The sequence below is a fragment of the Sphaeramia orbicularis genome, chromosome 5 (genome assembly GCF_902148855.1).
Source record: "Sphaeramia orbicularis chromosome 5, fSphaOr1.1, whole genome shotgun sequence".
NCBI classification, from domain to species: Eukaryota; Metazoa; Chordata; class Actinopteri; order Kurtiformes; family Apogonidae; genus Sphaeramia; species Sphaeramia orbicularis.
The window spans coordinates 33,145,234-33,618,117 of NC_043961.1; the positions used below are offsets into that span (position 1 = coordinate 33,145,234).

Consider the following 472,884-nt stretch of genomic DNA (forward strand, 5'->3'; position numbering starts at 1 on the left):
AGTGTAATAGCAGAAAGAAAAAAGGGAATGCTTTAGAAGGTCACACAGCAAACAGTTCAGAAAGTCCATAAATAATGTATGCTGTCTGTATGAATTATGAACCATGAAAGGATTTTACTGTCTGCCGCTAAATATGTGACTGAATAAACCACCCAGAAAGAGAGAGAGAGAGAGAGATGAGAATCAGGAGCACTGACAGTGTATCAGAGCAGATATTACAGGATGTATGTGGGCAGTTATCTTCTCACCCATTCAGAGACAACTTCAAGCAGCGTAATTAACACTTCAGTGCATCGCCTTCTGGCTTAGCTCTCTGTGAATCCACCGGACCGGAGTTATCATTTGAAAGACAAGACCCAGGCCCTGCACATTTCAACATGTACAGGTCACATATTGCACTGTCATTATGTTCTTTATCATAACCTGCTTTCCAGGTTTGATACAGTAAAGAAACTCTGAGGAAGACTGATTTTGTGACCAGGGAAGAAAAAAAAAAATTAGCCATATCTCTTTTTATTTCAAACTGTATGTAATCAGAAAGCAAACAAAAACTTTGCCATAGTCATAAGGACTATACCTTTTATATCTAGGGATTACAAGTTGTTTTTGGACATATATTGTCCATATTCCGGTATGTATCTCTTTCATAAGACAGTGGTAGTTATAACTAATAATGTGTCTCATTCCATTAAAAACACAGTACATACTCTGTCACAAGGAGTAGTGATTAATAATAATCAATGAAGAATAATAACATAGTAGAAGATGATGTTGTTAAATGCACATGATGTATTTTCTGTCAGTACCTGCCCCTGTATCAAACACAAATCATCATCTGCCACACTGTTGCAGATCCACTGCATCTGTTATTACCTTTGTCATTAAAAGCCCTAAATATTAACTCAGTAAAAGCATTCCAACCACAGGGTGAGTCAGTAGGTAGCTAACAGTTTTATTGGTTTTTGTGTGTGGGTAAATGTACGTTATTTCAGTCTCGTGTAAGTGTGTGAGTAACTGAATAGCCTGAATGTTAAAAGTGGGGTAGGAGATGTTTTCCTGGAGCATTTTTTTACTATATGCTTAAAATCCTCTTCACATCCCGTTTGCAACCATTATTAATTCAATACTATAACACACACAAAAAAAAAGAATTAGTCTCCTGTGGAATGACAGGACTGAAAAACACCATCCAATCGGTTTTTAAGCGGCCCCCATTGAAATTTTGAATGGTGATATGCCTATCAAACCAACTGCCATTTGCCCCACTCCCCACCATCTGCACGTACCCCATGCGTTCTCAGAGGCTTGAAGCGTTTGTACGGAAACAAAGCCAGAGCCAGAGCTTGGCTATATTAGCTATATTAGGATGAAAGGTCACCAGCAAACTTTTTTGAGGCTGTTCTGCTGACAAACAGAATAGTGAAATGCACAGATTACAGTGTTCAAAGCAAACTTTAGTGGGCTGCTAGCCTGACATCAGTCTTACTGCAATCAGCTGTTCTTACCACCCCGAGATTTCTTAGAACACATATCATAATAACAAGTGAAAAGTTCAACTTCTAGTCTAGTATACTGATGAACTGGTGCACCTGCAGACCTGAAGTTCAGAGGTACGCATGGATCTGTGGAGGGGGGTATTGGAGAAGAATGAAATGAGGTGCGCATGGTTCTGTGGACTGGGGGGGCATTGATGCTGCACAGCGCTGTGAAACCTCGGGAAGAAACACTGCACGTTCCGGTACTCTGGAGACATGGCTTCGAGGGAAAAATCTGAAGAAGGGGTTTGGACTTTTGAATTGTGTATTTTCAAAATGTAGCTTGCTTGAACCGTTTTTTCCGGATCTCCTACCCTACCTTTCACCTTAGTAAACAGGATATGACCTCACGGGATAGATGACCGGAATGAAACTGAATCTGAATTCCCTTTGTCGGAAACAATTATTTGATAAGTACACAAGTCAACAAAATAAGTATATTGTTAATGTGGAAATATTCCATATTATAGCTTTAAAGGTTCAGTCTGTACTGTAGTGGCGATGAATGGTGCAGTTGCAGATTTCAACAGTTGAATACCCCTCCTCTACAATGGCTATTAAAAATGTAAAAAAAAAAAAAAAAAGAACCAAAAATATGAAAGGATACTTGTAGAGCTAGTGTTTGTTTTGATGGTTCTGTTTTCTGATTTAAGTTAAGAGACTGGTCCACACTCAAACATGTAGGTAACAGCGCATGGATGTGATCTGCTCATTCTAAGGCAAAGCAAATACAGTGACCTGTGCTTTAGGTAATTAGACACTACTAAAAATGTGATTATAAATATTACATACCTTATAAAACCCTAAACTCCAACACACAGAACCTTAGACTAGAGAGAAACATGGGGTTAAACGCTAAAGCCCGCTGATGCTGCAGGCTGTAATGATGTTAATGAGTATTTTAGTTTAAATATTTTATTGATGCAGGTGTCACTGTGGTTTAACATAACAGAGGTGCCAACGGACCTTCCTGTGTTTGCAGAATGAAGAATGTATGATTCTGAATTTGCAGACAGGTGTGGTTATCTTCTCTCAGTCACTCTCTATGGTTGCCGTTTTTATTCCTGTGACTCGTTCAGTTTTTATTTTTCTTTCTTTTTTCTTTTCTTATCATTCTCTCTCTCTTTCTCTGGTCTCTGCACCAACTTTGTGGCTGCGAAAAGACCCATCACAGCTACATCTTGCGTCTCAGTTTCAGGAAAAGCTTTTAAGCTGACATCTTAAGCTCATTTGCAAACTGGGCTTAGATCACTTTGGAGCTATGGGGGCTTACTCTGACACTGACACTGGCCTCCAATAATGCTGACTTGCTGACTGCACAGCAGTTCAATCAGACACAAGCCTAATGCACTTTGCAGTATTTTCTAACATGCCACATTTCAACAAACTGTTGGCTGCTGTCTTTGAACAGTAATTGTTGGTGTGTTGGCATGTGTTTTGAGCCTACAGCTTCACAGGTCTGGGCCTGTATCTGTGACTATTGTCGCATGTGATCTCTGATTCATTGATGTGGGAAGACTCCCTTATGAAATATATGGCTTTATGTTTCAACGTTGATCATTATTTATTTTTAGCAGTTATTTTACACTGTTGTGTCATAGCTTGAGTTTGTTTTTTTGTGACTAGAACTGCTGTTAGAATCTAACAATCTTATTTAAATTCTTATACTAATACTGAATATAATGAATGTAAACAGCATTAGTTCACCACCCTTACTGAATGCCTAAACATCCTGCCAAACCTGAAAAACGAAATGAGCAAATTCCATTGTAATACTTCATACTCTGCATTAACTTTAATACCATCTGATGTGTTTAGAGACAAACATCTCTGCGTCTGATGTACAAATTGACCCAGTAATAAAATCCAAATATTGTTGTTGCTAAGGGAACATGACCGTCCCTATGTAATTAAATACAGACAGAACTCAGTCTGAATACCTTAACACTGACTTGATAAAGATATTTGTGTCCATAATGAAAGAAAAATAATAGAATCTGCAAACACCATTGACACTTTTCTTGGAGGGACTGAAAAAAGTGCTGTCCCACTGAAACACGCCTGCCTAATGACACCCTAACTGTCATAAGTGGCATTTTACACTAGGCGGTCCTATCGCCACCATATTTACTGCAGATATGCATTCCACTCAGTAGACACACCCCTCAGCGTGTGTTCATCTTAGTGAAAGAATGCTTTGACTGAAACTGCCTTCAAATGTCAGGGTTGCATGACAGCAGTGAAACAATACCTTTGTTGCCTGTGTTTTAGTAACACGTAGTGTGAGACAGTCTGTTGCTGTGCTGACAAATACATACTCATAGTTCTGTGTTGCAAAATGTAGAGGAAAGCTGCTTGTAATTCCATCTAATACATGATGGATTTTGTTGTTCTGTGCTTGAACTAACAATGATCCTTTCAATTGTAGGAAATATTTGTATTGAATGAGAGCGAAATGTGAGGCCAAAGACATACCATCGCCATTACTGCATCTAGAAGACAAGTGTTCACAGAACACAGGCTTGATTTGTACCAAATTGTGTCAACGTGTCAGTCTGGGTTAGGCCACATGTGACTAGCCACGCATGGCTAACTGCAGACACAGCCTCAGAGACTGCTACTGGCCACTGCAATAGCTGTGCAAGGCTACTGTAGTCAGAGCGGGCGACTGTGGTGACAATGACTCCTCACTATGTGAGATTTGGTACTCTCTGCTGCAGTAGAAAAAGGAGCCTAACAGGCAACTCACAGCACAGCAGTGCTGACCAATAGTTTCCCTGGTTTCATTGCAAGATTTTTCAGAGATCTAGGCATGAAGCCACCACAAACATGCTGTGGCATGGCTTGTTTCTTTGAATATGCAGCTCATTATAGATGAGTCTAGGTAGGCTGTTGACTTTTTAAGGCAAAATTACAGACAATGATGATTTTAATGACTGTTGATTTAAATTATGTTTTATTTAATGACCGTGGACTGACTTTATTTTTATGAATTCAACTCCATCATGTTCAGCATATGATGTGTATCACAGCATGTAACAAAATCCCAGTAAGTTAACTGAGCAACCTTTTCTTTATTTAACTCTGATTAAATATAACCATGAGATGTTTGGAAGCAATTAAATTATCTTCAGAATGCTTGTTAACGTCACTACAACATACCAACTTGGTAACCGTATGGGTCAGGAAAAAAAACAAACATTACAAATGGGTGAAATCCTATTAGTGAAATTTCCACAAGCCTTTGGTGTGGAACATTTTACTCACTTTGGCAAACACTGTTCCCGAGCAGAGAACCTGGTGTATCATGTGACTCTCTGCATTTCAGTTATGGAAACCCTCACCGCTATGTCATCAATAAAAAGACAGGAAGAGTCTCTTTACTTTTAGAAGTCCCACTTCTTGGTATATTATTCACTTGAACTCTTTGCCAGCTTCCGTCGTAATTATGCATTACTTTGTGAAGGCTTGAATCATTCATTGAATGTAGTGCAGCTCTGCTCAGTCCCTAGTAAACAGTTTAAGTTCTAAAAATAACTTCCTCACAGAGAGTGAATGCAATAATAGTCATGAGTCTATTTGATGTCTCACTGATAAAATTATGGCAGTTAAATCAATTTAGATTTGCTGCACATTTTTTTTTACACTGTCACTGAGGGATTAAAAAGGATTAAAGTCACATAGGCCAACAATAGTGTTGTTTCATTGGTCTATTTAGCTCAGGAGCACATCGCACTGACATTTCTTTCTATTTTGAACTCGATTACTGTCTTGTTCATCGGCACAGCCTGTTTATTGAGGATTTTGAAGCAGAGAAAGTTGCCCTTGTCCTTGGCTGTTATGCTAAGCAGACTGACTGCTGTGACTGGTCAGAACAGGGAACTGGCCTGCTCTCACTGAGATGCCTCCAGAGACATGTAACCAAGCAACTGGCCAACTATGGGACCATAAGGGGTGCACCTCTAAACAGCAAGGGACTACATATTTATTCTGTCTGTTTCATTCTTAGTTCCCGGTCTTGCTTTTTCATTCACCGTTTGTACTCATCACACACTCCCAGATGAAGTGAGGGATGCATTTTTGAAAATCCTTTATTCTAGATACAGAAACAGCATTTAGAACAAAACAATAAGGCTTTTCTTTCACTGGGACATGTTTCCATTGACACATTCTACAAAAGTCTTTCACTACACAGCTATATGATATGCATGGTTGAAACAGGTCTGTCGTAATGGAATATTCAGCCATCTCACTGTTGCTGCTGCTCCTTATTGTCTCATTTAGAGATGCTTTGTGTGTGGTGTGAGTGCATAATCCTGAGATACAGACGCACCAGAAGGTTGGTAAATGAACACGACTCATGGTGGTATCTAAGTCTACTAATTTATATCACAAAATTAATGACTTTGGGCCATGTAATAAAAAAAAACTGTGAAGACATTGTTGTTTACCTCATTAAGTGTAATGCGTGGGAGAACAATGCATCGCAGATTTTGCAGTCAGGGTTTTTAATTATTGATACTGAAAGGACGTTTTACAACCTACCTGGTTTCAATAACAGCCGATAGTAAACATAGGCTCTCAGTGGAATTTTTTACTTAAAGGGGAAAATAATAGCACAGCAATGTATCTAGAATCACCAAAATTTCTGTGGTCAGTATTTGATGCTCAGTTCCAGATGTATTGGTAATTATTACATTGATTTGATGTTAAGTTTTATGGATTTGATGGATGTCAAGTTGAACAGTTGCATAGTGTAAAATAAAGTAAAAAAAAAAACATAACACCTACACATTGTATTTTTTCATGGTGGTAGTAATATCAGTTAATGTATCAGCCATCAGATTTGTGTGTTATTAACAACTGATAATATATTGGCCTTTCAAAATCTACTATTGGTCGACGTCACCTGATGATAATGTATGTGTCTGTTTTATATTTCCCATCATGTTAGAAATATCCTAGTAATCGGTGGGATAAGCTATCAGTACATCAGTGCTTACTCAATAGTTGCAATATATTATTGATACACTGCTCGAAAGATGTGCTGCTTCCTGCATCCTGTTTGTGTTACAAGATCATTGTTTCTTGGAATGATAAGTACATGTGGACATAAAGAGGCACAAAACTAAAAGGTTTTTTCCAGATTGTTTAATATAAGTTTTCAGATTCTGTGAGAACTGGCTTTTTGCTGTTGGGTGATATTATTATTTTTTTTTTTTTTCCCTATTTGCCACAGATATTATGATGTATCATAATTTATTTTCCCCGCCCAGGAGGTATTGTTTTTGGTTCGGTTTGTTTGTTTGTTTGTTTGTTTGTTTGTTACACTCTAATCAGCAAAATTATTGGTTGAATTCATGCAAATTGGGTTTATAGATTGCCAGTGACCCAGAATAGATGTGATACATTTGGGAAAAGCAGCTAAAAGTTCAAATTTTTCATACATTTTTTAAATCTTTTTTTTTTATTTTCATTTACTTAAATTGGGGAGAAATTTTGTCTATGCTGTATATGTCTATGCTGACCTCGCCACACACATAGACATGATGACATCAGCTGTATCAATGCCAAATAAGCTACAATATGAGTGAGGGGCGGGGTTTGTTGTGCCTGGCACCACTTGTTAGTAAATGAAACCTGAACTGAATTCTATCATGGTAACAGTGTTGTCATGGGCAATAGACCATTTATTTTTGGTATTATTTTGGATACTCTCTGATCCCGCCCCTACTTAGGAGAGTACATAACATGTGTTTTCAGTAGCAGAGATTTGACTTTACAGTTTCCCTGCAAATACTACTAATACTACTGTTTCTAATGTTGCAAATACAACTACTTTGCCACGGTAATATGATTTTGACAAAGGACCGCTCGCAGTCTGTTTAAAATTCCCGACCACTTCAAATATGGAAACAAACATTTACAAACTATATTATATTTTTACAGTGTTGAAAACAGTGTTTGAAAACTTGGAGCCTCCATTTGAGAAAAAAAATTATTACTAGTTTTACTGATTTGAGTTTTTATTCATTGTTTGTGTCATGTGAGAAGTGTTGTTTTTGTATAAAAGCTCCATAAAAGAACAAAATCAAATGCAATGAAGTACAGTATGGTTATTTTAATCCATTTCATTGTTGAATTTAAAGAACAGTTACCTTATGTGTACCTTTAATGTGAAATAAAATTACACATACTGTGATCGAGGGTTCTGGCCATGTTTTCATCACTAATTCACACCATATTCTTATATAGTTACATTTTGAGAGACTCTGTAGCCAATGGATTTATTTAGGAGTAGCTTGCAATAAATAGTATACAGATTAAATTTAATACGTATCCTGTTCTGTGTTAAAGTAGGGTCATAAAGGATGTTATTGCTTCACTGACATTTTTATCACGTGCAGTAAAGGTAACAGCCAATGCCCTCTGTGAAATCTGTACAGTTCCTCAGTACGAATCAGCAAAGTGAAGAACAATACAAATTGCTTTGCCCATAACAATAGAAACATGTATTTTTGGACCATTAAGGTATTTTTAAATATAATATTGACCATATTTTCAAAATTTAGGCCAAAACATAATCTGTCCTCATTCTCAGACTGAGAAAAGGAACAGTGAGTTTGCAAACCTCATAAGCAGAAACCACAGCAATCTTGTAATCGAAAGAATGCCTGAGATTTTTTTTTTTTAACACAAACTTCTCTGAAGGCTCTCTCAGCACAATGCATTTTGAGAAGCTGACCTATTTTATATTTCCGTGCTGTCTGCTGCAATCATCAGACATGCATCTCATATGCACGTGTGCAACCCCAGCATTTAGACACCCCCACAATCCCCCCACTGCACTCACACACACATTCACAGACAGCAGACCAAATTCACTTTGACATTCGGTTTTATCCAATTATGATGACTTTGTTCTTTTATTAGCGCTTGCATTGCTGGGTCAACTCTATCTGCACATATACTACATTATACTTTACAAAACCCACCGTTAAAGTGTTTCTGACCTGCAGCACTGTTTGTCATGCAAAAGTACAGCCCAGCACGTAAGCCCTCCAGAGAGTCAGTGGGTATTCTGAAGGTGGTCTCCCTTTTTGATATGCAGAGATCCGTAACCAGCTGGTGGAGCAGTTCCGCTGTCTGGAGCAGCAGTCAGAGTCCCGGCTGCAGCTGCTGCAGGACCTACAGGAGTTCTTCCGTCGAAAGGCTGAGCTCCAGCTTGAGTACTCCAGAGGCCTGGATAAACTGGCTGAGCGCTACTCTGCCAAAATCCGCACCTCCAGAGAGCACCAGCACTTTAAGTGAGTCTTGACACTCGACATGTTTGCCTGTAAAGCACTGGAACATTAATCTAGGACGTGTTTGAATAACAACTGTTACACATTTCCAACTAATCACTGGCATGGCACAGACAGAGACAGAAATAAGAAAAAGGGATAAACAACACAAAGGAGAGGAGGGATGTAGCCAGGGCCAAGGAAGCTTGTGGCCTCAGGCTGCTGTTTCCCCCAACTAGGTCAGACTCTTTATCTACCCCCTCCTCATTTTTTATATGTGGCTGTCATTTCATTTCCATTCTCAAACAACTGCATGCTAGGCTGCTACCCAAATACTCATATTTTTTCAATGGTCACATAAAATAAATCACAGTTCCAGCTGGAATAGAAAATAGGCTCTGTTTTACTCCAACTGACTTAAATTGTTTTAACTGTTTGTGTAAAGGAGATATGTGTGCATGAAACAAACAGACCCTGAAGCACTTGGAGGAATTACTGCTTGGATGCTTTGACCAGCCTGCAGCTTGATTTGACTTTCAGATCATGTTCTTATATGCTGCCCATTTCCATACGGTTGATTTGGACAATTAGGGATCACAAATAAAAGAAAAGAAAAATATCAAACACAGTAGGAATGAGATTATTTTTCAAAAGTCGATTCAACTTCAACCTGCTGCATACAGTCACTCCATTCACATGTTCTAATTGATAAGTAGAATTACACTCTTTCATGTGACCTGGCTCTGTCAGTCATGCGTAACAAACACGTTGGTTTATTCAGAGGAGGTTTTCCATCTCCCTTTCAGTCTCTCCGGCCAATTGGACATAAAGCGTAATCATGGCAGTGAGCTCCCGTCACTGGGACATTGATAAATGGAGCGTTCCCTTGAGGGGAGACCCCTGTAGGAGCTCACATTGCATGACTTCCCTCTACACCCCTCTGGCCCAGATTCTCCCCCGTCACATTAAATGGTCATCATTATATATGTCTGTCAAAGGCTAGATTCATACTCAGACTACAATGGACCCACTAAGTCTCTGTCATTAATAATCCCACATGGTCTGCTCTTGTTGAGTTTCAGATCTGGCTCTGAACTCTCTCTGTCAGTTTTTTTTAATGCACAAAAAACCACAGTGTCTTTCTTTATTATCGGTGTTCCTTCCTTTACTTTCATTTCTAATGTCAGATTGTCTGGAAATATTTTGTGTAATACAGAGGCTTCAGCAAAAATGTGATTATATCACTGTTTGTATCTGTTAAAAGACAATTGACACAAGACAACGTACAACAGATTAGAATTTTATGGTGTGTATTCTGTGTATAGTGCTGAAGCCTCATTGTGTGACAGTTACTAGTGTACTTTTAGAAGGGTGGCAGATAGAAAACCGCTCTCTGTCATCTCCTATGATCAGCTCTGAGCACTGCATCACTCCTTTGTACACACTATGCTCTCTTATTTAAAACGGCCAACAGCCAAATGTTTACAGTGAGGTTATACTCAGGTCTGATCCATGTCCAGGATCAAACACTTGCTCTTCTTGAAAGTAGGGTCCATAGGGATTTAGATGCTTGTTCGTGTTCTTTATCAAAGAATAAAAGGATGAAAGGGGAAAGCAGGAGATGCTGATATCAAGAACTTAAGACTGACTACCTTTGGCATCACAAGTTCAACTCCTTCAACTCGGTGTCAATACTAAACTTCTCAGACTTGACAAAGAAATCTTGAGTCAACCAGATGCACGATCAGTAGAATTCGCAGATACAGTGTTAGAGAGGAATGAAGAAGCTAAAGGATTATGAACAAATATCCAGCATGTTGTATCGAAATATTTCTGAAAGCACTGTTGTCACTCATAAACATTAGGTTAAAAATGACCAAAATGCAAGCAAGCCTCATGAAAACATACGTACATGGTTGTAGTGTTGAAACTTGTGTGTTTTGCAGCTAAAGATTTGAGTTTAGGCAGGAAAAGCAGGAAATTGCTTTTATTTACTTAAAAAAAAAAAAAAAAAAAAAACAAACCTAAATAAATAAATGATCAGTTCTCCAAGGACAAAAATGATCACAGTTTGGAAGTAGTTGATAGAAAACATGCCCGTGCTACACTTTCACCCTCATCTTAAAACAGATTAAAAAATAACTGCTGGCTTTCTGACTCCAGCTCTAATATAAAATGTTGTTTTATCTTAAGTAGTATTTCAGGACAACAAAATGAGTTTCCATCATTTTAACGAATCCAACACTTTTAAAGACAGTATTTTAACTGCAGCATTGAGTGTCATATTCATTTATCACTCATATTTGTCCAAGTTTTCAACATTCTTGTGTTTTTTTTGACAGTCTTACACTGAAACATATGTCAGGTTGGTCTTACTTAGCCTAATCGAACTGGTTGCACTCAAAATAGGCAAGTAAACATGATCATTAGTCTTAAGCTCAGTTCATTTCATATCTACTAGTTTATTTTAATTTACTTAAAAATATCAAGTAGAATTAATTAGATCTTTCTAAGTGTAAGCAACTTAGAAAGCACAGCAAAGAATGATTCGTTTTCAGGGTGATTTTTTTATTCAAACAAAATACCGTAACAGCAGCACACACACAAGCAGTCCATGGGTAATTATATGCAGTTAGGCAGGAAAGGAGGAGGAAAAGGAAGTGAAAGGAATATGACATTAAAACCATTTCAAAGGGGTTATATTTTGCTAAACCTACTTTTATTAGTCTTTGGTACATTTATTTGTGTATTTGGACCCTAATAGTTCAAAAGGTTTGAATTTGAACCCTCCAGGTGCTGCAAAGCTATCTTTATATTCATGTCTACAACCTGTTTCAATTCCTTCTTAATTTGTTATGTTTTATAACTAGTTATGTCACGACATTTGCACATGTAAGATCAAGACTTCCAACGAGCATTTCTCTGAGTACGACATAATTGTTTATCAGCAGCAGCAGTTGTAGTTCATACTGAAAATATGTCCAAACTTCGAGCCAATTACCTAGAATCTTCAGTTGTTGGTTGTATTAACAAACACAAGTAGTTGAACAGGACAGAGCAGCATGGTCAACAACCTGGAGGGGGTGGGAAGTGGCTCATTTGCATTTAAAGGGCCAGCGCTCAAAACAACCTTTCTGTTGTCATTAGTCAGAAATAGGGTTGAAGATGGACCTGTGGAGTTGAATTAATGTAGAATTCAGACCCAAGCATAGCATTTACAATTTATGTAGACCACAGGGAAATGTTTTAAAATGCATAATTCCATTTAAAAAAGCTAAATTTCACTCCTTTAATGTAACTTGGAATGGATCTCTGTTTAGTTTTGGGTTTTTGTTTTTCACAAGAGGCTCTCATTATGAGTTGAGAAAGGCCTTCCCCAAGTGAGAGGCCAAAAGGTCTGGAATATGTAGGATTTCCAAACTAGAATGAGAAAGGCCATGTTGACTCATGGTTTTTCAAAATGTCCACTCCAAGAGCAGGTGTTCTGGCTGATTCCAACCTCACCCACATTGGTGGAAGAGCTTAAACACACCTGTAGAGCCTGATTGCTTTGGGAAATTTAAAGTAAGGAACCTTGACATGTAAGCAGGGCTTCAAATCAGTGTGTTCGTGCACATTACAGCACAACACTGAAGCATGTTTTTGTCTACTTCTGGGGTTTCTGAGAATCCTAACACTTCTTTCCGTCTAAAATTACCTTCCACGTTGCCTCAGAAAACTTCAGTGCTCCTTTCCTGCCCATCAACAGTCACTTACTAACTAAACGCCTCGTGTCTTCTTCTTCTGTGGCATTTTGACGATTGGAAAACCTCCTTAAAGTTGCTTAAAGAAGTAAATTAACAGCACCAACTGGACTGGAGTGTGACTCCAGAGGGTGTTCAGTTCAGATGAACTTACTTTTGTACTTCTGTAGGAGAAAATGAGTAAATACTCAAAGTACATGAGTTAAATTAACTAGATAGTGATAAATAAGTAAGTATGCTAATATGATTTAAGCAACTACAAGTATACTTTTCAGAGTGTGTGTTGCTGCATAGTGCTTGTATCCAGTATGACATGCAAGACATTTGTTTTCGAAATCCACGTGAAAACCTAATGATGACAGCCTTGCTAAAATGGTTCATGTTGTTTCATAGTCCTTAATTGCATTGTATGATTCAGAATGATCAAATGTTTTCTGTCAGATCAGATAGTCATCAGGACTGAGAATGTTTTACCCTCTTCCTTATTAACAATTACACTGAAAATGATACATGATATGTTTCGTCTGAGTCTCACTCTTCTTCTACAACCAATTATACCAGATATATGATTCAGCAGTCTTAAATTGTTTGCTAACAGGGTGGATCCAAAAAAAAAAAGAACTTTGATGTGATGATGCTGCCCCAGGTGTGAATCTGAGTGTGTGTTTATACATGGAAAAGTTCAAGTACAAGTGTTTTAATGTGTGTTAGATAAAACATAAAAATATGTGTCTGATATGATATGATATTCATACTGGAAGTTTATTTTAATCCCCAGTGAATGCATCCTCTTACCTTTAGATGTGTTTAAAAGGCTCACATCATCTGTTTCAGAAAGGACCAAAACCTCTTATCCACTGTGAACTGCTGGTATTTGGTCTTGGATCAGACCAGGCGGGAAAGCAGAGACCACGCCACGCTCAGCGACATCTACAACAACAACGTCATTGTCCGCCTGGCTCATGTGGGCGAGGATGTCATCAGACTTTTCAAAAAGGTCAGAATTGAAATTAAATGGATGAGGCCGCGTAACTCAGACCATTACTAATGCACACAGATTGCATGACTGATGCCCACAGCTGGAACGTTGACCCCACACCTACAAGAGTATGAACTGTAACAGGCGTCAGAGCAGCGTAATGTGTGTGTGTCTATTAATGTTTTATGCCATGTGGTTTGTATAGTCTACTGCCTCTAGATGCTAATGTAAGAGAATTACGTAACATACTTTCAAGATAAATAAGTTACGATAATTAAGTTTAATCACACTCCAAACAGTCATTGTGGTTTTATTGCTTAAAATTGTGTTATTTTAGCCTCACAATACAAACTGAACACATTTAACAGCTTCACTGATGATACAAAAAAGATTAGTTTGTCTCTTTAACGGCATCGTCATTCGTCATGTGCGCTGTATATCTAAATTTTATACTCATACTATTTATATTTAGATCACTAGCCTTTATGATACTCTAAATGCCCATTCAGTAACTTAGAGTGAGATTGTTTTAATTTGATCATAATAAAAACTGTTCTTTTTGGGGTTTTATTGTCACACCTCATAAGGTATAAGCTTAATGTCTTGCACATGTAATGGTAGTGGATAGCCTACAATTTAAGAGGCTGTGATAAACAATTTGCCTTGGGGATTCTAGATCAGTATCGCTTGACAGCAGCAGGACTCTCCAATAATTTATGCCCTCGAGGGGGCTCTGAACTGTCATGATGAGAGTCTTAATGAGAGTGGGATGGTTTGTGGTCAGCATGAAGAAAAGAACTAAAAACTGATTGTAGAAAAAAAATGTTTCCGTCTGCAAAAAGTTAGCTGAAATTGTAACTAAGTTCTTTGAAACAATAATCCTGTTATGGCGTAGCATTCAGGTTCAGCTGCAGTGCAGTCTGCTGCTAATAAATTGCACATGTGAGGCGGGAATGAATCAACCCAGGCATTTGTTTAGTCAAAGTTTAAATGTACGAGTTGTGTTGAAGTTTAATTCTTGTCACATGTGAAAATGCTAGGTTGCTGTTTTGACAAGTGGTCCCTGAGAGGTGGCAAAAAACAGGATTGATTGGGCTAAGTGTCGCTCCATATCCCCTCAACAGGATTTCCAGAGTCACACTCCACTGGCCCCATTCCTCTCTTGGGCTATAAGCCCTGTCATGGGACATGTCCAATTCATCATAGGCTCTTAGCCCCTGTAACTGAGCTGAAACTGTGACACAACTCCCTGGGAAATGTTCTGCAGTTACTGCACAGTTCTATTTTTGTCTGCATGTGCACTTTGGGCATTGTATTAGATCTTTTCTAGTGGAGAAAAATGACAGCATTTCAATGCCTGCTGACATCCCTCACATTCAAAATACAAAAACTGGCACACAGCCTTCTTCCTTTCACATTTAGAAAGTGGTAAGACTCATATGTTAAACTATCTCCTTTGTTTATAACTGTGATATTTATGTTGCGTATAAAACCTTCATGTGTTTTTCTCCTTCACAGAGCAAAGATATTGGAGTGCAGATGCATGAAGAGTTAGTGAAAGTCACCAATGAGCTCTACACAGTGAGTTAAACCAATATTCTCCTTTATTACCTGACCTTTCTATGTCTGAACCAGGCGGTCTGCTTCCCTTTTCCCTGTCTTGGCTCCATGTAGCTCATCAATCCTAAATCTGAGCCAGACCTGAACCTGTAGCCAGTGAAGCAGCTGGCCTGACACTGCACACAGCAGATATGCCTTATCAGCAGTGCAGCCTCTAACAGGTCGCTTCTTCCTTCTCCTGAGGTCATGAAAGGAGAAAATTTGCATTCTTCTTCCCACTGAATTTTCACATCAGTTGAAGGGGAGAGTGTTCTTGCCCCTGGCTGTGCTTCAAGCAGACTCAGCAGTATGTGCTGCAGAGGTGTACGGTGCTCACAGCAAACATGGGCTGCTCTAAGTTCAGCTAATGTTGCATGTAATCAGGTGCATCTGTTGTGTGATATTGTAAACATTCGTATGTCCTTATGTGTTGCACCTTCATACAGAAATCTTCATACACAGATACTTTCAAGTGCACCATTAAACATCATATATTCACTTATAAAACTTGCTCATGTTGTGGTGAAGATTGAAAACTGTTTGTTTTGAGTGCAAATGTCTCTGTCTTGCTGAGGAAATCGTCCTGATGCAGTGATTTCTGATGCTGTTGGTGGGATGCAGTTCCACCACACAGGTTGTTTTCAGGGATTTCATAATCCACATATTTATTTCAGCAGAAAAATGACACAAAGGGGTATATAGTAATACATGCAGAAGCTGAATGTTCCTGAAATATTTTCAATATGAAAACTTGAAGCTGTTGATTAACTGTATACATTTTTACTCATGTGGCAAGCTCCGCCTTTAGCCACTTTCAGCACATTTAATCATTTGTTTTATATCTAAAAGGTTATTGGGTAAATACTGTAGGTGATCAATCAAAGATATTTAAAACATGAGACAGGATTTGGTCTTGTACCTAAGACGCATTTATCATGAGGCTGTAAAATTGATTGTGACCCCAAACTATAATTATATTGAAGTTTAGGAGCTTCCATAAAGTTTTTATGTGAGATATTTAATTCTCTTTAATATATGAGATGCTGTAGCATAGTTCTGGGTATGATTTTAGGAAATAAAAAATGAAAGTAAAATAATTAATTATTTATCATAGAAAACTCTAGAACACATAGACATTCTGTCATATATGTACAGTATGTCAGCGACCTGTGATGAACATTTACACTCGTTTTTAACATGCTGTTTGCAACGAGTTAATCTGCATCGAATCATAAATAGATTTCAAGTACAAATACTTGCATGATATAATCCACACCAGAGACATCTTCACATGTAACATTATACAGCACTTTGCTGCTTTACTGATATTGATTTTTCCTCACTGTGCTTCATGCATTATTAAATGTCTATCTGCAGCTCCCACACACACAGCATAAGGAATTGCAGCAGCCTGTTAATATTTAGGATAGATGAGTTACGTAACGTGAATGAAACTAGTACAAGTTGTCTTTATGATAAGTTTATGTGTTTCATGAAAAATTAATGATGACCGAATCCATCTTTTCCTGCCTGTCGGTGTCTGCTATTGATCGGCACTGCCTCATGTGGAAATAGTTTCTTGTTTCACATATTGCAGGGACGGTTGCTCACTGTCACTTTGTAACCTCCTTTCTCTCCTTCTTATCGATCACACCGTTCTTTCCACATCAGTGTCAGTCTGGGTTGCTAGGCAACCAGAAGTTGGGAGTGAGTGATGGAGGAGCAGATGTTAGTTTAATTCCACTGTGTATGGATTAAGAGTTAAACATTCCTCTGTGATCTTTTTAATAATAGCAGGGTGTTTGAATCTCAGTTTAATTTGTGACAAACTCATCTAAAGCTCCGTGGTCGTCAGAAGCAGCCAGACACATTAAAGCAGCTGCTGAGAGGAAACAGAGGAACAGAGGAAGTGAACGGCCACTAAAGGCCCTCGTAGTAAAACAACACATGAAGTGCTTATTGCTGTTTTTTTTTTTTCTTCAAGAATGCATTAAAGACAAACCCACAGAAACATCTACAGACACATTCCAGCCCAAGAAATTCAGTTCATCTGGAGGCTTCATCAAAATGTAACTGCTGTAATCAATGAATGTCCTAACATTTACAAGTGGAATGAATAAACATTCTGCCATCATTTCAGTTCATGCCGCAGACAAACATCAAACTGATGTGTGTGTACAAAATAAATTCAGACAGAAGACAATTATTTTTGAAACCTTGAGATTTTTCATGTGTTTGTGAGGGTTTAAACTGTTCAAAACACTCGGACAAGGTTTCAGCAAAATGCAGAGATTAATACTGAACAAGTCACAGAAATAACCCTCGTTGGAATCTTCTCTAAATGGACAAAAATACTGGGACACATCACACCTACAGGACTTACCATTCCTGTTGATTTGAAATATTATCATGTGAAAAATATTCACATCAGTTGTCAACAGTTTTAATAAATGTCAAATCATTATTTCTTTTAAGTTAAAAGCCGTTTTTTTTTTTTTTCTGGGTGAGAGTAGAAGAAATCAGATGACTACTTATGGTTTAAAATGATTATTACAGATGTTTCAGAAACTGAGAGGTTGAATATTTATAATATGTATAATGATATAAAAAAATGTCAAGTTTAAAGCATTTTGTAAGCTTTTTAGATGATGATGTAAATAGGATTTGGATTAAATGAAAGCATTTATTACAATTTATTGTTATATTAAATTATATTTTGACTGTCATTACACTGGTTTAAATTTTTTTAGAGATTAATTGCCTCAGAGATTAAATGTGCTGAATCTCACATATTTTTTAATAACATGAATTAGAAAAAAATGACAAACTGCTGGTCAGTTGTTTTCATCGTATATGATAAGTGTTATTACACACATGTATTTTTTTCTGCACATGTATAGAATTCATTTATAAATCTTACACTAGAAATAACCTGAAAAGTGAATGTTTTGTAATGTGCAGACAGTGTTTTAACCTCCTAAGACCTAGCTTTGGGTTTTCTGTCCACATTTGTGGACAAGAGTTTCACAACTTTATACAAAAAAAAAAAAAGAAAAGAAAAAGAAAAGAAACTGTCCACCACAAAGGACATTCCATAAAAAAATTAAAACTGCACCTGAAAAAACTGTTGCATCATGATGTTTCCAATATAGGCACTTATTTAATAAAAAACAAAAAAAAAAGCTTGTACTTTGCTGACATTTCCTGGGTCTTAGGAGGTTAAAGTAGATCTGGTAGCTCTGAGACAAACATTCATTTTTGAGTAAAACCCATTATTAATTCTTATAATTTCACATTATGACCCAAGAGTGAATCTTGAAAACTACAGCCAACCAACATTTTTGACTTATTTTTTTCTTTATTAGTGAACATCTTAACAATATTCAAGCATGGTTCGTTTATTCTGGAGTCATTTTTTTGAAGACCAGTGATGTCATTTTGTAGCCCAGCCTCATTTTAGCAATGAAACCTGAATTTACTACTTTTATTCATGTAGTGTATGTAAAACAAGTCTGATTTTAATTCAGTAACCATAACCAAACAAAGCATGACAGTACCGGTTGGAGTTTTTACATTACTCATAACTTTACTGTATGCCATGACCACACTGTGAAATTTGGCAGAAATTAATATATTTTATCTATTTTAACCTGTATTGTTGCTTATATTTTTATTCAGACATTAAATTAACAAAATATACTATCATCACACACATGTTATGGTCTATATTGTGCTTATAGAATACTGTGAGGGCTGTTTATATACACATATTCACAGAATATTCCTTCTCAAAGTCAGTCAAAGTCACCTGGAGTTTGACGTTGGTTGTGTACTCTTTCAGGTGATGAAGACGTACCACATGTACCATACGGAGAGTCTCAGTGCTGAAAATAAGCTGAAGGAGGCTGAGAAACAGGAGGAGAAGCACATCGGGAATCCAATGACATTAGTAGCGGTTTTGTTGCGTTATGGTCACGATGAACGTCCACAACGGCGCAGCTCGGTCAAGAAGATGGAGAAAATGAAGGAGAAGGTGTGTTTTAATGGAGCCTTTGATTGATGAGCTATATCTACTGTAATTTAAAAGAAATGTACATTATATATTTTGAAGTACTGCAAATAATCTGTATCTGAGTGTGTAAAAACATAAAAGATGACGTTAAGCCTACAAAGTGTCATGTATTGACTTGATTATAGAAGATATAATCAGATTGATGTGGTAATGCATTCTTTTAGTACATTAGGAATCCATTTTACATCCTGCACTGATGAGACTGTGTCTTTTTTTCTCCCTAGAGACAAGCCAAGTACTCTGAAAACAAGCTGAAATGCACAAAGGCCCGCAACGACTATCTACTCAATCTGGCAGCCACCAATGCTCTGGTGGCCAAGTACTATATCCACGATGTGTCGATATGATAGATGTAAGTCATATTCAGCCAAAATTCTGCAAATATTGACAGAGAAATTCTTCTTTAGCCTCATATCTTTAAAAATGGTACTATGAGTTTGCAATTACTACACTGAATGATTTATTTCTTGTCATTAGTGTTGTGATTTAGGTTACCATGCAAGCCTGGCACGCACCATGAGAACCTACCTGTCTGCAGAATATAGTCTTGGAGACTTCTCTCGCCATGAAGGTCTGGACTTATTGGAGGGAGCAGTAGATGCATGGATATCAGAGGTGATAAGCTAAAGTTTATGGACACGCACAGCCAGATTTTCTGTCCTCCAGCGCGCTTTGACTATCAGCCACACATGGGAGATGAGGTGAGACACAATGTGGGTAAGAAACAGTCTTAAGCCATACTTCATGGTCTGTAAAATCATTAAAATATGTCCAACGTAGCCTTTTGAGTCTTCTCTTAGTACAGTCATCCTATTAAAGGTGTCTTTGTTCCTTTGTGCCAGGTGTGCCAGGTGAGTGCACAGCAGCCCGTCCAGACAGAGCTTTTAATGCGCTACCACCAGCTGCAGTCTCGCCTGGCCACGCTGAAGATAGAAATGAAGAGGTGAGTGGAATGTGCACAAAAATCTCAGGGCAGAGGGTGAAGTGTCAGCGTTTCATTTCAAACGGAGGCGAGCTCACAGCGAGCGTGTTAGCCGGTGTAATCTGTTTTTCAGCTGACTCTGGGAGAACATGTATCTAAATATACCGAGTCATTTATTTATATAATACTCCACTAAGTGTAGTTACTGGTCATTATTTGCAGTTTTTGGTTAGTTTGTACATCAGTCAAACACTTTGACTTCTTAGCAGATCAATTATCTATAATCATTACAAGCTCAAATTCAAACTGCTTTTCAGAGTGATCAGTTATTAGTCATAATTGATCTGCTACTTCCTGCCTTATGCTGCTTTTGTAGCAGTGGCGGCTGCTCGTCTTTCAGAGAGGGGAAGCTCATTGTCAGCTTACATTAAAAAAAATGGTCAAGTTATTTAAACATAAATTCGGCCCTCCATTCCTTTTTAAGAAAATGGTCAGTGACCTTATCGTACCAAGTAAACAAGAAAACATTGAAATTATGTTAAATTGAAACAAGGAAGTCCAATGAGTGTGTTTTATTTACAGTGCAAGAAATTAACAAGTAATTTCGTAGTAGTTTCTCTCTCGATTTCACAGCAGAATGCGCGACGGTATTAAACTGAACTCTGTCAAGTTCAAACTAGCTGTCAATCAAATGGGATTCAGCCTTTCGACTGATCCTCCAATCAGCACATGGAAGCCCGGCGTCTAGCCCAGCCGAGCTCCGCCCACAGCTCCATTCACCCCCAGAGACACCGAGCATCCGGGGGTGGGACAACTTCGTGGCATTTATCCAGTTACCGTCCAGTTTTGAGGCAATGAAAAAAACTTTTCCACTCAGTCCCATTGAAGTGCATGGACGCTGAGCTTCTACAGGCAAATGCACTGAGCAGAGATCGTATGAGAAAACAGCACAACGGGAATGTATGAGAAGTGAACAACATTGAGTCCGTTGATCTGTGATAAAGCTGATTCTGAACAAACTCGTCTATGAAATGAATGTGTTCATACACATTTGTAGTCAATGAAATGTCAACACCACCGTACATATTTAACCATTTAATTTCATAATTTTAGGGGAAGCCGAGCTTTCCCTTGCAGTCTATGAGAAACTGCCACTGTTTTCTAGTATTTAGTGTTTGTGCCTTTATGTTGTTCAGTCCGTATAGTGTTGTTGAGTGCAGAGTTTTGTATTTTACATGACTATCTAGTGACCGGCAAATTACTTTAGGGTATAAAGGCTTTGGCATGTAGGTTATGCTTTGTACTTGTCCTAAAAAATACAGTATATTAAATAAATGAAGTACTTATATGTATGCAGATGCACTTCCACACGCTCGAGCTAGCATGTTAGAATAAAAACCAACTGGCAACACAAATTAAAAGAAAACTGTTCCCCGGCTGCATCTCTCAGCAGCTAGGACATTATGTTCTATTAAGTAACATGCATCCACATACTCAGACTCTTACTAATAGTATCAATAACTCTTCCTGGAAACAACTGCCTGTCATTCATCTGATAGTAACAAGACACGAATGCAGTAGAACAGGAAGGTGAATGAAGATACGTATCTGCAGCTCTTCATCAGAACACGTTGTTAATATGACATATAGTTACATCACCACATGTTGTTGTGCTTTTGCTGTGTTTCACACTGGAACTGACAGCCAACCCCCCAGGTTCTGTTCCCTCTAACCTGTAACGGTAAACAGTCAGTCTTGGGGACAGTCACACTGCATTTGTATTCATCTTTAATTTGACACTGACCTGTGGGGTCTGCATCCTCCTCAGCGTGAACCCCGGTCTTCAGGCCTGGAGTCACTGAGGTCACGCTGACTGACACAGACCTGTTTAAAGGTCACAGGGTGTGTATGTGTCAGCGCCTGTCTGCTATGAATATGGAAACACACACCCCCTCCCCTCCTCTGTCTGCCTCACATGGAAGGAATATAGTTAATCTTTCATGTCACGGCGCTTCATGCTAGGAAGCTAATTACTCTGTTGTTTACGGTGTGTCAGTCAAACCACTGTGAAATGGCCTGTAGTCGTATAATCTTTTTCAGTACCATCTATGGTTTGTTTACACCATCCAGCTTGTTTCTGACAATGAGGAGTTGTATTTTGAAATATGCAAATATATGTGAATTTCTTCTTTTTCTTTCTTTCTTTCTTTCTTTCTTTCTTTCTTTCTTTCTTTCTTTCTTTCTTTCTTTCTTTCTTTCTGTCAGACAGAACATATAAGAGTGAAACAGTAAAATTCAAGTGGTGTCATAACAAACCCCGCCCCTCACACATATTGTAGCTTATTTTGTTACCGATCCAGCTGATGTCGTCATATCTACGCATGTGGGGATGTCAGCATATCAGTTGCCTCTATATATGTGCCAAGTTTGAAGTAAACTGAAACAAAATGGATTTTTTTACAGACATTTGAAATTTTGCCCATTATAAGTAAATGGGAGAAGAAAAAAGATTTTAAAAATTCATAAAAAATTTGAACTTTGACCTACTTTTCCCAAAATGTAACCACATCTATTATGGGTCACTGGCAATCTATAAACACAATTTGGTATGAATTCAACCAATAGTTTTCTTGTTACAGACATTTGAATTTTCATCAATTATAAGTAAATGGGAAAAAAAGATTTAAAAAATTCATTAAAAAATTTAACTTTGACACACTGTTCCCAAGATGTAATCAGATCTATTCTGGGTCACTGCCAGTCTATAAACCCAATTTGGTATGAATTCAACCAATAGTTTTGTTGCTAGAGTGTTAACAAACAAAGAAACAAACCAAACTAAAAACAATACCCCTTGCCTCCCCTTCGGGGGGTGGGGTAATAAGCGAGTATCTGCTATTAAATTACTTTTTCTGTACATACACATAGTGGTGTCTTTACATTATGTATTTGTGTGACAGGTCAGGAAGACACTTGACGCCACCCTGCAGACTCTTCAGGATATGCTTACAGTGGAGGACTTTGATGTTTCAGAGGCCTTTCAGCATAGCCAGTCCACAGAGTCGGTCAAATCAGCTTCCTCTGATTCCTACATGAGCAAAGCAAACATCGCTAAGAGACGAGCCAACCAGCAAGAGACTGAAGGCTTCTATTTCACTGTGAGTTTTTAATCAGCAAAAGCACAAAAAAAACCACTGGTGCACTGAGCATGTGCAGTATGAGCAGACATAACTCTGTAACTGTTTGGATTTTTTGTCTCATTGCAGAAGTACAAGGAGTACTTGAATGGCAGCAATCTTATCATCAAACTGCAGGCCAAGCATGACCTTCTGAAACAGACACTAGGAGAAGGTAAGAGTTGTTGAGCAGAGGAAAGAGGTGCTTATTGCTGGGGGTCAGTCTTTTATAGCCATTACTGTCCATGATGTATACATATGGGTGTGTTTTCCATTCAGACCTGAAAAACTGAACTTGTAGATGGCGGTTCCATAAAATCTTGCAATCATCTGCTTGTGGTTACATTTTTGCCCCAAAAGATGTGATTGATTTAAATTGTTAATACCATTTCTAGGCATGTTGTACAAAACATGCATTTACTGATAGGAAGCGTAGATTGAAAATCATATACAGCAATTTGTTCAAGCACACTGTTGGGTTGTTTAAATGATCCAACCTATGCTTTGTTCATATTATGATGAAATAGGCTGACATCTCTTTTCTTGACAGTTTAATCATTTTAGATTATAAAGTAGGGTCATAGGCCAGAAAGACAAGGAAAAACCCTGAGCTGAGATATATATTTAATGACAACTTTAGCTATTCTGCTTGAATGCTTGCTCTGTACAGTCTGTTCACATGGTTTTTAGATTTAATATGCATTAACCTAAGCTCGAAGAGTGAAAAAAGATGTACAGAGTCCATGTTATCATTCTGTTTCTTGAGTCAACTGTGACTCTATGCTTTCAGCCGAGGATTATGTGTCTTTGACATGAAGTGGGATTGTGCTAGAAGCTACTTTACACATGACATGATCCTCAAACAAACATTTCTAACTGACTGATCAAAGGCCTTAATTTGTTTGCTTACAATGATATGTGAGTGTGGCTGTGATGAACAACATTAGATATCATGGAATCATCACACTGTACAAATCAGCTTCCATAACCTCCCACTCCTGTTGCCCCTGGATACATTTTCACTCTGCAGGGAGAGTAGACAGGCCATCCCCTTCTGGGGCTCTTGTGCCGTTTCTAGGGCGACCGCTGAATGACCGCTGCTTGGCGGTGAGTCAAATGCAGCCATGCTGCTCACCCTATTCAGCCTGTCTGAATAGATGCCTGTTTTCTCATAACACCCCTTTCCGTCTCCATCTGCCAGCCTTGTATAGTCAGCCAGCACTCAACCATACAGCTAACTTCTGTCTTTGTAAAACTAGCGTATACTAATTTAGCCTTTTTCTCTCCTGCTTTTCCTTTTAGGGGAGAGGGCTGAATATGGAACAACAAGGTAAGATGTCCAGCAACAAGGAAGTGAATAAAGTAGGAGCTGATGTGTAAAATCCTTTCTGTGTGTTTGTGGATGGGGCAAAAATGAGATCATAGTGTGGGAATGTAGTTTAGAATTTAGTCTCATCCTCTGTACTGTTTGTTGAACAGTGAACTACACCTTAATTAAAGACAGTGGTACCCACTTTACATATTCATGCATACAAGTAAGCAAAGACTAAGTCATGAAATGCAAATGAACTGAATAATGTCTACCTGTTGTTTTTGATAAACAATTCTGTGAGCAGAAAAAGTAATAGATATTAACAAGCATTTTTCTGGCAGAATTATAATCTATTTAGAGCTATAGTACGGTGCATTTCATTTAAACCTGCAATTCTTTACATTTTCCTGCTTTGGAGAAGCAATTAGTATTTTCATGTGTCATTATAGCAACTGTATTAATATTGATAATTACCATGTACCAACGTCCAACACCCACCATCTCCCCAGGCCCCCCACTCTTCCCCCTAAACCTCAGAGAATGCGGAAGTCTAGACCTCGCTCCATTTTTAACCGTAAGCTGTTTAACGGCAATATGGAGGCCTTCATTCAGGTATTAGCCCATCTGTGCTCTTTGTCTCTCCATGAGCTCAGCTGTCTCACTAGCAGTCCTTGGGGGTTCTCTTGCCTTTGACCACTCTTTTACCCAAATGTTGGCTCACTCATGCACTCACTTTCTTCTTGCTCATTGCCTTGTGTAAACAATCATACTTAAAGTGTCCAACGACATTTTAATCTCAAATGAGACTTTCAAAGTCATTAAGAAAAAGGACATAGTAAAAGACAATGTCAGGTGAAAATCAGCCATGATAGTGGTGATGGAAGTGGTTTGTTTTTAGTACACCTGTTCTAGTTTAAACACTCGTACTCCCATGAGACTCTGCCTCCACATGCTGGATTAATCTGTCCTTATATACGGTATGTTGGCTGGCCATGCACCAGCTATGTTGGCCTCCACAAATATAACACATCCTCTACTGCTGGGCTTGGCTTTAGTCTTTGTTGGCCTTTATATAGGTTTGTTCTGTTGTCAGGTTTACATAGGATATGAAAACACTTTAATTTCACTTTGTATAGTATATAATGAAGGCTGTAGTCCCAAAAGATGATATATATGATGATGTATAATATATAGGAAGCAAGAAGTATACATTAACTTGCAGTGTAGAAGAGCATAACATTAAAATACATTGAAGTACCATTCCCTTCTAGTAGTGAACAACATAATATATATCGTGATTCTGCTATTTCAGAAATTAAAATGGGGATAATCTTTCCATTTACAGCCTGATAAATGCTAAGTATTTACCCTGCAAGTGCATGATAAATAAATTACAGTCTATTGTAAGGTTATAGCATTGTGAATAGGTAGTTGACTACAGAGAAGTTACAGGTGACATCCCTCCGCTGTTACCTGTTAACCTTAGATAACCACAACTGTTAGTTGAATTGGGAAACAGAGGCGGGATTTCTCAGTATCGATGGCTCGCTTTCCAAAAATAATTTCATTATATCTGAGTTCCATCGCCTGTCAGAAGTGTGGAAAAGCCTGGTGTTTTATCTTTTTTAGAGACACACGCATGTTCCTATCATTTATATGCAACAAACAAGGTCATTTGACAGTAGGGAGATTTATTTTGACCAAACAAGTATGTAAATGTACGGATATAAGTGTCACTTTTTGCAATAAGAGTAGATTCCAGATGAAATTCATGCAGTTATGTTATGTTATCTTCCACTTCACAAGTTTGAGATCACGCTAACTCATATACAGTATATGTAGGTTAAATACCCTATAGCTCATGAATGAGTGCATGGGTGTGTGAAAAACAATGAAACAGTTCAGTGGTTCATGGCTACCTTTCCACACTTAAACACCTGCACCAAGACAATGACCTGAAACATACGTTAAAGCTCCATAAGGGTTATTTAGAGAGAAAATGCTCCACTGTAGTGTTATCTATGACCTAAACCCTGCTGGAAATGTCCAATCAGGCAAGGAAACCTTTGGCAATTTTAGCAAGAGGCGTAGTATTTCAACTGAATATTTGGGGAAACCATCTGTCATGAAACAATTTAGACTCTGGGTCATGGCCTCCTGAGACCCAGCAATGCATTTTTGTCCTCTGTAGGAGACAAGAGTTTCACAGTTTTATTGAAAACAAAAAACAAAAAGACGCTGTCCACTGCAAAGTACATTCTATAAAAATTTTAAAAATGCATCTGAAAAAACTGTTGCATAGTGCTGTTTCCAATAAAGGCAATATTTAATGTAAAAAACCCAAAACTTGTACTTTCCTGAGTGTCAGGAGGATAGCTGCTAAGGAAGGATTTTTCTTTAGTTACCTGGTGACCGAAAGCATCTACTGATATTAAACATCTCATAAACTGTGAACGACTAATCCTTTCAATACATTTAAATAATTCAGGTAAAATGCAGTTTCTCAGCATTTCATGGTCATCAGATATGACGCATCAGGACATTCAGAGACTCCGTTGTGAATGTGGAAACAGAGTCATCTTCTGCAACATTGATTCACCAGTAAAACCCATGGAGTTGGATAAATGACATGGTTGTGGATACTTGTTTTATATATATATATATATATATATATATATATATATTATATATATATATATATATATATATATATATATATGATCAAAGTTTTTATTGATTTTGTTTTTTAGAAGAAACACACAACATAAATATAATTTTAACAGCTAACACTTTGCACTATACACATCCACTACACAGCCAGGGTAATGAAAATAAAATAAAAAGAGGAAATAACACATCTTGAATATAATAGAAATAATATAAGATACAGAATAAAAAATTTAAATAAATAAATAAAAATTTGGGTGTGATTTATGCATGGTAATTTTTTTATTATGGGGTCAGTTGAAATTGAATAGAATGTTGGAAATGGGACCAGACCTGGTAGAATTTGCCCCTATCATCAGCCAGTCTTGCAATGAGATCCTAAAGGAGGATGTGTCTGTGGACACTTATTTTTACTTTAAGATAATGATATAGTTTGCTAAAGATGCACTTTTTCTTCAGTTTTCTCTGTTTTGATACAATAACCTTTGAATTTACTCTGCATGTTATGATCTGTGTAGGTGAATGAAATAGAAGAATATACCTGATTTTCACTGAAAAAAGACAAAATGCTGAGAATAATATTATAATAAATGATGATAAATCATTGTGGAAAGATTAAATGTAGAGAAAAATTCATTTGGAATTCACTACAAATTAGGTTCTAGCTCTGTAAGGGTTTGTAAGTGTTTTTGTACCAGTATCTGTACCTTTATATATTTGTTTGGTCATCATAAACCTTCATACTATTGAACTGTATAGTTTGTCTTAACCTCCTCAGACCCAGGAAAGTAAAGTTTTGGGGGGGGGGGGGGGGGGGTTTGTAACTTAAATCTTTATTGAGTTTTATGGACAACCATTATAACAATAACCAAAAAATAAATAAATAAACAAAAAACAAGAGAACAAATTGAGTGCAAAGAAAACAATGTGCCCGGGTAGCAAAAGTAAGTGTATTGATTTGTGTAAATATAGTCCTCTTGCATGTCTCAGACTGTGTGTTAATTTTTCCATTAGAAATATTTCTTCAACTGGGGATTTCAACTGGTCCTTTGATGGAATGGTTGCCTTCCCCCAGTTCCTTGTTGCATTTTTTTTGCCGCTATTAAGAGTATTTTAACCAAATATCTATCCTTTTTAAGAACAGTAGTGTTCAGAAAAAATACAAAGATATAGAACATCAGAATCAGTGGAATTGAATAACCCAACACATGGTACAGTACGTCCCCAATCATCTTCCAAAACACAGTAATATATGGACATTTCCAAAATACATGTGAATGGTCTACATGGACTTCACCACGATCACGCCAACACCTTTGGTGTGTCTGCAACTGTTTGCTTTTAATTTCAGAATAATAAAAAACCTTACAAGATTCTTTCAGGCAAAGTAAAAGTTTTGGTGTTTTTACATTAAATAATTGCCTTGATTGGAAACAGCGTGATGCAACAGCTTTTTCAGATACATTTCAGATTGGATTTTTTTTATAGAATGTTCTTTGCAGGGGAGAGCATTTTTGCTTTTGTTTTTTTAAGTAAAGCTGTGAAACTCTTGTCCTCTACAGAGAACAAAAATGCATTGTTGGGTCTGAGGAGGATATACAGACAGAAGAACATGTGTGTGAGTCTCTAGACTGTTCTGAACTTTGACAGGCGTAAACCTAAACCAGTCACATCCTCAGTGTTCATTTTGAGTTTCTTTTTGCATTTACTGTCAGTAATTGTCTGACAATATACTGTAATTGATCAAATTTCTATTTTATTTTGTCGCCTACTGTTATCCAGCGCTGACATTCATATTCACATATTCACTCTTAATGCCCGTTGGAACAGTGTCACACAGATGATGAGGACAAAACTGGAGGTCATATCACAAATCAGAATTGGACTGTCTGTTATTTGAGGTCAAACATTAGGTTCGTGTTCTGTGAAGCACCACCTCAAATCCTCTTGAGTTTTATAAAACCCCACGCGTCCCCGAGCCATATCCTCATGTCACACCACCCCACAAGGCACTGATGCTTCAGCTACTCTCTCAGGCCAGACCGCCTCTTTTTTCTCTCTGTAAAATCTGTCTCTCTCTCACTAACCTGTTGTGGTTGTTGTTGCTTCTCTTCCCCTCCGTGCCTTACTGCTCTCTGCCCAGGGGAAGAAGAAATGTCCGTGCCAGGAGTCAGGTACTCTGTCTTATAGCAGGGGCGGGGTTATCACACTGTGTTCAATATGCCTAACATTTTCTCTGCCTCTGTCCTGTTCTCCATGTGTGATTTACTGTAGAGATAACATTATGTGGTGCTACAACATTATTTATTTGCTTGTTTTTTTATTTGACACACTTAACATCAGTTATCTTCCAGATGTTTAATGATTAACAATGGTCCCTCAGTTCTATTTGAGGGACTGGATGTATATGGTTTTGTTAATAACACCTTTCTGACATGACTATTTGAGTATTACTATTATTATCATACATAATAATGTAATTCCAATAATGATTGTTTGACTCCCTCTGGTGCTGTAGGACTCAGGGCAGCCTATTCCAGTGGTGGTTGAGAGCTGTATTCGATACATCAACCTGTACGGTAGGTTCCTGTTAGATTCTGTCAGAAAATAACTTGTTTTTTGGTGATAAATATTTTTTTCGAAGTGGCTATTGACACAGTACCGTTGCATGAAATATCAGTTTGTCTGTGACCACAGAGCCAATCAGCACCCTCGTTATATCATGTCTAGACTGGTAACTTACATCTCGAAAAAGTACCAAGACAATCATATAGCGTAGTGAATAGGTCAACTTGAGTCACAGCGGATATTTAGCTCACTCGGTTATGTATTGGACTACAATGTGGAAGTCTCGGGTTTAATAATGAGTAACATTTCCTTTATTTTTTTTCTAAAGATTTTCAAACGGGTGGGGGGGGTGGGGGGGGTGTAGGTAAATCCGTCATTGATATAAATCAGCCACTAGGACAACATTCAGAGTGCAGAATTCCATAGAATCACAGCACTCAACTGACACAGAACTGAAGTCACATGGCACACTGCCGCATCTAACATGTAACTCCGCCCACCTTCTCCAGCCTCCAGAGCAAAGAACACCATAAAACAACGTATGGAGTATTTAGAACAATAATTCCTTTTCTATACTATATACTATCACCAACTTGTTTCTTCCATCAATTGCCACAGTACTGTGGTAGCAAAATGCACAAGAGAATGCACTGAAGTATATGCCATATATCACCACAGTACTGTGGCAATAAGAGGATAATAAGTGAAAAAAAAACAAAACAAAACAAAAAAAAGGTGAATGAGTTCATGTAACAGCATCCATGATTGTCTCTAGTACAAATACTAACATTTGATTGGTCTGTGGCAAAAGACAAAACCAATATTTTTGCGCCACAGTACTGTGCAGTAGTCATTGCCTATTTTTTAGAGCTAATACTGACACTAATTATTAGTGACCAATTTGATAACTGATTTACACAACATTTGCAGTAAGATTTTTAATATTGGTTTTAACTTACCATTATCACACAAGTTTTCAAGCCAATTGTCAAATCAAATTAAACACAAAATCATGTACTGTGAACAATGCATTCAAGTTTTTCATTATACTCAAGAGATTAAAAAGTAGTACTCGTACTATACTAGTATACTAAAATACTGATTCTTGTTAATGTGAAAAAAATGTGAATCTCCTCTGTGACAACTCTTTATTTTTCTGTGCCTGTTTTTATTTCTGTTTAATTGTGCATAATTGTGTTTGAAGCAAATCATAAGGTTTTTTGTGTTAGATAATCATGTAATGTTAGCACAAGTAATAACAGTTTTGTGGCCTATTTTATGTACAAAACTGTCAAATTGCATCTTTTATTGCAAGTGATTACAGGCTAGCTTAGTATCAACTGGTTATTATCTTAACCACAAAGATATAACGATTAATCCACTAAAAATGTGTCAGTTAACCCAAGGCCTTTACAGCTACCTGGATGAGAACCCTCCTATTGGGGTCATCCCTATTTTTGCAGTACTGTCCTTTATTTATCTCTGCTCTTGTGAATGGTTTAAGCCTTTCAGAGAAGGTTTTCATTAAGTGCAATTCATAGCTTCTTGTAGTCATCCTCACCATTACAGCTCCCACAGACGTACAGAAGAATTCAGTGATAGCGTTGTCTGTCCCTTTTGTGTGTCTCTGTCTATTTTTGACAATAATGGTTTGGTTTGTCCACAGGCCTTCAGCAACAAGGTATATTTCGAGTTCCGGGATCCCAAGTGGAAGTCAACGACATTAAAAATGCATTTTGAAAGAGGTGAGTCCCAGTGCGCTCGGCCATCTCCTCTAAATTGATTTTAAATCGTGCTTTATTTTACCTCAAAAGCCCAGACTTCCACAAAGGTCTCTGAAGTGCCAAGTGAAGAGCCTGCGTGTCACACCTAACCCTGTAATGGACATGTAAACCATTTAGAGATACATTATACATTGCATCCGCATCGTAGAGGAATAATTATGAGGAAACATAATGCCACTGTCAGTGTTTATATTAAACTCACTTGAAATATACAATAAAAATTGTATCACTTGGGTGTAACATCAATGTTGATTGTACTGAATGATGTATGAGTGTACTATATGTGCGTTATGTGTGTAGGAGAGGATCCACTGGTGGATGATCAGACCGATCATGACATCAACTCTGTAGCAGGCGTTCTTAAGCTGTACTTCAGAGGGCTGGAAAATGCGCTGTTCCCTAAAGAGCGCTTCCTCGACCTCATATCCACCACAGTGAGGTCATTTTCCAGGAAACATCGTACATTAAATGTAGGGTTTAAGTCTGTGTGGTGGTCTTTGGGTCTACTCTTACTCTTTTGTTGTTTCAGAACTTGACTCCGGCGCAGACAGAGCTCATCACCTTCAGCAGATAATTGTGACTCTTCAGCGGCCTGTCATCATTGTCATGAGATACCTGTTTGCATTTCTTAATCAGTAAGTCATCTCACAGTTTCAGTTTCAGTCTTATGAGCCTAACAGAACCATACTTATTGCTTGTGTTTTTCCAGTCTCTCCCAGTATAGTGATGAAAACATGATGGACCCCTACAACCTGGCTATTTGCTTTGGTCCCACGTTGATGCCCATACCGGATGACCAGGATCCTGTGGCATGCCAAGCGCATGTTAATGAGGTCATTAAGACCGTCATCATCCATCATGAGGCCATCTTCCCAACCCAGCGTGAGCTGGACGGACCTGTGTATGAAAAGTGCATGGCAGGAGGCGAAGAGTACTGGTAAGTTCAACGCAAGGAATCCAAACTCCACAGTCAGGCTTCTTAGAACTATGGAAAAATTAGGCTGTATGATATTGTGGTTACAGGAGCTGCTATTGCTCCTTCTGTGACAAAATTAGAAGTTAGAATTTGTACTGTGCAGATGAAGGATGTAACAGGTGCCAGACGGTCAGCCCATTTTTTCTTGTGATTACTTTGAAGATATTTTTGCTTTTTATTGAGAGAAACAGTGAAGAGAAAACAGGAAACATAGAAAATCATACAGCCAGTCACAGGCAGATCATTACAGCTGTCAGTCGGATGTTTTAAGAGAATGACTAAACTTGAAAAAAAAAAAAAAAACTGATCAGAAAGAAGAGGACTGGAACACAAATCAGCCTGATGAAGTCCTGTACTTTGATTTTCAGAAATTCAGCAAAGAAAAGGCAAATGTATGTGTGTTTCAATCCACAAGTAATATGTAAATATTAAGGTGGTTATTTATCATCATCATCATCATGGTCAGGAGTCTTGCTGTTAAAAGTCGTTTTTTACCCCTTGGGTATTGTAATTGTTTTTGTTCTCTGTGTGTCTGTCTGTCCATTCAATGACATAATCGCATTATCTGAAGAATGCATTGACATATCTGCACCAAATTTATTCTGTGGATGCATCTTAGCATGGAAAGAAGCCTATTGAAAATAGGTGACCTTGACCTACCTTTTTAAGGTCAAATGGCCTTGTGACTTGTGCAGTTATAATGTCTGAGTACTTTCAAATATAAATATGTATATAATAAGTTTTGCACAAAGACAGTCTCATCTAAATCATAGGGCAGTAACTTTCAACAGAATCTTACACTATATTTGGCTGAGGGGTATTAAAAGTGCGCAGCACATTATGTTGTATTTCCTACAATAACATGGCGTGTCTGAGCTGATAGGGGCTGATAGACGTATGGTTCGTGGACTTTCAGACAGCTGGCAGCTGTCGCCCCTGAACCAAACTGCATCTGTTGATCTGGAGCGTATGATTTTTTTAGACTCACAGTCGCAGTTTGTCAAAGCTTTTTCTAACATTTCTCCCCGTAACTCGTCGTTTTATTGCTGTTTTCCATATATAATATGTTATTTCAGTGTCTTCTGTTAACTTGAGCATCTGTTTTCAGTTTCCTTATTTACCTTTTATTGATACACTGTTTTCTTCCAACTCTCCCAAGAGAGAAAGATTTTTGCTATTTTTTATTTATATTTTTTTAGCATTTTCACTTAGTATTTTTATGCACAACGTTAAAGTGAGCATAAAAACAACCACATGGAAACACTCCTACTGGGTAACATTGGAGGAGCACTATTCAGCAGCCACCAGGGGGTCTGTCACTAGATCTATCATCTAGTATGTGTATAGATTAAATCATTTATGATGTGGAAAATGAAATACTTTTTGATAATATTGTTGAAAGTAGTTTAACCAGTTTTCCACTTGTTTGTGTTCTCCATTCAGTGAAAGTCCCCACCAGTGAACCAGGTGCTCTGGATGAAGTAGACAACGGTACTGGACCCAACACTAGTGATGAAGGCAAGTTACTGAGCACAGTTATTGTCAGGACTGGAGTGTAATAATAATAATAATAATAATAATAATAATAATCATCATCATCATCATCATAATCATAATCATAATACCACTACTACTAATAATAATAGTAATAATATGTCTTACAATTTTATCCTCTTATGTTGTTTATATTGCAGAATTGGAGCGATTGAGGCAATAGCGAAGTTTGACCTATGTGGGTCGAACTCCTAGAGAACTGTCCTTTAAGAAGGGAGCGTCTTTGTTACTTTATCTACGAGCCTCTGAGGACTGGTGGGAGGGGCCGACATAATGGTGTGGATGGGCTGATCCCACATCAGTATATTGTAGTACAGGACATGTAAGTCCCACATATTAAAGCTGTATATTTTCAATGTAAAGAATAACTAACGAGAGCTTCTTTAAACTTGTATTATTGTTTTTTACATAAATATAATCTAGTTAAGATCAGTGAACTGTCATAGCCTGGTACTGCTGAGGAGATGGAGAGCTTGTTTCAACTTTGACACAATTTGCTTCTCCATTACATGTTTTCCCACATAGTTGCATTAAATGACCTTTACTTTAAGAATTTCTTAATTTAATACAAGTTGATGAAAGATAAACAAATTATCAATAATGCAATGCTTAATGTAACATATTTTGATAATTTGCAACAGTATAAAGCACAGCATCGTGACCTGATCAGAATAGTAACATATGACTCCTACACTTGTGTCCATGCATCTTTTCTTCTCTCCTCCTACACAGACATACTTTCATTATGATAGTGTGGGCGTTAACTTAAAATCCTCTTTACACATCAGCAATTCTAGATATTTATTTTATGTTGTATGTTGTAACTAACAGGTCAGCACTATCTTTACCCAATGCATGGCAGTTATTATAATATGAGTTTTTTGCTCTGATTTGAAAAAGAGTGAGTACAAGATGTAGCTTACTGTAGCATCTTTGTGAAAAAGTAAAGAAAGTGAGTGAGAGAAAGGAAGTGAAGACAGGGACGAGGCCATTTTCTGAAATTGCACATTTATGCCTATTTACTCTATTGGTTATGACTAGTTTGCAATATTTTTCCTAAATATATGTTAATTTTAAGCCTTTGGTATGATAATTGAGCATTTTCCATCTGGCAGCACTGATTTCAAATGCAATAATTTCCGCTCCAGCCTCTTTGCCTGATAACCAGTTCAGCAGCAAATTTAACAGTGACTTCTAGGGTATGAGAAGTGATTAATTTTGGGTGTCAAAGTCACTGTGGCGATGGCATTTCTGATTTTGTGCTGTTTTTAGTGCAAAGAATGTAATTAGTAAACGTTCCCATTTGTGTTTAGATGGATCAGATGTAAATGCTTTTACCAGTTGAAAAGTAAAAGCCAATAAAAGCTGTGTTTTCCTGCTGACAGTCACTATTAATCAGCATCAATCTCTGCTGTCTGTCTGCATCAGGGATGATGCATTTTCAGATAACATTCAGAGGACTGACAATGAGGCCAGCAGTGGACCACACCACGATGACCGGGCTTCGTCCAGGAGTGACCACCAGTCTCCTTGTGAACACACACCAGAGCATCGTTTCGGACCGGCAATGGGAAGGTTGGCTTTTTAAGATCAATGTGTGATATGTGGATTGTTGTAGCTGCTTCTGATTTATCTCATATCCTGTTTGGTAGTTTCATCTACAGTAACACATCATAACAGCATCATGAGTTTGTTGCAGCAGTGGCCTGTCTTGTGTGAAATATATAGATTTAAAATGTTCATCTTTTTAACTTTGTTACACGATACAGTATGTTTAAGCTAATCCAAGATAGTTTACTTAGCTTCATCATCACAAGTGCCACATTTGTAGATAAATGGTTTTCATTGGGTTGACACAGTGGTGCAGAAGGTCCTTGGTTTGATTCCAACACCAACTGACAGGGGGGACCTTTCTGTGTGGATTTTGCATGGGTTCATCTTCGGTTTTTCCGGCTTCCTTTATCTAAATAGTCCATAGGTGTGAATGTGTGGGATTGGTTGTGCCAGCCCTGCAATGATCTGGTGAAATGTTCAGGATGTACCCCGCCTTTGCTCAAAGCGTACCTGGGATGGGCTCCAGCACCCCCATGAGCCTAAAGGATAAAGCAGTTCAGAAGATGACTGAATTAATGTTTTCGCCGAACAGGAAAGAAATGAGACAGCGATAAGTGACTAAGCTGTCAGATAACTGTAGTGATGTAAAGTTAACAAGTGGTGCCAGGTACAACAAAACCCGCCCCTCACAAATATTTTAGCTTATTTTGGCATGAATCCAGCTGCTGTCATCATGTCTATGCCTGTGGTGATGTCAGCATGTCAGTTGCCTCTATATTTGTGCCAAGTTGAAATGAATGGAAACCAATAGATGTTTTTATAGGCATGTGAATTTTGCCATTCTGTTCTATTCTGGGTCACTGGCAATCTGTAAACCCAATTTGGTATGAATTCAACCAATAGTTTTGCTGCTAAAGACATTTGAAATTTTGCCCATTATAGGTAAATGGGAAAAAAAAGATTTTAAAAATTCATAAAAAATTTGAACTTTGACCTACTGTTCCCAAAATTTTGCTCAGATCTGTTTCTGGGGTCACTGGCAATCTATAAACCCCAATTTGGTATGAATTCAACCAATAGTTTTGCTGGTAGAGTGCTAACAATAAATGAAAAAAAAAAAAGAACCAAAACAATAACACTTGCCTCCCGTTCGGGGGACGGGGTAATAATATTTGCCTTTATGATGAAGTAGAGTTCAAATGTAAAGCCGCATAAGATGGAAACACTCAACTGAAGAAAACACACCTTAAATTTGTTCTCAAGTACTTGAGTTAAAGGGTTAGGGTTAGGGTTAGGGTTAGGGTACTGAAGTCTTTTTCATGCTAGGTCCTGTGATTGTATTAGTCCCACATAAATTACTTGTTTTCACTTGAGCATGTTTCCTCCAACATGTATTTTACCCATTTTCTTGTCAAGCACTGTGGAAGTTACACTGGTAATAAATGAAAGTTGTAGGTAGAAACTGATGAGGCTTGCATACGATATGGCATGGATATTTAGTAAAAGAGCAAATTTAAATCCTTCTCAAAAGATGATGTATTCAGATCAGAACCAGAAAATAAAGTCAGTAAACATGATTAAAAATCAAGTTTGTCCAGCATGAAAAATAGGCTAGAAGCGTTCATTTCTCAGTCACTGGAGGTCCCCATGTTACACTAGTCCTGTGCAAACAGGGCTGTAGTTACATTCTACTACTACATTTATGCCATAAGAAGAAATAGGCAGACATCCACACATGAAACTGTGAGTTTTGTTATATAATCGCAGTTTATATGTGTTTTTATTTTATATTGATATGAAAATGATTGGGGTAAAGAAGCACAAATTCATTCGTGTCATGTGCATTTCATTCCTTTTTCTCAGGGTGAGGGTGCGATCAGATGGAGCTGCAGTTCCACGCCACAGGAACGGCGCTGACAGTCACAGTCCGACCAGAGCCGGCGACCAGCCCCCCAGGGTTATGCCCCGACCCTGCAGCCCACACAAAATAGCTGTTAGCAGAGGCCCCACAGACAGTCCGGAGAAACGGCGTCTCACCACATTTGGCAGCGCCGGCTGCATCAACCACCCCGACAGGAAGGCCTTCGCTGAGAGTCATTCTCAGCGATCGTCACCCAGCAACCACTCGACATGCAAGTTTAGGAGACCACAAAGCCCTCGGGCTGAAGCGCTCGCTGAGGTGAGTGTTATTAGCAGCAAGTACATTCTGTTCTGTCACTGCACTGAAGCAGCTTCCTCAGGTATCCATACTGTACTGGGGTATTCTTTTTCTAACATTTTTATACTTTTATTCACTGCATTAAAGATTAAATATCTGTACTTTATACGCCTTATATTTTCAAAACAGGTTCATTATTTGTAATGCTTTTGAAGGGAATTATTATTATTATTATTATTATTATTATTATTATTATTATTATTATTATTATTATTATTATTATTATCACATGTTTCTCTATCATCAAGATTGATTTCATCCTAATTAGTGGCACTAAAATGGGACACATAAAAAATATATAATCGTGTTTCCACCAGTGTATATTTCACCATCACACACCACAAATGTAATAAGACAAAAAAAGATGTAAAAGATGAATCAAGAGAAAATGGGTAAAAAAAAAAAAAAGGGGAACTGGGCTTCAGAGAATAGCGTGTCATTATAGTATAACGTCTGCTGTTAGCATTAAAAACTGCAGACTCAAGCACATTCAGGTTCATTATTGTCAATATTTTGTTTTTTTTAATATTATTTTATGTACATTAAAATGATTTGGGAGTCAGTGCAATATATTAATATGAGTAGATGTTCAGTTAGCTTTCAGAGGGCTAATTATAACTTTTTTTTTTACCTTAAGTATATTTCACAGCCTGCAGTTTTTCACTTTCACTTGTGTAAAGAAGTTAAAATTAGATTAGATTAGATTAGATTAGATTAGATTAGATTAGATTAGATTAGATTAGATTAGATTAGACAGAACTTTATTGATCCTTTGAGCAAAGCCCTCAAGAAATTGAGAAAAAATCATTGAATCAGTACTAACACTTTTACCGGAGTCTTTTTTACCCAAGAGTGTTGAGGATAGAGTGTGCTTACCTTTCCTATCTTTCTTATCTGCTCATTCATCGACCGTAAAATTGTTTCTCTCTGAAGTTTATGTTCCCTCTGTTTGTGTTTGTCAGGATATAGAAAAAACAATGAACACGGCTCTCCATGAATTGCGGGAGCTGGAGCGTCAGAATGTAGCCAAGCACGCCCCTGATGTTGTCCTTGACACACTGGAGCCCCTGAAGCACCCTGGAGCCCAGGAGGTTCCAGGCAGTCCTCTCCACACCATGGTGATCAGGGATCCAGACGCAGCCCAGCGACGGAGCAGCAGCAGCTCCTCCTCTGAAACCATGACCACTTTTAAACCAGCTCTGTCGGCGCGCAGACCAAGTGCCCCCCTAAGGCCCCCGCCTGTCAGACCTGTTCGGCCGGCCCCTGTGCTGGGCCAGGGACCACACCGCTCCAGCAGCTCTAGTTCTTCTGGTCTGGGCAGCCCAGGCATCACGCCCACTGAGCGTGGTTTCCCCAAAGCGCCCTCCCCTTCACCATCCAATTCCTCCTCATCCTCAGATAAACAGGGTAACATGTAGCACCAATCAATCACAAGTGAAGTGAATGGAAACAAGTGGACACAGAGTGATTGCAATTACCTTCACACTCCTACAAAACATTCTCACAGCGAAACAAACTTTGACATCTGATCTGTATGATAAATATTTACCAGTGTATTTACCAGATCCAGTGTAGTGTACGATGGCTGCCGCTGGGTTCTGACAACTGTCTGTCTTCGCTTGTTATTCAGCAAGTCAATGTATTAAGCTACAGTGGCATAGTACACCGAAATAGGATTTTAATCTATGAGACTTATTTAATCAACCATGCTGAACAGCCGTTCTGGGTTAAAAAAAAAAAAAAAAAGGGAAGCACTGGAAAAAAATGTCTGTTTACTGAAATCTGACAATTAAACGTCTTTTTGTAATGCAGGGTTTAAAGATGCTGTGAGCTTGGACTTTCAATCTGGTTTCCTGTCCCCTTATAAGTGACCAGTATATTTTCTCTCCTAATCATGTAGACTTCCAGTCTGTGCTTGTGGTCTACGTAGTCCAATAAACCTAAAACTCTGGGGGCCATTTATATTAACTGAGAGACTGTTGCACAGTGAAAACATACGCCAACAAGTGTACGGCTCTGAGCTGCAGGCAGACGCCATGGCTGCGTCCGAACGCCTCCTCTTTTATTATATACTCCACTATAACTGTCTGCCATTTTATTCGGGTCTCAGATTTATGCACTGTATAGGAGCCTAAAAATACAGCAGTGAGATGAAAAAAGCAGTGTCATGGCATGTTCACTACTTTCTAGTTACAATCCCAGAATGCAGTGTGTCACATTTTATGGAGGTGAGAATTAGAGTTATGTGACACAACTGCTAGTGTTGAGAAAAATAGCGCTGATTCATTCATCCATTTACTGCTTACTGTAATTTTAACTATTTTTATTCAGGGAGTCATGATGAGGAGTGGTTTTAAACTCAGTCCACCTGCAGAGCTGACAGTGGTCACTATGTCCTGTCCCTAGTGACATTACAGACACAATGTGTAACCTTCTGAGACCCAGAAAAGTAAAATACTGTAATTTCTGCTTTTTTTGCATTGAATAATTGTCTTGGATTTTTAAAAAAAAACATGGCGCATTTTGGGGTATTTTGCAACCACTGTCCTTTGTAGTGGACAAAAGGTGACTGAATAAGTTTCACAATTTGCTGCTGGAATGAGGAAAACAGTCTCATAAAGAAAAGAAAAAATATTTTCCCAACATTCAGCTTTTCTAGCTCTTTGCCAACCTTTTTTCAGGTCTATTAACATTATCAAATGTGAGAATAAAATAAAATAAAACCACTTTACTGCACTGAGCTTTTCTCAGCTTTGACACTACAATTTTCATGCCATACTATGATGCTTCAAGAAGTATTTTTTTATACATTTCATGCATTTCAGAAATGAGCACTTTGCATCTCATATGAACACAGAGATGTTGTAAATCTCCATATCCACAGTGGAGTAAAAAAGTATTCAGTAAGTTGAAAATGACTGTATGTCACCATAAAAGCCTCAAACTATAGCTTAAACACTTATTTTTAAGAAAGACTGAAACATAATATCAGGGTAAATTTCATTACTAACTTTTCTTGTGCCCATAAAACATAGTGGTTAATACAGCAGACATTTAGGAGAAAAATATGTTTAATTGGATGAAGCCTTAATAGTTAGATACCCCTCTACACACAACAGGTTTTCCCCTTTAATTTTGTGTTTGTAATGCGCTGTGAAACTCTTGTCCCCTACAAAGGACGTAAACACATTGGTGGGTCTCAAGAGGATAGGAGAAAAAAATTACCTTCACTGCAATAAAAATCAGTGCATGAGTGATTACAGCTACATTATGGAGGTAATGACTCTGACTGACAGCTCAAAATAGTCTAATCTCACTTTTCTGAGGCCTTAAATTCAACAGCCTCAGTACCACTGGAAAGATGTTAAAACTGCACAGAAAATCAATGTGGCTTTAAACAAAACGGATAATCCCAATATATTTTTTCAAGAAGAGCAGATAATGTTACAATCAGTCCTGGTGAGACTATGGTTTGGTTCTGGTTGATGAGGCACAAATCGGAGTTTGTTCCTGATAGTTTTGTCATTCACCTGTTGATTCTGCCGCTGTCTCTCAAAATAAAAACCAGTGTGGACACCAGCAGCAGAACTGGACAAGCGGTCTGTGTTGGTCTACTGAACAGAAGTCCAAGCCTCTGCTTCTCATGTCTCCACAGTGGACCAGTGGACTCTTACAAACCCACTGTGACTCTGTATGTACCGGCAGGCTCCTCCTAAAGCTACTTCTGAATCTGATAAGAAGAGACAAGAAGATAAGACTTTTCTCAGTTAACACCACATGCTTTTTCCGTTTTCATCACTGTCACGATGAGTCAGAAGATGACAGAAGTGAACCAGGTTACGGTGATACAGATATGTTATCATGGACAATACAGACATTCCATCCATATAAGTGATACGTGAAAACAAGAAGATAAACAATGTTTCTATAATATAGTCACCTCTAAAAACATTAGCTGTGTTACCTCAAAAGACATGTAAAACCTTCTCTTACAATTCAAGTGACTAATGCACTTATACACACAACAGGGAATCGTGCTACATTGTAATTCCTGTGTTTTCATTTTGATGAAGTTCTAGAAACAAGATATAGCACATCCATATCATCGACTCTTTACAAAATGTATAGATTGCACATGGTCAGCTCGGGCTGTGTGGGTGTTTAGATGAACATGTTTACTATTGGTGGTGTTTGTTGTCCGTCTTAAAAGGATGATCAATATATCTTGTGTAATACTGTAGGTACATTTGAATGAATATATACATATACTGTTAAGGATACTTGTGTAAAATAACATTGTATGATAGGAACAGGATATATTATCATCTCTAGTCTGTAGATTTTTGTAACTCTTATCCTTGCACAAACATTAACAGAATAATAAAATCCATGAAATCTGATCTGTCTGATGTTTTGTCTGTGCTGTGATGTTCAGTGAAACAGTGGTTGCTCATAATTACAGCAGTGCAGATTCACATCACTATGTCTGTACTGAGGAGTGACACAGCATTAATATTTATTTTTCTTGTAGCTGTAGTGTCCTCCTTACAGTGGTAAACTGTGGGGAAATGTTGAATAAACATAATGTAATTGTGTGCATGCTCATGCATACAGGACATGCAATTACTGGGATGGTTTTACAGCGCCATCTATTGGTCAGCAGAGATTTAGGCTCTTTATTTTAGTGCAGGGGCGTCAAACTCATTCTAGTTCAGGGGCCAGATTCAGCTAAATTTGATCTGAAATGGGCCGGACCAGTAAAATAATAACATAATAGTATATGAAAAAAAAAAAAAAAAGTCAACTCCAAAATTTTCTCTATGTTTTAGAGCAAAAATCGTTAATTTACATTATGAACAGGTTTACATCTACAAACTACACTTTCAAAAGATGTGAATAACATGAACAAACTGAAAAAATAAGTGTAATTTTAACAATATTATGCCTCAGTTTATCATTCCCACATGTTCATTATAACATACAGATGAAAGTGGATCTACAAATACACAAAACATTTAATAACAGGTGGAATATTGTTAAAATTGTACTTACTTCTCTTAAGACATTTCAGGTTATTCACATTTTTTGCAAAATTATACTTTGTTTTAGTGTAAATACAGGAAAATATTTACATATACAAAGAGAAACATTTGGAGTTGTCATTGTTTATATGTTCTTATGATAGTATTTTACTGGTCTGACCGACTTGAGATTGAATTGTTCTGAATGTGGAACCTGAACTAAGAGGATTGTTAATATCTGAGTGTAATTTTTGCATTTCACAAATTCATCCCAAGGGCCGGACTGGACCCTTTGGCGGGCCGGATGTGGCCCCCGGGCCGCATATTTGACACCTGTGTTTTAGTGGATGAAGCAAGTGAAGTAATAAAAAAAAAAAAAAAAACACCGAAGGCCCTTTTGTTGCTGATTACTGTATTAATTATAACAAAGAGCGTCTTTATCGTTCCATCTATAAATCATTTATGCTGGACTGGACCACAGCCAACCTAAGTCTACAGACTGTCTTATGCTTCAAGTCTAGGTTTGTTTTTTAGTTTAGTTTAATTTAATTTAGTTTAGTTTAATTTAGTTTAGTTTAGTTTAGTTTAGTTTAGTTTAGTTTTATTTAGTTTTATTTCAAGCACATACAATCATCAGACAACAAAGAACAAAACTTTTCAGCTCTTGAAAAGGAGTGGGAAGAAGTATTACTTACTGACTCCCACCCCCTTTTTACAAACTAATGATTAAATTAATTCCGCTTCCTTTGCTTTGTTAACACACTTCCTTTCTGTATATTTTTTATAATAACACAAAGCATCCATACAAACCATTCACATACACTTTGTATAGTCACCCCACACACAATCAAATTTGCATAATCAACTGTTTTTTGTATAAACTATAATATTTATATGCACTTTAAATATGTACTACAAATACAATCAATAATACATGTGACAACATCTCCTAATCATGAGAGTCTGTATTAATGAATTCATTACAATTATATATTATTTTATTCATTCTTCCATATTATAACTAGATTTTTACTTATTCAGATAATGTTCTATATTTTGTTTTTGTAGTGGATTTATATATTCTTTTAAATGCACAAACTGAAGAAGACATTTTAAAGTTCTGGTTTTCACTTCTGTTTGTGCACATAACACAAAACCTCATGATCATACTACCTTTGGACAATTTCAGACAATGATTTAAAACCAAATCAGACTACATGATTTATTTAACTCAGAATTCCTCAAAATCTTACTTAAGCTTTTACTTATTTTACTTAAGCATTTAATGAATGATGAATATCTGCAATAATTACTCCCAATTATCTGTTTTTGGTTTATTTCTGCCACTACAACACTAAAACTTCGACATGGATTGTCAGATTAATTAATATTTGTTTTTCTATATTATCAGATAATAATTTACTATCAGATAATTGATATTACCACTGATCTGTAACATCCACTACAGTTACCTTTTCAATCAAGTTAAATCAATACATCAATGCTAAAATATCTATTTATGATTAAAGTTATATTTAAGATGTTAATGACTGACTGTAATATATGTATTTCACTTAAAATAATCCAATTGGACACATTTATGTCTTGTTTGGGAGCAATCATTCCACTCTATAATAATTTATGCAATTATGCAATGTGCAATGCAAGGTTAAATAACTTATGTGTATTTTTTCTTTTCTTTTCTTTTGATGCTTTATTCATCATTGCTTAATTGGTATCCAATAGATTATTTATATTCTTTTTTATACCATACTGTACAAAAGTTACAATGTTTGTTTCACTTTTTTGCTTTTGCAGGATTGCAATGAGCATAAATGTCTATTTTTATGGGGTTTTTTTCTTCTTATACAACAAGAAAATACAAGCGCTAAATGCCCTCTACAGGTTTAAGTCAGTATTAAGAATGACCTGCATTCCCCAAAAAAAAATGTAACAAAAAATCATAATAAAAAACAAAGAAAGAAAGAAAGAAAAAACATCTGGCATGTGTTGAATGAAACCGGATATAAAACATCAGAAAATTAATGTAATAAATTTCATAGTGTCTGAACAAAAGGATTAAAGGTATGTTAAGTGCAACTGGAGATCATAATAAATACTCACCAGATTGGTCTGTAGAAGCTGTTTTTGCATTTACATGTCTCTCATACATCCTGGTTGCATCTTAATACAAAGACTGAGAATATCATGTGTTATAACTTTGCTAAAACAACCCAAATGGTGGCCGAGGATGTTTGCACAAAGCTGTACTTATTTTGCTGAGATAATTTCAAAAACCTCTTGGGGTGCTTAGTGGATAGATACATGATATTTTTATCTTTGTCTTTTTCTTTTGTTTTATTGTACTGATAATAAATGGTTTTCAAGAATTAAGTTGTAATTTGAATGAATAAGTAAAATAATGGGAATAATCCACCATTTAATGTAAGGAAGAGGTGGAGGCTGCAATTGTTTTCATCTTTCTTCTCACTAAATTTAAATGAATAAAAAACTGTTGAATAGGTCAAAAAGGGGAAAAAAAAACCCAAAAAAAACAGTGGCACGTACTAACCAAAAGGAGGAAACCACAGCTCATAAATTGTGGTTTGTTTGTGGTTTAACAATATCATGAACTGAGAACAACGGTGAACTCTGCTGTGGTAGAGGTCTGGTCTCTTTGAGTCTTTTCAGTGTTTTATGCCTGACTGTGGTTATATCTCACATTAACAGGCAGCAAATGTAATCTGTTACCTTTAACTCTTTAAAGCCTGACGTGTCATTGTTGACACACCCTGCACATATGCAGTTTGGAAGGCTGTAACTCTTTCACAGATTGTGCAATTGGAAAAATTCCAACAGTTTCTGAAACCTATTACTATTACAATTAAAAATCCATGATCTTGTAAAATATTATACAGGAATAATCTTATTTAAAGCATTCAACAAATTACTACCAAGTAATATACAAAAAAACTTCACAATTTGGGAGAGTACTCATAATTTGAGAGGCTTTTGAGATTTCACATTACCCAAATTTTGAACCACTCATAAACGTTTTTGTTTGTCTGTATGTGGAGTGAAACTTTGGAACAGTCTGGACATCCAACACAAGCAATGCCAAAATATCCACCGATTTAAACTGGTATATAAACAGATGGTCTGGTCCCAGTATAAAGATGGAGGGTCTTAAAACTGATGTTCCATAAATACTCTCTTATATGTTAATGTGTGGTTGTTGTTCCTCATCTAGTTGGTCTGTGTTGTCCATTACCATCTGGTATTGTTCTTACCATTGCTGGTATGTGCTCCCCTTTACCATTAGGGCTATTGTAGTTTTTTTGTTTTTTTTTTCTTCCCATTGTTGATGTGTAATTATTGCTGTTCTTTACCACTTGTGGTATTGCAGTTTTTTGTTTTTACCATTGTTGGTATGTAATTATTATCATGTAAGTTGACGGTTAATTGTTACCTGTGGTAACACCACCAGGAATGTACTTTGTTTCCTTTTTATTTATTTATTTTTATTTTTTTACACATTTTGGTTATGCAATGTAAATACTGTCAAATGAGTTCATTCTAATTTGGTTTAGGCCTATTTTTTGTTCATTGTTCTGGCTTGAAGTCAAAGGACAGGAGTGAGTATTTAAAATGTTATTATGTTAAGTTATTTGATGATGAGAATGGGGGTGGGATTAAATAAGCTTTTCTTCTTCCCACTCCTTTTGGAGTATAGATGAATATTTTTTTATTTTTTTATTTTTTATTTTTTTATTTTGAATTTGCATGCAAACAAATGAAATGAATGAAATTAACCTGAGACATTGCGCTTCATAGGTTTTATTGGGTCATTAGGGTAATTTCACTCATGCCTGTACTTGAAGCTGGACAAGAAGCTGATTTAGCTGTATTATAATATGCAGTAAATTGTAAATGATTGCTAAATTTTGAAAGATCTGGAAAAAACAAAGTGCTATGGAAAAATGGGCAAACGAACTCACTCACAGCATATTTTCTAACCTTTTTATAATCAAAATAAGAAAAAAAAGTCCAAGTGGGCCATTTTAGACTTAGGGTTTAAAGGGTTAACTGCTGTAAAATAGAGAATACACTGTAAACAAGAAAAGCACTCAGAGAGCGCAGACCTCCACCAAGGTAGATCAGTGCCCCCCCCCCATCACCACCAAAATTTAATCATTTCTTCCTTGTGCCAGTATCAACACTTCCTGAAAATTTCATGAAAATTTGTCCATCACTTTTTGAGTTATCTTGCTAACAAACAAACAAACAAACACGCACTCACGCACACAAAGCAAAGCGATCACAATAGCTCCTGGCGGAGGTAAAAATACACTTACCTCCTGTGTCCAGTGGATGGAGGCATTGTCATGTGGAAACACTGAGAAGAGACATGTTCCCATGTGGTATACTCACCCTGAATACACTCTCCTCTTTTATTAGTGCTTGAATCTTACAGTACCAAGAAATGAAATGGTATAACTCAACAGAGCTTCAAAGTCTCTTTCTTTCCACAGTCTGGGAATAGTAATAGAAAAATATTCATCTTTTTTTTTTCAACTCACCCACTGCCTGTTTTCTTTGCACCACACTAGATTAGGTGTAATGTGTGGTATGTCAGCCGTGACAAGTAGCCTTCTTTACAGACTGTTCTTAATTAAATCCACCTCGCTCACACTTTTCACTGACATTTTCTGTCAACTGTCTGTATTTCCTACATCTTGAAACTATTTACAACCTGCTTGAACTGTTGAAATACAGTTTACACATCATGTCAACAGTACATAGCCACCGTTGTTTAAATCCCACAAGACTGTTTCTTTTTTAAGGAAAAAAATCAGGTTGGGTTTGCTAGTGTGGCTCTAAATACCCTGAGAAAAGTCCTGACCTGGAGAGAGGGATTACGGATTGATCATCTCTCATTTTTTTTTACAGGTAAAACACATGGTTTAGATGAACAGAATATATAAAATAAAAGTAAGTGTGACTACATAAATAACCACATGTAATCCTCTATGCTGCTTCAAAAAACAGAAGTCTTTTCTAACGCTTTGTTGTCCCGATCAAGGTAATTCTGCTTCTGTGTTTTATTTCTTCTATGCCCAGTGCTCTGAATCACATTTAATTCATTTATGTGTGTTTATTGAGATTAAAGTGAGAATGTAATCATATTATGACTTTGCCTGAAGCCCACATGGTTGCCAAGAGGGAATGGATCACCCGTGGACTAACACCCAGCTTTCCGGCTGTGGCTTCCCAGTTCAAAAGGCCTTTCATTAATGCTGTGATATGATTAGCAAGACCACCAGCATTGAAGTTAAGACATGGTTAGTGATTGGTGGATAAATCCTCTGAGTATTATGAAACAATACGTTTTACTCTGATCCCAGTGTGTGAGTGGGTTAAAATACATGTGAATCAATAAAGGATACAAACGTGTTTACTGTGGTGCAGCCTCACGTGTTCTAAAAAGCCAATGTTCCACTACAGTATTTAATTCCAGGTACAATTGAAAGGCAATCATCCTTTAATTGTACAGTACTGTCCAAAAGTCCTAGGTAAACATCAGGTTTGTTGGTTTAGTAAAGTTATAATGAGCACATTTCTGAGATGTAATCTAGATATATGGGAAGTATGTACAGCATTAAAAACAAAAGCTGCAGAGAAAAACAGCTTCTATGAACCAAAGTGGTCATATTTAGTGTATTTCCTTTGTACTTGTATGTCTTTAACTTTTTTGTTCAGACAGTATGAGATTTATTGCATTCATGTTTTGATGTTTTATCCCAGGTTTTGTTCAATACATGTCAGATGTTTCTAACTGTGCAGCTTCTTGTTATGGGGTCAGGGGTCACACTCAGTTGGGAGTTTAACCTTTAGAACACATTCAGTTCAGTTTTTTGTGTGTCTTTAAAGACTGTGTACATATTTCCTGTATTTGTTGTTGTATTTGAAAATAAAAGAATCAGAAATTAAAATGTATGCTCATTTCAACCCTGCAAAAAGAACAAAGCTAAAGGTGTGTTGAGACTTTTACTTGCTAGGTTAAAATGATGCTTTAAATGGTGCTATTAAGTACAAACTTATATTTCCAGGTCATTACACACATCAAGCATCTACTAAAACTCAGTCATTTATCCCTGTTTGCCATAATAATCACTAACTTGTGAGCCCTCACCACATGCACATGACTGATTAGACTGATTTATTCAAACAATTGTAGAGAACTGAGGAGCAAAACTATTGAACAATGAAAATGTACAACTGGAGAAATTGTTGAGGAAGTGTTTTTTGTTGCAGACTTCCTACTAAAATAATCCCATCGGATTTACCTCCACCTCCCCACCACCCCCACCCCCCATTCCCAAGATAAAGAGCTATAATTAAATTAGATATCTATCTTTTCATTTCCTGCGTTGCCTCCACATTGCAACTGTGCCATGAAATTGTTACTGACATGATGAACATCTAAATATATGAACCACATGCTGCAACAGGAACTTCATCTGTAGGAAAATGTCAGTTTATTTCAGTCATATATGCATTTCAAAACAATGGAATAAGAGAGAAATAATACAATTTGACTGAAAAGGGCTCAGGGAGAAGTAAAGCTTATTAATGTCCACCTATTTTACAGCTTAAGCTACACAATACATGGTGTCAAGTAGAAAGAAAAAATATATATACATAGGCCTATATATGTATTTTATACATGCACATATGTATGTACAGCCATAACTGTCAAATACAGATGATTATAATGCTATTTTGACATTGCTTGAGTTTTAAATTAGCACAATTCGACAGCTGAATCCCTTTAAAATAAATACATCTTCTTCTAACTTCTTTTTATTTATTTTTTTTTTTTAGCTTTTTGTCACATAAATTTGCATCTGTCTCTCAACTTATATTTACTTTCAAACACTATAAAAAAACTTTTGCACACAATCTGATAGTGTTTTGTTTTGTTTTTGTGCTTTAAACATGATTTGCATTGTTCTATAATAAAGCAAGTCTTTAAACTTCAAAACATGAGAATTTAAAAATAAGGGATCAGTATGATCATAATATCCTGTTTCATTTTTGATTCGTTTGGCTCCATGGACCATGGGAGTTGTTTGCTCTTCCAGTATGGATTTTTTTTCCTGCAGACTAAGTTGATCGTGCAAATACCCCAAAATCATCTTAGGGTCATAAATGTGATTAACCTTGTGTTTCTGATTCTGTTTGATCAGTGCTTTTTTAACAAAGTAACCTGACAGGAAAAAGCGTTTCTTTTGATTTTTTAAAAAAAAATGCTACAAGGCTATTTACAGTACCAATCCTCCTGGCCTACATCCCATCTTCTGCATCATTAGGTTTCCTTAGAGCAGAAGTGAGCTGAGCCAGCTGATGACAGCAGACCAACCATGGAAATCATTTCCTGGACCCTCACTGTTACACTTCATCTTCTCTACTTACAGCTGTTGTTACGCTGTGTCCTTTGGTCTAGTACATACCAGGATACAACCAGGGCATTAACAAGGAAACACACGGCAGATCAAGTAGCTTATTCAATTACAAGATCATGCTAAAGTGCTTCTCCAATCATATATTTGGTATCACTCAGTCAGACTGCTGTTTCTCATTCTTTGTCTGTCCTCTAGTCTACAGTGGTTTCATCCATATCCTCATAAAAGAGAGAGAAATTTTTAACACTGCAATGAAAGCACTTTGAATAAATTAAGGTCTTGGTCTCATCTTGGCCTCAGATTTTGATTTTTAACATTTCACATGTGTAAAGATGAATTTTATTTCAAGAGAAGCCAAGACCACAAGTGTAGAAATATCACTTAAGTGCTCATTTATTTCTTAGAACCATTACTTTGTGTTGAAAACTACCTGCTGACATTTTTAGAGAGGGAACTGTGGTTGTCTGGGGTAGATACCGGCCAAATCTTATGTAATCATTTTTGCAAGCTAAACTACAAAGAGTTCATCTGTAACAACCAGGCCAAAAGAAAAGCCTTAACTGAGAGTCCATTGTGCAATGTCGCATGTAGTGTGATGAGTGTGTTTTGCTTACTACTATGTTTCTATGTTTAATTCCCTTAAATTAAACATTATTAACATTATCTGAGAATAAAAAAGCTATTCTTTTAGCTATATCATGACAAAAATATAGTTGCTGTAATGCACTGCTATGCATCTGGTCTGGTCTTGATTGTGACTGTTCACATTTCTCTAATTGTGTTAGGATAATAAAGAAAATTAATTAATCTCTTCATAATAATTTACACAAATTACCTCTGTTATATCACATAGAGTACAACTAGATCATTGACTGATATTCACCTTACATTTCCAATATTCTGATGAGTCATAAAACACACTCTAATCTGGGAAAGTAAAATACCAGACTTCAGTTGTAATAATACAGAACAGGAATGCTGGAGACCTTTTACATAATACATTAAGTTACATTCTCATTCCAAGGTTATACTTTATACTGTACTGGTGAGTCAAATAACAGTTTTGTTCATTCAGGAACAGCTGCTAACATTTGTCTTGTTACTGGGTATTTTTCTGTTGTGCTCCTCAGGCCTGCTCCCTGCAGTAACATGCCTGAACACTCACTTTCATCTCTGTCCTCTTCAACACATGACTAGGTCAGCGCTAACACAAAGCTGCTGTCAGCATTGAAAGTTTTCATCTGTTATCTATCTGTTTATTTCACTTTAATTCGGTCAGGCAAGTAAGCAAAAAAGATTTTCTTTTTTAGACTTGTGGCTGGATAAAGTCAACCTTTGTCATTTAATCAAACAAACAGAAAGGCATTTGAGTGAGGCAAAAAAAAGATGAAACTAGAAACAAGATGAAACAAAGAAAGTCATGCACTGCAAGAAAGAATCAACTCTGAATTATTTACAAAAGTAGCAAAATATGTACTACTAGTACCACTGCTAAGGTTGTATGTTGAAACATAACTTGAAACATGAGTCTTCTATGATAAAAAAGAAGGTGTCAATGCACTTTTAAAACTTTCACATTTGAAGGCAAGGAATGTAACACACACACACACACACACACACACACAAACCTCTTCTCTTATACTAGTAATCCTGTATTTATTTTGTCCCTGTGTCACTGTGCAGTGGTGGACTTACCTGCACAAACCCCTTCATGTGCTTGTATTTTCTATTTTCCTGTTGTTTGCTGTGTTCAGGACATTTCTTAGTGTCAGGCTTTGCTCAGTGAGTTTGTACCTTCAGTCAATAATATTATCACCGTGTAGCATTTGGAGCCAGAGCAAAATGAAAACAAACCAACTCCACTTAAATGGCTTTCTCCACTTTCTGCACTTTTGACCTACTGTGCAGTTCTCTCTGAGAGACAAAACTCAAGGTGAAGCGTACACATCCACTCAAACCTTTCAGTCCTTCACCTCCAACAGACCTGGCGACCAGAAACACAGCAGAAATGATGAAGCGTTTTCCCATATTTTGCCTCTTGAACAGGCACGTGGAGTTTTCTGAAGGTGTCGGTGTTTTTTATTACCCCGCCCCAAGAAAGGGAAGGTATTGTTTTTGGTTCGGTTTGTTTGTTTGTTTGTTTGTTTGTTTGTTTGTTTGTTTGTTTGTTAACACTATAGCAGCAAAACTATTGGTTGAATTCATACCAAATTAGTTTTATAGATTGCCAGTGACCCAGAATAGGTGTAATTACATTTTGGAAAAAGTAGGTCAAAGTTTCCATTTTTTATGAACCTCTTAAATTTTTTTTCCCATTTACTTATAATGGGCACAATTTCACATGTTTATAGAAGCAAAACTATTGGTTGAATTCATACCAAATTGGGATTATAGATTGCCAGTGACCCAGAATAGATGTCATTACATTTTGGAAAAAGTAAGTCAAAGTTTCCACTTTTTATGAATTTCTTAAATTTTTTTCCCATTTACTTATAATGGGTGAAATTTCAAATGTCTATAAAAACATCAATTTTGCTTCAGTTTACTTCAAACTTGGCACAAATATAGAGGCAATTGATATGCTGACGTCAGCTGGATCGATGCCAAAATAAGCTGCAATATGTGCAAGGGGTGGGGTTTGTTGCGCAAGGAACCACTTGTTATTTGTGTTTTTAGAACATGATTGCTGTGAAAGAATCAGGGAATAACATTTAATTTTTCAGTTTAATGGAAAAGAGATGCAAAGTTTAAACATTACACAAGCAACAAACATTACTTACTTTATATTTGAAGATTCACTGTATGAATTTTCAGTGGCATCTAGTGGTGGAACTGCAAATTACACTACCAATATAAAATAATATTAACCCTTGTCTACACTCGAGATGGTAATGGACCATAATGCTGGACTCCAGAAGAATAATTCTCAAGTCTGTTGATACATTTTTTTTATGAGAAATGCTGAACAGGGGATGTTAATATGGAGAGGCAAACTGCAGATGTTCAGGGCACTTAGATAGATAGATAGATAGATAGATAGATAGATAGATAGATAGATAGATAGATAGATAGATAGATAGATAGATAGATAGATAGATAGATAGATAGATAGATAGATAGATAGATAGATAGATAGATAGATAGATAGATAGATAGATAGATAGATAGATAGATAGATAGATAGATAGATAGATAGATAGATAGATAGATAGATAGATACTTATTGATCCTTTGCAGGAAATTGCTTTGTTACAACAGCAGCAGTACAAGAAGAAAAACACTCTGACCCATCGCATGAACATCCCACAAACAGTCATCAATGGAACAAATAAATAATAAACAGAATAGAAGATATATATAATCTATATATATCTATATATATATATGTACAATACAAGTAATGTATATAATACAATAACCTGAAAACACCTAACATACCTAAGTATGCACAGCATACAATAATAATTTATCGCACAGCGATATTAAAAAGTCTAATAGCAGCCGGCAGGAAGGACCTCCTACTGCGTTCAGTCTTGGACCGAGGGGGGAGCAGTCTGTGGCTGAAGGTGCTCTCTCTGAACACCTCAAGATGGTGCAATGGGTGAGATGCGTTCTTCAGAATAGAGTCCAGTTTCCTGAGCATTCTCACCCCAGCCACCTGCTGAACTGTTTCCAGTCCAGTCCCAATGATGGAGTTCGCTTTCTTAATGAGTTTGTTCAGTCTGTTTCTGTCAGAAATGCGAGCTCCCTCTCCCCAATTTAGATTTACTAATCTAATTTTAGAATTACTGATTTAAACACTTTGGTTAACGCATATACATCAAGAAATATATACAGTAAGAGATTTGAAAAATATTTCAGCCAAAAGTAACATTTTTTCACAGCTATATTGTCTATTCAGACGAATAAGATGTAAGAAAGAAGAAAACAATGCAGTGGCAGAACCATGCTGTTTGATTTCTAGTTTTGTGTTTTTTTTTGGTTTAATGAGATCAAATGAGGAAAAGCAAGCACAGCGGTGAATCCATCCATCTACATTTAGAAAAATATGTCAGCCTTACATGCCAGCATTGAATTATTAAGATGCAGTTTTGTTTTATTGAAACATATATTCCATCAGCTCAACAGCGGGAACATAAGATATCAGTTTGCCTCAAATGAATGATCAAATTTAGTTTCAGTGCGCTAACTCTTGTATTTAAATACATACATTAAATACATTTTTTTTAGAGTTGGGGTGTAAATTTGAAGGAACAGACTTTTGGAGAGCTATTGAATTAAACTTTGGCAATCTGCTAACTTTGACAAATAAAAGGAACATGTTTTGAACCCAAAATCCTCGGTTCAGTCTTTTGTGTTGTTGTCAGTGATAACTTTCAGTAAATAAATCCAAGATGGAATGCAAGAACGTGAGTTTTGGGAAAAAGGAAAGGCCACACTGTTTTGGGAGAGGGCAGCTCAGGGTCAGCTGTGGAATCATGCTGCATTTTTTTTTTATTTTACAAAAAGGAGAAGGCAGCTTCAAGCTCAGAGGAATCAGTGGAAGAAAATAAGCTACATCCTTTCTTGAGCACTATTACTGAACCACAGGCAACCAAGACGAGCATGTGATAAAATCTTTGTAGAACATAGAAGTGCCAGTAGTTGTGAGCTGAAAATATTGAGTTCCTGTCTCAGCCTTGTGTGTGAAAATTGTGCCAATAACACACTGGAAATTAAATGCAAATGGAAGGAGCCCTACATGCAGCCTCTGGCTCCAATTGCCCCTGCAGAGCAAGAGATGCAAACATTCAGGTTTCTGTTTCTAATCAGAGGGACGTGCTGGGTGAGTCACCCCCTCCCATCTGCTCTCTGACTCTGTTAGACATTAAGAGCCACAACTGGAAGGTGCTGAGGTAACTGCTAGGAGATGTTAGGGATCTGATGAAATGGATATTTCAAAAGACAGGAATTTTGGCCCAAGAGGAAGTAAAAAAGAAAGCAGTTACATATATAACTGATGAGCAAAGGAAAGATATCAAAGTGCCAAAATACTCCTGGCATGTCACAGTGATTAATACCTCATTCGGTGAAACTCATCTGTCAGTGGAACTAATGTGCTTATGGAAAATAAAAGGTTATCTGTGTCCTGAAGATGAGGGCGATAAACAAGGATAAAAACAGTAAAACCTTTATCTGAAGTTCATCCAAACTTAAATTAAAACATATTTTCAAGCTTTTTAGGGGGAAAAAATGCCTTGCACTTAAAAACTTATTTGTCATAGTTAATACCTACTGTATGTACTCCAGTTCACCTGTACTTTCTGTTGTTTCCAATTACATTTCAGAGGAAAATGTTTGTAGCCTTCCTAGTGGCTATTTCTAGTCATAGCAATGTCTATTTGTTGGCCTTGGACATCCAACAAGGTGTATTACATAAGAGAAATTAAATGGACTGCCATGAAACTGATTTTCAGAGGATGAATCCCTCAGACGTTTTTTTTGATATTCTGAAGAACTATAAAACATGTCCTGGCCACAGCATAAATCCCAGTGAGTTTTGTTGTGATTCCTTGGCTTTTCATTGAGCACCACTGGAAGCTCAATTAGATATTTTTAAATCTTTCTGCAAAGAAATCTATAAAATGGATTAGCAGAATTTTTGTCCAAACATTCATGGTTCTCAACGGATGGGGACTATATGACAGGTAATCCCTCAATTTTTGCTCCTGGGCTGCAGTGTTTATATTTGAGGGTGAGTTGCCCAACAGACACATTACCCTGCAGCTTGGTGCACAAATTTGTGGTTAGTGAACAGCATCTTAATCTAATGCCAAGGTCAAATTTTCAATTGGTTTAATATATTAGATTATATAGATTAGATATAGATTAGATTAGATTATCCAGCAGTCTGGTTTTATTCATGATGAGCCTTACAAATCCACAGAGCCCTTAATATTGTTTGTGGCTACCCTTTATGTTTGGATTTTACTTGAAAAAATAAACTACTAATGATTTATTTATTTTTTTCTCTACTTCTGTTCTCTGTTTTCATTCCCAATTATTCCTCTGTTATTATTTCTCCTATATTCTTTTTGCATTTTTCTTTTTTTATTTATCACTTCTTCCTTTTTCTTACTTTCTCACCTGATGTAAACATTAAACAAAACAGCGGACAAAGGTGTCCAGTTTTAACCCTGCAAAGCCTGAACTATTATATTAACGACAGAAAATTCCAGTTCTTTGAAACTAGAGCCTTTACTGGTCCTTCTGAACAACCCCAATTTTTTTTTTTCAAATATCAATTCCATGTATGAGTTTCAATTTTGTATCATATTTGATACATCGGGTCTCACTGCTCAAATATTATTATTTTTGAACAAACAAAAACATAATATAGTATAAACATGTCAAACAAATTGGTAATTCCTTTTCAAAATTGGCAAAGTTCTGCCTCCTTCCTCATTAATGACTTGTAGGCCCAATCCCAATTCACCCCTTAGCCCTCCCCCTTGGCCTTTTGGCTCTTGCACTTGGCACTACCCCTTGAAATGGAGCTGCAAGGGTTAGGGGTTAAAACATTCCCCTATGAAACGGGACAACCCTTCACAACCTGTTGCATCATCAGCAGTCATCGATGCCGCTATTAACAGATGCGACAACTGTTTTCAAAAGTATTCCCCATGCCATCAGTAGCTGTAACCATCTCTGTTCCATGGGCTTTGGGCATCTTTGTACGGCTGAATGGCATTAAACGGTCGATCAAATGATTAAGTTGTTTACGAAGAAAATACATACATTTGTGTGTTTCTTTCATCACACTGCTGCACTTTTTTGCTATGTTTACCTCCATCTTGCCAATGATTTGAGCAGAATTATGGGAGATTTTTCCTACCGCTCTGTTCGTAGCATGGTCCTGAAATATCTCTGTTTCAAGGGCTATACAGCCCTCCGCCTCAGCCTTTCCCCTCTGTCTAATCGAGAATCTGGACAACACTACCCCTTCACGTGTACATGCAAAACGGAGGGGGAGGGCCAAGAGGGAGGGCCAAGGGGTGAATTAGGATTCAGTTGTAATGTCAGTGGAAAGGCCTCTGGTGATCAAATCCCTCTTCCCCTGGTGGATTATCTGTGTATTGCATGTATCTAATTGTATACATCAGGTTTTTCAAGAAAAAAAATATCACTGATCGTGTATGGGACTTCAAAACTCCTATATCAAATATGATATGTTTGGTGTTACAGGGTTATCTTGATGATTGAAATGATGAAATAATCTCCATCTACTGGTAATATTTGCCTGCTGACAATTGGCCCAACCAAAACAACTACATGACAGGAATGTTAAGTGTAATGGATGCTTTTCTGTTTCTCCACTGATGGGCTTGAATACTCATTCCATCGCTGAAGTGTGAGACAGAGGTCAAAAGTATTTGAAGGTGAAAAAGTGATACTTCCTTTCTGATCTGTGCAGAAAAATCAGAGGCAAGAATGTGGGAACAGTCTCCATTTCAACATGCATGTAAGATGACTGGCTGTTTGCAGCTTTGTTATGACACATTCTGAAAGTGGGATTATCTCATTGCATGAGAACTCATTCACCTCCATCTGTTGGCCATCGAGGTGGAATTTCTGTCGTATGAGTGAGGTCCAGAGGGTCTGTTATGTAAATGACCAGGAGCAGCACAGATTGAGATTTGATATGGATGCAGTTTCAAAAATCTCACGAGTAGCTTGAAGCCTTGTCACTACATAACACTGCTGAGAGCTTCCCCAGTACTGATTTCATGCATATCATCTGTCTCTGTCTAATATGAGATACAGATGTAGGATCTCTTTCCCACATTTTAGATGTGGTGTGTTGTGTGAAATACTGTAGCTGGGAATTGTTTGTTTGCTTAGCCTTTGCTCTTCCTGTGGAGAAGAAGCACGATTGGCATCAGACTGTCTCATGGAGACCCAAAGCAGTAAGGGATGCACGACTACATGCATTCAGATACTGGAAATACGCACTATACAATGCATTCATGACTTTACTTCTAGGGATCCTCAACAAATAAAGTAATGTACATTTCCCACTAAACATTTAGAGGCTCACTATGTGATCTTAAGTGACATCTAGTGGTGAAGCTGCAGATTATAACCCCCCCCCACACACACACACACACCCTCGCCTATGGTGGTCCTTCATTAGAGTCAGTGTTTGCTTAATCTGTTCTGGGCTTTTCAGTTTAAAACATGCTCTTCATTCACACATAGAGGGAGACAATAATAGACTTTAATACTGATTCCACTCACTGTAAAACAGAAAAAACACAAGAGGAGGTCCACACTGAGCTACTGTAGAAACACAGCAACAAAGACACTAGAGTGGGTTTTCACTCCAGTCTCATCCCACTCCCACTAAAACATTCTGCCCTGTCCAAATCAGAATAATGAATAACGGCTCCCGTCCAGTCCCATTCCCATGTTTTTCTGACACCTCTGCCATCTTAAACTGAGCAAAACAGGAGGTTTTCAACACCATTTCATACTATCCATCATTAAATATTCACATGCGTTGGTATTACAATCACCATTCCTGCTGCTCCTGCAGATTCTTTTTTTTTTCTGTCCAGTCTCAATCATATACGATGAAAACCAAACTTTACTCCGGTTCTGCAGGATTCCCCCAGGATTCCCTAAAAAATGAAATTTGATCCACTTCCTCTGTAGATATCAATCTATTATAAAAACACAACCATGCTAGTTTTTTGTGTGATTACATACTGATGACAGCATAACTAAGAATATTATATAGTATTTTTGTAACCAGATCCTCATTATAAAAAAATATTACAAACAGGACCTAAATCAATAAGCTGAAATAATAAATGCATTCAAAACATTAAACAGATTTTTTTTCTGCACTCCCATGTTGTATTTACAGTTTGTTATATATTATTAGATGTAACTTATGGCTGTTAGTAACGAAATGTTCATAAAAAAAGCTCAAAATAAAAAGTGTAACTGCATGGTCCTGTATATTAACATAAAGACCCAAACAACCATTGACGACCAAAACCATCTACTGATCTAAACTGTTTAATACCTGTTGAACCACTTATCCTATTAATACATGTTAATAATTAGTGTAAAATACAGTTATTCATCTTTTCATGGTCACCAGATATGACCCATTAGGACGTTCAGAGGATCTGTAGTTACCATGGAAACACCATCATTTTTTACAACACTGATTTACCAGTAAAACCCATGGAGTTGGATCAATGACAGTGGATGGACACACTGGATTTATGTTCAGTTAACGAGAGATTTGTTTAAAAAGACACTTTTTCTTCAGTTTTCTCTGTTTTGATATAATAACCACTGAATTTGCTCTGAGCTTTTATGAACATCTACATGATCTGTGAATTAAATATAGGAAAATACAAGATTTTAACTGAACAATACATGAAATACAAAGGATAATATTATCATAAATTGCAATGAATCACTTAAGAATAGTTAAAATACAGAGAAAAATCATTTGGGAACTGACACAAAAGTAGTACTGGGTCTGTATGGGATAAATCCAGTCCATTTAAAACCAAACTGAAATGTTCATTAAAGCTAAACAAACATTAATGCCATCATATGATTTTCCATTTATTGATAAATATTTGTACAGATATATAGTGCCAATAGATTTGTAAAGAAATCTCATGAGTTATAGGTTCTAGATGTCCATACGTTATAGGTGCAATTCAATGCTATCTTTGTCAAAGGTCCAAGCTGTCTCTAATGTACACTTTTCCACTGCTGCATTAAAGCAAACAAAGTACTTCAGCAGACATAAAAAATACTTCTGAAGCCTAAAACTACATTTAGATGTTTGTCTTCAGGCTTTGGTAGTCATGATGGGGATCACAGATGATCATGACAAACTCCATTCCACTGGTAAAGAAGAAATACAGAGCAAAAAGGTCCAGCATCCACTTGACTGGAGATCAGTAATGATGAGGGGTCGGGGCATCCGATTACAGCTAAATAACCATACAATCGTAATCCTCTCAAGCAATTTACTCCACCATCCACATAAATATTTAACAACAGCCAAAATGTTCCTTTTTTCATGAGTTATTTGTCATCTCCAGTTCTTTCAACAAATGTGGAAGAGTGCATGCAACTACAAACACTGGTCCTGAAAAAACAAACTGACCCGTCTTAATGGTTAAAGCTGCTTTAAAGTAGTCTGGCTCACAGGATTGGGTCTGCTGGATTAATCCTGCCATCGGATAAATATTTCAGACAATGTACTCCTCCTATTCAACTATTTGAGTCTGCTCTCACTCACAAGTCGTCACATTTTGTCGCTTGGCCAAGAACCCTGGGCATCAGATTTTACACTTCTAGCATATTTTATTCACAAGCAGTGTCATTAGATGAATTTTCATAATCTTATTTAAAGCACATTTTAAAGTTTCATAATATTTCATTTTGAAATATTATGGAAACAGGACATTTTTGCAAAGAAAAAAAAAAAGAAGAGATAAAGATGGAGTTTTTTTTTTTTTTTTTTTTTTTTTTGCCATATTTCCAAGAGATGCTGTCCACAGATGCAGCCATTTCTCACAAAATTAGATGCTACTTAATTGTGACTTTCTTAACTTGTAAAAATGTTCTTCCAAATTGACAACCATATGAGTAAATAGTAGCACAATTCAAATGGGACTAAAAAAAAAAAGTCTCACAAGAACCCAAGTCTCACAAGACCTGGGTTCTTTATTCAGACAAAGTGTGAAAACTGATGAAGAAACCAGATTATTCCTCTTTCTCATTCAACTGTTTTAGGCGGAAAACAACAACAGAGGGAATGCACATATGCCCCTCTAAGTCAGACTGAGTGGCAAAAACAAACCGCCTCAACATGGCGGAGCATAGCAGTAACTACAGCCAGACCGGGAAAAATGTAGAATATAACATGAAATTAAAGACAATTGGACTGGACATGGATCCATTCAACTACCAAACAACAAGTGGTCTACGAACATTGATATGTGGCCGGAAATCACGTATCCTGACATTTATATGAACCTGATTTCAATGCCGGGAAAATACCCAATGCAAAGCCTGAAAGCATACAAAAGACAAAGAGTTGTTGACATCCTCGTCATCGTTAATTAGAGGATTACAGCTGGTGAGTGCTTTCAATTCAACATACTATTGTTTTGGAGGTTTTCTGTCAGTGCAGACGTATTTTCTTGGCAGTGATTGCCAAGGTAAAGGCCCAGCAGTAGTGCTCACAGTTCACTACTGATTTACTGGAGTTGAACCCTTAGTATTGACCCAAGTGAGTGGATGATCTACTGGTACTGTGGAGATTTAAGTAGAGTTCATATCAAATACTGGATACAACACAGCTACAACAGCTTTGTGTTAGAGTACCCCCTTATATGGAAAACTAGGTTAGCCTCAGTTTAAGCTAGTTTACAAATCATGTAGAGCACAAGGTTCAGAATCACACAACTGAAGACAAAAACGTTTCAGTTATGAAATGTAGAACTAAATGACAGATGCTAACATTAAGAGCTTTACTAAGAAGGAACGTTAGCCAAAACAATATGTAATTTAAGGTATGATTTTACATAAGAATACAGCATAAATTAATGTTACCTGACACAAAATGGCAACCACAAATCCAGGTTTTGTTGTCTGGATTCCAGTTATTTCTCTGAATTGCAGCGATCCATCTGCTTCTCCTGTCTTTGGCTTTAGGTCGCCGCTAAAACTTGCTTTTTAAACCTATTTGTGCAATCAATGGCACAACAGCTCTTCCCCATTTTTTTGATTGTTCTAAAGTTTTCGCAGTATTCAAGTCAAAGCCGCTACTCATCTCCCTCTTTCTGCCACTCAGTGGACGTTTTTTTTTTTTAAACAACTTTATTAACAACATTTGAGTATACAGTACAAAATTTTAAACAAACATTGAGATGTCAAAAGAGAAAAACCATTTGAACATATAAGTTTAAGAAAATAATGCATAGATTTAAAAATACAAATTATAATTTAAAAAAAGTAAATAAGTAAATAAATAATAAATCTGACAAATATAAATACATAAATACAACAGAGAGTTCAGTCAGTATTGAAAAATTGTTTATAAATAGCCAATGTGTTAGTGCTTTTTTTTTTTTATTATATATGAATTCTAAAGATTTAATATAATTTTCAAATTCTAACAGGAAGATTTTAAAATTTGGGTGTGTTTTAGTATATTTGTTTTTATGTATATGAAATTTTCCAAATAATATGAATAAATTTACAATAAATTCTAGATTGTTAGTATCATGTTTAAAATAAGTAATTACATTTTGGGATGTTATATTTATTTTATTGTTACTTTTAGATATGATATAATTTTCAATTTTGGACCAAAAATTAGAAGAATGTTCTCATAAAAACAGATTCAGATTCAGATTGACAAAAGTTACATATTTCTTCACTCAGTGGGCGTAACCGCGGTGACTTCCGCTAACGGTGACGTCACGTGCATACCCTCTATAGCGCCATCTGTTGATGACACAACACAGCCTGGATGATAGAACCAACCAGTTCATGGAAACACACAGCTCACATTTTCATTTTCTGACTTTTTAAAAGTTTGTTTCAAATTCGGTTTACATTTCCTGGAAGCACAGCCTTAGACATTGTGAATGGACATTGTGAATGGGCGATGTAACAAGTAACCACACTGTAAGCCCGGATAAGGGGAGTTTACTTAAAAAATAGAGAAAAGTGGGTGCCTTAATAAAATTAAGTAATGATTAAAGAACTTTTTAAGTACATTTAACTTTCATTTAACTAAAATTTTAAGTTAAATGTTCTTAAAAAGTTTGTTAATCATTACTTAATTTTTTTTAAAACAATTGCTTTTCTCAGTTTTTTTTTAAAGTAAACTCAACTTATCTGGGCTTACTGTCTCCCCCATTAAGAAAAGTAGCAAGTCAGCTCGCAGACACCTAGCTAAGAGAAAATGTCTGATGGATAATAAAACACAACAACGTTTTGGACAATAAAAAAAAAAAAACACTACTCTCATGGTTAAAACAAGCAATCATCGATAGCTGACAGCCGCCTAGAACTTTTTCAGTTGTGTCTTGTATGATAAGCACCTAAACTATAGCGGCAACTCTTTGACCAAAAGCACTGAGACTGGGATGTCCAGACATGCATGAGCAGTGACAATTTACATGGTCAGAAGAAAAAGAGACATTGTCATACCTAAAACTTATTATTTAAATCCATTAAAGTTAAATATATTCACACATTCAACTATATCTGTAAATGAGTTGACTATACTTGATATTTTCTAGCAATGTCATCCAACTTATATCTTCAAGTGCATTCTAATAAATGTTTTTAAGTTTATTTGACATCCGGGCTTACAGTGCAGTGGCAGAACACTAAAGTTTATAAACCTATACAGGAGCCCAGGGTTTGTGTTCCGTTTTACGCTGCGTTTATTTGCTCACTTTCTCTCTTTGTCTCTCTGATTGAATTTTTCCCTACCCTGACCTTTTTCTGACCCTAACCTGGTTGTTTTTATGCTCAAACAGTAACCGTAACATTGTCTAGACATCTTACAGACTATCCTGTGCAGTGAAAATGATCCTCTGGGACTACTCTATGTGTTGAATTATGATGCCATGGTCAAGTGTCACAGAGAATGACTGGGTTATTGGTGTGATACTGTTTTTAACCCTTAATGGCCTAGAACTGTTTTTGTGGCCAAAACCAAATGAATTTTACTCAACATCTTTCTTTTTCTGATTCTTTTTGTGATTGACCACCATTTATTAAAATATTATCCTCTGCACTTTGGATTTTTCTATGAAAATCTGGTATAAATTCAAGTGTCATTATATCAAAGCTGAGAAAACTGAGGATAAAGTGATTCTATTAGTAAAAAAAAAATACCATTATAAAACAAGAACCTTACACTACTGTCATTTGTTAAACTACATCGGTTTTAGTGGTGAATCAGTGTTGTAAAATATGGTGTTTCCTTGTACAGTACAGAGACTCTAATGTCCAAATGAATCACATCTACTTATATTGTATATAAGTAGATACCTCTGTATTTATGTATAGAGTTCATGTGTACATAGTTTTCATATTTTACATTTCATTAATTTTTCTTCTAACATTTTGTCTTATACTAGAGTTCCTTATATGTATTTATGTATTTAATGCTTTTTATGTATTTAATGCTTTTCTTGCTGGTGCTTGTTCAGGTCTTTGAGGGTTTTAAGGTCCCTGATGCCACATGAAAATAGATCAACCAGCACAAAGGAAATGGCAGGTTTTCATAAAGATATACTCGATTTAGTCGTTCTAACACCATGTCTTGGTTTGTCATGTGTAACATTCATGTTCCACCAAAACAAGTGATATAATTGTGCACAGGCAAAGGCTCTGTGACGTCTTTATCTGCTGTTTGTGATTTATGTCATCTAAACGCATGTTTGTGACTTGAATACAAAGCCAAGCACCATGAACTGCTGTGCTCTTCTGAAATAAGAGCAGACTAAATGTGGCAGATTTATCTGAACTGTTCCATTGTAGTGTGTGGTTGTAATTAGCCTCAGAGGTCTGGAGAGCTGTTTACCGTCCAAATGTGTTTACTTAGATCTAAAAAGGCAGAACTGGAAAAGCTCATTTTAATTTGTTTATTTATTGAAATGACCACCATTCTGTGGGGATCTGCTGGGAAGAAATACAGCACACCAGGAACTAAGAATATCTTGTGATTCTGGTGGAAAAGCGATTGCACGTTAAGGAAGGAAGTTACATAAATCAGATTATGGGTTACTAAGACACTAAAAATGTAATGCCTGGTAAAATAACCTACACCATTGTCAAACACAGCACATGTATGTTCAAGTCTCTAAAACTTAGAGAAAGTAAAGAGAATAAAGAGAATAAAAGCAAAAGTAAAACAGAAGTTTCATCTCACAGTAATGAGTTATTTACCATTCTGGTGATTAGTTACATTTGTGGTGCAGTTTCAGATTATTGTCCACATTGTTGAATAATCTCTGGCTTTCTTGCACTTTCAGATACTTCACAAGAGACAGATACCAGCAAGGTCATAAAACACATCAATACACTTAAAAAAAAAAGAAGAAAAACAGTATGAGTTGCTTTGCCAGCTGTAGCTTGCAAGAAAAAGAAATAAAATAAAGTAATGCCTTTTTAAATTATGGTTGTATTAGGTGAACATTGTTGACATTTCCAGGTCCTGAAAATATTATTCTTCACTACAGCAATGTTCTCCTATTTGAACATAGAGTCGAAAATACACACCGATTTGTCTGGATGTTATTCTTGGACATGCTCTTTAGCAGCTTATCATGCCACGTTTAAGGAAAATATCCTGATAAGACAGAAACAAACAGAGCTCATTTATCATCACATCTGAGTGAATGTTATTATTCACGCTGAATGTGTTGAGATGTAAGAAGGTGTGATCTAATGAATCACTGGCTTTTAGTTTGATACGCATGTGTTTCAGGTCATCTGAGGCAGCTTCTCCATTTTATTTTATTTATTTATTTTTTAAATGATCATTATCTGCAACTCATTCACATACCAGAGGATATGAATCAAACTCGAATGGTTAAAGCTACAACAGTACATCGCTTTTCATCCATCTGGGTGTTTGTAATTGAACAGTAAATCAATCTGCATGCATCTCCAACTACATCTCCATCTCCTTTTACATCTGCATCTACATCTACATCTGTATCTCCATCTACATCTCACTAAAGACAATATATTGGCAGGAAGTGGTATTTAAATAATTCAAAGAGAATGAGAAGAGGATAGTAAATATGTAAAGCTGTAATTTCCTCCATTCGGGCAGTAATGTTGGTCTTTTCTTTAATTCTATAAACAGAGAACCAGCCAGTGACAAACTCTCATTTCCTATAGCCTTGCGTGATTTACTGATTAGTTACAGGCATAAAATTAAAACAAGGGTCAACGAGAAAAACTAAATCAAACCATGATGTTTGTTCATAACAGCTTTTGAACTGTTCGTACCCACATAGTTCACAGAAAGGGGAAAATATCAAGAAACCCATAAAAATACATGCATTAAATTTGCCACTCTAAATCGAATTGCATTGTATTTCTGTCTGGTACCATTATTGTTACTTGGGCCGGTATCTTTTCTTCGATAGACTAAGACAGCCGATTACACTGCTACTGTCTATGATTTGTGGTTAGTTAAAATAAAATAATTCACAAAATCGATATCTGGCTCGAGGCATATGGCTGCAGTAAGGTCTGTCAAACCTGTTTCAATGCATGACTGGTTTCTTAATGCTTCAAAAATAGATTTCATCTTCTCACATCTGCCCACTTTATTACACTTTTATTACATTCCACATTGTTTAAATTGAAAAGCTGATAATCTAGATATTTGGTTTTCACGTGTCATAATTTATGTGTATTATTTATTATCTGAAAACAAAACAAACAAAAAACAGAAATGATTACAGGATATATTTTTTTCCATTTCCTTCAAACAGGCAAGCAAACTAAAATGGAAGAAAGAAACCACTTTTTATGTGACTTTTGTGGCGGACAAAAAAGTAATTCAACATGATGTCAGTTGTAACAGGCCAGTTTCCTGCTGCTAAATCATCCAACACCTGTGCAGTGACAGCAATAAGGTCATATAGTAAAGGCTGTTGGCTGATTTATTCAACAACCTCAGTTTAGCCCGAATTAATTTTACCTATAGTCACTCACTGACAAGTCAATGTATAGAATTTAGTTGTGAGTGAATAATAATAATTATTACTGCTGCACCACACAGGTGATGAACTGTGGCAGAGTAATTACAGTCACATAATATATATAAAACTTTTGATTGACTATTTTTTTTAAAAAAAAGTTGCTCAGAGAGACGTGATAAATATAGAACATGTTTCACTGCAGTGAAAATTCGAATGGGAGGAGTAATATGCACCATATGTGACAGGTCTCAAAAACGCACTGAAGATTAACCACTTTCTCCAAAAATGCAACCTGTGAATTCTGACATGCTGTAGAATATCGGTCAGTAAAGGGTTTTAAAGAAGGTGTCATTGATCTTTCTGTATTTTTTTCTTAGCTTCCATTCGGATGATCTTGTGAAACTTAGGAGCTTTTAATTTCACTATGCCTTGTTCATCATCAATGTTTTGATTATTGATTATTTTAATCTGTTTAGATGGTATTAGATGTGGATAGTTGTGGGGTTTTGTTTGTGGTTTATTCTTGTGTCTTCAGGTTGGCTGCTCATTTGACAGGCTGGGTCCAGGTTTGCATGATTAGATCCTTCACTGTGTGTCATATAGTGCACAGAGGTAGTGGGTTAAAACACAGTTCTGTAGCATTCTGTAGTAATATGTTTAGTGTAGGTCTGCAGAAATCAAATCTTTGTTTTATTTGGTTATTTGTTTTTGCTTAACATTTTGCTACGTCTCCATTTATCTGTTCAGGTGGTGGGATCCATGTAAGGAGAGACAGAATATAAAGGTAAATAATTTAGAAGAAAAGCAGGAGGGAGGTCGGAACTTGCAGTGAGGCTGCAGTTGGTAGTTTTTTGTTATTTTTTAGCTTATATTCTCTTGTCTGAATTCTATGGGATTGTTTCCCTTCAGTGATGTTAAGAATTTAACCAAATAAACATCAACTTTTTAGCACATATTCATGTCTACAGACCTGTTTCATTTAGAACCTTTTTTAAGACGTAGTGTCTACCCCTCATATGGACACTGTGTACAGACCTAATAATTAACTCAATACTGAAAACTGAATATGAATCAAATTACTGCTACTATAAATGAATAAAACAGTTCAAGTGTCCTGTGTCGGTTTGTGAGCATGTTTTATCTCTTTGACTCTGCAGTGCTATATATTAATGTAATAGATATTATGTTATTATTACCAACGTTACATAAACACTCCATACTACTCTGTCATCAGAGCACAGCCCACATCTGATAAGAAAGATTTATGTTGGTAGTCTGAGCAAACAAAACCAAACTCTGCCTGTGTTATTAATCTGAACATGTCCATGTATCACAAACAGTGGCGGTCAGACCGACCTTGTTTTTCAATATGGTAAATTAAAGGTGGACACATGAATTATAAAAGCAAAATCTCAGACTTAATCCACATGTAAATTACTTTTCATTTCTGCAGAACAATACAGATGAAGTTATAATTAACCTATACTGTTCTACAACATATTTTAATCTATGGCAAAGAACTGGTTTGATCATAATTTTTAATTTTATGTTCATCCCTTATTCATTGTAAGGTAAATTATTAATAAGTTATTTAAAGCAATCAAGATTGTTAATGACAGTCTATGAAACAAACTTAGAGACTCAAGCAATGAGTGAGAATCACAACTCAAAGCAGCATTAGTTCAGGTTTTCATTGCAATGTTTTATCAATGATTCTATCTTGGAGCCCAAACCTCTAATAGTGAATCATAAATTCCATCTCAGCTCAGCAGATACCTCTCAGATAGAGTTCTGTGGCAAAAGAAAAGTCCTCCACCTTCTTTACTGCCTCCAGATTTATTAAAGAATTCAGACGTAGTTACCATCTTGGTTTCATTTTGCATGGTCCCACTGTAAGTAAACACAACATTTACTTTCATCTTTTAATAACAGATGACTGAAAATAAGTGAGTAACCATGAAATGTCTTGGTGATAGATGTAACAAATTGTGCTGCAGCTAACTAAATAAACCATGATTGAGTTATTAAAATGAAATGCTTTCAATGTGAAGCAGGTGCTCCATTGATCTGCAAATTTGATAATCACTTGATGGACAGGAAATTGTTTCCTTTATTCACAGAAGCAAAGACAAACACACAAAATTTAAACTAATAAAGGGCCCAGGACTTGGACTCCAAAATGAAGCTGACACAGATGTATCTTAAAGTTGTAATACCGCTGACAGCCACTGGGGGGTGGTTACCCCAACAAGCCCAGACTCCCATAGACTTACACTGAGCTTTTATCTAGAATTATTAAACCAATAACTTTTCTTCCTGGAGGCATTCCCATCTCTTTTACTTTATGTGGAACTTCTAATAATGGATCTAAGGGTCTATTAGCTTCGTAAATAAGACTTTCAATCAAATAGAGACTTTGATGCCTTTACTGATTGACACCTTGCTAGTTTGTATTTAAATAAAACACTTCTTGTTCCTGTCAAACAGCCAAACTGTAGTTGTAGTTAATAAGCTTCACTAAAACGACTGTAAAATGTCTTTGTTATGCAGTGTTTGCTGTAGTTTACCTGTTGCAAGGGTTAGTAAGCTAGCTGTTATGTTCACTGTAGAAAATGCTGTTCATAGCTTATCAAAATACGCCATCTAGTGGCCATTGTCAGTTAACTTTGTTTAGAATAGTAGAAGAAGAATCAGACAAGAAGTCGTTAAAAACGTTCTCACCGCAGTACACGGCAGCTCTACTTCCCTTAGTTTCTTTTATTTTGGTGTTTGTTCAAGCATCGTCTGTAAGTATTATATAGTAAAAATGATTGTACACTTTATACATTGTTGTCTGGTTGTGCATTTGAGTGCCGGAACATTCTCAATGACCTATAAAATGTATAAAATCGCTATGCTAATCGTTATGCCTACTCCGATGCTAGCAGTCTCAGCTCATTGTTGTACATATGTGGATGTACTGGTTGTATTCTGTGATCATTATTTGACATGAATACTGATATGGATATTTCCATTTTTCTGTATTGTTACAGTTTCACAAAAATAAGAATTACTCAGTAAACTCCACTGATCATACCCCGGAGTCTGTGAAGTTTCTGGATTCATGTTTAGCTGTTTGGATAGCTGGTTCAGCAACTAGTGAGGCCATTTACACTAGCATTTAATGTCAGCTCACCTCTGACCCCTCAAAGACAGCTAAGACCCTTCATCACCCTGAAGCTCCACCCCTTTTGTTCAAATATGGTCATTTTCATCTCAAAAAGTCAACATAGATGCAGTTTGTAGCCATTTTAGCCTGTAAACCACTGCCTAAAAATGACCACAGTTGTGGGCCTGCCTAAAGAATCAAAACTCTGACTTACATTTACACCCTATATTTTTATGTTTAGTCAATAAAGATGCATTAAATTCATCCCAGTAGTCTACACTTGTTATTTTGTGGCTTTGCTCTTGATCAAAGCTTTCAGTAGTATTTGTGCATGATAAAACATTTGTCCAATCATTTTTTAGGAATCATGTGTTGCCGGGTGAAAGAAACCTACCTGAGGCCTTCAGAATAAATAGTCCACCCTCTGTAGTGTCCAGAAAATGGCAATGAATCTGTTGCTTTAACCAGTCAGATTTGATGTAGGCCACATTGGGGCGATCCAGCAGGTGAACAATAACATAGGCATTTTCATATCATTTGATTGGACGGTCAAACAACAAACTCTGCTAGCAAACCACATTTTCTAGCGACTTGCATAAGCTAAAATATATTGGTTTAGATTTCAGAGCTGTTTTCCAAACACACAATAGCTGATAGAGGACAAGAAATGGATTTGGTCGCAGACACACTAAAAAATCTCTTCATAAAAAGGACTTTACAGTTGGAACTCAAATAAAACGATAACCTGTACAGCAGAGTGATTGAACCCTGTCTGAGGAAAGAAAAGAAAGGAGGATGGATTTTGTGTACAAATAAGCAGTAGTTTTGGTAACTGTGTATTTTATCAACAGTTTTAGGATTTTGTGATTGTATTCAGTAAATATTGATGATTCTGTTCAAGATGATGTAGTGAAAGGATATCTGTTAAGTTGTGTTCACTGGGTTTCTTGGTTTAGTGATGTCTTTTATAAATAAACATATATTTATAACATTTAGTGATAATGACCTATCTAATATAGCCATTATGCTGTGTGTTTTGGTATAGTATTTATAGAATGTTATTGATCTTAAAAGGTGGATTGAGTCAGGTAGAAGACCAGAATAAATAAAAATGAAAATGTACTTGTTATATGGAGTCAAAATAAAACAATTTCTTGCTGGATATATAATATTCATATATGCCTCCCAAGAACTAAGAATATTTTGTGATTATTTAGCAGCCTCTTCAGCTTGTAGAGGAAAGAAAAACACAGCACAAGGGCTAAAAGATCAGTTTTCAATTAATCAGACACAGACATTATTCCAAATAAATACTCAGACGTATTCCATTTAAACTTGTACATGCTTTATGTCCAGCTCTTCATGTTTTAATGATCAGAGTTTCATAAGCAGACTGTCTTTGTTAAAGAAGCATGTCTCCAAAGATAGCTTCCAAATGTCAGAACAGTGTTTAATGTTTAAATTCAATCTGACTTGACTTCTCTCAGAGATTTATCACATTACAGACTTATTGTTGCATTTCTCGGTTTCGGCCGCCCAAGGCAAAGCTCTACGCTCTGTAAAGCCTTCCCTGTGTTGGCTTCATAATAGGACATTCCCACCTTTCATGCTCAATGCTCTACGCCTCTCTGCACCTCCAACAACCTTGACACCATCTGGTATGCATTAATGTATGTAAAGTATTTAAATTTTATACTGCCCTTTACCTTCAGTATGTTTATGTCATGGTTTCATATAATGGCTATCACAGTTTGTAACTTTTTTATACAATTTGTGCATTTTTCTCAGACAGAATAGGTCTCTCTGGTGCTATCTGGGCTAATCTAGGCCTGGGGCGAAGAAGTCCTAATTTGCTGCGGACATTTTTAAGTGTGAAACACCTGGTTTGCCATGACACGCTGGACTGTGACTTCCCACTGCTTTCATATAAGCACCAAAAGCAGAAGAAAAGTTCTAATAAAAGTAATGTCTTAAAGCTGCAGGAAGGGGAAATCATGGAGAGAAAAAACAAAAAAGAGGGTTTTGAAAATACATACCTTTCTTCTGCACCTCTGTTACCTATAACATTATGAGAGCCAACAATGCATTTCTGTCCTCTGTAAGGGTCAACAGTTTCACAGCTATACCTAAGAAAAGTATCTAAAAAATGTTATATGTCATGCTGCTTTCATTGAAGGCAATTATTTAATGCTAAAAAGCAGAAACTTTTACTTTCCTGGGCCTCAGGTGGATAAAAAGTAAAGTCTGCTTTTATTTTCCCCGTGGAGTAATTCAACCTCTGCATTTAACCCATGCTGGTACACACTCAATGAGCGGTGGAAGATCGTCTCCTGATACATGCCAATACCTTGGTCAAGGGTTCTGACAGGACAATTAACCAAGCGTACATGTTTGATGGCAGCAGAAACCAAAGGACATTTGAGGAAACTTGCACACCTCAGGGAAATCAAGCAAACTCCACACAGAAAGACCCTGGTCCAACTAGCACTTAACCTCAAAATGTTCTTACTGTGAGGAAGCACTAACCACTGCGCCACCAGCTTTAATTCACTTTGACTGACACTGGACATTCATGACCCAAAAAAAAAAAAAAAAGAAAAGAAAAAGTAAAATTATATTGACCATGGTTCCATTTATGAGAGCAGTAAAAAAGGAAAACATCCAAACAGCCAATGGGGTGAATACTTTTTACAGGAGCTGTAAATAGGTAGAGGATGTGACAGCTTCTTGCCGTGAAGCAAAAGTGAAGCTACAATATCATACTGCCTGAGCAGTAGAGTTGGATCTGAGGAATCCAATCAGTAATGGGTTACGCTAGTCTACAGCTTTTTTGGAAATGATCTGCTTCAGGAATAAAATTTGCTAAATATTGCATACATAAGATTAGTTGGGAAGTAACTGACAAGTGTTAGTTGGTTAATGTTTTGAAGTAATATGATGAAGTGTTATGTGCAACTGTAAGGCTCCACAACAGAAACTATACTCCAAATAATCTGTGCAATAAACCGTATCCCTATCCAACGTGTGGCATGATCAGTATATGCATAGCTGTAAATTGTATATAGCTTTTTTTTTTTTTTGATATGTCTTTATTTTGATTTTGCACTTCTTTTGCTCTTGTGTGCTTTTGTACTTTGCTGCTGTAAACTTGGAATATCCCCTTGTGGGACTGATAAAGGCATATTTTATCTTATCTTATTTTATCTTATCTTGTCTTATCTTATCTAATCTTATCTTATCTCATCTTATTTTAACTTATCTTATCTTATCTTATCTTATCTTATCTTATCTTATCTTATCTTATCTAACAGCCCTATATTGTATCATAAACTATAACCAAATGACACTTTTCACTTCATTTTTCTTTATCGGTGAGTCAAATTTTGTTACGCCTCAGTACCTTTATTCTGACAGGACTAGTTAACCAGTGCTGCTAAAGTTCTCAGTTACATATTTAACCCTCTCTAAAAGGCCCTCTGTAACAGGACCAGTTTTCTGCAGGTTGAAATTAGAGTTAAGAAGCGACACTGTAGTATTGTTTCCTCTCTTGAATTAGAATATACTGAAGGGTTGTCATGAAATTTTTGTTCAGTGACACTAAACAGCTATCATACTCTGAACCTTTACTAATACCTCATTCTCATTTGTGACATTTTTGGGAAATTTCCAACTAGTTCTTTCTGACTTTTTTATGTTGTCAGGTTCCAGTGAGTTATCATGCCATCATACAACTATTGTATGATGTAATTCTTGGGTTAACAGAGCTTTATCACTGTTTATTTGTTTACTGAGCCAGACTGTGCTAGAACAAGATTCATTCTTTTGATGAATTTCACACCAAAAATGTACCTATTGAATGCAAACAATGGGTTCATGTCATTAAATATGGGACCTTGAAGTATGACAGAAATAGTCAGATAAAAATTAATAAGAGCAAATAAATAAATTACTCTGAGCCCAGTGATGAACTGATGACACTTCCAGGGTTAACGCTGCCTTTACCCATAGGTAGCCAGAAGAGTCTCCAACATGTCCATGACCCTCACCAGGAAGAGGTGGTTCAGAAAATGGACGGATGAATAAATTACTCCTAATCTTACTTTGTCTACATCATACATTGGCTGTATTTGTTGAACATATTTCTCATTTGTGGTATAGAGTTAGCTTTTGTACACTGCAGTAGTTTTAGTAGTACTTCAGTAACATATGCAAATTTAATATTTTATCCTTTAGCGTTTTGCACATGCCGACATTTTTCAGTGTTTGTGATATTTTTATACAGACTTTTTTTGCACTGTCTTTGCTGCTAAACTGATTTTCATTGTCCTTGTGACAGTGACAATAAAGATCTATTCTATTCTATTCTATTCTATTCTATTCTATTCTATTCTATTCTATTTAATGAGAGGGGGAAATGGGGAGAGAAGACCATAATTTTGGGTCAGGTCTCCAAATGTCGGTTCAAGATTACATCATTTATTACCCCGCTCCCCGAAGGGAAGGGAAGTGGTAGCCTATTGTTTTTTGTTTGGTTTGTTACTTCCGCCAAGGAGGTTAAGTTTTTGCCGGCGTTGGTTTGTCTGTCTGTCTGTCTGTCTGTCTGTCCGTCCGTGTGCAAGATAACTCAAAAAGTTATGGATGGATTTGGATGAAAATTTCAGGAAATGTTGATACTGGCACAAGGAACAAATGAATAAATTTTGGTGGTGATCGGGGGGGGACTACCTTGGCAGAGGTCTGTGCTCTCTGAGTGCTTTTCTAGTTTGTTTCTTTGTTAACACTCTAGCAACAAAACAATTGGTTGAATTCATACCATATTGTTTTTATAGATTGCCAGTGACCCAGAATAGATCTGATTACATATTGAGAAAAGTAGGTCAAAGCTCAAATTTTTTATGAGTTTTTAATTTTTTTTCCCATTTACTTATAATGGGCAAAATTTCACATGTCTGTAGCAGCAAAACTATTGGTTCAATTCATACCAAATTGGGTTTATAGATTGCCAGTGATGCAGAATAGATGTGGTCACATTTTTGAGAAAAGTAGGTCAGAGTTCAAATCTTTAATTCATGTTTTAATGTCTTTTTTTTCCTCCCATTTACTTATAATGGGCAAAATTTCAAATGTCTATAAAAACATCAAGTTTGTTTCAATTTACTCCAAACTTGGCACATAAATAGAGCTAATTGCTATGCTGACATCAGTACACGCATAGACATGATGACATCAGCTGGATTAGTGCAAAAATAAGATACGTGCGAGGGGTGTGGTTTGTTGTGCCTGGCACCACTTGTTGGTTATGGACTTGAGACCACCAGATCATCTATTAAGTCTCCTGTCATCTCATACACAAAAACAATAATATGTACAGTACATATACAGCCACAGGAGTATAAATGTATACTTTATATTTCTGTAGGATTAAGAAGCACAGTGTCAGAGAAAAAAGTCGCATAAGAGGTGAAACTGATCTGCAATAAACAAAGGGACATGATTTGGGGTTGAATCTGCTCAAAGGATTTCACGGCACAGGAAACTATAACTAACTTTATTCTGTGAAACATCCAAACATTTGACAGGTCAGATGCTTTCAAAAGCATTTTCCATCGAGTAATTTTACCTGGTAAAGAAATCATTGTGGCTCTAATTTATAAAACAGGATTAAGAGGTTAAAGACAAAGTACACTCTTAAATCAACAAGCTTTTCCAGTTTTCATAATGTGTTACATGCTGCAAGTGGTATGCCTTCCTTTGTGAACAGTGCCAGAGGGTAAGAGGCATATACGCTGTCTTACGGACACCCTGCAGACTTGGCTTTCATCCTCCACTTTAAAACATAAAATTGTGTCCACATGCTGGAATAGTTGTTGAACCTGTTGGCTCTGAAAGAAAGTGATTATTGCCTCATTCAGGCAAAATAGTTGTGTGCTTTCAAAGATTTAACTGGAACAATAATGTTTAATTGTGTTGACATTCAAAATAGAGAAGAGAGTTGTTAATCATTATAAAATACCTTTCACTAGTTCCTTTAAGTAGTCCAATTGGTGATACAGATTCCACAGCAACTTGTTCAGTGGGAAACAATTTAAAGGCCCAATGTGTTAGATTAAGGGGGATCTAAGTGCAGAAATAGAATGTATTATTTATAATCACACAAATATGAAATCTGTTACATTTCTGGGACCGTAGAATCAGCTGTTTTTAGTTTCTACAGTAGCTTGCGGACTTCTCTCTCTCTCTTTTTTTTTTTTTCCATTCTATAGAGTGTTGTATTCAGTGTTAAGATGTTTGAGTGTGGATCAGAGCAAGCAAAGCAAACCCTGGCTGTTAAAAAGGACTCCTATGGTGGTAAGGGTGGGGGTCTTCAGTTGTTTTAGTGTATATCACTAAATATCACACACTGAGGCAGTAGCTGCATTGGTTTAGTAAACAGTTCATACTGATACTTTTATGAAGATTTATTTTCTCTCAATCTCAGATAAATTTTAAATGTAAATAGTCCAAAAAACAACAACAAAAAAAAAAAAACACTGTGTCAATGTTAGCGCAATAAACTGAATGCAGAGTCTAGTTTTTTCTTGAAACAATATAAATCCGTCACTAGTTTACATCTCTCTTTCCGCTCTTCCCACAGTCCTCCCGTCAAGACTCCTTTATGACCCTTACGCCACAAATTCTTAACACAAAAAGGGACCTTCTTTTTTAAAGGTACACAAGGCAATATCTCATTTTTAAAGCACAAACTTAAAATCATTTCTAAACAAAAATAAGATCATGAACTCAATACTTAATACTCTGTTAACACATAACACTGTACCCTCTAATGACCACATTGTCTCTCAGACAGTTACAGGAGCTTTAACAGTGTTTCTTCCCAAACATCCAAGGTTGGAAAAATCCTGTAAAAAATTGTCTTCTGGTTATACACTGTTGCCCTTAAAGTTGTTAAAAACTTAAATAATTTTGATTTCCGACACATTCCTCTTTTTATTCGTTTTTGTACACATCAGTAATCACCTTTGACCAGGTTCAATGAATCACATACTGAGTCATGGTTACATTTTATCTATCAAGAATAAATCGCATTGTTGCAATAATTTCATGAGAAGAGGTAAAAATATTTTATTCAAACTTTGTAGGAGACAGTGTATTATGCATTCATTTGAAAATGTTTTTTTTAAATAGCACATAATGTATTATTACACATAATAGAGAAATCACAAGAGCAAATGAGAAATGTCCATTGAGTATATTATGCACATTGTATTACTAATAATGATTAGGGCTGGGCTGCGTTATTACCTCGTTAACGCATTCATTAAATAACGCCGACAATTTTTTTTATCTCACATTAATGCCGTGTTATTTTAACTCATATTATTCTGCCCCTGCTTGTGTGCGTGTAGTGATTAGCTCAGCAGATAGACAACAGGTTTCCCAAGAAAAGCCAGATGCCGAAAACTTCTCTCCAAATCTTTTACTTGAGACTCACTGTAAAACTGCAACATACATACAAAATATGTCTCAGTTCTGTTCATTGCCTTAGTACATTTATATGGCATTATACATTTAAATGAATGGGAAAACGATCGCTAGCTTGATGCTAATTTGAATGGGAAAATCCATAAACACGCTAACGATTAGCATTTACAGATTAATTTAAGATTTACAATGTCTTTTTATCCAGCAACAAAGGTTCACATCAGAGATATTTTATACTATTCATTCTTACAACAACTGAACATAAAATACTCACAGGCAAACGTTTTTCAGGCCATACAAACAGAGTGAAAGAAACGTGTCTGTTAGTTCCTTCTTATGCCCGAACTGGCTACGGGAATGACAGCATTTGGGGTGGGCTTAAGACTCCTGTCAATCACTCACAACCGGAAATAAACTGGTGTGGACATAAACATGGAGAAAAGTACCGGTCTTTTCCATGGACATTTTCATTTTAAATGTTATCAGATGGTGGGGTTGAGAAGGACACAGTTGTTTGTAAGCACTGGAATGTGGAATTATTTTTATCACTGGAGTACTTTGAGTGTGAACTATCACTGAAAGGCAATACACGCTGTTGATGCTGGCAACCCCCCCCCGCCCACATATAACGATGCAATTAATCATGATTAATCGCAGAAATCCACATGATTAATTGCGATTAAAAAATTTAATTGCTGCCCAGCACTAATAATGGTAAGTTGAAAACTTAAGCCCTGTCCACATTATGTGGATATCTTGCAGAACAGATATTGTTCTCCATGTTTGGGCCTCTCGTCCACCTGTAATCAGCATTTTAAACTGAGATTTTTTAAAACACTATCCAAAAACTCCAGTTTGTGTGTATTTATGTGGATAGAGAAAACAAATAGACTGGAAAATGATGGTGTCACATTCCATTTTGTGCATGTCTGTTACTGGTTTGTGTAATGAACCTGCACCTGAAACATCAAATCCAGGTGTGAAATCCAGACCAGACTGGTGTTATGGGCAAAACCACGTTAAGTAAAAAAAATACATCTCAACAACCTGAACCTACCATTTGGCTAGAATTTTTTTAATCAAAAATGGATCAAGAAAGTATATTTAGAAAAATGTCTTTGTCAGGACAGGTCATGAGATTGGACACATCTTAAACTAAAATATAAGCTAGATTTAAGCAGAATAGACATTAAATAATGCCTTTACTTCACTGATGATGTTTAACACACTTATAATAATTTATTGTGATTTTTTGTTTTTAATAAGCAATATTAGATCCTTCAGTGATTCAGAAGAACCAATATTTGGATGCAGTTTATTAAGTGTGAAAAGTAACCAGGGGAATACACAGAAAACAGAATCATGTGATGAACAAATCGCACAAGGCAAGGCAAGGCAAGTTTATTTGTATAGCACATTTCAGCAACAAAGCAATTCAAGGTGCTTCACACAGGACATTGAAATAAAAGAAACAAAAAGAAACACATTTAAAACATTATAAAAGAAACATATAAAAGGTGATTAAAAACAGCGAGTAAGAAAACAACACATAAAATCAAAATAAAATAAAATAAAATAAAAATAAAAACACACACATATTAAAGTAAAAGTTGCAGTGCAGAGTTTCAAAGAGAATATAAAATTTAAAAAGTCAAAAGCCTTTTAGTCAAAGGCAGCAGTGAACAGGTGAGTCTTTAACCTGGACTTAAAAGAACTCAGACTCTCAGCAGACCTGATATTTTCTGGTAGTTTGTTCCAGATATACGGAGCATAGAAACTGAACGCTGATTCTCCATGTTTAGTTCTGACTTTGGGAACACAGAGCAGACCTGCACCAGATGACCTGAGTGGTCTGGATGGTTCATACTGGACTAGAAGGTCTCTAATGTATTTTGGGCCTAAACCATTCTGTGCTTTATATGCTAGTAAGAGAATTTTGAAGTCTATTCTCTGAGAGACAGGGAGCCAGTGTAGAGACCTCAGAACTGGACTGATGTGGTCCACTCTCTTGGTCTTAGTGAGGACTCGAGCAGCAGCATTCTGGATCAGTTGCAGTCGTCGAATAGACTTTTTAGGCAGACCAGAGAAGATACTGTTACAGTAGTCAACTCGACTAAAGATGAAGGCATGGACAAGTTTTTCAAGGTCTTGCTGCGACATCAGTCCTTTAATCCTAGAAATGTTCTTGAGGTGATAGTAAGCTGACTTTGAAATTGTTTGTGTGTGGTTTTTAAAATTCAGGTCTGAATCCATGACAACACCCAAATTCCTGGCCTGGTCTGAAGTTTTTAACTGAAGTGACTGGAGCTGCATGCTGATTTTAAGACGTTCCTCCTTGGGTCCAAAAATGACTACCTCAGTTTTATCTCTGTTTAACTGAAGAAAGTTATGGCCCATCCATTCAGATATTCAGATATTCAGATACACAAGACAAGAACAGAGTTTTCTCACATTAAAAACATTTAAACAGTTCAGGATGACTGAACTGACCACTAAATATGGTCATTTTATGCATAAATCTGTGACATGGATTATTAAAATGTATTCTTCCTTATCAGCAGCCACTACATGTATCACTAAATATATAGAGTTGACTATTGACGTGCATAAAGAGTTGACAATCTGCAGTGTTTCAGACCCAGATGAGAGATCTGTGACAATAAAATGTTGTTAATTATTTTGTCAGTATATCCAAATACACATGCGCACTAATGAGAACTGTGGCCAAATTGAAGACTTTATATAAACTTGTCAACCACACAATGGGCACATTTAAGTGAAAAAACATTGTCTTTTAGAGACAGTTTGTTTTGGTTGGCAGTGTTCACACAATCCTTATGTTAGTCACGCTAAGATGATTAGGTTTTGCATGTGATTTCTGACCCTTCCACACTATACACACATGCTTCAGGTTAAGAAGAAGAGAGTGACTGCTGGTTTATACCTGTGTGAGTGCATGGAAACCACAGGGCAGCTGTACCAACACACCCGTTTGTTATCCTTGTAGTGCACTGACCTTTGTGCACTCAGGCAATCCCACAGCAGGATGCCTCCATACTTACATCACCAAAACTGTCACAACACAAAATATACTGATGAACTGATGATGCATATTGATGCCAAGTGTGTCTGAATGAGTGTCAGAGTGTTTGTGTGGCCAGGACATTGGATCCGCTCACTGTCTATTTCCATGTCAGCTTCCAAAATGAAAACCCTTCATTGAGAAACTCATCTGTTTTATGTCAAGATATAAGCAGCATATGAAACTAAATCTTTCTGCGATACTCCGTATGTCATACAGTGTTTGTTCTGGTGTGATAATGTGATTTATCTCAGCTGCTTTTGGTTACACAGCTTTGTCATGAAGGTACAATTACACAAGATCCATGCTACATGTACAGAACAGCTCTGGGTGTTACTGACAAAAGAGCACAGTTAAAAATAATCTTGAAAATATTAAGAACAGGACCTCATGATGTAGGACATTAAATACAAGCCACATACTGAGATAACATATGTATATGGCCTGATCACAATTAAGGGTACCAGGAAGGGTGCACATATAGATAAAAAATAATGATGCTCTATCAAAAAATCAGACAGGCCATTTTATTTGTCTGATATTTACCTCCGCCAAGGAGGTTATGTTTTTGCCAGGGTTTGTTTGTCTGTCTGTTTGTTTGTCTGTCCGTTAGTGTGCAACATAACTCAAAAAGTTATGGACAGATTTTGATGAAATTTTCAGGGTTTGTTGGAAATGGGATAAGGAAGAAATGATTAAATTTTGGTGGTGATCGGGGGTGGAGGGGCTCACGGGGGGGGCGCAGACCAGAAAATTTCATCAAAATCTGTCCATAAATTTTGAGTTATGTTGCACACTAACGGACAGACAAACAGACAGACAGACAGACAGACAAACAAACAAACCCTGGCAAAAACATAACCTCCTTGGCGTGGGGGGGCCCATGGGGGCAGCCACTGATCAGCCTTGGCGGAGGTCTGCGCTCTCCGAGTGCTTCTAGTTCTCTTTTAAAGTCCAAAATAGTTTTGTATTATGGTGTCTACTAAAAATTTCGCAGGCTTGCCCCTGTCAAATCAGAAATTATTCAGTGTATAGACACTACAGCCTCCATATTTAATGCCTACAAAGATATATAAATGTTTCAGCACTCAGGATAATCATGCATTGTTTATTGCATAGATGTCGTGTCCAAAGCATGTATGCTGAAAAATTCCATATATTGACAGAAACAATAAAATTAGACCCACGTATTTTGATATGGTGTACGGACACTACTTGGTGTACGGACTCTACAAGATTGGAATGGAAATCTGGCTTACCACATGGTCGCATCTGTTAGATCTGTAACTAAGTCTTCCTGGTACAGGTATAAATAAACATTTGTGAACAAGTTCTAACAATATATCTATAAGGCATATGCACGATATTATTGATGGAAGTATATTGGTGTACGGACACTACATGAATTTTGGTGAACAACGCACCATTGAAAACATGCGGTTTGACGTAAACATCCGTTTGCCACATTGTTTCCAAATTTTCTGCAGCCAGGGAGCATACCAAAATCTGTCTAGTTGTGCATATTTAGTCATAATAATACTTAAATAACAGGTTCCCATTCTATTATTACAATTAAAGGGCTGTAAAAGAAGGGTTTTCAGAACAAAATGGTTGATTGTGTTAATACTGAAAATAAGAATTGATGATCAAACAGCTGTTCAACAAAAATGATCAATAAATGAAAAGCAATGTGATGTGTGTATTTTGTAATAAAAAAGACACAGGAGTTGAGTAGTAATTATTTATTGTGTTACAAAACATTATGTACAATAATTTTGCTCTCTTATAACAATAAAATTGTGCACATGTTTTCACGCTCATTGGGTCGCCATTTTATCAGTTTTTATCCAATTTTCTTCAAATTTGGAGGATTGCAAGATCTAGTAATAAGATGGCCACATAATCATTTTGGGAATGGTTTGGGGGGTATCTTTTTGCAATACTGATTAATAACTGATGCAAATATACTTGTACAACTTGATTGTGATCAGGCTGATATGATGTGTATTGGGTTATATTGTCTTGGATTAAACATATTTTAGTGCAACTGTCATTTCACATGTCTGTAATAAATGTGCAGATGTCCTACTGTTTGTCAAAATATTATGTTATGTTGTGCTTTCATAATCAAAGTGCTATTTGCAATGAATTTACATAATGTGTCATAATGTGTTCATCACCATACTGCAGCATCTTGCAAATCAGCTGTTGCCATTAAAAAATATACCCCAAACAGTGCAGAGTACCAGTGCATAGAAGGGGTAGCCAGCTGCACAGCATTAGAGTGTTATAAACTTTCACAGGAATGTTGTGCGCTGAAAATTCGTCAAAAAACATTAATTAACCCTTTCATGCATACTGGTCACTACGGTGGACAGCTATTCTACAGCTGTTCTCTTGTATATTCATGGATTTTGTCGTTCTTTTCAGGGCTTTTTTGTTTTGTTTTTTTTTACACATACCTTTATTAAAGTTTTAAGACTCTACATATCTTTTCTGACATGAATTGGTAAGATTATGTAGATCTCTCCTGAGCATAAACCCCCAGAATCATAAGCCCTCCTCGTAGTTTTCACACAATTTATACATTTTTTCTGTGTGTCAAAAATTAAACACATGGTGGACATTTTTGCAACTTCATGAAAAATAGGTTCATAAGAATTTTTTTTTTTGATTATTTTATATGTTGGTTTTTTTTTGTTTTGTTTTTATTATTTTTATTTTATTTATTTATTTTTTATTTATTTTTCAGAAGAAAATTTTCAATCACATTGCTTTTTTCATGCCTAAAGAGGAATAAAAACACTCAGGAAAAAATTTTGATTAAGGTTCTCATAATTTGTGCATGACAGGGTTAATGCAGCTATGGTGTAAGTTAGTATGTGTCAAATGCCTTACCTCATATCTGACACCTGATTACACTGCATTATGTGAAAATAAAGCATCAAGAATCTCTGGAAATATGCACATTAACTTCATTGTTGAGATTTACAGTAGATATTTTATACCACTGTTAAGTTTGTCTGTATTATGAAACTACCACCAATGACAGTTTACATTAGTTCAGCACAAGAAATCAAGTCAAAAAAATATGGTAAACTATAACAGATCCACCACCTCTATAACCATGATTACATGTGTTGTATTTATTTTCTTTTAGCTACAAAAAATAGTATTATGTGGAGTTTTGCTGCTATTTTTAACCAACAGCAGTACAGACCATGTTCTTAGAAGAAAAAAAAAAATCTAGAAATCACAGACTAATAACATAATTCCTCACCCTTTACTTAATTTTCTTGCCTTTATCATGCTTTCAGTCCTCACCCATATTATTCATAAGACTCCTCTATAATATATTTGTTTCTGCATATTTTGTTTGTGAAGCATCTTTGAGTGTCCAAAAAAGCGCTATATAAATGTGATGTATTATTACTATTATTATTATAGTTTGAATATTGTGTAATATGTAAGATTATGACAAATATTACCGTTGGTCCAGGTGGTTTAGTGGATGCATTTGTTAAATTTGCTCCTCGTGTAATAAAGTATAACCTTATACATTTATTTAATTACTGTATAATGTACACATGTTCTACTTCTTCCATATTACTGTGGTTACAGCTCTTTTTAGACACTTATCTGGTGGGAATAATTACCAGTTTGTGTTATTTGTTCCACTGCAAAAATATTTCAGAAACCTATTTTGAATCAAGTATCACACTATTTTATTTACTTCAATATTTTATCTTCTTCTCTTAGACCAAAGTTCAATTTTCAGATGAATTCATTCCACAGAATATTCATTGACTGAAGTCAATATTAATTGATTTATGTTATGCTTTTGACATAACTGATCTCCATTTGCTCCTTGACAAGCTTTGTTTCAGTGATTTAACTCCAAACGCTCTACTCTGGGTTAAACTCCATAGTTGATATAGTAGTGTGTTGTTTGTCAGGGTTCCAAGACTTATTCTGTTTTTCTGTTTATCAAAACACCTCTGACACATATCTTTAAGCCTTAATGTTGCATTTAATTTTGTGCATTTGTTTTGATATGTCTATGTACAACTTGTTTGCAGCCTTAATACACAACATACCTTAACTGAATTCAATGCATTTTTTTATTTGTCCTTTTTATTTCAAATAGTTTTTAATTCTACATAGGCCTTCATATTCACTTAGACATTCATATCCATTTTTCTTTTGGGAACTGGGAAAATCACCCACTTCTTTATGAGCTGTAGTGCCTCTTTCAGTTGTTTCATCTCCTCTTTATTTTCTAATCTTAAAATAACTTTTTCATGTTTTTAATTACTTTGCCTTTCATTTTACATTTAACTGTGGACCAAATAATTTAAGAGAAACTGTTTATTAAATTAACTCATAAAGACCCAAACAGCCACTGGTGACCCAAACCATCTGCTGATCTAAACTGTTTATACCTGTTGGTTCACTAATCCTATCAGTACATATAAATAATTGGTGTAAAATACAGGTTTTCATCTTTTCATGGTCATCAGATATGACCCATTTGGACGTTCAGAGGCTCTGTAGTTACTGTGGAAATGCCGTCAGCTTCTACAACATTGATTCACCAGTAAAACCCATGGAGTTGGATCAATGACAGTGGATGGAGACACTTGTTTTACATTCAGTTAGCAAAGTCTTGAATGAAAAAGTAACTTTTTCCTCATTTTTTTCCTATTCTTATATAATTAACTTTGAATTTACTCTGAGTTTTCATGAATATCTGCATGATCAAGTGAATTAAATATAGGAAAATACATGATTTACACCAGAAAATGCTAAATACAGAGCATACATAATATGAAAATAGAAATTAGTGATAAATCAGTTAACAAAGGTAGAAATGAGAAAAATTAATTTGGGAACTGACACAAAAATAGCACTGGGTCTTCATGGGTTTAATGCATATTTTTGTCTTTGTCACAGTTTTGTCTATAGTTCCATAACTGATGTTTGAGGATGTGAGTGGGTCACTGAGATGTTGAGGTTTGTATACCTGCAGTGTATGTTATGTATTGCTGTTTGGGTTTATGTCTTTTTTATGAGATCTTATACGACTCCCTAGAAAATGAGATGCGACATTTCAAGGGGCTGTTCTTTCGATATTCAATTTCAGTGAGTATCCGGAGCTTCTGCCCAGCGAATGCCTTCTGCGGAGTCCACCAGGTAAGCTGTTTCCCAACCGTGAAGTGAGGTTTTAATTAAATAAAAGTTTCATTATGCAAAGCTAGTTAACTGGAGTATCCATGTGAAATGGTTACTCTCCTGATCTCTGGACAAAAAAATAATTTTTCCATCCCTGTCAGACTGTTGTTTTATGGAGTTAAGTACTATGCCAGTGTAAAATCAATTGGCACCAACAGTGAGAGAATCCCTGCTGCGTGAGCATTCTAAACGGCTGCTGGGTAATATCTGCTTCAGTCCATCCTATTAGAAAAGCAGTGTGCAGCTAAAGTGGTAGTGAACCATGAGGTGCCACCACTATGACACGAATACAAGTTTAACTTGACAAAATTATATCTGGTTCAGTTCAAGAGCAGTAGTCCTTTTTAACTCTGGTTGACTCTGGTATCATTCCACAGCCTCCTCTGAACACTCACCTCAGGCTTCATAGCCAATGAACCCATCTTACCATCTTCTGGAGCAGAGGAAGAGCATTTTGACTCTGGTCAGTAACCGTGGAAACAAGAAGTTGCTGCTATCTTTAGCTGATATCAAATTTTTCATTTTTTCATCATGTATTTAATTGAAAATAGTACGTCTTTATATTTCAAGCAAGCAAGGTTGTATAATTGTTATGTAACCACAAAAAACCCACTGACTCCAGTTCTTTCTTCTTATATGAAGTGTTAATATTATTTTGATTTAAAAGACGTTGACATTATGACATTTTACATTGTTTGGACTGTAGAAAGTGATGATGAGCTGTGTTCATGAATTTCCACAGAAAAGTCTCACACAACAGCTGCTTCAAAGCTTGAAGAAACCAGCAAATGCCCTCAATTACTCCTTATGGACACCAAAACATTTCCCTTTCTTCTAAGCCATTTTCTACTCGTTTCACTGTTATTATGAAAAAGTAATGATTTCTAAAGCAAACTAAGCCCTTCGTAAATTGAAAAGCACAATTCAGCTCTAAATGCTGAGAGTTTTCCATCACTTGCTGTTGGTCAGCTGTTCATAAATTGAAATGAATGTCATATCTTGATCATAAGAGACCTATTTATGTGTCAGCCTTGTCCACCAGATTTCATTCAAGGACATATGTTCTTCAGCTGAACAAAACACAGCTATTACAACACCTGCAAGTATTCAGGCTGTGTCGGATAAACTAAAGGAACAAAACATGTTGTGCTGTGCATGTGATATTTTCATGATAGGCATCAATAGGTTTGTTTTGGGGTTTTTTTCTTTTAGAAAAGCAAATAGCAAAAATAATCAGAATCCGAATACTTGAGGGAAAGTGGGTGTAAAGAAATGAGTTGGGTTAAACATGACCCTCATTTTATAAAGGGATAATGGTAACAAATTATTCAATAGTACTTGGAGAGGTCAGTGTAAGAAACATGCTTTTTTTTTTTCTTTTCGGTAAGGATTTAGATGTGAAAATGAAGACTTTAGCATGTAGGGTTTCTGCATTTGCTCAGTGTAGAAGTTCTTTATCTTTTGAGGATCACTCTCACATATATTTGATTGAATGGTGTAACAGTTTTGTGACAAAATTTGCAAATTGCAGTCACTCACATGAGCATGTTTACTGAATGAAATGACTTACACTGACAGTAAAAAGGCTTTTTGACTCCAGCTTTAATCATCTCTGATTGAACCTGAAGTAACACTTTCCAGCACAGCATCACAGTCGTGGATGTAATTAAAGTCAAAGCCTTCTGTTTCAGCTCAAGATAACATCTTTTCCCATATTTGGTGGCTTTCTTTAGAAAAACAAATGACTTCCTAAGCCTTGTAGGATCAGAGAGGAATTTTCCTCGTCTTTAAAATCAAACACAGGGTCATTTTTAATAATATTATGTTAATAGCATGGACTTTGAGCCGTGCAATACAAGATAACAACACCAAATGTTATAGGTTTTTGACAAAGTACTACAAAAAGCCAAACCTGGAGGCAACTCACTGAGAGAGAGAGAGAAAGACTTATGGTTCCGCATAATTTACCCCAACAGTTTTCCCTTGGAGTAGATCAGCATGAGAGGAAAGGGTTACTGACAGCGGTAGAGCGCCTCAGAAAACCAGACATCAAACTGGATGCAGCAAGTGAGGAAGACTGCAGTGTTCTGAGGTCTCCAAATAAATGCGCAGCAGATTTCATTAAAGGTACGCTGTTTGTTTGATTCTATTGTTTGCTATTGTATTCCGGCTTTTTCTTTGTGATATCTCTCTTTTTTCGTAGATTTCTGCAAACCAATAAAATAAACCAAAAGTGTTATTTGTCTTTCACAGAGAACACTGACTTGGATTATGTAGTACCTCACTGACAACACTTCTTACCAACTTTAACGGACTAAACAGGCAGAAAACTGCGCAGATCAAACCCTGGGGATATCGGAGCAGATTTAGTTGTTTTAGTTGTGATGTGACCGCAGGCTGCGCCAAAGTGGTGCTTTTACGCACGATGGAGGGCCTTTTACGCGAGCTGGACATTTGGGCGCAGAATATTTCATGGGGTAATTCAAGCTCCCAGAATGACACTAACTCGGGGAACACCACTGTGAATCCTTTGAAACGAAATGAAGAAGTGGCTAAAGTGGAAGTTGCTGTCTTGGTGTTGGTGTTGCTGCTCGCGCTCACAGGCAACCTTTGCGTCCTGTGGGCAATCCGCACCTCCAAGCACAGCCAGTCTCGGATGTATTACTTCATAAAACACCTGAGTATTGCAGATCTGGTTGTTGCAATATTCCAGGTGCTACCGCAGCTTATCTGGGACATCACATTTCGCTTTTATGGGCCGGATTTGCTGTGCCGGTTGGTTAAGTATCTCCAGGTCGTCGGTATGTTTGCGTCTACATACATGCTGGTCCTCATGTCCATAGACAGGTGTTTAGCAATCTGCCAACCACTTCGCTCCGTGCACAAGAGAAAGGACCGCTGGTGTGTAGTCGCCTCTTGGATGCTCAGTCTAATCTTCAGTACTCCCCAGGTCTACATATTTTCCCTGAGAGAGGTGGGGAACGGTGTGTATGACTGCTGGGGGGACTTTGTACAGCCATGGGGTGCCAAAGCATACATCACATGGATGAGTTTTAGCATTTACATTTTCCCTGTGACTATTTTGAGCATCTGTTATGGCTTGATATGTTTTAAAATATGGCAGAATTTCAATTTAAAAACCAGAAGGGAACACTTCTTGGCTCTCACTCCAAGGGCCTCCAAAGCTGCTCAACACCTCACCCGTGTGAGCAGTGTGAGGCTCATTTCCAAGGCGAAGATCCGCACAGTCAAAATGACTTTTGTTGTGGTCGTTGCATACATTGTATGCTGGACTCCCTTCTTCTTTGTCCAGATGTGGTCAGCATGGGATCCTGCAGCACCAAGAGAGGGTAAGTGTGGATATTGTGTTTTGTTTTGTTTTGTTTTTGGTAGCACTTTACTTTGAAGGTCTGGTTTATAATGCATTAAGCGCACATTCATTCGACATTATACTGCATTTATAATGCATTATAAAAGTCATTACAACAGTTTATGATCATGTACAAAAACTAATAACAAGGTTAATAAAGTATTATAAGTGTAGGCATAATGTATTATAAATTCAGCTTTCATAATGTTTTATACATCTATACCAAAGTGACAACAGTGTTTGTAGGAAGAATCTCCAGTCCTGGGTTACAGAACACATTCTGACCATCATAACTCTAGCCAGTTATAAAGACACAGAGAACTGCTCTGACATGTAGTTTCTGAAACGGAGTAATGCCTTATAAACATCAATAATAAGTTACAGGATGACTTTAAGAGCTTTTAGTAAAGTGACAACACTGTATAAGGTTATTAGCAATTGTATGATATTATAACACAAGTATGATGACTTATGAGCAGTATCTGCTGGCTCTAAGTAAAGTGTAAATCAAAAATTATACATCAAAGTGTTCTTAATAACTCTTTATTTTGCAAAAACAAAACATTAAAAGAACAGAGACAGTAAACAGAAGTGTTACATGTTGCTTTGTACATAAATAAAAAAAATAATGTGGCAGCTCTAAATCTTTGTTAATTCATACACATACTTTTTTTTTTTTTTTTAATAAATATGAAATCCCTAAAATAGATGGGTATAGGGACCAGTAACAAAACCTAACAAAAGTTCCCCACCTAAAAAAATAAATTCCTTTACCCTGCTTTGGTATGGATGTATAAAACATTATGAAAGCTGAATTTATAATACATTATGCCTACACTTATAATACTTTATTAACCTTGGTATAAGTTGTTGTACATGATCATAAACTGTTGTAATGACTTTTATAATTCAATTATAAATGCATTATAATGTCTAATGAATGTGCGCTTAATGCATTATAAACTAGACCTTCAAGTAAAGTGTTACCTTTTTTTTTTTTTTACTCTTTCATGCATACTGGTCACTACAGTGGACAGTTCTTCTACAGCTGTTCTCTGGTATATTCATGGGTTTTGTTGTTTTAGTTCCATATGAGCCAACACAGTGGACACTTATGCACCATCCCATACACTGCAATTCATACTATTACTGCAACTTTATGTTCTTGATAAACCTGATCTGCAGTAACATGATTGAATGTAAATCAATTGCTAGTTGTTATTAGACTAAAATTAACAGTTCTCTTAACCCTTTCATGCATAGTGGTCACTGCAGTGGACAGCTGTTCTCTTGTATATTCATGGATTTTGTTGTTTTAGTTCCATATCAGCCAACACAGTGGACACACACACTGCAAAAATCTAAATCTTACCAAGTGTATTTTTCTCATTTCTAATCCAAATATCTTATCACGCTTAAAATCAGACAGAATCACCTAAAGAGGAACTGTTCACTGAGATATAAGAACTGATTTATTGACAATAGATCTGGAAAACCATAATTCAAGAAATCTTACCAAGATAATTTTCACTGTTCCATTGGCAGATTTTTTTTTTTGCTTGAATTAACCCTTTCATGCATAGTGGTCATTACAGTGGTCAGCTGTTCAAAGGTGTTCTCTAGTATATTTATGGATTTTGTTGTTTTAGTTCCATATCAGCCAACGCAGTGGACGCTCATCCCATACACTGCAATTCATACCATTGCTGTAACTTTGCTGTTCTAGATAAATCTGATCTGTAGTATCATGTTTGAGTGTAAAAAAAAAAAAAAAAAAAAAAAAAAAAGCTAAATGTTATTAGACTGTAATTGACAATTTTGTTTTTAAACAAAAAGTTGTGGGGTTTTGCATATTATTTCCATGCAGGTATGTTAAAATGTGAGAAAACATCATATTAGCAACATTAAAATGTTTTTATTTAATAGTTTTCACACAGTATGTCGGTAAATACATGTTTCTTTGATTCTAAAGTTAAACACATGGTGTCCAGCTGAGTGGACATTTTTGTAACTTCATGAAAAATAGGTTCATAAAAAAAAAAAAAAAAAATCATTTGACTCTTTTTTTTTCTTTTCGTGCCTTAAGAGGAATAAAAACACTCAGGAAAAAAATCTTGATTAAGGTTCTTATAATTCATGCATGAAAGGGTTAAAACAAAAAGGATTTTTATATATTATCTCCGAAGTGAGTAAGAACTAGTATTAGATTATGATAAAAGATGAGAAAACATCAGATTAGCAGCATTAAAAATGCTTTTGTTTCATAGTTTTCACACAGTATATCACTTTTTGATATTGTGTTTTAAATACATGTTTCTTCAAAAATGAAACACATGGTGTCCAACTGAGTAGACATTTTTGTAACTCTGTGAAAAATTGGTTGATTAAAAAAAAAAAAAAAAAAATCAATCTCATTGTTTTTTTTCATGCCTAAAGAGGAATAAAAACAGTCAGGAAAAAAATCTTGACAAAGGTTTTCATAATTTGTGCATCAAAGGGTTAATATACCATTGTCTCGTGGACGCTTAATTTACAAAGGGGGTAACTGAATAAAAGGAGTATCAGATTATAAAATTAGAGATATTACCCTCTCTTTAAGTGCTCTGTGACACCAGCAGTAGAGAATTTATAGCCAATTAACCCTGATGTAAAAATATTATTGTAAATTACTAAATGTCTAACACATGTAGAGACTATTCACATAGCTTAGAAAAATTATCTAAGTTTGCAAAAGCAATCAACCTCACTTCAAAAGTAACTTAATTGACTTTAACTTAAGAAATCCCCAGAGCTCACTCAGATAAATATAAGTATCATTTACAGCTGTTATCAGTTCAGACAAAAAGCCATCAGAGCCACTGGGAATGTAAATGTGCAGGACATCAAAGAGTTTCCTTCTCTGTTCCAAGTGGTGGTTTATACCATTTCCGTTTAACTGACCAGTTTGTCCAGATTTGTCTCTCACATCTTTTGGGATTGCTACTAAAGGGGAAAATAGGAGGGGATAATGTTCTGCAGGGTTTAATTAGGGCTCATTTGCAGGATTTCCAGATCTAAAACATTTTAAAATAGCGATTTAGACTAAAAGAAGCTGTATTCATTTACATTTTAGTTTTGCACAAAATGAAGAAACAAGCACATTTTATATATGAATACATATTGAATACTACAGATCTCATTGTGTTTAAAGGGATTTGCAAGCATACACTCATATTTGCCACACATTTATAAAAAGTCAATACACAAGTAAATAAAAAGGACAACAAAGCAAGATGGGATATTCACACTGAGGCAAAAGATTAAAGCAGAATGTCAAGGTGTAAGAAGAGGTGCAATTAATGTGAAAATATCATAGTTGAATGTAAGGTAAGGATAGATTCAGTATCAGATTTTACGGATTGTATTTATTTTTATTTTATTAGAACTAAAAAGGTTTGAAAAAGTCTGTCCTAGTGAGTCCAGGTGTCTCTGCTCATCCTTGTCCCCCCGTTCTATCTGATGTCATGTAAAATAAAAAGATATGTTGGTGTTTTCCACGCCTCAGGCCCTATAAAAACTCTCCTCCAGGATGTGAACTTTTAAGTTATGTCATCATGTTGTTTCAACCTGCAGAGGCTCCTCAGATAAGGAAGAAAAAGACTCTGCACACTAATCCAATGTTTGTTTAACTTTTTACCCTTAAATCAACTTAGATATATTGGATGGTCTAACACGTAGTCCTCCTTTTGATTTCAACATCACCTTTTTACTTTTTTTTCATATTCAGTCTCTGAAGAGATGCACGTCATAATATCGCAGTAAAGAATCCAACACTAATGTTTTTTCTTTTAATTTCTGGCAGCAGATAAAAGAATACTATGCACTGCGAGTCAAAGCGAACAGTGCCAGGGCAATAAAACAAACTTTTGAATACTGTTATCGTGTGATATTCACCTTTAAGAGGACTCTGCTTGGCCAAGGCTTCCTGAGCCAAGTAAGAATCCAGTACCCACAACAAGGTTTTATCAGTAGAACACACCATAACTTTGAAGGGCCATTTAGTTGACAGTGAATACAGCACATATCTCACAATAAAGCAAAGGACTATAGGGAGTCAGAGCACAATGAACAGACCAGGTCAGCACTTTCATGTCAGTAGAGAGAAGACTATGCTCAGTAAATTTCTCTCACACCATTAAAGGCTGAAAAAAAGCCTCTTGGAAGTCTTCCACTTTCCACTGTTCAGATAGCGTGCTTCATTGTGCACTGGGCCTCTTACTATTGGAAATTAAATCAATTCAATGAATGAGAGAAGGTATATTTTTCCACCATGGACAGCCGACTGTAATTGAAACTATTTGTCATATTTGCTGTATAATAAATGTGTCACTTAAAAATCTTTTCTTTATAACATCAATCAACCGTTGTTTTTTTGGATTTCTTTGTGAATGATCGACTTTAAGGTAGAAAGAAGGAGGATTAAAATGAAGAAGAGACATTTGTCCAGGGGTGATTTCCTTGAGTTTGACTTAACTAAGACAAAGCATATTTGATTTTAACCGCTTCTTAACATCTTTTTTCATATCCCTTTCAAAATGAAGCCTAAAACACATAGAAGCTCAGAAACAGAAGGTGCTGTAGTTAAAGCTGTGGTGTTTGTTTTTGGCATCACTGACAAAATGACCTTTCCTCATACATGTTATGTCATTCAAGGGGTCTGAGGGGAAACAAGAGGACTGTATAAAATCTACCCTATCATGCAGATTCTGTCCTATCACAGGCCTTTCTGACAGGTAGGGGGTAAATTCAGGAGTGACAGCTGTAATTACTGACCACTGATCCAATGCTCCACTCCATGGCTCGACATGGAAACTTGGAAAACTTTCATCATCTCCTTACTGATCATGAATCTTTATACTTTGTCTTTTGATTTGCACTGAGAGGAAGTACTGAGAGAAGGAACATTTTGATGTTTTTCCTCTGATTTAGGCTCCCGCAGCTAAAATCATTAAAGTGCATTTCCTGAAATACATACTGTTCAGTGTAGCAGGGTGGCTAATTTCCAGCCTTTCCCAGCATGCAATGGGTGAAAGACAGGGCACCCTTTAGAGATGTCATCCACCATGATTTTTTTTTTTTTTTTACACTTAAATCATATTCTGCATTTTTAATATTTTGATTCTTTAAAATAAATGCATACAAAGACATATTGTGCTGATAAACACTACTCTATCTGATGCAGATGCATGTTAACCCTTTATCAGGCAAGAGACTATATTTGGTAATTTCTCCATACATTACAAGACAGTGACAGTAACAGTTACAGTGAGAACAGTGAGTCAACAATCTCAGGTCCAGTGTGGTCCACAGGGCCTGTACGGTCCACCTCTGCAGGAACAGTGAGTGTACCTGCTTTGTTAGGTACCATGAAGTAATGGTACTATGGTACCATTACTTCATTATAATGTAAGGAATGATGTTCAAAGGGATAATGTGGATGCGGACAGGTGATGTTCGAATGTTCTAAAATACAAGTTCCTTTCCTTACATGTGTTTTGTTATATTTTATTTTATATTTGCTTCCTGTTTTTTTTTTTGTTTGTTTGTTTTACCAAACATAGTAACTTCACTGATCTTGATTTTCTACATAACAATAACATTTTTGTTGTTTTAATTTCACAAAAGTTATAAAGTCTTGTTATGTTCTCCAATAACACACTACGGTTGAAATTTTGAATTTCAGAGTATTTCTATGAGTGCCCTATAAAGGGTTAAGATACTAATTTGGTGTGTTCGTCTCAGGTTCGATTAAAATATAATGCTCACATTCATTGCAATAAAGCATCACTTCAGTCACACTGATGTGTTTTTGGTCAATTATGCGTTGGGGAGTATAGGAGGTAGAAGCACCAGAACACTTCTGTCCCCGAGGGAGTCTATGTTTTATGTGTTAGGTAGAACACATACTTTGTCTTTTTTAATTCTACTTTTCTTTTTAATCTAACCTATTTTTAACTATTTACATTCTGTATTTATTGTTGCTGTGGTTGTGACTGTTTCTATAGAGTGGTGACCATCTATCTATCTATCTATCTATCTATCTATCTATCTATCTATCTATCTATCTATCTATCTATCTATCTATCTATCTATCTATCTATCTATCTATCTATCTATCTATCTATCTATCTATCTATCTATCTATCTATCTATCTATCTATCTATCTATCTATCTATCTATCTATCTATCTATCTATCTATCTATCTTCTTGTGTCCTATTTTCATGCTATATGTTGACCAAACTATCACAGTGTCCTCTCGGTCTTTCTTCGTAGACATGGCCTTCATCATTGCCATGTTGTTGGCTAGTCTCAACAGCTGCTGTAACCCCTGGATCTACATGTTCTTCGCCGGTCACCTGTTCCATGACCTGACGCGGTGCTTCTTCTGCTGCTGTAGACAATACCTGAAAGCGTCCTCTTGCAGCTGTGATCGACAGTGCAGGCACAAATGCAGCTCATCCACTTACGTCATCAAGAACAACGGCAGCCAGAGGAGCCTGACACACACATCCAGCACTGGGGGACCCACACAATGAAAGACAGCTGAAAACCATCCAAGCTTCCTGTTGCAGAGTAATCCAGCAGTCATGCAAGGCCCCTCTCAGGCATTTAATTACCATTACCATTACTGTGGTGGACACTACAACATGTGTGTTTCTAAGTGTTTTAAATTTAGCTAAAGAGGCTGTGGGAACCCCCCTGTCCAGACAATTCCATGCAGCCTGAGGTAACAGGCAACACAGCAAAATGTCACTGTTTCCAAGGCAAACAATATGGAGTAAAAACTGACAAGTCTGCATCTGTAACATCAGCTGGATCAGTGTGTGTGAACAGACACTTTCTCTCTATGTGAACCAGTGCTGCACAATATCTATGTATTAAAGTGACTTGATGTTTATTCTGTTTAAAGAGGCATGAGCTTTTCTAAGTTCCTTGTACATGAACATCACAGTCTTGAAACATATGTTCTTAAGCCTGAAGTAACAGTCAGAAAAAAATACACTGCACAAGGGTATAACTGAAAACCTCGTGTTTTTTTGATATATTGGAGCCTAGAGTGAGGATATTAAACCCTAGCAAAACATTTGTGTTTTATTCAAATGGGCAGTGATTCAGGCAAAAATTGTTAAATATTTATGATAGTGAGGGTAATACTGAGGGCAAGATAATATCCACTATTCAGTTTTGATGTAATGCAAATATTTCCTTTGTAAAAACGTAACAAATTAAAGCAAAGTAAAATCCACTGGAATGCATGAAACTTAAAAAGGTGGTTTTAGTGTTTTCAGCCAGACTTTCTTGTGCTTCACATCAAATAGTATTTGTCATTGTTATGAAATTCACTCTATAAATAGTCTTCACTTTCCTCAACATGTGTCGATATTTATTTTGACCGACTTGTTCTGGTTTTGATTAATGGCAGTGTTTGCAGATAATCAGTGTGCCCACATTTCACGTTTTGGTCACATTAACTGAAATCATGTAGTTAGACTCAAACCAGAATAATGCCTCCCCCTTGTGGCCACTTTGATTACCTACCCACAATTTTTCTCCTGGGTCTTTGTGTTCCTATTCTCACACTTTTAGTAAGTATAGAGAGTCTTGTATTTGAAACAACCACAAACGTTGAGGAAACTCACAAAATAGTAATTCTATTATCATGTCATCACTCATGTTATGGGACAAAGTACAACTGTGTCAATGGAATGAAAGAATGCATATTATACTGTATATTGTTTATTGATGTTCTGACATGTCCCAAAATATATTTATTGCCAGACTATGCATTATAAAAACAACATATGATCAGTTACTGTAAAATTAAATTGGCTCATATATGTATTTAGACTCAATGATTAGCCATCTCCTTTTTGGTTATTCATGGCATTAGGCATGGCATGTTTCATTCATCATCTACAAAAATATCAAGATTCATTGAAATATTATTTGTGCTTGAATAAAGAACTTCACTTAAGCAGTACTTAATTTTCTTTGCGTAACACCATGCTTAAGTTGCTGCGTAACCTTCGCAAGGGAGAAAAAAGTGCATCAAATGCGGTTTCAAATGCCAGCGAGAAGCACTGACGCATAGCCTTACACCCTGACTTAGAGAACCTAACGCAGGGCGTAATACACCAGATCTGGTTAAATGAAGTACAAGCATAGATGCAGCCCCACATCAGGGAACAGGGGACCCCAAACATCATTGTCAGAAATCTGTAACAGCAATTCTTGGATCCAGTGAAGGTGAAGTAGCTGGCTTTCCACACCTCATCAACACTGTATATACCATCAGGTTCAGCGATCACATCCTCAAAGTCCACCTATAGCATAAAAAACAGTGTTACAGGATACATGGTCATGAGTAACAAGAGCGTTTAAAGGTGTGGTTTAAAGGTTTTTAGCTCTGAAGTAACTGGACGTACTGGAAACAAATGAATATCCCCTTATCCTCTCTTAGAGTGCCTGCTAAATAACATGAAAGGTCCTCAGTCCTGGACATTGTAGTTAAGGAGACATTATAATAGCTCAGGTCCATACATGCAGTCATATTAACCCATAAAGACCCAAGCAGCCACCGCCGACCAAAACCATCTACTGATCTAAAACATTGAATAACTTCTGAACCACTAATCCTATCAATCCATGTCAATAATTGGTGTAAAATACAGTTATTCATCTTGTCATGGTCATCAAAAATGACCCATTTGGATGTTCAGAGGCTCTGCAGTTACCATGGAAACACTGTCATCTTCTACTACATTGATTCACCAGTAAAACCGATGGAGCTTGATTAATTATGATAGACACACTTGTTTTTACATTCAGTTAGCAATATCTTGTGGATGGAGACACTGGGTTTATAAAGATTTGTTTTTCTTTTTTGTCAGACAGATGGAAAAAAAAGTGAATTCTTTTATCCTGACATGTTTCGGCTACAACCTGTACCCTTCCTCAGAAGGGTCATTTGATGTTACCCCTACTTCCTGGGAAACCAGGATAAAACAGCTGACAATGACACATCATAGTGGAAGTGTCTGCAGCTATTTAACACTTATAAACATGCTCTTGTCTGTGCTAGTTGTGCACATTATTTGCACCTGGATGTCCTTGTTAATTTGTTTGGGGTCCCTGCTGTTGGGGTCACCCCTCAGTGGGTTTTGTTCCTGGTTCTGGTTTTCATCATCCATTTCCATTTCTATGAAAAAAGTGAAACAAAGTGTCAGTGTTGCTTTAATGTTGTAATACCAACTGCCACTTATTATACCTCAGATTGACCAAAAGATAACACTGAATATATCACATCAATGAAATAGACACAGATATACTCATATAGACACAATAGTAGTCATCTTTTGTACAAATGTGACCACTTATACTGGCACTGCTTTTAGAGGGATGCAGGCTCATGTTGCATTTCACACCCTGAAAAGGTTCAGACTGCAATAATTATCATGTTAACTGACCCCTATTTAACCATAACTCCAACCCTAACCCTACCATATCTAAATCTTCTGAATCTACACTGTATGTGGATGGCCACACCCATATGAATCTGCACTGTGCTTTATTTGTGAATAAACTGTAAACATTTCAGCAGAATATACTAAACATGGATTTATTATAAATTTCTAACAGTTTTAAAGTAATGGCTTAGCTTCCAGTGAATGTCATCTTTTTCTTTGCAGAGTTAGACCAGGAGGAAATAAAGAGCACACAAAACTGGAAAAGGGCAATACCATTGGTCGAATAAAAGCTTACTGAATAAAATTCTAAATACGCAGTCATCACCTTTTCCATAATCCGAGTCACTTTCCCTTTCAGTTATATATATATATATATATATATATATATATATATATATATATATAATATATATATATATATATATATATATATATACAGGGTGGGGAAGCAAAATTTACAATATGTTGAGGCAGGGATTGAAAGACAGTGTATGACCAATTAGTTTATTGAAAATCATGAGAATTTATTTGCCACAAGAAAATTTACATAATAGAAAATATTTCTATTCTATGTGTCCTCCTTCTTTCTCAATAACTGCCTTCACACGCTTCCTGAAACTTGTGTAAGTGTTCCTCAAATATCCGGGTGACTTTTCCCATTCTTCTTTAATAGTATCTTTAAGAAAGTCGACATTGCTGTGTGATGTTCTATTAGTAGCATGTTCTAAAACGCCCCAAATAGCATAATCCAGAGGGTTTAGATCTGGGCTAGAACGCGGCCATAAACATGATTCCCAAAAATTGCTAAAGTTGGATTTGTTGCTGTTGTCAACAAGTGTTTTGGTGTTCTTGTGTAAGATTTTAACTTCAAATCATATTTTACTGCATTTCTAACGGTCTTCTTGTCTACCTCAAGTTCAGTTGCCATTTTTCTCATGGATTTGGTTGGATCCTTTAGGATTTTGGATTTGAGAGCTTTAACAAAAGCTTTGGTACGTTTTTTGTTGCTTCCTCCACTTCCAGACTTTCTCGTAATAGTTTTGCTCATAGTCATTCTCTTCTTTACATTATAAACAGTCTTTATGGAGACTCCAACTATTTTTGAAATCTCCTTTGGTGTGATGAGTGCATTCAGCAAATCACATACTCTTTGACGTTTGCTTTCCTGATTACTCATATGGGCAAAAGTTTCTGAAAAGGTATGGATAATAGTGTTAGGTATGATTATGACATCAATATATGTTTGGTTTCAAAACAATTGACGTAGTGCCTGCTGAGAAAAAACAACTAAATGTTCATTGTAAATTTTGCTTCCCCACCCTGTATATATATATATATATATATATATATATATATATATATATATATATATATATATATATATATATATATGTGTGTGTGTATAAATATATATATATATATATATATATATATATATATATATATATACATATATATATATATGTATATGTGTGTGTGTGTGTTTATTTATGTTGCAATATAAATATGCATATGGAATAAAATACAATACATTTTTTGTTTACAGATTACAGATTGCTTACAGTGTCACTTATGTTGTTTGTAATTAGTTGGAATATCACATATCACACCCTGAAATGTTATATAGGCACAGCTGAATTCTGGCTGAGGTCATGTTGAGTGGGAACAAAAAACATTAAAATTGATGTTTGGTTGCTGACAATATCTTGTTGGTCACAACTGACATTTCAATGACATAGTTGAAGTGTCAGTAAATAATGTATGTTATGTCAGTTCATGATTTATTTTAAGTGTGATGACCCTGTTAGTGTTTCAAGCAGAAAACCCCTTCATTTAACAGAACTGAGTTTCATTGGAATACAGATCAGATTCGGTGTGTGTCTACACGTATAAAATGGGCATTTTACTCAACACAACAAATAGGCATCTTACCTTTGTATCTGCAGATGCTCTGTGAAGATGAGAGTCTGTGGTGGAAACTGAGGACACTCAGTTGCACTATCTACGTTCTGAATTCTGTGAAATGAAACACTTACGGGAAATCAGCTGCATAAACCACAGAAGAGTTGCCCTTGTATCTGTTCACAACACAACCAGTGGCAGCTGGTGAAATTTTTTTTTGGTGGGGCGCAGGATCCAAATCAGTTTTCAGCTGCATGATAACTACATATCACTGATAGGATACATGTACATGCACCACTATTTTAAAATATGAATTTAAATTAAAATTTAAAAAATACTTGTATGTAAATTTCACCTGTCTATCCTGCAAACATGCATATTTTTCTATGACTGTTGTTAAAGTCAGGCATGTTCCTAACAAGTGCCTTTTCCACTGATATTATTTTATTTATTATTGGTCACAATTTCTTGCACCCTGAGGCTCTCCTATCTCTTGTATTGGAGGGGGTCTACTGCACACGCACCATTTATAACAGACAGGAAACACAAAACAAGTGATGTGACAGTTCACTAAACAACTGAAAACAGTTTGAAACTACACTTGAATGCAGATTATACAAGGTACTCAGACTGTATCATGTATAGCTCGTTTATTTAAATATTAATATTTTTGTAAAATTATTTCATGTGATTCCCATCGACTACTTCATCTTGTTCTTCATGTGCTCACAACACTGTTCACAACACTACTCTTCAGTATTTCAAACAACATTTTAATTTTTTCATACATACTTCTGAGAAAGTAGAGTACATCTGCACACATTTCAAGAAACACAGAAAAAGAAAGGCTTCAAAAGCATACAGTATGAACCTAATGAACTTTTTAAATCATTGCAAGTCTCTATAGCAACAACAAACCACAAAGGAAACCGAGTAGTAAAAAGAGTAAACATAGACTTACAGTGCACTAATCAACAGTTAACTCATACAAATGCTGAGATTCTAAACAAAAATGGGATTTCATGGGATGCACTGAATGGTTCATGGAGGTTTTGTTGCTTTATCTACATCATCTCATCCTCATCACAAGCAATATCATCCCTGGATAGAAAAGGCAATAAACATTTTCAGAATCCTGTCTGTTTGTGTGTCAGTTGGAATGTGTGTAGATCAGTGGCGATTTCTCATAGACTGCAAGGGAAGCCCGGCTTCCCCTAAAATTACTCAAATTAAATGGTTAAATATGTTCGGTTGTGTTGACATTTTATTGACTACAAATGTGTTAGAACACGTTCATCTCACAGATGAGTTCGTTCAGAATCAGCTTTATCACAAACCAACGGACGCGATGTTGTTCACTTCTCATCCATTCTTGTTGCGCTGTTTTCTCATCCATCTCTGCTCAGTGCATTTGTCTGTAGACTGCAGGCGTCTCTGGGCTTCAGTGGAACTGAGTGGAACAGTTTTTTTCATTGCGTCAAAACTGGACGGTAATTGGATAAATGCCACGATGTTGTCCCGCCCCCAGACGCTGGGCGTCTCTGGGGGTGAATGGAGCTGTGGGCGGAGCTCGGCCGGGCTGGACGCCAGAATCCTACATGCTGATTGGAGGATCGGTCAAAAGGCTGAATCCCGTTTGATTGACAGCTGTTTTCAGATCTACTCCTTCACTGACACAGTTTTGTTTAATACCGTCGCACATTCTGCTGTGAATTCAAGAGAGAAACTACTACGAAATTACTCGATCATTTCTTGCACTGTAAATGAAACCCACTCATTGGACTTCCTTGTTTCAATGTAACATAATTTCAGCGTTTTCTTGTTTCAATTACATAATTTAATCATTTCTTGTTCGAGTTTAATATCGTTTTGTAGATAGTTAAATCAATCAACCTGTCGGCTAGGTCGGAGTGAAAGGAGCATCTGTTGTTTAAAAAGGCTGAAGTCTTACACCCACAACACAATGGGCCAAGGCAATCTGAGCAGAGAGGACACTGGTCCAGTCCCTGGGAAAGACGCCTACTTGGTACGATAAGGTTAATGAGCATTTTCTTAATTCTTTTTTTTTTTTTTTTTAATGTAAGCCGACAATGAGCTTCCCCTGTCTGAAAGACGAGCAGCCGCCACTGGTATAGATGTATTGTAATGGAACCATTTTTCATAAAAGCCTGAATGAGGAAACTTTTTTATATAAAGACCACAAGTAAGTTGTTGTTTCTGTAAAATAGTCAATTATGTAGGGGAAAATTCTTTATTAGTCTTTATTGCTAGTGTTTGAATTAAAGATATGAAATAGAGTTCATGTACTTCCTGTTTTCACACCCAAATGTTATCTGACTGCAGTTCATGGCCCACGCTGGGAGGGTCGGTCAAACAAACCAAGCGAGCTCCTTATCTGAGATAACATATACATTATTGGTAAGAAATCTGAGTGATCTAGAACTGCTATTTTTCTCTATTTTGGAGTAAACAGTTCAGTTGAAGTCGGTCTGAGACTGACATCTGTGACTGTTTGATCAAACTATTGCTGTGACTTTGCTCAACTCCATTTGCTTGTTTTTTCTCCGTTTTGTACTTCCTTGAGTGATTCAGTTAAAGCAGTGTATGACTTTGATCACAAATTTTTCTTCAAATTTGTAAAACCCCAGTGATAACCTATTTATTACTAATCCATAAATCCGTAATTACACACCTAAATCACTTCCCTCAAGGTGAACAACTTTGAAGATGATTCCATCACAAGCAGTCCGTTTGTTTACATACCTGTAGCCCAGATAAAAATGTCTAAAAAGTGAAGAATGCAAAGATAATTAATACATAGTTATACAAATGGTTAAACATAGAAATACATTTATTAATGTGTTATTAAAAATATACAGTTCATATTTGGTTGTTAAAATGTATTTACATATGTAATAAGTGTCTTTACAACATAATATTTCATTTATTATGAAGTGACATCCTAAAAGTGTATTTTCCTTTTCAGAGATAGTCAGTGAATGCATCCTAAGTTTGGTGTGAAGGCCAGTGGTCTGAACTGGTTCGAACCGGTTCTGAAAGCCAAGGGGACACACAACGGCTCTGAAGTTCGCTGGTTTTTGTAATTTTTTTTTTTTTTTTTTTTTTTTTTTTTTTTTTTTTTTAATTAAGCTATACCGTCGCTTGTTGTCTTTAGAACTCACTGTTTTTTAGCTGCTAATGTGGTGGTAGAACACTTTTATAGTTTCAAGTCGAAGCTGTTGTACCGTGTTTTTACTGCTAACATTTAGCTAACATGGCGATGCTAGCTCGTTCGTTTTGTGAACTGTAGGCCACTGTTCCCAACACCGCGGATCCACGGACCTTACAGAAGATCATTACCGACCTGGTGAACAAGAGACTGGATCCAGATAGCACTCTGAGCCACCCGGGAACGGTCAGAGTACCTCTGGCAACATGGGAGACGGAGACAAGACGGTAACGGGCACGGAGCGTGCACTGGACTGGAGTGGAGGCTGTGGACCGGAGGCACCAGGCCGCTTTGATCAGGAGACAAGGACAACAGGATCCGGACTCATCTGGTGGGATTTGCACAAACTCAAGGTACCTCATTTTATTTTATTCCGCTCCAAGAGTGAAGCGACCCTGGAGTTCTGGGTCAGTATGTGCAGGAACTAAAACACAGGCCCGCAAGGTAGGGTTATTTTGTTTAGTTTGCCGGTTTTAGGACTAGTTAAAGAGCCAGTTATTAACCTGTGACAAGGGGAACATTTCTGTTGTGTAAAACGAGGTTGGTATTTGCTGTTACCTGTTTGAAACAGAAAGCTAAAGCCTTGCAATTTTATTTATCTATTTTATCTTATTTCCTATTAAAGGGATTATTTTTAATACTTTACTTTGTGTTTTGGAGTCACTTTGATCTAGTGTCATTTTATATTTAGTGTAACTTTAGATGCTTAATATTTAGTGTAGTTTAAAGGTACATTGTATTGGCCTAAACTCTTTATTGACTTAAAAAAAAATAAAGTTGTACAAGAGTACACTGTTGAAAAACCCACAGCCCCTTATTTAATGCATGAATGAACAAGAAAAACACTCGGAGAGCACAGACCTTCGCTAAGAGAGACCCCCCCCATCACCACCAAAATTTAAAGGTCCCGTATTATGTTATTTTTCAGACATGTCATATAGGTCTCAGAAGCCCAAACACATAGTATTTAAGTTTGTTCGCCCCAAAATCATCCTTTTTTCGGAGTTTCAGCGGTCGAAAAAGTCCCTCTCACCAGCCCTCCTCAGAGCAGTCTGTTTCTGGGCCTGCTTCCGGGTATGCAAATGATCGCATCTGTCCACGCCCACTCCCCCTCCCCTCTCTGGGAGAGGACGCAGCTTACGCTAGCGGTACTACGCGCTAATGTTGACTGTGAGGCCATCATACACACGTCTCAGACAGAACGTCTTTCCAAACACTGGCTTTCTTTGCCTTGAGGCGTGATTGAGCCCCGACGGAAAACGGCGGTGTTGTGTCGTGTTCGTGGACCTGACACGGAAAGACGCCTGCCGCCACTAATGCAGGCGGCTACTAACAAGCTTGATGCAAATTCTACTGATGCCAACCACAAAAGGCCCGTGTTCAAAGTAGTTCTGTTGAATGTCTCTTGATATTATCAGCTCTTGCATGTTAACGGGGACGCAAACGTTAGCAGCAGTAACCGAGCTATGTTAGCTGCCATGCTAACGTTAGACATACACATCAACCACCAGCTTATCCGTAATGTAGGGTTATGCAGTAAAGATACAAAAAAATGAGAAGAACTTACATCTCCCACACTTGTACTTGGGTCACGAAGCGTTGGTACTGCGTCCTTCTTGATTCAGAGTCTTTGTGCTAAGCCGGAGCTGTATGGGCCCATGTTAAAAAAAAAAAACACTCGTCCGTGAAATGCCGGGCACACACATACAAGCGTTTGGGAATGTTGTTTGGTACATGACCATCACAGATATAATCCAGCCACTTTTTATGGAGAGGCTCGGAAGTGGGGAGCAAAAATAAACTTTCGTGTTGGTGTGTGCAGCCAACAACACCACAACTTGCGTGTCTCGCCTTCGCCATGTTTGTTGTCCAAGAGGTACTTTGCCAGGGTGGGGCTTACCTTTTCATGCAGGGTGGGGGCACAGTCAGGGGGAGGAGTTAAATCCGCTTATGTCGTCATAAGCAGACCCAACTCAAACTCGGCCGTTTGAGCAGGCATTTTCACTAAATGTGGTGTAGCAAGGCAGGGAGGAAACAGACAGTTTTCAAATTCGAACCTCATAATGAGGCTACTGCAACACATACTACTATAAGAAAACTTTCACAAAGTGAGATTTGCATAATACGGGACCTTTAATCATTTCTTCCTTGTGCCAGGATCAACATGTCCTGAAAATTTCATGAAAATCCATCCATAACTTTTTGAGTTGTCTTGTTAACAAACAAACACGTAAACACACAAAACAAAGTGATCACAATACCTCCTGGCGGAGGTAATAAGGGCTACATACCAAACCAATTCGTCACTTGGGCCTATTCAGAAATTTTGTTGTGAAGCGCATTGGTGGCAATGGGAATTCCACACAGCAGCATCAGCAACAAACATGGAGACAACAAGCAATGAAACCGTGTCCACTACCAGGTCAGAAGAAATGGAAGGAATCACTGTAAGTCAACTGTCATCTTAGAATACTAATAGTACTTTTCATGGTGTGTGAGATCAGACTGATCTCAAGAAATCACATTGTATATGATGCCGGTTCATTGCATTTGGTGTACGTATGCATTTTCATTCTTTCGTGTATTATTTAATGCCATTTGATGGTGTGTCAATGCGCTAACCACTAACCCTAACTGCTAATTGTGTTAAAAGCTAATTGCACCAGCTGCTAATCTCGCTAATCGCTAGGCTTAAACCTAACCCTAACTACTAATTGCGCTAATGACGTGCTATTTTATGCAGCGTAAATGTACACGCTGAAAGCTTATAATGTGTACAGATAACACGCCAATTAAAAGTGGCATGTTATCTGTATGCAATTCATGATGTTAGGTTGGTGAGATCATGAAAACAATACTTAGGCTATGTTTAGACTACAGGCAAATGTGGACCAAATCAGATTTTTTTGCCAGTTTGAACAGCACAAATTCGACTCAGGCCACTTTCATATGTGGTCCTAAATCTGATATGTATCTGATATTTTGCAATGCGACTTCAGTCTGAATGGCTCGGTCGCATTTCTCTGACCTTTACGTCAATGGAATGCAACAAATGTCATAATTCTGTGTCCCAGGATGAGAAGTGGCGGAAAAACAGATTTACTTCCATAAACAAAATGCGTGACTGCGTAGTCATGTATTATGTCAGGACCTCTTTTGCACATGCCGGTCACTTCAGGGTCACATTCAGTTCATACTCAAAACTGACAGAAGTTGCATTTAATGTGTAATAGGAATGAGCACACAAAAAAATTGGATTTCACAAAAAAAAACCAAAAACAAATTGTGCATTGAGACCTGCTGTCTGAATGTAGGCTTGGACATCAGTAGCCTTGGCCACAGCCTGTTCAGAGAACTTTTCTGGTTCCGGTTGAGTGGACACTGGTGCGACTTGCTGCCGCTGCTCACTGGCAATTTTAAAGTGTTTTAAATGGTTTTTATGCCTGCAATATACTGGACAATTGTATGTTTGTGGGAGCCATATCTCTTCTCACTAGTGCAACAGTTGCTTTTCCTGCACTTTGTTTGTAAGAGGGCTAACATTAGCCTACCTATAGGATCACCCCACCCGGCTCCGCTTATCCACCTGTCGTTGCTGCCACTATGTGGGCCTGCAAGTTTCATATCTAGTCTGCAATCGTCTGGCTGTTCCTAATGACATGTTACTGTCCTGTGTCGGGTCTCTAACAGTACACAGCCACTAAGCTCCTCTGGCTCCACCTTCATCTGCTCATGCCTCCACCTCCAGTACTGCACCACCACCCAGACAATGCTTTTCTCCCCCGCAAGAGATACATCCATAGTGGATCCTGCAGGAGCTTCCAATATGGCAGCTCTAACACGGTAAGGTCCTTCTGGTCCACTTCTCGCCGCCCAGAATCCCAGAAATCCCGGCCGGACTGTTGAGGACCGAGTGTTAGCCAGCCTAGCTAGGTCAGCTATTGTTTCCGCCAAGCACGACAATACCCCTGCCAACTTTGGTCTCCTCAACATCCGCTCACTCACAAGCAAGGGACATCTGATTCAGGATCTCCTCACTGACCTTAAGTTCAACTTTCTCTGTCTCACTGAAACCTGACAACAGCTCATTCCCTCTCTTCTCCCCTCATATCTACCATCACTCACTCTTCCCTGACCACTGGGACTGTTCCTCCACAATTCAAAACTGCAGCCGTCTCCCCCATCCTCAAAAAACCCGGTCTACTGTAGACCCCAAAAATTCAGTAACCTTCGCCCCATCTCTAACTTACCTTTCATTTCCAAAATTATTGAAAAAATGGTTGCCACTCAACTCCACACACATTTAATGACCGATAGCCTCCTTGAGCCCTCCAGTCTGGTTTCCGCCCACAGCACAGAAACAGCCCACCTAAAGATCACTAATGATCTCCTCCTTGCAGCTGACTCTGGTTCATTATCCATTCTGATCCTTCTTGATCTGAGTGCGGCCTTTGACACCATCTCACAGCCCATCCTCCTCAGTAGACTTTCTTCCATTGGCATCACCCACACCCCCCTCCGCTGGTTTCATTCCTATCTGTCAGGCTGCACTTGTTCAGCTGAAAACTTTCAGGTCAGATCCCTCCCCAATTACCTCAGGTGTGCCCCAGGGCTCTGTCCTGGGGCCCCTTCTATTCATTATTTACCTCCTCCCCCACGGTAATATCTTCAGTAAATTTAACATCCATTTCTACTGCTTCACGGATGACACCCAGCTCTACCTCCCCACCAAACCTTGTTCCACACTCCCGCCTTTCTCCCTCACCTCCTGCCTCTCTGAAATTAAATCCTGGTTCACCTCCAATTTTTTAAAACTCAGTAGCGACAAAACAGAAACGCTCCTCACTGGCTCAAAATCCACTCTTTGCAAAACCAACACCTTTTCCCTCACCATCGACAGCTCCTCAGTCTCCCTCTCCCCTCAGGTTAAGAGTCTGGGTGTCATCCTTGATGGCCTACTATCTTTCAAATCCCACATCAAATAACGTCACCTGGTCTGCATATTTCCACCTGGGCAACATTAACCGCCTCTGCCCCTCACTCACCCCCCATACCGCCTCTATTCTCATACACAACCTCGTAATCTCCCGCCTCAACTACTGTAACTCCCTCCTATTCCGTCTCCCCCAAAAGTCCCTCCATAAGCTGGAACTGGTCCATAACTTTGCCACCCGCATCATCACCAAAACCCCCTCCTACCACCACATCACCCCCATTCTCCAGGAACAACACTGGCTCCCAGTCAGACAGACAATTTAATTCAAACTCCTCCTGTACACATTTAAATCCATCCACAATCTTGCTCCTCAGTACCTGTCATACCTTCTCCTTATCACCACGCCAGCCCGTTCCCTTAGGTCAGGGGTCAGCAACCCTGGTCTTAGAGAGCCACTATCCTGCATGTTTTCATGTATCCCTCTTCCAACACACCTGATTCAAATGATAAGCCTATCATCAAGCTCTGCAGAAGCTTGACAACAACCGTCAGGTGTGCTGGAAGAGGGAAACATCTAAAACAGGGGTGTCAAACTCCGGTCCTCAAGGGCCGGTATCCTGCATGTTTTAGATATTTCCTTCTTTCATCACACCTGGTTCAGTTAATGTTCAGCTCATCATCCAGCTCTGCAGAAGCCTGATAATGATAGAATGGCTTCCAGGTGTGATTGAAGAGGGAAATATCTAAAACACGCAGGATACTGGCCCTCAAGGACCGGAGTTTGACACCCCTGATCAAAAACATGCAGGATAGTGGCTCTCTAGGACCAGGGTTGCTGACCCCTGCCTTAGGTCCTCCTCCTCCATCCAGCTCACTGTGCCCTTTGTCCTCCTCAATACCATGGAAGGCCAAGCCTTCAGCTTCTCTGCTCCCCAGCTCTGGAACTCCCTCCCACCATCCATCCATAACTGTGACTCTCTCCCCACATTCGAATCCAGACTCAAAACTCACCTTTTCAGAATAGCCTACCCACCATAAGCTTTACTCTCCATTTTACATCTTCATTTCTATATATCATAATTATTCTTTTATCTCTTTGTCTATTTCTTTGTATTTTATGTATTGTCTGTTTTATCTTGTTGTACAGTGTCCCTGGGTGTTTTGAAAGGTGCTTATAAATAAAATGTATTATTATTATTATTATTATTATTATTATTATTATCAGTTTCATGGCATTTTCGGAATATGTCATTATGTAGGGTTATCATACACTTACTATAAGGAGTGAGTGAGTGTTGAGGACACAGCCATACTCTTTATGCTTGCGAGGTGTGTATGATAAGCCTACACAATGACATATACACAGAAAATGCCCTGACACTGATGTAAGTATTGTTTTTCACAATCTCACATAGGCATGTAGTCAGGTTATTCTGAACATGGTGCATCTTTGCAACACCAAGGCCTACTGTATTTAAAGTTAAATGAATGGAACAATAATACTTGAAATTACAGTCTCTCTGTACATTCACTGGTACATATCACACACAACAAACTGCACTAGTAAGGATAAAGACAAGTGTTTCCGCTGGTATAGGTTGGTATAGGTTTTGCCGTGGCGCAGCGTAGATTACACACCACAATACCACAAGATCAGTTCCACAGGAAACACTGACAAAGACAATACAATAACAATGCAACAAGAGGAGACAATAAGGGGAGATAAATGGTACAATTTCTTTTTTTTTATTATTTTTCTGCTTGACACTGAAAACCAGCAATGTTTTCATTTTGTTGTTTTTCTTTTTGAAATGTACACAAAGAAACAAACACTTGTCTGGCTCACATGTTCTTCTCTGAAATAAGCAGCAGGTTTGTCATTGTCCTTTCTGTATCTGTTCACTATTGCTTTCCCAAGGTGCAACTACACCCAGAAAATTACACGTTTTGACATACATGTCTTTTTATGTGCTATTTTCTTTTATGGGGATTTTTCCATTTTACAGCAAATTGGCACATTTCTTCATGTGCACATGTTCCACCAAAATAACTTTTCTTCCAAAACTATTTTACAAAGGCACCATCTCTGCATTCTGTGCTCAGAATTACCCAAAAGAAAAAAACATGAAAGTTTTTACTCCTGTTCCAGTGTGATAGTGGATGGTGCCAGACCCATCTCCAGTTCTGGCACAGCACTAAGGAAGCACAAATCTGGCCTCCGCTTTCTCACATCTATATCAACACACATTCTTTCAGTCGAACACATTGGCCTGCAGTTTTCTACAACAGAAATCATTCAGTATAACATTGTGAGGGATCTACATTGTGCACCAATATGTAACGATCAAGCATAAATCTTTTCATTATTCAAAGCATAAAGTTTTTTTGATCTTCTCCAGATGCATATGTCCATAAGATGCTGTTCTTGTTCTTACACTTCCTTGCGTAAAGCCACTGTTATGCTGCTGAATATTTTTCCCAGAGCTACAAAGAGTGGGTCAAAGAAGGTATGAATAACCAATGAGTAGAGCTGACTGAGACACTGCAGCTCAATCAGGCTGCTCTTAATGCAGGGCACCACAGCCCAGATGTGACAGAAGGATAAACAAGCAAAGACGAAGCCCCACAGTAGTGAGAAGGGGATTCCCAAAATGGCTGTCAGAATGCGGTAACACCAGTACTTTGACACAGTGAAAGTGGTGTAGCTGGCTTTCCACACCCCATCAAGACTGTGTGTGCCGTCAGGCTCCGCGATCACATCTTCAAAGTCCACCTAAAGGATATAATAAACAAAAACAAACAAAAAAACTGTAATCACTGTAAATACATATTCCAGTTTGCATAAATATGTGTGCTTGTCTCAACAATACAAGTGTAAATTGTGTAAATTCATTGAAATGTATTTTTACCTATAATTGAAATCCTACATTTCCTTTTGAGCCAACCCATAAAGATAATATTAATTTGTTTTAGGAAAAGAGTATGTGGACAACCCGATGGCCAAGTCACTGTGGCCTAAGAAAAATTAAGAATCTTTATTTGTCAGTATATTTTATATGCAGACTTGCAACATACTCTGAAATTGACCCTCTGCCACATACTGCAGACTAAGAGTGGTGGGCTGCTATGTCAGGAGCCTGGGGAGCAAATGGGGGGTGGGAGGAAAGTTAAGTGCCTTGTTCAAAGGCACATCAACCAGCAATTTCTCTGATGGTCTAGGGAACTGAACTAGAACTGAACCCTTTGGTCATAAGCCAATTTTGAAACCTTCCTCCTTGGTGCTCGTCTTTCCCACCATTTCTCTACACTATTTATTTCAGTGTTACTTTTGTGGAAGTTCCCAAATGAATTATTCTCAATATTTAACCTGCCTTAAGTAATTTATCACCATTTATTGTAATGTCATATTCCCTGCCCCGCGAAGGGAGAGACAAGGGCTCAGTGTCTTTCTTTGTTTCTTTGTTAACACTTAAGCAGCAAAACTACAGGTTCAAGTCACTCCAAATTGGGTTTATAGATTTCCAGTGACCCAGAATAGATGTCATTACATTTTTGGAAAGGTAGGTCAAAGTTCAAATTTTTCAGGATTTTTTTTTTTTTTTTTTTTAAATCTTCCCATTTAATTATAATGGATGAAATATGTGCAAGAGGTGGGATTTTTTTTTTGTGCCTGTCACCACTTGTTTTGTATTATTTCCAATGAAAATCAGGTATTTTCCTATATTTAATTTGCTTTTTTACTGTTTTCCGGAAAAAAAAAGCTCTGTTTTTCTGAGTTTACGAGATACTGTTTTCCAAAAAAAAAAAAAAGCTCTGTTTTTCTGAGTTTACGAGATACTGTTTTCCGGAAAAAAAAAGCTCTGTTTTTCTGAGTTTATGAGATACTGTTTTCCAAAAAAAAAAAAAAGCTCTGTTTTTCTGAGTTTACGAGATACTGTTTTCCAGAAAAAAAAAAAAAAAAGCTCTGTTTTTCTGAGTTTACGAGATACTGTTTTCCGGAAAAAAAAAAAAAAAAAAGCTCTGTTTTTCTGAGTTTACGAGATACTGTTTTCTGAAAAAAAAAATAAAATGTGGCTCTGTTTCTCTGTGTCAGTGGGACAGTGGTCCCTGGTCCAGGCAGGAGCTCCTTCTATCTGTGCTGCTGAAAGCCTCTCGCGGGAGCGTGAAGTTGTTTCCGTTCTCGTAACCGGTTCCGATTACGGATCATGGAACTAGTTTCATTCACAGAAATCAGAACCAAGCCCCGCTTTGTGCACGGATCAAGCCCTTCAACCACACCGGCGCTCGGAGCCTGTGTAACCCTGCTTCCTGACAGGGCACGACCGCGGTGATGGGAGTTGGCATTAATGAAGTCAAATAAAATGACATTCACCAGCATTAAAGAAAATATACACAGCAGAAGAGTGCAAATGTGGATTCATTTATTTGTCGGACCTGATGGAAAGCATTAGTCAGAACTAGATCCATGGAGGAGCGGCTTGGTGAACCGGTTCGTCCCCCCCAATAACTTTCCATCAGGTCCAGGCGGACAGCTATCCGCTCCCCGGTGTGTAAGCCGGACTGGAGCGGGTGGACGGAGCAGCTCAACTCGACAGAACAGCGGCGCTCGGAGCCTGTAGCCCGGCACCATGACGCGGTGATGGGAGTTGGCATTAATGACTACTACCACTACTAGGACTCCTGCCATGGGGCGGGTGTCCTGTCCCGGTGCATTGGGCCGACCAGGTGAACCAGTGTTTTCCATGGCTGGTGGTCCTGTGCCAGCTGCTCTGCGTCCTCCATGGTAACTCCATGTTGTTGGAGGTCGCCTGCAATGACGTCGAGTCATTGGGTGCGGGACTTGCCTTGTGGTCGTTTCCAGTCTGCGGCCTTTGGGTCAAACTGAAGGATGGCTCTTGTTGGATGGTCAGGAGGGAGGCGGAGGACATGACCGAACCAGCGGGTGCGACGTTGCGCGGCCAGGCTGGATGCTTTGGGCTGGCGTGTGCGGGCTCCAAGCACCTGATTGGAAACCCGCCGGGTCCACCTGATGTTTTCGATGGTTCTGAGAGCCCTGCTATCAAAGCCATCTATTCTGGCAGCCAGAGTCTGGTTTAAGGGCCATGTTTCTGAGCCATAGAGCAGGATGGAGAGGACGGCAGAGTTGTAGATCCGGAGCTTCGTCCTGCGTGAGATGGTCTGGTGCCGCCACAGTGGTTTCCAGAGAGACTGCAGAGCTGATGCTGCCAGGGCCCTTCTGCGGGTAACCTCTGGTTTTAGGTCCCCGTTGTCTGTCACCACCCCAGATACACAAAGCTCTTGACAGGTTCTACAATGTCATTACCAAGCTGCAAGGGAGGTGGATCTGGCCCATCACCGACATGCATGAGCTTGGTTTTTGTCCAGTTCACTTGGAGGCCAAGCTTCTGTGCCTCTTCACTGTAACTGCCCAGAGCATCTGTCAGCTGGCTGTAGGATGTGCTGAGCAGGATGGTGTCAGCAGCGTACTCCAGGTCCTGGCATTAATGAAGTCAAATAAAATGACATTCACCAGCATTAAAGAAAATAGAAACAACAGAAGAGTGCAAATGTGTATTCATTTATTTGTCGGACCTGATGGAACGCATTAGTCAGAACTAGATCTGTGGAGGAGCGTCTTGGTGTTCCGGTTCACCCCCCACCCCCATAGCTTTCCACCTGGACCTGATGGAAAGCTGTCCGGGGGTGGGGGGTGAACCGGGACACCAAGACGCATATTTTCTTTAATCATGGTGAATGTCATTTTATTTGACTTCATTAATGCCAACTCCCATCACCGCGTCGTGGTGTCGGGCTACAGGCTCCGAGCGCCGCTGTTCTGTCGAGTTGAGCTGCTCCGTCCACCCGCTCCAGTCCGGCTTACACACCGGGGAGCGGATAGCGGTCCGCCTGGACCTGATGGAAAGTTATTGGGGGGGACGAACCGGTTCACCAAGCCGGTCCTCCATGGATCTAGTTCTGACTAATGCTTTCCATCAGGTCCGACAAATAAATGAATCCACATTTGCACTCTTCTGCTGTGTATATTTTCTTTAATGCTGGTGAATGTCATTTTATTTGACTTCATTAATGCCAACTCCCATCACCGCGGTCGTGCCCTGTCAGGAAGCAGGGTTACACAGGCTCCGAGCGCCGGTGTGGTTGAAGGGCTTGATCCGTGCACAAAGCGGGGCTTGGTTCTGATTTCTGTGAATGAAACTAGTTCCATGATCCGTAATCGGAACCGGTTATGAGAACGGAAACAACTTCACGCTCCCCCGAGAGGCTTTCAGCAGCACAGATAGAAGGAGCTCCTGCCTGGACCAGGGACCACTGTCCCACTGACACAGAGAAACAGAGCCACATTTTTTTTTTTTTTTTCAGAAAACAGTATCTCGTAAACTCAGAAAAACAGAGCTTTTTTTTTTTTCTGGAAAACAGTATCTCGTAAACTCAGAAAAACAGAGCCTTTTTTTTTTTTTTTTTTTCCGGAAAACAGTATCTCGTAAACTCAGAAAAACAGCGCTTTTTTTTTTTTTTCCGGAAAACAGTATCTCGTAAACTCAGAAAAACAGAGCTTTTTTTTTTTTTTTTGGAAAACAGTATCTCGTAAACTCAGAAAAACAGAGCTTTTTTTTTTTTTTTTTTGGAAAACAGTATCTCGTAAACTCAGAAAAACAGAGCTTTTTTTTTTTTTTTTTTTTCAGGAAACAGTATCTCATAAACTCAGAAAAACAGCGCCGATTTTTTTTTTAACTTATTTTTTCTCGTAATTATGAGATAATTATCTCATTAATTCAGAAAAACAGAGCCGGAATTATTTTTTTTTGTGAATGCAATACGCTTCCGTAGGCAATAATCCACTGTTGAAGATATTTTTTTCTCTAAAGACATTAATGAAAAAGAGTAACACCCTTGTTTCATCTCAGTAAACCTGCTGCTCCATATCATCCTGTCTACACTATCTAACAGAGAATCAGACACTATAAGCTTATAAAACACACTTCACAGGAGTCCTTAACACATTTAAATAAATACACGCACAGTGGTGGAAAAAAGTCTTTGAACACCCAATGCATTTGTGATATGTCACAAAAACTGGATCTGTAGATAATGCCCCTTGAAACACATCCGGGGCATGATGTGGTGAAACTGTCAAAGATGTAGTGTTGTCATTTTTTCTTCTTAACAAAAAACAAAACATAATAGTTATTTGCATTTGTTTGTGTCTAACTGATGCAGCCACACCTTTTGAAACACAAGATTTTTCCACAAACATTTCATGATAATATTTAAAACTGTAAATTTTAGAGAAGTAAAAGTCCAGCGGACTATTCACACCTTGACCACATCCTGGTTGATTTCCTTGGGGTCTCTGTTGGTGAGGTCGATCTCCTTGGTGTGGCTGTCCCTCCTGAGTTTCTATGCCTGGCTGTGGTTTATGTTGGCCATGTCCTGCTCAATGATTGAGCTGTAGATGAAATAATGAAGCGAGCGAAGCCTAGATGAGGAGCTGCAGCCAGAGCCTCACAGGGCAGGGAGTGGCAGTGGAGACTGAAACTCCATTCAGTGTTATTCTAATCCAGGAATGGCAGCAGGCAGCTGCTGCCGATTACTACCTCTTAAACTGACAAAAATAAACAGCGGATATTCCACATCAAGTATACAGACACAGATATTTGCACATGTACAAATAGAGGGGTGGTCATTCTTTTGTACAAATGCCATAATTCCCTCTGCCAAGGAGGTTATGTTTTTGCCAGTGTTGGTTTGTCTGTTTGTCTGTCCATGTGCAAGATAACTCAAAAAGTTATGGACAGATTTGGATGAAAATTTCAGGAAATGTTGATACTGGCATAAGGAACAAATGATCAAATTTTGATGGTGATCGCGGGGGGGGGGGTACTGATCTGCCTTGGTGGAGGTCGTTGCTTTTCAAGTTCACACTGGGACTTTAAGCTTTTTTAAAACAGGGAGGCAGACTCATGTTGTATTTCATACTGCACACTCCAATAAATAGTCAGTGAATCATTTGAGAAGATATTGAAGTTCACTCACTAGATACTGTGAGAAAGATGAAGACACAGTGTGGATCATTTGTGTAACATAAACTACAGCTCAGTCATGTAGGACTTTTTTTTTTTTGTTTATTTCCATCCTTGACCACAAAATGACAAAAAACTCAAATCCTGTTAGCTGATATTATACAGAACAGTATAAAGTACTTCAATACACTATACACAATGATTAAAACTTAGGTCTATATAGGCACGGATAGGAAATATTTTTTTTTAAACATTCATATTTTTCTTTATTGTTCAAGTAGTGTAATGCAGTGTAATTTATTTTCATTCTCATTTTCATTGTTCTTATTACTCCTAAATAAGAGGTTGAAAGTTTTAAAGTCATCAAAGCTATACCGTATGATGTGGCATTTTTACACTTTTCTTTTGTCATCTTAAAATGCTCCTAATAAGTGTGTGTCAAACTAAAATGTAAAAGAAATCCACCAGGTATTGAAACTCAAAAATGTTTAATTCTCATATATTTCTAATAAAAGTCTGACCAATCATTTTAGTCGGTCCAAATGAAATAATTGGCCGAACCTGGCTGAGCCTCCTGTCAATCATCCATTACGGCCGTCCAGCATCCGATCCATTATCACCGTCTCACATCCGAAATGTGTCCCTCTGAATCTGACGCTTCACTCGCGCTGCTTCTCCTGTCACTGACCACAGTCTACTGTCTACGATGTGTTTGGCCAGAACTGACATGCACATGTGGAAGGGAAAAAATGGATTTATGAACAGAAACGACAACTGAGGGGCACAAACGGGAGTCTGATGAATGAAGGATGGGGATAAAAGTCCGGAAGTCAGGTGAACTGGACTAAACAGGTCTGCACAAAGCTCAGCTTTTATGACGGTGGGACTCATACAGGTTCAATTACATGGTGTCACACAATGTAAGATGATGTAGGATGATAATTGTATGGACTATGAAACTTCAAATGTCCACGGAAAATTCACGGAGGCCGCGCGTTCACAGTGCGCGCGCCCATCCCCTGGGCACTGCAGTGAAGACACTGACCCAGTACTGCACAGACCAGGTCTACTGATGGAACAGGAGCCGCGGGCCCGCGGCAGGTGGATGATGCATCTGATTACTGAGGGAGGGGTCCGCGGACACGCCAAAACGGACCGGACCGAACCTCCACCTTTGCTTCCTCCTCCGTTTCCATCGCGCATCAGATGAAAGGAGGAGAGAGGAGGAGGAGCCTCAGAGCTCAGGCAGAGGGAAGGGGGCGGGGCTTTGGAGGGAGGCGGGTTGTTCATGTTCAAACTTTTACTAAGTGCTGTGAGAAATGCCACATCGGTAGGTATAGCTTTAAATGTCACTTTTGGCTCTACACAGTCAAACTAAGACCTACAATAAAATGAAATAGAAAAAGATGATTACAAAATACATATTAACATAATAATGCAAGAGTCATTTCCAGCATAAATAATCATCCTGGGTCATTATCTCCAGTGTAATTATAAATAATATTAGAAAATTCACCGGTAATATAATTAGGGGTAGAGGTTGACCAATATGGGTTTTTCTAAGGTCAATGCCGATTTTAAAAAAATTTGGTCAGCTGATGGCTAATAGTTAAGGCTGATTTTTTTTTTTTTAAAGCACATTAACCTTGAACTACAATTGGAACACTCAGATAATTATGATTTTTTTATGCAGCAATATAAATAAAATTATTAATACATGTACACATAGTACTCTTTTAACATTTATTGAACTTAAAGTGCTGCCCACACAGGTGCCTGATTAAATATGTTATAACATTTTACTACTGATCAAATGTCAGCTTTCAAAAACAAAAAAAAAAAAATCAAGGCAGGTGGCCAATATTGAAAAAAAAATCAATATACCGTCATCCTATATATTGGTCTACCTCTAATTAGGGGTCACTTTCATGACTGTCGTATCTTTTAAAAAGGTCATCATAATGTAATTTATTAAGAAGTCAGTCATTTCACACTCTGAAGAATCAGTTAAAAAACACCTTCTGTCAGCATCATAAACTTTTGTAGTGATACAACACAACCTTGACCTTGAGCATATGTTCCAACTTTGTGGAAAAAAACATTGAAAAACATTTTAGTTTTGAATGAAAAGTGAAAATGATTTCCCACTTCATCGGTTCAGTCTCCTAGAGCAGAAGTGGGCCTGTGATACACAACCCCACTCTGAATGAGCTTCTCACATATGAGTATCACTCTTTGGCCAGGTGAACGCTGAAACCTCCACAGCATCGACCAGTGCTCTTGAAGAACGGATGCACAATGACATCCAGCACGATGGTCCAAAGGCTCTGTAGCCAACGTGTACCAATCAGGACACACTGGATACAAGGGCTGACCATCCTGTCATACAAATACACAGAAAGAACATGAGGGGATACAACAAATGGCTCACACTGGGGTCATTTCATTACATAAACAGCTGTTTTTTTTAAGTATTTTTTTCCTGGTATGTGCAACTTTGGTTCCATTTTCTAACTATTAGTTGTTTAGTACAAGGCAATCCCCAGTTTTAAACCTGTAACCTTTAACCTGTATCTACTATATGAACTCTTTGTCTTAACTGTATCTTCACACAAAGAATAAATACAATACCCTTTAATAAAAATAACTTTTCCCGGTGTAATAAAACTTATATATCAATTTCATATTCTTAGAGTGTTGATTTACTCAATGCAACAAGGCTATTTTTTGTTCCAACAATGCTCAACACATTAGTGTCACTGGTTGTACATTTTGACACATAAAGCCAAATAAACTAGAACTGACTGTGGTTTATAAGCCACAGGGCCGTGACTCCCATTACACACACCTTGTCCTGTGCATAGGGTGGCAGCACATCATCATCATCAGAATAACAATATTACTTAAGATGAAAGGCTATGGGCACCATACATGACACATATACAGCATTTAATTTAATGTATTACATAATGGATGAGCTGTTGGACCAGTATTTAATTCTTATCAGTCGTGCTGTCTTAGATTTATATTATCCAGATTTGGTTCTGGACTATTTCCTAGCAGGTATAAAATATAGTAAACTTTGTGTTAAGTTTTTTGTTTGAGTCAAAATGTGCTTGTTTTTGAGTTTTAGGTAGAGACAAAGATTTGGAAACAGGAACATAGTACCTAAAACCAAATCTGCAAACATATTAGGTTAAACAATTACTGGACTCTTGATTTGGATAAGACACGAGTTGATGTAATTCACGAAAATTCAGCTTCACAAATGAATAATATGAATTGCTATTTCTTCTTGACTGTGAGGAAGTCCATACAATCACTGATTAATATGCAGTGTTGGGAATAACGGCGTTAAAAATAACGGCATTACTAACGCCATTATTGTTTTCCAGTAACGGGTAATCTAATGAATTACTATTTGAAACGTTACAATACCTTTACCGGCAGTGAAATGTGGTGCGTTACTATGCACTGATATCTAACAGCTGTTATCCGTCCTGGCTCACTCAGCCAGGCACGAGAGGTGTGACATTCGCGGACGAGTCGAGTTTTTAGAACGGCTCTGTTCAGTGAATGATAAGAACCGATTCGTTGCAAGCCGTTTGTTTACGAGCCGTTCTTATATTCAGATTGCCCACACTGCCTTCATGCTACACCTGTGTGCACCATGAGTCTGAGTTCACGCTGCCTTCACCTGAACAACTAATGACATGTCCGAGTTTGAGTTGTCCGCAGCACACCACATTCACTTGAATGCAGCCACGTGTGCAGCTAATTTAGGGGAGGAGTTATCAGTCAGTCCAGCTGACTGAACTGGAGATGTTTACTGCTGTATCAGGGAGGAGTGACTGAAAAAAGTGGAGATGTGGGATTAACTGGAGGAGCATCTTCTTCCAATGAATGCAGATATGCACTTCTGTGGTGGAAAAGCCAGGTCCTAGTGGACACCAGCCTCACCAAAGTCATGCTATGAAGTACCTGTCTGCTGTTGTACTCTATGTAACTGGCCCGTGAAACACGCTCAAAAATCAGTCTCCTTTTACATATTTGAAGGTTTTTCAAAAATTCAGTAATTACTTTCCCTGGTAAGTAATTACATTCACGAAGGAGTATTTCCGTTACTAATTCAATTACTCTTTTTGGGAAAGTAACTAGTAACTATGATTAATTACTTTTTAAAAGTAATTTGCCCAACACTGTAAATATGTGAGTTGTTATCATGTTGTGTGTTATACACTTACTCTAATACTGTAAAAGTGTAACAAGTAAACAATGAGATTTTGATCAGAAACTATAATTGAAGTAGCATTAAAGGTCCCGTATTATGCAAATCTCACTTTGTGAAAGTTTTCTTACAGTAGCGTGTGTTGCAGTAGCCTCATTATGAGGTTCAAATTTGAAAACTGTCTGTTTCCTCCCTGCCTTGCAACACCACATTTAGTGAAAATGCCTGCTCAAACGGCCGAGTTTGAGTTGGGTCCGCTTATGACGACATAAACGGATTTAACTCCTCCCCCTGACTGTGCCCCCACCCTGGCAAAGCGAGCCCCGCCCTGTCAAAGTACTTCTTGGACAACAAACAAGGGGAAGGCGAGACACGCAAGTTGTGGTGTTGTTGGCTGCACACACCAACACGAAAGTTTATTTTTGCTCCCCACTTCCGAGCCTCTCCGAAAAAAGTGGCTGGATTATATCTTTGACGGTCATGTACCAAACAACATTCCCAAACGCTTGTATGTGTGTGCCCGGCATTTCACGGACGAGTGTTTTTCGAACATGGGCCCATACAGCTCCGGCTTAGCACAAAGACTCCGAAATCAAGAAGGACGCAGTACCAACGCTTCATGACCCAAGTAGAAGTGTAGGAGATGTAAGTTCTTATCATTTTTTTTTTTTTTTTTTTTTGTATCTTTACTGCATAACCCTACATTACGGATAAGCTGGTGGTTGTTGATGTGTACGTCTAACGTTAGCATGGCAGCTAACATAGCTCGGTTACTGCTGCTAACGTTTGCGTCCCCGTTAACATGCAAGAGCTGATAATATTGAGAGACATTCAACAGAACTACTTTGAACATGGGCCTTTTGTGGTTGGCATCAGTATAGTTAGCATCAAGCTTGTTTGTAGCTGCCTGCATTAGTGGCGGCAGGCGTCTTTCCGTGTCAGGTCCACGAACCCGACACAACACCGCCGTTTTCCGTCGGGGCTCAATCACGCCTCAAGGCAAAGAAAGCCAGTGTTTGGAAAGACGTTCTGTCTGAGACATGTGTATTGTAGACGAGAGAGCCATGGCTTCACAGTCAACATTAGCGCGTAGTACCGCTAGCGGAAGCCGCGTCCTGTCCCAGAGAGGGGAGGGGGAGTGGGCGTGGACAGATGCGTTCATTTGCATACCTGGAAGCAGGCCCAGAAACGGCCTGTTCTGAGGAGGGCTGGTGAGAGGGACTTTTTCTACCGCTGAAACTCCGAAAAAAGGATGATTTTGGGGCGAACAAACTTAAATACTATGTTTTTGGGCTTCTGAGACCTATATGACGTGACTGAAAAATAGCATAATACGGGACCTTTAATCCACGTAGGTTTTACATGCAGGTGTGTCTATGTCTGTCCTGACCTGTAACTTGAAATCTGTCAACTTGAAGACAATAATTCAAGAGTTTAATTAAAATTACATTAGAAGACTCTTCAACAATAGAAATTGTTACAGAAGTCTTTGGACACCCCATGTAGTTGTGATGTATTGCATTAAGAATCACTCTTAAGTCAATTACCAAAGTATTGTACCATTCTCCAAACCCATGTGCACTGTATTGTTGAGGTCAAAACTGGATGTTTAGATAATGCCCCTTGAAACACATCCAGGGTATGATATGTTGAAACTGTTAAGAGTTTAGTGTTATTTTTTCTTGTTGCTTTGAAAAAAATCATGCATATGTTGCACGAGAATATCAATATCATCAATCTTTTACTGATGGTACAGAACTGAGAGAATATTTGTATTTAATTTGTAAATTCACCATATATGACCTCAAATTTTGATGACTAATTGCAGATTTAGTATTTACACTCATTGTCTGTTCCTTTCTTTGAGCTAAGATAATGTTACAATATCTCTGTTACGTAATAGTTACTCCAGAATACTTTACTACTTGTTTATGCATGGGGTCCAGATTTTTGTGCTATATCCTCCTGTCTCATCAGAAATAATGAGGTGTCATTTAAAGTTTAGGCAGCATAATCTGAGTCCCTGGTGGAAGAGACTACTGTGTACTTGTCTGACAGCTAACAGTGGAGATACATCGACAAAGAAGAGTCATGATATGCAACAAAGTCTGGACATAAAATGAGGCAACTGATGCCTGAAAAGTCAGAATAAACTGTGTACTTGTACATGGATAGATAACACTACCATATGTTTCATTCTAAATAATCTGAACTAAACATACCAGATGTGGAAGCAGCTGAGGAAGCCGAACAGGAGACCCGAGAGAACTGAAAAGGGAATGGCCAGAAGCACTGTCACTATCCTGTAGATCCAAACCCTGCACACCTCAAACAGGGCGTTGCTCCAGATCCACACTCTGTCACCACTGCGAACCGACACCGGCTCAGCAATTACATCCTCAAACGTCACCTGATGAGACAAGAAGACAGGTGACGTTGAGTTAGAGCCATGCAGTATCACAATATACAGTAGGAGCTGTCAGTATAGAAATATGTCTGATAATAATAGTAATAATGATGTAAAGTGCTTTGGGTGCCTTGAAAAGCGCTAAAAAAATCTAATCCAATATTCATTATTATTATTGATTCATTCTGTATTGTTAATATTATTTTGTAAAACTCTTTATAGAAATATTTGCTCTTTCACACAAATATATTTGTATGAAAACATGACAAAAAACACAGAAGAAAGTAAAGTAAAACAAATGGTTGCAGGTACAACAAACCCCGCCCCTCGCACGTATTGTAACTTATTTTGGCATCGATCTAGCTGATGTCATCATGTCTGCATGTGTTGTCAGCATATAAATTGCCTCTATATATGTGCCAAGGTTGAAGTAAATGGGTTCAATGCACTGCCCCACTACTTCCTGGACTTCAGGTGGGTCCTTTATTTCCTGTCTTTCATTATTGGACACACTAATTAATCCAGTGTGCCTAATTATTCAGCAGTCACAAGAAGTAGCAGACACCTGGATTAATTAGTGTGTCCAGTAATGAAAGACAGGAAATAAAGGACCCACCTGAAGTTCTGGAAGTAGTGGGGTTGTGCATAGAATCCATTGAAACAAAATTTATGTTTTTATAGACATTTGAAATTTCGCCCATTATAAATAAATGGGAGAAAAAAAGATGTAAAAAAAAAAATCCATAAAAAATTTTGAGTTTTACGTACTTTTTCCAAAATGCAATGACATCTATTCTGGGTCACTGGCAATCTGTAAAGCCGATTTGGCATGAATTCAACCAATAGTTTTGCTGCTACAGACATTTGAAATTTCGCCCATTATAAGTAAATGAAGAAAAAAAAGATTTAAAAAAAAATTTTAACTTTGACCTACTCTTTCCAAAATGTAATCAGATCTGTTCTGGGTCAGTGGCAATCTATAAACTCAATTTGATATGAATTCAACCAATAATTTAGCTGCTAGAGTGTTAACAAAAAAAAACCCAAACTGAACCAAAAACAATATTCCGTGCCTCCCTTCCGGGGGGTGGAGTAATAAAAAAACAGAAAATAATCAAATGTGCTGAGGTAGAGAATGGTTAATTTTGTTAATTTACAGAACAGTTGTTAGTATCATGGTATGTTGTTCACATGATGTAAAACTAGATACACTGTGATTGAAGAGGTTAGCCTTACTGCTAACCCCAACTTGGAGCCATTACCACTGATTATTTTAAGTAAATCGACAGTATAAAACATTTCCTTAAAGGTTTTAAGTTGCATAAAAATGCAATACCTTGAGGCAGTCATTGATACCTCGAGGATCTCTGACATTGAGCAGAGGTTTTGTATCACTGATTTCCACGAGCGTAGATGTGTGAATGTTTTCCTCTTCTTCCACAACAGGAGGGGCCTTCCACAGCGTGTGAGGATCCTCCCCATTATCAGACTCTTCAGGGTCACTGGAGTCCTCCAGGTCGATCTCTACCTCCTCTGAATCTTCCCCTCTCATCATAGTGTCTATCTAAACGTGAAGAAAACCCAGTCCTGGGAGCAGAGTGGCTGGATCTCAGAGCGACCCCTCGGCTGGTTGTGTGCACTGAGGTTATATTGGGAAAGTTACAGTGCCCTGGATGGTATTTGCAGATGGTCTTTCAAGTCAAGATCATTTTCCTGTGCTGTGGGAGGACAGGAGGGGTAGGGGTTATAAATACTGTTAACATGGAGATGGCTCTGTATACACTGATACACCCTGGTGGGAATGCAATCACACGCAGATACAGACAACATCAGACAGATCTGACAAAAGTGACCATGAATGTAGACAGTGCAGCATAATACAGTAACAATGAGACGTAACAGGTCTGCAGTGAATTCAGGTTTATTGGGAGAGTTTGTAAAAACAGCATTGTACTTCTGCTGTAAGTTTAAAGGAGTGATCTTTTGCTTTTTTAAATGGTATTATGCATTTTAAAACATTTTCCTGTAGTCTTCATAAACTGTAAATGCTATATTTGGGTCTGAATTCTACATTAATTCAACTCCACATGTCCATCTTCAACCCTATTTCTGAGTAATGACACCAGAAAGGTAATTTTGAGCGCTGGCCCTTTAAATGCAAATGAGCCACTTCACCCCCCACCCCCTCCGGGTTGTAGACTATGCTGCCTTGTCCCGTTCAGCCACTTGTGTTCGATAATACAACCAACAAAGTTGGAACTTTGGACATATTTTCGGTTTTTACTACAACCGCTGCCGCTGATAAAGTTATGTCGTACTCGAAGAAATGTTTATCGGAAGTCTTGACCTTATATGTGCAAATGTTGTGACATAACTAGTTATAGATGTAATAAATTAAGAAGGAAATAAAATGGGTTGAAGAAATCCACTCGATTTTGGCCAAAATAAATATAAAGATAGCTTTGCAGCACCTGGAGGGTTCAAATTCAAACTTTTTGAACTATTAGGTCCAAATACCCAAATAAATGAACCAAAGACTAATAAAATTGAGTTAAGCCAAATATGACCCCTTTAAGTCAAAGCAATTAGTGCTGAGACCTTGCTGTATATCCAACATCACATAATGTAATTTATGAACCATCACATGGGGTTATGGTCTGCACTAAACAGGAAGTTGACCCCAAAAACTTAAGCTTAATTTCTATATATGTAGGTTGAATGACCATTATATGGCAAAAGCATGTACTACATAATAGTATGCCAAAATAAAAATACTGTTTTTAAATTATGTGGGTTTTTTTCAGTAAATAGATCAGTGCTCCCTGTTAACAAATTGTATTGAATATGTTAAAAAGTAGCAAACATGAAGTGAGATACCAGTGTATTCACGTAACCGGTTACAATCGAGGGGTCTCTTATCTATGCCAATTTAGAGCCACAGAGATTAACCTACATTTGATTAGAGTCATACTTTTAATGATTTATGAACACTTCAAACTGATGCTAATCCTTGACAGTGGTCCAACTGGTCTAACCCACTCATTTTCTCATATACTAGTGATACAAGCAACAGATGAAAACGTTTAGCTCAATTCCTAACCTAAATTTTGTAAAATAGCAAAAGGTTCTTGATAACACGTTCTTGATAATCTTCTTAACATGCAGTTGGAACATGTATAGGCCTATCTGCTGATGCAGTAATAAATCATAAACATACTATTGCCAGCTAAAAAAAAACAAAACTACCAAGTAGTCTAATTTAGAGGTAAGAAAAACAATAAATAAATTATAGTAATAATAGCAAAATTGTTTCTTGTGATAGAAAGGTTTAGGTTGCAGAGCCACGGTTCTAATAAAATTGTGTTCAAAATTGCCAAATGAACCACTGAAAAAAAAAATGCAACATGTACAAGAAAATTGTGAACTGTACTGTGGACATATATGACAAACTCCTAATTTCAGCACTTAAAGTAGGAAGTAGAACGTACACATTTTGAGGAAATGAAAAATATATAATATGAACAATAAGAGTGAACAAAAAAACGTCCCAATACATATTATTTCTGATAGTCTTTCATGATATTTTAGTTACACTGAAAAAGAAATGGTGAGAAAGTGATTTAATTGAAGGACTATACTGCCGTCTTCTGGTCTATAATGAAAATTGCATCTATTTACTGCACATTAATATAAACTTACATATCAAAGTATTCAGAATGAGGATCATCTTCTGTAATTAATCTATGTCTTAGAATGCCAAACTTTTTTCACTCAAAAAAAAAAAAGCAACATAAAATGCCATCATTTCTGTTATTCTTGTTGTTATCATTATTATTATTATTATTATTATTATTATTATAAATTACTGGTAAATAATAGTCATTAGACTCAAAAAATCAAATCGAAGAATAATATTAGTTGAGTGTAGTGTTAATTTTCTCACAGCCTCATTAAAAACGTGTTTTATAGTACGTCAAACACACTCTCACCTATCTCCCTTGTGTTTCTCACCACCTTCTCAATTCTCTACTTCCTACCACCTCCCCAGAATAGCAGAAAAGAACATTCTTCCTATATTTAGTTCTGAAACAAGAATACAAATATTAGTGTATTATTTATTTCACTCCACAACTTGAAACTCAATAATAACACACTAGAACCCAAAATATAGGAAGATTATTTTCACAAACTGTAACAATATTAGTGCTTATTTTGGACATTGTGAGCAAGGAGAGTCTGTGGAAAACACTTCAGCTCTGAGGGTGTATTCCATCCCTGCTGCTCTTTCCTCTTAATCAATATTATAAATCACAATGCAGGCGCGAGAGCAGGTACACTGTGTGCTATTACACCATCCTCCTGTGAAGAGCATTCCCCTGTCTCTGCACTCATTCTGGTTTCACAACATGCTTTTAAGGAAAACCCTTTCACCTGTTTCAACCTTCGGACCCATTAACTTGTCATTCTCACTGCTATTAATAGTCCATCTATCAATCTGGAGTTAAATCTTATCAGCCCTTCATATGTTCGACATGTCATGTTAAAATATTACTTTCATCTTCAGCGGGCAGCAAACACACTGTGATAGAATAATGTAAAATGTACAGTTACCTCCTTTCCTTAAGTTCCTGTTTTATGCAAATACAAGACTAAAAACTATATCACATAAACACTGTAAGAATGAGATTAGGGGAATCAATATTTAATATATCAATATATTTACTGGATGAAACAGACAAAATGTAGTTGTAGGGACTATTAAGTTAAATTACTCATATTTATATCATTTATTGACATACATTAGAAAAAGAATAACCACAGAATATTGAGTTGACTGTAGAACATTGACACTTAAGAAACTTGTCTTATTTTACTCATTGTAGAGGCAGCGATTTCAATATTTTCTATGGTTTTGTTACCTTTTTTGAAACTTATAGAGAAATATGTAAGTTTAATGACACTTCAACGATTAAATGTGTTATTTCTACAAATACATTGCCTGTCAAATGGTTTACATACAGTTATGCAAATCCGTGAGTTATGTCACTGTGTAAAGAGAAATAAATGGACATTAACTGTGGCAAACAAATGACTCAATACTAAATCTGATTAAATTTGGCCTGCTTTTGCTGGGAAGTTAATTTTAGTTAAGTTAAATATTAAGGTTGTATTGATGTCATTTGATTCTCTTTTTAAAAAATACATTTTCAGGAATATTTTACCATTTTAAATCTACCCAGTATGTGTCACTAGTTGCAAATGCCATATATTTTACAGTGTATTGCAGTTTGGATAAATGTTGAGGTATTTATCATGTTATTAGGTGATAATTTTGTTGTTATTGTTAACGCAGGGATTAAAGTTCTCCGTCACCACGACGGATTTCCGTCAAATGGAAAAACTGAGGGGGGAAAAAAGTCATATTGAAGTAACTTCCCCACGTGTTTCCCGGAGTCCAGTCGGCACCGCGATCCTGTCCTGGGTCTGCAGGTGTTTAACACAGGCACAGGGGGCTGATAGGTTTAACAGTGATGATAATAAGATGACTTCTTTATTTTTATGTCGGGAGGAGAGATTGATGACTATTTATGTTTGGAAGGAAACGCTGCTCATTCTGTGCCTCAGAAACACATGGACAAGTTCAGCTTTACCGAAGTTCAGCCTCCAGCCTAACTGTAGTTTAGTGCTAACAAGTAGCTTTCATTATGAAAGAACCACAGCGAAAAGGGAAGAAGACAGAACTGATCTGCATGGACCTTCATGTTTGGGTTCATAGTTTATCTCCTCTTGCCGGTATATGACTAGTGTGTGTGTTTGTGTGTATGCGCCCTTCCCGTGCGTGCGGCTGTGCGCGCCGCGGCCTTACGCGGTTACGCGCCCGACTGCATAAGTGCTTTATTTTGACCCGTTTAGCATCTTATTTCTATCTGTGTGGTACAGTACGAAGATAAAATTGAATGAATGAGTAACACCCTTGGTATTTGCAAAGCCACTGTATTTTAAATACCCTCAGAGAGTATCTGTAACGGAATATAATTTCTGTTTCAGTTGACGTAATTTCTTCCAATCAGAAGAGAACATGATATTGGCGGGAGGGGGTTGTGGACGCAGGTTTGATGACGTACAGATTATTTTGGCTAGCATATACAACATCATGGACACGTTTGTAGAGGAAGGTGCTGAAGTGGGAACTATTGAGAGATGCGTGAAAAATAGATGGAGGTGGGCGTGGCTTGATGAGAAGGGAGACGATGGAACTCCAATTAGATCATGGTGCGTGCATGTGCGTAGTTTGCCACAAGAAAATTCTGTATGGTTCCAGTGGTAAAAAAAAAAAAAAAAAAGTCCTGATCCGCCATCAATCTGAGAAGCTGAAGATTAGTTGGTTAGGGTTACATTTACACATTTTCCCCAAAATTCTTGTGCTGTTGGAGTTATGTTTTAGGAGTTCCTAAATTGTTAAATAAAAAGTTTTTCACTCATTTTTTTGCAGTTAGGTTTTCTTCTAGTTATTTTCACTTGCTTCAAAGGTTTTCATACCCTTTAAAATTAACCAGAGAGCACCAAAATTGACCTGAAGCTTTAAAAATTTTCTGGGGGAGGACCCCCAGACCCCCCACCAGTACCACTCATGACATTTTTTCTACCCATGTTACTAATCTTCTACACCTGTACACTCTCCCATTTAGTGTGTTTTACAGTATTGCCAAATTTGACTATATAAACTTGTACACTATAGTAGTATTGTATTGCATCATTTTTAATAGTGGCCAATGATTTTGACCAGAAGAAAATTTTCAATCAGATGAAAAATTTTTTGCTTTAATCCCTGTGTTAACGTTTCATCCTTGCTGATGGTGTGTTTTGGAAAAAATCATCCAGGAAATCCATTAAGAATAGATTTATTTCATGTCTGAATGTGTGGTCAGTGCGGTTGATGTTCACTCACATACCCAGTGTGTGTGTTTTCTTGTCCTTGTGTGTGGTGACCCTGTACTGTCTCTTTTTAAAGTCTCTTTTAAAGCTACTTTCATGCCCTTTTTACCCTTAAGGATAAATAAAGTGTGTTGAATTGAATTGAATTGAGTTGATAGAGTACATCTGAAGAGAATGAATCCAGAACTTTGACATGTACACAGCTGGAAAATTATATTAAGAGACTCAAACAAACTCTGTCTGAATGGACATGGCAGTGGGTTTTCTATTTCTGAAAGGTGACTTACATAACAGCCCGTGCTGCTCCCTGAATAAGTGACTACTGTACAGTTTCTATGGTAATGATAATTTCTGATGGAGTGAGAACACAGTGCATTGATGGCAGAGAGCTTCCTGTGTCAGTACAGGAGACCACGGTATGCTAATGGCCTGCACACCTCGCCAGATGGGGTTTGTTTGTGTCCACGCAGGTGAGGTCACTGGAGAGTGTGAGTGGGTTTAGAGGGTGTCCACAATTTACTGTTATCTGTGGTTTTCTGTTGGAAAATCCTGAGTCATGTTAAGCCTCTCAGACAGAACTATTCCTATAGAATTAACTACAGCTGGGTTTTCCATTTGTTTAGGACAGAATCAGAAGTAGTATTTCTTCTGTGTTCTTTTAGACATATAACATATAACAAGTTGGGACACTGGAGAATGTAAATAAAAGCAGAATGAAATGACTTGCAAATCTGGTAATCCCATATTTTATTCAAGAATATATAAAACATATCAAATGTTTAAACTGAGAAAAAGTATTCCTTTTTTTTTTTTTTTTTTTTTTTTTTTTTAAAAGGTAATTTTGAATTTGATGGCATCTCTACATCCCCAAAAAATTGGGACAGGGGCTGGAAAAATAAGTGATGGTAAAAAAAAAAAAAAAAAAACATCTAGAGGGACTTTTTGTTTGAAATTAGTTTTCTTAATTGTCAACAGATCAGTAACATGACTGATAAAGGAAAAACAGAGCATCTTAAAGAGGCGGAGTGTCTCAGAATTAAAGAGGAATAAAATAGAGTAGAATAGAATAGTGAAAAGTTCAGTGTCTTTTGAATGTTTTTTTAAAATACACTTTGTATCATATTTGAAGTACTTTCTCAGTGTATTTTAACTTTGATTTCAATGGGCTTCTAGTTTCATTTTAACCCTTTCATGCATAGTGGTCACTACAGTGGTCAGCTGTTCTCTTGTATATTCATGGGTTTTGTTGTTTCAGTTCCATATCAGCCAATACAGTGAACGCTTATGCATCATCCCAAACACTGCAGTTCATACCATGACTGTAACTTTGCTGTTCTTGATAAACCTGATCTGCACGAACATGTTTTAGTGTAAGTCAATTGCTAATTTTTGTTAGGCTGTGACAGTTTTCTTAAACAAAAAGTTTTTTTTTTTTTTGTTTTTTTGTTTTTTGCATATTATCTCCATGAAGTGAGTAACAACTAGTATTAGAGTACACTAAAATGTGAGAAAACGGCATTAAAAATGTTTTTATTTCACAGTTTTCATACAGTATATCACTTTCTAATGATGGGTTTTAAATAAATGTTTCTTTGCTTCAAAAATGAAATGCATGGTGTCCAACTGAGTGGACATTTTTGTAACTCTGTGAAAAATAGGTTCATAAAAAAAATCAATTGCATTGTTTTTTTCACACCTAAAGAGGAATAAAATCACTCAAGTAAAAAATATTGACTAAGGTTCTCATAATTCATGCATGAAAGGGTTAATATGACATCAAATGTTAATTAAGAGTACTTTTTAGTAGTGTTTTTCTTTACCCCACCTTTGTCTGTTGTTTTCTATGATGGAATCTAACGAAATCCCTTTGAGCACCAGGCTCAGAGGGATAATTAAACACGCATAAAAAATAAATAAATAAAAACATTCATTCATTCATTCACTTTCCAAAGTGCTTAATCCTCGAGCGGGTCACAGGAGTGCTGGAGTCAGTCCCAAGTATCAAACAAATTCATTCATTTCTTCTAAAAATGGGCTCCAGCTCTATCATATTATAATGAAGTGTATCTTAATTATACATCTAGTCTCTTTAATACAGGAGAATGTCCTTAAGTGGCACATCAAAGCACAAATGTGCAATAATAAAGTCAACGATGCTAAAAAAAAAAAAAAGTTTTAAATATGGTATATTTCCAATATAGTAGGCTTATTTTTGATGGTTAGCACTATGTAAACAGATAAAGTTTCTCTATTTGTGTCATTGCAAGACTCTATTTCAGTCTGATTAATATGTACTCTTTTGATATTTTCTAACTCAGTGCTGGTTCAACATTTTCCATTTTTTCATGAACTCTCCCAGAGACCATTTGATGTGGGATAATCCTGTGTGAAATCTCCATATGGCTTTTAATGGAAGCCAAAATACACCAGACGAATTTATGTGTCACAGGCAGCACTTAGCACAGAGGAGAAATTAGTTTGAAAGTGAATATTCAAGCCTATACATGAGCGTTAAACATATGCACATACCAAGTGGAGAAAACAGAGGAAATGCATGGGTTTTATCCGGGGCTGCTCGTAACCTCCGTTCTCCACAGCAGCAGCTTATGTGGGGCAGGATGGATGTCAGACGGTGTTCCTGCTAAACACCTGTCAGTCCAGCTGTTTTCAGTACAACAGGTCAGACTGATTATTCGTTATGTCAAGGTAACAGTGTACACAGACACACACATACACACGTCTAACTAATGCCATTACAGCACAAATACAAGAATAATCGCTGTGTTTTAATTTCTGAATACATACATTTCTATATTTTTGTGTTTCAAAGTCAGCGTGACGGAAAACAGTTACAATATGAAAACATACCTTGTGTTAAATGCTTTAATGTTTTATTGGATCATGCATGTTTTCTCAACTCAGGAATAAACCCTTGTATAAACCTTAAATAATAGGTCAGGTGGCAGATGTGCCATTGATGATTTAACTGTGAATCATTTCCAAGAGGTGGAAGCAGAATTTGATCCAAATAATTACTGTTTGACATTTTCTCTTCTGCTTTAATTTTGTTTTGTTTTTTTTGTTTTTTTTTTTTGCTGCTTCCAAGTTGGATTATATAACTAAATTAATATGGGATATTGGCAGTACATTTGAGAGTAAGGGTATTTAAAGTGAAATTATATAATGCTTTTGTTTTTATTGGGATGTTGTCAAGTCAAGTGAGGAACCAGAGAAATATGATTCTATATCAGGGGTGTCAAACTCATTTTAGTTCAGGGGCCATATTCAGCTAAATTTGATCTGAAGTGGGCCGGACCAGAAAAATAATAACATAATAAACTGTAAATAATGACAACTCCAAATTTTTGTCTTTGTTTTAGTGTAAAAAAAAAAACATTAAACTATGAAAATTCTTACTTTTATAAACTATCCAAAAAAAAAAAAAAACAAAACAGAAAAATTTAAATTTAAATTAAAAAAACGTAAGAAAATTTTAGTGCAATTTTAACAATATTATTCCTCAACTTCTCATTTCTCCATGTGCATTATGGATCAGATCTACAAAGACACTAAACACTGAGGAACAGGAAGAAAAATTGTTAAAACTGTGCTTAATTTTCTTAAGACATTTCAGGTTCTTCATATTTGTTCAAGTTATTCACATTTTAGTGTTACAGGATAGTTTGTAAATGTAATTATTTTCATAATTTAATGTTATTTTTTGCCCTAAAACAAAGGGGGGAAAAAATGAAGTTGTTAATTGAAGATTTTTTTTTTTTAGGCTTAATTCAAGATTTTTTTTACTTAATTGAAGATTTTTTTTTTTTTTTTTTTTGGCTTAATTCAAGTTTTTTTTGCTAAATTTGAGATTTTTTTTTTTGGCTTAATGGAAGATTTTTTTGTACTTAATTGATTTTTTTTTTTTTTTGGCTTAATTAAAGATTTTTTTTTTACTTAATTAAGATTTTTGGGGGGGGCTTAATTCAAGATTTTTTTCCTTAATTCAAGCTAAATTTTTTTTGCTTAATTCAATTCACAACTGTGGAATTTTTTGCACTTGGCAACAACATCCCAGGGGCCGAACTGGACCCTTTGGCAGGCCACATCTGCCCCCCAGGCCGCATGTTTGACACCCCAGTTCTATATTATGCTGTATATTACACAGCATTTTTGTGATCAAAGAAGGTTTGTCATCTTGCTCAACCAAATCCTTTATGACTTAATGTTTATTTAATTTTAATTTTTTTTTTTTTTTTAATTTCGAATATTAAAAAAAAGAAAAGAAAAAAGTTTAACCCATAAAGACCCAAACATCCACCATCAACCCAAAGCATCTACTGATCTAAACTGTTGATCCACAAATCCTATCAATTCATGAAATAATTGGTGTAAAATGCAGTTTGTCACCTTTTCATGGTCATCAGATGTGACCCATTTGGACATTCAGATGCTCCGTAGTTACCATGGAAACATCGTCATCTTCTACAACACTGATTCACCCATGGAGTTGGATCAATGACAGTGGATGGAGACACTGGATTTATATGCAGTTAATGATATATTTTACAGAAAAAGTCACCTTTTCTTCAACTTTTTTCTGTTTTGATACAATAACCTTTAAGTTTACTCTGAGCTTTTATGAACATCTTCATGATCAGTCAATTAGACATAGGAAAGCATATGATTTTCACTGGAAAAAATGCAAAATTCAGAGGATAATTTTAGAATAAACAGTGATAAAGCACTTAGGAAAAGTTAAATAGAGAGAACTGACACAAAAGTTACACTGGGTCCTCATGGGTTTAAAAAAAAAAAAAAAACATTTGAAAAGGAGCGGGATGAAGTACAGCTTATATACTCCTGCCCCCTTACCCCATCTTTTTCTACTGATCACAAAGTCTTATGTCAGTTCCTTAAAGTACCTTAACAAATCTTGCACATGTCAAAATAAAATAAAAAAGTCTGTTGAGAGCTCGTGATAGGCTCATTTGTATCTTACTGTGACTCTGGACTTGGAGCTGGTTTGTGTGACCTGTACCTGCACTGCCTCCATGAGGGTTTGCCTGTGAAGATGGATAAAAAGCTGTCGTGTTAAATGAGCGCATGCGGTTCTGAGAAAACTCACACTGTTTGAAGGAAGGCCTGATGAAATAACGTGGCCCGTTCTGTCCGACAGCACCATCAATCACACCTTCTGTCTTTGAGTTTTTCCGTGTTGTTCTCTCATTATCACCATCTGCACAACAACAGAGAGCCTCATCAAATTTAAAGTAAATAGACAGCAGAAGGTACATTTACCATGAAGTACGGATGAATAACAAACCACTCTCGACTGAGCTCAAGCCACAGATTCTCATTTGAGACATGGCTGTTTGATCTACAATGAATACGCTTTGCAAAGAGACAGACAGTCCGTGTGATTGTCTTGATTTAATAAAGGCCACCGAGGAAGGAGGTCCTTCACCTTAATTAGCAACTTATGAAGACTGCTCAAGCTCAAATATTCATTAAACAAAAACACACTTTGGAAACGGGGTGATGAAATAGACAGTCAGCTCTTTGAACTGTATTTTCATCATCCGTACCGTCCACTTTTAATATCATTTTATCACATGCACTATGTCATACATAAAAGACTGGTCTGGTGTTCTGCTTTTAGCCTTTTGTTTAAATGGAAAACGAAGTGGAAATATGACAAAAACTATTGTACACTTAAAGCACACGTTACAGTGATGACAGTGATCAGTGTGTTACTGTGTATATATACATTATGACCACTGATAGGCTAAATGATATTAACCCATAACGACCCAGTGCTACTTTTGTGTCAGTTTTCTCTCTATTTCACCTTTCTTAAGTGATTTTTCACCATGTATTATAATATTATCCTCTGTGTTTTGACAAGGCAAGGCAGATTTATTTGTATAGCACAATTCATACACAGGGCAATTCACAGTGCTTTACAAAAATGGAAAAGAGACAGGTTAAAAACACACAATTACAATTAAAACATAATCAATAAAACATAAATAATAATTAAAACAAAGTAAAAGCGGAGAGTGCAGACAGAACCCTTTCAGTTGTTCTATGCACAGTTGAACAGCTGTTTTCAGCCTGGACTTAAGCATTGTCAGAGTAGAGGTCTCTCACATCATCAGGGAGACTGTTCCGGAGTTTAGCTGCATAGAACTGAAATGCAGCTTCACCCTGTTTAGTCCTGACTCTGAGCACCAGCAGAAGACCAGTTCCTGAGGTTCTCAGGGTCTGAGATGGTTCATACGGGACCAACATGTCACAGATGTACTTTGGTGCCGGACCATGGAGAGACTTATAAACGAGCAGAGCTGTTTTAAAGTCTATTCTCTGAGTGACAGGAAGCCACTGCACAGATCTGAGCACAGGACTAATATGGTCGTACTTCCTGTACTTCCGTACTTTTGCATCTTTCAGTATAAATCATATAGTTTTTCCTATATTTAATTCACTGATCACACAGATGTTCATTAAAGCTCAGAGAAAATTCAAAGCTTAATATATCAAAACAGAGGAAAATTAGGAAACAGTGACTTTTTCAACACAATACATCACTAATTAAACATAAAAAAACAAACAAACAAGTAACTCCATCCACTGTCATTCATCAAACTCCATGGGTTTTACTGGTGAATCAATGTTGTAGAAGATGATGGTATTTCCACGGTAACTACAGAGCCCCTTGAATGTCCAAATGGGTCATATCTGACAACCATGAAAAGATGACAAACTGCATTTTATACCAATTAATTATATGCATTTATAAGATTAGTGGATCAGTGGTTACTTAACATTTTATGTCAGTAAATAATTTTAGTGGCCGGTGGATGTTTGGGTCTTTATGAGTTAATGTTGATTATTTCATTACAATGGGACCTGTCAGTGGCTCTGATATATCAGACAGCAATTGAACATGTAGACCAGGGGTGTCAAACTCATTTTAGTTCAGGGGCCACATTCAGCTAAATTTGATCGGAAGTGGGCCAGACCAGTAAAATAATAACATAATAATATATAAATAATGTCAACTCCAAACATTTCTCTGTTTTAGAGTGAAAAAACTAAATTTACATTGTGAAAAGGTTTACATCTACAAACTATCCTTTCAAACAATGTGAATAACATGAGCAAACTGAAAAAATAAGTGTAATTTTAACAATATTATGCCTCAGTTTATCATTTACACATGTATATTATAACTTACAGATAACAGTTGATCTACAAATACACAAAACATTTAATAACAGACAGAAAATTGTTAAAATTTTACTTATTTCTCATAAGACATTTCAGGTTGTTCATACTTGTTCAGGTTATTTACATTTTTTGCAAAATTATACTTTGTTTTAGTGTAAATACATGAAAATATTTACATTTACAAAGAGTAAAATTGGAATTGTCATTATTTCTATGTTATTATGATAGTATTTTACTGGTCCTGCCCACTTGAGATTGAATTGGTCTGAATGTGGAACCTGAACTAAAAGGATTGTTAATATCTTCAGTGTAATTTTTGCATTTCACAAATTCCTCCCACCCTTTGGCAGGCTGGATTTGGCCCCTGGGCCACATGTTTGACACCTGAAGTTGACCCTGAAGTTGATGTGGTAGTTGTTCATTCCCAATATTACCACCTACCTAATATTGTGTAGGTTCCCCTTTTTCCACAAAACCAGCTGTGACCAAGGCCTAGACTCAGACCTCTGAGGGTGTGCTGTGGTATCTGGATCAAGGTGTTAGCAGCAGATCTTAGAAAGTCCAGGAAGTAGAGAGGTGGACCTACATGAATTGGATTTATTTGTCCAACACCTCCCACAGGTGATCAACAGACCTGAAACTAGGACGTCCTTCCTGAGTCCATTTTTGGTCCATACTTACTGCTGCAGACCAGGAACACCCAACCAGACCTGCAGTTGTGGTGATGCTCTGACCCAGTCGTCACTGTTACAACATGGACCTGGTCAAAGGCACTCCCCCATGTGTTTCAATTGTATTCATTTTGTGCATATATTTTGTTTTCTTGTAACAGCAATGATTTATTTAGTTGCAGAGAGACACACAAAGGTTTAATTATTAGGATCTGTTAGGCGTTAGGTGCTGGGGGCTTTAGAGATGTTTTAGAAACAAAGCTGTTGATGAAGTGTTCACAGAACGCCTGAAACTGTGTGTGTGGTTATCCCTGTGTATTTGTATGAGCTACAGTTCCAACAACAAAAGGGTTGAAAGATGTAACTAATATTTTTGATGAAAAATGAGTGCTTCTATGAAACTGGTCCCTAAAAACAAGACATGGGGGCCAAAAATTCAAACCAGATGTAGACTAATATTATGAAGCAAGTTTGGAAGCACTTTAGGTCTATTTTAAAAATAAATATTTACTGAGGTAAAAGAGAAACTTTTTTTTCAAACACATTTTATATTTTTTTTATATTATTTTTTATACAAAAAAACCCCACAAATAACATGCCAAAAAGGGCACGAAAATTACACTCTACTGTATGGGAATCAAACCAATAATGCAAGGCAGAGTGTTTCACAAACATGATTGCTGTTGCAAAATCACTCATGATTTATTTGTGTTTAAATGGGCAGGTTCGCAAGTGAACACGATGGGTTACGCACGAAACCTGGAATGAGACTGCAGATTCATGAAAACCCCACGTGTCTGGATTAGTAAAACGACTAGGATCACCAAATTTAACACAGTGTCTTTCTTTATAGTGGTATATAAGACCAGTTTAAGCCATGTTTTCAAGATCAAATGCACTGACACCTAAGTACTTTTTCATGTCCCAATTTTGGTCCTATTTTTGGCCCCAGTATGTTATTAAAAATTCATGAATTTTGGGATGGCTCAGAGCAAGAGCATAATTTTTTGCATTTATTTGAAGTCATCATTATGTACATCCTGGGGGAAATATGCCTAAATTTCTCTTTTATTATTGAATATATAAAACTGGCAAAGTGCCACTTCTACGAAACTGGGTACAGTTTCGTAGAAGTACCCATATGTATATATATATATATATATATATATATATATATATATATATATATATATATATATATGTATGTATGTATGTATGTATGTATGTATGTATGTATGTATGTATATATATATGGAACAAAATGCAACAACAGTTTTTCCCAACTTAAAGATAGCTATTTTTGTGGAAACTTTACTTCATTTCTCTGGACATTTAACCTTTTTCCAGTGATTTATTCATTGTCCTCTGCATTTTGCATTTCTTAGTAAAAATCTTAAAATTTCCTGTATTTAATTTATTGATTCTTTAAATGTTCATAAAAACTCTGAGTTTATTATAACAAAACAGAGAAAATTTATACCATTATATACCATTAACTGAAAAAAACCAAGTGTCTACAACATCAGCCATTTGTAAAACTCAGTGTGTTTTCTCTGCATATCCAAAAGAGTTATATCTGATGTTGCTGATAAGGTGAAAAACTGTATTTTATCTGAATTATTTCAATGTATTAATAGGTTTATTCATTTAAAGTTATTTAACATTTCAGATCAGTACAGGCTTTTGATCTGTTTAAGTTGGGTTTAACTAATATGTCAAAGCCTGCTTAATGTTAGAGAAATACAAAAAAAAATGTTTAAATGCAGAGATAATCTTCATAAAATATATTCACTTGTGATAGTTTAAAATAGGGTAATTATTTATATTTGTGCATTTTCTTACAAATATCAAATCTGTTTAAATATCATGAAACCAAAGTAAATATGATATTCACAATTTAGTACATGTTGTAAAACTGCTTATCTTGCCAACCCTTATCTGTCACTGACCCACATATACAGCACATATACTCTATTTTAGGACATTCCACAGGTAATCTGCAGCAATTTCTGTACAGTACCGTATGTGTTTGTAGCCAGAGATCACAAGATGGAACAGTTCTCTTATTTTTACATCCATATGCCAACAATTTAGTACATTATGTTAATAATATTAGCATATGTATGAATTGCCATGGTGAGCGATGCTAATAGCTGTTATTTTTACACACTTGTTTACTGTTCAAGGCTCTTAATGTGTTGCTGAGTTTGTGAACATTTTGCTGTTTTAATTTGCCACCAGCTTGTCTGTCTGATGTGATCCTTTAAGTCTAATCTGTCTCTAAGAGCTGCACATACCCTCAAAATATTCACCAGAAAAGCCTCACCATTTTATCATTAAACTGCCTTCATGCATTAATCCATGTAGAACATTAATGATTATCCGAGCTTAATGAAAATACAGACATATAATTCTATGTTTACAGTGTTTTTGCGAATAGGTCTCATTCATACAGCTGATATATGTGGAAATATCAAGTCTTTGGTTTAATCTGCTACTGTACACATTAAACAACCACTTGAGCTGTTATGAAATGGCATTTTCTCCTTATATAACCCTGTGTGAACTGGGTCCAGTCTTAGTCATAGGCTTTTCAGAAATGGACACACAGGATGCAGAAAATCAGCTGCAATGGGAAAAAAAATCATGTTTAAAAATAAAACAAAGTCCACATGACGGTAGCATTTTGTTAGTGCCTCATTTAGCTCCTTCTTTAACCCATAAAAACCCAGTGTGACTTTTGTGGCAGGTTCCAAATGGATGTGGAAGTGAGTTATCACCATTTAGTATAATATTATTCTCTGTATTTCGCATTTTTCAGTGTAAATCAGGTATTTTTTTTATATTTAAATTACTGATCATGTAAATGTTCATAAAAGCTCAGAGTAAATTCAAAAGTTATTAAATCAGAGACATAGAAAACTGAAGAAAAAGTGACTTTTTCAGCAAAGATATCAATAACTGAATGTAAAAATAAGCATCTCTATCCACTGTCATTGATCCAACTCCATGGGTTGATGTTAATTTACAAAACCAAACTAGGCCAGCTGTCATATGACCCACTAAAATAAGGTTCATAAAATAAATATTATTGGTGAACCAATGTTGTAAAAGATGACAGTTTCCATAGTAACTACAGAGCCTCTGAACGTCCAAATGAGTCATATCTGATGACCATGAAAAGATGACAAACTGCATTTTACACCAATTATTGACATGCATTGACAGGATTAGTGGATCAACAGGTATTAAACAGTTTAGATCAGTAGATGGTTTTAGTCGCCGGTGGCTGTTTGTGTCTTTATGGGTTAATGCCAAAGTTTCACTTTTATATTTTCCAACATTAATCTGGCATATGCATTTAAAAAGATTTACACTAAGTGAGCTCAAGGATATTTTGAGTGGTGATGTACTTTTATCGGAGAGGCTGATCTGATGGTTACAGGGCAGTCTGATCTGGTCTGTAAAGACTGACCCATTAACTGAACACACAGTTGGAAAAAAATTATTTGCTATGAGAAAGTACTAAATTATTAGTGAAGGCAAAGTCCATTGATAAGAGGCATAATATTATTCTTAAACTGTCTGAAAATGACACATTGGGTAGAAAAACATTGTAAGCTATTATGACTTAAACACAAAAAGTGGTGACCAGAGTTTATTTTATCACATTTATAGCAATAAGGAACAACACATTTAGAAGAAAATGTGTCTTTCTTTGACCACAATAAATAAAGTCCACATATAGGCCTATTCTTGGAACATAAATTGGGTGTACAAAGAATATTGCTGCTGAATTTGTTGTTGAATACCTGGGGATTCTGTACACATCAGTTTCTGCCTCCTCTGTTGGAATGAATGACACAGTGCTGAAGCTGATGAATGTTTAAATAAAAACAGATAGTAAAAAAGAAAGTATCACTTCAGAAAATTCAACACAATGATTTGTAGTTTAGTCCACGTAAAGTTATTTATTATTTGTAAAAGCGATTGGACACTTTTCTCTAAGATTCATAGAAAAATGTTTCAAGTTTCATTTAATAAAGGTATTGACTTCCTGATGTGTTTACTGAACACTGTATATTACAGTTACCAGACATGATGCTTATAGTTTGGAATTCTATTCAACCAGTCTTCATCTCATTTGTAAAGCAGTACAGTATATCTAATTGAACTCCTCTGGGATTTGCCCTGGTATCCTATAACCAGTCTGCCCAGTTTGATCCAAAGTGCTCCTCGGGCTGGATGCGGCGAAGCTTGCACGTGTCTCTACAGTACAGCTGGTCCTGTGAAGGAACTGGAGGAAGTTCTCATGGCCTGAACCCTCGTGGCTGGAGACGGCCAGTTCCACCGGCCGGGCTGAGTAGCAGCGCCTCAGCTTACACAGCTCCTCCCTGATCTGCCGGTTAAGAAGCCCGTAGAAAAACGGGTTTATAGCAAAGGAGGAATACGCCAACCAGGTGACTGTTTCCTCCAAGTCATCAGGGATTTGGGGCGTTGTATAAATTGTAAGATGGAGGTGGAAGGCAAAGTAAGGCAGCCAGCAGATCAGAAACTGTCCCACAATAACAACCAGGGTGAGTGCAGCTTTACCACCTCCAAAAGGCCGGTCACGCACAATCCTGTGTGGGGCGTTACGGGTTGTGATGATGGTTGTCTGGCTGTTTATTGAGTCAGAGCGGTGCTTTAACTGACTGTTTGTCCATGAAGGTAGAGGTCCATGCTGGCGTGCAGCTACACGGGCCACCTTGTAGACGTTACAGTACACAGCGAAAATGACCACAGCCGGCACGCAGAAGCAGGTGACGCTGTAGAAGATAGAGAAAATCCGTCTGTGGTCACTGTGGCTCCAATGCATTGAACAGTGTGCAGCACTGATGGAGCTCAGGCTGCTGTAGGACGGCCAGCCAAACACAGTGGACAGGCCCAGCACTGCAGACGCCACCCACACCAACACCACCACGGCCGTAGTCAGCTTCAGCGTCATCTTGACCTCATAGCGCATGGGGTGGACGATGTAATAGTAACGCTCCACGCTGATGGCTGTGATGGTGAAGATGGAGGCAGCTATGAGGATTACATTAAGGAAGACGTAGATCTGACATTCCAGCACGGTGAACACCACTCCAGCAAAGTACGGAGAACTGGAAATGATCCCAAGAGGCATGAGCAGGATGGCACACAGCAGGTCTACTGCACACAGGTGGCACACAAAGGCAAATTTCCTGAGATGAGGGGCTTTGATGACAACCACCAGGACCGCAGTGTTAGCAAGAAGCGCCAGAACATTCAGGGTCACCATGAAAAATATCCCTGCTAAATCCTTAAAGTAGGACTGTGGGTTGGGAAGCGTGCCCAGGTGTCTGCTGGGAGCCGAGGGCATCAGTGCCCAAACTGTGACACTGTCATTGTACTCAGGGGTCGCAAGTGAACTGTTTTCATCCATGATTCATAGTAAAAGTGCACATGCGCAGTCCAAAGTCTTCCATTGTTTTAAGGATCCATCAGATACTGGTCAAAGAATCCTTCAGGCATTAAATGACAAACTCCTGTGTTGAAGAAAAGAAAGTCAGTCAAAACAGTTAAATAATATACTGGTCAAATCATCTTCATTCTGCTTTTTTTTAATCATTTAAGTCACACTGCATAAATCATAACTATCTGTCTGATTTGATGCTCAAAGTTTCTCCTCCTTCACTTTGAGTTTTATTTCTCTCTGTAACCCAGAAATGTGACTTTAAGACAGTACCACCCAGCAGGATACTTGTGTAATGAGGGAGCCTGAAGCTACCCAGGAAATATCTACAGCCCTGTGGATATAACCTTCAGAAATTAACAATGTTGGCAAGATACCAAATCTTTTGTTGGAGATAGAGGTGAAGATGTCACTACACTGCCAAACTCATTTTACTGAATGTTCATTATATTTCATAACATGACTGAAGAGGGTCTTCATTTACTAATGTCAAAAATAAAAAAAAAATTATAAATGAAGGTTTAGATCTTCACATAATTCAAAAGATACAGCTTCAGCAAGTCATAAGAGAGCGTACATATGTTCAAGGTGATGTAAAGTTAATCAATAACTCTTCATATTTGTGGGAAAATCTTAAAAGGGATTTTCTCTGTGAGGGAGACACATCATCAATAGGAATAATTCATGGTGGACACCCTGTCTCTCCTCCATCCGTCCCCATCCTTTTGAAATGAAAGATAATGAGTGTGCTTGTTTTAGCAGCTGCAGGGATCTGGCTGCATTGATTAGTATGTGTTCAGTGTCACCCAGGGTGCACCATCAGAGAAGGAACCTTTACCAGGACAGTCCCTGGATACTGTCGAACAGAACCAATCTGATGTCCTTTTACTATAAATGTCCTGATCACAATCTGTTTACCGTATATTTTAATTAAATACTGCACACTGGGGACACAGTATTGCAATGTGCAGTCATCCTCTTGTTGGTTTTATTGATTTTTTTTGTTTCTGTCCTGTTTTTTATGTGCATTCCCATAAAGGTATCTACCAATCTTCAGCTGATAATCAGGTTCCAAATGTATGACTGTGGTGTATGCAGTGTCCTAAATACATGTGCTTGCTTTTTTCTGCCAGTGATCCACTGATCCCCCCCCCCACACACACACACACACACACACCACTGTAATCTCCTCTGGTAGATGCTATTGGCATGCTATGCTGGCAATGGGATTTATTCACATGGAAGAAGCTCGTACATATAGTCTATGTTCGTCTGCATATTATATAAGGTTGTCTTTATTTATAAAATGTTCCAGTTGCTGTGCAACACACAGTATGCCATATTCTTTAAGAAAAGCTTTTACTCAATAGAAATAGGTTATCGTTTTCAGCCAATTGTTCCATTTACAGTTTAATTATTGAAAAAAAAAAGTATGAATCATTAGTTGAGTTTCAATACAAACTTACCAAGAAGGCAAATATAATTTACACATAATTTTACATTAAAAATAAGGAAGAGAACATTATGCATGTGTTTAATCCAGGGAAACTTTAATCTCGTCCTGTCTGACCATCCTTTTAATTATGTTAATAGCTAATTTTAATACTTATACACAAAATATACAGTATATACAGCATGTGATTGGCACTTGTTTTACATTAAGTGAATAAAAGGCAAATAAGCATAGAAAAGATAATAGACTCTATCTACTGGCCTGCTGTTATAATATAACACATATAATCAGGTGTATGGAAAGTTTAAAAACCTTGTCATAATGTCTCTTCTTGAAGTCTCAACACCTTCATTCAAAATTTCCACAAATACATTTCATGTCTTTTTTTTTTTAATCATCCAAATGACAAAATTCTACACTGCTCACTTCCGTGTTTTTTTTTCTAAAACAGAATTATGATCATTTTATTTATTTATTTATTTTTTCATAGTTTTTATTATCTCCTGTCCTCATGTTATGAATTCTGTTGCCAAAACCATTCTTCTCATTACCTCTTTCCGTTCCAAACATTATTTTCTTAAAACTTTTCGCTAGTTATTCTTGGGCCTTTTTTCAACTTCTGACACAGATAACAGAGAATTAATTGATAAATGGTAACATTTAAAGGCATTAAAAACTAACTTTCAGGAATCCCCATAATCTCTTATTGGCTATTATTTAAAAAAAAAACCTGACATCATGGCATGCTCCCGCATATTCTTGTAATTTATTTATGATAACAACAGGTAAGATTGTCTTTTACTCTCTGAACTACATACAACTCTTTTTTTGTGAATAAGAAACACTTACCGAGTTGCCTCTCTCCTCTTTGGTTCTTTGAGGTTAGATACTTCAAAATGATACCTCACTCCTGAATCCTTGAAATGCATCAAACTCAATGCTCATGTGTTGCTTCCAGATGTAAAAGTCCTGATCCACGTGAGCTCTAACAGAAATTAAACCGCCTTATAACTTCTGATGCAAACTGGAGGTTTTTTGGAGGTGCTGTCTGGGCAGAAGGCTCCATGGAGGACTGATACCAACACAGAGGTGATGTGATGTGAGTCCACTGACACAGCACAGCTGGCTGGAGGGAGAGGAGGGGAGGAGCCAGTTAATGGTGATTGTTTAAATCACATCTTTCAAGAGAGGATGACTCTGTCAGACGGCAGCAACTAACATTAACCACACACAAACACACACTCATCAGTCAGTATGTGGCAGTGACTGTCACACACTGTCCTCTGTGCTTCTGCCTTTACACATGTTCCTCTATTCTCCTCCTCAGAGCTTCTGACAGAATACAGACACTGAATTTTAGCTGGAAGTCAAGCAATTCCTTGCACACACAGCTGTGATTTGCAATGTCTCTTATATGAATGAAGTTATCCTCAGTCTTCTGACTTTTCCAACAGAAAACTTAACACCAAAACAGTCTCAGCCTTTTGGGACCCAAACTTCTTATAGACAGGGATGAAGCAGAGCTCAGTGCTGACATCTGTTGGTTTATCACTGAGAAAAACAACTAGATTCCTTTGAGACCATACTGTGCTTCATTATGTCTGTAAGAAATGGCAGGAAATAAAAACAACACAGCATGATGGTACCAAATGTTATTTGATTTCTTCTACCTCTTCTTCTTCTTTGTCATATTATTATCATTTTTAAATTATTACATGGATGGATGGATGGATGGATGGATGGATGGATGGATGGATGGATGGATAGATAGATAGATAGATAGATAGATAGATAGATAGATAGATAGATAGATAGATAGATAGATAGATAGATAGATAGATAGATAGATAGATAGATAGATAGATAGATAGATAGAGTTACATGACACTGTTTTAAAAAGTGGAATTTCATTTTATTAAGCAAGACAGTGAAAAAATACAGCTATATGTTCAAAATAAGAATAAAATCTACTGCACCTTATCAGTCATACTCCTTCAAATCTCAGGATGGAGGTGAGACTTGTGGGTAAATTCTGTTGGTGAAGGTCATTGTTTCCAATCTCTTCAGTACATTCAGAAATATCATCAGGAACTCAAAGACTCTCAGAAAGAGAAAGAAGGTTGTGATCATCATGAGGGTAAAAAATGTTGTAGTTTAAATGGATTAATGAGTTAAATCACCACTACAAGTTTTCTACTAGTTGTGTACTTGGTTTATTTTATCTTTATCTAGAAACAACAGCACAGACATAAAGCTGATTTGAGTTGACGAGATTTTCCTCCATACAGATTTGATATCTACTTGAAACTAGAATGCTGCTAAAAATGGATCAGTTTTTAGAATTGGGGATGTTATCAACTGGTCTAATCTCTGCCTGAGGCTCAGCCAGAAAAGAGATTTCATCCTGAGAGGTCTGTGGTTCAATCCCCGCCTCCTTGGAGTTCATGAAGTGACTCATAGTTCTTGGGTTGTGTGCCACATCTGCATCAAGACAGTCTTCATTTCTGCAAAATATGGATCAAAATGAATAACAATACTATTCTTCCTGAATTTAACCAAAACATGAGGGCTCTCTGCTCTTTCTCAGCCAAAATTCTAAATCTAAGATCATGAGATGTGTTTGTTCTGAGGCCTTAACTCACGGGTGTCAAACATGCGGCCCGGGGGCCAAAACCAGCCCGCCAAAGGTTTCAATCGGCCCGTAGGATGAATTTGCAAAATGCAAGTTAGGGCATCAAACTCAAAAATAATATCATAATGACCTGTAAATAATGACAATACCAACTTTTTCTCTTTGATTTAATGCAAAAAACATTAATTTATGAAAATGTTTACATGAACAAACTATCCTTTAACAATAAAATGTGAACAACATGAACAAATATGAACAACCTGAAATGTCTAAAGAAAATTAAGCGCAATTTTAACAGTATTGTCTGTTACTAAATGTTTTGTGCCTTTGTAGATCTGATCTGTAATGCATATGTATAAATGATAAGTTGAAGGCATAATATTGATAAAATTGTACTTATATTTCTCAACAAATTTCATTTTTTTCAGGTTATTCACATCCTTTTTGTTTGGATAGTTTGTAAATGTAAATACTGGCATAATTGAATGTTATTTTTTGCACTAAAACAATTTGGAGTTGTCATTATTTATTGGCTATCATACTATCATTTTACTGGTTCCAGCCCACTTCAGATTAAACTGGGCTGAATGTGGCCCCCGGAAGAAAATGAGTTTGACACCCCTCCCCTAACTGGTAACATTTGCTTCATTAAATTCAATGGTTTCATTTTGCAAAGTGAGCAAACATCAGATAAATAATTCCCACTAGTGGCACATCTGAGAGGTGCTGTGTTTAGGAACAGATTAGACGTTTTACCTCATTGCAGAGGTGGGTAATCCCAGGTTCATCAAGTCAAAATCCTGCCATGTATTGGTTCCAACCTGTTCACTTAACAAAGGTAATTCCACTAATTATCCCATCTACCTGGATGCAGAGTTGTGCTCATCAGAATGGGCTGGTCCAGTGAACAGGTTGGAACCAATACATGGCAGGACTTTGACCTGATGAACCTGGGATTACCCACCTCTGCCTCATTGTTGGGAAAAGATGATTAACTGGACTCTTCAGGTGGCCTGTACCTATTCTGCACCAGATCCAGTCAAGCTGATCTTTCATTTTATTCATTAGACCACAAGATGATGGCTGCTCATCTGGTCATTGGTTTGGACATACAGACTTAAGCGACCTGTTTGTGAGTGTTTTTGCTTTGTACAATGTACATGGGTGATTGTACGAAACTGGTCCCTTAAAAAAAACACAGGACAGAGGGGCTAAAAATTCAAACCAGATGTAGACTAATGTAATGACACAAGTTTGGAAGCACTTTGTATCTATTTTAAAAATAAATATTTACTGAGAAAAAAGAGAAACTATTTTTCAGATAAAATATATTTTTATATTATTTTTTGCAGAAATCCACATGTAACATGGTACAAAGGACACGAAAATTACGCGATACAGTTTTTTCAAAAATCTTTTTATTCTCTCACAGGTATATTTTGGGAATCGAAGTAATTATGCAAGGCAGAGTGTTTCACAAAAATGGCCGCTGTTGCAAAATCACTCACAATTTATATGTGTTTAAATGGGCAGGTTCCGCATGTAACGCAAGTGGACACAATGGGTTACACATGAAACCTGGAATGAGACTGCTGATTCATGAAAAACCCACATGTCTGGATAAGAAAAACCACTAAGATCGTCAAATTTAACACAGGGTCTTTATTTATAGTGGTATATATGACTATTTCAAGTCATGTGGTTCAGATAAAATGCACTAACACCTAGGTAACTTTTCCTGTCCCAGTTTTTGACCCCAATATTTTACTAAAAATTCATTAATTTGGGGATGGCTCAGAGCAAGAGTAACTTTTTTTTTCATTTATCTGAGGTCATCATTAGGTGCATCCTGGGGGGAAATACGTCTAAGAATGAATCCAGTTTCATGGAAGCACTCACATACAAACTGACCTGGTGGAATGTGCAGCATACATTTTGTGCACTCAGTTTGATCAGATGTTGTGGAGACTTCTTTAGCAATACTAACAGCACTTTTACATTTGACATGAACAGCCAGCTTGAAAACTTGGCAAACAGAATGGGCAGTCATTTTCTTAAGTATGTCTAGGTCATTCGGATTCACTGTCATATGATTCTTGAAAAATCTGGATGATTTTGGCCACAGTGTTGAAGCTTAGTTTCAAAGGTGTACTGATCTTCTTGTATTCTTACTCAGCTTTATAAAGGGAAACTATGTTGTACGTAAGATCTTTAAAGAGCCCTTGGCCATGAGGTTCCATGCTGACTGAGTAACTGAGTGTAGATTTTTACATTTATTTTGAAAAAGTAGATAATGCACATTTCGAGGATGACTGTAACAAAGTATATTAATCATTATTTTTTCTATCCTAAATTCCGATATGACATGTGATCCCAGGAAAATGAAATGTCAAAAAACATTACCACCGCACAAATACACACTCATCAGTCAGTATGTGGTAATTACCAAAGGAGAAAAACAACACCTCATTGTGATGATGACTCTAAGTAAGGGAAGCAAGTCAAAAACCGCACAAGTACAAAGGTTTCAAAAGTGTATTTTATTATATTATTATCATTATTATGTAACAAAACACAGCAAAAAAAGTGAGATGTTTCATAATCATTACAGTATTATTTTTGAAACTTCAAGGAACACAGTGTCACATGGTGTGATGTAAAAGTTCTCATAACAGCAGAGTACAGCTGAAATGCCGACTATATTTTTTTTTTTACACTTTTCAAATGGCTTCCTTTCACACACAAAGACCAGCTAACTAACTATATCAGCCAGTATACGTGCTTTACCAAGACCAAATTCACACACCAGTTAAGTAGATATAGACAAGCACTACTTCAATTACAGTAACTCAAATAAGAACACTTAGTTTTAGCACATGTGACATTGTGTAACGCTGATTTACAGCCTGGTTTGGTCAAGTTACAGTACACACTGAATACATCCTACAGACAAGACAGTTTAAAAAAGTAGAGTCTGAAAAAGTGTTAGAAAAAATAATTGAGCGCTAGATTTCAATACTGAATAAATTAAATCTGGAAAAAGATGATGGTCTGTCACATAACTATCAGACATTAAACTTGTGATAAACAGATATAGGTGAACTGTTTCCCAACATTTGAAATGTTATAACTGAGGTTCATTTTCCATCACTGGATTTTCGGGCAGAATTGACACATCTTGGCAAAAGCTTTGATCGTTAACAACTTTATTTTCAGGTTTGGTCAACCCCAATCTCTTCTTTAATAGCTTGTCTTCATTATTCAGCTTTGTCCTGATTGCTGTTTTTATTTGGCTGCTATCAGCGCCAAATTTTGCTGCAACGTGCTCTGAAAGGAGAAAGATAAAAAAAAAAAAAAGAAAAAAAAAAGATTATAATCTTTCTTCAAGATTAAAATTCATAAAGAAGCACTTGGAGAATGCAAACCTCGCCAAGGCAGATAAATTCCAACCCAGCATGATTATGTAAATATATGCACATTCGCACAAGATTTTATTTTGCATTCAGGAAGACAAACCATCCAAAGATACCTGAGGTACAACTCCAAAAAACACCTGTGTACAAAGTCTTATAAGATAATGAAGCTTCTACTGTGACCTTGACCTTCAATCCTTCATTATCTCCAACATTTTCTGGCACTAAACCTCAAAGCTATATGTATGTGGTGAATTACAATCAAATGATGATGATGATGATGTTTGGAAAATATTGCCTTGTGTTAACAAATAAGCATTTCTGTAACTGCATTAAAACATTTATTTCCATTAATTAGGGATATGAAGTTTAATATTAAAATATTTTATAAATGTATTTAAAAGGTAAAATCACATTGCTGCCCTAGTGTTTCATATTAACCATATAATTAATGAACAAAACATACACAGAAAACAAAAGAAACTAAGTAAAAGGGACAAAAAGAAACCGTTAGTAAACATATACAGGGTTTTCCACAAGCTTGCCGTGTGGATTCCTACATTTTCTTGAAATTTGTGGTTCCTGCCACAAAAGGTTTACATTTTTAATAGAAAATAAATATTTGCACATCACTTTGGACCATTATTATAACCAGATCAGAGTACAATACAGTCTACTCCCGTTATACCGCCAACTTCCGTTCACGGCCAAATTGGTGGTATAGCGAAAACGGCGTTACAACGGGTTGCGTCCATAATGTGCATGTCTTTACTATATGATGTCTATGCTGCCTCCGTTAACCCGTTCTAATTGCGTTTCTAAATAAATCTTGATTCTGTTATGTTGTAAGGGATCATTTAAAGTGGGGAAACATTTTAAGCATTATTATACCGTGTCGGGAAATGACACCCCATCATCTTGAGACTTTGGCTTAATCCCACGTCCTCTTCCTGACATCCTGACCTACTGAGTGTTCTGCGATAAATGAACGGTGGCCGTTCCGTAGACCTACTCGTAGCTTGTCGTGATCAGCGTCTGGCGCGTTTGTTTCAGTGCATTGTTAAAATTTATGTGTACTCGATGGCAATCACACTGGTGGTATAACGGTCGGGAAATCAATGGTATAAGTGTTGTTTGTGCATGGAACTGGGCTGGCGGATGGCGATAGGCGGAAATGGCGGTAGCTAATGGAATAATGCATTGGGGATTTTTGTGCAATGGTTTTGGTCGGCGGTGAGCGAAAATGGCGGTATAACGGCGGGTGGTTTAATGAGAGTAGACTGTATTTGGAAAAGTTTAAAGTTTATCCAAAAGGTTTAAAGACAAATTAGTAAAGAAGTCCAAAGGGGACCAGCAATAATCATTAGAGCTGGGAAAATTCATTCAGTTCATGTTTTTTCCACTTTGATTTTACTTCAGTTTGGATTAGGTAGCATCCATAAAAGGTCTGGGTGCTACAATATTCTTATCAGAGCTGCAAGTCATGAAGAATTGCAATAAAATATTGTATTTTTAACAAGTGGAATAAAGGTTTGTGTATGTTTTATTCAGAAAAAATGGAAGGAATGTAAAGATAAATATAAATGTAATTCATTATAAATTATTGGCAAAAATATTCCATAGCAACAATAGCTTTTCAGACCAATGTTTAAAGTGCAGCACACAGTGAGTGACCCGCATCTGGATACTGTAAAGAAATTAGACAAAACTGAAAGATGGATTTGTAAAATCTGTAAACACTAAACTGCCTTTTCCTAAAAGATTAGTCTATTTCAAATTTTTCAAAACCTCCTTCCTGAATGGCAAATTCATTTTTTGCATCATTAATGAGGAAGACGCTCAAACTGCAAAATTGGAAAATTATGAAAGCCATTCATTTTAGAGAATATAAAACATTATAGAATGAGTTCAGCTACAAAAAACCCTGAAGAGGACTATGTTTGGATATTGCCTTGGTTTGTGCTTGTTTGTGTGTCTGTCTCTGTGCGTGTGTGTGTGTGTGTGTGTATATCTGTGATAATTTACACCGATTGGCCATAACCTTATGATCACTGAGAGATAAAGTGGTAATAATGCTGATTATTGTATTACACTGGCACATGTTAGTGGGTGGGAGATATTATACAGTAAGTGAATATTTAGTCCTCACAGTTAATGTGTTGGAAGCGCAAAAATAGGCAACATAAGGATCTGAGTGACAAGATCCAAACTGTGATGTCCAAAAGACTACAACAGAGCATCTTCACAACTGAAGATCATGTTGACTAATCCTGGTCTGCAGTGGCTAGCCCTGACCAAAAGGGGACTAAGGAAGGAAAATCAGATCACAAATCAATCAAGCACCTGCAGGACACCTGCGGGACAAACAAATCCATGAAGTCCCTGTGTTATAATGTCCAGGACTTAAAGCAGTGTTTTTCAACCTTGGGGTCGGGACCCCATGTGGGGTCGCCTTGAATTCAAATGGGGTCGCCTGAAATCTCTAGTAGTTGAAAAAAAAAAAAAAAAAAAAAATACTAATAAAAATATATGGTGAGTTGAGAGAGACAATCACAATCCATAAAAGACATGACAAACTGTGAAGCTGAAACTGAAGCACTGTGGTACTGTTTATCTGTCAAATGTTCATTGTGGTCAGTTTCAGATGCTGCAGCTCTTTCATAATTCATAGTTTGAGTTTTTGTTTGTTCAGTATTAATTGTCAGCCTCCAAGCTGGACTGACTGTACATATCCTGACCAAGGAAAATAAAATTCTCACTTTGTGCAGTAATCTACACCTGGCTTTTCTGCCTCCGTCAATAATAATATATATTGTATAGACTAAATGTCGTCTAAAATTAACGTTTATTCGCAACATAGTATAGCAAACTATTACATGGTCAAAAACAAATTAATTTTAGCAACAAAAAAAAAAAGTCTCCGTTTTGAATGTCTGGGGTTGCCAGAAATTTGTGATGTTAAAATGGGGTCATGAGCCACAAAAGGTTGGGAACCACTGACTTAAAGGATGTGCTGCTACTGCCTCAATGCCAGATACCACTGTACAGCAAAGGTTGGGTGAAGTCTAGGCCTCGGGCTGGAGCTATTTTTGTTGATAACAGGGGAATCTACACAATATTAGGTGGAGGATCAAAGTGTTATGTTCTGTGTTAGCATTTGCTTCTTTAATTGCCCGTAGATGCGTCCTCCTTCTTTGGATGTCGCCTATACCTCCAGCAGAACACGCCTGGATAACGGACGTAATGTCTCTCTTGAAATGGGAAAAGGTCAAATTTTCTCTCAGAGGATCAACCACGAAATTTTACATTACATGAAAACCTTTCCTCTCTTATTATGATAAAACATCTATAGAAAACAGAACAGAATAGCTATAACACTCGTAATTAAGTGAATGTGGACCAATGTGGGTGGGTGGGGTACTATTTTTCTCTTTTTTTGTTTTGCTTTGTTTTTTTTTTTTTGTTTAAGTTTTTGTTTGTTGGGTTTATGGAAAACTGGAAAATTGGAAATGCTTATACCTGTGCTGAGAGGATATGTATACTGAAAATGTGTCCTAATAAAAAGATTAATATATCACAAAAAAAAAGGTGTTATGTTCCCACAGATGCTTGACTGAGTTGAGATCTTTGCTTTCTTAGACCACTTTTGGTACAATCTAGTCACTGTATGCCAGGAACACTCATCGACACCTGCAGTTTTGGAGATTGGCCTTTGTTCGAGTCACTCAGACCCTTACATTTTCCCATTTTGCTGCTTCTTACACATCAACTTCGAGAACTAAATAGTCACTTGTTTCCTAATCCTCCTCCACTCCTTGAAAGGTGCCATGTTAACATAATGATTCACATTAATACCACTTCACTCATCAGTGTGCGGTCAGCTGATTGGTGTATGTACTCATGAAATAAATAAATAAATACATTTATGGAAGTCTGTGGTGGTATTATATGAGCTGTAAGAAGTGTATGTTTGTATATATGACTGAAACTTGGTCAAATCATTACATCTGATTATCAATAAATGAAAATTATGCTCACGTTTAAATAGTGCATGTACTGGATTAAAACCCTCATTCACGTAATTTAATAAAAATAATTATTTTCTCTTATTTTTTTCCCCCATCGTTGACCTTTGACAAACAGCAGCCACAATTTAGTCAACAAATCAAGACTATTTGTCCACAGTTGTGGACAGTAGACTGCTAACAGACACTGTAAAACAAAACCTAATGAGCAGTTACAAAGCCAGTGCATGTGCTTAAAAGTAAATATCATTAAACATTTTCTAGATCTTACCGATTATACTCCTTAAGATCTCAGGTGGGAGTTGGGGCTTATGGGCCTCTTCTCCGGGTAAAGTATTCCTCCGGCCTTGCAGAGAATGTGTGGCCAAAGTTTCTCTATCGAAAAGTATCATGAGCAGCGCCGACGTGTACTTCTTATAGTCTCCAATCTCTGCAATACGCTCATAAAGATTTTTGGGAACTCGAAGATGTTCCGATAGATAGAGAAAGTTGAGATCATCCTGAGGGCAAAAATATATGTTGAATTAAGATGCATTAATGTCTAAAACCACCAATACATAATGTTTTTAAGTACTTATAGACCATGGCCATTAAAAATATCTAAACAGAAGCACAGGCATTCACACAGGCTAGTTAATTTAAGATACAACATTTAAGCTAAGTGAATCAAGCAGTGCTCCTGAAAAGGATCTGTTCTTAGAAGACATTATGAGCCCTGACCTCAGGGATGTTATGAACTGTTCTCATCTCTGCCTCAGGCTCAGCCAAAAAAGAGACTTCATCCTGAGAGCTCTGTACTGCAACCCCCGCCTCGCCTCCTTGGAGTACATGATCCAGAGTGACTCGTAGTTCATGAGCTGTGTGCCGCATCTGCATCATGAGAGTGTTCATCTCTGCAGAATACATGTCCAACATGAATACCAACACCAGATGGATACAGGTACATAATGAATTTGCAGATGAGGAAAACAAATAGCAGATAAAAACACCTCCAAGAAATCTCCTCAAAATCCAAAACTTTCTGACTCAGAGTTCTTTTCAGGTATGGGGTTTCTTAAGATGTGTGATGCTAATTATGAAGAAAACAGAAATGGAATTGGAAAAAAAAAAAACTCACATATGGCTGAGCATTAATTTTGTTTTCTGATCATCTCTACTTCCTGATTTAGCACAGAACAATGCTGTTCTCAGACTTGGAAATTACTGAAACCTAACATATATATATAAGATAAAATAAATCTTTATTTTCATTGCACAGTGAAATTGGAGTACTGCCCCACACGATGCAAAGAGAAGGCACACAACAATAAATTGAAAAACAAAGGCACAATAAAAATAGAGCAAAATATACACAGGATAGAAACTATGTGTGCATAAATATGCATATGTCCAAAAATAATAGACTGTGTAAAATGTTTGTTTGCTGAACAGCTAGCCATGTTCAAACAGTCTGTTCATTAATGTTCCTGAGTCTGTTTTTTTAATTTACTAATTTTAATATATTTCCTCTGCCCAGGAGGGTATGTGACTACTCCTGTCCATCTGCATTATTACAATAAAAAACAATATATACATTTTCATGGAACTTGTTTAAAAAATAAAGAATGAACAAAGGATGGACCCATTAAATTAGGCAGATCTATGCAAAGGGGCAGAGGCTGGACTTGTTTTTCAACTATTCTAATAACTGAATGTCTCTGGCTAACCTAGGACTTAGTAGCAGAAAAGAAATGAATCCATGGTGCTTCTTTGACAACACTTCAATTCAAAATGGTGGCGGTGTGGCTCTACTGCTACAGTATAAGGTTTTCTACAGTAGCCTTATAAGACAGACACTGTGATTAGAGGAAAAGGATGAACCAGTGGTGTTTTTAAGAGCTGCTTTCAGTCAGTAATGGCACAATAGTTCCTTAGTTAATCTATGGTCTTTGGCCATGTGATGATGTTGCAATGGAGTTTTCAGATCTTTGGCAATCGCTTTTAAAAACTATCACTTGCACCAACCGATGTATTGGAACTAGATCTATTGGTATTGGTAGGGTTTGGGGAAAAACAGCTGACATTTCAGTAGGTTTAGTGTAGTACATGCCAAAATCTAAGAAACACAACTCAGGATGTAGATCCAGAAATGACTGTACACAATATTTTACACCATCTTGGCTTTGATTGATTGACAGGTATTTTTCAGACTAACACTTGGTGATGCTGTCATATTTCCACCCACCTTTCAGCTCCCTCAGCTCTCTCTCAGCCAAAATCCTACATCTGCGTTCATATTTGAGTTGTGCCTGCAGTTGCTCTATTTTCATGAGGAGACTGATTGTGTCTGTTCTGATGCCTGGACTGGCAGCATTTTCTTCATCAAATTCAATCGTGTCATTCTGCCAAGTGGGAAGAAATCACATAAACAATTGCTGTTAGTGACACATCTGAGAGGTGCTGTGTTTAGGCACAACAGGTTCCATGTCTCACCTCATTGTTGGGGAAAGGTGAGTAGCTGGACTCTTCAGGTAACCTGTACCTATTCTCCGCTGGATCGCATCCAAATTCCTGGGTGTCTGAACCGATCTTAATCATCTTAACTGGGGGTGGTGTTGGATTCGTCCCTGCCTCTCTCTTGGGTGGCATGGGGCTCAAAATCTAAACAGTTATAGTTTGATCAGGTTAAGAAACTGATTTAAATCCCCTTGCTTTTCTGTATAATATGTAGACTAAACTTAATGAGGCAAACTTTTTCAGACGTGATCACATCGTTTGTTTTTAACTCGTTCATGCAAAACTAAAAAGTTAACTCTTTCACACATCGCTTCCCCACCCCCTGCCTGCACAACCCCTCCTACTAGCCTCCAGCTGGAACCTCTGAGTGATAAAAACTGTCTTTCTGCACATCATAAATGTGATATTCAGTGCCAGACACTGTAGATGAGCCTCACCTGGCCGATATCCTCGACCTCAGGAAAAAAACGGTAACGACCGTCTCTGAGGACAAAGACTGCGCAGTAAATGGAAATACTGCGTAGTAGAGGAAGTAGTAGTACTACTGCAGTAGTACAGTACATAGATCCTGCTACAATAAGGGCTAATTGGTAACTCCTGCGCAAAATGTTTCGGGTTAAATATGTGTGAAATGCTGCGGTTATGCGTACCTTTCACTAAATGTGATGCACTTGTATAAAAGATTGTTGTGTGTTTGGATTTAAATTTTTAACAATTATATGCGGAACAAAACTGTCTAAACTTCTTCCCCGAGGGAAGTATTTTTCCACAGTACTATTTCCTGCTAATCCAAAATCTCAATTTAACCAATAGAAACGTTGTATTTATGGAAAAGGCGGGACATTGTGCTGTATGACTGAATATCAACCAATCAGCGTGTGAGTTCAAACGCGTTTTCATTTCCTAGTGTGGTTGGCGTGTACCCATGTGGGTTCAATGTTGATTTGCTTCTGAGGTGGAGAGAGAATTACTATCTACAATTATCGTTTACTTTGAAACGCTGTTTGCCGCGTTTCATCATGTCGTCGTCATTCTTCATAAAGACAAAGCAAAACCCTAAATTAGCCAAAAAGGGGAAAAACACAGCTGTGTCAAAACGAAAGGTAGGTGAACTGTTAGCAAGACAGCTAATGTTAGCTAACTACCAGGTGGGCTCACTGGAAATTCTGCAGTCTGGTTGTATCATTTTATTTCACCATTAAACACTTGTAGTTGTGCGTTCTCATATAATTCTCCTTCGAGCGCAGAACGATGGCGATTCAGCCGGTAAGAGCAAAGTACCAGCTAAGAAACCCAGCTCGAAATACAACGAAGAGATTTCCAGCGACTCAGAGACAGAGAGGTGAGTCTCCATTATTGCTACAAGCAATTATTTTATGATGATCTTCTTTTGTTATCCCAAAGTAAAATGCTTTTGTTATGCATGTTTTTTGTTGCACAGTTCTGCTGAGCCCAAGAAAAGACAGACCAACGTAGATTATGAATATGATGAAACACCACAGGAGAAGAAACTTAGATTAGCTAAACAGTACCTTGAACAATTAAAGGAAGAAGGTAAGTTTGTGTCCACTGCAGTGATCCTGAAATTGGTCTGCATTGTTGTGGACAGTATTAATTTTGTAACTTTCCTTTGTCAGAGGAAAAGAAGGCAGAGGACGAGTCATTTGAGACTGAATTGATTGCCGGCAGACTTCAAGAACAAGTGGTAAGGCATCTCCTCTGTGGCAAAGCATGTCTTGAATAAATGTTGTGAATAAACAGTGCAGGTTATTAGTTGTCATTTTATGTATTGTCATATTTGTGGCAAACACATTAGTACACGTAGAGCAGTTGTTCTCAACCTGGGGACTGCCAGATATTTGTGAAGAGGAGAATTTAAAAAAAAAAAAAAAAAATAGTAACTGGACCTTGTCATGGTTTTTGCACTATATAATCTATACCCACGATTTGATTTGCCTTAAAATGTATCTTTGAATATGTATGCAAGACATATAGTGTGTGAGTTTGAGCCAAAATAAGGTGAAAGAAAGAAGGGGGGAAAAAACATTTTAATTCGGCACTTTTTTGCTTAACTGAGCAGATAGACACTGTGGCTTATTTAGAATGTGAAACAAATGTGGAGTCATCCATGGCTTCCCACCAAGTCTTCCAATTCGTGACTTGTTTTCAGAGTGCAGCACTTGAAAGTCTGACAACACCACCAAAGTCACAGACTTCAGGAGTGACAAACGATAGCTTGTATCTTAAAAGTATTAAGAACCTCTGCTTTAAATGTTCAAATTCTCACTACATGTCTCATTTAAGGAGCAGCCTTTTGTCCAAATATGGGGAAACTGATCGTGGTTAATGATGTTATACACTCGCAACATAATATTTAATTGGAAATGCCAAGTGAAGCAAATTTTAGGTTGACTGTAGGCTGTTATACTCTTTGACTGGAAAAGTAGTTAATCCTTTTGCTTATATAACCCCTTAGCTTGAACAAAAAGGAAAGCTTCAGCGACTTATTGCCAAAGATGTAAGTATAATTACCTTGACTTAAATCGCTACTATTTATTACATTTTTCATCCGTCAAACACTGATTTTTTTAAATTATTTTTTTAAAATCCATATTTTAGATCCTGCCACCAGATGCCTCAGAGATACGAGTGTTAAGAGGACACAAACTTCCAATAACATGTCTGGTCATTACTCCTGATGATAAATGCATCTTTTCTGCTGCCAAAGACTGCTCAATCATCAAATGTTAGTATACACTGAAGTCATAGAAAGCAATCATTTTAATTTGGGCCCTAAAAATACATTAAAATATTCTCCAGAGGATCATTTTATAGATCTGTATTAGTGCAGCTTTTTCATACACTTTCAGGGGATGTTGAGAGTGGAAAGAAGCTACATACAATACACGGTGGAAGGAAAGGCACAGAAGATCGGCATGTGGGACACACTGCGCACATCCTGTGTATGACCATATCATCAGATGGAAAATACTTGGTGAGTAGTACTCTGAGTATATTCTTCTTTCCATTTTTTCAGCACTGTTCATTTACCGTAGTATCTGGTGTGACATATTTTCAGGCAACAGGAGACATGAACAAGCTGATCATGATTTGGGAAGCTGAAACATGTAAACATCTATACAAATTCACAGGACACAAGGGACCTGTTTCTGTACGTTTTCCTTCTATTCTCAGTATAGTAGTAGAATGTTGTACATATCTCCAAGGTCACCTTGTAAGCTATATTAAATGTTTTTTTTTTTTTCTTTTTTTTTTTTTTTTTAACCATTTCAGGGTCTTTCATTCAGAAAGGGAACTCATGATTTGTACAGCGCCTCTCATGATCGTTCAGTCAAGGTCTGGAACGTGGATGAAAATGCTTATGTTGAGACTCTGTGAGTAGCTGATCTGAAGGTCATTTCTGCTCCTGTCATGCATTTGTCTTCACATGTTTTTCCATGATTTTCAATATCTGTAGCTTCGGGCATCAGGACATCATTACAGGACTGGACAGCCTGAGTCGAGAGTGCTGTGTGACCGCTGGAGGAAGAGATCGCACTGTGAGAGTGTGGAAGATAGCAGAGGAGTCACAGCTTGTGTTTCACGGCCACGAGTGAGCTTCTGTTCCTTTTTTATATTTGTACTAGTGAGTTTGAATGCCATTGTGAGTCCAGAGCTAAGCAGTGAAAGAACTTAAATAGAGTTGCATCATTGATCTTTTAACCTTAATTAAAACAGATGTCATGCTTTCTTTATTTAGACTGGTTATATTCAAAGCTATCAACAGCAGGCATAAACAAGAATGAATAAAGTGACCAGTTCATTGTTTACACACATCTTTACTACACTATCAGTTTTTGATCAAAAAATGAACAAAAACAGAGGTGGTCAAAATTATACTTCTCTGTCATAGTCTTCAGGCACTGTCAGCCAACAGTGAACATTGTAGCTCTGTTGGTTTAGCTTAATGAAAAACAGCCACAGTAAACCCACAAATTGCCTCAGTTTTTCCACACCGTTTGTGTTGTCAATAGCTGCACTGAGGATCTGATTCATCCAAACAAGCTCAGAACTGTCAAAGTTTAGTTTCAACAAACATAACAGGACATGGTAACGTTATCCCTTCATAAGCTTCATGATCAAACGGTTTCAGCATCAAACTCCATTCTTTTATTTTTTGCTTTGTTCAGTGACAAAGATGACAATAACGAATGATGATTCTTTGTCTATGAAAGCAGTGTTTTTTGTTGTTTTTTTTGTCACTGAATTCATCCTTGGTGTTTATTTTCATAGTTTTCATTGCCATGGGAGGTCAACACAGTAACTCACTACTCCCTCTGGTGGTCACATATATCAACTAAATGTCAACCTGGGCTGTAAATAAATTCCGTTCATATTTCCCGAATACAATAACTGACATCTTGGCATAACATCTGAAAAAAAAAGGTAATTGTAGTATTTTAGGGGTGAAATATTATATTTAGCTGCTTGTAAGGATGTAACACATGGAGCTGTGATGGTTATGAAACAGAGACCACAATACAAACACCCATGTTCTTAAGTCACTTGTATTGCAATTAACTATTTTGACATTCACTTTGTATGTAGGCTAGCCTCAGCAAAGTAATTTTTGTGTTTAGTTAATTTAGTAAATGAATCATCTTTTACAGTGTTTTTGGTGCTCTTAATATTCCATATTGTAGTTGATTTAGTGAAACCCAGAGGTGTTAAAGGGATGTCCAGGAGTTGAATCATTGCACCTCTACAAATAACTAGTGTTTACAGCCCAGGACTGATGACTGGATATTATTGCATGGCTTACATTTTGACCAGTTAATGTTTTGTACTATTAGATTAAAACTCAGTGGAGGAAATGAGTGATGAAGGCTACATTAATAGAGTGAATGTTATACAGCCTCTGCTAATCTAATTTGTCATCACTGTTTTCCTGCAGAGGATCAATTGATTGTATTCAACTCATAAATGAGGAGTACATGATCACAGGAGCTGATGATGGGTAAGACATGGGCTGTAGTGTTCACAGTATTGTCTGAGTCACAGTTGTTCACTGACCTCAATGTTCTCTCAGATTAATTCATGTTTCTCTTTTGTGCCCACTCCCAATTTTCTGAAACGACCTCAGCTCTGTGTCTCTTTGGAGTGTCAACAAGAAGAAGCCTCTCAGCACGGTGAAGCAGGCTCACGGTTGCCATGGCGACGCAGGGCTGGAGCAGCCTCATTGGGTAGCTTCAGTGGCAGCACTTCAGAACTCGGATACCGTAGCCTCAGGTGCCTCTGGCTGTGAGAGTCTTCCTTACCAGCTTTTTAATAACACACTCATAAAAGTTTTCAGTCATCTCATATGAATGCAAATGTATTTAATATAACAAATTAATAGTGCTCCAAACTCATCAGTATGTTCATTGAGTTATGTTTGGTCTAAGCTGTTTTTAAGATATTTTGCTGTCTGTATTGTCACACTTTAACCGTATTGTCTTCACTGCAGGTTCCCATAATTCACAGATCCAACTGTGGAAATGTGGGCACAATTACAGAGGCCTGGAGCCTCTCTTCAGTGTGCCTTTGGTGAGTTTTAACTTGCTAACTTCTCTCTAAAATCAAAATATTATATTTACATGTTCCCATTTTCTTGTACACGTCAATACCTTGGATTGCAGCAGCTCATACAGTTTCTTAAAACTATTTTGTCTCTTTCTTTGCTTTCTGTCTCAGTCTGGTTTTATCAACAGTCTCAAGTTTTCCAGCTCAGGCCAGTTCTTGGTGGCAGGTGTTGGACAGGAGCACAGGTAACTGAACTAATGGACACGTTTCCATAGAGACCATCTGGTTATCCTGTTAACTTATAGTATGCGTGTTCATCCTCAAGTCAAACATCCTCTAGATGGCAGTGTTGATCCATCACTCATATGGGGGGATGATTCACTTCGCTCCAGTGTGGCCTCATTGTTTTCAGTTAAACTGTTGATGGTAACTTAAAATGAGCCACATCACTGGATATGGAGCCTGAAGGTAGCTTAAACAAAATTATTCAGTTTGTTAATATATTAACACTTGCTTCTGTCATATTATTTTCTGTGATATTACAATTTTTAATGAAATATAATAAAATAACATGTTGTTCACTTAAAACGTATTGCATACGGGAATCACCAGTCTGTTCATAGTTGATTTTGGCTGATCAAATGTTGTTCTTCAGACAACAGTATAGCACCAAAGTCTTACAGAAATGCAATGAAGATGCATTTACTGTTGGTTTAGAACTCTATCTTGCTACTTCACGTAAAGGACTTAATGTGCAGATAAATAGTATTTGTTTACATTTTTAGAATTGCTGCAATGTTGGAATAATCAGACATGTTTCCATATTTATTTAAATTAATGTGAGGCACTGGTGGAAGAGATAAAATCACATGTATTTGTAGTTTGATGGGGGTGTGAAAATACTGCTGTTATTTATATTGGTTTTTACAATGTTTATCTGTTACCTCTATGTGTCTGTCTGTGTCTCTGCAGGTTGGGCAGATGGTGGAGACTAAAAGAAGCCAAGAATGGGATCTATATTATTCCTCTCAAGAGGAAGCTGCTTAATTCAGAGGAAGCTAATGTATCTGAACAGTAGACCTTTTTTATTAATAAAATTTAAATGTTTCATGTTTTGCTATTGTTTTCTTGTAAGAAATTGAAGCATATTTTCTAAACACAGTAAATAACTTGCTGGTGCTCATGTTTGTGGGTTACTCTGTTCTCTTTTGTTTTTGATCAGTGGTCTAGCCGCTCCAGTGATCAGAGCAGCGCAGGCAGTGTGAGGTTTGTGTGATTGGGGCACAGGTGAGGACGGGTCAGTCAGATTGGACAAGTCACTGCACACAGTTGACTAAGACTCATCTCCTTTATGTAACACAAACTTAGATTTTTTATTTTTATTTTTATTTTTTTTTTTTGTTGAAAAGTCTGCAGAATGTGTGAGCTTCAATAGAAAAACACTTTTTTTTTTTAACTTCTTAAACGGCTTCACTTCAGTAAATTTTGGCTGTACTGTGGACTACACCAAATCTAAAACTGATTAACTCCACAGGAGGATCCTTTATCTCTGTGGAGGAGGAACTTGTTTTCACATTTTATTGCACCAAAAAAAATGTTTAATATAATTTTGCATTCAAAGGAATCTGTAAAAAAAAATATTAGGAAATTGTACTGAGAGATAATTCTGGACTTTGTACATGATGAGGGCTGTTAATTTGATCTCATTAAACAATTTTTTGTTGTTGGAGCAACTCATCGTACAATGTTTAATATCAGGTCGCTCATTTCATTTTGCAAACAGTGCATCAATCTCTCGGTTCCACACAGTTCGAATATATTTCAGGGGAACATGAGCTGATCGAGGTGACAGTTCCCGGAGGATATGAATGTGATTATAAAAAATAGTTTTTGCACTTTCTTCAACTTTCCTGCAGGTGTCCTCTTCAGACTAGATGTGTGACTGTTTTTCACCTCCAACACATTTGTGTTGAATTATTCATGTAAACTGGCATAAGGATGGAAGCTATAATGTCCTTTTGAAACCACATCTAGTCTGTAGATTTGTCTGATCTGATATTTGTTTATATATCAGTGCAATTTTATGTATATATATATATATATATATATATATATATATATATATATATATATATATATATATATATATATATATAATTAAAAGTTTTCATTTAATATAATAACAGGAAAAATATGAAGTGGTCCCCTTTAAGAATACATCCTAGTAAAGATTAGAAGTATTCACAAAGCATCTTAACCCCTTAAGGAGCTCCTGAAGTGAAAAACTTGAGTATGAAGGTGAGTTTTAAGAGGCTGAAGGGGTTAAAGAGAAAAAAAGGTGGGCTTCAGGTCTTGACCAATCTAAGTGTAAAATGAATTGAAGTACTTTGAGGCTGATAAATCTCTGGTATTGTCATCTTTGAATATGTCTGTGTCATCGGGGAATCCACAGATGTTCAGACCATTCAGTATATTCAGGTTCAGATGACCTAATGTTGTGGACACATCCGAGACCTGACAAACCGAGTCAACCCCAGATCATAACACAGCCCCCCACAGTCTTGTACGATAGACACTAGGCATGATGGGTAATCGCTTCAATTCCCTTTCTTCTCATCCTGACGGGTCGATCACTGTGGAACGGGATCAATTTGGACTCATGAGACCACATGACTTTTTCCATTGAAACACAGTCCAATCTTTTATCAAACTGATGGTTGTTTAAGAAATGAGAAACCACTCACTGCATCTATTTTTAAGAACTTGTTGCAGCTGAAACATTAATCATTATTGTAATTATCCAATAGAAGGATCTGAGGTATTTGTTTACTTGAATGCAGGTGGTGACTATTTTTTCTCTAGTCTTTGTATATTCAACAGAAATGCACCTCACGATAAGCTAGTACCTTGTCTTGCTTTACTTCTGCGACCAGGCCTGTTGATTTCACGGTGGATTCTCTCAGGTGTGATCACACATAAAACAGGGTCGACCCCACTTCCTCACTGAGATAAAAGTTTTTGTCTCTTCCTTACTCAGAGTTGTTCAGAGAATAAATAAAGTAAAAATAACTCCTCAGGTAGGACACCTTCTGGGAAGTTTTATCTAAAGTTGGTAGTTCACTGAGAGGATTATGAGAACGTTCATGAATACAACCCCTGAGCTCCAAATAAATCTTATTAGGGCACATTTAAAATCATGTTATTACTACACTACACATCTGCTCGTGCCCTTTTCTACACTTAGATTAAAAATTTGAGAAAGCTATTACATTGGGGATTCAGAACAAGACCTATTACTGTCTCTTAACAGCTTGCATTTCAATCTAGTCAAGAAATTGGACCCAAAATGCAGCATTAATGAATCTTTTAATATTAAAAAACATTTTATTTACATAAATTACAGAAACACACATTATTCCATTCAACATCAACATGTCCTTTACTGTATATTTTCTAGTTCCCTAGTTTTCACCACGTTCACTATGGTTAGTTACATATTTTGTTTAACAGAAGGGCTAGATTTATTATTCATAGCTTTTTTCATCATTATCTAAAACATTTGGATATAATCACAGCACTGTTAAGGACAAGATAAGAACAGCCTTTTGTTTTGTATAACACTATTGCTTCACAACCACCCATTGGACAACAAGACTTCTGAGGACAAGGCACGGTGCATTTAATCACATCTATTTGTAAACTGAGGAAATCACAGCATATTAAATCTATACAAAAAGGCTTTACAGTTGATACACGCTGCTCGCTGTAGGAACATCTTAGAGCTTTCACAGTTAGAGTTATCCTTGCCGCTGTCAGTCAGTTTCCCCAGTCAGGGTTATCTCTCTGCAGCGTGTTGGATGGCACGGGGGCTCCGTCATACACGGCCCTGTTAGATGGAGGACGACTGACAATGGGGTGTTTTTTTTGTGCGTAGATAGGAAACTGTTTTCACAAAGAGGACGTTGTAGAGTCCACCACCTCCCGGCCATTACAAACTGCTGGCACGTAATTAGAGGCTGATCCTGAGAAAGTAAAACCAGTAACATAATGTATGGTTTGGTTTACTTTTGGAAGTGATATCATGAACAAAAGATAAAGTGATGTGAGAAAAATCATGCAACATGACAGTCACAGGTTCCACAATTATGCACTGATAAGGGTTTAGAAATCAATAATTAAATCTCAGTTCTTATTTTAATTAATTTTTACTTTAGCTCCGATGCACACATTAAAACATTCTGGTAGTGTTGGACTGAAGACTGTTTGAGTTCTGGTAGTTCTGAAATGTAAATGCTGTTGTCTGTACTGTATGTATCTGTCTATTTTTTCTGTGAATTAGTCACCACTTTATTAATGAGCTTTAGATAAGACATCTTGTCACTAACGATAGAAAAAGCATATGTAATGACTGGATTTTAATTGCTTTGCCACTGTAAAACCAGAGAAGATGCGGAGAGAAACTTTAAACCAAACCCATTCTTATTTTCCTCTACGTTCTCCTGATATATACTATTGAATGTAAAATAATGTACAACATGCAGCTGTACTATATGTGCTATTTTTTTGTTTTTGATGGAGTTCAACATATTGATTGTCTTTTTTTTTTCTTTTGGTTTTTTAGAAACTACTAGAAAGACGATAGATAGATAGATAGATAGATAGATAGATAGATAGATAGATAGATAGATAGATAGATAGATAGATAGATAGATAGATAGATAGATAGATAGATAGATAGATAGATAGATAGATAGATAGATAGATAGATAGATAGATGCAGAAAAAATATTAGACCAACAAAAGTCATCAAAAACAATGGTTATGCAATCAAGTACTAACTCCAGTTTGTATCATGTGACTAAAACAGACAGAAAAGAAAACATGGAATGTCTAAAAGCACTGTTTTTGTCAGTACAATGCCATAGCTATTGATGTAAGACCTTAAGTGATTTTGGTTATTATCAAGAAAACATGGAAAATGGCTAAATATCAGCTCTTAACCCTTTCATGCATTAGTTATGAGAACCTTAGTTAAGATTTTTTTCTTGAGTGTTTTTATTCCTCCATAGGCATGAAGAAAACAATGTGATCAAGTTTTTTTTTTTCATGGAGTTACAAAAATGTCCATGTATTTAATTTTTGAAGTAAAGAAACATGTTTAAAACCTAATATCAGAAAGTGATATGAAAACAATGAAATAAAATCTGATGTTTTCTCACATTTTAACATATTCTAATGCTAGTTATTACTCTTTTCATGGAGATAATATGCAAAAAAACCCAACTTTTTTTTCTAACAAATAACAATTGATTTCCACTCAAACATATTACGGCAGATCAGGTTTATCAAGAACAGCAAAGTTACAGTAATGGTATGAATTACAGCGTATGGGATGATGCATAAGCGTCCACTGTGTCAACTGATATGGAACTAAAACAACAAAATCCATGAATATACAAGAGAACAGCTCTGAATAAACTGTCCACTGTAGTGACCAATATGCATGAAAGGGTTAAATTAAACTCTTATGAGCTATTTTTTTTATTATCATTATATTTGTCCAAACAAGTGTACTTTTAGTTGTACCAGGCATTAAAATGAACAAGAAATTTAAGAAAAAACAGCGTGGTCTAATATTTTTTTCCACAATTATATATAGATAGACAAGACTGTATAATAATAAAAGCATTATATGACAAATATAATAATAATAATAAGAGTATGTGCAAGAATATGTACAAAAACTATACAGATGTATAAAGCCATGGAAATGTACAAGTGAACTAACAGTGAAACTGCACTTCCATTTTATTGTACATTGAATAGCCTGATGCTGGAGCAATGAGTGACGTCTGTAGTGAATGTTGGTACCTTTTGAGTAGCTGGAGCTGGGAGCAGAGGCAGAAGCAGACACTGTGGCACTGAAGCGGTTCGTCGTGACTCTGAGTGTGGCCACATTTTTCTGGGGCTGGAACAGGATGATGTGGATCTTGGGAGCGAAGAGGCAGCCGAGAACCACAGAACCACTCAGACTGACAGAGATACACATGGTGGTGGTCTGAACCTGACAGGAAAGAGATTGCACCAGTTTTTATTTCTCAGTTCAATCCAAACAATTCACTTGTAATTTTTTGAACCCTGTAAAGCTGTGGGGGGTTTTTGGGTCCCCTCTGATGTTTTTCTCTGATCGTTTAGCTCTGAGTAGAGTTGGGCAACATGGGCTAAATCTCAATTTAAAAAAAAATATTAAGAACAATTTATAATTTTACTCAGTTGTTTTTATGCTACATGAACAAAAGACAAAACTGATATATGAAGAAGCACATTCACATAAGAAACAAACAGGTTGTATTTTGAAATTTTGTTGAGCAAAACAGCTCTCCAGAGGAATGATCCTGATTTCAAAATTTAGGAATTTTTCCCCAATTTTTAGGAATCAAAACCTCAAGTAATTGAATTACTTTGATATACTGCAAAGCCCTAAGCTTCAACGTCTTACATTTAGTGGCATCCAGCTGAGCCACACCCACCTCACTGTCCTGTATAATGGTCACTAAAACCACTAGATAAACATGTAAGCTGTTTTTTGAGGAGATAAATAAGTCTGATCAACATTCACACATAGAGGATGATAATGCATATTAACGCTGGATTCCACCCACCATCACCCAGAAAAAGAAGCAGAGGCAGAAGCATCTGGGATTGAAGAAACTAGAAGCTATAGAATAAATAAGGTGAACTAAAACTCATTCCCACTGTAGCTATAAATTGTTATTATAAGGTCATTAAAACACAGTTATTCTTAACACTAATAAAAATCTATTATCTGTATTATATTAAATTTATGTGTTTACGTCAGCTTAAATCCTCTAAAATGTTACTCTTAACCTTTAAGGTCTTTCCCAACAGAACTCAACATAATCCTCACTGTAAATAATATTTACATAAACATATATTTTAATAGACCAGATCTCTGTACACATCTACTTATTTATATTTATTTTATACTATTCTTCAACCCATTGGTGTCCTTGTCTGTAACTGAATGTTTAGTTATATTAGGCCTATGTTTAAGTGTGTTTGTGTTTATGTTGAATAATGTCGTGAGCTAAGAAAAACTGAAGCCAAATTCCTTGTTTGTGTTCACATACTTGGCCAATAAAGCTGATTCTAAATCTGAACTCACAGACCAGACGTGAATACACATATCCTGCCTTTATTGTTATAATGGCTGATGGATTAGATTTATATAGCGCTTTTCTATGAAGGCATACTCAAAGCGCATACAGAGGATCCATTATTCATTCACTCACACATTCTACTAAACTACATTTTGTAGCCACAGCTGCCCCGGGGTAGACTGACGGAAGCGTGGCTGCCAATCTGCACCTACAGCCCCTCCGACCACCACCACACATTCATACACATTCATACACCAGTGTGAGTAGCAGCACTGGAGGCAAGGATTCAAACCGCCAACCCTTTGGTTATTGGACGACCTGCTCTACCATCTGAGCTATGGCCACCCCCAGTGTTAAGAGTGTTATTTCACTCTTTCAACACCTCTTTGGCTGTCACCTTCATCCTGTTCACATAATCATTTGGTTATTAAATGTACAGGGTGGGGAAGCAAAATTTACAATATTTTGAGGCAGGGATTGAAAGACAGTGTATGACCAATTAGTTTATTGAAAGTCATGAGAATTTATTTGCCACAAGAAAATTGACATAATAGAAAATGTTTTTATTCTATGTGTCCTCCTTCTTTCTCAATAACTGCCTTCACACGCTTCCTGAAACTTGCGCAAGTGTTCCTCAAATATTCGGGTGGCAACTTCTCCCATTCTTCTTTAATAGTATCTTCCAGACTTTCTCATAATAGTTTTGCTCATAGTCATTCTCTTCTTTCCATTATAAACAGTCTTTATGGACACTCCAACTATTTTTGAAATCTCCTTTGGTGTGACGAGTGCATTCAGCAAATCACACACTCTTTGACATTTGCTTTCCTGATTACTCATATGGGCAAAAGTTTCTGAATAGGTATGGATAATAGTGTTAGGTATGATTATGACATCAATATATGTTTGGTTTCAAAACAATTGACGTAGTGCCTGCTGAGAAAAAACAACTAAATGTTCATTGTAAATTTTGCTTCCCCACCCTGTATGAGCTTGAGTCAGTGTTGTGTCTAATTATTGCATATTACAAATAAATATTAAACAATAAATAATTGCAAAACAGAGACACAGAGACGCTTAGCTACAATTAATTTTTTGATTTTGTTACTGTAAAAAATATGACTAAACCACGTGGTAGAAATGTATGGCCATCCATGAAGTGTTCCCTCTTTTCTTTTTTATAAATAAAACACATGCAAGGTACATTTCTCCTCCTTTAATTGTCCTTAGTTTATGCTACGGTCCTGATAACGTCTACTGCTGCATGCTGCAGTCACTACAAAACAACAATCTGTGATGCCCTGTTGTTTTTCATGTAGTTATTATTTTAGAATTATTAGTGACACTTCCATTTTCAATTATGTATGTGTGTGTCCAAGTTTTAAATTATTTATGTTAGCAATTCTAATGTGCATTTGTATATGTATGAATACGTCGGCTAGAAGAATTATGTTGGATAAGCACAGCTGCTGTCCTGGGAAGTCAGGGCTTCGTTAGTCATATTTCAGCTGCTAATGTGAGCTGACTGCTGGGGTCATCTTCCTGAGCACCATCTCTTCCCACCCCACTGGTTACCCCTGCAGTCCAGGAACTTCTATTTGCAGAACCACAGCATGAAGTGAAATCCCTCCTAAACACAACACACAACAACAACACTGCAGAAATATGAGAATGGGTGGAGAAAAAAAAACAACACAGCTGTGGGTAATCTAGCTTTACTTGTTTTTTGTTTTCCACTCCTTATCTCTTTTGAGAGGACTTTGTACGGACTATTTCTATTAAACAGCTTTTTATACCATGATTATAAAGCACCAATCAGGTTACATGAATCAAATTGTGTGCTTAGTTTACAGCAGACATCAAAGAGAATACGTTTATCAGTTTATGAGTTTGTGTTTATGGCAAAGTCATAAAAATGGATTCTAATAGTAATGAGTGTGCAGTGAATTACAATCTATTGTTGCTACAGTGATAACGTTAAGTTTGATAAACCAAAAAGAGCAAAAATATGAGGGAAAATAAAGTCTGGGAAACACTGGGTTCATCATGATTCACTGGGCAGCAAAACTCAGCTCTCATTAGAATATTTCTGCACCGTCCCATCCTAATCTGAAACATAGCAACACAGCTATTATTACTGGTGTCACACAGAACCTAAGCAACAAGGTCTGTGTTGTAGTGCCAAACCTTTCATTCTTTCGATTACTCTGCATGCTTTATTTCCAGTATGCAGCCTAATGTCCTACACTGTTGAGCTGCTCTCATAAATCCCACTGTGGATCAGGAAAGGTAAAGGCTTGTGGTTTACGGTTTGGGTGCCAAAAAACCTGATCACTACAGACATGAAAAGCCTGAGGTGCCTCGTGATGATACAAAGCTTGTGTGATCCTAGACCTCCCCCCCATCTGCTTGCACAACAAAGGCCTCGTTCCACACCCTGACCAAATGCTGTGGCAGTAGCCTTGAGTCCGCCTAAGGCACCAGCACTCATAACTTACATGGTCTGTCAGCTTTATATGCTTTGTTTTGTCTTATTTGTCTTATTTAACACTACACAAGATAATAGATTAATTCCTCTAGCTATAAATTTTGTACTTGGAATAAAATAAAATGTAAATTCTCATTTCTTGGTCTGTACCATCTCTACCAACAGTAGAGTAATGTGTATATGCATATTCAGTTCATCTTTATCTCTCTGATAAGGGTTAAATGCAGCCTTCAGCCTATTGTGGAAAGCTGCATATCTTTATCCCAGTGTGACAGCTCTGCAACAACTATGTCAAATTTCACCTAATTATTCAGGAGGCAACGCCACTAAACAAGCCCGGACTCAGTGCCCCTACTTACAGTTACTGTTCCTGCAGGTCATAATACTGTTTGCCGAGTTCACAAAGGGTCAACTTTGACTTAGTCGTATCACAATCACTGTTTAAATAAATCTCCAGAGTTTATCTTTTGCCCTTAAAATGTGTCATTAAGCATTTAGTAAAGGCATGATTCCATGAATCACTTTGACTATCATTAATTATTTGTATCCGTAGATTCAGGTCTGATCTGTCTCCACCGTCTTTGTTCTCATCTTGAAAGATTCTTCAACTCACATGAAAAGAGAACTCGGTCTTTCATGAGGAGTCTGCGTGACAATAATCAAATAGAATGTGAAAGTGACACATTTTTTCAGGAATTTCGAGGACACAAGGGATAGACATTTATAGCCTGAGTTTACATTATTTTATAGAATGTTTCTAGAAATATATCTAATGAATACCTAATTGATGTTTTAAAAACATATTTATAGATATTTACCCTGTAGTCACTGGCAGTGACGTAGAAGATGGGCTGGAAGGCGAGCCAGATGATGCAGGTGGTGTACATGGTGAACCCAATGAATTTGGCCTCATTGAAGTTTTCCGGGCACTTTCTGGTCTTGAAAGCGTAAACAGTGCAGAGGATGATGAGGATGCAGTTGTAGGTGAGTGACATGAGCATACTGGAGTCCCTGCAGTTGCATTTAAGGGTGACCACGTCTCTCCTCTCTGGGCTCACCTCCTTCCGAACCCCTGGCACCTCCACCAGAAGCCAGATCACAGCCGCAAGCAGCTGGCAAGAGATAAGAGCACCGCAGATTGCTACCTGGGAAGCAGGGCTGATGAAGCGAGGCCGCTGGGCTCCATCCTTAACCCCGCTGAAGATGCGAGCGATTCGATTGGTCTTGGTTAACAAAGCTGAGTAACACACCGCAAATGAGGTGCCGAGGCCTAGACGACGTAGGGTGCAGACAGCGGTGGAAGGCTTGGTGATGTAGATGAAGGTCATGCTGTAGCACATCAACACTCCCAGTAACAGGATGTAGGAGAGTTCACGTCCACTTGCTTTAACCACAGGAGTTTCATTGTGTTTGAAGAAGAGACCAATCACTGACAGAGTGCACAGAATACCCAGGCAGGAGATGGTGACAGGTCCAATGGCCCAGGCATCTTCCCATCGGATATATTCTTCAGGCAGATCGTAACACCCAGTTAAGTTCTCCAGCGGCCACTGCCCGAAGCTGCAGTCAGCACAGGTGAACTCATCCTGCAGGTACTGGTAGGGCTGGCAGGGGATACAGATCCAACAGCACACATCTCCAGGCTGCATGCTCTTCACCTCATTCTTCCTGCAGGGGTCACTACACTGAGAGGTGGGTGGTACCAGTCCATGCCATGGGACCATGGTGGTGTTAAGGGTCAGGTTCTGGTCCCAGAAACCAACCTTCTTGTAGATGAACTTGCCCTCCTCTTTGTGATAATAAAAGATGTTGTAGCGGCTGATGCTGTCTCCAAAAGAGTCAAATCGCACCATATTCTCTGTGTCCGGAGGTCTGAATGGAGCTGGAACAAAGCAGAAATACAAAACAGGTCATTCCTCCAAGTGCTGCAGTATAGTTACATAAGTTGGCCAATATCATAAAATAAAACTTTGCAACTATTTTGGTATATAATGCAGTGGAATTTAACTCTGAATTTGTGCTATTTTAGTTCATCTAAATTAAGATATTCATTCATCAACTGGATTCTCAAAATAGACTGTTCCAGATACGACCAAACATGCAATTTTATGGATTATTTCTGCCTATTGAATAATTACAAAGTCCTTTTTCAGTGCTACAGAGGATGTCATTTGAAGTCTAAATCCAATTCCATGCTGATTTACAAAGGCTGTGGAAAATTTAATCTAGTTTTCAGCTATTTAGAAAATTCATAGGAGTACCCACACATATTTAAAGCATTACATCTATTAATCAGTGCTTCTGTTCACTTTTCTAACCTTCAAATTTGGTCTTCAGGATGAATTCCTTGTAGAACCTCTTGCCGTTACCTGGTTTCATGGCATCACAGACTTTGGATGTGTTAGAACATACAGCTTGCCTCATGTTGTGCAGAGCATAAGCCATGGCATAGACTGCATTTACCACAAACATGATCTTGGACTCTTGCTCAAAAGTTCCATCTCGTAGACTGTGCTCACTGCAGCCCGGTTGCTGGAGGTTGCAGTTGAAACGGTGCTCCCAGAACTCTTTGAACCATGGGTTTCTTGTGTTTGTGTATGGGTTCAGCTTAGTAAAGTAGTCTTCAAACTCTCTGATCGGGTAGGAGGCTAGCTCAATGGTGAAAGCTCCATCTGCTGCCGTCTCACTGCCTCTCACCACACTCTCCTGAGCTCCCCATCCATCGCTGGCCACCCAAGTGAAGCTAACATTCATTCGTGCAGCAGCCACCAGCAGCTCACGGGCATCTTCACTGCGTGTGAACAGAATGACCACCTTGGCGTTGGACTTCTGCTGCAGGGAGCGGATCACATTCTCATATCCCTGGCGGTTCATGGAGCGGCTCACCTTGGCTGATGTGGCAATGCAGATTTGGCGAGTGCGGGCCTCCTGCTGGAAAGCGTCAATGCCAGTCTCACCATAGTCACCTTCTGACGCAACCGTAGACACGTAGGTCCAGTTGAAGTAACGAAGGATCTCAGCCATGGCTTTGGCCTGGTAGAAGTCAGGGGGCACGGTGCGAGCAAAGTAGTCATAGCGAGTCTTATCACTGAGCTTTGCACTGGTGGAGGCATAACTGATCTGAGGGATTTGGAAGAGTCGCAGTAGGTTGGCCACCTTGAGGAAAAAAGGGAAATATTTTATTAGGCTCAGTAGTTCGATTGCAGATTGCAGGTTGCAGGTTGCAGATGATTTTTGGAAAGCATTTTTCTTTTCCCATTTGTAGATATACATCTTATCTGTTAAAGTATAACCCTTCAAGTGGAGAGCTGATGGGTTTCACCTCCATGGAAGAGATTGGCAGTATAAACAGGAACAATCCGTTGTTTATCTGAGACTGTTAATGCTGTCAGAGAACCACAACACCATGAGTGGCACAAATCCATGAACAGATAGTGGCAAATAACAGCAACAACAATGGCACAGAGATAAGAATTGTATCAGTATGCTGTGCTGTGTTCCCTGGTTAAAGCTGTTCTGTCTACGTAGTCATTAAAATTTGCCAAGAGTTATGATGCCCACCTTAACCCCGAGAAATACATTGATTTATTGGAGAAGATCGCTGTGTGTGCTGATTTCAACAGGGATGGATAATAATCTTAGACTCAGCAAGGCATCTGTGTTGCACACAAACCTGCTGAAATCATTGTGCCAAAGTCACAACATAAAACCATGGCAATTATTTTCCCACACAGCATTACAGAACTAACTATGACGGGGGCTGGTGAAAACTTGTCATTTTTTCAGGATTCCTCATGAGACGCTGTGGTGATTAGTGAATACCCAAGAGCTTTAATATGACTATCTCCTCCCTCAGGCGTTATTGTATGCCTGGAGGCATACCAAACAATGGCATCCCCATGGATGTAATTGCAACCTTCCACTTTCACAGTAAGTCCTATTAAAAATACTTTTCTCTCTTACAGCTCATTCATTCTGATCCGGAAGAACTTTAACAGAGCCATCAATCTAATTTGTGATATTATGAGTCACAAGCATTTTTTTTTGCATGTAGCTCATGACCTGAACATGTTTCTCAAGATTTTGTTCATGACTACACAATTGTCCTTCTAGACACCTACATCTTTTCTTGCTATGACGAGCATTAATATGAAGTGAATCATCTGTAAACGTGCATTAGTTGAGCAAGACTAACAGCAAATAACCTAGAATTGGAAATGGAAAAAAAAAAAACCTGCTCTGATTTCCACAGAAATTACTGACGTTTACCCTGATCTGAGTATGGCTGTGTGCTTAACCTCCTTTAGCTAAACTGCCCCATAGATAAATGCCAAGAGAAAACACAGTGGTAGTACAAGCTCTTGAGGGGATGAATGAAGTAAATATGATATATTTAGACAAGCGTACTGCACCCGGCAGTAGTCCTCTCCAACATCTCTGGAAGAATATAGGGCAGAGATCTCAATAAATTACCCACTGATAGACATGATCTAATTTGTAAGTGCATGTGTAAGACTGATTAGATTCCTGTTTACAGCACTGATTTTATTAAGATTAAGATTTTATTAAGATTCCATGGATATAGAAGATGCCAAATGCTGAAGGTTAACATATGAGCGGATACACTGAGCCAGTCAGTCACACTCGCATGGTAACAAGGTAGTTTCCTCTTGCAGGATTTTCAGACAGGCAGTTGGCCTTCATCAATAGATTCTTGGAGAAACTTGACAGCACACCTTTCAGGATGGCACTGGAGTGTGTGACAGGAACCATATGTTCATCCTCGTGCAGGATTTCCGTTTCACTCTCTCCATCAACAAGTCAGATAAAAACAGTCACAGCCGTGGTTCAGACGTTTCATACAGTACATTACAGTGGATGGGTCTGCACTGGTGCTTATTGTAGAACTGTTTTAATTTTAGATTTATGCTAGTTCTAATCATATCCACTCTATAACTATAACTTCTACTTGAACCAAATCCTAGTGAAGACAAAAAATACTTTGCCTACTCTCTGACTCAGTTGCGGTGAAAACAACAGTTGAGACTGCAATTAGATGAGCTCTTCATAGTCGACTGGTTTAAAATCCAAAATGGTTCCCAAATGTGACACAGCTCAGATCAAGGATATCTAAAAAAGAATGATAATTGCATTTGCACCATAGACTCCTTATGTCTTCTCCTTCACAGTACCATGCTGCATAGTGCAAGTGTATAAAGAAATATTCTCAAGATGACTACAACTCTTTTAAAATATGGAAATTATATGACTGCTTCTGTTGTGAGGATAAGTACAGTGGCAAAACTGCAGCATTTGCAAATTGTTACAATAATTAGAATAATGACCTCATTAGGACTGCAGGTTGTATATCATACGTCATAGTGATCATAACAGTATATTCAGCAGTTAGGTCTTGTTTGGGTACAATTATGATGAGGGTTCATTAAAAGAATGCTTTTCTGCAATATTTGCTCAGGAAGAGATGACACAGTATGGATCCTTCCTCTGGGTTTCTTTAAAGCACAACTGTCCATTGGGAATTTCTTTGCAGTGTACGTGTCATGCTGTATTCTATATTCAGTACTGTGATTGCATAATTGTTTATCAGAGACTATGCAGCCATACAAATACCATATGGCAAGAAGACATGTCAAGAAAAAGAGTTTTAATCATGTCTTCTTTAACAGTCTGTGACGACTTTTATTCCAGACCTACTGTGTCTCCATATTTGACCGGTCTGGTCATCGTCCCAGTTAAAGATTCACTATGTGATTTTTAGTGGCTTCTTGGAGTGAGGCTGCACATTGCAAACAACTGAATTCCACCACTCTGACCTACAGTGGTCACAAAAAACAGAGGTCCCTCATTAGAGCCAGTGTTTGGCTTGTCCTGTCTGGGCTGTTTAATTAAGGGGATATTACGTAACTCTGGTGTAATGCACCTTAACAATGAATACCACGTGCTGTGAAAGAGACAAAAAGGAGTAAATCATTACTGAAGTACTGTAGAATCATCTGGACTATGGGTAGATATTCTACATCTGCAATCAGATCCTCCTGAATCTTGCACACTGATCCTTAACCATATAATGCCAAACGTGTCATATTTGATACATGAGTTTTGAAGCCATCTACATGATCAGTGTGATATTTTTTTTTTCTTGAAAAACCTAATGTATACACTTTGATACATGCAATACCTGGATAATCCACCAGGGGGGAGGAATTTGTTCACCAGTTCACCTTTCCACTGACAATACAAGATTGTCATTAATGAGGAAGGAGGAAGAACTTTGCCAATTTTGAAAAGGAATTATCAATTTGTTAGAAATGTTTAAGTTAGATTATGTTTTTGTTTGTTTAAAAACAAAAATAATAATTGAGCATTGAGATCCGATGAATCAAATATGATACAAAACTGAAACTCATACATGGAAATTGATATTTGAAAAAAAAATATTTTGGTTGTTCAGAAGGGCCAATAAAGGCTCCAGTTTCAAATAACTGGAATTTTCCATCAATGATTTAATAATTCAGGCTTTACAGGGTTTTAAAGATGGATTATTTATCACCTTTTAAGTCCATATAAAAGTTACACCACATATCAGCTGTAAATTTCATGGATTATCGCACATGCGTGCATTTAATTCAGTCCTCCAGGTATGTAGTTGTAATTTCTATTTCCAAGTAAGGTTGTATTTAGTTGCTAATAGATGGCATCAAACCTTGGTGGAAGCTGGTGTGTTTAAAATGGAACGAATTTGGCATTGTGGCATTATTAAGTACCTGCAGTAGAAGGGTTTAACACTCATACGAAGATAGAAAGGCTTTCCTCATTTGGCTACAAAGAGATATCAAAGTGTTGACAAGGTCAGATCAGCCATTGAGGAGGGTCTTTTTTTTACCATTAAAGATAAAAGCCTGTATATGAAAGGGATTCAAGCACTGCAGCGCCATTGAAATAACAGTGTGGACCTCAAAGGAAAAAAAATAACCCACACATAGCCTCAAACCATGAGGGCATCTCAGTAAACTTACCAACTCTTCAACCTACCCTTCTTTGCATCAACATGGAAACAAATATGGTGAAAGATTTCTCATGTTTAAGTCTCTATGTCTCTCACTGACTATTACCGCTGGTTTCTGACAAATGTATCACAACCCATGAGTACTATGTATAGCTCAACACATGTTTAGAGCGAGGTTGATTGCAATCTCACACCAAACTGTCACACTCCCCCATGAACTGTCATTAAATAAAAAGTGGTATAACAGTTTTATGAAGGTGGACTGTAGGGAGTGCTTATATTTCAAAGGCAAAGGGAACAGATAAAGTCAGAAACGTGAGAATGAGAAGATGTGAGACTTAGGTGTCTCGCTTTGATTAAAAACAGATCAAGCTCACAACGCTGCATGTAGGTTAGAACAAGCCATTTGTTTCAATATCTGTTTTACTTAATATGACTGTAATAAAGCTAGAAGATTATATATATATATATATATATATATATGTATATATATATATATATATATATATATATATATATATATATATATATATATATATATATATATATATATATATATATATATATCGATGTGCTGCGGGATCCAAGGCTGGTAAGGAAAGATAGAAAAATATAGGAGAACTTCAACATAGGCAGTCTCTTACTCATATGTCTGTCATGATTTTTTTCAACATGGAAAGTCCATCTGTATGTCCCCGAGGTACGTGTCACGCTGAGCCCTACAGTAAATACAGTAGATGACATGCAGAGTTAGACTTCAGTATGTACACCAGCTCAGCCACTTACCAATGGTCCACACATACACTATGTTATGTATAATAGATAAGGTGCACACTGCCACTGGATTTACTCCAACGTCTATAAATTTTGACCGCAAAAAACATAGGATGTTGAAATAAATTCCCAAGTGTGAATCATATATTATCTTGAATGAATGTTAGTTTAAATAAATGTGGGTAATATGTGTTTCATACAAGTGCACCGGTGTCTAAATTCTGTGGCAAATTGGGATTAAATGATCAGTTTGACGTCTAATTATAATGTTTTGTTTGGCATTAATTATCTCAAAATGTCACCTAATAAAGAAAAAGAAACACAGTCATCGTGCAAATAGACCTGAGGTTGTATTAGGTCCAAAAATATAGTTCATTTTCTGCACATGATGAATTATTCCTGTAGAGACTGTCTATGACATGTTTGCATATTGTATGAAACACTCTGAGCTTTGATCTGAACGCTTCACGAGAGGAGAAAGCATCAAGGCTAAATTGTGCTATAGGCCAAGATGACTCGAGAGGCGACTGAAAGCGCATAAAATGCTAGTGTGATTTAATTGATGGTGCAACATCAAACACACACACACGTTAAACTTTAGATGCATTTTCCCTGCTCATCCGTGTAGATCTAGTTTGTTCTTACATTGACAGCTTGAGGAAAACTCAAGGTCCAAGTACAAACGTGTTTCAGTAAGTCTGGCTTCCCAGTGCAAGCTGTATCTACTTTTACACAGGAAACAGAGTAGGTTAATGCTTATACCTATCAATATACAGTTCCACTATCCTTGTAAAATATTTACTCATTTCATTTATGTTATATATTAAATTGATTGTCAACACATTCATTCATTCATTCATTCATTCATTCATTCATTCATTCATTCATTACTAAGCTGTTGTAAAGCAAAAGTTACCATGATGTGTTACTTGTTAAATAGTGAGTCTACATCAAGGTTATAATAGTTTTGGAGTTTTCATTATATTTTAGTTTTATTTAGTTTAGACTTTTTTTTCTCTAAATTTTAATTCATTAGAGAAGGTTTGGTAGTTTGTATTAGTTTTCATTTTTTTTCTAAATGCTCAGTTTTAGTTTAGTTTTACTTTAGTCGTTTCTTTTATCTTCCTCGCCGTCATATTCAAATAAATCCCATACAGAACTCTGCTGCTTTCCCCCAACTTTAGTCTCCATGTTTCCAGGTAGAGAGGCCAAGAAGATGACTCTAAACCACAAGTGACGAGAAGTGACGGATTGTGAAGTGTCATATGGGGCCACTGGCTAAAATTGCTAGAGCGAAATAAATCGATTTCGTATCAATCCGACATTGACAAAGACGAAAACTAAGGGAATTTTATCCATAATTTTTATACGTTTTAGTTAGTTTTGTAAGTATACAATACAGTTTCAGTTAGTTATCGTTTTAATACAGTTTCAGTTAGTTATCGTTTTTTTCTTTTAATTATAGTTTTTATTTATTTCTGTTAATGAAAATGTTTTTTCAATTCTAATTTTCGTCATTTTGTTAGTTTTCGTTAACGATAATAACCTTGGTCTGCATTTACAATACACTTCCTATTAACCCTCAGACAGCTGCTTTCTTATATGTTAGATGTATCTAATGTGTATGTGTTTATACATTACTAGCCTTTAACCATTATCATTATATCCTAATTCTTAATAAGTTTGATTTGGCCTCTCAAAGTAACATTAATTGCTAGTTAATTGTTGCATTTTTCACACTTTACAGTAGGGCTCATGTATGCTAATTATAATGGGAGGTAGAAAATATACTAACTAAAAAGTAAAGCAATGAGCAAGATGTGAGATTCAACAGAGACATAGAAACTAAAGCAGCAATAACTTAAACTTGGCAAACAGCAACCTTGAAAACAGTATTAATCACTTATTACCTCTGCCAAGGAGGTTATGTTTTTGCAGGCGTTGGTTTGTTTGTCTGTCTGTCCATGTGCAAGATAACTCAAAAAGTTATGGACGGATTTGGATGAAAATTTCAGGAAATGTTGATACTGGCACAAGGAACAAATGATTAAATTTTGGTGGTGATTGGGGGGGACTGATCTGCCTTGGTGGAGGTCTGTGCTCTCCGAGTGCTTTCCTAATATTATAATCTAATTATAAACCATTATATTACTGTAAAGTGGTACTTAATATTCATGTATCAGTCTATAGCCTCTGGGAGTTTAACCTATATCTCTCTATATATAACAGCAGATGAGGATTATGTAGATTTTAAGATATTATATCGGATCCTGATTCCATGTTTTAAATGTACTTCTAAGAGCAACTGAATGGTGTGAGGAAGGGGTAAACATCACTTTATTATAATTTCATAACTATATCTCCTGAAGTACCACTCACAACATTGTCTGATATGGAAATGCCCATATGGAGAACAGTGGTTTAATTTGATCTCATATGGACTTTGTAAACAAGTGGTTAGGCAAGGGAATTATTAAATACATACATCTGTGTGCTGAAAAATACAAGTACAGACATCCACCCACACAATGACAGTAAAGAACTCAGAGTCACCCCACAGACTACACATACACAGACACACAAACATACACTGCAGAAGACTTTGAAGACACTAAAAAAAGCAGAAGCTCAATAAATAAGTAACAATGTAATAATATCAGTGCTTGTACAGCAGTAATATAATTCATTTTACTTTGATTGTAGGCAACACAAGCAAGACAAAGTGTATTTTCTATTTATTGAGAGGTAACTTCTCCACATTTAACTTCCTTTCTATAATTTCCTCCTACTGCTAAGAAAACACTCACCATGAGAATGACCTTTCGAACCATTCTCAAGAAAAAGCATTTTTCTCAAAGCTTTGAAATATCACTTTGAAAGTAAAGCGTTTATGAAATAAGTGTCCATTAATTTTTATTGTCATTGAAACTGAATTGCAGTGCACTTGTCACACTATCTGAAAGCAACAAAGAACAGGTAGAGTTTCTGAGCCGAGACTAACAGTTTGTTCCTGTGATTCCTTGTGAACAAAGAGAGAAAACAGCATCTGGAAGACAGACAGGATGATGAAAACTGCATCTTCAAATCGATACGCTAGTAATGTTATTGACTGCGTGGGTCCTGACTCTACCAACCTTCAAATCATTGAAATGTTTCCCTTCATTCTGAATGACATTCTCATGTGCTAATTAGGGAGTGGAGCTGTGTCCTCCGAATGTGCTAAAATTTCTAGTTCAAAAATAACAGTTTCTAGGAGGAGAGAGCTGGAGAAGGAGGGGGAATCAGCTATAATATCACATGATAAACAAGATCCTTTTGAAGTTAACACCAAAGCAGGATTTTTTTTTCACCCGTTGCACTCTGTGAAGACAGAAACACAATAAAGACAGAGTCCTCGCAAGTTCCTCTGTTCGACACATCAACAGACTTAATAAACTACAGCAAACCAAAAATATTAAACATCAATAAGACAGGACAGATATGAACTCTTATAACCCACCAACTTCAAATTACAGAGGACCTGCCCCGCAGCTGAAAGACGGTGTTTGTCTAAGGGTCTTATAGAATTCAGAGGGTGTTCCTGGGTATACATGTTAGGATATTAAATTTTTAGAACACAGGCTCCACAGTAACGTTTGGGAGAGCGGTTATATTGCCGTATTATTTTTTTTAATTTACTGCTTGCTGAACTCTCCTATAAGCAATTTCACAGTTCTTTAGTGATTGTAGTTCTCTGTGTTTTCTTTGTGTATGTATGAGTATAAATTACTGAAGAACACTTCAGAGTGGAGCTGTGTTTTACATAAAGTCCACAATGACACCTAAGTTGTGAATGCGCCTCCAAGCAAAATAAAAGAATTCATTGTGTAGTTGTGTAAGTGTGTTTTGTATTTCAAGGTAGTGATTCTTTCATCCAACAAGAAGGTTATGTAATCACTCACTTCTGTCCATCCCTGTTTGGAGGATTATGTAAAAACTACTGTGCAAGGTTTATGAAACTTGGTGGAAAGAAAGGGTATGGATCAAGGAGCCACCTAGGAACCACTTACATTTTGGAGGCAACCAAGATCTATGGTGCGTTTTTAAAAATAAAATAAATTAACAGATGTACTTGAAGTTTTGTCACACTTATACATTATCACCTTATAATTGCCTTAACCCATAAAGACCAAGTGCTACTAGTTACTAAATGAATTTTTCCATCTATTAACCTTTCTCAAGGGATTTATCACTATTTATTATAATATTATTCTCTGTATTTTGCATTTCTTTAATGAAAATCAAGTATTTTCCCATATTTAAAGCACTGATCATGTAGATGTTCATAAAAGCTCAGATTAAAGTTAATTGTTATAATATCAGAAACAGAGAAAAATGAGGACAAAATAACTTTTCAGCAAATATATCATTAATTGAACATAAAACAAGTGTCTCCATCCACTGTCACTGATCCAACTCCATGGGTTTTACTGGTGAATCAATGTTGTAGAAGATGATGGTGTTTCCATGGTAACTACTGAGCCTCTGAATGTTCAAATGGGTCATATCTGATGATCATAAAAAGAGGAAAAACTGCATTTTACACCAATTATTTACATATTACTAATAGGATTAGTGGATCAGAAGTTATTAAACATTGTATACTGGTACATGATTTTGGTCACCAGTGGTTGTTTGGGTCTTTAGGGGTTAATGCGCGCATATAAAAAAAACTATTGGATAAAACTAACAGAAATGTCATATTCTGTCGCTATTTCCACATCAGAGAAAGTCATTTCTGAGCTAACTGTGTGGACATGACCTCCTCCTTCTGTAGATATAAACTGTTCAGATGATAATAAAACTAAATCACAGTTATTAAAACTGTATTGCATTTCTGCTGTTAGATCCTCCGAAATCCCACTGACTCTTACACACAAGAACTTGTTTGTGTGGAAAGAATTAAAACAATTGCATTGTTTCTCTTTTGTGTGTGCCTGATGCTAATTTACATTCATAACTGTAAAATGTGGAGGCTGTTTGAACTGAGTCATCATTCACGTTCGATTCTCTGCATTTAACATCCCAGATGGCAATACGGAGTGTAAAAAATTAATCTGAGTGGATATAAGAAGTAGAACTAAATACAGCAGAATGAGTGTGAGACTGATGAAAGCCTCCTAAAGACTGCTTGGCAAATTATGAAAGAATCCTTTGAGGTTGGAGAGATTCTGCCACCTCTACCACATCTTTCCCACATCTCATCCTTGGCCTTCATCACAGGCAGTGTCAGCCTCCTCTCCACTCACAGGTGGACGTGTCTCAGCCAGTCAATGGAGATGCCCCCACAGATGGGAAAAACAGATCCTCTCAAGTTCCACAGCATCATCTCTGGCATTTGTCCTCCTCAGCTCAGTAAAGCCCTTCGTCTCCACATAAAGTGCCTCTCTGGTATAAAAAGGGACTGTGTTAACCAGTGACCTCTAAAAAGAATCCCACTGTGGGCTTCGTGGCTCTCACGGTTCGATTCATTATAGTACACTGGAACTGAAAGACACTGTGGAGCATAGTGACAGTAGAGGTATGTATTCACATTTATACAAAAGCTCTCAAAGTTGTGAGTTTTTTCTTGAATCTTTGTGACTAGGTTGGCTGAAACTCATTCACACACATTCCTTTTCATGCTCGAGAAAACATGCTGTTCTTTTGTCTGGACCTCAGCATTGCAGGGGAAGATCCCTGTTATCTACTTGTTTTTGGGTTGCACACAATAAGGTGGGCATGCACTGTGGAGTCTCTGACTGCCTGTATCTGAATGTATGTAGACACTCTCCTTTCAGCTTTAGCATACTGGGTTAAAGCATTCTTCACTGCAGACTCCTGTCAAACTCATCTAGGGATGGATTGTGTTTTGGCACTGTTTTAGCAGACATTAACAGGATATGTCACTCAGAGAGGCTGCAGCACTCAGCTTATTTGTATATCTGCATTTTCTGTATTACTTACTGTGGCGATATAAGGAATTATAAATAAAATACAAATTCATTTTCCATTGTTTCCAAAGAGACAGCAATAAGAATCTAAAAGTAATTTGGTTAGAAAGGGCCAATCTATTATTTAGGCGCTGGAATGTAGAGACAAGATAGAAAATGTGAGGATATTGAAAAGTAAAAACAAAGCCATAAAAGATTAAAAACATGTTGTTTAAAAGGAAAAGGAAGGTGATTGAGAGATTGAGATTATAAGAATGTGTAAGAAACACTGGAGAGGCTGAAAAAACAGAGTGAAGAGAGAGCTGAATTGATGTTTGTCCTGGGGAATAAAAAATGAGTCAAATACATGAGTAATTGACTATTTTCATGCACACTGTCCAATAATAACTCATATTTTGGACAAGGACAGTTCCATTTTTAATGTAATTTCTGATGAGAAGATATGCGTCGTAACAATCGGTAGAGGCATAATTAGCAGTGGGGTATAAACACTGTATTTGGCTGAGAATTGTTTAATTTTTAATTTTGTTGAAAAAACTAATCCAACTATTTTTTTTTATGTTTTGTGATACATTAATTTATTGAATAGCTCCACTCTGAATAGTTATGTTATTCAAATGCACAAAAACTGGTGCATATTCATAAAATAGTCACGCAATTTATCACCATGTTTTAGCTATTTTATTAAATATTCATGTTTTGCTTACAGTGTTATGAGTGAGTCATATGTGTTATTGTACATGATTCACCTGATTTAATTAGCAGTACTGTTTTCAATGTGTATAAAAATGAAGATGTGTTGATAATTGGTTAACTAATCAAAAATAGGTGCAGACAAAAAGTAAAAGGTCTAAATGAACTTAGAAATGTATCATAGGTCTCGATGTTCACCTATAAGTGAATAATGTGTGTGTGTGTGTGTGTGTGTGTATAATAAATGTGTTTTGAACTAGACTTAATGGGAAGTGTAACTAAATTATTCCTACACACTTTGTCTCCTTAACACTCAGTGCATCATGGTAATTATGGTGTGTGAGGGCAATCGGAATTAATTAATTATGCTCAGATGCATTGCCTCTGGCAACCTTTAATACGTGTGTGAAAGGTCAGCTTTCTTTGCAAGGCGGAAATGAAGTCGCTGACAAAGTGATGGATGCTTCGGTGAATGTTGATGCTTCAAACAGAAACATTCCAGGAGGATCAGTATTTCAGCCAAGACATTAAAGATGCAGGGTATTTTTGGGTAATTATCTGTGTCTGGCAAAGTCTGTGTGAGTGAATATGAATACAGACTGAAGCAAGTGAGTTTATCCATCTTTGAGACCAGGATAAAATGAATGCATAAATAAATGTATGATTTAAATAATTATTGCAGTTTTTCTGTGAGGTGAGGTGTTTAAACATTGCAAAGCCCCTGACATAACTGCAGGAACTGACTTCATTACCAAAACGTACTTACTGCCTAGACTAATTAAACAGTTTAGCTTTATGAATTTTGTTATGGGAGGGTTATGAATGAAACAAGAGCATGATGCCTAAAGCTAAGCTCAAACCAAATCAAAACAGACACATTCTCACCACATTTGCATGGATTTTACTGGATGAGTTTGTACTGAAAAATTCAGAATTCAGTATTAACATGATGTTCCTATAGTGTCATACACATGTTCATTGAGATAAACAGAAAAGGCTGTGTTTTCCATTAAAAGATACTAATGACACTGGAATGTTGAACTTGACAAATCATTTACCTGAATGGAAACGTCACTGTAGGATCCTCCGATCACTGCCGAGATGGCCAGAGGAACTTCGTTTTGGATGGGTCTGGAACCATCTGGGCAGATGAAGCCAGGATCATGAACCTTGGTAAGAGAGGCCCTGACAAAATCTAGAGACTGCTCCAGAGCATACGTGTCCTTCGAGCAGGTGTCCAGGATGTGGGCCCCCAGCTGGAGTCCAGGAAGGATGCGGTCGCTGGAGTTAATTTCATCGAGTGCCAGCAGCATGGCTTCCAGTCTCTGGATCCCTCTCTCCTCATTGATCTTCCCACAGTCCTCCGTCCCATCGCCCTTTTCGTGCACCGGAAACAGGCCTCCGATCACCAAGTCTCCATCGATGATGATCTCACGTTTGGCTGCGGGGGGTAATCTTGAGATGCTGGGCAGGACTCCTGGTATCAGCAGCTCCAGCAGGAGCATGTGGAGAGGCAAGTAATGGGCAAATTTGGTCGGCGACCCGGGGCAGAACACTACACTCAGCATGGCAAGATCCAGTGGCAGGTTGAAGTACAGAGGAGTAAAAGTTCACAGAGTCGGGAGGAAGATGACTTTAGAGTCTTTTCTTATTAAGTGCAGCATGTTCAATATTTCCTAGGTGAATAAAATGAATAAAAACACAGTTAATTATTCTGCAACTTAGAAACATGTTCATTGGGGATGTTTATGATGGGGGGATATCAGACTTTCTACCACAAACATTATTACTCAGCTGATACGGAATGAAACAAAGCTGTGAAGCTATTTCACAAAAGTGTTATTTTGATATCCAATTACAGGTTTGTCTCCACTCACCGATTTTCAGAACGAGCTTTATTCTCTCCATTTGTTTACCTATAGGTTTATTCAGTTATATGAAACAATCAATGTAGAAAGAAACACAGGTAGTTTATATCTAAAATTGCTCTTGCGAGAGGTTTTCCACAGTTTCTGTATGGATTTTTGCCTACAGTGTATTTTCATTTTTCCAAGCTTAATGTGATCTATAGAAACGTTATGATATTATTGTATAGTCTACACACAGGACTATTTTATCAGAGGGCTCATATGTCAACTTCACTCTTATGAGTTATTTTTGTTAAAATGAGAGTACAAAGTCTTCCTGGGAAGTTCTCGTGGATTCCTCAATTAAACATAATCAGTGCAGTTTTATTTAAGAGACACCCTGTCAAGTGACCGTATTAAACATTTATAGACATTTAAGGAGCTTCCTGGATGAAGCACAAATTTGTAGCTTACAAGGTGGTATCACATAGATGGTGGTTCTCCTCAATGGGTGGGGTTGCCATGGAAACATGGTGGGTAAAAAATAAGAGTTGGACTGCAGCAAAGTGGGCAGTCAGACATATATGCTAATATAGATTCTTATCATGTGGGGGTTACAGGTTTACATTTCACACTGTGTTGTTATGATGTCTGATCAGGGAGGCAGGTTGGTTCAGTGTTCAGTCCTATCATTATAAAAGAGAGGGAAGCAATCCAATTTATTTGAAACATAATAATTCATGACATTTCTGCACATTTCTAGATATAGAGACTTTTGTCGATTTATTTATTTGTGAAAATTATTTCATTTAAAGTAAAGTAGCACATATGTCAGAAGTAAATTGATAATATAATTTCATAGGAAGCAGCAATGATAATCACCAGAAGTTTATATACTAGAGGATTCACATTGGTAAACCCTCAGAGCTTTTCTGTGTATGTGCTACATCTCCTCTTCCATTATCAAACAGCAGGAAGCTTATTACTGACCTCATCCATTCATTACACATTTGTTTCTGACACTGTAAAATTACACACAAATGTAAAAGGTTTTATAAGATGATCCGTTGACCATCATTTCATTCAGTTCCAGTGTGTCCAGTTTCCTGTGCACAGAGGTGGAAAACCTTCACTGTGGGGTATGCAGGCAGAGCTGCACACACCAGCCTCTGCAGTAACACCCGGATAAGTTCATCCAGTGTGTGTTGTGTGTATGTCCAAGCATGCTTTTACGGGGAGTTTTGAAAAATATTCTGTGACATCCCAGGGAGCAGCATGAGCAACAAACAGCAGAGAAAACGGGAAGCAAAAACTGTAATGAATGCTGACTTTCCCCCCAGATAAATATTACATCAGGTGTGGGTGGGAAACCTTATGGAGCGTTAATGAATCCACCATTCAATCTGATGAAAAGGATTACATATTATACATGTATGAAGTCATAATGTAAAGCTTATCTTTGATCTGCTGCGTATCCCAGACAATATCGGTGCAGGTGGTTGGTATCGCTCAGTAACATTTGCCCTATTATTAGAACCAAGGTGAGAAAGTAACTGAGAGTTGAAGATTAAGAGTCTAATTGCTCTTCTGTTCTGTCTGTTGGAGCAGATGGGGGCTCTCTGCTTGTAAAGACTAGGTCACAGTGTGAATTAATGGTGCAATAAAAAACAGCCAATTAAGCAGACCTATGAAAACTAGGTCAAAATGAGTTGGAAAGTCCAGAAGAACCTGTCTGAAGCTTTTAGGACATTTCAATAAGAAGTGGACAAGTGATATAGCTGTGAAAACCAGATTTCAAACTAATTATTTGACACACTTATTAAACAGGAAAAGTATTATCGGCTTGCATGAGCATTAAATCTCAGGCTCGGCTTAACTTTAAAGTATCTCCTATCAGCCCTTGATCACATCATTAAAACTCTCTTAATGTAGAAACGGTTGTCATACCAGCAGCCAATAGAGTCACCCGTTCCCCAGCTGTCTCTGCACAATATTCCCTCTGAAAGGCAAGTTCAAAAAGAAAAGGCAGTGTGCTTTACTCAGCTTTGAACCATCAGCTAATGCATTACCGCTCCCACTCAGCACAGAGAGGATTTCTCCAACATTAGCATAGAGATGCACCATTTCTTATTGTCTTATCCAAATACAGCTAATGTGTAATGTATGACTCACCGCAGAGTCGCTTTCAGCAATGGTGGTGATTGGCACGTACTGTGTACTATGCACTTGTATCAACGGAGAAACACAATAACTTTCATGTCTGGAAGATGGATTAAGGGGTTGAGGGCAAAACCTGATGCTGATGACTAACCACTTTTTGGTTAACATTTATGTGGTCCACTGCTACACAGATCTATTAAATCTGTAATTTAACGTGCAGTAAATTGGGGATTTTTTCAGTAGTTTCATGCATAACATTTAGATTTCCCTGTCGGGTTTGTTTGGCACTTAGCCCTTATGTGTGCACTTTTGTTAAATACTTGAATGAACATGACACGGCATTTAATTTAGTGTTTAATCCACTATACATGAATGATTAATCCTGTTGAGTAATAACAGCCTAAATACAGCACAAGGCCCAAGAGACTTAATTAAAATATTGCTTTCAAAATTTAACAAGGCTAAAATAGATAGGATGATAATTTGTGGCATATCAGTGTCATCTTGTTTCCTAGTTAAACCAGGTATAATTTTTGTTATGAAATGTATCAGATTTTTGTCCAGAATCTGGGAGACTGTGGGATATTTGTTCAGAACAGTAAACTCATATTAAACCTGACTTGTCTATCTGATCCTCACTGTTAACTACATCATCAAAGCATGTGGTCCTTATTTACAATGCATTAAATCCAAAAAATAGACTAAAAAACCTGCAGCTCTGTCTGCAGTGATGCTTTCTATCATTATCTCCTCCCGTGGGGACACAGTATATCCTTCCACCTGGACTTGTCAGCTGAAGGAATTATGATGCCTCAGTGGTGGCCAGCAGCCAGCTGATAGAGAATCTGTGCACAGATCAGTGCATCATCCCATTAACACTGAACAATGACATCTGATTGTCAGCATGTTTATCTCTTTAGAATGCTTCCCTTATCTTTTATTCAACTCAAAAGGGGAAAAAAAAAAAAATTAACACAGGAGAGACAAAGTGCAGCTATGAGAGTGAGACAATACAACAACAGGTTGGATTATTTGGAAAAGAGGTGATGGGTGGCAGCATTGAGCAAAACGTGATCATAACACTCATGAAGGTGCAGAATGAGGAAACAGAAATGCAGCAGCCTGACACCTTCCATTAGCTTCTTATCTTCCCACCACACGTGAGAAAATGAAACAATCTGTCTGTTTTTCTCAAGAACATACAGTGATGAATTTATGTACTCAAACTGAAAACAGCCCTCTTACTTCCATAGTAGATCTGGTAAAAATGAAAACAAATTGCCGTGACTGGTTTACCATAAGTCAGTGCATTGTTCAACGGTGACAATTTGTGACTGTGTTGAATTTTTGCATCAAGTAAAACCTGTGGATGCGACTCATTACATTAAGAAAACAAAGTCACAGTAACCCCAGATATCAGGGAGACTCATTAACTGTGAAGTTTCTATCCTGCTGTTTGTTCAGTTTTCCCTGCAGGTGTGTTATAGGTGTTCAAGTTCATAGAGGAAAAGGGTTTGCTCAAATGCAAAAAACATGCAAAGGTGTCTTCAGCAAGAAAGATAGATATGCAAAAAATAGAATGTGTGTAAACAACGTCCACGGTCCTTTGGAGTTAAATTGGAAGTAGAGTAATTCCTTACCTTATTGTTGCTGTTGATGTCTTTTTCTGCACAAATCTGCAGCTCTGTCTTTTCCACAAGTCGTGCGACAGTGACACCGTGAAGCTCTTCATGTGACGAGCAGACTCCAGATGTTCACTTTGAACATGTTTGCCAGGCAGCTGGCTCTGTCCTTGGTTCTGAAGTGGAGTTTTCACATTGGCAAGTCTGACAAACTCCTCTCGGTGCTCTCCAACTTGTGCCTGACAGACACCTTGTGCGCAAACCCTACAGACTGGAGCAAAAATACCGCCCAAGTGCTCTCTCATATGTCCACAAACATCGGGTAGAGCTCGGAGGATTCTCCTATAGACCGCTGTATGTCACTGCCAGACAACACTGAAAGACGAGCCAATCTACTCTAAATAGTGATCATACATTTTTTTTCCTTTTTTGCATTGTTTTTCATTTAGATGCGTCTCATACCGGAAAGTTGATTAAATTAAGTTGAAAAAGCAGCTGAGAAATCCCGTTGTAGAACCATCGGATCACACACACACACACACACACATGCAGCCACTCTTCTCCTGCTCCACTGCTATGAGTGCATCGAACTGCGCTGCGCTGTCGCCTCTCAACAACCTGACTATATAGGGTTTGTTCGCAAGGTAGTGGAGTGAGTTACAGTCACAACACCGACATAGGATTGAGTCTAAAATAATCACATCTAACTTGCAAGAATAGGCTACTCTGCTACTACTGTGCGCTCTTTGGAGTTGCAGGAATCGACATAAAAAGGCGCATTAATCCAAAATCCAAGCCCTGCTCCTAACTTGTCATGTTTTTTCTTTTTTTCTTTTTTTTTTTTTTTCTTTTTTTTTTTAAATGTGTCTCATTCACTGCATTCCCCGTGGAGCTTCCTTTGCCTGATGTCAATCTAAATTTTAATGATAAAGCCAAAAAAAAAAAAAAAAAAAGTCATCCTTCCAGACAGTTGTAAGCACCGCTGCTCTTTGGCTAAATTTAGAAAGATTACAGAGACAGATGATGAGCATCAACTTTTTTTTTTTGTTTTGCTCTATGAAGGTTAGCCAGCTCCTCATTCACCTCCATCTCATTAAAACTGAATCACACTCCAGTCAAGAGGCTCAGCACTTCTCCAACTCAAGAGGCACGTTGCTCTGCTTGTTTTTTCACCCAAAAATGCGACAACATCCCCCACACATAAAACATGAAACTCAGGAAAAAAAGAAGTGTTGATATGAGTCTATCTGGAGTTTAGTCATAACTGAAGGTCCTCATGAGCCTTAGGTTAGGATGGATCTGTTCATTATTATGTATCAGTGCAACATGTTTAAGTATTTTCATGTTTTATTCACTGTTTCAAAGCTCTGCAGTTGCTGTGGTAAACATAAACACCTCAGTGATATCAGAGTAAAGTTAATGGTTTTCTGTAGATTGTGCTCTGCACTCATATTAATTTGCACTTCCTTATATTATTCCAAACATTATTCCATCAGTAACATTACTGTTGCATAAAGTGAGTGCAGTGAGTTCTGAAAAGCTTTGCTGCACCAGAGTTGTTTTTTTCTCTTCTGCTGCAAAACTAGTTTCAATTAAATTTGGAAAGAAGTGTAGTCAGACAGCAAAATACAGTTCGTTCTGTCTGAATATTTAAGCACCTCCTTTTCTCTTTGCCACACAAACACATCTCACCATTTTTCAGATGTTTCATTTTCAGACTAACAATAGCTACTTTGCAGTTTGGGGTGGGGAAAAGAACTTTTCCTGTGTACAGTGGCAATTAAAATGACGAGCGGGTCCTGCCTGTTGCATAATTCCCATGGCTAACACAAAGGGACCAATTTTCTCCTGAAATAGATTTGTAGTTTATATTACAATAGTTAAGGGCATGTGGGTGGAATGCAGAGTTTAGATAGGAACATGCCAATTAATGTCAACTGAAATTATAGAGGACAGATACAAAGTGTTCCTAGCCGGTCAGTCTGAATGCTGCTCTTTTTCTGTTGCTTTTTTCTTCTGATAAGTCAACCTTAATGACAAAACAAGTGTTCAAAAGTTCACAGTTTGAGTTCACAAATTTGAGTTCACAAATTTGATGTTACAAAAAATGTCCTCGCAGTTTCTATGAAAGGAAGTGAACAAAACTATTTTGATCAGGCTGGTGTCACTGGATGAGTCACTGCTTATTTCCCATGTAACCACAGACTACTAAAGTACAATACATATTTCCTGTTGGCCCAGTGGAGAGCAGAGACCATGTTTGGGGGGAGGTGAAACATCACAGCAACGTCACTACTGTTTTTTTTTTTTTTTTTTTTTGTCAAAGTTGGAAGGAACTGTACCTCTTAATAGTCAAACACCATCCTGTAAATGCAGGGTCACAGTGTTCCAAAGAGTCTCTAAGGATTTCAGTTCATCATAAATTTGCTCTTATATTTACTATTTTGACCATTATTCAACCCAGTCAGTCATGATCAGGGGTCTCAAACTCATTTTCTTTCAGGGGCCACATTCAGCCCAATTTGATCTCCAGTGGGCCGGACCAGTAAAAATAATATTATGCCTCAATTTATCATTTCTACATGTGCATTATGGATCGGATCTACAAAGACAGTAAACACTTAGTAACAGGAGGAAAATTGTTACAATTGTGCATAATTTTCTTTAGACATTTCAGGTTGTTCATATTTGTTCAGGTTATTCACATTTTATTGTTACAGGATAGTTTGTAAATGTAAATATTTTCATAATTTAGTGGGGTTTTTTTTTTTTTTGCTCTAAAACAAAGACAAAAAACTTGAAGTTGTCATTATTTATAGGCATAATTTAATATTTTTTCACATCAAACCAAGAAGAAAATATGGAGTCGTTATTTTTTGTAGGTTATTCTGCTATTATTTTGCTTGAGATCATATTGGTCTGTATGAGGAACCTGAAGTAACATGAGTTTGACGGCCTTGACAGTGGAATTTTTGCACTTCATAAATTCATCCCACGGGCCGCATTGGAACCTTTGACGGGCAGCATTTGGCCCCCGGGCCACACGTTTGAGACCCCTGGTCATAATAAAATGGGCTGCAGTCACTTGTTTTATGAGGAAAAAAGTGAAGGAACATGAAATATTGTAGGTACACATATAGAAGAGCACATAAACCACTGTGACTGTATGTATTTTGTACAGTTTTCATGTTGCGTTTTGTGTCTGCCTTTGAAAATGACCCTAGTCTACAGGTCTGTAGCAACAATCTATGCTCCATAATCGTCCCTTTATGAACACTAAATAAATAAACTGCAACCACAAGTTCAGAAGTCAGCCTCATTGTAAGAGATGCTTCAAACACACAGTTTATATAGTAATTTTACTGTTTTCCTTTAACCCATAAAGACCCAAACAGCCACTGGCAACAAAAATCTACTGATCTGAAATGTTTAATAACTTCTGAACCACTAAACCTATTAATACGTTAAAATAATTAGTGTGAAATTAAGTTTGTCATCTTTTCAAGGTCATCAGATATGACCTATTTGGACGTTCAGAGGCTCCATAATAAACATGGAAACACCATCATCTTCTACAACACTGATTCACCAGTAAAACCCATGGAGTTGGATCAATGACAGTAGATGGACACACTTGTTTTTAGATTCTGTTATTCATGTCTTTGTCACGTTTTCTTCAGATTTCTCTGTTTTTGATATAATAACCCTCAACTTTAATCTGAGCATTTATGAACATCTACATGATCAGTAAATTAAATATAGTAAAATACTTGATTTTCACAAAAAAAAAAAAAAAAACACACACATACAAAGTACAGAGGATACTTTTATAATAAATGTTGCTAAATCACTTAAGATAGGTTAAATAAAGAGAAAAAATTATGTTGACTCTTTATGGGTTAAATGAATAATCTAACATAGTTTTTTTTCCACATTGTTCCAGATTTCTATTTCTTAATCGTTACTTTCATTAAATTAATAATGATAAAAGTTTTCTTCACCCTTAACCTAATTTTTCATCTTTGATTTGGTGATTATTTTTGCTGTGTTATAGCTCATGCCAAGAATTTTGGCCAGAAAATAACTGTATAGATATATTTACTGAATCTAATGTAATTTATTCTTTGGTCTGTTATACACTACAGACACTTTATGCACCCCGTGGGGACCCGTGAGGCAAAAAATGAACACACAAAAGAACTGCCATGAAATCATCATATATTAATACTTTTTCTGCTTTTCTTCTGCATGAATCTTTTAAACCATTTCAGCTCTGCTCAAAACTACAAAATGTTCAAAGATTTTCAGGATTTTAAATCTTTAAATGTCAGTTTAAATGATACCACTTGTTTTATTAAAACAACAAAAAAAACACACACCTTAAATGAGATATTTTCCATATAACACATGATGGCAATATGTGGTATTGTTGTATATTATGGTTTAAATTTTCAGAGATTAGCAACATCAGTCATTTCATTGCATAAGCAGTTTTAACGTGAGATTAAAAAAATGTGGTTTCAGTCCAAGTCAGTGAGGCATTTTTTGTCATGAGGGTCCTTCACTGTATAAAAAATACTAATAATGAAATTAAATCAGTGTTATTACTAATCTGTGACATGTCCAAGACTGATGGAAAACAGTACAACACAGTATACGGAAAATCTCTCTCTCTTTTTTTTTTTTTTTTTTTTTTAATAATAATAAAACAAGTAGCATCACATGTTCAAAGTGGCATTTAAAATCCTGAAAATTATTAAATTTTTGGTAAGTTTGAGCAGAGCTGAAGTGGTTTATGAAATTTATGCAACAAAAAGCAAAAATAAACAAGAAAAGCACTCAGAGAGCACAGACCTCCGCCAAGACAGATCTGTGCCCCCCCCCCCCCCCCCCCCCCCCCCCCCCCGATCACCACCAAAATTTAATAATTTCTTCCTTGTGCCAGTAACAACATTTCCTGAAAACTTCATGAAAGTCCATCCATAACTTCTAACAAACAAACATGCAAACACACAAAGCAAAGTGATCACAATACCTCCTGGCAGAGGTAATAAATAAATAAATAAATACTAATATTGATATATGATTATTTTTGAGCAGTTTTGCCATTTTTGTGCATGCATATTTTTGACTCGAGGGTCGACAGAGGAAAATAAATTAGAGGGATTTAGAAGGATCAAGCTACAAAAATAACAAACACATTGTAAAAAAAAAAAAGATTTAAATGTCCTTGAACTATCATGGTATAAGAGCAAAGTCAGCCTGCAGTGTTCAGGTTACTACCTGATGTGTATAAATACTAATGAGTAGAGTACGTCCTCCACTCCCAGTGAGGTTTTATAATTATACACACAGAGGAGGCATCTCAGGGTTTTAAAGCTCATTTATCTCATTTAATGTTATCCTTTTGGGAAAACTAACCCCATTTCAAGAGTAATCAGCATTTAGATTAAAAATGTAGACACACCTCACAGTATAGATCATCTTATTTGCTAAACGTTTGTCTGTTAAAACCTCAGCATTCTGCCAATTAAATCTCAGAAGCAACTTCAGTTTAGAGTTAATTAATGAATGAGTGGCGGTTGTTTTTTTCCATGTCCTGAAACTGGAGAAGTATGTTGCTGTTACTTATGCAATGACTACTAACAAAATCAAATATTACTAGCAATATGTTGTTTGTTTTCCTCAATAACTGCAATGGTATTCATTGTCCAAAACCAGCAAAAAAATCTGATGAAAGCACAAATTTGTCACAGGTGACTAAAGCTATGGTGAATGCAGTCAAGCTTAGGTTAAATAAACAGGTCTTTTAAAATCCATCCATGCTCGTAAGTGTTTTTTTAGTTCTGGGTTTCAGTCATGTTTTTCAAATAGTCAGTGTATGTGATACTGGAAAAAGGGGCCCTGACTGAATACACACCAAGGAAGAACAAGGAAGGTCTATTGGACAGCTGAATGACAATGAATCTGCTCATTTTATAGTATTTGCAATTCTCCTTTAGAAACAGAATCAAGGTTTTTCAATCCAGGCCTTGTTACAACATACCTATCCATTATTTATGCTTCAAGTTCATAAAAGAACAGCTTCAGTCAAACTTTTTTTCCAGATTCTCACGGAGCATAAACATCTTCTTAAGCACAGGTGTCAAATATGTGGCCCAGGGGCCAAATCCGGCCCGCCAATGGTTCCATTCCAGCCCGCGGGATTAAAGTGCAAAAATGAACCTGAACAGTCCAGGTTGTCAAAAATCATTTTGGTTCAGGATCCACATACAGACCAATGTGATCGACAGTAAAAATAACAACACAATAACCCATAAATAATGACAACTACAGATTTTCTTTGTGAAAAATTATGTGGAAAAAATGTAAGTGAAAAAAATAACATTACACTGTGAAAATATATACAGGGTGGGGAAGCAAAATTTACAATGAACATGTAGTTGTTTTTTCTCAGCAGGCACTACGTCGGTTGTTTTGAAACCAAACATATATTGATGTCATAATCATACCTAACACTATTATCCATACCTTTTCAGAAACTTTTGCCCATATGAATAATCAGGAAAGCAAACGTCAAAGAGTGTGTGATTTGCTGAATGCACTCGTCACACCAAAGGAGATTTCAAAAATAGTTGGAGTGTCCATAAAGACTGTTTATAATGTAAAGAAGAGAATGACTATGAGCAAAACTATTACGAGAAAGTCTGGAAGATACTATTAAAGAAGAATGGGAGAAGTTGTCACCCGAATATTTGAGGAACACTTACGCAAGTTTCAGGAAGCGTGTGAAGGCAGTTATTGAGAAAGAAGGAGGACACATAGAATAAAAACATTTTCTATTATGTCCATTTTCTTGTGGCAAATAAATTCTCATGACTTTCAATAAACTAATTGGTCATACACTGTCTTTCAATCCCTGCCTCAAAATATGGTAAATTTTGCTTCCCCACCCTGTACATTTACAAAACTATTCTTTCACAATAAAATGCACATAAATACATTAATAAAAACAAAGACGAACAACCCGTAATGTGCAATTTTAACAACATTCTGCCTGTTACTAAATGTTTTGTGCATTTATGGATCCACTGTGATCTGTAGTTGTGTTAATAATAAGAGGTGTAATATTGTAGAAATTGTTCAAATTTTAGTTCCAAACTCCAAAATTTTAACAATATTCTGCCTGTTACCAAATGTTTATGGAACATTGTGTGTAAATGTACATGTATTAATAATAAGTCGAGGCATAATTTTGTTCAAATTGCACTAATTTTTCAAATGATATTTCTTTTTTTTCAGGTTATTCACTTTTTTTTTGTAAAATGTAAATATTTTCATAATTTAACTGGGTTTTTTTTGTACTAAAACGAAAAGAAAAACTTGTAATTAATTATAGGTTATTAAGTCATTATTTTACTGGTCTGGCCCGCTTGAGATCAAATTGGGCTAAATATGGCCCCTGAACCAAAATGAGTTGACACCCCTGTTCTTAAGGATAAATAACATTTTCACATTGTGTTGGTTTATCTGCATTAGACGAAATGTAAGGATTTCATACAAACCAGCTGGAGCTCAAAATGCACATTGTAAACTGGCATTAACTGGCCTTCACTTCATTACACACATTCATGTGTTTTTATGCCACCTGCACTCCCACTGCGGCTCACTGTGAGGTGAGCAGCTCAGAGCGACCTCTTGTTTTTTAGAAGATAAAGGATAGGGATATTACTGGACATACATTACAGACTGCAGGTCATCAGGTGTTCTTTCAGGCTGCAGCTGCCATAGTTATTTCAGAGAGATGGAGAATAAAGAGAGAACAAAAGGAGAAGAAAAAAAACAATCAGAAGATAGCTGGTGTACAGTGATGGCAGACGGAACAAAGGCAGAGGAAGTAAAATAACAAGACGAGAAGGAGCTGGGAATAAATGTGGGAGGATATGCAATGAATGTAGTGTCTGTAAATACAACGTAGCAGAGCTTTCAGTCGTAGTGAAATGAATATTAATGGTCACTTGTCTTGTCCTCATGCTCCTTGACTGATCTTAGCAGCAGGCTACAGTTTCACCAGAAGCATTCCTGCGGTGTCAGTGGTGGCGAGGAAGAAACTAATTATGCATTAATTCACAGGTTTTTATTTAGAATTGAAGGACATTTCACATTTAAACATGTGCATCACAAACACAAGCTGAACCGACACAATATCTGAAAACACGCAGGTATAAAAATATTTAGTCAAACATGACATTTTAACAGTATTTGTTTGTGCCTTGGAATAAAAGGAGCGATCTTCAAATAATAAATTTCCCTGCATATATGTTTGCATTACAGTTCAATATTTATATCCTGTCAGAAAACTACATCTTACGAAATCCAAAAATATGTAAAATGATTCAAGAAAAGCAGGATACCTGAAATAACTGTCTATAGGTTTCAAGTACATTGTTTTGAGTCAGCATAAATCAAGCAGGTTTTAACACTTTCACATAAAACTCACTGTCATTTTTATTGATTCGAGTAAGGCATTTGATATGATTGACCTAAACTGTTAAAGTGTGAACATTATGGCTTAAGGGGTATAGCAAAACAATGTTTACAAAGTTATTTATATAATAGATATCAGTATGTAGCTATGAAAAATACTGAATCTCAGTTTGAGAATGTGATATGCGGAGTACCACAAGGTTCAGTCTTGGGACCAAAATGATTTACACTTTATATAAATGATATTTTTTCCGTATCAGACATGCTGAAATGTATTATGTTTGCTGATGATAAAAATTTATTTTGTACTGGAAAAGATATATTTCAGTTATTGCAAGAAACAGAAAAAGAAGTGGTATTGATAAAGAAATTGCTTGATTATTTAAGTTATCTGAAATGAAAATAAAACAAAGTTTATGAGTTTTTCAGATAACAGAAATGTTGAAAATGCAAAACTATACTTAAATGGTGTGGAAATACAAAGAGTTTATGAATCTAAATTTGTAGATGTCATCATGTAGTAGATAGCAAACTGTTGAAAACCGCATATTGAGTATATTAAATGTAAAGTGTCAAAATCTATAGGCATACTGTATAAAACAAGGGACTTACTAAACAAAAACAGTATATACATGATATATTGTTCTTTCGTTACGCCCTACTTAAGATATTGTGCAGAAATATGAGAAAATGCAAGAAAAACTATTATTGGCACATTAGTAAAATTACAAAAAAGAGCTATTCAAATAATTAATAAAGAAGGATATTTTGGAGCAACCAATAATTTATTTACTCAAGTAAAAACCTTAAAATTGCAGGACATTGTAAAAAAAAATATCAGAGATGATTTATAAAGTAAAAAAAATAATATTGTTCCAAATAGCATTCAAGTTTTCTTTAATTAAGAGACAGTAATTTTAATTTAAGAGGTTTTTATATTTTTGTATGTCACAAACGTGAAGTCTAGATGTATTTGGGTTGTGAAATTATGGAATGAACTTGATGAATTTAACTTGTTCACTTCTTTGACAGTTTAAAAAATGCCTTAAGTATAAAATCATTCAGGAATATTAATTTGAGATGGTAGATATGTTTTTGTTGTCGATTTTTTTTTATAATGAGAATGCTCGATGCTGTACACATTTAATTTAACGTAAGCAGTGGATCAGGTGAAAAGGATAGGCAAAAAAATAAGCTTTTGCTTCTAGCCTATTCCTTTTTTGGTTTTTGTGTTTATTATAATTATTGTACTAAGTGCAATGATTAATGTACAAACCAAAATAAACAATTCATTCATTCAAATAAAAGAAATACAGATCTAAATTAGGTTTATTGCAGCAGATCAAAACTTTAATGAATTTGTTGGTTTTGGTCTTAAAATGGGATCTGCTGCAGTAAAAATATATAAAACTACATAATGTTTCTCTACTGTTATCCTTTAAACAACATGAGAATTTTCCCTTTTGAACATAAACATGAAATGAAAGACACTGTGATCATTTGTACCTCCACACCTCTGAAGTTTGAATCATTTATGTTCTCATTCCACTACTTTGTCTCCCTGAATCTTCACTCCTCCCCTCCAACAACACCCCACCACTCCTGAGCAGGAACCTCCTCCCTCTTCTGGGTGGAGTCCACATTATTCATCCCATCTCCTTCTTCTTGCCGGCCTCCATCCTTCTCCCAGTCCAGGTCTTCAAATGAGGCTCCCCCTGAGCTTTTCCCTCTGTAGTTTCTATCCTCTTGATCCCATATAGGCGAAGAGTGGACGGAGGAAGCTGCTGGGGATGGCTCTCTGCTGTCAGACAAGAGAATCCCACTCCCTGAGCTGTATTCACTGTTCGAGTCTGCACCTAGAGCGGTGATAAAACAAAGGGAGGGGATGGACAGATGGTGAGAGGACTTCTATAAACAAACACCACATGAGAAAAGCTAGACTGCCCGAATTACAGGGCTCTGATTCAACCAAAATCTGCATGACTGTTAGTGAGCAGCACTGAAACCAGAGTACAGATAAACTGACATTATTTTCCTTTAATGCACAGGAATCAACAAACCATGTACACGCAGGAATAGCACTGTTTCTGAAATGCTCCTTCACAAGAGCAAGAAGTGGATGGTGTTAGCTTAGTTACACCGACGGCAGAGAAGTCGAGTAGCTTCAGAAAACAGCACCTTGAATCAGACAGCATTTATAGAGAATTTAATTGTCTTGACAGCTGAAATCAAATGATGAAAAATGAAAAAGACAGAAGAACAAAAGGAACAGCTTCAACACATAATGGATAAATTACATCAGGTTGGGTGAAAAATACTGAGTGGTTTTTATAGTTCCACAGACAAAACGATAACAGACAGACATGCTGACCTCTGCATTCCCCCGAAGTATATGTCATATCCAGTCTGGAATACAACCATCTATGTGATGAAATGTCCATTATAAAGACTTAGAAAGTGTTTAAGCCACAGCGGTAACATGAGCCATATGCCACAAAGATATTATAACATTTGCTGACATTCAGGTCATTCCCTTCCTGCTACATTCTTGACTGAAGTGAAATTACATATGTTCATCTACAGGGTGGGGAAGCACAATTTACAATGAACATTTAGTTGTTTTTTCTCAGCAGGCACTACGTCAATTGTTTTGAAACCAAACATATATTGATGTCATAATCATACCTAACACTATTATCCATACCTTTTCAGAAACTTTTGCCCATTTGAGTAATCAGGAAAGCAAACGTCAAAGAGTGTGTGATTTGCTGAATGCACTCGTCACACCAAAGGAGATTTCAAAAATAGTTGGAGTGTCCATAAAGACTGTTTATAATGTAAAGAAGAGAATGACCATGAGCAAAACTATTACGAGAAAGTCTGGAAGATACTATTAAAGAAGAATGGGAGAAGTTGTCACCCGAATATTTGAGGAACACTTGCGCAAGTTTCAGGAAGCGTGTGAAGGCAGTTATTGAGAAAGAAGGAGGACACATAGAATAAAAACATTTTCTATTATGTAAATTTTCTTGTGGCAAATAAATTCTCATGACTTTCAATAAACTAACTGGTCATACACTGTCTTTCAATCCCTGCCTCAAAATATTGTAAATTTTGCTTCCCCACCCTGTACATGCACAGATCTACACCAAGGTTATTATCGTTAACGAAAACTAACAAAATGACGAAAACTAGAATTGTAAAAACATTTTCATTAACTGAAATAAACAAAAACTATAACTGAAAGAAAAAAAACGATAACTAACTGAAACTGTATTGTGTGTTTACAAAACTAACTAAAACGTATAAAAAATTATGGATCAAATTCCTTTCGTTTTCGTCTTTGTCAATGTCGGATTGATATGAAATCGATTTATTTCCCTCAAGCAATTTTATCTGCTGGCACCATATGATATTTAACAGTCCGTCACTTGTGGTCACTTGTGGTTTCCAGTCGTCTTCTGGTCTCCACTCTACCTGGAAACATGGAGACTAAAGTTGGGAGAAAGCAGCAGAGTCCTGTCTGGGATTTATTTGAATACAACGGAGAAGAAGAGAAAAGATAAAGAAACTAAAACTAAACTAAAACTCAGCATTTACAAAAAAACAAAAACTAATAAAAACTAGCAAACCTGCTCTAAAAACGAATTAAAACTAACTGAATTAGAGGAAAAAAAAGTCTAAACTAAATAAAACTAAACTATAATGACAAATCCAAAACTATTACAACCTTGATCTACACTCACACATTCTGCTATTTTACATAAATGTATGTTTGATTTGTTCATCATAAGAAGGAATCAAACTGTTGAATCCAAAACAGACCGTAAAGAACACACCCTCTTTTAGTATTGTTATTAGGGATGGAACAATTACCGGTATAATGATAAACCACGGTAAAATTCCCAACGGTTAGCATTACCATTTAAACTGTAATTATCATGAAAACCGTGTTTGATTACCACACTTTGTAAACTCATGGTGGTACTGCTCATTTCCTGGAGAAGCAGCAGCACTACAGGCGTGCATGCACAGTTTGCAGTGTTTGGCCTGTGAAAACATGCCTGAAGGCAGACGGACGGACAGAGCTCCAGTGGTCTGGGGATAGTGGGCTCCTGCAGGGACCCTCATTGTGACATTGTGACTGATTTGATATGGAAAATGGTCAAACAAGCTCCACTATGACCTGTCCAACTGCTTTTTTTCCCACTCAAAAAACCACTCAGGGACCAATAAAAGAACTGATAAGGAATTGGATTGGTAAGCAGAATGGACAATGGCATTGATATAAAAAAAATCCTATCAATTCCCACCCCTAGTGCAGATATCTCTTATAGCCAAAAGCACATTTGTATGTTAGATGTTTACATGTTAATATTTTAATGCTTCTGCCAACAGAAAGTACACTGTTATTTTATTTGTTTGTTAGTTTGTTTTTTCAAAATACAACTTGGTTAAATTATTTCAGTGTGTGTATAAGTACTTTTTGAACATTTTGAGCACATTTCAACAATGCCGTGATAATAATGATAACCGGGATAATTTTGGTCACAATAACCGTGATATGAAATTTTCATGTTGTTACATCACTAATTGTTATTAAATGCATCCACAGCACGTCTCTATTATCAGGTGTGTTTGTGCGTCTGATGATCAGTCAGTAAGTCCAGTGGTTGGTGAACAGTATGTGTAAAATATGATTATGTCAAGGATGTCAAAAATTGACGCAAACATTATCTCAGATTCAAGCATCCATCTTTGTCTTTTGTATTTTGTACATTCATTTTCAGCCATTTCATTTTCATTTGTGTACTATATGTTAAAAGAAAGAAGCACTAGGTTTTACACAGATAATTAGGAACCATTTCACATTCTGTTTAGTTTCAGGTAATTAAAAGCACGTAAACGTCATCTCCAGGAAAATATAAGCCAAAAATAATTATCTTAAGTATCTTAGCTTATCTTTGTCTCTTTTAATGTGAGAGAGGAAGTGTTAGGTATTTGCTTGTCTCACTTTTTACCGGTAGTTAATGAACTAGTGCAAACAGCGCCTTATGCTGTGATTGCGACTAGAAGTCAGAACTCAAAATAGGCTCTGAAATGTTGTTAATTAGAAACTCCACCAGGCTAAAGGTCTTCTGCTCTTTAATTGGATGAGTTCATGTCCAAACACTTGACTCTTCTGCGTTTTTTGAGTTTGTACTTTGCCCGTTAATAGGATCAATCCCATACCTGTATGTGCCATTCTGTTGACCTTTTCTGCCTTCATGAAGCTGAGTGTTTTCACACAAGGTCCACCTTCAATCAATATCTCCTCACTCTAAGCCAGCCTGTCATTAACAGCAAAACAGATTCAAAGAGGTTATCGTGGTGTAACAAGGATAACTATTGCATATATTATCCTTCTTGGACATCCATCTTTGTATCTTCCCACAGCACAGCATCTTTAATTACAAAAGATCGTGTGAAGAATGTTATCAATGTTCAAAGTCAACAAATATCAACTAACAAATCTATTTCTTCTGATATGTCAATGAATATATCTGTGTGGATATTTCTGATGGACACGGTATCTACATAACAAATTCAATGAGATAAAGACAACTGAAATAGACATGATGGCCTCTGACTTCATAGCAAACAGCAAAGAAGAAGATCTTTTTAAGACTGAAAAGTATTTCAGTGGTGACTTTCAAATTTATTTAACCTTTCCTAAGTTATCATCATTCCTGCAATTTTAATTTTTCAGTGAAAATCTGGTATTTTTTGTTATTTAATTTACAGATCTTCTAGATGTAAATTCAAAGATGACAAGGAGACTTTTTCCAGCAAAATATATCATTAACTGAAGATAAAATCAAACCAGTGTTATTGGTCAAACTATGTGGGTTTTACTGGTGAATCAGTGTTGCAAAACATGACAGTGTTTCCACATTCACTACAGAACCTCTGAACGTCCAAATGAATTATATCTAATGTTGCTGAAAAGCTGAGAAACTGGATTTTACATGTATTGATAGAATTAATGGTTAAACTTCTTCCTTGGAGTCTCTGTGCTTTATCGCCTCACAGGTTTTCCCTGGATCATCACAGGTTTTCCCAGGATCATCTCTGGACCTGCTGCTGTGGTCCTGCCTCTCTCCTGCCTTCATGTCATCACTCACTTATCCATATAGTTATGATAGTGTTTATTATATAGTTCCATAGATGTTCTAGTTCAGTTATCTGTGCATCAACTGCATCCATGTGTCTCCCCCTACTTCCCTACTCCCTTCTCCCCCAGTCTCTATCTCTATCGCTCTCTCTTTTTCTCCTCCTTTACTCTCTCTCTTTAACCCCAACTGGTCAAGACAGACAGCCATCCTCCAAAGTCTGGGTCTGCTCGAGGTTTCTGCTGTTAAAGGGAAGTTTTTCCTCACCACTGTCACCAGTCACGAGTCTTTGCTCCTGGAGGATTCTGTTGGGTTTCTGTAAATTGGCTTAGAGTCTGCTTTTGACCAACCCTATATGTAAAGTGTCATGAGAGGACTTTTGTTGTGATTTGGCGCAATATAAATAAAATTTGATTGATTGAGTGATTGATTGATTGATTGATTAAAAAGTTAACAAGTGGTACCAGGCACAACAAACCCCACCCCTCGCACAAATTGTAGCTTATTTTGGCATTGATCCAACTGATGTCATCATGTCTATGTGGTGATGTCAGCATATCAATTGCCTCTATATATATATATATATGTGTGTGTGTGTGTGTGTGTGTGTGTGTGTGTGAGACACGTTTGAAGTAAACTGAAACAAAATGGATGTCTTTATAGACATTTGACATTTCGCCCATTATAAGAAAATGGGAGAAAAACGAGATTTTAATAAATACATTAAAAATTTGAACTCTGACTTACTTTTCCCAAAATGTAATCACATCTATTCTGGGTCACTCACAATCTAGAAACCTAATTTGGTATGAATTCAACCAGTAGTTTTGCTTCTATAGACATTTGGAATTTCACCCATTATAAGTAAATGGGAAAAAAAAGATTTTAAAAATTCATAAAAGATTTTACCTTTGACCAACTTTTCTCAAAATATAATGACATCTATTCTGGGTCACTGGCAATCTATGAACCCAATTTGATATGAATTCAACCAATAGTTTTGCTGCTAGAGTGTTAACAAGCAAACAAACAAACCGAACCAAAAACAACACCCTTGCCTTCCCTTCGGAGGGTGGGGAAATAAACATTTTAGATCAGTAGTTGCTTTTGGTCGCCAGCAGGTGTTTAGAAAAGGATGAGATTTTAGATAAGTATGTAAAAAGTATGAAACACTAATCACTCTTATATAGTGCATATTTCTGTGGGATAAGTCAGTGTTGATGCATTTAACCAAAATATCAAAACCATTAATTCTCGTGTTGTATTATACCACACATCCTCATAATAAGAAATTAGAAAACATCAGTACACACTGAGTGGAGATACAGGGAGAATAATCTAAGACTGAGGCCAAACTTGTGCATATACTGGAATTTTAACAAGGTCTGGACCACAGGAAAGTAAACTAATTGAATGTAAGCTGCATAGGAGATTGGCTCATAAATGACTCACTTCTGGCAATAATACTGCACACAGTGGACTCTAACTCAATTCACAAGTGGAGCAGAAGCTGTCTACAAGAAGAAAACTGCAGGGCCTACAAATCAGTGCTAAACATAATGTACAGTGTGGAATGAACTCATATTTATCTTCATAAAAACACATTCAAAATTCAAATAAAAAACAACCAAATTTGACTGTAGCCAAGAGCTCTTGATGATTAATTTACACCCACCTCATGTGCATATGAATGATGGAGGCAGCAGAAAAAATGACATTAAAAATATGCACACTGAGCTCTGAAAGTGCAATGGGTTGGGTCTCATGTTGGTTTTTCTCTGCTGGCTGAATGCCTAAAGCAAGTTACAAAATTTAATCAGTCAATGGGGAAGAAAAATCCCATTTAGGCTGAAATATACATGCATGATATCTTCTTTTTCCAAAATTGTCTCTGAATTGGGGGTGAGGGGTCAGTGGTGCCTACAGGCATTAGTCCCTACATCCATATGAGTGAGTGACGGTGGAGTGATAACTGGACCTAGAGAGGCGACACTGCAGTGATTATAAAGAAGTTGACATTTAATGTACTCACTTAAGCTTATGTAACAGCAAGAAAACAAACAAAACTAGATTCATGTAGCGCTTTTACAACCAGGCACAGAAGGACAATGTGTGAGGGGCAAGTCGCAGCCAAAATACAAAACCAGCAGCCAAACACAAACTGAACAAATACTACTAAAACGAAGACACAAGACACAAAGACAAAAGTGCAAACACAATAAAATCATAGATCATTTAGTAGAATTTGACTTGGAATGCACAGGAAAAGGGATGTTTTCACTTTTCCTTAAAAGATAACATTGTTGCAGCACCCCTGTTGTGATACGGTTGCATGTTTCATTGGCTCGAAGCACAAAAACCTGAAGGTACTCCCAACCCAATTTGTGGAGTCTCAGATTGTGATCCAGATGATATGAGGGTCCAGACTGGTTCAGAGCCCACATGTCTGACAGATACTATGGTACCTCACAATGTAATCTCAAGACAAGCAATAACATTTTTAAAGGAGAAATATTTGCTTTTTTTTTTTTTTTAATGGAATTATGCATTTTAAAACATTTCCCTGTGGTCTACATAAACTGTAAATGCTATGCTTGGGTCTGAATTCTTCATAATTCAACTCCACAGGTCCATCTTCAACCCTGTTTCTAAGTAATGACCCTAAAAAGGTTGTCTTGAGCGCTGGCCCTTTAAATGCACATGACTCCACTCCCTCCAGCTTGTCGACTGAGCGCTCTGTCCCGTTCAGTCACTTGTGTTCTTTAATACAACCAACAACTGAACATTTTAGGTAATCGGCTCGAAGTTTGGACATATTTTCAGCATAGACTACAACCGCTGCTGCTGACAAACAATTATGGTGTACACTTGACCTTATATGTGCAAATGTCATGATGTAACCAGTTATAGACAGAACAAATTAAGCAGGAATTAAAACGGGTTGTAGAAATCCACTCGATTTTTGCCAAAATTAACAAAAAGATAGCTTTGCAGCACCTGGAGGTTTCAAATTCAAACTTTTTGAACTGTTAAGGTCCCCAAATACACAAATAAATGTACCAAAGACTAATAAAAGTGGGTTTGGCAAAATATGACCCCTTTAAATCAATTCTTAAATTAATTAGAAACCACTGTAGTGACTTCAATCCAGTCATTATGTGCTGAAATGTCTTTGTAATGGCCAAAACCCTGGCAGCACTTGATCAGTATTCGATATTTGTGTGAAAAAGTTTTTCTGATGGTTTCTGATGATAGATATTTAAACCAGTTATCACAATATGATCTGCAAAACCACATTTTTTCACACATAACTTGAGTTGATATTTGGGAGGAAATGTGCTTTGGCAAAGAAAAAAAAAAAAACTTTCTGAAACCAGTGATCTGACATTTACACCCACTTCAGCAGCATCTGACCACAAGTGTGAAAGTGAGTAAGAAGGAAGGGTTTTTTGTAACATTAATAATATAATTTCTCCATGTTGAGGTTAAATGGTTGCAAACACTATGATCAAAATGTGTGCAAAAAATGTCCACATATTAAACAATTAATTTTTTTCTGCTTTTGCAGATCTGAAACTTAAACACTTGAGGCTGGCTTTGATAAGATTCCAGGGTTGACTTGAACTTGACTCAACTGTCTGGAGACTTGATGTGGACTTCAGCGGCAACTGAAGGCCAGGAGCAATCTTATTAATGAAATACTGATAGGAAATGCATCAGTACACCCACTTAAAGAGAACCCACTTGTGTAGTAATGTGATCTGTGTTGGTGTATGGTCTCTAGCCTGCTGCCTGACAGATTGAGGAGCTACAGTATACAGTGTGAGGGGGCTGGGGGTTGATACGGTCACTGAAACAGGCTTGGTATAATGGGGAGTCGGGGATAGCTGGAGAGTGAGGGGAACAACAGACCAAAGTAGCCTCTTGTGTCCCGAATGCTCCAGTGACCTTGCTGGAGTTGATCTGGGTCTGACAGCAGCATGACTACCTGTCACATTATCATTCACATTCATGGACCCACATGTCACTTCCATTCTGCACCGCATCCATGACACATGAAAAAACAGTGGATTTGTCACCAAGGCTTCAATTTATAGAAAAATGTGGAGATGCAGACTGTAGCCAGACTGGGAAGGCACAATGTTGTGTCGCCTAAGGGGAGATTTCACAAGAACAAAAACATTTTGCATAAAGAAATAAGAGCGCAGGTTGATGTAATTTAGACACTGTCACTTATTTAATTTACTCAAGTGAATTTGTTTCAGTCTTTAAAAGCTTTTCATATATAGAGAGTCTTTAAAATCTTGATAGATGCAAATAGATGCAAATTGTTACACAAGCCTCATGACATCTACTCCACATTCAAATTCATATAGTAACAGATGTTGCACTCTTTCTTGATTCTACATTTTACACAATTACAGTTTCACCTCGGCTGTGTTTCAATTCATTTTTAGATCTATATGTACTGACCTGCTCTAAAGTGGTCTCTTCTCCAGCTGTGATAAAGCTGTTATTAACAAAAAAACGTATTTTCACGCAACATGTCAACTCATGATTAGGCTTGCATTGTCTTTCTTCATCCTATATTGGCTCCATGAAAATACCCCTTCAAAAGCTTTTCCGTCTCTTGAGGATAAATTAGTATCAAGTGCTTGTGGATCTCTACACTCAGAATTTTCCATATGGCGCCCATATAGCCGTGGACACCCCCTTGCTGAGTGGTATCAGTATTTCTTCAGAGGCTGCTGTGTCTGGGATTTTCATTAACACCTAAGAATGTGTCAGTCACAGTTTTCTTGTGGAGGGTTGCTCATAAACAAAACAGCAGTAGAAACAAGGTCTAGCTCCCTTGGGTCCCAACAAGGCAAGAACAACCACAGCAGAATGCCGAAACCAATATTGCTTGAACACACTGTTTTCTTACGACCACAAGTAAGTAGCAGAACAAAAGTGACTGAGAAAATTTCCAACCTTCTCTCCCAAAATGTAACATTTTTTCTAGGTTAAAGCCAGGCTTTTACAATGAGCTGTAGATTTGCAGATGGCAGGGATCCATCCACATAAATACATATAGTGAACATCTCTAGACATAATTGCAAAAATTAAATAAAATTTCATGTCAGGTTGGTTAATCCTGAAACTCACTTTACTGATCAGGCAGTAAAAATTAAACACATTGATTTCACTGGAGCTCATGATATAAAATGCTGGAGTTTTCAGCTCACATGCAGATTAAACATTATTATCAACTTTAATCTTCGGAGTTTTTTGATAGTTTTTGAAAGTAAAAATTCACTTTGAGCAAATAGATTTCTGACCCATTTGGCCAAGCAATCAAGTGAAGAAATAAAACAAACATTTTGAACACTGGTAAATCCAATAGCTACTAGTGTTTCCCTCTGTTGTATGTGTTGTACAGCATGCATTTGGAAGTTTGTCCATTTCATCTTTTATACTTGGTCATAGCACCAACAAAAAAAAGAGAATTAATGTCAGGAATTTTTTATTCAAAGTGTACGCAACAGGTTATAAACTCTACATCCCTGGTAAGTAACATATAACGGCTAAAATTTACTTAGGAGGTCAAATGAGTGGCCATTTTTGTCAAAAAAAAAACAAAAAACAGTTGTAAGAAATGCATAGAACTGGGTTGAAATAATGCTAATACATTTGTGCACAGACTACTGATATTATTTGACAGTGGAAGCTATATTTTCAGAAATATTGGATACTGAATTGTACGTGTATGTGAAAACTTTTGCTGGTGGACGGACATGACAGTGGACGGACGTGACATTACCCATGATGATCTGGTCAGTTCCAGTACTTTATTAGTAATAAACTTACATACTTACTATTGCTAATTCTCCTCTTATTCATAAATGTTAGTATTGTGGATCTAAAACAATAACGGCCTGACAAAAAAACAAAATGTGGCAGTGGACGGATGTGACATGGTTGTTACAGATCCCATCATACTGATGCTCGGCAGCCATGTCACCGTTTCTTCATAAAAATGCTTATTATTAGAAAACTGTTGATTTAAAAGTGACGTGTGACATTCTTAATGTATGTATTGGCGTAACATAAGCAGGATCAGCACCATACTCCATATTGCAACCTGTAAAAATAAAACATGTGATATGTAGGATAGAATCTTGTAAGAAAAATTGGGGAATCTAAAAGAATAGAATATTTGTTTTTCAGGTAAATTCCATTAAAATATAACTTGGCCATTTGTGACATGAAAATATAGCATTAATTGTAATGAAATTGGACATTTTTGACCTGAAAACATAGTTCATATGACCATGAACATGTTGCAACATAAATGAAATCCTGCAAATTTGCATAACTTGCATTTACCAACACCAAGTTCCTTTGGGGATTCACTTATATTGATTTCTTATGCACAAAGACATAAATAAGACCTCTAAGCAAATTTTAGCTGATAAGTAATAACATCAGCTGATGTTCATTTACTAGCTAGTCATTTACTATTAACTAGCAATATAGCCCAAGCCATCTGTAGGTGACTAGTGAAGCTAACAACAGGAGCAACCACTTATGGATGTATGAAATCTGAGGTTTATTTCTGTCCAACGAAAGTCCCATGAAAACGTTATCATTAATGAATTACTTTGTGTGCAGGAAACATAGCAGGTCAAAGAAATAGGGCAGACCGGGGAGGAAACAGGTGCATATTCAAGGTTTTAGGTGAGGTCAAACAGAGAGGCAACATGAATATCCAGCAAATACTAAATAACCTTTGAAAGTCAAAATATGTGGTCTTGAATATTGTTTTGGAAAAACAAAACAAAACTTATACATAAACACAAGTTGGTTTCATAAGATCCTATTAACTCCATATTGAAAACAGAGAAAATGAAAAAAAAAGTAGAAGACAAACTGTATATATTTATTCATCCATAATCCAATTTGAAGACCACATACCGGAGACGCCTGTATCACTGTGTGATTCCTCTTGTTCCGACAGCCTTTTTTCCAGGGGCCGGATCTCAGGTACGTAAAAATCGCCCTGGCGTGCCAAGGGGGCCATGTAATGGATCTGACCATCTCTGTAGATCTCAAGGAAGGGGTGTGCACACAACTTTCTTTCCTGTAAGAGAAGTGACATTTGTGTTAACATTCAAGCAACTGACTGCCATTTGGTTATTTGTTAATGCAAGTGCAGATGACATATGGTGAAAGCAAACAGATGCCACAGGCCTCGTGAATCTGGGTGTGTTCATTTATAAAACATTTATAAAATATAAATAAATCACCTCTCACTCCAGATGAAAGATAATCTGTATTTAGATAAACAAAAATCAGGCTTCATGTAAATATGGGCCTGTCCAATTTAATATCTACATTTGCCGACATTTACTATCACCACTATTTAGCATTTGATGGACTATTCAACTTCTGACCTTGAGTCAAAACACATGGCATAGTGTGAATATGGAGTTACTATTAGGGACACTCACTATGAAGTGGTTTCAAAGTGGATGTGAGATTCATTCAATTATGTAATAAATTAATAAACAGCTAGAGACTCAGTGATAGAGGACCAAAAAAATAGATGATTACAGTTACAATAGAGCTAACATTAGAGGTACATTTACTGTTGTCTCAGTTATGTATGACACTGTATGTGTTGGTTGCAGTGATATAGCTTCACTGAGGGAGGAAAGAGAAGGTGACAACACAGACAGCACCCACTCACAGCTCAGCAGTGACCTGAACAGTGGTAATGAGAGCTAAGACTCAGATCCTTCACTTGTAAGTAAGTAAGACCATCAGTCATGCAAAGTTTTAGAGCATCTGTCAGGTTTCTCTTGCAAATGTAACATGGACTGATCAAACAATCTGTGGATTTATTTAAAAACATGCAGAATCTAATTATCTTTAAACTGTGCATCTATAAGAATTTTAACATCAGGATAATAATCTGATGTTTCTGTTCAAAGTAGGCTTTCTATGGGCTGAAATATGTGCCACTAGAAACTGAATTTGAATCATGAAAACTGAATTGCACATTTTGAAATTGAATGTATTACTTCTGAACTTAAGTCCAATAAACTTGAAACTGAATGTAAGATTAAATTTCTCTGAAACTACATTTTATCCTCACTGAAAATTCAACTCTGTATATTTTCACATTCAGTTCTCACAATTTAAATTCAGTTCTCAAAATTCAATTTCAATTTACTGTGAGAGACATCCGGGTAGTTGAGGAAGAGCATTCGAGCGCAGATACACAGGACTCCTCTTCGTCCAATCAGCACCTATGTTTTTGAGCATGTAACAGTGATTGTCAAGGAAACGGAGAAAGAAATGCTTGTTGGCCCAGAAGTGTCACAGCAATACAAAAACCACAACTGAATTGAATGTGAAAATACAGAGGTGAATTTTCAGTGAGGATAAAATGTAGTTTGAGAGAAACAGAATTCAATTTCATAACCTTACATTCAGTTTCAAGTTTATTGGACTTAAGTTCAAAACTAAAAAACTCAGTTTCAGACAATTCAGATTTAGTTTTCATTATTCAAATTCAGTTTCTGGTGGCACATATTTCAGCTCATAGCACTTTGAACAAGGGAGACAGCACTGGAGGTCAAGAGCAAAGCCATGGAACAGAGACATAAAAATTCTACATGAAAAATCCTATTTATCACATTGCAGGAAAAGGCAGTAATTTTTACTAGAAGTCCATGTCTGGTTCCTCTGACTCATATATAATTCTAAGTGGCATAATTGTATTATTACTGCCTAAGCGTTGTGCAGAAGCAGCATGTTAGTGTTGGAGCAGCTGGATGTAGTACTAATTCTACTTTATTATATCCAGTTTTACATACAGTGACACTCGATAAATCTGAGGACTAGGGCTGCATGATTAATCAATTTTAAATTGACATTACATCATTTAATTGGGATGATGTTTAAAAAAGGGTAATCATCAAATCGAATGTCATCTCTCTTGTGTCTCCGGGCCGTGAACCTCCGGACTACCGTAGGCTCCTCCTCCTCCTAATAGTCTTTGGTCTCCACACACCAGTACACAAATGGCATTTGCTAAGGAGAGTGAGAAGTTCATGACTAAAAATAGCAAAAGCAAGTTGGTTGTCTGGAATTGGTGTGGCTTCGAAGTTTCCAATGAAGACCAAACTATTCCTCACTGCAAACTCAGCCTGAAGGCGGTATCAGGCAAAGACAGCAGCACAACCAGCTTATTTCTGCACCTCAAACTTCATTACAGGCCAGAATGGGAACAGTGCATTGCATTGCGGGCTGTACACAAAAACAACATGTCAACTTCTGTTGTCTTTTGTAGTTTTACCCACAAATCAGAATCGCAAATCGAGTTTTTACTGGAAAAAATCTGGATTCGTGCAGCCCTACTGAGGACTAATCATATTATTAATTAGAAAGTGAAGATGAATCTAAAGAAAGTTCTGATATATTCAGCTGTTTCTATGGTGTGCTATGTTAAATAATCTTTGACTTTTGGTGAGACAGAAGGTGATTTTCACATTTATTGAAATAAACCCATGTAAGAACCACAAATGCATAAAAACTATCTATTTCCTATTTGTTGGAGCTGTTAACAACTCATCTGAAATGTGAGTTGAATACACACTGCTTTGTTGTTAAATTACCAAATCAAATAAAGAAAGCGCAGTCCAATAATATTTTAACTATAATTACTGTTCATTTTCACATTGAACTGGAGGGATCGCAAACAAGTTAGTAATTGATATTACTTTTTCTCATGTCAGTAATGATTGACTTACTCATTAGGTGTTGCCAATCAGCCATTACTTAATATCAGAGTGATTATCACAAGCAGCGAGAGTCTTTATATAAATTCACTTATTAAAAATATTGATAGCAATAAACATAAAATGTGAATATCTGATCTGCTAATTGGTTTATCCCTGGTGCTTATAGTAATACATTCAGTGTTAATTAAATTCTGAAGGTGAGAAGTGAACACTGTTATTCTTAAAACAGGACTCAATAACACTTAAGACCCTATGTAGATGTATGTATGATATATAGAACAAAGGAGATACAAGCACAGGCATGCCAGTAATCTCAGAAGTGTCCTTTTTTTTTTACCAATCTAAAGTGAAAATTATTTTCTATCTGTGGACCTCACTACCACCTCTACCTCTAGATAAACCCCTTTCTCCTCTTTTCCCACAGCTGAGCAGATCTTAGATTCTCACAGTCTGTCTGTCCATTTGCAGACAGCCTAAACCCCCTCCTCACACTGGTTCCGTTAAAACTGCTGTGCTGATCTTGCTCTCTTACTCGTCTCAGTCCTCTAAGAGTGGGAAGTCTCACTAGACGGAGACCACTCCACTTCTCTGGGCTCATTAACCTTTCATACACCATGTTTTGTTATTCCACTCATGCACAGCCAATGTCTGTTACTTTCCCACTTTTTGCATATGCTAAATGTCGAGCAATACAAGAAACACAATGTGGGCACTATGCAGTTACCTCAGTATGATCAATTATGTAAATATAGTTTGTTTCACTGAGACTTTGTTTACATTCATTTCTGCTCGTTCTGTCGGCCATTTAACTGCTATCACAGGCAACATATAGTTTCTGGTTGACGTCATCCAACCCCTAAATCTACACATAGATTACTGTCTAGTCTACTATATTGGATGCAGAGTGATGACACAAATATAGCATTTGAGGTGTGACCCGGCTGTACTTAAAGAAAAACAAACTATGGTAATGAGTACCTTTGTATTCATGCCTTGCACTGTAGCTCCATTTCCCAATCCTGTGTTTCAGTGTTGTCTTCGACTATATTAGCCTGAGCATTTTAGACCATAAATCATTTCTTACACTATTGCAAATTCATGACATATCTCCAAGAGTAGGGACTGTTCCTATTATTGTTGTCAAGTGACAGATCCTTGCTGCAAAGACTCCCAATAGCCTTTGCTGACGATCTAGTTTCAAGCAAAGTAGAAGTAGTGACAGGTAGGTTCGTGTTTAGCGCTACAACAGGAATGTCACACGTAGAAACTGATGATCGAGCAGAATGAAAACACATGCTTATGTATACACACACAAACACTCACACTAAAGGAAGCTTCTTCAAAAGAAACAACCGACTTCGTGTCACACTGTCCTATCTTTCCTCACCATCTGTCTCTCAGCCCAATTATGACAGCAGTGACGCTCTTCTTGCTGCTGTCTGCAGAACAACATTGTAAGTTTTAGTCATTTCAGCTACATCAATTATTGGTGCATTTTTCTGTCAGAAACATCTGTGTATCATCATTGGCTTGGCTCGTCAAGAGTCAGACACGGACTGCTGCATATTGCATATTGATGTGCTCGAATGCATGCATGCAGACATACACACATAGGTTTAATTTTGTATTTCAGACCCTATCAATAAATGATCAAATGCCAAAGAGAAGTATAGTGCATACACACTGTCAGAACAATGCCAAACACAGATGGGATCAGCATCTAAATTTAATGGAAAATTCTGAAATAGAAGTCAGAAATTACTCCTTAGTCCTGCATCGCTCAATTAATGTCCTTTGAGTTGAAGACTCCGTGGTGTAGGCTACTATGCAAATGTTTGAAGTGCTCATAAAATCAGTACTGAGGACAAAACAGAAAAAAAATTAGACCAACAACATAATAGCACACTTAAAAGATTCAACCTCAAAGTCACTGTAAGCCAAAGGAACACTTTAAAGAACACCCCTTTTCCCCCAAGAAAAAAATCTGTATTTCCTTCCATTTTTATTTACTTTGGAAAATATACTGAGGTGAAGAAGAAATAAAGAAACAATGCAATAGAAAATAAGAATAATGAAAAATAATCTAAAAAATAAAACATTTGCCTGAATAAAAATTAAAGGAGTGATATTTTGCTTTTTTATATGGAATTATGCATTTTAAAACATTTCCCTGTGGTCTACATAAACTGTAAATGCTATGCTTGGGTCTGAATTCTTCATTATCATAATCCACAGCATCCACTGCACAGCATTATCTCCAGGCAGAGGAGCAGCTTCAGTGACCGGCTGCTGTCACTGTCCTGTTCCACTGACAGACTGAGGAGGTCTTTCCTCTCCCCATGCCATCCGGCTCTCTAACTCTACTCAAAGGGGGAGAAGTTTAAGCTTAAGTAATTAATATGAACACTCCTCATGTTCCTGGACTGTACGACACACACACAAACACATGCACTGTTCATTCACATTGCACTATAATCTTTGCCCAGACTCTCTTAAGACAACAGTCTCCTTTGCACAGAGTCTTAGTGGAAATTTAAATTGTGTTTTTACTGTCGTTGAAGTACTGTTCTAATACTAGCACTGTTATTTTGAACTATTGTTTAGTACTTTACTATTGTGTAGTCCTTAGTGTCTACCATATAACTTGTTTTTAATACTGCTAGAACCTGTAAATTTCCCTTTGGGATGAATTATCTATCTATCTATCTATCTATCTATCTATCTATCTATCTATCTATCTATCTATCTATCTATCTATCTATCTATCTATCTATCTATCTATCTATCTATCTATCTATCTATCTATCTATCTATCTATCTATCAAACTCCACAGGTCCATCTTCAACCCTATTTCTAAGTAATGACATGAGAAAGGCCGATTTGAGCGCTGGCTCTTTAAATGCAAATGAGTTACTTCACACCCCACCCCCTCCAGGTTGGTGACCGGGCTTTCTGTCCCATTCAGCCACTTTGTTAATTGTTCGTTAAAACAACCAACAACTGAACATTTTAGGTAATCGGCTCAAAGTTTGGACATATTTTCAGTATGAACTACAACCGCTGCTACTGACAAACAATTATGGCATACTCGGAGAAATGTTGGTTGGAGGTCTTGACCTTATATCTGCAAATGTCGTGACATAACTAGTGTTAGTTGTAACAAATTAAGGAATAAAAATGGGTTGCAGAAATCCACACAGTTTTTGCCAGAATGAATATAAAAATAGCTTTGCAGCACCTGGAGGTTTCCAATTCAAACTTTTTGAACTATTAGGGTCCCCAAATACACAAATAAATGTACCACAGACTAATAAAAGTGGGTTTAACAAAATATGACCCCTTTAAAGTAAAGTGTACAACTTTGTTTGGTTCAGTTTTTTACAATAACTTCCCTGTCTCTGTGGACATTTATTTGGCTAAGGTAAAGACCCATAAAGTTTTAGTTTGGACTTTTCATGAGGGCTCATATTCACAGGGTCTAACATTACTGAGACATTATTTTTTGCACTGATATAAATGGAAACATCCTGAAGAAAGGGCATTTTTGGAAAACTGGGCACATCAGGTTCTGCAGATTTCCCTGTAGAAGGTATAGAGCGATGGTAGCACCTAACAAGTCCTGTGAGATTAGAGTACATGATTCAGCTTTAAAACAAAGTTTCTTTCTAGAAGCAGAACAGAACAGCTCTGCCGTTCTGATACGTATTTTGTTCCTCCTTTACTTTCATGCTTATAAAACTTGAAATATAAGCTGCTTTAGACTGGCTTTCCATTATTTCGCGGCCTTATCACTGAGGGAGCACTTCAAGTGGATTCCACCTCAAATTAATTCCTTGTACAAACAGTAGCTGCATTAGCACATGAAAGTTCAAGATGTTCTTTTTATTAATGAAAACATAAAACTGCTCTTTGGCTGAGGTAGGGGGGTGCTCACTTGTCACTTTTCAAACCATCATTGATGGCCAGACAAGTGATTGAAGAAAAAAGGAATGCTAAATGCTAATTTACACTGAACTGATAAATATTCAATGAAAGGGTCCACTCTCGCCGCATGTGCTCTCATCATGACTGTTTTTCCTGCCTATAAACTGGTAGTTCTCTAAGTACTCTTCAAACATAGAATATCTTATAAAATACATGTTAACTCAGCTGAAAATAAAACACATCTGTGAATGTCAAATCCATTTTTTGTTTCAGTATTTTGTAGAAAGTAAGTTATAGTGGCTATTGTACTGTTAACAAAGGACAGGAATGGAATATGAGTGTAGCATCATGTAGAAAATAAATACTTCAACAGCAGCAGTTGCCCAGCAGTAAGACAGGACTTTCACTCCTGGACGCAGCACATGAGTTGTCTTATGGTTATTACCCTGAAATCTAAACTGCTTTTGCACTTTAAGTGTATTTTTATCTCATAACAGCATTGATTCAATCTGCCATTCAGCTGATCACTTTAGTTCCAAATAAAATATGTCAACCATTAGATGGCTTACCTTTAAACAATGAATGTACAGGCCATTCACAGTTCACTGAGGATGAATATGAACCACATTGGTGATACAATGACTTTTCTAAGCCAGCAGAAATAGGCAGTGCCATACACTAATTAGACAAGCAGCATTCGTTAGTGGCATCATTTCACTGGTGTTTTGGGTTTCTGCAGGGAGTTCATTCAAACAAGTTTAATCAGATCCATTATACCTGCATCATGCCCTGAAGTATTGGGTCACAGCCAAAAATGTAGTGTGTGAGGTCAGAAGTCAGTTTATCCTTGAATCCAAGTGGATGTTTGAGCCAAATGTGAATTCCTGAAGGTGTTCCTGAGATTCTGCATTCATATGAATGGAGAAACATAAGAGCACAGTGACCTTGACCTTAGGCCTCCACTTCATCCCTCAGTCCAAATAAAGGCTGAACTGGTTTATGCCAAATGTTAGAGCATCTGTCAAGTTTCCCTTGAGTTATTGCATTATCAGATGTAAAAGGGACTGACCAGTGTGTGTGGATTCACTTAAAAACATGCAGAATCTCAGTATCTTTAAGCTGTGTATCTAGAAGAATTTAAACATCAGGATTATAATGACATACTATGTGGCATTTGTCACACATTGAACAAGGGAGACAGCACTAGTGGTCAAGAGTAAAGCCATGGAACAGAGACTGAAAATGTAATTTCCAGAGTATTTCAACCCTGCAGTAATGTTCTGAGTGAACACAACCTAAGCAAATGTTTCCTCTTGCACAGATCGGCCGCTGTAGCTTTGTATGTTTGGCTCAACACCATCCTTGGTTGCCCTTCCATCCGCAACACACTGACTTGCAGCACACTGAGAGCTTTTTCATAAAGCTAAGTCTTGCACCCTGCACAATACCATTACTGTCCAAAGTTTCATATCAAACATTCTGAACACAGGAAGGAAAAAATTTGACAATGCAGGGAGAGTGCAGTGCCTTTGCAGGTAAATACATCACTTCATTATTGTAGTGAGTCATACAGAATGATGTAGAGCAGGGGTCATCAACCCTGGTCCTCAAGAGCCGCTATCCTGCATGTTTTAGATGTATTCCTCTTCCAACTCACCTGATTCAAATGATAAACCTATCATCAAACTCTGCAGAAGCCTGATAATGATCTGTCAGGTGTGCTGGAAGAGGGAAACATCTAAAACATGCAGGATAGAAGCTCTTGAGGACCAGGGTTGGTCACCCCTGATGTAAAGGATATCATTGTATAACCTCTTGTTTTTGAAACTATACAGTACCTTTAAGTCATTTACTTTCTTTGTGGACACTAGACATGCTTAGTATTTGTGCACCCACACAGACCCCATAGTTACTTACAAACTGCTAGGTGGAAATAAAAACCTAACCCGTCACACTCAGCTATGATGAGGTTGGATTCTTGGTGTCTCATAAACTGAAGGCATGGGACAAGGGGCAAGGAAATAATTAGATGGGCAGTGGAATTGCTGAGACAAACTGTAGTTGGTAGGCTTTGTAATTGGGCAGGGAGTTGTGGATAGTGTGGTTATTGATTTTTGTTTGATCTCCTCCACACTCTTCCCTGCAGGATCAGGGCCCAAGGGGCCCAAGAGAGTACTTAAGGCAGTGCAGAGTAACAGGGTCGTAGTAAGGTCATTTTTTTCTTCACATCCTCCACAGACATGGCAATATTTTTGAACAAGATTTTTGGATTACTCTGGCATCAAAACATTATTTCATTCAAACATTATTAAGGGAATAGACATGGGAAATTATAAGGGCTAACAGAGCATGACCTCACCCTACTTTGATTAAACTGTTGTTTTTTAGAAAATGCTGCCATCTTGGTCCAAATTCCCAAATTCCATAAATAAAACACAGGGTAAATCAACCATATAACTACAGTAGATCAATCAATAAAACAAAAATCTAAACTGGCGTTAAGTTCAGCCCAAAAGCAGACAAAAGCGGTTCTTTACCCATTTTCACTGGTTCTCTACACAGACTAAAACTCTCAGTCACAAGCTTTATAGGTACATAAGCCAAAGCTGTTTGGAAACTCAGTTAATGGGGTACAGAAAGTTTAATTATTGAGCTAATTTACATGTCACAGTTAAATATACTCTGTAATTATAGCTCTTTATTTTAATGAAAGATTGTGAAAGAAGATCTGGCTCAACAAAGAATTAAAACTGAATGAAATCAGTTTGATTGTAGTATAGGATTTCCAAAAGAATGAAGCATAGATGTTCACACAGCCCTTAAAACATCTCTCCCACACTTCTCATGCTGCTTGGGTCTTTCCTCTGCAGCAGGTCTTTAGGGAATGGTGAGGGCTAGATAGTCTCTACAAGGAAGAGGATATGCTCGTGTCTTTCTCTGTGCAGGTTAATAGCCTGAGGAATGACATCTGCACAGAGCCCCCTGTGCAAATATGTAGAATGGGCCCTTGGATAAATAAATGAGACTGTACAGGGTATTTTTAGAGTTCTAAAATAAGATTTCTGGTGGTCTGGGGTAAAACACAGCTATATACTTAGGCTTCATTCTGCCTTTTTCTGTAAAACCATGGAAGTGCTACACAGGGTCATCACATCACCATACATGAATGTCCGTAAATGATGTTTAATTCATATTCAGTGTTGTAGAGAAATGGATGCACTAGACGTTTCTGAGCAAACATTATTATTTAACTAAGGTAGTAGTTTGAGTAAAGATAGAATAGACGGAGTTCAGTTTGACCAAAATCTGAAGTAGCAAAGCTTAACAACTTGCCCCCCAAAAGGTAAGCATAAAATTGTATAATTACAGAGTCATGTTTGTGTATAGTGATGCACTTCAGCAAATTTAGCAAAAAACAGTCAGATGAAAGTTGTTTAGAAGCCATACTGCTTTAACAGATCTTTAAAAGTGTTATAAGTTAATAGTTCAAATAATATTCATGACTCACTTATTCAGGTTTACTTAAATAACACAACAGGAACAACATATTGATAAAGAGCATTTCCGGTAAATAATTTTTTAGATAAGAACCTTATCAATTACTGAGTCTTATTGCCAGGAAATGTATGCAACTCTATACATATATATTTCTCAGTCAAGTTTCAGTAATATTTTTTTGTAACATTTTGCTGCAATTTCCATCATTTTTAGATAAAAGACATGCAATTCATTTCCACAGAGAACATGGAGGGGTTGGTGGAGAAAACAAAACCAAAGTGCTTTTAGGAATAAAAGCGATATTTTACTGGCACGTAGAGAGGCACTCTGGGGTGCTATAACACACGTATTTTGTGAATACATTTGGGTACCGGGTCATTTACAAAACAATAATGTTCTGGTGTTGAAGAATAGCCAAATTATTTGCAGACACAAATAAATGTCTGGATGTGCATTACCAGCAGTGGCTCTGAAACTCCTTCCACACTTGTTTTTACTAAATGGACCTTGATAAATTGCACACCCTTTGAATTTTCATGAATTCTTTTTCTCTCTATAAGTGGGCTGAGTTAGTGTCAACTTAGAGCTCCTTGATACAAAAAAAAGGCTTTTATTCAGAAAAAAAAAAAAAGAACAAATCCACACAGGGTCAAACAATACATTCAATAAAGATTCTCCTGCCAGTTATGGAGGTAACTAAAAATTAGCTGTTTAATTCCACTTACCTCTTTTCACAATTAAGGAATGAATAGTTTACTGATTCATAGAAGCTCACAAAGCAGTAAAAAAAAAAACAAACAAAACATACCATCAGCTTTCATATTTTTGACAAGCAGCCTAAAACCCAAAAATATTTGCTAAGATCTGAAATGAAGAAAACCAAATTGTCCATGTAAGAATCACCCCATCGCAGCAGCAGCAGCTATGCAGTCACACAAACAGAAAACCAGCCCAAGTGGCTGCAGAAAATTGTCATGTATACAGCCAAAATATGACACATAGGAGTAATGTAGAGAGAATGGTAAAGTCAACAGTGTCTGCAAAGTGGAAAAATGATGACCTTTTTCTGAGAGACAACCTTAGTCTCTAGATGCCCATGACAGGCAGGAGTTGGTATGGGGTATGACATTTACAGAGATATTCAGCAAATAAAGTGAGGTAAGTACAGAGCAATTTGAATAAGTTCCTCATTAAATAAGAAATACAATATACTACTACTACTATTAAATTATTATTATTATTAGTAGTAGTAGTAGTATGTAGTAGTCACAGTAGTGGTATGTAGTAGTAGTAGTAGTAGTAGTAGTAGAAGTAGTATGTAGTATGTAGTAGTAGTAGTAGTAGTAGTAGTAGTAGTATGTAGTAGTCGTAGAAGTGGTATGTAGTAGTAGTAGTAGTGGTATGTAGTAGTCGTAGTAAAGGTATGCATTAGTAGTAGTACAGGGTGGGGAAGCAAAATTTACAATATTTTGAGGCAGGGATTGAAAGACAGTGTATGACCAATTAGTTTATGGAAAGTCATGAGAATTAATTTGCCACAAGAAAGTTTACATAACAGGAAATGTTTTTATTCTATGTGTCCTCCTTCTTTCTCAATAACTGCCTTCACACGCTTCCTGAAACTTGCGCAAGTGTTCCTCAAATATTCGGGTGACAACTTCTCCCATTCTTCTTTAATAGTATCTTCCAGACTTTCTCGTAACAGTTTTGCTCATGGTCATTCTCTTCTTTACATTATAAACAGTCTTTATGGACACTCCAACTATTTTTGAAATCTCCTTTGGTGTGGCGAGTGCATTCAGCAAATCACACACTCTTTGACGTTTGCTTTCCTGATTACTCATATGGGCAAAAGCTTCTGAAAAGGTATGGATAATAGTGTTAGGTATGATTATGACATCAATATATGTTTGGTTTCAAAACAATTGACGCAGTGCCTGCTGAGAAAAAACAACTAAATGTTCATTGTAAATTTTGCTTCCCCACCCTGTATGTAGTAGTAGTAGTAGTAGCAGTAGTAGTATGTAGTAGTATTAGTATGTAGTAGTAGTAGTAGTAGTAGTAGTAGTAGTAGTAGCAGTAGTAGTAGTAGTAGTATGTAGTAGTAGTAGTAGTACTACTAATAGTAGTAGTAGTAGTAGTAGTATGTAGTAGTAGTAGTAGTAGTAGCAGCAATAGTAGTAGTAGTAGTAGTAGTAGTAGCAGCAGCAATAGTAGTAGTAGTAGTAGTAGTAGTAGTAGCAGCAGCAATAGTAGTAGTAGTAGTAGTATGTAGTAGTATGTAGTAGTAGTAGTATGTAGTATGTCGTAGTAGTAGTATGTAGTGATTATATTATCTCTAATGACATTAGCAGTCATATAATTCTAATATATAATATATATTATTAGTAAACAGGATTGTAATTAGTAACAGATTACTACAGATTACTGACCTTGCACTAACGGTTAAACTGATCAGTTCAAATATTGTTTAGGTTTAAGGTTAAATAAAATGTGCAGTCACTTCCATATTTTCATAAGGCTTTAGCTGTACACGTTGCTACATAGCTCATAAATACAGGATTATAAATGCAAAGTGAATGAAAAATGACAAAATCACACATTTCCTTTTGCTAACTCATGACTGTGTTGTACAGAAGCAAAGCTCAGGGTAACTCCTTATCCCATGAGGCACTGCACCTACGGTACCTTCGAGGAAAAGAGTCAGCTTTGAGAAGTCAAAAACAGTGAAAATGAGGTAGAGAAGTAAAGACCTGCTGCCTATGGGGGGAGAAAACTGAAAAACATGTTTTTGTCAAAGGAAAAGAGTTGACAAATGATCATTCTGAGTACTGAGATAGATGCAAACAGCCTGTGCTCCACAACAGCCCCTTGTCTCCTGAGGAGAAATACAAGACAAACTAAACACCACTGTCAGCGGTGATGAGGACAGCTGATGGAACAAAGTGGTAGATAAGTGTTTCAGATCATTGTACTGGATTCAGATAATCTGCAAATAGGGCTGTTGTCTAGATACACAGTATTAAGTATAATTTACTATTTCCTGGTGGACTTGAAAAGCAGCAAAACTAAACCCACTACTCAAGTCATTTATATCCACCCGTCAGCATAACAAAATATCCAAGCACATGAAAATGACAAATACACAAAGTGACCGATTTGCTTTCCAATTTGACTATGAATTACACATCTAATTTCATCAAACAGAATAGGCTACACAACAAAAACACACCCCACTCAACTTGAAACCTGACCTGAAACACAAAAACACAAATAATGTCTATGTAGATGCAGCTGATTTATTCATCCTATTGAACTGGATAATTTGAAAGTTGAACAAGTTTGCATTGTTTAAACGGCTGAAAATATTCAATATACCATTTACTCCAGAGCCAAAACATTCCATTTTTATGTCACTCCAGGGCTAAAATTTACATTAAAAAAGTAATGAATTTCCATGGTCAAATATGGAATGAAATCTACTTTTTAGAAGTGTAATTAAAATGTCAGAACATCAACTAACAGGATAGTCCATCACTTGTCACTGACAGTCAGTGTTAGCAAGACACTAACATCATCATGATGAAAGACTCATTAAACATTTACTCTAATGTATACAAAGATAACTGACTTCCTTTACCGATGTCCAAAGAGTTTATTTTTTCACATAACTTTCACCAATGCCTTTGTAGTCATTTTCATATAGAGGACCAAGGTCCCGCCCCCTCCACAGTGGCATATTATACCTAACTTTGGAAATAATATGAACAGTAAACAATGGTGAGAGACAGTTTTGTTTTTTTTTTTTATCCTGTTTTGTTGTGCTTTCTACTACACATCCAATATTTATCTATTTAAAATATAATTTTATGAAACAAGAAAGTCACAGATTGTGGTACAGATAATAAAGTACCCACTCCTTTTATGTGACAAAGCTCTGTGGACTGCATCTCATGCGATACACATCACCAACACCAAAATTACTTCACTGTTCACTGTTACTTCAGAACATTTCCCCTTGTTCTTAAGTGTCATGTAAAGTATTGAAAGAGGCGAAAATCAACACCAATATGGTCAAACCGAAGCTGCAGAGATGTGTTCGGTGGCCCAGAACAGACCGTGGACAGAGACCATTCTGATGATGTCACCTCTACAGCTTACGGTGTGTAGTCTTTCTATTTACGTATGTTCACTTGCACAAAAACCTGCGACTTTCTTGACTTGTAAAATTTAGATTTGAAACTGACAAACATCGTATGTGTAAATGATGGTGTAATTGAAATGGAAAATGGCTTGTTTCTCAACACTGACTGTAATTACATTTTTCTGAAATGAAATCCCATGGGTCCCAGTTAGATGGGATGGAACTTTGTCTCTCTTTTCTTGCATCTTTTCCATTTTTGTTTTGTTTATAAACTCTTCAGAGAACAATCTTTTCTATTTTAACTACAAAATGAATTCACATATTATTGTTATGTATTTTGCTGTCAAAATTGGCAACCCCATAAAAACAGGTTCGCAACCCCTATTGGATGTTGACCCTAAGTTTGAGAAGGGCAGCGGTAAAGCATTATATAGAGGATAGTTTTAGCAAGATAATGAATGAAATGCTTCTGATTTTTTCTTTTGGGTAACTACAGTGTGCCAACAACTAACTGTGAGGCTTTTCCCCATTTAGTACCAGTGAGTACAAGGTTGCAAATAATGACCACAAAATAAAAACAAACTATAAATTATATTATGCAAAAGGTTTGCAACTTCCACCGTATGTACAATGCTACAAGACATAACATGGTGCATAGAATATTTAAAACTGAGGGAGTAAACAGTAAAAGAAGCCCTCTGGCTGGACAGTATGTGAAGCATATTAAGTGACAGTATAGACTCTTAGATCACACAGACCATGGTATAGACTTTCCTCTTTTCAGTCCACTAGTTTTTTTCAGGGTCACTCTGGTCATATTTGCTGAGGCATGTCTGAGTTCAGATTGTTGTCATGGTTCGCTGAATATGAATACGGCATTCAGCACATTTGTCTTGCATAACACTTGCCACAGAAGATGATGTCTATCAAACAGAACAGAGAAAAAACACCCATCATTTGATATTCAACTTTTAAGAATTCATAACGATGGCTCATTTTGGCATTAAATGCTGCAGGGACACCACCGACTGAGGCCGGAGTAAGTAAAAATGACTTCAAAGGTAACATTCACCTGATTGGTGATAATGACAGCAGACTTACACAGTGGCTACAGGGCAAGAAGACTTTCTCTCTTACAGATAGCACGCAACTGCACCTTCAATCTAACTACCACAGAGCCTGGCAGTTCGGAACTGAGAAAAAAATGTAAAAATAGAAAAGCTGGAATCCCATGAGGGAACTGTGAATTTTATAAGTTTGCCAGTTGCTGGAACTGTATCAGCTCCTTTCTCATGTTCTTCTGTTCGACTGATAACAGAACAGAACATGTATTTCAAGGGCCAATTGACATTTGACAGTTTCCTGTAGCCTCTGTGTAAATGACAGTAATCTGGAAGATTACAGAGGACACCACTCCATTTGAGCCACATACTTCCCCTTCATTTAAACCCCTTACTTCTCTGGCCAAATCCAGTGAACCCCTCATATTAACACTGAGGTCTTCTCTTGAATATTTTGCTTTGTCACATGTTCCACTGGAATTTTAAAACAAGTTTCCTCAGTTTAATTCCCTCACTTAGTGAAGGGGGTGGTAAACCGTATTATCTCTGCAGCCCTTCTATAGTCTACATTTCATTTCAAAGCCCAGAGGGGGAAAAAAATTGTTGAAAAGGACTGAGGGCATAATGAGTGACAGTAGATGCTGCCAGTACGAACAATCCAGGTGTCACTCAAGCAACAACGGTCTTTACACAGACTTATTCAGCCCTGACAAATGAACAAGGACCGTTTGAAAGTCACTGAGCTGAATAAAGCAGTTAAGTCCTAAGCCTCTTTTTTATCTTTCCCATTTTCTTTAGCTCGCTCACAGAGGTCTAGACCCTCTGCACCTTGGTGAGGTACCCCCACCACGTTGTCGGACTCATACTTGAATGGTTCAAAATTGCCTCTTGGATTGCTTTTCAGAAAATCCCTCAAGAGGACACCCGAGCACATTCATTTAATTTGCATGTGTATCTCAACAAAGACGCAACCAAATTGTTGGAATATTTCAGCCAACAAGATAGAATATGTGTGTGTGTGTGTGTGTGTGTGTGTGTGTGTGTGTGTGTGTGTGTGTGTGTCCTCAGCCTCTATATACACGACACAACTAAACATACATCACATATATACAAACTGACCGTATTGAAAAGTGCGGCATGAATGCAATATACAAACCTAAAAGAGCTAAATCTTCAACAATTTCTAGAGGACTATTGGATTTTGTTCGGTAAATCAACCAAATACAAATATGTCAGCACTAGGTTTAACACTACACGTTGAAAAGATTGGTTATTTGGAATGTAGAGACCTCAAACACTTTATTCCAATCCTACTTTGTCAAAAGTAAAAATCTGAGCATTTCAGCAGTGCTGCTCCTGATGGATTTGGATGGTTGCAGTATAGACGGCAGCTAGTAAGAGCAGTACCTCTCACTTAGAGGCATTTAAGTTTAGACACAACTACCTCATTAATACAGCATCTACTCCAGTCACATTCTGTGGCATATCCTTACTATATCAACACTGCATGCAATGAGACAAATCAAGAATGTATAATGACAATATTAACATCGAACTGCGTAGTCGGCATAAGTCTTTTACACATTTTTCTTATTCCAAGTGATTTTTAAGATGGGCAGTGGCACAAAACTATGTCCTGTATCTATAAATATCTCCACCTCTTAAATTGTAATCACATCCTACTGCCTGATCTTGATTCAGAGCGACAGTTTAACAGAGAATATAGTTGAAATCAGATCAATGATATGTAGATGTGACATTTAACACCCAACAGTAGATTCCCAGCTGGTGACAGATCAAAGTTATGGTTAAACTTTTGACAGGCAAACTCCACAGAGCTTCCTCCCTCTTAATAAAACCAAGGATGATGAGTAGTAGATTAGTGTAATGAATTGTTTAGAAATAAAGCCACAAGCTAGAAATGTAATTATACATTTTTTTGACCAAAACAACAATCTCTCTATTAGTGTAAAAATCACTCATTTATTCCCACATTCTCCACAAAATTCAAAACCAAATCTGTTGTTTACAAGTAGTCAGGATGCATGAGGACAAAAAGGATTAAAACAGATAACTTGATATTTATCTAATTAAGTACACATTAGTGATTAATTCTCCAAATAAATGAAGAAACACACAAAGGGGATGAAACAAGAAAAGCACACAAATTAGTTTTATCTTTTTAGACATGGGATCTTACATAAAAAACCGCCAAATTAACTGGCCAACACTTTGTTATTCATTAAACTATGTTGGATTTTTAAGAAATTAGAACTTTACTGACTCTTAACCCACAAAGTATTTATTCATAATTAATCATTTTTAAAACTTTTAACATAGTGTATGATATTACAAGTTTCTTCTATTTCCAACTGCACTAAAGCTAGTGTGCATGTTCAGTTATTTGACTGAGTCAGGCTCCCGTAGGTTTAAGTACAGAAAAATGTGAATACGGATGAGACGAGATGAGACAATCTTTATTTATCCCCTAAGAGAAATGTAATAATGTCACATCAGACAGGAAATAAAAAGGTAAGAAAAAGACAGTTTGCTAATACGTCAACACAAATCTTTCTGTCGTATTGGAGTCATGATGCAGCGTTTCTCCAATTCCAGTCTGTAGGTGTTTTGCCTGATTCACTTGTATATTGATGGGCATATGTTGATGAGATGTTTGTATGTATAGCTGAAAGAGATGTTCACTTAAGCAAGTCTTTCTTGATGAAATAAAGTTTAAATAAAGTAAAAGAAAAGAGTTGTGATATTGCTTTGAAAGTGACAAAAAGAACTGAAATGTTCAAAATGCGATGATATTTAACTTCAGAATAATATAACAACTTGGAAAGATCGTGGTTTTTATTGTTTTTTACTGTTTTTACTGTGTTTTACTGTTTGTTTATTGTGAACGCTTGTGTAACTGCTGCATAACAAATCGCCCTTCAAGGGACAAATAATAAAGTTGAAGTTGAAAATCAAACTCTACCAATGTAAAGAAAATATGAATGCAGAGGTGCTTTTTATTATTTTTTCAACTATATAAGCCCTCAGAATAAATACTATGTAATCATGCTTGACTCCTCAGTCTCCCACTAATGGCTGCTCTAATTAGACTACTTTGTCCAGCATATAAATGACCTTCTCTGACCTTTCTAACTGCACATCACAGTTAGCTAAAAGTCTGCATGTTTAACAGGCCCTGCGGACTAGCATCTGTGCTCCGCTTCACATCCCTCTAACCCGCGAACATAACACTCAGAAGAACTGCAAGATACAGCACCTTATGTCACAAAAGGAGGCTTCATCCTCTATCTTACTGAGGACAACTACATGATCATGTTACCATGTGTCAGTCGCTTAAAAAAGAACATATCTGAGGAACAAAGAAATGGTGTTTTATATTCAGCTCAAAACCTCAGTGCTGGCAAGAAACTTCAGTGCCCTCGAGCAAACAAATGTTCCATCGTCTGCCTTTCTCAAACCTTTAGATCTATGTGAATGTCAGCAATATTATCCTCCAACTCCAGCCTCCAATCCTGTCTGAAGGCCTGGCCACCGTGCTACAATCAAATCTCAAGATGCCATAGCGTGTACGTTGTAGCCCACCGCTGAAAAGCCAAGGCACAGAAGAAAAACACCGGGGCCAATCGATGGTCTGACTAGGCAAATATCAGGGCCGGCCATGGGGCAGCTACTCAAAGTGTCTGACAGACAGAAATCATTCTGCCATGACAACCCTGGCATGCTAAATGCTGATGAGCTTGTTTGAAAAGGTCTCACCACTTGGGATATTCAAAGTGTCAGACATCAACAGCATGTTTATTCACTGAAAGAAACCAATTTAGAACAGGCTGAGCTGGTACAATGGCTCAGTTACATGCGAGCCATTTTAACTTTTTATCTGAGAATTTTCATTGTTATTTTTGAAACAGAGTAATCCATTTAAGCATAGGTTAGCAGAGTTTGTGATGGTAAATGTAGTTGTTCTGTACTGTAACAATTCACTAGCCTGGCCAGCCATCTGATTTTCTCAGTGTATTCAATACTGAGAAAACAGTCTGAAATTGGGCCAGTCACTGTGAAATATGCACGATCTATTCTATACCAACCAATCACAAATCTGGGGGGCGGGTGTTTCGCAATGCACCATACGCACCGACTTGTTTTTGTCGCGAGTAAAGTCAGTTCCAAGTCCACAAATCTCCTTACAACTGTTGTTGGTTGTTTACTTGATTCAAAAATAGGGACTGAATTACAGAGTACACCTTTAATTTCTCTGACAAAAGCGTCACATCTGTCTTATCTGTGATTGGTTTACTTGGTGCCTGTTAGTCCCGCCTTCATATTTGTAGTCAAGCTCCACGATTCCAGATTTCTCAATGAGAAAGACGGATGGCCGGCCAGGCTAACAATTCACAGTCCACTTTGTGGAAATGACTTGTGTGATGATAGACTTAACGCAATTAAAAATGCACGTCCACACATGTGGTGCAATTTCCAGAAAATGATTTGCTCAGGTGCCTGTTTTGTATATGTTGCTCACGAGATGAGTAACACAGTTAACAGCTGTAATTTTTTCATTCCTGACGCGAGCGATGTCAGCGTTTGGACTAATCCCTTAATGTCGGACATTGACTTGAATCTCTTCTACAGAGTCACACTTGACTGATAACTTTAGGTGTGGTCAATAGCCCATATAAAGGCAGCAAAGAAAACACCAAAATGTTATTACCAGCTTAAAATGCCACGACTCAGGATACAACAGAGAGAACGTGCCATCGGCAGTTCTGAGTTTTTGTGAAATCGCTCGCCGTCTGCACTGTCATCGCAGTACAATCAGTCGTCTGAGTGCCAGATCGGTGCCAGATCGCTGCCAGATCGGATCGGATCCCTCAGGACAGGATCATGAGACTTGTCAGTTCCATGCGTCGTCGCTGCACTGCTTGTTTGGAAGCCAGAGTTGGACACACCCAATATTAAATGATGACACTTTCAATTTCTGAGTACCTGTATTCAGTGACTGAATAAACGTGTTAAGTTGATCACTATTTGTCCACAATTCAGTCTCTAATGACCAGTGCTTCCCTCTTTAATATGAAGGTAACCCCAAACCAATTAATTTAATATATCTCCAAATATACATATTATTCTGACTATTCTTTTTAATGGCGCTAAGTATATATTGTGGTTATTATTTCACTTGCTTAATAGAGACATGTGAATGCATTCAGTATTTCAAAGAATCAATTCTCTGCTTTCATGGTGCAATGCTAGTTCTCACAGTTTTTCAAGCGAACAAATCACCAGGAGTATTAAAGTACTGGGTGTTACAAATACTAAAAGCTGAATTTACATGTGAATGTTCCCAAGAAAACTGACAAAGTTACATAAGCTGAGGTTTGACACCACAAGGGGATATCCAAATCTCTGTAGCACTGATATTTGAGAACACACAGCTGTACTGAAATGGTTTTCTGTTAATGACAAAATACCAAAGTACCACTGGAGTTGCTCTGCAAATATATAATCGAAGCTGCTATGGACTGCACCTGCACTCAACAGCTCCCCACTGTTATACCCAAAGATACCATTAATGTTTAGAAAATTTTAAATGACACTTATTTCTCAAGTGTGTAAACATATCAACAGGGTTTACAACCAAGTGTCTCTGTTTGTCTAGTGGCAGAAATCCCAGATCCATCCTTGCCTTGCCTTGCTTTACTAGTGCCAGAACAAAACCTAATTTTGCTCCAAGTCCACATAATCTCATGGAAATCAGCTCGTGTTTTTGAGGTATGCCACAAGCAGAAAGACAACTCATATATATTGTATATTGTATATTCTGCCTTCTGGACAAGCTTTACTTCAAAATAGCTCAGTGCTCGTAAAAAGAGTTGCACATTTTTCATTACTGGAGGAGGAATAATGGATCAAAGCCACCCTCACAAGGTCTTAAAGACAAAACAAATAACTGCTAAAATCAAGATAAACCCTGCAACAATCGAAAACTAGTGCAGTTTTATTTAGAACTACAGCTGTCTACTAGAACAGTACAGTACACGTTAGTGCAGTGAGTGTAGAGATAAAGATGAAAAGCCTTAATATTGTTGGTGAAGGAGACTGATGCCCAGTTTGATGACTGTGTGAGCTGACCTCTCAGACAGGCTAAGTGCCACTGGAGCAGAGCCAGGTTTAAACAGAGTCCAAGCAGATGGCAAAGACAGCCAGACAGGACACACAAACACATTCCTCCAGCAGAAGCAGAGCGACGGAGGCAACCTGTGGTGCTGCCACCTGTTTTAGTACACTGCATAATTAAACCATATCCAACACTCTCCGTTCATCACAGCGACTCACTTTCCCAGCATCCCCTGAGCAATGCTTGGTGAGCTCATTCTTCATGAAGTGTTAAAAGGAGCTTGGATTGCTCCGTTTTCACTCTACTCCTCTCTCTTCCACTTCACTTCACATCTCCATTTTTTTCAATCCATAAATCTCCTCCTGCTGTACTACTGAACACACCCTCAAGATAGCTCACAGAGGGTGTAAGGAAAAGTAAAGATGTGAGATCCTCAGTCTTTCACAGTTTTGATATGACCTGAAAGCTAACAGCATGACTCAGATATGCATATAATGATCCAGAGGTCAGATATTGATCATTTATTTGATGCAAGCCCACCTGAGATTTAGCATGATGATTCATTCTCACATGAACACACATTATATCCTTTCCCATTTTCCTATCACTAAAATAAGCACGGCAGCTCATAGTAGTTCTTTATTATTTCTAGGACCATTTCCAATATAATATTATTCTGAAAACATATATTAAAAATGTGCAACACTTAGCAGGTGGTCGGTAAGAGCAAAAATAGAAACACCAATCACTTCTGCTACATTCTACAAAGTGTTTTAATGCTGCTTTGTGTGCTGACTCAATGTGTAACTACAACAGTTTGTAAGAACACTGAAGCCCACTGGACAAGTACTGTATGTGATGGTGGCACTGAGTATGTGAAGATACTGTGCGCAACGTGATGCACAGTGATTCACTCAGTTTGTCTTCACACCTACATATATCATGTAAACACCTAGGTACAAAGATGCATACAAAAGTAACAAGAAAAGCACTCGGAGAGCGCAGACCTCCGCCAAGACAGATCTGCCTCCCGTGCGTGTTTGTTTGATTGGTGGCAAGATGACTCAAAAAGTTATGGATGAATTTTCATGAAATTTTCAGGAAATCTTGATACTGGTACAAGGAAGAAATGATTAAATTTTGGTGGTGATAGGGCCTGGGGGGGGGGGGGGGGGAGCCACCAAAATTTAATCATTTCTTCCTTGTACCAGTATCAACATTTCCTGAGAATTTCATGAAAATCCGTCCATAACTTTTTGAGTTATCTTGCTAACAAACAAACAAACACGCATGCACGCACACAAAGCAAAGCAATCACAATACCTCCTGGCAGAGGTAATAAACCGTTATACATGCAAAACTGGACTCATTAGGCTCATTATATCATGTGTTCTTGACAGTTTATCTGCATTTTCGTATAATTAGACAAATGAATGACTGTACTTCCAGACAGATAAAAATGCAATCTAAAAAGCATAATACCTTGATGTAGCAGTCTAGCCGTGGGTAGACTCGTTTTACTCCAAGGATGATAGATAAATATGTCCTATGGGGGAAGGAAGTAGTGACCACATGTGTGACTTCTGGAAAGGAAAAGACATTAAATCCAGATGCCTCATAGCGGTGTAGAAGATTCTCATCGGCCTTGTTTTCTCCTTCACTGAGAATACTGCCAACAGCATAGCGGCACTGTGGTCCTGGCACCTGGTAACAAGGAACAAACGAACAAATGAATGAAGACGGACAAAAGAGAACAAAACAGAACAAGTCAGGTAGATCAGACTAGAAAGAAAGATAGATCATTATAGATCGACTGATAGACAGACAGACAGACAGACAGACAGACAGACAGACAGACAGACAGACAGATAGATAGATAGATAGATAGATAGATAGATAGATAGATAGATAGATAGATAGATAGATAGATAGATAGATAGATAGATAGATAGATAGATAGATAGATAGATAGATAATCTTTTCTCACATCAGAGGAAAACTTTACTTCCGCCGACAATCAACATTTCCAAAGAACCTGTTTCTAAAGTATGACGAGTCATAAACACAGCTTGAGCAATGTGAAACAATTTTTTGAGGAGCTTTTAAATACAGAAACACAATGAGATGTAAGCAAAACAAGATATCTTCTGTTAAGTCAGCCAGGTGCCACGTTAAAGAGAAAAAATGCACTCATTAATCTGAGATCTAATTGGAACATTTGGCAGTGCACCAATTATTGCTCCTTCCTCATTTCTGAACGCCCTGGTGCCCATTAAAAAGAAAAAAAATGGAGACACTCTTTACAAATGAATACTTCTGGGACATCCAAGACTTTCTCCCTACTGTGCTGAGCTGAGCACCACTGAAGGCTCATGTAATAAATAAGCTGGAATGGTCCAATTTGTCCCTAAACCTATCAACGTTGTGCATCAAGAACAAACCGTGTGTTGTTTTTCTCCTGTGGGCTGGATTATTTGACAATTTTAGCTAATTTACTTTCCTAAAATGTAAAACCAGCAGAGGGTAGGACTGTGGTGTTTGCCATCAACTGCAAACTAAGCTCATTTTCCAAAGGAAAAAAAAATTACTTTTGAATTGTCGAGAGACAACAGTAACAAAACCAATAGATGCATTTACATTGTGATTAACATTTGAATCACAATCTGGATTATTACATCTAATAATCAAATTATCTAATTAATGAATTCTTGCTATCAGTATTAGCTTTTGTTCAAATTGTGATATTTGACGAATGGACCTCATTATCATAGCTGTTGCAGAAATAACAATTATGATGAATTTAGACATTTTTTCTTACATCAAATATCAGATCAATTTGAATCTGGCTGACTGCACCAGTTTGCAATCCTATACGTATAATGGTTTTTTTTGTTCTATTTTAGTAAATATCAAGTAGATTTGTGCGAAGAATTCAGCTATAAATGATCATTTTCTCAATGCTGTCTTTTTTGGCCTATAGAACTTTTAAAGTAGATTCAAACATGTCTTTGAAATAAAACTTTTACTTGTAATCTAACTGTTCTGTATACTACTGCCTTTCATTTTTGGTTGAATGTGCTCCAACCACTTTTAAAACTGAGCATATTTTAACTCTATAGAAAGGATTCTGGTGTTAAGTGATAGCTTTTTACATGCTGATTTTACTCCAAAGCCACTCACTACATTAGTTCCTCTGGCAATCATTCCAGCAGGCAAAAGTATACTGTCCTCATGTTGACCCTGCACTGAAGGCAAACACAGTATTGTCATCACCAGCATCAGTCGGTGCATGAGGTACACTCCAGAAACTAGAGTGAAAAATTTAACACAGCTTTTCACTGTCTATATTTGCTTGCAAGCTGCATATTTCACATATGAAAAATAGGTGCCTAGATGAGACACTACTGCTGCAAGTGACACTTAACACCAGCTTCACACACCTGCAGCCTGTGTGGCTACAGTAATCTGTCAACAAGGGCATCCTCATATCATGCAAGACAACTTCCAAATAAATGAGGTTTTATTAATAGCTTATTTGGCCTTATTAAAAACTGAGTGGTTCTAGTAGGCTAATTTCAGGGAAACTGCACACATTTGGATACTTTTGACACTTTGGATGTTTTGGAGGTACACAGTGGGAAGTCTCAGCCCAGTGGATATATTAATCATCACAGGACTCCATACAGGGAATCCAGAACAAAGCACCACAGCCAAAAGCACAGCCCTCTGTCCACAATCTTTGTTTTGCTTCTCTGCACTCATCAAGACACCAGAGTGCTGTCTTTTGATGTTTCTTCAATACCCTGACAGTTCATCCGAAGCAAAAAGTTCCGAAATTCCACTCAAGGAATCACATCTTTGTGTGTCTCTTCTACAGATTGCCTGAAATGGTTTTAGTGAGTCAGGAGGGAAAGAAAGGCAAATTGTCTTCACCAGCATACAAAGTGTGTTCCATCTACACTTGGATTCAGTAAGGCTTACATTTTTACCTACTATTTCACCATTCACCACAAGGACTAGCATGCGGGATGATGAATTTCCTTTCTGGCCCCTCCTTCAGCTGCCACTCGACAGCCTTCAGCATATTGTGACCCAACATGGGTCCCTGAAGATGGGCAGACACTTGTCACTATATCTCAGGGAACCATAAACCCTGACCCTGATCACTTACATAGAATATAGAAAGGACTGCAATATCACATTTGACAAAAAACAAGAAAAACACAATCTGGCCTCCCTCGGTTGTTCATCAAGGTTGGATACAGGGCGGAAGAAAAGGAGAAAGGCTTCACTGAAGAGGTGAAGTGGGAACACTAGGTCAGAGAAACCCCTTAGCTTTGAAACTGTGAAGAGGCTTTTGGAGGAGAGGGGTTTGGTGAGTGAGGCCCTGAATATGTGTTAGCCGTTTGAAGGCACACACAGAGCTGCTCCAGCCCTGTATCCATGGCAACCATCTCAGGACCAACTTAAGTCCTTGTTGAGGTCTTTTGTTTCTCCAGAGGAAGTGATTAAAGGAGGTAAAAGTGAGAAAACCCAGAACAGAGGAAGAGACTAGCTGCGCTGACACTTATCCTTTGTCAGCTGCACTTTTGAAAAATCCTTCTCACTGCAAATATCAACGGACAGTGTCTCACTATTTAGACACCAAATACCAGCTCCCCTATCTGACAGCACTCTCTGGGGCTCCTGACGTGGGCACTGAATGGCATCCTGAGGCTCGAACGCTAATGAGTCGAGATCATTACGCCAATTACTTTAACTTAGATCAGAACTTGGCTGTGACTGTGTAGAGGAGCAAGGACCCCTTACTAGCCTAATTGCTGGCTTGGGAAAAAGAAGATGAGCAAAACAAAAGGGTTTTGAAGAGGCACTGGGAAGAGTCCATCACTAGACTATGGTTACATTCTATCAGGTTGCTGTGCATCAGGTCACGGTAGGTTTACATGTGTACTACTGAAGCCATGGTGGAACCAAAATGTGCTGGCCAGCTGCAGTCAAAGCTGAGCGATTATGATAAAGATTTTTCAGTAATAAGTATTTACAGTCTGACAAGTGTGTGATAATGATCTACAGCATATTTTAGTCATATTTTCATCACATTTAGATGACTTTTATGTTAATGATATATTATAGATATAGGTTATGTTATTATTACATTTTTCTTGATTATACATAAAATGCTGACATGTGTCAACAGCCAAAGGATTTGTTTGCTTTTTATATTAGGTAACAGTCTCAAAATTCGAAAACATCAACTTTTAGTGCAAAAAAAGTTTAAAAAAAAAAAAAAAAGTCTTTAAAGTTGATTCTGCTATGGGCTGAAAGAACAAGTGAGTTGAGGAAAGTTATCCTACTCACTAAGTATTTGGATTATTATAATGATAGGTGGCATCTATGTATTTAGATTTGAGAGCTCTAGATCTTGTAGGTTTTTCTTTTCCAGTTTTGTAACCTAACCCTTCAGATGCTTTGGAGTAGATCAACTTTAACTTCTGTTTAACTTCTTCTCATTCTGTTTTAGTGTAACATGCCGAAAAAACAACTCAAGCTGGGCTCTCTTTATAATATCAGATCTCGTAACACATGACTCTGGAGACCTAGTGTGTGTGTGTGGAGGATTAGCTTTCACAAAAACAGATACAAAAATACGCTGCTGCTTACGGACAGAGAATGTGGGATGGAAGAGTTCGCAAGGAAGAGAGGGTAGGAAAGGATCCCAAAAAAAAGAGATTCATCTAATTTGCGTTTTAGAAATATTGGTCAACTGACCAACAACTTAAGTCACAAAAGTTTTATGTTTCCCAGCGATAACCCTGGATCAGTATAATATTATTATCCTCCCTCCAACAGTGTCATGATGTTTTTAGAGTGACCTTTTACTCAAGCTCATCTCAGCTTAACCAGTACTGAGGTAATTATCAAAAACTGCTTATCCTAGAGCTGGTCCCAGCTGACATTGGTGAGGGTTCACCCTAGACTAGACGTCAGTCCATCTCAGTGCTGACGCATAGAGACAGACAACCATACAATCTCATATCTACGGGCGATTTAGAGTTACCAATTAACCTATTAACCTGCATGTATTTGGACTGTGGGTGGAAGCTGAAGCCCCCAGAGAGACAAAGAAAGATCACACAAACTTCCTGGAGGCCCCAGCCGCCTGTTGGGTTCGAACCCAGGACCTTGTTGCTGTGAGGCGCACACACAAAACAATAACCCCATTAACTGTTCATTAAAAAATCTAATATAGGCAGCCTGTGAAAAACTGGCACTCTATAAGTTTAGGCCAATCAACAGCAAAAGGGATTTGCTTTGGACCACCCATGCAAAATTCAAAGACACTAATTTTTAATTGAAGAGATAAATAAACAAACAAGAAACCAGGGATCATGTAAATATTTGGCATGGTTGATAGTTGATTGATTATACTTGACAATTCATTTAAATTAGCCTAGATCAACTAATTGATTTTTTTGTAGCACAATAATTGACTATTTTGTCAATTTTGGAATTGTTTAGACCCATTCATTAGGCTCTGATTTGGAACATGACACATGAGTTTGATGACCAGCCCCCTCATACACACAGGATGCATCTGAATCTATAAAACACACCACACCCTATCCAGATGTGAAAACACCACTGTCAGCCAGTGCCAAAAGTCTCATAAAAATACTGAGTAAAAATAAAAACTAAGGAAATGTCAACGACCGTTAAAAACATCCAATGATCATACTATTAATTATTAATATAGTATATATTAATATTATAAACATTTTAAGTTGAATGAAATTAAGAAATGTACAAAGATAAGCGTTGTGCCAAATGAGAAGTCACGTATTCGTCTTGAAGCACTTGTTTAAGCAAATGCCATCATCGCCATCTAGTGGTCAGGCATAAAACTTAACTTCCTGAAACATCATGAGTGGAGCCCAATACTCTGAAGTATCATGATTTGAATGGGAAACAGTTCAGATAACTTGTTATTGAGTGTGTTGTGTCGTGGGTGTTTACCTCTTTAGGATCATCATAAAACACTCCCAAACACTGGAGCTTTGGTCCAATATTATGTGATTCCATAAAAGCCTGTCCGCAGTTTTTATAGGGTCCTACTATAAATTTGTAAGCGAAGGTAATCTTCTTTATGGGAGGAGAGCCAGTTATTATGATAATGTCTGAGAGGAGTCCGGAGTACACAATGTAAGCAGCTAGAGTTACCAGACATACCAACAGGCTAATGAGCACCAACACACTGACCCAGTCTGACATGATAAGACACTAAACGGTGGATGAGTCCGCTGGTTGTTCCGCTGCTTTTGCACACTAGGCTATAACTACATGTATTTCTGAAGGATACGAGAGGTTTTGCTGTTCTCGGTTAGCATTTGTACCTGACTGAACTTTGATCAAACGTTAACCACCAGAGATTGAACAGTCCACTTCCTGGAAAGTACCACTTTTGCCGGGAAAGGGGGAGAACACACAAAAAAAAAAGAAATAAAGAAATGCATATAATTCAATAAAGAAATAATTAATTCAGGTCTATAATACTTATTATAAATTAGCTTAAAGAGGTTTTAGCTTTTTGGGGAGGGGGATCTATTTTTGTTCATGTTATTCAATAAGTGTCCGTTAAGTGTAACCTTTGTCATCAATTACCCCACATAAAGTTCGTAGCCATTTTTTTCTGCTATTTTACACTATCTATTCTATTCTATTCTATTCTGTTCTATTCTATTCTATTCTATTCTATTATTTATTTGTTTGCTTATTTATTAGTAGTTCAGATTCTTTAACGTATAAACTTAACATGAATAATAAGACTGGTTAATAATTAATATTCATTACACAGTGTCACAATACAAAGACTTTCCTCTTAAATAAGAGTCATAATTTTTGTGTATGTGTTCTTTTTGCTTGTATTATTATTATTATTATTAGTAGTAGTAGTAGTAGTAGTAGTAGTAGTAGTTGTTGTTGTTGTTGTTGTTGTTGTTGTTGTAGTAGTAGTAGCAGTAGTAGTAGTAGTAGTAGTAGAACATTCGTCAATCTGAAATCTTTCTGTCCTATATTTCAGAATATTTGTCAATAAATAAATAAATAAACGACGACTTTCTGTAATGAATAGAAAGCTTTTTAAAAATTTGTTATATAAACTAATACATTTTGGAAATTGTTTTTGACTTGTACACTAATAAAGGCTGTGACTATGCCCCGCCCCATTAATAAAAAGGGGTTGGGCTTAATATTCTTGTTGACATTTTGGCCCCCTCCATAAAATTAAATTCAGCTGTCTGTTTACTGAGATAATCGCTGATCCAGTTGAACAGCATGTCCGGGACTGTCAGTTCTTTTTACGATCTTACAGCTAAATTGCTGTCAGGAGAAACCTTCAATTTCTCAACACTGAAAGGAAAAGTCGTTCTCATTGAGAATGTTGCATCTCTCTGAGGAACAACAAAAAGGGACTACACTCAGATGAACGAGCTCCATTCACGTTATTCCACAAAGGGGCTTGTTATTCTGGGTGTACCCTGCAATCAGTTTGGACATCAGGTAGGTCTGTGGAGGTCAAAGCAGATGAAATAGTCCAGAAACAAGAGGAAATATTGTAATAGTTTAGTGAATTAATGTAATTAAAATAATGTTGAATTACAATATGGACCTCTAAAACTTGTAACTCATGCCTTTATTTGATGTAATAACCATACTGTAGCATAAAAGCCAGTATAATAGAAGCTATATGCTATTAAGTCTGCTATTATATTATTGCTAATCCTTATTGAGTGGAATTCGCATAAATGAAATAGAAGTCTCACCTCATGGTAGACCTAATACATGTACAAGCAGTAGAGTTATTGTAAATATTTGAAACTATATAGTTTTAGATCATTATTATTAATGCATTCATGTTAAATAAGTATTTTACCTTTGTAGCCAGTCGACCAAATGCTCATTTTAACAATTTTACACACTGTTGTTGATACGTAACTCATTAATAATACCTCATGTTGTATAATTTTTTTGGACATCATGGTGTATATATGGAATATGCACATCCTATCTATCAGTGAGCTATAATGAAAATAGGAAGGGATTTCATGTTTTCTTCTACAAGTGACCTTATTTGGTTGGTTTTTAATCAGTATTCTGGTAGTTTTATAATGTATTCATGTTCCTGTCTTTTTATACAACAGGAGAATGGCAACAATGATGAAATACTCCCATCTCTCAAATATGTTCGACCAGGGAATGGCTTTGAACCAAATTTCCAGCTACTTGAGAAAGTGGATGTGAATGGAAAAGACGCCCACCCTTTGTTTGTCTATCTCAAAGAAAAGCTCCCATTCCCCTCCGATGATGCTGTGTCTCTCATGACTGATCCCATGTACATCATTTGGAGTCCAGTCACAAGAAATGATGTCTCCTGGAACTTCGAGAAATTCTTGATCGGCCCTGATGGTGAACCCTACAAGCGCTACAGCAAAAGATTTAACACCATTAACATTGAAGCAGATATTAAAGAGCTTCTTAAGGGCGTTAAATAAAATGTACTAGGTGGCAGATAACAGAGCAGTCTGACCAAACCCATTGGGCTAATCTGTAGTCAGACATCATTCCTGGGGTATTTTATCATGTAGTGCAGCTTTGCAGAAAGTTCACTGCAGCTCTCTTTAAAATTGTGATATTTCTAGTACTCTGTGGTTATTCAGCCTGTTTACTTAATGAAGACATTCCTTCAAACCTTTTTTGAAGAGGAGTTTCTGATGCACATGTAAAAGACTGACTCTACCACTGTGTAATTAATATCACACATTTTGGGCAAAACAAAATGAGTAAAAATAAAACATTTTAAACCACATAAAGGTGACTGTTATTTGTACACACTCATATGTAGCACACATTATTTAAGAGAACTCAGAGCACTCAGTGATAAATCTGTAGATTTTGTTCAAACTTGTCTTGTTCGAACCAGTTTCTTCAGTGCAGCACCATGGATAAAAAGCACTTAAACACATGTGGTGTTGAGTTATTGCATGTTACGGGTTTATCACACATGAAATGATGCCAGACTTGAGCACAGAAGCTGTAGCAAAAAAACAAAGCTAAAAACATCTGAAAATCAATGAATAAAGTATGAATGTTTAAACCAAACAACACAAAAATACTGTGTGTGTGTGTGTGTGTGTGTGTGTGTGTGTGTGTGTGTGTGTGTGTGTGTGTGTGTGTGTGCTTCTAAATGACCTATTATTATTATTATTATCTATAAATTATATTATAACCAACTCAACATTAGGGAAACCATACAATTAACAAACTTGAATACTTTAAATACTAGAGTCCTGAGTCGATGCATATATCAACTATAACATAACTAGAAGCACTCGGAGAGCGCAGACCTCCGCCAAGGCTGATCAGTGCCCCCCCCCCCCCGATCACCACCAAAATTTAATCATTTCTTCCTTATCCCATTTCCAACAAACCCTGAAAATTTCATCCAAATCTGTCCATAACTTTTTGAGTTATGTTGCACACTAACGGACAGACAAACAAACAGACAGACAAACAAACAAACAAACAAATAAACAAACAAACAAATAAACAAACAAACAAACAAACAAACCCTAGCAAAAACATAACCTCCTTGGCGGAGGTAATAATATAATATTAATATCTGTACCAAACCAATAGTTTTATTGCTGGGGGAAAAAAAGTTTAGTGAATATTAACAAAAACCCTTATAGTTAATACTAAAGGTACCCGAAAAGTTGCAACTACGCACACTAGGGGACATATCAGTAGTGGTTATTGGAGGTGTGTTTTGGGTCTGTGGTTGCTAACTATTGACTGCTAATGGCAGCAGCTGTGTTAGATCCGTCGCCGTCGCTGTGCTTCCTGGTTGTTGAATGCTAGCCGTGGTTCAACGCTACGCCGAACTGCGATTTACCAAACATGGCTGGCCAGGAAGACCCGGTGCAAAGAGAGATTCACCAAGATTGGGCGAATCGAGAGTATATTGAAGTAATTACAAGCAGCATTAAAAAAATCGCTGACTTCCTTAACTCGTTTGGTAAGTATACTCTTTTGACGATCCCGTTTTATTCATGAAATCACCGGTGATGTGGATGTGCTAGCCTGTTAAGCTAGCTCTCCTGCTGTTGTTAGCATCGATGTTGATGTTTTGTACGACCACTCCCAGTTAGCAATTAGCAGTATCGTTAGCCGTGCGCTAGTCGTTGTTTCTTCTTCTTTTTTTTTTTTACACGTATTATGACATCCCGGTAGTTACTTTTCTTGCATCTTGTTTTGCTCGTTCAATACACTTAGTAGCCTCACAAGTATAAAACACGGGATTAATATGGAACCAAAAGGTTTCAGTGATGAGATAGCTTATGACTGTAGGCCATGCTAAGGCTAAGGTTCCGCTAACATCAATCATTTACTTAAAGCCTTTCCTTAATACAGTCGTAGCTTATATCAGAAACAGTAAAGCTTAAGAATAGAATGGTGCTGTATTTAATCCTTTTATTCTCAAATACGTTTTTCGAATATGCTTATTTTCACTGCAAATGGCTATTGGGACAATTTATTCCTAAACTAAACACTTAAATGTCACGACAGATTAAATGATGTCATATTGTCATCCACAGATATGTCATGTCGGTCCCGCTTGGCTACCCTAAATGAGAAGCTAACAGCGTTGGAAAGGAGAATTGAATATATTGAGGCAAGAGTAAGTATATTGCGCTGTAATAGTAAATTTGACAATCTTCTTGTGTATGGGAATATTACAATAAATTAGTAATGATTTTGTGTTTGTCATTACAGGTAACAAAGGGAGAGACCTTGACCTAGAACCCACCATGGAATAATCATAGCACCATGGAACCACTTGCCCATTTCCCACCCTGAAGTTTTGGAATAAGTGTGATGGATTCCACCCTCCTTTTTGGGACTATGTGGACCATTTTTATATTAAACAACGGCGTTTTGTGTTATTTTATGCCATGATTCATTTGTATAGAATATATGGGTCTGTTTTGTGTGTCTGCCTGAAGAATCATAAATGTACAAGGCAAAAAAAGTTCTTCAATTATTGGTTACAATTAATATTGTGCATTTCAATAACAAAGTGGTTAACATTACAACCTTGTCTGCATTGTGATCAACACATCAGTGGTTATGAAAGGGGAACATTCCCATGTGCCAAGTTAAATGAGTAATTGTGTAGTCATCTTTATTATGGACCTCCTTGTACAGTGAACTGTTTGGTGATGTGACAGGATTTAAATACTGTAATAAATGATAACAAACTAAATGAGCAGTGATTCTGATTTCAAAACAATATTAAGCCATGTAGCAAAAACAAAGATCAACCACCATAAAGAACACTGAGGTGAATCTGGACAATAAGCTGAAAATGTAGGTGTAAATAATGACTGTGGTGGATCGGTGATAGTGTATATCATCGTGGCAGAATACCTGGGAAACGTGTGTCCTGTGCCCTACACTGATTGTGTATGCACATCTATGTAAGACTGCAGTATTTTCACTTTAAGATATCCATACTATTATACCTACATGAAATGCATCCATTTTGCAAAATTTCTCCTGATGAATTATTTTAACTGTGCGAAATAAGTGTGTTTTAGATAAACAAAGAAGGGTGAATTATGATTGATGTAAAATACACATGCATTAACATAGGCCGTATTGATTAGTATAAGATATTTTGAGTAAAAGATCTAAAGGGAGCACTAGAAGGCCTGAGATAAGCAATAAAAAGTAAATCAAGTTGATAACTGGTGAACGTGGTTGAACACAGCTTGGTGAGAATCAAATGCATAAAAATGAAAGTTGTCTGCAAATCAACGGTAAACTCTCAGAGATGGAGACCATTAAAATGGCGGAGTATGTAAGGGTGCAACTGTTTCCCCTCAGTAAGGTCTTTCAGGCGAAATTTAAAGCTCTTTGAACCTAACTATTGTGCTTAATTAAACCACGTTCGTAGTCTATCTTAAACACAAAAACCCCCTCTGCATGAAACTATTACTTCATGCATTAACAAACATCATTTGCAGAACGTAGATGTGAACGAACGAATACTTGGAGTCGTGAAGTCTTGCGTTGCCTGCTGCTGGGTGTTGTGCCTGAAGGGACAAATTCGTGGCATAAAACACGTTTTCCCACAATGCACTGAGTCATTTACTGATGCATCTTGGGATAAAGAAGCTACAGTCGTACTGTTGTGGAAAGTCCTTGAACGTGAGATGAATTTTGTTACCCACATTTTGTCAAATAACCATTTGAAAAGTTTGTAGTGGATAGTAATATTTTTGAACAAACTACATTGGAGAGTGGCTGTAAGTTGTGCCTGATAAATGTAGCTACCTAAAGCATGTCAATTTCATCTTAACTTTCATGTAGCGTTAAATCATGTCTGTTCGCGGCTATCATGTTACAGTTTGAGGCATTTTGTTTTGTTTTCGGGCTGCTAAAACTTACCGAATGCACCGCATATATTTAGTTAATGGTGCTTTTGACGACAACAATAATATCGAGTTCTTAAAGTAATCGAATTTTCTGTGGTATTTTTTGGATTCTAGAGGCCGTGTGTCTGCGAAGCGGTAGAGAAAATGGGAGCTGATAAACGGTGAGTGAATAAGCTACAGTACGAAGCGCTACAACCAATCGCCTTGGCAACGTTAGGTCTGTCACCTCACGGTAGTTTTATTCTTACGTCTATTTGATCTCAGTTCTTTAAAGACACACAGAGAGCGTATCTCACCATTACAGATGAAACGTCTCCTCATGTTGGACACATCAGCCGTTCAATCAAATAGGTGACCCTATTTTCCAGGGTGATCCAGACTTATTCTGAAAAGCCAATATGACACTACAGTGATCACAGACTCGTTTGCCTTTTGAAAGAGAAATTCAATAAACAGTATATTTATTAACTTGTGTGTTTGTTAACAAATTCTAGTGGGAATGTCTCAAGCTTTAATACTCAGTTGATAACTTCTTCCGGAAGCATTATCGAGTTAGCCTTTGTTTACTTATTAACAACACTGAAATCGACTAAATATGCGAAATTAAAGGTTTTATTTCTATTAAATAGAATAAGTCGGACTGAACGTAGCGGTAGATATGGCTCCGACCAGCCCCGGGATGAATCCGACTGGCGGGACAGACGGGACAGGGACCAGGAGCGGGATCACAACATGCGTCGTTGGGGGGAAGACAGACGCAGTGATCGATATGATGGTGATCGTCGTGGATCAAGAGATAGTCCAGAGGTACCCATTTGAATATTTAGTTATGTTACGGCACAGCTACATTCTAGTTGTAAAGCAGCAACATATTCACTCGACTAATGCACTATCACATCTGTCTTAAAGCAAAGAGAGAGGAAACGTCGTAACAGCGACAGATCAGAAGATGGTTATCACTCTGATGGAGACTATCCAGAGCAGGATTACAGAAGGGAGCCTGGGGAGGACAAGAAAAGCAAGACCATCATGCTCTGGGGTCTGTCTCCTCACATCACTGAGGATGATGTAAGTGTAGCATTTCCCACACAACTGTTTTTGTTAAGTTTGGTTAATTTGATTGAATATGTGTGTGTATTTCATAATCTCTTAACCTCTTAAAAGAGAATGACCTTTGAATCATAGTGTGAAGCATTGTCTGTATTGATACATACTGTCTTGTGCTGATGTACACACTTGAATTCCCCCCGTGGGGGATCAATAAAGTATATCTTAATTTATAATGTTAAGGATTGTCTGCATGTTGTTCATTCAGATTCGTGTTGCAATTGACCAGCTGGAGGGACCCCAACCAGTGGACGTGAGGCTAATGAAGAAGAAGACAGGTGAGAACCAGATATACACAGGACCCCTACTTCCCCTCAGTCTGTGACCATAGGGCCAACCTGCTTCCATTCAGACCCATTGTCCCATAGCGGTTAGGAAAGATATGTATCACATTAATAATATTTAAACTGTCGATTTAAGGCTGATCAGTTCATGTCATTGCGGACCCTGACAAGGTAAGTAACAGCAGTTTTGAGGAAATCAATTGGCAGACACACAGTAGTAGAGTGTGTTTCAGACAGAGGTATTCAGCTGGATTTCTTGCTATGGTAAACTCCTAAGGAAAGGCCTAATGTTTACCCAACAAGGCCTGGGTCGTGAAGCAGTTTGTGGAACAGTTTGAATAATATGCCCATGGACTTTTAACTAACACGCCTCCCGTCTATATTTGAATGCTGTCTCTAGGTATAAGCCGTGGTTTCGCCTTCGTGGACTTTTATCACTTGCAAGATGCTACCCGATGGATGGAGACCAATCAGGTTGCTTCACAATCGCCAAGTCTAGTTTTAATCTTGGGGATCTTGAAAATAACCCAAATGGCAACCAGAATGTATTGAATAAGTAGTATGAAAAGAGAACGATGGATTTATGCCACAGGGCAAAAATGATTAGATGTGCATCAGGGATGATTTCATTATTATTTATAAAAACTATTATTGGAGTTTAATGGGCTGTTGGTAGTGTCAAATATGCAGGTATGACTCATACTGTGAGGTCATCTTAAGATATTTGCATAGGGAAAGGAACATACTCTTGTCAGCCCATAAATGTATCATCAGTGATATTTCAAAGTTTTATAGAAATCTTAACTATTATTTTTTTATGCCAGCCCCTTTGGTAGAAGATTTTTTTTTTTTTTTTTTTTTTTTTTTACCTTTTTTCGTTGCTATAAAGTCCCCTTCTCCTTATTCTTTGTGGAAAACCAATCCCTGGTTTTACAGAAAGCAGTCAAAATTGTCTTTTAGGGTCACATTGTACACTCTGCTCCAGCTCAGTCTGGGCACTCGGGTCCCAAACACTTAAAGAACCCTCTATACATCATGCTTACATATACATCATGTGCCTGTCTTAAACACAAAGGCTATCTGTTGGGGATCCCTTTCCCCATTCTCTCCCTTCCAACACTGCTTGCTCTATTGATGAATTAGCCAGTGCAGAGAAGAGATGATTAATAGTTGTCATCCTTTTACAGAAACGTCTGATCATCCAAGGAAAAACTGTGGACATGCACTACAGCCATCCCAGAAACAAGTATGAAGACTGGCTTTGCAATACTGTAAGTTAATGATCTCTTGATTTTTACTACTACCACCTTATCCATATAAATCAAATACACCCACACATATAAATGTCAGGCCTATAAGGTTGCAGCTGTTGCTATCCTATCAGTGTATTTTGTGGTACACTAACATATGGATCAGTGGTAAAGGTTAGGTTGTGTGTGAGGTGAGTATAGTATGCTGCACCAATATTGCGTGTTCTGAGGCAGCACTGATGAGGGCTTTAGTAGGTGTATAATAAAAATGATGTGAACGGTTACTTGCAGTGTGGCCTGTACAATTTCCGGAGGAGGCTGAAGTGCTTCAGGTGTGGAGCATCCAAAGCTGGTAAGTAGTTAAATCACCAAGAGGCCACTGACTGCAGACATCTGGGCATCCCGAAGCACAGTGCTGCGATGCAATCCAGTTTGTGTTTTTGCCGTTGTTGAACCACATAGTAAAACAAGTGATGATGATGAAGTCTTATTATAGACATGATGTTAACTCCAGACAGAAAGCATAGATTTCACACAAAATAGCATGCATCTTTCCTTATTATGTCAGAAGACTATAAAAGGGTGAGAAAACTCTATACACGCAGGTCTTTAGAACTTAGCTGTGTTATATGGCAAACAGCAACTGCTTGTCAGCGCAGATGCTAATAATCAAGTGTCTGTCATTTTCTCAACAGAAAGTGAGACCAGCAATAATTCTGGAGCCCCTGAAAGTCAACCCAGTGGAGACTTCTATGGAGACAGTAAGGACTTTAGTTTCATATTTATACAGTGCTACTTACTTTAGAATAAACTGAGTCATTATAGCTGTTGTTCTCACACATTAAATTTTGTCCTTTCACAGCCATTATCCTGAGAAATATTGCTCCAATGACCACTGTAGAAGCCATAATAACAGCTCTTGCACCTTATGCCAATCTTTCATCAAACAACATTCGTCTCATCAAGGACAAGCAGACAGGCCAGAACAGAGGTTTTGCCTTTGTACAGCTGTCCTCTCCTCTGGTAAAGTTTTTACTTCAGAAGAACATTCCCTAATCTACATTTCTAATGGTATCTAATCTGTGCATTTACCCAAAGTTTAACCTGAATTTTTTACAGGAAGCCTCTCAGCTGTTAACCATCTTACAGGGACTGCAGCCTCCTCTAAAGTTGGATGGCAAAACAATTGGGGTAGATTATGCTAAAAGTGCAAGAAAGTGAGTAAAACTTACGTATATAGTCACAAGTATTACGGTGCCCTAAGTTTGTGTTTGATGAATAGAATTTCTGTCTTTTTGTGTGTATTTTTTGTTTAGTTACTTTGATTTCAGTGGCAAGTCTAATTTTTTGTTCAAATTGCTTTATTTTATTCATGATAAAACTAGACAGACTTGTCCATAATTATGACATGAAAAAATCTGTTTGTAATACTGAATCCTTTGCCTGCTCAGGGACCTTTTGCTACCTGATGGGAATCGTGTCAGCGCCTTCTCTGTTGCCAGTACAGCCATTGCTGCAGCCCAGTGGTCCTCAACTCAGGTAGGCCCATTTGCTCTCAGTACATTATTGCTACATCTTATGTTCCACTGTAAATGTAATTGGCTCATATTCTACTATTCATTGTCTCAGCCACAGCAAAGCTCAGAGGGTGTGTCAGAGTACAGCTACCTGCAAGAAGGCTATACTCCAATGTCACAGGTTAGTAAAAAAAAAACAAAAAAAAAAAACAAGACAACTCATACGAAGTGTAATACCAATTTTCAGTCATCATATTTTGGTGCTTTTTGGGAAGTTTGCCAAAAGCTCTGGTATCATCTAGTGGCAGCTTTAAGGGACTACATCATCAGTAACAAATCAGAAAATGATTACCAACAGTGAGCCCTTTTACAGGACCATAAAAATCCGATAATTGCTGTAATCAGATTCGATGTGGTTACATGCACTTCAGAAATGTGATAATCGAAAAACCCTGGTTTACATTTTTCAGTCCATTATTTGATTTCTTTCGGTGTACATAAGTATCTTACAATGTAAGACGCACACTTCCTGTCATTTTCAAAACATCTGGTCTCTTCTTGTTACCATGGTAACGCCTACAGTGTCAGCGTTAGCTGTTCTAATGTGGGAACTAATAAGACTACAAAATAGGTTACATGTTGGTGCTATCCTTCATTTCATTGTTTGTTTACCTTTTTCCTTAGGCTCACATTGTCGCTGTGTAACTTCCGTTTTTATAGATTTTTTTTTTTACACATGCACAGATGTAAAAAAAACACCTGAAAGAAATCGGATTAACCTGTGTGCATGTATGAAGACATCAGAGTATTGGGGAGAAATCTAGGTGTGTTAATCTGATTTCTCATTATCAGATAACTGCCGTTACCGGATAAAGGCTATCAGATTATCCTGTTTACATGATCACTTGAGTTGTCTGATAACTCCAGAAATCGGATAATGATGGCAGTATTGGTGTGCATGTAAACAGGCTCACTTTCATCATTGTACATTAACAGATATAATCTGAGGTTGTACTTGAATGCCATAAATGTTGGTGAGTATTTCATGTCTTTAGTAGTGAGAGTAAAATGTAGCACACCCCACACTTGTGACAGAGTCACGTATTTAAAGGCTTATTTTGTATTATTCGTGTATTTTAATCATTGTCTTTTTCTCAATAGGACTACCAGACATTTTATCAGCAAGCAGGGGTCAGCACCTCTCAGGGAAATGGGATCTTAGGAGGTATATACTCAGACACCATTCATTGCACAATATCATATGAGAAAACGAAAACAAATTCATTTGTAATAAAATGTAAATGTATTAACATTCTTACATACTTATTTTGTTTGCCCTTACGATTTTAGCTGCCCCAGGTTTAAAGATTGTCCCAACTGCAGCTGGAGTAGTCATTTCACAGAGCGCACAAGTCTACCAACCCCATATAATTGCTCAACCTGCTGTACAGGTAACACATCTTGTGTGATTTGTTAATTGCACTGTTGTGTGTTATTACTGAGTAAATTCTGAAATCTGTTTATCACTGTGTATATTTCAGGCACTGCCACTTGCCCAGCAATTAGAAACAAAACCCCAAACAGGACATATTCCAGGGGTTGAAGCCATATCTCTGCCTGTTGCCCCTGTGGTTGTGCCTGCTGCTGCTGCTGCCGCCGCTGTTGCTGCCGCTGCTGCTGCTGCTACCACCTCTTCACTGGCAGCCTCTGGACAGACTTCTGACACTAACACTGGTATGTTCTCTCTATTTTATTTATGTTTTGGTTTTCACTTATTTATTGTAATGGACATCTTCAAGGCTCTGAGTTACAGAGAAACAGAACAACCTGCAGAAACTGATATTATTTTTATGGTGAACAGTTGTTCCAGATACATCCACCTACCAATATGATGAGTCATCGGGCTACTATTATGATCCTCAAACTGGTCTGTACTACGACCCAAACACCCATGTAAGTACTGCTCATCTACTGTATATGAAATACTTGTTTCTCAGTCCTGTCTGGAGATAAATTTTGTTTTAATTTGATACATTTGGATTCATGTCCTTTCAGTATTACTACAACTCTCAGACGCAGCAGTATTTGTACTGGGACAGTGAGAAGCAGACGTATGTCCCAGCCTCAACTGACTCAAGCCCTGGTCAGAATGCTAATGCGAATGGTCCTGCGGCTACAGGAAGCAAAGAACTCAAAGAGGGCAAGGAGAAAAAGGAAAAGCCCAAAAGCAAAACTGCTCAGCAGGTACTGTGGTAAACTTAGTTCATCTTATATTTTTATACATTTACATTTCATGAAGAATTCCAGCTGTTTTTTTTTTTTTTTTTATCCAAACTTTATATTGACATCTGTTTGAAACTTCAGATTGCAAAAGACATGGAACGGTGGGCAAAAAGTCTTAACAAACAGAAGGAAAACTTCAAAAGTAGCTTTCAGCCAATTAGTCAAGAAGAGAGGAAGGAAGCTGCGGCTGCAGATGCTGGCTTCACTCTGTTTGAAAAGAAGGTAGCCCAGAGGGATTCAATGTCTTACATAATTCTCAGACGGGCATATGTAAATCTGTCATTTTTGAAATGGAAGGACTGAATTTAATTTTTTTCTTCCAGCAGGCAGGAGGACTAGATAGACTCATGCCAGAAATACCAAGGGGTCCAGAAGAGGAGATCCCATCCACGTCCGTTAACAGCACCAAGGTCCGTGTTTACTGCATACCTCGCCTTAGAGGACTGAACGTTTTTCTGTTTATTTCCCTGTGTATGTTGTTGCTTTGTACTTCATACCTGTTTGTCTGTGGTGTGGGTAGTGTGGCCTTGTGGCTGCTTACAGTGGAGATAGTGATCCAGAGGAGGGAGGGGTAGACCTCGACGGTGGTGACGGAGGACAGGACAAGCTGACTGACTGGAAAAAGATGGCCTGCCTGCTGTGTAGGAGACAGTTCCCCAATAAAGAGGGTTTAATTCGACATCAGCAATTGTCAGATCTCCACAAGGTAACACAACACTGACTGTATCCAAGAACATCTATTCACCTCAGCTATAAACTCATTAATAGTTTAGATCTTCCTTTTTCTGACGTGTCACTTCTATTGTTTCAGAAAAACTTGGAGGTTCTCCGTCGATCCAAAATGACCGAAGCAGAGCTGGAAGAGTTGGAAAGAAAAGAGACTGAGGTGTGTCTTGGTAAAAAAAAAAAACTTCCACCTCAAAAATATAATTGCCCTTTTAAACTCCATTTTAAAAATATGTCATTCTTTGTGGTTAATAGATGAAATACAGGGACAGAGCAGCTGAGAGGAGAGAAAAATATGGCATCCCTGAACCACCAGTGCCCAAAAAGAAGAAATTCAGCCAACCAGCAGCACCTGCCATGTAAGCATTTTAGCAAATTATTGAGTGTATGGTGCAATGAGTTTATCTTTTTGCATTAATTGCTGAGTAATTCCCTTTCTTCTCTACAGTGACTACGAGCAGCCCACTAAAGACGGCCTTAACAGTGACAACATAGGGAACAAAATGCTACAAGCCATGGGCTGGAAGGAGGGGAAAGGTCTGGGTCGAAACCAACAGGGAATCACTACACCAATCGAGGTATTTAAACCTTGCTTTTTGTTACACTAATTATCAATGAGCATGAGCATGTACATGCCTTTGCCTTCTAGATAAAGGGTGATGACTTTTTTTTCTTTTTTTTTTGTGTGTGTGTTTAGGCCCAGATGAGAACAAAGGGAGCTGGTCTTGGCATTAAAGGCTCCAACTACACCCTCTCTGCTTCAGACACATACAAAGACGCTGTCCGCAAAGCCATGTTTGCTCGCTTCACCGAACTGGAGTGATTGGTTATCAAACTCAAGTCATTTGTGGTCATGACCTGGTTTTTTTAATGGACTTATTACTATCTGATTGAGAGCAGCAATGCCATTTCTGCACCAACGAAGTCACTGAATCTCACGAAGGCAAACGACACTCTCCTCTTTGACCTTTGCTCCGTACAAGTTGATGATGATTGTCTCCAGGAGTAGTCTGTAAAACCAACCTTGAAAAAAACGTGTGTAATGGAGGCATTTTATCATAGTGAATAATTTAATTTATAAATTGTAAATATGCACAGTAAATTTCCTTCCCTCGTTTACTTGTTTCTTTTATATTTTCTGTGGTAATTGAATCCTTTTGTCTCAGCATGTCTGAAAAGATTGTACAGTTTATACAAAATGTGTTTGTACAGACAATAAATGATACAGCTGATTGATGAGGGTGGTTGCATTACTTTTTTCCAACTCCAGAAAGAAAAAAAAATAGGTTTTTGGTATTGTAGATTCTTATTCTTTGGATTAAATTGTAGACCCTCTGGTATAAATGCTGATGGATTAAATGCAATTATTTTAAGGCAGTGGTTCTCAACCTTTTTTGAACAAACACCCCTTTTTGTCACCATGAGCATCCTGCCATTGACATAACATGCTGCTTGATATTGACACATACAGACTAATGCCCCCCATTTCAGTCTCAGCTTCCCCCTCCCAGCTTTCTCCTTCCAAATGTCCCCTGATGGTGCCCCAGTGCCCCTTGGGGGGCTGCACCACCCCTGTTGAGAAACACTGTTTTAAGGCGTAGTCAGGTTGCTATAGACACATACAGGGAACTAACAGTTAATACTTGTATCCTTTAGGTGTTAGTAACTCTGAAACATTTGCCGCTGTGTGTTTCCTTAGCTTGACCTGCATCCTCTTCTATATATATTGACAACTGAAGGCCAGAGTAATCATATTAGTAACATAAGAATGAGTTTGTTGGTGTAGTCTTGTGCTTGTATTTTGTATTTTTCTGTACCTTTATGAACTGTTGCATTGTCTGGTTTGGTCAGTTGTATTGAACAGGGACATACCACAGGGAGGCAGTGGTTATCCGTCATATTCCCAGTAGCTGACATTTCAAAAATACTGACAGGATAGGAGGCCTTTTTTTTTTTTTTTTTTTTTTAAGAAAAACACTTCTTCGAAATCTTTGTTGGTCTTTGGTCTGTTAGTAGAATATCTAAGGATGGTATGTATGATACTGTAGTAGTGACAACATTCACCACTGAGGATCCTGCTGCTCTGGTGGGTGTGGAGGTTCTTCTGAGGTGTGTTCTGCAATAACAACTCACAGAAGCCTAACTGTAATAATGTATGGAATGTATCTTACATCTAGAAAAACAGTAAAGTACCGTGTGAGTAGATGAAAGTTTTGGGTGTTTGTGGATGCTTTTTCTGAGTTAGATAAAACTCCCCCCTAGCATCTTAAATTATGTTAACACTTACCTGTCATATCTGTAAAACATAATGAGTGAGGTTTTTTTTTTAAATCTTTTCTTTTTCCTTTTTTTTTTTTTAATTCTATAAGTATTGCAGCATTAAAAAACTTGATGTAATATTTTGCCATCTATCAGTTTGCAGTTACATATTTTCAGATTTACCTGATGGGAACATTATGATGTGAATATGTGAATATTGTACGGGGGAATCAAAGGCTTCTCCTCACAAAGAAGTGATCGGTTTGCCTTTCAAACATAAACAAAAAGTCTTACACAATGAAAGCCAATTCCGTATAACCTTACTTGTGCTTCTCATGGTGCTACATCCTTTGATATTTCACTCTCTGGAGGAAAAATGTTCCAAACCTCCCATTCACCTCTGTTACATAAATATGTTTTAGTAATAAGGCCTGACTCCTGTGGTCTGAGGTGGACTCTCTGCTGTTCTCTCATTCTGCTTTCTCACTTCTCAACTAAACATCCATCTGCAGCCTGAGAAAGTCCATTCATGTCATGTTCAGTTCTTCTTTCCATGAATAAAGTTTACCTACAACTTTTTTTTTTAAATAAACTGTAAAACTGATAATGAATTTGACCTCTGTCTGAAAAATGTCTACAATGAGTGTAGCAGTGGGAATACTGCTCAGTTTAATGGGGTGATGGCCAGTCACTTTCCATTTCGTGTAATTCCTTCTACAGACCAAGGTCAGGCATCAGAACTCAAACATTTCTCACAGGAGTTGGTGAAGAGCAAAACAGTCAAAAGCAGAGTTAAAGCAGAGTTAAAAGTGAGTAGCTACAGTACATATCATTAGCCTCTTAGCATAATTGCCTACGTCATATTTTTGGCCAAATTGTGAAATCTATGTTACTATCCTATCGCTGGTTCATTTTTCATCATTGGCTATGACCTGGAAAAATATGACTTAAGTTATCATGCCACAGGGCTAATGATATGACAGAGATCTGTAATGAAACTGCACAATGAGCCTAATCCTTCACAGTTACTGCATTATTATGTTATGTCAATATATTCTCTTCAGTATAAAGTTTTATGTAGAATATCACAGCCGACTGCACTAAGGTGGGAGAAATTTATTGGACTTTACATCCTTTCATTGTTGAAATACACCATTTTCCACCATTTCACCATTGTTTAGTTTTCTTTTTTCTTTCTTTCATTTTAGAGAGCTGATGAAAAACATAACTTCTCTCTTGGGGATCAGTAAAGTTAATCTTACACACACACACACACACACACACACACCTACACACACACACACACACGCACGCACACACACACACACACACACACACACACACACACAGGGTGGGGAAGCAAAATTTACAATATTTTGAGGCAGGGATTGAAAGACAGTGTCTGACCAATTAGTTTATTAAAAGTCATGAGAATTTATTTGCCACAAGAAAATTTACATAATAGAAAATGTTTTTATTCTATCTGTCCTCCTTTCTCAACAACTGCCTTCACACGCTTCCTGAAACTTGCGCACATGTTCCTCAAATATTCGGGCGACAACTTCTCCCATTCTTCTTTAATAGTATCTTCCAGACTTTCTCGAAATAGTTTTGCTCATAGTCATTCTCTTCTTTCCATTATAAACAGTCTTTATGGACACTCCAACTATTTTTGAAATCTCCTTTGGTGTGACAAGTGCATTCGGCAAATCACACACTCTTTGACGTTTGCTTTCCTGATTACTCATATGGGCAAAAGTTTCTGAAAAGGTATGGATAATAGTGTTAGGTATGATTATGGCATCAATATATGTTTGGTTTCAAAACAATTGACCTAGTGCCTGCTGAGAAAAAACAACTAAATGTTCATTGTAAATTTTGCTTCCCCACCCTGTATATATATATATATATATATATATATATATATATATATATATATATATATATATATATATATATATATATATATATATATGTGTGTGTGTGTGTGTGTGTGTGTGTGTGTGTGTGTGTATGTGTGCATTTATATGTATATTTGTGTGTGTGTACAGTACAGGCCAAAAATTTGGACACACCTTCTCATTCTTTGCATTTTCTTTATTTTCATGACTATTTACATTGTAGATTCTCACTGAAGGCATCAAAACTATGAATGAACACATGTGGAATTATGTACTTAACAAAAAAGTGTGAAATAACTGAAAACATCTCTTATATTCTAGTTTCTTCAAAGTAGCCACCCTTAGCTCTGATGACTGTTTTGCACACTCTTGGCATTCTCTTGATGAGCTTCAAGAGGTAGTCACCTGAAATGGTTTCCTAACAGTCTTGAAGAAGTTCCCAGAGATGCTTAGCACTTGTTGGCCCTTTTGCCTTCACTCTGCGGTCCAGCTCACCCCAAACCATCTCGATTGGGTTCAGGTCCAGTGACTGTGGAGGCCAGGTCATCTGGCGCAGCACTCCATCACTCTCCCTCTTGGTCAAATATCCCTCACACAGCCTGGAGGTGTGTTTGGGGTCATTGTCCTGTTGAAACATAAATGATGGTCCAACTAAACGCAAACCGGATGGAATGGCATGTCACTTCAGGATGCTGTGGTAGCCATGCTGATTCAGGTTGCCTTCAATCTTGAATAAATCCCCAACAGCGTCACCAGCAAAGCACCCCCACACCATCACACCTCCCCCTCCATGCTTCACGGTGGGAACCAGGCATGTAGCATCCATCCGTTCACCTTTTCTGCGTCGCACAAAGACACGGCGGTTGGATCCAAAGATCTCAAATTTGGACTCATCAGACCAAAGCACAGATTTCCACTGGTCTAATGTCCATTCCTTGGGTTTCTTGGCCCAAATAAATCTCTTCTGTTTGTTGCCTCTCCTTAGCAGTGGTTTCCTAGCAGCTATTTGACCATGAAGGCCTGATTCACACAGTCTCCTCTTAACAGTTGTTGTAGAGATGTGTCTGCTACTAGAGCTCTGTGTGGTATTCATCTGGTCTCTAATCTGAGCTGCTGTTAATTTGCGATTTCTGAGGCTGGTGACTCAGATGAACTTATCTTCAGCATCAGAGGTGACTCTTGGTCTTCCTTTCCTGGGGCGGTCCTCATGTGAGCCAGTTTCGTTGGAGTGCTTGATGGTTTTTGCGACTGCACTTGGGGACACATTCAAAGTTTTTGAAATTTTCTAGACTGACTGACCTTCATTTCTTAAAGTAATGATGGCCACTCGTTTGTCTTTACTTAGCTGATTGGTTCTCGCCATAATATGTATTCTAACAGTTGTCCAATAGGGCTGTCAGCTGTGCATCAACCTGACTTCTGCACAATACAACTGATGGTCCCAACCCCATCAATAAGGTAAGAAATTCCACTAAGTAACCCTGACAAGGCACAGCTATGAAGTGAAAACCATTTCAGGTGACTACCTCTTGATGCTCATCAAGAGAATGCCAAGGGTGTGCAAGGCAGTCATCAGAGCTAAGGGTGGCTACTTTGAAGAAACTAGAATATAAGAGATGTTTTCAGTTATTTCACACTTTTTTGTTAAGTACATAATTCCACATCTGTTCATTCATAGTTTTGATGCCTTCAGTGAGAATCTACAATGTAAATAGTCATGAAGATAAAGAAAATGCGAAGAATGAGAAGGTGTGTCCAAACTTTTGGCCTGTACTGTATATATATATATATATATATATATATATATATATATATATATATATATATATATATACATATATATATGTGTGTGTGTGTGTGTGTGTGTGTGTGTGTGTATTTTAATGTACATTAATCCATCATCATTATTAATGCAATTAACTCATCTGCAGTGCAGAATGACACTGAACGTCTCTGCCAATGCATTTTGGGCAGTTTGTCCAAGTAGAGTTATCGTTGCTCATGTGCAAATGGGCAGTTGATCCAGTAGTGACAGACAGCAGAGCCAATCCATAAAAATGGAAGACGCTAAACAGCACATTGGTCCTTTGGATGGAAATATGAATACAACAAAAACAAGACGGAACAGTTGTTTCAAGTTGTTTTGTTGAAACTGTTGAAGGGGATTAATAAACAAGTGCATATATATTCCCTTCTTTCTTTACTCTGTTTGCTCATGCAAAATGAAAAGCAATTCATGTAGATTAAAAATTAATGATATTTAATCGTGATTAATCGAAATTAATCCACAGCAACCCTGTGATTGACCTGACTAAAAATGTTAATTATTTGACAGCAATAATCTATCTATCTATCTATCTATCTATCTATCTATCTATCTATCTATCTATCTATCTATCTATCTATCTATCTATCTATCTATCTATCTATCTATCTGTCTGTCTGTCTGTCTGTCTGTCTGTCTGTCTGTCTGTCTGTCTGTCTGTCTGTAGCTTTTGCACGCTTTAAAATTTGCTAAAAACATCTTCAAAAGTCATGAAAAGCAAATAAAATATAATGAATTACAGTTATTTGATGTAGGACTTAAAATAGTTGCATTACTCATAAAATTTTTGTTGTGTAACTAAACTATTACATATCAACAGTAATTCTGTCAAAAAAATTTTATCACACATTTATTAAACAGAACATTAATATTTGTTTTAGCCCTTCAATGTATATATGGCTATTATAATACATATAACACCATGGTCTGCTCAGCTGCTCCACAGATTTTGTGAATATCCACTAATTGATCATATACACGTGAAGAACATGTTTATATTAGTGAAGATTTCGTCTCTGTTAAATCTGTAGGTTTGTCTTAGTCTGAAAGGTCACATTATTGAATATTAAACTTAATCAATGTATAGATAAATTATTACTCATTAACAGCAGAGCATTAACATTTGATTTAAGCCTTAATCCAACCAAAGGCCTGATGCATCCAGTACAGTTTAACAGAACATTATTTCACTCAGATGCTCCACTAATCTTACAAGTAGCTTCTGTGGTTATAGTTTTTTGCTATTCACTAACTTCTCCACAATGGGACTCTATGTACTGTATGCCTAATTCACTTTAGAGAAGAAAAAAAAATTCTTTTTCTATTTAGACACTTTTAAAAATGCTCCTCTGTGTCAAGTTATGGAGGTCGCTCTCCATAAATGTCAAGGTCTGTTTGTTTTGAGTTGCTACAACTGTGTGTTAAAGCCCTTCTAAACTAATCTGCACAGATAAACCTGCTGACGGAAATGTTAAGGAACCTAATAATGATCAGCTGTTAAATGTACTATGGGACATTAAGCCATTATGGACTCTAGAGACCCCCAGATGGAACACTTGTCAACAGATTGAGGCGGTCTTATGCATGATGCTGTGGTGAATATAAATGGGATTTTTTTTTTTTACAAGTCACAGTGTCATTATAAATCTGCATAATCTCTAAGCCTTGTTGTGGTAAATATGTGTTTTAGGCAAATATTAAACTGTATGTTTAGCCACTGTCCAAGCCAAGTCAGTGCTAATTACAGTTATTTGATCATGATAGTTTATTATCTTTAAGCAACTTAACAATCATCAGAGTAATTTAACCCTATAACGCCAAATGTATCATATTTGATACATGAATTTGAAGCCATGATCAGTGTGATATTTTTTTTCTTGAAAAACCTGATGTATACAATTAGATACATGCAATACATGGAAGGCCTTTCCAGTGACACAACAAGATTGTCATTAATGAGGAAGGAGGCAGAACTTTGCCAATTTTGAAAAGGAATTACCAATTTGTTAGACATGTCTGTGTTATGATATGTTTTCGTTTGTTCAAGAATAACAATATTTGAGCACTGAAACCTGATGTATCAAATATGATACAAAATTGAAACTCATACATGAAAACTGATATTTGAAAAAAATGTTTTTGAGTTGTTCAGAAGGACCAATGAGGGATCCAATTTCAAAGAACTGGAATTTCTGTCAATGATTTAATGGTTCAGGCTTTACAGGGTTAAGATCATCAAATATATATAAAGGTAATGAAGATTTCACTAACAACTTATGATTAGGTTGAAAAACCTTATGCCATTCAATTATGAGGAAGTTAGAACTGATTTTTTAATATTTAATTTCTTGCTCACTGGCTAGACCAAGCTGCTGCACATTTCAATTATTTCATGCTGAATTATTATTTGAAGGTTGAATAGAAAAAAAAAGCACTAAAAAGCAATAAAATTGTTGTAGAGTGTAAAATCTGTGTTTTTTGAATTTAAGTTCAGGACCCAAAATGCATTGTGGAGCTGGTTTATTGCATCAGAGGTAACTTTATAGTAATGCTGTGATAAATGACTTGATATTCCAAATTTCACCAGAAAAACAGTGTTCTCTGTCAGAATCGATAGACAGATAACAAAACCATAAGAAATGGAGAGGCAAGACATCAGATGCAAGAAGGATTAACAAAGTTGGAGTGATGTGAAAGATACAAGAAGAGAAAAATGGTGTTAAAAAGGTGTAGAAAGATGAAAATGATGTAACAGATACAAGAGGACTAAACTACGCAACAGCATTAAAACAATGTGAAACCCACAAGAAGCCAAAAAAACATAGGACCAATGGCCCTGTAGCTTACCGGCCAAATTAAAAGCTTTGGGAAATGTATCCAGATGCCATTTATTATCACCCAGTTATGTGTATTTATTATATTACAGAAATAGCCCATGTTTTGGTCATATTCCAATCAGATCTGTAAAAAATTCAAATTCCAACTTGATATCATTGATACTTAGTGATTTATTGGATCAATCCACTTCCTATCTCTTATAATGGGAAAATTTTTCAAAGTTGCACCAAATCCAGAATCAGATCCGGATGGAAATAATTTCAATACCTTGTGTTGACATCATCATACAGAAGCTGTATACCAAGTTTGAAGTCAATCAGAACTGGAGTTTCAGAGAAAAAGACGATTGAAATGTTTTCCCCATAAGAGCCCATGTTAAATTTTCTGTAAGTTCCCGGATCCAGAAGAAGATCCTGATCAGCATGTGGACATTATGTTTTGGTCATCTCCCCATCAGGGCTGGACTGTAGAAATTTACACTGGATATCATTTATACTTACTGAGTTACTGCATGGATCCACTTCCTATCTCTTACAATGGGGAAATTTTTCAAAGTGGCACCAAATCCAGAATCTGATCCAGATCCAAATAATTTCACTAACTTTTGTTGACATCATCATAAAGAAGCTGTATACCAAGTTTGAAGTCAATCGGAATTGCAGTTTTGGAGAAGAAGACGATAGAAATTTTTGTAACGGACGACAGACCTCCGAAGGTGAGGCAAGGTTTATTGTGTTTGGTTCGCTTTGTTTGTTTGTTTGTTTGTTAACACTCTCGCAGCAAAACTATTGGTTGAATTTATACCCAATTTGCTTTATAGATTGCCAGTGACCCAGAATGGATCTCATTACATTTTGGGAACAGTAGGTCAAAGTTCAAATGTTTAATGAATTTTTAAAATCTTCCCATTTACTTATAATGGGTGAAATATGTATGAGGGGTGGGGTTTGTTGTACCTGGCACCACTTGCTTAATGTATATTCTTCTAATTTTTGCTCTAAATTCACTCCATGGGCCAGATAGGACCATTTATAAGGCTGTTTTTGGCCCGTACACTGTATGTTTGATACTCTGATCAACAGTTTAGGGCACAGGTGTCAAACATGCGGCCCGGGGGCCAAATCCGGCCCGCCAAAGGGTCCAGTCTGGCCCTTGGGAGGAATTTGTGAAATGCAAAAATTATGCTAAGATGTTAACAATCATTTTAGTTCAGGTTCCACATTCAGACCAATTCTATCTCAGGTAAGTCATAATAATGTATAAATACTCACAACTCCAAATGTTTTTCTTTGTAAATGTAAATATTTTTTGTATTTACACTAAAACAAAGTATAATATTGCAAAAATATCTGAATAACCTGACCAAATATGAACAACCTGAAATGTTTTAAGAGAAGTGCAATTTTAATAATATTCCACCTGTTACAAAATGTTTTGTGTACTTGTAGATCCACAGTGATCTGTAAGTGGTAATGTACATGTGTGAAGGACTGAGTACGTAAACTGAACCCACATGCAAGACCCAGAGACAGACGTAAAAGTTCACAGTGTTTATTAAGCACAATGTTAACTGACAGTTCTCTGATTGTGATAATGAACAGAATATTGAGAACACAGAATCCCGGGTTCTTCTCAGGGTTAGTGAAGCGGACCGGAGACAAAAACCCACGGTCCGGAACGATAAAGCACGTCGGGAGTCCGACTAAGGGAAAGCAGAGGGAAGTCAGTGGCAGAACCAGGTCATACATGGGCAGGCAGACGGAAAGGTAACAAGACATATGGATCAGGCTAGCTCACGTACCGTAAAACAGGCAATATGGTCGAACACACATTGAGTCGTTGGAGGCAGAGGCACAGACAAGGGTTAGGCAAACAAGCAAGAGTCAGAGATGGCAAACCGGGTCAAACACAGGCAGACAGACAGGATCCAAAAAACGCTGGTAAGTATCTCACGAGGAAAATACGAACTGGTAACAAACAGGGGGAAACACGGGGCTTAAATACACAAGAGGGAGGGAAGACAATGAGACACAGGTGGAACAAATCAGGGCGGGGACAGGTAATTACACAGGTGGAAACGATTAGGGACAGGAAGCAAAAACACCAGACATGACACACAAGGAGAACTTAACAACATAAAACAGGAAGTGACAGACAAAACACACAAGACAGACAAAACCAGACTAACGTCTGGAGACAGATGTGACAACATGTGTATGATAAAAAAACTGAAGCATAATATTGTTAAAATTACATATTTTTTTTCCACTTTGTTCATATTATTCACATTGTTTGAGAGGATAGTTTGTAAATGCAAACATCTTCATAATGTAATTTTACTTTTTCACTCTAAAACACGGAGAAAAGTTTGGAGTTGACATTATTTATATATTATTATGTTATTATTTTACTGGTTCGGCCCACTTCAGATCAAATTTAGCTGAATGTGGCCCCTGAACTAAAATGAGTTTGACACCCCTGGTGTAGGGTATAGACTTTGGTATGCCAGGTAAAATTTCAGAGTGTTGTGATGTGGTGGTGATGGTTAAATGGTAAGAACTTACTAAAACCCAGAGGAAGCGGACAGGTATAAATGCTGGTTGATGGAGGAGACAGAGGAAGGTCAGTAACCAAACACATCTGAGTCTTAACAGCAAAGGCAAGTAAGAAGTCTTATGCAACACTGCAGTTAGACTCAGGTAGTGAAGTTGTGTTGCTGTTCTTCTGTCCGTCATGGTGTCCATCCATTGTTCTCTCATGTGTGAGCAGGGGGGAGAGCTCTCCACACAACAGGAGCCAAATCTCAGGCTCCAACCTGCTGAGAGCTGCTGGATCAGACTACTCTAATGTAAAATCCACACCACAAAAGACACTGTAATGTGAAGGAGAAAGTGCATGGCCCAGACTAATATCCCTCTACCTCAGGTTGAATGTTTACAGCAAACTAAGAGATACCAGTGTCCCCAAACCTTATTCTTTACAGCCTCCAGTGCGTCATTCTTTGATTTACGCACGTCTCCTGTGCGTTATTATAGCGCCTTGACAGTTTCCTTACGCTGAGAAACCAGTATCCACAGGTTTTCCTATCACTTCCCTTCACCTAAACGTGGAAACACACACGTCGTGCAGCGAGGCCAGCTATAGGAGGACAAAGGAGGCGGACCTAAAGCGACCCCCACAGTTGAGCTTCTGAGGGTTTACAATGCCGACCATTTCTGAAAGCGCAAATTTAGCTGCTGCCTTGGAGCGCGACGGTCCCAATGTGCGCAAATATCCACGAATGTAGTTGGTATCTCTGTAAGTGAAAACAGAGAGGAAAGTCAAGAAAGAAAGGAAACAGGTCCTGGTAATCACAGTATTTCATCTCATCAGTGGAATTAACCTGAAAGCTTCGCGTCAAGAACCTGTGGTAAGACTGTCCAAATCTGTTTTATCTCCTGTAATTTAGAAATTGATTTGTTACTGTCAGGAATTATACAGTTCTATTCTTCACCTTGTGTCTGTTTCAGGTAGGTACATTTGTATTTATTTATTTATTTATTTATTTATTTTTTGAAGAAACACTGCGCAGTGGAGAAAACAGAACAGCAGAGCAATGTGCAGCCTATATGATCACATGGTTCTCACTATGGGCGACATATGGCTTTGTTTCCTATTGGCGTGGGTTATCAATAAAAACAGAAAGGCACGTTTGGTTCCCCCTGCAGTGAGCGCCAAGTCCAGATGTCACGACCATGTGCTTCAAGGAGCAGTGACAGATTTTCCAGCTTTATGTCCTAAGCTGTATGATGGTTTTGAGGGTGTTTTCCAAAACATGAAGTGTTAGACCACAACACCTTGCATCTGCGTAAATCTCAGTTTAATGGAATGATAAACAAGGAGAAGACATAAAGAGACTAGTTGAGTGAAAGTGGTGCGTAAAAGTTTCAGTGTCGCCTAATCTACAGGTAGATTCCCAAAAAGACTAAACTCATTTACAGTTATGTTTTTATTTATATGCCTTTCCACCGTATCCCCAGAGTAACCCATGTGCTTATACTTTACTCAACCCATCGAGCCACATGGTGCGGATAACACCCAAACGCTTCCTTTTCCTTCTAACACTTACCAGATCTGATCCAAAGTCGCTTAAATAATAATAAATACTGGCAGACTCGGACATTAAGACGTAAATGCCAGTGGTATTAAGGAACAGTTGCAGCCTTTTTAAAGGGCTTCGTCTTTGTTATTGCAGGATAAATGTCCATATGGAGGAACAGCGCTCTGTGGTGGAACTTAATGCTCCACATTATCACTGCACTGAGCTCTGGCTGTGTTATTATGCTTTGACTCACAGTTAAAGCACCGTGAAGAAACAAATATTAAGCCTCCCTTCACATTGTTACAAGATATGTGAGACAGAAGTTGGACTGATTTATACTTTTTATTTCAGGTCAAGACTAGTGGGAAAATAATGAGACTTTTTTATGTTGACAGTGACTATGCCCCACTCTGTACATGTCTCATATTTGCCAAATATTGAAGAATTCTGATACTGACATCAGTTAAAAATGTACAAAATGTATGATTTTTCAGTTTGCTGCTGGTAGTTTGCAGCTTTATTTGACTCATGGGATTTTTACATTGGTCATAAACAATAATTTCAAGATATTTATTTGGACACAACTTTACTTTTTAATGGATTAATTTAGAAAACACTGAAGAATCAGTACTGACTCAGTAACTGGAATAATAATTGGGATGTAATTGACTTATCCCTACTGATTCAGTCACTAAATACTTTAAAATACTCACAGTTTAAACATTTTAATTTGGATAATATGTAATTTTCCAGACATTCGGACTCATAATGTTGCATTTCCATTGGCGTACATAGGTCATAGGTCCTTGTGCTGAAGGTGGGAAAACCTGGAATGCATACAAAAAGGTTGCTAGTTGGAATCCTTGGATATCTGTAACTCTAAAGCCATGGAAATGTGGATATTGTTATGTGGCTACTGTAACAATAGGTAACCCACTCAGCGTGGGCGTTCAGTGCCTGTCAGTAAAAAAAAAAAAAAGAGGAGAAAAAAAAGGATGTGTATTTGTGATGTTGAACTACAGTGTGTAAAATACTGACCAAATATCAGCTGTATTAGTTCTAAGAGTGGTTTTAAAATGCTAATATATTAGTTGTATTGGGGTTGATAGTGTTCAGAGGTGCACACAGACTGTGCAGAGAACTTTTGCCTGTGTATTCTAGGATGCGTGGGTTGAGGGGCTATGTCTTTGACTTTGGCCTCTATCTAAACACCAACACCCTATATGGGTCGTCATGCTGCGTTCATCATAGTGGAGAATGAGCAAGCAGATAAGCCTTTCCCTGGTCAGTGACCCCGGTTCAGACTGTGATCAAAGTGGTTGAAAGTTTGAGCAGGAGGTGGACAGGTGTGTGTTGTGTGAAGGCCGATGTTTTATCCATGTGGGAAGCCACCAACTGTGTTCCACACCCAAAAGATCTGGATGGATATCGGCCCAGTGTTAAGTGTCAGACACTCCGGAGGTTATTATTATCTTTGTTATGGTCCTTATAATCTGTGGGGCGGGATATGGCCTGATCATGTGCTGTTTATTTATATTTAAGTCACAAAAAAAATCACCATCTGTTGATATTGTTATTTGTATAGATAAGCAACATATTAGTATGTGTGTAATACAGTATATAGTTACTATAACTGGCAATGAGTGGGTTAAATGACCTCCCAGCAAGCTCTATAATCTTATCTATTGGAAAATTGCCAGGACATATTAAATTTTGTCATCATCTTATGAGAAAGTTCAACTTTAGTCCTGCTCAAAGGATCTCTTTAAAGGTTCATATTTAGTGAGATGGATAGAAAATGGCACTAATATTGCTTTGAAGTCATTCCCTATGGAGCCATCAGTGCCAGTGTCTAAGCTCTTAGGTTAAAATATGCTCCTTAAAATTCCACACAGGGCTCTATGTTATATCTGCCAGTTCTCACAGAATAAATCACATTGTGTTCGGTGTAGTGAAATTTCCACTGATTATCAGCGTTTTTCTTGAATGAAATATGAACAAATTAATGTCAGAATATGAAGCATAAAATTACACCCTTCATGGTTTTGACTGTAATTCCTTTTTCTTGTGTTAAACCTCATACGATCCAAGTTAATAATTTGGCTCCAGAAGCTTCCGAATATGTATTTTTCCACCTCTTTCTGATTGTCATAATACACAATCAAAGCGAGTGTATATGTTCTAAGTTTGTTTGCAGTGACTGAACTTGCTTTAGATGTAAACTGGTCATAAAGTCACCCTTGACCACCATCAACACCTCTCATGTGATGTGTTTCTTTTGCATACACTTGAACTCGAAATGCTTTGCTCACAGTAAAGCAAGGAATGTACAGGTAGACCAAAACATCAACACATCATGGATTTTATGCGTTTAATTTATATCATGTTGTAGTTATTATTAGCAATAGCATTATAACACTGGGATGAATACAACTAATCATAAAGATTCGCTAATGAAATAATACTGAGATTATTTTACACTAACACAGACCTCAGTGTTGCCTGACGTGCCAGTCTGGAGTGTAATTATCCAGTACCTCCTGCTGCCAGCTGCTGTTGGTTACCAAGTTATTTCCTAGTAAAATGTCCTGTGGCCTGTCAACATGACCTCCTAATTAATCATTGTCAAAAGATCTCTTTATGTAACTAACAAGAGCATGTTTTCATCTTAACAAATAGAGTGATTTAGGCTTTTGTACTCTGTGTCCTCTACAATGGGTTTGTTCATAAATAAAATAATTTTTATGCTTGCATTCATAGTAAGAATATTACCATCTTATATAACTTACCTTATTACATGTGTTATTCAAAATGAAGGGCAATGTTTCTTAGCCTTTCCTGTGGTTATTAAAATATTGAAACTTTCGTATTGAGGGATAGCTTTACTGTCGAAATATCGAGTAAGTGCTGCTAGCGTTGAAGGTATTGGTCAGGGGAAGGTCAGGAGTCTAGTAATGACAAGTGTTGGACAACTACGGGAAAAGTTGAAATACAAACTGAAGATTTATGTAACATCCATCATCTTTTTTCCTTTGCTTCTTGGTTAGAAATAAATATCATTTTACACATTAACTCAGTCCAGTTTTAGCTCTGTGGTATATTTTAAAAGGGGCAAAATGTGCTTCATAAGGACATTGGTTATTGTCAGGTTAAGTGGCGTTGTAGTGTCCACTGCCATTATTTGAAATATGGGTTAGGATGAGGGTCTGTTGTCAGCGCCATAAAAAACATCCATTGTTCTTACGGGTTAGTTCACATAAATTCTTTTTACAGCACTGAAGTACACAGCTCTGCTCATCTGTGCACTTTATTCTATCCCATAGCAATTACTCAGGAAATGTAACGCAGATTACTCGTAGGTAGCTTAATCTAAGACAGAGATATTAAACTCTTATTTTTTTTAGTTCATCAATTGTGAGCATTGATTGAAAACCGACTCCTAAGGGTGTATTTACTGTAAGACATTGGAGGATTGTTGCGCTGTTAGATCTCAGTGGATATGAAAACCTCATTCCATCAAAAACAATGAATAAAGGTTTAGTTTTATGAAACAAAAATCCCAAGTCGTGTAATTTAAAGGCAGAACAGTTTTAGATGTTTTATTGAAGCTAATATTGGGACCAGATTAGGGAGCATTCTAACCTAAAGAACTGACAGATTTCATATATTTTTCAGAGAACAGACTGAAGCAGTGGCTCATTTAGAGCAACAGGTTTGTAATAAATCTTTTATTGTAAGACGCTGCTTTTTTTTTTTATTATGTTATTCCAGTGTCATGTCATATAGAAGCCTGTCAACTGAGAAATATTGGATTTGAATATTAGAAATATGAACAAAGAGTGTACTTGACCTTCTGCAAAGCACTGACTCTTTTACTCTTCTTTTTTTTTTTACATAGATTTTAGAGAATTAGTTTGCACATTAGTGATTGGGCAGTCCATCAGCTGAACATTACAGATATTGACAAACAACCAGGCGGTAACATCCTAAGAGCCATGTCTCATTGTCTTGTATTTTTTATACACAATGCAATTTCTCCTGGCAGAAACATTCAAGTATTAACCCTTAGTGGTCTGAGCCTATTTAGTCTGTTTTTAAGTACTTTTGATTTTGCCTTTATATACTATATACAGAAATGTTTACTATACCATGTTTGGTATCTTTTTTTTCAGCACGTCATCTATCTCATCTGTCTGTTATTTTTTCACTTTAACCTACTGTATCAACATAAAAGACCAGAAAACACACACACAAAAAAAAAAAAAATCCCATTTGAATAATTTATATAATTTATTGCATAAATAACACAGAAAATGCTTAACGAACCTTTTCAAAGACTTTAAAAGTGAATATTGGTTCCAAATATTAGGTATATGAAATTAAAATTGTAATAAATTAAAACTATACTCAAATATTTGACATAAAAGCATATCTTTACATAGGCGTTTTTTCCCCTAAAAGTGCGGTAATCAAACACGGTTATCATGATAATTAGAATTTAAACGGTAAAACTAACCATTGGCAATTTTACCGTGTTTATCATTACACCGGTAATTGTTACATCCCTAATTTGCACACATCGTTTATCACATGGGCTCATTTTTTCGCTAAAGATCTCTACTTAATGGAACTGTTTTCCTTTTTAAAATACCCCCTGTAGAAAAAAAGTTACAACCGATTTTATTGATTGTACTTTTTACACCATAGCCATTGCTCAAATCTGATGCTAAAAATTACATCTAAAAAATTTGAAAATATAATCAATCTGTCACATTTAAAAAGACTATCTGTGAACTGTTACCAAGAAATTACTCTTTATTTGTAATTTACTTATATCAGTACGGACCACCACAAGTTATAAATACCACTGTGTTAGTATTAAATACCTTAAATAAAACATTGGGATTATATCTGGCTTGTTGTTTTAAAAAATAAGTCAACATTTTAGATGATGCATACAATGGTAAAGAGTTGTCCATGTGTTACTATGGCAACCTGTCCATGTGTTACCACATTCTCATGTCAATAAAACACCAACTTTCCAATATTTTACTCCAAACTTTATTTTCATCGTAGTTGAACATAATATCTAAAAGGTTTTGTCCTACTTGATATCAATTTCTGTTGAGAACCCGAAAAAGCTTAAAAAATTGATGTCCGTTTCAAGTCCACCTGTTACCGAGCAGCAATTTGACATTTTTCACCTAAAAATTTTATCTCCCCAAATTTTATTATACATAATGTTAAAGTGCTTATAAATACCTACTTAAATATGTATAATACATGCATATAAATTACTGTGCTGACATGACAGAGACTATTACCACTCAATCGGAAACTTTATCTACTGCTTTACATAATGTAACTTTTACATACATAGACAAATAAATGGCTTTATTTGTAATTCCCATAAGCATTATTGATGTTTTGCTGATTTTTTTTACCTCATTTTTTTTTCTTTGAGTGTCACCTTTGTTGCATATAAAATGGTTTTGCAAATAAAGATACTATGATGTTAAATCTTAGTTTTTTTTGCTATATACAAATGCCCAACTATTATTTTACGTATTATCTTTGGATAGTTTTTGTCCATTTTTGTGTATTTAATACTTAGTAGAAATGTGACACAGAGAGAGTGGGGATAATATGTAACAGAGGTCACTCAAACTGGAAAACACTAAAACTTTATGGCTTATGGTTATTACAGAATCCATATTAACTTAACAGTAACTAATAGTCAGAAATGTATCTTGCTTCCTATTTTAAAAGTTGGTTGCAGCTTTTAAGTCGGTGCACTCCATCATAATTTAGCATAACCGAAGCAATCTATTTACCCTGTCACCGTGGAGAATGGGATTCAGGTACAGGCCATCGTAGAGCATGAGCGTGTGTCCTGTTCCCAGCAGGCACGTGGCTTGGGTTGAGCTGGTGCTGCCAGGCGCTCTTGGCTGAGCCTCGTGCTTGTTTCCTGATACACCACCACATGGGCATCTCCTCATCTGCATGTGGTTGCTCACTGTCCCCCCACGAGTCCCGTGCTGTCCTGTTTTGTGTCCCACAGAAATGAGAACGGTTATAAAACATATGTAGGGATGGGTTTTATGATGGTAACATGTCTTATAAATAGCAAAAAGCTCCCATTAACAACAAACAGATGGAAAATCAGGAGCTAATGATTATTCAACAGACCACCTGTTCAAACATTTCAGATGTCACCTAAGTCCAGGAACTGGAACTTTTCACTCTCATGCCCCTTCGTGACTAGTTTGTTACATAACACAACCCACTGTGGGCTCCAATTGAGATCAGGAGTGTTATGTTACTCCGAGTAGAAGATGTTCTCATGGAGCGTTTTTTTTTCCAGATGGACTTTAATGCAGGATGGTCAATACACACTACATGTTAATACTTCGGAAGCTTTTTGGAGAGAGGTGTATTTAGAGAGTGAGTTCCTTTTTTTATCTCTGTAGTGGGATTTGTGATCACATGCAAGCTGTTTCAGTCCCATCAAAGACAGAACACTCTACAATCCCCTCGTAAACCACACATGTTCAGTCTCTAACAAGCTCCACTGGATCATCTTATGGGATCATTTTTAGAGGTAGTTAAACCGTCCAGCCCGCTATTTGCCCTCACTAGATGAAATTACACAGCAGAAATAGTATCTGCGCTGTGTCTGTTTCAAGAGCTCGTCTTCCTTATAGCTACCTGAGCTCGGACCTGCCCTTTCTCATACATGTCTGGACATTTCATGGTGCAAAACTGTCTGCGTGTCTGCTTTTGCTGTTCAGTGTTATGGTCTGCATTGCACTGTGTTTTGACTTGAACCTACTTGAACACTACTAGTACTTGAACAGACTGATATGGAATTGCAATATCAACTCCTCTTGACAGGCCAAAGAGCACCTGATATTATTCTATTTACCAGGTGATAGAAAAATTACTGTCTCCTCATTGAGTTGTTATTGCAGATTAGACTGACGTAAGTGTCATTCTCTGTTATGGTCTTTGTTATGTCTTGTAGCGAGATTGCTCTGTCTATCAAGAAGATAATGTTCTCGCCTTAAGATGCCATCATTATCGAGAAGTCACCCTGTACGCTAAATGTCATCTTGTGTGTGAACTCGTATCATTGTCATGTGTCTGATGCGTTCGTAAGCACCTGACATAGCAGCTTTTGGGTATAAAAGTGTCTTCCTTTTGGACGGTCGACAGAGAGTCTCTCTTCACACCCCAACTGTTGTTGGTTCCTGTGTGAGTTCTTATCTGTGCACAAAAAAGGCCTTGAAATAAACGGAGCAGATCTTCTTCGAGCAACTTGTCTCAGAGTGGTGATTTTCAGTCTAAAAATCCCACTCACTTTTCTAACCATTTCCTTGACATTTTCCTGGTAAGAACACAAATGGTAAGAGGCAATTAAAGTAGGCATTTACTTACAAGAAAAAGTGGCAGTGACTATATTTAGTCATTATGGACATTTTTTGGGGGAATTGTCTGCTTCAGAAATAAAATGTGCTAAAACATATTTTGATAGATGGATTGGAAAACAAATGACAAAAGTGCAGGTTGGATAATGTATCGAGATATATGATAATAAGTGTATAATAAGTGTCATATATATATATATATATATATATATATATATATATATATATATATATATATATATATGTATGTATATATATATATATATATATATATATATATATATATATATATATATATATACACATAGAATTATGTTTATTTATACAATAGAAATCTGAAACATGATGTGTAGACAGTATGTTAAAGAAGAACGTGTGGTGCAGAGACAAACATTTATTTTGAATGATACCCATTCTCTCATTAATTCATAGAATTTCACATTTTCACCTAATACTACATCTTGAAAATACCCAACTAGCACATCTGACTCCAAACATTTCACTAATTTTAATACTTTTAGTCATGAGCCATTTTGCTTGTACTAGCGTAATCACATTTTTGCACAACCTTTTGTGCTATCGCTTAATATACAATGTGGGTGAAAAGTAACAAGGCATTAAAACTTGGTAGTAAAATCCATATTCCTATTACAAATGGATTGAAACAAATGATACATGGACTTTATTACATGGGAAAATGAAAGTAAATCTTCATATTTCAACGTAAGCACCGGTGGCATCAACCAGTTTCCTCAAAGGGCCAGGGATGGAATGAATAACCTTCTGAAGGACAGAGTCTGGGATATCATTGAGAACCGCCTGAATCCCTGAAATAAGACAATAAGAAAATGAGACAATAAGAAATCCCCATCAGTGTTATCTGTTTAAAAAATATTTTCATCATGATTTCAATGATACTAAAACTTCTATAAGTAATTTCTAATGCCTAGTTACTTTTCACCCATCCTGTATATTAAGTCAGTGCATATAAAAATTAAAAAAGATTTTCAAATATCCCCCAAAATATTGACAGATTGACAACTAAATCATACAGTTGCGGAAAAAAATTATTAGACCACCCTTATTTCCTTCAATTTTTTGTTCATTTTAATGCCTGGTACAGCTTAAGGTACATTTGTTTGGACAAATATAATAATAACAACAAAAATAGCTCTCAATAGTTTAATTTAAGACTTGATATCCCTGGTCTACAATTTTTTAGAAATAATTTGCTTCAGAGATTAAATGTGCTAAATGTTACGTATTTTAATAAGATTAATTGGAAAATGACAAAAGTGCCGGTTTGCTGATGTTTTCAAGGTATATGATTAAGTGTTATTACACATATAAATTGGTTTATGTACATTTATATAATAGTTTTATAAATCTTCCACTAAATAGAACCTGTAAAGTGAATGTATTCTAATGTGCAGACAGTGTTTTGAAGTAGATCTTGTTGCTCTGAGACAAATATTCCTTTTGAGTCAAACCCATTCTCTCGTTAATTCTTGAATTTCACATTTTGACCCAAGGCTGTATCTTGGAAAGTTAAGCCAACCAGCATTTTTTACTTGATTTTTCTTTATCAGTGACTCTCATGTGGTAAAATTTCATTACTTTTATTCTGGAAGCATTTTCCTTGTAGACCAGTGTATTTAGCCATTTTCTATGTTTTCTTGATAATAACCAAAATCACTTCAGTTCTTACATCAATAGCTATGGCATTGTACTGACAAAAACAGTGCTTTTAGGCATTCCATATTTTCTTTTCTGTCTGTTTTAGTCACATGGTACACACAGGAGTAAGTACTTGATTGCATAACCATTGTTTTTGATGACTTTTGATGGTCTAATAATTTTTGCCGCAACTGTAGTTATGTATCATAAAGGATGCTCTAGAAACTCCTTGGTTAGGAATTGATAGGGTATGTGTGTTGATATCCATGCCACAGGATAAAGATAAAGATAGGATAAATATTAGGCATTTTCCAGCTTAGGACACATAGTGGTTATTTAACAGATGCAAACATAAATCGATACAAATCCAGTTGCATTATCTTAAAGACTTTCATGAATCATTTAGGCTACAGCATTTTGACAACCATGTAGTGTGAATTTGTTTTATTCCTCTCAGGTTTCAGCGACAATGGCATGGTATCAATGGCCCGCTTTAGCCGTACAGTATAAATAGCAGGAACAGTGATCTTCTGGCAGAGAGGATACTGTGAACACAATCGAGCTGCTGTACAATGGTCACAGCAGAAGCGTTAACAACTCCCCATTGTGTTTGACTTCACTCTGAAACTGTCATCTTTGTCACAGAGGTTGGAGGAGGATACAGTTTGTTGTACTTTCTACCTCCTTTCATTAGTTGGCCATCATTCATGTCATATGCCTCTTCAAAGCAGCCCCACTCATTAAGGTAAAATACTGTAATTATAGTGTTACAGTAATTACTGGTTTACAAACCTATTTCTTTGGGATTCATGACATAATGTTATGAGTGATTTAACTTTTTGTTTGACTGCATTTTTTGTAGTTGTCTTAAAGTCTGTTGTGTCATTGTGTGAAATGTGTGGTGTGCCTCCAACAGTGTTCGGGGTTGTGACGTTAATCTGGCAAACAAGAGCAAACAAAGCTTACAAAAAAAAAAAATCAAATAGATCTTGACCTTTGACCAAGTGGTCTGTTTGACTTACTGTGGACTGATGATCAGATAAGCACAAAAAACTGTCATGCAATGTTTTTTTTTTTTTTTCTGTCTGAGATTGAGATCATTTGTTCATCTCTTTATGTCACCATACGTACGTACTGCAAATATTTCAACAAATCAACTGAATGAACAAATGCATGAGGGCAGGTCTTGGGTGTTGGACGTCATTGTGTCAACAGGAGAATTGAGTCATTATTACACAATTTGTGAACAGGATTCACAACACCTGAACATGTAAACTTATCAGACTAACATGTAGGAATTAAGTAATGATCTTACTTATAAAATGTAGTTGGGGTTAGGAAAGCAATACTCCAAAATGGTGTAGGATATACTGAAATAATAATGGATTAGATTTCTATAGTGCTTTTCAAGGAACCCAAAATACTTTACATTATTGATCCATTATTCATTCGCTCACACATTCACACTGTTTGGCTGTCAATTGGCACCAAACAGCCCCCTGACCACCACCAAACATTCATACACCAGTGTGAGTGACACTGGAGGCAAGGTAGGTGAAGTGTCTTGCCCGAGGACACAACACTACATGACTAGGACAGAGCAGGATTCAAACCGCCAACCCTTCGGTTATTGGATGACCCACTCTACCTCCTGAGCCATGGCTATATTATCCACACCTTTTATAATGAAATAATTAATTTATTTGGCATCAAAAGTCGGTGTGCTGTAAAAAAATGTTGCAATGTAAACTTGTTTGGTTCTGTTTTGAGAGTAAATCCATTGGATCCTGTTCAGAGTGCTACACATATTCAGTAGCCTCATATCACTTTTCTCTCTCTGTCCCAGATATTCAAGATATTGTGTAACTCAAGAGGCTAACCTTTGCTGAACCAAAAACAATCTCTTGCATCTTGGAAGATGGAACCTTCTCAGTCTGAGATGAACATTTTATCCAATGGAAAAAGTCATGACCTGGGCGATGACATGAGTGTGCCAATGAAGACACTGCTGGAGGAGGATCAGTGAGTTGTCCCTCTTTGTGCTAAACACAGATATTTGGTTTCTCTTTTGTCCTGTTCATGCTCTTTTAACATAGCATGTGTCCAGCATTTTCTCTTTCTGCCTCAGTTATACTTGTGTAGGAACCACATCCTGTTAAAATCTCTTCACTTTTTTGGTTAACTAATAATTATTTCCCTTAATTTATCTTCTTTTGTCCCAAAAATGTGACTTTCTCAATATCACTTATAACAGATGTGGTGACAGACATACAGTATGACTTACATCCTACTTAATGTTTGCTTTTTTAAATGCATGTTTACCTTGTGCTCGCCTCCATGGGTGGATCCTTATACAGAAATGGCACGCAAGCAGTCAGGTATGTTCACTGAGATTTGTATGGACCGTTTTGTTCAACTGCATTATGTTTTAATGTAAATAATGATCTAAAAACAACAAACAAATGCTATAGATCTTAATGTCTGGCTACTTTTTTTTTTTTTTATATTGTTATTAATACTATTTATTACTATTGCTGTTTTATGAGTCTGTATCCTGGTAGTGCACCTGAATTTCATTGTACATTCTGTATAATGACAGTAAAGTATCTTATCTTATCTTATCTTATCTTATCTTATCTTATCTTATCTTATCTTATCTTATCTTATCTTATCTTATCTTATCTTAGGTCTTAATGTCTGGCTACTGAATATATGTGCCCTGTTTTCAGAAATGGGTAAATAGATCAACTCAACTAACAGCCATACTTTTGTCCTGCAGGTATGATGACCCTGATGGCGTACTTGAAAGTGCAGAATTTTTACCCAGTGGAGATGGAAAGAAACCCATACGCTTCACAGATGTGAGTGGGAATTTTATAGACATACATAAGCATAATGTTTGTATTAGTTTCATATTTAATGTATGCTTTTTCTTCCAGTTTGAAGGAAAGACCTCTTTCGGCATGTCTGTCTTTAACCTGGGTAATGCCATCATGGGCAGTGGAATCCTGGGGTTGGCTTATGCTATGGCTAACACAGGCATACTCCTGTTTCTGTGAGTACAGAAAGATGTTTGTCACTATCTGAGTTATTAAACCAATCATCAAAAACAGGTACAATCTTGTACATGTGGGAAAAAGTTGAATTATTTTTCAGCGTCAGTGTGTTGTGTAGTCGTGTTGTTGTAGTTGTACTACTCTAGGGTTAGGGTAGAGCACATTGAATGGCTGACTGAATCTGAAAGGGTGACGAAAAAGGAAAAAAAGCATCCTCCTAAAAGCATTAGTGCCGATAACCTTTACACCAGGCATGTCCAAAGTCCGGCCCGGGGGCCAATCACGGCCCGCGGTCAAATTTTATACGGCCCACAGCTTGGGTTTTATATTCTATTATTTATGGCCCGCTTGGACTGTTGAACCGAGTACATGAATCATAAAAGGTTCAAGATGCAGTTTCTCCTTTCACCTCATGGTGGCAGCACCACTCTAACTCTATCTGGCTCTGTGACCTCTCCGTGAACCTTTTTCGCTAATTTCTAACCACGGCGCCTGTAAATAAAAAAAAGGAAAGTTGACAGTGAGGGCCGCCGCTTCCAGGAGAGATGGGAATTACAATTTTTTTTCACTGACAATCGAGGCAATTATGTTTGCCTAATTTGTCAACAGACTGTTGCCTTGTTTAAGGAATTCAATGTAAAGAGACACGAGCAGACAAAACATGCTAACGCATACGACAAGCTAGCAGGGAGTGAGCGCTCTGAAAAAGTGAAGCAAATTCAAGCTGCTTTAAACTCACAACAGTGACTCTTCATGTGAACCTGGGAGTTCAATGAATTCACCACCAGGGCAAGCTACCAAGTTGCCAGGTTAGTTGCCTCTAACTGCTGGTGTTACGTACTTGTAGATGTGACACAAATATTACTTTCTGAATGATTTTGTGAAAGACAAGAGTAAAAGTCAAATGTTTTCATCTTAAATGTTAACAGACTTTGCATTACTGAGTAATATATGAGTAATGATTACTCATATAAGTCATGTTTAAAATGAATGTGGGGTTAAGATTTTTATCAACTTGGAAGTTTAAGATACTCTATACAGTTTGTTCTATGTTATCTGACTCCAGATGTGAAAGGAAGGCAGAAATGTTTTTGTTTTTGTTTTTTTTTTTAAATTTGTTCACACCTGAGTGGCTTAGATTTGGTTACATTGCCATTTAAAAAAAATTATATTGTGACAATGAAAATAAAATTGTTGTAGAACAGCACATTTATATGTAATTTTTACTGTTTAAAAATGTCTGAAGGGACCACTGGCCCCTGGCAATGTCCACATTATCAGATCTGGCCCTCTTTAAAAAAAGTTTGGACACCCCTGCTTTACACTATCTCTTGTGTGCGATTACAGCTAAAGGGCCCAGGGCAGTGCTTGTTACTTAAAAGGATGATTTAGTTTCGGTCATGACATCTTGCAGTATATCACAGCCCATGACATGCCCCCCTCTCTATTCATACCCTTTTTCTCAGGCATATGTCCCCGCCCTAGCTACCACACAGACCCCAGAAAGGCTATAGCTCAGAATAACCAGACCTCCAGACTACTTGTGGATCAGCTGGATTGCCCCTTTACTGTCTGCTGTCAAACCATGACCCTGGTGGTTTTGGTTGAGTAGTCTGTGTTTGTTTAGCTACAGTTAGCAAGGCACAGGACTAGAATAGACAATGGTCCTGCAGGAAGTTCAATGCTATAATGTTTAAAGCGTAGTGCCTCTAATAGCGGAAGCCTCAGCCAATCTCTTAGGAAATTCCTTAAAGTAATTACAGTATGTTGGTAGAATTGCTGTACAACAACTGCTATATATAGTTGGGGTCCTCTGGTTTGATGTAACTAGATGATTGTAATTGAGATGCAGGGGCGAGATGCATTTCACTTCCTTTTAGATGAGTTTCAAAGTAGACTGAGCCACCCCGGTGTCTTAAAGTAGTGATATTTTGTTTTTTTAAATGGAATTATGCATTTTCAAACATTTCCCTGTGGTCTACATGAACTGTAAATGCTATGCTTGGGTCTGAATTCTTCATTAGTTCAACTCCACAGGTCCATCTTCAACCCTATTTTTGAGTAATGACACCAGAAAGGTCATTTTGAGCACTGGCCCTTTAAATGCACATGACTCCACCCTCTCCAGGTTGTTGACTGAGCACTCTGTCCCATTCAACCACTTGTGTTCATTAATACAACGAACAACTGAACATTTAGGTAATCGGCTCGAAGTTTGGACATATTTTCAGTATGGACTACAACTGCTGCTGCTGACAAACAATTACGGTGTACTCGGAGAAATGTTCGTCGGAAGTCTTCACCTTATATGTACAAATGTTGTGACGTAACTAGTTATAAAACGTAACAAGTTAAGAAGGAATTGAAACAGGTTGTAGAAATCCACTTGATTTTTACCGGAGTGAATATAAAGATAACTTTGCAGCACCTGGAGGGTTCAAATTCAGACTTTCTTAACCCCGTAAAGCCTGAACCGTTAAATTGCAAAACAGAAAGTGTCAATGTCCATGTATGAGTTTCAATTTTGTATCATATTTGATACATCAGGTCTCGATACTCAAATGTTATTATTTTTGAACAAACAAAAACATAATATAACACAAACATGTCCTTTTCAAAATTGTCAAAGTTCTGCCTCCTTCCTCATTAATGACAATCTTGTAGTGTCACTGGAAAGGCCTCTGGTGAATGGATTCCTCTCCCCTGGTGGATTATCCATGTATTGCATGTATCTAATTGCATATATCAGGTTTTTCAAGAAAAATATTATCACACTGATTATGTAGAGGGCTTCAAAACTCATGAATCAAATATGATACCTTTGGCGTTATAGGGTTAACGATTAGGGTCCCCAAATACACAAATAAATGTACCAATGACTAATAAAAGTGGGTTTAGCAAAATATGACCCCTTTAAACTGAGGATTAACAGCCTTCAGTATCAGTAAACTAAAAAATGTCAACAGCAAAAGTTGACAAGGTATCAGAAAACTACAGCCTTCATGCAGTTACAGCTGTGATGTAATTGAAATAATATATGCATGCAGAATATTTACAGAGCTGAAATGTGAAACGCTTTTATCTGTGACCCACACATGAAGATGCATCATGCTGCAGGCATGTGTAGGAAGCACAAAATATAGACGTGAGTCATCAGATGTCGGTGAAAGGGTATAATCACACTAGCGCTGAGGTGTGATAGCACATGCTATTTCGTTATGGTTACACAATATTCTTATTTCAGTATTTTCACTTAAGTCCTTCTGCTAAAACATGAATATATTTACATTAGACTTTAGAGTGAGATGTTCCTAATAAGGAGTTGGTACCGGAAAAGGCTTCAGACGTAGTGATGGGTTCACACACATACAGATGGAGTGGAGTTTCACCGCTGCTGTTATAGTGATGATACAGCGCGTCACTGAGGCACTCTGGGTGATTGATTTGTCTGGAGGATGTAGAGCCTCGTGTTCAGCTGAGATGTTTGGCTTCGTTTCAAGACTTGAAGATACTTACTGCATTGGCAGTTTAGTGGATGCACTTAAAAGGTTAAAAATGTGTTTCTGAAATACCTTACTGTTTACTTACTGCGTTTTCTTCAGTTGGGAAAAGTGCCACAAATTATTTTTAAGGCACGACCTTAGGGTGTTTACTTGCAGCATCACTCCCTTTATCAGTAACGGTATGTTCTACTTCAATGTCTTACTTATTTTTAATTTTTATCTGTATGTACCACTATGTGCCAAAATGCAATCTGTTTTTTTGCATGTGGGAACAAATGTTTTTTAAGGAAAGAGGCTGCAGGCATTTAAAGCATGTAATTCCTCGAAATCAAACACTAGAGCTATTTAGTCTCATGAGCCTAATTATTTAGATTCTATTCAAATGAAAAATACTTGCTTCACAGAATAACAAACAGTACTTTATAAGTGAATACAGAAAGATTATGAATTTTAATACCAGTAGTACATTACTCACTCCACATGCTGAAATGTGTTCAAAATTAACTTATTAACTTAATTAATCTGAAGTAGATATTCTCAGTTTCAGAAAAAGAACAGGGATACAAAGCCTGGAGCCTTGTTAAACATTTCACCAGGTGTTAGGATACAGAAGAAAGATACAGCATCATTAACATTTTGTATTTTTTTTTTTTACTTTTTTCTTTAGATATTTTCATTTTTCCACAAAACATTCTCTGACATAGGACCCTAAAAAATTAAAGCACAAGTAAATGGAATACAATATGAATACCATAAGGGGAAATCACATGAAAAATAAATATCCGTTTTTACCAAGGAAAATTACAGCAGTACAATATCAGTCATAGAGAGACATAACAATCTTATAATAGGTCCCGTTCCTTCATCACCCAAATACCGAGTAATACAGTTCCATCTTTGTTCAAAAGTGTCCATCTTTAGTTGTAGGCTTGCAGTCATTCGCTCCATAGTGTAGACCCTTTTCAGTCTCTGTACCCACTCAGTTATGGTCAATGGTTTTGGATCCTTCCGAACAATTTGTATTTTTTTTAAAAATGTACTTTAAAGAAGGCCTGCATACATGTAACTTTACTAATGATCCTAACTGCCTGCTGGAATTTCATGGGGATGTAATAACCCAGAAACACTTGATGGGAAAAGTGTTTAAAGGTGATGTGTTTGGGGTCACCCTCTGACCTTAGAGCCCTCAACGATACCCACTCAGAGCTTTGTGGCTCTTGAGCAGGACTGCTACAACTCCCACTGTGGGAAATCGATGTGTGTGACTGGAGCGCATTAATATTCTGTTATGACCAAGGCTCATTAATTCAAGAATGTTACTTCTTTTTTCTCCCACACTGATCATTTTCTCAGCTGTTGCAAAGATTTAGATTGCATTGTGTGCAGTTTCTCAGCAGTGTCAGCTTTTAGGTCCCAAGCAAAGCGGGGGCAATGTTGTTGGCTTTGCATCTGAAGCCCTGTTCACATGGGACCAGTATAACCTGTGGACCTTTGTTGATTTGGAAATTAACCCCCCATGTCTGTTTCACTGAAGTCTGTTTTTACAGATTACATTATTCCTCAGTTCTGATGTCTAGGGCAGATTCACCACTTACAGAGAACAGTTGAAAGACAACAGAATTTTCCTAATGTGGATATGCATGTCATTCCTCCACAAACTCAGATACTCTTCTGTAAGATTTACATTTGCCTTTTCTGTGAATACCCATGCTATAATATGACATGAGCCTCCTGAATTTGCACTCAACACTCTAAGAACTTCCAGTCATAGTCACCAGTGCTGTCTCCATTGTCCTCGACCAGGAAATAGGCAGAATAAATGTGTGGAGGGAGCAAAAAATGATCCATATCCCACCAAATTACAGATATATCAGTTCACAGGGGGCTTATATTAACATTAGGACCTCTGTTTGCTGAAATATGGTAGGTAATTTGCTATTGAATTATTACCAACATGACTGATTTACATGTGATTAAGATCAGACGATTACTCCGATCTACCAGGGGTTCACAGTTAATACTAATCCTGTATGAAAGTGGTTAGATAATTAAATGTCAGCGGTAAATATAAATAAAATGGACTGTGGAAGGCCAGGATTATAAACCTGATGCGAAGGTGCTGAAAAGCGCTTAACATCCAGTAAAGAAGCCGCAGGTGTGACCTTTCCTTCTGAATGTGTTCCAGGTTTCTTCTGTCTGCTGTGGCAGCCCTCTCATCTTATTCCATTCATCTGTTGCTCAAATCCTCTGGCATTGTGGGTAAGCTGGGTCACGTCTCTGTCTTTTGTAAAGCAATAGCAGAGCTAAATTTTTTTTCACTTCCAGTTATATCATTGAAATGTTACGTGTATGTCCTTGTATGTAAATTAAAGTCCTTCAACTCTCCTGGGTACACAGTGGAAATAAAGTGGTAAAAGAATGAAGCTGATCTGATAAAGGACTATTTAGGAATGTTCAGAACAGATTACAGGCTATTATATACTTCTAGAAAAAAGTTGACCAGTTATGTTTAATAGCTTTTCTAATGGTTTAGACATACAGAAGAAATCCAAACATCACACAGTCCATCACCTTCTGAACACAGAAGTGCATTCCTGTTACGATGATAGCAGCTTTATTGTGTTGACTCAGAGAGACATTTATGTAAACATAACTGAGTCAATATTTTTTTCTTGTAATCTCCTCGCAGGAATTCGAGCTTATGAACAGCTTGGGTACAGAGCCTTCGGCACTCCAGGAAAAATGGCTGCTGGTATAGCGATTACCCTGCAGAATATTGGAGGTAAGAAATGAGTGGAAGATTGTGAATCATATGATCAAAAACATAACAGTCATGAGAAAACATTGAAGTGTCAAATGGCTTAGAGTTAGTTTCCAACTTTCCAAACATCACACATCTTTATGCTCTTAAGACCCTAGTTTTGCATTTGCTTTCATTTATGTTGTTCAAGAATGGGACATAGAAATGCTGTGTATAAAAATCTGCTTGCAAACAGCCGTATTTGTGTTCATATCAACAAGAGTGTGTGTGAGTCACTGAACAGCATGTACTTTCTCTAAGTTGATTCATTAGCCTCACAGGTGAAATGAATAATTCTTGAAGACTGAATGCCAGGGCTCCTTTTCAGACAAAGAATTACATTTAAATGAGGAAGAGACATAATTCACTGGTTCTACTTACATTGCAAGTACTGTATCGTATGTAATTGATTCATTGATTTATTGAGGACGGTACACTGTATTCAGTGTTTCAGCTTACACATCAATGGAATTGTTCCAGGATTAGCCTATGATCTAGGGATATGCACTCTGGCAGCTTTGTCCTCAAATTTTTTGATTTAAAGTTGTGGTTCACTGTAAATCACAGTTCTTATGACTATTACAGTCACCCAATAGAAACAGGTATTCCTCTTTATTTATGGCAAATTAATGATCATAAGATCTAGCTTTAATATTTCATTGTAATCCATTGTCTGTTTCTGGTTTGTTTGTACTCTGGAGAAAAAAAAACGACATAATTGAAATCATGGATCATAATAGCAACATCATGATTTGATGTTTGGTCAAATCATCAACCCCTGTAATTTATTAAAGGGGTTATATTTTGTTAAACTCACTTTTATTAGTCTTTGGTACATTTATTTGTGCATCTGGGGACTCTAATAGTTCAAAATGTTAGAATTTGAACCCTCCAGGTGCTGCAAAGCTATCTTTATATTCATTTTGGCAAAAATCAAGTTGATTTCTACAACCCATTTCAATTCCTTCGTAATTTGTTATGTCAATAAGTAGTTACGTCACGACATTTGCACATATAAGGTCAAGACTTCCGATGAACATTTCTCCAAGTACGCCGTAATTGTTTGCCAGCAGCAGAAGTTGTAGTCCATACTGAAAATACGTCCAAACTTCGAGCCGATTGCCTAAAATGTTCAGTTGTTGGTTGAGCGTGAAGTGGCCCATGTGCATTTAAAGGGCCAGCGCTCAAAATGACTTTTTTCGTGTCATTACTCAGAAATAGGGTTGAAGATGGACCTGTGGAGTTGAATTAAAGAAGAATTCAGACCCAAGCATAGCATTTACAGTTTATGTAGACCACAGGGAAATGTTTTAAAATGTATAATTTCATTTAAAAAAAGCAAAATATCACTCCTTTAATTCTCATCTGTAGTCCTGGAATCTGCTAATTTTTCTTTCCCGTATGTGTCACAGCTATGTCCAGCTACCTGTACATCGTTAAATCTGAGTTGCCACTGGTCATCCAAGCTTTCTTAAAGGAAGATCCCAATTCTGAGTGAGTATGGTCATTTGTAACATCCACATCCCTGTGCTGCTTGTGAAAAAGTATGTGACTCCTGGCTGTTGTTGGCCCTGAACTCACTAGACACTGTCTGCTGGGGTCGAAGGATAAGACAAAATTCAGTTTGCATCATTTATTGATTCTCTGTGGGGTGTGATAGCAATGAGAGCTTTTAATTGGCTGAACAAGCAGAGGGGGTCATGTTTGGGTATCTGTTAGTTACGTATACACACAACATAAATACTCCCAGCTTTCAGCTTGTGGAGGCAAGCACTGTTCACGTCAGAGTCATGCCTCAGATACACTGCATAAGGCCATAGAGGACTGAAGTGGATGCCAGTGCCTGCTCAAATCTAAAAACAAACCTCTTGCTGAAAAAGGGATCGCAGCCAAACACTTCTCCACTGTAGGCCTGTGAGATTTTCACCTCTCACCACTTTTAATCAGAAATCACAGCAGACAACATATGTCTCCAGCAACATTTACAACTAGAAGAGACATTGATCTAACTATGTGGTTCTACCTGTTGCATGTTTTTCATTTTATGACCTGAACAGTATGTCACTACCCTTTGTCAGTGATTAATTTCAGAGCGGCAAAGGCTCATGTTTATATCTTTGTGTGTATTTATGTCAGGAACAGAAGCCTAGCTACAATCGAAGTCAACATATGAAGCATTATGAGTCCAACTAACACAAATGACAGCAGCAGGTGGTGTGACATGAGTGCCAAATTCCTGGCTGAACATAAGGACAGGTCAGCTCAGGGCCAGATCTCAACAACCAAGACACACTGTTCATTTCCACTCAACGTGTTACTTGCTCTTCGAATCCATGGCGTCAGGAGAGAAGAGCGGAATGACGAGTGGGTGGTTGGGCCGTGGCTTTATTTATGACCTGTGGCCCTTTAAATAGACAGACATGATGTGTGGTTGACGGACAGAATTGTACCTTTCACTTAAAATTCCCTGGAGTTAGTTCAAGATTATTTCTAGCAGAGAGTTGTTTATAGACACTGTATGGGTGCTTTGTTTTCTTATTAACTTTTAAGCATCATCAGGTGTAATATACAGGGTGGGGAAGCAAAATTTACAATGAACATTTAGTTGTTTTTTCTCAGCAGGCACTTCGTCAATTGTTTTGAAACCAAACATACATTGATGTCATAATCATACCTAACACTATTATCCATACCTTTTCAGAAACTTTTGCCCATATGAGTAATCAGGAAAGCAAACGTCAAAGAGTGTGTGATTTGCTGAATGCACTCGTCACACCAAAGGAGATTTCAAAAATAGTTGGAGTGTCCATAAAGACTGTTTATAATGTAAAGAAGAGAATGACTATGAACAAAACTATTACGAGAAAGTCTGGAAGATACTATTAAAGAAGAATGGGAGAAGTTGTCACCCGAATATTTGAGGAACACTTGCGCAAGTTTCAGGAAGTGTGTGAAGGCAGTTATTGAGAAAGGAGGACACACAGAATTAAAACATTTTCTATTATGTAAATTTTCTTGTGGCAAATAAATTCTCATGACTTTCAATAAACTAATTGGTCATACACTGTCTTTCAATCCCTGCCTCAAAATATTGTAAATTTTGCTTCCCCACCCTGTACAGTTTGTCATGGAGTCACACAGAGGGAGCAATATTTGGAAATAGGTGAGGATTCATTTAGATATTTGAAGCTTTCAGACATGAGTCAGACTCAAGTCACAAAAATAAAGACGTGACACTTTACTTGGAATTGACCATGACCCAACGAAATATGAATAAACACTGAAAATAAATGAGTCAGTAACAGGCAGCCCTTGCATAGTAACAGACTAGTAGTTTATTTATATATCCAGACTAAAAAAAAAACCTCTTTGAACATAAAAAGCACTGCTCAGATTTGAAGAAAACCAAATAGGACTGAAAAGTGAGCTTTCAGAATGTAAAGAAATCCAATCTCCTTATGAAGGCTTGAACTTAATTTAAGCTTGACTCATTCAGATGTGACTCAGGCCACCTGAGACTTGACTCGGCCCAAACCCAAAAAGCTCTGGACTCGCTGTAACATTTCATCTCACATATGAAAGGTGACCTACTGACCAAAGTCCAAAGAGGTCACAACCTGTGATAGTGCAACTTCCTCTGCTTTCAAGGGAGTCCTCCACGACACACGGCCACCAGACAGCTGATCCCTGCGGCTATGTCATTCATAGGGTTAAGAATAACAAGATTAGCAGCTTAAAAGGGGGCTGCAGACCACAAAGCCCTTCCTATACACAGGATTTACAAGAAATGTATCTTAAACGGTCTGACCATAGTATCTATAAAACTTTTGCTTCTAATGTTTGTCTCTGATGTACAGCACCTGATATTTGATATTCAATGTCACTACCCTCTGACTGTCTCATTAAAGGAGAGTATGTCTTTTATGAACCATTAAATAAACTGATGCTCTATTCACATGACAACTAGTGATGTGATTAGAAGCACAGAGTCTCTGTTTACTGTAATTAAAAGATGGTCATGTATAACTATCCTCATGAGACCCAGCATGCAGTTTTGTCCTCTGTAGGGGACAAGGTTCACAGATTTACCTAAAAAAAAAAAAAAAAAAAAAACTTAACTAAGTGCTGTCCACTGCAAAGGACATTCCATAAAAATGTCCTGTTTCCAATCAAGGCAATTACTTAATGTAAAAAAAAAGCCAAAACTTTTACTCACTGTGGCTCGGGAGGATATTCTATGACTAGGCCATAGGTATGGATCAATGCTGACCTCCATGACCTGTAACTGGTCATACGCTGACCAATCAGCTGCTAATCACATGCAAGCAGCTGTCGAAGGGAGAAACAAACACATAAGTGCCGTGAACTATTTAGGTTTTATGAGTGAGTTTTATGAAGGTCACAGAATAGTAGCTGAATAGGAGGACATGGTGCCCACGTATAGCGCATATGGCACACGATCAGCTGAGTCCCACATTGGACTGATGGGAAAGCAGGGCTATGATCATGTCATCTTAACACGTCTAAAATACTTTAAGCAACGCCCTTAAAGAGGCAACTCAGGTCACCGCGTTTTATGATTAGGGCTGAGTATTGTTTAAAAAGTGTCAATAACAGTACGATACTGATACCTTGGGATAATACCAGTTCCTTTCTTCAATACCAAAGAGAAAATGATATTGCACATTACAGGACAAATCTTTTCAGCTCATCATCAATTTTATACAGTCATAAGAATTTGATAACACACTGAGGTAACTTAAGTTGTGTGGTGCAACTGTCTAGTCTTACGTCTCAGCATACTGGTAGTTCTATTTATCCAGTCCAACTAGTTCAACAATATACAAATAAACCTTTTTTCCTCTTTCAATCATTTTCTGACCTGCTGAATCCTCTGGAGGATCACAGAGGGGTTGGGCTGGAGCCTATCCCAGTTACCACTGGGTGAAGGCAGGGTACAACTTGAACCTGTCACTATTTTATTGCAGGGCTGAGATATACAGACAAACAACCGTTCTTTGGTCTTTACCTGGTTAAATAAAGGTTAAAGGCAGGGTAGGCGATGTTTTCCTGGAGCATTTTTTTACTATATTGCTTAAAATCCCCTTCACACCCCGTTTGCAACCAATTAATTAAATGCTCTAACACAAAAATAAAAAATTTTAGTCACCTGTGGAACGGACAGGACTGAAAAAACATCATCCAATCATTTTAACAGGCCCATCGAAAGATTGAATGATGATATGTCTATCAAATTCAACTGCCATTTGCCCCTCCCCCTTCCCCCCTCTGTGAGTACAATCCAGTACTCTGGAGACGTGGCTTCGGGGAGATGTCTGAAGAAAGGGGTTTGGACTTTTGAATTGTGTATTTTCAAAACGTAGCTTTCTTGAACCATTTTTCCAGGATCTCCTACTCTACCTTTAAATTAAAATAAAGATATTGGGAGAACTTGTGAACTCCAAATTCACTGGGATTGAAACTAAGACCTCCTTGCTATGCAAACTACAGCACCATCCTGCCACCCATGTGTTAATATAATACATGATCTCATTAATGAATAGGGAAGGGCTACGTACACTAACACTGATGAAATTGACACCATGGGTATTAAAATTTGTATCAGATAACAAGGTGGTTTTTGATTGAGTATAAAAGTTTGATTTCTATCCATAGTGATGATATGAGCTGACAAAAGAGATATAAACAGATGAGAATAGAACAAGCACACACTGGTCACATTGACTGTTTCAGTCATGCATTATTTAGCAGCAGTGTTTCTTATATTTGTGCAACTGTAAACTGTCACATAAATCATCAGTGTTATGTAACAGCACCTTAACCACCCCTATTTCTGGGCTATTGTCTATGGTTGTAACAGCAGACGTGTGTTTTTCCACTATCTCCTGGCCAAGGATGTTCCCACAGGTTGCAGGTGTTCTGGTTAAAATGCAGGACAGAAGCCACAGAAACCAGAAGATTTCAGTCTGATTCTGAATTATACACTGTAAAACCAACAGTTGCACCCAGCTGTAAACCTACTTTTTTCCATCGTACATTTTCCACTCTATTTTTGTCTTTGTGACTCTGTCTTTCTGTCTGCTGTATCTCTGCCAATGTTTGAAATATTGAGCTCACCAAAGTAAACTACATTTGTCTCCAAACAGCCTGTGGTACTTGAATGGAAACTACCTGGTCATCATGGTCTCTGCATCCATCATCCTGCCCCTGGCTTTAATGAAGCAGCTGGGTAAGTAAGAATAATACAACAGACACATTTACTCACAGATCGTTGTCAATTTCCAACTGTGAATCTACCACAAAAAGCACATAATTCTTATACATAACTTATAGACTCACATTATTATCATGTCTTCAAGTTGAATTCACTTTAGTTATTTTCAGCTGAGGAATGATCCCTTTTTTTTTTGACTCAGTAACTTTTTCATATGTTTGACGTCAGGAACACAGATTCTATGGAATGACAATTTTGACCAAAATAAAATTATAATATGCCAAAATACTAATTTCCTTTCATTCTTATTCTTTTGGTTTGCTGTGAGGATTTTTTTGATTATATTAAATTTTTATTTAGCAGGGACATTGTGCAATATCTATATTATACCCGGTCATGGTAAGCTAATGTTAAATATTTAGCAATTATCGTAGAGTGACATATTCATTTGATAAACAAGTAAAAAATATCTGCACATAATTAAATCAAATATTAACTGGTTTAGATATACCAGAAAGTACCTTTGTTTTATATCACCACAGCTTTATATTCTTTTTATGATATTCACACACCTGTTATAGTGAATCACTTCTGGACATATGACTCAGAATAAACCTCACAAGCTGTTAAATCATAATATAATCAGACAATAAAAATAATATACAAAAAGACAGTGTGATGGCATTATTGTCACATCTTAGAAAAATACAAAATATTCAGCTTTTAATTTATTTATTTTTATGTCTACATGGTCAAGCTTTTTATTTTCAGAATGAATTTGTTTCATTTGGTACAAATTTGTTTCGGCACAATTTGTTTCAGTCGGTACAAAAGCTCCTGTAAATAGTAACGGTCACATTGGGATGTGAAACTTCATTTGGACAATCAGCAAAAACTGGGAAAATAGTGAAAGTACTAGACACAGTATGTTTCTAAAAGGGGAGTTAAATTACGGCTCAAAAAGAAACAACACTCTTCTCACATATAATATTTATAAAAAGCCTCCCACTGACAGGTTTTTACAGTCGTTGACAAAAGTTTTGGCAGTGAAATAAACTGACTCTGAGTAAATGTGATTTATCTGCCAAAAAAGTGTCTAAAATTATATTATATTATATGATACTATATCGACTGTATATTCTAAAAGCCAAGTGGCCTCTGTGTGCATGTGTGTGTGTATGGGGATTCACACAAAATCCAGAAAGAGCTGACTGCTGCAGTTTGGCATTTTTATGTATTTCTGGTCAAGGAAGAGGCTAGTGAAAAAAACAAGTTGATAGGACCAATATTTTGGGAGATATTAGTAATTTTGGAATTCAATAGCCTTACAATCGCATTGCTATAACCAGAATGCTTTGGTGGTGACTGCTGGACAAATGCAGTACAGCATGCACAATTACACAGCAGCATAAAAACTAACACGTCCAGAACCTGTGAATCCCCATAGGTCAACGTGCTAATTATATTATATTATATTATATTATATTATATTATATTATATTATATTATATTATATTATATTATATTATACAGTATTATCATATATAATTGTCCCTCAGTGTTTCTCAGAAATATATGAAAAAAAAAAAAAAACACTGAAATAGCAACGCTAGGGAAAACAGAATTTCTGTGATTGTTAACATTTTTCGCTGTGGCTGTAAATTAGCGTTTCAGCACAAGCACATAATACAGTGCATCTGTTACTTCTTCATATTATATGTTCTAATTCCAATGGTAATGGTTTATCCATGTCAACTAAATCAATCTATGAAATCAAGAGTGAAGTGATATGCAGATTACTGTGATGTCCCACTGTTACAGTAAACCAAAACCTTACACAGTAACAGTAAAATACCAAAAGAATAAAATAAACAAACCAACAACAATGTAAATCAATACTTACTATACACTGTTATCCATAAAGTTGGAATAATTTTGTTTTCAGACACATTCCTCTTTTTAGTCCTATTTATACACATCAGTAATCACCTTTTATCAGGTGCAGTGGTACATACTGAGTCCCACTTACACTTCATCTATCAACAATAAATTACTTTGTCACAATAGTTTCATGAGAAGAAGAAAAAATATTTTATTCCCAACTCTATGGGCAACAGTATATGAAGTACTTATTTGTAATACATTAAAATAACATGTTATTATTTTTAAAAAATGATAAAAAATAGTTTAAATATATTGTCACCAGACACCTGTCTTCCATATTCAGAGTCTCTGAGTTCAGTGACTAAATGCCTGAGTATCTTTCAACAGTTTTATTTAAACTATAGCATTCCCACAGCCTTGATGATGAGAAACATTTTTCCCAAATATTCTGGACTTAGAAAACCCCTTTGGGAGTTTTGCTTATATCATTCATTTAAAAGAAAATATTTTCTTTCGGTGTAAATCATCGTCTGTATATTTGTGTTTTGGTAATTATTAGAGGTTTATTAGTCAGATGGGTTTTTGCTGTACTTGGATTTTGTATAAACCTGCTGAATCACTGTTATATAGTTTCAACCTATTTTACATTCGGCTGGGGACACTTACATAACTGATATATTCAAACATTTTTGTTCCAAACCTTTCTGTCTTTAGGACTTGTTCATTAAGATGATGTTTTATTTTGACTTCAAGCCAACTTACATAAGGAAATTTTGATGTGGGTACCTTAAAGTCAAGTAATTATGGTGTGTTTTGATGCCACCGTCGGCTGCAGGAACAGCAGGCATCCAATTAGGCACTGTTTGAGATTATGAAACCCTCCTCATCAGCCAAAGTTCACTCCTATGGGGCATATCTGGAGGAATTTTAGCTGAAAACTCATACACTCTTTACTGGCTGTAAACTTATGAGACTAATGCAGTTACGGTAGTCTCAAACAGTACATAAACACCCCACTGACCACTGAAGGAGGTTCTAACTGTCCTCTCCCCTCTTTTATCAGGTTACCTCGGCTACACCAGTGGATTTTCCCTGAGCTGCATGGTGTTTTTTCTCAGTGCTGTAAGTTACTCCAGCTTGGATGGTGGGACATGTTCATTTTATTATGTAACCTTAGCTCATACTTTCCCAGACTCAGTGTTATATGTAAAAGTCAAGACCGAGAGGCACTGATTTCTTTGAGCTCTTGTTTATTGACTCTGACATAAACCCTCATCTTTACATCTGCTTTCTTTCTCTCCTTACACATCTCTCTGCAGGTTATCTATAAGAAGTTCCAGATTCCCTGCCCATTCGAAGAGTTCTCAGTTAACGGAACAGCCTCCCACCTTAATGTCTCAAGCCACGACCACGATTATAACAACGGCCTGGTTCACGAAAACACAGAGGATGACCACTGCTCCCCACGCATGTTCACCATCAACTCTCAGGTATACAGCTGAGGTGGAGTTTATCTAGATGTACAGCTCTGGAAAAAAATAAGAGACCACTGCAAAATGATCACTTTCTCTGATTTTACCATTTATAGGTATGTGTTTGAGTAAAATGATATTTCTCCCAAATTCCAAATAAAAATATTGTTATTTAGAGCATTATGTATTTGCAGAACACAACACATGGTCAAAATAACACAAATATGCAGTGTTTTCAGACCTCAAATAATGCAAAGAAAACAAGTTCATATTCATTTCTAAACAACACAATACTAATGTTGTAACTTGGAAGAAGTTCAGACATTAATATTTGGTGGAATATCCCTGATTTTCAATGACAGTTTTCACGTGGCTTGGCTCTCCACCATTTCTGTTGGATGACTTTTTGCAGCTCCTGGCAGAGAAATTCAAGAAGCTCAACAATGTTCCATGGCTTATGACCATCCATGTTCCTCCAGAAGTTTTCAGAGTGGGTTCAGGTCTGGAGATTGGGCTGGCCATGACAAGGTCTTCATCTGGTGGTCCATCATCCACACCCTTATTGACCTAGCTGAGGCCAGGAGCATTGTCCTGATAGAAGAACCAGTCCTCAGAGTTTGGGAACATTGTCAGAGCAGAAGTCCAGTAGTTTTCAGTAGTTATTTTTTGATTCCAACTACTTTTGCGGTACTAATAGGACTGTTTTTGCCTATTGTCAGAAGATAGTGATGGCCACAGTAGTGGTTTTTATTCTTCTCCTTCTTAAATAAGACATGGATCAGGTGTTTATTCAGTAGAATAAGGTGTGCTTGTGATGGAATTCAGCAGACGCAGAAATGGAATGGCTGTCATACATGCAGACAGGCTGATTTCAGAGGAAATTGCAGTGGTCTCTTATTTTTTTCCAGAGTTGTATGTATAAATTAGGGTTCCCACACTGTGAACTCTTATGTGTGATTAACCCTTCATAGAGCACTCATTGAAATACTCTGAAAACCAAAATTTCAACCTCAGTGTGTTATTGAAGGACATAACAAAACTTTATTACTTAAGTGAAATTTTTCGAAATTTTTTAGTCATGTGGAAAATCAAGGTTAATGAAGTTACCATATTTGGTCCCTTGCCCGTAAGTGGCAAAAAATATATATATACAGGGTGGGGAAGCAAAATTTACAATATTTTGAGGTAGGGATTGAAAGACAGTGTATGACCAATTAGTTTATTGAAAGTCATGAGAATTTATTTGCCACAAGAAAATGTACATAATAGAAAATGTTTTTATTCTATGTGTCCTCCTTCTTTCTCAATAACTGCCTTCACACGCTTCCTGAAACTTGCGCAAGTGTTCCTCAAATATTGGGGTGACAACTTCTCCCATTCTTCTTTAATAGTATCTTCCAGACTTTCTCGTAATAGTTTTGCTCATAGTCATTCTCTTCTTTACATTATAAACAGTCTTTATGGACACTCCAACTATTTTTGAAATCTCCTTTGGTGTGACGAGTGCATTCAGCAAATCACACACTCTTTGACGTTTGCTTTCCTGATTACTCATATGGGCAAAAGTTTCTGAAAAGGTATGGATAATAGTGTTAGGTATGATTATGACATCAATATATGTTTGGTTTCAAAATAATTGACGTAGTGCCTGCTGAGAAAAAACAACTAATTGTTCATTGTAAATTTTGCTTCCCCACCCTGTATATCCAAGAAGTATGTATAAAAATACAAGAAAAATATATGTAATGTGAAAAAAAAAGTATTTTAGGTCATTAGAACAACATAAGTGCTGATCCAGACCCCTGTCCACATCCACATTCTCCCTTTGAACATCATTCCTTACATTAGTACCATTACTTCATGGTACCTAACAAAGCAGGTTCACTCACTGTTCATGCAGAGGTGGACCTTACAGACCCTGTAGACCACATTTAACCTGAGATTGTTGCCTCACTGTCCTTACTGGAACTGTTGCTGTCACTATTTTGCAATGTGTGCAGAAATGACCAAAACTAGTCACTGCCCAGTAAAAGGTAAAGGACATCATGCTTTTGGTGACTTTTTTCTCCCCACAGACAGCATACACTGTCCCCATCTTGGCTTTTGCCTTTGTTTGCCACCCTGAGGTTCTGCCTATCTACACTGAGCTCCGCAAGTACGTCACCCCAAACCTCTTCAGCCCGCAGTATTTGATGTCAGCGCTGACTGTTTCTCATGACTTTCTTTCTAACTGTGTGATTTCAGTCCATCAAAGAAGAAGATGCAGAAAGTGTCCAACATCTCCATCTTTGTTATGTACTCCATGTACTTCCTGGCCGCTCTGTTTGGTTACCTGACCTTTTATGGTGAGAGAAATTGCTTGTGGACTCCATATTTACAGCATATCAGAGGACAAATGCAGATGTTTATGCCCAGATTAGACAGTTTGCATTTACTGATTGTCAAAAGATTCACAGTAAGAAAAAAGTAAAGGCTGTAAAGCACAAAACTCATCCACTCTGGTTTCATTTAGTGACTTCTTCCTGAAAAGTTCAATCATCCACAAAGAAAACTGAGGATATTGTCACAAACCACACACTATTGTTCAATTATTTGGTTTGATTATGAAAATATAATGCAACATCATATTAAGACATTTTAAGAGGTGGTCACCTTTATATATTTACCCTTAAAGACCATGAACTGTTTTTGTGCCAACTTACCAAATTAATTTTTTCCACATTTAAGTGCTTTATCATGATTTATTATATTATTACCCTCTGCATTTTGCATTTTTCTGTGAAAATCTCATATTTTCCCATATTTAATTCACTGATTATGTACATGTTCATAAAAACAAAGAAAACAGAAGAAAATGTAACTTTTGCGGCAAGACATATCACTAATTGGACATAAAAACAACCGTCTACAACCACTGTCATCTGTCAAACTACATGGATTTTATTGGTAAATGATACTGTAGAAGATGACGGTGTTTCCAGATTCACTACAGAGCCTCTGAACACCCAAATGGGTCATGTCTGATGCCAGTGAAAAGCTGAGAGACTGCATTTACCTGAATTATCTAAATATATTAATAGGATTAGTGGTTCAGAAGTTATTACATGTTACAGATCAGTAGATGCTTTTGGGCATCTGTGAGGTCTTTGAGGGTTAATTTATTGATATTTCCTACATGTTTTTTAATGCTTGCTAGTATTAAAGTAAGACTCACTGCTCCCTCATGTGGTGAGTATGGGCTAATACAAGTCTGTGTAGGAGTTATTGGCAAGGCGGCACCTTCTCCTTCATTGAAAATCCACAGACTCCTTCCAGTACTCAATGGATCAGGGATGTTACGTCTTTCTTGAAAATAGAAAAGATTAGATTTTTTTTAAAGAGCTGTTCCCTCTAAGTTCTACAGTAAATGGCAGCCCTTCTTAACTTTCTTCAAATCACTTCCATTCTTTTCTTGTGATTGATGCCCCCCCCTTCTTTTTTTTATTATTATATTTCTCTTCTTCTTTTTATATATTTAGTTTTACTTAATTATTTATTTTCTATATGTGTTTTTATGTTTTTTATGTAGGTTTGCTTACCTCTTGCATACTTTTTTAAATCTTTTTGTGTGATGCCCAAACAATAACTATGACATTTATCTGTTTTTTCCTGAAATGTAAATTTTCTGTCTTTAGTTTGCCATATTTTTCAATAAAAATATTTATAAAACAAACAAACAAAAAGTTTGTGTAGGAATATTAGATTAACACATTGGTTTTCTGCTTCTCCAGGCCATGTGGAGCCTGAGCTGCTGCACACTTACAGCCGTATTGATCCTTATGACACTTTGATCCTGTGTGTGCGAGTGGCCGTCCTTACTGCTGTCACACTGACCGTCCCTATCGTGCTGTTTCCTGTAAGTTACACTGTCCGTTTTTTTTTTTTTTTTTTCCATCCCCTTAATGAATATTCCCTTGTACCTTTATTTATTAATTGAATGTTGCTGTCTGTGTCTGTCCACAGGTGCGTAGAGCCATCCAGCACATGCTGTTCCCTGCCAAGTCTTTCAACTGGTTACGCCACATTGCCATTGCTGTCATTCTGCTGACCTTAATAAACATGTTGGTTATATTTGCTCCAAACATTCTGGGCATCTTTGGCGTCATTGGTAAGTACAGAACAGGAACTTCACATATTATCAAAATGGTAGAAATTCCTGTACATATCCAATCCAATCCAACTTCATTTGTAAAGCACTTTAAAACAACTGCAGTTCACCAAAGTGCTGTACAGAAGAATAATTAAAACCAAAATAGAAGTATAAAATACAGAATAGATTTAAAGACATAGAAACTGTACAAAAAAGAAAAAAGTGCTATACAGAAGAATAAATAAAACCCAAATAAAAAAAATAAAATACAAGATTAGATTAAAAAGCCATACAGCTAAAAACAGCAATATAAATAAAAAAATAAATAGAATAGATAAATAAGAACAATACATAGGTAAAAGTTATGAGCAAAAAGAGGACAAAAGGTTGACATAGTAAAAGTATTTAACCCTTTCATGGATACTGGTCACTATAGTGGACAGTTATTTTACATCTGTTCTCTTGTATATTCATGGGTTTTGTTGTTTATACTTCCATATCAGACGACACACTGGACGCTCATGCACCATCCCATACATTGTAATTCATACCATTAATGTGTGTGACAGACTGCAGTGGGAATAATAAGAGTGAATGGTTGAATGTGAATGAATATTTTATATAGATGGAGTTATAGAAATGCATTTTTTACTGTTTTAGTTTTTATTAATGTCTGTTTTTTAATGAGAACATCAGCCTGTTAAGGGACTACAGGTGGAAATTAGCACTAGTGCTAGAACCTGTTACACTACAGCTCTCCTTTTTAAGGTTAATGTATATTTTGCATTGTCCTTGTCTAAATAAATACATAAAATGAAAAAAAAACAAAAAACTTTGCTGCTCTTGATAAACCTGATCTGCAGTAATATGTTTTAGTGTAAATCAATTGCTAGTTGTTATTAGACTGTAATTAACAGTTTTCTTAATCAAAAAGTTTATTATTATTATTATTTTTTTTTTTTTTTTGCATATTATCTCCATGAATTGAGTAACAACTAGTATTAGAGTATGATAAAATGTGATAAAATGGCATTAGTGTCTTTAAAAATGTTTTTATTTCATGGTTTTCACATAGTTTATCACTTTCTGATAATACGTTTTAAATACATGTTTCTTTGTTTCAAAAATCAAATGCATGGTGTCCAGCTGAGTGGACAGTTTTGTAACTCCATAAAAAATAGGTTCATTAAAAAAATTCAATTGCATTGTTTTTTTCATGCCTAAAGAGGAAAACAAACACTCAAGAAAAAAATCTTGACTAAAGTCCTCATAATTCATGCATGAAAGGGTTAAGGTACATTAAAAGTCTGACCTCATCTATTTGTCAGTATTTATTTAACTTATTCTGTCTCTGTTGACAGACTGAATCTGTATGAGATGTTGGAATGGTGCGTTGTGTTACAGCCGTTTCAGCTTCTTACCCCAAAAACATGAAAACTAAAACTAAAAACGTGACCAGAGCATATTTACACATGAGCATTACACTGACAGCTCGAGTCAATATTATTGTCACACTGTCCTCAGACTGGAGGTCACGTTTCAGAAAGTTGAAAGAATTGAAGTAAAAAGAGAGAAGGGACCAAGGACAGGTTCAAAGCAAAAGCTCTTACTTTGATGGACATATGTAGGCACCGAGTACACATGAAGGGAACGTCATAGAGGACACGTCGGCACATGAATGTACTGAAACATGCAATCAGATCAATATAAAAAAAAACTGGTTGAGAGTTGAGAGTTCAGTTTTCTTTTTCTATTCTGCATTAAGTGTAAACATGATTAAAACAAACTAATGCAAAAATGTTCTTGCTGCCTTTTTTTTTTTTTTTTTTACATGACACAGCTTTGTCATTCTAAACTATAATTAGCAGTGTGTATTTCAGAACACATAATGCATGAGGACAAATCAGTTGGTAGAAAACTTGCTAAAATGTATACCTACACCCTTTTAACCCATAAAGACCCAAACATCCACTGGCAACCAAAACCACCTAAATGTTCAGCAGAGAGACACAGCAGAATCTACCACAGATGACCACTTTTATAACAGTTCTATTTAGACCAGAATGCCCCAGCTTAACCTATAAAGACCCAGAGCTACTTCTTTTTTTTTTTTTTTTTTTTTTTGCCAACCTTTGTTTATTTGGAGTTTTATAGAAATTGGGCAATACAAACATTGTTTCATATGTGACATCAACTGAAAATGAATTGTTGCACAATTTCCATTTTTTTTTTACATGCAAACAAACCCAAGAACAAGTACACGAACCTTCTCCATTAACAAAAACAAACAAACAAAAAACAAACAAAACAAAAAAGCCAAAAAAAACCTAAACAAACAAACAAAAAAAAAAGCCCTAAAAGGTTCACATTTAGAATATCGATGCGTTATGGATTACACAAGGTGCATTGCCGAATAGAAAAAACAAAAAAGAGGACCACCCAGAGCTACTACTATGTTAGTTCCCAAATCAGTTTTTCTCTCTATTTTTTCCATTCATTTATTTGTTTCGAACAGAAGAAAAAAAACAAAACATGTTATGCGTACAAAGAACTAATATCAGAGCAAATACATTAATCCATAAAGACCCAAATACCCACTAGTGACCAAAACCATCTGCTGATCTAAGCTGTTAAATACCTGTTGATCCACTAATTCTATCAATACATGTAAATAATTGGTGTAAAATACAGTTTGTCATCTTTTCATGGTCATCAGATATGACCCATTTGGATGTTCAGAGATGGAGTTGGATCAATGACAGTGGATGGACACGCTGGGTTTATCTTCAGTTAATGATATATTTGCTGAAAAAGTCACTTTTTCTTCAGTTTTCTCTGTTGTTGTTATGAGTTTTCATGAACATCTAAATTAAATATAGAAAATTAAATATAGGGAAAACATGATTTACAGTGAAAAATGCAAAATACAGAGGATAATACTGTAATAAATGGTCATAAATCCCTTAGAAAAGATTAAACAGAAACAAAAATTCATTTGGGAACAGCCAGAAAAGTAGCAGTGGGTCTTTATGGGTTAAGCTACGTTTGTTGTTCAGACAAATCAGATGATTCTGTCTTTACTAAAACATCTTTAACCACTCCTTTTTTTAATCCTCCCAGGTGCCACATCTGCTCCCTGCCTCATCTTCATCTTCCCCGCCGTCTTTTACATCCGCATTGTTCCTGAAGACAAAGAGCCTCTGAGGTCTCCATCTAAGATTGTGGTAAGGCTTTAACATCTGCGCTCCTTTGTTCATCAGACAGTTTTTTAAATTTTTTTTTATTTTTTTTGTATGTTACAGTATATTTTACATACCAGGATTCCTGCTTGACTGCTGTTTTCCCTTCTCAGGCTGTCTGTTTTGCGGCTCTGGGCGTCTCCTTCATGGTCATGAGTCTGAGCTTCATCATCATGGATTGGACATCGGGGACCAGTCACGCCGCCGGAGGTCACTAGATCCTGTGTCAGTGCGTGTAGGCTTGGCAAAGGGTTGGGGAGGGGGCCTGGTCAATGTAAAGGGAGCACTGTGATCTCAGTGGGAACACACTACAACTGCCAAGTACAGAGATGAGGTTTGAAAATTGTACTCTTATACTGATCAATTTAAATTAACTTGAAGGTATACTTAACAGATGTCCAACCAAAATAGATTTACTATAACGTTCAGTAATTCAGTTAAAGTAATGCAATAATAATGCAATGTTTTTTGAATATTCAGGACTGAACAGGGTCTTTTTTATAACCATCTGATGGTGCAACTAAATCCATCCATGATGGTGACACAGTCCTTTCCTGTTGCTTCCTTTTTATTTACTCACAGATAACTGCAGCTGGTACTGTACAGAGAAAGCCAACATGGTTGTCTTTCAGACTGAAAACAGGAAGGCATTTAGATATGGATACGAAAGAACGTAATGTTATTTTCACACAATGTTATTCAAGAAACGCACAAATGGAGGACAGTATAGAAAGAGGTTTGAGAACTCAACTGTTTATCTTCACGTTTTAAGAGACAAAAAAGTGCTTAATGGCCTTAGAAAGCAGCTGACATTTCATTTTCATGATGTGCCAGTTGTTGTGTAATGTAATATCAAACAGTCTTTTGTTCCAGATCAGTTAACTCTCTTCAGACACTCTGGTGCCTTTTAGTATTTGGAACAAACACACAAACATACAGTAAAACAGGAATGTATATTTATTTAGCAACTATAGCTGTGTTTTTAATTTCAAATCAACTATATTTAACTACTCTTTATGTTAAGGTTAATGATCCAAAAGAACTGTATATGATTTTATTGTTCTTTTATTTTGTAGTGGATGGAAGATGTTATAGTTTGATAATATTTTATAGCTTTGATCAAATACAAAGACTTTAATTTGGGGATTTGATTCCCTGCTTTGTAAAACAGTGCACCAACCTTTAGCTTTGAATATGAAACACAGAACAATTCAAGCGTATAACCACTTGAATTATTGATATGCAGTTTGCATTTCAATGTACTGATACCCGTCTTTCTCACTATAGTATTTTAATCAGAAGTTCTTATAGTGTCCAAATGTCTGTTTCAGCCCTTCATCGTACAAGTAACTTGCACTGAGTCAAAATGCAAACATGTCTATTATTAAAAAGAAGAAGAAAAATGAAAAAAATCTACAGTGCCAAATAGCGGTTTCATTTAAAAAGAAAAAACAAAAAACAAAACAGGAAATATTTTCTTACTCACAGTTGTATCAGCCATTGTTTTGGTTTTGCTTTTAATTTTTTGTGGTAATCTGGGTAGACTGGTCCACTAAATGAAGCTCTGTGAGTTTAATCAGTCACTGGCCAAAAATATGAATTTGTAAAGACAAAACCCACTGGTGGGTGTGGCAGATTTATGTTCATTTCAGTAGTATGGAAGTATACAGTATATCGTGCTTTCGTGAATCTGCTTTCAAGTCGTTGAAGTATTTTGGTTGAAGTATTTTGATCTGCTTCTGCCCTTGTTGAATATTTAGACAGGACTTTAATGTTTTGCATGTTTGTTCTTGTCCAGTCTGTGAAGTATTTACTATAGTGAACAGCACAGTTTCAAAGAGTTTCAATTCAACCGTCGTGCATAATGTACATGTCACCGTGTTAATGTGCATTTGGCGTCTTCTAGTGAAGTGTTTGGAATCTACTCTGTGCTGTAGTAACAAAAGTGTTACATTGGTAAAAAGAAGCCCTTCTTAAAATGAAACCATCCTAAATGTTTCAGACAGTTTTGTGATGTTATGTCAGTGATGAAACATCAGCTTGGACCTAATTTAGGGATGTGGGTGAGAACTTCGAAAACTCTTTAAATACATATTGCATTTTATTATATATGAAGACAAAAAATAAGTTAGTTTTATAGAACAGAACAAAGTTATAATTCTAAAAATAAATATATGAATGAATATATTTTTTGCTGCTTGTACCCAAAAATGGTTTTACATTCTCTCATAACTCTCAGGCTTCAAAAAATTTCATTGTAAATCATTACTTCTCTCATTTTATTTATATATTACTGTATTTTATGTTTGTTTAATAGATTTGATTTCTGATCAAAGTGTCTCTACAGAGGAAATATGAACAACAGCAGGAAAATATTTAGTGCACATATTAACCTCCGTCCCTTGCTTTTCCAAATGCATTTGTGGTGATTGAGGTGTTGATGAAGGTTTAATGTTGTTATGTTTAGTGAAAAAAAAAAAAGTTCACTTTAAGGGATCATGCCAAAATAACAACTGACTACCTACTGCTTTAAATGCCTTTAACTTTTAAACCGATACCACAGTTTTAATACCAGGAGTCATATCAAATATGCATTTAATGCTCCTAATCTATGTGATATTTTATTATGGCTGTTGTTCAGAAATAAATCTTTGGAAATGACATGACTATAACTACAATATATGGAATTTGAAGAATAAGACAAGGCTTTATATAAATGTGTATAAATGTAAACTTTTTATATTTGTAATGCATATTTACAGTAGCTTGTAAAGTGTAAATAGCAGGGACAGTTTTAGTTTGACAATAAAATAATTGTAGATGTTTTTACATTGTCTCCTCTGTCTTCATTTTCACACTCATTTAACCCATAGAGACGCAAACCATCTACAGATATAAACTGTTTAATACTTGTTGATCCACTAATCCTATCAATACATGTAAATAATTGGTGTAAAATGCAGTTTGTCATCTTTTCATGGTCGTCAGATATGACCCATTTGGATGTTCAGAGGCTCCGTAGTTACCATGGAAACACCGTCATCTTCTACAACATTGGTTCGCCAATAAAACCCATGGAGCTGGATCAATGACAGTGGATGGAGACACTTGTTTTTACATTCAGTTAGCTATGTATTTGTTTTTTCTTCATTTTTCTCTGTTTTGATGTAATTAACTTTGAATTTACTCTGAGTTTTCATGAACATCTACATGATCGGTGAATTAAATATCAGAAAATACATGATTTACACCAAAAAATGCAAAATACAGAGGTTAATATTAAAAAAAAAGAAAAAAAAAGTGATAAATCATATAGAAATAGAGAAAGATTTGTTTGGGAACTCCCACAAACATAGCACTGGGTCTTTATGGTTTAAGACACATTTTCTGTAGTTTTGGTTTATTGTTTAACCTGCAGAGACTTAAACAGCTGCCAGTGAATAAAAGCATCTATTGATCTAAAATGTTTAATAACTTTTTAACCACTAATTCTATCAATAGATGTAAGTAATTCAAGTAAAAGGCAGTTTCTCATCTTTTCAGTAGCATCAGATGTGTCTTAGCTGGATGTTTAGAGGCTTGGTATTGGAAACATCTTCTGGAACATGTGTTCACAAATAAAACCCATGTTAGTTTGACAGATAAGTGATTGTAAGTGCTTGTTTTTGCATTCAGTTAATGATATATTTTGCTGAGAAAGCTTTCAGTTTTCTGTTTTGATATGATAATCTATGTACATTGAGCTTTTACAAACATCTACATGATCAGTAAATAATATATATGAAAATACCTGATTTTCACTTAAACAATGCTACAGGCAGAGGATAATATTATAATAAATGCCATTAAATCACTTAGGAAAAGTTAAATGTAAAGAAGAATTCATTAAAAAAAAAATCTAGGTCTTTAAGGATTAAAAGCATTCTGGACATGGTCTGTGTTTTTAGGAAATCTGTCAAGGCTAAGCTGTGTTGACAGAAAAACACAAAACTCGAACTTTAGGTCATCACGGTCCCTCATTGCTGACTCTGTTATGTCAACATAGAGGAGGTTTTAGCTGTTACACAGCAACACGTTAACATTTGTTCACATTAGCAGACACGACACATCAAATAATGACTTTCTACAAGTTTTACAACTCACGTCGTGTTAGGATTTTCACAAATGAAAAAAAAAAAAATACGGTTACAGTGTTGTTTAAGAGTAAGAATATATTTGTAATAAAAATAGTTTTATTACTTTTCTTTGGCTAACCTACTGTTGGAAGCTGAGAAATATATGTAATAAAACTAGCCGTTGTCACAAAAGAAGAATAAACCTTTGAATTATTTAACATACAGTGCTCAACAAGTTCATTAGACCACCTTTCTCTATCTGCTCTGTCTCAGAGCCCATCCAACATCATTAAGTGTTTTAAACAGACTCTTTCATTTTCAATGAGCTCTCAGTGTTTTACCAGAGATAAGGAATTTCACACTGAATTCACCTTTTTATTCACTAATTTCTCTGAGAAGAAAGAAATGAATCAAGCATTGCATTCAACCACTAAAACTACTATTTCTGTTCAGGAAGGCAAGTAAATAACTATCATTGAACATTGTTAGTTGTTTCTGAAGTTCAACTGGACTGGTTTTCTTCTTGAAAATGTTTTGTCTTTCATCCAAGAGACTTAATTAATTCAAATTTTGTCTTGTTTTCAAGAACAAAATGGGTCCAGCTGAGCTTAGAAAACAACTAGGAATGAACAATGACCTGGACAAATGAGAATTTACACAGACATAACAATCAAGAAATAATAATGTACTTTACATTTTTTTCCCCTGTTTTTTGTAAAATAGTAAATTTTTAAAATTAATGGATAACAATTATAATTTAAGGATATAATTTCAGTTGAAGCTTCTAAATATTGGTTTATTAACCATTAAAGAAACATTAAAAAATGGTTTTAGTAATTACCAAAGCTGTTAAATTTAGGCATAAACCTTATATTTAGTGGTGGTCTCATACATTTGTTAAGCACTGCATATCAGTTTTCTATACAAGTATCATTTATACAGTTTATACAGCTCAAATTTTATCATGAAATATTTATGGAAAAAATCTTTTTTGTGTTTCAAAATGTGTGGCTTCATCAGACAGACACAAACAAATGCAGATTACTTTTTTTTGTTTATTGTTAACAAGAAGACAAAAAAAAACCTTTTTTTTTTTTTTGGCAGTTTGAACATATCATACCTTGGATGTGTTTCATTATTTTGCCAAAACATCCAGTTTTGACTTTGATGAATCAGAGTACATACAGAAGGGAACATGTGGGTTTGGAGAATGGAACAACACTTGGAAGAGTCCAATGACTGAAGAGTGATTTTTAATGCAATATATCATCCTGAGACCAAGGAAAGTGAAGGTTTTAGCTTTTTTACATTAAACAGTCGACTTGATTGGAAACTGCATAATGCAACAGTTTTTTTCAGATACATTTTTAAAATTATTGTTTTTATTTATTTTTTAATGGAATGTCCTTTGCAATGGACAACATTTTTTAAGTAAAACTGTCAAAGTTTTGTCCCCTACAGAGGACAAAAATGCATTGCTGGGTCTCAGGAGGATATCACAAATGCATGGGGTGAACAAAATCTTGTGTCCATCACTGGAAGGCTTCTTAAAAGTGTAGGGGAGACCAGGGATAGTTGTAACATGGGTTAGTTGTAACATTCTTGATTTCTCCAATTAGGAACAAGTTACAAATCACCTGATACACTCTACACATGCTCAGTTTAGTCCTTGTCCCACATGAGAAAAAGTAGCAGCCTGTCTCACACAGAAAAAAATTTATAGGGAAAAACAAATTTTGAGGTAAGAAAGTATTTTTCTTGCTTAACTTATCTTTGTTATAGCATCACCTGGTTTACGCTTAAATTAATCAAACTTAAATCATGCGTATGTATGTCTATGTAAATATTATTAATGCCACTTGTCAGTGCTAATGTTTTAGTTGTTAGCTGTAAGGTAAGCTAGTTCATGACTACAGGGGTCTGGGTTAGTTGTAACAAAAATGAAAAATGTTACAACCTATCCCAACCAACATTTTAAATGTGCATGTGCATTTTTTAATTGAATTTCAGTATGCCTAGGAGTTGGAAGCAAAAGACTGACCTGGGGGTGCCTCTCAACATTTTGGAGAGGGCCTCAAATGATGTGAAGAAGCAGGGAAAGTCAATAAGAGCAGTGGCACAACTGTACGGCATATGCCATGGCACTCTATACAGATTTTGTAAAGAAAGAAAGAAACTAGAAGAGAAGAGATCCAGTGAGCTTCCACGTGTTGGCATGAAAAGTGTGATTGGCACTCACACACACACACACACACACACACACACACACACACACACACACACACACACACTAATGTTCATGGTGCACATTATTTTGCACATTTAGTTCAGTTTTATCACGTTAAATAGGCTAAGAAGGTAAGTAGTTAATGGGACATACATGGCACAAACACATCCACACACGCATATAAAAACACACACACACACACACACACACACACACACACACACACACACACACACACACTCACTAATGTTCCTGGTGCACATTTGCACAGTTCAGTTTTGGTATGTTAAAATACCTGGAACTAAAATGAATCACAGTAAAAAGCATGATTGACACACACACACACACACACACACACACACACACACACACACACACACACACAAGTTATGTTAAACAGGAATGAAAGTGTTCAATGAAAAGCTTTCAAAATCAAGTTTTTGTTATAATACTTATTTAACAATGTTACATCTCACCCATCATTGTGTTACAACTAACCCAGACGATGAGGTGGATTGTAACATTTCTCTCCTTGTGTTTGAGACTAAACCATGCCTTTTCTATCAGCGTTGCAGAGGTAACACCTATGCCATTTTATAGCAGACACGTGTAACTTGTTCGTGTTATATTTTGAACACACTGACTTAAAAGAGCTCCAAGATACAGACAAAAATGTCAAAACTGTTACAACTATCCCCGGTCTCCCCTAGCTGCTACTGTAGATGGATATTTTTCTCCATGTGTCCATTAGGGGGCACTGTCTACCAATTCTTCCCTCGGCCTAATTACGTGCCAAGGTATTTCATAAACATGTGACACAATGACACATTAGACATTTTAACATCCTGCATTCTGACAAATCCAGACTCGCTCCTGCATACTTGAGTCCAGCTCAGAGAACAGGTCGGACCACTGGGGAAAGCTGCGTTTGTCGTATTCAGAGGCTGCGTTCATGTGAGAACGTGCAGAGGAATGAGGATGGCACAGCGCCCACTGCAGTCTGCACACCACTCTCCTCAAATCACGCTTCACTGGCTTCCTCTCTAATTGGTTCCACACCAGATACCGTGGATCTCACCTGCTTTAATTGGACTATCGCGACAGGTTGTGTTGTTGCGTGACGTCGCTGCAGCTGGTCAAGTACTTCCAATTGTCCCAAAAGGAAGGGCTTTTTTTTTTTCTCTCTCTCTCCTCTCTCTTAGAGTTTTTTCTTTAATTGAAGCATTGAGGAGGACTGCAGCAGTCGGAGGAGCTCACCAGGCCAAAACAAGTGTGGCACAGCACAGAACGGAAGGCATCATAGTGCGTGGATGTGCATGGATGCAGGAGAGACGGATCTGTGCGTTTTCGACATGGACCAGCGGTTAACAAACCATCCCTGAGATTCGGAGTCAGATCAGACTTAATGCTCTGGAGGGATCGTGTTTATCTGTGAGCTCCCAAGAAGGAAGATTGACTTTTACGCACGGTTAAAAACTCTGAAATCAGCTTTTTCCCCCCTTTTTTTTCCCCCTCTGCTGGAAACAGAAGCAGCTCGATCGTTATTCCGGACATCGGCTGTGGCACCCTGAGACCATCAGCAGTGAAGCCTTATTTTTGCGCAAGTGGTCGGTGCGCCCCTGCGTTTGGAGCCATGGGTTGTACGGTGAGCGCCGAGGATAAAGCAGCCGCGGAGAGGTCAAAGATGATTGACAAAAACCTCCGAGAGGACGGAGAGAAGGCTGCCAGAGAGGTGAAGTTGCTGTTATTAGGTAGGTTCCAGCTGATATACACACAAAAAAAAAACTAAAGCATAAGTCTGCAGTGTGTGGATGAGCTCCATATCAACACAGTTAAAGACAAAAAAAAATCTATTCATCTACAAACAGATGCATTAAAACAACGTAGGATTTGAATGCATGTATCACACACATTAAAGTTTAACAAACCTCATATATAAATGTAGAAACATGGCCTGTAGGAATTAGTCCATATGGCCAAGACAGGCCTGTGTAAATCACATGAGCTCCAGTAAAGACCAGAAGCCATTTCAACGCCACAATAAAGGCTTATATGTGTTACAGTGAAACCATGTTATTAATTAGCCAGCACAAGTGTCCATATACTTGGAGATAAGTCAGATATCATCCTGTCAACATGCTGAGCGGGTTCTCTGAGCTGGCATCCAGCCCAGAAAGCTTGAATCACTACATCAAACCAGTGGAGAAGGACTAAACATTAACAGGGTTACACTTCAGTTCTCTGAAATACACATCAGGCAGAATTAAGAAGAAAAACAACAAACAAGGGGCTTGTTTGTTGAGTTCAGTGACCACACAACCCAGATAGCAAAATCCTTATGGCTGAAATCTGGCCCAAAACTGGCATGCCATTTTAGCAAAATTCTGGGTGGATGGATGTGTCCTAAATGGCCCAAAATAGGCAAGCCAAAATCAAACTAGAAGGAAACCAAAATTCACCCAAAACTAATTGTGGACTTCCAAAATATAGCCATAATTGTCCCAGAACAGCCCCAAATCCCCAAACTGACCCAAAGAGAGGCCAAAATTCACCCAAAATTTGTGTTGATCATGCTTTTAAAATGAATTGGGGTTTTCTTCTGGGTAGAAATTCCCACTCTTTGCGCAGTGTTTTGGCTTTACAGAAATATGCCAAAACACAACCAAAACACATGTGTTTTGGTTGTGTTTTGGTATATGGCCATATATGGAATAAGATGTTGGCGCTCTTTAGTCAATCTTCTGGTTAGCCATAAACATGCCATACCATCCCTATACTTGATCCCGCTCTTTGCTCAGTCTTTTGGTTAACCAGACATATGCCATAACTCAGCCATAAACTGCTGGTGCCTCCATGTCTATTATGGATAACCTTAATCATACCACAGTTAAGCCTAAAGTTTTTCATAATGCCAAAAGAAAGCCAAAAATGTTAAATGTATGCCATAATACTGCCAAAATATTTGCTATCTGGGAAGTTTTTTTTTTTTTTTTTTTATTAAATGAATTCTCAAGTTGATGAAAACAGGAGCTTGCAAAACACACTTTCTCTTCCTTCTTTGTGTCTTTGACCAAAAAAAAACAAAAAAAACCCCACAAACCCTCCCACTCGCTTGGTTTTCACTTCCCCTCCTACCCATGTCCTCTGTCTGTATTTGCTGTCATCATGCTCTTGATTATCCTCGTTTGTATGGTTTAATTGTGCACACAGTTCAACTTACACCTGACCTGGATACCATCTAAGACTAGAGGAGGGAGTCTGTGCATGCTGAAGCAGAGTATGGAGATCAGAGTGGTAGGGGGTGGGTGTCATCTTGCTGTGACAAGCTCTTAATAGAGGAGAGGATCCCGTTAAGTGCTGAAGAGCAGTGCGATGGCTTGTTGTTGAGATGTGATAACCTGCAATCAGAAAGTGACAGGTGCTTTTGTTGCATGTGGACTTACTCATTAATTATCACCCTGAAAATAAAGATTAATGAGGTGTTTTTGTGATTGGATTCAGGCTCCAGGTAATGGTTTGCGAGAATAGTTCAACAGATGTTATCTAAAATCTACCCCTGCAAAGGCCTTTGTGTGACTTCATAATATGCCTGGTGGTGAACCTGTAATATTGTGGGTTTGATGGCTGACCTTGCCCTTTATTCACTCCACTGTGACTAATGGATTTACTCTGGCTGATTTCTTATTTCAGCCATTCTCCACTGTCCTCTCAGCTCTCAGAAAGGCTTTTGAATGAGATCTATAGCAGTAACTCTTTGTGTGCCATTTTTGGAAAATGACAGAAATGGTTCTAATTCATCTTTTCATCATTTAGTATCAAATCCAGATACTTGTGGGTTGTCCATTAGTTGTTGTTGCTCTAGTTACAGGACATTTGTATTGTCTTCTAGGTCACCAGTAGAACTTCTTTCTTGTTTTTTAATGGTTAAAGATCACATCTGGGTGATAGTTCAGTGATATTATTTATCTTTATGTATTTGACACAATCAAATTAAAAAGATATGTTTTTAGTGTGTTTCACATTTCTGTTAAGTAACAAGTTTGGACACATTACAGTTAAACATATGCCTTAGAAGACTGCAATCTCAATGAAAGCCCAGAGTTCTGCACAGATATTTGACACTAATAATACAATATGAATAATTTTACCAACCTTAATGTGTTATTCGATGTCAAATAATGCTGTGTTTCTGCTATGTGGTATCGGCTCGACTCAACTGGACTCGGCCTTTTTGCATTTCCATTACGTAAAAGAACCTGGAATGTGGTACCTGGTACAATTTTTTTAGTATGTGCTCCTCCGAGGTTCCAAAACAGGGGAAGCAATACTGAAATGTGACCACTGATTGGTCAGAGAGTTGTCTCTGCGTCATTGCGTCATCAATGTGCGACCCATCATTTGAAAAAAACTGATTCAGTTTCAAGTTTACAGTGAATACAACAGTAGGTTAATCCATATGATGGCAGCCTGCAAAACTACACTGTAGTCATTCGAGGAGGTTCAGTCATTTCTGTCCTTGGTTGCCAACAAAAAAATTCAGCGTGAGCTTGACGGGGCAACACACAACGAGCGAGTTTATCAGCAACTCTCTGAGCAGACAAGCTACACACCACGTTACTATGACATCCAGGTACTCTAAAGTAGGTAATATCCTGTAATGGAAATGATCTCCAGGAATAGTATCTGGTACCCGAGTTGAGTCGAACCGGTTCCATGTAGTGGAAACGCGGCATAAGGCACCAAATAAAGCTTAAAAAGTTATGGTTCCATCCAGTTGAACCGTCCTTTTTAGTGTGTGACATTCGGTGATAGCTAGAGGTGAAGATGCAGATTGCAACTACTGAATATCCTTCACCTCACCAAAATGCCTGTCTTTTATTTTATCTGTGCCAAACATTAACCCAAACACCACTCTCTGTAAAATTGGAGCAGAATAACTTCTTTCTGAAGTACTGCCGAAACATGGTGTCAGAGGCCAATCATATAGATGTAAGTCTTTCTAAAGTAATGAAAACATGGTTCTTATTATGAGGTATTACACAGAAAACACGATTATTATATTTCATTTCTGCCCTTAGAATCCCCCTAAATTGTACACAGTAACTCTTTAAAAGAGGTTATTTGTTGTATTTATTTAAAACAATCAAGAGCGAGAGAAGCTACGTACAGGAACAAACCCGTTGCTACCAAAACCAGCGAATAATTATTGTAACATCTCCACAGATTGTACCACCCACTAAACAATAATAAAATGTGAAGCTCATTTTTTACACACACACCTGTATTATGATATCATCAAGTTTTCCCTACAAACAAAAACACAATTGGTGAAATATGTTTGATAATCTTCAGGTGCAGAAGCAGCTGATAGTTTACATTATAGCTCTGTTAGCTTAGCACTGCTTTTAGACAGAAAACAGCCACAGTAAAACCATAAATCATCTCTGTTTTCTGTACAGTATGTGTTGTCAATAACTGCATTAAAGATCTGTTTGGGATCATCCAAACAAGGTCAGGACTCTCACAGTTTAGTCTGAACTGTGGACCAAAAATGGCAAAGATAATACTTTATACCATCAGAAGCTTCATAATCAAACTCAGCCGTGTAGGAAAAAAAAATTCCATCATCAAACTTCAAGGTTTTACTTTAGACCTGAGTCCAGTTGTGAAAACAACAGTGATGTTTATATTTTGTCATTTTCTTTGACTTTGACAGATTTTCTTGTTTCTCTCCTCAACCCCTTCGTGTTAGTTTTTCTCACCATGGGAGACCAGCAGACTGACTCACTACTCCCTCTAGTGGTCACATACATTCACAATGACACTCTGGACCATGGCTGTGAATATACTCACTAGGGATGTAAACAATTAATTGACTAACGATTAATTGTCGATAAGAATTTGCTCGATTAAATTATTAATTGTCGGTTAATTGCCCTTGTCTACCTGTCAACACCTGTCCGAAGGTTCCCGGTTTGTCTGCGCTGCGACGCTGCGGCTGGGGTCATTGAACCGGATCATGGCGTTGATGAGTTAGAATCGCTTTATGGACATGGTGGAGCCAAACACAGACTGGCCGTTTTGTGGGAGCGGTGCACCCCCAAATAAATACATACACAAATGCGGGGTCGGTATCGGAGTGTTTTCCCTGGAGGTTGGTCTAGTCCACGGTCAGTGAGACAGAAGTTGAAAATATCCTCCAGGCTCCTGTTTCGGGCCTCAGGTATGTAATGAATTTGCGAAGCTTCAGGAGGCGGAGAAAAGATAAATGAGTGAAAAGTTTCACTTTCACTTCTGCGGGGGCACGGACTGCACCACCCTATACCCCCATAGTATTAGAAGTAGGACAGAAAGTGACGCATGCCTGCGCGCGGTTACCAACCAACACGCACGCATCCCCCGGCTGTACTGTGCGCGTGCGAGTACCCCCCTCCCCCCCGCGGAACGCATGTACATGCACCCCCCATTACACACCGCCACATCAACAGATGAATCCCACAGGAAACACTGACTGTACTGGTTCAATAAATCAATCATTAAGGAATATGACATGCTTTTTTCATGAAGTGTATATACAATATTTAGCTTTAATTTTTATAGACCGTATTGAAAAAGAAATTCAGCTTCTCAGGAAAATCGCTGCTTATCAATTAATCGTTAATCAATCGATAAGGGCAACCAGCTAACAATTAATGAATTAATCGATAATTTGCATCCCTAATACTCACATCTCTGCAATACAGTACACCGACATCTTTTACATAATGTCAGAACTCTTTATTCTAAACACTCTGATAGGGGTATATTTGAAAGTAATAATACTACATAGAGCTCCTTTCAAGGCCTCTGTATTTGTATTTTTGATCAATAGATTTTTTTCACCATGAAACAGCAGCAGTTTGGATTCCAGAAGTCTTGTCCCGGTATAAAGTCCCTTTCTGATTTGTCTCTTTCCTGTTTCCATGGCCTGCTTTGAAGGTAAATTTGTCAGGTAATAATGATTAAGTGTGATCTGATACGTTGCATAAGGTCATTGATATGATTTAATCTGTTTATTTACACATGGTCTGATGCTTCTGTAGTTAATTTAATTCCATGTGGTATCATTTTTTGGTCTGTGGTAGTAACTTCCTGTTGTTGTTGTGAGGTTGCCAGGAAACCAGTGCAGACTCGAGGAAAGAGATGCTATTAGGTAGATTTTTTTGATTTTTTTTCTTTTTAATCGAATAATCATTTCTGTTTTCCACTTCAAGTAATTATACTAAAACAGCTTTACAGTACCCACATTTTGTTGGAGAAAATAATTAGAATCAGATTAGTCAGTTTTGTAAATGTTTGCCCCAGTTGTTTGACCACATCAGATTCTTGCAAAGTCTCCATTTACTGACAGCACTGGAACATGTAGGAGGCTGATGCTTTTTGACTTTGTACTTCATGGTCGAGCTGAGGACAAAATAGAGACAGTGTGACGGTTGCATTTGTCTTGTTTGCGTTGGAGAAGATGCCAACTTGTCTTGGCTGAGAGAAAAAAAAAAAAAAAAGATGATGACTCACTCGATCATAGTCACTGAAGCTTGAAAGGGTTGCGTCAAACTTTTTTAATGGCTTTACAACATTCAGCAGTGTTTTCATTTTTCCATTGTGGGTTCTGGAGACTCTAAAAAGCTTTTCTTTATTTTAGCCTGCATTGGTCATCACCAAGCATGCCGTTGAGGATATTTTAATTTCTGAAATGGAATGATCAGCGTCACAAGAACACATTTGTATGTTAATTACATTCTATCAAAACCCCTTTTTTTCTCAAGTCTTGAAGGGATTTTCACATGTTTTCTAAATGATGCTTGGATAATATATTGAGCCATATCACAGGAGTAAAATGTAACAGGTTCATAAGTAATTCTTCCCTTAGCACTTTCAGCCTTGGGAGAAAATATTGCACCATATTGCACTGCTCTTAAAAGCTCTGGGTATTAGCAACTGACTTGATAGGATGTCTTTATCAGAGCCGAACAAGGAACAAAAACCCATGTTGCATAAATCTGTGATGCAACTTCTGAGAAAGTGAGGATCATCAGTGCTTGACATCTAAATCTATTGATGGATAGTTTTTCTAAGGACTGGCTTTTAACAATTTAATATATTTGAGGTGAGGTAGAGCTTGTACTGACTGAGACAGTTTAGTGGAAATAGCTGTGTAAAGGTGGCGGGTCTCTGTTCTCCAGATTACTCAGAAAGATGTGTTAGATTTGAAAGGGGAAGCATTTGATGTAGTTTCAGGTCCTGTCTGCATAGAGGTGGTGCCACTCTTCTACATGCAAAGTAATACTGCCAAATGGCAAAGTGCAGTAAGTTTCAGTCACTAGGCGTACATAGAAATGCTGCAGGATTGTCACCTCGGAGAAACAATAATTACACTGCAAAAAATGCCTTGCTAGAAATATGACTAATATTCTTAAATCTGGTCAAATTGGCTTATATTGAGCAAAAAAAAAAATCTGCCAATAGGGTAAGACGAGCTTAAAATCTATCAACTAAAAAATCATAATGTGCCTTAAACTAGACAAAAATGCTAGAATGTTAGCAAACACTGCCTAGTACAAGAAATAAAATCACACTCATTTAAGATGGAATTACTTTAAATGAGGAATTTTAGTCTCTGCCTGAGCAGCCTCTAAAAATTTAAGTCTGAAAATAAGAGTAATTGCTGTCATTTCTTAAGATTCTTAAATGGAGAAGTTGTGCAAGTGGTTTCAGTCTTAAAATAAGAAAAACAATGTTGATCCTTTGCTGGGATAATTTAAAAAATATTGCCATACCTTGTTACTAGTAAAATCCAGCTTGATATTGGCTTGAAAATCTTATTAAGAAAAAGTTAGATATATATTTTTTAAAATAAGAATATTTTTCTTATGTAAAAAATTCTTGGCAAGCTTTTTCTTCTAAGTAGATGAAAAATTAGACAAATGTTCTAGAAATAAGGCTTTTTTCACTTTCTTAGAAATCTTTTTTTGCAGTTACTTAATTTGCTTCTCAAAACATAAATTTACACTATTTTCCATGTTTTTTTGTGCGTATTCATTTTGAGTAATGACCCTGTACTTGCATCTATGAATGTTAGTCCCACCATGTTTTGAGGTAAAATCACAATCTGTGATCTGACTTGCAATTTTTTCCTCTTATTTTGGTTTCTGGAGTCCTTGGCTATATGTGATGGCTTTTTGTTACACTAGCTGGAAATTGTCATTGTGGCCCAGTAGTATTACACTATTGACAATAGCTAGATTAAAGGTTAAACTGGCTTTAATTATGCCTGTAGTGAAACTCAATGTCTGCATTTTACTCATCATAATAAACTTGGCACCTACTTTTAGCGATTAGCATGAGCACATAACACATTAGGAGCAGTGAGGGGCCATTGAAGGTGCTAAGAGACCCACTCCAGACATTTTCACACACATACAGCTACAGTGTTTCCATTAATGTCCTAGATTTTGGCCAGTTAATTTATACTGCAAGACTTTTACAATGAAACAACAACATTTTGTACTCGACCATAACTCTAAAGCATGTGTGTAAATCAGTTCTTTGTCACATGTCATAGGTCAGAGGCCGGACTCATAGCAGACAGACTTTTAATACTTGGTCATCATTTCTTCACCAGCAGCAAAGCAATATATTACACAAACTCAACAAGCTGATGCAGACTGAATCCAAAGACGCTAAAGTATCAGTATAAATGGACTATGAATGAAGTAAGTGTAAGTTAGTGCAACACTCTATATAAAATACCATGACTATGCCAATAAAAAAGGCCATTTAAAGGCTGTTAACTCAATAGAAACGTTATGACGGGGCTGTATTTTTTTGAGTCAGCCTGTAAGATCCTTCTGAAATGTAGATCATATGCCATAGTGCAATGAGTCTGTTTAATGCTCTGTAAAAGAATATAATTATACTGGTAAACTATACATTTAAAATAAATATTAGTTGAGTAGGAAACTATTGATAGCATGTACAATCCTTATAAAAAAGTGCATCATATGACAAATTAAGGTTGTGGGATCACCCAGCTCTACCTTTATACTAATAAAGGTTAGTCATTACTGTGCTGTTTCCTTACTCTTACCTAGTTATTGCCACATTTTCACATTTATTCAAAAGGTAATTTGACATTTAAATGTATTAAATTGAGGCTACATAGAGTCCTGGTGGACTTGCAGATTCTGTGTTGCTATCTCACATTTTCACCCCAAAAATGTTAAATGAGTACATTTTATATAAATTTTTTTTCCAACTTCATTCCTTTGAACCCCGCTTAAATCAGCCTGCACTGCAGCTTATCACTAATTCCCACCCGAGGCAGATGATAATAATAGTGCTTCACAGACATGACTCACCTCTCATGATGGAGAGAAAAGCTCCGGGTGAGACTGTCCGTCCACTGATGACAACTTCACAACTACCCACAAAATGAAAGAATATACTTAAGTGCTGTTAGTCATGTCTCTGGTGAATGCCAATAAGTCCGAGGTAAACATGTTCTTTGCTGTGCTGAACTGGCAAAAAAAACAAAAAAATGAGTGGATTAGTTTTTATTTTTTTTTAAGGATTTTGCATTTTGACAGTGTTTTTGCAAGTTGACTCGTGACTACTAAGGTGTTCTTTTAATTGTCTAATAGGCAACATAATACAGAGAACTAAAGGGACTTTACAGGGATTTCACTTGTAATCATCTGTTAAATTAGGTGTCTTTCTTGGTGGACTAAAGAACAAGGAATGACATATTTTTCAGTTTTTGAATTCATGTTTGTGTGTATCTGATTTTTGGGCACACCAATAAGACAGTTAATGTCCATATTTGGCAGTGCATGCATGTGTCTGCTTTGGAAAGTGAGCTCTGAAGATTTCCTGAAGCAGAATGGCGGTTTGTGACTTCCTGTAAGAGTGTCGAGTTTGTTATTTGTGGAAGTGAGAATGCCCCTCATATTCAGGGTTGTGTGGTTTTTCTGTCGTCACATGTGCAAAAACATTTCTTCCTCCTCCTAAGAGCTTCCTGTTTATTTTGTAGGTCACAGACACAAATCCTTAATAAATGTAGATTCATATAAACTAAGTGACACAATACAACCATTGAGATTAATGTGTTTTTTTTACATTCAACAACACATTGCTTGTCCCTTGCTTATTTAGAGTCACAGGAGCCTTTTCTCCCAGCATGCATCTCACAAAAAACGATCTGGTAAAAAAAGCAGTACACCATTACTGTATACTACTGTACCGCAGAGACTACCAAATGAGATATGAAGTTGCAGCAGTTTGTTCAGAATATGCTTTCCGTTTATTCATTTCAACTTTTCCATGGTTTATGTCGGCACTAGACTGTGTGTATAAAACAGTGAATTAAGATAAAGCCCCCTAGGTCTTGATGTAATTTTAAGGTAGTGTACAGTACAGGATGTTCTGCATTTTCTCCTGCTGCAGCAGTAGAAGACACATCCGTTGTCTCTGTGATGCTTAAAGTCATCCAGGACTTTTGTGCAATATTGGATGTTACACTGGAGGCTTGGAGGAGAGCTGGTGCGTATTTAATTACCTTAGACATCGATCACATCTTACAAACATGTAAGAAATATTCTGCTCCAAAATCTATTTTCAATCCTCTTCCTCTAATAAATGCAGATGACAACCCTGATCCTTCCCCATTTTTCATTTTCTAATCATATTTCCGTTACCAGCCCTATTCATAATTTAGGCTGATTTTTTTCATGTCTTTGCCACGCCATCTTTTCAGACTTCATTTAACCTCTCTCAAAGGTGAAAACTGTATTCTGTATCCCAGCAAGTAGTAAAGTACCTAGTACAGTAGTAGTAGTAGTAGTAATAGAGCCTATTGTTGATCATGGCATCACTTTAGGTTTGAAAAGGCCATTAATTATAGTTTTGACTGACTATATACTGTAAGTAAAAAGACTATGCATGTGTTCTAATAGACAGTAATTACAGTGTTGATTCTTTAACTAAAGTAAAATTTTCCTCATCAACAACACAGAACACAGGCACCCAAACAGGCTGAATAAACAGCATAAAGACTGACTGATTGACAGACAGACATAGTACAATCTCAGGACAAATACAGAGCATAAGATGACTAACTGCAGCTGAAATTGCTATTAGGATCAACACTCATACAGGTGCTACTGTGCGAAGTCCTCAACATCAGTTTCACTCCAAAGTCAGATGATTAAAGAGGTGCTTGACGGAATGAAGTGGTTATTCACAACCTCTTTGTCTCACAATGACATTGGTATTTTAATGGGTTCTTATAAAGACAATTGAAAACCTTCAATTGAGTGGCAGTTTGGGAATAATAATAAAACACAGTGAAGAATGAGAGATGAAGAGAATAAGATGGAAAGTAATGCTTTAACATGTTTAGAAATCTATAGAGAAAAGACAGTGCCGTGATGAGATTTGCTATTTTTAAATATTAAAATCTGTCGAGGCAGTTGTGAGGTGACAAGTACATGGGCTGCATGAAAATAGAAAACAGGTATAGTAGCAAAAAAAACAAACAAAAAGGTGCAATCATGAATGTAGATCTCAGTCTAATCTAACACATTTGCATTTTGCATCATCTCTCAGTTAAGTAGTTTTGTTCTTATTTTGGGGCTGCAGTTAAGGTGAATACTTTGTGATTCACCTTTGCTAAAAAATAAACATTGCTACACCGACAGTGAAATGACCCTTCTACAAACATTTACTCTGGGCTTTTAGTCTGAATATTTAAGTGGTACACTCAGAAAATCCTTTGACACATAGTACAATATACTGAAAGGCAGGTGATGTTTCCTGTTCTGTTGTTTTCCTTCACTCATTCTTTACTAGTTACCAATAAGGTAACATCATATTAAGGTAACATCTTAATAAGGTAACACACTCAAGTAAAAGTTAGTGCAGTGATATTAACGGAGCTCTTTGGACAACCTGACATTGCTATAATTTGGTTTTCAAAAAGATAGTGGCAACATCGTGCTAGTGATCAGTCAGAATAACACTGCACCTCTGAAAGCAACTTGAATTAAAGTAGATGATGGAGGAGATTATCTAAAAGAGCCCATTATGTTTGATAAAGAATTCCTTTGTCCTATAATACTGCCGATCGTTTGTCTTTACACCATCCTGTACCCCACCTCCTACAGATATACTTTCATGTCTTAGTATTCTACAAGTCTTGTGTGATAATTCTACCAACCTCTTCCTGTTCCTGTCTACATCCTGCCAAATGCCTCAATCCCTGCATTTTTATTGAACTTATGCACTAGGGGTGGGAATCTTTTACCGTCTCACGATTTGATTCGATTTGGATTTCTGGGGCTATGATTCGATTAAAATCAATTTTCAATTCATAATCAATTTTCAATTCAAAACAATTTTATTCATAATGATTTTGGCTTCAATCTATAGGTATGCATTGGATCCTCATGATCTACTCCAGTCTGCTTTGCAAGACAGAATGACAAATGCAGACATTAAAATGTATTTTTCACATTTAAGTTTTAAACATTTATCCATGCTTGGCAGGGAGTTTGGTGAGGCACAGCAGTGTGCGTTGGTTTGCCGCTGGTGGCTGACTCTGCACCGTGTCCTTAAGCTCTGGCTGATGCCTGCTGACAGACTGATCTCATGAAATCATGTTGTATTTGACACCAGTTTATTGCATTTGGCATGCTATACGTATGCATTTTCATCCTTTCGTGTATTATTTAATGCCATTTGATGGTGTGTCAATGCACTAGCCGCTAATCGCGCTAATCACTAACCCTGACCACTAATTGCGCTGGTCGCTAACCGCTAACCCTACCTCCTCCATTAGTTTCCTCTGTGTTTTGGTGCTTATCATGCATGCATAGGTTCCAGAACCGGCTGCGTGATGACGTCAGTGGATCTGTTTCATTTTTTAAAATAGATTTTGGGACATTTTAAATCGATTCTGAATCGTAGTAAATGAGAATCACGATTTTTATATGAATCTATTTTTTGGCACACCCCTATTATGTACTATAATTTAACTCAGGGCAATCTAGCTAAAACATGAAGATCTTTTCAGGCAGAATCACAATTTTCTCAGCTCTAGGGAAGTTACCAGTAAGTTTTCCTCCAGTTTTCATTGGTTATTGGAGGTTTAGGCTTTGTGTGTTGGCTTTTGAACAACCTCACACTCAACACCACAAAAACAAAGGAAATCATCCTGGACTTCTGCAGACACAGCATGGATCCAGCCCCACTGAATATCAATGGGGACTGCATTAAAAGTCCTTCAAATTCCTGGGCATCCACATCAGCAACAACCTCTCCTGGGGCCTCATGTATAAAGACTTGCGTGGATTTCATACTGAAACCTGCCGTACGCCCAAATCCAGAAAAGTCCGAACGCACAAAAAATCCAGATGTATAAAATTGAGCGTACGCCCGAATCCAAGTACGTTTCCTTTATACATCTCAATCAGCGTGGAATTGAGTGCATATGTTGGAGTACCTGACTCCTCCCTCTCCACGCCCATATTTAAATATGCAAATTAGTATAAACAGGGTCTGCAGGTGGGATTCCCTCTGGGATTCCCCACTCTGCATGATCAGACGATGACGTCAAGGTGGACACAAAGCGGAGGCCGAAACAGGCAGAAGAAGAAAAGAGACGAACTGAGACTGTTTGAGCAGAAAGTTGACGATATTGTAGGTGACACTTTTCTCACAGGGCTGACGCGGATCATCCCCAAGGTAAATATATATTTAGTATTTGTGTAAGTCACACATTAGTTTATTCTACGGGTCATACAATAGTCTGATCACAGCCAAACAAGAAAAAGGTTCATTCGTAATCATGTCAGGATATCAAAGAGGAAATCAAAGACTTTGACTCCTGTTTAATCACTCAAATTATTAATTTCCAACAATGAGACAGAAGACGGTCAGACGCAGTGTCATCCTCCTGTCACAGAGGCTCCTGTTGACTCCCCAGCGTTAGCTGGTCCTCCGGTCCGCCACAGCCCACTGCTGATGCCCATCAGACTGGCATGGGTCTGTGCTGACCCAAGTCACATTAGGACATCGTGAGGACAACCGGTGGAGTCAATGAGCAACTGGACCAATTAATAAATGTTCTCACAGACATGAACACTACATTAAATGCATTTATCAACCAGTGAATTTTGGGTCCTTGTCTCTTTATATGGTTGTTGCTTAATGTCCTCCAGGATGCAGTGCAGGATTGGCACTGATGGGTCCAGGGTTGGTTCTGGTTCTGGTTGGTCTGGTTGGTTCTGGTTCTGGTGGTGGATGTGCTGCTCTGACAGTAGGATGACGTGTCTGTGTGTTCATTGTTCATCTGTGTATCTCTGATGTGCCCATCAATTGGAGGAATGACCTTTTTCACATTATTAACAGTTTTTCAGTGTCACCTCTAAGTGTCACCAAAGGTTCCAAAGCACTAGAAACGTCCGTACGCCAGCTATGGACTTGGCGTGAAGGACCGCACATTTCCACGGTCATTTCACTCTTTATACGTCTGAACGTGAGCGTGGAAAAGGGTGTACGCCAGGTTTTTGTGCGTACGCATGCTTTATACATGAGGCCCCTGGTCTGCTAACACCACAGTGGTGGTGAAGAACGCCCAGAAGCGACTACATTTTCTGAGAATTCTCACGATAAACAACCTGGAGAAGAAGCTGCTGATGTCCTTCTACAAAGCCACTGTGGAGAGCATACTGGTGTACTGCATCACAGTGTGGTGCGCTGGGTGCACAGCAGCAGACAGGAGAGATCTGCAGAGTAATCAACACCTCCCAGAAGATCATGGGCTGCTCTCTGTGGACCCTGGATGACATTATCAGCTCTCGCTACCTCAGCAGGGCCACAAGCATCGTCAGGGACTCATTTCACCCTGGCCACCACCTGTTCAACCTGTTGCCCTCTGGCCGGTGCTTCAAGTCTAACAAAACCCACACAAACAGACTCAGGGACGGCTTTTTCCCTAGAGCCATCAGAGCCCTGAACACAACCACTCATTGAATAAGAATATGCAAGCCACTTCATTTATTTATTTCGAACATGCAAGAAACAAAATAAAACAAAACAAAGCAAAATAAGACAAAAATAAAATAACATTTAAATGAACAGAATCTATCTTCACGTATGTGCAAGGCTGAATTTTGCATGGTCAAAAAGGAGTAGGAAGAAGTATAAACTTATTTAATCCTACCCCTCAAGTGCTTTTACACCTTTATCACGAACTTAATACACATTTTTCCTAATTTTAGCATTCAACCACAACTAATACATAATCCAGTAATTGAATTATACACAACGATATGATCATGGCAGTGCAGTCACAGACTCAACAATTCAACAATTTTCTTCAATAATTACAGCATATTTATCAATACATTATCCATAAACAAACAGCCCTTATTGTCATTATTAAATACTGTACCTCATAAGAATCAATTCTTTATCTTTTTTTCCACACAAAATTTGTTCTACAGTTTTACTCCACAGATGGTGATACAGCAGCTTTTTAAGTGTATGCGTACTTTATGAATCTTTAAACTTAACTTTCCCCTTAAATCATAACCTCCCTCTCTTTCACAAAACATTTCTTGAATATTACCTGGCAGTAAGTTATTCATTGCTTTATACATTATTTGAATAGTTTTGAACTCCACAAGGTCAATGAGTTTTAAAGGTTTAGATTGTAAAAATAGTGGATTCGTGTGTCCATGATAACCAACATTGTGAACAATTCTTATCACTCTTTTTTGCAGTATATAAAAAAGAGCAATAAGAATTGTTCATTCATGCAATAATTAACCTGAGTGTGCAAACTTTTAAAATTTTATATTCCATTTATTTTTGTCTTTTATGGTGTTTTATCTATCCTTGCTTGTGTGTTATTTTGTAAATTGTCAATGTAATGCACCAGTTGGAGTAGCGCTCTAGTTTCATCGTATGCACCATCATATAATGACAATAATGATAATGACAATTTGTTATTTGCTAATTAGAAAATCTACTACACCAAAAGCATTTTTATGTTCTAACAAAACTCTTAATCATTTGTGTAAATCAGACTGGCTCCACAGTAGTGATGGACTTAGGGTAATTCTTCATCATTACTTGTTCAATTGATGTAAAAAAGCACCCTATACAAATTCTGCAAGTTGAAGCTTTGCGCAGACACATTCAAGTACTGCTATAAACTCAGAAGCCTAATGAACTGTGCTAGCGAATAAACCTGTATGTTAGTGCAGTACTCTGTAAATTATCACAGTTACACAGATAAACAGACCATTTAAAATGAAGGCTAAATGAGTAGAAATATTTTGACAGTGTTGTATTTTTTTAATGACTCGATCTTTTTAAAAAGTCAATCGTATGCTAAATTAGGATCGATCATGGTCCAAGATCATGCAGACCTGCTGTATAGTCTCCTTCCTACTCTTTCTGTTGCTAATCCATACAGTCTTCCCCCCATCCTTTTGATCTCCTGTATAAATGCCAGCCCCTCTATAACCTGTGTTCGCTCCCCCACTCAGATATATGCTCTGTGATGAGCCCACTGTGTGCTGGTACATTATAAACCACTCCACTGCAGTAAACTTTGGAACAGAATGTCCAGTGAATTTTCCTCAAAACTAATCTATCAGGTACAATTATGTTTATAGAGGTAGCGTGGGTTGTGAGAACATTTTTAAGCACTGTGTAAATTTGTTTTTTTCTTAATCTTGTAGATTAAAGATATTGTCATCATAGCCATCTGTCTTCATTCTTTACCAAGGTGGAGGAAATGATGCACGCTTCTAAGATGTTACAGAATACCTGCTGATGGATGTTTTGGCAGCTCCGTCACTAAAAGAGCTGTTCTACACTGTTAACAGAACAGGAACAATAACAGTCAGTAAAACACTGGAGAGAGAATACATCTTCACTAACGGCCCTCTCTTCTCCGTCTTGATAACATTTCTGAGGAAGCAATTATCTCGCATTAAGAACTCGTCCAGTCGAGTGTGTATGCTCTGTAGCTCTGCTGTTTAAGAAGAAAGCGCAGCAGTAAAGTACATGGAGCCAACTGCACTAATGATCAGCAGTCCTAGTGCTCACTGCATCAAGTTTAGGTCTCATATTCTGACGTTCAAGGTCACTGATTGATTTGGCTCCCAGCATTTTACTGGCATCGCTATCAACCCGTACTCCAAAGAAAAATGCATAAATAATAGAGTTGTATTAGAGTCTAATGAGGTCATAGTACTGACTAAGACTCTGCGCATATTTGTTGTAGTACAAGTCCTAAGGTGGTGTTCTACAGCCAAGTTGAAGCTCCTCCACTCTGCTGTAGACTTCACTGGCCTCATTTACAAACCCTTCAAGTGGAGAGGAAAAAACTCTCACTTTAAAAATGTTAAACAACTGGGACAAACTTTGCAGGGGATTAGAGGGAACCCGCTTCGAGGGATAAATGCAGTCATTAACGATATTTTTACACTGTGTCGTATATCAAAACAGAGGAAGACGAAAAATGTCTCCACAGTCGCGGAAAAAATGATTAGTACTTGGTTGCATAACCATTGTTTTTGATGACTTTTGATGGTCTAACTGTGTGTCTCATGTGACTAAAACAGACAGAAAAGAAAACATGGAATGCCTAAAAGCACTGTTTTTGGCAGTACAATGCCATAGCTATTGATGAAAGAACTGAAGCGATTTTGGTTATCAAGAACACATGGAAAATGGCTAGATATCAGCTCTGAAATTAAACTCCAATGAGCTATTTTTGTTGTTAACATTATATTTGTCCAAAGAAATGTACCTTTAGTTGTACCAGGCATTAAAATGAACAAGAAATTGAAGAAAACAAGGGGTGGTCTAATAATTTTTTCCGCGACTGTATATGGTTAAAAGCTCCTTCGCTTCCTGGATGGCTCTGCTGTTTGTTACTCAAGCCAGTGAAATACGCTCTGTGCACTTGTAGTTACTGCCAGCAGTTGCATTGTGTTGGCAGCGACATTTAGGTGGTGTCATCAGCAGAAACACAGTCAGCAGCTGCATGGCGTTGCACTACGCTAGTGGTTTCTCACATGAAAACACAATTTCTGGTGCATTACTGGAATTTGAAAAACACCTGCCTCCACCATTTATGCTCTACTCTCTTGGTTCTGAAAATGAAAAAGTCTAGATTGTCCAAAACTGCCTGTTTTTTGCTCTTATGAGCTAATACAGTTTTCAAAGCTTGACAGCATTCCAGATCTAAATCGCTAGTCACCAAATTGCGCGGATGTAAATTGTGCATAAAAATTTACCTAATGGAAAATTGACCATTTCGCCAAAACTCTAATTTTTTGATTGAAAGTTTTTGCACTGGTATGAGGTGGTTTTTCAGGCATAGCGCAAATGGTATATTACACAAAACTGCAATGGAAAGACCTTTTTCCGCAACTAGACTCACATGAATTTAAAAAAATGTGATGTTGATGAATGTTACAACAAGCGAAGAAGAGTTTTAAAAGAAACATGATGCTGTGTATGTATGGACACACCAGGAAACCGAATCATTTTTTAATTTAGTACGGAATAGAGGGGTAATAATAATAATAATAATAATAATAATAATAATAATAATAATAATAATAATGATGAATATATCTGTAAATCAACATGATATTTACGTTCGTTGCCATGTTTATGGAATGACTTCTCATGTCATCTTGCGATAATAAATAAATAACTCATTGCATTTGTGATTTAATGGAAAAACCCTCATTATGCACTTCTGTTTTTCAACATTTAGTAAATATTGGTAAAGTTGTGCACATATGTCCAGTGGAAAAGCGACTAGTGTCAAAGAAATTTAGTGTATCATGATTTTACAGCATTGATCCAAAAGTTAATGATTTCTGTAAATATCACAGTGAAGAGCTGTGGAGAAGTAAAGTTATTCGAGTTTTGGAGTCATCAGACTGCTACTGTTTTTCTGGTCTGAACCTGATTATTAAAGATTCTAGTTTGTGGCAAGTGGATATTATAAAACAAACCATTTGCCCCGACTTTTAACCCAGTGTAAAGATTTATACTGTTCTGAAGTAGAATGTTAAGAAGACAGGTTAGCCTTTCAACATGTTTCCCTATATTCATATTGTCTGAGACACCAGCTGAATAGCATTTATCCACTGAATACTGAGAATATAGGGTCTTTAGTGAATTAAGTGTAATTACTCCAGTATAAAAGCTCAGTGATTCTGACTTTCAAAGATGTGCCAGCCTTGTCTCTGTTCATCTCAGTCTGGTTGCCATGGTTATATTCATACTAAATGATACACTTAATATTTTTTTTATCGTCTCCATTCTCCAAAAGCAGCAGGCACCAAAATATGTGCAGCAATGGTGATGTATCACATCATATTTCAATGTTAAATAGGTCAATAAATACTGTGCTGTCAAAAGTAAATGATACATTTATTTTTTCTCATGCCATAGAAAACCGCTAGCTATCTTCCATATCAAATCCTCTTCTAAATCATTTTCTACATGTTTAGAGGTTCTATATGACTGCAGAGAGAACAATCCATTAGCTTTATTTACTGTTGATTAACTACAGAATGTGTTTTTCTCCTTTTAAGATGTAAGATTAAGATAGAAATCAGTGAGCACCACCAGATGTGACCTGAATATTCACATCACCCCAGGGTATTTATCAGTTTCTTTAGAGTATATCACAGATTTTAATCTAATAAGGGAAGTTGTTTTAACTCTTTGTTATTAAACATTGCCATCAGGAACAACTCGTTCTGTGTAATTGTGTGCATCCTTCCTTATGAATTGAGCTTGTGCAAATTTTCCTCAGAAACAGTCTTAAATTAAAGTATTTGTGAGACATCTTACCATTTAAAGCTGCAGCGTTTGGTAGTGTTTCAGCTAAGAATTCTATAATTATCTTTGAGTATTTTGTAATTCAGATGAGAGGACATGAGACTTCTGCAGCTACTCCTTGAGTGTGTTTTCAGATAAGAGGAACTCTACTGTGACTCAGGTTTCTGGCTAATCATGGATGTTTTCAGTCAGGAATGGAATTAAATACATGATCGACAGCCGTAATAACTGTTGATCAAATTCTATGAGATACAAAATGGATGCGACTGCTCCACTCCATGTTTTGATGCTTGGAGAAGTGATTTCACTTTTCAGTAATGGCATTAAATGACATCAGATTCATTTATAATGTGGCTAGAAAAAGCGTGTCCTAACGAATGTAATCCTTTGTGACTTCGTCTAATCTTCTGTATTTCAACAATTCTGGATCAAAGTTTTTCTGAGACCCCTTTTTTCCACATCAGCAGATGCTTCTTGTGAAAGACAAACTCAAAAGCTTAGTGTTTTTTTTTTTTGTTTTTTTTTTTGTGTTAAGTAGCTCCATACATGGCTCAAATCTCTGGTCAATGTCAGACTCCAGGTTTGCTAACCCCTGACTCCAGTTATCTCTTTTTTGGAGTCTTTAGCCTAAGGGTTCACTTGTTATTTCCAGCAGGACTATGGGTGTCTAATAGCTGTGTTCAATAAAGACGTGAAATAATATAATTGTTCATGTGGTATTGAGTTAAGGACATGGTGTTTGTCATCCTGCAATAGTTCAATGGAAAGTGTTCACTTTCTTGCCATTGTATTAATTAATATTATTTATACTTTTTTTTAATTTATAGGACCAAGAGGAGAGATTTGCAGAAGAAGAGTGTATAATTTGAATTTCTGAGTTTCATTCCTGCAGCTTTATTCTCAGATGCCTTACCACACTGCATGCTTTTGACCTCTGTTACATTTTTGTTATGTACAGTTTGTGCGTTTATTGATGATATGCATTTTCCATTTCTCCTGGAAATCACCCAGATTCCATGACTCCTTTTTCTTTCAGTTTTTTTGTTTAATGCCAATCATTGTAAACACATTCACATATCTTTTTAACACTGTAAATACTTCTACATTCTACATTGAAATATTATCACTAGTGCTGTCAAACGATTAAAAATTTTAATCAGATTAATCACAGGGTTGCTGTAGATTAATTTCGATTAATCACAGTTAAATATGATTCATTTTTAATCCATATTAATCATGTTTCATTTTGCATGAGCAGACTCAAGAAAGAAGGGAATATATATGCACTTAACGTGTTTGTTGCAAGCTGGGCAACACGTTTGCCAAAGTGCTAGCAGAATCCCGACTAACAAATGCTTCAGGTTAATGTGGTATTTTAATCTGGAAGTGCTTTGTTGAAAAGAAAACTCCTTCCTGCAGAGTGTGTATAATACTTTGTCAGTCGACTGTTCCATTATGGTTTTTTTATACTCATATTTCCATCCAGAGGGCCAACGTGCTGTGTGTGTCTTCCATCTTTATGGTTTGGTTCTGCTGCCTGTCACTACCGGATCAGCTTCCCATTTGCACATACATGACGGTAACTCTACTTGGACAAACTGCCCAAAATGCATTGCCAGAGACGTTGAGAGTTAGGTTATTCTGTGCTGCAGATGGGATAATTGCATTAAAATTCTTAATCAGATTAATCATGATGATTGATTTATCTGTGTTAACTCATTAATTTTGACAGCTGTAATTATCACACATTACTGTACAATGGCCTGACTTTAAGTGTGTTTATTTTTATCCTTATTGTCCTTAATTATTCCTATGTGCAAACTACTCCAGACAGTATTAAAAAATAAAATAAAAAAAATATAAAAATATAATAACTACACAGTTTTTTTTTTAATTGCTCTGGTTGGTTTAAAGGTTCATGATGGAGACCTAATTTTGTTGAATCCAGTCTGAGTTAATTTGGCAGAGACTCAGCTGTCCAGTGCAGCAGTATTTACCTCTATATAATGAATTACACAAAGACATTTGTCATTTTGTCTAATTATTTAGAGCCAGGGTAGGTCATTATGTATGTCTGTCTGCCTCTGTTTTCAATTCTTGGTCCACTCTTAACATTAATCTTTTAATTTAAATAAACTTATGATTTATTGCTATTTTCAATATGTCAATCCGCTCACTCTTGTTTTTCTGTGAGTGAAGTGTGACTTGAAACTTAATCAGTGACCTGCATCTTCTAGTGCTTGCCTCCTAGCACAAAAATCCAGTTTACAGTGTATCAGTCTGTGCTTCTGCCAGATGCAGTTCCCATGAGGTTTACTGGGTCCTGAAGAATAATGAACAAGTTAAGCAATGAAGTCAAAGTGATAAAGCACTAGAAGAGGTCACTGCAGTTTCCTTGCATAAATCAGTTTTATTAGCATGTCACTGACATGTACGGCACATGTAAATGCATGGGTTTTTTTTATTTTTCTCTGCATATAAGGAAGATATGAACTTTTTTTTTGCATTGCATACCATGATTTATTGAAACTTGAGCAAGAAATGCAGAAAATAACCCAGAGCGAATGGTAAAGGACTGACATTCCACAGCAAGCTCAGCAGTGTTTGAGTCATCCACAAATAGCCCTCAGCAGTCAATCTCCACAAACATATGTTGTATGAAAGTCCATACTGTCCAGCCTGAACCTTCTGCATAGACTTGGAAAGTGTGTTTCTATCAAGCTGTTTTTACTCATATTTTCAATGTGTGCATGGAAAAACCCAGATTGGAAACTTTGGATGGGAGATGCATTTGGTGTGTCAATGAAAGATAAATGAAGTAAATGAAATGGAAACAGATTTAGCAATTTAGGCATGTCACAAGGTGTGGATCAAAAAATTGACTGTTTTCTCCATGGAATTAAGGCCACGTCCACACGAAACCACATCTTTTCCTATCTGATCTTTTTCTTTGTCGTTTTCACAAAAGTGCTGCATAAACACGGAGTCATTTCAAGAAATATCTGTCCACACAAAACCACTGAAAACAACTGAAAACAATGTAGTACAAATGCCAGGCCTGTATGTGGCGTTGTGATGCTCTTGCAAAAAACGGAGAAGAAGACGTGGAGAATGCACATAAAGCTTGTTTGGTTCTACCAGGTCTGATCCAATATTTCCTCCTGGTTGCTCCTCTCCGTGGTAGATCCAAGAGCATGTAGTGAATATTGTTAGCTATGGTTGTTTGTTGCTCATTGTTATGAAAGAGTAGCCGAAGATTTTGATTCAATATTTCCAATTAGCTCAATAGCTGTTGTAGCACAAATACTACTCTAGTCCGCCATTGTTGTTGTTGTTGTTGTTGTTGTTGTGAAAGATTAGAGAGGTGGGGCTATGATGTCATCGTTTTAGAAAAGTTGCTGTTTGGTTGTTCAGACGAAGATACAAAACCGGTTTCAACTTTATCCACTCTGGGACCTGATTTCAAAAAATTGCGGTTTCAGTGACTGAAAATGACGGTTTTGTGTGAACAAAAGGCCTATGTAATAGAAAACTTTTGCGGATACAACCGAAACAGTCTTTGTATGGACAGGGCCTAAAGCTACAAGAGTCAACAACAGCATACATTGAAAATACACACCTTTGCTCTGCAGCTCTTTCCTCTGTCCAATTCAAAAGGCTAAATATAAATACATATGTACCTAAGATCATTTCACACTGTAATAGAAACACTTTTCCAAGCATCTGTGTTGAAACATGACAGAGCAGTAGAGTAAGAGTAGCATCTGACTAAATCTGATCGACAAGTGGTAGTTATATTTGTCAATCACTATTTAACCTCTCTACTAGTCTGAAAACACTTGCAAATAAACAAAATTTAGACATCACTCAATAGAGTTTTCTACAGCCTGGAAAAAATTCATGCACAAAGTAGAGACTGGAGCCTCATGTCCTCACAGACCACTTCAATCACAATACACAGGACGGTAATGATGACTACTAAAAAACATCAAATACTGTAGTTTTAACACAAGAAACAAATTGAATAAGTCTGTGTATGAAGAGCTGCAAAACAAGTGTTAGACAAAGGCTTTGACAAAATGTGGAAGTTAATATCAGCTCTGAAATTAACAGCTCTCAAAGACATGTTAGTGGCAGAGTTTTCAATAGTGATCATTATGAAGAACCATCATCAACCATCATTAATCCACATCCTAGCCAAAAAAGTCTCACATTATAATGTATGAAACATATTAATCACTCTAGTAATTCTCCAATGGAAAGTTCTTATCTATTTGCTTTGGTAAATCCAGGAGTGGAGTTATTTTCTGGCCAGGCTGTATAAACATTTACAGTAGGTGATGGAGATGTGCACATTTTTTTTGCAGATTGTTTGTGAATTAAGTTAAAATTTGTGGAAGGAATCTCACCTGATGTGGGTCAGTAAGGCTTCTGTTTGCTAACTGGTCAGTCCTAAAGTGTTTGCGTGCAAGGTGAGCGAGAGCAGCAGCGGCATGTCAAAGAGAAGAAGGGCAGAGAGGGGTGGAAGAGAGGCCTTTTGTACAGATATGCTGAGCAAACAAACGACACACTGAATGGCAGTGCAAAACATGCAGAACACATCAACATGAAGGAGGGTATGTGCCAGTTCATCTCTTGCACCATTCCAGTTGATTTGAGGAGGTTAAAGTGATTGAGCCATAAGTCTATTTGAGTCATTTGTGAAGTCTATCCAGGATAAAAGCCAAACATTTGCTACTTTAATGCTTTTTTTTTTCAGATTTATGCTATGATTTTTACTTGTTACGTGTCATATTTCATAATCACATGGTTATTGGCCTTACATTCTGACCTTCCGATTTGGTTTTATTGATAGATTTATAGATCCATACCTCTATAACTTAGATTACACTGGTCTACAAGGAAAATGCCTCCAGAATAAAAGTAATGAAATTTTACCACATGAGAGTCACTGATAAAGAAAAATCAAGTAAAAAATGCTGGTTGGCTGAACTTTCCAAGATACAGCCTCGGGTCAAACTGTGAAATTCAAGAATTAACGAGAGAATGGGTTTGACTCAAAAGGAATATTTGTCTCAGAGCTACAAGATCTACTTCAAAACACTGTCTGCACATTAGAATATTCACTTTACAGGTTCTATTTAGTGGAAGATTATAAAACTATTATATAAATGTACATAAACCAATATATATGTGTAATAACACTTAATCATATACCTTGAAAACATCAGCAAACCGGCACTTTTGTCATTTATTTTCCAATTAATCTTATTAAAATACGTAACATTTAGCACATTTAGTCTCTGAAGCAAATCATTTCTAAAAAATTGTAGACCAGTGTTATCATTCCAGCCACTGAAGGCATCTTGTGCTGCCTGTGCCCTGCAGACAGTTCCTGCATATTTCATCAGTCACTTCTTTTATTAAGCAGCTTTTCAGACTGTTTTGAGATCCATTCTAAATTTTCCTGTCAGTAAAATGTCAGTAATTTCTATTCTCTTCAGAAGCAGAATGTAACAGTGTGAAGAGATAATTAGAGGTATATGTGAATGTGACACTAATGAAAAAGGAGTCATACTCTTATTGTCACACACATCGGAAAATTCCAGTGTGTGATTTCTCTTTATAACTTTGTTCAGCATTTAACATTGGACAATGTGGAATAAGTATTTAATCACTTTTTTGATGGTGTTCTCAGCCTCAGATGGTTTGGCTTTATTATTAAACTTAACATTTTATTAAAAGCAAAGCAAACTGAGGTTAAAACCTGAGCACAGGAGAAGCTGTCACTGAATGAGGCTTTGCTTTAGGAGCATAATTGTTTTTAGTGTCGGCCCACACAAACGTGTAAATGTGTTGATGTTCGTAATTTTGTTTTGGTGAGGCAATGTACTGCTGTAACCATAGCAACCAATCCAGTACATGCACATACAAGACCACCCCTCATTTCACAACCGGCTCTGTCAGGTCGGCTTTACATTTACCAACATTCACACATGGTTTTTCAAGTGGAAGTGGCTCATCAGCAAAATGTCAGTCATCAAGTCGGCAGCGAAGGAACAGTTGACTTTCATCCAGCTACTACACATCGTGGCCACACAGGAATGTAAACATAGGTGTGCAAAGTTATTTTCCCCACCCTCCACAAATACACAGAAGCACGTACCTGTACCCCAGAGAAATAATACTGACCGTGTTCTCAAAGGAGAAACTGTGAAGTAGTCGCAGGCAATTATATTTACTGTGTTTCTCTCCTGTGTTCCCCTGCTGCATCTTTTAGATTTCTGTTTTTAAAGACTTCATGAAATGGTAGCTCATTCTAATGACTTGCCATTTTTACATTGTCAAAATTTTGCCATCCAAAGCCTTAAATCAAGGCAGATCCTCAGTCTGCTTCAGGTAAACAGGCTTTACTTCCTTCCAGAATGGTACGTTCTTTTAATTAGTTAGTAATACTGCAGCAACTGGTCAAAGCTTCTGATGCCTCATCTGTTTGCAGGCGAGTGTGTGTGACTATAAGCTGACATGACGGTATGCAGAAACATAGGGAGGTGGGAGAGTAAGCAGTGTGAGTGCCAGGCAAACACCAGCTGTGATGGTCTGATTTGTGAGGGATTGCTTTCCAGGAGCAGCCGTGTCTTAAAGAAGAGCAGACGAGAGGCTGTGTATGTCATACTCCTCACTGTTGCCCAAACAGATATTTGTGCAGTTGTCATTTTGTGCCGTCTGTTGCTCTCATTTTTTGTTCATATTTACCCCAGCACTGCTGCTTGTGGAATAACTACATGAATTTCACATTTGCAAACATATATGTTCACATGTGATGCACAGGGGAAATATAGTTTTTGAACATTTTTGCAATGTAATAAGCAAATGTGCATTCCAGCATTTGACATGTGATTGTATATGATGTTGCATGTTGTAATTCCTTAAATTTCAGATGTAATCCCATTGGTGTAACATGGGTATTTATATGGGTGTCACACATTACATCACCCTGTCTGTGTACTGTGTGTTTTTTTCAAATTGCCAACATGTGTCAATGTTCTCCACACAGTAAAACTCAGTTTCCAGAATAGTGATCCTGCACAATTTAGTTAATTTGATAATTAATTAACTTATTATTATCCCACCCCCCGAAGGCTTTTTGGTTCAGTTTGTTTCTTTGTTTGTTAACACTCTAGCAGCAAAACTATTGGTTGAATTCATACCAAATTGGGTGTACAGATTGCCAGTGACTCAGAATAGATCTTATTACATTTTGGGAACAGTAGGTCAAAGTTCAAATTTTTTATGAATTCTTTAAATCTTTTATTCCCCCATTTACTTATAATGGGTGAAATTTAAAATGTATATAGCAGCAAAACTATTGGTTGAATTCATACTAAATTTGGTTTACAGATTGCCAGTGACCCAGAATAAATGTCTTTATATTTTGGGAGAAGTTGGTGAAAGTTCAATTTTTTAATGAATTTTTAAAATCTTTTTTCTTCTCCTATTTACTTATACTGGGCAACTTTCAAATGTCTATAAAAACATCAATTTTGTTTCAATTTACTTCAAACTTGGCACATATATAGAGGAAATTGATATGCTGACATCAGCACACACATAGACATGATGACATCAGCTGGATCAATGCCAAAATAAGCTGCAATATGTGCGAGGGGTGGGATTTGATGTGCCTGACACCACTTATTGACACAGATTTGAGAAATGAGGGTTACTAGACCTTATGGATTTGCAGTATATTAAGGATAAATGAACCCATAAGTCTACTCCCCAGGTTAAACCTGCACCAGAGCATAACAAGATGGTGAATTTTACAAGAACAATTGTCATAACTGATTTGTCAGTAATGTACAGTATTATGTGAAAAAGTATGGACTCATGTAATTTCCATTTATATCACAGATACAGATATATTTTTCTCAACGCTGAAACTGAACAGTTCTCTTAATTTAGCTTTATTTGATAGTTGCATTTGCTCACTGGTCAGTTGTAGAGACTACAATTTATTTCAAGGCTAACTTTGATCTGCTTTGTCTGTGGCATAAGGAAACATGTTAATTATCTTTGTCTTACCTCCTCCAGCGCTCTCGGAGAGAAGTTATTATTGTCGAAACAAATATCTTTGAAGTTCCTTATCTCGCTCCCCTATTCCATGCCCACTGAATAAACCTAGTCTACTGAAGGAAATCATGTTCACGACCAAAAGCTTGATGCTAAAAATATTTTTTTTCAATTAAATAACATCAACTTTTGTCTTAAAATGTGCTGGATGGGGGGTCTGATTGATAAACGACATGAATCGTCTCCTACTAGTCCACAAGCCTCATACACACCTCTGCATTGGGCTGGGTAGATAATTAAAAACTGCCTTTTTAGTTTCTCTAAGTAGTTTCTTCATCTCAAGTGTTGTCATTGGTGATGGATGCACATTCATTTAATTAGTGTAATTAATCGGGGCTATAGAAAGACTGATTGATGTATTGATGTCCTTTTAAAGTTCCAGGTGATTAATATACGTTGTGTTTGACAGGTGAAATGTCTGAAAAGTCTTGACTGAGCTCTGCTGGCAAATGTTTTGGATGTAACACATCTTTAAAAGCATTTATCCCATCATACACACATGGTGTATAATCCAAAATGATCTAATACAACACTTTCTAGTGCAACAAAAAACAGAGTATATTATAAGTGTAATATAAGGAACATTATTTATTTGAGGTGAAAGTGTAAAATGCATGTTTATAAAAGTATTTGTGCAAATGGAACTGTGTAGTGTAATATCGTATCAACATTTCCTGAAAATGTTGGGCTTTTTAAGGACCAGTAAGAATAAATTGGCAAAGAATTCTATCTTTACATGACCCTAGTCCTCATTTCTAAGGATAATCTCCATTAATTTACTTAAATATTATTTTCCAGTCAAAAACACTATCACCTGAGCCCATGAACATTTGTATTTTATGTCAAATAAAAACATGCATAGTATTAAAAAGAATAATATATTCATGAAGTTAAGAACCCTATGACTTTGTGCACAAGCTCGTCCTGATGGTAATATGAGCACATTATCTCTCCGCCAGTGTGTCTCAGTCAAGAATTTAGATAATAACTAGATCAGTGCCAGAAATCTATCCAGCGAGTTATTCCACCAGCTATTTCCATATCAAATTATATCCTCATAGCTCATTCATTTTTTGTAACACATTCAGGGTTATACCTAAGGCAGTAAAAGACTGTTATTTTTGGCGCTTGTTAAAGTTACTTTAGGAGTTTTTAGAGGTGGCCAATACCTTTTGAACAAAAAACAGTCAAGCGAGTAAAAATATACTACTAGTGTGTTGACCCATGGGAATCCATGGGTTCTAGAGGCAGTAGAGTTGAAAAACCGGGAGTTGAGCGAAGCTTACTGGTGTAACACACAGATTAGGAAGAAATATAATGGCCCTCATTTTGTTTTGTATTGACTTTGACGTGGACCATAGACTTTTACACAGGACTGGACATGGTGGTTTATTGCGAGTCACTGCCAGCCAATCTCCAGATCCGCTGAACTCCGGTCCCTGTGATCTGAGTGCGCAGAATGGTCTGTCACCGTGTTACAGTAAGAGGAGGGAGTCTGAAGGGGGACGTTAAAGGGCTGGGTCTGACTGGACTGACAAAGCGGAACCAGGCCACAGTAAGAACCAGACCGACCTTGTTAGTGTGTGATCACTGCCGGACCTGGTTCTCCTGTCGTGTCCTGGTGGTTCCATTGATCCCGATCCAGCCCCCCCCCCCCCCATTTGTGGCTGTGATTGGACTCCTCCATGGAACGCCTGTAAGCCAGTTGTAATTTTAAAAACAACTAATGACTCCAAAAATATTGGTTGTATCAATAAGCTGTTTTCGCCAGTCTGGTCCTTGACCCAAAGTACATAAGTATGCCAGAAGGTAAAGGCTAATTCTGTCTGGTTTTTCAGTTATAAAGCAGACACACAGACTAGCACGTAGAGGCCACTTGGCTTTTGTAATATAGATGGAATATTAGATCTGAAAAATCTATCGAATGTTGGAATCTCAAGGAAGAGACGGTAAAATAGAAGCATTTTCTAACTTGTGCAAGCATGAACACTGCTGGTAACACCTAAGCTGAGAAAAAAAAAAGCATGAACACTTAGATGATGCACTTTGTTTCAGTGGTCATTGCTGCTCCTTTTTGTTTTCTTCCTTTGATGCTATACTGTGCTATATACAATACATACAGCAATATCACTGATTACCTCCACAAGGAGGTATTCTGATCACTTTGCTTTGTCTGTTTGTTTGTGTGTTTGTTAGCAACTTTATGGTAAAACTATTGTAACCATCTTTACCAAATTTTACCCACAGATAGGCCTAGGCCCTGGGACAAACCCATTAAATTTTGGGCCAAGTAGGCCAAAGTTCAACATCACAGCAAGGTCACAAAATCTGAAATTTTCCTATCTCTCATCATTGAGCAATTTTCAAAAATTCATAAAAAATTTCAAAACGACTCCTTTTAGCCTCCTATTTGATACACCCGTAGCTTATAACAATATCTTGTATCTGGCACAAAACTGTCCACATCCGCTGTGGAATGTGGACTCTGTGGACATTTAAATTTAACATTGAAAATCTCATTTATGACACATTTTTCATTATAACTCAACAAATATTGATTGGAATTTAATATAATTTGACATACACATGACTGGTACCAAACTATAACTTCTTCTGCTGTATGGAACAACCTTGAAACTGTTTAATTTAAAAAGAAATAGTCGATCCACACATGCACACCGTTCGGGGTACTTGGCAGAGGTTTGCGTTCTCTGAACACTTATTGAGTTTTTTGTTTTTTTTTTAAAGACATTTGCATTGCACAATATTTTCCATTGATACCATCCAATATCCAAGAAATATGTAGATGAAAAGTCCAAATGAATAATCTTGACAAAGATCTACCACAGTAAATCTGCCTGTTCTGAAGGAAAATTTCAGTAACTTCTATGTCTATGATAAGATCTCACAGGCAGCTTTTCAGTATGAGTAGTACTGCACTATTCTGGTACAAGCTGAAGAAGTGAAATTGACTTTTAGACCGTTCAAAAGAATGAACATTGCAACAACATTTTGATGTGTTTCCAAATGTAAGAAGCAAGGCAGTGTTACATTCATAACCTCATCCTGAAAAGTCAGATGACTATGAAAAAACCTCCCACAAGTTTTCGGCCATTGATCTAATGTTGGCAGTTAAACGCCTTTGCTTGAAATGACATCGTATTTATTCACTTACTTTATTTACTAGATGAAATGTCATAAGCTTTGAAACATCTTTTGTTCATCATGTGGAAGTCTGTGTCTTATAGCGTCACAAGTAGTTGGTCTATTATCTTTAAGAGGAGACACAGATGGGCACCAGTGACACAGCAGTGAAATGAAGGCATTTAGCTTGTGTATTTCACAGCCACAGGGGAGCATGTAGAAGGAAATGCTAACAATGGCGCCTTGTGGCACAGCAATGATGTTTGCTGAGGAGGAGGATGAGTTGCCAATGGTGACTGAGGCGGTTGCATTGGAGAGGAAGCAGTGAAGAGCAGTGCCGGTCAGGTCTGCTCAATATAGACATTCACTTAAATCTGCTTGTTCAGTGGTGCTGAAGGATGCTCTAAACAGATTAAAAGTAAAGATGTGTCCGCCTTTGTTATTACAAGATGGTGATGGAGAGTATCTTTACCCTTTATACCTCACTGCTCATCCTCGGGCAGCAACGACTGATTGGACTAATGCATATCTTCATGTTATATCACAGTCAGTCTCCAGTTTTGTAGCATTCTCAGTGTTCAAGTGTGGATTTTCAGCATCAGAAGCTTTAATATACAGTATATTAAAGCTTTTATTTGCAAGCAGGAAGCTTCCACTTGTCTTTTCTTTCAGGCTGTGGCTCCTTTTCCCTCGACTATGACTGAAAAGGTTCTTTGACTGTGTGTTTTTATTTCATCTGCTTTTCTTTCACTGATTCAAGCACTGAATCTGCTGATTTAAGCACTCCATGTTGTGCTCTGACACATAATGTTCTGCTTGATGTGCTGCAGTTATTTTTTTAAACTGCAGTGGATTTGAAATGCTCCAGTCAATTTTAGAAGTACAACTGCAGGATATATATTAAGCTTCCAGGTCACATAAATCTGTAAATACTGTTTTCTGAGCAAATAGAAGATGCGGTTGAACACGGTTAACACTGACTGTGCAGCTGGATTGCAGTGTGGATCCTACTCTGCAGAGTGAAGCAGCGAAGCTCCACCGCTCCCTGTGAGGCTGATGACCTACTTTTCCACTCCAGGCGATAACATACTGTATCCAGCCATGTAAAATTCCTCCATCGCACTTGATTCCGCATGTAAGGGAAAAAAAATAGCACTGATGGAGCTAGCTGTTTGACTGGCTCAAACACCTGTGCCACTGATGCAGTTATTACTAAAACCGTTTGTGTTGTAATCCAATAGGTCTTTGTTCCCCATTACAACCCGAAGGAATCGGAGTGGCTGTATGAAATAATTCAAAGACTGCAGGTCAATAAGAGAAGGACTTAGAAAGGCTCGATTTCAGCCTGGATGAAAAGAAGAGGCTGTTAATAATAGCGTGCTGAGAGAGGGTAATGTACTAGAACAAAGTGTGCTGTAAAAAGAAACACCACCACTATTAAACAAGTGTCTTGGATGAACCGAATCTTGCTTTTACACACAAATACTCTTATTTTCCATCCAATAGATTCAAGCGTCAAAGACAAGCCTGATGATCTGGAGAGCGGACATGCAACAGTATTTCTGATATGTTTAAGAGTTAATGTGCGGTGAACATTAGAGCCTCACAGTGCTGGTAGAACGCCTGCAGCCTTGTCGTTTTGTAGACACACCTGATGCCATAAGCCTTGAGCCAGAAACGTGTCTCTGTGCTGCACTTATTCAGATGTGCATTCACATGTGGGATATATTTGATGTTGTTTTATTTTTAATCTTGCATATGTAACATTAATGTTTTTTTCCTTCTCGGTTCATATGAATTGGAACGAGTCAGCTTTCCTGAGGTGTGCAAATTATGTTGGATATGAGATCATGGCTTCTTAATGAGTGCTAATGGTTTTAGGTAGTTAACGCAAACGTACGGTTATATGCATGAGTCCATCCTTTCAAATTTTCACCTACATGCACTTTCACACTGATTTACACATCATTTAATCATCTTTGTGGCTGAACAACTTAGAGGCCTTTAGCCATGGGTCGTTTTACAGATGACTGAAAGCATGATTGTCCAGGTTAACCCTCAAAAGACATAAAACAACTGCCGGCGACCAAAAGCATCTGTGATCTGAAATGTTAAATAACTTCTGAACCACTAATCGTACCAATATATGTAAATAATTCAGGTAAATTGCAGTTTCCCAGCTTTTCATTGTCATCAGATATGACCCCTTTGGATATTCAGAGGCTCTGTAGTGAACATGGAAACCATAGAAACCACCATCACCAACACCATCATCTTCTGAAATGTTGATTCACCAGTAAAACCCATGTGGTTTAACAAATGAGCAGGTTGAAGACAATTGTTTCATTCTGAGCTTCTACATAATCGCTATTCATTTATTATAATTATTAATAGAAAAATGCCCAATTTTCACTGAAAAAGGCAGGATAATAGTATAATAAATGGTGATAAATCACTGACAAGGTTAAATGTGGAGAAAAATCATTTGGAAGTCACCACAAGGTAGTTGTTGGTCTTAAAGGGTTAATGGTATACTGAAAAATCCCAAAAGTGGCAGATATGAATGAGGCAGTTGGTGACTAGACTCATAAAGAGTGCTGAGTGTAGGACCAAATGACTCATATTCATATTCTGGACCTAAAATCGTACACTTTCTCACTCTCACATCTGCAAACAGCTTCATTGTGAGTGATTTTCTGTATTATTTTCTGTATTATCTGTCACTTATTGTCATGTAAATTGAAGGGGAAGGTCCTCTGTTCATAATAACTGTGGCCTTTTGCAGTTTTACACTGATATATTAATGCAGGTCTGAATACATGAGCCATGCATTCCTGTCACTTACCCATAGAAATGTAGGTTGGCTTCCATTTGACAGTTTGGGTTTGGTTTCATCTCCCACATCTGATTCATCAACCTTTCTTATCAAATCTTGTATCTCCAGTGACCTTTATTTTAAAAAGCAGTATAACATCATTAAGCTAGTCATTTTGGTTTTAATAGATTTAATCTCCTGTAACTATGAAAAGTAGTCTTTACTCATTTAGCACAAGATTCAGAAATACATTTTCTTTTCAGTCAAATGCTTGTAAGTCTTAACCTTATTTGCGCTTGCATTTTAGTCCATACATTTTTCTACTTTGTGAACATAAAGTCAGCTGTTACATTTGAAGTAAGGATAGGTCCATACAGCCTTGTTGTGTTAGTGAAGACCTCATTTAAGGAGCAACAACTTATGAAATGGGGAAAAATGTTCTGCCATGTCGCTGACTATTACTTTTTATTTTTGGCATTGTTTATCTATGTTTTTGACTATTTTTCATGTTGCGCTACTTTTGTGAACAAAACAAATTGCTAAATCAATCTGTAATGTCCAAATTTCTAATTACACTTAGTAAAGGTGTGTTTTCACAAGTTATTTCACTTTGTTTTTCAAATTTGGAATTCAAATTTTTCAGCTTGAGGGTCCAAGATTTTCATCAGTGTTCCAGTACAGATTCTACTGATGGCTGAAAGTGTTCTGCACATTTTGATAGTCAACACATTGGGTATCAGGTTATACCAGTGGTTCTCAATTGGGGGGTGGGGTGGGGTCGGGGGGGCAGCATCTGCTTCTCCTGTTAGTACAAAGGACATGCAGCAGATTCCTCCATGTCAAAATACAAGCGGTTGGAGTATTACAGTTTCTCAACAGGGGCAGTATCCCCACGTAAAGACCCTGTGTAAGCTCCGACATTGACCCTTTACACCGACGTCACAGTTATCATGTGACTAGGGTGCAGCGCCACGGTGGACGGCAAAAGCAACACAACAAACAAACAAACGAATGAGCGACGGATTATGGCTACCAGCACTGAAAATAAAGTTGGAGTTGTCCTGCCAAGTGACTCACCTTACTGGACGGCAGAAAGAACGCTATTTGGAGAAGCTAGCGATAGCAGGGCTAGCTACTAACCCATACCATCTCCCTCCTGATGTGTTTACAGATCTAGCAAAATCCTCCAGTCTACCGGAGTTTAAAGCACACGATCTGTACCATTCTGTTCTAAATGGAGTGTCCCCCATACACAGGTACTGATCTGAAAGCATACATGATTACCAGTTGGATGCAACCACTGTACATGTAAAGCAGGGTTAAAAAATGAACAAAGACGAAAACGTTCAGATCAAATTCGATATTAGCCAGCTTGCCGTCCTGTGTGCAGTCCGGCACTTCCGCCGTCCGTCATGGTGCTCATTTGCAGCGCGAACAGAGCGTGACGTAACGTAACATGCAAAGGGTCAATAACAGAGTCACAAACTCCACCCCCAGGTTACAAATTTGTTTTCAGAAGGCGGCAGGTGGGAAATGATGAGGTGAGGGGGGCTTTAGCTATAGAGCTATGTAACCCACCACACCCCCATCCCAAATTTTTGGGGGGATAGGGGGGGCAGCAGGAGGCTGATGATGCTGTTAGTGGGCCTTTACTCACAAAAGGATGAGTATGTGCCGAGTGATTTAAACTGTTGTGATGTACAACAGTAGTCCCTAATGCACCCACACGCACACACGACAATGTCACTCTTGGTGCCCCCCACCTGGGAGAGTGTCCCCCCTGGTTGAGAACTTCTCCTCTAAATCAGCAATGATATCAGCTTGAGTATCGCCCAATATGCAAGGCCCCAACATCTGTATTGGCCGGTATCGGCATTGGAACTGAAAAAGTCAAATCAGTGCATTTTAGTTAAACACTTATCTTGTTTCTTACAAAATGAAAGATGGTGTCAGACATGTACAACGTTTTCTCAGTTTTTTGGGAAAGACGTCAAGCCGATATCTACCCTTTAATCGGCTATCACTATTGTTATAATATCCGCCTTTCAAAACCCACTGTTGAAACGCTAGTTTAAAACAATCCAGATAAACCAAAAGAAGACTGAGGAATAAAACAGAGCCTAGTACGATGCGTTAACATATAGAATAGCATCCCATCTGCTTGTGTCAATCACTTCTCTTCTTTACGTTGCGGCAGAGCTTTAAATAGCAGCCGCTGCTTTCTTGTGTATTCTGCTCAGTGTCATCAGTGCCCAGAGGAGGTTAACCTTTAAATGGCTGTAAAAGATGGTTGAATGTGAGCAGTCGTGACACCAACGGGTGGGGGCATCAGGCCAGGAAGCGAACCAAGAGGAATCGTGTCACAGCCAGGCCACTGACTCAGTCTCCCATGGCAGCTATTTAGACAATGCAAGGCCTATGACGCTGGCATATGCTGGGATGTGTTACATGTCTCCACAGATGAAATACTGTGGCAGTGGGTCTGGGTGACAGAAATGTGAAACACGGTGATTGTGATTATAGGCCTCCCAAGAATGCGTCACTGCTGTGGCAAAAAGCAGAATGGATTTATGATGTGCTTGCTTTTATAAAAGGCAGAATGAGTGTGTTTGTTGCATGCATGTATGTGCTTGTCATTTCATAAATCCTCTGCTGAGTTGTCTAACCACTTCAGCTGTAGTAAATTGCTCTAAATAGCTGGTTGGCCCTTTTTTTTTTTTTTTTTTTTTTTTTTTTTTTCCAGAAGCTGTCTGCTAACAAGAGTCCAGTTTTGTGCAGTATGCTGAAGGACTTTAGCCTGCAGCCAGAACAGACCTCACTCACATTTCCAGCGAGTCAAATGTGCCAGGACAAGCTTTGTTTTTCTGTGAGACAGCTGCTTTTTTTTAATTGGCCTTTTCTGGTTACTTCCCTCTAGGCATGTAGAAGATGTGTGGACGAGCTTATCTCAGCTGAATGCAAAAAAGAGAAGTGTCAAAACTGGTCATCTTGAAGAAAGACTAGTTCATTAAAAAGGTGCAGTCACCTGTTCAACCATTACTAAAACTGTAACACATCAAACATTATTCATTTGACAAATCAGCCACATGTGGCAACACTTAATCCAGGAATTTGATGCAGATTGGGTTTTCACCAATGCTGATCCCACACTCTCACTTCTTCACTTCTATTGTGTGTGTGTGTGTGTGTGTGTGTGAGAGAGAGTGTGAGAGTGAGTGAGTGCACAGCCATGCAAAAGACCTCAGTCACATGTTGTGTCATGCCTGCCAATTCACACCATTCGTCGGATGTTTTATCTTTTTTTTTTCTGGTAGCATAGACATTTCTTCTTCTTGGGCTTGAGAAACAGCACTGATAGGGATAGGTTGGGTTGGCTTTAATACCAGTTCGTGAAGGTTCCTGAATTCTTTCTTAGCAACAACAACATATATAGTAATAGCAAAAAATTAGGTGAAAATTAATGTCAGATGTGGAAAACATACTTTTATGAGGTTCTTTGGTGCAGTGGTTAGCATCAGCCATTCATGTTCTCCCCATGTCTTCTCTCTGGTAACTCACCATCCAAACACGTTGGATAACTGGTCAATCTAATTCACCCATAGGTATGAATGTGAGAGTGAAAGCTGAAGCCTTGTCCATATGAAGACAGTTTTGGTCATATCCGCAAAAGTTTTGTATCAGATAGGCCTTTCATCCACACAAAACCAGCGTTTTCAGTCACTGAAACCGCAACTTTTTGAAACCGGGTCCCAAAGTGGATAAATTTGAAAATGTCAGTTTCGTATCTTCGCCTGTACGACCAAGCCGCAACTTTTCTAAAATGATGATGTCATAGCCCCGCCTCTCTAACCTTTCATCCCAGAAGCAGGACGCCACTTCACCACAACAACAACAACAGCAACAACAGCAACAACGGTGGACTACAGAGTAGTGCTCGTGCTACAACAGCTATTGAGCTTATTGGAAATATTGAATCAAAATTTTTGGCTACTCTTTCATTACAATGAGCAACGAACAACCATAGGTAACAATATTCACTACATGCTCTTGGATCTACCATGGAGAGGGGCGTGCTACATTGTTTTCAGTTGTTTTCAGTGGTTTTGTGTGGACGCAGATATTTCCTGAAACGACTCTGTGTTTACAGAGCACTTTTTTGAAAACAACAAAGAAAAAGATCGGATAGGACAAGGTGCGGTTTTGTGTGGACATGGCCTGAGTGAATGGGAGTGAATGGTATGTTTCAGCCCCTCATCTACAATGTACCCCACCAGGCCACAGCACCCCCACAACCCTCTCAAGGATCAAGTAGTTCCGAAAATGAATGGGTTGCTGAAGGTATTGAAATTTGGTATCCAATGGAGTGTTCCCCACAGGGTTGTACTTTATCTATGGCACACAGGGGGAGCTTTGACCTTTTTAAGACTCCTTTATTTTAACCTTTACTCATCACATTCATATTCATTTACATTCATCTTATGGTCACTACTGAGGCTCTGCTCAACACAGTATTTTCAGTTCATTATAAGACTGCAGTAGAGCAAAACAGACTCTGGCAGTTTGTCATTTCCTTGTCATTTTAGTGTTTCGTGAAATGTCAAGGGACTTTCCCATACTGAGGCAGTATCTAAGCAGTTGGGTTAGTACCATAAAAGTATCAAAGTTCAGTAGTGATAAACTTTATTAGATCAAATAAAAAATAACACTGATTACATTTAGAGGATGCCACCTAATATATAAAGATAATCTTTTAAATAGTCTGATCCCTGATATATACTACGAGTTTCCTGATGGAGTTAAATTAACAGCCTCTACTAATTTTGGCTGAAGTGTCATAATTAGAGAAGGTTATGCGGAAGTAATTAAGTAATTATATCAACTGGGTCATTAAATGGGGAGGTTGGTAAAACGGTCTGCAGTGGTTTAGAGTTTAGAAGTGCTCTGTTAGATTTGTTCATATTTGCTCTTGCTAGTTTTATAACTGATGTGCTGACAGTGAACTGAGAGAGAAAATGACAACAAAGTAAACTTCACTCTTCACTAAATGCTTTATATTTTGCTTCCAAATGCTGCTCATTAAGTTTAAGGCCTCCGATACTGATCTGGTTTTAAAGCTTTTGCTAATAGTGACTGAACTTACAGATGTGCCTTGTATTTTTGTGCAGACTCTCAGATAACCTATTATGAATATTCATGATTTTTCCAGGCAGGCACTCATAGAAGCCGTCCTCCCACTACATTTTCTCTTAACCAGTGCCCTCTATCCTCTCACACTGAACCGTTTTCTGTGCCGTCATCCTCCTCCTCCAACTCCTGCTCATTTGTCACTCTTGTCTATGCTGTCCACCTTTAACTCCCATCGCCTCCTATCTACCTTCTCCTTAAATGCACTTTTAATTCTGTTTCTTTACTCCCTCCTCACAAGCCCATCTAGTGTTAAACTATGATGAATTGCCATTGAAGTCCCTCTAGTAAAAGCGGGTTTGTCTCTGAGTATCTTTTATATGATGCAGGATTAATGTGGTACTGTGGTGGTTTCTAGAGGGAATATGTGGCCTGTGAGCTGCACCAGAGCAGCTTTACCTCCCTCCCTGTTGTACAGAGCTATTCTGGGCCACTTTTTAGTGTGACTTCTTGTGGCCTGAAGCTTATAATTAAAACATTGGGATCAAAAGCCACAAGAAGTCAAGTGTTGCTAATGTAGTATGATTCTACTCCGTAGTTTTCTGTTATTTTTTTTCACTTTACCTAAACCTTGAAGAAATCCTCCCATACAGATTCGAGGTACAATTGTTATACTTGTTATAACTACTTGCCCCTATCCAAACAGAATACTTTTTGTGTCAGTATGGAAAAATTCCATATAGCAGCAACAAATGTCCAATAGCACCCTCCTTCCAAAAGCAATGTGTTCAATAAAGGTGTCTCGCTTCAGCGCCAGGTCTTTAATCATTAAATATGTTGACTCTATACTCTGATTATTTCTTTTTTCTTTCTGTTTTTTGGCAATTGATCCTGAGAAAAACTAAATCATACAGTATTTATAGCTTAAGAAAATTGGAAATGCTAAAACATTCATTTTCACAAAGATGTAAGGCTTTAAAAATATACAGTTTTCACATTTAATACATAGTTGTGAGATCAAATCTTATGTATTTTAACATAATGAGTGATTAGGTGTCAGTGGTAAATAATTGTCTTTATGATGTGATAACAGTCAACAACTGTGCAAAAAAAACCCAAACAAAAAAGCTTTTTATTTATTTACACATGCCATGCATTCCCGCTCAATCCCCAACAGTGTAGATACAGATCAACTTTATTTACCCTCAAAGGGAAATTTGTATTTCCATCAGTTCAAAAAAAAACAAACGTAGCTGAATAAGATTAAAGAATAAAATGCAATTAATCTTTCAGTCCTCAGACTACAGCGATGTACAGTCTGATGGCAGTGAGGATGAAGTTTTGTACCGTTCAGTCTTGCATCTTAATGAGTCATCCACTGCAGCTGCTTCTCTGATTGGTCAGAATATGGTGAAGAGATGATCTGGGTTGTCCAAGATGTCCTTACTGTGTGCATCCCACCACACTCCCCAGTGAGTCCAGCTTCTCTCCAAACACTGAGCCAGCTTTCTTTCCCAGTCTGTTCAGCGATCTAAAATGCAGAGAAGTTGTATTTTCCGATATAAATGATGTGCATTAAACACATCGCAGAGAACTGCTTGATTCTCAGTGAATAAGACAAAATAATTGTATTTACATGTGCTATGCATTCACACTCTACTTGTGAACATTTGACCTGTCAGATGGAGCCCTGGATACATGAGCCATGCGTTCACACCATTTGGCCAAAGATGAAGCCCCAGCTTTCCATCAGCTACCCTCAGATTAATTGGTGTTAATTTGACGGTGACTGCGGGGTTAGATAATTTATCACACGTCATATCATCATCACAGTGGTATTCATGATAGAGACTGAAATAACAAAGATGTTCTTTTGTATTTCTCACACATTTTCTTAAGACAGTAGACATTAATGCAGGAAAACCCATGGTATTGACGACAGAAATACAGTACTCTAACACTGAATGTAACACTCGATAGCGATGCGCTGTAGATGTACGATACAGGAGCTAATTGACAGGTGATATATGGTGCCTCCTGGAAATTTGTGTGTGGGTGTATGTGTGTGTTTATCCAGCTGAGAATATCTGATGAGAGTGCCTGAATGGAGACTTTGTCATCAGCAGTGGGTGTCTGAGACTGCAGCCAAGTTGTCATTGAAGTGAGTGGGCCTGTGACAGTATTAGATGTGTTCAGAGCGATGGTGCTGTTATCTGTAGTTTGGCCACTTGTGCTACTCATGCTACAAATCATTTTGTTATGTTTTTTTGTGTGTTCTGGTGCTCAGTGAAGAGCAACTGGGGATCAGCTATGAATAGTTGGGGTTGAAGAAGCAGAAAAGGGAGGGGATGAGGCGGGGGGCGGCATCATGTCGTCGTTGCCAGAGCGTGATTCTGGGTCTGTGTCAGAGGCTGTTGAAACAACACTAAATAAAAAGAGCCTGTCCCCTCTGCCAGAACAGCACACAGAGGGGTCTTTGTAATCCTGATCAGTCTTCAGTGACGGTCCAGCTCTGTGGAAGCAGTAGGGTGGATACATCTGTGCAGCTACAACTGACTGCAGATTTATCTTTTATAATGTTTTCAGCCACGATGTTTGATGTTCACAGCTGGAGAGGTGTTCACTGACAGACCCATGTAAATATTTGAGTTCCACGTGCCACAGTTGGTAAAATCAATTATGTATTCACTCGTTTTATCGGCACATAAAACTGTGTTAATATCCCGCTCAGCTGCAATTGATTAACCCTGTGCAGCAGATCTCAGTCCCCTGATGATTAAGCTTTGTTTTGGCTGTCAGCAATGTCTATACCAGACTTAACAATCATTTAGTCCCATTGGGATAAATTAACACCCTGCCTGTTTGTTATTATGAATAATTTGATAGGTAACACTATTTATCATGTTTAATACTGCTGCTCTCTGTAAGCAATGTAAAACACATCTCCTAAGGTCCAGACAACTGAAACTGGGTCTGTATACAGCAGTGTGCAATATAAATAATGTCAATAAGACAATAAGAAAGTTAATTCTACAAGGAGCTATTTCGACCAGTACAGATTTAACCATAATCATTGCAGTAACCCTTTAAGCCCTGACGTGTCTGTGGTGAGCGTTCTGAATGTATGAATTAAAATTAAAATTAAAATTCAACTGTTTGCTCAATAGGAAAAATTTCCAAATGTGTTGATAGACTAGACCTTGTTCTTTTCATAGATATCTGAGCATGCTCAGTGCACCCCCCCCCCCCCACCTGTATAATGGGGGGTAAAACACAGAGCACTGAGTGAGACTGACACTATAAAAATAGACAGTTTGGGCTTTTTTTTTTTTTTTAACACCGTTTTCCTTTTGTTTTTTTGTTTTGTTTTTACTGTTGCAGTGTTGTGGTGATTTTTCTTAATTATTTTTTTACTGTGTTTTTACCGAGTTTTGACCGTGTAACTGCTTTTTGGAGTTCAACCAGGTACCAAAAAGCAGCTGGACTGATTTAGTAAAAAAAGAGCCCCAAAACAAAAACTACTGGGCCAAAATTCAAATACATGTTGTTGTTCAGTGTGTTCCAGTTCACAGTTCATGTTCAACATCCTAAATCTCTCATTGATGTACATTCTGAGTGCCTTATTTAGTAAAAACTTGTCAAACTTTAATTCCTCTCTTTGTCTTTTTCTGTTATTCCACCCTGTTTTGACCCTACAACACACAGTAAAACAAAACCACTGAAGAAAAGGAACATGAGCACATACTCACGGCAGCTTTTATAACACTGAAACGGATGCAAATTCACAGCAGCACGTTTACCTGAAATAATGTCTTAGGGGTTAAAGGGTTAAATGCTTTATTAGACTTCAGTGAGTTAAATGTTTTAAATTACTGACTTGCTTTGAAAACTGTTAAACCATATTACAGCTGCATGAGCTGAAATCAGAGGAGACTTAGAATTATATTTCATACTTCTTCAGCTTTCTCCTCTTAGTCCAAATCAAAAGACTAAATATAAGTATAGATGAACTGATGTCGTCTCATACCATTGTGGAAAAGTTGCTTCACTTTTCCAAAGTCATATGTAGAGAAATGGAGTGGAGATGTAGAATCACATCCAGGCCACATCTGACAGAATCTGATCAGTGATAATTAAACATATTTAGCCCCCTACCTGTCTAAAAAGATGCGTACTTTTAGCCAAAGTCAGGGCCTCACAGGTTTTTTTTTTCTCCAGCCTGAAAACACATGCAAGGAGTAGATGCAGAGGTCTCATGTCCTCTCACACCACTTGAATTACAGTATACTGAAAGGTGCTTGGAAAAACTTTCAACATTTTTTAACAAAAAGGTGAAGTTTCACAAGCTACATCTGAGAATTTGATGTTTATCTTTTACACATCTAAAAATCTGAATGTTTTTGTTTTCCCTTCATTTTGTTATTCACAGCTGCTGTTGATTTTTAGTTGTCATCGTGTATTTGTGAATTTGAGTTCTCCCCAAATCTAGAGGACAAATACTGGCTGATTTGGTTGTTTCTATTTTATCATAATTCACGGTCAGCCTTAAAATGAATTAAAGCAATGTTTTCTTAATGGTAGCGTTGACTCTGGTGTTATTACCTGAAATCTGAGGTCAGATGAGAAACACTTCCTGTTTCTCTAAATACACTTTAACCCTGAAGAATGAGGATGAGCTCTTCTGTTTCACTGCTGTTCACAAGTGTTCACCTCCCTTTAGGCCTGAAATATTAATGGATGAGTTTTATTCTGGAGTCAGGAAGGTGACCTTCATACATGTGCGTGTCCACAGAGAGCCTGATACTCCACCGCCCACTTTCTATTCTTAAATAGGACATTTTTATACACTGGCTACAAATCTAATGTAGTATTCATGTTAATAATCCCTGTGTGTCAGAAGGCTAACTTTGATGCTACAGATATAAGTAGATGGTCTGATCCAGCCTTTTGATAAAATTGAGGGTGAAGTGATATCTGCTGAGCATTGGTATTGGTCTTATTGATGATACTGAATGATGACAGTGGCTGATATTTACAGTGGGTACAGAAAGTATTCAGACCCCCTTACATTTTTCACTCTTATATTGCAGTCATTTGCTAAAATCATTCAAGTTCATTTTTTCCTCATTATTGTACACACAGCACCCCATTTGACAGAAAACAACCTGAATTGTAGACATTTTTGCAGATTTGTTAAAAAAGAAAAACTGAAATATGACATGGTCTCAGGTTTTCAGACCCTTTGTTCAGTATTGAGTAGAAGCACCCTTTTAGCTAATACAGCCACGAGTCTTCTTGGGAAGGATGCAACAAGTTTTTCACACCTGGATTTGGGGATCCTCTGCCATTCCTCCTTGCAGATCCTCTCCAGTTCTGTCAGGTTGGACGGTGAACTTTGATGAACAGTCATTTTCAGGTTTCTCAGAGATGCTCAGTTGGGTTTAAGTCTGGCTGGGCCATTCAACAACAGTCACTGAGTTGTTCTGAAGCCATTCCTTGGTTATTTTAGCTGTGTGCTCAGGGTCACTATCTTGTTGGAAGGTGAACATTAGCCCAGTCTGAGGTCCAGAGCACTCTGGAAAAGGTTGTCATCCAGGATATCTCTGTACTTGGCCACATTCATCTTTCCTTCGATTGCAACCAGTGGTCCTGTCCCTGCAGCTGAAAAACACCCCCACACCATGATGCTGCCCCACAATGCTTCACTGTTGGGATTGTGATGAGCAGGTGATGAGCAGGGCCTGGTTTTATCCACACATACCACTGAGAATTAAGGCCAAAAGGTTCAATCTTGGTCTAATCAGCCAAGAGAATCTTATTTCTCATAGTCTGGGAGTCCTTCAGGATTTTTTTGGCAAACTATGTGGGCTTTCATGTGTCCTACACTGAGGAGAGGCTTCTGTCAGACCACTCTGCCATAAAGCCACAATTGGTGGAGGGGGGCGGGGGGCTGCAGTGATGGTTGACTTGGGGCGGCCATGGCTCAGATGGTAGAGTGGGTCGTCCAATAACCGAAGGGTGGGGGTTCGAATCCCGCTCTGTCCATGTGCTGTTGTGTCCTTGGGCAAGACACTTCACCCTCCTTGCCTCCAGTGCTGCTACTCACACTGGTGTATGAATGTGTGTGAATGTTCAGTGGTGGTTGGAGGGGCCGTAGGCACAGATTGGCAGCCACGCTTCTGTCAGTCTGCCCCAGGGCAGCTGTGGTTACAAATGTAGTTTACCACCACCACAGTGTGAATGTGAGAGTGAATGAATAATGGATCCTCTTTACATGCTTTGAGTATGTGTTCATAGAAAAGCGCTATATACCGTACTTTCCGGGCTGTAAGGCTCACCAGAATATAAGTCACACCTGACTATAAGCCATAGGTGTACACATTGTGACATGAGATATTTACACAGAAAGATGTTAAACAGAAGGATTATTTAAATATTTATTTTCATACCTTAACTACTTTTTTCCCAAACAGTGCCTGTAACACGGCAGTAAAACGCCAGGAACACAGCTTTTTAAAAAACGCAGAAAAGTCATTGATCTGTATCTTCATCTTCCTTCTGCTCATTAAACCACTGCAGTCATCTTCTTCGGTGTTGGAGTTGAACAGCCTCAGCTCCGTCACACACCTTCTCAGTCTCTCCTCCGTTGTTGCTCAGTGGCACTTCTATGCTGCAGCTCTATTTCCTTCTTAGACAGACACATCGATTGGTTTTAACTTCAAAGTTGCATCATATGCATTTCTTCGTGTGTTTTCCATGATGAGGGTTTGTGCATGACACACAAAATGATAGTTAAAAGTTACGATTAAAACTTCTCTTCTTCACATCACCTCTTCCACTTGTCTGTCTCACTTTTGCGCTTCTTGCTAGAGCGCCCCCTGGTGGCCATTAGCCCGTATAAATCTATACTCGAGCTGCATCGCTGTGTAAGCCGTGGGGTTCAAAACGAGAAGAAAGTAGTCCGGAAAGTATGGTAAATCTAATCCATTATTATTATTATTATTATTATTATTGACTTTCTATAGCTGTCTCCCATCTTTCCACTGGATCTCTGGAGCTCAGTCACAGTGATCTTTGGGTTCTTCTTTACCTCTCACCAAGGCTCTTCTCCCCTGATTGCTCAGTTTGGCCAGACAGCCAGCTCTAGGAAGAGTTCTGGTCATCCCAAACGTCTTCCATTTAAGGATTCCGGAGGCCACTGTGCTCTTAGGAACCTTAAGTGCAGCAGAAATTCTTTTGTAACCTTGTCCAGATCTGTGCCTTGCCGCAGTTCTGTCTCTGTGCTCTTGGGGCGGCTCCTTCGACCTCATGATTCTCATTTGCTCTGACATGCACTGTGAGTTGTAAGGTCTTCTATAGACAGGTGTGTGTGTGTGTCTTTCCTAATCAAGTCCAATCAATTTAATTAAACACAGCTGGACTCCAATGAAGGTGTAGATTGTAGAACCATCTGAAGGATGATCAGAACAAATGGACAACAGCTGAGTTAAATATGAGTATCACCGCTAAGGGTCTGAATACTTATGACCATGTGATATTTCAGTTTTTCTTTTTTAATAAATCTGCAAACATGTCTTCTATTGTGTTTTTTTTCTGTCAAAATGGGGTGCTGTGTGTACACTGATGAGGAAAAAAAATAACTTAAATGATTTTAGCAAATGGCTGCAATACAACAGAGAGAAACATTTAAGGGGGTCTGAATACTTTCCATACCCACTGTATCTGTGTTTTATTAAAGGTTGTGTCCTAAGTTTAATGACTGAATTTGAGCTCAGATAAAGGGGTTGAGAGGACTTGGGGTTTTTTTGTTTTTTTTTAACAAACGTTGAGTTATTTTTCTGCTGAACTTTTTTTTTTTTTTCTGCAGAAAAGGGGATTAATTTAACTAAATAAACAAAAAACAAACAAACATTGATATTGAATTTAAAAAAAAAAAAGTTATTTGAAGTGAATAAGAATAACTATTTGACTCTGTGAATGTCAAGTTGTCTCTTACTTTTTGTCAGAGTCAAAAATCCCCCAGAGCTGCAGCTACCTCAGTGTTTCATGCCGGTCTAGCAGCAGGACATGAGTGACAGCTTGTATGGAAGTGAACACCGCCTCAGACATTGCTTTTACACCCGTCTATTTGCTTCGCCTTCTTCCGTTTCAGAATGGACGTGTATGAATATGATGAGAGCTGACAGCTTGAGGGGTGCACTGCTGCTCCCTCCTGCTCCGTCAGCCTGGGGCGAGGCTGATGTTTGTTGGCAGGGCTGGGTCAGGTGGTGTGTGTGTGGGGGGTGGGGGGTGCAGGGGCATGGGCCTTCACAGCACAGGGGAAGTGCCAAAGATTATCACTATGCTCATATAAGTCTCCAAAATGTTTTGCTCCTCTGTTTCAGCACTAATGCGCTCTACTTTGAATTATTAAAGAATTTTTCAGCTCTCCGTTTTTGTGCAAATGGCACTTTTCTTGCCCTCTGGTCATTCTTTTTTCCACTTAGACACCATACTTGTAGTTTCAGACTCTAAATCTTTCACATTTCCCCAAATTTTTTAATCCTGTCACATGGTTTTAGGATGATATGGTCCAAAGTTCATACCTATCCATTATCCAGGAAAATCATTTTCACCATATTTTGCTGATGATTGTTCTTTTAGCCAATTGGTTTTTAATTGTTTTTTTGTTTTGCTCATCATCCATGTTCTGAGTGTAATAACAATCCAAATTTTAAATTGTCTGTTTGTAGAATCGACTGTTTTTATCATCACTATTTTCATGTTTTCTCAGATAATTTGCCTTCACCTCAATGTATTCTGAGATTAAATGAAGGTTTTACATTTATATCAACAATGTCAATGTTGCTGGATTAAGCCAGAGTCTTTGACTTTTATATATAATTAGATTTTGGGAAAAAAGTTACTGAATATAGTGGATTTGTAAATTATAATCTCACATCTAGGTTCAAGATTTAGACTATTTATGGTTTCTCAATACAACTAGGACACTGGAAATACAAGAGACATAAATAAATAATTAATTAATATAATAATATAATAATATATAAGGTTGGTATTATGAAAGTACACAAATGAAGATACCTTTCAAGGTTGGGTTGCATTTGAGTGTGAGTCTGTGTGCTGTATTTATACATTTATACGACTTTGTGTCATCATTTGTATAACACAAGTTTTACTACTATAAAACTCTGAATCTTTAATGGACAAAAAAAAAAAAAATCATGTGTGCAACTTCCTCTTTTTCACTGTGAAAATCCCAGAAATGGATGGAGAAACTCGTGAGGCATATCTGTACATCATGTTCTCAAAAATGGAAACATAAATAAACCAGACAACCCAAAGGACAAAATGTGATGTCAATAGTAGGTCGTCACTTGGGCACTCATGTTTTCAGAGCAAAGACATTCATTCAGCTTTATTCTGCTGACAAAGGCAGCATCTACAGGAGTGTGAAGTCTCTTTATAACACTTGTTTCATTTTCTACAGGTGCTGGGGAGTCTGGGAAGAGCACCATTGTAAAGCAGATGAAGTAAGTCATCAGAGAAATTGATCTAACTTTATTTTAACCCCTGTTTCTATCCAGAGGTGACTTTTCCACTGCGCCACATGGGCGTAAAACTTTATCAATATGACATGAGCAATGCAAACCTAATCCTAAACCTGAATCTGGCTTATATAATATGAAAGATGACTCGTACTCTGAGGTCGTAAAAAAAAATTATTAAAAAATATTTAATAAAAGGAGCCAACAGTGTAAGAACAGGTAGTCTGCCAAGATGTGTTTCTCTTCTTCTGTTCTCTGGCTGATTGCAAATGTTTCAGCTGTAGATAATGTGCTTAGTTTTAATCTAATATATTTTGGCAGTGGGCTAATCAGCAGCGCAGCTGCACAACCACACCTACCCTTGGTGATTCGCTGCTCCTGGTTGAAGTTGCCAGATCTGACTGATCTTATCGTCCTTGTTTGGCTCTGACCACAAAGTGCATCAAATCAAATGTTATAGTTCATTAGTATTTCAAAAGTAAGCATGTCATGTTAGATAAGATAAATCTGGATTTTGTGAAAGTGGCTTTCGGGGATGAGCTTTCCTCAAGTGTTTGTCTTTTCTTACTCACAGGATGACAATAGAGTTTGCGGATACAGAGGATGTTTTAATGCCTGTGCATCCATTAGAACACACACATATACAGTAGACCCTAAATGGCTTAATTATTCACATTCCTCTGGGCTAGCCAGGCATTGAATCCATTTTTTATGAGCTTGGAGCAAGAACAGTCTGTAGCTTTTTGGAGCCACGTTATTAACACTTACAGAGATACATATAAATCAATGTGCAAGACAGAAGCACTCACCACTCTGGCCTATTAGTTAAGATTACACATCAAAGCATCTGTGTAAACACAGCTTTTCAGCAGAAAAAGGTACAACCACTCTCTTTAGGCTGTGTTCTTTAAACCATCTTTTCTTGAAAATAAGAAACTGTGTGTTTGCTGAATTACTAATATGGATTTCCATTTGCCTCACTACATTGTTAAAAGCTGCAGGCTGGTTTGCAAAATGTGTGTTTGCTTTCTCTGCATTTTTTTCTGCAGCCTCATGAAATCTGAATGACACTCTGGTGCACATTACAAACACTTAGCTGCCTTACTTTCAAAGTTTAGAGTAGTTATGCTACTAAAGGCAAATACAGGAAAGGATACAGTAGGTACCAGATGATGCAGAGGAGGATCCATTGTATTCTAACCCCACTGCTGCGTGATCCAGAGTATACATTCTATGGAGCTTTTTACGCCACCCCCAGAAGGGGAGGCAAGGGGTATTGTTTTAGGTTCATTTTTGTTTTTTGTTTTGTTTTTGTTTCTTTGTTGTTAACACTCTAGCAGCAAAACTATTGGTTAAATTCATACCACATTTGGTTTAGAGCTTGCCAGTGACTCAGAATAGATGTCATTACATTTTCGGAACAGTAGGTCAAAGTTCAAATTTTTTATGAAATTTTAAAATCTTTTTTCTTCTCCCATTTACTTATAATGACCGACATTTCAAATGTCTATAAAACATCAATTTTGTTTCAATTTACTTCAGACTTGGCACATATATAAAGGCAATTAATATGCAGACATCCGCACATGCATAGACATGATGACATCAGCTGGATCGATGGCAAAATGAGCTACAATATGCGTGAGGGTCGGGGTTTGTTGTGCCTGGAACCTTTTTTTTTTGTCAGAAAATAGCAAAATAGTTGCTATTCTACTTCAAAATGTTTTGTCTTTTATCAAACATGCCAGTTAAGTTATTTCTGATTATATATTTAGCAGTCATATTTTGTGTCCAGTTTAGTGGTCTACTTACTGATGATCACTTTTTATGACTGCTGGAAGATAAAGGATAAATTACAGGGTTTTTTTTTTTTTTTTTATTCTGTTGCCAAACAATTGTCCAGTTTCTCTGAACACAAACTGTTTTTTTTCTTGCTGTAATATTTCTTCTGTCCATAATGGCCATTTAAATTCTCTCTGTTTCATACTCCATTGTTTTACTGATCTGAAATTGTCACTCCAATGACTCCCACTTTAAGAAATCCTTTTTTTTCTTGACATCCTCAGGATCATCCATGAAGATGGATACTCAGAAGATGAGTGTAAGCAGTACCGAGCAGTGGTTTATAGCAATACCATCCAGTCAATTATGGCCATTGTTAAAGCCATGGCCAGTCTGAAGATCGACTACAGCAACTCTGCAAGAGCGGTAAGACAGGCAAACATTTAAAAGCACTATGGATTTGTTATAAGATGGTAGTTGTTGTATTTTACATGTAATCATTAGTTGTAATTTTCATTGTACATGTGATGGCACTAAAACAGGTTGTTAACAAGACCAGTTACTTACTTTACAAGCAGAGTTGGTAACAGTCTGAACTTGACTATGAGATGCCAGACATTAACAACATGCAACTTCAGATTTAATTATACTGTGAGATGACGACATATTGTTCACATTATTTTGCCTCATGAGTAAAAACAGGAGCTAACCAAAGCTCCTCTGGTTCCACTAATTGTTGTCAGATCAGCATCTCTCAAGGGCCACATCAAAGTCTTTTGTACAGGATTTAAATGATCTATTGTTTATCCCTTATTTCTATGACTCACTGTCTCCCATTTTTTCTTGTCTCAATGTAGTAGCATAAAGGTAGTTATTTTCACTACCCCTTCTGTCTGAAGCCACTGTTTTGACTTCATTATCCAAACCAGTAAGTCCAGACCAGTTTTGTAAAGGCGGGTTTGCTTCTGGGAAAGTGTGTCTCTTGGCCTTTGCTTCTTGTGAGAGATCTTGTTCAGACAACAACACTGGCTCACAGCATATTGCATCAGCGATCCATCTTTGTAACCTGCAGGGAAACAGTCATCATCGGACAAACTTCACCTTTTTGTTCTCTTTGTGGGAGACGGAGAAGCTACAGCTGTACCTAAAACAGCAGCAGACAGGACACTGAGGGATTGGATTCATCCAAAAGTGCCAGCAGGACACATTTTTACAGCAGGAACTGATTATTTGGGTGAAAATACCCAAGATGTCCTGGGTTTTTGTGTTTTGTGTTACAGTAAGATGTTTTTGTTTTTTTGTTTTTTTGTATTTTGCTGCTGGTCAAGCTTTGGGCTAAATATATAGTACAGATTTGTGAATATAAATCAATTAATTAAATGAATTTAATTAATCAAGAGTGAAAAGGATCATTTCATGTGGCCTAATTAACTCAGTCACAGAATCTCATCAGTGCTTACAAAGAAACACAAACTAGTGTACACACGCAGACAGACACACCCTACAAACATAATCACATGAAGACACACAACCACACAAATGCTACAACAAGTCTCATCTTCCATCTGCTGCACAATGTGAACACAGATCAGGTTATGGAGATATAGTGAGTGAAGTCCGACAGTGACTGACTGAAGTGTGTGTGCGTGTGTGTGTGTGTGTGTGTGTGTGTGTAACTGTGATTTTATTGCCAAGCTAGTGTGCATGTGTTCTGTAACTGAAGCTACAGTATATTAGAGGGATTGGCAGATCTGTCAAATGGCTGCGTGTACGTGACAATACTCTCACCGACTCCCACACACGACAATTAATGTGCCAGCCTGCCCATACTTGCACTCTGCTCCAGTGGAGAAACCACTAAACATGAAACTAAAATATGCACACTTACACACCATCCACAGTGGTAGCCGTTTAGTTTGGTTGAGGGAACAGGGAAAGCATTAGAAATATCAGCTCCAGCAAATAGATCAGAGCCCTGGTGATTCAGTGCAGAAGAAATGATTTCTAATCCTCAGTTGAACTTCAAAAGTTTCTGCTTCATTGTGGTTTGTAAGCTCACCAGCAATGCTCACTGCAACAAAATCCCTCTAGAGGAACATGGCAGTGCAGACGCATAACAAAAGTTAGCTGATTTGTGGTTCAGAATAAAGGGTTTGATCTTAACGGCAAATAAACATTGTTTTGCTGAAAGAAGTGAATTAAAATGTAAAGGAAAGCACACATATATTATACCAATGTAGCAAATTTTTATTGTTTTTTTTTTTTTCTTTTGATTATTTTTTTAATATTGATGACCGCATATTCAGAATCTTACACTATAGCAGTGTTTTTCAACCCCCACATGGGGTCGCCTGGAATTCAAATGGGGTCGCCTGAAATTTCTAGTAATTGATAAAAATAAAAACTTACCAAAAAAAATATGGTGATTTGAGAGAGATAATCCCAATACATAAAAGACATGACGAAATCTGAAACTGAAGCACTGTGGTACTGTTTATCTTTCAAATGTTCATTGTGGTCGGTTTCAGATGGTGCAGCTCTTTCATGATTCATAGTTTGAGTTATCGTTTGTTCAGTATTAATTGTCAGCCTTGTAAATCCAAGCTGGACTGACTGTACATATCCTGACCAAGGAAAATAAAATTCTCACTTTGCGCAGTAATCTCAACCTGACTTTTCTGCCTCCGTCCTTAATAATATATGTTACATAGCCTAAATGTCAGCTAAAATTAACATATATTTGCAACATAGTATAGCAAACTATTACATGATTAAAAAAAATAATAACAATAATTTTACCAAAAAAAAAGTCAGAAATTTGCAATGTTAAAATGGGGTCACGAGCCAAAAAAGGTTGGGAACCACTGCACTAAAGTATAATGCACAGTCCTTGAAACTGATCCACATATCATTTAACTCATTTATATATTATTTCTGGTTCCACAAAGTTATGAATAACTACGCATTGCTTACATTTCTTTTTAATCATGTACATACTATTCTTGTGTGCAGTTTTCTCTGCTCACAGATAACTATATAATGCTTGCTCTATGTAGCCTCTGGCAAAACACACTTGAAAAAACAGCATTACTTCACAAACTAGCTGTTCAGGAGCCCATAAATACAGCTATGCTCACACACACACACACACACACACACACACACACACACACACACACACACACACACACACACACATGCACAGGGAAGATGAGGGATTATTACAGCATTTCGTGTTCTCATCAAATCGTTCATTGCACACGCAGATCTGTGAAGATCAATTTCATGCCAACATGTAGAATAGAGAACACACAAGGTGGCAAACAGTAGGAAATCAAAAACAGTCTGTTTATAGGAGCTGTGCATGCTGCTACCTTGAGTCATAACAACATGCTGCACTTATCTCATACTGCATGTACTCGGCCCACATTGGCTGTGGTCAGCTTATCATAGCTTTCAGGGCTATCATTACAACGTTATATGGCCACTATCATAACCTTTGTTTCCTAGGCAGCTGTTTAGAGACACAGCCCCCAAGACTAAATATTTATTTATCTATCTATCATTGTGTGTCATTATGGTAAATACTTTTCCAAAGGCTGAAAAGACAGTGTAGATGGTTCAAGGTGAGAGGTGTCACAGATTATGTAAAACCCAGTTATTGCCTAAACACACCCATATCTTCAATCTGTACATGTAGTAAAATAAAATTAAAAAAAAACTAGCTACCAAAGTGCATTGTATCCTGAAAGATGAATGTTTATTATGTCTCAAAGCAAACACAAATGTTTACAAAATGCACCCAGATGTCATTCTCTCCAGTTTTCAATTAGGTTTGGCAGTAATGCGCCTAATGACAACCCTGTCTTGTGTCTTTATCGCCCCCTGCAGGATGACGCCCAGCAGCTTTTTGCCCTCTCTGCAGCTGCTGAAGAACAGGGCATTCTTCCTGATGACTTGGCCAATGTGATCAGGCGATTGTGGGCTGACAGCGGCATACAGAGCTGCTTTGCACGGTCGCGAGAATACCAGCTGAACGACTCGGCTGCATAGTAAGTGTGTGTGTGTGTGTGCGCTTTGTATTATGTGCCCACTTAGGATTCCAGTATACATTGATGCTCTCTAAAATAAATCCACTACAACAAAAGTAACATCTCCCAAGCATGCACAGACATGATGAAATCTGTGATTTTCAATATTCTTCACCCTGTTGTGTTATTCAGGCTGCCATTTTCAGTGCAGTACCTACATATCCTTTGCTACATCACTCAATCTGCAGTCTGCTACATGCATCAAACTGTGTTTTACCAATATAAATGTAAATGTGCCCAAGTGGGAAACCTGGCAGCTGTTCGACTATATGTGGTCTTTTTCTCATTTAGTGTCTTTGCTTGTGTTGTTCAGATTAGAATAAAATGAAAACAATATAGCTTTTCACCTGCAACGTTGCATTTTTAATATTCTAATACGAACACAAAACAACTCAAAAGAATGAAAGTGAATGAATTTGTTGGTGTTTGTTTACTTACCATGGATAGTAATGTTGATTGATTTTATTTGGGTGTCATATAAAGTTTCATGAGGGCTGTTTAATATTCCTGCCGCTGGGGATGCTGCTCTGTTCTGTGATAGATCTAATGGTGCAGTCCTTTCAGCATCTCTCATAAGATCTGCAGCAAAAAACAAAACAAAACTCTCTTTCACATCCCTAAGGAGCCATAGGGACTGAAAAGATTGTCCAATAACTTCAATTTAGTGATTATTTCTCTCTCTCTGGGTTTGATGGTTTAATATTGTAATCTGATCAGCAGAGCACCGAATAGTCTGCCTTTAGCAATGAAAACATTAGACTGAAAAAAGGAAGTTATGAGAATTGATAGTTTTGATATTAATCCCTCCCTCCAAGTTAGTTACTCCCATGTGTACCTAACAGTGCTGTCACTAGGGTTGCTTTTTGTGATTGTTTTTTTTTTTTTTTGTGGTTATTTTGACCAACTGAAATCTGTTATAAGACAAGATGTATCATTTGTTTTTATTTACCTCAGTAACACAGCTTCTGATGTTTAATTGTTATTAAGACTTGCATGAATGGCTAAACCATTCTCACTGAAATGCTGTATATACTGTCTATCACTTAAGTGTGTGAAGCGTGGGTTGGTCGGGCCACTAAAGCTCCCAGCTGGCCTTGGACGATGATGCAGTGCTTGTGTAAGTGGGGCAGGCGGTGTCAGGGATGGTGAAGATGCTTCCACACTCCCCTACTGACCAACAGTCTGTCAGAAAAAGAAGGAAAAGGAAAAACAGGGGGATAGAAGGACACTGACTGAGGACAGGGACATTAGAAGAAGTACAGAGGAAGCCTGTTTCTTTTCTTTTGTGTGTATTTTGCAGTTGCATCCATTATGTCTTGACCCTGTCTTTTGTTCTTTTTAACATATTTTGGTTTAAATAGCTAAGGCTCATGTTTTACTCTTAAGAAAGCTAATGCTGATTATGACGGGATCATGATTATGCACTGCAAAAATCAAAATCTTAACAAGTGTATTTTTCTCATTCATTCATTTTCTGAACCCACTTTATCCTCACTAGGGTCATGGGGGTCGCTTGGAGCCTATCCCAGCTACATAGGCGCGAAGGCAGGGTACACCCTGGACAAGTCGCCAGTTCATCGCAGGGCTGACATATAGAGACAAACAATCACTCTCACATTCACACCTATGGGCAATTTAGATTAACCAATTAACCTATCAGTGCATATCTTTGGATGGTGGGAGGAAGCCGGAGTACCCGGAGAAAACCCACGCAGACACGGGGAGAACATGCAAACTCCACACAGAAAGGTTCCATCCCCCGTCAACTGGTGTTGGAATCGAACCCAGGACCTTCTTGCTGTGAGGCACGAGTGCTAAACACTGCACCACCGTGTCGCCCGTTTTTTTCTCATTCCTAGTCAAAATATCTCATCACACTTAAAATAAGATATAATCACCTAAAGAGTAACTTGTAAGTGAGATATAAGAACTTATTTTTAGACAAAATATCTTGAAAATCTTATTTCAAGAAATCTTACCAAGATAATTTTCACTTGTTCCATTGGCAGGTTTTTTTGCTTGAATTAAGCAAAAAAAATCTTGAATTAAGTGTGTATGTCACAACACACCAAATATACTGAATCCAATCCACAGTGGACCAAAACATAAAAAGACACAAGTACTATCCTTATGTGGCTCATAGGGATAGTATACAATACTAGGTGTACTTGTAATCAATTACAGGTCTCCTACACCAGTCAATCAATCAATCAATCAATAAATCAGCTGTAGTATTTCTACTATGGTGATACACCTGATTTTTAAGACAAGACTTTGGATGATTTCCTCTTGCTCTCCATATGTGCATACAAACTAGGGCTGAACAATATGCACCACATTTCATATCTCGATATTCATGCCAGATATCTTGATATTGATACGATACAATATGACTACGGGTTCGGTGAAAACCAAGCATTTTTCAGAAAAATACAAACATCATAATACAAAAGAATGTGGAAAGTGCAGTTTTATTTATAACAACTCACTGCCAGTCATCAACATTAACATAAAGTACGAATAAATAAATTACAAATCAAACATTTTACTGCAGCTCTGCTTTACCAATAAATAACAAATATATGCAGCAGCTGGTGGAAGGTGAAACATTGAAAGTGCATTGAAGTGCAACATGTTGTGTTCTTCTAAAGACAACATAACTGTTTGCAGAAAATGCATTTGCTACTCACAGAACAGAGGTAGTTACAGCACAACTTCTACAGATTCTTTGCCAGGAACACTAGCTTGTTAACCATGTCTGGCTTCAGACAGGACCTCTCACAACTTACAATGTTGCCTGATGCACTAAAGATTCTGTCTGAGGGAGACCTGGTGGCCTGCATGCACAAGTATTTCCTTGCCATGTTGCTAAGCCGGGGAAAGTTGACTTTGTGAGTTCTCCACCACAGAAGGGGGTCCTCTTCATTGTCAGTTGTGGAGGACTGCATGTAGGCGCTCAGCTCAGCTTCTATGGCAGCAGTAGGATCAATATATCATCGCTTTTTCAATATTAATATCTTGAATGTTCATATCTAGATATAGGTACGATAGCGATATATCTTTCAGCCCTAATACCAACTTCAACAATGCAGACATTTAGAATGAAAACAACAAATGCACATGCAGAAAACTACATCAGCATTTTCCTCCCATGGTCTCTGTCTGTCCTTGAAGAATTACCAAAACCACACCTCATTCATACAACAAGATCAATAAATATGCAAGCTATGAAAATGAGGAGTGAGGAAAGCTTTCACTGATGCCTTGCTCAGACTGTTGCCTTGTTACGAGCCATAAGCCAGAGTCAGACACATTTAAAGCTAATTTCTAGCATAGTTTGGAGTGGTTGTTCAGGGATACAAAAAATCAGTCTATTGGAGCCTAACCTGCTCAGTACATTTAGTTAAAACTGTATTATTACAAAATCATACTCAGTATAATGCATTAAAAGGCACTTAAACTGTAAGTTGGGTATAGCAGTGAGTCATCACTCCTTTGAAAGTTCACAGAATTAGTGTTATTCAGAGCTAAGCAGGGTGTTCTAGGGTGGTAATACACCTCAGGTACACCCGTTACCCTTACCCTGTTTATGTACCGTCTGTCAGTGCAGAGCTTGTTTGTCTCTTGCAGGTTAAAATTTTATTAAAATCGCATTAGGTTTTCCTCTCTGCCTTCTCTAATTCCCTGTCTTCCCTGATCTTTCTTTCTCTTAGTTATCTAAATGACTTGGAGAGGATAGCTAAAGCAGATTACATCCCCACCCAGCAGGATGTGCTGCGAACCCGGGTCAAGACCACTGGCATTGTGGAGACTCACTTCACTTTCAAGGAGCTTCACTTCAAGTAAGTTATAAAAATTCACCTCACTGCAACGTTAACAAAATTTAGAAATTCTGTAAATATTAAATATGATTTAAAAAATATGTGTTAGGACAAATGAACAGATTTGTCCAAAAAATAACCACTTTATCCCTTTGCAAAAAATCAGAATCTGATATCTATTCACTCAGTCCCAGGTTTTATTTGACATTAAGTTTTTTTTCTGGTGTTGAGTGGTGGGATGAGCCCCCTGTGTTCAGTAAATTTTAATGCTTGTTGTGTGTATGCTGACAAATTATTGCCATTTATTCCCTATCCATAATAACACAGATCTATCTCTAAACAGATATATTCATCGTCCTTTTTTCTTTGTCAACATGATAACAAAAAAGCTTAAACCGTTGTTTCCGGCAGACTTAAAACTGCCAACACAATGGGTAATACTGGACGTAACAGAAAAAGAGGCTTTAATCTGTAAAGAATATCAGCCGAAACAACTAGTTAACTTATAAACTTGCATTACCTTAAGTGTTGGTTTGGGTTGCATTCTTTATATTATGTGGATTTCGCCATAAAAGCTCCAGTCTGTCTTCTAAAGGTATCAGCGCTGACCTCCAACTACTGCAGGTCATCCACTGATTTATACGCCTGGATGTGATGTTTCAGGTGCAGGTTCATTACACAAAGCAATAATAGAAAAATGGAGTGTGACACCATCCTTTTCCAGTCTCTTCATTTCCACCATTCACACAGATTTACTTGAACCAGTTATTAAAAATCATCAATTTATTTACAATAATGATGCACTTGTGTATGTGTATATATGTGTACATGTGTTTGTACTTATATCTACTGTTATTATTACCCCGCCCCCTGAAGGGGAGCCAAGGGGTATTGTTTTTGGTTTGGTTTGTTTCTTTATTTGTTTCTTTGTTAACACTCTAGCAGCAAAACTATTGGTTGAATTTATACCAAATTTGGTTTAAAGATTACCAGTGACCCAGAATAGATGTCATTACATTTTGGGAACAGTAGGTCAAAGTTACAATTTTTTATGAATTTTTAAAATCTTTTTTTTCCCCCCATTTACTTATAATGAGCAACATTTTAAATTTCTGTAGCAGTAAAACTATTGAGTGAATTCATACTAAATTTGGTTTATAGATTGCCAGTGACCCATACATGCCATTCCATTTTGGGAAGAGGAGGTCAAAGTTCAAATTTTTATGAATTTTTCAAATTTTCCAACTTACTTATAATGGGTGAAATATGTGCGAGGGACGAGGTTTGTTGTGCCTGGCACCACTTGTTTATTTTTTTTATTTCTTGTTATTTCTGTGATTTTTTTTTTATCTTGGTTAATGTCTTTGCACATATATGTGTGTATGCTTATATTTCTCATCTGCAGTCACAGATATATGTTGATCTGCACCTGTTTTCCAATAAAAAAAAACCCATCAATTTATAAAGAGTTCTTAAAGGTGCAGGAGACTTTCGTGACCAATTTTTCATCAAATCTGTAAAACTTTCAGTCATAGCCTAAGTATCACAAATCTGTAAGTCTTTCAGTGATTACTCACCTGAATCTCTTGCATTACGGTGAACAATTTCTTAGTGCCATCCACCATAAACAAACCATTTGTTTACAAACCGAGCCAGGAGGTAACTCGGGCATCTTTGGAATTTTGTTGTGACATGCATTGTGGGAAAGGGAGGTTCGCGCAGCTGCCTGACAGCAGCAGCAGCAGCGCAGACATATGGTATTATATGTATGAAACAAACACAACGTGGAAACAGCTGGAGGAATATGCATAGAGGGAAGGGAGCTCCTGCCGTTTCCACGTTGTGTCTGTTCCAGCTGCCGCTGTCAGGTGGCTGCACAAACCTTCGCTTCCCACAATGCACGTCGTGACAAAATTCCTCAGATGTCCGAGTTACCTCCCGGCTCTGTAAACAAATTGTTTGTTTATGGTGGATGGCACTTCATAATTGTTCACCGTAATGCAAGAGATTCAGGTGAGTAATCACAGAAAGATTTACAGATTCATGATACTGAGAATATGACTGAGATTTACAGATTTGATGAAAAATTGGTCACAAAAGTCTCCCGCACCTTTAAAAATATGTTTTTGAGACTAAAACAGTGTTTATGTGTAGAGAAGAGGCCCTAACATCAAGGAAAATATCCTGTTTGCCAAGAATCTGCATTAGTGTGGATGAAGCATTAGTCTGATTTTCTTTTTTTGACTCCTTAGAAATGCACAAACACACAAAACATCATTGTTATTCTGAGTAAACGGTTAACAGGGCTCCATTTGGACACAACCTCAAATCAAATTTTGTGTTGTTGTGTACCATAATCATGTCTGGTCTTCTGCCTGCGTTACACTATTACCTGTAATTGACTCAGCTGAATTATGGTCTTCTATGTAGCAGCTAAATTATATCAACAATTAAAAGCTTAATTATTAGCTGTTCTGGGTTCAGTTCAGTTCAGTAAAAATAGAGTTTTGTTTTAGCGCTAACCTTTAAGTATGTCCTCCATGGTACAATAGGTCTTACATAAAATACGCTCTGACCTTGTTGAGCACTCACTGCGTTAGTAATGGAAGTATAGATATAGCTGTTAATAGAAGGGGAAATGCACTAAACATTTGATAACGGGACCTAAAGAGGGAAGCAGAAATATAGTTCATGTATAAAGTAAATGTTAATATTGTGTAATTATGTCATATAAAAGTGCAACAAACTAAATAGAATATTATAACCAGTCCAAAAAGGCCACGCTAATAGCTACTAAAATGCATTATCCATGACAGGAATTATCCGCCTTTTATGCTTATATTGAATGACTCTTGAACTGAACATCTTAAAATTGAAGTAATAAATACCAAAGTAAATTAACAAATGAATGCGGATCATTGAGCATCAAACTCAAAGTAATTGCTCAATAAATCAAGAACTGAAGATGAAATCAACCATAAAAAAAATCTATGTGGGAGAGATTTTTATTTTTAGATTTAGTATTTTCCTCATAAAATCAGTGCTTCCTGTTAAGAATCCTGATATTAGTCATCAAAGGCAGCACAGAATGTGTATAAAACATCATATGAGTGGTTTACCACTAATAGCATATGTATTTTTACAGATTATAGTGGTGTGTTTTTGATTAGTAGAGCACTGTATAAAGTAGTTAAAGCTTTTATGGGGTAATGGGTAGATTTTAAAAGCACTGAACTGATCCTTCTAATAATGAAGGGAGCTGCTGCCATATGGTTCTGCTGGTGTGACCTGTTTTCAGATAAACTCTCTGATATTTACCTTCTGTCACAGCCCTAATATTTGGCCTGAATAATACATAGAGTCAATCAATAAGAAGAAAGCCATGTTTTTATAAGTCTGTCCTGCTTGAAATAAGAAGTGCAAAAGAGGAAATACTTCGACGCAAGGAAATTAATTTAGATTCTGTGAAGTGTTTTGCTGTCTTCAAACTGCTGAAACTGAAATACAATGTGGATTCTCTAAAACCTAACATTTGTGCTTTTGTACCCTATGTCGGTTATAAGGAATGTGGATTATTGTTATTGTTGGAGCTGCCTGAAGGGTTTGCTTCCACCTCTAACAGTGTAGATCGAAGTGCCCGGCTTAAAATTATCCACTGCATTGCTCTGAATATAAACACATCCGTCTGCACGCCTTTGTAACCTGGATTGACCCTGCAGTCTTTTATCACATATCTAAATAGAAACCTCTACACCTTCTCACCATTTTTGTGCGACCTCAAAGCGGCCTCATGAAAACTTAATGTACAGTCAGGGATGGAATGATGCTCTCACTTTCTCCTGCCTTCCTTTGTCATTGTCTCTCGTCCTAAAATGGCCTCTGAAACATCCGCCAGCTTCATGTCGTTATATTTTGTGTAAAATAATTGAACTGAAATAAAACTTAAATGACTAAACTAACACCCACTATGCACAACGTGAATATGATCTTATCAGCTATAGTTTTCCCCCCATTGGAAAATGATATTTAGAATTATGTTTTAATGGTTTATAATCAGCTGAAAATAAGAAATGTTGTCTTTGTTATTTCAGAATGAGTTTAGACTGAATTAGGGGTGGGTGATATGGAAGAAATATATCATGATTTTTAAAAATCAAGATCTCAATTTTATCACGATTCTTTTCATTGATCTTTGAGACTAATTTGCAAGTTTCTGAACAGTGGAACCAAACAATTTACCTATGTAAAACATAGCCCTAAAAGAAAAAAATAAAAGACAATGTAGCCCAAAGACTTTTCCAGAACATTTTTAATTTAGCTAAATAGTTTGTGCAATTTTGCCAACATGTGCCAAGAACATAAACATGCTAAAATGTAAACAACACTGAGTAAGTGCACTCTTGTAACATAAAAATTAAACTGCACTTGTTTTTTTAGGTAGCTTTCAATAAACATGAAAAGTAAAAAAAAAAAAGAACAGAACAAAATATCAAAGAGGAAATGTCCATTTCCATTAATACTCCAAGCTTACAAAACAAATGGCTGGTAATTTTGCAAATTACTGTTGCTTGCCAAGCCAAACCAATTCCATACGATGGAAATGGAGTTCTTTTTAAGAAGCAACTCACCCGTTTCACTGCCAGGCATGACACCCACTACACAACATTTGTGAAATCCATGTGCCGTGGATGTGAACTGATGTGCCTCAGCATATAACTACATCCAGAACCGTTGAATACTCTATGGCTCTGACTACGTACACCATATTATAGACCAGGGGTGTCAAACTCATTTTGGTTCAGGGGCCATATTTAGATCAATTTGATCTCAAGCGGGCCAGACCAGTAAAATAATGACTTAATAACCTATAAATAATGACAAATCCAAGTTTTTCTTTTTGTTTTAGTACAAAAAAACCCCCAATTAAATTCTGAAAATATTTACATTTTACAAAAAAAGATGTGAATAATCTGAAAAAACTGAAATTTCCTTTGAAAAATTAGTGCAATTTAACAATATTATGCCTCGACTTATTATACTGGGTTACAAAAAAATGTTTTTTGCAAGTTGTCTAGGTTTTTTCAACTGAATTAGGACCATTTTGCACCGCTAAATCTAAAAATGACATCTGTTTTTCTCAATCAGGTCAGGGTTTTTTTTGCTAATTTGATTTTGAAAAATTTGATCTTCTCACAAAATTGATTACATTTTGTGACTTTATCAGCTGATTTTTTATATAGTTCTCACCCAAAATAGGTTTTAAGAGAAAAAAAAAAATCATTTGATCACTTGATTCCTGTTAGGTACAATGGTGTATTCACCGCAGATGTAGCAGAATACGTCAGGCTTATTTTTGCAAGATCTTCTAGTCGAAGCCATTTCATTCACCTGTAATATTAAAAAAACCATTAATCATAAATTGGCAAAAGTAAAATCTTCAGAACTTGTTTATTGCAAGAAATGTGAAAGAATTTTGTATCATATGATGTGAAAATGCCCATAAATGTAAGCAAAAATGTTAAAAAGCCAATATGTAGCATAGTTCAGAAAGTTGACCTGATTGAGCAAAATTAATGTGATTTTTGGATTCAGCACACCAAAATTATCCTAAATCAGCTCAAAAAACTTAAACAATAAATTTGTTGTTGACCAGTGTTATTTATACATGTACATTTACACACAATGTTCCATAAACATTTGGTAACAGGCATAATATTGTGAAAATTTTGGAGTTTGGAACTAAAATTTGAATAATTTCTACAATAATAAGATATGTAATATTGTAGAAATTGTTAGAATTTTAGTTCCAAACTCCAAAATTTTCACAATATTATGCATCGACTTATTATTTATACATGTACATTTACACACAATGTTATGTGAACATTTGGTAACAAGCAGAATATTGTTAAAAGTTTGGAGTTTGGAACTAAAATTTGAACAGTTTCTACAATATTCCATCTCTTATTACTAACACAACTACAGATCACAGTGGATCCTAAAATGCACAAAACATTTAGTAACAGGCAGAATATTGTTAAAATTGCACATTTCGGGTTGTTCATTTTTGCTTTTATTTATGTATTTATTTGCATTTTATTGTGAAAGAATAGTTTTGTAAATGTAAATATTTTCACAGTGTAATGTTATTTTTTTCACTTACATTTTTTCCATATAATTTTTCACAAATAAATTTTGTCGTCATTATTTATGGGTTATTGTGTTGTTATTTTTACTGTAGATCACATTGGTCTGTATGTGGAACCTGAACCAAAAGGATTTGGACAACCTTGACTGTTCAGGTTCATTTTTGCACTTTTATCCTGCGGGCCAGATTGGAACCCTTGGCGGGCTGGTTTTGGCCCCCGGGCCGCATGTTTGACACCTGTGTTATAGATGATTCCACGATCTCTCTGCTTTGTCAGATCGTTGATATGTTCTAATCCTTCACGATCTAACATTGTCATATCACACACCCCTATATTGAATCTACAGATGGAACAGGTCATCATTTCTACAGTAGCCCAGAATAGACTTACTCTTCTCCTTTGTTCTGTTTTTATTTTGGATGACATGCTCTGTTACAGTTTATTACCATCACTTTTTAAAACTAAGGACCAAAGTTAATATTGTATCTTGAAAAAAAAACAAACAAACAGAACACTGACCCCAGCCTTCATGTTTTTGGTGCAGGTGAAATAAGGTGTTTTTAGTTGGCTGTAGTCTGTACTTTTTTATTGGATGTCTTATTTATAGCTATTCTTCCTTTTATTTATTCTTTTGCACTGAAGAGGGTAAGCTCTACTCAGTTTTATTGTATAGCCATTGTACAATGACATTAAAATTCTATTCTATTCTATTCTATTCTATTCTATACTTTATTGTTAAATGCCACTGCAATTTATACACAGAACCTGTCATGTTTCAAGCATTAAATAATCCATACAGGGTGTGGAAGCAAAATTTACAATGAACATTTAGTTGTTTTTTCTCAGCAGGCACTACGTCAATTGTTTTGAAACCAAACATATATTGATGTCATAATCATACCTAACACTATTATCCATACCTTTTCAGAAACTTTTGCCCATATAAGTAATCAGGAAAGCAAACGTCAAAGAGTGTGTGATTTGCTGAATGCACTCGTCACACCAAAGGAGATTTCAAAAATAGTTGGAGTGTCCATAAAGACTGTTTATAATGGAAAGAAGAGAATGACTATGAGTAAAACTATTACGAGAAAGTCTGGAAGATACTATTAAAGAAGAATGGGAGAAGTTGTCACTCGAATATTTCAGGAACACTTGCGCAAGTTTCAGGAAGCGTGTGAAGGCAGTTATTGAGAAAGAAGGAGGACACATAGAATAAAAACATTTTCTATTATGTCAATTTTCTTGTGGCAAATAAATTCTCATGACTTTCAATAAACTAATTGGTCATACACTGTCTTTCAATCCCTGCCTCAAAATATTGTAAATTTTGCTTCCCCACCCTGTACATTGTGCATTTGGTCATCCTGCTATCCTCTAGAAATGAAGACAGCAGCTTTCTCTATAATACCTAAAAAACTAATTTGGAAATAAACAAGTGAATTACTCAAAAAATACTGAAGCTAAAACTATTTACATAATTAAAAACAAACTAAAAGTAAACAGAAACTTAAAAGCCAAGGTGGTAGACTAAGTAAAACTTTACCATGTACACACAAATACATGATGCATCTCCTCTGCTTTTTGTGTCCTGCAGAATGTTTGACGTCGGAGGCCAGCGCTCAGAGAGAAAGAAGTGGATTCACTGTTTTGAAGGAGTCACAGCCATTATCTTTTGCGTCGCGCTCAGTGCTTATGATCTGGTCCTGGCTGAGGATGAGGAGATGGTAAGTGTCTTTAACTGCATCTGTTTCGTCTGCACAGTTGATATAACTTAACTAACTTCATAAATCTCCACCTTGGCTTCTTCCCAGTATAGTATAATTTAGACTTGTAAGTGATTATGAGGCACTTAACACCAGCCATCCCTTCTTATTATGGTATAATAATGGGAGCTCCAGGTGGTAAAAGTGAATCAATGGACTCTAATGATCCATTTACAGTGGAATCTAATTGTAGAATAAAAGTCCTAACAGTGAATTTTTCAAGTGAGTGGAACTGTTTGACCTCAATTTCATGAACGCTCATGAATGTGAAGCAGGTACTCTGGACAGACTTGACCAGCCATGCCCTGAAGATGCTCTCCTGCATTGGCTGCTCTTCACATTTAGAATATTATTCAACATTGTCCCCTGGTGGCAGCTCTGATGTGTTTCTGGTGCTGAAATGGAGGTTATAGGCCTTGACTTGTTTTTTCTTCTATTCAGAATCGCATGCATGAGAGCATGAAGCTGTTTGACTCAATCTGCAACAACAAGTGGTTCACTGAGACCTCTATTATCCTCTTCCTCAACAAGAAGGATCTCTTTGAGGAGAAAATCACTCGCAGTCCTCTCACCATCTGCTTCCCTGAGTACACAGGTAAATGAAATACCAGAGGCCGTGCTGCATCTGAGAATAGGCCTTTAATAGTTAAATATTTGCAGTACAACCACAGACGTGTCACTGTGGCTGCAGATGGAATGAATGGATGGGACAGACTGAAAAACATCATCTCAAGATTCAAGAATGTTTTTTTGTCATTATGTACTTATAATGAAATTTTTCTTAGAGGTAGTTCTCGGCAAGATACAATTAAAAAGAGAATATATCAATTATATATCAAAAACACTCAAGAATATGTACATCAATATGAGAAACACTAAAGAATTTGTGTATCAAGACTATGTATAATGTATATAGGAAGAAATGTACACTCACAGTCAATGAAAACTTTGAGACCATATTTTTCGACATAATTTTTATTTTGAAACCCTAAACTGGAATTTTTTCATATGAATCATTTGTTTAGGATATTGGCATACAGAAACAAAAATCTAAAGTTTCAGGAATAATTTCAAAACAAAAAACTTAACTAAAGAAAATGGCACCTGCCAAACACAAAGTCGCAACAGTAAGTACCGGATATGATCTGGTTGTCACGCTCTCTCTCCTGGACGCAGTCTATGGTCAACAGAGCCTGTGGTGTTGTGGCGTTCAACCAGGTTTCGGATTGTGGGTTGGGAACAGCCCATACATACGCCTGGCTATATCACTGTAGCTCAAACCGGCCTCCACCATACCCAGCGCCCGGAGACGTTGTTCATGTGATAGATGTGGCATGATGCCGTTCACTGGACTAACAATGGTGGCCTTTTTTGGGCCTTTATATAGGACTTCAAAACCAATCCTCAAATTGTGCAGATACCCACTGAGTATTGCTCAATGTGTATTTGGTTCACTTTTGCAAAGAGACCAACCCATGTGCAATGAACCGTGACAACATGACAACTCATCATTATCTCAACTACCCGAGCACTATGTCATCAATAAATCCACAATGAATAATTACAACCCCCCTACAAGTAGAAATTTGCATACATTTCTACCTCAAAGTTTCTATTGACTGTCAGTATAAAATACAGTATGTACAGACCAGTGCAGTAACAGTGCAAACATTATGTGCTGTTAGGATGTAGTTGTGTGCAATAAGGTATTAATGTGCAAATGGATCGCAGTCCCAGAGAAGTTGATGTAATAATATCTTTCCAAACTGTTCTTTTGCTCCCAGGAGCCAACATGTATGATGAAGCCGCCAGTTACATTCAGACCAAGTTTGAAGACCTGAACAAGAAAAAAGACACAAAGGAGATCTACACCCACTTCACCTGTGCCACTGACACCAAGAACGTGCAGTTTGTCTTTGATGCAGTCACTGACGTCATTATTAAGAACAACCTGAAGGACTGTGGTCTTTTCTAAAGGTAGGACATAGAGGCAACATGCAGCAGCTCATTATTAACTGATGTTCTGTGTGTGAGATATGAAATCTATAGCTTAAATCACAAGTGTCAAACATGCGGCCCGGGGGCCAAATCCAGCCTGCCAAAGGATCCAATCTGGCCCATTGGATGGATTTGTGAAATACAAAAATTACACTGAAGATATTAACAATCAAGGATGTCAAAATCATTTTAATTCAGATTCCACATACAGAACAATTAGATACCAAGTAGGTCAGACCAGTAAAATACTATCATATTAAACCTATAAATAATGAAAACAGCAAATTTTCTCTTTGTTTTAGTGTAAAAAAGTAAAATTACATGAAAATGTTTATATTAAAAAACTGTTATTTTACAAAAAAAATGTGAATAACCTGAAATGTCTTAAGATAAGTAAATGCAATTTTACCATTATTCTGCCTGTTATTAAATGTTTTGTGTATTTGTAATTGTAATGTAAGTTGTAATGCACATGTGTAAATGATAAACTGATCATCTGAGGCAGAATATTGTTAAAATTGCAGTTGTTTTTCTTAAGACATTTCCAGTTGTTCATGTTATTCTGTTTTTTGTAGATGTTAACATTATCATAATTTAATTTTACTTTTTTCACCATTATTATTGTACTTGTCCGGCCCACTTGAGATCAAATTGGGCAGAATGTGGCCCCAGAGGTCGCGTTAACGGGAAATATTCCGCCATTGACAGATTTTTTTTTTAAATGACGGAAAATTCTGAAGGCCGTCCGTCATTTTGACAGATTAAAATACTGAGGGTAATCATTGTTTAGCTAACTTTAGCCTAAATTAGATGCTACTTTGCTAGCGCAAACTGTGAAGACAGCCGAATCTCCTTTAGTTATTTTAAAAGCCCAGTAAATGTGATGGCACTGATAAACACGGAGAAAAAAGAGGGACTGATGTGGTGAAGGATGACGGACAAGCAAGTTATACGCCAGTTCTGATGGCATTTGGTGTGTTATATGTCCGCATTTTCTACCTTTCATGTGTTATGGCACGTCAGTTTGTGCCCAGATCTGTGGTTCACAGAACCTGAACTCTAACCCTCAGTGCATGGGATTGACACTGCGTAAACAAACACAAGGAAAGTTTAGAATGTCTACAGGTAAAAAGTGGCGTATATAATTATGCGAGCAGTGATATCACGTTGGTTTATCAGCCAGCAGCAACTACAGCTGCTGCATCACTGAGATGTTTTTGAACATTAAATACTACTAAATATATCTCATTATCATTAAAAAATAAAAATTTGAAATGACGGATAATAATATGTTATGATGGAATTTTTACGACCCTGTCCGTCACAATGACGGACTATAAAAATGTCTAGCACAACCTCTGTGTGGCCCCTCAACTAAAATGAGTTTGACACCCTGGCTTAAATGATGTGGCTAAAATAATCTCTTTTAAAGTAATTTTAACAAAATATGCCTAAGAATTGAATTATAAACACTGGAAAAAATACAAATTTTACCAAGTATATTTTTCTCATTTCTAGTCAAAATATCTTATCACACTTAAAATAAGACATAATCACCTAAAGACTAACTTTTCAGTGAGATATAAGAACGTATTTTTAGACAATAGGTCTTGAAAATCTTATTTCAAGAAATCTTACCAAGATAATTTTCACTTGTTCCATTGGCAAATGTTCTTGCTTGAATTAAGCAATTTTTTTTTTTTTTCTACTTGTTACTCCTATTTTAAGAGTTAAATTCTTGTAGCCAGCTCAGTCACCTTATATTTTATATATTTAGCTTATTTTGAGGCTGTAAAAAGTTACGTTTTAAGTAATCTCATCTTAAAACCAGCATTTTATGCTTCTTTTAAGCCTTCTAAATACATCTGTAGACACGCTTATTTCTAGATTTTACAATCTTATTTCAAAAAAATCTTTGCAAGTGAAATTATCTTGCTGTATGGACAGATAATTTCACTTGTTCTGAGTACTTTTTCCTCAGATGTAGTGTTTTTAGACACCCTTTTTTTGCAGTGCAACTCGTACTACATTTCTGTTGTTGTCTTTGTTTTGCAGGATGATGCCTGACACACACACAGACTGCATGAGAGACTGCAACAGCCATGTGATGATTACAGCTTTTCATAATGAAAACCATAACAGACTTGATTCCTAGAGGGGAAGCCTGAACGAATTTCAACAATCACAGATACACAGCCATCACATTCCTTGTCTTGATATGTTTTATTATTTTTTTAAATGGGTTATATTTATATATCTACATCAGGGGTTCACACATCTATACTGAGTGCCTATAAATATGTATTTGATCAAGGAGCCCCTGATCAGACAAAACCCCACTAACAATAGAACTATCAATAGCACTCATCTTTTTTAAATGAAATGTGTAACAAATTATCTGAGATGAGCTCCAATGGAAAATAATTGTTGGATGAGGAAAACATCATAATAAGCCAAAAATTTCTAATGAAAATACTGCAAAATTAAAGTATATTTAATTCTTTAAAGGCCTTCAAAGAAAAATTTAAGAATCAATTTGGTAGTTATTTGATTTAATAAGATTTATTTACATCTGTTTTTTTTATTTAGGTATTCATTGTAGTTTCCCTTTGCTCAAAGTTTAATGAGGGGATAGACAAAATACTTTTTATATAAATCACATTAACTTAAGTTGACTAGCGTTGGCATTTTCTGAAACTTCTAACTGCACAGAGCTTATTTTTTAGAAGAAAAAACAAGCATGGAGAATGAATAGGGATGAAGGGAAATGTTTTTTTGTACAATGTTTACACAGAATCAATAATCACAGTTGTACAATAGTGCATTGTTCTGCATGACTGTCCATAGATTAACCTGTACCCCTTCACAAATTGAATAATAACATTCCTTCTTTAGAGAAATGAAACAAAACTTGTTATGTGTCACTTTTAATATATCTGCAAGATTTTTAAGTGGTTATGTCTCTTCCTAACATGGATTGTTCTGTACTATTTGTTTTCATTCCAGGTCTTTTTACATATGTTTGTGCCTTGATATCTGTTTACACTTGTTCTTTAGAGACATGCTATCTTCATAGTGTGAATTAGGGCTATTTCTACTCCACTTCAGTTCACATACCCCATGATTTAAGATGCACCACAACACTGAGACAAATGGATGATAGTTGTTCGTTAATATTAAGGTGAAAGTCATTCACTTGTTAAATGTAAATAAAAGTTTGGTCACATGAGTGTTTATGCTACAGTGTGGTTTTTGAAAAGAAAATGGGTGCTTCTATGAAACTGGTCCCTAAAAACAGGACAGTGGGGCTAAAAATTCAAACTAGATGTAGACTAATGTTATGAAGCAAGTTTGGAAGCACTTTGGGTCTATTACTGAGATGAAAGAGAAGCTATTTTCAGATTAAACACATTTTTATATAATTTTTTTATACAACAATTTGCATGTAACACAGTAAAAAGGACATGAAAATTATGTGCTACTATTTTTCTAATATGTTTTAATTCTCTCAGGTACATTTTGGGAATTGATTATGCAGGGCAGAGTGTTTCACAAAAATAGCCGCTGTTGCAAATCACTCGCAATTAATTTGTGTTTAATGGATTACACATGAAACCCACACGTTTGAAAAAATTTGATTTGAAATTTGATTTGAAAAATCACTAGGATCATCAAATTTAACACAGTGTCTTTATTTATAGCAGTATATAAGACCATTTCAAGCCATGTTTTCAAAGATCAAATACACTGATACCTAGGTAGCTTTTCATCTCCCAATTTTGGTCCTATTTTTGGCCCCAATATTTTATTAAAAATTCATTAATTTTGGGATGGCTCAGAGCCAGGTACCAAAGTGAACCCAGTTTCATAGAAGCACCCAGATACAAAAACTGCTTCTTCATGTTCGGGCCAATGTTGTTCTTAGTACAAACTATTAAACCTAGGCTGTAACAAGGAATTGTGTAATTCTAAAGTAAGCAAAGTATTTTTTCATAAAGACCGTGACATGATTAAAACTTGAGAAAAACAAGTGGACCTTGAGGTGAAGTCATCTGGTTTTCTTAATAAACTGGAGGATTCATATTGGAGGGAAAACAACTGATCTTGACTAAACTAGACAGCTGATTATATATTAGGCATCTCAAAAATCACTTTTCTCTTCAGATCACAGTGTTATTTAAACCAGTTAATCTCCAACATGATAATAGCCCCCCCAAAAAATTTCAGCAAAATCCATCAACGTTTGACCCCCCCCCCACCACCACCACAAAGCATGAAGCGTCCATCAAAAAACGTCAAAAAATGCTGTTTTTAAATGCATTTCCATGCTTAATGGATACTAAATGGATACTAAAGTGCCTAAAGTAAAGACATCCATACTGCGTCACATGTGGTACCTGACTCAGTCTCTTGTGGTACTAAATGTCTTTGATAAAGAAGTACCAATAGAAACCAAAGCAGTCATGGCAAGACAACTGCAGGACAACCCCAAACCTGCAGTATTCACTAGAGCAGGGGTGTCAAACTCATTTTAGTTCAGGGGCCACATTCAGCCTAATATGATATAAAGTGGGCCGGACCAGTAAAATTATATAAATAATAGGAAAATAACTTTTGAGTGAAAAAAGTAAAATTCCATGATGAAAATGTTTACATCTATGAATTGTACTCTAACATAACATGAACAACCTGAAAATTCTTAAGGAAAATAAGTGCAATGTTAACATTATTACACCTTAGTTTATTATTTATCCATATGCATCACAACTTAGAGGTCACAGTGGATCTAAAAATACACAAAACATTAAATAACAGAATATTATTAAAATTCCACATACTTCTTTGAAGAGATTTCAGGTTATTCACATTCTTTTAACAAAAGGCTAGTCTGTAAATGTAAACATTTGTGTAATTTTACTTTTTTTTACATTAAAACAAAGAGAAAAATTTACAGTTTTCATTATTTATAGGTTATTATGATAGTATTTTACTGGTCTGATCATTTTTAGATTGAATTGACGTAAAATTCTTTTAACATCCTTGACTGTTAATATCTTCAGTGTAATTTTTGCATTTCACAAATTCATTCCAGGGGCCAGACTGAACCCTTTGGTGGTCCAGATTTGGCCCTCGGGCTGCATGTTTGACACCTGTGCACTAGAGGAAAGCCCACTTTTCCCACACAGAAGTTCCTGCATGGACAGCAGCCTGACCTGGATGATCTTGTGGGACCCCAGTCCTGGCAGATATTTGACCTTCTAGGCATGGATGGGGCATGGCTGGAAGCACCCCCAGGACCTTCCTATGTGGAATGTGCATGTTCTCCCCTTGTCTGTGTGGGGTCTCTCCGGGTACTCCGGCTTCCTCCCACCATCCAAAGACATAATTGATTAATCTAAATTGCCCATAGGTGTGACTATGAGAGTGCAGCCATGGATGGTGCCCACAGAAGGAACATCATCTTAGTGTCTGGTTCCCACAAAATCAAGCTACCAGAGTTTCTCAAGAATGAAATGGAAGAGAAACTATAGAACGAGTAATATCTGAATAAATTGTGACATGCACATTTATAAAAGTATGTCCAGATTATCAGAACCATGTCATCATTAAAGTTTTTGATTTATGCAACCTTAAATCTTGTATTTAGCCTTATTATTTAAGTGTTCAACTATATTTGTCTTTAACTAAAACCTGTATTTTGCTGAAAAGGGGGTTAAGAAAACTAGATTTACTGTTCTGAACTTCTTTCTATAACTTTTTAGCCTATAATTGAGTTATTTTATCTTAAAATCACCTTATTTTCACTTATATATCACCTGATACAATAATCTATGAAGTTGATATTACAGGGACGCTGTAAAATACCAGAAAAAGCAATTTGTGGACCTCATTATATGTGATTTTCTGGGTTAAAATGAGCGTTTTTGGCGTTTTTTGATGGGCCCTTCATACTTTGTGGTGGGGGGGTCAAACGTTGACGGATTTTGCTGAAATTGTTTGGGGGGGCTATTATCATGTTGGAGATTAACTGGTTTAAATAACACCGTGATCTGAAGAGAAAAGTGATTTTTGAGATGCCCTATTATATATCCAGTATGTCAGAATTGAGTTATGTGAACATTTGTTGGAAAAAAGAATAATAATTTCCAATCTTGAACCAAAGACTTACTGTGTATTCATAATCTGAAGATAACATGCTAAATTTGTCATTTATTTACAGATATAAATCAAGCCCAACAAATAATGAACTTCAGTAGAAGAGCCAGTTTGGTTCAGAATTGTTAAAAAAAATCTGATTCAGACACTTATTCTTAAAAACACAGTAAACACCATCATGTTTGGGTTGAAGCACCTTGGTCCCTGGTTTCCATTTCAGAAATATGAAAAAATCATTCACTATGTTCATCACTTACATCAGCCTGGGTGAAAAAAAAATCAAGGTGAAAGTGGAGGAAATGAATTTTGTGTCTCAGTCTGCAACTGGATCTGAATTTTGGGCTCTGTGGTTGACCAGAACATGTTGCACCACTTGCATAAATTAATCTCGGTCTGTTCATTCCAGAGAGCTGAGCTTTGAGGGGAATACATGATCACCAATGAGTTCTCCAATCTGGGGTCCAATGGAAATTCCAGTGTTCAGATTTTCATTACTATGGGCTGCACCATGTTTTTCTGTCAGGACTTAAAGTGGTCTGAAATTTGATCATTTAGAACTGGAAGAAGTGAAACACTGGTGTAATATGCTGCTAATGCATATTTTTCACCTCCTGCATATATCTAAATACTAATGTGCTGGAGAAATTTATTTCAGATTTAGAATATCTGATTTAGGTGAAACAAGATATGGGAAGTTAAAAGAGAGTTTGGTCAAATCCTTTTTTTTTTTTTTTTTCCCCCAGTACCAAAGGAAACCCTTTAGTATTTTTTTTTTTTTTTTTTTTTTTTTTTTTTTTTTTTTAGAGGGAAAAGGTTTTTTTCTAAATTTATTTATTTATTTATTCATTCATTCATTCATTCAGATTGATTTAACCCTTTCATGCATAGTGGTCACTCCAATGGACAGCTGTTCAAAGCTGTTCTGTTATACGTATATTCATGGGTTTTGTTGGTTTTTTGTTGGTTTAGTTCCAACACAGTGGACGCTTATGCACCATCTCATACACTGTAATTCATACCATTACTGTAACTTTGCTGTTCTTGATAAACCTGATCTGCACTAACATCTTTGAGTGTAAATCAATTGCTTAATATTCCTATTATACTGTAATTAACAGGTTTTTTTAAACAAAAAGTTTTTGTTTTTGCTTTTTTTTTTTGTTTTTTTTTTTGTTTTGCATATTATCTCCATGAAGTGAGTAGTGACTAGTACTGGAATATGTTAAAATGTGACAAAAAACATCAGATTAGCAGCATTAACAATGTTGTTTTTTTTTTTTTTTTAGTTTTCACCAACATATCAGTAAATACATATTTCTTTGATTCAAAAATTAAATGCATGGTGTCCAGCTGAGTGAACATTTTTGGAACTCCATGAAAAATAGGTTCATAAGAAAAAAATCAATTGCATTGTTTTTTATGGTTAAAGACTAATAAAAACCCTCAGGAAAAAAAATTAAAAAAAAATGATTAAGGTTCTCATAATTTATGCATGAAAGGGTTAAAGTGTCAGGTTTTAGGGTGTCGCTGCTTGAATTTCAATACAAAGTGGTGTTTACATCTAAAGTAGTGAGGTGCAGCATTGGAGTCATGAATAGTTTACTCAAATGCAAATGAAACACCAGCTTAAATTCAATGCAAATACAACATCTGCATTTGACAGGACTTGTCAAGTACAGAATGGTGAATGAGGCTGTATGCTGTGACTCAATGCAAGTAACAGACCCTTAAGTGAAGGGTGTGAACAAATGGAGTGGAAGTAGAGAGGCGACCTGGAGGGTCCTATTTACAAACATCCACAAGGTGGCGACATGTAGATGTCAGTAAATCAACATATGTAGTAGATGTGTGTCTGTGCATGAAGAACCAAGATCACTGCTACAACAGTGGCGTTTCATTCTGTAGAGATGGAACTTCAGAGAACTGAGGATCTGAACTGCAAAACAATGCATGTATTTATTATTGTGAGTTTAATAAATAATTTAGGAGTATATTATTAAATATATAATCCTTCAAATAGTTGATGAATATTTCATTATTATATCATTAAGTTAACTAATTAAACAGCTACACTTGTTGATCATACAATAGATCAGGGGTTCCCAGAGTGGGGTACGTGTACCCCCAGGGGTACTTGGAGGAAGCCAGGGGGTATTTGAATTTTTATTTATTATTATTACTTTTTAAATACATTAAATAGTCATCATGTACGGAATACAAAATAAATAATGAGAATTAATGTTGAAATATGAAACACAATAAATACATACATATAATAGTTTTATCGTCAGTCATCTTGTTTAAGCTTTGGTTACGTTTTAAATACATTTCTATTCTATATTATTCAAGATGAGTTTAAGCAGCTAATTAATTATTTTTTGTTGATGTTGATGAATGGTTCATTTATTAATTAATGACCAATTTATTTATTTTTCTTATTAATGAAGGAGGGCACTTTTCAGTTTTTATTTTGCACACAAAATTGACTTTAAAAAACTGGTTATTTTTTATACATTGCAGTTAAATATATGTTGTTGGTTTAGAAAGTTCTAAAAATATTAACAGACGCCTTTGGTACAGGAAGAAATTTTGCCCAGTTTTTTTTCAATCAAAAATGCTGAAGCGAGAGTTGGAGGTATTTGGCTAAAAAAGTATATTTCAGAGGGTACTCCACTGGAAAAAAGTTTGCGAACCACCGCAATGGAGGAACCGCTGTATTTTCCCATCTGGGAGGGGTCTTATTTAAGCCGAAGTCCTATTGGCTGATTTTTTTTTGACGCTCTGCCCTGATTTGCTGCAACTTAAAGCTCAGCATCGTCAAAGTGTGCTGTCAGACCTTCATCTGCTGCAGAGGAGGCAGGACTAGAAAGATCCTCCAACAGCTGCACATTTGTGGACTAGTTGGAGACTTGGATTAAAGCTGAACTAAATACAAAGGTGAGTGTTATTGCCTTGGCTCTGTGGACTGGAGGCTTTAAGTTGTGCAATGACATCTGTAAAAAGAAAAACTCACTTATTAAGTGCATATGTTCCCTTTGTTGCAGAAAATCATCAGGACTTTGAACTTCAGTGCAGATACAAAAATAATGGTAAGTGTTTTCCTTTTTTTTTTTGTTTTAAAGTAGACTCATTGGTTTGATTTGTTGTGTTTGTTTATTTTAGGTTTTTGGCTTCTTTTTTATACTTTTTTTTTGTTTGTTTGTTTTTTTTACTGTCCTAGTCATGCTTAATTCAGACCATTCCATTCCTGCTAAATGCGCACAACTTGGTGAATTGCTTCTCCCTGTTGTGTGAGGGCAGCCAAGGAGAACAGGGTATTTTATAAAGTACAGACAGACCACAGAGTCCCACTGAGGATGTCTCTGTATGTCAGATAAGTCTCCCCCGGGGTCCAAATGGTTCAGCACCCACAGCTGTGATAACATCATGGCATTGTGGTGTTCTTACTACCCAAGCCAAACACTGGCAGTGCAGAGAGCATCAGCAAGAGTAAGGCAAAAAAGAAAAAAAAAATCTTTGCAACGGGAAAACTGAGTAAGCTTTAAAGATTTCTAAGACACGTGGATCACATTGTTTCCATTTATCTCAAGGCTGGAAAATGTTGTGATTCATAATTATACATGCATATTGTGTAATTCCAACACGTTGCAGTCATGTCCGGTTTTATAATTCAGACCAGTCAACATCCTGTGGGGCAGACGAGTCCAGAGAGGATATGCCTCTGCACTCCTCCACGATTCAGCTCTACTTTGTCCAAACTTCCCCTCTATGCCTTAGGACTTTCCCTGTTTAAAATGTGCATCCTGTTCTCAGAGCTGTGAGTTGAGTATTTTGGGGAATATATGCTGAGCAGGACTGTTTCCATAAAGCTGCTCTGAGGTTTCGTCAGGAATGCTTCACTTGTTATATGGTCATTGAGCCGAGTGATCTCAGCTGGTAAAAATCTTATTGGCCCAGTTCTGGATATAACACAGGGAACTGTTCAAGCCCCAGCGAGAAGGGCCAGAGCATGATGGGATATGTTGGAAGGCAGCCGAACTGCTCCGTGGTCTGCTGTAGAAGTCAACCATTCTTTGTTTTTTGTTTTGTTTTTTTCCTTCAAACTTGTTTTGACAGAGGTTTTGCTTAAAAAATGTTTTAAATACTGCTTGCACCACTAAATTGTTGTCTCTGTCTCCTTGTGTAGCTGTGTTTAGGAGACTCTACCGACTGCCTCCGGGACCAGATGCAGTGCATGATGAAGTCCTTGCAGGATCTGAAGCAGATAAACAGACCAAGGCCACTGAGTGAACCATGTGTTCGGTCCTTCGCTGTGACGCGGTTCTGTAAGCAAAAGGCACAGCAGGAGCGGATCACTCGTCTTCGTACTTCTGAGGCCAGTGAAGCCGGCACCTATGACTCTGCCTGCTGCCTGGCCAGTCCTTTGGAAGAGGAGGAAGAGCAGGAGGAGCACGAGCGGTTGGCACAGGGCTCTCCAAGCAGCGAGAAGAGCCTGGACTTTGACTCTGGTTACTCTGAAGCCTCGTGGCAGGATGAAGGTGTGGTGCTAAGAAGGACCAGAAATGTGCGAGTCTCCTCTTCTGCCTGTCTCCGGACAAACAGAGGATCCTCAGGGCGAATCCGGCCCAAATCCACCTCAGACGCATGCCTGGAACGCTGGACTTCATTTGAGGCCAGTGGGCCAGAGGACTGGACAACGTCGCTGTTAAGTCGCAGCAGAAACAGACAACCTTTAGTTCTGGGTGACAATAGTTTTGCTGATCTAATAAAGAACTGGATGGACCTTCCAGAGTGTCCAGAGCCAGCAGAACTGAAACCCAGTGTGGGTCGACGGCTCGCCAAAGACATTCTGGTCAACATGCGGCGGAGACTGGCTGGGGTGTCTAAAAGTGTGGAGGTGAGGCCGAGGCCAGCAGACGCCGTAAGGGTCAACAGAGCAGCAGAGGCTCCCAAACGGATGTCCTGTCCTGTGGGACTCCAGGCTCTGAAACCTTTCTTTCACCAGTCACACACTGGCATTCACGAAATGGACAATGACTTCTACCAGTTCACAGCTCTAATGAAGACAGGAAGCCGACAGCCCATCATATGCAATGACATCATTGGATACATTTGAGAAAGGCTTCAGCTTGGACTGATGTTTTAACACAGATTCATGTGAGGTCATTCAATTTCCACAAATGGAAACAATGTCCACAATGTTGATGTTTCTAGAATAAAGTTTTTCTATTTAATACAATGTGTTCTGCTCCTGCATGTGTTCAAACAACTGTAAATGCTGTCAAGTTATTATAGGCACCTATCAAATGACAAACTGTCGAGGCTCTATTTTATTCCCTCATAACGAATGGTATTTTGTGGTACAAGTGTCTGTCAGACCCTGTAATGAATGCAGTATTTGGTGTCATCTTTTAAGCTTAGTTACTGAGTAGTTTGACAGTTTTAGAGAATGAGCATGAATTCAACTGACAAGTGTTTTTTTGTTTTTTTTTTCGACTCAGCATCTGAAGCGAATCATTTAGAAAAACCCACACAGTAAAATACTCGTAGCATTGTCAGCCTTGTAAATCCAAGACTCTTATGTGGCTAGAAATGGGAGGCAGGGTGTGGTGTGGTTATCAGAGTAAAATGTCTTTCTGTGAATTGAAGTATTGCAAAGATGGGAAGGGAACTGAAGGCAACAAGTGAAGTACATACATATAAATGGTTCCTCTTAGATACACTTATTTATTGTTACAGCATAATTTAATCATAAACCACATCCCTTAATCACAGCCATAATTAAATTGTGAAAACAAGTACACAGATTCTCATGCATAAAGTGAGGGTGTGAAGTGAAACATACAGAGTAGAACTGCAGCACATGCACAAAAGGCATCTGAGGATAGGTGAAAGCCCTGTAGATGATTCTAGCTTTTCCATTCTAAGACTCCACATGGACACATATGTGGAGCAGGATTTACTCAAAACAGCTGTGTCCAGATGGCAAGAGTGCTCTAGATCACAAAAGCACTGTGCCAGCTCCCTGTTCTCCACGCACCCCTTTAATATCGTGGTCAGTGTGACCTGAATTAGACCTTGAAACTAGTCCAGCACTGCCCCAGAATCATGTAATCCATATGCCTTGGCGAGCATCGCCACTACCCTTTTAGCCTCAACTCCCAAAAGACACACTTTTTGCAAGTAAATCAAATCCAAATGTTAGCAAACAAATCTCTGATTGTACTTTTTGGTAACAATACACCGGGAACTTCCACTTTTCTTACAAGTAATAAGGTGATAAAAACCCCAAATGAGGAAATCACTCAGTGTAAAGTTGATGTTATTTTCCTGGAACAGCAGATATGGCAGTGTAATTGCACAATTTTACATATTAAATGACTATTTCACATTAAAAAAGGTAACATTATGCCAGTACAATGAATTCACTACCTAACAAATGAGACAAATAGACACTTGTCATTCAAATATCAAGCTTTTGTTCTAAACAGTTATAGAGTCAATCGCCGTAACAATAACAATTTCTTTTTTATGATATAATGATCCGTTGTTGAGTTTGCTACTTCTAGCTGAAACCCTGAACTCCTTTCATTTGATGGACTCTTGCTGTTGATGACATCACGGCAGCTTATAGCGGATCGCTGGAACTGACTCTGAATCTTCGTCTTCAGCAAAAGAGGGGATCAGCTCCAGCATCTTCTTATGTGGAGGGATGTCTGCTTTGGTTACCATCCTCACCACATCAGACACACTGTAAAAACACACCATATTTAATTGTATCTTAGCATCTGTGTATATACATTATCACAAATTAATACAAAAACAACTCTAAACTGATCTAGTTTTGCACAGCCTGATAAACACTACCCAAAAAAAGTCACACATGTGACATTTAATTGGACAGCCATTATCTTTGATTACAGGACACGTTCACCATGACATCCTTTATGCCAAGCATTGCCATTTATTTGATATTTTTTCTTTGTAGTTCTTCTCTGTTCAACCGGACTGGCTTAGCTCTTTTGAAGAGCTACCAAGAAGAATGATGACCTGGGCAAATGAGAACCTACAAAGACATTTATTTGAGATCAAATTCTTATATTGATGTTGGTGTGTTGATGTGTAAAGTCTTCTCCTGGACATCTGAAAGTTTTTCAATAGAGTTCAGGTCTGGACTCTGTAAAGGCCAATCCATGAGTAAAACTGATGTCTTATGTTCCCTGAACCACTGTTTCACAATATGAACCTATTGATTCCTGGCATCATTCAATCTTTATGCTCTCTATCAAACTGAGAAGATGAGAACATACTCACTGCCTCAGTTAAAGAGTTAAAATACTTGTTTCAGCCAAAACATATTAATCACTACCTATTGCTTAGGTAAACCCAAGCGGGCCCTTTTTTTTGGGCCGTGCTGTGTAATTTAGCATTGTATGAAACTGTTATGCATTGTTCGAAATGATGAAGTACTAGATTAGTGAGTCACACCGCTACACTGGGTGACATGGTCCTTTGGAACACTTTTGATTATCACACAATGAACATATGTTTATTTTGAGACAATCGCAGACACACCTATCAAAATCTGTGGCTGAAAATGATATTCAATAAGCATGTTTGAGAAATACTTGCTTCACTAAAAATCACTCGTTTGTTCTTTTAGAGCAGGGGTCACCAACCGTGGTTCTCGAGATCTCCTATCCTGCATGTTTTAGATGTATGACCAGGGTTGGTGACCTCTGTTTTAGAGTATCATGCATTGTTGTACTATGAAATTTGATGTTACATATTTGTAGACTCAAGTTATTTTGGAATTTTCAAGGTCTTTGATAAAAATAAATTAAATATTCTTTTGTAATTGTCAGTTTTTCTTTATTATTCCTTATTTTATTTTATTTTTTTCTTTCCAGTGTTTAGAACCCACTGCTTGGCCAACACAGGACGTTTGGGGCTGGGCAACTGCACAGGAAGTGACTATTGGAGGGGCATTTGTCATGACGGGCCAGCTGTCCACATGGCCAGCACTACCCCCCTCTGCCCCTGTGGCTTAATCTTACCACAACACCAACTCCCAAGAGATCTGCTGTTTGTGGTCTCAAAAAGAAGAAGTAGAAACACATCACACATGGCGTGTTACAAGAAAAACAAGGCATCACAGCATGGTGTATGCAAAAATGACTAATAGTCAAATATTTCAGCTGCGTAGTATGTTACATAATTTATAGGTTGCATATGATTTATTGCCGCTTTTCCCCCTTTCTGGGATCAAAACATGCCTGAGGGTCCATTTTCTGCTCTGACTCACTTTTTTAACTGATGAGAAGAGTTCACAGCATGAAACAACTGATTCGTTTCTAACACTGTAGGGCTTATGAAACGTGTCTTTAATGTGCTGCTGAGCCAAACAGGCCCAAACAGCCAGGTTTTCCTGATGCGGAAAAAAAGTTGACACTAATTTAACTCTTTAGCTGTGTTTCTCAACAAACAGAAAGAAACCTGAGCAGGAGCAGGCTCAGTCATCAGTGTGTAGTGATGCATCGTGTGAGTGTGTCAACAGAGGAAACACCTCATCCTGCCATTAACCTCTAAACAAACAATGGGAGGCTGCTTGCTGTGATTGTTTATGTGTAGGGTTACATGTCATGTGTAGTCATGCTTATGCAAAATCAAGGTTTATCTCTATTAATTGCACCTACCTCTGATTGAGCCTCTCCTGTTGCCCAAGATATAGCATAGCTGGTCCGTAGAAGAGACCGCAGACCTCCAAGTCATACTTTTCCTACACAAAAAGACACATCACAAATAAAAACTATGTTGAGATGGGCCATCCTTCATCTCTGGTAATGTACTTCCATCTGCAGCACAAAACTAACCAAGTTAAGGAATAAAAAGAAGTGTGGGTGGAATAGTGTTTGCAAAGACAGGACTCCATGGAGCTAAAAATGTGATGATAACAACTTCAGAAGTTCAGGAAGCTCTGCAATGTGTCTCAAAAAACAAACACGGGAACCTTGGTCACTCTAAGGTTAAACAGAACCTGAAGCAAATAAGAAGTCTTGCCAATTTATTTTCCCTTTGTTTCCACAGAGCAAACACTGAATCAAAAAAATGAAGTGACTATTAAAAGGATAAAAAACAGACTGTGAGTGATGAGAAACTTCACTTGCAATTGACCCACATAACACTTACTGTATTGACATAGTGTAATGTGTTGTGTATTTGTGATGCATACTGTTTGTAAGAGCACCACAGCAAGTTTACACTAAATCACTGCATGTGCTTACATACACGTAGACTATTACTCAGGGTTATAGAGTATTTGTAGTGTATTATCAAATTTTGTTTCTAGGGATGTTGTCGTATGCAGATCTTAAACCTAGTTTCTGATAACTGTTATATATGTAATATATATACTATGTCAACCCTCCAATGAACTGGCGACTCGCACAGGGTGTACCCTGCCTTCGCCCATAAGTAGCTGGGATAGGCTCCAGCGAACCCCGTGACCCTAGTGAAGATAAAGCCGGTTCAGAAAATGAATGAATGAATGAATGAATGAATGTTATATATGTTAGAGTCAGATAAGGTGATTGTTAGTAAATGATACGAAGATCTATAGAGTGGTGGAAGTGAAAACTGCACTTGTTTTTGCTTGTCTTAACTGATGTTGATGATAAAATACAACAATTAAAGTTGTAAGAATTAAAATAAAAGTCAAACTTGCAATAAAGAGGTTTCATCATTTTGTCCTGAACTCAGAAATCAACCATCATAATCAACTTCCTTTGACTAAATTAAGACAAAAACTGAAACATGTATTTTGTTTACTTATCTATTATAGTTTTTTCACCGTATTAGTCCCTTATCATTAAATCATTACAGTCGTCACTCTGAACCACTGTGTCTCCCTTTGTGTTAGTGGTGCAAGAACACAAATGTTATCTAAATTCATTTGCAACTAATATTGATTAATACAAATCTTCACTAAATTACTATAGATTGTAGTTGGATGTATTCATTCACATGCAGAAGATGTGGTTGGTATGTAGAGCACATACTGTATGAAGTGAATAATAAGTGACTGATTCTTCTATCATTGGAAGAAAGCCAGTGGTTCTACAAAGGCATTGTCAGGATAGGGGTTTAAAAAGTCCTGAAGTTGTGAATGGAAGGTGTTAAGAGAACAATCATTTCAAACAATGGCCATTGTGTGCAATGGAGGAAGGTGAACAGGTTTAGGAAAAAAAAACTAAGTATAAAATATGCACTCAGTAGCACCGGGTGTAAAGAAAGTTTGTGTTTCCTCCCAGAGAGGAATTAAGGAGGCTGTACCTTGACATACTGGAACAGATCTCCCAAGGTCATTTCCTGCTGATCGCCACGTCTGCCGTCAACATGGAAGTCATCCCAAAGGGTGTATTTCTTTCCTGCGACCTGCAGATAGACACATTACACACGCCAAGACACACAGACAAAGTTGACAGATGAAGTACCACTTGTTTTGAGGGATGTGCAGAATAGGTTTGGGTCTATAACAAGGGTCCTGGACACTCACAGACAGACAGGCTACATGTTTCATCACTGTGTTATAAGGCAGCTGAAAGCACTCAGCAGCTCTCTGAAAGATGCAGCGTCGACCCGAACAAGCTGCAATGAGGTCAAGTAGGTGTTTCCTTTAGCACGATCTATGTGAGATGTGTATCACAGTTTTATAGTCATCCTATGCTTATACAAAAATAGAACCAATGGCCCTGTAGCTTACCGGCCAAATCAAAAGCTTTGGGAAATGTATCCAGATGCCATTTATTATCACCCAGTTCTGTGTATTTATTATATTACAGAAATAGCCCATGTTTTGGTCATATTCCAATCAGATCTGTAAAAAATTCAAATTCCAACTTGATATCATTGATACTCACTGATTTATTGTATCAATCCACTTCCTATTTCTTATAATGGGGAAATTTTTCAAAGTCACACTAAATCCAGAATCAGATCCGGATGGAAATAATTTCAATACCTTGGGTTGTCATAATCATAAAGAAGCTGTATACCAAGTTTGAAGTCAATCAGAACTGTAGTTTGGGAGAAGAAGACGATTGAAATTTTTTCCCCATAAGAGCCCATGTTAAATTTTCCGTCAGTTCCCGGATCCAGAAGAAGATCCTGATCAGCATGTGGACATTATGTTTTGGTCATCTCCCCATCAGGGCTGGACTGTTGAAATTTACACTTGATATCATTTATATTTACTGAGTTATTGCATCGATCCACTTCCTATCTCTTATAATGGGGATTTTTTTCAAAGTTGCACCAAATCCAGAATCAGATCCAGATCCAAATAATTTCACTAACTTTTGTTGACATCATCATAAAGAAGCTGTATACCAAGTTTGAAGTCAATCGGAATTGTAGTTTGGGAGAAGAAGACGATTGAAATTTTTGTAATGGACGACAGACAGACGACGACAGACGCCGCCGCCGGAGGCCACATGACGACAAAAGCTTACAGCAGCCATGTCAAAGTACGGGAGAGAAAATAGTATATATTAGTGACAATTTTATGAAAGTAAAAATATTGCTTACAAAGACCTGTGAGTGTGTGAACATAAGTGTTCTGCTCTTTGCAGTGAAATGACAATCTAAGAATTTTTCAAGAAACGCTGCAGGATCTGTAGGATTTTATACATTGAGAAAAAGTTTGAATGGATATTTTTAATTGCCTTAAAAGTTTCTATGTTAACGCACATACTAGAAATGTTATTTTAAAAGAAAAGCTTTAGGTTTTATCATTTTTGTACCACTAACGTCAACACATTTTTGAGTTTTGTAAGAAGTTTGACAATGACTTTTGGGCTCCATGGATGACATGATAGTATCTATATCATAATACTGGAAGGTGTCAGAGTGTGTGTGTGTGTGTGTGTGTGTGTATGTGTGTGTGTATCTGCACAGTTCTGAGAAATGTAGATGTTTTTAACTGCCAAATTTGGTACCTACAGTTCAGGAATAGTCCCATCTCCACATTAAATATCTCGGCACGTTGATAGGACCGAATATTTTGGGAAATAATAGTCATTTTGGAATACGATAGACTTACAATCATGTAACTTGGTTGACCAGGAGCACAGTACCACACTGCATGATGGGAAATGAAGATTAAACCAGGAACGACACATTTACTAACTTCAGTCCCTAGATATCGGCATTAATATGACCTGTGGTTCCCCACGGGCACTAGTTATTCATATTTTTCATGGACTACAATAATTAAATATAGAAAAACCATATCACTTGCCAATAACCATCTTTCTTTGATACAGTTCTACATATTTGTATAAACACACTTGCTGAATTTTTTTATTAAAGTGCAAAAGGTCAAATCAACAGGACGTCTTCAGTCGTACATCTGATACATCTTCAACGTTTGACAAAAGAAGAGCGATGAGAGCCTTGTGACTTCAGGTGAAATTTAACAGACAGCCATTCATTAAGTTATCGTCACAAAGTTCAAAATATGACTTTATCCTGCCTCAGGCTCCACTGACACCCGACAGTTCTGCTTTCAAACATCTCACATCTCATGAGATCAGGTTTTCAGTGTGCTGACCCCACAGCTACTCCATGTCTCTAGTCCAATAGGATTGACCTTTGACCTCAAAACAAAGACAGAGTACACACTTCTAAGGTCTGGTCACATCCATCTACACCCGTGAAACATAAATGCTGCCGTTTCTGCTGCCACTAGACAGATATTGGTCATCACGCGTTTACCATAAACATCATTAGTCACACGTGCACAACTAGAGGAAAACATCACCTGACCTGAGATGGGTCAAGAATTCTCACATGCAGAAAATGAGTCAAAATATGTCATTTGCTCAGATGACTGTGTTTGCACAGGCGCTGTCTGGCAGGAGAAGTTGTGAAGATCAAAACTTGGCTCAGGATGTGAATACCAAAACTCCGGCTAAACCTGGGTCCAATTATCTCTGCTCCAGCAGCCAAGGGGAACTTTCTGACTATCCCTCACTCTCCCACCACTCATAGGGTTTGGGTTATGGAGACACAGTCAACGCATACTTCTTCTAAAGTCTGACCGGGTGTCTGGGTCTTTAGTTTTCAAACAAAGCACGTTTTGTTTGCAGGATACATGTCCTACCCTTCACCATGTTGACCTCTTTATTATTTTTACAGTGATTTCTCTGCACAGTCTTTAATTTTCCATCGGCTCAATAGAACTGGAAACTGAAATGAACATATAGTACACAACACCATTCTGCAAATGAAGACCCTGGTGCTAAAAGTACTAAAGTCATATTTTTGGACAATTCAAGTTGAGCATATAAACATATATTTGTTTAGCTAAGTCCACCCTATGAATATTTTTAACAGACTTTTTGGTGATTTCAGTACTTTTAGCACCAGGGTCTTCAAATCTAAAGAGTCTGAAAATGCCATGTCATTGTTGGATATCTTCAGACGTCCCATGCCAGAGCACTTTGTGTGTAGATGCTGATTTTACACAATGCAGCGCAGGCATGCAGTGTTACCACCACCCCTCCCTTCCTCTCCCTTGTATCTGTCGCACAGCTCTGGCAGGAACCTGAAGCCAATCAACTACCCCATCGGTCTGTATGTAGACTGACGTCAGCTATTCAGCCCTATAGGAGGCCAGTAAAAATAAGCAAGCACACTGGAACCCAACTGGCTGCTGGAAACAATTACAAACGTTTCCCGCATGCACAGCCATCTTTTGCCATGAAACTGTAAGAATAAAAATTAAAATCTCCCAATGAAACTGTTATTTCTTAATTTCCTCTTAGAGCAACAACTGACCAAAAGACCAATGCATAAACACAAATTACTTCTAGTGCATAAATATGAATATGATATTAAGAGGATTATCCCCACATTTGTCAGAAATAACTATAACAAGTGGTGCCAATCACAACAAACCCCGCCCCTCACACATATTGTAGCTTATTTTGGCGTCGATCCAGCTGATGTCATCATGTCTATGCATGTGCTGATGTCAGTATATCAGTTACTTCTTTATATGTGCAAGTTTGAAGTAAATTGAAATGAAATTGATGTTTTTATAGACATTTGAAATTTTGCCCATTATAAGCGGAGAAAAAAAGATTACAAAATTCGTAAAAAATTTAAACGTTGAACTATTTTTCCCAAAATGTAATGACATTTGTTCTGGGTCACTGGCAATCTATAAACACAATTTGGTATGAATTCAGCCAATAGTTTTGCTGATACAGATATTTGAAATTCCACCCATTATAAATAAATGGGGAAAAAAAAGATCTAAAAAATTCATTAAAAAATTTAACTTTGACTTGTTCCGAAAATGTAATCGGATCTATTCTGGGTCACTGGCAATCTATAAACCCAATTTGGTGTAGTTTTGCTGCTAGACTGCTAACAAACACAAACAAAGCAAAAACAAAACCCTTGCCTCCCCTTTGGGGGGCGGGGTAATAAATATTTTTGTAATGATGATGAAGTTCATATTTACACTCAACAAAAATATAAACGCACCACTTTTGTTTTTGCTCCCATTTGTCATGAGCTGAACTCAAAGATCTAAAACTTTTCTATGTACACAAAAGGCCTATTTCTCTCAAATATTGTTCATAAATTTGTCTAAATCTGTGTTAGTGAGCACTTCTCCTTTGTCCTTTGCTGAGATAATCCATCCACCTCACAGGTGTGGCATATCAAGATGCTGATTAGACAGCAGGATTATTGCACAGGTGTGACTTAGGCTGGCCACAATAAAAGGCCACTCTAAAATGTGCACTTTTACTGTATTGGGTGGTCCAGGGGGGTCAGAAAACCAGTCAGTATTTGGTGTGACCACCATTTTCCTTGCACAGTCTTCTTCATGAATTCTCTGAAACAGCTTTGGAGATGGCTTATGGTAGAGAAATGAACATTCAACTCACAGGCAAAAGCTCTGGTGGAGATTCCTGAAGTCAGCATGCCAATTGCATATTCCCTCAAAACTTGTGACATCTGTGGTATTGTGCTGTGTGATAAAACTGCACATTTTGGAGTGGCCTTTTATTGTGGCCAGCCTAAGGCACACCTGTGCAAAAATCATGCTGTCTAATCAGCATCTTGATATGCCACACCTGTGAGGTGGATGGATTATCTCAGCAAAGAAGAAGTGTTCACTAACACAAATTTAGACTGATTTGTGAACAATATTTGAGAGAAATAAACCTTGTGTGTACACAGAAAAAGTTTTAGATCTTTGAGTTCAGCTCATGACAAATGGGAGCAAAAACAAAAGTGGTGCGTTTATATTTTTGTTGAGTGTAGATTAATAGGATGTATACATTCCTGCCAAGCACTGCTTCTTCATGTGGGATCAAACAAAAATAGGCCTCTAGTGTTTCTGCTACAAACATCAAAAAAGAAACACAAAATTCTCCACAACTTGACAGCTTGTTCTAACTCAAAACAAGCTTAATTGTAACGTTTGTGCTGTGTACATGAACTGTCATATCTCTGGGTGTCTGTGAGGTCTGTTTGGATGAGAAGCAGGTTGGCAGTGCAGACTGTGGTGCACTGAAAGTATAAGATCCTTCTGAAATGTATGGAGTTTGACTTCAGTGGATGAAGGTAAAATTAATAAATGGCCTGAGTGGAATAAAACCAAAGGAGAGACCATAATAGTTTATACATGTCTGCTCTGTTGTTGGAGAGCAGCCAGTTCACTCATCTGCTGTCCAACATACAGTACTCTGTATTAAACACTGAACTTCCCCTAAAACATGACTCAGTTGATCTTTTTAATACAATAATAAGGAACCAAGTGGCATTTTACATTTGACCTGCTTCTCAATTGAAACAGTTTCTCTGACGCAGATCTGATCATAGGTTTGTTGTGTGAACTTATCATGATAACAAGCTGGAAAAACCACTGATTTTAGGCCACAAAATATAGATATATTAAGGCTTTGATTTGGATTTTGTCTTTGTGTCACTATAATCCACTTACACAAGCTAAACTATAACATGTCCAAAGTCCTTTATAATATCTAAATGTCCAAAACATATTTTATTTCAGTTTCATTTTATAACATGATAATCTTTTAAGTATAATTAGAAGCCTGAGTCAAAGAGTAAAGACAGAAACATAAGAGGGACTGATCAAAGCTAACAATAAATGAATAAATATGATAGATAAATAGATTTACATATTATACACCATAAGTTCATACTATCAAGTCAACCTGAAATCATCATATCCAATGTTCTTTTCCCTTTCTGAGTTATTCACTCTCAAAAATATCTATTGAAGTGTTGTCATTTTTCTTCCATTTAGCAGTGATCCTCTTTATAGGCAAAACCCTACAATTTATTTGCACTTTTGAGTTACACTGGGTGTTTTTTTAATGAATTAAATCCAATAATATGCATTTTGTACATGTTCATTTTAAGACCAATACTTGTGCATCCAAACTTAACCTTCATGGACTCTATTAATTTACTATGCATTAAAACATTTTCTCCTTTTGGTATTTAGGAAAACTCATTTCAAGCCAAACATTAAAAAAATATGAACCATTTTTACTGAACTATATTCTGTGAGGATGTTTCAACTTTCCAGAACTTTTCAGAATTACATGTGCAAAAGTATCTGGATTCAGTTTATTTGTTCCACTAAAGTCTGAGTTTGTGACAAGATCTGAAACAAAAGCAACAAACACAGATGCTTTCATGAACCCACTCAAAGGACAACATCGAATACAAATGTGCATTATTTCGTAGTCCATTTGAATAATTTTAATTCTTCATGTTTCAAGATGCTGTCAGACAAGACTTTCTTTGGACGGGATTTCTTATTTACTGTGGGACAATCTATTGTAAACAGTACTATTTTTACTTTTGTTTTCTACATCTCAAAAACCTCAGGAGGCTGTTCACAACACAGGATCTGCAACACAATAAACCCTCTTATGATAACAAGTGCTCCTGATTGATGGAATCCAAAAATAGACGCCTCTGGCTGCAGATATACGTGAGGGCATGGGAATGTAGGAGACCCAGAGGAAGTTCAGCCAGTGAACCTGATAAGGAGGTAGCATGACTATGATTCATTTTAAGGAACATTATTCTTCTGCTCATTTCGTGCTGCTCACTGCCTTTGGACCGGCAGTATAATGTGAATTTTCAATCTTGCCCTTTAAGACAATGGGGCATTTTTGGTGACAGGAACCTGGGATTGGTAGGCAAAGCTCCATAAAGCCACCTCCCTGCATTCTGCCACAAGAAACAGCACTGCTGAAACACGTTCCTGCCTCAACTTCATTATTTGGCCAGAATCCCAACAGTGGAAACGTTTACAGGCCTCTGTGGCTAGAGGCCTGCTTCTTCAAAGACAACCATTTTCCTCTGGAGGGCTTCAAAGTGAGCTTTAGGGGAGGCAGATGGAGGATCTGTGTGGTCTTTTAGATCATAGTTTCATCTTAATCTTTTTTAAGCTTCCTTTGACTTTCTATTTGTAGACAATTTGGTTAGTTTATTCTGAAATCCCCTGTCTAAGTTTTATTGTAGTCTGAGCCTGAAAGTTAGGATGCACTATTATACTGGAGAGCATATGGCACTGCAAAAATCAAAATCTTACCAAGTGTATTTTTCTCATTTCTAGTCAAAATATCTCATCACACATTAAAAAAGGCATAATCACCTAAAGAGTAACTTTCCAGTGAGATATTTTAGACAATAGATCTTGAAAATCTTATTTCAAGAAATCTTACCAAGATAATTTTCCCTTGTTCTCTTGGCAGATTTTTTTTTTTTTTTTTTTTGCTTAAATTAAGCAAAAAATCTTGAATTAAGCAAAAAAAAAAAATCTTGAATTAAACAAAAAACAAACAAACAAAAAAAAAAAAAAAAAAAAAAAAAATTGAATTAAGCAAAAAAAATCTGCAGATCGAACAAGTGAAAATTATCTTGGTATGATTTCTTGAAATAAGATTTTCAAGATCTATTGTCTAAAAATAAGTTCTTATATCTCACTGAAAAATTACTCTTTGGGTGATTGTCTTATTTTAAGTGTGATGAGATATTTTGACTAGAAATGAGAAAAATACACTTGGTAAGATTTTGATTTTTGCAGTGTGGTACTGGTTCTGCTGACACATGCAAATATGTAGATCAGAATAAGTGAAAGGAAACATGAAAAACTAGAAAAGACCTCCGCCAAGGCAGATCAGCCCAAATATCACCAAAATCCACATTCCCCCTTAATCATTTGTTCCTTGTGCCAGTATCAACATTTCCTGAAAATTTCATGAAAATCCGTTCATAACTTTTTGAGTTACCTTGCTAACAGACAGACAGACAGACAGACAGACAGACAAACCCTGATGAAAACATAACCTCCGCCATTACACTTGGCAGAGGTAAATATCCATATACAGAACTTCAACATATTTTCAGTTAAATCTAAAGAACTAACCAAGAACTAACTTTCATGTTTGATGTCATCACTACACTGGCTGCCGACACAAGTGAACATTCAGTTTCCTCTTTCCATATTGACTTTACCGTTCCATTATTAACACTCATTCACTGACGCCAACTTGATGCTACCCATGACATCACAACATCAATAGTAGTACATATGAAGCCTAAAAATGTAGGTCAAAACAGTGTGTAGATGTGTGAAATATTTTACATATGCATGGAGTTAGTTTTGTGTTGATATGCTGTAAATAATAATAAAGTCATGAAACAAATGCATAAAAATCAATTATTACTATTATTACTGAACATTATTATTATTACTGAACAGTTATTGATTATTAAGGTACTAATGAGCTTGCAACAAACTTGTAAAAGAATTCAACATTATTTATTCATAGGTGCACTGTGTAATATTTTGTGGTATTTATCAGTATGGTTGAGGATTACAATAAAGTGAATATGAGTCACCTTCTTTTTATTATTTTTTACAAGTGGGTAAGAGAGGTGGTATCTGCAAAAAAAAAAAAAAAAGTACAGAAACATGGTGGACTCAAGATGTTGACTTTGAGGTAATTTTACACTAATGAAAATATTATTATGATTATTATATTCCTTGCCAGATTTCCAGATACATCTCCCTAATCCTACACACATCCCCTTTAGGCTATGTTTATGTAATGTCTGAAATATATACAAAAGAAAAGAAAATCTGTCTGATCAGTAATTATACTATTAAATTGTTGGAATAATGTTTGGGGCATTTCAATTCAATTTCAAAGGTAAATGCATTCTATAGATATTTAGTTTAAGCTAAATTTAATAATGTGTATAAAAACAGACTCAGCTATTGGTCCATGTGAACAGTATTTCACTTTACAGAATCCCAGTATCTTTTATGAGAGTGTTTTTCTATGATTGTATGGCATCTCCATGAACTTTCTGGTAAAGTCATCTAGAGTTTTAAGAAAAAGTTGATGTTGTCATTTGGCAATTGTCACCCTGATTACAAATAAAATGGAGAAGTTTATTATGGTTATAGGTGCTTCTATGAAACTGGGTTCATTTTGGTACCTGGCACTTTGTCAGGTTTTTTAAACCCAATAATAAAAGAGAAATTTAGACATATTTCCTCCAGGATGTACCTAATGATGACCTCAGATAAATGCAAAAAAAAAAAAAAAAATTATACTCTTGCTCTGAGCCATCCCAAAATTAATGAATTTTTAATATAATATTAGAGCCAAAATAGGACCAAAATTTGAACAGGAAAAACTACCTAGTGCATTTTATCTTGAAAACATCGCTTGAAATGGTCTTATATACTGCTATAAATCCAGACACTGTGCTAAATTTGTTGATCCTAGTGGTTTTCCTAATCCAGACATGCAGATTTTTCACGAATTGGCAGTTTCATTCCAGGTTTTGTGTGTAACCCATCGTGTCCACTGTTGTTACATGCGGAACCTGCCCATTTAAACACAAATAAATCAGGACTGATTTCGCAACAGTGGTCATTTTTGCGAAACACTCTGCTTTGCATAATTAGTTTGACTCCCAAAATGTACCTAATAGTGTCACCGTAATACTAGCGCAGAATTTTTGTGTCCTGTTTACCGTGTTACGCGCAGACTTTTGTATTAAAAAAAACAAAAACAATATAGAAATGATATAAAAATGTGTTTTATCTGAAAAATAGTTTCTCTTTTATGTCAGTAAGTATTTATTTTTAAAATAGACCCAAAGTGCTTCCAAACTTGCTTCATAATATTAGCCTATTAGTCAGAATTTTTAGCCACTCTGTCCTATTTTTAGGGACCAGTTTCATAGAAGCACCCTTATATTTATCTAAGCAGAGTGAAAAAAAGGATTTATTTCTTTTATCACCATCTTAATTCTAAGTAATCTATTGTACAGTTGTGTCAGTCATGTACTTGGATACATGGGTACTGAAGCCTATTTTTCAGTAACTTTACTATTTCTGCTAAGACACAGCTAACCTTTATATTCAGGACCATGATGGGTGTTTTTTTTTTTTTTGTATGGCCTCTTTACAAAGGGACAACAGTACTGTCATGTAAAATCTGTCCTTTGTCTGACGGGGAGAGTCATCTGCTGCCTGATCACTATTGATCATCTCTGCAGTGAAGAAACAGATGGCCAAGATCTCCAACTGTTCTCTCCAGCTCAGCGCACTCAGGAGAACTGACAAGATACGAGGATGCATCCTACCCATACAAGTGAGAGAAACATCCTCACGCACTAAGTCTTCAGATATGCTTAACATTATCAAAAGTGTGCTTTAAAGGACGACTGTGCAGTTCAGAGTGGAGGAGGAACGCCAGCGGCAGCTCAGGAGACACTTCTCAAACAAGTGCCAGGTTTGACACACAGACTAAAAGCAGCCCGATGCTTTTGAAAGGCTTCCATTGACGTGTAAAACAGTAAACAGAATCTCAACATGATTGTCTTTCAAATGAGAAGATAACAGCACTCCACCTGACTGAAAATGACCTGGGGCAGGAGGACTGAGTCAATAAAACACTCCTCTCTCAAATGGGCCTCTGACAAGCTGGAGCCTGAAGAGCAAATGTCTACTGCAGTTAGAAAAAAAAAAAAAGAAAAGCAATTGGATTATCATTAAGGAGCTTGTGAGAGTTGTATTTGATGGTTTCAACACCAGACCATGAATTTCAGATACTCGTTCCTCTGTTCATCACAAACATTTGTAATTTATGCATGTTTGTCTTTCTGTACTTGCAATTGAAATGAAACTAAGTGCAAATAAATTGACATCCATATTGTATCAACAAACGAGTGAAGTACTGTGCCTTCTTAAAAACAAATGCAGTGTCCAATTTATGGGATAAAGTATGTACAACTAATATGAATTGAACAGTTTGATTCTCTGAGAATTTGTCATTTATTGTTATAAGTTCACATCCACCTCTTAACCCTTCATAGGGCACTCATAGAAATACTATGAAATTCTAAATTTCATACTTAGTGTGGTATTGGAGGACCTAACAAGACTTAAATACTGTTGTGAGGTAGAAAATCAAGGACAGTGAAGTTACCATATTCAGTTCCTTCCACATAAGTGGCAAAACAAAAAAAAATCCAAGAAGCACATATAAAAAATACAAGAAAAACACATGTAAGGTAAAAGGAACATGTATTTTAGAACATTAGAACATGACTTCTCAAACATTAGACTAACATAAGTGCTGATCCAGACCCCTGTCCACATCCACATCATCCCTTTGAACATCATTCCTTACATTGGTACCACTAGCGGCATCGTACCCATGGTGCCACTGTACGAAAGCATGAGAGGCTAAAATCGCCCAGCATACCTTACAACATTTGAATACGGACATAAAATTGTGCCTAGCAGATAGTCAGGTAATGTTTCTATTCATTTGGCTAGTTTGGCAGCGATCGGGCCTGTGAAGGCTGAGGAAAATCCGTACAAACGCCCCCCTGTGCTGCAACATCGATCGATCAGACACAGAACGTGCATTATATTGTAGGGTTACTTCATGGTACCTAACAAAGCAGGTACACTCACTGTTCATACAGAGGTGGACCTTACAGACCCTGTAGACCACATTGGACCTGAGATTGTTGACTCACTGTCCTCACTGTTGCTGTCACTGTCTTGTAATGTGCGCAGAAATGGCCAAAAATAGACACTTGCCCGATTAAGGGTTAATAAAACTAAGCTACAGCTCCGATTCCAACATTGATCGACCACTTTCATAAGTTCCCGTTCTTACAGTTACGTAGTGTAATGCAATACGGAGTGATGTAACTCGTGGAATGTATTTGCCAGCAGAGCAGTGTGTATTGATATCTGTTGTTCAATATGATGTCCAGTTCTTGTCAACAGTCAATAAGCTGCAACTTTATCTGATATTTGACAAACGACGTACAAGAGAATTCAATACTCAAGATGCTGAGCAAAAAATGGTGCCAACTTGTGTAACAAATTGTTAAAAGACAGAAAAATAAGCATCTAAAATAAAATAAACTCTTTTAGTGTTGAATTCTTCCCCATCCCTTTTTGCAGCACTGTACTGCTTTACATTTTGGCTGGTGATCTGCAAACAAAGAGTCAATCACTGACAATAAATGCTTCCTTTTCCCATAAACAAGCATTAAACTGCAGCCCATTTTACTGTCAACTGCAGTATAATCCTAACAATGACCCTGCCCCTTATGCACATTATGATTGCATCCAGAGTGGTTTCTCCAATTTATAAAACCAACCTTAAATAATGGATAAACCAACTTTTTACACAGACCATTTCCATGTTTTTCCTTTCATATTTTCACGCATTAAAAGTGTTTTTACTGAGTATTAGTTTACCTACATGTTAAATACTGTTCACTTTCAATCTAAAGTTAACCATTAAGTCAGATTAAAATGACAGAAGTATACAATTAGCACAAATTCCATGACGAACAATTACCTTAGCCACAGCTTGGGTATGCACCTACACTATTCCACAAACATTATAAGCACATTTAAGTGCTGTTTAAGCCCTGTAAAAAGTGACTTTATTTCCATTTCCATTACGCAACCTAGGCATGTTTGTCGTGAGTCATTTATTTTCACTGCATTTATAACAAAGAACATGATCAGTCTGAAAACAAAAACCTATCTATGGATGTTACGGATTACCTATAATGTATCTGTTATCATGACCTGGATGGTTTTTACAGCAGGTTCTGTACATGCGGAATCACAAAGAAAGAAAAAAAGAAGAACAACATCACAGAATATATTAGTATTTAGAGACAGTGAAGTTAAAAGATGACATAAATAGTCTTGTAATGCCACTTATGAGAAATCTACATCCTGCATGCTGCCTGCTGCCAGATTGGTACTTTAATGACAGAATAGTAAAACAGGAGGACAGAGACCACTAACAGCTTCCACATGGCGCTTCCACTGAGTCCAACAGGCCTGAGGAAAATAAACTGTGAGAAACTTGCCAAATACTGGGACAAACAATGGATGCAGCGTCAGAAGGAAAGACATTATTGCTTTTCCATTTTGGTCCCATTCAGTTTTATCATCTGGTGTCAGCATCACCTTCTTGGTACAAAACTGAACAAACTAATTCCAATTCTGCAAACTCTCATTGCATAAGAACTTTGCAGGGAAACTGTGACAAAAAACAAGACATAATTAAAATAATCGGTTTTCAGACTGAGTTAACATTCAGCTGCATTTACAAGTTAGAGATTAGAGAAGATGAGAAGCATTGGATCAATACAAAAGCAGAGAAAAAACCCTGAAGAATCCAAAACAAACTAAAATACTTTATCAGAGTTTTCTCTGCTATAAGGCTTAAGTGTAACGCCCAAACATAAGCCAAATTAATGTAAATCTAATGCAGAGAGCATCACAATGAACTAAATGACTTCGAACAGATCTATTAGTTGGAGTTGGCCCTCAGTTAACTTCTTTTGTTTCCCGTTTTTTGTTGTTTGTTTATTATCTATTCTAATTTCTCCAATTTTTTGTACACAGATATGATAATTGTGCTATCAAATGTTTGAATTAATGCAAAATTAAGCATTCTCTACTGCAGTATTTTTCAACCTTGGGGTTGGGACCCCACGTGGGGGAATTCAAATGGGGTTGCCTGAAATTTGTAGTAACTGATAAAAAAACAAAACAGAAAACAACTTACTAATAAAAATATATGGTGAGTTGAGAGAGACAATCGCAATCCATAAAAGACATGACAAACTGTGAAGCTGAAACTGAAGCACAGTGGTACTGTTTATCTTTCAAATGTTCATTGTGGTCGGTTTCAGATGCTGCAGCTCTTTCATAATTCATATTTTGAGTTTTTGTTTGTTCAGTATTAATTTGCAGTTGGACTGACTGTACATATCCTGACCAAGGAAAATAAAATTCTCACTTTGTGCAGTAATCTACACCTGGCTTTTCTGCCTCCATCCATAATAATACACTTTATATAGTCTAAATGTCATTTAAAATTAACATTTATCTGCAACATAGTATAGCAAACTATTACATGATCAAAAACAAATTCATTTTAGCAAAAAAATATCTTAGTTTTGAATGTCTGGGGTCGCCAGAAATTTATGATGTTAAAATGTTGTCACGAGCCAAAAAAGGTTGGGAATCACTGCTTTACTGCAAAATGTAATATTTTCTTGCACAAGCATCCCCAAACCCCCTCTGTTGTGACCCGAGTCTTCTACAGACTTATGGGAAATGTTGTAATTGTGTGTGTGCATGTGCGTAAGTATGTGAAAAACATGCACAGTTTTTAGTCAAATAATAATGTTTTCATGGGGCAGGATCAGCAAATTCCATGAACCCCACACAGAACCCACATCACCTAAGACCTCCAGGATTTTAGGGGAAACCCTGTACGATGATATTTACTAAAGTTATATTATTTACACAGACTGACAAATATTTAGAATATGATCCATAAAAACCACAACCCTGGTATTATTTAGTCCAAAAACCTCCTTCATGAGGCTTGTAACAAACATTTCAGCTCTAAACGCCGTAAGTTTTAACTGTAATTATGCTTTATCTCACAGTGTAAATACTGTTTTCATTTTTGTACAGAAGTGGGATATTCATGTGGTGTCCAGGAAGGTTGAAGGTCAGGGTTAATGTCCAGAACACTGACCCTGGAGCCGCTTACCCTTCAGAAAAGTACAAGTAGCTTTAGTGTGTACATGGAGGTTTACCTTGACTAGCTGAAGTTGAAACATTTTACCCCCCCCAAAAAGCCTCCCTGTTGTGTTTCTCATTAAAATCTACAGCCTCTGGGTTAAATATGCATGAGATGGGACGATATGATTGATGTTGATTAGAAAGCTAAGAGACGCCTCTGGCTTTTTTAATTTAACCAAATGGGGAGTGTGCATGCTGGGTTTATGGCCTCAGTTACAAATGCCGTACTGAATAATATATCTGGTAGGCTATCTTTTATTGAAATTATTCATACATTCTCGTTGTTGCTACTGTCTTTGTTCAACTTCTCATCCTACTGATACATAAACAACCTTTAAAGTGCACAGACATTTAACTGTTGTTGAGCATGTACTGTAAATGGGAAGAGAAGGATCTGTGAGGAACTAAAGAGCACCAGTAACATAAAACAACAGCTGACTTAACAACGTAAGGCCAAACACACAATAGCACCAACAAAAAAACACACTGCAGAACAACAGAAGGCACAAGCCGTCAATGTTGATCACAGATTACTCATTACCCCGTGAGCGCTATTCATGTCTGGTTCTTGAGTTACAAACTGCACAATGCAACTCCACGCCGGCGCTCCCAGAGGAGCACTGAGCACCTTGGATCATGTTCACCCCGTTTCTTTACTGTCCCCGTCCAGCACAGATTTAACCACATGTGAAGTAAATCTCGCCCTTTGTTGTTCTCCTTCTCTCTTTAATCTGGCCTGTGTTATTTGTGCGACAGATGTGTGACCTTCAATTATGTAAGTGCTGAAATCACAAATCAAGTAGCTGCAGGTTTTGCTTTTTACATGCAAAACAAAATGCAGTCATGTTGTATAGAAGGAATACTTATCAAAAGCAGAGGAAGGAAGTAATTTTCAACTTTTTACTCCAAGAACATTTGAACACAAATATTTGTACCTTTTTTACTCACATTTCCAACACAATAGAAATGTTTTTAGTTGTAATGCATTTTGGGGGATCTCTATTATTTATAATTACTTCACATCTCACCGATATCACACCCAATTTCAGCCTAAATGGATACGACAATAACACAAGAGACGAAAAAGGCAAAAAAGACAAAAAATGATGACAAAACAAGAAAAAGTAAACAACAAAGGTAGACTCAACTGCAGAGAAAAGATACCAGGACACACTGAATTTAGCTAAAAAAAATACATATCACAATAAGATATTATATTGCAATAAATATCATCGCAATAAAAAAAAAAAAATCGGTATTTTGTGTTTAGTATTAATTTTGTTCACACTGTACTTATGCTTACTTAATTTTACTCAATGCTGACAATTATTATCATTTTTTTTACATTATTGTTATTTTAAATGTTCTACATTTCTGAAATGTTTGTCATGTTCTGACGGTAAATAATCATTTTAAACTACCATCAAGTAAGTAACCATTTGGTTTCTTTATTCCTTACTCAGAACAAGAGAAAGCTCAGCACTAAATTTAACCTCCTAAGACCCAGGAAATGTCAGCAAAGTGCAAGCTTTTTTTTTTGTTTTTTGTTAAATAAGTACCTATATTGGAAACATCATGATGCAGCAGTTTTTTCAGATGCAGTTTTTAAAATTTTTATGGAATGTCCTTTGTGGTGGACAGTTTTCTTTTCTTTCTTTTTTTGGTATAAAGTTGTGAAACTCTTGTCTACAAATGTGGACAGAAACCCCATAGCTGGGTCTTAGGAGGTTAAAAGAAATATTGATGCATCCCCCCTGTGGTTCTCCTGGTAGAACACATCCTTCATGGCTCAAGACCTGATCATGTGACCTGGGCTCAATTCCCAACCAATGCATGGCATCCCATCTTTCTCTCTTCCCATCCTTCCTGTGTCTCTGTCTACTGTGTACTATCTCATAAATAAATAAATAAATAAATAAATACTGATTTGACCATCAGCACTAGGTGGTTCTACAGGCTGTGAATGTGATATGTCCTCATATTTTGTCTATATGGTGTGTCTTAATGGTGTCATGAAAAGTGATTTGCATGTTGGAGTGAAGTTAATGTTAATTATTATTCAGTATATTATTTGTTTTTAACCCAAAAGACCCAGTGCTACTTTTGTGTCAGTTCCCAAATTACATTTTCTCTATATCTAACCTTTCTTAAGTGATTTATTACCATTTGTTACAATGTTATCCTCAGTATTTTGCTATTTTTAAGTGAGAATCATACATTTTCTTATATTTAATTTACTGATCATGTAGATGTTCGTAAAAGCTCAGATTAAAGTTGAGGGTTATTATATCTAAAACAGAAAACTGCAGAAAACGTCACTTTTTTTCAGTAAAAAATATATCACTAAACTGAACATAAACCCAGTATGTCCATCTGCTGTCATTTATCAAAATTCATAAGTTTTACTGGTGAATCAATGTTGTAGAAGATGACAGTGTTTCTACGTTCACTACGGAGCCTCTGAACTTCCAAATGGGTCATATCTGATAACCATGAAAAGATGATAAACACCAATTATTTACACGTATTGATAGGATTAATGGATCAACAGGTATTAAACAGTTTACCTCAGTAGACGATTTTGGTCGGTGATGGATGTTTGGGTCTTTATGGGTTAAGTTGAGTTGTTTAATTTTTGTGTATTATAAAAATTTGATATGAGGTTCAGTTACCTTTGCACAGAAACAGAGTGCATTGGTGGATATAAATGAACACAGTGCATGATGGTTATTAGACACAGAGGGAGGAACTGATGAACACACATCCTTGTCTGTTCCTTATGCTCTACAAACCGGATCACAACAGTTCTCTACAAAATCTGGTTTCAATACATTGCTTCCTGTGGAGGCAGGAAATAGCCATCATTTCTGCAGTCAATTAACAAAGAACCAGTGTGTGCGTTGACCTTCTGATGGCTTCTTTGAGATCAGGGGTTTTACCTCCAACGCTGCTAATTCAATTAAAAGCTGAAAGGACAAGTGAGAGAAGAGGGGGCAACAAGGGAGCATGAAGGGCACGGAGTTAAGGCCAGGGTGTGGAGGATGTGTGCAGAGTCATGGAAGAGGGAGTAATTTCATGGCACACAACCAGCAGGCAGTCTAGCAGAAAAGTAAAGACAGCAGACACTGGTACGGAGTGTTGGGCAAACTGCTGGAGGGGTTAACATCGGAGTTATATTGAATGACTTAATACCCAGCTGAAACGCATCCTCCTCTGTCCTGGCCTCGGGTGGTGTTTCTCTGCCTTTGGTTTGAAGCTGGAGCTCAGTTACAGCTGCAGGAGCACAACACTCATTAATCTTTGTTGCTCTTGAAATATCCTTTAAAGTCTTGTGTGGTTTTGTTTTCTGCAATAACACACAGTCTGCATGAGGTGAACTACAGGCCAACTTAGTGCATTGTTCAAGTAACATTCAAAAGTGCATTTAAAGGTCAAAATCACCCTATGTGTAAGTATGGGGTATTACAACCCCAAATACATAAACTCGAGATCCAGTTTCATGTCTAAAAATCTGATCATGCACATTAACATCTCACAGTGTTTTGCATTATATTAAAAGTTATAGATGTTCAACAGTTACAAATATCTTGACAAAACTGACTAGAAAAGTGCTGACAGCAGAGCAGGATATTCTAACTCCAACTGCAACTCTGTAAACTTTACAAAAAACTCAATCCCAAACTGAGACGTGCACTCCAAGAGGAGGCCCTACAGACCTGTATTTCATTCAAATGCAAATGCAAAAAGGCAATAAAAGCCCAGGCTCCACCCATTTTGATGGATATACTCCAAAATTTAATGGTTTCGTCCATCATGAACAGATGTCTATGCATGCATTCATGAAAATGAGCAATGATTTTGCATAATCCTGTGATCACATAACCTCCTTGGCAGAGCTAGTAACACCAAACTTGGAACAGGCTTCATGTCTAAGTGCAAAATCATTTTGGGACAGTCATTTTGGGGATGTTAAAAGTTCTTTATGACCTTCCAAAACTAAGTCCTACTGCAGTGGCCTCTTCTTGGACCCCCTCCCGCTGAAAAACATAAATATAAGATGGAAAAATGAAGCTAAAGAATTGCAGGGTTGAGCCATCACAGACAGCCTCCCATTTGTTTACATATTTCTGCTTCCATACAGCGGATAGCAGCAGCTGGGGAAAGTCAGGCGTGCTTCCTATTTTGGAAAAAAACTTCGTAAAAACAAACAATTTCCACACAAGAGTGATGACGGTAGGGGACTACCCAGCTACTTCTTACAGATATATAGTTTAGTAAAAAATAAAAACAGCTTTGAGTGATGCATAACCACAATTTTTTTCTTCCCAGATTTGGGACAGTGCAGTGATCTGCAACTGTGGTGATTAAAATGTGCTTCACTCAGGAAACTGGGTGGGCGACCTGCACTAGGAGAGATGTGTGTGTGCGTGTGTGTGTTACTTGATATTAATGAACTGAGGGTGATCTGAAAGGAGAGGTCTAGTCATTACTACAGTAAGCAGAGCTCTTTATACTGCATGTCTGATCAGAGCTATTTAATAGTTGCACGTCTGCAGCTCCTTCAAACGCTGCCTCATAAACTCCTCTTTAATCTTTAGGTTTTATGTTTACAAGCATAGATTGTTAGTACTGATACATATGATGGATTTTATGCTCTCCTTGTTGCTACATCCATACCCTTTATGTCTGTCTTTACTCTTTAACTGGAGACATGAAGGACTTGAAACTGGAGGGAAATTAAAAATACAAATTTTGCATCAAAATACTGAATCCATCATTAGGAGACTGTAGCTAACCTGGATGTTGGATCCTTTTTAAAATCATTACAACCCTACTGTCTGTTTGGAATGAATGTACTCCATGTGGATATCACAAACCAGGGAGCGCTTTGAAATGGAAAATGTGTTTGAGATATTCAAGGACTGAGTTTTCCCAGAAGATATCAGATAAATATTAAAAAATCATTAAGACTCAACACTTAAAAGCTTTCTTTGGCACACAGTTGAGCCTCCCCCACCTCAGATGGTTGTAGATTTGGCAGCAAACCATTGCTCCCTTTCTCGCCCTCTGTCTATGAACCCACATGTGTGTATTTCATTTACTTGTGCCAGTGTTTAGCTCTGGGTGATTTGTCCCTCACCTTCAAAATGCTGACCCAATACCTCAGCAAAGTTTTCTGCCTCTGAGTTGTCCTGTCTCTGCTCTGGCTCCTCTGTTGAATAGCTCAGAAGCTGATGCTGCAATAGCTTAGATTTTTTGAAACAGTCGGGGTCTGGAAAATCTGATGTCTCCCCAGGCCTCCAACTGAATGATTCAACACTTGAATATATACCCTTTGGCTGCGGTGATGTCAGGTAGTCTGCCTGTTCGAGCATTTGCAATGAATCACAGAGTGTATTCAACGTTCCATGCTGCTTGGGCAATGTTGTGTTTGGGCCAGCAAATTTTGAAAGTAAAAAAAAAAAAAATGACACGAGCATGTGCACTTCAATAGAAATACCTGAGCAGCACTAAGACCTCAGAACTGCACTGAAAGTCCCAGCTGCCTCTGTCATCATGGCTGACTTCGATGCAGCTGCAGCATTTCTGTCTGTAACCCAATCTGAAACTAAACCTCCACTGTCTCAGAGTCCCTGCACACTCACGTCCCACAGGACAGAGTTACCCCACTCACTGACCCCCAGTGACCCCTGTCTGTCAGAGGTTCGATGCCCTGAGTGGGAAACTGGGCAAGGGCAGCTCCACCATCTGATTCCCTCCAGAGGTGAGCTATCAAGGGACTAACAGTCTGTCGTCTGCATAAGGGTAAAAAAAAAAAGGCTGGTGGGATATCCCTCAGCCCCCTCCAGGTGATTAATTAGGTTTTTGTTCTCTGTGAGCAAATAGAATATCTGCAGTTTATGTGATATATAGGGTGTCCATAAGGTTTCTTTACAATTTAACAAATTTATTACAAAAGCAGATGAATAGACACATCTGTGGACATTATTACAAAATGAAAATAGATATTGAAGATTTTTTTTTTTTTTGCCTCATTTTTGCCTATAACGCCAAATGTGTCATATTTGATACATGAGTTTTGAAGCCCTCTACATGATCAGTGTGAGAGTGACACTACAAGATTGTCATTAATTTTGAAAAGGAATTACCAATTGGACATGTTTGTGTTACATTATGTTTGTGTTTGTTCAAAAATAATATTTGAGCATTGAGACCCGATGTGCCAAATATGGTACAAAATTGAAACTCATACATGGAAATTGATATTTAAAAAAAAAAGGTTTTGGAGAGTTCAGAAGGACCAATAAATGCTCCAGTTTGAAAGAACTGGATTTTTTTTGTCAATGATTTAATGGTTCAGGCTTTACAGGGTTAATACACCTCCATATGGGCACCACTGGGTGCACGAAGCACATCAAGATGGCACTGGATTTCTTATCATGTTGGCTGTAGCATAGCCTCATCAGTGGTGTCAATGGCATCAGTGATCTTTGGCCTCAGGTCGTTAATGTCCTGAATCTTGGTTCAATACACAATATTTTTAATACAGCCCATCAGGGGAGTGACATCTGAACCAGGTGTCCAGGGAACTGGGCCCTCCCTTCAAATCCATCGGTCTGGAAATGTTTGATTTAGGAACCCACCAATATGCAGTCCCCAGGTAGATGGTGGAAAATGCTAGTTGGTTGAAGGTCATCCAATTGTAGTGACACATACGGGGGGGGGGGGGGGGGGGGGGGGCTGGCTGAAAAGTTCATAGCCTGACTAAGAAGGAGTTATTCCACAGCAATGAAACTTGGCATACATTAAATTCAACTTTTCCTGATACTAACTGCATGGTTTCCTTCCAGATGAACCCACATTGGATAAATAATTTAGGACTTTGAAAAGTACTACAGACATTTCATGAAAATGCTGCTTTTCACCCCTCCCTTGTTCTCCCTACCCACTCTTGAATTCAGCTTCCTAGTTTGCACAGTGATAAAGCTGGAGAATCATCTCCTATAGCAACCATGTCAGCATGAATGTCCTTGGGAAGCTAACCCCTTTTTCTACAGACATTTGATAAGACCACAGGTGCCACGGATGGTTCACCAAATGTCTCTGGTAATACTTCTCAAGTCCCTAAATTATTTATCCAGTGTAGGTTTATCTGGAAGGAAACCATGCAATTAGTATCAGGAGAGGTTGAATTTAATGTATGCCAAGTTTCATTGCTATGGAATAACTCCTTCTTAGTCAGGCTATGAACTTTTCAGCCCCCCCCCTTGTATTCAGTCAAAAGGTTAAGGTAAACATTTGCAGTAATTGATCTCTTGTTGAAGAAAACGTAGATTCAATGGCACATGATCCCACAATGTGATCAAAAACACATGGAATAAATCTGACTAACATGTCTCATCAATTACATTTGTAATATTTTTTAAATTGTAAAGAGACTTTGTGGACACCATGCATTCTGAATAAATATACATACATACCTATATGCATAATTTTTTAACATTCAATCATGAGCACTCACTGTAAATAGGAAGAGAATGAGTTTGTACAAGTATGAAATGCAAGACAGTCAACAAACACAAATGGAATAGTCAAAGCTACACTGGAAAAAAATAAAAATCTTACCAAGTGTATTTTTCTCATTTCTAGTCAAAATATCTCATCACACTGAAAACATTATATTAACATGAAGACATTATCACCTAAAGAGTAATTTTTCGGTGAGATATAAGAACTTATTTTTAGACAACAGATCTTGAAAATCTTATTTCAAGAAATCCTACCAAGATAATTCTAACTTGTTCCATTGGCAGATTTTTTTGCTTGAATTAAGCAAATAAATTCTGCCAATGGAACTAGTGAAAAGTTACTCTTTAGGTGATTATGTCTTATTTTAAATGTGATGAAATATTTTGACTAGAAATAAGAAAAATACACTTGGTAAGATTTTGATTTTTGCAGTGTATCATCGATCGTCACGGTGTATTGATCGATTCACAGTGCATATGAGCAACAGGCAAGAAAAGATTCCACCTTTAAGTTGTTGGTAGCTTTTGAAAAGCAAGGTGAACTTAATTATTTCTTCTACCATTCAATTCACTCAACTGACAGTTTCCTCATGTCATGAATTTGCAAAGGATTGTTGCAAAACTGTGTCTACTAAATTTGACAGCTTGTATTCAGAATGCCTGCAGGAAAAGAAAGCTTGCATTACGCTTTAGATAAACTAGTAAATTTGCATATAGAGAGTGCATGTGGAGACACATTTTAGCACCTCATGTGAATTAACGTGTCCTTTGGTGACTGGATCATGAAAAATATGAACTGATGCCAAGTCTGAACAGGGTTCTCATCTAGAATGTCACCTCAAGATTTGCAGGATCTTTCAAATATGGTCCATAATCTTTTTATTATTGTGTTTGAAATTTTATATATGCACTCAAACCAGGAATAACTTTCATAGTTAGGGTGGAATTGATCCTAAAGCCCCTATGCTTCAACCGTCCCCTTGCTTTGCTTTGTATTCCCTTAACTTGTGCAAACACAGAAGCAGACATGGGTCTATTTGTGTATGTGGATGTATACTTTCAGATTTCCTTACCTGCACTGCAAAACCCAGTGGATTATGCTGAGCTTTCTGGGGACTTGACTTATATATAGTGGAGTAACAGTGAACAGTGGCCTCTTACTTTGAGAGCATTCATTCTGGACTTAATGCTCTCCAGTCAGAGAGGAAGGACATAAATCTACAAGGGACTCAACAGATTTATCTCTAAAGTAGACAGGCTTAATTTATGAATGTATATACAGTTAGAGTCTGTCTAGGTGAATATGGTGCCTTAGGTCCTGAATAAAAACCATATAAAAGACACAGAGTCACTGAAGTCTACCAAAAATAGCTAAAGGTACCTGAAGCTCTTACTCACTTCGAAATGCCTTGGGCGGCTCGGCATGGACAGGACAAAGTACTGCACTGCGAGGTTGATGTACGCTGTGCGGTAAGAGTTGATCTTCTGATGACCCTGCACCAGTTTATACAGCTCCAGACACATCAGGCCCGCCACTGCCGCTGTTGTGGTAGCTATGGCTGGTATGATCCTTCCAGCAATGAGTTTACTCTGTAAAGGAGGCAGAAAAAGACTTTAAATTTAACATCAAGTCCTACAGAGTAGGAAAAGAATGAGTCACATAAAATAAAGTATAAATAGAAACAAATATTTAATTATGTGCATATGATGACATGACTAATACACTGTGATGTTGTTTGTTGTGTGAAAAAAACATGACATAATAACAAGTTTATAAAAAAGGCATCAATACTGTACTGTATATCAAGCTCATTGTCAACTATACTGTTGCTCATAAAGTTGAAATAAAAATATTTTTACCTCTTCTCATGATATAAGAGTAAAAAATTGGTTTATTCTTGATTAATAAAGTATAACTGGGACTATGTAATCGTTGCACCAGGTCAAAGGTGATTACTGATAAAAAAAAAATAGGAATGTGTCTGAAAACAAAACTATTCCAACTTTATTGACAACAGTGTAGTTACAACATAAAATGTTGCAATCACAAATGCAATCAGTTCATCATATAATATCATATGATAATACCTGTTCTGCTGCAAAACAAGCTTGTGCACTTTAATAATTCAGCTTAAAAGTTTTGTTGTTGAATACATGACTTTTACACATAGTTTAGCCTGGCTAACAGAATGTACTCTGTTGAAATAAGTGCAGATTTTTTTGTTGCACAGTGGTAGGATTGGCATTGTCTGTCCCTCTGTTTGGAGCCTGCTACATGAAACAACAACAACCTTTAAGCTAGAACTACTCACTGAAACTGTCAAGATTTGACAATATGCAGCATTTTCTTATGATGGACATCACTGATTTTAGTACCATCACATATTTCCTCATGCACACATGTTTGACAAAAGCAACTTCCATCAACACCATTTTGTAAAGGCACTGACAGACAGCAGTTAAATAAACAATACAATGGGGAGTGAGGACAGTGGGGACCAGTGTGGAAGAGATGCATGTCTAGACTCTAAAATGGAAGAGAGTACAGGAATGACTGGCAGGTAGTTTGGTTCATCTTATGAAGAAAATCTGTGTCTTAAGAAAACCAGCTACTTATAGTCTCAGTTAATACACGCAAACAATAGACACAGCTACAATATGAGATATACTTTTATGAGGCGTTTCATTTTACTTTCATCAAAAACAAATGCTTTAAAGAACAACTGTGCTGTATTGTGCCGTGCAAACATGGAACAACCCTGCACTATGTTTAACTCAGATTATTAGCAAGAGCAACTTCAAATAGAATCTAAGAACGACCATTATTCAGAAACAAATCAGTCTAGGCTACATATGATCAGTATCAATTACGTAATTTAATGAATTTGTCATTGGTATTCTTGTTTTGATGTGACACTATTGTGATGCTTGAATGTCTTGTTTGGGTTCTTTTTTGTGATACTAATAGGTGTAAGAACTACAGATTGCAAACATGTTTTTTCATGTTTTTTTTTTTTTTTTGGTGTGCAAACCCTAGGGAGAACAATTGTTACTGGAATAATAATGGGATCCCAAGTAAGTTAATTAAAAATTCTCCAGTGCTTGGGCTAGCATTGTGTGGTGCATAGGTCTGACTATGTGAGACTACTGGTAGTTAAGTATTGTTACTTAAAGTATTGCTACATTTAATTAAGAAACAGACCAGGAGACTGATTAAAAACCAACAACTTTTTTTTTTTAAGTTTTTGTTATGAATACCCTGACATACTACCTAGTCCTTACATAGATGGTAGATGTACTGTATTGTTGTGAGCATGCTAAGTAACTCCAAAACAAGATGCAACACGTGGAAATCTGTATGATTGTACAAGGATAACCCTCTTTTGTCTCCGCTCACCCCTGTAATACCCATCCCCCCTTTCTCCATCTGTCTTGGCCGTGTCTGTCTGCAGTAGCGGCTGGTACAAGGCCTGGCTCAGGTGTCACCTCCCAGGCGACAGGTAAAGTGCTGTGATTAGTTCTGCTCCAGGAACAATGGGTGAGCAGGCTGTGTCTGTGGCTTTAGGGCAGGTGTGTGCAGCACCAACTAAAAACACAATCCTGAGGGAAAAGGAGGAGGCAGAGAGAAGGAGGAGGAGAAGGTAGAGAGGTCTGTGGTATTTTTAAAAATCACCCTCCTCCATCCCCAGCCTCATCCTCTTTAATGTACCTGTTTTGAGTAGATGAGGGAAAGAATGAAAATGTTGACCTTATGCCGATTCGCTGCAGGGATGTCGTAGTTCTCTGCCCTCAAGTTGGAAGCAGCGCCAATGAAGTCCATGTGGAAGTTAGTGTCATCATCCTGTGTAAGTTAAACATGTATTAACACTACAGCTGGAAAAGTAAAAGCAGGTAATGTGCACATTAAACCCATAAAGACCCCAACAAAACTGGTGACCAAACTAACTACTGATTTAATCTGTTTACTATTTGTTAATCCACTAATCCTATCAATACATGTAAATAACTGGTGTAAATGCAGTTGTCATTTTTTCATGGTATCAGATAGGACTCATCTGGATGCTCAGAGGCTCCGTAGTGAACAATGGAAACAACACGGATTCACACAGTAAAACCCATGGAGTTGGATCAACGACAGTGGTTGGACACACTGGGTTTATGTCATTTAATGATAGATTTTCTTGAAAAAGGTCAATTTCTTTGCAGTTTTCTCTGCTTTTGATAATAACCTTTGAATTTACTCTGAGCTTTAATGAACATCTACAGGGTGGGGAAGCAAAATTTACAATGAACATTTAGTTGTTTTTTCTCAGCAGGCACTACGTCAATTGTTTTGAAACCAAACATACATTGATGTCATAATCATACCTAACACTATTATCCATACCTTTTCAGAAACGTTTGCCCATATGAGTAATCAGGAAAAGCAACGTCAAAGAGTGTGTGATTTGCTGAATGCACTCGTCACACCAAAGGAGATTTCAAAATAGTTGGAGTGTCCATAAAGACTGTTTATAATGTAAGAAGAGAATGACTATGAGCAAAACTATTATGAGAAAGTCTGGAAGATACTATTAAAGAAGAATGGGAGAAGCTGTCACCCGAATATTTGAGGAACACTTGCGTAAGTTTCAGGAAGCGTGTGAAGGCAGTTATTGAGAAAGAAGGAGGACACATAGAATAAAACATTTTCTATTATGTAAATTTTCTTGTGGCAAATAAATTCTCATGACTTTCAATAAACTAACTGGTCATACACTGTCTTTCAATCCTTGCCTCAAAATATTGTAAATTTTGCTTCCCCACCCTGTATATAATCAATTAATTAAGAATAGGAAAATACATGATTTACTCTGAAAAAAGTCATAACTAAAAAGGATATTACAATAAATTGTGATAAATCACTTAAGAAAGGTTAAATGTAGAGAAAAATTAATTTGTGAACTGCCACAAAAGTACCACTGGGTCTTTATGAGTTAAACACACCTGAATATTCAAGATCATAACTAAATACTAAACTAAATGCAATATTCAGACTTGTATGTGCTGGAAGATAGATTCTGTCCATTTAAATGCTATATTGTTTTTGTCTTAATTTGCTTTTGTTTTTGTTTTATTTTGTTTCTTAGCATGTTCGAAATAAATAAATAAATGAAATGAAAATGAAATGAAATAAGCAAAGCCATATTCCATCTATCTCCATGCCAACTGACATCTCCAACAATGTGATATTTAGTTTGCCTCCACTGAGCTTTGAAGTCTTTGTTTCTGTGTCACATAAAGCACTCTAATACAGAACATGGTCACCCCATCAGTATGCAGGGGTGGAAATCAGATTTCTGTTGTGATCGACGCGGCCAGTGAAGTCATGCCTCTGCTGCTGCGGCTCTACAAAGGCCACGAAGATGACTGTCACTCAGGGATGGCTTTAGGGTTCGTGAGGACGCTTCGAGCTGGCAACCTGAAACCCTCCTACACACATTCCACCTACCTGCACATGTAGGAGGAGAAAGGGGTCCGCGTTAGCTTCAAGATGAGCAGGTGACATTTGATAAGCGCCGAGTTACCTCATACACCTTGATAACGGGGCTGCCCTGAGTCATCAGATGCTTTTAACAGAACCTCATTTAGCCTGAATAAAAGTGATTTTCCATCTCGTCTTTCCGTAGTAGCTGTACCTTTTGTGAGGCTACTTGTAGTCCTGTGTAAAGTCTGGTTGCTTTATCAGAGCAGTTTGTTCTTTCAGCAAGAAATTCTTGAAAGTGGGGACAATATATGAGTACTATTGTCATGAAATGGATACAATTTATTTTGTTTTTTTTTTATGTGAGTACGGTTTTGAATTGGACATAGTTTATTTTTGGTAAGAATGTTACTGCTAAGAAATGACAGTTTATTTTTGTGCATTATTGTTATGAAACGGATAGTGTACTTTTGTTTTTGATATGTGTATTATTGTCATGAAAAGGACAAAATTTATTTTTGTATTTTAAAATGTGTGTTATTGTTATCAAATGGACAGAGTTCATTTTGTTTTTTTAAAATGTGTGTTATTGTTATCAAATGGACAGAGTTTATTTTTGTTTTTGATATGTGCACTATTACTGCTGTGAAAAGGACAGTTTAGTTTAATGTGAAATGCTTCAGCAAAATGGACAGTCTATCCTTAATATGTACAGCAATTTTGTGTTTTTTGCATAGTCAGATTAGTCTGATATGTGAGGATTTTTGAGTCACTTAGGAAATCTGACATAAGAATTTAGGGTTGGTGAAGGATGGGGTAAGGGGGCAGGAGATTATAAATTAAACTTCATCCTGCTTCTTTTCGAATGTTTGACTTTCTTTTCATATAATTCTTTTGTGGTTTGATTAAGCAATATTCAAAATAAATAAATGAACAAACAAACAATAAGCCACTAAATTTGACATAATATACTGTTGCATCAAATCACTCCTTTCTAAAAAACAAAAACAACAGTACAACCATTTTCTGTTTTAGATATCTGATATTATTACCTGTTCTGTGCCTGAGTATCATTTTGCAAGAAAATGGGGTACTCCAGTCATTACCACTTTGTTTCCTACATGACGAAAATGTATTTACCAGAAATGACAATCTGTGGGAACACAATTTCTTTTTTGTTTTGGAAGATTTCATTGGTCCTCTGACACTTCTACATATCAACAAATCTCAGTGACTTGACATAGACTGATAAGTTGTTGCCAGGTGGTGTGATGAGAGTGTGAAGAGTGGCATTATTTGCACAGTTAATGTGTTTTAGAACAAACCTGACCTCAGGATTCATGTTGTCTCCATTTTGAGTTGAGTTGAGTCCACAGTTTCTGACCAGAGGTGTGTGAGTGTGGCTCTCATGAATAAGGCTTATAAATTAATCAGTTCCATGTTCTTGGTTGACTGAGGTGTTACTTTTGCTACTTTTATAAAAGGGTATGGTATAAATTATTTATCTAGCCACAAGATGTTTTAACAATGAGCATACTGTAGAGTACAAGGAGGCTTTCATTCATGAATCTGAGGAAGTGCAAGGCTGTGGGTCACTGAGGACCAAAAGATGGAGAGAGAAAGACACATTCAGGAGATGTGAGTTTAACTCCTGCTAAGCACCAGCCGCCGCTCTGTCTGTGGCGCAGGAGGCGTCGCTGCACTCTTACCTTCTCAAAGTCGATGGGGTACATCGGCTTTGCAGGGTTTTTCAGAGATGATGAGGCCAACTTTGCTTTCAGCTCCTCAAGTTTGGCTTTTCTGAAAACAAAAAATTGACAGTAAGGACATGACGAATGAAGTGATGGCAGTGAATACCACCAGGTTAATAACTACCTGCATCATGACTTCCCTTCTTTTTGTCCTCCTCCATCTCCTCATCGGTAACATGAATCTTCACAGATGATTTTGGGGTGAAAGCAGGTACACTGACTGTCTCTAAGACTTTTGCAATACTAGCGCGGTCTCTTGTTCCTTTAACCTCCATGGATTTGTCGGTACAGATTAGCTGCTGCCACCACATAATCCAGATGTGTCGTCTAAAACACATCATCAAAACATGAGCTCTTAATATAATGAACTCTGATGCTGATGTTTTAACAAAGAACATAAGGAATCATTTCAACATCAGCTTTCAATGATGAAAGATTACACATAAAACCAGAGGGAAAAAACCTCTAGAGAGAAAGAACTCAACTACAAAGCACGATTTTGCAATTTATATTATTATCATACATCACTGACTATAAAAAAAAAAAAAACAACCTAATTAAATTGAGAAATCGTGCATCCCTGATATATTGTTGCATCAAATCACTCTTTCTAAAAAAAAAAAAAACACTCCAACCTTTTTCTGTTTCAGATATCTGATATATTATTACCTGTTCTGTGCCTAAAAGTATCTTGCTAGAACTAATATCATACGTCACTGACAATTCTACTATGAAAATGAGCTATGGATGTCAGAATAATAGAACTTTATGTCCAGATGTAACTGGATGATAAAACTTTAACGCACAAGTTTGTTGAAAACTTTTAAGTCTGAAAGTCATTTCAAAGATTTTAACTTTGATTTTTCTGTTTTATTTTTAGATATCTATTTAATTACTTATATTCCCAGCACTACTCCTAGGGAAGCAGTGATTTTTATTCTATTTATGTCCAAATGTATCAAAACAATAACATTATTTTGACATTTTACATACATAGAGGGGTCAGATAAAAGGGTGAAATGCAGATAGATGATGGTAAAATTAAATACTGACATAGAGAAGATGGGGAAGGTGAAGTAATTTTATGTGTGAGAGAGATAATATAATGTAATTTGAGATATAATACTGTAACATGTTCATTGTATACAGACACCATAGCTGGAGTACTGTCAATTTAATACCTCTTAATGTAAGAGCTTGTAGAACATGTACTACACTGCATAAATCAAAATCTTACCAAGTGTATTTTTCTCATTTCTAGTCAGAATATCTCATCACACTTAAAATAAGACATAATCATCTAAAGAGTAAGTTTTCAGTGAGATATAAGAACTTATTTTTAGACAATAGATCTGGAAAATCTTATTTCAAGAAATCTTACCAAGAAATTTTCCCTTTTTTTTTTTTTTTGCTTAATTCAAGCCAAAACAATATCTGCCAATGGAACAAGTGAAAATGATCTTGGTAAGACTTCTTGAAATAAGATTTTCAAGATCTCTCACCTAAAAATAAGTTCTTATATCTCACTGAAAAGCTACTCTTTAGGTGATTATGTCTTACTTTAAGTGTGATTAGAAATTTTGACCTCGAAATGAGAAAAATACACTTTGGTAAGATTTAGATTTTTGCAGTGTGTATGTTTTATCAAGAATCTGAATATGTGTGGAGACAAGATTATAATCTATGTCTTTTTAGTCCTTAAGTAGTGTAAGTGATAGTCACGATGCTGATAAGAATCTATTACGTGATCACGATTGTGTGTGACTGAGACTCACTATCAGACCAGATAAAGAAGGAATGTAAGTGATCGACCCAAATACGTTGGTATCTGGAGTCATTCCTGTCCACTGTTTTTGGGTCCACATCAGGGTTCCTATTGGATAAAGAAGACAAACTCACTGGACCCGATATTACTCACATTGTTAGGGTCAAAGGTCAGTGGCTGAGGGCATCTCTTGGATCCAGACCAGAAAGGAAGGCCATTACTGGTCACCTAAAGAGAAGCAGAACAGTGTCATTTTATCATCTAACAGCTTAAGAAATCACAGCAGTTTCTAAAATAGTGTTCTAGACGTTCTATACCATAGCATACCATTGTTCACAAAAAACTATAGTAGCCTGGTAATCAAACAAAGTACTTTTGTGTGTTTTACATGAATCAATGGACAGTGGGGACACTCCGTCAGTAAATCATCTGATAAAAAACCCTTACTGCGCCTTTTTAACCTTCCAGACTAATACTGTTATCAGCTATGTGTTGACTACACAATTTGTATGTCTGATAAAGGAACAAAAGGACTGAGAGCTTTGATGTTACCAAATGGTCCATATGCTGGAAAACAGAGAGTGTCCTCCTGATGGGGCCAGTTTTCACTACAGGGGTGCTTTCAAGAGCAGTCAAAAGGCTTCAGCCTCTTTTCACCATCAGGCTTCAGATGGTTTTAAGAGCAGACTATAGCAGCACACAATCAATATATTTTAAAAGAGGGATGTCACCTTCTGGAAACATTAGCTCCAGTCATTCATAAGGCTGAAATCCTGACATTTTGGGTTTTATTTTCTTTTGGTTGTTTCATATTGAGGCTTTATCACCTTCAAGAAAGTGTAACATAGAAATGTAATGTGTAATAAACTTACATAAGAGACACAACTTGATAAGATCTATGGGAGGATGTACAACATTAAGATTTCGATGGTCCTAATGACCACGTTTAAATCCAGCTTCTACTTATTAAATAGTTTTATGTAACAGTGAAAAGCAGATAAATCTTTGTGACTTCATAATATTCAATGAAATAATTTTCTCCATTCTTAAATTTTCATTGTAATTCAGACTGTGTTGTTAAAGTATTGGATTATAAACTTACAGGGTTAAATTGATCAAACATTTTACATTTGCAGAATTTTAGAAGCAGTATCTCTAATACATAACATTTCATAATATTACATACTATTTATGTATTACATACTTTAATACATACTGACGGTTGACATATTTGTGTTTATATCTACTGTACATAACAAACATCTATATTCTTTACTACAGGTCTATTCACTTCCATATCTTCAGAGTATTTTGTGTGTTCAGCAGACACACGTGTTCATATTTGTGTAGCTGTCTGAGCGGCTGTTGTGTCAGATGTGCTGTCATATGTCATGATTGATAATGACATTTGTCAGGTTTCAGTTTGTAACCGTTAGCTGAAACCTGGCTGCCTTATCATAGTTCCTCCAGTTGCGGTCGAAAGTGACTTTCCAGAAGGAAAATGAGCCATAACTCTCACGCCACTGACTGCTACCAAGCAGAACAACAGCAGCCAAAAAGAGAAGCAAACACATAACAGCTGCTGCCAACGCAGTTTATCTTTGTTGTGTTGTGTTATTGGCTTTCTTTGTGACTCTAAACTACCATTTTGTATCAAGAAAACTCCTAGAATTTAGTGCCCTACATAAATATTTAAGCAAACCTGAATGAAAGAAATCTATCTTGGTCTGAGGAATTTATCCTGACTAGACTGGAACTGGGGTTAGTGAGGGTCTGTTGTGTTGACACTGATCCATGGCCCCTAGGTGTGGCAGAAACATGTGACATCCACTCTGTCTGCATGCTTCACCAGATTACAACACCCTCAGAGCTACTCCAGAGATATTTATCAGCTATGACTTTCAGTGGTTAGGTTTCAATGTCCTCTGAGCCTGGGGAACATGCTGCATTACTCCATGGTGTGAAATATGAGAAATAAAGTGCTAAAATGTACCTAATATGAGTACATGCAGTAAATTCAATGTATGTATAATATGCAATATGTTTAAGAATTATCACTGAGGACCCTATGCACAATACTGCCCCCCTGTGTCAACCATTTATAATTACAAATTTACATGCTCAGGAGGGAAAACAGTGCAGAAGCTGAAGGATGTCGTTGTTAAATGAGGTCTCCCACTTGCAGCGTGCCCCACTTCACACAGTCCTCAAAGCTTGTTGGACTTTGTCCTCCGGCTGCCAGGTCTACCAGGCTGCTCCACACCCCCCAAGGACCTCCAAAGCCTCTGCATCTCCATGGCCCAGAGTCCGCTCCACAAAGTCTGCATCCCTATAGGAGACAGGGTGGGAATTCCTTTTTGATTTAATGACAGGAATAATATATATATATATATATATAAAGACAGTTATTATCATGTCTGTGCAAAAAGGCAAGATAGGACAAGTTCAGTCTAGCAGTTTCCCAGTACAGGTGAATAAAATGACTGCCTTCGATTGGGACTCAGTGGTTGCAGTGGAATGTTGCAGGAAAACTTTGGGCCTGGAATGTGAGAATTAGGAAAGTACTACTGCACAAATATTCGGTTACCCTTGTTCTTAACAAGTACAGCAAAGGATGATTAATCAGATCTTTCAAAATCAGGGAGTAGTCTTGTTATTGACACAGGAGGGATTCCTTCAACCCTCTGGTGTGGAGTCATAGGAAAGGGAAGTATGTAGTAATCTGGTAGTGTTTGGTCAGTGCAACTCCATCTACACAAGACTGGACATTTGTGGAGCCAGCTCATTCCACTCAGCCTTACACTGTGAAATCAAATGGAATCTTCCCCTATGCATGCTGTAACAAGAAACAGGTCTGAACAGGAACATGTAGAGTCATAGTTCATCATGAGTGAAAGGAAAATACAACAAAACACGCCTGTTTCTTTTCATAACCTCAAAAAATATGACCTGAAATACATGCATGTAATATGAGTAACTTGCACTGATTCTGCTCCAGAAAGGATTTGTTTTCCTCTTTTTTTTCTTTTTCTGTAAGGACACATGAAAAGTGGTTAAGCGCCTTACAATGAAAGGGATTATATAAAATCTCCCCAAAACAAATAGAGAACATCTCACAATCCATCTGGATTAGGAGGGCTCCGAGGCTCAAAGCTGAGACACATTTTGAGTCTGGATCTGTATCTGTCACTGACGTCCTTTAAAGTAAAATTAGGTCCTTGTGGTTGGCACAGTGTTTTACAAGCTCCGAATATTTTGAAGTGTTTTCTTTAAACAAACAACTGAATCAAACTGCGCATCCCGCACATAAATAACTGAACTGGATTTTCAGCTCTTTAATCTATGATAAAAACCCTTCAACACTAAACAATGCTTTTCCATGTATTAATCTAGTCAGATTTTTTTCTGCAGACGTTACTAAACCAGAAAGCCCTGTAATTAGTTGAGACACTTTATCTATTATTAGGAGAACGATGTTTGGCACTTAAATGAACGATACATTACAGAGCACAGCCTTGGCAAGACAGACTGTTTATGTCAGTTTTACTAGGGGTTTATCACTAAAAGCCAACCACATGTTTCCTGTTTGTTAAAACAAAATAATGAGCTTGAACCACCCCATTGGTTTTTGTAGTTTTGCTGGAATGGCTTTGTGAGTGTGTAAAGGCATTGTAAAAGTGTCAAACTGGGTGCATATTAACAACAGATTGTTGAACGTACTTTGACACATTTGTAGAAGAACATGCTGTAATGGAAATGCTGCAAATACAAATGATACATGTCTTACCTGCGGAACATATTTACATTTTCAGGAGTTTGTTTAAATAGTCCTTCAAACTGGTCTCTGGCCCACTAGAATAGAGATAAAACCATGATGGATTAAGGATACATGAACTAACTGTCTGCAGAGGTAACTTATAAACAAACATCGTCTTGTCAAATGAATGAACATTTTAACGATATTAACCCTTTTCATGCGTAGTGGTCACTACAGTGGACAGCTATTTCAAAGCTGTTCTCATATATTCTTGTGTTTTTTTGTTTTAAGAGCTTTAACAGGCTGTCTTTTCTCTTCAGTTTGTGAACATAAGAACAGCCTTTTGTACTGTGTTACGAGAGGTGCATCTATATAAGGGACTGCATTATTCGGTCATCATGTGCATTTACAGCTGCACACGAGTGGAACTGTGTGTGTGAGCATCAGAGAACTGACCTCTAATGTAAAGTAAAGTAAGTAAAGTAAATTTTATTATAGAGCACTTTTCACTGATGTCTTATACATCATCCCATACAATGCAATTCATACCATTACTCAGGGGTGCGCTACCAATTGTGGGCCCCATGAAAGGTAAACGTGTAGACCTCATAAATTCAGTCTCTTGTTGATCTGTCACAGCACGTGGCGGGGGGGGGGGGGGGTCAGGCATGTAGGGTCGGGGTTCGGTCCATACATACCGTCACTTCCGCTATAGCGTGAAATTAAACTGAAACTTAACTTTCAATGTCCGACTCTACTCGCCTTCTATGCCTCTCTTATACAGCGGATCTTAAACAAAATTTTCATAACTTCTAGCCTTTGTACACTGGACCCCCTCACTGTTCTATGGGCCCCCCACAAATGCTGGGCCCCATCAGTTTGTCCTGTTTCCCCCCCCACCCCCCCCCCCCCCCCCCATTGGCACCCATAATTGATAATTTTTATTAGACTGTAATTAATAGCTTTTTTTAAAACAAAAAGGTTTTTTTTTGTGCATATTATCTCCATGAAGTGAATAATACCTAGTATTAGAATATGTTAAATGTGAGAAAACATGATTAGCAGCATTAAAAATAGTTTTTCCATATCATTTTCTGATATAGGTTTTAAATACATGTTTCTTTGCTTCAAAAATTAAATGAATGATGGAGATTTTGTAACTCCTTCAGAAAAAAAAAAAAAAACCTCAATTGCAATGGTTATTTTTCCATGCCTAAAGAGGAAAATATCTTGACTGAGGTTCTCATAATTCATGCATGAAAGGGTTAAGAAGGTAGCATGCATCCTTCACAGAGTATTTGTATTTTTCTGGTCACTTAATTATATAACAAAAATCATTTCTAATAAGGAAACAACAAGTAAAGCATCATGAGGTCTATATCGTACCTGCAGCGTGTGTTCAATGCGGTGAGGGAAGTTTTTGAGTGTGCACAGTGGGATTGCAGCATTAGAACTGGATTTTGCCGGTCCATAAGACTCTGTTAGATGAGGAACCACAACCAGAGTGTGGCCTTTACTACCCCAGAGTTCCTCCCTCCAGCATCGGCTTCTGGTGCTGAACACAGCGCCCATCAAGATAAGCTCCTACACAAGAGTAAAACACTACTTGGTAACCTTTGTAGAGCTCAGGTAAACACTGTACTGGTGTTGTGTGTAAGCTGGAGTGTCCTTACTGGCTTCCACATGTCTAATGCTGCAGCCACGCCATCAAGACCCCATGAAGAAGTGGTAATCATAGACCTGTTCACTCTCCGGGTCTAGGCGATTCTGGTGGGCGCTGATGTTCATTTGTGGGTTCATTGCTTCACTGCTTTGGCTGCAACCTCTGATTTCGATTTCTGTTTTTAGCAAGATGGGAAAATGAAGCATGCGACTGGGAAATACTAATAATACAGGTAACACAAACAATAAGCTGAAGCAGAATTAACAAAGGCTATTTATGCAAAAAGGAAGGCCGTGTAGCAATGTGGATGTATTAAATCTGATAAAAAATTTAAATTAGATTTTTTTATCTGCATAAATTCTGGTGAATGATTGCAAATAAATACATTTTTATATTTAGTCTTATCCCCTCACTGTCTAATGATAGTGTCAGTAAAGGGCTGAAGATTTTCATAAACATTTCCATGAACTGCACTAAACTGTGTTACATAAGTTATTGTTGCCTTTGGCAGTCGAGAGATCAACTATCTGATACCTCCTGAGGTAAACAGTTACAAAACAAAACATTCACTAATGATGGAACTTGGCAGCCATGTTAATCTGACACACATAATGTCAACCCCATCCTGCTCCATGAGTAAAACCCCCTGCCGCCCTCCACTTAACCAGGGCACAGAGGAACCACTGAGCTATGTGACAGGGTTAGGGTTCAAGCTCCTTCACTTCCAAAATACTGTATTTTAGTTTCTCACCCCAATATCCTGAGATCTGAAGAGGAACTGGCGATTCAAGTTGGATTTTTCTATGAAATCCATGTCCGTACAGTCACATGCCCTTTGTCTCCAGCACCAAGGCCAATGAGAGCAAAGTTTTTCAGGAGTTCACACCCAATAGCACCGGCTCCAACCTTGAAAAAATACAAAAACACTGAGTCAGACAGACAGTATTTTAGTTCATGCAGTGCAACTATTTTTTCTGAATATATTGTTCCACATTATCTGTTGCTTCACTGACACTGTTTTTTGCAGTTGTGAGAGAATGCCTGTGCACTCACCAACAGTCAGTACATATCAGTAAAATAACACTTTCAGAGGAAACGAGAAAGGGCTTGGTGCTGTCAAACAGCCCTGCGCACCAAGAGGTCAACACAGTCCGGAAATGCCACCTGAATCACAGCCGTTTCCTGCATGTGCCATCATTAACGCCAGACAAGATCAAAGAAACACAGATGGAGCTCCTTCTTTCCAAAGCAGAGTGGTCCCCCTGCTGGACAAAAACAAAACCTGTCCTCACCAGGAAATACTTCTGCTTTGCTAACTTTTCCTGGAAAGCTGATCCAAACACAGCAATCTGTCCATCATACCTCGTGCCTTTCTGCAAGAGAGGGAAACAAATATTGACGCTGCATTAGAAATGGCTCCTTTCAATCTAACGGCCTGAATGTGGCTGATGCAGTAGAAATATTTTAATTGAAGAAGCGGTCGATGTACTGCTGAAAATGGTGCTGTCGTCCAGGTGGTCCTGCTCCTCTGGGAGACACTCCAGCGCATCAAATATAGAGCCACTGCTGAAGAGGTGTAAACTTCCCACTACACGCCTGCAGGGATATAGATACAGAGAAGCACAGTCAGCCATGTAAAACAACTCACTAGTAGTATATATTTAATATATTTTGGCAGTTTTATTATGGCTTTGCTTTATGAAAAACTGAAGGGTGATTGTTACACCTGCTGAAGTGGAGGAACAGGAACACTGCATTCACCAGAAAACAAAATTGTATCTTTGGAACATCTTACTGTATGTTGTAACCATGGAATTACGACAAAAGTTAAGTCTTGTTACCAGTTCTTTAAATAATAATGCGTAATTTACAGAAAAATGCTGATTTTTACATAACAACTGATCTAAGATAGAGGAAGCACTAAGTGTCTGAATCAAGGTTATTATCGTTAACAAAAATTAACAAAATGACGAAAACTAGAATTGAAAAAACATTTTCGCTAACTGAAATAAATAAAAACTAGAATTAAAAGAAAAAAAAAATGATAACTAACTGACACTGTATTGTGTGCTTACAAAACTAACTAAAACATTTACAAATTATGGATAAAATTCCTTCGATTTCGTCTTCGTCAATTGTTGGATTGATACAAAAGCGATTTATTTCTCTCTAGCAATTTTAGCTGCTGGCACCATATTGACACTTCACAGGTCTGTCACTTCTCGTCACTTGGTTTAGAGTCATCTTCTGGTCCCCACTCTACCTGGAAATATGGAGACTAAAGTTGGGAGGAAAGCAGCAGAGTCCTGTCTGGTATTTATTTGAATACGACGGCGAAGAAGATAAAAGATATAAAAAAAACCCTAAAATTAATACTAAAACTAAACTAAAACTAAGCGTTTTAGAACAAAAATGAAAACTAATAATAACTAGCAAACCTGCTCTAAAACCGAATTAAAACTAACTGAATTAGAGAAAAAAAAGACAAAATTAAATAAAACCTAAACTATAATGAAAATCCAAACTATTATAACCTTAGTCTGAATCTAACTCCATTTACAGCATGAATCGCATGAAAACTGTGACCAAGCTGCGATGGAGTGTGGTCAGTGTCTGAAAGTCCAGGTGTGGATGTGAAACAGGAGTAGGGTTTGGTTTTTGTATTGGTTTTACCACTTGAGAAATACCTGCCTAAAATTCTGTATCCATTTGCATGTACACTATATTTAGAATATTTTTTGTGCCTTTCCACTCTGTCATTTACAAATTTTCCCATCTGGAATTGAAGCCCTGAAGTACTCTTAAACCTACCAATGTCCCCAGTAAACATGTATGTCTGTAGCCTCTGTTATCAAGTCAGTGGTATTTTATTATATTATTTTGGCAACTGATGAACAAATTTGTCCCTTTTTACCACCCTTTTGTGTGAGTCTGATGGCTCTGACTAGTGCACACAAACAGCTTCAGTTGGACACATCAGAAAATGAATGAGGTTTGGCAGGATGTGACTAAAAGACAGACTAACTGAACACCTCATATAATAAAACAACACTAAAAATACAACTCTACATCATGAAATGGGTGGCTAGGCTTTTAAAAGATTTTCAAACAAGACGTGGCAATCGTCAAATTTTTACATATTTGTCAGTTTCTATGAGCATTAGTTACTGATGTTTTTCATCACAACTAAGTCATATAATATGTTTACAACCCTTAAAATATACTTTAGAGTTTAGTATCACTTTAAAATCCATTAAAATTAAATCCGCCTTATTTGTCCAGTATAGAACAATTTAGATCAGATGGACATTATTAAAACAAAGACTAAATAAAAACGGATGCACTAAAAGATGATAAAAAAAACATGTGCGTGTTGTTTGTTCATTGTAGTAATGACATGTGTTATAGATTTAGAGTCACCTTAAATAAATGAATAAGAAATTAGCAATAAAAAAAAAACTTCGCTGTATAATTTGTGTTTATAGTTTGTGTTTATCTTGATTTTGCACTTTTTTGCTCTTGTGTGCTTTGTACTTTGCTGTCATAAACCTGTCATTTCCCCTTGTGAGACTAATAAAGGCATATCTTATCTTAATTACATGATGATTTTTCGTGACATTATGAACGCAGTATCTCATAGATGAGATGTTTAATGTTTCATCCATCAGATTGTGGCAGTGCTCAGTGATGTTACCTTTATAACTTCCTGAGCAGCCAGGCCTCCAATGAAAGCATTAATTGGAGCCAAATCACCCTGCGCTGTACGATAAGCTTTTCACCGCTGCCTCGTCCAGTTGTTCCAGTTGTGCAACTTCATTCAGCTTTCTCACAAGATCAAGAAGTGCATCTGCATCAGACTGTAAAGAAATAACCAGCAACAACAAAGACAGAAGATTACCATTTATTAGTTTTATTAGATAGATAGATAGATAGATAGATAGATAGATAGATAGATAGATAGATAGATAGATAGATAGATAGATAGATAGATAGATAGATAGATGATAGATAGATAGTAGATAGATGCACTTTATTTATCCGAAACTGGGAAATTACAGCGTAGCAGCAGCATGACACTCCTACAATAACAATAAAGTAAACATGAGTAAAAAACTATATATATAACCCTTTCATGCACGAATTATGAGAACCTTAATCAAAATTTTTGTCCTGAGTGTTTTTATTCCTCCTTCTGAAAAAAAAAAAAAGAAAAAAAAGATAAATAAATAAAATAAAAATAATTTAAAAAATGTAAAAAATACATAAAAAAAAAATAATAATGAAAACAATTTCTTATTAACCTATTTTCATAAAGTGGCAAAAATGTGCACTCAGCTGGACACCACACGTTTAATTTTTGATGCACAGAAACATTTATTTACTGATAAATTGTGTGAAAACTATGGGGAGGATTTGTGATTCTGGGGGTTTATGCTCAGGAGAGATCTACATAATGATACCAATTCATGTCAGAAAAGATATGGAGTGTTTTAAAACTTTAGTAAAGATATGTCTAAAAAAAAAACCAAAAAAAAAAAAAAAAACCCCAACAACAACAAAAAGAACAACAAAAATCCATGAATATACAAGAGAACAGCTGTAGAATAACGGTCCACTGGAGTGACCACTGCGCATGAAAGGGTTAATGGAATATTGACAATAACTTTCATTTACCTGAGATCGAGGATTTGGGAGTCGCTGTTCTTTCTTCACAAAGTATGAAGGGCTTGGAAAGTCAAATGAAGGGTCTTATGCCTCTCCATTTTTCCAAAATCATTGAATATCAGCAGCTCTTGGTCCAGTAAAGCCTCACTCAGTGGTTTCTGCAATTTATGTTTATTGGATTAATCTATTTATGACCATTTTTTCCCAAATGTACAAAGAAAGGAATAAAACAAAACAATGCAGATACTTACGAAACTAATCGTGCAGGGCTGTTTAACTTCAGTCACTACACCACCGCGTTCATACTCAGAAAAGCCAGAGATGTCGCCAATGCTGAAAGCATGTGGGCCTAATAACAGAAGGGACATATTTCCATATCAAAAATAATTCACTGGAAAGTTACAAAAAAAAAAAAAAAAAGTTAAAATTGTTGGTCTTACATTGAACAGGCGAACTGTTAAATCATATTATTCATGACGTAATTAAAAATAAGACTAACTGCGAACTTTGATTTCCCAAGGACCACGGGTGTTGAGCTCTGTCATTCCTTGAACTCCAGAAAAGGAAACCTTACTGCCATCGGAAAATCCATGCTTCTGGTCATCTGTGCAGATCACCACTCCAGGATTGTCCTAAAGTCAAAACAATGGCTCCACAGTTAGGCTTTATTGACCTAAACATGTAAGTTGCCTTTAGTTTAGTAAGCATGCATGTTAGGTGAACTCCATCCATCCATCCATCCATCCTTAATCTATTACAGTGCATGTCTTTGGATGATGGGGGGAAGACAGAATACTCCAGAGCAGGGGTGTCAAATTCATTTTTGTTCAGGGGCCTCATACATTCCAATATACAGGGGTTGGACAAAATAATGGAAACACCTTAAAAAATCAACAAAATATAATTTAATATGGTGTAGGTCCGCCTTTTGCGGCAATTACAGCCTCAATTCTCTGAGGTATTGATTCATACAACTTGTGAATTGTTTCCAAAGGAATTTTAAGCCATTCTTCAGTTAGAATACCCTCCAACTCTTTTAGAGACGATGGCGGTGGAAATCGACGTCTTACTTGAATCTCTAAAACTGACCATAAATGCTCAATAATGTTGAGGTCTGGGGACTGTGCCGGCCATACGAGATGCTCAACTTCATTAGAATGTTCCTCATGCCATTCTTTAACAATTCTAGCTGTATGGATTGGGGCATTATCATCTTGAGGTGAAGGTGTTTCCATTATTTTGTCCAACCCCTGTAATTTCAAGTTGGCCGAACCAGTAAAATAATAACATGATAACCAAAAACTATGTCAACTCCAAACTTTCACTACGTTTTAGAGTGAAAAAAATAACATTATGTAATGAAAATATTTAGATCTACAAACTGTCCTTTAAAAAATGGAAATAACCTGTACAACTGAAGAACCATGGGTGAAATATTAACAATATTGCCTCAGCCTCTGATTTGCATATGCATTACAACTTACAGATCACAGTGGATCTACAAGGGCACAAAATACTTAGTAATTGGCAGAATGCTGTTCCAGTTGCACTTATTTCTCTTAAGACATTTCATGTTGTTCATATTTGTTCAGGTTATTTAACTTTTTTTGTAAAAGGATAGTCTAAAAATGTAAATATTTCATGTAATTTTCCTTTTTTCACACTAAAACAAAAACAAAAATGTGGAGTTGTCATTCTTTATAGGTTATTATGATAGTATTTTACTGGTCCAATCCACTTGAGATTGAATTGGACTGTATGAGGAAATAAAATAGGCCTAATTCAGTGACATTTTAACATTTTTCCAAATTCATCAATGGCCTGGATCGGACCCTTCGGTGGACCACTTTTATGTTTGACACCCTTGACCTAGAGGGAACCTAAACAGACACCGGGAGAACATGAGACCTCCACAGAGTAACAACTGGGGGTAGTTAAGGGAATGCATGTACAGACGTGAGTGGGTAAGAACGTGTCTTGAAGCCACTGTCATGAAAACCTGGAGGGCATTACCTTAAAGATCGTCTGTATCATTGCAGATGCAGGCATTTCTCCATCCTGATCCAACACCATGAAGTCCTTCCCAAAGTCACAGAACAGCTGACTGCAAATGAAACACAAAGCGTTAACTCATAAAACGTCCATCACCAAAAAAACCATCTACTGATTTAAACTGTTTAATACCTGCTGATCCACTAATCCTATCAATACATGTAAATAACTGGCGTAAAATACAGGTTGTCATCTTTTCATGGTCATCAGATATGACCCATTTGGACGTTCAGAGGCTTCATAGTGAACGTGGAAACACCGTCATCTTCTACAACATTGATTCACCAGTAAAATCCATGGAGTTGGATCAATGACAGTGGATGGAGACTCTGGGTTTATGTTTGGTTACTGATATATTTGACTGAAAAAGTCACTTTTTCTTCAGTTTCCTCTGTTTCTGATATAAGTACCCTCAACGTTAATCTGAGCTTTTATGAACATCTACATGATCAGTACATTAAATACAAGAAAATACCTGATTTATACTGATAAAATACAAAATACAGAGTTAATATTATAAATAAATGGTGATCACTTAAGAAAGGTTAGATATAAAGATATTTTATTTAGGAACTGACATAAAAGTAATGCTGGGTCTTTATGGGTTAATATGTGAACAGCACAGTCAAATCTAATCAACATAACAAGTATGCACGTCGTTTATACTTACCCACAGAGTCCTTTGTGTCTGCTACAATAAACTTGATTCCATGTGAATGGCAGAATCACCAAAACGCTTCTGATCATCCAGAGAGGAGTCAGTGAGGACCACCACCTGAAATACCAAACCATACACCACACAAACACATATTTAGTTACGTGATTCAAAGCAAAAATTACCTGGACACATTATCCGACAGGTAGGGTGAGATGTGGTAGATTAACCTGAAGACCCAGTTCTACTTTTGTGTCAGTTCCCGAATTCATTTTTCTCTATATTTAACCTTTCTTTAGATGTTTATCATCATTTATTTTAATGTAATCCTCTGTATTCTGTGTTTTGAAGTGAAAAAATCAGGTATTTTCCTTTATTTAATTTACGGATCATGTAGATGTTCATAAAAACTCAGATTAATGTTTAGAGTTATCATATCACAAAGAGAAAACTGAAGAAAAGTGACTTTTCCAGCAAATATATCAATAACTGAATGTAAAAACAAGCACCTTCATCCACTGTCATTGATCAAACTCTATGGGTTTTACTGGTGAATCAATGGTGTAGAAGATGACAGTGTTTCCATGCTATCTACGGAGCCTCTGAACGTCCAAATGGTCATATCTGATGACCATGAAAAGATGACAAACTGTATTTTACACCCATTATTTACATGTATTGATAGGATTAGTGGATCAACAGGTATTAAACATTTCAGGTCAGTGGATGGTTTTGGTGGTCGGTTGCTGTTTGGGTCTTTATGGGTTAAATACAGGAAAATGAGCAGTCGCTTCAATTTAAACCTTCACTATGTCTCATCCTGACCTGAAATTTCAGAAGCAGATCCTTGTCCAGTGGTCCAGGGTGGGCAGAAACATGCACATGTGAGTTTAGAGAAGACAGCTGTGGTAGAGAACATGTGGCTCGATTCTGACCTAGATGGGACTCGTTCAGGAAAAACTGGTGGAGAAATAAACAACACATCAAATGACTTCACTCTCAACTTAAACACAACATCTACACTTGCACTTTCGATATGAGAAGACATTTTATCTGCAGTTTTCATGTTGAGGTTGTTCAAACTCTATATCTGTAACATAAAATTAATGTAAGACCTATTTGCATAGCGGAATGAACCACTGGTGTTTAGATAAATATTTCACTCCTAGCGTAATTCAGAGTGGTTTCATAATCCTTTCATGGCATTATCGCCTGAGGAAGCAGGAGCTGGAATTCACCTAAGAGTCAAAGAGCTCTGACCACTTCCTTTCTTATAATTAATGTATCGCTGTATACGTACATTACTTGTTTATGAGTATTCATGTTTATAACCTGGTAAATGTATACAGTGATATGCCAAGAAGCTACAGTTACAGCCTTTTTTTATTCCTTTATAAGAATAAGTAAAAGGGGAAAGAATAAGATGAATATTACCAATAAATTTTATATTTTTTTCCTTTCTTTCTCAGTGTTTTTTTTTATTAAGTGAGAAGTACATAACAAAACATGGAAAGACATGACAACAAATAAGACAAAACAAAAACATTCTAATCACACACTACAAAAATCTAAATTTTACCAAGTGTATTTTCTCATTCTAGTCAAAATATCTCATCATACTTAAAATAAGACATAATCACCTGAAGAGTAACTTTTCAGTGAGATATAAGAACTTATTTTAGACAACAGATCTTGAAAACCTTATTTCAAGATGATTTTCACTTGTTCCATTAGCAGAATTTTTTTTTTTTTTTTTTGCTTAATTCAAGCAAAAAAAAAAAAAAAAAAATCTGCCAATGGAACAAGTGAAAATTATCTTGGTTAGATTTCTTACAAGATTTTCAAGATCTGTTGTCTAAAAATAAGCTTTTATATCTCACTGAAAAGTTACTCTTTAAGTGATTATGTCTTATTTTACGTGTGATGAACTTTTGACTCGAAATGAGAAAAATACACTTGGTAAGATTCAGAGTTTTCCTGTGCATATTCAGCATTTTACATTGGTGTGTGTGTGTGTGTGTGTGAGAAAGAGAGAGAGAGAAAGAGAAAGAAAAGAAATGAGGAAGCAAAGGAATTGGTAACAAAAACAAGTAATAAGAAAAAAAAGAGAAAAAAAGAAATAACATTATTAACAACAGTGAAAACATAAATCATACTAATCAAAAATACATAACTAAATAACCAATAATAATAACAGCTGGATAAAGGGTACTGATAGAAATGGATCATGTTGTGTGTGTGTGTGTGTGTGTGTGTGGGTGGGGGGGGTTCTTTCACAGACAAATATCAATGGTCATTGGTTTTCAGACAGATTGCTGAGTTGTAAAAGTTGCCATGCTGTGATAATACCTGTGTAGACAGGTCGGTCCATCCTGTGTGCCCCTCATCCTGAACTGTGACAGATTTCACCCCAGACAGAATCACATTCTTGGCTATTTCCACTCCAAGTCCACGCATTCCTGCTATGAGTACATCTGCTGCGCCCATCCGGTGCATGGCCTCATGACCTAGAACATACCTGCACAGGTAACAGCACACATATTCAGCCTTAGCCCTATGCTCCTGTGGGGACTAACACTAAAGGCCACATGAAGGAAATACTGGACTTACAGCTGGCGGGAGTAGAAGCCTTCATCGATTTCCGTCATGATGCACTTTTTGGTGTCAGTGACAGAATATTAAAGTAAACACCTGGAGTCTTCTGAACCAAACAAACACCTTAAAACAAGACAGACTGAGAGCAGAATAAGGAACCTAGGCGTAAATGGTAGGAACCATAAAACAGACAACATTTCACTTTCGTTTCAGATCAATGAGTCATGTTTAAGAATTTCCAGTAGGTTCTAATGGCCTCTAGAGGGAGACAAAGGACTGTTAGAGCCACAAGGAAAACCAGCTGGAGGACAGACATCTGCAATGGGCTGTTGTTAACCCTTGGAGTTACACTATTTACACTGCCTTTGAGTTATTTAACCTTAGTCACCAGTGGTATTCTGTTGCTATCTTCACTTCCTCTTTTTTTTTTTTTTTCCTTTTTGCCCCTGGTTATTGAGATATTGGATTATTTTGTTCTTCAAATTTGATGATATTCTTCTGTTTGTTGTACTGTTTATTGCTGTTGTTACTGTTTATTGTCATTGTTGTTGTTGCTGTTTATTGCTGTTGTTACTAGGGCTGTAAGAAAATATCAGTTCTGCAATATATCGTGATATTTCATTTCACAATACTGTATCGATATTAAAAAGTACTGCATTGATATTTTTAAGGTAATTATTCAAATGCAGATATTGTGGAGGTTCATTTTAGTTTTTCTGTTTTTCTTTTTTTGTATATTTTATTATTATTATTTAACACACTTTTATTAATAATGTTAGTTCCTTTGTTGGGATTGCACAAAAATAATGTTCTGATGTTAGTTCTGAACTAATAGAATATGAACAGTTGAACAGGATCTTAAACTGTAATGTCTGTAAAACATAACTGAAGACTGAACACAGGAACATTTTGTGATATAGCATTAGATCCTGTTGTGATCAAATAAAAATGTGTTTAGTATTTGTGCATATTTCTGGTGTAATTCAATTCTTCCGGGAAATAATCTTTTAAAACAGAAAAAAACTAATAAAAAATGCCTTTTTAACAGTATTGTGATATATCTTGCTATATTGTTTCATGGTCCTAGTATTGTGATTTGTATTGTATTGCCAGATTCTTGCCAATACACACCCTAGTTGTCACTGTATATTGTTGTTGTTACTGTTTATTGTTGTTGTTACTGTTTATCATTGTTACTGTTTATTGTTGTTACTGTTTATTATTGTTCTATTTATTGTTGTTACTGTTTATTGTTGTTACTGTATATTGTTGTTGTTACTGTTTATCATTGTTACTGTTTATTATTATTTCTATTTATTGTTGTTACGGTTTATTGTTGTTACTGTTTATTGTTGTTACTGTATATTGTTGTTGTTACTGTTTATCATTGTTACTGTTTATTGTTGTTTCTGTTATTATTATTTCTATTTATTGTTGTTACGGTTTATTTGTTGTTACTGTTTATTGTTGTTACTGTGTATTGTTGTTGTTGTTACTGTTTATCATTGTTACTGTTTATTATTGTTGTTTATTGTTGTTACTGTATATTGTTGTTGTTACTGTTTATCATGTTACTGTTTATTATTGTTTCTATTTATTGTTGTTATTGTATATGTTGTTGTTACTGTTTATCATTGTTACTGTTTATTGTTGTTACTGTTTATTATTTCTATTTATTGTTGTTACGGTTTATTGTTGTTACTGTTTATTGTTGTTACTGTATATTGTTGTTGTTACTGTTTATCATTGTTACTGTTTATTGTTGTTACTGTATATTGTTGTTGTTACTGTATATTGTTGTTGTTACTGTTTATCATTGTTACGGTTTATTGTTGTTACTGTATATTGTTGTTGTTACTGTTTATCATTGTTACTGTTTATTGTTGTTACTGTATATTGTTGTTGTTACTGTTTATCATTGTTACTGTTTATTGTTGTTACTGTGTATTGTTGTTGTTACTGTTTATTGCTGTTGTTACTGTTTATTGTTGTTACTGTATATTGTTGTTGTTACTGTTTATCATTGTTACTGTTTATTGTTGTTACTGTATATTGTTACTGTTTATTGTTGTTACTGTATATTGTTGTTGTTACTGTTTACCACTGTTACTGTTTATTATTGTTACTGTTTATTGTTGTTACTGTTTATTGTTGTTACTGTTCTGTTTTTGCCTGTTGTTTGTTTCTATTTCAGTGTTTGTTTGTGTATAACCCCTGTCCTGTTCTCCCATCAGGTCATAGTCATACAGTAATAACATAATTAAATCCAACCAATAGGGAAATTGATCTAAGGTTCAAAACCCTATTAGATCAAACCTGTCAAGCAACTCGTGGCCCCAGTACACTTAATTAAAGGCCAAATTACTGAACAGGACAGGATTTAAAAAAAAAAAAAAAAAAAAAAAAAAGAAAAGAAAGAAAGAAAACCAACTGGTGGAAAAAAACCTCATGCACTTGTGATATATTGCAGAATCACTCTGAAGTCATTGAATTCTGCCAGGTATCGTTGCATTCTCCAAACCCACATGCTCTCTCCTGCATATTCACTGTTTCATCCAAGTCAAAACTGGATGTTTCAGCAAGATAATGAAACATCTAGGACATGTTGAAACTGTTAAGAATTTAGTTTAATTATTTTTTCTTGCTCATGATAAACAAAACAAACAAAAATAAAAATTGTTTGTGTCTGATACAGCCACACATTCTGAAACACCACGAAAAAAATTCTGTAATTATTTCATAATAATATTTGAGATTGCACAAAATGTCATGGGCAAAGAAAAAAAAAAAGTATTCTTTCATTGGAGCAACTCCCTGAAGACCCAAATAAAATGAAGGGGGAAACAAATCTAAATGGCTCAATGGTAACTCTTTGAAAAGCACTTCTCTCTTGTTTTGGAGAACTGTTCTTAAGTATCAACATTTCCATGGTGACTGTAACAATAATACACCCTGACACACTCAGACTAATGTTTTACGTCATCGAGTTTAACTAGTTGTACTGTCAGAGGACAACTAGAGGTAGAATCTCCATATCTAGGAGTGACCAGTGATTCATCATTATGCATCAAGCAGAGGATATGTGATTGTGAACCACTAAGCTCATGTGGTGTGTGTTTGAGGAACAGAAAACAGTCATACTTTCATACAAAGAGAGAAGATACAATATTCACAGAACAACTGAAATGACTGCACTCTGTACTATGTTTGTGTACAATATTTAATTTTAAGTATGAATGCATGTGGTGACTACCAAAAAATAGATGTTTTACTTTAACCCATAAAGACCCAAAGAACCACTGGTGATCAAAAGCATCTATTGATCTAAAATGTTTAATAACTTCTGAACCATTAATTCTGTCAATATATGTAAATAACTGGTGTAAAATTCAGTTGGTCATCTTTTCATGGTCATCAGATATGACCCGTTTGGATGTTCAGAGGCTCCGTAGTTACCGTGGAAACACTGTCATCTTCTATAACATTCATTTACCAGTAAACCCATGGATTGGATCAATGACAGTGGATGGAGATGCTTGTTTTTACATTCAGTTATTGATATCTTTGCTGAAAAAGTCACTTTTTCTTCAGTTTTCTCTGTTTCTGATATAATAATCCTCAATGTTAATCTGAGCTTTTATGAACATCTACATGATCAATAAATTAAATATGAGAAAATACCTGATTTATACTGATAAAATACAAAATACAGAGTTAATATTATAAATAAATGGTAATAAATCACTTAAGAAAGGTTAGATATCGAGAAAATTTTATTTGGGAACTGACATAAAAGTAATGCTGGGTCTTTATGGGTTAATATGTGAACAGCACAGTCAAATCTAATCAACATAACAAGTATGCACGTTTTTAACTTACCCACAGAGTCCTTTGGTGTCTGCTACAATAAACTTGATTCCATGTGAATGGCAGAAGTCACCAAAACGCTTCTGATCATCCAGAGAGGAGTCAGTGAGGACCACCACCTGAAATACCAAACCATACACCACACAAACACATATTTAGTTACGTGATTCAAAGCAAAAATTACCTGGACACATTATCTGACACAGGTAGGGTGAGATGTGGTAGATTAACCCATGAAGACCCAGTTCTACTTTTGTGTCAGTTCCTGAATTCATTTTTTTTGATATTAACCTTTCTTTAGATATTTATCACTATTTATTTTAATGTAATCCTCTGTATTTTGTGTTTTGAAGTGAAAAATCAGGTATTTTCCTTTATTTAATTTATGGATCATGTAGATGTTCATAAAACTCAGATTAAAGTTTAGAGTTATCATATCACAACAGAGAAAACTGAAGAAAAAATGACTTTCCAGTAAATATATCAATAACTGAATGTAAAAACAAGCATCTCCATCCACTGTCATTCATCCAACTCCATGGGTTTTACTGGTGAATCAGTATTGTAGAAGATGACAGTGTTTCCATTGTACTTGATTCCATGTGAGTGGCAGAAGTCATCAAAACACTTCTGATCATCCAGACAGGAGTCAGTGAGGACCACCACCTGAAATACCAAACCATACACCACACAAACACATATTTATTCACATGAGTCGAAGCAAAAATTACCTGGACATGTTATCCATTCAGTTTTCCATGTTTCTGATAGAATAACCTTTGAATTTACTCTGAGTTTTTATGAACATCTACATGATCAATGAATTAAATATGGGAAAATAGATGTTTTTCACTGAAAAAATGCAAAATACAGGGGAGAATATTATAATAAATGATGATAAATCACTTAAGAAAGGTTAAATCTACAGAAAAAACTATATTTTGGGAACAGTCACAAAAGTAGCACTGGATCTTTATGGGTTAATTGTGCATTAAAATCATTTTAAATATACTTTTTCTTGTTTTAGGTTGAAATATAATAAAATATATTTATCCAAACTGCTAAAGGAACACATTTTTACAACTACATAGACCATTTTTACTTGATTTTAAGGCTTTTCTTCTTAAAAAAAAAAAAAAAAAAAACAAAAAAACTGTGGGAAACAACACATTTACAGCATATTTGCTATTGTCTCCTGGGAATTTGATCTCAGACATTTATACTTATATATCTCTGGAGATATCCACACTTAGTAACAGCATCACAAAATGTTCATGGGAAAATTGTAATCACTTTTCCAGCTTTCTGGGCTGGATGTATGCCTGTTTGGCCTGGTTGTCAGGTAGTCCGTCAGTCAGTCAGTCAGTCGTACCTAGATGTAAAAAGGACAACTGAGAACAGGGTTATTTTGATGCTGGGATCTCTGTAAGGCCTCAACCGAGAGAGGTCCAATGAAAACAACCCTGGTATAATGTCATATACTGTTTTATTCAGACTTAAACACATGCACTTTGAAACAGTGAACGTGTGAAAGATGGCGCTTGAATAAATATTGTAAGACTTTTAAAACAGCCTCGTATTTCTGAACTTTGGATCCTGTGGTAGATGTTTAACTTTGGATCTATGATGCTTCTTTATACCAATAATAGCATTTCCTCCAGTACAATTAACAGCCTAATCCCACGCAGATTAAGATTGAACTGCCATTACCTAATATAGTCCACTATTTCTTTTATTTCTTATGTAAACAGTCATTGGGAAGGCTCTGCTTATATAACTTTAAATGATGTGATTGGAAAGCATTCCTTTCATAGCTTCTTAGCTGGAGATGATTTATTTCCTAATCTATGAGCAATGCATTTTTTAATTTACTGCAGGATTCATTGCTTGTACAAAACTGTTTGTTTCAAGTACTAGGAAAGTTTTTTCCACCTAGTTTGGCACGGAACTGGAAAGAGTTGCAGTGGATGAAATGACTCTTGGCAAGGAAACTATGAGGATATATTTGAGATGGTCATATTTCGCAACGCAACTACTTTCATACTTCCTTATTGCGGGTGCGGCTTGACAGGACCAGAGGGTACCAAAAGAGTCAAGAGGCATATATATACCTGTACTTCCGGTTTGGAATGTCAAAAAAAAAAAAAAAAAAAAAAAAAAAAAAATATATATATATATATATATATATATATATATATACATATATATATATATATTATATATAATATATATAGATATATAATATTATTTTTTTTTTTTTTTTTAATTCAACATCCACTCATTAGGAGTTCTTCAAGTTAGATCTAATGTTACATCATATCGTCGGTGAAGATGGAGAAAGTTGTAGTCATATTTATTTATTTTTATTTAGCCTACTTGTTTACTTTGTTATTTATTCATTATTTTCCCCTCTATTTTATTGTATTTGAATTTATGATTTCATGGTTAATTTATTGAATTGCTTTTTGTGGCATAGAGATTGTTGTTATTATTATTATTATTATTATTATTATTATTATTATTATTATTATTATTATTATCCATCCATTTTCTTCCGCTTTATCCGGGGCCGGGTTGCGGGGATAACAGTCTAATTAATTATTAATTATTAGCTAATTCTAATTCTAATTCTGCTACTACTACTACTACTACTACTACTACTACTACTACTAATAATGATAATTATTATTATTATTATTATTATTATTATTATTATTATTATTATTATTATTATTATATTGTTGTTGTTGTTGTTGTTAATAATAATAATAATAATAATAATAATAATAATAATGTTGTTAATCATTGTGTAGTCTCTAAAATTAGTACAGTAATAGTTATTCATATTAATATAACTTTAACAGTGGAAACTTACATATAATTAACCTCATGAAATTATAATCATCACATCATCATCATCATCATCATCTATATAATAATAATATATAAATACTAATAATAATAATAATTATTATTATTATTATTATTATTATTATTATTATTGTTGTTGTTGTTGTTGTTGTTGTTGTTGTTGTTGTTGTTGGTGGTGGTGGTGGTGGTGGTGTTGCCCATTGCCTATAGCCTTGCCCTCAAATGTCTTCGTTCTCCTTCATGTCATGATGTAAATATTTCCTGGGATTAATAAATATTTAATAATATATGAAATAATCTGACATTTGAATTTACGATTTTGAGAGTTTTGAGTCAAAACCCCGAGGTTCTGTCGTGGCACAGTGCTTTATTTGGTCGGTAACTGTGTGGAACATCCTGTTTGTGGAACAGTGCGTGATTTTTTCTGGCGTGATTCATGTCCCTCGGTGTCAGTGAACAGTCGGTGCCAGTAACCTCCGCTCCTCCGTCAGGTGAGTCGGCTCTGCAGGTCAGTGCATGGAGCTTCATGAACACAGAAAACTGAACTCATACACAACCACAGCCTCCGTTTTCAAAAGGTAAGAGGCTTTTTTCTTTTATTATATGTAGTGGATATAAAAACAGATTAACTTTTAAAGGAAGCTTTATGAGTACTATATTCGTCTACGTTTACAGATGACCAAACATTACTCACATTATTGTTGTTCTTTGCTCTTCTTAAGTGTCATAAGAAGTAGCTGTTCATGATAATGTCTTTAATATTCTATATGAATCAGTGCATGTCTATTGAACATACCCAGTAAGTGTGTTAAAGTTGGGAACTATTCCTGCTATGTAACTATTCCCATAGTTAGACCACATGTTGCAGCAAGTTATGTCCTGCCCCCAGATTTGATCTTGGTCTTTACCAACTTGTCACTCTGATAAGCTTGTTGAGCAACAAGTATTAATAAAACTAGCACTTTTATCATTTTCTTAATTTGTCAGTTTAGAGTATTCAGAGTATCCACATCCACAGGGAATCCCTGCCAAATGTGTGTGTGTGTAGGTGTGTGTGTGTGTGTGTGTGTGTGTGTGTAAATGTTTCTCTGACTTTGGATGTTAAACATTCCCTCTCTGCTTTCCTTCAGCTCCTGCTCCAGAATGTTCTCACTGAGGAAAGTATCTTATAGGTAACACACAGTCACGGTGGACTGACGTGGAAATGGTCACGTGGACCGCCTTGCTGACATTATGCATATGGATACAAACACAGACTGCATTGGGACAGTTCAAATGTCCTCCTCCACACAAGCTGGTGGATTTCACTGTAAATTATTCCCTCCCCTACTTCCAAACAGAAAATCCCATACAAAACATAGCTGTGAACTTGGACCCACTGCAGCAAGAGGTGTACATTGGATCCCAGAATGTCATCGAAGCTGTTGATAACACCTTCAAAAAATATGGGAGGTGAAAACTGGACCTATTGGCAGTCCTGACTGTAAAACCTGCCAGGTGTGCGATATAGAAAATGACCCTGAGGATCCACTGGATACAGACAATGAGGTTCTGCTATTGGATCCAGCTGGATTTCTCCTCCTTATCTGTATGTTTGTGGAAGTACTCAGCATGGGATCTGTTACTTCATCAACTACAGTGAAATGCAGCCTGAGCCGCGGTGTTTATATAACAAAAACAAGAACTCTCCATCTAATTGTCCTGACTGTCTAGCCAGTCCACTTGGCACCAAAATCAGCATTGTTGAACAGGGACAAACAACAAATTTCTTTGTAGCCACCTCTGTCAATGACAGAATAGCACAGCGGTATCCAAGGAGATCAATATCAGTGATGAGGCCACTTTCAACTGAAGACGGTTTTGAATTGGTTCAAATGGACTAACAGTGCTCCCCAGTCTGCGAGACTCATACAAAATCGATTACATCTACAGTTTTATACCAAGGAGTTTGTCTACTTCCTGTCCCTGCAAAGGGAGGATCCTTCCATAAGTAATTCAGCCTTTCAGACTCACCTGGCACGACTGTCAATATCAATTCCAGAAGTGTGGATGTACAGGGAGGTGGTCCTGGAGTGTCGGTATGATCCAAAGCGGAGGAGGGCGCAGGGACAGTTCCAGGGAGTTGTGTTTAATGGGCTTCAGGCCGCCTACTTTGGGCGAGCTGGGACAGACCTGGCAGCTGAGCTGGGGGTTGATGAGACAGAGGATATACTTTATGGAGTGTTTGCAATAGTGGATGAGCATGGACATCCCCAAAAAGACTCAGCTCTTTGTGCCTTCTCTTGACACAAGTAAACAAGGCCATTGAAAAAGGCGTTGAGGCCTGCTGCAAGGCAGGCACCGAGCAGCTGTCCAGGGGACTGTACCATTTCCAGCCACGTGAGAACTGCCCACATGAAGTGAGTAACTTATTTCATGCCTGGTTGTCATCAGAGCTAAAGGAACAGAACAAAGGTCACCGTACGCCCAGACAGGAAATGACCTAGCCAGACAAACATTGTGTAATGAAGTCCCCTAGGATAAACAGTGCACTTCATCGTTAAGCTTTATTTTGCTGTAGACAAATATAGGATAGTATAGTATGGGAACTGCAGTGTGGGTCTGAATAGTGAGTACTGATGTAGTGTATGACAGTGGCAGCTCTGATGAAGGTGTGTGAATGAGGGCAGACTCAGAGCAGAGACTGGGAGGGGCTGATGAGTCAGTGGTGTGACCTGCATGTTGCCACAGTGTTTCTCTGCTCTGTTAAGTTTCAGCCTTCGTCCAAGAAAAGGTGGCCACTATTTACAGTACAGACCATTTTGATACAGTCGGGTATGTACTTTATGATAAAAGGCGCATTGATTTCCTTAAGACTAAACCTTACAACCTCTGTATCTGCTTTGAAAACTTTCCTTGTGAGAACTTACAATAAAAGTTCTTTTAGAGTGGGAAGGTAAATGAAGCGTAAAGCGTAAACGGGTCAACCATCTAAAGGTTTCACCTCTGTGTAGCAGCTCATTCTCATAGAAAACACACTGAAGGAAGAGAGTGTTTAGCTGCAGCTCTCAACAAAATAATAAAGGTGTGGTCATTTCCCTGAATGGAGTTCAAGCTCTCTGTCCTTTGAGCTCTCTCAACCATGTGCACACCTCCAGGAATGTGCCAACAAACACAGGTTATAAATCCTGCTGATAAAACGTGGAATTTGAAGGGGAGGGGTCGTGTTAGACAGTGTCTGGTTTATACAGCTCTTATTTGAAGAGGAAATACTACAGATATTGAAGAAATGAACTGCTGGAAAAAAAAACCTAACTCGATTAAAATGTTTTCTCAGAGAAGAAAGTCTACAGTTGCCACTAATATAAATGTATCTCAATTTCCATATTGTTATTATTATTACTCCATATACATCTTTAAAATGTTTAATACAAAGTGGTTAAGGTCTGACAGACAGAGGGGGGCAAGCTGTGACAGGTTACTGCAACTAAACTACTGTGGAGTGGAATGTTTGCCATTAGTTTACCACATCCGTTTGTTTTTATTGTTACTTTATTCTTCACTAGTGTGACTTGAACCGTGCCAAATATTCTTTTTCTTTCTTTTGTGCCAAATATTCCTAATCGTCATGTATTTTACAGTACAGTTTCAGAAGCTGACAATCTGCAATGCAAAGACAACATTCACCATGTAAACCTACTGGGACTGGAGTCACTGCTGTTTTATAACCCTACTTCTCTCACAGCTTGTTGACATGACTGGAGGCCACACTGCAGCACTTCCTTTATAAATTACAGTTTACTATGTCGGCTCTTTCTGTCCTGAGTTCTTTCCTGCAGGCAAGAGAGTGGAACATCTTTTGCACAGATGTAAATATGTTGTGCAAAAAGAATCTAACATTGAAGTGTGAAGTAATTTGTTGCTGTGTGTCTTCCTCCTGTTGGTGCAGAGCGTGCGGGTAACTGCACTCAAATGCCCACTTTGGTGTTAACGCCGTACTACAGACTGGACCTGTTTAACAGAGAGATGAGAGATGTCCTGTTCACTGCTGTCCTGGTCACCACTATCAACAACCTCACACTGGGGCACTTCGGCACCTCGGATGGGAGAATACTGCAGGTAGTATGCAATGAGATTTACGACAAATATAAAGTTATCTCCCCATGTCTGCGTGGGTTCTCTCCGGGTACTCTGGCTTCCTCCCACCATCCAAAGACATGCACTGATAGGTTAATTGGTTAATCTAAAGTGCCCATTGGTGTGAATATGAGAGTGATTGGTTGTTCTTCTCTATATGTCAACCCTGCAATGAACTGGCAACTGGTCCAGGGTGTACCCTGCCTTTGCCCATAAGTAGCTGGGATAGGCTTCAGCACCCCACAACCCTAGTGAGGATAAAGAAGGTTCAAATGATGAATGAATGAATGAATGAATGGAAAAAGTTATTATGTAACCTGTGATGAGGTGTTTTTATGTCTTAGTTTAGAATTATCTGTGATATTTTCTGTGCAGTTGAATTTAAAAATTCATCTAAGCTTCAAAAACCTTGCAATGATGTCAAAATACAGAGACATTTAGAGATGAAATATGCAAAGTTAAAAATTCTCCGAAAACACTGAAGTCCACAGGCAGCGGGTGGGTTTTGTTATAGTTTAATGCATGTGTTTGGTGCACAAACACAGAAAACTGACTAATAAACCAATGGGACCTGAAGCATGATACTGTAGGTAAAACAGGTTTGGTAGAGTCTTGTCTATTATAGGACAGATGTTAAGTATTTACTGTGGGTGAGCATCCAGTAAGAGATTTATAGATGAGAAGATGAAGATCCTTAGTTGTTTCTGAAGCTAAACTGGACTATTTTTTGTTCTTGAAAACATTTCATCTCTCATCCAAGAGACTTCAGTTCCATGAAGATGCGAAGATGTTTATCACACCGCTAGTCTAAAGATAACCAAGTAACTCTGTGATGCAGAAGACAATAGGTGTCATATGCATCACCAGTAATTAATAATGAGAATAGTGATAAACTGAGTTAAGAGGTTTTTCATATGGAAGCAGTAGAATTTCTGTATCTTATGTCCACATAATAAAAATAGAATTTTGTTTAATACTAATGATTAACATCATTTTGTCTAAACTCTGTATAGTTTTCCTGTCTGAAACTGACTACTAATAAGTGTAATGTAGTATAAGTTAACTAATTTCTTGCAAATAAATGTCCATGTGATACAAACAATGTGTTCCTGTTTTCAGGTGATTCTGACACTGACAAGTCCAACTGTTTATGCAAACTATTCTTTGGGGGAAACCCAAGTATCCAGGACAGCAGCAGTCTCACAGGATTCACTTCTTTTTGTTGTGGGGAATAAGGTAGAGTACACTTTGTAATGTCCACCACAAGTGGAATTCACTTTATTTTGCTGCTTCCCTCTCACTTAATTCTTGTTTGTTTCTTCCCTGATGCAGATGTTCAAGGTGCCCTCTGCAGGACCAGGGTGTGCACATTTTACCACATGTCCATCATGTTTAATGGCGCCGCGCTTCATGAATTGTGGCTGGTGTTCTGGAAACTGCTCAAAGCAGCATGAGTGTACCTCACAGTGGAACCAAAATACCTGTGCACCGGTCATTACAGAGGTAGATCTAATGAGGCTAAAGTATAAGTATGCTGCATAGGTGAACTGCAATACTGAACGTTTTTTTTGGATGGTGATCTTTTTTTTGTAGTTTTATCCAAAAATTGTACCAGCTGGTGGACAACAGAACTGACGCTGTGTGGTAGAGAGTTCCAGTCTCATCAGCGACCTCCAGTCATCAGTGATAGAACTCACACCATCATAGTGGGCTCTGGGAGCGTCTGTGCGGTCACGTCTTGGAAGAGCAATAGCCAAGTGTGAGTATTTCACAGGGCTAACACTTCTGCTATTATGCTAATATTGATATAAAATCATTTAGAATACAGCACTTTTCAAATCTGGCTCATAGACCGACTCCACTCTCTTTTTCTTTTTGTTATATTCGATATGCCTGATGAGTGTCATACCTACTAATATTATTGTTTTTATTTGTTTATTTATTTATTTAATCTCAAATTGGGATACATTACCCGGGATTTTGTAGGGTGGGGGTGGAGGGTGGAATAGGGGAATTGTATATACGTTATATGGAAAATCCAAAAGCATGGTTTTCCTTGTATGACTGACACTTTCTTTTATCTTGATTCTAATAAAAAGAATGTTGAAGAATACAGCACTTTTAGAACACTAACAGCATTAGTAAACACTAAATAGGAACATTACTGTTGTGGAATAGATACATTCTTTTGTACACTATGGTAATATGAGTCAACAAACAGAGTAATATTAATGCATTCAACACATTAACTTGTGCTGTGCATTCTGCAGAGAGATCCCTGTGAGCCAGCACCTTGTAAGAACACAAGATGTTGAATCACCCTGATGGTTAAAACATTTTGGAGTGTTGTGTAAATCATTTTGCTCCTATTTACCGCTCCTCACTTCATTAGACAAGCTGCCCCTCACAGTTACTGAATGTATTTATCCACAGAACACATGGACTGTTTACTTCTAATTTTGGCTGCAGTATGGTAGAAAAAAAGGCTTTCCCAGCTCATGTTTTTCCCCTTTTTTTGTTTACTCCATTTCGTCCCCATGATCCAAAACCAGGCTTGTTTGCAATATTCAGGAAAAAACCCCACACCAGAACCTAAACATCACTCTTCAAGTGCATGAGGGGATAATGCACGGCGTCTACTCAGTTGAAGGCAAAGCTCAAATATCTGGCCTCTCTTTTGTGGTGAGAACATGTTTTCATTTGATTAAAATGAATTCTGTGAATATTTTTTCATGGCAGTGATGGAAGTGACTTTATAAAGTGATGAAATATTGTTCTTTTGTCTAATCAGGTGCCTAATATAAAAAATCACCCCAGACTTTGGACCTGTGTTTGGAGGAACACTGGTTACACTAACAGGCAACTATCTGAACAGTGGGATTCAGAGGGATGTCTTAATTGATGGCAAAAAGTGTGTCATTCAGAGGTAAACAGCACAGAAACTGACACAAGGTTATGGTCCACACAGCAGTAGAAAAGGGTCAAGTTAAATCATGGACTTTATTTGGTAACTTTGTTCTTGGTTCTCTGCTGCTATTCATTTGCACATAATATTGTACATAATTGCATTCCACTGTACATACTGTTTATATATATATATATATATTTTTTTTTTTTAATTTGTTGTACATATTCTTATAGTGTGTTTATATTGTGTGCTCATGTTGTGTTTATGCTGTTTTCATTTCATATATCTGAGTATTGAAGTTTACACCTTCTTAGCCAAAAATACCTGTCTAAATTTTATTATTACACAAAATCTCAAGAAAAAGGTACTCAAAACAAGTGAAATATCTGTCAATGCAGCAAGATAATTTCATTTGACAAGATTTCTTGAATTAAGATTAAAATGAGAAATTAACTCTTGAAACAAGGTAATTATCTAGCAGTTCTAAATCTAAGTTGTTGTTTTTTTTTATCTTGGTAAGAACCCAATAATTTGTAGTGTAAACATTCTTGAATCTTGAATCTTTTCAGTGCCTCCAAGGGAAGTGGTGCCGTGTCTTCTATTGTTTGCCAAACAGCAGCTGTACCAGGTGTCAGAAAGGCACCGGTGAATGTGACCATTGACAGCCTCCAAGTGACCAGCACGAAGAAGTTTTCCTACAAGACAAACCCTGTTATCAAGTCTGTACATCCTCACTGTGGTTTTAAAAGGTAGGAAACAGACACTACTCTTCTGCAGTTTGAATGCTTCAAAAGGTTACACAGCTTAAGCAAAGCTGGTATTTATTCATTCATTTTAATAATCTGTGTGATAATATGTTGTTTATGCTGTCAAACAGTGGATCCAGTGTGTGGATTGTGGGTGAGAACCTTGACTCCGCCCACCATACGGTTGTTAACTATACTTCCAGATATCTCTTACTGCAGAACTCTGTCCCTCTTCAAAAGGTACGTTTTTTATTTTTTTTTGTCTTTAAATACATTCACATGTCAGAGTAGTGGCAGAGTAAGTAACATAATTCAGTTCACCTAAAATGCTCCATAAGCTTTATTACATCTAAACATAATTTACAGGATTATAAGAAATTGTAGTTTGTTTATTAACTTTAACAATATATAGTACATGTAAAATGTTTTGTTGTGATTTCAGTCTATATTTTCTGTGGTGATTGTTTTGCAGGTCTGTGAGGGTACAGCTAATGCCACTCATATGGAGTGCAGGACTCCTGCTTTTCCTGAGGAAATGTTAGAAGAAAAGTTTGTGTCTGGAGAGATTTCTATTCACATGGATGGAAAAGCAACCTGTGGAAGAGTCGGTTTGATTATCACTCTGATGCCAATCCTATTCCCTTTGAACATGAAAACAATGTGTTGTTTCTAAAACCAGGAGACAACGAAGTTTCATTACATGTATGTTGTCACTGATCTGTGTTTCCTTTACATATTTATAACAGAACACTGATAATATCTAAATCATGTAATTATTAATACTGATTATGTAGTCCATTTTATCATTTATAACAGCTTTAAACCTTTTTTTTCCCCATATGCACACCAGCATCACAAACTTAATACAGTGAGTTCATGTATGAAGATCACAATGACCATCGGGGGTGACTGTAACGTCCAGGTTCTGTCCAATGAGCTGACCTGCAGGATTCCTAAAGGTTTCGTTATTCCCAGTGAAGGCGTGCCTGTTGAGGTTAGACTTTCTGCTTTTACATCATCTTGAAGCACCTTCTTAAATCAATGTATTTTATGCAAATGAATACTATGATGAATGTAACAACAGTATACCCTTTTCCATTTACCAAGTGTAGGTGTCTGTGAATGGAAAAGTTTATAATGTAGGCACAGTGGTTCTGGATGATGGCAACAACAACACAGTCATTGTAGGCATTGTCCTGGGCATCATCGCAGCATTGGTAGTAGGCGCGAGCCTCGCATTACTTGTGATGATTCACCTAAGGAAGAAAAAGAGAGGTATGGAAAATGTGGACTGTTGATGCCTTTGATAACCTCAGTTATATAATAATGTGTAAACAGCAGTGCATGGCATTTTCTGCTGTGTGTCTACTATGTGCTGACTTTGGCCTTTTGGATCTGTATAGGCTATTCTCCACACACACTGTTTGGTACATTTTATGTGATAAATCCTGTGTATCCTTTCAGCCAACATAGAGAGTCGTTTATCAACAGTGCTTTCCCAGAACCGCTTTGGCGCTAATTCAGATATATCCCCAACGGGCGATTACAGACGGGGTAAGATACCCACATTCATTCATAAATCCATTTCTTAACTGTTCCTGTATCTTTTACTATATTTCCTGTTTTCTTTTAGTCATTTTTACCCCTCGGCCAACTTCCTACCGAAGAGGTATTGTAATTGTTTTATCCCCTGTCTGTCCGCCCTGTCCATTCAATAAAGTAATCACATTATCTGAAGAATGCATTGAGATATTTGCACCAAATTTATACTGTTGATGCATCTTGGTATGAAACAGAAGCCTATTAACAATTGGTGACCTTGACGTACTTTTTCAAGGCCAAATGGCAACATGTCCTTTCAACGACATAATCGCATTATCTGAAGAATGCATTGAGATATCCGCACTAAATTTACACAAAGACAATCTAATGTAAATTATAGGGCGGTAACTTTCAACAGAATCTTACACTATATTTGGCTGAGGGGTTTTAAAAGTGCGCAGCTCATTGTGTTTTGTTTATGTAAGTCTGTAGCAGCCATAGGAAATACAAGTGTCTTTAATAACAACTCATAAAGACTGTCTCCTTTTATTTGTTCTCTTTTATGTGTTACAGTGCAACTACCAGTCAAACCTCAGGCTCAGGAGGAATAGCATTCCAAGGTTTATTATACGCTGCTGCCAGTCAAGACCACCTGTCTGTTCCTTTAATGCCACGAGATAGTATCTCACTGGTCAGCCTAAGCTCTGAACTTCTTGAAGAGGTCAAAGATGTGCTGATTCCTGCAGACATGCTTAGAATTGAGGCTGACCAGATTATTGGCAAAGGTAAGATGCTTAGCTGTTTTTTTTTTTTTTTAAGCATGAAATATTACACAAACATTAACTACCTTTTTTTTTATATGCAGGACACTTTGGCACAGTTTATCATGGATACTTAATAGACAGCAATAAACAAGAGACCCACTGTGCTGTTAAATCCCTGAACAGTACGTTGATAAATGATTTATTAAGGATATCATATAAGCCAAGTTCCTGGCACTTGAACTAGTCTGTTTAACATTATGTTATGTATGAACAGGAATCACGGATGTAGGGGAGGTGGACCAGTTCTTAAGGGAGGGAATCATCATGAAAGCATTCCACCACCCAACATACTGTCTCTGCTGGGGATCATGCTCCCCAAAGAAGGACTCCCTCTGGTGGTTCTGCCTTATATGAAACATGGGGATGTGCGTCATTTCATCCGCTCGGAGAAAAGGGTGAATTTCACATTTAAACTCTGTGGTGACAGCAGATATTTTCAATGTTTACTTGGTTACTTTCGAAGATATTTGGCTTCAGAATGATTCAGTTGTATTTACACTGTGTCACTAGTAAAACAGTGACTGCTAGGGTTGTTTTTGTAAGATTTCTCTGTTTTTCATAGAATCCAACAGTGAAAGACCTGATTGGCTTTGGGCTTCAGGTTGCAAAGGGCATGGAGTATTTAGCCCAGAAGAAGTTCGTGCACAGAGACTTGGCTGCACGTAACTGCATGTGAGTATGAATCACGTACTGATGACTGGCTCATGACTGGGCTTTGATTTGGCAATAATAGGCCAAAAAACGTCTGTTGTCACTTGTCATTTGACTATATAATAATCATTGATGTAAACTGTGGAGATGTTTGTAAATGTTTAGCTAGAAGCCAATGAATTGTTAGATATTTTTGTGGTTGCACAAAGACATTAAGAAAACTAGACAAAATTGTAAGTTTCTTCACAAAGATCTTATGGTCTAAATGGGGATATATTATGATAGGAATGAATATTAACATTATTCAAATCAGTCAAATATGACCCCCCCAACATACTGTCTGAGGAGACAATCCTCTAATAAAAAGCTCTGCCTTCTCTTTTCAGGCTGGATGAAACCTTCACAGTAAAAGTAGCTGACTTTGGCATGGCAAGGGACATCTATGACAAAGAATATTACAGCATTCGAGTCACAAAAGAGTGAAGTTACCTGTGAAGTGGATGGCCATTGAAAGTCTGCAGACGCAGAAGTTTACTACCAAGTCTGATGTGGTGAGTGTGCTTAAGCTTATCAAATAAATGTGCTTGTCACATATTTCATGCATGTTTCTATACTAGATGTTTTGTTTGTTCCAGTGGTCCTACGGTATATTGATGTGGGAGCTGCTGACTAGAGGGGCTAGTCCATATCCAAATGTGGACCCATACGACATCACCCACTTCTTGTTGATGGGACGTCGACTTCCCCAGCCACAGTTTTGCCCAGATACGCTGTAAGAATCATCACTGATCTCTAGTCATAATTTGATGTTTTTCATTTGACTTTGTTAGAACAATTTATGTTCATTGTTGTACTCTTAAGTAGTTGCATCTCATTTCTTCATTTTCTCCATTACTCAATTACGTAATCATTCATTCCTCAGCTATTCGATCATGTTGGCATGTTGGGACCCAGAGCCTGAACACAGGCCTACTTTTCACAGCCTGGTCAGAAAAGTAGATCACATCCTGTCTTGTCTTGAGGGTGAACACTATATCAATCTGAAAGTTACATACATCAACTTGGACCAGCCAAGGCCTTACCCTTCCCTCAGCGGATCTGCAGACGAGGCCGAGGCCTCAGACTCGGACACAGATGGACATAGTGCCAGCTGAGGCTGACTTCATGATGGAAACACAGGAATGCAAATAAAATTGGCCAGCAAATGGGAAGAGGGACAGCTTAACCTTCATTATTTATGTACCACATACATTGTTGATCATTTATAGAGAGACGATCAAAGGCTTGGTTTGGCTGCTGAGTCATTGGTCTCGGTAGGTAACTTCAACTCTTTTTGGAGCTGAGACAAAATCACACTGGAGGTTTCCAATCCTGCTACTACATTTTATTTGTAGCAAAATAGAAAGGGCATCCAAATAGAAGTTTTATTTTATACCATCTGAAGCACAAGCGTTAATGAGACTAAATGAATGTAGACTGTGCTTTTGGTATCAGGTTTGTATGTTGTATTTGGATAGGATGTGGGCCTAGTGAGATGGTACTTAAAAAGTGCTGTACAAATATTTGTCTCTCAATGAGTAGTTATGTAGGATACATAACTGTTTTTGCTCAGGGGTCAGCATTTTCATTTTTCCCTCATCTTTTTTTATTATGTGCGGGGGTATTCATCACATCCACAGATATAAAGAATTTCATTAAATTTGTGTGACTTCATGTAAACTAAGTAAACTGGTACAAGTGAACTGAAGTTTAACAAGTTCCAGCCACTGGATCATGCATTTACTTGGTTACACACTGATCTGAACTCTGCTGTGGAAATGGTACTGAAGCTCTGAACCAGAAGCAGAGGCTTACCATTGCTGGTCATTAACACTAGGGGGCATCCATGCACCTTTTTTTCAATCCAACTTGAGCAGTTGCTGCAGTGCCACTCCATGCAGCAGCATTCAGTTCAACACCAAGTGTTACAACAAACAGAAAACCGTTATTAACCTGAAGCTTAGATATTTGCAGTTCAACTGAGCAAATCTAACAAACTCACACTCACAGCCCAATCAGCTATCATGACATTCTGTTCATAAATTGAGTTCTCTCTACTGCAAACTAGGTAATCCATAGAATTTTAGACATTATGCACTGATTTTTCAACTTTTAGACTGTCAATACAATGTGCTTAACCAAAGAGATGATTAATGTGGTCCAACAGATTTTCTACAAAGGGTAATAAATTGTCTTCTGATATACTTGATGATTTTTGTATTGCTGCAATTTCTTTTTTTCCATACAAAATAGAAATGTTTTTTTTTTTGTTTGTTTTTTTTTACTTTCACTGTGCTGCAATCGGAAAGAGTATTTTTACAGACAAATGGGTAATTGCACACACTTGTCTCTAAAATGTGTACAGATTAAAAGTTTGCTTAGACCCTTTTATGCTCTTCAATAAAAAAAAAATCATGCACATAGTCAAACAAAGGCTTGCCACTTAAAACATCTTTATTACTATGTATTAGGCATATGAACTATTCCAATACATGTGGGAACATGCAGGTAAAAACAGCAGAAGGCGGCCGCAGTAGTGTAGTCCTTCATGAAAGTGGACCATCAAAGCCATTGGACTAAAAAGATGAAGAGTCCAGTGACACAGGTCCAAAGCAGTAGTTCAGAGCTTGTCCCCTGCCAGGTGGATGAGAGCAAAACACACACTGTCTGAATTATGTCAGCTCAACCCAAGCGGAAACTGCAAGCTTCTGCCCAATCTGTGTATCTAGCCTTATAATGTCCTGATGAATAATTTATGTATCTAAAAAAAAGATTTTTATCCTTTGCCTTTAGGTACTGAAAAGGTGACAATAATATGCCAAACTCTGGTCGTGTTCAGGTGAAGCAGCCAACAGATACTTAAACCAGTTCAGTTTTTGTCATGAACCAACCTGTGACATAAGCAAACAGGATTCAGTGTGTTTAGATTAATGCTGATCAGTTTATATATATATATATATATTATATATATATATATATATATAGTGTGGTGTGTGTGTGTGTGTGTGTGTGTGTGTGTGTGTTGTGGTGAGTGTGTGTGGTGTGGTGTGTGTGGTATAAAAACAGCATGATACGGTACTATACATTAGTTCATTAGACCACCTATAGTACATTCTACATATGAGGACTCATAAATCTAATGCAATAACTGTGGACTCTAAAGTTTGTCAGTAGATTAGACAGATTTGTCCCTCTACCAGTGTGAATGACCCAATAATTAACCCATCAGGGCACATTCTAGGATTTAATGAATTCCAGTGGCATTTCATATCAAAGTTGGCATGAAACAAGGGACACTGGCACTGGAAAAAGGAAGATTGGCATCAACACTGGTTAAGAAAAGTCTTGGCAATTATTTATAATTAACATTAAGTCAAAAAGCCAAGTCATTTCATACTGTATAAGCAGTAAGTTTTCCTTGATCATTTAAGTTATATCAATCACAAATGAACACAAGGAGTTATTCATAAGAACTTAATAAAAAAATTATACAACTACTTTGATGGACCAAGTAAACAAGACTATTAAATGTGCCCTGTCAAATATCAGATTTCTGTTTGCAAATGACTGGACAAATTAAATCAAACTGATTGATTTAGTCTTGTGGAAATCTAATTTGCAAGAAAAATATGTCTGGTAGGACTGGCTTTTCACCTTATACAAGTTTCCATTAGGAAATATTACAACAAAAATCAAAAAACATAATCTTCCAGTGCTATGCAGATAGAATACAGATAGCCTATATTAATCTGAAACATTATGAAAGGGCCAGTAAAACTTCAACCATTTCTTTAAGCCTTAAAGCCCAGATAACTGTAGTTTCCTACTTCTAAATTCGCTTGGCCCTGACAAACCAAACAAACTCCATCACTATGTAACTGCTCTGGACTGCATTGCCTTGACCTCCAGCACCACCGTGAGGAACCTGTTCAGTTACAGTTATTTTGAACCAGGATATGTCCTGTAGCCTACGTGGGGTGGTTGGCCCACAGATCAACACTACTGATCCATAGAAGAGCAGGTTGTCCACATGTTTGATCCTCCCTGTCTCCTGTCCTCGTGTCTGGCTGCTGTCAACATGGTGAAGTGTCCTTGGACAAGACACTGAACGGGTGGAATGAGCTGAGCTGTACAGCATTTGAATGTCAGCAAGGTTGAAAACCGCTGTGTAAATACAGGTCATTTGCATAAAACAAGGCTCCGGGACTCTTTTCACCTGCCTATAGTATGAAAAAAGCAGTTCTGAAAAACAACTTCACGCATGTGTAACTTGTAGACTGGACTGCTGTTGTTCCTACCAGAATGTCACAAAAACCTCTAAATAAAAAAAAAAAAAAAAAAAAAAAAAAAAAAAAAAATGGCAAGACCATTCATAATGATCTCATATTAGCTTCCTTTTTTTCAAGACTTTATTACTTTTGTCGTTTAATAAATTGACTCAAATGAAATAAACTGACACAAGTACAAACTTCAGAGAAAAATGTAGTGATGGGATTTATAATTTTTTGGTTATTATTATTTTTATTATTATTATTATTATTATTATTATTATTATTATGTTGATTATTTGATGGGGTACCCTGGTTACTCACCTGGCAGATCACATCCCATATTGTCAAGTGATTTTCTAGCGGCCTGGGGTTTGATTCCTGGCTCAAGTTTTGGGATGTGGGAGACACAAGTGATGTCCATGATGGTCTTCATACAACCTGGATCAGATAACCCAACCATGGTGGATGGAAACCTGGCTTGTGTGCCAGAAGAACTCTTGATCCAAAACTGAGGTCCTTTATTGCAGCCTCAGCGATGCTGAGTAGGGTACAGACCATGTATAGTTAACAACAAACAAAGCCTTTACCCCCCCGTTTCCACAGGTCTGTGATGTGCCAGCAAGAATCCCCACTCAGCAATTGATCCAGCAGCTCCTGAATCATCACCATTTTTGTTCATTTGGCTCTTCCATAGAGGTTCCTCTTTTGGAATCATCAAGTACTACTGTGTAAAGAACATCACATCTGGCTTATGTCTGAGGTTGTTCACCAGCTGGGATAAGGTGTTGCTCTCCCTCTCTGCAGGCTTTGTTATTACCTCTGCCAAGGAGGTATGTTTTTTGCCGGCGTTGGTTTGTCTGTCTGTCCTGTCCGTCCGTCCGTCCGTTCCGTCCGTCCGTGTGCAAAATAACTCAAAAAGTATGGATGGATTTGGATGAAAATTTCAGGAAATGTTGATACTGGCACAAGGAACAAATGATTAAATTTTGGTGGTGATTGGGGGGGCATTGATCTGCCTTGGCAGAGGTCGGCGCTCTTCAAGTGCTTTTCTAGTTGTTAGCTGTGGCTTTGGAGATGGCCTGTGGAGCTGGATTCAGGATGTGGAACAGCTGGAGAGACACTCTTGTCCAACATATAGAGATTTGTCGATCCAAGACCCCCCCCACCCCAACACACAAACACACACACACACACACACACACACACACACACACACACACACACACACTGACATATGCCTGTTGCTTTATTCTCTTCAACATGAGCCCGCACCTCCATCAGGACAAGGTGGTACCTGTCCCTGTCATGGACCTTATTAGAGTGAGGTCATGAAGCAGCTCCTTACACATCTCAGCAGCAGTGCAAAGACTCTCAGCATCTTGAGGCCATGCCTGTTGGTGCCTCCCCAGTTTCCCTGTATGAGTCCCAATAACAACATCCACATACTGCTGAGCAGGTCCCTGAACTCCTCATTGAGGGAGGAGCTGAATAGAGGAGCTCCACAGTTCTATAGGGTGCTTCATTCATTCAGTCCTGCACTGTTTAGCCTGGGTCTGTCCCACACATCTGCTGAGGTAGCTACTGATCTTCCCCTACATTTCCTCATCTGCTGACAGGGTTCCCCTGTACACCAGCAGGGGGCCACGTCTCAATTTCCGTGACAGTTGCTTGGATTGCCACAGAATCTCTGAGGCTACATTCAAAGACTTTGCCCGGAGGCTCTTGACAGGTTAAAAAACGTATTGGATATTTAACACCCAAAAATAGGTGAGAAAATATTGCTTGGCTTTTACAACTCTTCTAAAACAAAAGAACTTCTTCAGTTTATTTTCAATTTTAGACCTCCAGAAAAACAAGTTTTATTCTTAGTAGTTCAGTTTAATTTAACAGTAAAAGCCATAATGTTCACATCAAACTAACAGTAAATGACAAGATGATACATTTGCAATAGAATGAGCTCAGGAATTAAATCACCTAAATGCAACTGAAAAAATAAACATAAACTGTAACATATAACAGCATATTATCAGAAAGAATCTGTACTATATCACTGGTACCCATGAGAAAGCTCAAAGGATTTGTTTCAGGGAAACTGACAAATTGTAGCTGACAAAAATAGCTTCAAAGCAAAAGGACATGCTGATGAACTTTTAATTTGATTGGCAGTCTTTTTGGCAAAAAAATAAATGACAAAAAAAAAAGCACTCCTGGTTTGATAGACTTATGAGTTGTGATGAAATAACATGAATCCTTTTTAACCAGTTATCCTAACCACTGAAGGTTGTTTATATTCCATGTTTTGTTTGGAATCAATCAACCTTTAAAGGTATTAATGATATCAACAAATCTGGCACACTTCAGTTACTCATTCTTAATCGAAATCCACATCACGATTAGAGTCATTCATTTACTAAAACAACAACCCATACAGACAGGTCTGGAACACTTGGAAACAACCGCAAAACACATCTGGTTTGTCTACAGTCTGAACAACGCCTCTTCTCTCTACCTGTACCTCGGTTCTGGTGTCTTTTGCCGTGGAACTGTACACCTCTGATGTGCCTGTTACCTGTGTGATGTTTCTTATTAATGTTGTTATTAATGTTAATGTTTCTTATTTCATATTTCATATTCTTATGATGTTTCTAACTCACCCAAAACCAGTCACTGGAGATTTGCAACCTGATGGTTCAATCTGAAGTTTGGGGAGGGAGTTTTTCCTTCTCACTGTTACAAAATGAATATTCAAGAGTCGTGATAATACGCAATAATACTGTGAATTCTTGAGCAGAATGGTCAGGTGCCTTGAGATGATTTTGTTATGACTCAATGTTGCATAAATAAAACTGAACTGACTTAAAATGAAATGCTATTTGACAAGCATTGGCATAAAATGCACCATGGTGCAATCACTAGGGTTATATGTGTTCTCTGATTTTAGAAAGCTCCTTCAGACCAGCAAGTATTTAATAAATGCTTCAACAGTCTGAGCAGTACTGATGTGCAAAATCCGCTCGTATTGAAAATTCCCTTTTAAAGTTGTTTTGTTTCTGTAAAGATAGTTATCAGTAAATGATTAAATCAATCATCAAGGAATAAATGAAGAAATGCATTTAGTACAAAAACTTACCGGGTAGTTCTATTGATTTAGAAGTTTACAGGCAGATACTGCATGTTCCCCTCCCCTTGGCACGAAACACCTCATACACATCCTGTTCCAGTTGCACAGTGAGGTGTAATATCTGCACTGAAGAAGTTGCGTAGCAGACCCCTAAAGAGTCTGGTCTAAAATTCCTTTTGTTGTCTTCCAGTCTATACATTTATAAATATTTTACACTTTTATTTTCACTGCCTGGTTTTGAAGCTGGGTTGGGTGGAGTTTGTGAAACTGCAAATATCACACAGCAGCTGTTGCATGATCCATGACAAACTGGACAAGAAAAATGAAAACATAGCTACCTTCCACCTGTCAAAATGTCTTCTCTGCAGACTCCAGATAAAACCGGTGGAAAAATAAGTATGATTAAGCCAGCCTAATCACACTATGTTAAAAAAAACCCAAAAAAACTGCATTTTAACCTCAAGATGCTATGTAACAACTGGTGAGTTTACACTGTACATGTGGCAAAGTGTGACTTGGGGTTTATAGGTGGAGTGGGGATATAAATAGATTGAATACAGTTGCCTCTAGTGTGAACATTTATTTCTAATCAAAAATAGCATTAATGAATATGGAGCTAACATCTTTAAATGGCCATTGCTGTTTGCTGCCAAGTGACAGTTTCATATTGGATGTGATGATGTTAAGTTGAATAAGATCTATTATAGCGTGGTTAATGTGCATTTTAAGCCTGGAATAAAAATGACTAAATAATTTAACATTTGTTTTAAGTACAATCTGTCTCTTCCTTCCCGTTGTTGAGTTGCTGTCCCACCTTTGTACAATTAAAAAAAAAAAAAAGTATGCTCAGAAATTTGAGTTTTTTTTTTTTTTTTTTTGTGTGGAATTAGGATATCAAAGTCAGGGTGAAAAAAATATGATCCAGCATGACATAGTTCTGCTGACATGTCTGTTCATACAAAATGATTTGTCTGTAACGACTGGGAAATAATGTCATTATCCTGCTTGGCCTTTGTAGAAGTATCTGATTTTAGATGATCTGCACTGCACCACTTGATATAAAATGGCCCGAGGAACAATAGAAAAAAGCGGGAAAATCTTGCCTGATTCACTGTTTTGAGCTGTACCTTGCAGGTGTTTTGAGCCGGGCTGTGAATGCACTGAAACTTTCAAGCTTTCAACATTGCTGAAGGTCTGTCAGTTTTTAAACCTGCAGAGGGAGGCAGTGAAAGAAAATATGGAGATTGCAACAAGAGCTTACACTTGATTACACAGTCATACTTTCTCAGATATTTGATGGTAAAGCAAGCATTGCCATGTAAATGATGTATTAATTATCACTTCATATATTTTTCAATAATATCTTAAATATCACCTTATAAATTCTTTAGTTAAGAAGCAAACCTAACTCGGAATTTGATGTTCTGGCATTAAGATACCTGCTCAAATTATCATCTTATGTAACATTCTTAATCCTTTCCATCTTAAAAGCATAACTTCCTCAGCAAAATATCTTGTAAGTGGGTTTGTAGCCTTTCTCACACTTTTGTTCTCTGATTGAATCTGCTATCCTTGAGCTTGTGTACCATCAGTATATACCTGAATAGCAAGGCAATCTTCCTCCCTCTCCCTTGCTCTCCTCCATTGTTGCACTACATTCAGACGGAGGATGAAGAGCTGGGAGGTCACAGATGGAGAGAAGTGTTATGTTTGTTCCCGTCTCTGCTCTGTGAGTGAATGTCTCCACAGATGGGATTACATTGAAAGGGCAAACACAAATTTGCAGAGCAATTAAAGCGCTTTAGAGACACAAGGCCATGCCAGGCACATACTAACTGTACTTGTTAAGAGGTTTTCATCCATCTTGTTATAAATGTGCAGGCTATTTTGTGGATTAAAAAATGCACACTTTGTTGCTGCAAAAGATACAGGTTATACACACCACATTAACTATTTAGATAGTCACACAAATGCAATTAAATGTGATGAAACATTTCTTTTGTAGACAAACATGCTGTATACACACACACACACACAGACAGACACAGACAGACATAGATAGATAGATAGATAGATAGATAGATAGATAGATAGATAGATAGATAGATAGATAGATAGATAGATAGATAGATAGATAGATAGATAGATAGACTGTATACACTCATCTTCTCTCTGTTTTTCAAGTTTTTGACAAATGCAGAAGAACTACTGTATTTGACTACAGTTTCTTCTGCATTTGTCAAATTCTCATTAATTTTTCATACAAAGATTCCACTGATAGTGTGCATTCACAGAGAATATTATACGAAACATCTTAGTCTCTCTTGTGAAACCACTTATTGTAAAATAGAGGGTATTGTGTTCATGTATTATTTGTGTGAGGTTCTTCTGTGTGTCATTGTTATGTCAGTTGTGAGGCTATAATTATGTTTAGGGTCATATAAAGATACAATGACAATAGAATTAGTTATTCAAAACATTTTTTGTGACTCACCTTCAATGGCACCTTACATACACAACAGGCTTTCAGTGCCATATGTGCATATGTAATTATTTCACTTTAATGATAATGTGAAGCAACTCAGGAAGGTAAAATGATGCAGGTAAATGTTAATACATTATAATTAATTCAACAAATTGTTTTGCAAAACACTGTTGCATTATGTAATCATCGTCATCTCTTTGTTGTTTTGTTTGGAAACAAAATTACACAAAACCTACGGATTTTCATGAAACTTAATGGGCCAGGGATTAACCCAGTGTTTTTCAACCTCAGGGTGGGACCCCACATGGGGTCGCCTGGAATTCAAATGGGTCACCTAAAATTTCTAGAAATTGATAAAAAAACAAAACAAAAAAAAACAAACAAAAAAAAAACAACATACTAATAAAAATATATATGGTGAGTTGACAGAGACAATCACAATACATAAAAGACATGACAAACTCTGAAGCTGAAACTGAGGCACTGTGGTACTGTCTATCTCTCAAATGTTCATTGTGGACGGTTTAAGATGCTGCAGCTCTTTCATTAATTCATAGTTTGAGTTATTGCTTGTTCAGTATTAAATGTCACCTTGTAAATCCAAGCTGGACTCACTGTACATATCCTGACCAAGGAAAAAAAAAAATTCTCACTTTGTGCAGTAATCTACACCTGGCTTTTCTGCCTCTGTCCATAATAATATACATTATATAGACTAAATGTCATCTAAAATGAATGTTTTTTTGAAACATAGTATAGCAAACAATTACATGATCGAAAAACAAATTAATTTTAGCAAAAAAAAGTCTCTGTCTTGAATGTCTGGGGTTGTCAGAAATTTATGATGTTAAAATGGGGTCATGAACCAAAAAAGGCTGGGAACTACTGGATTAACCCATTACACTCTGAAGCCGATCCATAAAAAGGATGG

The 472,884-nt window shown here is 37.2% G+C and overlaps 15 protein-coding genes and 2 pseudogenes across 25 annotated transcripts; 9 read left to right on the forward strand and 8 right to left on the reverse strand.

Annotated features, from left to right (window-relative positions):
* The first annotated feature begins 88,206 nt into the window (after positions 1-88,206).
* Positions 88,207-96,543, forward strand: oxtrb (oxytocin receptor b). 2 transcript variants are annotated; one of them, XM_030133284.1, is made up of 3 exons: positions 88,207-88,266; positions 88,393-89,489; positions 95,801-96,543. In XM_030133284.1, the coding sequence occupies exons 2-3, from the start codon at positions 88,565-88,567 to the stop codon at positions 96,085-96,087; spliced, it is 1,212 nt and encodes a 403-aa protein (XP_029989144.1). In that variant the 5' UTR covers positions 88,207-88,266; positions 88,393-88,564; the 3' UTR covers positions 96,088-96,543. The 2 variants fall into 2 exon arrangements, with proteins under 2 accessions (XP_029989144.1, XP_029989145.1); XM_030133285.1 differs by having other exon boundaries at positions 95,825-96,543.
* A 650-nt stretch (positions 96,544-97,193) lies between these two features.
* LOC115418802 (caveolin-3-like) lies at positions 97,194-101,032 on the reverse strand. Its single transcript, XM_030133286.1, has 3 exons — positions 100,951-101,032; positions 98,653-98,750; positions 97,194-97,875 (listed from the first exon to the last, which is right to left on the reverse strand). The coding sequence occupies exons 2-3, from the start codon at positions 98,746-98,748 to the stop codon at positions 97,534-97,536; spliced, it is 438 nt and encodes a 145-aa protein (XP_029989146.1). The 5' UTR covers positions 98,749-98,750; positions 100,951-101,032; the 3' UTR covers positions 97,194-97,533.
* A 9,913-nt stretch (positions 101,033-110,945) lies between these two features.
* On the reverse strand, positions 110,946-116,668 carry LOC115419825 (caveolin-3-like). Its single transcript, XM_030134863.1, is given in 2 exon segments — positions 110,946-111,858; positions 116,424-116,668. Coding segments are annotated over 2 exon segments (453 nt in total). The 5' UTR covers positions 116,535-116,668; the 3' UTR covers positions 110,946-111,516.
* A 1,687-nt stretch (positions 116,669-118,355) lies between these two features.
* cav4a (caveolin 4a) lies at positions 118,356-125,459 on the reverse strand. Its single transcript, XM_030134853.1, has 3 exons — positions 125,099-125,459; positions 123,578-123,765; positions 118,356-119,506 (listed from the first exon to the last, which is right to left on the reverse strand). Exons 1-3 carry the CDS (start codon positions 125,315-125,317, stop codon positions 119,356-119,358), a joined length of 558 nt encoding a protein of 185 aa, XP_029990713.1. The 5' UTR covers positions 125,318-125,459; the 3' UTR covers positions 118,356-119,355.
* A 16,785-nt stretch (positions 125,460-142,244) lies between these two features.
* On the reverse strand, positions 142,245-146,616 carry LOC115420195 (probable G-protein coupled receptor). The gene is made up of 2 exons (XM_030135451.1): positions 146,378-146,616; positions 142,245-144,148 (listed from the first exon to the last, which is right to left on the reverse strand). Exon 2 carries the CDS (start codon positions 144,043-144,045, stop codon positions 142,765-142,767), a length of 1,281 nt encoding a protein of 426 aa, XP_029991311.1. The 5' UTR covers positions 144,046-144,148; positions 146,378-146,616; the 3' UTR covers positions 142,245-142,764.
* Positions 146,617-150,680: 4,064 nt separating this feature from the next.
* Positions 150,681-158,733, reverse strand: LOC115420143 (protein insensitive-like). 2 transcript variants are annotated; one of them, XM_030135385.1, is made up of 7 exons: positions 158,532-158,733; positions 158,071-158,238; positions 157,823-157,979; positions 156,319-156,491; positions 155,870-156,098; positions 153,723-153,863; positions 151,390-151,487 (listed from the first exon to the last, which is right to left on the reverse strand). In XM_030135385.1, the coding sequence occupies exons 1-6, from the start codon at positions 158,655-158,657 to the stop codon at positions 153,838-153,840; spliced, it is 879 nt and encodes a 292-aa protein (XP_029991245.1). In that variant the 5' UTR covers positions 158,658-158,733; the 3' UTR covers positions 151,390-151,487; positions 153,723-153,837. The 2 variants fall into 2 exon arrangements, with proteins under 2 accessions (XP_029991244.1, XP_029991245.1); XM_030135384.1 differs by lacking the exon at positions 153,723-153,863 and having other exon boundaries at positions 150,681-151,487; positions 158,532-158,728.
* A 281-nt stretch (positions 158,734-159,014) lies between these two features.
* rrp9 (ribosomal RNA processing 9, U3 small nucleolar RNA binding protein) lies at positions 159,015-164,841 on the forward strand. 2 transcript variants are annotated; one of them, XM_030135507.1, is made up of 15 exons: positions 159,015-159,197; positions 159,342-159,436; positions 159,536-159,648; positions 159,732-159,799; positions 160,571-160,612; positions 160,714-160,840; positions 160,965-161,089; positions 161,174-161,266; positions 161,389-161,489; positions 161,573-161,707; positions 163,049-163,111; positions 163,238-163,395; positions 163,601-163,680; positions 163,828-163,901; positions 164,629-164,841. In XM_030135507.1, the coding sequence occupies exons 1-15, from the start codon at positions 159,114-159,116 to the stop codon at positions 164,732-164,734; spliced, it is 1,464 nt and encodes a 487-aa protein (XP_029991367.1). In that variant the 5' UTR covers positions 159,015-159,113; the 3' UTR covers positions 164,735-164,841. The 2 variants fall into 2 exon arrangements, with proteins under 2 accessions (XP_029991367.1, XP_029991368.1); XM_030135508.1 differs by having other exon boundaries at positions 163,238-163,383.
* A 2,164-nt stretch (positions 164,842-167,005) lies between these two features.
* Positions 167,006-194,199, reverse strand: grm2b (glutamate receptor, metabotropic 2b). Its single transcript, XM_030134817.1, has 6 exons — positions 193,439-194,199; positions 188,850-189,467; positions 175,644-176,481; positions 174,144-175,207; positions 169,528-169,720; positions 167,006-167,678 (listed from the first exon to the last, which is right to left on the reverse strand). Exons 2-6 carry the CDS (start codon positions 189,357-189,359, stop codon positions 167,605-167,607), a joined length of 2,679 nt encoding a protein of 892 aa, XP_029990677.1. The 5' UTR covers positions 189,360-189,467; positions 193,439-194,199; the 3' UTR covers positions 167,006-167,604.
* An 8,938-nt stretch (positions 194,200-203,137) lies between these two features.
* tex264b (testis expressed 264, ER-phagy receptor b) lies at positions 203,138-244,041 on the reverse strand. The gene is made up of 4 exons (XM_030133413.1): positions 243,629-244,041; positions 238,097-238,318; positions 215,017-215,182; positions 203,138-203,763 (listed from the first exon to the last, which is right to left on the reverse strand). The coding sequence occupies exons 1-4, from the start codon at positions 243,881-243,883 to the stop codon at positions 203,477-203,479; spliced, it is 930 nt and encodes a 309-aa protein (XP_029989273.1). The 5' UTR covers positions 243,884-244,041; the 3' UTR covers positions 203,138-203,476.
* An 857-nt stretch (positions 244,042-244,898) lies between these two features.
* LOC115420212 (glutathione peroxidase 2) lies at positions 244,899-246,437 on the forward strand. The gene is made up of 2 exons (XM_075353479.1): positions 244,899-245,170; positions 245,812-246,437. Exons 1-2 carry the CDS (start codon positions 244,946-244,948, stop codon positions 246,160-246,162), a joined length of 576 nt encoding a protein of 191 aa, XP_075209594.1. The 5' UTR covers positions 244,899-244,945; the 3' UTR covers positions 246,163-246,437.
* A 1,042-nt stretch (positions 246,438-247,479) lies between these two features.
* brk1 (BRICK1 subunit of SCAR/WAVE actin nucleating complex) lies at positions 247,480-248,933 on the forward strand. The gene is made up of 3 exons (XM_030135382.1): positions 247,480-247,685; positions 248,266-248,348; positions 248,444-248,933. The coding sequence occupies exons 1-3, from the start codon at positions 247,568-247,570 to the stop codon at positions 248,468-248,470; spliced, it is 228 nt and encodes a 75-aa protein (XP_029991242.1). The 5' UTR covers positions 247,480-247,567; the 3' UTR covers positions 248,471-248,933.
* Positions 248,934-249,807: 874 nt separating this feature from the next.
* rbm5 (RNA binding motif protein 5) lies at positions 249,808-258,508 on the forward strand. 7 transcript variants are annotated; one of them, XM_030134073.1, is made up of 25 exons: positions 249,808-249,880; positions 250,222-250,268; positions 250,737-250,914; positions 251,017-251,175; positions 251,423-251,492; positions 251,899-251,972; positions 252,686-252,769; positions 253,040-253,100; positions 253,444-253,509; positions 253,611-253,771; positions 253,868-253,965; positions 254,200-254,287; positions 254,378-254,446; positions 255,427-255,490; positions 255,616-255,716; positions 255,807-255,999; positions 256,127-256,218; positions 256,321-256,509; positions 256,630-256,770; positions 256,875-256,958; positions 257,069-257,254; positions 257,360-257,434; positions 257,530-257,633; positions 257,723-257,852; positions 257,972-258,113. In XM_030134073.1, the coding sequence occupies exons 1-25, from the start codon at positions 249,827-249,829 to the stop codon at positions 258,095-258,097; spliced, it is 2,694 nt and encodes an 897-aa protein (XP_029989933.1). In that variant the 5' UTR covers positions 249,808-249,826; the 3' UTR covers positions 258,098-258,113. The 7 variants fall into 7 exon arrangements, with proteins under 7 accessions (XP_029989933.1, XP_029989932.1, XP_029989931.1 ...); XM_030134072.1 differs by having other exon boundaries at positions 256,130-256,218; positions 256,872-256,958; XM_030134071.1 differs by having other exon boundaries at positions 249,809-249,880; positions 256,872-256,958; positions 257,972-258,508.
* A 10,581-nt stretch (positions 258,509-269,089) lies between these two features.
* slc38a3b (solute carrier family 38 member 3b) lies at positions 269,090-308,429 on the forward strand. Of its 2 annotated transcripts, XM_030135204.1 has the most exons (17): positions 269,092-269,506; positions 281,129-281,304; positions 281,640-281,660; positions 282,062-282,143; positions 282,222-282,337; positions 288,027-288,100; positions 288,531-288,623; positions 290,054-290,135; positions 294,809-294,891; positions 297,824-297,882; positions 298,080-298,250; positions 300,308-300,387; positions 300,477-300,577; positions 302,003-302,127; positions 302,235-302,379; positions 305,482-305,585; positions 305,714-308,429. In XM_030135204.1, the coding sequence occupies exons 2-17, from the start codon at positions 281,201-281,203 to the stop codon at positions 305,816-305,818; spliced, it is 1,545 nt and encodes a 514-aa protein (XP_029991064.1). In that variant the 5' UTR covers positions 269,092-269,506; positions 281,129-281,200; the 3' UTR covers positions 305,819-308,429. The 2 variants fall into 2 exon arrangements, with proteins under 2 accessions (XP_029991065.1, XP_029991064.1); XM_030135205.1 differs by lacking the exon at positions 281,640-281,660 and having other exon boundaries at positions 269,090-269,506.
* Positions 308,430-312,790: 4,361 nt separating this feature from the next.
* LOC115419692 (guanine nucleotide-binding protein G(i) subunit alpha-2) lies at positions 312,791-384,461 on the forward strand. Its single transcript, XM_030134639.1, has 9 exons — positions 312,791-313,693; positions 361,568-361,610; positions 363,692-363,833; positions 367,299-367,459; positions 371,212-371,340; positions 379,066-379,195; positions 379,676-379,829; positions 381,019-381,211; positions 383,288-384,461. The coding sequence occupies exons 1-8, from the start codon at positions 313,576-313,578 to the stop codon at positions 381,207-381,209; spliced, it is 1,068 nt and encodes a 355-aa protein (XP_029990499.1). The 5' UTR covers positions 312,791-313,575; the 3' UTR covers positions 381,210-381,211; positions 383,288-384,461.
* A 5,763-nt stretch (positions 384,462-390,224) lies between these two features.
* Positions 390,225-392,624, forward strand: LOC115419706 (PAK4-inhibitor inka2-like). The gene is made up of 3 exons (XM_030134655.1): positions 390,225-390,325; positions 390,433-390,477; positions 391,575-392,624. Exons 2-3 carry the CDS (start codon positions 390,475-390,477, stop codon positions 392,502-392,504), a joined length of 933 nt encoding a protein of 310 aa, XP_029990515.1. The 5' UTR covers positions 390,225-390,325; positions 390,433-390,474; the 3' UTR covers positions 392,505-392,624.
* Positions 392,625-393,088: 464 nt separating this feature from the next.
* On the reverse strand, positions 393,089-444,708 carry LOC115419711 (ubiquitin-like modifier-activating enzyme 1; annotated as a pseudogene).
* Positions 444,709-452,372: 7,664 nt separating this feature from the next.
* Positions 452,373-463,215, forward strand: LOC115419709 (macrophage-stimulating protein receptor-like; annotated as a pseudogene).
* The last annotated feature ends 9,669 nt before the right edge of the window (positions 463,216-472,884 follow it).

Bases quoted from the DNA above. Each gene is read 5' to 3' on its own strand.
- oxtrb (XM_030133284.1), top strand. From the start codon at position 88,565: ATGGAGGGCCTTTTACGCGAGCTGGACATTTGGGCGCAGAATATTTCA. The intron at 89,490-95,800 runs GTAAGTGTGGAT...AAACTATCACAG, and splicing joins TCCTGCAGCACCAAGAGAGG to TGTCCTCTCGGTCTTTCTTC.
- LOC115418802 (XM_030133286.1), bottom strand. From the start codon at position 98,748: ATGGAAATGGATGATGAAAACCAGAACCAGGAACAAAACCCACTGAGG. The intron at 97,876-98,652 runs GTGCAAATAATG...TTTATGCTATAG, and splicing joins AAATTAACAAGGACATCCAG to GTGGACTTTGAGGATGTGAT.
- cav4a (XM_030134853.1), bottom strand. From the start codon at position 125,317: ATGATGAGAGGGGAAGATTCAGAGGAGGTAGAGATCGACCTGGAGGAC. The intron at 123,766-125,098 runs GTATTGCATTTT...TTGTCTCATCAG, and splicing joins GTATCAATGACTGCCTCAAG to GTGACGTTTGAGGATGTAAT. The intron at 119,507-123,577 runs GTATGTTTAGTT...TTTGTATGACAG, and splicing joins CTCAGCTGCTTCCACATCTG to GATGGTCAGCCCTTGTATCC.
- LOC115420195 (XM_030135451.1), bottom strand. From the start codon at position 144,045: ATGGATGAAAACAGTTCACTTGCGACCCCTGAGTACAATGACAGTGTC.
- LOC115420143 (XM_030135384.1), bottom strand. From the start codon at position 158,657: ATGTACTGTACTACTGCAGTAGTACTACTACTTCCTCTACTACGCAGT. The intron at 157,980-158,070 runs GTGAGACATGGA...CCCACTTGGCAG, and splicing joins CACCTTTCCCCAACAATGAG to AATGACACGATTGAATTTGA. The intron at 151,488-155,869 runs GTAAGATCTAGA...TTCTCCTTTCAG, and splicing joins GATCTTAAGGAGTATAATCG to AGCACGTTGCAGCAAAATTT.
- rrp9 (XM_030135507.1), top strand. From the start codon at position 159,114: ATGTCGTCGTCATTCTTCATAAAGACAAAGCAAAACCCTAAATTAGCC. The intron at 159,437-159,535 runs GTGAGTCTCCAT...TTTGTTGCACAG, and splicing joins AGCGACTCAGAGACAGAGAG to TTCTGCTGAGCCCAAGAAAA. The intron at 160,613-160,713 runs GTAAGTATAATT...TCCATATTTTAG, and splicing joins AGCGACTTATTGCCAAAGAT to ATCCTGCCACCAGATGCCTC.
- grm2b (XM_030134817.1), bottom strand. From the start codon at position 189,359: ATGCTGAGTGTAGTGTTCTGCCCCGGGTCGCCGACCAAATTTGCCCAT. The intron at 176,482-188,849 runs GTAAATGATTTG...TTTTTCCTCAAG, and splicing joins ACAGTGACGTTTCCATTCAG to GTGGCCAACCTACTGCGACT. The intron at 167,679-169,527 runs GTACCAACATTC...TTACTTTCTCAG, and splicing joins CAGCTCCAGCTACTCAAAAG to GATCAGCCTCTAATTACGTG.
- tex264b (XM_030133413.1), bottom strand. From the start codon at position 243,883: ATGTCAGACTGGGTCAGTGTGTTGGTGCTCATTAGCCTGTTGGTATGT. The intron at 215,183-238,096 runs GTATTATGCTTT...CTTCTCTTACAG, and splicing joins GGCTAGACTGCTACATCAAG to GAAAGAAAGTTGTGTGCACA. The intron at 203,764-215,016 runs GTATGTGGTCTT...TCACCGCTCTAG, and splicing joins CAGTGATACAGGCGTCTCCG to GTGCAGACTCGAACAGTGAA.
- brk1 (XM_030135382.1), top strand. From the start codon at position 247,568: ATGGCTGGCCAGGAAGACCCGGTGCAAAGAGAGATTCACCAAGATTGG. The intron at 247,686-248,265 runs GTAAGTATACTC...TGTCATCCACAG, and splicing joins TGACTTCCTTAACTCGTTTG to ATATGTCATGTCGGTCCCGC. The intron at 248,349-248,443 runs GTAAGTATATTG...TTGTCATTACAG, and splicing joins TTGAATATATTGAGGCAAGA to GTAACAAAGGGAGAGACCTT.
- rbm5 (XM_030134071.1), top strand. From the start codon at position 249,827: ATGCATCTTGGGATAAAGAAGCTACAGTCGTACTGTTGTGGAAAGTCC. The intron at 254,447-255,426 runs GTTAGTAAAAAA...TTTTCTCAATAG, and splicing joins GCTATACTCCAATGTCACAG to GACTACCAGACATTTTATCA. The intron at 255,491-255,615 runs GTATATACTCAG...TTACGATTTTAG, and splicing joins GGGAAATGGGATCTTAGGAG to CTGCCCCAGGTTTAAAGATT.
- slc38a3b (XM_030135204.1), top strand. From the start codon at position 281,201: ATGGAACCTTCTCAGTCTGAGATGAACATTTTATCCAATGGAAAAAGT. The intron at 300,388-300,476 runs GTACGTCACCCC...GTGTGATTTCAG, and splicing joins ATCTACACTGAGCTCCGCAA to TCCATCAAAGAAGAAGATGC. The intron at 305,586-305,713 runs GTAAGGCTTTAA...TTCCCTTCTCAG, and splicing joins GGTCTCCATCTAAGATTGTG to GCTGTCTGTTTTGCGGCTCT.
- LOC115419692 (XM_030134639.1), top strand. From the start codon at position 313,576: ATGGGTTGTACGGTGAGCGCCGAGGATAAAGCAGCCGCGGAGAGGTCA. The intron at 367,460-371,211 runs GTAAGTGTGTGT...TCTTTCTCTTAG, and splicing joins CTGAACGACTCGGCTGCATA to TTATCTAAATGACTTGGAGA. The intron at 371,341-379,065 runs GTAAGTTATAAA...TGTGTCCTGCAG, and splicing joins TTCAAGGAGCTTCACTTCAA to AATGTTTGACGTCGGAGGCC.